This window comes from Acanthochromis polyacanthus, chromosome 8, assembly GCF_021347895.1.
Source record: "Acanthochromis polyacanthus isolate Apoly-LR-REF ecotype Palm Island chromosome 8, KAUST_Apoly_ChrSc, whole genome shotgun sequence".
Lineage (NCBI taxonomy): Eukaryota > Metazoa > Chordata > Actinopteri > Pomacentridae > Acanthochromis > Acanthochromis polyacanthus.
Genome location: NC_067120.1, coordinates 11,378,208 through 11,929,392, shown reverse-complemented (window position 1 = coordinate 11,929,392; position 551,185 = coordinate 11,378,208). Strand labels below are relative to the sequence as shown.

General features: G+C 41.1%; 22 protein-coding genes and 2 long non-coding RNA genes across 38 annotated transcripts; 13 read left to right on the top strand and 11 right to left on the bottom strand.

Annotated features, from left to right (window-relative positions):
- The first annotated feature begins 1,228 nt into the window (after window positions 1-1,228).
- fbxl22 (F-box and leucine-rich repeat protein 22) lies at window positions 1,229-6,250 on the top strand. The gene is made up of 2 exons (XM_022189633.2): window positions 1,229-2,324; window positions 5,602-6,250. Exons 1-2 carry the CDS (start codon window positions 1,753-1,755, stop codon window positions 5,948-5,950), a joined length of 921 nt encoding a protein of 306 aa, XP_022045325.2. The 5' UTR covers window positions 1,229-1,752; the 3' UTR covers window positions 5,951-6,250.
- A 26,617-nt stretch (window positions 6,251-32,867) lies between these two features.
- On the top strand, window positions 32,868-41,957 carry LOC110948790 (circadian-associated transcriptional repressor). The gene is given in 10 exon segments (XM_022190491.2): window positions 32,868-33,356; window positions 35,573-35,913; window positions 35,916-36,034; window positions 36,364-36,439; window positions 37,162-37,240; window positions 39,010-39,088; window positions 39,090-39,137; window positions 40,299-40,322; window positions 40,324-40,647; window positions 40,650-41,957. Coding segments are annotated over 9 exon segments (1,095 nt in total). The 5' UTR covers window positions 32,868-33,356; window positions 35,573-35,612; the 3' UTR covers window positions 40,695-41,957.
- A 12,588-nt stretch (window positions 41,958-54,545) lies between these two features.
- On the bottom strand, window positions 54,546-73,643 carry dapk2b (death-associated protein kinase 2b). Of its 2 annotated transcripts, XM_022190505.2 has the most exons (12): window positions 73,470-73,624; window positions 72,775-72,938; window positions 64,860-65,081; window positions 63,987-64,125; window positions 61,380-61,509; window positions 61,219-61,267; window positions 61,100-61,126; window positions 60,841-60,993; window positions 60,304-60,349; window positions 57,392-57,481; window positions 57,214-57,294; window positions 54,546-56,454 (listed from the first exon to the last, which is right to left on the bottom strand). In XM_022190505.2, the coding sequence occupies exons 2-12, from the start codon at window positions 72,849-72,851 to the stop codon at window positions 56,377-56,379; spliced, it is 1,092 nt and encodes a 363-aa protein (XP_022046197.2). In that variant the 5' UTR covers window positions 72,852-72,938; window positions 73,470-73,624; the 3' UTR covers window positions 54,546-56,376. The 2 variants fall into 2 exon arrangements, with proteins under 2 accessions (XP_022046197.2, XP_022046206.2); XM_022190514.2 differs by lacking the exons at window positions 54,546-56,454; window positions 57,214-57,294; window positions 57,392-57,481 and adding an exon at window positions 57,489-59,576 and having other exon boundaries at window positions 73,470-73,643.
- A 151-nt stretch (window positions 73,644-73,794) lies between these two features.
- tbc1d2b (TBC1 domain family, member 2B) lies at window positions 73,795-94,113 on the bottom strand. The gene is made up of 13 exons (XM_051952382.1): window positions 93,681-94,113; window positions 91,005-91,155; window positions 87,538-87,697; window positions 86,116-86,273; window positions 85,752-86,005; window positions 81,665-82,090; window positions 81,313-81,423; window positions 80,940-81,136; window positions 78,657-79,151; window positions 78,471-78,588; window positions 78,042-78,227; window positions 76,791-76,912; window positions 73,795-76,205 (listed from the first exon to the last, which is right to left on the bottom strand). The coding sequence occupies exons 1-13, from the start codon at window positions 94,020-94,022 to the stop codon at window positions 76,010-76,012; spliced, it is 2,916 nt and encodes a 971-aa protein (XP_051808342.1). The 5' UTR covers window positions 94,023-94,113; the 3' UTR covers window positions 73,795-76,009.
- A 4,359-nt stretch (window positions 94,114-98,472) lies between these two features.
- On the top strand, window positions 98,473-102,765 carry LOC110948221 (SH2 domain-containing protein 7-like). The gene is made up of 7 exons (XM_051952384.1): window positions 98,473-99,126; window positions 99,520-99,677; window positions 100,255-100,344; window positions 100,762-100,927; window positions 101,014-101,163; window positions 101,276-101,950; window positions 102,056-102,765. Exons 2-7 carry the CDS (start codon window positions 99,532-99,534, stop codon window positions 102,101-102,103), a joined length of 1,275 nt encoding a protein of 424 aa, XP_051808344.1. The 5' UTR covers window positions 98,473-99,126; window positions 99,520-99,531; the 3' UTR covers window positions 102,104-102,765.
- A 2,705-nt stretch (window positions 102,766-105,470) lies between these two features.
- Window positions 105,471-114,307, bottom strand: cib2 (calcium and integrin binding family member 2). Of its 2 annotated transcripts, XM_022190578.2 has the most exons (7): window positions 113,783-114,307; window positions 113,423-113,655; window positions 111,989-112,023; window positions 108,921-109,032; window positions 107,696-107,843; window positions 107,398-107,593; window positions 105,471-106,262 (listed from the first exon to the last, which is right to left on the bottom strand). In XM_022190578.2, exons 2-7 carry the CDS (start codon window positions 113,471-113,473, stop codon window positions 106,241-106,243), a joined length of 564 nt encoding a protein of 187 aa, XP_022046270.1. In that variant the 5' UTR covers window positions 113,474-113,655; window positions 113,783-114,307; the 3' UTR covers window positions 105,471-106,240. The 2 variants fall into 2 exon arrangements, with proteins under 2 accessions (XP_022046270.1, XP_022046263.1); XM_022190571.2 differs by having other exon boundaries at window positions 113,423-114,307.
- A 747-nt stretch (window positions 114,308-115,054) lies between these two features.
- Window positions 115,055-118,587, top strand: lrrc61 (leucine rich repeat containing 61). Its single transcript, XM_051952386.1, has 10 exons — window positions 115,055-115,253; window positions 115,379-115,432; window positions 116,411-116,506; window positions 116,585-116,731; window positions 116,844-116,904; window positions 117,054-117,139; window positions 117,231-117,296; window positions 117,416-117,484; window positions 117,678-117,803; window positions 117,923-118,587. Exons 2-10 carry the CDS (start codon window positions 115,405-115,407, stop codon window positions 118,027-118,029), a joined length of 786 nt encoding a protein of 261 aa, XP_051808346.1. The 5' UTR covers window positions 115,055-115,253; window positions 115,379-115,404; the 3' UTR covers window positions 118,030-118,587.
- A 1,259-nt stretch (window positions 118,588-119,846) lies between these two features.
- Window positions 119,847-124,882, top strand: idh3a (isocitrate dehydrogenase (NAD(+)) 3 catalytic subunit alpha). 2 transcript variants are annotated; one of them, XM_022190538.2, is made up of 12 exons: window positions 119,905-119,976; window positions 120,320-120,385; window positions 121,252-121,314; window positions 121,462-121,545; window positions 121,755-121,869; window positions 122,202-122,389; window positions 122,588-122,721; window positions 122,817-122,919; window positions 123,036-123,100; window positions 123,440-123,524; window positions 123,679-123,831; window positions 123,917-124,882. In XM_022190538.2, the coding sequence occupies exons 1-12, from the start codon at window positions 119,950-119,952 to the stop codon at window positions 123,998-124,000; spliced, it is 1,167 nt and encodes a 388-aa protein (XP_022046230.1). In that variant the 5' UTR covers window positions 119,905-119,949; the 3' UTR covers window positions 124,001-124,882. The 2 variants fall into 2 exon arrangements, with proteins under 2 accessions (XP_022046239.1, XP_022046230.1); XM_022190547.2 differs by lacking the exon at window positions 120,320-120,385 and having other exon boundaries at window positions 119,847-119,976.
- acsbg1 (acyl-CoA synthetase bubblegum family member 1) lies at window positions 124,094-130,404 on the bottom strand. The gene is made up of 14 exons (XM_022190527.2): window positions 130,119-130,404; window positions 128,700-128,761; window positions 128,268-128,536; window positions 128,085-128,173; window positions 127,758-127,878; window positions 127,594-127,674; window positions 127,348-127,497; window positions 127,086-127,262; window positions 126,553-126,734; window positions 126,216-126,449; window positions 125,887-126,104; window positions 125,566-125,705; window positions 125,124-125,370; window positions 124,094-124,998 (listed from the first exon to the last, which is right to left on the bottom strand). The coding sequence occupies exons 1-14, from the start codon at window positions 130,163-130,165 to the stop codon at window positions 124,922-124,924; spliced, it is 2,094 nt and encodes a 697-aa protein (XP_022046219.1). The 5' UTR covers window positions 130,166-130,404; the 3' UTR covers window positions 124,094-124,921.
- Window positions 130,405-131,569: 1,165 nt separating this feature from the next.
- On the top strand, window positions 131,570-134,606 carry dnaja (DnaJ heat shock protein family (Hsp40) member A). Its single transcript, XM_022190594.2, has 8 exons — window positions 131,570-131,726; window positions 132,098-132,239; window positions 132,654-132,828; window positions 132,905-133,009; window positions 133,116-133,343; window positions 133,457-133,687; window positions 133,793-133,893; window positions 133,988-134,606. Exons 2-8 carry the CDS (start codon window positions 132,108-132,110, stop codon window positions 134,204-134,206), a joined length of 1,191 nt encoding a protein of 396 aa, XP_022046286.1. The 5' UTR covers window positions 131,570-131,726; window positions 132,098-132,107; the 3' UTR covers window positions 134,207-134,606.
- A 1-nt stretch (window position 134,607) lies between these two features.
- rps27l (ribosomal protein S27 like) lies at window positions 134,608-136,504 on the bottom strand. The gene is made up of 4 exons (XM_022190617.2): window positions 136,381-136,504; window positions 135,601-135,709; window positions 135,004-135,114; window positions 134,608-134,860 (listed from the first exon to the last, which is right to left on the bottom strand). Exons 1-4 carry the CDS (start codon window positions 136,384-136,386, stop codon window positions 134,832-134,834), a joined length of 255 nt encoding a protein of 84 aa, XP_022046309.1. The 5' UTR covers window positions 136,387-136,504; the 3' UTR covers window positions 134,608-134,831.
- LOC127535197 (uncharacterized) lies at window positions 136,376-145,303 on the top strand. Its single transcript, XR_007943866.1, has 6 exons — window positions 136,376-136,486; window positions 142,434-142,638; window positions 143,927-144,078; window positions 144,277-144,831; window positions 144,917-144,964; window positions 145,064-145,303. It is a non-coding gene; the product is annotated as an uncharacterized LOC127535197 (long non-coding RNA).
- LOC110948865 (ras-related protein Rab-8B-like) lies at window positions 136,821-139,871 on the top strand. Its single transcript, XM_022190607.2, has 8 exons — window positions 136,821-137,101; window positions 137,698-137,758; window positions 137,852-137,912; window positions 137,998-138,075; window positions 138,224-138,313; window positions 138,424-138,489; window positions 138,576-138,626; window positions 138,708-139,871. The coding sequence occupies exons 1-8, from the start codon at window positions 136,978-136,980 to the stop codon at window positions 138,798-138,800; spliced, it is 624 nt and encodes a 207-aa protein (XP_022046299.1). The 5' UTR covers window positions 136,821-136,977; the 3' UTR covers window positions 138,801-139,871.
- trpm1b (transient receptor potential cation channel, subfamily M, member 1b) lies at window positions 141,581-151,406 on the bottom strand. The gene is made up of 24 exons (XM_051952381.1): window positions 151,288-151,406; window positions 150,943-151,156; window positions 150,506-150,630; window positions 150,235-150,406; window positions 149,711-149,885; window positions 149,499-149,622; window positions 147,847-147,919; window positions 147,611-147,711; window positions 146,875-147,051; window positions 146,639-146,773; window positions 146,461-146,511; window positions 146,199-146,339; window positions 146,081-146,110; window positions 145,698-145,990; window positions 145,243-145,471; window positions 145,011-145,142; window positions 144,486-144,617; window positions 144,260-144,388; window positions 143,902-144,153; window positions 143,640-143,814; window positions 142,931-142,951; window positions 142,709-142,853; window positions 142,409-142,614; window positions 141,581-142,264 (listed from the first exon to the last, which is right to left on the bottom strand). The coding sequence occupies exons 1-24, from the start codon at window positions 151,288-151,290 to the stop codon at window positions 142,128-142,130; spliced, it is 3,372 nt and encodes a 1,123-aa protein (XP_051808341.1). The 5' UTR covers window positions 151,291-151,406; the 3' UTR covers window positions 141,581-142,127.
- Window positions 151,407-179,630: 28,224 nt separating this feature from the next.
- klf13 (Kruppel-like factor 13) lies at window positions 179,631-198,560 on the top strand. The gene is made up of 2 exons (XM_022190631.2): window positions 179,631-180,522; window positions 191,927-198,560. Exons 1-2 carry the CDS (start codon window positions 180,045-180,047, stop codon window positions 192,232-192,234), a joined length of 786 nt encoding a protein of 261 aa, XP_022046323.2. The 5' UTR covers window positions 179,631-180,044; the 3' UTR covers window positions 192,235-198,560.
- A 7,463-nt stretch (window positions 198,561-206,023) lies between these two features.
- Window positions 206,024-248,103, bottom strand: otud7a (OTU deubiquitinase 7A). Its single transcript, XM_022190643.2, has 13 exons — window positions 247,938-248,103; window positions 226,829-226,940; window positions 223,771-223,924; window positions 221,125-221,310; window positions 220,807-221,025; window positions 218,865-218,966; window positions 218,268-218,395; window positions 217,470-217,582; window positions 215,985-216,112; window positions 215,739-215,888; window positions 210,431-210,545; window positions 209,710-209,794; window positions 206,024-209,372 (listed from the first exon to the last, which is right to left on the bottom strand). The coding sequence occupies exons 3-13, from the start codon at window positions 223,853-223,855 to the stop codon at window positions 207,807-207,809; spliced, it is 2,877 nt and encodes a 958-aa protein (XP_022046335.1). The 5' UTR covers window positions 223,856-223,924; window positions 226,829-226,940; window positions 247,938-248,103; the 3' UTR covers window positions 206,024-207,806.
- A 1,655-nt stretch (window positions 248,104-249,758) lies between these two features.
- LOC110948894 (proprotein convertase subtilisin/kexin type 5) lies at window positions 249,759-266,279 on the top strand. 4 transcript variants are annotated; one of them, XM_051952615.1, is made up of 17 exons: window positions 249,759-250,288; window positions 250,858-251,199; window positions 252,342-252,545; window positions 252,616-252,684; window positions 252,834-252,876; window positions 255,651-255,796; window positions 256,655-256,849; window positions 258,289-258,375; window positions 258,467-258,665; window positions 258,779-259,002; window positions 260,013-260,255; window positions 261,540-261,785; window positions 262,607-262,802; window positions 263,851-264,056; window positions 264,146-264,246; window positions 265,343-265,514; window positions 265,594-266,279. In XM_051952615.1, exons 2-17 carry the CDS (start codon window positions 251,019-251,021, stop codon window positions 265,968-265,970), a joined length of 2,889 nt encoding a protein of 962 aa, XP_051808575.1. In that variant the 5' UTR covers window positions 249,759-250,288; window positions 250,858-251,018; the 3' UTR covers window positions 265,971-266,279. The 4 variants fall into 4 exon arrangements, with proteins under 4 accessions (XP_051808575.1, XP_051808573.1, XP_051808574.1 ...); XM_051952613.1 differs by lacking the exon at window positions 249,759-250,288 and having other exon boundaries at window positions 250,743-251,199; window positions 252,837-252,876; XM_022190657.2 differs by lacking the exon at window positions 249,759-250,288 and having other exon boundaries at window positions 250,744-251,199.
- A 1,923-nt stretch (window positions 266,280-268,202) lies between these two features.
- On the top strand, window positions 268,203-270,399 carry gcnt3 (glucosaminyl (N-acetyl) transferase 3, mucin type). The gene has a single exon (XM_022189573.2). The coding sequence runs from the start codon at window positions 268,574-268,576 to the stop codon at window positions 269,960-269,962; it is 1,389 nt and encodes a 462-aa protein (XP_022045265.2). The 5' UTR covers window positions 268,203-268,573; the 3' UTR covers window positions 269,963-270,399.
- Window positions 270,400-270,716: 317 nt separating this feature from the next.
- Window positions 270,717-282,005, bottom strand: bnip2 (BCL2 interacting protein 2). Of its 4 annotated transcripts, none has more exons than XM_022190705.2 (11): window positions 280,867-281,999; window positions 277,987-278,082; window positions 277,808-277,875; window positions 276,070-276,246; window positions 274,347-274,529; window positions 274,080-274,182; window positions 273,869-274,000; window positions 273,661-273,747; window positions 273,470-273,568; window positions 272,920-272,955; window positions 270,717-271,450 (listed from the first exon to the last, which is right to left on the bottom strand). In XM_022190705.2, exons 1-11 carry the CDS (start codon window positions 281,232-281,234, stop codon window positions 271,393-271,395), a joined length of 1,407 nt encoding a protein of 468 aa, XP_022046397.1. In that variant the 5' UTR covers window positions 281,235-281,999; the 3' UTR covers window positions 270,717-271,392. The 4 variants fall into 4 exon arrangements, with proteins under 4 accessions (XP_022046397.1, XP_051808377.1, XP_051808376.1 ...); XM_051952417.1 differs by having other exon boundaries at window positions 272,899-272,955; window positions 280,867-281,942; XM_051952416.1 differs by having other exon boundaries at window positions 270,717-272,955; window positions 280,867-282,005.
- On the top strand, window positions 281,569-373,803 carry LOC110948956 (uncharacterized). 4 transcript variants are annotated; one of them, XR_007943874.1, is made up of 10 exons: window positions 281,569-281,691; window positions 290,687-290,714; window positions 330,040-330,430; window positions 334,902-334,972; window positions 338,377-338,566; window positions 339,860-342,379; window positions 342,663-342,729; window positions 351,606-351,745; window positions 370,173-370,253; window positions 373,670-373,803. It is a non-coding gene; the product is annotated as an uncharacterized LOC110948956 (long non-coding RNA). The 4 variants fall into 4 exon arrangements; XR_007943872.1 differs by having other exon boundaries at window positions 336,803-338,566; XR_007943871.1 differs by having other exon boundaries at window positions 334,902-338,566.
- On the top strand, window positions 309,827-313,943 carry foxb1a (forkhead box B1a). The gene is given in 2 exon segments (XM_022190736.2): window positions 309,827-310,522; window positions 310,525-313,943. Coding segments are annotated over 2 exon segments (939 nt in total). The 5' UTR covers window positions 309,827-310,245; the 3' UTR covers window positions 311,187-313,943.
- On the bottom strand, window positions 342,402-347,530 carry LOC110948943 (annexin A2-like). The gene is made up of 13 exons (XM_051952418.1): window positions 347,410-347,530; window positions 346,743-346,797; window positions 346,516-346,609; window positions 345,569-345,663; window positions 345,345-345,458; window positions 345,087-345,177; window positions 344,812-344,891; window positions 344,667-344,726; window positions 343,543-343,636; window positions 343,322-343,417; window positions 343,159-343,217; window positions 342,809-342,931; window positions 342,402-342,703 (listed from the first exon to the last, which is right to left on the bottom strand). Exons 2-13 carry the CDS (start codon window positions 346,785-346,787, stop codon window positions 342,644-342,646), a joined length of 1,011 nt encoding a protein of 336 aa, XP_051808378.1. The 5' UTR covers window positions 346,788-346,797; window positions 347,410-347,530; the 3' UTR covers window positions 342,402-342,643.
- On the bottom strand, window positions 347,705-358,785 carry ice2 (interactor of little elongator complex ELL subunit 2). Of its 2 annotated transcripts, XM_022190668.2 has the most exons (10): window positions 353,847-353,962; window positions 353,372-353,531; window positions 352,447-352,625; window positions 351,591-352,362; window positions 351,336-351,502; window positions 351,109-351,238; window positions 349,784-349,868; window positions 349,555-349,605; window positions 348,748-348,991; window positions 347,705-348,139 (listed from the first exon to the last, which is right to left on the bottom strand). In XM_022190668.2, exons 1-10 carry the CDS (start codon window positions 353,853-353,855, stop codon window positions 347,990-347,992), a joined length of 1,947 nt encoding a protein of 648 aa, XP_022046360.2. In that variant the 5' UTR covers window positions 353,856-353,962; the 3' UTR covers window positions 347,705-347,989. The 2 variants fall into 2 exon arrangements, with proteins under 2 accessions (XP_022046360.2, XP_051808374.1); XM_051952414.1 differs by lacking the exons at window positions 347,705-348,139; window positions 348,748-348,991; window positions 349,555-349,605; ... (3 more) ...; window positions 351,591-352,362; window positions 352,447-352,625 and adding exons at window positions 354,683-354,817; window positions 354,895-355,014; window positions 355,101-355,437; window positions 355,566-355,667; window positions 358,622-358,785 and having other exon boundaries at window positions 353,381-353,531.
- Window positions 362,972-544,486, bottom strand: roraa (RAR-related orphan receptor A, paralog a). 2 transcript variants are annotated; one of them, XM_022190684.2, is made up of 11 exons: window positions 544,146-544,486; window positions 422,492-422,521; window positions 377,676-377,761; window positions 376,036-376,177; window positions 373,666-374,061; window positions 372,914-373,035; window positions 372,675-372,807; window positions 371,633-371,740; window positions 370,453-370,563; window positions 370,134-370,246; window positions 362,972-369,720 (listed from the first exon to the last, which is right to left on the bottom strand). In XM_022190684.2, exons 1-11 carry the CDS (start codon window positions 544,297-544,299, stop codon window positions 369,556-369,558), a joined length of 1,560 nt encoding a protein of 519 aa, XP_022046376.1. In that variant the 5' UTR covers window positions 544,300-544,486; the 3' UTR covers window positions 362,972-369,555. The 2 variants fall into 2 exon arrangements, with proteins under 2 accessions (XP_022046376.1, XP_022046385.1); XM_022190693.2 differs by lacking the exons at window positions 422,492-422,521; window positions 544,146-544,486 and adding an exon at window positions 408,651-408,805.
- Window positions 544,487-551,185: the final 6,699 nt, after the last annotated feature.

Genomic DNA, 551,185 nt, shown 5'->3' with positions numbered 1-551,185 from the left:
AAGGTTGTGAGATTATTTGTATGTATCATACCCATTATCTTGGGTATTATACATGGACACTCTCAGGTCAATAAGTAGGTCATTGAAGTTGTGTTGTGAAGCTGTCATTTAATCCACTGTAGCAGGTGTCTACAACTGTAAATACCACATCTGTTAGCCCTCCTGTTGTCCTCATTTACAGGCACCAGAAAATATTGTTTCTTTGTCTGAGAAAAAAAATCCTCAAATTTCTGAAAATTTGCAAAATCTTCAGGAAGAAAATTCCAATAATTCCTTAAAATTTTCCCGTAAAAGTTTTATTTTTAAAAAAAATCCCCCAAATTTGGCAAGAAAATTCTTGTAAATATTTTCAAAAATGAGTAAAAATCTTCCCAAAAAAATCCTAAAAATATCTAAAGTGATTACTTGTAAATCAGTAAAACTTCTAATATTTTCTTTAAGAACATTCACATAAAAATCAACCAAAATCCAGCGAATTTCGCTGGATTTTGGTTGATTTTTATGTGAATGTTCTTAAAGAGACATTTTTAACATTTCTTTTTTTTCCACCAAAAAATGTTCAAAATACATTTTTTTCCCACATTTTCAAACTTTAAAACAAGTCAATTTTGACCCGCAGGACGACACAAAGGTTAAACAAAATTTTTCCTTGTTAGCATGTCCATGTGGTGTTTTTTATATGCCAGACGACCCATCAAGCACAAAATAAGCATCCGATGCATTTCCACCTTGAAACGAAGGAGTTTTATTTGCAACAAACAAGTCATGTTACAAGTTGCGATTGTGTAGCGTAAAGTGGTAAGTGAGCTGGTGTGCTGAGCTGCAGTGAGAAAGGGATTATTTTCATGGAAAAACTGCAAAGTAGACCATTTTAATACACATAGATGGGTTTTAGAGGTTTAATCACTGACCAAAGAGGGATGTTATTGCTGGAAATGATCACAAATGCTAATTCGGCTCAATTGTTCATGCTGTGTTTTGTGCTTTTGTGATGGCTGACTGCATCATATTTAAGTTCACCCCATAATTTTTGTTCCTCCCGACATGAAATAGACAAAAAAAAAAAACACTACGGATTGAAATTTGTGCCACTTTAAACTGGATCTGAATCCCGGCTGAACAAGCCACTAATTTAAATTTCTAAATATTACATTCATTTTCAAGTTTATTCGAAAACTATTTTAGTCTAATAAGTTCAAATTGTAGTTACGAGGTTCTGATTCAGATTTGCATTGCAATTCCAATTCCAATGGTGAGATTCAAAAGTCAGATTTTTATTACAGTTCTTCATATTGAGCAATTCAAATAGAAATCATTCAAAGTGCATATTTCGAAAGATCCCCACAATACATTTTTCAAACATCTCTGCTTCAAATTATAATTTGCTTCTTGTACGGTTTTCTTACAAAAACAAAGAAAAAATCCACTGGAGCTGGAATTACATCCACCCGTACGCCCTCATTGAAAAATAATGAATGTGGAAACTGCCTTCTAGTGTGAAACTGCACATACATCATTCTGCACAGCGAAGGTCAAGCATCCAAGTGAAATAATAAGAACACAAAACACGTTTTTTGACTGGACGGAGGCTTTCAGTCTTGGCAAAATTGCAGCGAGGGGTGCTTTTCTAAACGGTGGAGGTGTTTCTCTTTCTCGTGTCTGTCGGTGTGTATCTGTATCTCAGAACTAGGCCAGAGCAGTGTAAACATCTGGCTCACTCAAGTGCTTACTGCCTGTTGAGAGCCATGACAGATGGAAGGGGAGCGTATGGCTCAAACACTTCCATCTTTGACCGTGCCGCAGTTGTCTTCCCAAAATAGCCCTCACTACACAGCCTTATATGTGCAGGCCTTTAGCGTGTGCCTGAGGGGGCATCATGTATCTAGGCCACACAATGCAGGCTGGGGGCTCATTGTTGCTGCCTACCAGCAGGCCTATCTCTGCCCCGGGGACCAGGCCTCTCTTTGCGTCTCGGGACAGCTCACCATGCGTCTCATTCAGCTCAACCGTGAGTGTCTCCTCCACCTTTTCTCCTTCCTGGACAAGGACAGCCGCAGGAGTTTGTCCCTCACCTGTCATCAGCTGCGCGAGGTCTTCCTGGACCCCTGCCTCTGGAATCTACTGCACTTCAGCTCCCCTTGTCAGCTGAGGAAGGACAACTTTGTGCTGGGACCCTCACTGCATTACCTGACTATATGCTGGCACTCCAGCAGGGTCCTGCAAGTGTGCAACATCGAGGACTGGTTGAAGAGCTCGTTTCAGAGGGACATCTGCAGTAAACATGAAAGCCTCGTCAGCTCTTTTCTGGCCCATGTCTGTCACATGTGAGTGTTTGCGTGCAGTTCTCCCCTTCTTTGTTTTTTTTTTTTTTTGGAATAACAGGACTTCTTTATGATGAGGGATAAAACAGACTAAGAGATGGTGGACAAACAGCATTTTATAACACAATACAACCTGAAGCGGTGGATTTTTGGCTTGAGACCATAAACGGAAAATTCTAGAATTAGCATCTCTTTGGAACAGCAGTGGAGTTTGTGTTTGTTTTCATTCATGTAAATTTTGTCTTAAAAATGTCATCTTCTGGTCAGATATGTCTTGAGGATGATCACATGATTTTCGGGGGGGATTTAACACCCACAACAGGGAACAAAATGGATTTCATTCAGAGCCACATGGCTTAGTCAAACTGCCATAGCTGTAGGCAGCAGAGAACAAAATCATTAGAAACAGATGCTGTATCCGGAGCTGGCTGTATAGACAGAAAAATGACACATCAGTGGGACTTAAGACTGATTCTATTAACTAACATAACTGTGGTTGCATATCAAATTATATTTATTGAATGACGTGACAGTTGGATTTGATAGGTCACTGAAATGTAGCTGTCTTGGCATGTGGCCTTCTGTGTGCGTGGCCGGCTCCACGCGAGAATCAGCCTGGAGAGGCATAATGAGGTCTCTGGATAATTTCTTCAAGGCAGCCAGTAATAACCGTTGATGTGAGGGAGCTTGGCCACTGCAGCTGGCCGGGACCAGAGGAGGGAAAAGGGGGCCGGCTCGGTGGCGTGCCGTATGACCCTGTGAGGGTTTCCTGTATTGTGAAATTTGAGAGCTGCGAGATGAGGCAAAACTAGAACCACGTACTTTGTCTGGGGCTTGGAGCTCAAAGCCCTCAAGGCACGCTCATTGCATACTGATAAACCCTCCCAAATTGTCATAGGCGGACGAAAGCAAGCGCACGTGACAAAGTGGGAGGGGACAGAGAGGAGCTGTGGGGGTGATAAAGAGTGATTTAGCCACAGACCCTCCCAGTCAGCTGCATACTGGAGATTTATGCAGGCAGGTGGAGCCTACAATTGGCTCTTTGTTGCTGTCAGAGCAATGAACATGTGCGTCTGTCTCTGCCTGCCTCTTCCTGGATAAGACTCCACGCAAACTCTGACGCCAAGCTCATGTCTATCTGGTTTTTTATCTTCATGGAAAAAAACTGTAAAACATAGCATGTCTTTGGGAGTCTTTACGGTGTAGTTTGCAGTGTAACGCTCCCCTAAAGCCAGATGGCTACAGTAAATCAATTATCAACAACTCCGTTATGGTATTCTTGAGGTCAGAGTATTAGAATTATATAACATAAATTAACATGCTATGCAGTGTGGGCTGCACAGTGGGTGGCTCAAGAAGCTCTGGCATGAGACTTTCTGAATACTTTCATTCCAAACTTTCATATGCACCATTTGGATAAATTGATGCTTTCGCTTACAAAACGAGAACATGCACGTCTTGGGTTGCTATTTAAGTTGTACATTATGACTTCTGCTTACAAAGTACAGAGAATTTTACATGACAGCTGCTTTAGAAAACACTCACTGCTGAATCCAGGAAGCAGAAGACTCCCAAAACCTATTTAGCTCGCTTGAAACAAACCATTCCAGTTAAGAGACCAAAGGAGATGAACGGTAAATGTACGTCTCAGCTCAGTTTACAGTTCACAGGATAATTTGACCGGACAAAATAACCGTTAGCAAACCAAACGGCTCATTAAAGAGACGATTACAGGTTAGCAGTGTGGTGTTCTGCTTGTACTCAGCAAACACCAGAATGCTCTCTAAGCTGTTTGTTTTAATGGGAGCTACATCATGTCTCAAGCATAAATGGAAGTATTAAAACACTGCAGACATTTCTGAGGTTTGTGTCCACATAATTAGACAGATGCATTGCACGATCGCATACTTACACTTGTGACCACTTTTGAAAAGATCATGGATTTTGCTTTTCTCTCTTTTACGATCAGCAGGTTTTTTTGCTGCTGTTAGTGGAAGTTGGAAAACGTTAACGGAAATCGGTTAAGCTGATGAAATATTATCTACAGACCACCAAAAGAGGTGCTGTGAGGCACTTTTTTTTTAATGTGCCTAAAATTAGATGTCGCTACATCTGTGTGTGAGTGTGCAAATGCGAGTGAGAAAGTAAGACAGAAGAATTTGATGAACCGAGATAAAGACAAGGTGGTTAAGTAACTAGAGCAACACAAAAGAATCTGCACCAAGTGAGGGGAAGTGGCATGAGAGGGTGGATTATGTAACAGAGGTTGATGATTTTTCTTTTCATTCCTTTTATACTTACCTCCATTCACTTCACTGTGTGTAGTATTTTCTCTCCTGGCACACACGCAGTCATTAGGGAGCAAATGGATCTGTAAATGTCCTCCATTTTTAAATGTCAATACTGTGCAGTCACACATTCTGGTAAAGCTCATGCAACAATGCAACAGGGCACATGGATGTTCTGTGCTGTTGCATGTTCAGAGGTTACTGGGACAGTACGCTCAACACTTGCCGACAACGGGAAGATGTTTGGCTCACATGTGTTGAAGTGGTAAGATTATGTAAGTCTTTATGTAAGCTGCAGCAGCCAACATGAATGACATCCACGATCCACTGCCATCCGAGCGCCTGTCTGCTTGTTTTGTACTGCCAGCCTGCCAGTAGGCTGCAGTGCACTCCTCATGCAGCATGGACATATGCAGCAAACACATGAGTTTCACAGCAACACTTGACATTCATTTTTAGATGCTATTTCTAAAGAAATTACCATAAAAAAAAGTTGTGTTGCTGGTGTGCTATAATTCATCAAACATCCTGTGATTGTTCTGCTCAATAGCACTTACTCCATGTATTCACAAAAGCTTTTCAGAGAACGGAAACACATATGTCCCAGTGGAACAGCGTGTAAAGAGAAATTGGCTCGGTTTAGCCGTTTAACGGCTCTGTCGTTACAGCGATCATGTTGCCGCCTCTCAGTGGTGTTGTTTACATTTTATTCATACATGGCACAGATCAGACCCTCTGATCTATATTCTTCCTTCTGTTACTTGATTCTTTGTGAGACCTGAACAGTATTCATCTGAAAAATAAGCACACACGCCAAACAGCATTGCTTATTTAAGACTTGTTCTTCTACAAACACACTAATCCCTCCCTTGTAGAGCTGTATACCCCGAGGCGTGAGGAGGAATAATGACACAGAACAGGTGTTGCGCTCATCACATGTGAGGATACCTATCCTTTGTTACTGACGTTACTGACTGCTGTCTGTACCACAGGTGTCCCAACCTGCTTTCGCTAACCCTGTCTGGCTGTGGACACATCACTGACCAGGATGTGATCTCTGTGCTGCAGAGCTGCAGGAAGCTGCGTTGCCTCCATCTAGAGAACTGCGTCCGCATCACCGACTGCAGCCTGCAGGGTGTGCTGGCTCTCGGAGGCAATCTGAAGGAGGTGAAGGTGGACTTCTGCAGGAACATCACTCAGGTGGGGCTGCAGGGCTGCAGGGAGAGGAGGCCGGACATCCAGCTGAGCGCTGAGAGAAGCGCTGATATGATCCCTGACAGCAAACCTGAGGAGAAGGTGCCGCTCAGGAGGACTCTGCAGAAAGTCCTGCAGTTCTCCTGAGGGACACAAACATCCACAAACACTGGGACCACTGAGAAGAACTTTTCTGTAACTTATCATGTGAGGACTTGACTGCGATGCTTTGGCTTTGGTTTGTTTTTGTACTTAATAGAAGTGTTTTGCACCTTTTTTAAACCTTTTTATGCCACACGTTTTTCATTCAAAGACACAATAAGTCTTATCAAAACAGTTGATCTATTACATAGTTTGTAACTGGTACGAATTGAAATGCTGTAATTCCTGATGCAATTTTATACGTGAATTATTTATTAATAAAGGAAGCAGTGTTTTAGGAAATATGCCTATGTGCATTCTTCAGTGTCAGTGCTGCTCTCAGGTCTGTATGGTAGGTTAAGTTTAAAGATAAAACCAGGAGGGGGACAATTTAGTTTATCACAAAGACTGGAAGCAGGGCAAACAGCTAACCGGATTCCAAAAAAGGACTTTCTTCACTCACTGACGCACAAATGTTGTCTCAGATGTTTCATGACTGCAAAAAACTTTGTGACAAAATGACAATTTTGTGAAGGATTTTGTGCTTCCTGACCAGGAGTAGTTCACATCACCAGTGGAGACTCGACTGCTGGAACGTTCTGCTCCCAGCCACAAAATAGCTGCCATGTCGAAATACACATTGTTTTTTTCCCCGTGTCTTATTTACCATCCAGATATGAGAATGTCATCAATCATCTCAGTTAACTGTACAAGAAATTGAATGAGCATTTTTCCCAAAATGCCAACTTATTTCTTTAATAGAATTTGATAGTTTGATTAAAATGTCACGCACACCTTTCCTGGAGCAATTCTGCACGTCTTGACAGCAGGAAAAACACTAAAGGTGTGTGGTTGTCATGTCAGCCACTGGAGGAGGAGGGTTTCTCTCAAAGCAAAGGGACCCTGAGCTCGAGCTGTGATTGGAATCTTGTTATGTAAGACAGTGACACGTCTGAAAGTAGGTTGATTAGGTGCGTCTGTCTGCAAATGCCATGTGACAGATTTATTGCTGGTTGCTGCTGCAGGGTGCTCCTCGACCTGTGATTTAAAGAACGACTATATATCCACGCAGAAGGTCAGCTGAGTGAAGAATAACCTTTATTCCCCTTCCTACTGGGAAGTGTACACACACGCACACACACACACACACAGAGTGTATAGTGTATATATATATATATCGTCACCTTAACAACAATATCTGAAAAGCCCACAGCCCAGCAGGAAGGTTATAAAAGGTTATTCTTCTTTCAGCTTGTACTTCATCCTCCCAAAGCATGCTGGGTGTTTGGTTACCCAAAACAAAGTGAGTTTAGAAATGCGGTCCAAGTGGTTTAGTCCACAGGATCAGTTTCAAAAATTCTGTTTTGGCTATTAGAGAAGCATCGACAGTACACTCAATCACGTTCATAACCTGAACTTTCTTTTGAAACAAAAATGCCCACATTCGGTGGTTAAGCATTAGAAAACATATAAATTTCACTTGTCGGTTTGTTGATATAAGGGGGAGGCTAAATATTAGAAAGATCTCTCAGCAATTCATCAGCACCACAACTCTCTAAAAGGCCATACAGTTGAATCAGCACCTCTTTAAAATGTGACCTTGAACAAAATACTTTTTCCAGGACTGTAGCTAAGTGTATCTAATAAACTAGCAAGTTATTTTTTCATTTAGATAACGTTTAATCAGTTATACCGTTATGATAGCGCTGTGTGAGGTTTAAATATGCAGCAATGTGCTGTTTTCGTAATAATAAAGCCTTAAGCCAGCAACATATATATAATTCAGCCTTTGTATTCAGACAGAGACTCACTGTTTAGAGACCAGCCAAAAAAAATCTCTATAATTTACTATCAAGAGAAACCGCCTTAATAGCAGCAAATTAGACGGTTCAGAGTTATGAGTTCCAGGTGAGGTGACTCCTGAGGCACATCCGGCTGCCTACAGCTGTCTGAAACAGTAACAGGACTGAGTACCAGACATGTAACAACACGAAGGTATCAAAGCGTCACTGCTGTGCTGCTTCGACTAAGGGCGGTGTTTTTATGGTTGTATGATTTTAAACGAGGACATTCTTGAAAGACCTGTTGCCCAGATGCACGTCCTCAAAGTCGCTGCATTCTGAATTTTGTCTTCCATGCTCTTTGATGGGAGGCAGCTGCAGACTTCGCTGATGCCTGCTGTAACACCGTATGACCTCTCATTTATGTGGCTCCCTCAGTCTGGTCTGCATCGTGAATAAAAAGCATCCAGCCTTCACTGGTTTTTTTAACAGTGAACAAAGTTAGAGTCTGAGCTGAACAACCACTTTCTAAGTGTGTGATATTCAAATTAGTGTGCAGAACAGTAAACACAAAGCAGGGACATTCATGGTATTTGCTATTCAAAATTCCTAAAATGCTAATTTAGTACATTTTTAATTGATTGGCTTTCTGCTAGTACATTCAATGCAGTTGTTCTGGCTATATTTTGCTGTACAAAGGAGTGTTCATGAGAGGGCTGGTGAAACATAAGCCCTCAAAGATCAAATGTGGACCCCCACATGCGTCTGTCTCCACTATGGAGTGTGAAAGGACTCGGTTAAGGAGTACTGAGATGGAACAGAGTGGGTTTGGGGGGTTGGGAATAACTATGTCTTCAAACAGACCACACTTTGCAATTACTGTATATCCCGCTTTTATGAGAACAGTCTGCAGGAAGTTTCGTGTTCCAAAGTACTAAAGCTGAATATTGTGCCAGAAGTTCTCCAGTTGGAGCATCAATCAGGATGAAACATTTTATCTCCGTGACACCTCTCTCAGAAAATGTTTTATAAAAGAAGAGACGAGATTTATTTGAATGGCCCGAGGAATGTTTCAGTTGAAACACTGGCGGACGACTCATTGCCAGTTTTCTCCTCTCGCTCTGTAATTCTACTACTGAGGACGCAAAACTTGTTTGGATTTCATGTCTTCTTGCTTTTGTAAAGCTGCTTTCCACAATATTTCAGCCAAATAGTCCACATAACACACTAAGTGTCTGGAAGAGGAGCATTTTCAATAGTGAAAGACAGAAAATAAAAACACTCCATAGCAAATAAAAGATGGGAATTAAAGTAAAAGTAAAAGAATTAGCAGGTAAGTCATCGATATGTATCAAAAAGGCCTTGATCACAGGTATATTATTATATATCATAAGATCATATGATTGTAACTACTGTTCCCTTATTGTGTTGGTAGCTTTTGATGTTTTAGGTACAAATTTACTGGGTGTCCAGGTAGCTCAACAGGTTGACCGGGCAACCCATAAAAAGGGCCTATAGTCCACAATGCAGTGGCCTGGGTTCAATTCCAGCTCCCGGCCCTTTGCTGCAGGTCTTCTCCCTACTTTCCTGTCTGCATCTTTACTAACCTGACAAATAAAGCTAAGAAAAGTAAAAAAGAATTTACTAAATAAGTGAAAATGTCAAATAGCTGAGAAAAAGCTCAGCCTTTGTTGGTGAAATATTGTAAACCTAAAATGAACTCCAAAACAGTGCTTGAACATGTCCGTTTAGTTACTTTCCCGCACAGTTAAATGAAAGACAAAATGAACACTCTGCTTTTTCTTACCGACAAAACATCTTTAGGAACAGAGATGGATCTCACAAAATCATCGCTGGCACATGTTCGGAGACGTCTGAACAAAAAGAGCAGCAAGATTTCTATTCTGATTCTGCCGCCCTGACTGAAAATTATATAAAAGGCTAATTGCAAAGGTTTGATTAAATTTGTTACTGCTGCCACATTAGAATAACAAATTTCATTAAAATTTTCCATCCGAGAGAAACAGCTAACTCTCTCATCATTTTAATTAGCCGCTCTGCTCTCGACAAGTGGCATCACGTGGAGAGATGAGAGACCATGATGTTAATGATGTGGCATTTTCTTGCATTTATTTAGGAAGTCTGTTGCATTTTCATGTGCATCAAAAGACAAAAAAGTAAGTCTATACTTTAATACTTCATTTGATAGTGTAATTTCTGCTTTAGAATGTATACAGTATCTTGCACGGGTTCGTGCCAGGTGACAGTCACGTATTAAAAGAAAGAGTGAAAACAATAAACACATGAAGGACGCTGATGTTCCTACTGGCAGAAAGGTTGCAGACACGTTTTAGTGCTTCTGCTTTTGAAAGGTTTGCTTTCTTAACTCCTTTGCCTCCCAATGACACTGTTTATTTTAGTTCCTCAGCTTTCACTAAATGACTTCTAAAAGCCATCGTTTACACCAGAGTGGAATATTAAACTGGTGGAAAAGAACCTGTGCAGCGATTGTGGTTTTCAAGAGCTTCACGACAACTGTGTCTCATTAGAGAGTCTCTTTTTCGATCTAGACATTAAAGCAGCAGTGAAGCGGTTTAATTTGCACTTCTGGTTTAGACTCACAAAGGACAACTAAATCAACAATATCTTTAAAATCTCATTGCTTGCTTGTTTTTATCAAAATCACCTCTTCTTTTAAACCTACATTGTCCACAATGCAGCTCATTCGGAGATTCAGTTGTCACTATTCTAATGAAATTGCTTCTTTCAAACTCCTCATTTTTTCTACATTCAGGCCTGCAGTCATCAGCCCCAATCAACAGGATTTTTACAGCTCTCTCAGGAATACTACTGCTGTGCAGCAGTGCTCCCCAAGACCTCTTTTCCTATTAAAGTGTACTTTCATATAATCTAGAATTGTGCATCAGACCATCTCATTTCAGAAATACTTTGCTGCAGCCTCTCAGTGGGTTTAAAACCACCCAATGAGTCTCTTGTTAGCTACAATCCTCAAAATCAAACCGACCTTTAACCAACTGGAAACCTTTACATGTACTTCTGGTAAAATATGCCAAAAGTGTGCTTTCTGCTTCATAGGGTGAATGTAGTCATGAACAATGTGGTTTAAAACTTACTGAAAATGCACATTTATTAGATTTTATCAGGCTTTTGTTTGAGCTCACTGAGAATTTGCATTAGAGCTGAGAACAATAGACAGAGTTAATGTTAGTACAAGTGATCCTAAATGATTAGTGATGCGGTGCATACTATATACACTGTACAAAACTATTCTTGTGGGGAAAAAAGTACAATGCAAAGTCTGTATCCTGCCATTAGCAGAGCAGACTCGCCATAGATAAATGCTCTCAGGATGACAGCAGGAAAACATCCAGCATGTTATCTTAGGGATTCATGCTGGGAGAAGGCCTTTGTGGAGCTACTAACGCAGGCCTTTCCCCTGTGTGAAATATGAGCTGATAAAGACAGGATGCTGGCTGTAATAGAGGGAGGGGGGAACTGAAGCAATGGAGGTAAAAAGGGAAGGCATTTGAGTCCTGAAACCTGAAATCAGCAGTTTCCTGACAGCCTTATAAGGTCAGCCATGGGAGGCATTTCCAGTATCTAACCCCCTGATTACTCACCCATAGAGGGGCAGGGAGGAAGGGTGGGTGTGGAGGCTTCAGCTGAAGGGAGGACAGACGAGGAAAGAGGGAGGGTGCGTGTTTTGGAGTTTTTGAGTACGTTTTGTGATTTTGAGTGCGTGACGGAGTGCTCGTCCTGTCCTCAGCTCAGGGAGGGGCTCTGGTGATCTCCGTCTCTTTCACTGTGGAGGACATTCAAGCCTCGGTGCCATATCAGATGCAAGGTCACCAATCAGTGTCTGTGCTACTTTTTACAACCCAAAGCTTTGTGCCGTAAGAGTCGGGGACGTAGGCTGTAACCTAAAACTCCTCTCCAGATTGTACATTCTACAGCAGGATGAGTAATGCAGTCTAGACAGTGCAAGCTTGTGCTGTTTTCTCTGCTGCGAGACAGGCTGTAAATAGGCTGTGAATTCATATCACATGCAAATATTCACGCGGCCGATGATCGCATCTACAACTGACCACACGCATTGAACCAATCAGATAGTGAAGAGTCTGTCAAAAGTAAATGCATGTTAGGACTAATTTGTGCAGTTTTCTTATTAGGTTATGCCACAGTGTAAGTCCTATATCCATTTTTCGTCAGTGGTAGAGTGCGTATGAATGTAATTCAAGGGGAAATACTGAACAAAAAGACAGAATAATTTGTCAGAAATTTTATACATTGTTAAAGATTATCCCTCAGAAGCCCCAGAACAAATCAGCAAGCTAAAAAGGCATGTTTTCTTTATAGAAGTCACCAACATTTACCTACAGCAAAAAACTATCAGAACAGAAAGAACTGTCAGATTTCAACTTTCTGACAGTCCATTAATGTGTAACATACCATTTTGTCTAAGAAAAGAGCCAAAAATGAGCTTAAAGTTGTGATATTTCACTCTGATCATTTTATTCCGTGTGACTCATTCAAAAAAATCACCAAAATGATCCTGTTGGCCCTAATTACATCTTGTAAAAAATAAAAGATTCACTGTTCCTTTGTTCAACTGAACACCCAGTAGTCACTCAGCTGTGACAAAAACACTCATGTGACAAAAATTCGGAAACTTTTCAGGTGACCTGCAGGTTGTGTTTACACACAGCAGAACAAAGACGAGAAGAAGCTGGAGACACTTGAAGGGAAAGTAAACGCACTTGATGAATAAATGCAGCATGGTTCAAAAAACAGAGGAAACAGAGGAGAAAGTTGGCAGCAAGTTGTTGAAAGATTCATTCTGCATGGTGAAATATCTTCCAAAAATTGACTGACAGAGTAGCGTTGAAAACATCAAGGTGGTAGAGGTTGAAAAAAATGTGAATAAATAGCCTATCCATAGCATACGAAGCCCCTGTTATTTCCAATATTAGTAACACCTGTGGGCAGGTAGAAATGAGTCCATCTTTCTCATTTTTTGTGAAATAATTCATTAAAGGCAAATCTATGTATTTTTCCTGATTTATTGCTAGATAATTTAGCTATACTCCTCAACACATATTTTTGTGTTCTCTCTACATCTATGGCTGTTTAAATAGAGTTGTAGGACTTTACATTGTAGTGGAAAAAAATGAGCCAACAGTGAGTAAAAAAAATGTGACAGGAGCAAAAAGTACCCAGAAAATGCTTGGATTCAGAGAGTTAAATTATCCAACAAAATATAAAGGTTTCCTCGCACCACCATCATTTACGTGTTGCTAATACATGAAGTAAATTTGTTTTTGCTGATAATACTTCGGTACCATTACTTGAGTAATATCTTAGGTTGCATTGGATTTTGTACTTTTGTTACACTGTGATATTGTTAGTACTACTACAGTCATGGAAAAAAAATATTAGACCTCCTTTGTTTTCTTCAATTTCTTGTTCATTTTAATGCCTGGTACCACTAAAGGTATATTACCTGAAGAATACAATGAACACAACACAAAATGCAGCTGATTCCATAATACTTTGTCCTTTTTGACATGCTTAAGTGTAATTGTATTCCCAGGGTATATAAGAGGCCATTTCATGTCATAAGCAGCACTGCACATGCGAGGGCCTAGAGTGGTTTCCTGCTGACATTCAAGCCATAGCACAACTCAGAAGTTTTCAGCTCTCACGTGATGCCTAAAACAAAAGAATTATGTGAAGCCACAAAGGCAGCCATCTTGGCATTGCTGGAAAATGGCATGAATGAGAGACAGGTGACGAAAAAAAATGAAGATCGACAAGACAGCCATTCAATTACACCAAGAAAAACAAATCAAACACGTACAGCCACATTGCTAGCTGATCGCAGCAGGAAACGTTTTTCTACCCACCAGATGAACGTGTACTCATCTGTTCCTGGGTCAGAAATTGTCGTCAGACCTCCAGGAACCTTAAAAATGAGCGGGCACTGTTGAAAAATGTGACTTGTTCGGCAAGGAAAGTTTGAAACCGACTTCTTGAAGCTGGTCTGAAGTCACACAGGCCAGGAAGAAGCCCTTCATCAATGAAAGCCAGAGGAAAGCCTGGTTACTCTTTGCTGGGGATCACAAGTATTAGACTGTTGATGACTGGGCTAAGGTTCTCTTCAGGGATGAATCCAATTTTCAGTTGATTCATCCAGCTAACTTACTGTTCAGGAGGAAGCCTGGAGAAGCCTACAAACCAGACTGTCTGCCCCTACAGTAAAACATGGGGCTGGATCAGTGATGATTTGGGGTTCTTTCAGTTTGGGTGGAACAGGGCAGATGCAATTGTATGAAGGGCGAATGAACCAGGTCATGTACAGAGCTACTCTTGAAAACAGTCTTCTTCCATCAGCTGGAAATCTTTTTCCTGCCTCCAATGATTGGAGGCACACAGCAAGGTCAGTTAAAGCCTGGATGGAGAACCAGAACATTGGAACCATGCCTTGGCTGCTCAATCACCAGATCTAAACCCAACTGAAAACCTGTGGAAAATCATCAAACACAAAATGGAGAACAAAAAGCCCAAATTTGTTTGTGCAACAAGAATGGGCTGCTGTGACAGCAGAACAATGTCAGAAGCTGGGGGAGAGCATGCCAAGACGCATGGCTGCAGTCATCAAAAACAATGGTTATGCAATCAAGTACTAACTTCTGTGTGTATCATGTGACTAAAACCGACAGAAAAGAAAACATGGAATACAAGAGAGCACCTTTTTTGGCAGTACAATGCCACAGCTATTGATGTAAGAACTCAAGTGATTTCGGTTATTATCAAGAAAACCATGGAAAATGACTAGATATCAGCTCTTATGAACTATTTTTGCTATCATTATTTTTGTCCAAACAAGTGTACCTCTAGTTGTACCAAGAATTAAAAGTAAGAAGAAATTGAAGAAAACAAGAGTGGTCTAATATTATTTTCCTTGACTGTAAATAAACGAATTAGTCATAGTTCTTCAAACAACATTTTTTTTTTTTGCAGGATATCAAGGTGTAGAGGCAGGTGGATTTCTGTTTGTGGTAGGAAGATGTTTGGTTGTGCTCACGTGAACGCGGAATGTGCAGCATGTGGATTAGAGACACAAAGTGAAGAATGTAAATATCAGAAATGATTTGAAGCACTGTGGTAACCTCAGCGCTTGTATGTGCCATGTTGCACCTCCCTAAGTAGGTGTGAGTCTGTCCTCAGGCCCCAGTCTGCAGATGGAGAGACCAGTTTAATAATGTAGCAGAGCTTTGAAGCCCATCTCTTGTCCTGGGATACTTTCCTGCAGGAGTAACTCAAAGGCTTCATGCCTGGGGTCTCAGTCCTTAGGTAGCTCTCTGGAGTCTGTATTGTAGCACAGGCCACGGTTTTGAATTATTTAGATAGCTGTGCTGCTATAGTTTTATATATTCCTCGGGTCTTCTCCCATCCAGGAGATAAATAGCTGCTTCAGTTTCACATAAAACTGTATTTATAGCAAAAATTTAGACCGTTTTTTTTTTTTGGACACATTGTACATTCTGTCTTTACCCTCAGAGATAAAAAATGTCTTCCTCACTCCACACCCTTACTGATATTGTGCAAGGTGTTGTGCAAATGAGATGGGTTACACAGCAGAGAGAGAAATAAAGAAGGATGATGCAGAGCGGTGTCTTTGCAGGGGGAAGTGGAAGACCGGCTCAAGGACACGTGGAGTCCGGGGAGGAGACAGTGTTTGCTTCTGTCACAACATGACAGCCAAGGTAAAAAAAAAAACTTAAAGAAAAAAAAAGCGACACAAGAGCCGAAACACAGATGGAGGTTTGACTCAGTCGTTGGCAGTCTCTCACCTCCCACTTTCACACACTGTGAAACCTCATCAAGATTTTATCTTGGTTTTATATGCAGACTTTTGCTGACAGAACTCAGCATAAACTCTTCCTATGTGAGAGCTTTACTGAATGCACAGTTCTAGCTGGAACATTTACTGCCGAACAGAGGATACTATATCTGAATTCAATACTGTTTTCTTTTTTTTTTACATCGTGCTGGCATCGTGCAGACTCACTTTCCACACATTTGCTTGGTGTGAGTGCTGCTACTTCCTTTCTATCACATATAAAGCATCATGTAACATGCCTGACTAAAAAGGGAGGTCTTGAGTAATCCAATCACCACACTAATGGGTTCCAAGAGATAAATGGCTGCTTTCATTTTCTCACTGTCTATATTAAGAGCGAGTTTGTCTTTTGGTTTGTCCGTTTAAAGAGACATGCAATTTACAGCAGAAGGTGATGTCAGGCAAATGCTGCCACGTATTTTTGTTGCTGTTTTGCAATTTCAAATTAAACTGATCCACATTGTCTGCACCTTGTGATTGACAGACAGAAATCAACCTATTTTCATAACAATATGTATTTATGCACACATTTCTCTTCCTCCCTTGATGGGTTCAGTATGATCTAATAATTCCAAATTTGATTTCCCTGTGGTTCCCAGCTAACTTGTTTTGGCCTGAGGCACACACGAAATAGGAGGCAAGAGCACACAGAAGTGGGGCTAGTGCTCCCCTGTGAGCCAGAGGATGGGTCTATTTGTGGAGCTATTTCTGCTTCCGTCTGTCAGAGCATCCACAAAGGCTGCCGAGCTCCGGCCAGAGCGCATGTGAGGGAGTAACTGGAGCACTAAAGGGGAAGACAGGGAAGAGACTGACGATGCTCCTTGGCTGAGCTTCTGGCAAGGACAGAATCAAAAGCGGTGCAGGATGTGAAGGAGCACACTGAGCTGATATTGTACACCTCATGCTGTTCCCTTGTCCCCCATGTGGCCTGGTAATTAGACAGGCAGTATGAGGGCCCTCCGTGTCTGCTGTCGATCACAGCCCCTGCGAAGAGGTTTCATACTTGGACCGGGCCGCCTGTCCAACTGGTCGCACTCTACAGGGGATGTAGGAGGACAGCCAGCCTCCTCTGACGTTAGCATGGACAGAGGACAGAGCAGCAGATGACATGTGCAAATAGGAGTGGGAGGCTGAATGAAGCACGCTCGTGAGTCACAGCATGGGCACATGAGCGTGCTACTTATAATGACAGGCTTTCAACTTGAGCTCATAATGTGTTCAGTCTTTTGTTGTCAGCTCTAAAATTGCAGAGGAAATATGGAAAGGATTAGAAACACAGAGAGCCATAATGGCTTCATAACCTTGGTGAACAAAGGAAAAGCAGCTACAGCCGGCTGATTTCCCTCTTAAGCTCAATGTCTCTTCTAGGCTCACCGGCGACTTTATTACACTCTACCAGTATCAGGTCAGACCCCTTTTTGCTCTCATAACTGCTCTAATTCTTTGGTGGCACAGACTGAACAAGGTGCTAGAGATGCTGCTAAGAGATTTTGTTCCATATTGTCATGGAAGCATCGTGCCGTTGCTGCAGGTTCATGGGAAACGCCTTCATAATACAAATCTCCTGTTTCACTACATCCCAAAGGTTGCTCTGTTAGAGATTCTAGTAGCTGTGGCCATGTGGGTACAGTGGACTCATTGTCATGTTGAAGAAACCAGTCAGTGATGATATGAGCTTTGTGACTATGGAGCATTATGCTGCTTTAAGTAGCTGTTATTGTACACTCTGGTCATTGGGTAACAACAATACTCAGGCAGGCTGGGGTGTTTAAAGAGTTATATGCAAGTATTTTAGTTTAGATTAGTTAAAAAAGAAATAGCAATTTTAACATTATGTAAAAGGTGTCTATGTATGGACATATATTGTGTTCCAGAGGTTTCACATGAAGCTAGCATGCTCATCAGCTGCTCTTCTGCATGTCTTGGATGTAACAAGAAGTTATCTGAGGTACTATTGCCTTTCTAAGAGCTCCAGTCTGACCATTCTCTTTTGACTTTTGCAATCAACAAGACATTTTTTGCCCAGAGAACCGCTGCTCATTGGTTGTTTTGTCTTTACTTACGCCATCTTTCTTGCCCATTCTGATACTTGGTTTGAACCTGACTGCGTCTACAAACCTAAATGTGTGAGTTTCTGTTGATGGGATATTCTCTAAGCGAGCAACTAAATGAAAAGTGTGTGCTCCATTGATGCTAGTGTGGAACGTCAAGTGGCAAAGGTGAGTTACCTCCATGCTTGAAAAAAAAAACAGGTAAATGTATTGTATTTGATACTAGAGCAGTTTTTCATTGAAAGTAGCTGTGAGCCTGTCCACACAATTTTTTTTAAGGTGATCAAACTCGAAACTATGCGAGTGTTGCATAATGTGTTGTCAGATCATGAACAACGCCAAAACCACATTTATGAGGAATATTGACTGGTCTAACACACTTTGGTTTGACCTTGCTAAGTCACTGCACAACAGTTACAATTGTTACAGTCACTCTGTGTGGTTTTAGAAGTATTTAGATCCTTTGCTTGCATAAGAGACAAAAGACGCAAAAACATTCCATTGCAGGTAGAATTTCTGCATTCAAAATCTTACTTAGATAAAAGCACAGACGTGTTATAAACAAAACATACAAAAAAAGGTACGCTATGTGCCAAAACACCTCCTTTGTGATGTTGAAGATACATCCATATCCTTTTTATTATCCAGAGTTAGGTCACGGTCACAGCAGAGCAGGTCATCCCAGACTTCCCTCTCCCCAGCAATACTTTCCAGTTCCTCCTGGGAGATCACAAGGTGTTCCCAGGCTAGATGAGATATGTATTCCCTCTGGCAAGTTCTGGGTCTACTCTGGGGTCTCCTCCCAGTTGGATGTGCTCAGAATGCCTCTGAAGTAAGGCAGCATGGAAGCATCCTGATCAGTTGCTTGAACTTCCTTGACTGGCTTCTTTTAATGCAAAGGAGTAGTAGCTCTACTCTGAACTCCCTCTGGATGTCTGACATCCTCACCCTATCTCAAAGGCTGAGCCAGGTCACCCTACCAAAGAGATTTCTTTATGCTGCCTGTATCCATTACTTCATATTTTCAGTTGCTTTCTTGAGCTCATGACCACAGGTGAGGGTTGGAACTTAAGTCGACTGGCTCAGCTCCGACTTTCCCATGATGGTGAGCTACAACACCCCATGTTACGGCCACAAGTAGTTGAGTGCCGTCCTGTTGTTTGGGTGGTGTCCTGTTAAGACTTTGTGTGGGGGAGATTGCATGTGTGGGTTCAGCTGTGGCTGTTTCAGAGTCTCTCCAGCACCACAGCTGCCAGCCATTCCAACTGACGACTCTGGAGTAGACGATCTGCACTGCACCCCTGTTCTTCCCGCCTCCCAACCTTCCTGATTGGGCTACCCTCCAGCTCCCCTCCACCTTCAACCAACTGGACGCAGCCATCACAACACTTGTTGTCTATATATCTGCAGCCATGCTCTTGGTCTGGGTGTGGCTGATATCTGTGACCAGTCTGGCCTGGGGCCTCTGTGATGTATTTCGGTCTGTAGGTATGTGTGGTTGCGCTGGTAGGTACCATAGACGCTTTGGGTTTCTGTTGGTGGCTGCTGCTTTGGTGTGGAGCCTGGGGCTCCGTGTAGCAGTCCGCCAACTTCGTGAAGAAGCCATTCGGATTTTGACTGTTCATGACCTGTGTGGTCAGTGTATGTGAATGTGAGACACCAGTTTTGTTGAGTTTATTTTGCACTTTTTGTATTAGTTTTTTTTTTTTTTTAACTTATGGTGGGTGTTGTTTCTGTATTTGTTTGGCTAGGGAGTTTAGTTACTTTGTTTTGGATTTAGATAAGTTTGGAAACTCTATTAGCCTTTTTGTTATATTCTGTTCTTTGATTTAGCAACACTCCCTAGTCTTGTGTTCTTTATTGTCACTTTTGTGTTCCATTTGCTACTAAGCAATAAATCCCTTCACCTGAACCAGTAATATTCTGTTTTTTTGTTGCATCCAGCCAACCTCTAGAGGTTGAATCTTAACACCCCAATACTGTGATGCTGTATTAGTCCATCTGTCCATCTAATTTTCCATTTTCGGAAGATTTTGAAGAACAAGATTTCGAAGGAAGAATTGGTGGTAATAAGGATGAAACAGCTAAGCTTTACTTGATACAACTCACCAACCCAGATAGAGCAATCCACCTGTTTCTGGCAGAGAACCATAGCCTCAGAAATGGAGGTGGTGACTATCATGCTGGTTGGTTCACACTTAAGTGCTAATCACTCCATCAGTGTGTGTCGAAGGTAAAGGCTGACAAAGGCAATAAGACCACATCGTACACAAAAAAACAAAGGCACAAGTCTGAGGTTCCCAAACTAGACACTCTCTTCACCCCATGAATATCACCAACAGGAACAGAGACGAGGGGCAACCCTGGCAGAGTCCAAAGCATACCAGAAATGTGTTTGAGCTTGTGCCCAGAACACGAATACAGCTCTTACTTTGGTTGCACAATGACCGGATACCTCATGACAATGGCCCTGATACCCAATATTTCCTTGGAACCCTGTGCAGGGTTCCCCGGGGGGACACGTTTGTAGGCCTTGGCCAAACTCCCATGACTCCCTCAACTCTGTAAAGTTAAAGAGCTGGTCCATGGTGTTAAATATACCATAGGCTTATTATCACGGAAAAATTAATATTAGAGCTTTTTTGTTGTTGTTGTAACTGGTTGAGGTGATTTAAACTAGTTGAGAAGTATAACCTGAAAAAAATATTGATCTTATGAAACCAACAAATTTTAAAAGTGAAGCTTGAGACTATTTTGTAGAACAGTAAGAATATTTCAAATGTTTTGTCATATAAATCACCTTGTGTCATAAATGGCTTCACTCATTATAGAAGGAATAAGTAGTGGTGTGGCACTAAAACTAAAATTTTTGATCAAGTGGATTGGCATTGAGAAGTGGATGAAATATTTCAGATGGTGCATTTTTTTTTAATATTCACTAAGAAAATGACACCTTAGGGGTTGCAGTTGAAGTCATACTAGAAGAGCTTTTTTCCATTGCCCAATGTATTAGAAGCTGATTGTGTCATTTGAAGGAAAAATAAACAAAGCCACCACAGCTGCTCATCTCTGTTGTACAGCAGAACAAAGTGATGTTATTTCATAGTGACCTCTGACCTGTTTAAACAATTTCTTTGCTTAGCTCTGGCATTTTATCTGACTCACTGTCAGTGTTTTTGAAAACTAGTTCTCTGACAGACCTCACATTTTACAATGAGAAGAATATGTCCTGTTACATTCCACTCAAAAGCCATGTCAAAGGTCAGGTCAGGTCAGGTGTGGTATTTGGAGCCAGAAGTTTCTTTCTAGTCAATACCTTCCTCCAGGGGCCCAGTGGAATGAATAGGAGCGCAGAGAAGCAGAAATCTTGTCCTAAATTCTGTTGCATCCTAGTTTTTGTACACCAACGAAATGTGTTGAAAGAGAAATCACATGATTAAAAAATGAAGAAGTTTCACACACTTAAACTTTCCTTTATATTCATGTCAGCAATCAAGAGTTCCTTCCAGCAGAATATTAGTCACTGAGTAAATTTCAGACATTAAGCTCAATAAACAAATATCTGGTCATACTGACAAGTGGTTATAACCGCAGGGTAATAAATGGCCTGCATGATTACACATCCAAGCTAAGTACATGTAACTGTGCTGTATATGCAATTGATTTCATTATTTTTGATGGTGTTTTTTTTCAGTCATTAAAAGTCACCTGGACTTTTATACAGAGTGAGAGTTTATTCACAGCAGAAGGAGGAAATGTCAGTCACTCCACAGGCAGCTTGGACCAGAATTAATGTTTTCATAAGAGATGAAGAGAAAAGCTCCACTGAGGCGAGGGACAATGGAAGGTCACCGTGTGTTAAGCACCAGCAAGTGCACAGCCACCCTTACTTCTCAAGTGTTTCTGGATCAGGTACAAGAGAGAAGTTGTTAAGGTACGCCGCATCGGTTGACGTTTCTGGTGATTTCTGACAGGGCTTAATGCATTTTTCTTTAAGGTATCAAAGCTCGTTATTCCTATCTGTACCTCCGTGATGACACAAATCTGCAGATGAGATTACATCATGTTGGGTTCAGTATGGCTCTTTGTGAAGTGGAAACAGACGGTGCTGAATACAAATTTCCATTCATAAATACACACTACTCCACTAAGTGGTTGCACTTAAAAAAAAAGTGATGGTAATGCAAACACACGTGGTTTCACATACATTTACGAGCACATAGAAGTGTACACAAACCCACTGACCTGCTGAAAGCCCATCCCCCACTCCCTTTTTCTCTTTGCTAAGAAATACCAGCTCCTTGGCTCCTAAGCTCAGCCATCTGTGACACTCTGAACCTAATGACCTTGCAGAAATGCAGACCTGTAAGTTAGCCTAAAGCATTTGTTTGAAACCTGTCCTTTTGAGGATCAGTTGTCAGCCTCAATGTGCTCAGCTGTGTTTTGAGGCCATTTCCCCTCCGTTCACACCCCTTTTACCACCAAACACGTGTGTCTGAGAGATATGTTCCACAGCGTAAAACCCAAAATATATGTTAGTTTCCATTGCGTCATGTGTCTCCCTCACATAATTATGTGCTTCCCTCTGCCTGCTCTGTATAGGTCAGATATGTATTTACAACATTTTGCCGCTGTCCTTTTCTAGCTTTGCATTTAAAAGTGGGAGTGTTTTTCTGTATTGTTATAAAATGTGTTTTGCTGTTTCATGGCCTTGATATTTACAAAGGGGAAACACAATGACAAGTGCAGATACTGATATTTATCACAGAGGAAGTTGAGAAGGTGTATCTGGAAAAATAACCCACACTCTCACTGTGAAGTCACGTTTTATTGACTAAATGAAAATACCACAGAGAGGATGGGCTTAACTCTGGCCAGCCAAAGCAGTATGAAATCATAAGTAGAAGCACATTCACAAAAACACACAAGGAAAACTTAGCACTTCATTGGAACAGAAAATATATTATTCAAAACTCCCAAGACTTACACAAGATTTAGTGCAGGATAAATGGATGTAATGCTGAGTGTCCTTGACTGGCTTAGGTTGTGGGTGTACATGATTAGCTGTGTGGCCGTTTAACTGTTAAACCAAAATCCTGCCGAGCTGAGCTCCAAACAATGCACCGCAAATTCGGACCTCCTTGGAAAGTTAATGGGCCGTAGGGGAGGCTTGGGCTAAATTAGGCAACAGCGTTTCATCCTGACGATGAGATTTGCACCCAAAGTCCACAGAAAAGCCCTGCACCAGCTCCCTCCACCCTGTCACCACTACTCTTTAGGCTGTTGGCAGATTCATTTGCGCTTGACCTACTTAATGTCTCTGGAGAGATGGAGGAGTAAACACATGCAACTGCTCCCCTCCAGAAAACCTGGAATTTTCCATACTTTACACACCCAGTACATGAGCCAAGCAATGTGATGAACATTTTGGGTATAAAATTTACCATATGGGGAAAATCCCCAGGTTTAACAGCTCTGTAACACATTGACGTTATAACAGGCCAATTTCTGAGGTCACCTTTATCTACTGAAATACCACCTCAGCAACAAAATATCCTGTAGTATTGATATCTGAATGATTTTTGTGTAATTTTGTGACATTAAACGTGTGCGCCTCCCATATATAGTGAAAGTGAGGTTTAGATTGGTCTAGTCAGAGATAATAAATAAGCACGTTCCTTCGTTTGATCCTGCTTCTAATATGAACATACAGTGAAATATGGATTGTAAGCTGGTGAAAGCAGAACACGCACAACAGTTTACACTGACAAAATGTTTTTAATAACCAATGAGGTTACACCCTGAAATGGAAAAAGAACGTAAACAAAAAGATTTGTTCCATGAAATAAGCATATTCACCCCCATATTCACCGCCCTAAATTGTATTAAATCCTTTCCTTTTGCTTTAGCACTGCATTTTATCTTCTTTATGCCTAAGTGTGAGGCTGTTTTGTGAATATCTGCTCAAATATTTACATTATCATTAAAGTCAGTGTGACAGGCTTACGGTTATTTTCCGTATCAAGTAAACACTGCTCAGCTCTATATCCACCAATTCCTCCATTTAATATGCTGAAGACATCATGGAACAGTGATATATACGGATTCTTGTGTAAATGAAACAGACGACACAGTTTGGTGTGAGTTGTCCTGAACTCTCTTCAAACTCTTGAAAACACTGAAGGAAGATTCAAGCGAAGACGCAGATATGAGGCACACTGTAGGGAAAGCAGAGGTGTGATCGATAATATTATTTATGGTTGCATTTGATAAGGGTGTGGTTGCTGTATTCTGTCACACGCAGATTAGTGTGACGTTGAAACTGAGCACTGTTTTATTCGGAAATAGCAAAGCAGGAAAAACATCCAGTTAGACTATGTGATGGTGAGACAGCATGAACAATACAAGGTCCCTGAGACTGAAGCAGCTAAATGAAATTCAACTGATATTCATTTGATCTTTCACACCTGATTTTTCTCGTGTGAAGTGTCTGCAGTGAAAGACACCTACTCACTTGTGTCTCAGGGTCCTTAGCTGAGTCTAAATTTGCTTCTTATTCATTACTGCCTCTGCATATATATGTATATAACAGACTCAGTGGTCTGCAGGAGCACTGTTGAGTTGAGATTTCAAAAGCACTTGCCCTACATTTATGAGTCACCGTCAATTTGCGTCATCACTGAACGGTGCATCTATAAAACAGGGCTCGGTGCATTAACAGTAAATGTAACAGGTTGTAAATTTTGGACACAGCCCTGGTGTGGTGCATCTCTCTGTCACGGTTCACAGAAACACTTAAATAGAACAGAGCTGTCATTGGTGTTATCGATTACATCTGTGCTTCACCTGCTGTGACTTCTTAATGTGGGATAATATGAGTTCATTCTATAGATAATAAAAGTTCTGACTACACATACAAACAAAATGATCAGTACACTACTCATTTAGGATTGCAATCTGCTGATATCAGACGCATACTGTGGATTTATTATGATAAAACACCAAATTTCTGGGTCTCACGTGCCTGAAGTTTTAGTCTAAATAAAGACAGCAGAAAACTCTCATTGCGTTAGCGATGATGCTGGTGGCAGCTCAAAATGGCTGTCTGAATCATCTGGCCTTTTTTTTCCCCTTCAGTGTTGCTGCTTCCTGAAGCACATACTGTACTGACAAATAATAAATAAATCTGCGGCACTCTGCTGCTCACGTTATATCTGTTCTCTTCTTTGGCTGTACGGTGGCTTTATTGAACAGAACTTTTGCACTTTTCTCGATTCTTTTTTAGAAAAGGAAGGAGAAAAAAATGCAAAATGCCACGACAAGTTGGGAATCATGCAATTAAAAATTACACTAAAAGCACAGAGGCCATAATTTATGCGGTTGTACAGTTGAGATGGAGGAAGGAAGCTGCTGTGTGTGTTCTCGTTGGCAAGACAGGATGACGCAAGAAGGCGACGGGGTACGACAAAAATGCTCGCTGAAGGAATTAGAAAAGGGGGTGTAAAAATGTTAGAAAGGGCAGTGAGGGGGCAGGAAGAGGATTTGGTGTACTTTATATAGAGTGATATGAGGTATGTGTGAGAGAGAGAGAAAGTTAGGGGCAGGGGAGTGAGGGAGTGTCACGTGGATGCCAGAATAAGCACAGGGCTGCAGCGGGGCAATCTCTGGACACAGCAGCAGCACCAGCAAGTCCGACCCTCAGTCCCTCAGGTCCCTCATGCTCCCTCCACATGTACTTTCTGTAGCAACCACACTTTGACACCTGTCCTCCTCCTCGCCTTATCTAACCTCTTCCTCTTCCAGGCTTTTACTCCCCAGCTCCCCTCTCTCTCTCTGGAGAAGCACCCACCTCGTGCAAACTGCTAGCTCAAATCAGAACCAGCCTGTTGCAATAATTCAGCCTCGTTCCCTCTCCACTGATAAAAATGTTCCCATGGAGTGAGAGGATTGTTGAATGACTTCATAACTGCGTGCATTTTCCCGCTGCATATGCTCTTAATGCAGAGTGGCTTTGCTGTAAAATGTATGTTGTTGACATTTTAAAGCCCATTACGCATCCGCAGCCTCATTTCTGCTCATGCATAAGAGCAGGTCCAGTATGGTGCCCCGCGGCTAAGTATAGGGTACAGTCAACACTTAATGTACCATCTTCCGTTTCAAAGGAAGTGATGGAGGAGACGCTCACTCCTCTCTGCGGCCCTTTGATTCTCTGAAGAAGAAGAAGAAATCTGGAGAGATGCCAGGTACTTTTTTCATTTTAAAAGGTTTGGATGACATCCAAACAAAAGAGCTGTAGTCCTAATGTGGGCCTCACAACGTTATGCAAGTGTATGACTGCAGCAGCAGCAGCAGCAGCAGCACAATAATAATAATAAAAAAATACATAAAGCCCACGTTGAAGCTTTTCTTTTCCTATTGGTGAAGAGAACAGAAACCTCACACCTGGGGCAGGGCCAAGGACACGTGTTAGCCACAAACAACCCCTGCTATTAAAGATCTGTTCTGAGTGGAAATTTCTGAGGTCTGACTCTTTAACCGCACTGTAAAGTAACTCTGAATGGGTGACTAATGAATATCTGCTACTCTGCTACAGCACTCAGTTGTGACTATGAGGCATCTCAAGGTGAAATAGCGCTGTGACATTCCGCCTCCTGGAAAAGGGCACCGTGACTCCACATCAGCCCATAGAGAAAACATTATAAGTGACATGCAGCATTAGTCAACAATATTGGTTTCAGAGGTGGGAGAAAATGTAATGACTAAGAGATACTTTTGTTTGTACTGGTTGTTTGATGCAGCCACATATTCTAAATGTAGACGCACACACACCTTCACGTCTAATGAGATAATGCTTTGCATAATGACACATGTAATCAAGTGTTTGCATTTGCTGTTAAACCGACAACACGCAGACTTGAACACATTCTTCGTGTCTCTTCCTGCGATTGCAGTCGTAATGTGATTGATTAGGTAATCACCAGCTTTCCCCCCCGATTGATATTTGATAGGATTAACTTTGATGGCTGTTTTTTTTATCTGTTTTGTAGACTAAGCAATGAATTGATCAAGCAAAAAAATGATCAGATGAGTAATTGATTGTTACCCTTGCCCTTATAGTGATTCTATAACATATTTACCATGTAGGTAAATGTCCATCGTGCTTATTACCATACATTGCTGAAGGGCTTTTTGTTTCTTTTTGTCTTTTTAACTGTTGGTTTAAGAGGTGCAAACATATTTATACCATATTATTAAAGAATAAATATATCATTAAATAATCTTGATGCTGATTTTTTAATTTTTCAAACTGTTCACATTGTTTCCTTCTTCACCTTTCCCCCAAAAATTAATCAGCCAAGTGTCAAAATATAAAACTGCATCATAAAAACTAATCAAACACACTTATCAAACTCAAATGTGACTTCATTCATAAAACAAATCAAGTGAGGTCACTACACAGACTGATAAAGGTTTTCCTGATAAGAATGATTCAGATTACCACGTGTATGTTTTTTTTTTTTTTACAATCGTGTAATATATAAAAATATAAAAGGGCACATGTCTGCGCTGCCGTCAGAGCAGCCTTGTGCTGAAGTTTTGGGTCAAAACCCATTGTTATGAAAGCGCTATGATCATCAGCTGCTCTCCAAGTGAGGTTGGATGGTTGCCTACTAAGAAATTATCGGCCCATATCACATCACTTCTAGATAGGATCTCACACTAAAACACCCACACGATGATCCCATAAAAGTGGTAGCAGAGGGAGCGTGGGTAGCTCTACATTGGACATAAATTTGGAGGCTAGCCTGTTGTCAGCCTTCTCATCAGCCCTCCACAGGGAGCCTCAAATAAAGACTTGTCGACATATCAAGAAGTCTAATGTCTGCATATAATGACTGCCCAATTACCTGCTTGCTTCATGCCACATGATCCCAACACACAGATGAGTTAGTGTTTAACAGCAGCAGCAAAGCATCAGTGCTTTTGTCAGGTTCACTTTCTTTGACTCCTGCTTTTTTTTCCCCGTTTTTTTACCTCTCATAAATCCCCTTATGTAACCCTAACCTTCACATTAAGATTATATTATACTGCTGCTACTAACTCAAAATGTTACATCACCTGGAATCAATATGAACACATTTGCTGATGGCAAACAAAAGCTGCATGAATCACAGGAGACGATCTTAGAAGGTCTTTTGGAAATGGAAAGCAATACTGAAAAACTTGTTTCTGTGAAGCGCGTGTTGGCCCAAGTTCCAGCCCAGTGTAGGAATTATTCAATGTGTTGCGAAGGCAATGCTTGTGGTGAGCTCACAGTCCTCTGCATCATGCGTAGCTCTCCTCATCTGTGCGTGGAGAGCGCAGGCTGGAGCACTTACATAACCTAGTTAAAATATACCCCAGTCACATGTAACATTCAGCCCTGCAGATAGATATCCCACTGTCGCTTGAGCTGCTCTGGCAGCCGTTCAGATATTAGAGAGAGTATAAACACACACACACACACACACACACACACACACACACACACACACACACACACACACACACACACACACAGAGCCATAAAAGATTTGACAGTGACTCGCTGCCAGACATTCTCAACTGCCTGCATGTGAACTGTCTGTGTGGAAAATGGTCAGGGAGCTTTCTCTCTGGGTGAAGCACATGTGACTGAGTGAAGTTGGACCGGGAAGAAGGCGCAGAGGGAGAGGGGAGGGTACATGACGGGGTGCCGGAAGTCCAACCCTTTAAAGTCACAAAAATGCGCCCAGTATCACTTCTCCTCTGACTACATAACCTCGAACATCAACTCTAAATGCGATTGGCTGCATGTACAACTGGCACTTTCCCCCCCACACACACTACCGTTGCAGCGTGCCCACACTACACGCAGTCACATTTCTGGTGTGTGGGTGGGGTTAACTTGCGGAACTAGCATTTACTGTAACAGGATGACATATCTGGAGGAGCGTACAGTCTGTGTAGAGGAGTAAAGCTGCACTAGTGAGAAGTGGAAGACACGTTTTTTAACCGAGACAGGAGCTACAGAGTCCAGATGTGGTGAAGCTCTGATCAAATGTTACTGTCATGTGAAATATCACAATCAAGCGAAGGCATTTGGAGTGTTTCTGTGCTAAAAACCTTGACATGAAACCTTGAGAATCGATCCAAGTTAGAAAACTGTGTTTCAGCTGCACTGATGAACACAAATTAGGTTTTAATCCTCTGTAATAGCAGATATGCTTAGTTTGTTTCAAAAGATGAGAGGTGACTTGAAGCAGCTGGTCCAAGGCTTTGAAAACGTTACAGAAAAAAATTATGTAAGCCTTTTATAATGAGGCTAGGAATCGCTGCAAGGATGGAATATTCTATTCCAACATCGCTTGTGTCCAACCAGCGAGCGTCTTCAAGGTCTGATCCTCACTGTCATGGCTCACATGTTTGTGTTTATGTTTGCGCTCCCTGCAGCGGCTTTAGATGTCGTTATGCAGTTATGAACATTCCAACCGGGCTTCTCCTTCCTCCGAGCTCAAACCAAAACCCCCGGCCTGGGTATCACTCCTGCTATTAGTGGTGAGCAGTCATAATGTGAACAATGCTGTGGATAGCCTGTTGATTGGTGGCCCAATTTAGAGACACACAGCCATACATAAGTGTAGGCGCAGGTTTGGATCCAGGACTGCTTAGATCCATGACCCAAAGCCAGGGTGCACCGAGCTGAGTCATATGCACATCTCATTCCAGGGGACAGATCGTAGTAAGACACACACAGACGTGCTTCGTTGCCAACAACCCCCCAAACTCTCTCACATATGCACTCGTATCTACTTGCAACATGCTTGCAGGTGAGAACATGCTCTCTCACTGTGGAACTTGCGAGCAAAACAAGGTTCAAGCTAGGCCGCTCCACACACGCAAGAGAATGTTATTGATGGCAAAGTACTGCATTAAGCAAGTCATGCCGTCTGAAAATGAGAAACACATTTTGCAACGCTGTGAATTGTATGAAAACCCTCCAAAGGCCACATGGCTTGCAAACTTATTTCAATCCATAGGGAGAGGTGTGGCACTGATGGTTCCCCCCACGCACACGTGCAGCGTTTTTTCCAAAATGGGAGGTTAGACGAGGACAGATGTTCAGTTTATGCCCTATAATAAAGTGGGTGTGAGTCTCTGATTGGGCTTTTATTTTTTATGAATGAGAGCGAGAGACGTCCGGTGTCTGTGGGATACAGACTCAGCCAGCCTCTCTGACAAATTGAACATCGCAGTGCCAGTTTGTGTTGTGTGACTCATCTCAGATCCTGACAGGAAAATGCACAGATAAAAGAGTTCCCTTTGTGAGGAGCCGGCAAATTGCTGCCGTTGTTCTTTATGCGAGTGACAAATTGCAACATTGCAGTTCAGCTGTAGGGAGCTGGATTATTGTTAATGCATAAACATTCCTGGAGATCACATAGATGATTTAGTGAAACACTTAGGACAATCAGCGGTTAACGCATGAAAACACTTTCAGCAAGAGACAATAGCGTGCCATTACTTGTATAAATACAGACACAGAGTTCCCTATATATTATGCTCTGTGTGTACACTTAAACATGCTGCATGTATGGGCCACAAACATCTCTTTGATCCGAAAACAAATGTAGATGTGTGTTTCCTGAGCTTTGAAGTGGATGTGATGTATTCCACAGTGACATGGAAGCCTTGGAGACAATAGGGAAATGAGGCTTTGCTGGAAAGCTGTAGGAAGCTCTCTGTCGTCACTCAGTCTGGGGTCACCGGAGGATCTGAGTCTGGGGAGCAGAGCTGAAGTAGACTGTTTATGGGATTGCTGCAGCTTACAGCAGGACAATTAAAGTTTGACATGAGTGGCTCTCTGTGCCAGCAGGCGTGTCACCTCGACCAGCTTAATGGGTGCTCTGGTGTCTGCGGAGTGCATCCTTCACAGCAGGATGCGATTAAAGGCACAGCAGTAACCTAGAAGTAAAGCCACCATGTGGACACAGGCCTGCTGGTGCCCTTGTCCTGCCGGCTACCCATTCTGAAGGCAGCACATAAAGCAAAAGCGGCCACATTCGCTCCTCTATGATCACTTGACCACAAATTGCTCTGAGAATCTAATTACCGTGGCACAAGCTCATTATAGAAAGCACAGAAGACAGTCCAAGAAGTCCGACTGAATTTTATGTCAGGCAGATTTGCACCCGGTTGTTAAAGCCGTCTGGGCAGCGTCTTTTGGCTCTGCAAACATCTCGCAGAGCTTTTTCCACATGTGACCTGTTCGCGCTGGAGATACAGTGGGGAGAGAAATGTGTTGTTTTAAATCCTGTTCGTCCTCATTGTCAATTGAGAGAGACGAGCAGAGGAGGCTGGCTGTGCCTTTGGAGTGGGTGTCTACCGAGTGCACGTGATCCCGTTTGCTGTGAGAGGGATCGTGACTCACTGGCTCCAGGCTCAGGATCCTCGTCTGGCCTCTGACAGAGTGCTCCTAATCCCACCCTCTCAGCAGTCAAACAGGGGTCCTGTGAGTCATGCTTTTACCGTCATTATGCCAGAAAAAAAAAGAAGAAAAATATGCACATTGAGCACACCGTGCATGTCGTGTCAATAACAGACAGTTTTACTTGTGAAAATATTTCTGATTTGATGCATTTAGCTTGAAATGAGGAACAGCGTGAAACAATAGAGATTTAGTCTGAGTGTAATTCACCTCGATTTATCACTTAATCAGATCACTCACAACTTAGTGATGTTTCATGACTCACATAAAGAGTGAAAACTAACTACTCACATATACCCAAATACTGTACAATTCTGAAGTTGCGATTTATAATGCTACTTTTTTCTTTTAGCTTTGTAGATTAAATTTGTAACTACAAAAGCAGTTCCTAAATAATCACGCACAGTTTATAATTAAACTGCCATGATACAGTTGGGCTATAAAGCTGTTGATCACCTGTAAAACAGCGATAATCTCACAATATGATAATATTTAAATCAAATAAAGTTTATTGCTCCACCAAGGAATGTGACGATTGCCGTTGGTTTGTCTTTCTGTTAGCAACATTATTCAAAAACAGATTAACGGATTTACATGAAATTTTCAGGAACGGTCAGAAAGGACCCAAGGAACACCTTATTAGATTTTGGGAGTGATGCGGCTTATAGTCTGGATCCATGGGTTTATTAAAGATTTCTGTATCACTGATAGCAGCACAGAGTCACTGTAACTATGACAACTAATGAACGCGATGCCAGCTGCCTGCTGATGATCACATGATCGCAATGCTACTACAAATCGATCGCTGCAGACTTATCAGGACTTATCTGTTAGAAATTATACAAGGAATGAGCAGCCTTGGTGGAGTACTACTTTATATAGCAAATTTTACAACAACCTGAGTTGACCAAATTGCTGTACGTTACAAGACAGGCAACAACAAATATATGTGAAAAAAGACTTTCTGAATCAATTCCTGAAACAAAATACTACCCTAACAAGGTGAACAACTTGCAAGAGCACACACTAAAAATATTAAAACCATTAAAAGCAACCAAAAGCCAGTGAAAACATGTAGTTCTTGAGATTTTTCTTAAAAATGTCAATGAAAGAGGAAGATTTGACAGAAAGTTAATATAATATTACCATCCATTATTAATTCATAATTAATTCTTGTACTTTTTACGCCTATAAAACATTTGTTGTCAAAAGTCTTTTACAAATGCACCGTTTTGCATAAATCTTTGTGGTCGCAACAACTTCTAATGAAATTGTATTCAACCAACAAACTAATTTGAGTTATTAATATACATTTAAAGGTATTTTTATTTAGCTTGAAATCAAATGATGTCAACACAATAGTAAATTGATGCACCATTACCTTTATAAAAAAGGTTTATCTAAATCAATAAATACATTAGTTGTTTTTTAATTGCAACCATGCATTTAATTAAGTGGAATAGGTCCCTTGATTGGCTTTATCTAACCTTTTTTTAATGCATGCATGCTCTTATTCCCCTCCCCTTCTGGTATTTTTTTTCTAACTGCAGTAACCTGAGTGTCTAGAACAAGTGCAGACGGTCTGGATCTGGTCTTCTGAGGAGTCCTTGAGCAAACTTCTCTCTTAAAGCAACCCAGTTGCTACTGCACAAAGTGCTGAGTGCGCCTTCAGCCGGCTCAACTTCCTGCCTGGATGCCTGGAGTCCGGCATCATCATCATCATCATCATCCAGATGATATAATGAGGAAGAATGCCTGCAGAATGACCAAAGCTGGCCCCTGGATTGACTTTTCAGCCCAGCTGCTGAAGTGAAACCGATCCGCGTGTCCACGTGTTTGTGTCATTTCCATGTCATTTGCATACATGTAAACCGGCCTCGCCTATTGCTCCGCAGCTGCACCGAGCGCAGCAGCCGATTTGTCGGTCGGGGCCGCTGGAGGAGCAAATGGGAGCGCCGGTCCCCGTTAATCCCGCCCTCCCAGACACGTTGCCTTGGGAGAAGCAACACGGGCCGATCACTGGCTGTTCTGCCTCCTCGATCACACACCGCACGTCCAGCTTCCACCAGCGACTCCGAGCCCGACGGTCCTGCCGGATTTACCGCTGAAACAAAGGGAAGGTCCGACCAGCCGCTCCATCCTGGTGAAGGTAGGAGACAGAAACACCCAGAGCAGCTCCGATTCTCTATGCGGGGACCCGAAAACATCATCTGATTTCTGTGCATATATATTTATATTTTTGTTTAGAAATCATCCAGAGGAATTTAACACAGACATGATCGGGGATGCAGTTAGATGTGTTGAAGGATTAATAATGCGATCAGGAGGTTTTAGGCGTGACTGCGGCTGTTACTGCTGTCTGCGTTCTTGGTTTTATATAATCTAACTGTGCATGCTGCCAAATTTACTATGACTGATGAGGAAGTCTATTGTGTCTGTTACCCAACTGATCTGAACGCTGCATTTCGATCACACACACCTTATCTTCGTGTTTCATTCTCATTTTTCTCCTGGATTATTACGAAAGATGTTTGACCTCTAGAATTATTCTCGTATATTTCAGGCTGTGAGCGTAAAGTGGTGGACATCTGTTTAGGTGCCCCACCTACACAGGTAGATGGAGATCACGAAGGCTCTCTGCTGTTTTACATTACATTTCTGCACGACACACTTTTCTTTGATAAAAAAAAAAAAGCAGACACATAGTAAAATAAGCCGTTATCAGTGCTACAGCAGCTGCTATTAGAATTTTTATCACATTGCAGGCCTGTGAGTTGTATTTAAAGGCCCAGGACATGTGGATATTTGGACAACCTTGGCATGTGTGTGTTGTTTTATAACACTAGCACATGAAATTAGTGGTAAAAACAAGTCATGACAGTCACTGGAGGCTTTATTTTCCAAGCTGTATTGAATATATAATTATATTTGAGAACCTAAAGGATGATTGGCTGCTTTTTTTCCCTCTGCAATGTGTTGATTTGTATAGAAAAAAACTGCTTATTAGAGGAGTTAGTGAGCTTTCTCTGATATGTACTGTTGTTATATAACATAATTTGTGCAAATATATAAACCTGAATTACCCATGTGTGTGTGTGTGTGTGTTACATAATGTTTGTGTGGTTGTCTGGGGTTGGATATTAAAACACGATAAATCAGTTTCATCCAGCCTTGAGTCTAGAAATAGTGTAATTTCAGATTTGGATTTAAAATTCTTGTTTTTTTCATGAAACAAAGCTGGTCACCGGTGATCCATGCAAAGATCTCCGCAGTCAATCGCAGACAAATAGACATACATAGATGGAAGAAAATACATATGTTAGTTGTCTCCTCTGTTCAGTAAATCTATAAATCTGTGCTCCACCCTCCTCTGTAACAATAAGATCAGAAGGTGGTCATCGTGAGACAAAGAACCCGGGAGCAATTAACTCTCCTACCCTCAAATCTTCACAGGAAGCAGCAGCAGCAGCCATGCCAGGCATTAACCATTCAAACACCAAAATAATCCCTGTGCTGAAATTGCTGTTCCCACTTCCTGCATGTCCTAATCCCTGTGGAAACGTGTCGAAGATCACACCAGCAATTAAACATGGCAAAGAGCATTTGGTCGGAGTAGTTTTTTTTTTAAATTCACGAGGCATTCTTCTGTCGTGAACAAACAGCGCTAGTCTCCCATTTGGTACATTTTTTTTTAGCACACAAGTGTCACTCGTGCTGATGGGAGGTCTGCTGCAGCCTATTGAGGCGCTGGTCGCCATGGTGGCAGACCCCTGCCCCTCTTGAATAAACAAGCTAACAATGTTTATGAATGAATGTGGTGGTAGCAGCTGGCAGGCCAGCTAATAGAGCCCGAGTGAGAGGGAAAAATACTCGGCCATAGCGACCGTAAAATGTGAAATTTGTTTGCGTGTGACGTCATGGTGTGGAGGATCACGGCGAGAGAGATTCGGGGAGACAAAGATTTGAATCCCGAGCATTTGAGGGGGAGCGCAGGATGGTTTGGTGTTTGCCTTTGATGGTGGCCGGCCTGTGTTTACTGGCTCAGGTGTTGCATCTGCAAACAAACAGGTCATTGTGGTCTCAACAACTGAGGTCTCTCTGCCACCATCTGCTCTGGGTGCTCCGCTGCCTCTCTGCCTTTATTCATGTCCGCTTGGCTGGAGATGCAGTGTTTTTTGGAAGGTTTTCGTCCAGACAAACCTGCAGTGTTTGCTCAAGGACGCTTCACTTGGCTATTTTGGCTGTAGGGCCTCGAATTGGTTACTTTTCAGCTGCAGCTTCTCGTCTTTATCGCTCTAATCACTGCTGCCTTGTATTCCTTTTTGTATTGCTGCAATGTAGTAACAATGGTTTTCTCTCTGCCAGGTCAGTGATGGTCAGTGCTAGTTAGAGGCTGCAGCTGAGGATGTCTGCTACGGATTCGGACAACTCCATTGACTGGCTGGCTAGTGACAATGAGGAAAACGAGAGCGAACAGGAGTCTGACTGTACCAGAGAGCACAGCCAGACAGATTCTTCTCCATCCCCCAGCGCCCCTCCACACCTGGGCCCGTCTGACAGCAGCTGCTGCCGGAGCAGCGAGTTGAAGGAGGGCGACGGTAACTGGAGCGAGGTCAGGGAGGTCTCCAGCCGGGGATCCCCCGACTGCGTGGAGAAATGGGACAGAGGCACTGCCACTGGACTCTGTAAGATACAGCACGGAGAAGAATGAATGGCAGAAGCGCCCAGCAAGCACTGAAGAGAACTCACAGCTCCACGGAGGGGGAGCGTAAAGAACGGCAGCTCATTTCCAACGCGTCAGAGAGAGACCGAATTTTTAGCAGGAAGGTGAGCCCCTCTGTGACTCATGTCTGCTTCTCAGGAGGTGGTTGACAGTGTCAGCAAAACTAGAGCATGCCCTGTCACCTATATCAGCTCCCCTGCTGGTTCCACAGGGTGTCTCACTCACGACACTTCCTGTAAATATGGCCCTCCCCTATAACTATAGAAAGAGTATTCGTCATGCTTTTCTGAGGAACCCGAGTCATTGTATCATAAACCAACCATAGACAGTGAATTATCTAAACCACAAAAAACAACTTTTATGTTAAATGAGTGGCACTTTATGAAGGCTGTTTTTGAACATGTTTTACAAATCAGTCTTTTCTCATTTTCAGTGCATGGAGCTACAATGCTACATTCATCCACTGTCGTCAATCCTGAATGGCCTTCGATCGGGGAGATACAAAGAAAGTAAGTCAGTCATTTCATGTGTCTTCTGTTTTTGTTTTTGTGTCTCACCATATTAAATCTGTTAAACACAGAACTTTCCTGAGGCGAGTCCACTTCTCTCTCCCTCTTTCTTCTGTCTCTGAGAAAAACAATAGCCTGAATAGGCAGTGTGCCCATCTTTGTAGAATATGTGTCCCTGAGATCTGAGAGTGAGATGTCTGAAACATGTACTGTTGTCAGACTGAATATCAAGTTACTACAAGCATTCCATGTGTGTCTTTTATAAAGGGGCTCATTCTGGGTAGAGGCTCATTTTAACAACCTCATTGTTTGAAAGACCCATGTAAGAGAATTAAAAAGCAGTTTAAAATGTTGTTGTTTTTTTCCCACTGAGAGCAAGAAATGTCCCACTTCAGATTCCCTTTTAAACTCTGCCTGGCAGAGGTGAGTGAGAACACACTGTACCACTGTCTCCATTAAAGCAGCTGCTGTTTGTTAGTTGTCAGATAGGCATTATAAGACCCTGTGGAAGATAGCGCCCGTGTTCAAACAAGCTCTGAAACTGCTTAGTTTGGGATCTTGGTCAAGCCCCAAACCTTGTGTGACCCAACACTTCCTGGCCACAGAAACAGGGAGTCTGTTCCTTCACACACACATTTCAAAACAACCCATCTGCTGCACAGACTCAGCCCTGCTGTCAGCGCAGCTCATGTGGCTCATACTACAACTTTCTTCTTTTCCAGGACTCAGCAGTTTCCAGGAGAGTGTGGCCATGGACAGGATTCAGAGGATCATGGGCGTCCTGCAGAACCCCTACATGGGGTAAGTGTCCTCAGAGTGACCCAAATACTGCTCTACGACAATATTCAGTGTTCCTCTATCTCTTTCTCTCTATATATATATATATGTGTGTGTGTGTGTGTGTGTGTGTGCGTGTGTGTGTGTGTGTATTTATCGTGATGCAGATAAATAGTAAGGCTTGCAGCCGTTTCAAACCTGAATCACAATCTCAACCAGTAATCTACATTTACAAGTGCTCGAAATGCTGTTTGCTATGTGTGGGTCAAAGTGGTCTCCATTATGTTTGTGACACATGGCTCACAGCAGGTTGCTGCTACCCCCACACATTCAGGATAAATTTGCTGCAGAGATGGTTGGATCTCACTGTAGCTGGGTGTCTTGTTAAAAATGTATGAGGCTCCACTGTAGGAGTAGCACACTTGTGTCTGCTTGATTAGCTCTCCACTGGCCAGACAATATAATGGAAGATGATGTGACCCCTTTAGAGGAGAAAGTCACCGCAGTATGATTTAAAAAATGTTGTACATCATAAAATGTGAAATAGCTGCCATTCTCTGGTTCTTGATTTTGCGTGCTTCAGCAATGGGGAATATGGTCCTTCACAATGTAAATAACAATATTTTCTGATTAAAAGTGTATAAAGCCAAAGTTTTACACGTGTAATTTGTAATTTTCGATACGTATTCATTATGCCAGTCGCATTTTTCAGAGCTCAACGTGGCATTTGAAAATTGCTAGTTTTGTCCAGCCATCTGTATCTATAATTTAAAGTTGAAAGTTATCATATTTGAGAAGAAGTGAACACAGTAGTGCTAAATTAGACAAGGAAATCTCACAGAAAAATGGTACCATATGATCATATCAACACGATTTGATTACACTAAATGTCTTGTGAATGAAATAGCAGCTTCATGTGGAGTTTAGTTCGGAAATGAAATAGCGTTTGTGATTTCTGCATGGAGTGTAATGCTTGTCTGGCTGGGCAGTCAGTCACTGCAAAGGCTCTGCATCAAGGTGTACGGATGTAAGACAAAGTGCTGCTGAGTCTGGCACAGACTAATTGCAGCCCTCACCCACCAGCTGCTGCCTTCATATGGGAGACAAAGAGTGGGTGTGGCAGCCTCCCTGCAGACAGCCGGGGCAGAGGCTGGAAGGTGGACTAGAAACCCCTCCCTCCGTCGCTCCCTGTGTCTGCTCTGAGTTGCCAGCTGGCAGCCCCTGCAGCAACACAATGGTAGATAGGATCAAAGTGACTTTTTTAGCAGTCACTGTTGTGGATAATCTTTCACATGAATTTAACATGCTCTGAATGGAATACAGCAGGAGGTCCCGATCGTATGACACCGGCTAATCCCTGCTCACCATCTGGTTTTTGGCGGGTGGGAGTTAAAGAGACGCTGTGCCTATGCCCACCTCCAATGAAAACGGCGTCAACTGCTTGATTTCCACAATGACGCTGTTTGGAAGCCCGCTGTGGCTTTGGTGTTTATATTAGAGGCGAGGAGGACTATTATACATCAGGCCACGTGTGAGCTCCAAACATGTGAGAAATGTTCTTAAGACAAATTTCCCCCCACACACATGGCGGGCAGGCTGTGCAGAGTGAGCGAGTGAGTGTGTGTTCACGCGCTACTCAAGATTGCATGTTTCCTGTGTGAGCTTGATGGAGAGATAAGATTTCAGAGAAGAGGCTGGCAAGATTTTTTGTAGATTACTCAGATTCATGCATGATAGCCTGACTAAATTGCTCTCTCTCTCTTTCTCCACCTCTTCTTCCTTCCTTTTTTCAGGGAAAAGTACATCAATATAATCCTTAAGATGGAGGAAATGCTCAAGAGCTGGTTCCCTAATGTAAAACTTCAAGAGCAACGTCGCTGCCACCCAGACAGAGGAAGCTGTTCCTACCAAGAAACTGAAGGTAAAGTTGCTTTTCAAAAAAAAGCGGAACTGTTGCGTAAGAGCTCCTCCGTTAGATAAGGGCTGCTGCAAGAACATATGGTGGCGATGCGGTGAAAGAGCGACTAAATATCTATTATTATTTAATCACAGGTCTGGGACAGGGGAAGGAGGATTAAAAGTATTTTTACTGAGGTATTACTGCAGTCTCAGGTTCGCTAAGAAACAATGACAGAGGAGAAAGGTAATTTTGGAGGAGTGTCCCTAAGGGGATAAAAAAGGTTCAGAATACTCTGGAACATTCCTCTGCTGTTTAATTGGTGAGGATTTTTTCTGCGGTTAATCCTGACACACCCGGTCCTAAACAGGAATGTCATGTTTAGTTTTTAGGGGTTTTATTTTATTTATCCACAAAGAAGTTGTTTATTCACTGATATTGCTGTTAATCGTATGCTATAATCAATATTTTTTATATTAGCCATTATAGTAGCAAATCCTTAGATTTGTACACACAAAAATGTTACATTTTACGCTATATTTTTTTACTTTAGGGTTCTGTCGAAAACTGGCAAATGGAAATAACATAATAGGCAAACAGTGGCTCATTTAACCTCGTGTCATCCTGCGGGTCAAAATTGACCCATTTTTAAAGTCTGAAAATGTGGGAAAAAAATATTTCACAGTGAAACTTCTGATGTCAAATTTTCAACATTTTTGTTAAATTTTTGCACATTTTTTGGTGGAAAAAAGAAATGTTAAAATTTTTTTTTAAGAACATTCACAAAAAAGCAACCAAAATCCAGCGAATTTCCACTGGATTTTGGGTTGATTTTTTTTGTGAATGTTCTTAAAGAAATATTAGAAATTTTACTGATATATATGTAATCACTTTAGATATTTTAGGATTTTTTTTGGAAGATTTTTACTCATTTTTAAAAATAAATTTCTTGCCACATTGGAGATTTTTTAAAATAAAACTTTAAGGGAAACTTTTAAGGAATTATTACAATTTTCTCCCTGAAGGTTTTGCAAATTTTCAGAAATTTGGGGAATTCTTTTGCTGAATTTTTGGATTTTTTTCAGACAAGGAAACAATATTTTTTGGTGCCCATAATGAGGACAACAGGAGGGTTTAAATATTTTTGAAATTGAAATTGAGGTGCGTTTCCGCTCTCCCCTACAGCTATCTCCGGTGACCACCGCTGCGGGCTGCGACCCCTGTCATCGTCAGTGAGCCTCCAGCCGGCGCCAAAGCCCTGAGAGTCACCGACCTCACTCCTCCTGGAGCCTACTCCGCCAATAACCTGAAGTGGCTCCACACATCACCCATCTGCTCCCCCACAGCAGAGCAGGCCCAGGCTGGTCCCAGGCACCTGCTGTCCCCCAGAGACAGAGACCTAACGCAGGACAGCGCTGTGTCCTCCAGCACGGACAGCCACACTAAGACAGACTCGGTGCCCAGAGGCCCTCCGCCGGGCAAAATCAACGCGCCCTGTCTAGAGAGGCTCCTTAAATCAACAGACAGCATCATCCACACGCAAGGGGGACAGGCGGCTTGATGGACAGCAGCTGGTCCTAGTCCACGCAGAGGGGCTGGGCGTCCAGCTTAGCCTCGCCTTGCCCGACCCCGCCGGAGCCAGTTCAGCTCGCTTAGCTCATTCCAGCCTTCAGGAGAGATGGGAGCCTTCAAAAGGGATGTCACAGATTCCTCTGTAATGTGGAAGGAGCGTCGACAAACACATTGTACTCTCTGTTCGGCAATGTGCCCTTTCGGACATGACAAGTGTCTGCTTTAGTTCCCTTTTGTTGACTTATCTTTGGTTTTATCGTTTGCACTCTTGAATAGCGCGTGTGTGAGAGTCGGAAGGATAGATTTTTACATGCCGAGACAACCGGAGCAAGTTTTTTCACAACTGAATTGTTCCCCCACTGGCTTGTAGATGTAATAATTTCGGTTTGAGTATCTGTGAAACTGCCATCATTGCCTGAAAGGGAAGAACTGCAGGGGAAGCTTGATGCTGAGAGGGAGTACTTTTTCAGATGTCCAGACATGTCAGTGGTCTTCATATTGTTGTGCTGAAATGTGGGTGAAATGTGATGTTGCCCTCCTCGCTCCCTCCCTCCCAACCGTCCCCTCCCTCCCTCACCTTCCTCCCTCCCTCCATGACTCCACTCTTAAGTTTATTGATGTACTGTTACACATTTGTATTCTTTATAAATAAGTCTTTTTTTGTACAACTGTTCTACCTCAGTGAGCACCACGTCACGGTTGGTGAGTAGGAATGTGAACACTATGCTCAGCGTCTGGACACCCTCACCAGGTCTGCAGTGAGCCAAACGGCCTCTTAAAGCGAGGTCCGCCGTGCAAGTCGCCTGCTTGTACAAACAGAGGATGCTCTCTCCGTGGGGACGCTCTCGTGGCCTGACTGGTGCCATTGTAAAGAATGTCCACTGCAGATTTCTTTCTCGAGTCTCCCTGTAGAAGCAAACAGTGCCTGTAACGTCAAGCTGTGCCTGTAAGCCGGTGTAATAAAGAGAGAGAAACCGTTCAGAATACCTGCTCCTCTGTGGGATGTACAAATCAGGAATTCTCACTCTCCTGCCATTTTCCTGTATTGAGTAATTATTCGGATCTTGCCAACTACTTTTCTGTGGTGGAGTAGAACAATTGCTATTTTATTTTGCACAGAACTGGACAGTATGTTCGACCAGCAGAGAGGGACAAGGTATTTGTCTGTGTAAATCTACAGAAAGGTTGTCAATTTCCCCTGAAAAGTGCCTTATAGTGTGAAATTTTATACTTTCAAAATAAATGTGGTTATATTTGTTTGATGCAAAATGACTACGGATTGTTTGTGATTTCCTGCTGACGTCAGAAGCATTTCCCACATTGAGTTAGTCACAATTAAAGCCCACATATTTCTTTGTTTGCTCACCTTTTTGTTGAGTAAAAATATCATTGCCGCTTTACAGCAACCCAGGAAGCTTGTTTTAAAGGCTGAGACAGAAGCCATCTGGTCAGCAGAAAGAATCGAGCCAGTTTCAAAACCTTCACCCAACATCTAAAGCAGTCAATTATGCATCAGAGAACTACAAAGAAAAGCGTGCTATCTGATTTATATCACAGTTGGACGAATTACAGGCGAGTCGACAGGGAGCACTCAAAGGCAGCTCGCTTCCTGAGGGAAATAATAAGATTTATTGTTTGTAAGGCAGGGTGTCATTTTAAGTGCCTCGGTTCTGCTTTACAAAGTGAAATTGCTGCTTTTACAGGAGTAGAGTGAAATATACCAGCTCAGTATCACTTCACGTTTCTCAGGAAGTGTCGCCACCGAGGTACTTTCACACGCCTGTAGAAAACCCCAGAGAGAACAGGGCTCAGTTTTATGCAGCTACATAACCTGCCTGTACAACACAGAATGTCTCTGCACATGTAAAAATTAATGTGAAACTTTTACAGATTGTTTCAGGAAAAGGCAATAAGTACGCTGCTGGAGAAAATGAGATGTTTCTTCTGTGTTCTATAGACATAACATGGGCGGTTAAACTCGGCTGAACTCTGAGCTTGGCCTCGAAGAAACTCTACCTACACTGGCAGAAGGAAACGCTGTTCCTGCCAACTTTAAAGTCAAAAGAAGAACCATTTATGACTCCAAATCTTAGACTGAATACTGCCATCTGTAGGTGAAGAGGCAGTCCACATGAGTTCCTCCTTTGAGTTCTGAGAAATGTCACATTCTTCCAAACAGCCGAGTAATTCTGCTTTGTCGTCTCTTTCATTTCAGTTTTTACATTTTTGTGAAACCGCTACCTTACTGCCAACTGTGGGTTCAGTTCAGTCAGCTCATGCCAGACACATTTATTTTTTTAGTGTCAGTTTTTGTCTGTAAGAAAATCTTCTTCACAGAGGGTGGAGACAGAAGTTTGTGGGAGTACTGTGACCTGGAAAACAATCTGTCAGGGAGTTAAGGGGATTAAAAAATGGTGGAGATCCACTCCCATTTTGATATGTGTTTCACTGAATTACATGGCAAAGTCACGTGTCTTCTTTTCCAGACTAAAGGGGCTGATTGGGTCGATTACCCACACTGCATTGTTTCAGCGTTGCTGCCCCAGATCCCATCTCCCAGGGCAAGGCTAATGGTCTGGACTCACGTGCACAGACGACCTGACAGCATCCATGTCCAACGACAGCTGGCACACATCGCCCTGAAAACGGAAGTTGTTATGAATGATAGGAAGAGCTGCATCAACAGAAAAGGCACCTTTCTCATCGAGTTTGGGCTCAGTCACATTGTGCGGTGATAAGGCTTCTAACATGTGATGTGCCGGGAAATTACGCAGAAAAAACAAAGGGCAGGGAATATAAATGTAATCACCAACAAAAAAAAGAGAGAAGGAATCTGCAGATGTGGGTGGTGTTATTACAAAAATGTGAGGTCATGAGGAGCTACAAGACATGCTCTAAAAATAATGTTTCTCGCGGCATACTTTGCATATTTTGCCTATTTAAAAAATACCTGAAATAGCTGTGATTCAGATAAGGAATGTGCTCCATTGCTGGTGGTTTGGGAACCTACAAAAAAGACAAGTCACGAGTGCTCAAAAAATAAGCAACTGCCTGAATAGCTCGTAAGTGACAATGAATTAGACAATCAATTATTCAATTATGATCAAATAAGCGGTTCCAGGTTTACTTGGTAATATTACAGACCAATATTACTGCAGACAAGGAATCATATTGCTTTCCATATTAAAGGTTCACAGGGGTTACGCTTTGCAAAACTGATTGATGTCTGAGGTTTTTTTTTCCAGACTACAGTATGTGTGGGCAAAACTACAAAGCCTAATCATTACTGGAGCAGCAGAGATGCAAGCCTTTTGTTAAGAGCATTCAAATGCGAGTGGGAGAGAAAAAAGGGAGGGAGGAGGACAGGTCTGTGGTTCCAGTTGCAAAAAGCCGGAAGGAATAATAAATAGGGCTTCATTCTCTCCAGCTACTCTTTTATTGTAAATTGGCCTTGATTTGAGCTCCAGCTGAAGTGAAATGACAGGGGGGTGAGCTTGAATCACAGCCAAGGTGGTAAGGCTTCACTCTGCTGTGCCGTATCATGATCTCTCAGAAAGGGGCAGATGTTGTGCATGTAAAGTCACTTTCAGCAGTTATCAGAAAATAAGGATGTAAAAATGTCTAAGAGAGAAGTGCATCATGCCACATTTCATGCTACAAAAAGGGCTAACTACAATCAGTCAGTACAGGTTAGTGAATAACCAGAAGATTGGTTGCAGCATTAATGCTACAGACCCTTGAAAACCTTCTTTAACCTGTAAAGCATCAGTCAAATCTTCTGTAATGCAACATGCAGCTTGTGTTAACGCTCACCGTGGATCTGTTTTCCAATACCGCAATGTTAAAATGCAGTTTCAACCAACACAAATATTGCCATAATTATATGTTGTGACCAAGTATAATTTGTCATCAGCAGATTGTAACCTCAGGGTTGGCTTGCTCTGTTATTAAATGCAGAGTCTTGAATGTTTGATATTAGAGTGAGCATGAAACAACAACAAAGATATCTTTAAAAATTTGCAGTTTTTTCTTCAAAACAGCGGGATTTATGCTCGAAAGAACAGCATGTTCAGAATGTTCTGTAACTTTTACGTGAGACTGTCACACTGGTTTGGTCTGATCTCCGTGAAGCCAGAGTGGACTCATTATGTTATTATGAACTGCAGCTGGTTCATTCACACTCTGCAGAGATAATGATCTCATCTGTCAGAGAGCTGAGCACCTTTAATTAAGAGACCTGCGAACCCAAAATATCTCATGCTCAATTATTAGAAGAGCAGGTTATAACAAATGATGAAACAGCCACCGCAATCCTTAGCTGCCTTTTCACTGGGGATGCCAATCAACCCTCTATCTGCTGTTTGTACAAACGCCGGGGAGGTGCGGTCAGTGTTTGCCTCAGCTTTGGTTCACTACAGAAACGTGGCATTTTATCTTTTGTCATTTGTTTTGTGCAAAACAATAAATACATCATTTACTTGATTGGATAAATCAGTGCTGCATAAGGGAGGCTGTTGTTTACTTGCTGATATTGCAGTGGGAACATTCTGGTCTCCGGAGCCAAATGACCACCAAGTACATTGATCACTGATAGAGATGGCTGGGGCCTCTGCAATTCAGTGCACTGCAATTGATTTTGCCATCTCCAATAGGTTATCCTCAGCCCTTTTAAGAGAAAGAACAATGTTCAAAGAGCACTATTGCTATTAGTGTGGGTTTTACCAGCAGCAGCGATATTGAATCCTTCTTTAAATACCAAGCTTTTTGATATTTCAAAGAACAGCCGGTGGTGAAAAGAATGAACCGAATGTAAAAGCTCAGCATGTATAAGTAGTTGCCAAGGAGGCTGTTCTATGGATGATAAATGCCTCACAGTGTACGCTCACAGCAGAAATTGATGAGGCTCATAGATGAAGATAATTAAACATTTAATTAAGTGGATTAAACGCACGAATGATGGCTGTTCAGATATATGGTGGCAAAATAAATGATTCCATTCATAAACATTCCACTTGCAAAGTGTATTCTCATAACACTGCGACCTGTCACTGATCCCAATATGTGCTTTGTTTTCATAGCTTCATTTATCTGCTTTTTTTTTTATTTCCAAGGAGTGGATCCATTAGCACCTCAGAGACTAATTACGTGAGCGAGGCGTCATGTAGACACCAGCACCATCCACTATTGCCAGCTAATTACCTCCACTTAGTCTTATAGCAGAACTGACTCTGGTGGGTTTTGATCCCTCCGTAAGATTCAGAGTACTCTTTAAAAGAACAAACAAGACACGTTTTAGTCTGTTGCATCTGGGACTTTGGGATTCTGGGAAATCTTTTGGGTGGCTGTATATTTTGTGTGGACTTGGATGCATCTAGACATATAAAGCATATTACCTGAGGGAATGTTTGGATGTATGTCACCCTTCAACAACCACCTCACACAATCTGATAACACTTCTTTCTTGATTAAAACCTTCAAGCGGGCCTCTAAAATTTTATATATGATAATCATTATGAATAAAAATGAAGATGCACATACAGTCCTATTGAAACTAATTAGAATAATAATGTCGCCTGGTGCCAAAACTGCAACATAAGCTGGCTTGTTGTTCTTCTGGCTGTAAAACGCAACTTTAAAGAGATCAGTCAATTCAACTGGCAGGATTCACCTCAACGGGAGCAGTTGATGATCCTGGACATCCGAATGAGCACATCTCCGTCTGAAGATGAAGCAGAGGACTGACACAGACCCTCCACTCGGCCCACGTTACCGAGGCCACAGATCCTAAAATATTCCCCCCCATGCACCCCCTCTCAATAAGTCTCATTTCCAAGAATAGGGGGTGGACTGTGCTCTTGTAGGTATGAATAATGGAAGCAGCCTCCAGGAGCTCATTTCCAGAGAGTGATCATCACACTAAAGTATGGCCTAATGATCACACAGATAAAGTGAGAGGGCTGGCATTCATGATTAATGCCCCTCAGGTCCGTCTCCAGAGCTACGCAGCCTCTGCCGTCAGATCCTCTAACCGCTCTGTTCCCTCAGCACACAGCATCAGACGCATCAAGGAAAATAAGATGCAACTATGGATCACTGGAGTCAGCACTGCCAACATTCGATACTACCCACAACGCGAGCTGTAATATTAGATGCACTACCTAATAAGCAATACAATTACTGCATAAAACTAAACAAGAATTCACATCATCTTCATGTGGTGTATGTTATTGTGAATATATGACATTGTAAACTTGGTTTGTTTTGCACTACCTCTTGAAGACTGTATTAATATTCATATTTATGATGTATTTATATTGTAAACACTGTTTCTGCAGCACATTTTATCACTGAATGCACTCAAACGATATTAATTTTGCTTGTTCTTTGCATGCTTTTTATATTTGCATTTTGTTCATTGTTGTAACATCTTAAATTCATTTTAAATGCATTTTAAGTTTTTTTTTTTTTACATTTTGCATATTTAAAGTTTATGTTTTCTCTCTCTCTTCTCTCTCTCTCTCTCTCTCTCTCTCTGTGTGTGTGTGTGTGGTGTGTGTGTTATTTTCTTGTAATAAATATTTTCTTTCGCTTCTGTCGACTCCTGGTGTTTATTGAGATGTTTGGTTATGTCCACTAGGTGCGCCATTGTAAAGGAAAACAAGCTAAATATACTGGAAAGTAACTTCTCTGACCAATTCTACAATTCTACAATTTCATTTAGCAGACGCTTTTGTCCAAAGCGACGTACAACACAAGCGAGAATTCAGACATAAGGAAAAACCTGTAGTAAGTGCAAAAAGTGCTTCAAGTGCGATTGGTCAAAGGTGTTGCCATCAAGTTGCAGAAGAAACTTTAGTTTAGTATACAAACAAAAACATACAGTAACATACAATAAGCTCTGCATCTCAAAATAATATAAGCATTAGGATTCACTTCCAGCAGAGGTCCAGCGAAAAAAAGAAGAAAAAAGTGAATTTTAAATTAGGAAAAAGTCACCATATAATTTGGAAGTGTTTATATATCAAACTGCCTTTTAGTGTTAAATTATAATGTTAAGCATCACTATAGTACCTCACTGCTCATTTACAGTAACGTTCATACTGAGTGAGTATATGTTTGAACAGTTGCACATAATTCCTGTTTGGCCTCCTGACACGTCGCTGAGTCAAACGCTGCTTAAAAGATATCTCAAGGGACTTGGTTTTTAGTTACAAATAAGGAGCACAGGATTTCTGACAGCACACCCTATTTGTCTGTGTGAACAGATCATCCATCATCATCCCAACATAAGTCTGCTGGAATACCTTGATCCCACAGAACTGATCCCACCTTACCAGCTGTGACTCTGGTTATGTGAGATGCCTCAGATCTTCACTGTAACGGCTGACTGGAAGGCATGTCATCTCACTCTCTACCAATGACAAAAGCCACAAAGACTCGGCTCGCATTACAGTGAGACACGACTGAAGTATTTACAGTCACCAGCCTGCTCCATCAGGCTGGATGCAGACGAGTGACCCAAGCGTGCACTAAATGTTTTCTCTTATCTCATCTTATGCCGGTAACTCATATGCTGTCAATAAACATTACTGGGAGCCGCTAGTGCACAAACATACTACAGCAGCACTGTCATTAGACACAAGATTTACTGCAGGGTAGTACTGATCCTGACAGGTTAACTTTATTTATTCCAGTAATACAGGCAGAAAAAACCTGAACATGCATTCTTATATAATAAGACTCTGTCAAAAAGGTGTTTTATATATATGACATGTATTTTGTTGCCTGTGTGCATGTATTTACAAGAAAATGTGAGGTTTGAATCAGTGGCGGATCTTCTGTGGGGGAATGGAGGGCAGTGCCCCCCACCCGGATCTGATTGGCCACCCGTGTGACCCCTCCTCAATTTTCGTTGGAATTTATATTATTGATTTCTGATTTTCGACTTCGTTGTCCGACTGGACCTGAATGCACCATGACATTTGATCTTTTGATTGTATTTGGTTTGGATTGAAGAAGCTTTGAAGACGTTTCCTGATGCCGGCGGAGAAGACGAGCAGCTTTGTACCTTTGCGGTAAGAAGACTATGGTCGTTTCTCAGTACCATAACTGCGTTCTCGCGTGCTCATGAAACATCATCATCGAGACTGCATTGGACCAGACAAGTGTGCATAGATATGAATCAGGAGTAGATAGATATATATCTATGGCTGCAGCTCCAGTGAACAGGAGGTTTTTTTTAGAGGAAGTCAGGCACAGCCACACAGAGAAACATTAGAGCTCACACGGAGCTACAGGTCTGTGTCTTGGACAGGATTTATTTTCAAAGCTACATGTGTGATGGTAACAATCCCTGCCAGAGCAGACCTCATTAGCACTTCCGCTAGCTCGGCTAACTTCCGTTCACTCCTTGGATCCTGTAGTCGGTAATGTAGCCAGAATATGGATTAATTTTTTGTTTGGGCTTGACAAAGACGAGAACAAAAATATTCAAGTGGAGCAGCTAGCCAACGCTTATTACAGTTGATTTACATTTTCAAACTCACATTTTTGAAATCATGTAATTTTTCCTATGATTTTTCCGTAAAACAAATCACAGCTTTTACTTTGTCAGAGAAACCTGGAACATTGTTTATCCATAATTCTGCTAACTTGACCAAACGTGGACTGCAGTTCCCGTTAGATAAACATCAATATGATGTATAAATGCAGATGGACTTCATATATTTCACTATGCAGACATTTTTATGGATGTTCAGTATATTTTATAGACATAAACATATTTGATAGAAATATTAGAAATGGATTCTATTTCCTCAAAATAATTGAGTTAATGCCATTAGATGTTCATCAGTGATTGAAACTTTTACTTTACACCTATATTTTTAAAAAATGTTGGTCATTTTTAAGGTAAGACATTATGGCTTTCTTAGGTAAATGAATTTAAGGTTTAATTGACTGAAATCTTTAAGTTAATATTTAAGTTAAAATCTTTCATGAAAACCAGATGATCGTGTTGAAGACATATTTAGTTTTAGTATCAGAAGTACAAGAAGAAAAATGGAAGTTTAGTTCTGCTACATCAAAGATTTCAGGAATAAAATAACTAAATGAGTCTTTACGCCTCCAACTTTATTTACTATAATGAAATAATGAAATAATCACAGATAATAAAAATATAAACGGCAGAGAAAACCTGAGAGAATAATTTCCTGAAACGAAAAGCAGCTTTTTCTCCTGAAGATCAGAATCAGCTCCAGCATCTGCATCAGACAGCATCAAGTCAACCAGGAAAGAAAAGAAAAAAGAAATTGACTTCTTTCTGATCACATCTGTTCTGCTGCTCACATTCTTCACCTTTATATTCCACTTTTAAAAGTTCAGCAGACAGGTGCTCTGCTTTGGAGTGTGACGATGTCGTTGGTGATGTGGAGACTGAAGTTTCCGTTTCCCCCACAGCGTGCTTTAGGACACCCGGGTCGGACTTGATGTTTGAAATACTGACCGACAGCTCAGATTTAACTGTCTGCAGTTCTGTTTTGATGGATGTTAAATTTTCGCTCAAAGCTGCCAGGAGCTGAGTCTTTAAAATAACCGTCTCGTTACAGAGTGAAAGTAGCAGTTCCTCCTTAAGGTCAGAGAATGCAGCATCTGAGGGCCTCTTCAAAAGAAGACGTAGTTGAGGAAGGCGTTCTGGAGCAGGACCAGAAAGACCACGACCAAGCAGCCTTGAGAGCTCCTTCAGGTGGGTGTCAACGGTGTTCACGTTCAGGTCTGTGGTAATCCCGTCAAAAAACAAAGCAGAAAAAAAATCAAGATTATAAATCAACATGTAACCAAATCACTCTGTGTGTAACGCCATAGCATAGGATGTAGTTCAGAAAATGTGAACGTACAGTATACTTTTTAAGAATGACATAGTATGGGCTGTAGCTCATTGTATAGTCTGTCGTCAAAAAATCCCCATAGATTATTATGTGGTTCAAAAAGCACAAAATGTTAGGATGTTGCCTAAAATTGTCCTGTATGATGTGGTTCAAAAAATTTGATTGTGCAGTATATTGTCAAAATAGTATGTCATTCAAGAAAACAGAGTATTATATGTGGTCTAAAAAATAGCATAGAATAGTAGTTCATTGCACAAGCATGTCGCTCTAAAAACGTCACAGCATAACATATCACTACAAAAATGTCATATTATAGTATGTCGTACAAAAATCATCATAGTATAACATGTCGTCCAAAAATCATAATAGTATAGGATGTAGCCCTAAAAACGTCATATTATAGCATGTCGCTCTAAAAACGTCATAGTACAACATGTCCAAAAATCATAATAGTATAGCATGTTGTCCAAAAAACATCATGGCATAGCATGTCATCCAAAAAAACTTCATAGTAAAGCATGTCGCTCTAAAAAAGTCACATTATAGCATGTCGCTCTAGAAATGTCATAATATAGCATGTTCTCCAAAAAATGTCATAGTACAGGATGTTGTCGAAAAAACATTATAGTAGAGCATGTCGTCCGAAAAACGTCACCGTATAGCATGTCGCTCTAAAAACGTCATAGTATAGCATGTTGTCCAAATACAGTGGGTACGGAAAGTATTCAGACCCCTTGAAATTTTTCACTCTCTGTGTCATTGCAGCCATTTGCCAAAATCAAAAACGTTCATTTTATTTCTCATTAATGTACACTCAGCACCCCATCTTGACAGAAAAAAAAACAGAAATGTAGAAATTTTTGCAAATTTATTAAAAAAGGAAAAAACAAACTCTAAAGACTCACTACAGCCAAGATAAAGACACAACTCAGCTGCACCAAATCCACTAATCACTGCACAGATTAGCACTATGTTCTAACTGTGGCTAAAGAACCACATTTACCAAGACAACTATCCAGTACAAAGCCCTAAAACACACCAAGAAACACATTAAAGACGGTTTTACTGCTGGAAGCTGCAAGCCAACGCCTAAAGAACAAGCTAAAGCAACGACGCCAAACCCGGTTCAGTGAAGAGAAGCAGAGGAAATGTTTGACTGCAGACATAAAACAGGAAGACACTGAGCTGCTCAGGTGTTCCTGATAACACCAAGCAGCCACCTGGACAGCCAATAGGAACACAGCTTACTGAAAGTCCAGAGGGCTGGCTTAGTGAAGTAAATTTAGTTTAAAGTTGAAGCAGAAAGTTAACAAAGAAAGTTGAAAACCACCTTCTGATACCTGAAATCTCTGAGTTTTCAGTTCAGCTGAAAGTATTAGTTTTTATCTTTTTTATTGACCAAACTTTTCAGGAAGTAGATGAAGAATAATTAAAGCTCTCATGTAGAAGTCCAACTTATTTTGGATCTTTGTGGAGAGTTTAGTCTTAGAGTTTGTAAAGCTGTTGAGTTTTTAGAGTCACATGGATTGTTTTGACATTTAATAACCGAGTCGTGAAATAAAATTACAGTTGTGGATTTCTGTCATTTAGTCTGGACTAAACAAATAACAGCAGCATAAATCTCAAATGTCATTATGAGGAGTCTGGATTGAGGTTTCTCACGTGTTAATGATCAAAAACATGAAATTTGGGTTGGTTTAAAGGTATGTTCCCACCTTAAATTTTGAATGTTGACCTAAAAGGTTGGTTTCAGGGAAGTATTCCACCTACAAGGTCCTCACACATCCACCTTAAAGAACATTCCACCAAAATCCCTGGACATGCACCTAAAATGTTGGTTTAACCGAGTATTCCATCCAAAAATCCTCAAAAGGACCTGAGGGGCTGGTTAAAAGGAATATTCCACCTAAAACCTCAACTAGGGCAGATGTGTAGCATGACAGCACAAAGAGTCCTCTCTGGGTGGGAGAGTGGCAGCTCACCTTTCTGCTCTTACCTTACTCACTAAACTCAAGCCCCAAGATCAGATTGAAGTTGGTGAAGATGCTTAGCAGTACGATGTCATCACTGCTCTGACATGGACGCCATGATGAGTAGGATCTACGCATGGCTGGAGACCTGGTGAAGTTTGAGAAGTCTCATTGCGTAATAACACCCTGGACACAGAGATCATTCTCGAAGTCTAACCACAAGGAGGAGGAGGAGATTCACACCGCATTGTGGAGGCTTCCTGCTTCACACCTACAGCCTTTGATCGACGTACTAAACCAACGTACTTTATTTCCATCCCATATGAAGAATGCAAAAAAAGGAGGTGCTCGAGGAAGTACACAGTGTCAGACCCCCCCGGCCTGTTCGATGGCCTCGTCTGGACCATGGACCTGCAACACAAGAACATCTGAGATTATTGAAAGCAGCTTTTTGTGATTTCTATGCAGAACACTATGATGTTTGCTGAGCTGTGCACTATTAAATGACTTAAGAATATGGAATATTGTTCCTGTTTATTATTGTTCTCAGGGTTATTGTTAAATGTATAGAGTGCTACTTACTGAATTTTAAAATTTACATTACTGCACAGAACATTTCAGAATATTTTACCACAGATCAAGGATACAGATTGTTGTTGTTCACTGTGTATTGGGTAGTACTCATTTTGATTTAGACTGATTAGTATACAGAACCCTATGATGTTTCTGGTATACAGCTGAGAACTAGTTGCTAAAAGTACAGAATATTATTTCTTATTTTAGGTGTGATAATTGTCAGTAAACATTCTAAGAAGTGGAAATTGACAGGGTTGCATATAGTGCTGTTCTTGGACAATATGTGTCACTTAATTGCCCTCAGGATAGTGTTGTTGAGCTTACTAGTTTTACATAACAGGCAGATGCTGCAGCTAACGATGTTGTAATTCACATAAACAAGGAAACAAGTCCATCAAAATTTGAATGTTAACAGTCCAAAATGAAAAGGTCATATACAGCTTTCCTCTTGGGTTAAAGAGCCAAAAAAACACCACGAAAAATACTTTGCAAAAGCGAGAGGTCAGTTACAGCTTTCATTTTTTCTTACAACTTTTCGGTACCCCCCTGTGCCCCCCCACTAAAACTAGTCTGGATCCGCCCCTGAATAATCCTTGTATTCTTCTGTAGAAAACTATGATCAGTTATTCACAAATGAACTTTAAAAAATAAATAAATACTACAGTGAAAATATATAGCTGCCAGTTCTGTGATGTAAATTCCTCACTCTGCTGTAGAAAAAAGTAACATGATTAACAGTAACTATTAAAATATGTTACAATGAACACTGAATGTACAGTAAAATACCACGGCCACTAGCATTTTACTATACTTTTGCAACAATCTGTGCAGAACCTGAAGAATTCTCTACATGGATGCTGAAGCACAAACAAGGCTTACAGCTTTCAGACTGACCCACTTGTTGATTATGACTCCTTTCACACCGTCTGTGTGGAACTGGCCTACTGTGCCACTGCCAAAATGTATTTAGTTCAGGTCAATTTATCCCCCAATCTCTTCAGCCCAACTGAGCCCAAACAGCAGTGCTGTTGTGAAAATAGAAGAAGAAGAGAAAAAAACACACAAAAAAACCCCAGAAGCGAACACAGAGAGAAGTGAATAATCGCAATTAGTGCTCATTGATGTTCAGAGAATTATTGACTGTCAACATTCACTGGGATTCTGTAACTCTTCCAGCCTTACTTTGCTTCAACGGGGACACAGACTCAGGGCATCATAAATGTGAAATGTATATAGAATATTTATGGCGGTCTTTTGAAGGACATGGCAGATGTGATTACACTTTGACAGTGGAATCAGATTTATAAGACTTCATAAAACTGTACTGAGAACAAATAGACGGTGGTGACACACAGAGGAGTAATGGGCTGTTCTAGTTTTTACACTACAATGGAATCACTGTTTCTTCACTTTATAAAAGAAAACACTTCATGCTCATTAATTTATTAAACACATTCTCAATTTACAGTTCATACAAGTGTACAGAGAAAATGCTTGTGTTTGAAAACTGCTCCATTTATTGAGCTAAGAGCAAAAGTGAACTTAAGACGCTTGACAGACACATGTCTATTTACACCATAAATACATCCAAGGATAGAGAGCGACTAACAATTGCAATGAAAATTACGTTGCAAATTTAGCTTCACATATGCATTTAAGTACTTATAAACTGTCTGTATGTACACTTAAGATGAAATGCAGCTAATGTGACAGTAATTTACAGTAATTAAACACATCCTATGTTACATACAGTAAACAGACGCCTCTGTATAGTGCACAGGCTTCAGGTAATTATTCTTGAGGTTGCAAATTAAGATGTTTACAGTAAACAATGTACAGACATCGCTGTGTATTAAGCAGACAACATGTAAACATTTGGTTATGAAGATACGCTACCGTCTTCTCATGCTGCAGTGCTAAACTGTATTTTATACCTCCATAAATCAGTACATGCAGCCTGTAAAATTTTTAAAAGACAGAATCTAAATCCCCTGAAACCGTTTTCTGTTGATCTGACGACATCTGAACCGGTTGGTTTCATGTCTGAATGAACACCCTGCTTTCAGTTCTGCAAAAGCTGCAACTTAAACATTAGTAATTCAGACCAAGCACACATCTAAACTACATGCAGGCGCATTAAAGGTCGCATATGGTGAAAATTAATTGTTGTTGTGTTTTGTAATTGCTATAAACTCGGGGATGTAAACAAAGCTGTTAAGATGTAAAGAAGTTTACTGCTGAGAATTTGACTTGTGTGCTATGTACCACCAATAATCTGCCAGCTCAGACAGAGTTTTCTTTCTGAAGGGGATGGGGGCAACAGGAGAGCATTGATTTTCTGAGCAAAAGAGCCTAAAATAGTCCTAAAAACCGGAGGAAGTCACGGTTTAGATGAACCGTCTTTGCAGTATTTTGATCTCAAAAGTGAAATAAAAAAAACTCACTGTGAGTGGACCTGTGAGACTTTGATTAATTTGCTAAAAAAGAGGTACATTTGGGACCTTTCGTGTACAGGCATGCACAAAATTACAATACTGACATAGGACGTTGTTCTGTTTCGTGGGCGATAAGACAACTGCACAAAAAAACAGCGTTGTTCTGGAGAATCCCCTGAATAGCAATAACACAAGAAAATGATTTTAACGGGAACACACTCACTCATGTTGTGCTAAGAAACCTCTGACTTCATGCATTATGAGTCATTAATGTGCTGCCCGGTCTTGTGCTTATGGCAAATACTGTTGTGGATATGTCTAAATGAAGTTGTAAAGAACAAACACGTAAAAGTGACCTACAGTATGTCTGAGTGACAGAATCCTGTCACTTTAAGAGAATGATGAAGCCAGCAATGTCCCATGTCTGAAAAGGGCTTAACTCTGTGTCGATACTCACGTTTCAAACAACAGCTGAAGGACTTTTAAGACTGCAGTTATTCGAGGAAGCTGTCTACATTTGTGCTAACATACACACGAGTTCCTGTCAACAATAATCTACTTATATCTTCCTATGCCAGAAAACAGTAGCTTCACTTTAGAAATGGCAGATCACTATCTAACATACAGCAGATAATGTGTTGGCTTTGTGGTTGAAAAAGAGAAACAAAGTTGCCTTGACCTGTAAAGATGCTGCCTTAACAGCAGCTACTCAAATACATACTGGAGCTGATCTTTGTGACAAGCAACAGCTGCAAAAGTTTGCTTTAAAACAATGCAGAGTCACCGTTTTGCAACCGTAACTCGATCAACGGACACGCTGCTCTCAGGAAGTGCTGCTTCTCTTTCTCGTCCTCGGTCTCCTTTTCATGATTTCTTCTTCTTGGTCACTTTCACAATCCCTCTGAGAAAAAAAAACACAACACAAATGCAGGTTTGAGTTAAGGAACAGCTGCACCACTGTTATTGTGGTGAGAGATGATGGCAGCTTTAAAGGTCCACAGCTGGAGAAGGCTCTCAGTACGTAAGGACTAGCTTACTTTTTTTACAGCAGCATCTAGAATTACAAGCTACATCAGAATATATCTCGAATCCAGTGCAGCACAGATCATAACATCCATAGTAACAATCACAGTTTGACATCTACAAATACTGTACATCTATTTACTTCCTCGTCAAGAAAGAGAAAACTTCTATAATTTTCATGTCTGTCGAATAAATGCATGGCTATGGAAAACAGTCACTGTTTTAGCTTAGCATAAAGACTTGAAATAGTTAGCTCTGTCTAAAGAAAACAAAATCCAACTGCACCTCCAACCCACCAGACAATTTTCCCAGAAGAGCCTTGTTGTCACTGTAAGATTTTTATACAACCAACTGAAACATTAGGAAGTCACTACATCCATTCAATGAACCTTGGTTTTTGTATAGATTTATTATATAGTTGTATAATTATAGCTAGACGGATTATGGATTAGGCTTTATTTAATCAGCTTTAGAAGTGCTGGTAGACAGATCTTTGAATGGAGCCAGGTAGGCTGGTTCACCCTGTTTCCAGTGTTAGGAAACAGGTTTGTAGTCATACAGACATGACAGCAGCTTCAATGTTCTGCCAGTATGCAAGTTTTAACTGAATCATTTTGGCTCTGCAGTGTGTTCCTACCCCGTCCTGCTCAGGCAGCTTCTGGCTCTTCTTCATTATCCGCGTTAAGTGGTTGCACAGAGCCACGATTCTGAATGACAGCTGTGGAGCAGATAAAAGCAAACCGAATGAGTCACAAAATCAGTCAAGAGCAGCACTGCATGGAGGCCTGAGTGTGAACCAGATATGTGTTCTTTACCTTCCACCTGCGTCTGGCATACTGTCGCCTAAAGTTCTCCAAGTTGACCACTGATAACCTCTTGACCATGGCCTGTCTGGGATTCAAAGGCTGCAGAGACACAATGAGGGATGAAATTCCACAGGAAGGATCTCTCACATCAAAGTGAAACATTCCAGCAGTTTCAAACACATTGTGCTGAAAAACTAGTCTAATTTTGGCAACAGGAAAATGATTGAAATCTCAGATCACACATCACAGGAATCTGGAAACTGGATACACAGTGAATGACTGAGATTTATTTCAGCGTGCACGTGAAAGGTGGAGCAAAAAGTGTGTTGAGGTGCTTAAAAAACACCGACAAGGAAGTAAGAAACACACAAGATCTGATCACAGATGTTGTTTTTACTGTTAGCTTATAGAACATCTCCAAGAAAGAAATAATAAAAAAAAGATTCTCCAGAATAAATAAATACATTCAACTTACAAAAAAGTGCACATTTTGATTCATTAAAATAGTTTTCTTTCAAAACCGTCATGAGTATACATATAATTTTTCAAATGGATAACCATTGTTTAAAAAAATAAATCAATACACAGTCGCATAAAGACAATAAAATGAAAAATAAAAATGAATCAATAAATTTGAAATTTTGATACATTCCATTGAGAAGAACTAATGCTTTACCCTGTGTCTTATTCTAGCATGTGGCACAGTCAAAATCTTCATAAGTAATATCTATTTTTATTAGTACAACTTGTTCAGCTAAAATCTACAAAAGTCACTGAAACAGGAGCGATACATAAATAAATGAGTTTAATTATCGATCACTTCAAGTTAAGAGTAAGTACTAGTGTTGTTGCATAAATATTCCACTTAAAGGAACAGTTTGATAGCTTGGAAATATGACTACTTGCTCTCTTGCAGAGATTTCAGATACATACCTCTTAAATATGTGCATTAAAGTGGAAGCTGAAGCCAGACATTAGCTTAGCTTGAGATCAGAAGTAAAAACATCCAGAATGACAAAAGATTTGTGTTCCAAATCATTTGTTTAAATGGAACAAAAAATTAATTGTGCTGCGATTTCTGTGCAGCTTAAACATCCAAGAAATAATGTGTAAATTTAAGAGTTTTATTAGTTCTGGTGTGCAGATTTTTTCTTTACTTTCAGACAAAGCAGACTATCCTTTTCCCCTGTTTCCAGACTTTGTGCTGAGCCAAGCTAACTGGTTTGTACCTTTACTTCCACATTAACCCTACAAACATCAAAGCTGAGGTATGGTATTGTCCTTTAAGAGAATGCATTGAGCACATTTCCCACATGCCTATCTGTACACCTACTATTCCTCGACCTGAAAAATGTTGTTTAACGAACACAATGAAGTTTATTCTTGTTTACACAAGAAAAAATCTAGAAATAAAGAAAATATAAAGACTATACATTCAAAGGTTTGTGCAGTTGCAAAAAATCCCCAAAACAATGTGTTGAATTCAAACGACGGTCTAATTTTCAAAAACACATTAAGATTTTGAAGGTCGGTGAAAGTGTGTCTTCACTGGTGCGTGTTAGCCGGACTCTGTTAGCGACTGCTCGGCCTCGGGGCGCAGTTCCCCTCCACAGGACTGATGAAGCAGCTCCTTCAGCGCTTGCTTCACGTCTGTACTCAGACTGCTGCTGTGGATGCTGCCGTTGGCTCCGTCAGGATGCAGAGAGCTCATCACCTCCTGCAGCCACTGCAGCTCAGAGTTCAGCTCCTGCCTCAGAGAGTCCAGCTGGCTCTGCCTGTGGTTGTACTTCCCGCTGATGCTCTCCAGAGTGGCGTCTATGGTCTTCATGTCCTCCTGCAGCAGCCTCCTGGTGGCCTCCACTTTGCGAAACTCATAGCAGGCTTGGGAGAGCTGCTTCCTGGCAGTCTCGCTCTCCTCCTTGTACCAGGCCTCCTTGTCGTTGTAGATGGAGAGCAGAGCTTCTATGTCGCCCTGCAGGGTGTGGTGGGCTCCCGCCACCTCTGACAGCCCCGTCTCCATCAAGCTGATGTCCTCCACAACATGGGCGAAACGCTCAAAGTTGGCATACGTGTTGTTCTGAGGCATGCTGGAGTGCGATTGGATGGTGTACTCCTTAAGACGCATGGTCTTCAGCTGCTCCGCTTTCTTCTCGGCCTCGGGGGCAGCGCTGTGCTCCTCTATGTGGCCACAGGACTTCAGACAGAAGGGTGGAGGAGGGGGGACACTGAGTGAGAGGCTGTCTCATAGTTGCATCTTGAAAACACATATAGCGGTGAAAATCCCAGCAGACGTGACACTGTAGGGTTAGTGTGTGACCCTACAGGCAGAAGCCATGGCTGGTGAGGGCGCCAAAACAACAGCAAACATTCCTGATGAGTGCGCAACGCTTCCTGGCCTCATGCTTGTGTCCAAACAGGATGAAGACTCCACAGCACAACACCATTCACATGCATTGCAGCAGCCAGTGTGGGAGTAGACTTCTTCAACATTGCAGATTGTTAAATTTCCATGCCGTTAAAAACACAATTAGTGAGATCTTGCTTCAGTTTGATCAGTTGGACTTCTAGACAAAAGGACTATTTCAGACAGCATGGGGTTGTCTGAGAAGAGTGCAGCTAAAGGAGTGGGAGGCTGGTTGTCCTGAGATGGAGACAACATTCAGTAACTAAGACCCAGTGTGTTTCCAATAAGCCAGAACATAAACAGCGAGTGGGTGGGAACTCTGGGATTTTTTGGCTTTCAGATTTCTTAAAGATGGATTTGCGTCTCCGCTAAGAAATGACCCCGTTGCCCAGATGTTACCTTTGACCTCATCTGCCAAATGGTTTGTTTTTTTTTACTTGGAGTGGGAGGTGAAGTCCTGGCAACAGTTAAATGGAATACAAAACATGCTACACTACGACATAAATCAAATGCATACCTTAATCCAAGGATGATTGAGGGTGTCTTGTATAGTCATCCGCTTTCTAAAGCGATAAGAAAGTGAAAGAGAGAATGCAGCTGAATAAATACACAAGAACAGCTCCATCAGACAAAGAGCATGCTGGCCGGTCATACATTAGAATGTGGATCTCTAAGGAATACTGTCAGACCTGACATTCACAGGAATATTACGTTTCCTGGAGGTTTTTTAAATGGAAACACATGTTAGGAAATAAGAACACATGCAACAAAGTCAAGTGTTACACAACAGTTTGCCTGAAATAAATCAGATTATGATAGAAATAATGTTTTTTTTTAGATTATATTATTTATGTGTATCACATTGCGTACTGAGAATAATCGTGGCTAAATCCCAGCTCCAGATTTCTGTTGACTGGCTGGCCTTTCATTCTTGAATGGATCACGACTGCACATAAGGATTTGTTACAGCGAAACCAATAACACTGGGCTTTGGATTGAATTGTCAGACTTGACCTTTGGCTTTCAGCTGTTTGCTAGAGACCCATTCTTTTACCTCGTGTCCTTTTCCAGGAGCTGTCTGATGAAGCTCTTGGCCAGCTCACTGGTATTGCTGAAGAGCTCTTCATCGAACTCGTAGTTCATCGCTGATATGTTTCCCAGTGTCTCCTGCTTCGTGTCACCAAGGAAAGGAGATGCACCGCTCAGACTGAAAAGACAGAGCAAACATTCACACAGTGACTAAGACCTCCCTTGATAATCTCCTTGGATACAATAAGATTTCCATTCATAATCACAAATCAACCCCAACTCACAGTATATAAGTGATGACTCCGATGCTCCTGTGAAAAATAGCAGAAGGTTAATCCAAAGTTATGCACCGCAGGCTGTTGTATGGAAGTCGGCAGAGTCAGAGGTAATTAAAGGCTCTTACCACATGTCTGCCTCCAATCCCAGCGGCTCATAGTTGACTATCTCCGGAGCTGAAAATAGACAGCGCACACTCAACATCACAAACAGCATCAGGCCAAACACCAAGGCACCTCTTACAATGTGCTACAGTGCAAACGTATCTCACGTACGGGAAAACCTTACCAACAAATTCAGGAGTACCAAAAATGTTTTTGAAATCTGCCCCAGCTTCTATTTTGTGCGCCAGGCCGAAGTCTATGAGCTTGATGCGGGGTAGAGTAACGTTCCTGTCTAGCAGCATTATGTTTTCAGGCTGTGGAGGTACAAAAAGAGCAGACACATTTGTTAGCAACAGATTACTACAAATGCAGAGATGGAGTGTATATAAGAGCATATAAATGACAGTAATTGTAAAAGAAGTTACCTGGATAAAGCCGCCTTTTGTGTAAGCATTAAAGATAAACAGTTATAGACATATTTGTTAGTGTACAGTATGACAACATATTTGACACTGGGGAAATTTACTTATTCACTTCCTTGCCTGTAGCCCTGTACACTCAATATTCTGGTAGGAGCTGCCGGCTGACACAGCTTACAAAGGGATATAGGGGGAAACAGCTAACCTGCAAAGTCCATCTACCATTTACATATCGAAAGCTTATTACACTGTGCATATTTTATAATCAGCAGAGACAACATTAATTTACTGGCTACAACCAAGAATTGCAACATACAACGGAAGTGAATACACCACTATGCAATTTCACTTTAATGTCAAATGAGTCAAAATTCTTATTAACTTCTACGTTGATGAGTAATGTATTTCCTCTTATGAACAATCATTGTTATGGTTATGAACTGTGAAAACCAGAATCTTCTCAGTTTTGTAGCTATGAGTTTTGTCTACGTATGCCTGCATCATGGCTCCACATGGAAAAGCAATACCAACGGAATAGAAAAAAAATCTGATTGTAAGGCTTCAAAAACATGTAAAAGGATATAAGAAGACTGGTGATAAACTAAAAATCAGTCAAAATACAGCTGCAGCTGTCATGAGATACAGAACAAGCCACAGCACCACTAATCAGAACCGCAGTTGCTGTCCTCATAAAATGACACCACAGACGATGTACTACTTTCACAAACTACCTTTACACTTGACATAGAGTTTCTGTGTCAGCTCAGACAATGAGAAGGAAATTGCATAAAATTTCTTCTATTTAACAACAAAATAAGTTTAGTTTGGCTGGTTTAGATTTGGCTCAGCACGATTGGTGTGAACCTGTCAGAACCACCACAGTGAAAACATGGTCCCCACAATGAAGCACGGAGTTAGAAATGTGATGATATGGGGCTGCATGGGAGCAAAACGTGTTGGAGAGATGACATGTAGAGATGGCACCATGAGTGGCTGTTGATATAACAAAACTCTGGCTAAGAAGATGACCCAGTCTGCAGAAACTTGTTATAAAAGGAATGTACCTGCAAGATATCGATCCAAAACACACTGCCAGAATCACACAAGAGCTTCCAAATAAGAAAAACTATGTCCTGACCAAATACGCCACCTGATGTGAATCCAAAAGAGCACTTTTGGGGTATTCTAAAGAGAAAGGTAGTGAAACAGCTGCCTGTTAACATAGCTTAGCACAGATATAGGGGCTAACAGCCAGGCTAGGTGTTTGTCCCTACAACTGGAAAAAAAAAAATCATCTTAAGAATCAAAGAGCATTCCTCCTGAAATCTGGTACCCTCCATTCCAAGGAGACTGTTGTCAAAAAAGGTGGACATACAGTATAAAAGTATTAAAAAACATGAAATATTTTAATCTCAGTAATGAAAGCTGTAGTGACTCCAAGTTGCTTTAAGTTCCTAATTTTGGGTCTGTACTTTTAATACAGTAAATCTAAACTGTTAGTTTTAATTTTTTTACATAAGACTAACACGTCTGTTGTATAATATAACTGTGGAAAAGTTCATCACTCCTTGTAACTTCCAGTAGCTTGCTGAATTATTTGACTTCCTTAAACAACATGAGATCATTCCAGAGGTGCTTTCAGATGGATTTGGTCACATTAAACAAAGCCTTTCTAGCTGTTTCCAGTCTTTCTGTTCAGCTAAAGGGAGCTCACTGGCAGCTTAGTGTGCACACAGGAGAGTGGTATCAATCTTCTCATCAAACTCTTGGCTCCAAAGCAAACAAAATGTCTCACTTTTCTATTTGAGTTGTTAAGAATCGTTTTTACAGACTTACAAAAGTTCAGACTTCGCGGTATTGGTCTGGATTCCTATAAATCAGTGGAAAAGTCACAAGCCCTGTAACATCTATGATGACTGGACGGAAAGTTTTTAATTTCACAGCAAACACTAAATGCTAATTAGTGCACAGAACTGTCATTGTGAACTGAAGGTTGAGGCTTTTGACAGGTCTGAATCACAGACTGAATCACACCAAACGAAAAGCATCAGGAGGATTTACAGCTGCGGAGAACCAGGACAGCGAGACTCGGAGAACGTGAGCAACATTGCTCTCTGAAAGTGAACAGATAACCTTGTGGTGTCGCTATCTGAGCCTGGATGTCTGCCATAAAAAACAGGAAGGATGTGTGAATCAAAACAGCGACACTCTACCAACACGTACATTAGACACCTGCTATATATATTTCCCATGAAGTCCTCTCTGACCTTACATGTACCCATTAGTACAGTTGCTGCTGAGGTAAAGGATTTCACATTCAGCACATTACAAATATAGCGGAACACGCAGCGCACAGATGGAGCATTTTGTACCTTTAGATCAAAATGTGCAATCCTCTTGGAGTGGAGGTACTGGACTCCATCTAGGATCTGTTTGATAAACTGAGTGGCCTCTTCCTCGCTGAGAGACTCCTTCTGAGCCAGGAAATCAAACAGCTCCCCTCCAGAGACCCTGAAACACACACAGGCACACTCTGTCACTCTGATAATCTGGAGGAAGGCCACTCACAGCTTTATCTAAAGTGTGTTCTCAGGATGCAGAAGCCCTGGATGCCTTAGATATGTTTGTTTGTGGCAACGACTTGAGCCTGTTTGAGTCCCTGCAGCTTTCCATAAACTTAATAAAATTTCATACAAAGCATTTTGACCAGCTGGTGGCCCATAAACATTCATTTAACATATTAGACTGAATAAAGAACAATGTGCCAAAGTCTTTCAGTCAATTCAGCATTAATTTGATTATACTGAGGCTTCAATTAGTTCTAATTAGGGCCTCCTTGTTCCCAGGCATTCACTGGACCCAGATGGGGACCTGCTGAGGTCTCTTTTCAGCCCAAGCATTATTGATTTTGTGAGAGACTTTGACTCTTTCTGGCACACGAGATCTGGCAAGAGGTTTTCAGCAAACACAGCTTAAACAAACAATTCATTTACACAGAAATAAACTCACAGATCACAGAGTGAACACCGGCAGTGGTGTCTGTGGTTGGTAGACTTTGTTAATTTACCAGAATGAGCTCAAACATTCAAAGACTGCACTGACATTGTGGTTGCATTGTGACATGCAATCTCTAATCATTTTACTTTATATGAAGCACACATTATGCGCAGATGTGTGGATGTTTTTAGTGACAGGGTGAGCATAATCCAACTCGTGACGTATTGCTGAATCCTGCAGTGACTCACAGTTCGAGGATGAGCACCACATCTGTGCGGTTCTCGTACACGTCATGCAGCGCTACGATGTTGGAGTGTTGAATCTGCTGCAGGATGTCCACTTCCCTCTCAATCTCCTCTCTTCTGACTCCCCGTCTGCTGGCCCGACTCTGCCGCTTCTTGATGAACTTGGCTGCATATTCGGTTCTTGTGCTCTTCTCTATGCAGCGCTTGACAATTGCAAACTGCCCGCTGCAGACACAAAAGCAGCAAAAATCCTGTTTAACAATTAATAATACGTCACAATATAATTTATTTGTTTTAAGCTTTTTTCTCTGAAATGCTAAGTGTACAACAGGTGGCATTTTTTTGCAACACGGATCAATTTCCAATGAAATTCTTTTTCACTTAACAACAGGATGTGCCTAGGCACACAGACATCAGGGAGGAAGCTGTGTGACAAAAATGGATGAAATATGGTAGTATAGTGCATTGCTTCCTGTTAAACGGCGAGACAGAGAACAATCAGACAGGCCGGTAGTGTAGAGAGAGCCTCTGTCCTCCCACTGCTTCCAACATCCTGCCAAATATCTAACCATCCTCAACTGTTCAGTCCACTGAAAAAAAAGAATCCTAAAAACTCTAAATATTTCACAACAGAGGTGTGGCTTAGTGATTATCTCCCACTGGCTCATTGTGTTCTTGTTTTGTATTTTTCAGTCGACAGACTTATGATATATTCCACCTCACTGTCCTTTGTTGTCACCTCTCCCAGACATAACTCATCTCTCTAATAACTGCTCCACTGACAGACTGATTGAGAAACGTGGAAACATTTTCCAACACTGTCACCCCATGGTATGTGGGGATTCTCTGTTGCTTTATTATCACACCACCACTTGTAATCTCAGACTTGACTAAGTCTGTTGACACTCCTACAGCTTTAGTTTGTTTCCTGCTGCTGTGGGCCAACCTTCCCACTGCATGCATTCAGAAATTTGAAAACAAACCTCTGGGTCACTCATCCTTCAGAATCAGGCCACGGAAAGACTCCAGGGTCAGAATGGTTTGGTAAAACAAATCAAAGCTCATGGACCCAAAAAAGATATTTAGGCAGCTGTAGACACTGCAAAGAGCTCACAAGGAGTGGAAACAGATGGTAATTGGCAGGAATTTCATAAATTTTGGACAAATCCGACCACACAGAGACTCCAGAGTAGCTGTGAGAGGTTGTTCATTCGCTGTCTAGTGGGCTAATAATAGCATCGCTCTCAAGCTCTTTCTCCACCTGCCTCCTCTCTGCTCCTGCTGGGCACAAGAAAAGAGCCCACTGAGCTGCAAGAGCGGAAAGAGAAGAATGATGGATTGCAGGCATGCTGGGAAGAGCTACTGGATAACTATTGCATGGATCCCCAGCGCGCTGCTGCTAGTCGCTTCATACAGCTTTTTTACACTTGTACTTTCAAAGTGCACAGAGAGAGCACCGGCGCATCACAAAAGTAATTAACGGATTAAATGCGATTAGAAACAAAGCAGCCATCTTTGTGGTTTAATGCAGCTACTGACTCTTAAACTTTCCCTCATCCACATTAGTGTGTCACAGTCGAGTCAGTTCTCGAGGCACACCCTGTCCTGTGCCTTCTCACATCTGGAAGCAGCTGCACTGAACACACCAAGCCTACAGTTAAACATGACTAACAAAAACAGCATCAAAAAGCAGGTTCGCTTTTACAACACAAGCACAGGTTTTCAGTGACTACCACACAGGAATGACGCAATTTACGCAGTTCAGATATGATGCAATCTAGTACAGCAACACTGCAAACAACAGCCTGAAAAAGTGGTGTTCATTGCGGGTCATGTGTATTGGATTGCATTAGATTGCACGGTTGATGAGGGTTATTTCACTGTTATCATTAGACTTTAGAGCAACCACACAGCCCCTGGTTGTTATATTTAAGAGTAATTTGTGTGTGAACATGTTCCAACAGAGAATGCATAAAAGAAGAAGAGATATATTTTGCAGAAAGGATCCACAAACAGGCCGAAAAGGAAAAAAAAAAACAGAGTGGGTGGGGTGATAAGGCACAGCAGCGTGGAATCTCAAAAGCTCCCTCAGTCTGTTCTATTCACAGGACATCTCCACCCCCGAGTCCTCCCTGAAAGACTGACCCTGTTAGAGAGGACTATGATAATGTGTGAACTGAGGAGGAGGGTAAGTCGCTCTGTGAATTCCTCTTCGCAAAAACAGGCATCAAGTACCCCAAGGGCAGGGCAGCAGCAGCGACGGTGCCCTTGATTTGTCTGTGAAGCAACATTAAACACACTGAGCCCGTGTCATGATGGTGGCACGGCTCAGACGCGAGAGAGCGCCCAACACAAATGTCAGCGTAGGGGCTTTACTTTGTCGTTGTTATGAAGTGTAGAGTAACAGCGGAAAGAGCCGTGATGCTGGGAGTGGTATTCCACAACGGGCCAGGCGTGCCGTCTGTCTTAGCTCTAAGCCGACCAGTGGGGCTGAAAGTACCATCTCTCTGCAGAGTTTCCACTTCCAACAGCTGAAGGTCATTATCCTCAGCCAAGGTTGGAGGAATGCTCGGACAAGTGGCGCCGACCCAATATTTAAACACATTTCTCAATCTCTGGGGCAGGCCCGACAAAGATGGCCAGATTCCTAATTGACCAGGCCCTCTCCCTAACCAGCCGTGTAATCTCCACATCGAGTGTGAAGGAGGATTAGGAGGCGGCTCCAGCTTTCAAAATATGACTCATCCTTGCAGAAAATGTAATTTCCCTCGCATCTGTTGCGCTTAAAACACGACTTGACAATTTATATGCCACTTTATCTGCTATTTGTTTGAAATCCCCCAACATTTATGCCCTCAGTGTTCTGGATTCTCCAGATTCCGGTTGGTTTTAAAGTGCCGCCCTGTCAACAAAGCATCTGTGGAGCAGCAGGGCTGTTTGTTGAGAGTAGAGGGATGACTGCTGTCTAATAGGAACTTGGGGAATGCCCAAAAGGTCAGCGTGGAGTTCCCTCTGTCAGACTGCACTGAATAAACACATTTTTTACTTGTTCAACAGCAGCGATGTGTGCTCCTCAGAGCTGACTACATACATTCCTGTCCTACTTCTTATACATGCCTACTGCCTGAGCTATAGATACACTGTGTACAGTAAATCCCTTTGGAGAAATTCGAGGACTTTACTACTGTGTTCCTCAGCAACACCTGTCTGTGTCGCGACTGTGAGGACTTTTCACTTCCACACATCTAGTGCGTGAATACTTTGGCCTAAAATGTGCGTTGCCGCAACTGAAAGGGTTTCTCTCACTAATTTCCTTCTGCTTTAACTTGCCCTGCACTTCTAGAAATTACAATTGCACTTCCTGAATATCAGTGAGGGAAAGATTTGGTGAGAGGTGACCTTTTCAGAACCTCTCCATTCTGACTTTGAGTAATTTAATGACATGAACATGAGTGATGAAATGTAACTAAGTACATTTTTTCAAGTATTGCACAAATTAGAGCCATTTGTATTTAAGTCTTTTATTTTAATGCGACTTTACTTTCACTCCTTTAACTCTCAGAGGAATATTGTTTTTTCGATCTCACTACATTTTTCTGACAGCTTTAGTCACTGAATATTTTACAAATTAAATTTTTTTCCTCACAAATCATACGAAGAGCTTATAAAATATGAAGTTTTGTTATAAAATGAACTACTGAACAGTTTTCAAGTACAGAATGACTAATTGATTATTAAACTAGACATAAAATTGACAACTGCCTTGAATATTTTTTTAAATTTCAGAAAAAAATTACTGATTCATAGAGAAAACAATCAGTAGATTAAGTCATAGCAAAAACAATCAAGTCACAAACCAATACAAATCATTCAAATTAAGTTCAACATCAACCAGTGTGTCAGCAGTAACATCCTACTTTTACATCAATTTATATTTAAATATATATAAATAATAATCTAATGATTCACATATATCATATTGGTAACAGATCGATGCCACTAAAGCATAGTGAATTAATTGGATTGAACTGAAATAATATATGAAGGAATCACAGTCACAGAGGACATCTCTATGAACTGAGCACAATAAAACACACATCTTATTAGCTACATTAACATACTAATAAACAAACATATCTAATTTTAGATAGATTTTTAATACAGGACTTTTACTATGTGGTATTAGCTCTTCTGCTTCAATATAGGATGCAAATACTTCCTTCACAGAGTCCAAATTCACTAAAACAGATCTGTGAGACTGTATTTAGGGACAGTTGTGACTTGAAGTTTTAACTGTAACCTGCAAACATATTCATGATAAATCTAGCATGTTTTTTGTCAGATACTTTCTTTGATTAGTACGCTAATGTTTAATGCCCACTACAGCTATCAACACAAAGCTAGGCTGTAGCTCGTAAAAATGTCTTTCACTTTGTAGGTATTTGTTTATAGGCCAGAATTTTAAACTCCAAGCAGATAATGGCGTTAGATTGAAGTCAAGGAATCCCCAAACTGTTTATGGTTCATCCTGAGGTGACTATGAATGTGGGAAGGGGAAAAAATGTCAACTTCATGGCGAAGCAAGAGGAAAACTCATCCATCATCCTCTGGAGATTGTGAATGTTCACAGTTTCCAATAGTTGTCAAGATATCTTAGTGTGGAACAAAGTGGTGAAACTACAATTCAAGCTACTGAAATGACATCAGTGTTTTCAAACACACCACGCCAACAACGGTATGTCCAAACCAATGTAAAGCCTGTTATGAGTCATTACAGCGGAGTTTTTATCCACTACAATGGAAGTTTAGTTTTTATCTATCTTAAAATTTGAACTAAGTTTGCACAGACTTCTAAAAATATTACTAGATCCAACTGTTTCATGCTCCCTAACAGTGCTGCCATAAAGGTTTTCAAGTGTTTTTTACCAAGTAAAGACAAGAACAAATTGTCTGTTGACGCCTTCAGTCCATCCTCTGTGCTCAAGTCCTTTTTCTCAGACTTGTCTTGACAGTCACTTGCGTAACAGCTCACCACAGTCTTAGCGAGCTCATAGGAAAGCCAGTGGCAGCTGTAGGCTCACACTGTGACACTTCCTACTGTATGTCATCAAGTGTGTCATAACTCAGACGGTAAGACAAGTACAGTTGGCTGTAAATACCTCACATCTCAAGCAAAAGGCTGGGTTACAGATAGGTTTACTCAAAACTCTGCGTCACAAGTGGAAAGAAACACTGAGTACAACTGCGTGGGGCCTTGTGACATTAAAATCTGTCAACAGGAGAGCAGAAGGAATGATGAATTCATTTTCCTCCAGCGATTTGTTCAATAGTTCCACAGAGCATCTTAAATAGCCAGCACAGATGAGTTTTTGGCTTCCTTCATCAAATTTCCCCACCCTCTCGAGAGGGCAGTTGAGTAAGAGTTCCAGTGTGGTGTGTGGTGAAGAGGTCTGAACCCATGAGGGTCTGTAGAGCGTGGGTGGGGTGAGATGCATCCTCTGAAGCTCACAAGAAAGCTGCTAGAGCAAGACAAAACAAATGCGAACAAAATATCCAGCTGCAGAATGATAAAGTTGCGCCACATTCTATGACTGATAAAGCTATTGCTTTTTGCCGCTTTTAACCTCATGATCTTAAAGCCTCTGACTGTTCTGAGAGCAATCTGCAGCGGAGTCGTCTTTTCAAGCAGCAAGTTTTTAATTCGAAAACAATCAGTGATACTATGAGCCTTCAGATAACACCTTTTTTAATGTCGGCCATATATTTATTGAGTACATGAGAAGCTATTTGACCTACAATAAACATTTAAAAAAAATGTTTATAAAGATTTTTTACAACTCAATACAGAGGATTCAGAAGTTCTAACTAATGGCTTTATTTGCTCAAATGAATACATGATTTGAGTTTCCAAGTTGTGAACAGTATGATACTTGTTTTGTCTTTATCTGGCAGCTAAAAAAGCCAGATATTTCCTGTTTGGTCCAATTTTAGAACATTGTATATGTTGCTGCTTTATTCATCTTTTTTAATAACAATCTGAACCCTAAAAGGTTTTCTATGAAACCCGTAATACTACAACTTGTGTTAGTTACCTCCTGAAATACTTTGTTTTCAATTCTTTGGATTTTAGTGCATTACCTATATGCTGGACTGCATTTTCACTTTTCCAAGACGGTGTGGGAGGTCATTCTCAGCCGGTTTACAAGCGTGATGCAGGAAAATAATTTCAGTGGGAGGGACTCAGATGCACGGTGCATTGTCAGGCTGGCTGCCAAAACATTGGCTATAACCAACAATCGCTTTCACTGACAATTAATCCGTTGATGATTTTCTTAACTATTTAGCTGTTTGATCTACAAACTGTCAAAAATTGAAAAATTCTTTTGCCCAGGTAGCTCAGCTGGTTGAGCGGGCAACCTGTAAACAGCGGCTGTAGTCCTCAATGCAGCATCTTGTATTCGATTCCAGCTCACAGCCTTTTGCTGCAGGTCTTGATCCCATTCTTCTCCCTACTTTCCTATCTGCCTCTCTACTAACCTGTCCAATAAAGCCAACAAAAGATCAAAAATAACTTCAAAAAAATTTGTAAAGGTCGATCTTGTCTTTCTCAAGGTCCTATCTGGTGTCCACAAATGTCCTATTTTGTCCTCAACCCGAAAGATGTTCAGTTTACCTGAGGAGAGGTCACAGAGGAGTAAAGAAACCACAAAATATTCATATTCAAGAGGCTGGAATCAGACTATTTTTTCCTTAAAAAAACAAAGACAAATTGAATAATTGATCATCGAAATAGCTGACAATTCATTTACTAGTTAGCAACTAGTCAACATAAAACTAGAAAACATAAAACAGAGAAACTAAAACTACAGCACACACAGAGCACAGAAGCAGTGTGACTTCTATCAAGACTGTCGCTTTTCTACTAAATGTTAACATAGCCTGTAGTTAGCTGCTATATTCCTGCCATATTTTTCTAGATTTATATTTAAAGTCTTGTGTATTGCACCTTTTTGGAATGATGATAGTTATATTTTGGACCAGAAGCTCAACAGCTCAACTGTACATTTAACATCCCAAACACTTCTTGTTAATGACTCATCTAGAAAATATCAGTGTATATTCACTTAACTGCTAATAAATCCTTGTTTTCAGCATATAGACCCCCAATAATTGGTGCCTTATTAGAAAGTTGTATCCATGTCTGCCTGTCCTTATAGTATTGAATATTTGTCTTCACAGATTTCAAATATTTCATAAGAAAATACAAGGAACCTTAATGTAAAATTAATGACTTTGCTGGGAATTCTTTCTCCTCTGGTGTATCAGTACAGCTGCAGCAGCTGTTTCAACAGCAGCTTTGGGTTTTTTCCTGTCAGGGTGTGGCCAAGAACCTTCACATTGAAGGCCAGCAAACACTGGGACATAGTGTCTGGGCTACTTGGATTAATAGTGAAAGGTTAGAGGTCAGACACTTTCCCTCTACACCCTCTGTATCTGTTAGCGGGTGGTTAACATGCCCAGACTGTCCCTCTGTGCAAAACGCGTAGCTTCCTCAATCCATATTGCACTCTGCCAACTTCCTTTAATCTATTTCCCCAACAGACCGTTTCCTTGATGTGTGCTCTGTACAGGGTTGATTAAGCACACTCATTTTCAACACACAGATCCTTCACCCAGAACTGTCCCCAAACACAGGTTGTTTTCTTAGAGTGTATTTACTTTTGAACCTTTACCTCTTGCTGTAAACTTCAGCCCAACTTTAACGCAGTGACACTCCCTAGTTCAAGCTTTAACAGGCCAGCTGTTTGCAGGCGACCTGCAGTGGAGAGCTGAATCACTCCCTGAGTCATACAACCTATGGGGGATCAAATAGCTTTCTCTTTATACGCTCAGTTAAACAGCTTTAAAGCGCGCTCACCTTCCCAGTTCTTCTCCAATTTCATAGAAATCGTCCACATTCTGCTGCTTGAATACCGCCATGCCAGGTGTCCTCATTGATGTAGTTTTCTCCTTGATATGCACCACTAAAGCCAGTTGATTTGTCTCTCCAGGAGTAGGATTCCTTTATCCACAAGTCCAACCCTGTGGATACAAGAAGCCTTTCTGTTGGTTTCTGACTGTAGTGATGAAAACGTTTACATGTCCCAGCTTGCCGTATAGCATTCCGTCAATGAATTTTACTCACTTTCACCGTTCTCCGGAGCAGGGGGAAAGAAAGCAGTGATCTAACAGCTGATTACTGGCTTAGAAATTTAAAGTACAACCCATGCTACTGTGTCAAGCTGGGTAAATAAGAGTTGTTTAGTTCTTACGATTATAACAGGATTACAAATGAGAAGAAAAGAGCATTTCTGGGTAACTAGGGCAGGGCATCTGTTGTGAAACAATGTGTCTGGCAGAAAGGCTGACACTGGCAGCAGCACAGGCTTTGCAAGTATTAGAAAACAAGCATTACTATTGGGTATGAACAAGAATTTAAAAATTAAATAGCACACATGTACTTGCATACGTGAGAGAACAGCTCACAAAACTGAAATACCACAAACTTCCTTTCTGGTGAGTTTCACACAAGTGGCTCTTACAAAGTGCCTGCAGTGAAGCGTGATGTCTTACCTTCTGTCAGATGAAGAGCTGCTGATGAACTTCTATCAGTTCCTGCGTCTCCTACAGCTGCTCTGGTCTTCCCATGGCTTGAGTAGAGTCAGATACCTGCTCCTTTGGCTTCTCTGTCGTTTTCTGTCACTCCTGGCTGCACCATCAGGCTTTTGTGTCCACAGAGGTCCCTCCCCCTGATGGCTCCATTATGAAACTGCAGCATCAGTGAGGCAGACTATCAATAAACATGACTGACGTGTTTGGTACTCGGTCTGACCGAGCGTTTGAGGAAATGAGAAATTGCTAAAACGAGGTTCAACACCTGCTAAAGAGACACGACACGTTCAGTCAGCCATTATTTATTGAAGTTGTCTTTTAACTGGTTTTGCAAAAAATATGAGGCAGCATATACACAACTGTGAAACATAAAAGCTTTGCAGTTTTCAACATTAATGATAGTGATTAGCAACAAACAGGACATTTAGTGAGATTTACATACAAAAAAAGAAAAAGGAAGTGCCCTATGCCATTCTGAATTAATTTCGTCATCACCTTTGTGCAATAAACTGCAGAGAAAAGCAAAACAAAGAGAGGAAAGTAAAAGAGGAGAGACGAAAAGGACGATTATTTTGAATATAGCTTATTCAATGTGAACATCAAAGTGGCACAAAATATTCAAAAAGCATGCAGACTAGCCTTAGCTGTGCATTGAGTAAACATGGACACCTGCTGTATGAGCCTTTTGACAATGTGGGTTTACATAAGAAAATGTTCAATCTTAAACCAATTAACTTTGGAATTTTGGATCTCCAGAGAGACCAGCTCTCAAAAAGAATTACATTTCTACCTCTACACTTCTACTTCAATCATCAAAACAAACTCATTTCTGCCGTTTGTCCACGAGTTCAGGTAGTACAAGAAAAAAAAAAAAGAATGAACACTGTGGCTGACAGAGGAAAAGTGGTTGATTTTGAACTTGAAAGCAGAGATTTCTGTAAACACTTAAAGTCAATTAGGAAAAAAGAGCTGTAAACAAAACATCAGCACACAAGAAAAGGCGAGAAATTTGTCCCTCTCCTGTAGAATCCCATTCAACGAGTTCCAACACAGTTGATCAAACAAATATAAAGATATTCTGATGTCCAGAACATCAACTTTCCCATCCTGGTTTGTTAAAATGCTAAAAACAGGAAACGTAGAGATTATAGTCACAGTGATAAAGAGTCTGTAAGTACCTGAATGTGGAAGAGAGAAAGATTTTGCTACACATAACTAGAAAATCCCGTGAAATACTTCCCTCATACTTTCCAAACCATATTTCCACTTTCACACAACAATCGACAGACAGACTGACCTCACAGTCATTTCAGATTACCTACAGTCACACTGTGTGGAAGGTACCTGTGACCGAGTGTAGCCTGCAGGGAGATAAAGGTTATACTGCCACACTGAGGACAAAGCATGCAAATACAACAGCATGTGGAGTAGGGGCTCAGAAAAACAATCCCAGCATAATACAAGGGGAAATTGGATCCTTTGAACAAAATCAAGAAGAATACTTGGGGAAAAAAATGGAATATACTAAAACTAAGTAAACTGATGCAATCAAGAGCTGTCAGTACAAATATAAGTGTGACCTTTTCGTGATATGTCTTTATTAAATGGTAATAATTTGGCAATATATTTTAAATCACACTGATCTTGCAAAAAAGTGCCAAATAAGTTTAGATAAAAACTGGACTGGCCACTGCATTAGTATGATATATACTAGTATATTAGCGTGATACATACTAATGCTGTGTATATAAAAATACAAGCAGAGTCTTCCACAGAATGATCTACATGTTGTTAATGCAACTGATAACACGTGAACGTTCTGTTTTCAATCTCTGCAGTATTTTAACTACATACAGCTTTGATGGCCTTAAGACTTAAGTTTCAGCAACATTTCACTTCAGCATGAAGTGATTTAAGTGCATCAAAAGACAGACATCAAATACAAAAATGAGTTGCTGAGTGGCAACTTTTAAAAGAATTTAAAAAAAGGATTTAGGTAAACAACAATAAGAGATTTAAGCAAGGAATTGGGTGCAAAGAAAGCACAAAGTCTGAATTCTAATGAGAACTGAAGCTAAAAAAATGCAAAAATTCCTTCAACAGGCACAAAAGAAATCCCTAACTTGTGAGAGATCACAGCCAAGTGTTTGAAAATACTGATTCGGACTGCAAAGGTGAGCTTGGCACTGAAGAGCCACAGGTGAAGCATACTGTATCGGTCATCACATAAACACACAAGCGTACGGCATGTAAGGCGTTTACACAATTTTAAAAAATGGCAGGAATACTGATAAAAAGCCCGCTCAGCCGGTAACATTTTGGTCCTTTGTTGCAATTTGACTCGAAATCGAAAGAAAGTTGATTGGTCCAGCTCTGATGCAGAGACCAACTCCAATGAGTAAATGGTGAAAAACTCCCTTTGCAGCTGCAACACTTCACTGGTCTGTGGAGGGGATCTCTTTGTCTTCATGTTTTAGCCGCGAAACGTGACGAGCTCGAGGTCAGTTATCCTCTTCATCGTCGCTGACGAAGCTGCGTCTGTCCTGACTCGTCTCGCGCTCCCTGAGGAAGGTCTGTCTGATCGCCTCCAGCTCCGTCAGCTCCAGACGGACTTTCTCCAAATGGAACGAGCGCCGGTTCTGGATTTGCCTCATGGGGAACGGGTTCATGTCCACAAATGCGATGTTCATCAGTTTCCTGGAAAGTAGAAAACAACACAGTCCTGTGAGTCTGGAAGGATTTTTAAATTCATGCTCGTTTCTGTGCAGATGTACTGAACTGTATTTGACATCACGACATCTGTGTTTGTCAGGTTTTGTTATAACTTCAACTTGCATGACTTTGCCAATATGTGCTGGCTACTGTTCCACAACCGTCTGGTATCTGGACCGAAATGTCTTAGCAAATATTTGGAGCATTAATTGTCTCAAAATGATGAAGAATTCTGACTTTAGTGATCTCTCAAAGCTTTCCTCTCATGACACCAGCAGGTCAAACTCTACTTTTATCCTATAAAACATCTAAACACACTAGACAAATTCATCATGGCTGGAACTGTAATATTTTTGGGATCATTTTTGTACGTCGACAATAATACTTCATTGACACACAGAGCTGCTACCACGTCTTGTTGTGTAGCTATTGATGAGCTTGAGTCTCTGGATACCCATAAGTGAGATCTCATTAACTATTTCTAGGTTATTATTTTGCTCGAAACTGATGCATTTCACACTGCTATGTTTTTTTGACTGCGAACTCCACTACAAATTGCAGTTACGATACCTTGAATCCAGGATTGTGCGCGTGAAGTAACGAAGATACTTGAAGATGGCCGTGGAATCCTGCAGCTTCAAAAACTCCTCTTCTTTGTACTTGAAGAGAGCGAGGGCGAAACGAAATATGATCTGTGGAGGAAAATAATCAAAGCTGTGAAATCCACCTCATGACTTCCCCTGTGTGGCTGCATACCATAACGGTATTTATCATGTCTGGAGGAACGCCTGACAACAACATATCCTCTGAGGACACTGTCAATGGTGAATTACCATTAAAGCCTTGAGTGTCACTCTGCCCTTTAACTTGATAGTTTTTGTTGTGTGGCGCACAGTTTTGGTTCACACCACCTATCCGATTGTGTTGTTTTGAAAGAGAAAACTGCACACTAACTGCTCAGGAGCATAGTTGGACAGACAGGGGAACATAGCGAAGCATTAAGCAGCTAAAAAGTTAGATATTTCCTTTAGGAGTCAGCAAAGCCTAAAACCAAAAAAGGAGAATAATTATTAGCCTTGCAATTATCTGGTATAAAAAAAACATGAATCTAAATGAAAGCTGGTGTTGCTCAAAAGTACTGAAGGTCTAATGAAGCAGCTTTTCAATATTGGCCATAAGCATTTATATGTCACTGCTGTGTTCTTGCAGGTATAGTAAAGCGCTATATAAATACAGACCATTTACCATTACCATTTACCATTCTCAGATTATTTTCACTACCAAGTGGCCAGAAATGATTTATTACATATTCAATGTTGCATAAATTGCCGTTTTTAGCAACTTGGAGGCAGAACTACAAAAGACTCAATAGGAGGCCATTCACTTTGCGTCATTAGCATCTCTCCTTCCATTGTCCCTTTCAGCATAAAAACAAAAAATGCCCAGAAATAAATCTTCAATTTAAAAATAGAAAAAAGTGTAAAATCAGTTTGGTCCATGTCAGTGGGGCTACAGGAGACGGCAGGGTCGGGTGATCATTTTCTGCAGGATCATTAATATAAGTAACTATTTAACACACATGTATTTAAATCATTGTTAATGACATAATAAATAGTGGAGCTTTGTTTGTTTCCCCTTAAACCAAAGACTAAATAGACTTTTGACGCATAGAATCAGGTAAAAGTCTCAGGCAACTGAATCACAGTTTCCAAAAATCTCCTTATCTAGTTTTTTTTTTGTTTGTTTTCTTCCAAACTCTGTGAGCACGTCCAGACATACATGTGAAATTTGAGGATCACAGTTGTATTTTGCCACGCTTACCTTCGGTCCTTCGAACAGAAAGGCGTCCCAGACCTTGAAGAGGATGTCGCTCACGACGCTGTCCACAAACACCACCAGGAACCAGTTGAAGGTGATGAGGGAGAAATCGACTTTGTGCTGCTCAAAGTGGCCATGAAGCCGCGGCAGCTTCTCACTCATCAGGTCTTTGAACACACGCTGGTCGACCTGCACAAACCCAAACAAGACATTTCAATCTCTTTATAGCTAGCTGAGGCTGTTATTTAAACTGCAGATATGGGGTCAAATCCAACAGAGGGAAAGAAAACAAACAGTGATGACCACTGTGTTGCACTCCTGCTCTGGAATGTCATCGTCAGCAGCCAGAGTCACATGAATATGACATCAGAGACAGCAGAGAAACTTGTAAAATCTGATAAGGACGCAGTAACTCGACCTCAAGTTATTCACCTGTGAGCCGAGCAGAGTCTTGGTGTAGTAGTCTCTTGGCATGAAGACCTCCACAATTGCTACAAGGGTCCAGAAAGCGTCCTCTTGGTCTAAATAGAGCAAGGCGATGGCTGCCAACCTAAAGAAATTACAAACAATTAAAATAAAAATTAATCCCAAAGCACAAAAGAAGAACTTCTCCCGTACCTGTTTAGTCCCTGACAGTAGCCGATATCTGGATTCCTCCAGGAGAAAGCCATCAGTACGTTCCTGAGTTTCTGGATGCCGCCTGCACTCGGGGAGGCGTAGTGCTTGTTGTTGGGTAAAGTACGCAGCAAGTCCAGCTCGATCTGCTTCGATGCCGGGTTGGGCCTCTCCCGGGCCATGTTCAGCAACGTCTCATAATAGTCTGGTGCCAGCTGGTCTCTGAACTTCTTGACATGGAAGGAGACACACCAGCGCCACACCTGGGATCGGTGCTCATGAGGAACGCCGCAGCGAATCAGCGACTTGAGCTCAGGGGAGCGAACCAGGTCTCGGTTCATGGTGCTGGTCAGGTAGTTCTCCCACTTCACCCCGACGGACACCTCCTGGTCCGTCATGGACAGAGACTTCAGCTCCAAGGCTCTCACCTTCGCAACCAGCTTCTCTTCCTCTTCCTCTTCCTCAGGGACTGTCTTGAAGCCGAACACGTCGTACTCACTGATATTCAATCAAGGCAGAGAGAAAATGAGGAGAAATCATCATCAGTCAGTGAATGCTCAAATAATTACCAGAGTTGCTGAAAGCTGGCGGTTGAAGAATATTTCCTCAACCAGTCTTCAGCTCCACATTACTCCGGGGTCTCCTGAATTTCTAACAACACATATTTATGAGTCACAAAAGACATGCCAGAACTTGCACTGAAGACAGAGCAAACCGTAACAGAAATACCAATTAGCTGAGCTAGTTTTTCCAGTCTAGAATAATCCCATGCAGTTAATCAAAGCAGAACAGGTCTTGTGAGCTATTTGTATCTGGTTCTGTTAAGGCCAGTGTTTTTCTAATGTGGTAATTCACAAAATGCTGGGTCTACATATTACCACACACCTTTAATTACTTGATATTGTTGCCTTTTATATCACTGATTTTTTTCTGCAAAGCTGCAGTCAATGTGCCTGAATTTTCTCACTACAATTTGATAGCTCATGTACTGTGCTCTGCATTTCTATTTTCCTCTACATTTCTCACATGAGATCTGCTGAGCAATTTAACAGTCAGCGGGCTTAAAAAAGAACAAATAAAACTGAAAAAAATTGTTGTATTTTCGACTTCCAACAGTCCTATTAACTACTCATCTCTGTCATACAGTTTCTTCGTAAAAAAATCACCAAATTTAAGTTTACAATCATTATACTTTTTTGAAAAAGGTTAAAAATTCATCCAAAATAAATCATTTGCTTTTACCGTAGTCGGTAAAAAACTGAACATTTTGTACTCCTTTGTGCAACTGTGAAGCCATGAGTGACTCAGCTGCAGCCAAACAGTCAGGTGACATAAATTCTGGGACTTTACGGCTGACCTGGGTTGAACGGCAGGTTGTGATAACACAGAGTAGATAGGGGACAGATAAAGTAGTAAAATATCTATAATATGTGGAGCCACATTTTTTTTTTCCAGCGCTGGTAACACCTGTAGGCACTTGGAAAATTGTTGCATATGTTGACTTTAATTTTCTTGTAGCGGTTAACATTAGCATGTACCATTAGCAAGTGAGCTCAGCTGACTTGTCTAGCTTCTTTGTCAGTTGTAAGTTTGCTTTGGACATGGTGGTAGTCTTGCAGCTAGCATTAGCATTTAGAGTTAGCACTAGCAGGTTTGGAGAGTCTATTTGTATAGTTTCTTTGTCATTTTTTAGCAGTTGGCAGGAGGTATTCAGCATCTTGCACTAGCTAACAGGTAGCATCGGCACTGGTCACTGCCTGGAGCATCTCCTGAACAGGCCTGGGCAATCTCAGATGCCAGAATTTACCACCTAGCCTCTTGGAGGGGTTGCGGGACTTAATAGGCGAAACATTGTTGAAGGGAGGTTTCCACCTGATGACCCCCAGAGATGTGTTAGGAATCACTGCTCACTGGTGTGTATAGTTATGGGTCAGGGATCCAGGGTCCTTCACTGAGTGCGCATCTTTCTTGTTTGGAGTGTCTTGTGCTTAAATTAACTTCAATTTTGGGAAAATAAATAATATAAAAAAATCAACTTTTGTAGTTTTTTTTTTTTTTTTTTTTTTTACAATTATGGCATTATAACTTTGTTTTACAGCACAAAAGACATGCTTTTATTTCTTCCTATTTCTAGTCATTTTTGTTTTGTTTCCACAAAAGTTCACGACTTTATATTGCAGTAAAAAATGAGCCAACGGTGAGTAACAATGTGACAGAAGCAATGCAGAGAAACTGCTTGGGCTTCAGAGAGCTAAAATAAATCATAACCCAAAAGCACCTATGTACCTGACAGTGTTTGGTTTGAAGATGTGGTGTTCGTGCTGGTCTGGGCTCTCTGCCTGCAGTGCGTCCTCTAATAATCTGGAGATGACCTCTCGGGCAGGACTCTGCTCTGAAGATGAACAGACTGGAGTCTTCACCTCTTGAAGCAGCACCAAGTACTTACTCTCCACCTGACACAACTTGGCCTCCAGGGCCGTACACTGCGGCAAAGATAAGAGAAGAGGGCACAAACAACCTTTTTCATTTTCTCTGCTTGTCATTTTTAGGTTTGGGGCGTACCAGCTAAGGTCAATACTGGACTTCCCCTTAAGCTACTCAGACTTCCTTTTTCTATTAACAGAGTAATGTAACATTAACCACCAACACATGATCATACCTTTGCGTCTAAAGCCTTTTCTCTACTCTCTGCATTTCTGCGCAACACTGTCAGCTCCAGGATCTCTTTGTTCAAGAATTTGTTCTGGGATTTGTATCCTTGAAGACTGTCCTGAAAGTTAAAAAAAAAAACATACAATGCGTCAAGTTAATCTGGGAGAATTACAGAATATAACAAAATATGTATTTTATAGTAAACTAAAGCTTACGAAAAAGAATTCTATAACAAGATATCAACTTTTCCATTGAACTTATTTTCACACTGAATTCCCTCCTCAGACTAAGTGCTTCAGTTTATTATGATTTGCAGCTTTTCATCTCTATCAGTTTGGCTTAGATTTCTGCTTCTGTACCTTCAGGATGTCAACCTCCTGCTGCTCTTTATGAGGTGGTGGTGAATTGCTGTCATTTGGATTTCCGCTCTGCTCTGAACTCTCCTGTGACAGCTTCATGATGACTTCATCCTTCGCCTGGATCGTCTCCATCAGCATTCCCAGCTGGTCGTTAATCTCTCCAACCTTGATTTTCAGGCCCTTCAACTCCTGCTGCAGACTCTCCTTCTCCAGGGCGAGACGCTCCATGTGGACGCACAAGGACTGAACCTGTGCGTCTCTTTCCTGAAGCAGGGCCTCCATCTGCACCACTTCTTCCTGGGGCGCTTCTGGAGTTTGGGGCTGGTCGGGGGGTGCAGATGAATCTGGAGGCTGGCTCGGACGGCGGACTGTCGGCCTGTCACACTGGGAGGTTCTCAGAGTCTGTTGCAGAAGTCTCACCAGCTCCTGGGTGATAAAAAGCAAGTTTTGGTCACACCATCCTGCAGGGTTAGGATCACGGCTCACAGAAAACATGGCTCTAATAATCCAAATCTTTTCTTGTTTTACTGGGGTACATTTATAAATTATGTTGTGGATGTAAAATGCAACAAGTCATCTCATCTTAGCAGCTCATTTTAGGTGGTTTTTCACTGCAGGAACTTAGAGCAGAGACATGGTACCGCCAGTATTTACAGGAACAGACTCTTTATTGGTCCATTCAGCCTTTTTGCTTCCACCACAGTGTAGGATACATACGCAATACAGGGAGTGAGATTATTGATGCGTTGTTGTTGTTTCTTAGCTTGTAAGACAAACTACACTGTTGATAGTGATGTTTGAGAGAAGAACGTGAAGATATGTCGCCGTTGTCTTCTCCACGTTTAGCCAATCAATGCTGAGCTCCAGTTAGCAGGTATTCAGATCTGCTCAGAAGTACCGACTCTTGCAAAAGTACTCTTTTCTTTCACAAAAACGGCCCTGAAAGTGGTCCTAAAGGGGCGGTTTCTGCAGTCAAAATACACTCAAAGTTTCAGTCCATCCTAAATCTGAAAGGGTCTGCAATGGAAAATGGTCTTTTGTTTGCAGAGTGGGCAGAATGGACTAAATTTGAATAAATAAGTACGAGCTTATAGTGGTTTATTATAAAATTACAATATGTGAGAACAGACGTGTGCCTCAGTTTTTCAGTATATTGAACCAGACTGGATTTAATTTTACTGCACTGTAAAGTTTGTGAAGCTCTCAGTCAAAGACTCACGACATTAAACGTGTTTGTGTTGAGGCTGACTTGTCTCTCGAGGCAATGCGAGTGGAGATTAAAAAGCTAATTTTGTACACCTGTACCTCAGTTACAATTACAAAATTATTATATTAACAAAAAAATCTCACAAATTATACATTTACACTGTTATCTAAAAAAATAGCATTGCTTTGTTTAAGTATTATTTACTAACAGAACTGCAGGCATCAAGATCTTAGTAGCTTACTACTTCGGCTGAACAATTTCCTGGGAGAAATCTTGCACGTGTTTGACGGAGGCCATGCTGACCGAAGCAACATGTCACACAAGCACCACTGTGCCCAGATAACCCACTTTATCTAATTACAGAGCATGACAATCAATAACAGAAGTTTACTATAGCTATGTATATCATTACACATACTGCAGGGAGGAAATGTGGCCTAATGTGCACACATGTGGGTCTCACATTTGCAACGATGAATGTGCAACGTGCGCACTTACACAACCTGCATGCTGTCGGTCATACAGAAGTTGATTAAGTAACTGTGGAATAGAATGAAGCATGCGGCGTTTTTAAGGAACAGTTTTCGAAACAGAGGTAGAAAACTGCTCACAGAGAGGTCTGTGGATTTAACTGAATAACTGTAGTATTGCTTTGTTCAATAAACATCGCTGTTTAAGCATCAGAAGCAACAGAAGTGTGTCCAAAAAAAATGCTGCTTGCACTGTGGATTAACACAGATCGCAATAGTGGTGTAAAGTAGTATAACTTAGTTCTGTGTAGGCCCAACATGACACATAAGATGCACTGCTCGCCCAAAAGATGTGTGCTAGAAGTAAAAGATGACTTAATTATGGCAAATACCAGACCAGAGTTAAAACATACGTAAAAATATATATTGATGAATATTCTAGTAATGACTGATGTTTGATGGTGCGTGTGTGTGTGTCTATGGAGGACACACACACACGCACACACATGTGTGTGTCTTGCTATCATTATGGAGACATACCATTGACTCCCATTCATATCTAACCCCTAACCCTTACCCTAACCAAAACAATGGCTAACCCTAAAGAAACGTTTTTGCACTTTTACTTTTTTCAGTATCAACAACATGGCCAAGAAAACACTGTTTAAACTTGTGGGGACCAAAATGAGGTCCCCACAAGTGACATAGTTTTTGGTTTTCCTACAGTTGTGGGGACATTTGGTCCCCACAATATAGCAAAAATATGGGCACACACAGTGGCGAATATTCGGATACCAAAATTAATATCCGGATAGTGGCGTAGCGAACGAATATTCGGATATTCGGGTCCAGCCCTAAACTTAACAATACTCAACGGTATAATATGCGTGAAATCTATCTGGAAATGATAAGGGTAAGATGTGGAGGAAAAAGTCTGAACATGACCGAATGATAACTTAATGCGTTTATCCTCAGTGAAGTGAGATCTGGGGGTGTAATATGACAACCTGACATCATGATCTGACCAATAGATTTAGAAAAGTATAATGGTGTCAAAACTGTCACTCCTATCATACGCCCCATAGGTGTGGAGAAATGACCAACTCTTACAGAATAGAAGACGAAGCACAGCTCAGTATCTTTAGATTTTCTTGGGGTGTTATCACTGCTAAGAATTACTCCTGAATTTTTGTCACGGCCTCTGAATGCTGACATCTCTCTGTGATTTTTTTGAAGATCTTTAACGTTTGAACACAGTCAAGTCAAAGACTCTGGCCCTTGATTTGTGACGTAGATGACACTTCATCACGACACGGCTGTTTAGTTCAAATCCTCTGAGTTCTCGTCACATTGTGAACGTGGAAATGTTCTTACTTTCACTATTAAACATACACGGGAGTTCTACTGCCGATGTCCTACGATCAGCTAAGAGTTCTTTCCACCCACATTTGTAGATGATGGTTCACCATTATCCTTCATATTTTAATAATGCGATGGACGGTTCTTAATCTTATTCCTGTAGTTTTAGAAATCTCTTTAGTTGTTTTCTTTGCTTGATGCAGGCCAATAATTTGACCCTTCTGAGATAGATTAACATCCTTTCAACAACCACGGGATATGTTTTCCAACACTGTTGTTTAAGAAATGAGAAGCTCCTCACTGCATCAACTAGGGTTAAATAAGTTGTTGTCATCACTGCAGGAATTATCCAATGGAAGGCTCTTACCTATTTGCTTAGTTAAATCCAAGTTGTGACCTTTTTTTGGACAGGCAATGCATAAAAACAACAGTATTAACAACACAATGGTGGACAATTGGTCCACTTAACCTCAACAGTGTCAGAGGTGAGTGAACATTTCCTCATGTCCATCAGTGTTTATGGAGAGAGACACAGCTGACTTAGCTACTCAGAGTTACTCAGTTTATTCCTGTAACCTGAAAGCATGCCACACTTCCTAGGAAAACGCTCTAACCTATGCTGTATTTACTCATCGGCCTTGTTGCAGCCGTTCTGACCACGTAGCTTGTTTTGAAAAACCAAAAACAGAACAGAGTAATGGGAAGGAGCTCCACAGCTGTGATTGTTGTCAGAAGAACTGCTGTTTCCTTGTTTCTTGCTTAAGCATGACTAACCATTTTCTGCCTTCCTGTGTTAGTGAGAACATCAAAATTTTACCAAACCACCCAGTCAGATATCACAACCTCAGACTTCTGCTTCATTCATGTAAATGTAGTAGAATCACTCTAGTCATCTTGGTATTTCCCCTAATAGGGATAGTTCACACACTATGAGGACTATAATGGTGTTTTGAAGCTTTTCTTTCTGCTGAAAACTCTCCCCTAGAATCTAATGCTCTCATGTGATCCACACACATAGATCAAATGCTAATATTAAGATTAATAAGTGTACCTTCTGACTGGCCAGCTCTTCTCGGAGTTTGACCTGTTCCTGTTGCATCTGGTTCAGTTCTTCCTGCTGACTTTGGAGACGAAGCTGCATCTCCAAAGGTTTGCTGCCGTTACACTCCACTGTCGAGTTTTCAGCACTACGAGTCTCAGCGTTGCGACCGAATCTTCCAGGGCCCATCATGTCTCGAAGCAAAGGCTTCTTAGGCCGCGAGGTGTTGCGCACAAAATCGAAAGTAAACGCCGATCCAAAGGAATCTGAGAGAAAAGAGAGAAGTTTATCAGATGGCATTGTTGATCTGTCATGGAGGAGGAATGTAAGCCGGATAGGGAGCGTGTGTTAGTCAGACAGCAGAGAGTGGACGTACGTCTGTGTGTGTCTGAATGAGGTTTCTGATCAGGGAAGTCCTTGGATGGAGCGTCCACCATCTCCCACTCGTCTGCACTGCTGTTGTTGTTGCTGGTGTAAAACACGCTGCGTCTGTTTTCGCCTGCTCTGCCTGGCCGCAGAATAGACATGGAGTTCCTGTCAGAGAGGGAAAAGCTGTTCAAATCCACAGAGATAAAGGACACAGTCTGCTTAGTTGATGTCTTTATAGTGGACTCAGAAGGCCCACGATCATAGAAATAGAGACCTAAACAAGTCACATAGTAATAAAACACATTACCATGAAAGTGAAGCATTAAATTGTACTTATGAAGGCATTCATGAATGAAAATAAACACGGGTTTTGACCGACAATAACTCAATTCTACTAAGCTTTTCATGTAATTTGAACAAAATGCACTTTAAAATTACAAGCACCTTCAATGCTGTTTTGAATGTTATGTCTTTTTGTGTGTATTTGTGTGGCCTGTTTGGTTGTCCTTTTTTAACCTGCTTCTACGCCCTTTTAAATTGCCTCTTAGGGACAATTAAAGTTATTTGAATTGAACTGAAAGTGTGATTACTGCAACCATAAGAAAATGAGGTTTACATGTGTGCAACAGAATTCCATTCTTGCGTGCCTCAAACTCTTGTTTATATCAGAGGTGTTTAAACCACATTCTTCAGCCATTTACACCTCAGAAGACAAACGGTGCATTTCAACCAATAGTCATCTACAGCAGCCCCACAACAGATCACACCTCATCCTCGCCTTGTGAGCACAACTGTGACTCAAACCATCACAGTTTTTGCTGTTAATACTGTTGAATTTTAGCTGCTTCTTTTCTGATTCTCTGTTCTGGCTTCACTAACTGCTATATCTACAGATTACTCTCCTGATTCCCATGACTGTAAGAATGATTCTGCTGATGTTTGGAAGCAAAAGTATCATCACACAACTAGTAGCTGTGTGTAAATGCACAACAGTCTGTGCCATTGCTATTAGGCACCTTGGCAGCTCCAGATTCCTGAGCACCTTAATAAGTGAGCTCTCTTTCCGTCGTGGACACAAAGCAAATTCCAATGCCCATGTCACATTTTTAGCATTTCAGCATGTTGCACCTTTTGAATAGATGTGTTGTGCAGCCCAAAAGGGGAACTGTTGGCCACTGCATACTAGAGCAACTAGCGAACTATAGTTGTAACCATTTCCTCTACAGCAGTCGGCCTCAGAGAGAACTGGAGAGGTGTTTTCTTCCCTCAATTCAGCTTTATCGGGGCACATAGCCGACAAACTAGTTACGCTTGTTCAGCAGGGACTCAAAACAAAGACTTGACAATATACTTCCTTTTTTTAAAAAAAAAAAAAAAAACAAACCTTTTGGCTCAAACTACACTGTGGGAAGCTTTCACTGGGCCTTACCTGAGCTTCAGGGAGAAGTTGAGGGGGTTGTTGGACGCAGCAGAGGGCCCTCTGGCTGACTGGATCCCCACCATTCCTCCACCGTCTGATTCCGTCTCCATGGCAAAGTCACTGCGGACTTTCTCCATGCTTTCACAGGGCTTCTCGAAGAAAATAGCATCTGAAATAGAAAACAGAGCCCATTAAGCAACATTAGTCCTATCACTAGTCCACACCGTCTGAATAAATTCAAGAGTAAAGTAACAGTTTGCACGACTCAGAACATTATTCACAGCAGTGTGGACGTCTGTGGGGTCATGATCAGCCTTACACCAGTCAGCTATAGTTTTGGTAGCATTTTCGAATACAAAAATAATTTCCTATCAAGTTCGAAATTAATTGGGAAAGTGAAACATTTCACATCAGATGAAGCAGCTGAACAGGAAACCAGAGGTCATGTGAACAAACTGGTTCCAGTGCAACTCAAGTAGGACGGTAGCTATTTGAGCTGGTGTTTCCAGAGAAAAACAATCTTTATCTTGAACCAGCTTTAATTAATACAGCTAATTTGTTAATGGCACAATAATGGGTGTACACATTACGACATGGTTTCTTTTACAGTCAACAGCATTAGCAGACAGCCCAGCATCTTGGCAATACTGAAAAGAAAAGGTTAGACTTGTTAAACTTTTACTAAAAAGGAGCAACAGAAAACAGAGCTAGAGGGAGAATTCTGGTGAACTGACAGCCTGGCTGACTTCACACGTCTCTCCGTCAGTCAGTGACAAAAGGTCAAGGTCTACTGACGCTGAAAAACACAGGATGTGACTAAATAGCCAAACACATTTGACCATTTTTGTATCACTTAAATATGCTTTCAGGAAAAGCTGCACTTCGGCTTTCATAAGTGTGAAAGTATACCGCAAGCTAAATACATTTCCGCTAAGCCTGACTCAATAACTGTGAAATTTAACACTCAATATCAAATTCAGTGGTCTTGAATAACTACAAATCAGAAAGCAATGCCATTTCACAAACATTTTAGACTGCAAAAGTTAGTCACTGTCGGACAGTAGATAGAAAAGCTGGAGTTATAAAAGTTTGCAAAATGTTGTCTATAACCTTCACGTCAAAAAAGTATCACCAGTGAAAGACCAACATTATGTTATCATAGAATTTACAATACATTAACACCTGGAATTAGCATTAAAACAGAAGTTAAAGTAAATATGAGTTACTGTGGCTCACAAGTAACAGCTAAATACGTGGAATCTGGTAAAACATTACTGCCAGATCCAGATCAGAATCACAGCAAAACTAAATGTTAATCAGCAACTTCAGTATAAAACTAGCCAAAGATAATGTTCCAGCAAGAAAGAAATGAAAGATGTCTGACAAAAGTAGGTGGTGAATGTATAAACAACAATTCTACCAGCAGCAGTATCCAACTGAATCCAACAGTTGGTGTCAGAGGAGCAACTTTTTGTACTATCACTGATTAGAAACAGTTTGGCCCCCATCCACCAGAAAAGAATGTGAGTATAATACATCAGACTAAATACCACCATACTGGTACTGATTAGCAGAGATAAGAACGGCAGACAGGCATCCAGACTATTCTGGAAAACACAAATATGTGTAAGGTGTGTATGATGACAGGAAAAGGAAGAAAGCTTCACAGTTCACTTCACTCAGCGAGAACAGCCAAAGCAAGAAGATGACTGAGCGCCACGTATCTGTAAGCAGCTTCAAACGTCAAGAAAACACACAAATTTATCTGAATTGCAACCAGGCGTAAACTAACCGTGACGTCACCCGTTGGTTTCAACGTCGACAAAATGAAGCCCGGATTTTGCTACTTCCTGGTCGCCGTTTTGGATTTTTTGGAGCCAGTGACGTAAAAAGCGTCATCAAACAGACTGGACTGGAGAGCAGCTAGGGGCAGGATTGGCTGAGAACTCTCTTATCCCGCCCACATTTTACTGCAGAGGCTTCTGTTGCTGTCTATCAAGCATAGCCACGCCCCCTGGCTCTGCCAACTTTAACGATTTATTTAAAATTCAGTATTGATTTATTTTAAGATCGGCCACCTGATCTCTCATTCTGACCATGAAAACTAACGGGAAAAAATCCTGAGCTGTAGAAAATCAGTCTATCAAATTTTATTTTTTCCAAAAATGAATTGGGGTCTATGGAGAAAAAGCTTTTTGGAGCCAACCCTAGCGGACGGCGTGATATTGCAAGTTTTTGACACATGCAAAAACTTGGCTTTAATTCTGGAGCTAGATGCTACGTCCACTATATATACAGTCTATGATCGCAATCCTTTATTAGCTGCAAATGCGGATGTATTACATTCTAATCTTTACAGGATAAGCAGTGACGTTTAATAAACAGAAATAAATAAATATATGATGTTCAAAGCTGCATTCAGCGTTTTAAGTGGGATTATGTACATGTGGAAACATTCAGCTGCAAAACGCATTTTATTCGAATTCCAAATCAGTCAGCAGCTTGCTACAAAACAGTATTTTAACCATTATCTGCAAAGTTTTGGAATAAACTGACTGAATAGCTTCAGATTGGATAAATATGATTGAATAAATGTCACCAGCAGGATAGAACAAAAACAAAAGCTGGCTGCACACATTCTTTTTTTTTCCACAGTAAAACATGAGGTGACAAGCAGAGGGCTGAACTATGAAACAATTTCTGAATAAGCTCATTTTCTGATTGTTTAGCTAATTAGAAGGTGGTTGTTACTGAATTCAGAAAGTTATTTAGTCGACATTTTAGTGATATCCAGTCATTTTTCTTCATAAGTGATTGTTTCAACGATAATTAATTATGGAATTTGTAAAGACATGATCATAATAAACATGAGTTTTACTTAGAATAAACATGTATGCAAGATATATCCCATAAATTTCAAAAGTCTCTCAATTGTATATTGACGAATATAAAAACAAAGAAAATTTCTGATTAAGACATATCCAAAAAAATATTAGAGGCTACTACCAAGTGAGCTCTTTCAGGAGGACTGAACGCAAGCGCACATAACTTACATCATGATAACACATCAGGTTTGATATCAGCTCATTCACTTCACAGTCGAGCTTGTTTTCACTGTGCCTGCTTTGTGAGTACACTAGAACGTTGATAACAGCAAACATTACACAGAACAAGATGGCTGCCTCTGAGTGCATTAAAACACAATCACACCTCAGACAACACTGATTTGAACTCCTTTCTTTTATCTTGTGTTTATTCTCATTTAATCAGCCTGACAACGCCACTCCCACACAATCTTTCAGTAGGAACTTGGGAACCTGGCATGAAAACAGCTCCTGTGTTTGGAGCAGTTGTGTAAATATGAAACTTTCAGTGTTTACCTTCAGCTGGTGAATGGACACGAAGAGACCGAGTGGTGACACGAGTGTCCAAACTGTATGTGCCTAGTGTATAAATGTGTGCGTGTGTGTGCTTACCATTATCTTTGCCTACAAGGCCAGTGGGAGGATAGGCCAGCGTCGGTGAGCTCCAGCTGTCTCTCTGACCGGTGCCTCGGGTGTTGCTGTACTCCCAACGTTTCTGCTGCAACTGCTGGAGCCAGTAATGCATCACCTGCTTGCTGGGGGCCTAAAAACACGCAAAACACACAAAACACACACACACGGCTGTTCAGCTGGATGGATAAAAATAAGAACGTCATCTCTGAGAAGGTTTCAGTATACTATTTTAAACACAGTCGTCTCACACTTCTGTTCAAAATGGAAAATCAATCATGTGTTAAAGGTCTCACATTGTGGTGCTTTCCAGCAAATTAATTAAAGTCTCACATGTCAACAATATGTGTCGTTCAGTTTTTCCGCTCAAAATACTGAAAAGATCTTTCATGTTACTATGCCTGTATAAATCGCTCTCTTCAGGAAGAAGACTCTCTCTGTGATTTAGAGTAAGGCAGCCGACACAAACGTGACTACATGTGTGAAACCAAAGCTTTCTATTGCTCCCCAAGTGACCATTTTTACACGGTCATATAACCACATTCAAAGTCCAGCTGCTGTTTGTAGCTTGTGTGTTTAGTGAGTTTGTCAGATGACGACGAGGTTATAAAAATCAGTTGTTTAGCTGTGCCGAGCCACAGCTTGAAAACATCAGTGAAGTGATTGTTGGTTATCACACAGTCTCAATGCGCTGCGTTTCAGTCACCGTTTCCACTTGTACTGTCGTCTGACAACAGAAGCATAAAAATGTGTGAATGAATAAAGCTTTATTGGTGATCCGGCTGTATCAAAATGCAGTACATGTGAGCACAGAGAGCAGGAGAGAAGGAAACGGATGTAAACACTGGAAGAGTTCTGGTTACACTGAAGCCTAACAGGTGAAATGAAAACACATTATCCATGCTAGTCTTTGTTTAAAAGTTGCTCCTTCCGCCATCTCTGAATGTGCCCAAGTGTTATTGTTACTACATAGCTTTGACCTCTCTGCATGCGATCAAAGCTACTAGTAATATTAGCAAAATTATCCACACAACATGCCAACACTAAACATTTTCCTATAGTTGTGGTGACATTGCCATCAAAAATAAAAGTAACCCACTGGGCTTTTAGTTCCTCGTATGCTGGGAGTGCATGAGGAGCTTTGTGTTCACTCTTGAGGCCACAAACAGAACAGCGGGTGTGCTGAGACATTTTAGAGTTAGCAGAAGCAGCTCTAGAAAGTAAATAAATGTGGCAAACAGCAAGGAAGGTGCTCATTCTGAACCTGGAAGCAGACCCTAGACAGGGGATGAGGATTATATAAAGTTTGAAATACACAACTATTGGTTCCTCTGTTGAAGAATAAAGCTCTTACTGTCTTGTAAAGCTGGGAGGCTATTTAGTTGTGAAGAGGTTAGAGGAATGGCAGAAATAAGGGTCTTTATATCTTTGTACTGTTTATTTTACAGTTCCAAGTTATGTCAGCCACAGAACACAATAAAAATGGATTCTCAACACACAGGAATTGTACAGATCAAAGGTGAAAGACACGTCATTTCTACATAACGACACATTAAACAGCGAAATGATAAAAGCTGTGCTAAAGACTCCACAGGTTACTATTAAGATCTGTCATGTGAACAAGCAGACGCTGGTTTCAGTCTCAGTTCCAGCCTCTGGGTACACAAGCTGTTTGGAATTAACCATTCACACCATCTGTTGAGGGAAAAAAAAAACCCCGCCTCAGTAGGAGCCAGGCTGGCAACAACCAGGGGCACCTGTCCTGCCCCTGAACCCGTCATTGTCACATGACAGGACAGTGAAGGCATCATCACATGGGATGACTTGAGCCAAGAAGGCGGGGATGAGCTCATGTGCATGTAAATCAGAGCCGAAACATAAACAGTGGTGGCTGACAGTGTGTTCTGGAGGGGAAATCAGCTGCATCATTTGCTGATTAATCTCTGGTCTGGAAGTGATTTTCAAAGCAGCTTTTTTTTTTTTTTGCTGCTAAACCCTTGTGTTGTCCCAGAGGTCAAAATTGACCCATTTTAAATGTGGGACAAAAACTATATTTTCACAGTGAAACTTCTGAAGTCCGCATTTTCAACATTTTTGGGAAATCTTTGAACATTGTTTGGTGGAAAAAAGAAATGTTAAAAATGTTTAAGAACATTCACAAAAAAATCAACCAAAATCGATTTTTTTTTGGTGAATGTTTTTAAAGAAAGTATCAGAACTTTTACTGATATATATGTAATCACTTTTGATATTTTTTAGGATTTTTGGAAATATTTTTACTTATTTTTTGAAAATATTTACAAATATTTTCTTGCCAAATTTGGGTGTTTTTTTTAAATAAAACTTTCAAGGAATTATTGGAATTTTCGTCCTGAAAGTTTTGCAAATTTTCAGAAATTTGGAGATTTTTTTTCGCAGAATTTTTGGATTTCTTTCAGATAAGCAAACAATATTTTTTAGTGCCCGTAAATGAGGACAACAGGAGGGTCAAAAACTGAATCACGTCCGTGTCAGGAGAATGCAAAGCTGAGAATAAATCAGTGAAGTTACAAAGGGTGTGTCTGCACATGGAGAAGAAAGGAAGTGACAAATGACAGCTTTTTAAAAAACACAAGCACTGCTGTCACACTAAAAACACACATGCTGGAAACTTTATACCTTGAGCAGAAACTCCTTCTCTCCGGTGCGGATCTCAAACTGACCCTCCTCCGCCTCCACGTCGTAGATGAAACACGCATCGCCCACTTCGATGTGTCCCAGAGGCAGGACGTCTTGGGGAGTCTTGAAGTAATACAAGTAACATTTCCTCGGATCATACACGAACCACCGCGGCTTGTACCCCCTCAGAGGCCCCTTGCCGGACAGTTTGTTCAAGTAGCCGCACAGCTTGGAGGCCTGCTCCTTGGCGCCCTCGACATCCGCCACATCCACGGACTTGGAGGCGACGATCCGGGAAGCCGTGCAGGAGTTCGCCTCGCTGCCATCCTCCTCTCCGTGCATCTTTCCACGAACTTTCTTCTTCGTGCAGCGCAGCGGATGCCCACTCCTGTTTCCATCCGCATGACTGCCTGCCTCTTGCGCAGTTGCAGCATGGGAGATGTAGTTTTTTTTTTTTGCTGTCATAGTGACGTGGGCGTGTGTGGGAGTGAGAGTGGGTGGGTCGTGCAGGATCTCCACTAGGTGGTGCTGTTTAACAATATGAGCAATGTGACGCAGCCGGAGGGGTGATGGAGCAAGAATCCTGCAGCAATTGCCAAAACAGTCTTTGGTGACATAACACCCTGGAAAACAATGTAGATGTGCTCAGATAGGTGCTAAACATGCAAAATAGAAGAAATACAGCTAAACATTTCAAGTGAGCATTGCTGGATTGCTCATTTAGGAGGCCTCGGAGCTGCTGCCATAAATTTTTCAAAGAGGACGACAGATGTTGCCACTGATAATCTTGATGCATAAGTAATAGCTGGTTTTCAGTGAGCACAGAGACCAGGAGAGAGCAGACACATGTAAACACAGCTGGCAAACGTATAGCCTAAATGGTCATTCCACCTCAATACACCTGATTAAAGTTATTATTTTGGGGGCATTTTGCCTTTATTTGATAGGACAGTGAAAGAGAGATAGGAAACAATCGTAGAAGAGGTGGGAAATGACATGTCATGAGCTGGATTTGAACCCATAACCGCTGTGTTGGGGACTCTAACCCCTGTTCATGGGTTGCCCGCAAAGCTAGCTGATCTATTGGGCACCCCCTCAATACACCAAATTAAACAACAAAAAAAGAACTGTTCACACCTGAACATCTCATCCGCCCATCCGTTATCTATACACCGATTAATCCTCTGTAGGGTCACGGGGGCTGGAGCTTATCTTAGGGCAAAGGTAAAGGACGCATTGGACAGACCACCAGCCTGTCACTGGGCCTTACAGGGGACAGACAGTGAAGCACACTCATATTCACACTTACAGACAATTTAGAATCACCAGTTATTCTCGCTATGTCTTTGGGAGGAGGTCAGAGAACTCAGTGAGAACCTCAAAACTACAAACTCCACACAGAAAGACTCCAGGCCGGGAATTGAACCCAGAACCTTCTGGCTGCTTTGGCCTCCACAGACTCCAGAAATTTTTCAGCAGTGGATCAGATGGGCAAAAACATCTTGGGTTGTCACACAGAAACCATAAGTCACAATATAACAATACATGTAAACACAGTTTGCTAACATATAGCCTATATGGGATCATTCCACTTCAATACACTTTTTTTTTTTTAAAAAAAAGGTCACACCTGGCCATCTCATATTTGTCAAATTTTTTTCCTGTGCATACGTCTTTTAGTAAGTAAATTGTGTGTAACAATGAACGCCGTGTGAACATTTCAATGAGCCTAAAAAGTACAGCACTTTAGCTACAATATTCTTCAGGTTATGACAATTTAATCATTGCTCCACAGACTGATGCGATGAAAGCGACACAAAAAAACGATATGAGAACAACACTCATGAAGAATTTTTAACTTAAAAACAGCTGTTCACTATGACCCCAGATTTTACACATGGTCAACTCAAAATCAGTCAAATTGAAGATGGTCAGGCGTGAGGCCTTTAGGCTAACTGAGGCAGAATGACCCACATATGCTAGCTGTAGCAGGTGTAGTATATAATGCTCTGGCTGCACCTTACAGTCATTCTGCTATATGGGAGACAAAGCTCTGGCCTGTTTCTTTAAACCAATCATAATCAGTTTGGGCAGAGCCAGCAGAAGGAAGCAGCTTCAGGTAACATAACTTCAGAAAACAAACTTACTCTATCAGATTTGTGGTGGCCAATGAGATTGCCAGGGCCCTTGGAAGCACGACTGCTCTGGACCAAACAATTTTTTAGGGCCCTGTTATCACCCCATACTTTGTGCAGTAATCTGTCATGTCCATCTTTCCATTAAGTGCAATTCCTACAGCAGGCTTCACTTGGCAGCTTTAGTATATGACTCAAACAAACAAACAAAATCTTAGGAATAAAAATGCACCAATGTATCAAAAATAAACATACTTGTTAGATGAACTGGATCCTGTCAGTGAAATGTTGCTAAAATATTGACTCGTACTGTAATTAGTGAGGTTTTAACATATAATTTTAACCATAGCTAGCTGATGTGAGCTTTAACTGCTTTATTTTTTAATTTTAATGTAACATATTTTTTAAAATGTTCCCATTTTTTAAATTGGCCAAAAGTTTTAATGAATGAATATTTGTAAAATGAAGTAAACATGGTCTTTTCTGTAGGTTAATTGATGTCTTTTTGTTATTTTTTTTTTGGTAAACACAAAATTATCTATGAAATGAGCACACTGTGATAGGTAAGAGTCACTTTAGTTGATAGTGTCCTTGTGGCGTGATATTCAGAAATAGTCAAAACAGCTAAATTAATTAATTTAAGATAAACATGGCCCTTCTATGGCCCCTGGGGGTTAGAAGGCACAGTTTGTTCAGCTAACTACCAAGCAGGTTATTACGTAAGATCTGCATACCTCCATTTTTAGGCATTTTCAAGCTTACAGATAAGAAAAAGATGAGAAAAATCTTGAAAATTACCAAATTTGATCATATCTTGAACTGAAAGAGTTCTTTTTGGAGACAGAACATGTTTAACAACAGCAGACACAACAGTGCATCTTTACACTGTACCTATACAGTCATGGAAAATAAAGTAAAAAGCATGATTGTGTGTTCTGGTAGTTTGGTGGTTAGGATGTACGCCATGTAACCACAACATGGCCGCTTTGATTCTATCTGGGGATCGTTGTCGTATGTCATACATCTTTCTTTCTTCATGTTTCCTGTTTCTACTGTACGTACATTGTTATTCTATCCAATAAAGGCAAATTAAATCTTAAAAAGTATAATATTTACAAATGAATCATAATTTAGACCAAATGAGGCATATATGAATACTGAAGTACAGGATTATCAGCGAAAATGTTCTACAATAGGCACAGTGTGTAAGTAACTGTGACTTTCTGCTTCTTGTAAAGCCCTCAGTATTGATAAATCAGTGTGGTCCAAAGGCTGTTTAATCTCTAATATATGCTGACATGTACTTAAATGTTACCCACAGTGTGACTCATCCAGTAAAATGAAGACAAAAGAACAAAGATCTATGAGATAAAAGAGTTTACCCAGCTGGAACATCTCCTACTCAGCACGTACTTGAGATATTGGGATGACTGATGTTTGACCTGAACGTACTGTAACACTGTGTACACTATGTGGGCACCAGTGCTGTGAGTAAACAGTAGGTGACAGGTTCTATGCTGGGAAGTACACCTATTGGTTTTCCCATCAACTCCTCTTATAGACAAAGCTGGAGTTTCAAAAGAATGAGTGCAATGCAGTAACAAAAAAACAAACAAACCTAAATCACCTGTGAAAATTGCCATTTTTACAAGCTACATTATAACTCTGGTTAGATTTATCTTTGGCTTACTTAAGGGAGCATTTGTTTGTTTGTGAGGATGCCTGAAGTTTAAAGGAAAGAGATTTGGTTCTGCTGTTCTGACCTTTTACAGGCGTCAACTGACATGTGACCTTTTAAAAACTCACATCCCCCTCGTAGGTGTGTCGCCAGACAGCTGAAAAAATACCAGCTAAAGGAACGTTTCGCCTGGTAACTGTCTGATAACTCAAATCCGATTAGTTTTTATATCAATTTACTTCACAGCTGCTGAGATACAATACACCTCAGCTTTTCACATATTGCTTACACATTCATGGCAAGATAATTAGCACATAATGTACATAGCACAGAACAGACGCTTTACAAACACGGATACAGCGATAACATTTGACCCCAGACTTCAGTACTCCCCCAGAGGAGCACACAATGACTCACAAAGACGGAGCGCATAAAGAATATGTTGAAACTCTAAGGCCCTTGACTGCAGCAATACTTAGTCATAGTACATGGAACATAACAGTGCATTAATTGGCTAGAAACTCATCCATCGCACATACGCGTGTATTTTTTATTCATAACCAGTGTTATAGAATTAACTTTACATTTATTTAGAGCCACTGATCACAGTCCCGAGGAGTTTCTGATCCTTTTGCATATAGACAACAATAGCAGTATGTGCTGGTGTTAACAGTAGATAGAACTGAATTCCAGTATCATCCTGCTCACTATGACACAGACTCTTTCTGGTTACTGTCTCTCCCCCACTGGGAGTTCCTACTGCTCCCCACAGAACTCACGCTGATAGAGGTGATTCATGACGATGTCTCAGCCATAGGGGGAATGAGTTTTTGTAAAAACCTCAAAAACAACCCTGGGAAATATCCCATCTTATTAGAGTTTTGTTTATGCCCCTCAAATCTCTACAAACACACTGAATCTTCCCAGATATTTCCATTCCCTCAATCAGCTGCTCCTGCCTTAACAACTGTCAAAAGAATTTATTGCAAACCCAAATCAGAAAACACAAACGATCAACTACTGACGCAACTCCTCTCCCATATCTACCGTAATCAAACACTCCATGGTAAAACATCTCCTCTTGTTAACCAATGCGCTCGTGTGCACATAAAACCACAGCTTGCTTTCCGTTTCTCTCCAGGAAGCGCTTGCTTTTGTTCAGCAGCACTGAACTGTCTTTTCTATGCAAATGAGCTGTATGAGCCCGTCGTGCCGTTGCCGACTGCTTTCCAGACCAGTGGAAAAATGTGTGTAATTGTAAATGTCATGTGTCTATATCTCCAGTGTAGGGCCACACTCCCTCAAATCACTTTCAGTTGGAGATTAGAGACTGTTCAGAAGTTAAGAGAAGCATTTTATTGTATGTTGAAATGACAGCAGGTTCAAACCCCACAGTGGTAATCTCAAGAACAGGTACGTACTTTCTCTACTGAAAAATACTACTAGTAAATGAGCTTTACAATAAACAGAGTATTCATACTTTTTTATTCTTTTTCCAGGGATTGAAAGGAACTTCTACAAACAACAGAAACCAAGGTCTGAAAAGATCTGCCACTTTTCACAGTCAAGACTGAAGGATCAAAAATATACAACATCGCCCTACATCAGGACCTGTTCGAAACTTTGCTTCAAGGTAAGAACTGCTACCAAATCTCACTTTTCCTTTACTGCTTAAACTACGAACTTCTTAACCACATAAGCACACGCAAAGTTTGTCTTCCATCAGTGTGACATTACGGCAGAGGAGGTCGATAAAAGGCTCATTTGCCTGAGCTGACTTTGGACATTTTGATTAGGTTTAGTGGAACATGTAAAACAGAAATATACGGAAAAATTAAATAAATGTCGCTCTTTAAACTGCAAGCATAGAAAACAGAGGCTGGGGAAACCAAGTTTGATAACATTGAGCTGCATTCAGGCTTGAGTTCACACCTCCTGGAAAATAAGCAAATTAGACTGTTAATGTACTGCCTGACTGCATACCCTGGGTGCTGATTGTCTTCATTGGATGTGTGGCTTTGATCAGGATCGGGTGAGGATGGAGCAAAAGGAACCGACAGGGGATCCTAACGTTGAAGGGAGACTCAGAGAACTGGCATCAAAGTGGTTTATAGACACTCAAGTGCCGCTCATCGTCACCAATGGCCTGTTTCCCACTTGGTTCCTGGGCTTCATCACCAGAAAGTAAGTATTCCTTGAGGGAAAAAATGCTCAAACTGCTAAAATTTACTTTTACACTCATTATTAGTTTATTTTAGCACATGATATCCTTTGCCCTAAATTTCTACAGTGCCCTAATTTTAGAGAATTTCCAAACACAGTGTAGACACCTGTGTTTTTAAGCAAGAAAAATCCTTTATCTTAACCATACTGTAAATTATACATCTATATTTTCATGTTTTCCATGAAAACCCACACTTTTATGTGCAAACATAAATAATGAAGGGTTTAGTAATCATCAACCAGCCTTTCAACAAGATTAGCTAGCACAATGTACCATTATCTATATTTATATTTATACTGCCTTTTATCCCTGGCAGATGTAGACACCCACACAAACACGAGGAACAGTCAAGTCACATCTCTTTGTTGGTAATGAGGTTAATGGAAAGGGCTTGTAACAAAATGGATTTTCCGAGATGAATTACATCTCGTTCTTTTCAAACTCTGCCTCGTGTCTTTAAAATGATGCAAAATGAACTTGAAATCATCATCGATGTATTCAAAAGTTTGAATTTTAAAGGTGCTGTTTTGTCTACAGGGATGCTGAAGAAATACTCAGAGAAAAGGAGCTGGGCTGTTTCTTGATCCGTCTCAGTGATAAGGCTCTCGGATACATTTTGTCCTATAAGTGAGTATTAGTTTGGGCTAGATAAGTTAGTATATGTGGGAATAAAATGTGTATTATTTTAATGTGCTGTTGCGTTTATAATCCTCAGAAATTGACGCTGTTTCTATGAATTTTCAAGCACAGATTTATTCAGTACTGTAAAGATCCCCTATTTTTTAGGATGGCTTTCAGCCTGTTCTTTCGTGTTTTTTTCTATTCGAGACACTCAGGCTCTGAAGGTCACAGATATTATGTTATATTGTTTAAATGTTGTGTAATGTGTCATTTTATTCTGATTCAGATTATTTTCTGGTCTTTTATCTGTATTATTTTCTTATTTACTAATTTCAGCTAAATTCTGTGATCACATTAGCTGTAACATGAGACCAAAGACGATGTCTTGTCAGTACTTTTAACAATATATTTTTCCTGTTGCAGAGGCAGGGATCGGTGTCGACACTTTGTGATAAACCAAAGAGAAACAGGACAGTTTGTGGTCTGTGGAGACACTGAGGGACACGACACAGTGCCTGATCTGATAGAACACTACAAGACGAGCCCCATTGAGCCGTTTGGAGAATATCTGACATGTTCGTGTTTTGAGGTGAGACGAAACCTCTTTTCTGATTCCTTTCTTTTTAAAAGCGATAATTGGGGACAAAGGTCTGACTTGTGTTTTCTTTCTCGCAGGCAATGGATGAAGAGCTGTATGATATCATCCAGTTCAGCCCCAAAGAAAAACCAGTTGTTCCGGTCAGATCTGTGAACAAGACGCGACATCAACAGATTAACCCAGAGCAGCAACCTGCACCGCCACCACGGAGCAACAGGACATCAGAGGTGATTACGCTGCATCAATTACTAGCATGTTATATTAACTCATATTTTATACAGAAATTGTTTTATTATCTTCAAGCTGACATCTAAAAAATCTGCCTTTTTTACACAATAGGAAGTACCGCCTTTGCCTCGGAGGAGTCGGCACCTCGATAGCAGCATCAATGACCGTGAGAGGGTTTTGTACGCTCAGCTAATGAAACAATCACCCAGAGCCCAACACAACAGTCAGGACAGTTTACCAGGGAGAGCCGAGAGGTCAACAAACAAAGACCAGAACATTGGAAGGTGTAGTTCCCCATCAGGACCAGAATCTGCTAACTCTGAGCTTGGCCTGCTGGAATGCAAGAGCAAGTCTATGCCTCTGTTGGACAACATCTCTGATGAAGAGCAGCCCTACAGGCTGAGCGTACCTCCTGATACCCCACCAAGACTTTCCCCCAGACCAGGCAGACAAGTCACTAACTGTGTCCCTCAGTCAGAGAAGAAAGATAAATGCAGCAGACCAAGCAGCAACCACAGCCCGGACCACATGAGCGACAGTGCCGTCTATCACCTGGCCGGCAGCCCACACACTACACCCTTTGACACTAGATTATCAATCCCAAATCAGCATAACAACTCTGTGTATGCTGAGGTTTCCAGTGAAGATCCATCTGGTCACTTCCCTAATGACAGTGCATATGAGTTGATCCCAGACCACAAAGAAACAGCCAAGCCTAAACCCAACAGCAACACTTACGAGCCTCTGGAGGACATCAGGCGCAAACATAACTCCTGGGGCTTAAAGGTTAGTAGCTTATTCCAGCTGGTTTCTTTTAAATACTTCCCAGTCTGCCGTGAACTTAATGTTCATCCTATTTATCTGATATTAAAACTCATTTACCTCCCACAGAATGACAAATGGAAATGGCTCTTCCCTGAGGTCAAGAGGAAATGGTGAAGAAGTTGCCTGACTAATTACTGAAGAAAATGTTTACTAAATTGACACTACTGTGCTACTGGTTAAGACAGAGGCTGTGACAGCTTAAATATTCATCATCTTCTGTATTTCTAGCTTTTTTAATGTATTTATTTATAAATGACAATGTTACAGTGACATTTTTTGTTTCCACATGTAATTAATTAAACTGTATACTGAAGTTTTGTGAGGCTACATGTCATTAAACACGATTTAGTAACGCAGAGTGTCTGAAATAACTGTTTTCTAGGTGATAATCACAGTGGAGAAAATGTCTCCGATGTAAGGGCAAGTTTCAGGTGCTGCAACGAAACTGCACAACAAACATCTGCTCGATTTAAAGTGCGTGACTCACAGTGAATGGCAGTTTATGTTTTGGGAAATGGCGTTCACCTAGTTCTCACCGGTAGAATGAATCCAATAACTGGATGTTATTGACGACCCATGATTGTCAAGATAACATAAGGGCATGAATACGTTTTCTCATGAGGAAACTGGGAGAGAAACTGTGGAGCGACAGCAGAATTTCTGGTGCAAATAATTAATAATTCAGGATACGGGGAAGAATTCGCTTCAGTAGTGGCTGTCAAACCTCCTGTTGTGTCCACTCCTGTAGAACATAAGGCCATACAGACACAGAGAAATACCGAGTAAAAATTAATCAAAAACCCTCATGTACACTGATGTATAAAACTGTTTTGACTACTTACTGCTGCCATCAGTGCTGCACTTCATTCACAGGAAACTTTATTTGCATACAGACTTCAAACGTCTGCATGTGACAGCAATGGGGAAGCGAGTCGAAAGTGCTAAAATGTCATTTATTATCTTTTATCAACGGTTGCTCTTTTACGCTCTTTATTACTGTTCTTGTGGGGACAGTCTAACAACAATAAAGACATTACTGCTATATGTGTGCTTGAATGCTTGTACAGTTATTTTCATAAGCAGTTAAGTACACACACAGACACTGCACTGTTTTATGAAGGACATGAGCGACACAAATTAGGAAATAAGGTACGTCCCCTAATTTATGTAATGCAACCGCTGACTTTGTGACATTTCTGTTGCCTGCTCTTTCACAACTGATAAAGTGTCACTGGAAAACAGAAGGCAAAGTGTGTAAATTCAGTTAAAAGATATATAGGATGTCATAAGTGCTTGGTTGTGCATGGGTGAGTTTCTGCAGCTCTGAGTAACACCGGCATAAGAAAAAGTATTAGATTTATGCACAGTACAGAAATCCTGTTATTATTATGACAGCACAACAACACTGAATAATGCATGTACAGATTTCCATTCCTTTATTCCTTATTCACTGTTATTTAGTAGTATATAAACACCTAAAACTGTTAGGGACGAGTTAGTTGTAAGCAGGATTATTGACATTTTAAATGCATGTTCATGTATTTTCCAACAATTATCTATAAATTGATTAAAGTTAAACTCACAACGTAAGCTGTAATATTAAATGCACTACCTAATAAGCAATACAATTATTGCATAAAACTAAACAAGAATTCAAATCATCTTCATATGGCATACGTTGTTGCGAATAAATATATCATTATAATCCTGGGTTGTTTTGCGCTTCTCTTGCAGACTGTATTAATATTCATGTTTTTGATCTATTTATATTGTAAATACTCTTTCTGCTGTACAATTTATCACTGAATGCACTCAAAGGAACTTGATTTTTGCTTGTTTCTCTGCATGTTCATTTTGTTAGCAGTTTTTTTGTTAATTGTTTGTACACCTCGAATTCATTTTGAATGTGCCTTACGTTGTTTTTTTTACTTTTGCATGTTTAAAGTTATGTTTTCTCTCTCTCTCTCTCTCTCTCTCTGTGTGTGTGTGTGTAGTCAAAACTCAGAAATACATAAATAAACAAATAAAAATTAACTCAAGTTCCACTTATTTCTTTTCGAGCTTTCACTCACATCTCATGGTCTGCAGATGGAGTTTGCACAGTTGTCCTAAAGTATTAAGAAACATGCAAAAACATATATTTAATACGATTTTATTTGTCAAGTGTTAATATTTTTATCACACTGCCATGCTAAAAAAAACACCTAATAATGATTCATTTATTGCTTATGATGTCAATGGGAACAGGTACAAAACAAATGAAGCAGCACCAACTTCCACAATAATCTCTTCGCTCTTAAGCAGTTTGTGAAACTTCCCGCTGTTCTGCTGTAAAAACTCAAGGCGCCGTCTCAAATCAGATCAAATTAACACAAACAAGGCATCATGCAGTGAAACCAGTGTGAGTTTCACACACTGTTTGGCTCCTCTCTACCTCAGGAACAGTCGCCTCCAGTAATGGCGGCTTTACAGCTCCAGTATCACGTTGCACCAGAAGCTTCTCTGCTGGAATGAGCGAGTCCAGTAATTAATGAAGCCACACAATCAGCAGCGTATTACTCTGAATATTTGATACTGGCCTCATAAAAGGAAGTCGAGATAACGGAGGGGAGAGTTAACTGGCTGCTCTGATGACTGCACACTGCTTAACAGACAAACCCTCCTTCAGTTGAAAAAAGGCATTTGGTATCATTTTTCATTTTCAGTGTGGCTCTGTGTTTGCTCAGATACAGTTTTCTCACGTTTTTTTTCTCTGTCTGGGCCAAGGTGTAGTTTAGAGATTCCTTAATGAGTTTAATCTCATTTCTTGTTTCAGTGTTTGTATTACTAACAGCTAACAGGAGAATAACCAAAACTCTTTCCACTTAAAACACATGCAGCAGTCTTGGTTTTATGTTTTATCTTGCTTCAGCCTGCAGCTGGCATCTAAATTTCTACTTCATAGCTGTTCTGTGTTTATCAGACTCAGCACCATTTAACCGGGTCATATCCATTTCGCAGACGCTGCAGACGAGTTGTGACTGTTAGCAGATGCATGACACAAAACATGCTGAAAACAAGGTGTCCGTGTACGGCTACCCGGCATCCATTTGATCATGAGCTGTACCAAAACAACAGCACACTGTTCTCCACATGTATCTGATGCAAATCTGCACCCTACAGCCCAGAAACCACAACCTGTTAATCATCAACCAGCACGGTTCAGACCATTTCCTTCAGCTTTCTGTTTAGTTTAACTGTGTGTGCAGGATGCAATCATGCTTGCGAATGCTGAGGCAGCTCGCCCCTAACGATCATCCTTAACAAGTTATTACAGCTCATATAATGGGCAGTGCAGGGGCGCAGTCATTTCCTGATCTTTTACTGTGCACAATCTGTGCAGGGCGGGTTGGTCAGATGAAGAACTCATTAAAGCTGCAGGTCAGAACAGTCGACAATAACCCTCACAGATGCGGCCGCACAAAGTAATTCAATCAGAACGCAGAGATAAAACATTTATTTATTCGGAATTCACATGAAATACTATAAATACATATCCAAAAGATGGCCGTAACTAACATCTCATGATAATGGCTGAGGCAGAAGATGAAAGCTACCGATATTTAGTCCAGATGACAAAGCCCTTCATCTAACTGGAGAACAGTAAGATATGATTGTCATCATGTTCCAGTTCCACAGGCAAAAGTCACAACGTAGACACTGCATCTAAAAATACTGCATAGCTCTTATAGAATATCTGTATGCCCTTAATGTCAGTGCTGTGTTATCATCCACATCAAGCTTTTTCCATAGTGTTATAAATATAAATAAAAATTATAAATACTGAACATTTAGTGTGTCGCTGTAGGAAGACGTCACCAGGATTTATCTCATGTGCAATACAGACAGATAAGCATTTTTATGCATTCATGAATGTGCGCAACAGGCACTAACCCAGAGTCTGGCTCATTTTGGACTTAATTTTTCAACCTTAAAATGTAGAAAGATTAGCCTTTTATCCAGTTAAGGTTGAGCCCTTTCATAGGTAGTCAAAGGAAAACAATTCCAATCTAAAGTCACGGAATTCAGCTTCAACCCGTATATTGTCCCCAAATCCAGCAGACTTCACTGAGGTAAGCACAGCTGGAGAAGATGCCGCTGAGGACCGCGGTTGCCGTTTTTGAAGACGACAATAAGAGGCAGGCGTACCAGTCAGTGAGAGTCCTCAGGTTTAGCAAGCCGCTGACCTTAGGAAGTGTCCATCCAGCCCTTTTAGATTCGTATATGGAAGGTACTGGGACGACAAAAGAAAGAAGACAAGGCATCAGCATTCACTGTGCATGCAACATACTGTCTTGCTGTAAGTGTGAGTTTAAACACTGGAATCCCTAATGGATGTGTTCATCTTTTCAGGGGGGATTAACAGAGATGAGGCTGTTTGTATTTTAAGTCTCTGAACCCAAAGCAGTTTCTGGCTGTTTTTGCTCCAGTCACGACTTTATTCACTGAGGGCTCATGTTTCACAGCAGTATACAGCCCTGCATCGCTATGGCAACAGCACAACCACCGCTAGAAGTAGAGAGAACTCAGAAATGTCTCTTGTCTGGTATGAGACAGTTAAAATATCAGAAAAAAGAAGAATATAACTAGATTACTTTAATTCTTTTACAAATATAAAAAAATGGAGTTAGTACCCTCATAAGTGCCCACAGCTGTTACCAGTACCAGTACCAGGCTATCTGAATGGGTCTATTTACATTTACAAACTGCATTTGTTACACTACTCTGCACATCAACCATAGAAAGATACTGCACCATGCTGAATGTATCTTCCAACAACTTGCTGATAACTGGCTCCTCGGTGCCCTGCTGCATTGATTTATTTATTAGTATGTGTTTTTCTTCTCCCCGGTCAGTTGGGAATTTTTGCACCAGATTTCTTGTCACATTACTGTTGGTCTTTACTGAGTTAGTCATGGCTTCCTAGTTGCACCGGAACCCAGATTTATTTATTTATTTGCACTTTCTAGTTACTACAAAGTTTAAATTTTGGCAGTTTATAAAAATGAAGCATGTAGAACAAAGTGATTATGATCAAATGCTGCAATTTTAAACTGATTTCTAGTTATTTTTCTTTACAGAGCTGGAAAGAAATTTGAAAAGCCATGATGTTTTCTATTTGTACAGTTTCTGGCACTAACAAATGGTGGCACTGAGGTGATTTAAAAAAAACAGCATTCCTTTTTATATGTATCTGTGATTTTTGGGGTTTAGGGTGTAACTGAATGTGCATAGTGGTGACTAAGGATTATAAGCATGTTAGGGTGAGCTTTGCTCACAAATATTGTATACACAATGCTATGAAAAATGCTTATATATAAACACAATCCTGATATATTAGTTGTCTTAAGTAACATACATATAATTACCTTAGAAAATCCGGAGCCCTGGTTATCATATTTTCAAAGTCCGCAAATGAGAGTTTGTTGTCACCGTCCAAATCTGCCTCCTCGATGGCTTTCTCACACACCAACTGGACCTCCTCAGGAGTCAACTCCTCCTTTGTCAGCTTATTTAGAGTCTTTTCGAGATCCTCCTTGCACAAGTAGTTATCCACATTGAAATCTATCAGCAACAGAGGTTACAGGAAATATTTCAGAAATTTGATTTAATTCAGTTTTGGTGAATTTTAAAAGTTGTGAATGATGATGAGAAATTTGCAATTACCATATATTTTAAAGGCATATATGGCCTTGAGTTCTCGGGGAGCCATTTCACTGAGGACTGAAAACATGTCCACAAACTCATTGAAGCTGAGATTCCCCATCCCGTCCTCGGAGAAAGACTCCACAATCCTGTTACGGAACGGATTTTCCTGTAGAAGAAACAAGATGATGCTTAATGCAGTTACACATTGACCTAAATTTAACCGTCCTTGCAATTAATTACAATATAGCATGTAGTTTATAAAGACTCTCGTGGTTTCATTAACACGTGGCTTCACATACGAGCTGCCGGGGTATAAACATTTTGATGTATTCTGCTGATCAAAGGGCTCAGCTGAAAAGAGCTGACTCTCTCTCTTTGCCGGTACAGTGAAACCAATATTTTCTCATCCACTGACCAACCATAAGTTGCTACTAGGGCCTCTATATCAAAGATAATAAGGTGGTTTGACACAACTTGTAGTATCCAACAACACTTGTGATCTCTACACCTACAAGCAATGCTGGCCTGAGTTTGGGGTCAAAACAAGAGCAGCAAAAGAAGAAAAATGAAGCAATGCTGTTTTTGACTTGACATCCAGAGGCTTGTCAGTGGAGCCTGAATCATCCAAGTCGACTCGATGCAGCTCATTAGTCTTCAGCAAGATAAGAATATTTATGGTTATGAAGTTGTAGATGGTTCTGGGTGACTGTGCATTGTCTGGGCATCATATATCCCGCCTGCGGTGGTCTCCATCTTTCTCCTGCCATGCTCAAAACTCTGACAGTTTTACAAGAAAGGGCCAATTATGCCAAGAAGAGGAGCACATTATGAGTCTCTGCTAAACCCTCAGTGGATAAGGAATCTGTATTAAATACTACAGCCTTCATGTGTGGGAGGAAAGTGGAGGCAAATGTGGCCGTTAATGCCATTTCTAAACTTTCTAGATGTTTTTTTTTCCCCAAATGACAGAAGCTTAAAAATAGGAGGGAATGAATGTGTCAGCATAGAGAGGCAGAGCATTTCATGGCACATTAACTTTCATAAGCTCACAGGATGCGGTGTCATACAATCAGATCAGGGATGCTGACGGTTAAAAATCAATTCCGTCCTCTGGAAGAGAGAGTGTATTGATTAGGTGTGTGCCCTTGTAGTACAATGCAAAATTCGCAAACACAACATGGAGAGACAGAAAGAGTTGACATCATATTGGAGGCATTGTTAAGAAAGGCTTTTTTAAATTTACCTTTAATTCTGGCATGTTGACTATCAAGGCTAACGGCAGTTTACAATCCGGTTCATTGGTGTAGTCCATCGGTACAAGATGTGGAGCCAACTCATGGTACCTGCCGTGCAACCTGCAATAAGAAACACAAACACTTTTTGAACCATTGTGTCTCTTGTTGTTTCTGACTTCCTGTAATTCAGAGAAGAATCAGTGCATGACTGAAAACATACTTGTGATACACTTGCACAACTGATGTAATGTAGAGTTTGCAACTACAGGATAGGCCATAAGTTTCCATACATAGGCAAATGTATAATGTTGTATGTTTCAGATACCCTAGAAGATGCATTTGATTCTGTCTTTGGGGGCACTTGAAGGCCATGGTGTATCAGGTGAAGATACGAGACATAAATCATCTCAAGGAACGCATCACTATCGCCATTACAAGCACAACTTCAACTGTACTCATGCAAGTTCAGTGGAAACAGTGGAAAACACACATTAATATGTGATTTCGAAACAATGGTAATCATATAGAGCACATTATGTAAATAAAAACGGTTGTCCAATATAAAATGTTTATTTTTCCTATGTATGGAAACTTATAGCCCACAGTGTAGATGCAATGCTATTTCTTGAATATATTCCCACTACAGTCTACTATGTCTCTTTGATTGCATTTTAACCTTAAACCTTTAATTTAACATTGTTTATTACAGAGAACAATATCTATAGACTGTGAGGAGGCTGTGTTCCTGTTTAGAACATGATGTCTGGACAGTCTGTGCTTATCTACAGCCTCCACTTCATCCTGTCCTTTGACTAATCTTGTCAGTGTGAACCTTCATTTCCAGAGCTAAGCCATTTATCAGCAGGAACACTGGTCTTTGAGGACAAACTCACTACAATTAAATTATATAAACCTGTCAAAGTGATGGAGATTCAGTGCTACGCTGCTGGAAATGAACGACTAAACCTGCAGCTTCAACGCACCGTGACCCTGGAAAGTGTTTGCAAACTGCATTGTGAACTGGATTCTGTTCAGTCCAAAATGACTGCACATTTGAAGATACCGAACACTGAAATGATGATCTGATGCTAACGCTGGATTTGGCAACAGGGTTTAAATCCGTCATTGTCTGGCCATCAGGAAGGGCCTCTTTCCTCGATGTTATGTAACTGTGCTGTAACAGTTGCAGCTGTGGACAGAAATAAGAGTGCTTTATGAAGGTCATAAAGCGTAGGACCCTATCACGCCCTCTGCCAATTGTCAATTTTGTTTCCAATCTGCTGCTAGCCTTGGAATCAAAGTCAATTCAATATCAGGAGGTGAAACAAGTACATGCACACTATTTGTTATAGAAAAGGGCAGAAAAATGTTACGTTGGAAAGAAAATACAACATAATGAAAATGAGAATTACAAAAAAAAGCCTCTCTCCACAAACTGTGTCCAGTTTAGTGAAATGCTGAAAGGAGAACATTAAAATGAAAAGTCTCATTATAGAGAATCTTGCTGGGGGAAAAAATGACGCTGTCTTGCAATTTTAATGGAGCATGTTTTATCTCCTCTGCTTAGCAAATAAAAAATGTACAACCAAACAAACATGCTGTGTAAAATGTAGCTTTTCTTTCCTTCTTCAAAGTTCAAGTACTTTCCGAAGGCAGCGACAGAGCACGAATAAAGACGTATCTTATCAGAGAAACGAAAGCTTTCCTGGACTTGTATGGAAACAAATCAGACACCACATTGCTGCCACGTATTGCATCGCACGACTTTCATCATTATCTTGCGTTACACTGCCACATTCTTGAGTTTGTGCATTTAATTTCTTTAAGTAGCTATTTATCTTGCAGCATCTAGAAGCGCCGACAAAAGATACTGAAATGTGAGCATCACTGGTCAATTCCATTAGGTAGAAAACCACGTCATTTATGCTCATCGTCGAGTGGCTGAGTGACAGGAAGAGAGCGATGATGCTACCCGGTGAGTCATGACACCAGATAGATTAATATTGAGTTAATTTTTTTAAAATGTTGGGGTCGCACATGTCGAAAGAGGCAGCAATGTGACACTTCATTGGGTGGCACTGAAAACAACACCTCAGTCAAAAGGTCAACCTGACTTCCAGAGGCTTAGGTAACATACTGAGCTACGGGAGAGAAACGTCTAGATGTTCACTGACAACAGCAGTCACATTTAATAACGTCACACACTGCAGCAAAGAGATTGCACGTGTTTGCACTGGGCTGTATGCTGCATCTTGTTGTTATTTGCTGGGATTATCAGCAGAATCACTTACTGTACCTCATTAGTTACATTTTAAATGACTACATTTAGTAAAATTACCTTGCATCTACTGTTTGATGTGCTTTCTGTATCTTATGACATGAAACACACTGTGTACTAGCATAAACATTTACACACAGCACAATTACAACCTGTAACTGTATTACTGGAAATTGCATGTGCACAGATTAAAACAAAAGAACATGACATGTATATGTCAGTAAAATTGTGCCTGTGTGTCGAAATTCTCCCTCATTTTAAATGAATTGCTGTAAATCAGTGCATTATGAAGCCAACAAAACAGTACTCATTCAAATCTGCTCTCTTAATCAACCAATACACATGTAATGGTCAGCTCTAACTATGCCAAAGTAATGTTGACAATGTGCAAAAATTAAAATATATTTACTGATGCTAGGAGTACCAGAGTGTTACAGACAGTAGCTGGGTCAACCTGAGTGTCAAATTTCTCAGGTGGGAAGCCTTTTGCTCTGAGAATTTTGCTCAGCTGACTCTTTTAAGTCCTCCAACTGGAGGTAAATGCAGTCTGAAGCGGTCCTTTTTATACAGAGTTTTGCAATTCAAGTGTGGTTTGTGGTTTAACATACATGTCAAACTCATGACCACTCACCACATGATATCTGCAGTGCACGGAGCAAGAACTGACCACATTAAGACAGATGTATTAGACTCTGTTATGTGTGTCAACTTATGGTTAGAGAAGGTGGTACAATGTGTCTTACACCTGATCAGCAGTGACCAATCAGAATCAAAAGCTACAGCTACGAAAATTCTTACCGTAGAATTTCTTTGCGAGTGAAAAACGTACAGTCCTGCAATGAGAGAATAAAGCACATCAAGAGAAAAGTATATGAAATACTTAATGACATATTTACAATTAAAAAACTATAAATGGCACATGTGAGTCATATAAAATGATGCTACAGTTCCTCTGAAGTCATGTGAGCAAACATTACAGTAAAACGCTATTGGAGGTGTCTGGTTTCTCCTAGATGATGATGTGTGTGACTACATGAGGGAACATGAGCTGCTGTTGTCTGACATGCATGTGTTGGCACACGCATTACCCAAACAGCCCTACCAGAGGCAACTCAATTTACATTTTTCTTTTGTATCCGTCCTGTGAGAGCTTGTGCTGTTGGGTGTAAGAAGCAGAGCGCAGTCAGCTGAGATCTACAGACAGTGTGATTTACTGAAAAATAAAGCATCCTGCTTTGCTTTCGTGCCAAAAGAGGCTCAGCAAAGACGTTTGGGTGATGATAAGTGTGTGTGTGTGAGTGTGTTTGAAGCAGCATCTGACTAACCATCATGACCTATTACACTATGAGTTCTGCCTACACATGAGGAAAGATAGCACAGTGGTGTCTGTGAAGTTAAACTCTTTGAGCTTGGTGAACAAATCAGACCAGTCAGCTGATGTCATATTCACTGTTACATCTTTGAATAGGAGAAGCAAAAGAAAAAGAAAAAAATTTGGTACCCAAGATGGAAACTCACAATTTTAAGACAAACTGAAAGCAACAGTGGTCTAAGAAAGGCCTTTAAAGCGTACCTGGAGTAACCAGAGAGGCTCTTGAGAACTAAACTGCATCCTGAGAGTAGAGTTTCACAGCATATCACGCTGGCTTAGCATCAATTATTAAGTCCACACCTAATCACATGATAAACCTGTGCACACGAAGATGTCTTCCTTCATGGGAAAACAGAAGTCAGGTCCTCAGAGGTGGTGACTCGGGGTACATTAGATCCTCCAGTTTGCAGTAAAATCAAAACCTTCTGCTATTCTCGCCTATCAAGACGATGTCGATATTTAAACAGAGTGGGGTCATAAGTGAGCACAGTCTGGCAGGAAACGATCACGGTGCATCATTAATTAAATGGCTGGGGAATCAGGACCCACCTGCTGGCACTGATGGTCAATACTGAAAATGTCAATTTGCTTTTTTCTCCTTTCAATATCATAAAAAACACAGACAATAGATAAATAAAATCATGTCAGCCTGTTAGACACTGAGTAAATAGGCATTAAATGATCTAAATCTTAACTTTTACTCAGCTTTTTACTCCACCTTGTCATCCAGGAACACATTTTTAAATTGCATGAACATCTGCTGATATGATTGAATTACTTGACATTATTATATGCCTAATTATCTGATTTATTTGGACTTATATGTCCTCCAACAGCGAGACTCCAGCATGCAGTCTTACCTGGTAAGCATCAAGTTGCTCGTCGGTAAATATAGTTTGCTTATTTCCCATCTTAATCAGGTGACGTGCTGCTTGTAAACATTCACCACACTGAACGTCCGAAGCCTTTTCTCAATGAAAGGCATTTAAGGGTTGGAGTCCGCGGAGTCCAAGTCTCCTCACAGGACGGACTGGTGTCGATGCAAACTCTGAGAAAAGGTTACCGATGTCCGTCCGTTAGATGTTCGCCATGGCTGCCACACGGAGAGGACGCGAGCATTAAAAGCAAAAACAAAAACAGGGAAATGAAAAGTGGAGGATCAGTGTCCAGCTATGTGGGAGGCGGTGGATATACTCTGCGGACCCAAAGGAGCGCAAAACCTCTTCATGGTGCAAACTGATCCGCTTCTCCTGGAGCTCCCAGGTGGAGTCCAGAGGAGTCACACAGACCAATGAGACCTCGAGTAAAGAAATAAATAAATGCATGTGAACTAGAACCTGCTGGATGATGTAACTACACAAGAAAACAACAGAATCAATTAAATCCTATTATTATTGGTCTTATCATTAGTTGTAGTAGTATTGTTGTTGTTGTTGTTGTTGTTGAGTTGCATTGATCTTATGGTTTGGTTTATTCATTCTTCATCTTCAGTGAGACAGCACATAAATGTACCTATCATTTTTCCACCTGAAATATAATTAAGGATATGTACATTATTCCAGTATACAGCCTAATACAATCCAACACTGATAATTTACATTATACACATAAATATGTCTGATTCTGGCACCTTCAGACACAAAAATCTGATGGAAAAATAATCCACAATAATAATAATAATGAAAATTTTAAAAATAAATAAAATACTGGAAAATAAGCAACTCAAAATTACAGTAATTTTCCATATTTAACATAGATTTTTTTAGCCTTAATTTTACATAATATATTGTGTTTTTTGTTGTTTTATTTGGCTTCAAATGTTAAATGAAGGATATTGCAAACAATTAAATTATCAATAATTAGATAGATAGATAGATAGATAGATAGATAGATAGATAGATAGATAGATAGATAGATAGATAGATAGAATGTATATTAATACGTACATAGAATTAACAGGGGTGTTTTGATAGATGTTTATAGATAATATACACCAATGAAAACAAATTCATCAGTATTTTATTTGCCTTGTTCTGGATGTACACCACTTTGCTTCAATCTATGGTTGGTTAAAGTGCTACATAAAAAAGTTGTATTGGACTGAACTGAATATGTGTTGTTTACTACAACAAATGACACTCTTTTTCTAAATTGCCACCAACTGTGCCTAATTTAAGAAATAAATTTATATAATTAAATTTAATTGTAACAGTTTGATCGAATCAATTAATAAGGAAATATTTGTGAAAATACAATAAATTTAAAATATATATATATTATCTGTTTGTAAATTCGCAATCTGCTTTTGTGATGCTTTTGCTATTATGTGTATTTTAAAAAAAGTCGTCCTCTGATATTTATTTGTTGGTTATTTCTGCTTGATTAGATTTGCATTCTCATTTATTTGCTGCCCCTTTGATTTGATCACTGAGCATTATTACTTTTAATTGCACCTCCATTCACCGTCGACAGACCCATTATGAAGGTCGATAGAGGAATCAATTTTTGCTGTGATGAGAACAAAACTTTTAATTGATACAGAGAACCTGTTGCACGGAGGTAACATCTAACGACACAGCAGCCTTTTATCCAGCCTCGTCCTCCCCTCTGCCTCCCTCCGTGTGGATCCGGAGCCGGACTGCGGAGGCTGGTCCGTGTCCTCCACCTGCCTGCTGCTATTACAGCTCAGCGGTACAGTAATCGTGTCCTGACGGCACCCCAGGACAGATGACAATTTCACACTTCCCCAAACCAACCGCTGCCTTGCCTTTCCACTTCTCTGCTTGAAATCGCGTCTCTCTGTTGGGTTTTTGTAGCTTTCTGAGCAGCAAAGTTGCCCAGGATGGACTCGAAGCGAGAAAAAGATCAAGGTAAGTTGTGATGGATAGCTTGTTGCTACGGCGCTATGCTAGCCACTAGCGGCTTATGCTAGCTAGCCGTGCTTTCAGCTAAAGTGTAGCCAAAACCCTAATGTTTGTCACTAAACATTTTGCGTGTGTCATCGCAGGAAAAAAGGGGGCAAACATTTACCATTTCATGAATCAACACACCCACTTTCATCCGGCTGAATCATCCCCATGAATCCACGCAGCCGCCGTCATACTAACGACGCTCAAAGCTAACACAGAAGCAGCTACTAACCCGAGCTAACAACATTTAACGCTGCTGTTGGCAGACAGTGAGGCAAAACTAACCTCAACCTTTATTTCTGCAGGTGACTAATGCAACGTTTCCGTCTGTAGCTCCTACATATCCCTCCCACTGCCCTTTTCATCTTTATTTACTTGTGTCATGGACCTTGTCTGGCAGTCCTTCAACAGTTCACATACAAAGTGAACTAAATAAACCATGTGTTGGTGTAAATCTGGATGAAATGAGGGGGGAAAAAACAGCCAGGCATCATTATCTCTGGTTAGTCTGATATTCTCTCAGTCATCTCCGCTTCTTGGTTTCATTTGAAGAGGCTTTCATGTCTAAAACTGACACTGCCTTAGGTAATTATACCAAATATAACTCCCTCAGTTGTTATTTATTCACGCAACAATGCAGAGAAGAGCACATCTGCCTGTCTGTGACCCTTTCTTCTGGAGCTGGCAGAGGAAAATCTGTGTGCTGCCAGACATGAAATTCAGGGACTACATGACTGGGTGCCTCCTGTTTAGAGATGATTGCAGAGGTTATTTACCGTATTTGCTTATTCCACTGTAAACCAAACAGTCACAACGCTTCCAGCATCTTCTTTTGCAGTGCTGACTCACAGATACAGACTGTAATTGTATTGCGTGTATAAGAATAGAAAAGTGAGTATGCCTTATTAAGCCGCAGCGTTTTCACCGCGACTCTTTCAGATGCAGACTGCGAGAAGATAACCGCTGTGCTGCTCAAGTCCCGTACAGGAGAATTTGATTTGGAGTCGATACTGTTTCTCAAATTGAGAGGTCTTGGTAAGTAGAAATTGTTATGATATTGTTTATTTCTGCAAAATTCTATTATTGTTTCATTTTTTATTGTGCGTCTTATAGGTATACATGATCTTGGATGCATCGGGGAGTGTATAAATCTGGAGAGACTGGACCTCTCTGGAAATAATATCTCAAATTTAGCTCCTCTGGCCTCCCTTCGGCTTCTTTCTGTGCTTAATTTGTCTGCCAACAGGATCTCCAATTTGGGTGAGATTTCACGAGCAGAAAGGACTTTATTTCCGTCCTTTTTGGAAAATTTCTGTCATGAATAGACTCAATTTTTCTTACAATTATTTTTTTTTTGCTTTTGTATTTCCAGATCCCCTGCGTAGTTGTGACAGTTTACAGAACTTGAACATAGCTGGTAATGTCATATCCAGGTAGGATTACATGGCAACTGACTGAATGCATGCCCCAGATAAACGGGACCGTGAACATGTCACAATATACCACATTATAACAGTGAAGAATGTTGTTGAAGTAAAACATAAAATCATTTGATGAATAATGAGGAATGGTTTCTCAACAGCACTGAGAACCTACACTGCCTTGCTTCTTTGAGAAAGCTTGAAAATATACGTCTTAAAGACAACACGTATAATTACACTAATCCAGGTAATTTTCAGTGATTTGATTTAAATTTTACGCGCATCTCTGTTGATGGACATCTTGATTAGTGAACTTAAAATGACTTTGCTTATGTTAGTGTGCAGGAACGCATTATATAGAACCGTAGTTCTGGAGATGTTCCCCAACATCAAGGTGCTGGACGGTAAGATTTTTTTTTCTCCCCATTTGTTGTTTCACTTGCCATTGAACTCTGAGGCTGTTTTGAATGTGTTCTTCGGTTTGGAAATCTTTATATATGTCCTTAATGTGTTTGAATTGTAGGTGAAAGAATTGTCGGACGTGGGAGTGACTTGTACCAGTTATGCAAAGACATTGATGATACAATCAAAGGTATATTTTTAACTAGTACGCTAGTGTACTAGTCACTTACTATTGCTCTCAATTTATTAGATTATGTTGTTGATTCTAGTATTTATTTGACACACACACACAGTCGTTGAATAGCATTACTGACATCTGTGTTGCAGCATGTTTAACGTTGTTTCATTTGACTACGTTTTTTTTTCTCTGTGTAATTGATTAGCTGGTTTATACAAGAATGGACAACTTATTGAACATCCCGATTGCAAGCCATGGGTGGAAGATAGCTACTGGGAGATAAAGAGGTCAAACAATGCCATTATTGAAGAAGCCTACAAACAGTTCAATGGTAAGAAGTTCTTTGCAGAGCTGCTTCTTTAAAAAAAAACTGCTGCATGTGATCTAGCCGGTGGTCAACTATATTTAGGTGTTCTATGTAATCCTTGCCCTGTGTTTGTCTTTCTCCAGATGTTCTTCATGAATGCAGACTCCTCAACAACAGAGCCACTCATGTGATTTCACAAACTGAAAGATCCATGAGCCTGAAGAAGCAGCCAAAGCAGTTTGCCATCTAGTTTGGGCTATTTTGGACACGTTTTGTGTGCAAAATTTAGCAACCCTTTTTGTTGTGCGATATACCATGACTAATGTACTGTAGGTTTTTCAAATGACCACACTATATCCAAATGCTTGATAACTGTCATTGCCCGGAACACATGCTCTGTGTTGCAGTGTGTAGCATTTGTCGAAGTTGTGCACATCCTATGCATAGGACGAAACGTATAAGTGGTTTGAAAACCTTTACCCACACTGACATCCCTCAGTTTGGCTCAAAGATGTCTTTACTTGCACAGTGTGCATTTTGTACCATGTTGTACCCTGCTTTTATGCTGGAAGCTATGCTGCTTATGAATTTCTATAGGTTTTCATAATTCAGAGCTTTTTTCCATTTTGCATTGCTGGATAATTTGGGGAATTAATGTGTCCCATGCTGTATGCTTTCCTTGTAAGTGGAGTTTTTTGCAAAAAGAAATGTGATTGAATGATTGTTGCAGCTGTTTCTACTTGTTTTATACCATAAACTTTACTATGTGTACAGCGAACCTGTGGAAAATACAAATCTTTCAAAGGTGTACGGTGTCCTTGATTTTTTTTTTGTTGTCATATTTATTTATGTAGTCTAATTTAGTTCAACTGATACATGACATATTATTTAATGTTTGAACACCCAGAGCCACAGATGATGTATTACTCAAGTGTTGTATGGAAAGAATTGTGCAATCTGTTGAAGTCCCTCTTGTGAGATTAGTCAAGTCCCAGAAACAGGACACTGGAGCCACCTGCTGGTGAAATTGTACATGCAAATTTATTTCATGTACGAATATGGGCAGAAATATCCAGGCCATACACGGTCAAGATCAGTGGTATTTCCTTTTGTTTACATTTTATTTAGTTGTTTCTTTTTGCAAGGGCAGTGCACAATTTAAAGTAATAACACCAGATTTAGTCAGCAGCTAATTTATATCTTGTAGACTACATGAAGACCAACTTCAGAATAACAAGTACACTACAAAAAGCAACATAATTCATGACAGGTGTTTTTGTGAGATACAAATGGAAGCAGTAAATACAATAAATTAAAGTCAATCCATGGTGGGGACATTTTTAGTGCTGATTTGAGCCGAAGCTTGAGGCTTGGTTGAAGCATTGCAAAGCTTCTTGAGTCTTTAATGCAATTCTGGGGATGGAATTCCATTTCCCCACAGATTTAATTGAGAAAGCAGATTAACCAAAAGCTGTCCTTCCGAAATGTAGTACCCAGTCACCTCTAGTAGATGCTGTTGTCCTGCACTGCCACTGCCTGGACAGGCCAGGCATAGGAGGAGGGGATAGGAGATAATGAATAGCTTTAAACATCAGACATGTTTCAAAGTAAAGTAGAGAATTTAAAATTTAAGAGGTAGTATGTATGTATTCATTTTTGGTTTTGTTCGATACTGTTGTGATGGTCTCTGTGTGTCATTAAAAAATAATCTAATACTTTAAGGATTTGTTTATAAAGTGAATACACAGCCTTTAGTACCCATGTAGTCATGCATATTAGCCTATTTATAATAAAAAAAATGTATTTTTAATTTGTATGAAAAGCTTGCATTTAAATTTATTTTCCGTAGTGTTACTGGAGACTAAACGTAAATTTTCTAAATCTCAGAGCTTCCTTATCTTTCAGAGTAAAAGCAAAATGAGTCAAGTTTTTAACGTTGCAAATTGTGTAAACATAGGCAGCAATATAGAAAAAATATATTTTAATGTTACTGTTACAATCTAATTTAAATTCGCACAAACAATTACTTTATCGGCCACGTAAATGTGTTTAATAAGACTTTATGTAGAAGACAGACATCGTGCAGGACAGACATCCGCTGTGTACTTGCGTTAGCTTGATAAGTGCTAACTACTACTGCTGCTGCTGCATCGACCTTGGCTAGCTCAGGATGGCAGGGAATGCGTGGAGGTCAGCGGTATGTATGAGAAATTGCATGCAAATCTTTCATAAGTGATTAATCAAATGCATTCTATTTTGTTTTGATTAATAAGCTAACGTTAGCATCCTTTATTTCTATTCATATGATCAAAGACTGCGGTCAGAACCCACACTGCTAACCTCTTAGCTTAGCGCTCGCACTTCCTGCTTGTAGTTACTATAGCAACCCGACTCTTGACTGCTGTTTAGCTAGCTAGTGAGCTAACTACATGTTTTATGATATTATAATGCAATGTCGTGACAGTTTATATAGCTGACTGCTCAAGTTGATCACTTTCTGTTAAAAATACGTTGTGGAAACAAATGTCTATCGTCTACAGATTCTTAATCTGCTAGGAAAGTTGGGTTTATCCATCAATGGCAAGGATAAAATCAAACCACAGGAAGTAAGTTGAGCATACGTTAAAACGCTGACTATCCTTGTTGCATTAGAAAAAGAGCTAGCTAGCAATGACCCTCAGTAGCAATGTTACTCAAATCTGGTCTGGCATTTTGTATTGCAATGTTTTCCAAGGCAGAGCGCCTTTGCTGTAGCACTTGTGCAATTTCTGCAATTCAAGCGAGCTATGACAACTTATGGAAACGCTTTGGCTTCAAAATGGAACTTGTGTTGCCTTTCCTTTTTTTGCCCATGTCCTTGCCATAGCCTCTTAACACACATTTGCACACTATACAGGTTTACAAATTGCTGATCGTCATTTGTACTAAACAAGGCTGAAAATTAACACACTATCAAGGACTGGCAATTCCTTCATAAATAGCATACTGCTTTGAAGTCATCTATCTATCTATCTATCTATCTATCTATCTATCTATCTATCTATCTATCTATCTATCTATCTATCTATCTATCTATCTATATCTACTGTATCATCTATCATGTTTATTTAGGTGTTAATTATTTCATTGTTCATTGCACGTTTTCTTACTTCAGTGACGAATGGTTCGGCATTAAAGTACAATTGTACAAATTTTATATTAAAAAAAGAATACATGATAAAACTGCTATTCCCATCAAGCATTCTGTATATGGCTGTATAATTCTTGAGACATTCTGCTGCTACTATCGTCACCATTCCAGTAAACTATGTTCATTTCACTTCACATAATGGCTCTATGTTAATGTTTTTCTCAATTACCAGCAATAAACAACAGAATAGATGCATTGCTTTATTTATGTCATGGAAGTGAGACCATTTATATTGGAAAATTGCGTGATTTCTAATGTGTTTTGGCCCTTTTTGACTGGCAGGTGTCACGGGTAGTTGGCGCTTTTAAGAATGCGACACCACAATCCAGGACTTTCACCCGGGGGTATGTATCTTTCCCGCTAAAGCTACAGTGATTATTTCCTTGAAGATTTCTGTTGTATCTTGGTGCTTGGGTTATATTTAGACTCTCTCTTAGGTGTGTAATTTTTCTTGCGTACTTAAATATTGTGTGTCTTTGTTCTGCCTCACAGATGCAAACTGTTACTTTAATCCCCGGTGACGGAATTGGCCCAGAGATCTCTGTTGCTGTCATGAAGATTTTTGAAGCAGCTAAAGTTAGTACAAGAGGAACAAAAAAAAAAAAAAAAAAAAACATCTGTTCACCAAGAACGTTAACCAACAATGTTGTTTTAAAGGGGGGTGAAAAAGAACAGCTAACTTATATTATTTCAGCACTAATATCTGACACAAAAAAACATGTGGTAAAAATGTAGAATTAGTTAGAATTAAAAAATCTTGTGTTGTTTGTGTGCTTTTGATGTAGGCACCTATTCAGTGGGAAGAAAGAAATGTGACAGCCATTAAAGGACCTGGTGGCAAATGGATGATTCCTCCAGATGCTAAAGAATCGATGGACAAGAACAAAATTGGTCTGAAAGGTAACCGGCTAATTATATTCTTATATTTGTTTAAAAAATAGGATAAGTTATGCCTGATGATGGTAATAGGATTTGCATACTTTTATTTTTCCTGAGGAGTATGAGCTAATCTTTTTATTCCGGTAGCTTTACCCTCATTTATACCCGCAGCAAAGGCTTGTGAATAAAGGTGATTAAATGTTCATGAAACATTATATGTTGTAGTGGAAAGAACTTTTTAAATATATCAATGCATCACTGTTCATTACAAACATGCCATATCACTCCAAAAAGGTGTCTTTTTGTGTTGACATTATGTATATTATAACTTCTATTGACCGAAATATCTGCAGGTCCTTTGAAGACACCAATAGCAGCTGGCCATCCCTCCATGAACCTGCTGCTGAGGAAAACCTTTGACCTCTATGCTAATGTGCGTCCCTGTGTGTCAATTGAGGGCTACAAAACGCCCTACACTGATGTGAACCTGGTGACCATCAGGGAAAACACTGAGGGGGAATACAGTGGGATTGAACATGTGGTGAGACCCTTTAACAACATGTTTCCTGTCTGGCTGCTACATGTTGTTATTTTTCTGTATATCAAAGCATTCTATCCCTTTTTTGTCTTATTCTTCAATTTTATTTCTTTCCCTTCGCTTTCGTTGATGTTTTGGAATATAATTTATTTTGATCATACAGATACTCATCACATTCTCTTTGCATACTTCTCATTTCAGATTGTTGATGGAGTCGTGCAGAGTATTAAGCTCATCACTGAACAAGCCAGCCAACGCATCGCAGAGTATGCTTTTGAATACGCGAGAAATAATCAGAGGGCCAGTGTTACTGCAGTTCATAAGGCCAACATCATGTAAGTTGTATTCAGTAGAAATTGCATTAAATATTTCAGCATTTTTATGCTATTTCCTGAAATTAAGTGAATTTAAACTGTTGACATTTTTATAGGCGGATGTCAGATGGACTTTTCCTACGAAAGTGCAGAGAGGCTGCAGAGAAGCACAGAGATGTGAAATTCACTGAGATGTACCTGGATACTGTGTGCCTTAACGTACGTTCAACAGCTTTTATTATGAATTTGTATTTATATGGATACAAGTTTTAGATTGATAAGAAACGTGTTTAACATTCCTAATTATTAGGGACGTTATTTTTACACATGTACAGATGGTACAGGATCCCACACAGTTTGATGTACTGGTGATGCCAAACTTGTATGGAGACATTTTGAGGTAAGTCAATGTTATTGGTGAATTTCTTATATCCTAATATTAATAGGATAGATGGTTTTTTTTTTCATGAAAGTGCATGTAGAAATGTGCTAGACCTCAGAGAGCAGTGGGAACTGATGAGTAAGAATTCCAATAACTTAAACAAACGTAGAGTAATATAAGATTTTGCTGAACTTTAATAATTTATCATCATTCAAGGAATAAGCATCTAAAATCTTCAGTAAATACTGAAGATGCGATTGCAAATTTGTAGTGACACTGTTTGCCAGTGTACATAATAACTAATGGGCAAGACGGCGTATGTAATGTAAATGCGACTTGATGTGTTTACTTTTACAGCGATCTTTGTGCTGGATTAATCGGGGGTCTTGGAGTGACTCCTAGTGGAAACATTGGTGCTAATGGTGTGGCCATCTTTGAGTCGGTATGTTGATTTTTGTGAGTTTGATGATCAAAACACAAGCTGCATAAAATTAAATGATGGTGTGGAATTAGACAGTGTCACACACTTTTAAGAAATGTCATATTTATAGAAATGTCAACTATGATGATGGATTGTGATTAATTCCTGCTATCAGGTTCATGGAACTGCCCCAGATATAGCAGGGAAGGACATGGCCAACCCTACTGCCTTGCTGCTCAGTGCAGTCATGATGCTGCGGCACATGGGCCTGCATGGCCACGCCAAGAAGATTGAAGCTGCCTGTTTTGACACAATTCGAGATGAAAAGGTAATCTGCTTTTCTTGAGATTCAGGTTTGTATTTATATATTCTTAATCTGATTTATAACGCTTGTCTTATTCATTGTCTTTCAGGTTCGAACAAAAGATCTGGGAGGAAACTCTAAATGCTCAGAATTCACAGATGCAATATGTCAAAGAGTGCGGGACATGAACTAGAAGGATGCTAGTGAAGCCATAAATTAATTGGTAGGGTCTGAATTACCTAACTTCATCGTGTCTTATTGTATCAGCACATTTTACCAAAATATGTATTTTTAAAAAAGACTCAGGAGATCCTGAATGTTTTATTTTTCTCTTTGCACACTCCAAAGCACTGTCTTAAAGCATTCGATCAACAGTTTCTGTATATGTGACGTGTGATGTTACTGAAATGTTTAACTTGTGAATATTGTCTATTTATTGGGTGACTGTGACCTTTAATGTATTTGATAGTTATTTTAAAATGCATTTCCTATGATCACTTGACAAACAATCATTCATCAACAAGCCAAACTCTTCAGTCATGTTTGTGGATTTGCTTCGTATTTATGTGGTTACAAAAGATGGGTTCAAACATAATCAAGCTTCTGTAACTTAGAACTTGCAGACATTTACACTTCTTTTCATTACAAGCTGTTTTTCTTTATGCAGTATGATGAATGTATAAAGTAAAATGGATATTACAGTGAGTTCAGAATTGACAGACCTTTTATTCAGTGTGATGCAGATGACTCCGGTGTAATAGGACTTCTGTGCAGCTATGATTGAGTACTTGTAAAAGTTATGTCCATCTTTTCATGAGTTTTTATCCAAAGTGATAACACACACACTGAGTACTGAAATATCTTTAGAAAATGTCAGATCATTTCATGTCATGCATGGTTTTAAAAAGTAAAAATGAAGTGTTGGTCAGAGATAAATATGAATTTAAGACCAATATTTCAGCCAGTGAAAAGATGCATTAAAATGGTGTGGCTTTCTAAACTGTCTAGTACTATAATAAAAAAGTATTATTCACAATTTAAAATATCATTAAATAAAAGTACTAAATAGAAGAAACTATGGTTCTGCTGTTATTTTTGCATTCTGAACACAACACTATTCTTGATAAAGGCTCTCTATGACTTCGTGGTACATCTTTAAGACGACAGGGCGATGAAGCTTCATAGTGGGACCTGGAACGAGAAAATAGTATGCAATTTCTCATGTATTCACTACAAAAAAGTATCCACATAGTATATAATGCTGTTTTAAATACTGTTATTATTCTGAAGGCTGGTTGATGTTCTGCTAAACTTACCTAGCTCTCCTCCAGAAACAGAGAAGTCCTTCCTCACAATAGTCCACTTTTGTATGCGTTGGGCATGAGAGGTGGCTGCAGAGTTGACTCTGCTGATTCCCTTTTGAATTGCCTGGTACACGTCTTTGTCTTTTCCTTCAATTATGTCAGAGACTTTGGTTGCTTGGCTGCCCAGCTGTCTGCAAAATTCCACAGCCTCCACGCTCAGTTCCTCTGTTGGCTCCATGGTTTCTGTATCGACACAACACTGAAACAAAGAGTTAAAAATCCTAAACGTCACGTCATTTTGTCCACCTGCTTTATACTTCCAGACTTCTTACAACGAAAAAAATCTGAGCAAAATACAGCAGCTGCATTTAAATCAGGTTATATATAAAGACTGTATCTCCATTTGATATGCACATCCTGCTGCTATGAATATGAAATATTAATGGCTGTTTACCTTCAGGGTTAAAAGCATGGACAAGAACTTCCTCTTGTCTCCGATCAGCATGGCGTTGCTGATGATAGGTAGCTCCTTCTTCACTGCTTCCTCTATGGGAACAGGAGGAACGTTCTCCCCTCCGGCTGTGATGATCAACTCTAAAAGACATTTCAGTTGTTTACGGCTCACAACAAAAAATAAAAAGGAGAACAAAGGAGCCATATATTCTGTTCAGAACAGCATGCACTCAAATGTGTGAATGTACTGTACAGGCTGTGAGCTGGCGACTTAACATACACAGTTTTCTCATAATGGCTTTGTATGCTTAGATAACAGTACCTTTCATCCTTCCGGTGATGTACAAGAAACCCTCTTCATCAATCTTTCCTAAGTCTCCAGAATGCAGCCATCCATCCTCATCCAGAGCTTCTCTTGTTTTGTCTTCCATGTTGAGGAACCCCATGAAAATGTTGCGTCCCCAAAAGCAAATTTCACCCGTCCCCTCGGAGTCCACATTGGACATTTTGTATCGACAGCCGGGCACCACCTTACCACAGCTACAGGTCAGGAAAAGAATTTGTCCTCTTATTAGATGTTCAGAAGGTTCAAATTTAACTCATAAGCACTAAAAATATTGCATGCTAGTTTTATGATCTGTTCATTTTTACCTCGGTAGTTTGTAAGCTTTAGGACCTGACATAAAGTGAGGTCCTGTGCTCTCGCTCATGCCGTAGGCCTCATACAAGCGGATGTTCAGGCCCAGGAAAAACTGCACAGTTTCACTACCTATTGGAGCAGCTCCAGAGAAGAACTTCTGACAGCAAGACAGACCCAGCTCAGCCCGAAGCCTCTGCAGCACCAGGCTGTCAGCCAGGGAGAAGAGGAATGGTTTCTCATCATCCCTAAAAATAAATGACAGAATTAAATAAACTAGCAAGATTAGCCAAAATCCCCATTGCTGCTCAGACCATGGAATGTACCACATATCTTGTTTTCTGTACTTACTTCAGCTCATACTTCTGATTGGCTTCCAGGCTGACTGACATTGCCCACGTCACCAGTTTCTTCTTCACGTATCCACACTGACTAATTCCTTGTTTTATCTTCTCCATCATTTTCTCCCACACCCGCGGGACGCCCATGTGAGATGTTGGACAAACCTCCCGCAGTGTATTTACCAAACTTCCCTGCAGAAAGAGCATCAAGAGATTTTATTCAAAAGTGAAAAAAAGTCATCAGTGAAGACATTTTAGCTGTGGGAAGTCAATCTGAGCTAAACTGCATTTTAATTGGGTGTATTGCATAACACAGTTTGTTCCTACACAACTAATATTTTGCTTCTATGTACATGATTTAGGATTAGTCTCTTATTAGATAAACTTTTCAAAAATCATGGAGGAGTGTGTGCAGTAATTAAATTGGGAAGTAAACTGAGGTGGATTGTTGTCCATGTTGTTTTTCTTCCTTTTACCTGTTGCCAGGCATTCAACATATTCGATGTTTACCATCTGTGTGATTAAAGCATTTTTACAATTTACCTTTAAGGCATCAGGCTGTGCAAAGTATACCAGCTCCCCGAACATGATGCCCGTCCAGAGATCGTAGATCTGAGCAGCAATGTGGCTGAGAGGCAGATAGCTCACTAGTGACTCCTGTTTAGTGTCGGCTGGCTGCACCTCTCCAACCATGCTGGCATGACTGGCGGTCCATGTGATCTGTATATGCATGGATCATGACATTAACTTTACCTCTGTGCTTTTTTTAGTAGCACACTTTAACATTAATCACATGGCATCTTACATTGTCATGGCTGAGCATGACTCCTTTCGGATTTCCTGTGGTGCCAGATGTGTAGATGAGGACGCAACATTGGTTTGCTCGCTGGCTGCTGATGATATCCTCCAGTTGTTTCTCAGGAACGTCCAGACCCAGATCCATGAACTCTTCCCACTACAAAATACGGCAATACACTGCTCAGAACAAACTCTCAACGGTCATTTTTGTCTGTATTATTTTACGTGGAATCTGACTGTCTGAGGGACTTACAGAGTAGAGATTTGAGATCTTCTGCTGGAGCTGTCCACTGTACTGCACTATGGCTTTCAAATGGGGCAGTCGGTCACGTATCTATAACAACGAGAGAGAGACTTTTACATTTATTTTTTTTTGCATATTAAACATATGTTTATATATGGTATATCTAACAATACCTGCAATATCTTATCCAATTGCTTTTGGTCTTCTACCACAACAATGTTGGCTTTGGAGTCATTAGCCACATACTGGCAAGCTTCTGGGGAGTTTGTGGCATAAATTCCGGTCATTATTCCTCTGTAAGAAACAATAGAGGTTGTTATAAACATGGGAGAAAGAAAACAGCTGGTGAATCTGTCACTGTAACAGCAGTGTGTATGGAAATAATAGAGTGCACATTAACAGCTTTACAGTACATTATGTGTTGTTGAGTTGAATTACTAAGTGATTCAGATTAATCTTAATGTGAATCTGGGTGTGGTGGTAAAATGATTCTCTCTCACCCAGCCATGATGGCCCCGACTGCAGAGAAGAACCATTCAGCTGAATTGAATCCTAGTATTGCCACTCCATGGAATCGCTCCAAACCAAGCTGCACACAACAAGAAATTATTAGTCTTTTCTTTTCTAAGATCGAATCATTGATAGTGTCATTTTAAAGCAACATCTCTTTTTTTGGATGATACCTTGATAAAGCTGCGGGCTGCTGTCCAACAGAACTGATAATACTCTATAAACGTTATCTTTTCCCACTTGTTGTTCTTCTTGCTGGCCAGTGCATGCATGTGTCCGTATTTTTCAACTGAGGCCTGAAACATTTGGTGAACTGTGATGGGTTCATCCGGACATCCTTCTTCCATTCTCAGCCTGACTGAGCTTGTAGCATCAGTGGTCCAAAGAGAATCAGCAGGAGCAAGAGATGAGCTGGCAAACTCCTCTTCTGTATTTTTCTTTCCTAGGGTGACAGAAAAGTCAAATCTGAAAAAAACAACTGCAGTTCTTTCCACAGAGGGAGACAATCGTGTAGTACAGGCGCTGCTTATGTCCATGTTCTGCCATGATCTCTGCCTCATGGTTGAGATCTTCTCATTCAGCAGAGCCATTTGCTCATAGCTCACCTTTTAAGATGAGTTCTTCACCGTCTATCCGCACATGTGCCATGGACTCCTGAGCTGCCACACTGAAACACACAGAGGAAACATGGACTGCAAACAGCTCGTATACGCTCCAGCTCTAATTCTGGCAGCAGTTTATGTTGCTGTTTTCATTTCATCACATGGGTGTAATTTTACAGCGGTATTGTTTACCGAACACAATGTGAGGCTTGTGGCACAGCTAAAGCCCCCTTGCTTTGTTGGACAGAGTCAATGACAGCAAAAAGACTGGTCACTCCAACTCAATAAAAATACTGGTTTGTTGAAATTACTTACATCAGCATCTGCAATTATAAATACACTATACTCTGTGTATTGGTAAATTACATAACATTGAATTTGAGCCGTATATTTATAGGCTGTTTTACATTTTCATAGCATGATTATTTACCAACCTGAGCAAAAGTGCTGGTACTCTGAAGAGTACAGACTAATAAAAATAGTGATGTTAACAAAAATCTTGTTTAGGTGTCACACCACTTTGTGGTGTGTTTCCTATGACACTCTGTGGTGAATTTGCAAACTAAATGATGAATCAGGTTCACTAAAACTATTAGAACCTGTTACACAGTCAGCGGTGGAATGTAACTAAACACATTTAGTCAGATTCTGTACTTAAGTACAAATGTAAAATACTAATACTTGGACTTATACTTGGAGTTTCTGAGCCACTTCTACTCTGTGACATCTCAGAGCCCAAAATTGTGCACACGTTATACTACATTTGTCTGATAGATTTAGTTACTTTTCATTTTTTCAAGTCCTTCCTGTCCAGCAGAGGCCATGTATTTCCAAATTTTATTTTGAACAGATTTTTTTTTCTGATTATAAGTCTGCACTCATTTAGAGGTTGACAAAATTCTCCTGCTTCTTAGGATATAAAATTATTTAAAAATTAAAGCCCTTGAAGTCATTAGAAAGTACATTGTCACACAGCTGAAAACAGGATAGCAATGCTACAAACATAAGGTGATCCTATAATGCATGTTGAAAATAGACAGGAGACAAGTATATAAAGCAGTTCAAATTAGCTTGGCAATAAACACCTACAGCAGTAAAACACAGCACATAATGCATCAATAACATAAACCCAGAAATAAAACACTGACATCAAACATTTCCCTACAAAAAGGATGTTTCTACTTTGATGAGTTGAATAATATTAGCTTTTGGCACTTACATATTTTCAGAAATGTTAAATGTATGACTTTTACTTGTAGTGGAATACTTTCATAGTGTGAGATTCCAAGTTTTACTTATGTAAAGGATCTGAATTCTTCTTCCACCACTGTCCACAATATACCACTAACTTGTTAACTTCAGGTACTACTACTAGCGTAGTTCAAATTAGAACAACAGGAAAGTTAATTTTAAGTTGCTTACCTGCCCTCAGGTTGATCAGTGACCTTCTTTTCTTCAGGAAACACCATGTTGTTAGCTGTAGATTCCTTGTTAGTTTGGCACTATTCAGTCAACCCTCAGAAGTTGCTCAAAGAAAACACATTTCACAATCAGAATGATGTGAAACTGAATAGAACGTCTTTCTGGAAAAGCGCAACCTTGAAAGAGCTGCAAACGTTGTCAGGGACTAACAAACTAAAAAGATGTGCAGACCAACAAGTCTCATGAAGTCATCAATGGTAGTGAAACAAATCCCAAAGACCATGTGTGCACTGCATTGGACCACTCGCTCAAAGACATGTCCTGATTTTCAATGAGCTCTGTCCTTTCATGTGTAAAACAGTCCTCTTACATAACCCTTCTCACATCACATGCTGATAGGAAAAAAACAAAACATTTTGTTCTGCATTCAACTTTGATTAAGTTTAATCTCAGTGATTTATATTTTAGACAGATTAGGCAGATGTTCTAACATCCCAGAAGTTTGAGTTTCACACTTAAAAGTCAGATTTTTATGTAGCTGAGACATCTGCAGCTGGCAATTTTATAGCTATAACAAAAACAAACTACATTTGGGGCTTACAAAACCGTTTTAACAGTCATGTGGGACAAGTTTCAGTATTTCTTGCTATTGTGCAACATACCAAGTAACATACCCTCTGGGTTATTATCTCTCTATGCTTCATGTAAACTTTAATTCTCCAAACCCCAAGCATTTTCTGCTCTGTCACATTTCTACTCATTGTGGGCTCATTTTTCTTTGGAATATAATGTCTAGTACTTGTGTGGAAACAGTACAATCGTGGATGGAAGAAAGGAGAACTTGTGTAATATTGCAAAGCTACACTCAACAAAAATATAAACGCAACACTTTTGTTTTTGCTCCCATTTTTTTATGAGATGAACTCAAAGATCTAAAACTTTATCCGCATACACAATATCACAATTTCTCTCAAATATTGTTCACAAACCTGTCAAAATCTGTGATAGTGAGCACTTCTCCTTTGCTGAGATAATCCATCCCACCTCACAGGTGTGCCATATCAAGATGCTGATTAGACACCATGATTAGTGCACAGGTGTGCCTTAGACTGCCCACAATAAAAGACCACTCTGAAAGGTGCAGTTTAATCACACAGCACAATGCCACAGATGACGTTGCAAGATTTGAGGGAGCGTGCAATTGGCATACTGACAGCAGGAATGTCAACCAGAGCTGTTGCTCGTGTATTGAACCCCTAATGGAAAATACCTGGAGACGCCCCTGTATAAACTTGCCAAACAGGTTTTAGCTGTTTCTCATAAAATGCTCATGAAACCCCTTACACATTGCCCTCACTGGATTTAATGAAGGTAATAGAATATTTTAATTAAAGCAGATCAAACTAAGCAGCTGATCTGGGAACCTCCACCCTTCCTCCCCGTGCTGGTCTTTTCTAGATGTGCGGTCTGAGCCAACCCACAGTCCGTCCCCTCCGTCGGAGCTCTCCAGAAAGTTCTGCACCGTGAAGCCGTTATAAGAGCCAGCCATCTTCCCCCAGCAGCCTCACAGTCAATCGTTTGAAAGCTTGGATAGCAACCACCGGGCAAGTAAGTACTTTACACGACAGTTTGAAAGAACATTTAGCTACACGGTGACAAAATGCCAGGTTTAATGCGAGCTAACGTTACTTTGTGGTTGTCATGTAACACAAGTGCTGCCTCTGATAGCGGCGACTCACGTTGTCTGTGTGAGCCATGTGTTAGCTTGCTGTACTTTAGCCACCAGTTAACGTTATTTTTAATGTATTTAAGCTAAGCTAGCCGCACAGTCAAGCTAATGTGAACTTTATTTGGTTAATTTAAGCTACACTTTCGATATGTGGCTACTTTGGATGCCAAAATTACCTACTAAATAATGAAACACCGCTATATCTGATATTTATTTAATGTCTTGGTGTGTTTTTTTTTTATTTATTCAGATTTGTCACCATGGTTCACGAAACCGGCTACTACGATCTGTTGGGTGTCAGCCCCAAAGCTTCACCGGAGGAAATCAAGAAAGCCTACAGAAAGCTGGCGTTAAAATATCACCCTGACAAGAACCCCAACGAAGGAGAGAAGGTGAGCGGCATTTAGAGACCTTAACCGTGTCCCCCCCGGCCGTTTATGGACTGATGGAAATACTCTTTCTAATTTTAAACCCCTACACGCCATGTTTAAACGGGCAGCGGGAAGTTTCTGGAAAGCTCCAGTCACTCGCAGGCTCGCAGCTCCCCAGTGTGTAGAAACAGGAAGGTCCGCCCTGTGACAGCAGGGGAACAGTCTCAGGTTACACTGTCAGGAGGCTGACAAATGTATGTTTACCAGTGTCATCACCATACAGTACATCGTAAATGTACATTATATAAGACTAGGCCAAATAACATATCAGTGACATGTAATTGGCACTTGCTGTACAAAATGGTGGAGTGACTGGAGTTTTAAATGCAGTTTTGTTATCAAATGTGACTAAGAAGTCTTATTTTATTTCCACAGTTCAAGCATATATCTCAAGCATATGATGTGCTGTCAGATCCAAAGAAAAGAGACTTGTATGACCAAGGAGGGGAGCAAGCTATCAAAGAGGGAGGCATGAATGGAGGCTCTAATCCTATGGATATTTTCAACATGTTCTTTGGAGGTGGAGGACGGATGCAGAGAGAAAGAAAGGGTAAGATATATCTGTTATAGCTGTTTGTAAAGAACATATTCCTCCATCTATAACATTATTTTCTTTTTTCCTGCAGGGAAGAATGTTGTCCACCAGCTTAGCGTCACACTGGAGGAGATGTACAATGGTTCAACCAGGAAGCTTGGACTTCAAAAGAATGTAATTTGTGAAAAATGTGAAGGTAAGTACTTGTCTTTTTTTGTGGGGGCGGGGGAAGCATCCCAGTAACATTAAAATGTGTGCTGCTGTACAGAACCTAAAATTGGTTTGTTTTTTTTAATCCACAGGTTATGGGGGTAAGAAGGGTACTTTGGAGAAGTGTTCGACTTGCAAAGGAAGAGGAGTACAAATCAAGGTGCAACAGATCGGACCAGGCATGATCCAGCAGACCCAAAGCATGTGTTCAGACTGCCAGGGACAGGGCGAGAAATTTAGCTCAAAGGACCGCTGCAAGAACTGCAACGGACACAAAGTAGAACGCAAGAAGAAAATTCTTGAAGTTCACATTGACAAAGGTAAGTTTTGCATCCCCCCCAATCCCATCCCATCTGAGGCACTAAATCTTGTTTCATTAGTAGTAAATTGGTGTTCCAAAGCAAATCGAACTGAAGACAAATGTGTTGTGCAGGTATGAAAGATGGTCAGAAAATTACATTCCACGGAGAAGGTGACCAGGAACCTGGACTGGAGCCTGGGGATGTAATCATTGTGCTGGATCAGAAGGAGAACCCAGTTTTCAAGAGACAAGAGGATAATTTAAGAACAACTGTGAACCTTAAACTTGTTGAAGCCCTGTGTGGTTTCAAGAAGACCATTCAGACGTTGGACAACAGAACACTCATCATCTCCACACAGCCAGGTAAATGCCTCACATCAGTTGGCGGAGACAGCTGACTTGTCTGGTGTTTTGGTTTTGAATATTGTTTGTAAAACAGATTTCATGAACATCTATTTTTATCAACAGGAGAAGTAATCAAGCCTAATGACATCAAATCAATTCAGAATGAAGGCATGCCAATATACAAGGAGCCTTATGAAAAGGGACTACTTATTGTTCAGTTCCAGGTAGGTGTGATGCAATTTTGAGTTTAAATCTTTGTCATATATTTATGTTGTAGAGAAATGTATACAGTTTAACTAAAAGTAATTTATCCTACAGGTGGAATTCCCAGAGAAACACTGGCTCCCAGAGCATCTAATGTACCAGCTGGAGAGACTGCTTCCTGCCAGAGAGGATTTGTTGATTGTTGATGAAATGGAGGAAGTGGACCTATGTGAAGTGGATGTGCATTCACAACAGAAAACATACAGCGGGGAAGCTTATGATGAAGATGACGACGAAGGTCCCAGAAGCGGTGTGCAATGTCAGACACAGTAATTGTAGTCAGTAATGCATATACTCTGTAAAGAGTGTCGGGGTTTTTCTTGATGTTTGCTATTTCTTTTTGTTTTTCTTTTGCAAAGGACGTGGTTTTACTTACATCTTTAAAGTCCTTGTTCCATGAGGTAATGCACTGTTAATGTGTGGCATTCAGTTTGGATATGGATATGCAAGTCAAGTACTGTGCTCCCAAAGTTATCAAAACTGTATTTTGGTGTACTGTCATGTTTCCTATTTAAGATCTGTATCTTTTATGTGTCTTTCTCGTGAAATCTGCAGCACAAATGTTTCCTTTTCATACAGAAGCTGAAAGGACTACTTGTATGCTTTCTGTGAAGGTAATTTCAATCACAAACATTTTTGATCATTTGTCAATAAAAGTCCCAGAATGCTTCAACTGCAATAACAGCTTTCTTTATTGTCTTAATCAGATTCTACCATAATGTATTTCTGCATATTAAAAATGTTGCTAGTAAATTTATAAATGCATCATAAAAGCTGAACATCTGTACAATGACAGAACATGTCACTGAATTTACAACACATTGGAATCAAAGGAAAATTAAGGATTTATGAAAAGCGAGACTCCATTATACACATGATTACTTGCACAGTTCCCTTTTTAGTGTTGCTTTCTCCTGAAAGAGCAACCTGTGGAACAAAAATCAAAATATATTAGACTGCATTCCTCGATGACACCAATATGTACAGCTAAAAGTAATGATACTTGATACACATTTATGCTACTACATCTAGTGCTGTAAATACTTGTGGAACATTTTTGGATATTTTACCCTCTGTCAGTCTGGCTTTTCCTCCTTTTGGCTGGCACAACACGGTTGAGCATCCCACACAGAGCACCACAGTCTGTGCATGACTGAACACAGTGGTGATCTTGTAGCAGCCTGTGGAGGATCAGTGTCAAACTGTTAAGCAACAAGTCCAGCATACATTGTTGTAAATGGATTTAAATGTTTCCACAAATGCCATTAAAATGTGGTTAAGTCATTGCAAAATCATGACAAGGAAGGCGACCGGAGCCTGGGGATGCAATCATTGCACTGAATCAGAAGGAATATCCAGTGATCAAGCGCCAAAGTGATAATTTAATTATGAAGATGAACATCAAACTTGTGGTTTAGACTACATAGTGCTTGTCATTAGCTCAGAGCCAAGTAAATGCCTCACATCAGCCGGGTTCAAGTACTGACTGATCTTTAATGGTATTTGGGTTATGAATATTGTTTTCAATACAGGTTTCATGAACATCTGTATCTCTATCAACAGGTTAAGTAATCACACAATATGTGACCAAACAAATGGCCTAAAATCAATGCATCAAACCTTCAGCTGCATCTACTCTTGATACCACACATGTACTTTTAACATACCTGGGCACTTCACATCCATGAAGTAGGAGTTGGGGCTCTGAACAAGTCTTTTCTTTTTATGTTGTCTTCTCTCAAAGTCAATTGCAGGGTGGAGGAGGTCTTTAGCTAACTGGAATGTAGAATTATGCAAATATTTAGTCACATTTAATCTCATGGGACAGATTTAAGTAGCTAAACAGCAGAGTTATTCATATGAGTGAAAGCATTAATGATTTTAGTGGATTTAGTGTAATATTGCTTTCTAAACAAAAGTACAATACTTTCTAGATCTTGTTTACAAATGTCTTACTTAGTATATTTATCCTGGGATGCAAGAGGTAAAGCATTTTTTTAAACTAGCATATGTACCAAAAAATAACAAGCTAACATTTTAGCGATAGCATGAGCGATGACAACACAAAGCACTTTAGGTAAACACTACATTTTTTTATATATATATACGAGTAGTGTTGACTAGTAAACTCAAGAAGGGCCTGGTGAGAAAACAGGTGCAGACTACTTCTTGGCCCAACATTACTCCGTCACAGGTTGTATTGCGCTGGCGTTTGCTACCATTGTGTTCCAGCAACTAGTCGCAACCCGAGTCAGACAGCTACGTTAGCTAATTTTCACTCCATGTGCTGCTGCTACTTTATCAACAAACACAACGACCAGGGTGCACACCGGCAACAAAAAATGCAGCATGTGACGGCCGGGAGTCGACGACAATATGCACGGAAAGCTGACAACACAGTACATGACTTCGAAGAGAATAAATTAGCGAAAAAGTTTGCAACTTACAGGCATTTTCGCCGTGCTAGCTCACTCGGCGCTTACGTGTGAGATGATTGGACGGAAACAGAAACTCTGGCAGTCAAACCTGAGGGGGGCTGCGACAGTGAAAATGGTAAGGATAGCTTAAAACATTTGATAACACTTGGTTTAAAGTTCTGAGCATTTATCTTCAATCATTTTTTTTCATAATTTTAAGTGTTGAATGTGTTGACGTCAAATGATATCAAAATCGGAATTAAATTTTGGGTCTAGTTGTAGACCCCTGCCGTGATTTTGCTACTGTTTGGCAAACGCTTTACAAACACGATAATAAGAAATGTGTCAACGAGGATGGAAAAATGACATTCAACGAAACTTTATGGTTTTATTTCGTGTGCTTATGAATGCTATGACGCTTTTTTTTTTTTGGGGGGGGGGGGGGGGGGGGTATCCGCTTTAAACTCCACAACCCACAATGCAAAGGGGGACGTGACATCACTCTCCTCGGCACCGGTCTGCTGCCAGTCTGCCCGAATCTGCAACAGACAGCCGAGGATTTCCAGGCGGGTTATCCCGGCTCGTTACGGCTTTATACCATCGAAACGGAGGTTTCAGTTTGTTTAAATGGCGAAAACGTACGATTACCTGTTTAAACTGTTGCTCATCGGAGACAGTGGAGTCGGCAAGACATGTCTGCTGTTCAGATTCAGCGAGGACTCCTTCAACACCACCTTCATATCCACAATAGGTGAGTAGCCTGCAGACGCCCCTCAGGATAAATCTAATCAGTTGAATGCCAACATCTATATAATGCAGCGGTTTACTGCCTCATCCAGATAAGTATATACGTAGTAATGCCTATAAGCTAGGGATTGGATTGATAATATGCAGACCTACAGTGTGTGAAAGGGCAGCAAGCTAACTGCATTAGAGCAAGACAATGGGATTGAGAGACAAGGAATTATAATATTCCGTCCTTGAGAGCTCATAATGCACCAGTAAGGTCAAATATAGAATGAGATCAGAGCTGCAGTCAAGACTTGTGACCTTTTGTAAGCCTCCTAACACTGCAAGCTTTTTGATCATATCTGCATTGCTATAATTTTGTTGTCACCTCCTCTCTGCTGCAGCAAGTACTGCTTCTTTCTCAGTGCCTACAATTTGACACAGGATGTACAGTTCATGTAAACTTCGACTGGTTCACAAAGAAGAACCACTTCTTGCAGAAATGCCTGGTTTGCTGTGCATCTTAGCATGTGACAAATGTGATGATGTCATGTAACTAATCAATGCAGTAAGCATGAGCTGACGTTGCCCTGTCTGTGTTTGTCTGTTAAAATGCAGGAATAGACTTCAAAATCAGAACGATAGAGCTGGATGGAAAGAGAGTCAAACTTCAGATCTGGTAAGTGTAATTTCATTGTTTTGTTCATTTTTTTATGTGAATGTCTACTGAATCTGCCCTCTAGATCTTGTCTTTGTGATCTGATGTGTTCAGGGATACTGCAGGGCAGGAGAGGTTTCGCACCATCACTACAGCTTACTATAGAGGAGCCATGGTAAGACCTCCCTTTCTCACTTTGCCACTTTAAGTCTACTTTGCTGTTGCATATCAGGGTTCAGAAAAGATTTTTTTCTTCTCAGGGTATCATGCTGGTCTATGACATTAGCAATGAGAAGTCCTTTGAGAACATAAAAAACTGGATTAGAAACATTGAAGAGGTGAGCTTTGAATTTGAACTTCTATCTGTAATTTAACTGGCATTTTTCTATAAAATGAAAATGCAATTATTATAAATATGTTACGAAAACCTTTTTGGACACTGAGATATAAATAGCTTTGCATAATGAGTCTTTTTAATTCTCCTAGCATGCCTCATCTGACGTGGAGAAGATGATCCTCGGCAACAAATGTGACATGACTGACAGGAGACAGGTGTCTAAAGACAGAGGTGAAAAAGTGAGTGTCTGCAGCCTTTGAATAGGAAGTAGCCTCAAATGAATTCCAATGCAGCTTTCCAATTTGCAGTGAGTGACACTAACATGCTACGTTTTTTAAATCTCCTTTAGCTTGCTATTGATTATGGAGTGAAGTTCTTGGAAACCAGTGCAAAGTCTAGCTTAAATGTAGAAGAGGTAAGATGTCTGATTTATCCCTGAAGGTACCATGGAATATGATTGATATATATGTAACATTTGCTGTGATTTTTCTGTCTCACAAGGCTTTTTACACCATGGGGAGAGACATATTACATAATCTGAGCTCAAAGACGGTAAGTAGCTTCTTAAAATAGATGCTACTTTTTAATACTGCATGCGTTCCGTTTCCTCACTGGTCCATCTTTCCTCGGTAGACTGACAACAACGCCGGAGGATCGGGCAAACCGGTCAAGATCACGGAGAAGAAGTCGAAGAGAATTAAATTCTTCAAGTGTTCGCTCCTCTAGGGTGCTTGTCCCTAGTGTTCACGTTTCCAGCGTGGCCTTCGTGTTTTTGGAGGGTTCCTGCCTCTCGGAGTTTCTTCTCAGCAGCAGCAGCACTGGTCATAATAATCAGAGGACCTTACTGCCAGCTGAAGTTACAGGTTCATGGCTGAATGAGACCCTGATCTGCTGACCAGAAGAGGATCAATGAGGAATGAGGCCTGATACTTTATATCTGCTCATGCAAAAGACTAGTTCGTGACCAACAGCAGTGGTTTGTAGCTTGACCTGCAGTGCCTGCTCTCAGTAGGCAGCGATTCTCCTGGCATTTATACCACCTCTGTTGGATCTCATCAAAATGTCTCAATTGCACACAGTTGTCTTATATATTAGAAGAGAAAAAGAGAAAACATACCATTCAGATACTTTCATATATTGTAGCATCATTTTATACACACTACCTATTGTCATATTTGCTATGATGACTCTGTGAGATGAACATATCAAGTCTCAGCATTGATTGTATTTATCCGTGTGAATTCGTGTATATTACTAAGCTTATCGTCTGAAGTCGCACTGGCATCATTTCTATTTGTTCATGTGTGCCTAGAAGGAGTCACAGTATTGTGATAGAAAAAAAATGTATAAATACAACCTACTGTATGCTCTTTTTTTATTTATTCCTTTTTATTGGAACCTTCATTTATACAGGATTCTGTGTCAACATGAAACTGTGGAAGGGTTGTTTGTTTCTTTGAAGCTGTACTTAATACATATTGTTATACAATTGTCAGTATTTGCATGAAAACTGTAGAGGGACCTCTGAGGGGTCAGTGTTACGCATCTGAAAAAGTGTTTACAGGCAGTATTTGAATATCTATAGGAAGTTCATTTTGTTCGCTGTTCACACTGTATATGTCAGCACAATTAACTGGGTTAATACTTTATTTCCTCCTGGAGCTGTAGAGAGCCGACAGGTCCCCTTTACATATCCAACATAAAAACACAATGACTGGGGAAAGCTGTAATGTGAATGATTGTCTTTGTAAGCTACTGTAAGTTACACCAATGAAAAGTAAAGAAAGTGGATCTTTACAGGAGAGTAGTGATTGTCACTGCATGACTGAAAAAGACTTCCTTCATGATTTTCCATCACTGTCAGTCTGTTTTTACCAATTTTATGACAACAGTTTCAACAACTCATTCAGTTGTGATGTCTGAAGTAAGTTCATCAGTGCTGTCTTGCGCTTGTGCCTTTATTCTGTTTAATAATCATCTGTTTCTGCTTTCATCAATCTCTCCTTTAAGGCTCTCATTTCTACATTTATGCATCATCGTCTAGCTCGGTCTTCTTTTCCTCATCTTCCTGTCCAACAGCCAACACCCTGCTGGCTTCAGCGAGGTTTTTCGCGCTGCTTGAGGCCCTTATCTCCTGGCTAACCATGAAGGACTTTGCTTTCCTATCGCTGGCATTCCAGCTCAGTGACCTGGGACACTGCAAATACTTTTGATCAGCCACACTCAGATAGTCGGTGGTATCCGAGAGGTTTCTCTTAGCCTTCATCTTTATTTGGTCTTCAACAGGCTCAATTGCTGGAGGAGTTCCCTCATTTTCTGAAGGAATTGCATCAATCTGATTCTGGTTTTGAAGCTCAGTGGGTGCAGTGGTAGTTTGAAACTGCTGGGCAAGGGCTCTGACTGTTGAAACTTTAGGCATGTGGCCCAAAGTGCTGGGATGTACCTGATACTGCAGATTTGGTGGCCACTGATTTGGACTTTTAGTGACCTGCTCTACCAGAGACCTGTAGTCTGCAGTTTGCAGCAAATCATCACCTGCCTCAGCTGGGCTGTAGATGATGCTGCTCATAGCCCTCTTCTTTGTGATAGGAGAAATCTGGCTTTGACTTTCAGTTGGAAGATATCTCAGAGATTTAGTCCTCTTTGGAGAAGAGGAGGTATCTAGCGGCAGTTGGGGCTTCTCTATTGAAGCGGCAACTTCCTCCGGTTCATCATCAGGGTTGATGATGATGGTGCTCATCGCCCTCCTCTTTGTCATTGGAGAGGTTGGTTGGTCTTCAACTGGATAGTGTTTCAAAGATTTAGTCCTTTTTGGAGAAGATGAAGGCCTTAGTCTGTTTTTGTCTGTTAGTCTATCTAGCCGCATTGTGCTGCTGTGTTTTATGTTGGTTATGGTCTCTTGGCTTGATGCCACAGAAGGAGACTTTTGTTCACATGGAGATATGAGGATGTCTACACAGGAACTGGGTCGCGACTTCTCCAAACCTCCAACCTCTAAGGTCTGACCGCCTTCCTTGGTGCTGAGGGTGCAGATGCTCCGCTGTCTTTCTAGGCCGCTTTTAGTTGTCTCCTCTGTGTCCTTTTGCTTGGTAGCAAACTCCTCCATGTCCATGTGGAAGCGGTAAAGACTGTAACCATCAGCACTGTTGATGCTGCCCTGGCGCAGGAGAGATGAAGGATCGCACACAGAGGAGTTTCGTGAGTAGGTTCTGGTCAGCTCCAATCTGTCCACCCCTGCGAGCTTTTCCAATGCGACTGCCATACGCCCATGAATCTCCTCCAGCTGGGCTAGACGCAGATCCACAGTCTGCAGGGAGGCCTTCATTGTGTTCTCCCTCTCATTGACCTCCTCCAGACGCATTGACATGTTCTCAACTCTGTAGAGAAAACATGAAGAATACAAAGATTAGGAAATGTGTTTTTAATGTATTAGAAAAAGGAAGAATTAAAAATCAATGGAAAGCTAATGTGAAAATACATTGAAAAGACTAGCAACTATTTGTAAAATATTGATATTTCTAGCTAATTGAAATACAGTAAAACTAACTTTACAGTTGCACATATTAAAAAAACAAATTGCTACTTGTAAACATACAGATTTTTATGACCATTATGTGCAGTTTGACCAGTTCTTTTTATTTGTGACATATCATATAGTTTGATGTATACTTTTGTGATTTTTTATCAGATATCGGAAATTTAACAAATTTAACAAAATCTTTAAAATGACAGTTTAAGAACATTTGCTATTTTTCAATCCTTAATATGTACACCGTTCTCTCAAATATTTGTAAAATAACATTTTTTTTCCTGACTTAAAGTAGACAGTGAAAATGCTGTAAAAGAATGAACACCATATGTAAAAATACAGATATTACTCACAGTTTTGACAGTTATGTTTAATATGCAAATTAATACTATTTCTTTGATTTTAGTAGTTATCTGTAATTTTACAAAATGGGGCCAACCTATAAAACTACAGAAGATTGTTCACACTGTACAGTTAATGTGTTAAAAAATGTTTGTTTTTTAAGCCGTATGCCTGATAGCGGTTTACCTCTCTGAAGTAACCTTGATACGTTCATCACTGGAGGACTGCTGCTCGTCCTCTTTCTCACGGAAATATTCCTCCACACACTGCTCTTCAAACTCATACAAATTTTTAAGCTCCTCTGGATTCAGCCTGAGTTCTAAAGGAAGCAGATGTTATGTTAGAATGTTTCTATGTATGCATGTTTTTGCAGTATGATTTCAAAGTTCTTAGAGTATATATTTGTTATATATTTGACCAGTTAAATGGTAAACGGTAAATATGATTAACAGAAAAGACTAACTGAGGCCTCGGTCCTTCTCATCCAGCTCTCCCTCCTGTTTCTTCCTGGCACATCGCCGAAACAGCCTGTTGAAGAGGATGTAGAGGTGACTGAAGATGATGAGAGGTGGAGGCAGGATGGGACGGTCATGGAAAGTCATGATCAGCTGATATCTCTGAAACTTCCACACCTGGTTGGAAATGGACTTGACTTCAAAGAAGGTGTTGCTGTGGGAGCGAAAATGCTAACCAGTGAGTACAAACTCTATGAGTAGATATTTCCCACACAAATAACAGAACAGACACTGAAACATGTATTTACTTGAACACTGCAATGAGCAAGTTGACCAGAAGAATGTTTGCCACGAGGAGGTAACAGGCCATAATAGCAGGTGTGAGCCAGGCTCCAGGGATACATGGAGGCAGCTTCTTCCCATCCTCATCATATAAATGTTCACCACATGGAGCTGTGGGGAAAGGAGAGATATTCTGAGAACTTAAGCTAACAGATTAGATTTACATTCTTGACATTAAGACTACTTACGGTTGATTTCCATTGCGTAGACTTGGAAAAAAATCCCATAAAAGTGCAGTTCCGCAGAAATATGGAGAAAGTGTTAAAATCAATAAAACATGGGATTTTTATGTCGTATTTCTGTCAAGGTCAAGCTGATGTCCATGAAAGAATGGACTAGCGCCATTAAAGTGTTCTTCCAAATTAGTTGTGCATTTCATACACTTTGCTGTTATTTTTTATTTTTGTAATAAATCAAATTTTCAGATTAGTCTACAATCTTGTTTAACAAAATCAAGACTTTAGCATTTGTTTAAAAAAAATAAATAAATCGGGGCATCAGACATGCATCTTCCAATATATATGAAACAATCGTTTTAGTACCTTCTTTAGAAAGTAGCCATGTCAATACTTGTTTGTATTGATAATTTAGACATTTTAAATAGCTGCTTGTTGTCTTCACCCTGACAGAAGAAACACTCACAGAAAAAGAAAACTTGGAGGCAGATGATCATAACTGAGATGAAGAGATAATGATACATATTCTGCTTTGATTCTATGCAACATTATTGCAGCTGAAGTAAGCTGTCACAAATGTGCCAGCAGAGGGGGACAAAGTATTAAAGGGTTTCGCATATTCTCTCTAAACATAACAGAATTTAAGACATAGAAATTAATGCAACACTGATCATCTGCCCAGAATCAGGAAACAGAATCTTACTATGAATTCTAGTCTTACGGTCTATCGAGTCCGCAAAAACCTCCCCATAGATCATCCAGTAGGGCATGTAGAAAATGTTCCTGGCCAGGCGCCATGTTGGCTCCTCATCTGGGTGAAGGATGGCCTGCCGAGCCACCCCGAAGCTCATGAGCACCACCAGCATGATCACCACAAAGTACATCATATCGATCATCTGAAAGAAAACAGAATATTTAAGCTCATTGTATTTCTATGCACATCTGTGATTGTTTTTTCCTATGGTTTGTTTGACTGTCATTACCATCTTCCCTATCATCATCACATAGGGTCCCAGGTATTTGTTGACTCCAAAGATGTCCAATACTCGAATGTACCAGAAGATGATGTCTATGCAGTAGATGACTCGGCCGTAGCCCATGTACGGTTCATGCTGGAGCCGCAACATGAGCCCCAGAAGGAAGGTGGAAATTGCAACCAGGTCTGTGATGTTCCAGTATTCCTCCATCCAAACACTTATCTTCTGTTTCAGCTTCCCTGGTTCTGACATCAGAATCTAGATGCCAACATTTACAGGTCAAGCAGGATCCATTAAAAGTCTTAAATAGTTTTGGTACTTAAGTTATTTCTGACTGTGCCAAGTTAACCATACTGTTTTTTACCTGTCTGACTTTTTCAGAGCCAAGTGTGAGGATGTATGCAATTACAGTCCACTCCTGTATAGATGGCCATCGCTCCATTTTCACCAGGATGATGTAGTTGTACAACATTAAGTAGCCAAGATAGCAAATCTGCCATAAAACAGTGATAAAATAATTTTATTGGACGTTATAATTCTGTTTAAATGCTTGCTATAATTCTCTATCATGCATAAGAAGAGGAACTTACAGTGTTGAACCAGAATTTAGTGAACGGTGCGTCGTAAAACTCAAAGAACCTTTTGCCAATGGGGATTTTGCGGACTTTAGTGCTTCCTTCCTCTTCATCTCCCTTTCGGGAAGTTGCGTCCGTGTTACCCTCCTACAACAAAACAGCAAACATCTCACCAAGACTGTGACAACCCCCCACCTGGACAGGTGCTCCTGTCTTGCTGGGTCATCAGCTCATCAGCTGAGGGTCGTCAGCTGATGAGCCACACCTGGGATCAAGTGGCTCAACTCTACACAACTTTGATCACTTCCAGAGCGGTTCTCTGCAGGAGCTTCAGCTGTGTGTTTTGGGTTTTCTGTGTGAGGTTGGTTGTGCACATTTTGATTATTTGGTTACAATAAAATCATTTTTAGTCACCATGCTGTGTTTGTCTCCCTGTTTTGTTACAGCCTTCGAGCCAGGCTGTAACAAAGACATATTTAATTCTTGTACTAACGGTATGTGAAAACAATTTAACGTGACAAGATAAGCAGGAACAAGAACCTTGCTGGACTTTGTGTCATCATCCTTGTCTTTTCCGTCTTCTTTGCCTTCAGGTACATGATAGGAAGCATCATCTCCGATACGGAAATCCAACAGCAGAATGAGAAGAGGAAAGATGATTCCCAGAATAACCTAGGTGAGATGTCACAGAGAGATGAAGCCATGAGTACAAGTGTCATTAATGTGAAATATTTGCTGTGGTTGCTTGAGATGAACCATTTTTCATGCCAACCTTGAGGCCAGGGTTTTTTCCAATCCTTAAGCAGCCCATCCACATGTCAGTGAGCAACATCTGGCTGCAGGTGTGAGCGATGAAGTCACGTTGCTTAGCAGCCACAGCCAGCTTCAGACAGGTGGAGTTACTCCAGTTGACCAGCTCATATGTTAGAAGTTTCATGGCCACCTGTTCATCGTGCTTGTAGGACTGGTCCAGCAGCTCATAGGCCAACTGGCCAAACTCTCTGTCAAAGGGACAAAATGATCGCTTTAATGTCTATACAACACTACTTAACAGTTTGAAATCACCATAAAACAAAAAATGAAATCATACATAACTATGTAACAGAAAGTGTGGAAAGCAAGTATATGGGCCTATTTATTTGAGCCTGTTAGCTTTGTGACAACCTAAGTGAGCCATGTTTTATGTTATTCGGATTTATTTGACTGTTTATTATTTTTGGGACTGACTTGGAGTTGTTCTCCAGATCTTGGGAGATGTCATCCACCAGTTCACTCTCAGAGCACTCATGGGCCATGGCTTTGTACAGTTTACAAGCCACCAAGGCCTTTGCCATAGCTTCTTCTCCACGCTGCCAGAGGAATAGCGCCATCTTCTGGCGCTTCATCAGCACCGCCCAAAGCATCAGCTCATGGAAGGGAAACTTGAATCTGCACACTTCAGGGTCATCCACATCAATTTCCACCTCTTCCTCCTTCTTCTTTTTTGGCTTTTTCTTGCCTTTGGTTCTTGGTTCGTCATCCTAACAAAAAAATCCAAATAAATTATTCTGCTGTATGGATTTTATTTCTTCAACTATTTGAAAGTCTTTTGTTGTTGAAGGACACCCCACCTCCATTCCAAGAAGCTTCAGCGCTTTTGGCTGCAAGAGGTAAGAAGAACATTGTGATTAGTATTAAATTCCTGTCAGAACCAGACATTATTTTTTGTTTCCTTTCATCCATGCCTACCCTTTTTAGTCCATACAAATTATTGTAGAGGTTACGGAAAACCTTCCTGGTGTAATTACTCCTGTAAGCTCCCCCCATGAGGTATTCCAGCACCAGACCAATATCAATCAAAGTGATCTGATAATCTGGAGGAAGGTTTCCCTGCAGAATCATCACAGTAATGTTATATAACATATGGCTCAAAATAATCCAAAAATTACCACTGATCTGGAATGAAAGACCATAAATTGCTTGTTTAATATTATAGAATGGGTTGTTTCACCTTTTTGACATCTCTAACCACAGCATGCAGCGTGTTCGCAGGGCCAAGTTTCTGAGAAAGAGAAGGGGAGAGAGGAAGAGGATGAAGGTTAGTCAGATCTGTTATTTCTATATGTTGCTGTTGCTCAGAACTCTCAGAATTGATCTTATTTTCATTTGCTGCACTTTCTTTGACCCACTGTGTTGTAAAGCTCCTCCAGCCTGGGAATGGTGAGGAAATGGTGAATATTGACCCCGTTCTCAAGCAGCAGTTTGACAAAGTCCACTCTGTCCAGCACCAGAGCATCCATCATAGCCTGCTCCAGAGAGTTCACCTGGCAGAAGGTAATATATGACACAGGCTCATTATTGTTTGTGTTCTCAGTCTACTCTGTAAATTTCCACCTGTAGTGTTTGACATAGACTTTATCATTACCCAACGAATCAACTCCAACTTCCTCGGGTCTGTTTCCTCCGGAGGTTCAGGTTTTGCTTTTCCCTTCCCCTTTCCCTTTTTGGCCCGGGTCTTGTTGCGAGGAGCGCTGGCAGGACTCTTGGTTTTCTCCTGGGTTGTAGCTACAGAGGTTGTTGTATTGGCGATGGCACCTGCAGGCTGACCAGGAAGGAATGAAAGAAGGAGAAAGTTGTCTCTTCTTTGGTTGAATATCAGCTTGACTTTTATTTGTACTTGAGAAACACAACTCAGTTTCAAGTAAGACTGTCCTTTTGTCCTGTCATGTGAGCAGCACACACTCTGAGAGAACATTACTGCTTCTGTTTTGTATAATAAATGGTGTCTGGAATGGATTTTCAAGTTGATAAACTAGTTCAAAATTCTTTAAAAAAATGTTTTGAATCTTTCAGAATATTTTGATTTTTCTAAATTTACCCAATAATTTGGCCAACAGTTTTTACAACATGAATTTGAAAACAGCTCTCTAGTGTCAAGCTCTGCATATACAGTTCTGGTCATGTGAAATTAGAAATAAGCAAAACACATTTTTGAGTTGAGTAGGACTTTGATAAGGTTGGCTTTCAAACTATTTTTTGATTGCCAAAACCCCATTCTTTCCTTCAGTCCTAAATACATCATTGGCAATTTTGCAACTGTGGAACACTCGCGTGCACCCAAATGATTAATTCTCACTATTCAAATGTTAAGAACCACTCACTGGTAAATTGTGTCCATAAACAAAGATGTGATTGCGAGCAATATCTACTCTGTTCCAGGCCAGAGCCAAACTGAGCTGATCTGCTGCTGAAGCATTCGTGCCTGAAGCAAAAGAAACAGAAGGACAAAGAGACAAGAGAGGAGAAGATGAAGAGAGCAGGTATGTGTAGCATGCAGTGAGAGAATGTATTGCTGTTAGAGCATTAGTTAAGTATTTATGATGCTGTTTTATTATACCTTTTAACAAGGCAGTGAGGATGGCCATTTCAATATCTTGTTGTCCCTCAGAACCCATTCGAAAAACTGTAATCTACATGTGAGAAAAGAGTTGACAAAGAAGGAACGGTTGCAGATGTGAGCTAGACAGTATTTACAAACTACATAAATGAATGAATGAATAAGTTAGTTTGTGTGAGGAATGCATAGCGGTAAACACGTGGTATCAACTGATTTCCAGCAGGACTTCTCACTGCAGCACTCTGTCACTGACCGTTCGATCGCAAACGGCTAATTTACTGGTCAGGCCGAGAGATAGCACCCCCCTTGTTACAGACTCAACTATATCAAATGAAATTACGCTGACGGGTCCGTCACATGTGCAGGCGGGGTGAATGGGATTAGATTGGCATGAATATGTGGCACGGTGCCAGAGATTTCCGAGCAGGCCTCGGGATGCGTTAATAATGAGCAGCCTGAATCAGTATGAACACTGACAACTTTTGTTGCTCTTTCGTAGTTGTAGAGAAGACTGTGTGAGACCTTCATAAGGGTGGACTCGTAATTTAAGGTTAAATGATGCACCGTGGTGTTACATCATGGCAAATATCAGTCTTCTAAATCAGAGTTTTTATTTTTCTAACCCAGCTGTTCATCTGGGATGTACTTTGGCTGAAAGGATTATGTGGAGAGTAGACAGCCACAGTTTTTCACCTGTAGGTTAATCGTGGCACTATAATTTAAGAGCCCGTAATAGTTTAGCCAAATAGTTATGTATAAACTTGCCAGCTCTTTACCACATTGTCTGCATTGTGAATCAGTGAAAACTGAATGGCAGCAGAGGGAGAAAAAAAAACTCAAAGTGGTGTGATCTTTAGAAAAGCAGTTTAAGTTGCTTATCTGAGTGTGTTGAAGCATTAGGCGGTCTAATACATTAGGGATAGAGAATGCAGAGTGAAGTGATAGCACTCTGATGACTGAAAGCCTGGGGAGTGGAGAGAGGAACCTGGCTGAGGATTAGGGAGATGGAGCCTCTCCTCCATCTGTGTGCTGCATGCTTACTGTGAACAGATGAAGTAAGAGCCTCTGCTAAGCAGGTGGTGGTGTGCACTGATCTTTCCCACCCATTATATCTGCTGGGTATTACAAACTACTAATCACATCACTTATGCCTTCGGAAATCGGCTGGAGATGCACAAATGCTGCTGCTATTTATGTACCAAAGTCAAACGCTTTGGAGAAAAACTGCGAGCTTCAGAATTAACCTGCGACCTGTGAAGACACTTTCCAGAGTGTGTGCTGAACTGAATTGATGGCATGAAGATGAGAAGTTTAACACTGCAGAAGTAGACAACCTCCACCATTTTACAGCTGAACACATGCTTATGTACATACATGAAGGTTAATGATGGTGTACAGTAAAGCTGCAAATGCCCTGGATTACATGACATACCACCCATGGCCACAGAAAGGAGAAAAATGACAAGCAGGTTGTGGGGATTATGTTTATTCAATATGTTAATGGAAGACGCACAGATGAGTGGAATGGATGAACCACGATGGAGACCAGATGCTTCACGAGTCAAAAATATTTATTGACTGACACAGACATTTTCAAGTACAAGATGATCGTCAGCATCTACACAGTTTACTCTTTTTATTCTTCTACTCACCAGTTCCCTTTTCTTCATGCACTCCATTACCATGAGCAGGATCTGCTGCGATTGGCTTTTGGTATAATTGAATGTCTTCTGAATAGTCACTAAGAGCTGGTCTCGGACGTCGTCATTAACCAGGCTGCAGGAGAGGGTTTAAATGTGTAATTTTGGCATTTCAACAGAGGAATCTGAAAGTACAGTAGAGGATGAATCGTCTAAAACCTCACCCTCCATCTTCTGAGAACTTGTGCGCAAAGGAAATGATGTCAGAAGCTCGACCGCTGCCGTCGCACACTACCACAGGGATGGGAGGCTCGTCTCTCAGACTCTCCAGGGCGATGGAGATAACATTTGGACCTCCCTCCACAATCAGACACACCAAAGGGACCCCCTGACCCAAACCTGGCGCACACAGGAAAAATAGTCATTCCTTCCATCTATCTAGATGTCATCTTACAATAACAGAAGTCTGAGAATGATATGAAGTGTCTTCGATGAGATGTGTGAACAGACAAACTAGAGGGAAGAGGGAGTGAAGTCAGTGGTGACAGCTGAGCATCCCTTTGCTGTCCCTGCCTTATCCGAGCTCCAGGCATAGGATGACAAAGGGAAGCCCACAGGTCACAGAGGAGCTCTCCATCCACTAGTCCAACAAGATTCTGGCTCACACTTGCACACCATGGAGGATGGAGGATGTTTTGTTTTTTTTGTTTTTTATTTTACAACATCGGCAGAATGCTGCGTGACTTACGAGTGTTGATCTTCTGCAAGGAGATGTGCTTCTCCAGCAGTCGACGGAGTTTGACCTCGGAGCCGTACTTCCCACAGGTTCCGTTGTCGGTGAGGATGAAGTGAGAATGACTGTTGTTGAGCACTGCCAGCTTGCTCAGTGGGTTTGCCATCGTCTGATAGGGTCTGGTTACCTGGAAAAAAGGAGAAGAAATGTTAGTGAAATGATTCAAGATGAAATACAATGATGAAAAGGGCTTTTTAAAAAGAAATTGGGCTGTAAATGTTCTTACATCTTTTCCAATGAGGTCTTCTTTGTTTTCCAAGATCCCCCATGGAGCAATTCCTATTGCACACACTTTTCCTCGTGACTTAGAGGAATGGTCCTTTAATGCATCTCCGACATGACGGATCACCCCTAAAATGTAATGAACAGAATCAATTAAAATGAATAATAGCTCCTTCAGATACCTAATGGGGCCACATTCAGGGACACGCTGAGGTTGCTGCATGCAAAATCCACACAGACTGTCATTTGTGATGAATTTTCCCACTAAAGCTCTAATTAAAGCGCTTAAACCTGTGACAATGGGTTGGTCAAATCTCCCCCCAGGAAATTGCAGAACTGGTATTATGTAATAACAATTTCAAGCAAAGGTAATCTTCTAATGTCACAATCTGATATTTAAGTGAACATTAAAAGCATTATCCTGAACTGTCGGCGTCCTACCCGTGTTGACTCCACCCGTGAAGATCCAAGCTCCAGTGGTGACAGCCGCTTTGATCAGACCTTTGCCAAACACTTGCTTGAGTTTGGGCTGGAGGTCAAAGTTCTGCAGACCTCCATGCACAGAGATGAGCAAGGTGGGCAGCTCCAGTTGCCAGTCCTTCACCATCAAATGCAGGAGGTTGTCAGGTTTGGTGTCATATGAAACCCGGATATACTGGGAAATAAAAAAGGGAAATGTGATCACACCTTTCCTGCAGTGAGTTCTACTTTTTTTTTATTTAATACTGTGTTTGGTCCTCTGCTTCTCTGTAAACACAGAGATAATTTTGAGTGTCTGAGACTCACCATGGCCTTGTTGATGAATCCTCCTCCCTGGAACTCAATGATGCCAAAGGAGTCCGTTGGGTACGTCCTGGTGTGTTTGATCACGGACCATTTGTCCTTTGGGGTGTCAATCTGCACCAGCTGGTGTGCTTCCTCTAGCGAGTTGGCACCAGGAGGGATGGCCACGTGCTGCGTCGTCAGCTGACCACAGGCACATCTAGACAGATCAGAGTGTATGAAGTACAACTTGAAAGGAATGAAAGGCGGCACCTTTTCCTCGAAACACATCTCACGGGTTAATTCGTGGCTGTACCCATTTCTGGGAAATATGTGCCTCGATGAACAAAAGGGCTGCACCGCCTCACTGCCCTCAGCAATGCAGGAGCTTTGGAGACCAGGATAGTAGTCAGGTCCTACAATACTTAAAAATCTGCTTTAATCCTGATAAAGGACTGATGACCTTTAGTCATGGATTTAGTGAATGAATGAACTAATAGTTGATTTGTAATTAATAAATATGGAGCTTAATGTAACTGTTAAAGATAATTTATATAATTATCACTGTCATGAGTTACACATTACATGAACACAGGTCCAGTTGACGAGGAAAAAATGCATGTCGACCAGTTTGTTCTCTGGTTAATCCATTTTGTCTGTAATCTCATTTTATTCTTGCTTTTTATTGCTTCTGTTGTTGTATAGAATTCTCACACTTTATGCATTTTTAAAAGACTTTTTTAAAAAAATAAGCTGACGCAAATGAACATTGTAGGAAGCTTGAGCAGTTAAAAATAGCAGCACTGTCTGTAAAACCTGGCTAAAATTGACAGAAAAGGTTATGTTTGAGTTTTAGAGTAATGCTCTCCATGTTATCTCTCATATTAAACATCAATGGCACAGCTGCTCTTCAAATCTAACGCCATATGTTTCCCACAAATAATAAATAACTATTCAAAGATAAATTTGAAGATCATGATTACCTGGTTGGGTCCTTGCTGGGGAATATGTGAACACATTCTCTTTTAAGAAAGGTCCTCTCTATCCACGCTCTCTGTGCCTGTAAAGACAAAAAAGAAAAGTGTTAGCTTAACGTGCTATCATACCAGAGTTACAGGGAGATCATCCTTATATATCTGAATCTAAGTTTCACGATCAAAATCCTCTTAGCAGTAATCCTTTCTGAAAGACCTGTTTGCATCCTACAGAGATAACATAAATGACAGAGGGCGAGAAAATATGATGAGAGTAAAAGTGTTTCTGCAGTCTAGAAATATAGTGAATACTGTTTTTATTACAAATTGAGTGGCATGAACTGGAAAAAAAACATTGTGCATCACACAATACAGTCAAGCTGGGTCTGTTATTCCTGAGTTAATTATACCAGAAATGATGCTGACTGACAACTAGGTGAAATTGTCTTCTTTTAGTCTCTTCAAGTTTGATTAGCAGTCAGCGAAAAAAATCACACAATAGTACTCTGCCCACTCACTTTGTCAAATCCTGTTCTGATTGCTGTCTGCTCTTATTCCAGTGCTGAGCAAAGATAACCTGAGTTCAAAGCCGAGTTTCTCTGAGGGTCTTTGTTGACAGTGGAGGCCCAATTAAAACTGAATCACTGGAAGCAGAGCTTTCCAAGAAAACACCGAGAATTCAAATGAAAAACACAGCTGAAATCTCGAATGTTGCTTAAAACACAGTAAAATGAAAATCCATTTGGACTCCACCTAGAAGCCTGCAATCATATGAATATAAATTAAAGACCGTAGATAAGCTTTATTGAAGTAGTGTGACCATCACAAGTGCCCCTGACACAGTACAGTTACTGTTCTCTGTTTATCTGCTTAAATGGCCTCAGCCAGCTGGGCGGCTGCTCCGCAAAGCCACAAACTATTCCAGATTATCTTCTATGTTCTGCTTTAAGGAAATAACAAACATCTGAATTCCTTTTCTAGATGTTTTTTTTCTGTATATTCTACATTCACAAAATAAGTAATAATAAAGACAACAGGTATTATCTGGTATGATATTTTTTAATGAATGTAAACCGTTTCAGATGTTCTATGAATATTGCATATCATATATGAATATTGCCTATTTATTACTATTTTTTCGTTACTAATAATTACTTTGTTTTGCTTGATTTTTTTTGCATTAGATAGGTTGAGCTGCAGCAATGCTACTGTATAAATTGTAAATATGCATATAAAATGTTAACTTTACAAATATTGTACTGAAGTATGACTGATTTGCCCCTCAGATTCCTTTAATAATCATTCAGTTTCAATCCAAAACGTTATCACATACTGGTAGATAAAATCACTTTTTGGCTAAAATAGTAGGTGCAACTATTTTTAATTAAGCTGTACTTTTTCTTTTTTGCTTTTGCATTCTTGCCCTTTCCTATTTAACCTGTAGTTTTTTTGTTTTGTTTTTTGTTTCTTTGGCAAAAGAAATTACTATCCTGTGTTTTGCTGTCCGTTTTTCTTGTCTGTCTCGCCTTGGCAGTTTTCTGTCTCGGTGTGATCATGCATCATTAAGCACCCAGAGCCCATGCAGTGCTGCCTGCTCACATTTAACACATCTGAATTCACTTTCCAGGGTTTACAATTCAAACCACATCTACTGCCGTTAGGTCGCATCTATCTAGATTCTGTCAGAAAAGTGATGAAATAAAGTTTGAAAGGAGCTGCAGTTGCAGAATTCACTTACACACAATCCTCTGATGGTGCTGCAGAGTCCTAGCTCTAGTGCTGCTGGAGATTAAGGCTTGAGAGTGGAGAGGAAATCTGCAGTCTGCTGCTCCTCTGTCAGAGCTTTCCTCTGCTGCTGCACTCCCAGTCAAGTGGTCTCATTGAATCCCACAGGACATGAAACTTCTTCACTTTATGAGGGCCGGTTAATATGATGAGCATGTGAGCAGGGTCTTTGTTCGCCCAAGTCTCATGACTCCAGTTCAAGGTAATCCTTTTGGGAGTCCCATGACCCCTTCTCCATGCCCACAGGGTATTTTCATCCTTCGCTTGAACAAGGCACCATAAATCTACTTTGATAACTGGCCCCTAATCTCCCAATTTGCTGAAACTCCTTTCTTTGTGTTCACTTCACAGTGTGGAAGATCTTAGCTAGTGTGAGAAGACGGAGCGGAGTGGCCAAGCTAAAAGCACTGCAGTCTCGTTTCAGAGGCTCCCCAACTTTTCATTTGAAAATTTTCACCCCCCCAACTACTTTGATTTCAACCTAATTTGCATAATTGAGAGAATTGGATGCAGGCATTCTTTTGGAAGGCGCCTTGTTAAGACATGACTGGTCTCCAGTTGGGGGCAAGGTCAGTCAATGCTAATTGCAGTTAATCTCTATTTCCACCAACCATGTTTTTGTGGAGGAAAAGAAAAACTCAGCAGACCAGCTATTCACTATTCCTATAATCTTGCTTTTTCGTGTTAGTAAAGTGGATTTGCGTTGCAGAACATCATTGATTTTACATAATAAATAGTCGCACAGCAGGCAGCTTTTTGAAATCCTGCTGGCTGCATTGTATCCAAGTGTTAAAAAGGATATTGGTAGACTTCTGTTGACAGAAAACTCAAGTCAGACAAAAGTTTGAGACAAATCCTGTTTATTTAAACTTGTAAAGGTCTTGCTGAAGGTGCATGCTTAAATAATTAGAAGAAGGTTTTAGGTGAGCTGCGATGGAGTTAACGAGCACAAAGCAGTAGACATCTGCTTAAAACCTTCCTCATGTGAATGATTTGATAAGTGCTCCTTTTATGGTTGAAGCGAGCAGTTTGAGCCTGACTGTAACTCACTGAAAAAGACGAGTGAGGCTGGTGGTTGATGACACAGAAAGACAGACAGAGAAAAAGCCCAACATCCCCCCCCCCCCCCCCCGAACTCCCCACTTTTTGCTCTGCTCTGGTAAAAATTACACGTGGGCCACTGTTAATTATAGCCGAACAAAACAAAGCACATTTCCAGAAGGGTTTGGCCGGTATGACGCAGTTATTTCAGCTTACTTAAACTCATTAACCACAGCAATTAAAACCAAAATCCAGTCAGCAACCAGCTGGCTCGTTAAGAGCTGCCTTTGAGCACTTAACAACTAAAAACCTACAAGAATTAGATACTGCAGGATCAGATGGTGTCACGCCAAGCAAATTAACAAGACTTAAGACAAGCCTCGGAACAATAAACAACATTCATTCCAACGCACAGAATTTACTGATCACTGAAAACAAAAGACAGTTGTGTGCGAGGCGGAAATTATAATTGCTGGGTTGTTGCAGAGGAAACAGAAATAAGTGCTTTTCATCAGAAGCAGTCGTGTTTTCTCTCAAACATTGGACTATATTTTAGATTCTAGCACATTCTTGCTCTAGTTGTGTATACAGTGGGTACGGAAAGTATTCAGACCCCTTGAAAATTTTCACTCTGTCATTGCAGCCATTTGCCAAAATCAAAAAAGTTCATTTTATTTCTCATTAATGTACACTCGGCACCCCATCTTGACGGAAAAAAACAGAAATGTAGAAATTTTTGTAAATTTATTAAAAAAGAAAACCTTAAATATCACATGGTCATAAGTATTCAGACCCTGTGCTCAGTATTGAGTAGACACACCCTTTTCAGCTAGTACAGCCATGAGTCTTCTTGGGAATGATGCAACAAGTTTTTCACACCTGGATTTGGGGATCCTCTGCCATTCTTCCTTGCAGATTCTCTCCAGTTCTGTCAGGTTGGATGGTGAACGTTGGTGGACAGACATTTTGAGGTCTCTCCAGAGATGCTCAATTGGGTTTAGGTCAGGGCTCTGGCTGGGCCAGTCAAGAACGGTCACAGAGTTGTTCTGAAGCCACTCCTTTGTTATTTTAGCTGTGTGCTTAGGGTCATTGTCCTGTTGAAAGGTGAACCTTCAACCCAGTCTGAGGTCCTGAGCACTCTGGAAGAGGTTTTCCTCCAGGATATCTCTGTACTTGGCCGCATTCATCCTTCCTTCAGTTGCAACCAGTCGTCCTGTCCCTGCAGCTGAAAAACACCCCCACAACATGATGCTCCCACCACCATGTTTCACTGTAGGGATTGTATTGGGCAGGTGATGAGCAGTGCCTGCTTTTCTCCACACATACCGCTTAGAATTAACACCAAAAAGTTCAATCTTGGTCTCATCAGACCAGAGAATCTTATTTCTCATAGTCTGGGAGTCCTTCATGTGTTTTTTGGCAAACTCTATGCAGGCTTTCATGTGTCTTGCACTGAGGAGGCTTCCGTCGGGCCACTCTGCCATAAAGCCCCGACTGGTGGAGGGCTGCAGTGATAGTTGACTTTGTGGAACTTTCTCCTATCTCCCGACTGCATCTCTGGAGCTCAGCCACAGTGATCTTTGGGTTCTTCTTTACCTCTCTCACCAAGGTTCTTCTACCATGATTGCTCAGTTTGGCTGGACGGCCAGGTCTAGGAAGAGTTGTGGTCGTCCCAAACTTCTTCCATTTGAGGATTATGGAGGCCACTGTGCTCTTAGGAACCTTGAGTGCTGCAGAAATTCTTTTGTAACCTTGGCCAGATCTGTGCCTTGCCACAATTCTGTCTCTGAGCTCCTTGGGCAGTTCCTTCAACCTCATGATTCTCATTTGCTCTGACATGCACTGTGAGCTGTAAGGTCTTATATAGACAGGTGTGTGCCTTTCCTAATCAAGTCCAATCAGTTTAATTAAACACAGCTGGACTCCAATAAAGAAGCAGAACCATCTCGAGGAGGATCAGAAGAAATGGACAGCATGTGAGTTAAATATGAATGTCGCTGCAAAGGGTCTGAATACTTCTGACCATGTGATATTTCAGTTTTTCTTTTTTTAATAAATTTACAAAAATTTCTACATTTCTGTTTTTTTTCCGTCAAGATGGGGTGCTGAGTGTACATTAATGAGAAATAAAATGAACTTTTTTGATTTTTGGCAAATGGCTGCAATGACACAGAGTGAAAAATTCTAAAGGGGTCTGAATACTTTCCGTACCCACTGTATATATACAATCTATATCTGATTCTGCTGATGAATTCCATCAGTTTTGTAATGCAGTAGATGTTGGATTTGTGTCAGTCAAGACACATGCAGGCCGCAGACACAGCAGCCATACATTCATTCCTTTTTGCTCTAGAATCACATGGTCCTGGTCTCCTGACCCACAGCTTGGCAACAACTAGATCACAGCTAATTTGTTCCAGTGAAGCTACAATTACACAGATTATTCAGCCCCAACAATCATGCAAGAATGTATAATAGAGGTTAACATTTAACCTAGTCGACTTGAGTGCATTTTAAGCACATTATTGTTTATGCGAGATGAATTTATGAGTTGAAAAAGGACATATTCACTCTGAATATTGTTGTAACAATGGAATTCGTACAACAAAAGCCTCATCAGCACAAGTGAAACAGATCAGAAAAGATTTGGGGGTCCTGTGAGGAATGTGATGTCACCAAGGTTGAAGATAAAAGCAACTAATTGCTCGGCTTTGGTCGTGAATGGTGACGTGGTCAGAGCTTGATGCACTGTGACAAGAAAGAAACCTGCGTGGACTCTTTTCACTGTCTAAAAAATATTCCAGACTCATGGTCAATCCACATGGAGCGAATATAAAGCTGCCTTTGACGTGTTTTCTCTTGAGGGGGGAAAAGATATTTAGACAAAGCGACACACTCAAGTTGCAGACTCTGGATAGGCAAATTTGCATCAACTGTGAAACTAAGTGTTTTCACTCAGGCCTGTTTGTAAATGCACCCATTGTCCTCTCGAGTTTGAAAATCCAGTTAGAAATCACGAGTCCAACATGTCGCTGATTATCCCCAGGAGTTGACGGAGTCATAAGACTTGTTTTAAAGCTGCTGTTTTTTTCCTGTTTTCCCCGAAGGAGAGCCTGACCAAATACACATTTTACACAAAATGAAGGAATAAGTAGAATGATAAGAGCAGCTTAGAAACTAGCAACAGGAGTGTTACATCTTTATGTAGTGAAAGTTAAATATGTGTCAGGATGTTTGAAGTGTTTTCCCTTCTAACCTAATAATTATAAATCTTACAGATTTAGCAGGTCTGATAGCAGTTTATATAACAGTTTTAAGGGTTCTGAATGTGGCTATACGTGTTTTGCTGAAAGTGTACAAAGAGAAAACAGCCCCTATAGCAAAAGAAATGCATTAAAAATGAGACTTTCGAATATAAGGGAGCTTCTACTAGTGTTTATTGAATTATTTTAGGGTGTGTTTAGTTTTCTGCTGTGGATCTTCTTCATGGTGTCATCGTTCATTGACTGCTTGTTTGATTTGCATCTGCAATTTGCAGAGAATCGTTGGAATTCACATGTTCATCCATTCATGTTGTGGAGTTGGGAATGTGTACTTTTTTTAATCAAATACTGCTTCCTTTTTTCTCCCAGTTTCTGGGGACTGTGGTTAAAAAGCACAGTTTCTATTTCATGTCTCCACAACCAAACTTGTTGCTTTCATATCGTAACTTTTATGATCGCTGGTCAGGTTTCTGTCTGATGACTTTTCCGTGTGAGACCATGGTCAGCATCAACTGAAAGTCAGCTGAAACCTTCCTGCAGGTCTTTTAAAACATACTGAGTTTTGTTTTGCCTTTCTGCTCAACAGATGAGCAGTTTTATCTGAAAGTTTTTTTTGGTCTTTCAGATCTTGTCATGACTTCCACAGTTCCAAATGTCATTTATAAATTGCGTTTTGCCTCATGAAGATTGTAGTCCTGCTATGTTTTGTGTGCACAGTGTGTTAACATTTGAAAAAAGGCACATTTTTAACACCCACTCACTTCAAAACTCCAAGTATTGCAGATAACTTTTCACCAACATGTGACGTGTAATTGAATTGAGCATAGCACTTTGTCTTCTCTACTGCAGAATTAAAATGTCAAAAGCTTTTCTATTTGCTTTGACCACAACTCTTGTATTATCTATTTGGTTTGATTGATAATTTAGGTCCAGCAAAACAGGTTCGTAGCCAAACAGTGAGGAACCCATTTAACGTTAACCACCGAATGGTGCAAGATTGGAGGATCTTATTCGTTAAATTTTTTTTTTTTTTTACAACAAGCTTACTGCACACAAAACGTCGGTTGTTGCTGTTGCTCGGCCTTATTCTCAGCTGCACCGACCTTAGCCGTAAAGCTTTTTAAGGATTCGTGGCCCTCACCTGACCTGAGCCTGATGCTTACATCACAGTCATATGAGCCTGAAAACCCACAGAGCTGTTCACTACATTTGCGCTGGTTTTAATGCCTTTGCAGTTTTAATTAGTAAAGTTAATTTGGTTCAAGTGCTTTTTAGCTCAAAACTCATCCAAAATTGTTCACCCCCATCAGGCTAGAGAGGCTTTCAGGCCAGTTCTGTCATCGCTACGTGCTAATAAGTGATGAATTTTCAGTAAAAGAGGAGAAGATGGAGCTGAATTTCATTTATCTCAACAGGATTTTTATATTATACCTTAATTAAGGCTTTCACTAAGCAACACTGATCGTGATTTTTTACATTCTGAGATGTTTTTACTATTTTTAAATTACTATAAAACAAATTACTATGGATAAAGAACATATAAACCCTGTCCATACTATGAACATGATATACATGCCTATCATTTGAATAAAGAAGATAAATCCATGATTATAGACTGTCACAGCAACTGTGCCTGATCCATAAAAAAATGGACAATGTTATTTCTCAGCTGTCTAGTCCGTGCAGCCAATGACTTTATATTTAGCAACATATCAGATCTCATTAAAAGTACAGCACTATTCACTTGAGAGCCGAAGCATTGCTGATTGTTTGAGCGTAAAACCTCATATAAAAGCTGCGGATTATACAACAAATATTAATCTCAGCAAACAATGCTGCGATGCATAGAAACCTGTCTAGATTGCTTGAATGGTGTCACATATAGTGTTGGAATTTAGTCACAGAGTGAAGTTTTCCCAGCTCTGAATTTACTGGAGCATTTCTAGATAGTATGAACAAAGCTTGAAGCTGAATTTGCTTGCTTTTTCAGAAACTAGATGCATTTAAAATTGTTTAGGTTCACTAAGCTAGCTTTATTTTAAACTATTTAAATAAGACAAGGTCTTTATGGTTTGCCCTCCTCGAAATATCACCACTGGTCTTGGCTTAAAATTCTCCACAAATGCAGTGGCAGCTGAACATGTTCGTTGTATGTTTGCTCTAATTCCAGAATACGCTGCTCGTTGGACTAGTAGAGTAGAAAAGTGCATGTGTATAAAAACTACATCTTTCTTGCTTTCACGGACATGCTAGCAGGAGTGTTAATCACATGAAAGCAGACTTTAGAAAGATAAGAGTCTTTAATCTGTCATGGCTGTGGTTGTTCACGTTGGGCCATTATGAAGGATTAAAGTGCCGTACCGGAGCGAGTGACTGCTCAGCTTTAAACACCACTTAACGGTAACTTTAAAGAGCTGGGAGAGCAGACCATGTGCTTACCAGTATAAGACCAGCAGCCGCGAACAGTGCGTGTGTCTATGCCAAATGGAAAGGCTCTAAAATGATTGGTTAATATGGGCTCGGGCCAGTAATGGTGCCATGTGACATTCTGTGCAACGCCAGTAAAGTGAATTATAATACAGATGATGATCACAAAAAGTTCATAAAAACCAACTAAGATAAACTACAGTTAATCATTTCATTAACTTGAGAATAACACAAAACTTCATCTCAAGATAATTAAAGCATTCACTCAAACATACTGTTCCAGACAAATTAGTACACTTCAGAGTGGAGGCCACACTGTGAAGTTGTACAGAATCACCTGTTGAATGTGGCATTGCTGCCTGCAGGCTTCGTCTTACCTTCTGTGAGCCAGATGTGGAGCGTTTGAGGGAGGACCGCTTAAAGGTGCCACTCGGGCCCTTGGGGTCCATGTTGACAACTTAAGTCAGGAGAAGGATCCTCAGAGAGCAGCGACAGGTCAGAGTTCAACAGCAACAGACAGAAACCCTCCAGAGCCGCTACAGAACCAAGACATGACAGCTACTTCTAGATTGACACTTTAAAAGTTATTATGCTTCGCTATCGGTCCAGGTTTCAGTGCTTTGCTCTCCGTTCAGCAGCTTACTCCCAACTGACAAGACAGAGATCCCTGCCTGGGATATAAATCACTCGATGACACACTTGACACATAGACCCTTTTCCTCTGCCGGGCATCCCATAATCAGGCTTAATGCAGCCAGCTCTTCCGAAGCCTCAGAGTCTAATGGATAGAGATTTAATAAATGGTTATTGAAGGTAAATCTACTTTGGCACACCACAACCCCCCAAAAAGGCTTAGAGGGACCGTGCAAGCTGTGAGGCTAAAGTTAGCCGGCAGAGAGCCAGAGGTTGTCCCTCCAGATGAGGCTCAGAGTGTCTGACAGGAGGGTCCCATCAGGGAGCAGGCAGATAGGTATGCACAGAAGGACTGAGATGCAGAGCCTAAAAACAGAACTAACACACAGCGAAGAACACTTTGATTTTGCTAGAGGCCTGTTTCGTTGGAGTAACACAACAGAATTATTTGAAACTGCATAGCTTCTACCTATTGTACCTACTGCTAGACTCATTTAGTGAAAACAAGGGTAAACTGTCCTGTATAGCTGCATGTACAATACTGCTTGTTGCATATAATATCTTCTTCCCTGTTTGGCAACGTTTTACTAGAAGTTCTCCCATATGAAGTACTTGTGTGACAGATGCAAAAAATCTTAGTTCTAAGCGTCTGAGTTTGACCTGTTCTATAAAACATGTAAAATTAATGGAAAACCAAACCATTACTTGCTGATTAAGATTACAAACGCCATGTTGCATTTGGCCAGCCCTGACAATTACATCAAATGTGTTGCTATTCATTAATACAGCTTGAAATATGAAAGGCTAGTAATAAACTGCATGACGCTGATGATAAAATGATCACTTCCAGAAATGTGCTGCTGTTACAGTGTCATTAGGACCTGTTGAATCTACTAAATAATTTGCTAGAAAGACATTGTGCTGTTTGAATACCTGAGTTTCTACCTTCTAAGAAATCTATCTTGTGTTCACAACATGAGGTTGTAAAAAGCAGCAAAATGTAAATGTTTCTGTGTCTGATCTGAAAATCAAATTAAAGAGCAACCATCTGAGCTCCAGCTGGATTCAGACCAGTTTAGATGGATAAATTCAATATGCAGCATCTCCCTCTGCTGGATGCTGAATGGAATGGATTTAACAATGAAAACCAGCAATGTGTCTGAAAATAACTGCAAGCTCACCCTGTCTGTATTATAACATTACAACTTCAAAAATCCCTAAAAAAACACTTAAAAGAAGGATATGACGGGCCGAATATCTGCCTTTCAATGAAACAAGATAACAAATGGAACCCTCTCATATTGAAATGGAACCAACAGAAACACACTGCTGCACACAAAACTAAAACCAAGTGCAAGTCAAGCGAGTAGGAAACTAACCACATAATCCAAATTATGAAATGACCAAACATCTGTTGTACTAATACTGTTTATAGGAGCTTTAGGAAACAATGATACCTGTTGTTGTCAGTGAAGAAAGTTGGATCCTAATGTCAACCAGTAAACACCGACTATGAATGGATGATTTCCTCTTTTCCCTCCTCCACTGCGGCCATGTGTGTAGGTGTTGTCTGTCTCTACGAATGGATAATGCGTAATTTCTCCTCGTAAGCAGACACAAATGAGCTTTATCATCTGCTAGTGGCTTTGCATTGGTCAGTGGAGGAGATTATTTGTCTCCACGAAAAGACAGAGCACTGACTGTAGCAGATGAAAGGAGGAATGCGGACTTAAAACGTGACTGGGAAATGTAGCAACACCTCTGCAAAAATCCTATCCACATCAATTAGCAAGACAGGCTGGTAGAGCTGAAAATTAGAATCTAGATGGGTTTTAGTCTAATTTTTAAGTTCAAATTTAGTTTCTTGTAACAAGTGATAAACATCCAGGTGCACAGTTTAACTGCAAAGCTGCCATCCTCACTCCTTTGATAGTTTTCAAAGTGAGACAACATGTATGCTGCTGTAATGGGGTGGAAAAAGCATAACTCTTGTTGCTACAACACAACATAAAAGTGAGTGTTAAAAAACATGTTTTCTATAATTACCACTAAATCAAGCAGCCCTGGGTGCTTTTTAAGTACTTGTTCTTGCTGCATGTGTGGGTGGCAGGTTGGATTTTTATGAAGTGTGGCTGCTGACTTTATCTTCTGATATGTTTGTCGCACAACACAATATAAAATGAGGTTTAAAAAAAGGTTTTGCTCTGCACGGTAGATTATTTTAACTCCATTCTTCTTAGAGATACAAGTTCTTCTGCTGCCTTAAAATTTGAGTTAACCGCACCTAGACAGCTAATTAGTTCAAAGTCATACTATGAGCTGTTAAAGAACGAAAGTTGAGAAAACAAGTTCAGTAAACGTAAGATATTAAGTTGGACCAACTCGTCGTAAACACAGTGGTTGCAGTCTTGGTTTCTCCTTCATTTACCTTGAGTTCGCTGTCTCAGCTGTTGAAACCATTTTAGATCAGAGTCATGATAAAGACAATATGTGAGGCTGCTCCTGGCTGCAGGTGTTGGGACTGAATTCAGTACTATTATTCAGTTAGCATTGTTTTGAATATTAGACAAAGAAACAACTATAGTTTCATGTAAAATGTATTAAAGACCCACAGCAAGTTTCCACATCTCTATCTTTCAATTACAAAACGAGTATCTGTGGAGCTCTGTTCATATGATTGTTTCTTATAAACCAAATCATTCATTCATTCATTTATTCTTTGAACTCATTACTTTAAGACAAACAGCCCCGAGTTGTAAGAACTTAATTCTTTTTTAGATTTTAAAGTGGTCTGACATTAAATATTAGACTTTTTAAGTTTAATTAACTTAAAATTCACAAAGCTCATATATTTACAGTACGTAACTAAAAACTATGTTGATTTGACTACATTTCTTTAAGATGTTTTACATGTACTGAACAGTGGGATTCTATAAAAGTTTAAGTATATCTTGTATGTCGGATGTATATTTCAAGTTTGTAACTGTATTAGTACTGTCAGTCCTCTAGCACCTGGATTCTATTCATTTTTTTTACTCCACCAGAGAACACGGCGTAGTTATGTGATGATCAGTGTACGTCAATCTGTCTGCGCACAACATTACTCAAAAACGGACAAATGGATTTTGGTGAAATTTTCAAGGAAGGTCAGAAATGATACAAGGACCGCCTCATTAGATTTTGGCAGTGATGCGGCTTATGGTCTGGATCCACCGATTTGTTAAAGATTTCCGTATTATTGCGAGATAGCGGTACGGTGTCACTGTAACATTGACAAGTGAACACTACGTCAGCTGCCTTCTGACCATCACATGATTGCAATCCTGCTACAAATCCAATGCTGTGGACTTATCAGGACTGATCTGTTGGAAATGATACAAGGAACAATTGATTAAATTGTGGGGGTGTAACTGAGTCCCATCAATTGCTGCTGCCAGCTACATATTTAGTTCACAGAACACACGCCTGTGCTCAGTGCAGGGTCATTTTTTATAAAGATTTCATCCGTAAGAAATGATACAAAGACTAAACAGCCTTAGCAGAGTACTGCTCTCTGAGTGCTTTACTTGTTTTTTTCTTTTTAACCTAATTATCGTTTTGTCCATTTTTTAAATTTATTCTTCTTCTGTGATGTTATGTTGCATTGTCATTACATTAATTTATGTCTGATGTGCAGTTGCTTTTCTGCATGGAATAATAATCATTTAAATTGTCTGTCACTGTTGACAAACTTCGACAATATGCAGTGCAATCAAACAAAAGTTACAACAGAATATTGACATTTTCACAGGCAGCAGGCTAAAGTAAATCCTACTTGACGTAAAGGCAGCACTGAACAGGCCGCTGCTGGTAAACATGCCTCGTCAGTAATGAGGAAAATACTGTATGTCTCCCTCATGCTCAAATGTATAGTGACAAATTTTACTGCATAAATATCATCTTTCATCAGTTCATTCAAGCAACCTGCATGTTTTTTAATTTATTAGTCAAGATTAATTTGACAGTTTTATGCAGTTTAAATACAGACTCTGCCAGAATCCATGTAACAGCAGCACAACATCACCTTGGAGTACATTATGTACCACAGAGCCCTGATCATTTGAAACACATCTGTAGGTTTGAGTCAAGCAGAGAATTACTAATATCAAGCACAAGAGGGCGCTCTGATCTCTTAAATGGCCTGCAAAGCTGTGACCAGAGAGTTCCAGACTTCTTGTAAGAAACATTTTGTGCTCTAATTCTGTCAGACTGTCTCAGAGGTTATTTGTATGTCAGACTCATCCATACAGCCAGAACCATGAGAAGACATAAGCATGCACAAACAGAAAAGCTGCACTGCTTCCCTGTGCTGGACATTGTGTGTGAAGCTCCGGCGTCCTGCTTTGCATCAAGCTCACTTTACCTTCACTTGTTTTACTTGCTAATTTGTAAATGCCTAGTGTGACTAATCTCATCACTTAAACCAGATGGCACAAAGCCAGCAGCTGGAAAAGAGGTTTGGGTGAAACTACTTCCACATGTGGATGGAGACAGTGTTTCAGGAAAAAGGCATGTTTCACTTTGGGTAGTTCAACCGAGCTGTGGAAGTTCTTTGTTCCTTTGGAGTGCTTACAGGCATGACGAGGCAAACCAAACAGAACAAGAGTCCTGTAGAAACCTGTGGGAGTAAAACACCAAACAAAGGCATTTGCATCATCTTTTGTTTGTGTGCGCACGATTTTTTTGTATCAAGGTGATCAGCAGTGACCCTACTGTAACCAAACAATGAAAGTTGTGTGTTTTTGATTCAGTGAACAGCCAGTGTTTATCCTGGTTGCTAAGGTAACAAAACTACACCCTCACCTGAGACTTCGAGCTTCAGGTGTGTTCTCCCTCAGTACTGCAGAGGAGGACAAACACACTTGGCTGATAAAAACATGCATGCAGTTGGACAAATGGAAAAAAGAACGCAATGTTACGTGTGATAGGGAGATAGCATATCGCTGCTTGTTGTTCATGTACTAACATTTCACTTCTCCTTACAAACAGGCCAGGAAGTGGTCTTTAGTGGTTTGTTACAAGTGGGCCATGCCAGGACATGTTTCCTGTGCTCTTTGCGTGTCCATGAGTTGCACCTCTAGCTCGCCACATAATAACCACTTATTAGGCGGTAAAAACTTGATTTGTATATCCTAAATCCAACAAAAGGACACATTAAAGAGGAGTGGCTCAAAGCCCTGAAACAAAATCAGTCCGTTTTTGAATTACAGGCCACTGATACAGTTGCCAGGAACTTTTTATTGAACAAATAAAAGATAATCTTTCAAATAAAAAGATGAATTCACAAGCACTAAAATGTCCTTTTATTGAATTTGTTGAACAGGAGCTTATAGTGGCTAACTTTAGACAGGAATCCACTTGTGCTTATTGTCATTCTTACTTGTGGCAAGTAGTGCAGACTTTAACTTGTCTTTTTAAAAATAGAAAAGAAAAACTGAATCTTTTGAGATTCTGAAGTGCATTTTGTAGTTGGGGTATGTATAAAATACATCAAATCTAATCTAATCCTGTAGTGAGTGGTTCTTCTGTGCTGTGCTGTCAGCACAAAATGGATTTTAGGGAAGTAGACAGGAAGGAGGCGTGGCAGACTGTTGCTCTGCTTGTGGCTCACAGCTTCACTAGTGAACACCAGGCCAGGTTTGTGCATACCCAGCTGTCTGCTTCGGCTCACAGACCGGCTCATTACCCTCCACTAGAGCAAAACTGTTCTTGGAAACCTGTCCCCCAGGAGTAATGCATTTCACGAATCCCCCGCCAGGGTGTATAGCCGGTGTACATATCTCTATTCTGCTACTCCGTGAGCACATGCTGGCACAAAGAGTTTCCAGGATTGACCTGGGGCCCACACAGAGGTTAACTGGGAATCCATATGCTGCAGTGGGGCTGTAAAACAGCAGCTCTCTTAACCTGCAGGAAGTTGCTCCAACCGTTGACTTTATTTCACAATCTGTCACACAGAACTGAACAGTGGCTTCTTCCTTTGATCAGAGGAGTTTCATAAACCCCCATGTTTGTGATTTCAGTATCTTCGCTTTCCCAGGGACCAGTGAAGCAGATTTTTCTCACTGGATGAGGGGGTGCTGAGTACCGCGCTCTCAGCTGCATAAACTTCCAGAATCAGCTTATCGGCCAACATCCAAACAGCCAGATGTGGGATTCGCGCTCAGAAGTCCTTATTTCCTCCACACACACTTTGCTTGACCTTCTATGGGACTGACGGGGATGGGATCTGAGAAAGATTTGAGCTGCTCTGCAACAACAGGCGCTAGATGGGAACAGACAGCTAGACAGGCTAAAAGCAGAGAAGTGCTGATCAACACTTTTACACCGGGAAGTGAAGCCGCATGATAGAGCTGTCTTTGCGTCACACCACGACCAAATAATAGGCTTAAAGAAAAGCCAGAATTGGATGTAAACAAGCAAAATCAATAATCGTTGCCATGCTAGTTTGACTACATCCTCGGCTAATGAGCTGCTGTGAGTGGGATTACTGAGCATTACAAGCTGGTGGTTCAGTTTCTGGCACCACTTGTCCACATTTCAAACTGTCCTTGAGCAAGACAATGAACCCCAACTGATGAAAGTAGTTAGACTAGATCCTATTTTGCAAATAAAGCCTAAAATGAACCAGCAACGCTGACTAGACCCCACTTTTGAGTGTCTTGGAGAGCAAGCATAAAGTGCATTAACACATGAGAGGCAATTTGAAAACATGTCGTATTGAATATAATTAATTATTACGAGATTGTGTTTACAACAACACGTGGCTCTCCAATGGTGAATAACAAACACCTGCCTGTTAAAGGAAATTGCATTGTTAGTGTATCTGAGCAGAAGACAAATAGCCAGTCAGGTTCTCATCTCGTCATTGATTGTCCAGCTTGTGTTACAGACCATAAAAGCTCCAGTCAAAGCAAGTCGACAAGCACCTGTCTAATCCTGCTGATCATAGCAGCATTGTCATTATCTATGGGCTCTTGCCTGTGACTGTAATTAGAATAGCCTTGGATGATCTGAAACACAGATGGTGGTGGGAGACTAAGCAAATGGCACTAAAGTAATCAGTTGGGGCTGTGGGAGCAGACAAATCTTTGAAGACTTGAGGGGCTAAACGCTTGCCGAATCAAGTCAAGACTAGCCGGTCTATAGACATTTGGTGTGACATCTTCATTTTGGGGACATGTTGTCAGAAATCCTCCTCAGCTAAGTCAAAAGGTGTGCTCTGATGGATGTGAAATGAAATTCTTGGAGATGGAGTTGATCCAATAGGACCACATCCATTAAGTCTAACTTGAGCTTTAAGGTTTGTTTCAAGAAACTTCCTGCAAAAATCCAACAGTTTCAACACACTCACAGTCGGTCTGCTTGAGACCAAACTGACGTAACACAGAAACTCCCTGCAGCAAAGTTCATAGCTTGATGACTCTGCATAAAACTGTGGAAATGATTTATGATTTCCACTTAAGATTAAAATGAAGCTCGAGGCACTTTACTTTTTTAAAAGCTTGGTTCATTCTTGACCCTGGAGACAGCAGATGACAAACCAATCGGCAAACTGAGGCTATTTTCAATGTCAAAACCAACTTCTAACCAAATCATGCAAAGTTTGAGGAAAAACTTGCTCTGATTGTTTATGAAGCACCGTTAGCACTTATCCAACGCTACAACTTCACAAATCAATCGTTAGTGTTTCTTCGGGACATTTTATTTGGCGTCATCTAGAGGTGAAAGCCTCGACTGTTGGGTTTGTGGATGCAGGTGCGGAGGTGCTAAACGGTCATGCAGTCGCACCATGGAAAGGATGAAACAGGAAAATGTCACATTTAACAGAGGCACCACTGACACAAGTGGGTGAGGCACAATCCCGCTCTGTCACTATTTATTTTTATTCTATTCATACCAGCAATATGGGAAGATTTACAGTATGTTGCACGAGTGCACATTTCTTCCAGTGTGCTTTTTTTGGGCCGCCTTGGTTGTTTTACTGTTGTTGACCTACATACAAGTTGCCATGTCAGCCCTCAAAATCAGCCTGCATAGATCCTCCAGACAGGAGACTCCCAGTGAACATAGCAACAGAAACTCTCCTCCCACCTCCCTCTCTCCCCTCCCTCCCTCTGGAGCGGTGCGGGCCAGGCTCTGTAGCTGTGTCCTCAGATGGCTTCGGGATTGGGGGAAGGGACTGATCCAACATATGGCTTATTGTGCATTGTATGCTATATGGCGTTCAGCTCATCCACACGGGGCTCTGTGTGTTGCATTGTTGGGCTGCACAGCTTTTTTTTTTCTTGCAGCATGCATTTGTTTTCTGGCATGATATTGTTTATGCATGAAGTCAAACAAATCTGTCTTTTTTTTTTTTACACCAAACTCCTCCAAAATGAGTCTGAGCGACTGTCAGCTCCTCTCGTCACCTTAATAACAACGTGCGTAACACTTAAAAGTAGTAATCACATTGGCTGTAACACCCGCAGACAGCTGGTGGGGAATGATGACTACCTGTTTTATAACCATGTTTGCTTTGGAGGAGAATGTGTTGCTGGCACAATTTGCGGCTCGGTTGCGTGTCTAGCGAAGCGCTCCGCCACACTTTGGTGACGCAAGGGGGAACTATTAATATCTCAGGAACGGGATGTTCTCGCTTCAGCAATTGGGGTCACTCGAGGATAAACGCCGTTAGACGGTGTCGTTACGGCGATGATACGCAGAAGTTTGGAGGGAGACGCTGGCTGCTACGTCGCCGTCCCCTCCGCCACCGACTCATCCCCGCGGTCAGGCTGCTCCCTCCGTGCGCAGCGCCGGGGTTTGCGCCGCCGCTAGAAGTCTGCGTGGAGCCTCGCCCACTTGTGAACCCGGTGACTTTTAGAGCGCACTCCGGTCGAAGCGGTGAAAACAGCCATGTGATGTAACAGTACCTCTTTGGAAATGTTTTGAAATTCAGCCTCGATGTGTTTTTTTTTCTCTCTCTCCCTCCCCTTTGAACTCTCTCTGCACCACACAGAATTTAAAAAGAGGCGCATATACGAGTGCAAATTACAGGCCTGCGATGCGTCGTAGTTGTGCGTGCACGTTTACTACTGCGAGTAAGATCAAAACGTACAACAGTTGAGGGAACCAACGGGGGGGGGGGGATGTCAGGATGTGCATCAAACAGTGGTAAATGTGCAGATAATAAAAACAAAAAACTTGCAAAAGTAGGTGGAGGGCACACCAAGTCAAACCAAGTCACTGTTCTGTAGCTAGCACACTCAAAGCAACCAAAAAGTGCTTTCCAAAAAAAGATTTTCATTGCAAAGTTTAAATATGCAGATTAAAACTCAAGAATAGGATTCATGATTAAAATTTATGGTGAAAACCCTGCAAAACTTGCAAAAACGTATTTATGTTGGAGCAGCAGGAGAAGTTCATGTGTGACTGTTCATAAGTAAAGCAGCAATAATATACAGTGATTTAAAAGCAAATAAAATTAATATTTACAGTATGTACATGCTAATGTATAGAAAGCTTGGTTTTATGATTAACTGATACAGTAAGTTGATAGTTTTGCAGCTTAAAGTGTACTTACATGCTTTCATAATTTATAGGGTCAATACATAATTGAGGGACTTTTGAAGTCCATGGAATATATCTTGCATACATTTTTATTAAAAGTAAAAAACTAATGTTTTTTAGGTTAGTTATGCTCATGTCTTTAAAAATTCCATGGAAACAATCACTTATTAATAAAAAATGACTGGATAGCACTAAATTGTCAACTAACTAACTGTCTGAGTTAAATAACAACCACCTTCTAATTTGCAATAATAAATGAGTTTATTCAAAATTGTTTTTATTGTGTGTTTTTAAAAAAAAATTCAGTTGAGATAATCATGACGGATATTTCTTTTTTGGCAGTATATCAAATTTTATATGGAAAATAAAAAATTGTATCTGCGTCTGAGAAATCACTTTCAACTAAGTTACTCACTACAAAAACACATCTCAGGAAAGTGTGTTAATTCCAGCTCACATGACCTGCTCCACATGTCATTTCTTCCTGAGGGAAAGACAGACAAGACTCCGAGGCTTTCTTAGTTATTTCATATAGCTAAAGTAGTGTGTGAATCAAGTGTAGATTTATCATATGTCAACAGGTTTACTACAATATCTTTATAAATAACTTTCAATTTCAGTTTTACTCAATTGTATATGTAATGTTTTAGAAAAATCTTTCTCTGAAAATGTCATGTGGTGTTTGGTTATAGGCGGCCATGTTGATTTGAAAACAACAAAAACATCAACTCTATCTGTCAACTGTGTTTCAAAAAGACCTGCAATTATATATATTGACCTATTAGATTTATAATATGCGGGATGCACTTTTAATTGTCTTTGATCTTAGTTTAAAGTGGGTACAGCTAACTGGTCTTTAGTGAACAGTTCAACTTTACTGAGTGATCTTGTGGATTTTTTTTGGTGCAAATTAAGACGAGAGGGTTAGTCGGACAGTTTCATTCTTTAAAAATCTGCAAATTAGTGGGGTGAAAACCCTGCATTACTGCACGGAAAACTCCACAAATTCAAAGCAAGCATGTTACCAACAGTGGAGCAGAAGAACCCCCATTTAACAGGAAGAGACCTCCAGCAGAACCAGGCTCAGGGAGGGAAGCCATCTGCCTCGACTGGTAAGGGTGAGAGTAAAGGGGAGACAGCAGTGATAAACAGATAACAAACAAGAGAACCTTAATACTGGACAAATTTGTTGGACAAGCAGCTGCAGATTAGACAAGCTCCAAAACCAGATAGCCTTTACCTGAGGCACAGAGAGTGGACAGAGAGGACAAAATATGTGTGAGAGGGAGAGAGAGATAAAAAAGTTATAACATGCAATCTTGTCTATAAATGCAAGGAGAAAATGACAAAGATCAACCATGTGAACAGAATACCAATAGTAAAGCTGTATATTTTTTTTCTTAAAAAGAGGCAGAACAATAAAAGCAAAAACATGAAAGAGAAAAACTGAATGAAATCAGGCACCCGATCAATAGAAAACAGCAGGGTGACACCAGGCACAAAAAGTCATATCTGTGAACATAACCCTTTTATTATGATACTGAGCGCTAAAGACGTGTTTTACAGAGACACAACTGGTGTTTAATCAATCAGTGGATCTACTCAGAATGATTTGACAGCTACAATTGATTTATTGTTTCAGTTGATTGTCAAACAAAACGGTGTGGCAGCCTACACACTGCTTTGCTGCTTTTTCTGTTTTGTGCTGTAAATATCTTTGGGCTATTGATTGTAGGCCAGATAAAACAAGTCATACAAGGACATAAGCTTTAATAGATATTTCCCGCTCTTTTCTGACGGTTCATTCAGTGTTTCAGGGTTTATTTGAGAGCATGTGAGAAAATCATATGCAAGTTTATCAGTGTAGCCATAATGTTTTACGTCATGTTAATATAGATGGGTCGATATCGATGGCTGTCGATGTTTAATGGCCTGTGTGTTGCTGCATGGATTCAAGCCCGAGCCAAGTCCTCACGGATGGCATGCCATTTAAGTGCCTCTGTTGAATGGCCTTAGAAAAGAGACAGTCATCTCTATAACATCAGCACAGCGAGTTAATGCAGTGCCTGCAGACTCACCACCCAGCTGAATAGTGTATTTCAGAGTCGGGTCCCCTCACCGGTGCCTGCGAGGCACATCCCTCCCCAGCCACTGCACTGATCAATGCATTCTGAATAGGGCCACTACTGACCAGCAAATGGGTGCAAAAACAAAACTGTGGCCGCTTCACTTTGCTCTTTTGAGCTGTATTGTGTCAGGCGGACAAAGCCACCACGCTGTGATGTGAAGGAACAATGATGGCAGCACATAGTCATGGCTCAGCATCAGCCCGGGGTCAAGTTAGTGACGTAGATTTCAGCTTGTGACTCTGAACTCAACTCTGCATACATGACAGTCGTCACTCTCACGTCACCGGACGGAGCAGTCGTGTTCTCGCAAATTATGCAACAGAAAATTTTCAACATGTTCTGTCAATGATGCTGGGCAGCGCTCTGTTCTTTGTGGTGGTGTGCCGGGGAGGCAGCACGAAGGCGGGGGAGGCAGGCAGGATTAACATAGTGCTGAAGAAGACTACCTCTGTTGTGTGGCTGAACACTGACAGCCTGGAGGCAGAGGCAGAGGGAGGATGACAACTGAACTGAACTCCAGTGCTAAACAACACCTCCCACCCCTCGGTGAACTCATGCAGCGACCCCCTTTCAGGCTCGACCCCCTTCCTGCAAGGTGCCTCACACAGCAACTCTGTGCTCTTTTATGCCATCAGACTTTACGATGCTTCATCCTCTTCCTTGTTTCCAAGTCTTGGCTTACAGGTTGTTGCTAATAAAGAGCACCTGAATGACAGCAGCCGGTATACAAACTCAACTTTTGTGGGTTAATCTGCATGTGATTTTACCTTCACATGTCTATGCAGGTCACTTTTCTTTATGGCCCATCTGTATGAACAGCTGTACAGATATGCACATACAAGCTGTTTACACAAGGCCTGTAGAGGACAGACTGCATATAGAATCTTCTGCACTTGTTAAAGAAAACATTTTGCAGTTAATAATACTGTATAGATACCAGTTTGGCACTTTGGGAAATACTCTTGGAGGCTTTCTTACTTTAAGTTTGAACATACATACTACTAATGTGTGCACTAAATATTAAGCTATAGCTAGATAACAGCTAGCTTAGCTTGGCATAATGAGTGTAAAAATGAAGACAACAAAATTCATCTACTAGCACTCAAAAAAGCTCATGAATTAACATATTTTGTGGAATTCGTACAAAACATGAAAAAATAAAAAAAAGTTGAGCACATTTATCTTCTAATAGATCCAGCTTCCAGTCACTAAACCTGTCAGACTTGCTGAAATCCAAAACTTCAGACTCCTCACCAAACAGCATTTTTTGGATGCATACAAATGCAGCTAAGATGGAAAAGGTCATATTCAGATATTTATGTGCTGTAACTTTTCTGTGAAAGATGACACCTAAAAAGAACATCCTATCCTTTTTGGGCTACAGCCTACGCAAACTTTTACAACAAAATAATCATTCAGACTGTCTTCCCTGAATAAAACAAGAACATTTTTGAGAATAGCCGGGAAAATGGTGGGGATGTGATGCTATTTGTACGCGTGCCAAGTAATTATTTGGCTTTTGTTGTCGCCAGTTGTCTTTGTTGGATTTCATGTTTGCACTCTTTGTGTCTGATGGTAATGTTACGACAGTGGAGGCTTGATAAGAACCCAGTAAGTCTGCAACCAGTATGTCCTGCTAGACAGCAGGCTGCACTTTGGTACGATAACATGTAGTTTGAACTTGTTTACTCTCTTCAGCTACGCCTGACTGACTCATTGGACCTTATGTGATTACTGCATTCATACATGCTGTTCTTAACCTGGTGTTCTTTTCTCTCCTCAACCAAAGGAACAATATTTCACTTGCGCCCTATTGAAGCACGAGCACGTGTGCTTCATTGTAACACGGAGGCTCAGGGGGTGGATGTCCATGCCCTGTTGACTTGCGTGTGTTACTCTTCTATGTTTGCACTTTAACACCTGTGTACTTTCTGTATGACTAATCCGCTTTTCGTCTATACAGGTGAAAATGCAACCTGTTTTGTTATCATTAGTCACGGGGCCCAACTGCCGGTGTGTTACTAAGGATGACTAAGCTTTGTAGAACGACAACACAACAGAGAGCTGGTATGGTGCGGTACCCACACTATAGCACCTTATGTTCCGCAGCAGCCATTACCACTCAAAGTACTTTTACACGAAACCACAAAGCAAATCTGAACTCCTTTCTTAAGAGTTGATAACGGACGAGAAGGAAGTTTCCGTATCAAGAACTGACGTGCTTTATTGCTTTTACTGTTCAGATAAGAGTGTTGCTGGTTTCATTTCAGGCAGGTTGGACAAGAGGTTGGAGGGACTTTTCAGTGTTAGTACTGGATTAAAAACAATGAAAAGTTAATAAATGATGAGGTTTATGAGTAAAGTTGTGCTTTAATTAAAAACAGCAGAACAGTACCAGTTAAAGGGCACTCATTGAAACACTCTGAAAATATATTTTTCAACCCTACAGTGTTATTGGAGGATATAAGACTTTTTTACTTTTGTGACGTTTTTCTAAATTTTTAGTTTTCATGTTGAAATTCAAAGTTACCATATATGGTTCAATGCCAACATTCCAAGAAATGTATATATCATCACTTAGCACAACTACTCACCCGTAAAATATGCGAGTTTAATCAACTATCCATGGTTAGTTTTGATGTTTTGACCGCAAATATGGAAGAGGACTGAGCTGCAAGTCCGTCTTTTTTAGTAGCTCCCCAATATGATTACTTGACCGATAAAGTGCTACCATTAGAACCAGCATTAGAACAAACTGAATAAACTGGGGTAAGATGGCCTCCTTAAGAAAAAAAATGTCTATTTCCTTTTAAAACATGTATATTTAATTATCTAAATTTGTTCCTTTAAGCATATAAGAGGTGTGCTTAAGTGGACAGATTCAAAGGGTGATTGAATTATAATGTCCATAATGTCCATGGAGGGTTTCTTACTCCATATCAGAGGGGACGTCCACCCTCAAAAGTCCAAAAGGTTGTTGTTGTTTTTTGTTCAAACTAATAGATAACCCTCCATATGACTCTCATGTTAACAGTCCAAACAGCTTATATATGTGCATTCTTCTAAAACAACACAGTTTTATTTTTGCTCTGTCAAAATATTACATGATCATACCTCAAAACAACTTTTTTTGATTCCCTTAAAGCAGTCAAAGGCTTTCAGTTCTGTTTAATAATGAGCCAAACCAAGACTCTGTTTAGCCTACCTGTAAAACTAATGCTATTCCCATCAGATTCCCATCCGCTGATTTCAGTGCATAATGTTAACATGCTTAAGTGTAAAGATGAACACGGTGAACATTACACCTGCTTTGTTTGTGTGAGCATGCAACCGCTGCGCCTAAGTAACGCCTCACAGAGAGCTGCTTGCATGGCACAACGTTCCCTTCTTTTACTTTCACATAACTCAAACAAGGATTTTATTTTGAGTAAGAGAGGAAGTCTGGTCATCGGAGTATTCAATGGGTACGCTCTGCCTACAGTGGACTGCAGCTTGTTGTCTCACTCACACTCAAAACTTGGGGTCAAACTCAGAGTTGTCGGCACCCTCCGCTGATCATCACCACCTGCTGCATACAAGAGAAAACTCTTGACAGCAGACTAAACCCACTTGCAGTGTTTGGAGCTTTTGCAGGTCTTTAAGTAGAGGAGGAGGGGGAGGAGGAGGGGCGAGGGTTCTTTTTTGGTCTGTCTTGAGAGCTTTGACACAGCAGCCCAGCCAGATTGTTACAGTGGTCAGGCAGTCCTGTGCTCAAAGAGGATCTCTCTCGTTACAAATAGAAGTGACGAGGCCAATCAAATCGCTGGTCATGCCTGAGAACATTATGTCAGTGGCAGACAGTGTGCTGTTTGGACGCTGTGCACTGAGGGGTTGGTGCTGGGATTTGGGAACATACAAAAGGTCTCTTGAATCATCACACTGCTGCCGCTACAGGAAAAGAGATATTTCCCTTTGAGTGAGATTTTTTTTAAGATGCGACCGCTTCTGCAGCTGCTTGTTACCTTCGGAGAGGTTCGGTTGTATAAGCTGCAGCTGATTTCCTCACTGTCTCATTTGGCTTTCTTGTACATCACACCCAATGGGAGTTGATAAACACTTGCAGTTTCTACACAGCTCTGGGAAATAACCCTGTGAAAGAGGAACTATACCCTCTTGTTGTGCTCTCGTTAGAAAAGATCGCCAGAGCACCGCATGAAACACAAGAACGGCACGTTTTTGTGGTGAAAGAATATGTAAAATAATACAGCCAGATGGCCTTCTGAATGCCACATCGCCTTGCTCGAACTGAACACTGGGAACTTTCTAGTGTGGGCTTTTGTGCACAATGCTGAAAGTGTGCATTCATTCTCACAGGAGAGCATCAGCTGCTGCAGGGAAGCAGGTCTAATCCTGCACTGGCGCAGTGCAAGTTGGTTCTTTTCCTTCATAAATGTGGTTAAATTTCACTCCTTTAGCAGCTCATCATGGAGCTAAAGATGAAAAAGCTGAAATGTACACTGATTACTCAGAATGTTATATGCAAAGCAGAATTTTGTTAGCTTCCCTAGTCTGAGACAAACAGATCTTGAAAACTTGTTTGATTGAACGGTTGGGCTCATTGGGTGCACGTGGGGGTCAACGGGGACATGCAAGTGTGTCCTTGCTGCTATAATCAATAACATCAGCTGGTTTGTTTTCTGCCAGGACTTTGCTGCCTCTGACATGTACAGTGTTTAAAGGAGATAAAAACTGCTAAAATTATTTCCTTGTTATGCATTTAATCCCAGATGTCTGGACACGTGTTCAGGGTGCCTGTGAAAACTTGCGCCATCGAATAAATGATTGTCTAATAATGACAAAACCTCCATGTCGCACAGCTTTGCATCTTGACTCTTTCCTGCCCGTAATGGTGTCACTTGTCTTTTGCCGAAGGATAAACCGAAGAAGACATTGCCTGTGGTGTCTGGCTGGATTTCAGTTGGCTGAGACTGCAGAGTTGCTCAGAGGAGGGTTTTGAGGTAAATTGCTAGTCTGCTCAAAGGAAGCCACCATCTTCCAACAAAACGCACAAGCTGTTCTTTTACAAGGATATTACAAAATGGATCATGATCACAAAGCATATCAAATCCTGAGAGCTATTCTTTTGAGTCAACAAGGCAAAATATGGCGCAACTTGACTTTATTGTCATCTTATACATTTTAAATGATACAAAATGGTGCTCTTTAAGACGACAGTACAAATTGTAGTTTAGAGGTTACAAGAACAGGTTTGTGTGGAAAATGAGCGACTAGAACTATTATTAGTCCGACTAGTTATGTTTACACCACTGTCCCTTCTTTGACTGAAATGTAATTAAAAGCATTTGGGAGGCTGAATGGAATCTCAGCAGGCTAAACCAATAATTTGGCAGTTGCAGGCGTTTGAGCTCTCTGCTGGTGCACCGCCTTGTTGGCCAGAGGCCCCAGAGTGTGCAGATTTCTCCAAGAAGGTGACACAATAACATAAAACATATTCAGTATCTTGTTGTGCCCCCCCCCCCCCCTCCTTTTTTTTTTTTTTTTTAGCAAAGTAGACAACTTGTGTTCCTCAAGGCTAGAATGTTCTCCTGTGACTCATGTGCTTCTCTTTATTATTCGGATAATACAGCATGTAACGTGATTTCACAGATTCACCTCATCTGGTTTCTTCATGGCAGAAATTGCACATAAAGGGGAAATTGCTGTAATACCTCAGCAGTGATTTTCCCATCAATTAATACCCTTAGCAAGCAAATTTGCTCATATTTATTGCATGATTTTGTTTTTACATAATAGTAGGGCGGCAACATTTAGCTGGTTAATAACACAGATGATCACAGAAAACAAACTGTTATTGATGTATTATGTAGTTTTTCAGGAAAAGGGGCATCTGTTACATAGGGATATGTTGCTTTTCTTTATTTTATATCACTGCAAATGAAATATGTTCTGCTTTTGGACTGTAGTTGAGGGAAACAAGTAATATGAAGACAAATAAATGGCCTTTTTACTGTTGCAACTCCAATTATTGGTGTCCGGTACATTTTAATGGACACTATGGTTACAGGCCTAGATGCTGGGTGCTGCAGTGCCAATCAAGCTGCACAATAATCCCTCTAAATTGACTTCCGGGTCGTTCCAGCATCTCTGAGAGCTGGCCAAAGCGTCTGCATCATGTCAGTCAGACGTTGCGTTCAGGGTCCTGTGGGGGGCCACACCATCTGCTGCTGGACTCCAAAACTCTAAAGATAGACATTTATGACTGTATGATTTGAAGTCATGCTGCAGAATGAGCGACACCTGCATGATGATGGATAAAACTCCGAACTCTAACGGTGCGTAAAAGCGTGCGCGCCGCTGTGCATTGCCCTTAAAGGTCTCTCTGCAATGCATAACAGCGTGTCCCCGTGTGAGATACATCATCTGAATGCATGGAGGCAACCTGTGGTGAAACTTTCAAGTAAACTCGTGCTGCTGGGTGCATTTGAGGACAGGCAGTGCCCAATGAATGAGCCGCTGCTCTGACGATGCTGCCGAGCGCTGCCGGTCGACACGCCCCCAGCATGGATACAACGAGCAGGAACAGGCGCTCAGGAGACACTCACTATGCTGGAGATTGTTTGAAGCCGCGATGGGAGTTAACGCATCCAAGTTTCTAGAGTTCCTGTTAGCAGCGTCGTTGCACTAAACAAAAGACTTTGGGGTTTCTCTGGTTTTCTCTCGCTCTCTCTCTCTCTCTCTGAGGGGGCTTGTCTGCATTTTTGTCCGAGGCGTTTCTCGCACAGGATGTTGATGATATTGGAAAGCCGGGTAAGATAAAGTCAGTTCTCTCTGATGAGAACGACCTCCTCCTCCTCCTCTTCACCACCACTACACAAAGGGAACCACGGAACGAGTACTTTTTTTTCTTCCTACACGCCATCATTTTTTTTGTTTTTCGAATGTCATTAAGAAGCAGAGGGGGCTGTTTCAAAGACAAAATGGATCACTTTGCAGCAGAGTGCCTTGTTTCAATGTCCAGTCGTGCAATTGTTCACGCTCCTAAAGGGAATAGGGAGATTAAACCAGAAATCCCGTCCTCCTCCAAGAACGGAGAGGAAATTAAGGAGCCCCTGGTGAAGGAGAACTCCTCTCTTTTTGTGGTGGCGCGGATTCTGGCGGATTTTAACCAGCAGACTCCCAGCAGTGGTGCCGAGCAGGCAAAAATAAAGGATGAGAGCATGCCGAACCTCATAGATGATGGAAACTCTGCCACACCTACCACCATCTCCGATCCTTCGCTCAAACAAAGAGGCAAAAGATCGAGAGGTCGGACTGAGCAAGAATCACCTCAGAAAAAGCACAAATGCCACTATTCAGGTTGTGAAAAAGTTTATGGCAAATCCTCCCACCTCAAAGCCCACCTAAGGACACACACAGGTCAGTTTCGTTGGATGCAAATGTTTGGTTGCTGTGAACATGACTTGTTGTATTTCCCTTGCCTGTGTGAGAACGGATGGGATGATTTTTTTTTAAAAAAGGCGAGAATGCTCATGCAAAGTGTGGATTCTCTTACATTCGTAGCGATATTTGCGCACAGGCTGCTTCGCTGCGCTTCGAGCCATCGAGCCGTAAATATTCACGGATCCACCCTAGATGGAAATAATGCTCACAGTCAAACTTTAAATAATTCGATCGGTCCTTTAAGTTGGATAAAACTTTCAGAAATGTCCCTTGCTTAAAAAAAAATTCAGTGTGTTTCGGGTGGGGGTATGGGGGGTGGGGGTAGGGGGGTCGAAAATAGTGCCACTCCCACTGAAGTCTCGGAGCTTTGTCACGGCTTTCCTTTTGCGCCCCCCCCCCCCCCCCCCCCCCCACACACACACACACACACCAAACACACACACACATCACCGCATTGGACAGCGTTCAAACCGAAACTGCAGTGCAAAAAAATTTACACAGATCAGATTTCTTCTGTTGTTATTGATCAAAGTAAACTTTTGGTTTTGTTTCGCGGCAACGTGAGAAACAACAACAACAACAAAAATCCACCAACATGTAATGCGCACATCACAGATGAAGCCAAGTGTGCAGCTCGGAAAGTTTTTGCAAGATCAATCCGGTAAAAGTGCGCGGTGGCTCTGCTCAGAGAAAAAAAGGCTATCAAATGCGCTCCAGATCAGCAGTGAGGCTCTGTTACGCGTGACCTTCCTGAAGGACCATACCTCCATATTTGCGCTTTGCATTCCGCAGGATACAGAAAGAGAGAGAGAGAGAGGGATGGAGAGAGGGGAAAAAAAGATGTAGATCGAGTCAAATTGGGGGGTTGATACGAGCTGTGCAGTCGCCTGTCTGCCTTAAGCCCTTTGTTGTGATGTGCCACACCCCCGCTAGACAGACTGCCAGCTGATCTGGCCAGCAACAGACTCAGCTAGCTGAGCCTCGACCGAGGAGCCTCTGCAGCTCATCTCCCCTCAGCTCTGATCCTTTCCTGCACACACACACACAACCTGACAGAGCAGAAACAAAACAGAGCTTTTCTGGATCGCAGCAGAAAACGCCTAGTGTAAGCCATGAGTCATTACCTAGAAATATGTGCAAGAGAATATTCCAAATATGCGTGTCATGACATAGAGCCCCATTATATTTCCATAATCACCCCCATCACCTGCCCCAAATGTTAAAAGGATAAGTCACTCGTCTTTACAGGGGCAGGTTAGTGTGTCATTTAGCTTTCCTTTGCACTGACCTCTGTCTGGCTTTTTGTCCTTATATCACTACATGTGTTGCACAACACTGACACGCTACATGCCTGTTATATGATGGTTCTTATTGTGGCTGCTGGATAATCATGTGGTTTTGATGTCATGTTTGTCACTCATGTTGCCTTCATGCAGCCTTTTTTTCATCAGCTGCAATATAAAAACAGTGTTTGTCAAGAACAGGCCAAAAGACAGATTTGACTCGTATATGTGCACATAATATCAGGCTCTTTCTAAAGGTAATAAAATGTCAGGGCTTTCTGTACTGTGTGTTCCAGTGCAGTTTTATTACAGTCTATCAGCCTCCTTGTCTCCTTTCGAGCCTTTTCCTTTCTTTTGGGATGCACTCCCCTGTCTGGCGTTGTGATTGGTTTCTGTCCTGTAATTTCTGATAATGAGGACGGTTCCTGCTTGTATGATTGGATAGTTACAGAACATGAGTCATCTCAGTTCAGCTGCCTTGCCTCGGCCAAACTCGCAGCCGCGCTCCACCACTCAGTGTGCTTCCCTTCAGCCGGTGACCATGTGAGTTCAGTGCAGTTTTATTGCTCTGTATTAGCCCTGCCCTTGTCTCTGTGCCTATTAAGCGCTTCCTTTCGCCTGCCTTTCTCTTTGGATACGCTGCATCGTCTGGCTTTGCAATTGGTTTGTGTCCCATAAAGTCTGATAATAATGGCTCCCTCTGCCTATTTGATTGGATAGGCTCAGAATGTGGGTCATCTGAGTTCAGCAGGGCTGCCTTAGCCAACCTTGCAGTGCTTTCATAGAGCCAGACTCTAGCAGTGTGCTTCCCTTCAGCCCCTACTAGCAGAGTCAAGAGAGAATGGATCCCAGCCCAGTCAGTTCCAGCCAAACACCGCTATCTAATTGAGGAGGGAAACACTGCTATAGACACCAAACAAAGAGCCGAGGACAAGATGTCCTCATTTGACTCCAGCGCAGCCCAAAGCCTCAGCATCCCAGCCTTTGCAGTTCTTGTGTGTCTGATTTGCATTTCTTCTGCATAGACGACAGCACACAATAAATCATTAGTTTTTATTGTAAATAAAATTGTTAAGAAATGAGATTTCAGTTTAGGTTATGACATTATTCATTGTAACTACAGTCAGTATTGCACTGGATTTTTGTATCTTTTTCAAATTATTGACACATTGTAAAGGACCAGCTTCATTACATTAAATAACAATCAGCTTTGCCTTATAGACAGTTTTCACTCAAAGCTCTTCTTTTTCAGAATTCTTCTCGTGAGTTTTTGGCTGTCACTCCAATAGCTCTGAAAATATGTTATTTGGTACACAATGTCCTGAACATCATTCACATATCTTATTGCAAGGTTTTCATTAACAGTGGCACAAAAACTGTCCACAGCAAGACCTGGGGATTATAAATAAGTAAATATAAGAGACTCTCTTATATGCACATCAAAGTTCCTGGTTAAGGGTCCCTTCAGTGGATCTAAAGAGGTTTCTTCTCCGTTTCTGTCTAACAGAAGCATCAGAATGTAGCAGCCACAGAACTCCACACTGAATTTAAATTGGTCATTACACTGCACTGAGTTTGATAGTGAGCAATCCACAGCAGTTTAGGGGGCTAGGGTTAGCAGACTGCTTTTGTCTGATCTTCTGGTGTTGGAGGTGGGGCTTTTCTAAAAAATACTTGTTCTGCAGTATGTATGCAGTCAAATAACACTTATATACAGATAAACTGAGTTTTAAATGGGACACTTTAAGGACATGAATCTGCTTGAGATTCTTTCCTATGGCTTTTTCATTCATTCAGTTTTGAATACCTGTCTTTGGAAACCTAATGAATAAGACCCACTTTTCCAAGAGGTGTTTTGTGGTCATGAAGCACACGGTGTTCTCTGTGAGGCCTCATTACTCTGCTGTGGTTGTGTCATGCAGACCGTCATCTCCAGAGGAGAGATAGCCCCTGACTCCACATCAGAACAAATAGCTTGAACCCTCTGTGCCCCCCTCAGCCGGGTCTTACAAAAGGCCATCTTGTCAGTGTACAATACCTTTTTGAATACTATTGGAATTACCAGAAGGAACAGGGTCAATATTCCTCAAAGACAAAGAGCCTAATAACATATTTTACAGTTGGGTTGATGTTTTGTCTGAACCGCTTTTGTGTTCTGCTGGGGTACATCTCATACTGTGGGATGACTGTAAAGCCCTTTACTGTCTGTCTTAAAAAAATAAGTAGCACCACCTGGCAGTACAGTTCTGCTGCTATGTAGACCCAGTTATTCATGCATGCTATCTTTTTTGATCAAATAACTGTGGTTAATGACACTTTTTTTAAAACATAAAATTATCCCAAATTCCACATGGAAAAAGTAGCAGGAGTCTCTGATTATATATGCTGCATCTCTGCCAGTGGTTTTATATTTGGCTGCACGGCTACACAGAGTGCACAGTGTTCCTGTGTGGCTGGTGGCAGTGATGAGGTAGCAGGGTGGAGATGGGGTTTTCCTGCTCTTGCTCGGGCCTAACCTTGGTGCAACAAATGGGTAAAAACTCCACTGGGGTAGAAGAGGTCAGTCTGTATACCTACCACACAGCAGGGTTTTCGCTATTGCTCCCAGATGAGTAATATTTCTAATGGCGAATAATAAAAAAGATGATGCCTCAATTAGGAGAACAGTTTCCACTCTGGTGGCATTACAAGCTATGTGTTTTTCATGCTAGCAGAGTGTCCATTTTCAATGTAGGTCCATGCAGAACTATCTTAACAACCATGGGATGGATTGTCATTTTACACAAACTCATGGTTCCCAGAAGGTGAGTCCCCGATTCTTGGGACATCCCCTGGTGTTTCCTGTGCCAGCACCAGCAGGTGGACATTTGTGGTTTTCAGTAAACAGCGTTGAGGATCCTCTTTTAATTTTGCACCAATATCAGGTTAAAATTTGCATTTTTCAGTGCTTGATCATGTTTACTGCTATCTGTTTAGTAGCAACTAGCAAGCTAGGCTGCCAACATGGTGAGATAGTTACCACTTTACATGCTTGACATCAGCATGCTAGCTTTGTCATTGTTAGCATGTTAGCAGAAATCAATTTACGTAGCTCCAAGTACCACTGCATGACTGCATATTTCTTGTCATGTTGTAAATTTACGATGCACACATTCTAGCTCTTCCTGCTCTTTCTTTATGCTGTAAGATAAGGAGACTTCCTAAACCATCTTTAATGAGTAAAATCTGGTTGGCCAGTGAAGGTCATATGTTGCTGTGCGGTATGTGTCCAATGGAAACAAGGTATTAGTAAAATCTACTTGATCCTTGGGATGTAAATAAAGCCAAAGTGGAGCCACCATCTTGCCTGTTAATCCTTTGGTGCCAAGTTACTGCTCCATGGAAGACATCTCCAAGGCATGTGCTGGTACACATGCCATCCATATGTTATCTTTCTCGTGCACACGTAAAGCTGATAGCAGGATAGCTCCCCACTAATGTTGGGATGTAAACCTGATTTTACTGTGATTAAGCAGCCAAGCATGCATAGTGGATAGTCATAATACTGAAAGGCCCCTGTCAGGCAGTTCCCTGGCTGTGCTGCTTTCACGGGCCCACAGGGCTCATGTATTCTTTAGTTAGCTCTGGAGTAGCTCTATAAAAGCCGCTCTGTCTATTCCCCCACCGGCCCCTCCCACCCTTTTCCACCCTGCAAAGCAAAATAGGTGCTGAAGTGTGTTGTGTTGCGAGGCCGAGCCCCGGCCATGTCTTGTGGTGGGGTGTTGATTACCAGCAGCAGGAAGAGAGGGATACAGACCTGTGGAACACTGGGCCTTTTTTTTTCTTTTCACCTTCACTGTTCAAAAACCGCCAACTGCATCTCACATGTGAGGGAGGTACCTACAGTACAAAGACAGAATGTACAGTACGGTGGGGTGGGGGTGGGGTTAGATATCAGGATATTCACTGTCAATGCCCTCCATTGATGTAGGTCATTTATTCAGCTGCATCTGCAGCTAATCTGATTAACTTTTGAAGGGCTGTGACCTCAGCAGCAGAACCCACTCCTGTCAGCCCGGCACTCACAGGGTCCCAACTGAGAGTCAGATTCTGACTGTGTCCACTGTTTTGTGTTTAGCACAGCTTGAGTAAGAGAGGAAAGGTTCAAATTGCTATGGAGCTATCATCAGAGGCAGTGTTTTGTCTCTAGCTGCACTGTTTATGTTCACTATGGTATGTAAGGTGTCTTCCCTTTCTCTGTGTGATAAATCAGAGGCAGACCACAATGCACTGGGGTGTGGCTCTCGGGACAAAATGAAAAGTATTTTGTGGAGTCTTGGGAGAAGGAGGGCCTGATCATTTTCTCTGTAAGGCATGACAATATTTCTCTCCCACTTGAATCCAGACTATCTGACATTACACTGGGACAGCTGGCTCTATCTTCAGCCTGTATCTCCTCTTATCGCAGTGTGTTGAGGCCTCTCAGGATCTAGCAGGGTTAAGGCCTTTTGTCTGATGCTTGGTACGGATGTCTATCTCATATGAGCTGTACTCTATAAGCGGAATGAGCTGACACTGTGCTGTGAGAGAGTCACGGATGATGGGCCATCCCTGCTCCCACCTGCTCCTGTGGACCAACTGTAAACACCCTTTAATGACCGCAAATGTTTGCATGTCATCAGTTAACCAGGGTTTAAAAGATAAGTAGACCGCCTGAAACACATCAGGACTGGAGGCTGTTTCAGCATGCACTCAAGGCGGAAAGAGAGTGCCCATTCTAACTAAGTGAGGCAAATGTGATGAGCTGGTCAATACCGGCAAGCTATTCCTGCCTTTCCCTTAAACAGTTAAGGGGGATGAAGTAATGTATGGCTAAGTGTGTGCAGGAGTCAGATAGTCACACTCGACCCTACTGCATGTCTGCGCGTGAATGTCAATAGCCCTGCGCAGTGTAGTCTGAGTGAGTTATGGGGAGTACACGCAGCCTGTCTGATTGAAATGCATTACAGGAGTGCCTCTCCTGCTGGGAGCGAGGCTGCCGCTATTGTTCATGACCTGACAGCTATAGGCCCACAAGGGGAGCAGGCTATTCAACCACAAGCAAGGTCCCTCTCAATAAAGACAAAAGATGATCATGCATTAAATACTGTCTGTTTTCTGAGCTTTCTCATGGCAAGCTTGCGCCGATTCTCATTGCGAGTACCTGACCCACCCAAGGGTTCTTTGTTGCTCCGGCCAAGACGACGTCTTCTTGTTTGCAACAAACTCAGAATGAAGCTTCTGAGAAAACATCCTTTCAGTTTGCAGATTTTCTTGGTATTTTTTCTTCTCTCCCACTGAGTTAATTCTTCAGCCACATAAACAGTTGTTCTGATCTCAGATATGTTTCAAATCAGGCGGCGTCTCTCTGCAGACCGCAAAACTTTGTAGGCCTTTGTTGTTATTTTTGTAGGAGCGAAGGCTGCATATACTTCTTGGTGAACAAAGACAGGGGGAGCTGCAGAAGCCTTAATGTATATTTATTGTTCTGCACACATGCTAACGTTTCTGCCATCTTGGCACGTGATGGTGCGGGTGGAGGAAGAGGCCGAGTATGGTTGGGTTAACCCTGTCTGCTCCAGTGGTTTATGCTGATGAGGGACTCCACAGTCATTTTAGTATTACCCAAAATCCCATGAATGATTGTCTGCTGGCAGTGGAGCTGGCTCCTGGTTGGTTACAGGTCATAGTCTGTTGTAAACATGCAACCAAATTATAGGATTGTGCTGAGCCCTACCATTGGAGTTAGTGGTGTCCCTCTCATTTCATGTTGCCAAGCTGGCTGTGCCACTAAGCCAGCACTGAAGTGAGGTAGCTCCAAGTCTAATGAGCTGTGATCGAGAGTCTGCGTCCAATTTTACTTTCTCTTCTCCAGTTGTTGGCTTCTAAAAGTCCACACAGGTTAAAAGTGCACCTTGTTTTTGTTCTGAGCTCTGCATAGCGTATTTCCTGCTCTGGTTCTCACTGTGCAGGCGGAGTGAAGTTAAGTTCAAGGTGATCTCTGATGTATCCGCAAAAACTGTATTTTTCCCTTCTCGCCCTGCAGAGATATTTACTCTAGCTCTCTCATGGCAGGCTCACATGGAGGTTTCAGGTGTACACTGAGTTTTGCCCGTGCCTGAGGACACACAAGGAATGTTATCTACTCTTGGTTGAAATGCTGGTAGCTGCTGTTGGAGAAGGTGATTGAGTTGACTTCTTGCGCTGCCGCTCACGTCAAAAAGAGATTTGATCTCGCCTTTGCAGACAGCATCCCTGACACCAGGGAGACGGATTCCATTTCTTTTAACCATTTCTGCAGAGCATGAAAGGGCAACATTTCTCAGATATGAATGAGAGGAGGATGAAGGGAGAGGAGCAGAGATGAGCTGTTTATTTACTGACCCAGTGGACTCGAAGAGAACAGTTATATAACAAGAGTACCTGTGACATAATCACATTGCCTTGGAGGGGGGACACTAGTGCTTAGTAGAGGTACAGTTTGCGTGCGTGATGTAACTCACTTTATGGGTAACTGGGTCACTGTGTTCGTTAAGGAAAAGCTTCCCTCATTACCCCCCACCCTTTGCCCTCGCCCTCTGCAACTGACACATTCTGAGAAAGACAAACCACACCCTGGACGTGGCACAACGCCAGAGGTGGGATAAGCAATCGGTGGAGCTTGGCGTCACGGACAATACTGGAACTAGGTGGGAAGGAAAGCCACGTAGCTCGTCACATTCTTCTCCCAGCACAGATGCTGAGTAATAGCTGCAGTCTATTGAAATATGGTGGAGTGAAAGGGTAATGGCCCCGATCATCATTTCCAGTCAGGATCAAAGCTTTTGTTCCCTAAACCTCCACATTGTTGCAGGATAAATCTTTACCGCCTTCATGGAAATCCCAAATCTCATGTTATGAAACAAACACAACAATTAATCGGGACATTGCATGCTTTTTCTTTTTTGCAAGTGCATCGTGCAAAGCTGACATTAAGGCAGCAGGATTTTTTTATAAATATTCATGCTGTTGGCTTAAATGCCAAAAGCTGTTCAGAGTGAGGTCAAATCCAACAACATGTCTTTTAATTCTGCTTTTTCTAAGAAGTCTCGGAGCTCCAAATAATGTCACCCGTCTCAGTGAGTTGCTGTTGGATACCTGATGCTTCCACTATGACTGCGTTACTGTATCCAGGCAGTTAGACTGGATATCTCAGCCTAGCTCTGCTCTCTTGTGTCTGGTTAAATATTAATGTTGTTGGATCCGTTACGCTGGTTATTGAGCCATAAGCAGCCTGCACAGCTTAGCTCTACTTTTAAGCCAATAACTCATTTTGCAGTGCCAGGTGGCAGCACGGGTCCCTTCTCTTGCTAATATGGTATGAAATCAATCTATTGTAAGTCACTTCAATCAGAGGAGTAATTTAACATTTACACTGCTTCCCTTTTCCTCTTGGAGCTTACGCTTCAAGGAAGCTTTGTAGGCCGGGTCAAACAACCACAGCCACCTCAGCAGATGGATGTGTTTCATTATATGGTCGCTCACAAGAGTGAAAACAGAGCAGACAGTGTGTGTGAAAGGCAGCAGGGCAGTGTGCATATGCAAATGTATATATGTCAGTTACAGTGTCTAAATACACTGAACCCTGCAGGAGCCCACAGGAACTGTAGTGGGCAGGGCTGACTGAGTTTGTCTGGAGTTGAGGTGAGGCGTCAGAGGCAGGAACACAGACCGGACTGTCTAGACTTGCTCTGTTTGTCTGCATGTTTTGTAACCATGCAGTATGGGGGGGAGGGATCGAGACCAGCAGTGCACGGAGTTCTTGTTTTTGAGACTCTCTGGCATCAGGTAGCATATGAGCGTTTGATGCTGAACAGCACTGTTTCCATTGTGGCCCAAAGGGAAACCACAGAACAAAGAAAGCATTTGGCAGGCCTGTTCCTATGTGCCACCTATAAACATTCACGCATCTCACCATCTCTTCCCTTTCATACCTCAAATCCCTGGCAAGGGTGTGCACATGATGATTTATTATTTGCAGAAAAGAAGCTAAACATTAGAAGATTACGTCCCGCCCTTTGCTGTACTTCTGTAGGGCCATGCTGGTAAAATTAGACTGCCTGATGTTGCTATTGTTAGGCAGAAACTCACTGAAATGGAACTAAATGGAATACAGTGTTACACATGCTGGCCAGTAGATGCAGAACGCTGCATTTAGGTTTAATGCACTGTTTCCACATCAGAATGGAAGGAAAAACACAAGCTATATGGCGATATTTAGTACCATCTGGCTTTCAGTAGATTTGTGTCAAAGCCCACTTTTATTGCCTGATGGAAGAGGGAGGGTGTAATTTCCCATGTGCCGAGTCACAGATAGTTGCATGTTGGAAAATGGGCTGGCGTAACCATTGTGAGGCGTGATTAGCATCTGGAGCTTAGATAATTAAACTGTGTCTGTGACTCCAGTGCTGTGCCAATTTTGAGGTGATTTACCACAAGTCCCACTGCTGAAGCTTTTTTCTTTTTTTTTGTCCCATGTTTCTCAATATTTTGAAGATGTCGATGGCTTTTAATATCTTTACCCTTACTGATTTATCACGAACATAGGAAAACACATTGTGATCACTGGTTCTAAATGAGTCACTACTCTCATTGTGGTGAGCGTTTATTACGTGGCGATCACCAGTTTTGTCATCAAAGTTTAGAAATATGTGCCCATCAGGATCAAAGTAGGTTGATTCTCACGAATACCGTTAGTACTTCTGAAGTGGTTTAGTGTATACAAGTAATGAAATGTGAAGGAGTACTAAAAATTTAAACCTTTAGTTTGGCTTTCGCATGGCTCATTTGCCACAAATCACATATATTTTTCATTCTTGCCCACCATTCTCACTACAATAGTTTGACAAAGTACTTTTTGGAATCGGAATTGAATCGTGATTCTGTTGTTCAAACCTCCGAGGCATCCATTGACTCCCATTTATTTCACTACAGTTTCAAAATCGGCTTGTGGAGACTTCAAACAGGCTTTAGATTGAAAATCCATGCTAATGCAATTGTCCACTTTTCTTTTTGCCAAAGTTGCTGTTGCATTTTAATGCCACTGGAAATCACAAATGGATTTGAAATGTCTGCACTTCAGAACAGCAGAACAATCAGACAGCTTTGTTGAAACTAAAAGCAAACATGATATTCACTGTGAGAACTCCGACTTAGGACCTGCCTCCTGAACCAAACTGAGCTACTGCAGCTGATCGTATCTGAGTAGAATTGATCTTTCTCGCTCTCTTTCATAAGGGGTTGATTGAACACAAGTGTGTCAGTACATGCACACACATACATAAGCATTGACAAAGCACACACAGTACACCCTCACTGTAATATCTTAGTTGTGAACTTTGTTTTTGAGAATGTGGTTTCTCATTTCCTTGTTTCTTTGGAATCATAGCTTTTCTGTTTGCTTGTAGTTCATACTAAAATGAGTTGCTTCTGTAATCCGAGAATTTCTTAGTCTCACTTGCACAATTTTGCTTTTGTTGTTGAGTTTCTGCTACTTTTAGTTGCGCAAATAACTTTAAAAGTCAGTCCTACCTCACAGCTACCTCACCAACTTTCCTGTTCAGTTCAATTTCATTCACATAGGGCGAACTCATAATGTATGGCACATTACATAGTAAGGTGAGACCTTGCAAAATGATATTATAGAGAGTCACCCAACAAAGCAAAATATTCCTTTGTCGACAGTATGAAGCAAAAGCGTTAAAAAAAAGAAACTTCTAGCAGAACCAGTCTCAGGCAGGTCTGTCATCTGCTTCGACTGGTTAGGGTGAGGGAAGATAGCAGATAGAAATCACATGAGAGAACAATAAATACCAGATAGGTTGGTGCGGCCAGTAACCACAGGTAGAAACATGTAGCTTTGGAGGCAAACATACAAGCATATTGAAATCAATGAGAAACAACAGCTACTTGAACTGTGAAATGATAAGCTATAAAAACAAAACAAAACATGCAGAATCAGGGATGTTGCTCCAAATGACTTTCAGCTGCCTTCTTGTGTGACAATGCACTGATATCTCCCGTGTGTGTGTGCTTTTCAGGAGAACGACCTTTCCCATGTACCTGGCCTGACTGCAGTAAGAAGTTCGCCCGCTCCGACGAGCTCGCCCGCCACTATCGCACCCACACGGGGGAGAAGAAGTTCGGCTGCCCTCTCTGCGACAAGCGCTTCATGCGCAGCGACCACCTGATGAAGCACGCCCGGCGCCACTCAGATTTCCAGCCCGGCATGCTGAAGAGACCCCACAGCGGCAGCACCACACGTCCCAGCTCCCTCAGCGACTACAGCCGCTCGGATGCCTCCAGCCCCACCCTCAGCCCCGCCCTCAGCCCCGCCAACTCGCCTTAAACTGAAACCCAGTCGCACTTTTCTGCCTCCAGACTGCGAGGCCTGTGTTTTCATCGTAACACTTTTGTTGCACAGTTGTCAGCAACCTCCCCTTTGCTATTCCTGCGCTTGCTGTGGTGTACCATACTGTACATAACTGCTTATTGTAGTGCAATTACTTGTGTGATCTTAAAAGAAGGTAATGCCTTTCCCAGATGGCAATATCTACATTCTGTACCACACGTCTGTATTTTTTTAGCTTCTGATCATGGCTAGTTGTTCAATGTATGTTCACAGTCAGCTAAACAAGGTTTAGAAGAGAAAAAACAGACACCCTGACAAGTCTTATCAAAATGTTTTGGGTTTTATTTTTTGGCTTTTTGCTTATTTTTTTTCCGAACGGGTTAGGAGAAAGGGGTACACACACACACACCTCAGGATCGAAGACAATTGCTATTTCTGTAATACCACAGTACTTAACAGTACTCACATAGACTGCACAATATACTCATCACTTTACTCTGAAATTCAACAGGGGTTGAATTTTACGCCCTGCTCAGGGATGGCCTTGTTAGCTTGAAAGAATGAAGACGGTGAAGAGAGACATACAGTACATATATAGCAGCCTTACACTCAACACAATTTGCACTCTTTGTTTTTCTTTTTTCGTTGGCTTTCACTTTCGAGGAAACAAGCCCTACAGTCTTCTGGTCAATCACACACACGCAAAACTCAACTTCTGTTCTCTGTTATGTTCAGTGGATTCATATGTATCGTGATTGCTGTGTACAAAGTAAGAAAACAATCAGCAGACCCCCATCTCGGAAAACGAAATCCATCTGCTCCTCCGCTGCGATGTTAATATTACATTACACTGGGATAAATGTGTACTGCATTGAATAGTTGTGTGCAGTGCAAACCGTGTGAATGTGCACTGTGGGAGGATTGGGAATTTATTGGGTTAACAGTTTTTGTAATTATAAAGTTGGAGAAACTTTGAAAACCTTTAAATAGAGACAGTTAAGTTTCAAAGCAGCTGTTCTTGCTTTAAAAAAATCTGTCTCATCAGCCCGTATTTCACGCAAAACGGACAAAAACGGACAAAACAAGGTTCATCCATCTCTCAAGCACATAGGAAAAAGTACCAAAGACAAAAGTGAATGAAAGCTTTTTATTCGGTCCTGTAAGCTGCCCTTCACTGAGGCCTGCTGGTTGGCAGTATCACAGGTAGAGCCAGACTCCCGCTCACTTCCCTCCTCCTGGCTCTGCCTTTTGTGGCTTCCCTGGAGGAAACAGCTGCACCCAAAAGAAGCTATTCACAGCCTGCAGGAGGAGTGCTAACATGCCATTTCCCATGGAGTCTTTCCTCATCTGGCTCTACCTGTCCTGTCAGGGAGCGGTGAAGCTCCAAGGCCTGCCGAACAGCATGAGGTTGCCTAACTTGTAGGGGGGGTCAGATGTAGGCCAGAGTGTTAGGCAGAGCCAGGCCGGGCCACAACAACGTGGAGCACAGAGCAAAACAAAGCAGCTATCTGCAATAAACAGGCAAGAGAGGGCAGGTCCTGATAAAAGTGGAGAGGTTTATCATGAGCTAAACAGCACAAAGGAGGAGACACCCAGTCGCAGACACCCTCCATTTCCTCCCCCTTCCCCGACTCCCCTCCTCCCTCCAACGGTAGAAACAGCCGGCAGAAAAAGAAAAAAAAATGGCTGTAATTAGTGGGTTGATCCAAACTGTAGGATAACAGTAGAAAGAGAAGTGTACGAGCAACAGCAGCATCTAGACGACGCTAGCAGTGTGGGTGGGATGTACCCGACTCCATCCTAAGCACAGACAGAAATCCTTTGCTACTTGCTGGAGAGTCAGATTTCACAATGCCAAGGAAAAAAAGAAACTTTGCTCCACATTAATAAACCCGAGCTTTCAAACAGCTGCTTTCAAACTTCTTTCTCTCAATGAGGGGGCTTTTGAACTGTTGTAAAAACATGCGAACCAAAACGAACATATCAGCAAAGTGCAGTGCTCACCAGCCTCACGTCGTCCTGCCTGTGAAGCTCAGATGTCCCGTGAGAAAGCTGACTTGTGTTTCTAGACAGACATGCCTCAATAAGTCAGGCAAAAGGCACAGTAAACCTTCCATGGAAACGGGCACCACTATCAAAACTGCTGCAGCCCCGCCAGTCTGTGTTATGCCTACATTTTCCTTTTAATGCTTCAGCACCGCATTTTGGAAATGGTGTCATCCATGTAGTTCGGCCCTGTCAGACCCCTCCGGACTGTTGTCGTCCTGATTTGCATGCGCTAGCTTCATCCTAGCAACAGCTCCAGCAGCTCTCGTCCTGCGGTCCCGTGCTTGACACTATGTGCATGTTAACTTCGCCCTGAAAGCGTAGATGGTTTTTGAGGCGGTCTGGCAGGTGTAAGTTCATGAATGGCTGGCCTTGTCCCCCGTTCTCCACAGCAGCCATCTCCCTTTAAAGTTGTGATGAATCAGCTCTGTCACATTCTCCAGAAAGAAAACATCCCTTATTTAGATTGAATGCAGTAGTTTCCTCAAAACACCACATGTTAAAAAAAAGACATGAAAAAGGAAAAAAAAAAAAAAACAATCCTTTGTAAGATGTTAAAATAGTTTCCAGGCTGCAAGATGACACTTTGAATGCCACTGATCAGCAACTCTCAGTGACAGAAGAGCTGAGAGGGTTTTACATTTACCATTTCTTAAGAAAAAAGTAATTCTTCAATTTGCTGTTGAACAGCTTTTTTTTTTTTTTTCTATCCATGACATTTTTTGTTATACTCAAGTTTTTGACCTGGTTTGTAGTGTAACTTTCACTTGCAAAAAACGAAGAAAAAAAAACAAGTTTCTGAGTAGCTCGCCCTCAAGCAAGTTTCATTAATCAGTTCTTGATCCATAATCTGCACATTTTCCTCAGGGTCAACATCTGCCAAGCAGATATGGGACAGTTTGTGTATTTTGTTATAACATCAGTTGCCGCACAGATATGTGTCTGCCAGCCTCCCCGGTGTTCCTGGGTGCTTAGTGTTCACTGCTGGTCAGTGTCCAACCACACTGGAAACACAGGAACGCCTCAGTACGGGCCCAGCTCCTGCCTATTGTGTCTTCATAACATCTCACAGTCCTCCTATCAACCACACTGGAGCTGTTTTCAGTGAAATGCCCCTTTAAACACCATTGACCCTTAATGTCAGTGGACTTACAGAAGGCAAAAGGAAGCTCCTACCATCTAAAAATGAAGCGACTGTGTAAGCATCCCCAGTCTATCCATCCATCCAGACTGCACCAGTGACATGTAGGCGTCCACAGGCAGAGCGTCTCAAAACTTTTATTCTCACTGTACCAAATGTACTTGAATAATTCAACACAAAAGGCCATTGAACACAGTTTTGTACATGTCCATTTTTACTGTACTTGCTTTTGTTGTCAAATAACTATGAACCTCTCTGAAGAAAGGTGTACAGTCTGCTTTTTTGTTTGGTTTATTTTATGCTTTTTTTTCCTGGATTTTCCATTGTCTTCAGGTCATTTCAGCAGTTCTTTTGAATTTGAAAGCGTTGTTTTGGTTGAAACCAGAATTTTAGCTCCTTTGATGGGGTTCACTCCTTTAATCAGGAACACTTAATACTCTGTTGATGTCAGGATGCAGGCTAGTCCAGTTAGCCTGTTATCCAAAAACTCCTCTAAGTCAGAAGGTGAAAGGATGGTTTGGGGGTGGGCGGTGATAAGAATGGAAACTTCCTGACCTCTATGTACGTCGATTTCAGATTACGTGACTAATTTTCTTTATTATTTAGATTCTTTTCAAGGTTTTCCATAAGAATAGAGACCACAGCATTGTGAGTTAGCAATGTAGTCATAATTTTTATTACTGCTTTTCTTTTTGTCTCATGAAATGTTTAAGGTTGTATATTTTTCAGAAATCATACCTCTTGAAATATTTGGCTTTTGTCGTACCTTCATATCTTTTCGAAACATCCATCATGTAGCTTACGTTTGCTTGATGAGTAGCACAAATTTTTGGTGGTTTTATTTGTCCCTACTTGAATGAGGAAGTTAAGAAAGAGAGACTGTTTTCTGTAAAAGACATAACCTAATCAAAACACTGGGCTACGTTTTATATAATCATCCCATATTGCCAGATCCTGCACGTCCTTGTAGATTAAAAAAAAAAGAGAGAAATATTTCCAAGAAATATAAAAACCTTATTTTGTTATTCTGTTACAAAAATACAACAGACATCCTTCCGCTGCTGAGCTCCCCATTGTCTCGGTTTAAACATTTTCTGTGTGAGGGAGGATGTAAATTACTATGAATCTTCATTTCAGCATTTTTTTTTTCATCCAGTTTTATGACGATAATTCCAGTATGATTACAGATTTCGATAAAAAGAGAAAAAGCAAAAATGGAAATTGCAAGGTTCCTGCAAGATACTAACAGTGTACAAGTTAATATTTTCTTCTAATTGTACAAAAAATATATATAAAAGTGAATTAATTGTTGCCTAGTATGTAAACGACTAACAGTTTTATTTAAGAAGTTCATATTAATGACATCAATGTATCACTGATCAGACTGTCTCAATGGAAATCTCCATCACTGATTTCAACGTACACGCATGATCGATGCAGTTGTGTGCCAAATCTATAATGGTAACTTCACATAGTGGATACAGATGTTGAGGGTAACAGACTTAGCTACTATCAGACATTAAACGAACTTGTACAGTTTTATAAAGTGTGACATGTCTTTATGTTGTGTACAGGATTTTAATGAAGCAACTCCGCGTATTTGATATGCGAGTGTTCTAAGTTAAGTACTTCTTTTCTGCTTTATGTAAACATTTTTTGATTGTGTAGCTTTGTTGTTTTTTTTTTCATTTGGTTCTTATTTAATTTTTTTCTCTCTTCTGTTTTTTGCTGTTCGATGCTCAATACAAGCAGTGTATAATGGCTTATTGCAGGTATTTTTTTTTGACATAAACGGTCTTATTGAGAATAGAAGCCCAACCATTCCAAAGGATTGAAAATTGCATTTGCTATAAATGTGCTGCTTCCATCGACCCAATGCGTTTTTGTAAGTTATGAATAGAAGTCTGTCTTGACTGTGAGGTTTTTACACGTTGTGAGTTGTGCACAAGGTACGTTTCTCATTGTCACAGATTCTTGAGGCTCTTTGTGTAGGCGAAACCCGATTTGAACGGATACCTGCTGACATTCAAAAGTTAAAGACGTACAGAGCGTGTCTTCCCTCATGACAAAAGGCCCGAGGCTTTTTAAGGTAGGGGTCAGCCATAAAAGTATACAGTGGTTTCTTGATTGTCGTTACCAAAGGCTTTGAAGGGAAAGATGAATGTTGCAGTAATTTTGAATCCAACAAAATTTGTACTGCTGGGTTCAATTTTATATGCTGTTGATCAATGGATGTTGTGCTTGATATGGACCTTTTTCTACATCTCCAGTAAGAAACTTTATTGCTTTTACTTTTTAAAAATGACTTGAATGAACAACAAAAAAAAAAGTTTAATCGTAGAAACTGCAAACAAATTGCGAAAGAGTAAAACAGACTGAAAAGAGACTGGGTGTTAAGAAAACTCAGTGTGGCAAAGCAGCAGACCAAATCTGTTGGTACCCTTCACCGACTGTGTGGCCTTGCTCCACTGCCTGAACGGACACTGTGTTGCATTTGCCCCCCACCGCAGAAAGATAACTCTAGCATTGGTTATGTTTGCCCTTAAAGGATTAGTGTGTTCCAGGTTATGCAGCGTACAGTGCTGTCAGTGACCTCACTCTGATGACAAAGAGAGAGCCTCTCACCTGCCTTTTGGTTCTGTTACCTGTACCTGTTTGTCTTCAATGTACCTCCTCAGTGTAATGTTGCTCTCTTGATACCTCCGTGTTTTTCCTCTGCCCCTCACCATCAGTTGCCTGTTGTAGTGACTCCATGGTGCTGCTTCCCCTCTTAGCACCAGTATAATCTATTCTGTAAATAACTCTCGACTCAGCTATGGCCAGTACATTCTCCAATGACCTCACTCTTAACTTTCAGGTGTCATTTTGTTTCTCCTCTCAGCAAACCAAAATCACTACATTCAAGTATTACAGTTGTACAGTTTCTTGGATTCTACACACATTTAATGTGCTGGTCTTAGCTGCTCTGCTGTACCTTTCTATGGCATTATTTTTTACATGTTAGACAATATATTGTGACCATGTCCTATGCAAATATGAAAAATAACAGATTGTTGAATAATGTATGTTGTCATAACTTGTATGCATGAAATAGTGAAGTTTACATTTGGAAATAAATTCATAAAATAAGCAGCCACGATTTGTTCTTGGCATACTTTGCTTTTTTGCTGTGTTGATCTGCAGTGACAACAGTTAAAGACAATAAACACATTAATGGGAAATGCTAAAAAAAAAAAAAAAAGGAATTGAGCGAATAAAGGACTGCATAGCTGGACATTTTAGGGAATATTTTCATTTCTGCAAATCTTTGCATAACTTGGGAAGACTGATAATCACTTTCATTCGGAGGCTACATGCTAAATAGTTTGTAAAACTACTGCCAGCAGAAAGTTAGCTTAGCTTAAAAGCTTTGCCCCAATTTAGGGGGGGTTTCTCTTAAAGGCCCACAAAGCTAAATTTTTGAGGTTTGCATTAGTAAATTAGACAGTCTCACCTACAAAAGATGCCCTATTTGCATCACCAGCTGTTCCTGTCCTTACCCTTAGGTTCTGACGAGCTACTGGACTAGCAAAGTTGACAGGCAGACTTGAACAGGAGCCAAGACTTTAGTCACATTGACAAGATAAAAACATTTTGCATTTTTTGTTTTATATTACTGGAGGAAATGGAGACTACCCACTACTTGCATTTAAATGTATTGTTTGATGACCAAAGTTGTGTAAGAGTTCGGAATATTCTCAAAAATCCCACCAGGGTGCAGATGCCTTCAAAACAGTGGGGCACTATAGAAGGGGTTTCCCCCCTCTATAAATCTGCTTGGAATCTTCCAATTCCTGTTTGTCAAAGTGGCCTTCTACCTGGACAGGTTTTGTTGGAGCTCATGCAACAAACGTTTTTGGTAACTGCACTTTAATATGGATGGATGACACTGAATTAGAGTCTGTTTTAATGAGACTGAGTTCAGATGTGTAGCTCTGTCATTAAATAGGAAACGATTTCTCAGAATTCGCATAGAAAAATCTGAAATGTTTGCTAGGTTAGCATCCCACATGTTCTTTGGCTCAGCTGAAGCTAACTCTCTCCAACGTCTGGATCTCTTGAGTTGCTTGTTGTTAAAATATCTTGCTAGAGGTGCTGAAGCTCAGAAAGTCTGAGATGTTTGGTCAAAATAAACTCAATCTCAAGTCTTTTCTGAACTGTCCTCTTTTGTTTGAATTTTCCCTAAACTTAGGAGTTGATGACAGAGCAGCACATCCAGACTCTTACAGTCTCATTTATGTAGAGATTAAACTTCAGGGTCATTCATTGATGTTAAAGTGCAGTTTTTCAGATGTTTGTTGCTCCCGACCAAACCAGTCCAGGTGGAAGACGATGTGAAGAGAAGCTCCAGAGGATGAATATCACACATTTACGGTGGAAATAAATGTCCTTTTATTAGACATTGTCACACAAAAATTGGATTTCCCTTTAATGATGTTCAAATCTTTGTTGAGTGTTTTGTTGATGTTGGTTTCTAAATGTTTTCTGACACTCGGCCTCAAAGATTAAAACCTTTTAAGGCTCACAAGCTGCAACAATTCACACATTATCAACTATGTTTCTGAGTAAACTAAGATAAAAAGTGAAAAATTGCCTGATTCCTGCATCATGAATGTAAGTCTTTGTTTTTTATGACAGTAAACTGAATATATTTGGGTTTGAAGTTTTATAAACCAAAACAAGAACTGAATTACTGGAGAAAACAAGCAACAGATTAATGGACAGAGAAAATGTGTTTTCTAACATATATAGCTGAATTACTCCAACACTGCAAGATACATACAATTTAAATTCAATATTATTTATATAACACCAATTACAGGTCAAATTGTCTCAAGACACTTTACTTTTAGATTATTTGTAATATTTAAAACATGACAAAGTAAGAAATTTAAGCCTCTTGACTAATCCAATTTATTATTTGGTTTTTAAGAGACTAATCGACAGTTAAAATAACTTTCTCCACTAAAACTAATAAACATGAGGTCAAATAGAAGGAACAGTTTTAAATCCTGCAGTCCCACGACGACAAGAATAAAGGTTCTCAACAAAAACTAAATCTGCTGGTGGATTCCATTAAAGTCCTAATAAATGATAATAAAGTGTGATACCGAAGGTTTGTGGTGCTAAAAATCTCAAAGTAAAGATATGAAGTTGAACATCTGGATGGAGGTTGATAAAAGTTGACCTCCCTTCATTTCTCTGGAGCCGACTCGATGGATTTTATGGATGCTGGTTAAAGACCTGCTCTTCTAGTCGTCTTCCTTCTCGTCGCTGTAAAAAGTCACTCCATCCTCGCCGACTTCAACACCTCTTCATGACAACTTGTTCTGCCTCCAACCTGGTGGAAACTCCAGAAACTCGGGAAACCCGTCGGGACTCGAAAAACTCGTGGAGACTCGAAAAAGTCATCGGGCGGGGGAAGGTGTGGTGGGTGGTGGGTGGTGGGGAAGGTGGGGGAGTAGAGGGGGGCAGTGGGGGGAGGTGGGGGAGTAGAGGAGGGAGACCTCCCCTCCTACACTCCGCCCTGACTCCACCCAGACTCCGCCTTGGCTCCACCCATGTGGTCACGTTATTAGGAACAGAAACTATGATGTCAAAGGGACAACGAAATTACTCTTTTATTTCTTATCTGATCTGTAGCTCAATAAGTAAAGGGTTTGCCTAGGAGCTGTAGGTTGCTGGTTCAAGACCAGACCTTTCTTAAACTTTTTGAAAATCTTGACAAAGAAATAAAAATGCCAGTGGTGTGTCTTGAACCTGCTACCTTCCATTCGGTAGCCTCTCTTCAAACTCCCTGAGCTACTCACTCAAATATGAATTCTTCTTTTTTGGCGCATTTATCATCTTTTTTTTTTTTTGCCATTTTCGAGTTTTTTTAAAACTCGAATCTCATTTCTCATCTTGAAGCTAAGCTAATTGTCTACAGTCATATTTAAAAGGCAGAAATGAAAGTCCTCAAACATTAGCAACTGTAAGCTAACGGTTATGCCAAGTGAAGCCATAGAGGCCTTTAAAGTGAACATAAGTGGATCTTCTTGCTTGTAATTTAAAGTTATTAGTTTTCATTTAGTCTGAATGTGTTTTTCCTGTTTTAAACTATGTTACATAGTTCCTCTGTAATGTCACATTTGTGTCCGTCTCTACTAAGAAACTGTAAATTATGTTCAACATTAAAGTAGGCTTTTAGAATTATTCAACTGTATAAAAAGGTGAAGTGATATTTTTCAGTTAGACAGCCTTTTCTCACAAGCCTGCCACGTGCTTCAGTATTATTCAAACAACAGGAAGTACACCTTGTTCCCTCATTTCACCCATGCAAATATTTACAGTAACTGCTGGGGTATCAACAGTGGGTGGGGCACCGAATACTGGGGACTCCTTCCTTCCTTGTTGTATTTCGGGCCAAACAGACTGATAAACTGTGTGAAGTTTCCTGTACATACACAGAGCACTTACAACTTCAGAGGAGTGGATGATTCACCACAAACTGCAGCCTCCCCCCTGTGTAAAAGTGCACTTTTAACTCCTCCTGACACGCAAAAAAGCAGAGTTCCTCGCTCCATCTGTTTTTGCTGTTGCGCAAAATCACCACCAGTGTCTCTTTATCCCTCTCTGAAGGCGAGCTGGCCCACCAGTCGAGATCGCAGGCGTGGCCTTTCCTGCTTGCAGCGAATCGTGCGATGTGGAGTGAGACAGGAAGGAAGAGGAAGAACGCAGGCATTAAAACGCTTGATGAGGAGCCTGGTGTTCTCCTGCTCAAGCTGTACACCTCCTGTCTCCAGGCAGGTTGGAGCTACCAGCACACCACGCCACGCAAACAGACAAGCTGCCACCCCTGGCACAACCACGCAATGCTGGGACATCACAGCCGGCATGCTCCCAGAGCTTGTTTTTCATAGCCTAATTGTGTGGCAGCATGAGGGACGTCTGCATAGCTGGATTTTTATGTGTTTATATTTAAATCATGTCTTTTTATTATTATCTTATGCTTTGAATGTTGGCAGGAAGCTACTACGAAGGAAAACTGAGCTCCCAAATGTACAAATCCTTCATCTTTCCTTGGCGAGATTGTGGAACTTCTGGTCATGCAACAGTAGAGTCTTAATGGAGTCTTTCTGGAGACCACTGACTGAGATAATTCACACATCTCTCTCCGTCTTACAAGAAGGATCTCAGGTTTTGCTGGCTGTGTGGGTGACGCACGTATTCTCTCTGGGTTGCATGTCTCTCAATCACGTGTTTATTCTCAAGATGACACATTTTCTCCTTTGTAGTGAGTTATATTGCTGCAGATGCGGAGCAAAGTACAGACAGTTATATGAGCATCTCTGCTGGTATCGCCCTGCAGACAGGATGTGGGGGCGGAGGAGGTGGTTTCAGTTTGACTGATTTATCTCTTCAGTCACACCTTTTCTTTGGATTATCAGCTCCTGAGTGCCCAATTTCCCGGTGAAATTCTGCACAAACTTTGGTATTTACAGTGCGATGAGAACCTCGAGCACGGGTTATTTTTAATGCATTATCTCGGTGAAAGCACAGGACAATGTGTGAGGAAAGGAAGATGGGGATGAGGGGGTGGCTGGGTGGTTCTACCCGCCGCTGATTGGTGCACCCAACCTAGACTCACTCAAAGTGGAGAGCGTGGGAGGCTGGAAAAGGGTCTATGCTCCACTGAGGTGTGTGGGCATAGCTCACTTTGAGAATCAGTGGAAATACTCCACAGAATAAAAAAAGAAGAAGAAGGAAGAGACATGGTCAGCTGCTGCAGCAGTGGTCCTAATCACACGCAGGCCTGCGTTCATGTCTTCCTTCCTCCATGCCAACCCCCAGAAGGCAGGCTGAAGGGCCATGTGATGCCACCCACTCTCAAGTGCAGTGCATGGCAGGGCTGGCGCTAGATCTTGTGGAGCGGGTGGGATGAGCTCAGATATTGGAGGCTGGCACTGACTGAGAACAAGGCTTAGCTATGGGAGGTGGGTGGGTGGGTGGGTGGGTGGGGGGGTTTGGCATACCACTCACTGCAGCAGAGGCATCAAAGGCAGCAGCCTTGCTTAAAACGGAACTGTAACTCCTGTCAGGTGGAATGGCTTCCAATCCTGTTGAAGCGAATTGTGCTGAGGGGATTTAAATATTCAATTTATACACCCGTGGATATGCGTATTTGTCCCACATTTTAATTTCATCATCATAATGAGACGACTGCTTACCATAAAAATCAATATTTATGAACTATTGTGTTCCGTCAAGGCTTCCATCGGGCTGTAATTATGTGCGGAAGGAGACAGATGCATCTACAAATAAAATGCATCATGGTGTTTTGGAGTATGAGTCTTGGCTGGAACTGATTTGAGTGTATTTGACAACATGGAGGCTGTTTGAAGGGAAAACAGGCCTGCCAAACTACTGCTGTATGCCTGATAGAGCTCTTTGTAGCTTTGAAAAGCAGAGGGAGGTCCCTCATGCAAATTCAAAGGAAATTCTGAGAAAAGGGGATCCAGGGAAGAAGACAATGTACTCGCTCTTATTCAGTGCTTGTTATGGAGGGCGCGTAATACAAGAGCCAGGGATACATTGCTGTGAAGAAAGAGGCCCTCATGAGCCATTGTGTGCCTAACATTGGACGTCACGTGGGGATGTAATTTATCTTCAAATCCCAACAAGTCAGTCCATATTATGAGTAGCTGCAGTACAGCTAAACCGTGGGGCAAAAGTTGAAGAAGTGAGTCTAACCCACACCGTCGTCTCTGATGGTCACGAGACTATACCCTCAGAAGTATGCAGTTCATCCCACACATTGCAGGCTGCTGCCCACAGAGCAACCTTTTCACTCTCACTCCACCAACTCCAGCCTGCTGCGACTCTACAAACGGTGCACACTTTCAAAAAACAAAGGCCTGCTTTACCTCAAACTCGTGAAGAAGAAGAAAAAAAGTCTTGAAGTTTGTCATATTTTTTGAAGCTTATTCTTTCTACTGTATTTCACAGTTCTCACAAACAGTGCAGGCACCGATTTCTTTACGCTTTTGTTCACTGTGGCAGGCCTTTGTTTTGCTTTTTAAATTATTTAGGTGCGTGACGACTTAACAAAACTTTAGAGTTTTAAAGTTGCTCTAAGATCAATGCAAACATCAGTGTGTTCACCCTGAAGTGTGCCAGTGTACTTTCTTGCAGTTTTTTACATTTCTTAACATAAAAAAAATCAACTGTCAGAAAATGAACATTATGGATGCCTGTGTGAAATCAGCGATGGTGTAATTGGCAACAGCTTGTTAATACACTAGACGGAAAGTTGAAACTATTCTCACGAGCTGCTCCGGTTCCCTGCATTTAAAGATTAAATTAAGCTGTAATTAACTTCATCCCTACGTTGCTGTGATGACAAATAAATCTCTCCGAATACCCTCTGAGTCACTTCTGAGCGGTGTTTGTCTCGATATGTAACTTGTGCTCACATACAGAAAGCCCACACCTGATTTAGCCATCGCAGGTAGGCGGGGACGCTTCCCATGAACGCACTTGCAGATTATTCTGCTGTTTTTTTCTCAGGCCTGTTTTGCTGCTTGGTGTCAGTCCTCCTGCCAATGTAGGAGTGTCTCTGGAGGAATAGGGGAGAGTTGCAGCTCTCAGCCTGGAATGCTGCCCTACTTGGCAGTTCACTGAAGAATCTCAACTCTATAAACCCCGGACCGATTTTGGTGGGAATTTTCCCTTTTTTTCTGTTATGACCGACTCATTCAAAAAGCCAACTGAGGATAAATTATCCTTTTCTGGCAAAAATGTCCTAGTTTTAAAATGTGGAGAGAGGCTGCTGAGGTGCATTGTGGGAAATGTAGGATTCAGCTATTTTTGGAGGTTGACCCATATTTGTGGCCAAAAATCTGGATATTTCAGCCTCCAAAGCATCACTTATGTGCACCATTTTAAACAGACTGCACCAGTGATTTTTTTTTTTTAACCATACGTCTAACTCTGAGAAGCTCACTAAAGACGAGCAGAAACAAATATCTGTACAGCAGAGGCCAAGGTCTCCTGATTTTTAGTCCTTGTGATGCAATATAATGTCCTTTACTGGACCTTCCCTGCTTGTTAAATGCCCCACTATTTCAACTCCATGCCCCCAGTTTATAAACTAGCAGTGAAATGGTTGACTCAATTAAGAAAACTCTAATGAAATCATGGTGGTCATTTTCTCAGACTTGACAAAACTCCTACAGAGCTGCATAAGACACTCTGTGACTGTTTTCACTGAGTAAAGCTCTCCATTACAAGTAAACAGTCCTTTATGAGTAAAACTGGCAAACTGCCCCTTTCTGTCACGCAAGACTTCAAGCAATATGGTAATGCAGTAGTATTACTGATGCTCATCTACCTGTGACGGGATGTTGAGTAACTCCAAGCACTGATTACTGCAATATAAAGCTGGAACATTTCCACTGACAGTCATCAGTGTGTTGCATAAAACACAATAACCATACTGAAACTTGATTTATGAAGTGTTTCGAGCCCATTATCATCTTCTTGCCTCGCTAGAAAAAATAAAGAAGATTAAAGCAAACAGATAGCAAAAAGTGTATTGTGCATGTAGAGCAGATTCTTATAAAATAACTTGAAACTCTCAGAACACATTACTGGTTAAAAATATTCCTAATAGCCTAAAAATGTCATTTATATCCTCTGGATTTTTCCTGATTTCAGCAAAACAAAAATAACACACGCACACCGTGTTTGTAACAATAAACTATTTTTTTTTTCATATTTACATCTGTACCTAATGTGCAAATTAATAATTTAAAGTAGTGTAAAACTCTTAAAGGAATACAAAATCATATCTTACAGTCCTAACATGGTGAGAGTCCATGAACTAGTCACATAGAAACAAAGAGGAGCAACACTGCAGTGTGTACAGGAGAGAGACAGAAGCAAACTGAGGGAGCAGTGGACATCCTTGGCCAGGACACACTTAGTTAAGGACAGCATGGTACATTATCCAAGCATCACCAGAACAAACAGCAACACAAACACTGCGTCTTTACAGTAGTCATGTCGAATGAGCAGAAAGCACTTGGAGGCCTGGGGTTTTAAAAACCCACTGATTGGTTAAAGCACTGATGATCACAAAGGCTTGAGGTGCTCGTAGCAGCAGGTGCTTCTTTTAACGGCCTCTAGAAATGGAAGAAGAACAATCTCACACTGGACCGGTGACACATCTATACTGCAGGTCACCACATAGTGCTAATAGCATGATTGCACATTGTGTTGTGTGTGTGTGTACGGGGGGGAAGAGACACGCAATAACACGTCAGACAAATACACATCGGCCTGCTCTCGCTACCCATAGTTGTTCTTCTCATCTAAGACATTTACCGAGTAGAGTAGCGGACAGGCAACTCAGAGAAACACACCATAAACACTGCATATTTGAGAAGCAATTCATCCTATGCACATTGTTCAGTGTTTGGCACAGAAAACATTTTTGAAAATTTGAATTGTAATTGTTTAGAGAAGCCGGTTTGGCAGTGCTTGTGGACTTGAGTAGGTCGACTACGGGCAAATATGTGAGATGATATCTTACACAATATTTTGAGTCCAATTCTGACACAGCAAACCCTTGCACCGTGGTAAGAACAAAGGTACACTTAACAGATGTGTTTTACATTTCATCCTAATCCAAGATTACAATCTATGATGCTTACACATTTAAATTCCTGTAGTTCAAATTTGTTTACAAAAGCACACTGTGACAATCTTTTACAATTTACAAGACACAGTCAACCTACAGTAACTATATTATTGGTGCATAGACAAATTGGGAGAGGGTGTAGCAAAAAATCACCAATTTATTGCTTTAAAGTCTAATATTAATCCCCCATTAAATTTCTTTTGATTGCAAAACAACTACAAATTTTCCACAGAGATTTTGAAGAACCAAGCAGAGGTATTGCATTCAAACTGATTAAAAGAGCTAAAATGTTCCTTCCTGATGAGATGCAAATCTTTTGTACTTTGAAAAATAAAGAGCTCTCCTTCACATACAGAAAGTTTACATCACAGAGAGATGACTTTTACTCTAAAACAAGTAAAAGACTAACTTCAATGAGACAGAAGTAAAACAAAATAACAATATCTGGCCAAAGCTGCTCACTGTTTCAAGTTCTGCTTCCCCCATCATAAAGTAATAATCTTTACCAACAAGGGAAGGGCGACAGGAATACACGAGCATTCTTCAACAAAATAGGAAAAATGTCTGCCATCATGTAATTTTAGATGCAGAGTGCAGATGGTGTTGTTCCCTCAAGTCTCCTGCGGCCTCGTTGACAAGTGGCTGAAGCAGCGGTAATGGCTATACAGGCCTCTGCACTTTGCTCTCCCTCTCCCTGCGTTTCAGCTCCTCTCTGTAGCAGTAGGAGCAGTAGTTGTCTGTCTCTGGCCTGCCGTAGAAGGAACAGTTCTCCCTCTTGCAGCGGCGCTGCTGAAAGCAGTACAAAGGGCTTCCAGAGCTCCGCCCTTTGGTTTTGTCTTGGTTGAGCCAGGTGTGAGACGAGTTGTCCTCATCAGCAAACTCAAGGCAGTCCTGAATGTCTCCCGCATCGAATCCATTGGTGTAGGTGTGGGACTTGTGTTCGCCAGGCATGTTGTAGGACAGGGTGTCTATGGTGTTAACAGTGCGGACTCCTGACAGGCGAGCAGGGCTGTAACTCTGGGATGAGAGTGTGCGGTTCTGCTGGGGGTAGGTGGCGCATGTCTTTAATGTGCCTACCACAGGCTTATAGGGGTCATCTTGGAAGATGGAGGATTGCATGTTGACATCTTGTAAGTGAATGACACTGTGCCTCTGGATGGGCGGCGTATGGCTGTAGTGGGCGGACACAGGAACAGGCCCAGGTCTCTTAGCACCAATACTGGGGGAGGAGTAAGGCGCAGGGGCTGGGGCGGGGTGAGAGACGTGGTGCGAGGCAGTTGGCGGGGTAAGAGGAGGGACGGGGACAGAGACATGAGGGGCTACAGGAGTGGGACTGTTTCTGTCCTGCATCTTGAGACTCAGTGGGGGCTGTGAGTTGTTGTAGGTGTGGGTGTGGTGGGGCAGGACGGGAGAGCAGCTCTCCGGAGGTGAGCTGTCCGATCTCTCCCTCTGGAAGACACTCTCATGCTCTGGCTTCTTGACGGCCACCTCGTTAGTGGCAGGGGGTTTCTTCTCGGCCTCCTTCCTCTTCTGCTCTTGCTCCTGGCTGAAGCGCTCCTGGGCATTTGTCAAGTAGTAGCTGATCATCTCCTCGTGGAACTGGTGTCGATGGCTGGTGAGCAGGAGTCCTGCAAAAATGAACTTGCGCTCCCCCTGCATGGCAGCCCGCAGGATATTGAGGCTGAGCTTGACATCGGTGCTGTATTTCCAGTTTTCTAGGGTCTTGTCCCCTGAGACTCTACCTACACTGTCCTGTCTCTCTGTGGGGGAGGAGCTGGAGGGTCTGTCTCTGTCTGTAGGGGAGGGACTAGTGGCCTTCTCAGAAGAGGTGGAGCTGGCTGACTGGCCTGACTCCTCCTTGCTTCCCTTGGTTGTCTTAGACTCCTTCTTCTTTGCCTTTTCCCCTCCGTTCTCCCCACTACGACCTGAGCCAGAGTTAGATTTGTTCATTTTGCCGTGCACAAGGCCACCCAGGCCTCCCATGTTCTTCTTCAGCTTGATTCCCAAGGTTTTGCTGAAGCTACCCAGTTTGTTGGCTACAGAATCAGCCCGGCTCTTGTCTTTGTCTTTGCGCTGCTTGTCTTTGTCCTTCTCCTTGCTGGGCTTTCCAGTGTTGACGTTAGAGTTGCTGCCGACAGACTCGCGGTCAGAGTCCATGGACTCAGCTAGAGACTGGACATCCTCACCTGCAGAGGCTGTGGGAGACTCTGGCTGAGCCAGGGGAGCCTGTACAAAGACACACAGATACAACTGAAGACAACACAGAATGTCGTGCAACATTTTGATTGAAGTTATAATTGAAATTTCATCTCTGGTTTGAGATTTAAAGGATTCCCAATGTATTCCAGACAAACTCTCAAAAAACTAAGTTTTCAAAAAGAACTTAATTGCCTGTTTTTGATGATTCATAACCAGTACACACATAAATGCCTGAGATTATTGCATTCTGACAGTAAATAAAACTGATTGATTGGACTGGGTTTCAAGAACATCTGGAATGAGGGAGTCTTTCTAGGGCTAAATGAACCGTGAAAAACAAGACACACATGTGAGAGAAAGTTACCCTTGTTTCAGACGGAATCCGGATCCATGTTACATTCATGTAGTTGTGCAGCAGGTTAAGTTTGGCCTCCAGAGACAAGATGAGACTGGAAAAAACATGTATCCATTATGAACAACAAGCAATGACATTATACAGTTAACATCTGCCAAATGCATATACGTATGGAATTATTGTAACATCTTTAGAAGTTCCTGAGTTTAAAAACTCCTTGAAATCTGCAGCAGTTTACCACTTAAACGCAGATCCCCTGCATAAGCAAAGCTGCAAGGCTGGCAATGCATTGAGGGTAATATAAAGATTTGGTATTAGGAAGTGGTTTCAGCATCTTTTCAATGTATATTTGCATTGCTCATACTGCAGCTTGTTCAAGGATAAGCTAACCCCCTGACTGGCAGGAAAATGAAACAGAAACCCTTACATAAACTCTTTGCTAAACTCTGAGAGGGTGTTGCTGCTTTAGTGAGGCCGTTCCTGGGAAACCCTATGAATGACTGACGTGGCTCACAATTTGTTCTCTCACTGCTCACTCTTTGAAGTGACCTGAGCCTGGAGCCCATAATCAGACTTAAATCCCCCACATAGAGCCTTGTGGGTGGACTGACAGAACTGCTTCGGCCTGCAGTTTTTACTCTCTCGCCCTCCGTGGGGCTGCTTTCGCAGTCAGTGCCTCTGTGTGCTTTGTTGATAAGCATCACCCAGCGATATACTATACAGGACTTACTTGGCTAGCTTGGTATTATCATTGTCGTCCCTCCCCCACTCCCAGTCCCTCCCAGGGTCCACGGCAAAATGGAGCGCCAGCAGCTTGTGCTCCGAGTCAGTCAGAGGGATAACAGCTGGAAGAGATGAGATTATCAGAACATTACTTTGGTCCAGCTTTGCCACGGATGCAAAATGGCATGCTACTGGTCCCCACTCACAGGGCCATCATGGTGTCAGAGCTACAGGGACACCATAATGACACGCTAGAATGATGCCACATTAATTATCCCAGATGCCTGTCAGTGTGGGGTAAAGTATACCGGAGGTGTATTTGATCTGTCATTCATTTTTTAGGCAGAGAAGTAACCGTGACCAGTGAGTGTCACTCACACTGACTCATCCCTCCCGAGAAAGGCTTCAGTCAAACTTGATTGGTGCTCTTATAACACAGACTTGCCTGTTTAGTCTAGTGTAACCAGTCTTCTTAATCTTTTCCACAAAGAAGAAAATTAAAGGAAAAATCTGGTTTATTTTAACCTGGGTTATAGCTGGTCTGGAGCTCTGGAGGATTGTATCATATGATACAACTGAAAGCTCCAAAACAGCGACTAAATGGGTCTTGTGGTGAGGAAAAGTTTCCAAAATCAAAAAATGAACTTGCAAGCTTGACCTTGGAATGCTAAAAACAAACCATCATAAACATCTACAAATGCATAAAAACCGGGCAAGCTCTGATGGGATTTATCTGACAAGCATTGCTTCCTAACCTACATTGGTCTAATTTTCAAAAGGAATTATAACTACAGCTACAACAACAGGCCCTATGTTGTGATAAACTAGAAGCATCCCAGTTCACCATTTCCCAGAAAATGGAAGCCTGAACTTAGCATAACGAGACAGCTGCTTCGATTTACAAGAAACTGAGCAGTTCTACAGCTGATCAGAGCTACACTCCATGATTTGGTTTAGTAATAGAGCAGCAATCAGATGCAGCAGTACAGGATAAGAGCAGGAGTGCTGAAATAATTTCATTCATCCTCCTCTGATATGATCAGCTACTTATAAGCAGGAAGAGGTTTTCAACACTAATCACTGGACACAGGACATAAAACAGACACCTACCCGGGCTTCCTCTCGTGGGAAATGTGCTTACAGCGCGTTGCACAGTGCAGGCGTGTACAGTATGTGTTTTTGTGCGAGTGCGTGGGTGCCTTTTAATACAGCAGTATGAGGAGGACTAGCTAGACCTCGCTGGCTCACATGACACCTCTCCTCAGGCTACCTAGTGTGGGGGCTGTTGTCCACATGACAGCGGAGAGAGGCAGGCTGTTCAGGCCGAGGACATTCCAGCCTTCACTGTCAGACCCAGATGGAATACACAGTCCCCTCCCTGCCTCATCAATTCTTCCACTGCCAATAGGCTGCTGTGCTCTGCAGGCCTCGCGGAGACACAGATAGCAGCAGCAACTGCCCCTCCTGTGCCCCTGATACAGGTCAAAGCCTCACTCTGTCCCTTATGTGTCTTTTTCTGTTGCTCTGCTTAGGTGCAATGTGCATGACAAAAGCATGCGTGCTGTCAAAATACTGATGATACATGCATGGTGATGATGCTTCTTGAGAAAGTCCAGCCACACCCATCTACATATAACACGATCACTAATTGGTTTCTGGCACCATTAGCCACTGAGCAAACACATTTTAACTGGTGGACTAAACACACCACTATTAGCACTGATGACAAAGCTAGGCTCATCCAGAAATCTGTCCTGATATGTCAAGTTTGCCATTGCTGTCCCTGCAAATTACAATTAATCTTACACCACCTACCTACAAAAATGCATGACTAATGCCTGCAGCCACACAGCCGAGCAGTAATGAGAGCATGGGCATGGCAGCTCTGTAAGCTGAGAGGGGAAAATGTTTTTCTTGAACAAGGGTCTTTCCTAGAAGAGTCCTGCCCAGAAAAAAACAGTCATAATCACAAACACACACAGCGGCAGGCAGAAGACAGTGAACCAGCTCCCACTCAGTTCCCACTCGGGTCATGCAGCAGGCAGCGGAGGTTTGCGAGGTGCCGTCCTGGCTCCCACGATGCAGCTGTCCTCCTTCCTCGCCATTCCAAAGTGCTGTGTGTGCTGTTGTTCCAGCCTGGGTCTGGTCCAGATTCAGAGACTCAACACTGCCAATTGAGCTCTGGGGGACTAAAGTGTGCTGTAATGTATTTACTATCCCTGTTGGCAGCCTTGTTTCGTTGTCCTTGAATGACCGATTCCCATAACTTATGCGTGGATGACATCACAGCCCTCGGTGGTATGCAGGCCACGCACTCGACAACATAACTGCTGTCCTGCTTAGCTTTGCTCGGTTTACAACTTGATTCGGGGGGATTCAGACGGGTAGAAGGGGAGGAAACTTGGGTGTAACATGTGAGGAAACAGCTGTTGGAAATGAGGTAGATCATCTTTCTAAGCATTTATTTATGTGACTTGATTGGACATAAACATGTTTGCTGTGTGTTATTTTTGCTTTGTAAAATGAGAACTTCAAACATGTCAGCTTCGTGTCAATGATTTGCAGAATGAAAAAGACTTCTCACTATTCTTTTACTCCCTTCAGAGGCCACCTACTACAAGGTTTGATGTGCGGCAGGAAACTCTGGGTCAATGTTCCCTTGGTTTTGAGATTCAAGAACAATTTGTACCGTCTGGAAAATGCACAAATTTGAATTCTTGACTTTGGTCACTCAGCACAGCTGCAGATTTATAGAGCCCAATTCACCAGAGTAAACAGCAGTCATGCATATAAACAAGCCTGAGCCTCTTTCCCTCACATTTTAACAGCAGAATCATGGTGGCAATTACAAATACATCACATGTGAAGTCACACATACAACCACAACAAATAGGATTTTCATGCTGATTGCCATATTGCTTTAATTAAACTGAATGCATGGTGACTAATACACTAGGTGTATTTAACAGATTAAGATGTGAAACCTGACCAGAGCTGCATGGTTACACCACTCTGGTATGTAGGTGGTCTTTGTGTAAAAGACGACCATTTACTATATTCAAAAAGGGGGCGCTAGAAATGTTATGATTGGATGCCAAAGAAAACCTGGAAGTGTTTTGGTACCAAAGCTTGAAATAGCTCCAGAGTTTTCCAAAGGGTCAATTCCTCTCATACGTTGCTTAACCACAGGAGCGCAAACAAGCTGATGAAAGATAGTCAGCGGCATCTACTGAGGAGCTAGTCATTATCACACAGCAGGTGAGCAGCAACGGGCTGATAGAAAACATACGCATGTGTACGGGACTATAGGGCCACCTTGCTGCTTTACTCAGGAAAACCACTCGACTGCACCTTTGGGGCGTGCTCAGAAGAAAAGAAAGTTTTGATTCTTGGCAATAACCTCATCACTCCCATGTTGTTGTTTTTTGCCGTCCACTATCAGTGCTGGCCCAGAAGTCGTGCAAGCAGGCCAAAAACTGAACAGTAGCATGATCTGACAGAGTGATTTAGAGTCAGGTTACTATGAGGGACTCTACTATAATCTTCCATACAGCAGGCTAAAGAAAGAGCCAGTATTCTAACTCGGACTCTGACACCTGAACACACACACACGGCCAGCAGCTACTCAGATGCTCTTCGCTGTGCTGGAGGAAACCGAGAGCAACCGTCCACCTGAGACAACCACACAGTGGCCTGACTGTCAGGAGAGAGGGCTTGGTTTGTTGGGGCCCCAGCAGCCCCGGGACCCTGCCCATATGTGGCGATGTGGTGAGGGCTTAGGGGCTGGCTGGGGCTACTCTGCCCTAATTGGCAGTGGAAGATTAGGTCTGTCTGTCCGTCTGTCTGGCATCTGTTCAGAGATATGAGCTGGCACGGTGACACACTGCTGCATCTTGAAGTTCACAAATGACATGAAAAATGCAGACAACCGGCTTTAACAACTAAATATACGTCACGCATTTGCAGATGCAGAAAATCCCAATTAGGGCAGCACAGATTTGTATCACTGCAGCGTAATATGAGTCATCACATGACACACAAATGCACCAAGTAAAGCGTGAAAGCGTTTTCATAGCATCCAGGAGAGAGACTGCAGACAAAACGCTTTCTGATCCTATCACAGGACACCGTGTACCAGAATGATAAAGTACAGCCATGCAGTGGTGTTGTGACGGAGCTGCAGTGGGTTCTGTGGACATATGCACCATCTGGTGGACAGGAAGAGAATCCCCTCAGCCACATTAAAACACCCAGCACAAGTCCTGAATAGTTCTGGGCTGTGGGGTAGGCTGGCTTTCATGTGATGCCGGGGCGTTATGGGGAATGACTTCAGGGCAGGGATGGCAGGTTAGTAATCATGTCTGTCTGCTAGTCTGCAGTGGTCGTACCCCGACATAATGACTAGGTTGGTGTCTATAGGCCGAGAATAGAACCTTACATATTCAGCAAAGTGCAACGGAGAGAGAAAAAAGAGGAAGGAGGAAGACAGAGGAGAAGAAAGAAACCATTAGCTTCAGAGAATCTGCGCTCGAGAGTGAGAAAAAAAGACTGAGACAGAGTTGGCCATCTGCCCACGCAAATGACAAGTGAGTTCCACCCACTGAGCCAGATACAGAAAGAGTGCCGTGACTACTAAGACTGGTTGTCAAGGAGATCCACTCTATTTGTCAATTAAAGGAACTCCATGTGAGGAATACTCTGACCTCGAAAATGAGCAACGCATCCGGAGTGGGAACGCTGGCATCTGAATGGGCAAAACAATGGAAAAATCAACACTCCCTCGCCACAACATAACACGATCAATATGCTCTGCGGAGCACCAAGTTATAAATTCCTGTGAAGGAGGCAAACACAAAAACAGACACGCCTACCGTGACAAACCAAACCCACAATAACGACTGCAGATGATAAATGTAGACATGTGATCGCATACAGGCTTGGATTATTTGATCAGCTCTTAATAAATCAGAAAAAGGAGCATGCTGTCCACTTTTGCTCCAAGTTGGCCACTCCCTGGTTCCTGCTGCCAACTGGCCTGTTTTAATAATGGATCACAGGTAATTAGACTGCTGTCTCATACATTATTCACCTCTAGCAGGACAGGCAGACCACTCGTCTTCACTCTCGCAATCTACCCACTAAGTTAAAAGCAAAGACTGACGAACTATTGCGTACTTCGGCAGCTCAAACTTTGAATTTTCATAAAAGGGGGAGGTCAAGAAAAGGTCTATCTCAAATGTCGCGACCTGAAGATGCCGTCAGCTTTTTCTGTCAAGATTATGTGGGTGGTTTTGTGACGCTGGACTTTTGCTCACCTTGCTCTCGCTGCTGGTCTCTCTGCTCCATGGACACGAGCGCAGAGAAGTGAGCCTGATCGTAGGCCAGGACCAGAGGGGAGCAGTGGCAGCGACTCGGAGGCACCTCCAGGGGCAGATAGAGACCTCCGAATGGGATGGGAGCAAACGCTGGAATTCAGTTAGAAACACAGCAGTTAGTTTCCCTCTGTTGCTTATCTTACTGTGCTGTAAAAGATCGAATCAAGCGGCGGCCAGTCGGTCTACCTTCTCCTCCTGAGTCTCTGAGCATCGTGTCAGCCACCACTACAATCGGCCTGCGTAACACGTGGGCCAGCACAAACACATGGAACTCCTCCAGACTCTCATAGACTGGATCCTCAGAGTTATCCACCCTGAGGGAAAAACACACACACACATTACACTCAAGCATACTGTGACAATTTCCTGAATTGGTATTGACTGATTCGAAAACATCTGCAGCTAAAGTAGCAAATGTCCATGCTAATCATGTGCCTGTGTAATCTAATTTGATCATGTTGGAACCATTTTCCTTCCTTCTTTTGGCTGCCTTTATACAGCAAACAGCGTCCGTCTTTTCCCACATGTGTCTCGATAAAAGAAAGCAGGACAGGGGAAGGAGGGAGGGCTGGAGAGAAAAAGCTGAGGCAGAGCTCTCAGCCATGCAACCACCAGGGAACCAGAGGATGTGCAACAATTAAGTTGTCAGCCACACAAACAGCCACATTGCCAAATTCACTCTAATAAAGAGCCTCTTAATATGCGAGTCCCACTCATCCTATTTAGGGGCTCATCTCACACTAGGACCATCAAACATCCCTAACCTGATTACTGTATTACAGCCAAACTCAATGAGAGGTTAAAACCAGCAGAATAAATGAGTAAATTATTCTCTTTAAAGGGGATATGTTCAGTGATGGAGGGCTTTGTACTGGATGAGTCAACTCGGGGAATAATGCATTGTGTTGTTTTTCAGATCTTGCTGTCACACAGTAACAGTTGGTAATGAGGCTCTTTCATTTAACTTTTGAAAATTAGCGAGTGAGCGCAGACAAATGAAATGGCATTTTAAGTAATTAAATAACATCTAAATCTAAGCTGACACCTTAATGAGACTTTGTGTTCATTACAGTTCTTTGTGCCGTTGCTATAGCAAACGTCGCTATGAGAAAGCATATATGTTTATTTCAGCGAATATGGAAACAGAGGCAAACCACACGGTTTCTGTGCGTAGGAAGAGGAAACCAGAGTTAGTTTCCAATCTGCCTCTGCAGCCTGAGATAAACCCACTCTTACACTTATTTATGCAACTTGCAGCAGCTAAAAGTAACACACAGCTCAGGGGAGGCCGCTACAGCAGAAATGATTCATACTGGTGGCAGCCAGTAGATGGCACAGTCTCACATGTTAGCTGCAGTGAAGTTATTAAATCCAGGCTGCAGTTTGAAAGACAAACAGTCCAAGTGGGAACAATTAGTTTCCCTGACAAATTGATGTTAGTGAGAAGGTCACTTTTGTTTTAATTGTGGGCTCCCTCTGGTGTTTCAGCACATACGACTATGAAACACTGCAGGAGACTTGTAATGTCTGATCCAGGATGAAAACTGCACAACTTGCTACAGCTGCCCTGGTTCATGCTGTTCATTTGATACAGTGATTACAGAGCAACTGTTGCTGGATTCCAGTCAGAAGGATAAAACTGGTGTGTTGTCGTGGAGTCTAAGGCCTTACCCTCCACTGGTGTTCCCGTTTTTGCTGAGGTGAGTTCGAGGCTCGCTGGAGGCCAACTTCAGCAGCTCGTTCCACTCTCTCTCCCACTCCTCCTCAGTGTACACCAGGCCCGACTGCACAAACGCACAACCCAAAAGTTTGAATTCTGATTAGTATGTGCATTACTCATCCACACAATCCCAATCATTATTCATTATCATTATTTGCATTCCAGACAAGGTTATCTCCTGGAGCTTTCCACATTCACACACATGCACAATTAGTCATGTTTTTGCTGTTAATGGATGTTTGATAAAAGACACCGTGAGGAGATCTGGGTAACTAGACAAAAGGTGGCTGACATGTGATAATGGTCCCTGCCCAGACTAAACCAGGACACTGCGTTACGTGAGATATGTCTTAGATCACTGGGCCACCAGGACGCCTTGGGCGTTTTTAAAACTTGAGCATCTGGACTACTTCTTAGCCTGAGCTATCTTTGGTGACACAATTTTTCTAATAGATTTGAAAATACTTTAATCCATGAACATCAAGAGAAGGGAGAGGAAGTGCAGAGGATTTGACAGCATTAGCAGCACTGCTACTAATGCACACTTGGTATCATGGAAAGACAATTTTCCTCGCAGCAAAAATCCAAATGTGCGGCTCAGCGAGGAAGCTAAAATCAGCACTTATTAACTGAGGTTACGAGTGGCTCATCTGTTCGCTTGCTCACACAGATGTATTAATGCGTCATTAGTGAAAGAAGATGTGATGCGTTTAGGAGGCACAGCGTGCGAGGATGGACACTCTGCCGACCTCCTTGTTCTGTTGGGTTTGCTGCCACCTCCACCTCCTCTTCAGAGCATCTCTCTCCGCTCCACTCTTCATCATGGTGTACAGGGATTTCCTCAGCATCAGGTCTCTGTCATGGAAGCCCCACATCCCTGATCAACACACACATGTGACACGTTACTACATGTAAAAAGTGAGGACGCAAAACAACACGGCCACTGCAGGTGGTTGACTGAAACAAGATGTTCTTTGACTAAAAACGTCTTAAGTTGTTCATCAAAGAGCCTCAGTTTTCCGACTGTCAGTGCAGGTTACATTAACTCTGGTGCCTCTAACCCTTTGCTGCTCTGGCAATCATCACACTGGGGAGTCAAACATCTGCTTCAGCACATACCTGAATACGCCGTCATCTTCAAAATTCTACAGATGTAAATCTCCTGCAGTAGGTTTAGTTACTTCTCAATCATTTTCTTAATTCTGTAGCTTTCTCTAACTCACTGACCACTGCTGTAATAACTCAGACAGTAGCTCCACATCAATACTTGATGTTAAATGGAAGGCTCAAGATAATATTGTTAATGTTGTGGTTATTTAATATGTTAAATAAACAGAATAACTCACCCAAAGAGGCAGCATGCAGAAGGCAGTTCCCATCCCCTGTGGTGGCCAGAGGAAGCAGCTTCTTACAGCTGGTGCACATGGTGGACCACCAGTTGAGACGACCTGCACAAAACACAGAGAGTGCATCATGACAATGTCCGAAAACACTTTTTAAAAAGAGTTCTATACAAAATCGAACAACAGACGAAAGCAAAATCACAGTTTCTAAAATCAATTTTCAATTCAGACTTCGCTCAAACTGAAACACAAACACACAAAAGTGTTTCGGTTAGACTCATTTTTGTTGTCGGCACAGTGTCTCTTTGTGTTTTACAGGTTCAATAATCATACCCAATCTAAGAGATCGTCATACAAAGAGAAGAGCATAATCTACAAAAAAAGAAACCTCAGCACACAAGAAAAACAAATAAACGCTTAGGAGAGGCAATTCAAAGAGAGATCTTTACGGGATGGACGGCTGGGGAGTCATAGGTGGGGGAAAAGGAAATCAAAGCAGATGAACAGAAAGGCTCATTTATTTATTGATAATAAAAAACACAAACTCCAACAGCAGGTTTATGGCAAGTTCAATTTAGATATAACAACCAACAAAATAACTCCACATAGTGAAGATATGAGATGTCTGAAAATCTTTCTCATGGAAAGATTGCAGATTGATTTTTTTGGTCTCATTGTGACTTTAAATTGTTGAATTCAGAAAAAAGCCGAAAATGTCACAAATAATTGGAGTAGTGAGAAGCATCAACAATTGCGTGTCTGTTCGAAGTGTTCATCGCATGTGCATCACTTTTAAATTCAGACTGAATTAGTGTAAAGTATTAGTATATAACAGAGTATTAGTATATAACAGCAACAAGAACATTTTGCCAGAAGGCATCAGTCTCACTATCAGAATACTTGAAGATGATCCCTCAAATACCCAAAATTGTCCCTGATTGATCCCTCTGAATGCCTGCCTCCTCAGCCTAACTTTTACAGTATCTTCAGTTTCCACTCCATCACTGTCCTGCCAGCATCCCTGAGGGAGAGACGACTGTTTCACAGCCCTGGGCGCAGCACACAGTTTTACTGCAGGCGGCCTCACTGCTCTGAGCCTGGGGTGATCTGACGGCATCATTTATTTAACGACAGCAAACACAGAAAAACCTCTGAATGATTCACCCCTCAGTGTAAAACGCAGATGTTTTCTCAGGCTAAAGTTCTTCCATGTTAGATATCCAAATTAGTTGGAGTAATACTATCTCCAGCTGGTTTTTGTGATGCAGCATCAAAGAGGGATCCATATGTAACGTACTATTACAACTGAGATTTAGCCAACCATAAAACGAGGCTACCACATAACTGTCACAACTGTGGTGCTGATATTTTGAAAACTATAAATCCTTCACTTGTCACTACACATCAGATGCTATCTTGTGCTTGGCTAAGTGGTTAAAAATGTGACTATGAGACTATGAAGACAGCTCCTCTCTTATTTATGTGTTAATTCTTAATTGAGCCAATGTTCCTCTTGGTTGACTGTTCCCAGATCTTGAACAGAATGAGGTGAAAGAGGCTTTGCGATCTCTGCAGTCTCAGCGTGGGAAAGTCTGCTGGAAGATTTGAAAGTTCACTAACTAGTTTCTCTCCTTCAGTTCAAAGCGTCAGTTGGGATATGAATCCTTTGGGATCGTGGATGCTTTGAATTAGTTGTTGTCGTGTTCGTTCCAGCTGATGCTGCTGCTCTGATCTGCTCTGTATCTCTATCTTAATCTCCGTCTCGCCCTCTGCATCTGTCTGACTTTTACTGGCATTTCTCATTTCTGCTGCTGCTGCTTTGTGAGGCTTCGACATTTCGGTGCAGTCTAAATTGGGAGCGCATGAGATTCTGTTGCATATCTCGTATCAACTGCAGGAGAAGTACTATAGATGAATGTGTTATGTTATATCCTGTAGCACTCACCGGCCTGCTCCAGAGCCATCATGGTGGACTGCTCTATCAGATCTCTCTCGATGAAGCTCCGAAAGTCCTCGCTGTAGACGCTGAGGTCTGGTAGCTGGAATGTGTAAATGGGCATCTCAAGAGGGAACTGCTCGCTGGTACACTCGCTGGCCACCTGCAACCGTGCCAGGGAGACGATGGCAGAGCTGGCATGGGAGATCCCACGGGACAGACGCTTCTCTAAAAGGGAGAGAACAGAAGAATCGAATGGAAAACCGAGGAACAAATGCCGAAAAACATCAACAGTTGATGGTGGCCGTGTTGAGACGAGCCTGCTACCTTGTGCATTGTCCTCCTGCTTCAGTGCACACGGCCTGTCGATCTTGCTGACATGGGTGGGCGTGTCACGTGTCTCTGGCTGCTTGTAGTAGCGGCCCTCGTTAAAGACCTGCGGCAGGTTGGCAGTGTGGACCTGCCTGAGCTCCTCATAATCATTTAGAGCGGCACTGAGGTCCCAGTTTTTACCTGCGAGGCAAAAAGAAAGATCTGGCTGTTAGAACATTGACTCCGACTATGAATATCAATAACAAATGCTGCTCATTAAGTACAAGAATTTGATAATGCTTGAATTATATTTGTAGATTTTCACACATAAACATCCAACTTTATAATAATTCATCAAATTCCTGTGTAAAGCTGAGACTATTAATCGATTAGTTGTCAAATCCCCAACTATGCTGATAATTAATCCATTAGTTTGAGTAATTTTAATATTTTTCTGACAAAAAAATTTAATTGCTAGATTTGAACTTTGTAAATGCAAATATTATCTTGTTTCTTGACATTTTTCACCATGACCAAACATGTAATTGATTAATCCTGATTAATCAAAACAAAAATAATCACTAGTTGCAGATCTGCTCCCATGAAAAAAGGCAAGAAAGTCATTGTTTTTATGTGCAACAGGACACTGTCCAGTACAGTTTACAGTAAACAGAGTTATCTCACAGACAAACTGAGATACAATGCAAATAAACGGTGAAGTATGCTGTAGATAAAACCAGTTTTCCTTCAAGACACAAACTAAAACTATCAACGCACTTTCATTTCCCCAAGCTTTTTGGATTGCCGTCTTTTTAATATTTAAACGAATGCAGATAAACTCCCAGATCTTTAAAATTTTAGAATAATGAGCCCCAACGATAATGGAATACAGGCCTCATGGAGCAAAGCTGTGCAGTGCTTCTGCCTGAAGGAAACATGCTGCATCTTAAGAAGAAATAGAACACGGCGTTGAGGTTGGGTGGTGTCACAAAAATGAAGATAGCGAAAAGAGACAGATCCTTTAATGTCGTGACAGCAATACCCTGATGTGCAGGAGGGACCCACACTGAGACGCAGGCATACTGGAAACACATGCAGAGACGCAGTTGTGTTCTCTGGGTGCTGCCTCTCGAACAGAAATCCCCTCGAGGTTTAAGAGACACAAGTCAGTCTTATTATATCTCAGTGTGATTTCTCACAGTGCCACAGGAGCTGTCTGCAAACCAGACCTCTTAAAACTCCCATTAATGCCTGCAAATACAAACATTCAGGGTGGTGCCTGCATATTGTCTGTTTGTGTAAGACAGGGTTCATTAATGGACTCTCTGTGTAAGATAAGTGGCAGAAGTTGTGCTGACCTCCAGACATGATGACTGTCGGAAGTCTGAACATAAAACCTGACACTGCTAATCGCTGTGGATCAATGCATAACCGATTCCACTGTATAGATCTCTCGGGCAACTGCACTGATCCAGGAACACAACTTAAGGTTCAGCTGCAAACCACTCAGCAGCTAATGCATTTTAAATGCAATAGCCCACTATTACTTTGGTATGGAGGGGATTGTCTCAGCTCCTTCATTTGTCACGGCTGTTGGCAGCAAAAAAACTGTAATAAATTTATTAGCAGCAATAAAGGCTTGACAACTGGAATTTTCCCTGTGAAAATGCAAAAAAATCTTACACAAAACTCCTAAAATGTGCCAACAAAGGTCAGTCGGTGGTGTGTATTCAGTACATGCAGCAGCCTCTAGGGGGAAGCACCACATGTGGCGCTGACGCTGTCTTCTGTCTGAGTGTCTTCACACCGCCTAGACTCAGAGCACAGGGTCACACAGCAGCTGTTTGACGCTTGTCTGGAAAGCTAAGCTAACATCAGAGAAGAGCGGCAGGCAGAAGACAGAAACAGGACATCCGGGCTCATGTCTGTCTCGTCTTAGTTCACAGTCTTGCTTGGTGTCTGTTAATGTCACATATTGTGCTGTGGCTTCGAGCCAAAGCAGAATCAGAAAGAGATGGGAGACACTGACGCCCAGCACTTTCATTTATCAGGCTAGACTCTGGATGTGTTTTATACCTACAGATAGAAAGATTTCCAAGACACACACATGCTACAGACAGCTCTGATTACTGTGCTTTTATTCCTGTATGGTCGACAAAACTGCATCTGCATTTAGACTTCAACATCTCTTGCCTCGAGGTGAAATTAGCTGAAATGGCAGACTTTTTTTTCCAAGAAAAAAATGAAGTACAAACACAACATCCTCTACAGAGATTTAACTGACTGTCTACCAGCTTTCTGTTGTTGTGTGTACTTTTGCTCCCCAGTGTTTTTTTTTTTTTTCCAAAGTGCCACTATATCTAACCTATACAAGTGCCAGTAGCACTCTGTTCCTCAATGAGTTCCAATGAATGGGCACAAAGCTCTCCCTGGGGAGTGCACTCTGGCCTCTAAATCAGCGAGCTGCTCTCTGTTGCAGGGCCCTCTCATCTCCTCCCATCCTTTGTTTCCATTATTTTCTTTGCCTCTCATTTCCTTTCCTCCTCTGTTCTTTCCTCTTGAGTGCAACCACCGCATAACTGGGAGGAACTGATAAAAAAAAAAAAAAAAAAGAAATTCCTAAACTTTGAGTCTTCTTACAAAGCAGTTTGATGGTCTTACCTTCCAGCAGGTCTCTTGCCAGACCCGGTTCTGCCCCTGTGGACCGAACAAAGTCTGACAGGACCGCGTCCATGTCCAGAGTCATGTGATCATGTGTGTGTGCTGCCCAAGGTGCAGCGGTGGCCTTGGTGGACGCCAGCCTTCACGTTCTCATCTGGAATTTTTAAAAAAGCAGCAAGAAACACAACAGGTTTTAGACGCAGCATTTGCAGTGTTCAGCCACACCTTTAAAAACTCACCCCTCACTAACCCCTGAGAGAGTCACTGGACTGCTGCTGTCTCTTAATTTAATCCCAGTCTCAGCCTGCTTGTGCTGATGTGTAATGCTTCATAGAGCTGATAGTTCATAGAACGGTGACTAGCACTCCCATATCCACTCCCAGCACTCCTCCCAGCACTTGCGAACAGTCACAACATAATATCCAGCATCTAAGACGTAATACTAACAACACAGCCAGCGGTCACGTCCAGGACACACCTGCTTACTCCAAAGCCTTTGGCCCACTGCCCATGATCATAACAACACTAAAATTCTTCCTGCCACCGGGTGTCAACCAGGGGTCTCTGGGTCCGATCCAGTTTCTGGGCCGCGCCAAGTCTCCGAGTTGGACAGCCAGGAAGAATGCCTTGTGACTGTTTTTGGCATCAGGTAACTCAGTGTGATGTTATTGAGTATGATCCTATCTGCAGAGCAGGTTTATAATCACAGCTATATAGCACCAGGGCTCTAATGATCAACAAGCGTCGCCTTGTTAGGTGATAAACAACACAACTAAGACGCGTTCCCTCCCTCGGCCCATGGAATGAATGAGTCCATGCATAGTTTTCATTCCACTTGAGGCCGTGTGGGTGATGGAGCACAGAGCAGTGAAGAAACAAACACCTACGGGTTCGAGACTCTGACACCGGGCCTCTGTGTGCAGACCAGAGGTTGGAAGGCTGCTAAGATCTGTGGCTTTGACCGATAGAGCAGTGAATGCCCATGCCTCAGAGCAGTGAGCACGAGACAGACTCTAACCCTCGGAGTGCAACATGACATGACGGTCCATCAGGTCTCGGCTCGGTGTGGTGAACCGACAGACACAAATGCTGTTGTTTCCTGCTTCCGAGGCTGAGGAATATTGGTGGATTACTCTGACAGAGCACATCGTGGCAGAGCTCACTGACCACGACATCTCAGACTGGAAATGTCCTCTCAGTCAGTGTTATCATCACATGAAAATTAAAGGTTCACGACATGAAAAAATGCAGCCGAGCGAGTCTCGATTGTTAGCATCAGAGAGAAAAATATCTTTGTTCAAGACCCAGCAACTTCAGTCTTTATCATATGCATTATTAATGAGTCAAAGCTGCACTTAAGCTGTAGTTTAGCTGACCTAGTTACTGTCAACCATTTGCATTGTGTTGCATGTGCATCATTGTACTGAGAGAAGTGAAGCACCGGAAACAGAAGTTGGACAACAGCAGCAGTTAGGACCAAAGTTCACCAGATATTATGAGATTCTAGCTGCTGAGCCCAAAATGACTTTATCTCCGAGGAAGACAGTTTTCTCTTTACTTGGATCTTTATATCTGCAACACATCTTTACAGACCAAAAGGTAAACTGATTATTTCAGTTTTGGGACACCTCTTAAAGGAAATCCAATCTCAGGTATTTGTCTTCTGAAGGGACAGTACATGTGTTCATAATTACACTCCAGGGGTGGACATTTAGCTCAGTGCAGAATAACAGGCTGCCCATCAAGAGAGAATCCAAATATTGCTTTGCAGAGCAAAAAGTCTAGAGGTGTCGAGCGAGACACAGAAATAGGTGAACATTATAAACCATGACCTCATCTCTTCCTTTATGAACAACCCTATTCTGATCACCTTCCCTGTGGGAGGCAATTATGACTCAGAAACACCCCGATGCAAGTTTTTGTGTCTGACGTAAAATCACGTGGGCCAGGGGAACCTCAGACTATCCAGCTTTCGGTTAATAATTACAGTGATTATGTATGTATCAGGCTTCTAGGAAATGTGAAGGCATTACAGAAAACAGTGTCAGATTAAAAATGTCTCATGTTAGAAGGTGAGGCTGCCACAATGATCTTATTGTTAAAGAATTTAAAGAAATGACTGAACAATGTTGATATTTTTGTCTTTTGCAACTTTAAACTCCTCCTCCTAAAGCTGAAAAAATGTTTCTTTGGGGTTTTGTTTTCAAAAGAGGCTAAAAAATATCTAAAAATTAACAACATTCAATTGTAATGCTCAGATATATAGAATAGTATAAGGAATACCAGTACATATTGACAATTTCACTGGTATTAGTAGCAGAAATGAAATGTAACTATGCACATTTAATATTATTTCATTTTGTTACATATAGTATGTTTGCACCATTACATTACAGAAGTGAATACTGTATTTTTTTACTATACTACATTTGTTTAACAGCTTAAGACAGTTACTTTGTGGAAAAAAAAGTTTTACATGCAGAACATAAAGTGGTAGAAGGAAGATTCAGATCTTTAACTTCAGTAAAAGTACTAATACAGCAGCAGGAAAATACTCCTGCTACATCATTTTTAGTGGCAAAACATATGTAAAGTGTTCAAGGAAACAACACCTTGACCCTCTGACTGACACATTATGATAAATGATTATTATTATCAGATCATTAATTTATCTGACATCATTAGATTATTCATAGTGAAGCATCAGTGTGTCAGCAGCTTGTTACTGCTGCTGCAGGTGGAGTCAGTTTGAAATACTCTATACAGGGGGTCCTCGGTTTAGTCAACAAAAACTGCTGTGTCCATTATAATGAAGGGACCCGTTACCCAGAGCAGCAGTGTTGCTCACTGATGTGTTTTTAATAGTTTTTAGACAACAGTGGGTGTCTGTGGCACAGAGTTATAAATCAGGCTTTGGCTACACAAGCAACAACTTCCTAATAGGATTGCTTCATTGTTGGTTTTCGGTCTTTTCATGGGATTTGTTTATGATAAAATTATAAAATATGCCCGGCCTAATCCGATTAATGTCATCTAGCAGCTGAACATGACAACGTACATTCTGTATTTTCGCTGAGGGTTGCTGAGAAGCCATCTGATGACCACAGGACTGTCAGGACCAGACGCAGCTCTAGTCCATGGCTTCAGAGGCAGCAGAGGGAAGGAAGACACTGGGGATGAAACACACACACAAATATTGAAAGTTAGCATTTGGAAACACAAAGTTATGGCCTTTGTTCAAACACATGCACACGTGACTGCATCAGTGTAAATACAACAATATTAAATTACAGTCACTACTGACTGACGGAGGATTACTTCATTATCATTTGGTAAATGGCAAATTTTCAGGTTACATTTAAGGCACATTATGGATAGATGGATTATCAGCCTGGCTAATTATCGTTGCCAATATTTGTCTTTTTTTTTGTTTATCAGTATTGGCAAATTATTGACTGATTATTCATGAATAATCAGTTTGATTGATGAATAATGATTTAAGATATGGATCTTAGTGGGAAATAAGAGTGATAGAACAGTGAATTATTTAGAAAATAGAAAAGAACAGCAAACGATCTGACATAAACAGAAGACAGCGTCTGAATTTATTTAATCCTATTTCTATTTTACACAATAATTTAGTCATGTTTATTAATGAAGAAACCTATTTATCAATGACAGTTTCTATGCAGCGGTCCCTCTTCAATCGTGGAGTTCTGCTCCAGAACTGCATACATTTTTAATCACTAAAATGATCATGCTAGCTTAAGAAATTAGGTGAAATGCTGAATCTGCAAAATGCACCTAAATTTTCCCTTGCATTCAGCATGTATTCAAGCTGGCACGAACTCCACAGATTTGTGTAATAGCTAGTAACTCATGTTATCCCAGCATGACGAGTTTCAAGTGAAGGCGTGAATGTTTTGCTGTCTCAACCTTCAAGAAATAAGTGAAAGCTTCAAGTTTACTTCTTGGTAAAGGTGAAGTCTATTTGGTGCAAGTGTCCCATTCCAGAGCAGGCAAACCTCCAATATTGATTCACCACTATTTTTTTTCGATCATTCTTTGTGAAACGCTAGCATGTCGTAGCCCACCCTCAGTGTCTGGCCAGTGCTTCCCCTCCTGAGAAGAGCCCACTACCAGACAGCCTTCCTTTGGACATGACTATTGCTGATTAGAATCTTGCATTCTTTGTTTAGCAACCTCTGTCTCCGTGATCAAGCTGTTTTTCTACCCCCTAATGAACCAAGCTTTATGTATTGATTTCCTGATGGTGCGGTCGCCTTTGGTCTGCCTGATTGAGCTTTGGATACAAGTGATCCAGTTTCCTCAGAGTGTTTTAGAGTGTCAAGCACTGCCCACTTAGAAAGCTTCAGTCTAGAGTTCAGGCTGAGAAAGCTGACTTCTGACTCTTTCGCTTGGTTTGATGCCATCTTTCCAACTACAACAACACGACTTAGTCAGTAATGTTCTGCTTCAAACTTGAGGCATGGCCATATTACTAATAGGAGAACGGCAGCTGCAAGTTGATTTACTTGAACGCGCCTCTGATGAGTTAAATCCACCTGAGTGTCATCTGAGGAAACAACTAAAGTCTATTGTACAAAGGAGTTAACATGGTGACCGCCATAAATCCTCTTAAAACCTAAAATTATGCAGAATGCTATGTGTTTTAAGCGTTTCTAGCAATTTCCAGGTTTTCAAAGCTGTCTCAGATTTTCAGATTTCACCATGTGAGACGCCATCATCACCAATGTGACAAAGAGAATCCTTATCTCTGGCATTATATAACCACACATGGCGAAACCAGTGAAGGCAGCAGGTCTCTGTTGGACCGCTGTACGGTAAGACGGGCCTGCATGACACAGCAGACAGAGGTGTGATTATGCATCATGTGGAGACAAACACACGTGGAAACGGTGAGACAACAACAAGCAGGAGGCCACAGTGGAATCGCTGCAGAGGATATTCTGCCGTCCTCCGATGGATCACACCAGCCGACGCATCTCTCCACCCTTTCAGCAGAACGCTGTCAAGCGCTGAGGAGTTAGTGTCAAAGCTCTCCTAAGTGGTACTGAAATATTCCTTGGAGTCATGCATAATTCACATCAACAGAAGAAAGGTTCATATAGTCGACGTATCCTGTTTATACAAACTCTTGCAGCAACTTTGGCCATGGCACTTTGTACTAATTGTGAAATCTGAGCCATTCCTCTCTTATAATGACTGTAATTTGTACTATAAATGCGAAATCAGTGGATTCCAATAAGGTTGTACAGACTTTAACCCAAACCAACACCTACAGAGGAACTATAGCTGCGTCAACTGGTGCTGCTAAACCAATATATTACTGACGTCTGTTGGAAATGCAGGACAGGAAATAGTACAAAAATATTCCATGAAAGCAGAAGTTACTTGACTAGTATTGTTCAAGTAAAAGTGAGATCTATTGTGTTAAAATAATTAAGCAGAAGTTCTGAAATATAAAGCTTATCTGGGTGACAGTGTCAAGCTGAATCCTGACTAACATTTCAGTTTAGGTACGGACAACTACCTCTCCAATTTAGTGCTCTCCAGAGTGGTGACCAACTCTTCTCTTTCAAGAACTTCTCCAAATATCATTGATTGAATAGTCATAAATTTGGCCATTTCCACCTTTTCAGCAGTCCTTTAAATACTCATCTGTGAAGTGGCACAGGTGAATAGTTTGGGAACTTATTTGGGAGAACACTACATTTTATGAACATCACTTTCTTCTACATGTCTCATTTAAAAAAATCACTAAAAACTAACTGTTGGCCTTGAACAGGATCTGTAGAAGTTAAAAAAAAAAAAATCTGCAGTGTTCGGCAACCATGAAGACATTAGTGACTCAGCTGTGACCAACAGTTACGTGAGACAATATCAGAGACATTTTAACTGTACTGGTCTGAACATGCATGGAGACAAATTTAAAATATAAGTACTAAAGTATCTATTGTATGTAGAGTCACAATTTTTTCCCGGTACTGGTAACACCTGTAGGCACATGTTCATGATGATTCCAAGTTTTTTTTTTAATTTTTTGTAAAATAAATGACCATAGGAATTCAGTTTTTTTTCTTTTGTTCTGATTTATGGCACTATAACTATGTCGTACTGCACCATTTTTGAGTTCTTTCTGCTTCTAGCCATGGTTGGAAAACTCATACTTTTATAAGGGAAAACTTATACTTTTTGCTCCATTACTTTGTTATCATGTCTGCGATCTGCCCTTTCCACAATATGTAGCACAGTTAGAGATTAAACTAAACATTCTATAAATCAGAACACTGACAGGTGCCATCACAGAATAATGAGCACCTTAACATATGCAGCTATATGCACATTTAGTACCAAAACCTCAGTAAGACTTAAAAATACTGGAGTACTTTTGTAATGAGTAATTGCAACTGTTACTTTATTAAATAACACAAAACTTCTTCAACCACTGAAATTTTTTATTTTCAAATCAACTGAGAGAAAATACTGAAAAATCTATGAACGAAAGTAACAGATTTTAGAGCTTCCAAAGAAATTTCAGTGTCACAATGTTGCAGTTACATGAAGCAGCTTTTCACACCTGGTATCCAGTGAGTGTGCATGTTAGTTATATTTGGGTCAGAGATGAACAAACAATGCTCACTGCAGGCCGCATCTCTGATGTTGTGGTCTCGACTCTCGTAGTTTTGACTAGATGTGAAACGTGTGGTCTTGCAAGAGCTACTGTCTCCTTTTCACCTCAATGTTTCTGCCCTCTTGCAGCATTTCAATTACAGTGCTGAGGACCAGACATATTGGTAACAGAGTCAGGTTGCGTATACTTCACAAAAGCACTCAGACACACACTGTATTGTTTACGTCCTGAGGTCCACTGACCCATTAGTAGTCCCTCCACCTTTAAGCGGGTCATTTGCAGACAGTAAAAACCATAGATACAGAATTTGCTTTTTCTCATCTGACTTCACAAACACTGGAGGACGGTCCCCTGAATCCTCCTCCAGCATCACGATACACAACAGACGCCGTGCTGCATGTACACTATGAAACAAGGATCCCACATTCTCTCAGAAGTAAGCTTTAGCGTCAGATATGACAAAAAGGAAACACCCACTTAATATATGGATACTTTTCATAAATAACAGCTATGATTTCAATGCAGCAAAACACTCTGCAGAACAGACTATTATCAATAAACCACCCGTGGAGCTTCCCTGCTGAGAGCTGTACGCCGCTGATAATTTAACTACCAAAGACGCTTTTTATTAAGTGGCATTAAAAATGACGCACTTCACAGCACAAGACAATAAACATACCTGTACGAACGCTTCAGTTGAGTGTCTTTATGGCCGCTTAAATCTAATTAACCTCTTCATACAAGAAGAAATACAGCATAACTTGTCAACTTTTTAAACATCTAAAAAAAGCAGAAGCACCCTACGCAATGCATGCTAATACTTTAAAGCCGGTTCCCGCCCACTACTTCCTTTGTTATGTTTAACGCCGTGTAAAGCTTCACTACTTTAAACCACCAGTAAACCAGCTGGCTGATTAAAAAAAGAGCGAGAAATTACTGAACTGTGGGTGAATCGCAAAAACTTTGTGAATAATTCACAGTGCAAAGCAGGCACTCACAGGAAAAACAATTCCACACCATTTGCTTCCCATAAACAGAAGCTTATTTCGTCTTCTAATAAGGATTTTCTTTTCCATAAGTGCCATCGTCACATGCAAATGTGCTGCAGGCTATTTTTCCATGATGTGCATGTGTATAAGCAGACATTTTACAGTAACAGGATGAGTTATAGCTGAGATAATTGTCTCCATAGTGAGCGGTGATCGCCCACACGCGAGGCTGATACACAGCAGGTGGGAGGTGAACATACTGTACAAACACTTACGCTCTCGTCCATAACTGGAGAACGGTCAGGCAGAGAACCCTATGCAAGCTCGCTGAGGTCAACAGCAGATTTACATTTTAGTTATTCACTTAAATAAGCTTTTTGGGAAAACAAAATCTTTACCATTTTAAATTAGATTTGTAAATTTGGCAAATGCGGGTTTATGTAGAGATCAGAGCACACGTGAGAGCACCAAGTGGAGTGTAATAGTGATGCTGCTGAGGGAAAACCCCGTGCTTTGCAGATTAGGTTTAATTCATTTATGTTCTTTGTATTCAAAGAGTTTTATGATTTATTAGGTTCACCCGGCCCTGTCTGCTTCTCCTTTGGCTTTGATTTTCTCCTTTCCTCACATATTGCTTTACACAACCTCAAAAAACTACTTTTAATCAAAGGACAACAAACAGTCCTACAGCAAACTGTGCAGAGGAGTTGCTAAGCAGAAGAAGCACGTTAACAACATTTAGGATGCTAAGTGAATGTATGTAATTTAAGCTATAGAAAACATTGGAGATCACCACATCAGATAGAGGTATTATGATACATAGATGACATCCATAATGTTCTACAAATGAAAAGGTGATATCATGTTAATAATAGCAATAACAATGAGTATGATTATAAGTAATCACGGTTCAGTACCTATTGCAACATAGGAACTACATACTTTTATGGATGTAGTTAGAAACTCTTTCTCCATCTCACTAAACTTGTATTTTTGGTCATTTATTTCCTAAAAAAGACACAAAACATACAATAAACAAAGCTGAAAATGAATATGATTGATAGCAATATTTTCCATTCCCATTTTTTAAACAGATTTCTCATTCTGTGAATTTTTTGAGCCACATAAAGATAAAAGAAAAGCACTCAGAGAGTGCAGTACTCCGCCAAGACTGCTCAGTCGTATCATTTCTGACGGCTGAAATCTGGAAAAAAGTCATGGCAGAAATTACGGCACTATAGAATGTGGCCACACATTTAACATAGATGTAGACATAAACAAAATGACTTTGCCTGAGCACAGGAGTGTGTTGTCCATGTGTACGTTATGTACGGAAACTGAATCACGTGACCTAAATATGTAGCGGGTGGCGGGAGTTGATGGGACTCGAAAACACTCCACAATTTAATCAATAACATTTCCGATGGATAAATCCCTTCCCTGAAAATTTCATCCAAATCTGTCATTCTGTTTTTGAGTAATGTTGCAGACAGACAGACAGGCAGACAGGTAGACAGGCAGACAGATGCCAATTGTCACATAACTTTGCGGTTCCTTGGCAGAGTATTAACATTATAACAGCCCCAGAATCAGGTTGCATTGTCTGGCCAACCAAAAAAATAAAGCAACAAAATGCATTTTATCAATATTATTAGATTAGTTTTTAAATGTCCAGATATTGTTTTAGTCTTTCACTGACATTACACCAATCAGCATTTAAAATCAGTCACTATAATGCCTTTACTGACTAAAACAAATGAGCAGAAATCAGATTCCCTTTGGGAAATCTTTCTTACTCCCTTCATTCCAAAAGGTAAAAAGGCAATAAATCATGAAATGTAATGGGACTCCTTCCACCTACCAACACCTAACATAAGCTTTATTGTCACCTGAAGCAAACTTGAGAAAATTATGAAGCAATACCAAGTATTAAAAGCCACATTTTCTAATTATGAACTCATCTATAATCACAGAGGTGATGAATGGCCAATTAAGCAAATTACATAGACAGTAAACCCCGGAACATTGTGATGCATATTATTTCACAGAAAACTGAAACATGCAAATACAAATTCGATTAGATTTTAGATTTTTGCAGTTTAGATCAGATTTTCAAAGCAGTGTAGTCTCCTACAACTCAGAAGTGAACACAATCCCCTCAAATAAAGGGGTCTCATCGAGGCCTCCCCAGCTGCAACACAATCTTGACTTGACACCGTGTAAAACTGTTTAGTTTGATGATGGTGGGTGAAACCTTTTTAGAAAGACTGGATGTCACACGGTGACAAGCTGCTGCTGCTGAAATTGCCAGTGGCTGAACATCTGGTGTCAGTCTTCAGGAGAGGAGAGGAGAGGAGAGGAGAGGAGAGGAGAGGAGAGGAGGGGAGGGGAGGGGAGGGGAGGGGAGGGGAGGGGAGGGGAGGGGAGGGAGGGGAGGGGAGGGAGGGAGGGGAGGGAGGAGAGGAGAGGAGAGGAGAGGAGAGGAGAGGAGAGGAGAGGAGAGGAGAGGAGAGGAGAGGAGAGGAGAGGAGAGGAGAGGAGAGGAGAGGAGAGGAGAGGAGAGGAGAGGAGAGGAGAGGAGAGGAGAGGAGAGGAGAGGAGAGGAGAGGAGAGGAGAGGAGAGGAGAGGAGAGGAGAGGAGAGGAGAGGAGAGGAGAGGAGAGGAGAGGAGAGGAGAGGAGAGGAGAGGAGAGGAGAGGAGAGGAGAGGAGAGGAGAGGAGAGGAGAGGAGAGGAGGGCTTACTCAATCGTATTATCTTCTAATATGTCTGAAAGCCTTTTTGTGTTTGTCTTTATCGTTTATTAATCAGATTTGCTGCTGGTCAGACAAACCAACAATTTGAAAACTTACAAATGTCAGCTGTTGTTTTTTGGTATTTTCTGACCTCAATAGTTTCTACGAGTTTTATGAGCTAATTAACAATAAAAATGATCATTATTTGTTTTAAATCTTGGTCTGATGGATGTGTACAATCCTGTCAGTGTTTTTTGCTCCTATCACATATTTGCTCAGTGTGTGCTTATTTTGTCACTGCAATATAAAGTCCTGCAATTCTGGAAAAATCACAACCACCGCTAGAAGTAGAGAACTCAAACATGAACTTTATGTAGTATGACACAATCATAATGCCATTTAAAGGAGAAAAGGTACCTACAGGTTATACCAAATACTGGAAAAATGGTGAATCTATTGATATTCTACTAAGATTTGTAATTTGTTTCCGTTCTTGTCTCCTCTCTGCTCTGCCTGTAATTCAGTCACATCTGAGACACCACTGACTAAAAAAAACAAGTAAATTCAATGTTTAGACTAATGTAATTTCGATAAAATGTCATGATTTAAAGGTTGGATTTCTGAACAACACATGATTCATTCAAGGGGAAAATCTGATTATTCTTTCTGTTTTACAGTTTCTAGTTCTGCTAAATGCTGTCATTTTGTCATATGTTTTAAAAAGACAACATGCCTTTGAAACCAGTTAGCAGGTTTTGGGGTTTAGAAGATTAACTAGCTGCTATCTATCCTGCTCTGATATATATGTATAATCATTTCAACAACTTGTTGATCGTTTATACATCCGACATTTTAACCTCAGATGTAATAATTTCTGTGTAGACTACTGCTTGTATAATACAAAACTCACTGATATTCCATTTTCTCTAATAAAGGCCTCGTGATTAAAAATGTGTCAGTTTGTTGCTGTAAAGAAAAATGACCACAGATTGTGGTTGTGGAAAAAAAAAATGTCCAAAACAAAATATTCAACCTTCATAAATAAGACAGATTATCTCAGGAACTGATGCAGTGCATCCGGTTAGCAGACAGCCAGCTCACTCCAGTATAGCAGGAAGCACAAGCCCAAAGTGTCAACATGCCCTCTGAAACCCAAAACCTGAGCCCGGTTGACAAAACAGTGCCAAGGGGCCTGTCCAGCAAGGGTTGGACACAAGATGCGGGCTTGTTGGTTAATCACAAATTAACTTACTCAGACCTCAAAGAGTCTGATCCCTCCTCTGCTGCACAGAATTTTTTGGAAGCGGGGAATAAAATCTTATATTTTGGCTCGGGCAAACGGCTCGACGGGCCAACTGTGGCTTCATCACCAGCGTGCGAGCTGAGCTGCAGTTAGCGGGGCCAAGCACCAACAGGCTGAAACTGCTGGGTTCAACACTGGTAGATAAACACCCTGTGATCCTCCTCTCTGGAGTGCATGTGTGTGTTTGTGTGTATATGTCCAAAAACAATAACTAGTGCATGTTCGCTACTCAGCATGCCCTCAGTGTGTTTACCAGTCTCAAAGGTAACAGAGCAAGTGCTTCCACAAAGGGATGCCAAAACACAGAAGACAGCTAATAAAAGATGGCATTCATTCTTACCCGGTACTTATTCGCATGCCTGTGCGTAGCAAAATGTCAAACCACCCTCTCAGTTATGGTCAGAGAGAGAAAAAAAAAAACCAAGCTTGTTATTCCTGCAACAATGGCTACAGCTCTGATATTTTAATATACTACAAGATGGAGACACCGAAAACAGACAACAGTTTCAAAACAGTGCTTCTGCTCAGGCATTCTGCATTAATTAAATGAATAAAGGCTGGGAATAAAAAAATACAGCGACGGAAAAAAACATTCAACATGGAGTAATTGTATGTTGGAGAAACAAATGAGCTCAGTTCCAGGAAAACAGATCATTTCCACCGTCGCATCGGAATCAACACAGTCCATTAGCGTGCTTCGATACGTGGCACGCTTTAGCGGCATGGGAAATTCATGTAATGGAATATTATAATGTCTCGCCAAACTACACACTAAGCACTTTCACTATTTCAAAGTCCTTGCTCGAGAGATTCAATCAGGGAATTTCAATGCAGAGTGGAAGCACCACTTGCTATTCCCTTCATATCAGTCAGCTGGCCTCAATCTCTGTCCGTCGTCCCACTGCAGCCACAATAGCAATTTTGCAGTGATTCTGTATGCGCCTCACCAGTGTGTCGGTGCAGTGACGTTTGCATATGTGCCATCATCTAGATCAGTGGTTCCCAAACTGGGGTCAGGGTTAGCGGGGGGCGCGAATCTTTGTCTGCTCTGAAGCTGTGAGGTTATAAAAATTAGATTTTCACATTCTGGATAAAATCAGAGTAACAGACTTACTGTGTTATTACAAGTCTACCTATAAAACATTGTAAAATCACATTTATTTGCGCTTTCCTCAAAAATTCCTTGCTGCTTCGATGGCCACACCTCCTTGACCTTTCAATTTCTGTCCATGCTTTGATGGGAACAAAGTTTGAAAAACGCAAAAATGGTGAAGACTCATCAGTACCTACAATTCTACAATTCTACAATTTCATTTAGCAGACGCTTTTGTCCAAAGCGACGTACAACACAAGAAAGAATTCAGACATAAGGAAAAACCTGTAGTAAGTGCAAAAAGTGCTTCAAGTGCGATTGGTCAAAGGTGTTGCCATCAAGTTGCAGAAGAAAAACACTCCAGCGATACCTCGAGAGTTACCTTAAATGTGGTTTAATTGAAGGAAAAGACAGAACTGTGTTATTTGTGGTGAAATGCTAGCAAATGACAGCGTGAAACCAAGCAAATTACAGCGACATTAGGAAACAAAACACTGTTCAGTAAAGTCGGAAAGATATTCACAGACTTCCGGCATCAATAACTCATTAAATATACGTTGTCAAAGTGTACAAGGTAGACAATGCGCTACAAGCCTAGTTTAATCAAAAGTAGCTGCCTTTCAAGCTGCAGACACAACATTGGTGTATAAGACGTTGATGTGCAGGGGCTGGGGGGCATCTTACAGGGGGCTTCAAGCCAAACAGGTTGAGAACCACTGATCTAGATAACATTACTGCCGGTGTGTGGAATACATGCTGCAATCAGTGCATGGGATGACGCAATCTAGTGAGGGCTTCTGACCTGGAATCAGCTCAACACTTCTGTCTCTCTCTCCAATCAACACCTTGAACTGTGCTGCTTCTTATCCCTGAATTATGCCCCGCTCACTGGTAGGACTTTCCCTTCCATGAACAGCCGCTGACAGGCTTTTCTTTGCTGTGACCTCAAAGCACCTCCACACCCGGATAAATCAGCTGCTCCCGGGGAAGCCATGCGCAAACGCTCCCACAATTACCTTCCTTTTCTCTCTCCTAATAGTACTCCAAACTTTGAAAAAAAAACAGACTTCTGCCCAGCTGCTTTTTACATGCCGCGAGAAAGATGCTGCTAGAAGCAATAATGTCACTTTGCATCTCATTGCTGCACTGCACACTGCCAGCGCAGCACATTCATGGACTGGAGAGTTGTTGTCAATTTGAGCTAAAAAGCATCATTACATTAATATTTGAGGTACATTTTTTGATTAATGCTACGTAGCGTACATACCTGGGGGACGCTAGAGTTAGAACACTTGCATTTTTTGGTAGAACTTAACCCCATCCACTGTGGAGGTCGCTGTACCAGGAGCAGGTTCTAAAATAACCCACTGCCATTTTTCTAAGGTTTCCACACATGGCACTCTCACTGAAAAGGCCACCTAGTACTACTATGATAACAGTGGATGTAGCGTTCGGTTTCTGCAGCATCAAACTTGGTCGAGCTGCAGTCGAGAATATTTTGAACACACTCAATATGTCGTGTTAAGATTGTTGTTTTCTCTCTTTTATTTGCAATTTAGCAATTTTAATTAGGCAGAACTAAAAATAACAACTTTTGCTGGAGTTTTTCAAATCTCATTGTGATTCCAAAGTCGTCTACGTGTCCCCAGATCCCAAGGTTGTTTCTTTTGGCCTCACAATTTTGCAGCTGTTTGCCGACTAGAATTGCGGATGTTATTTCAGGTGGAAATCTCACAAAAATTGCCTCAAGCGTTAAGGCGTTAAGAAACAGAAAACAGAATTTGAATTTACACTGCACATCATGTCGCCTTAAAAAATCCTGTCCAGTATTTACACTAGAAGCACAAAAATCAGTTTAACTAAGCAGCAGATAGTTGTTTTGTCTGACCTTATATTTGAGTCGAATCTGGAGTGAGCTCCCAAACAAAAAGCTGGTTGCTGAGGGGCACCGAACAAGATCATCACTCCTTAAAAAGTCAGTCCCTTCAGCCTTCCTACCACGGCGGCCATTGCCTCTTCTCCTGACTGATCCGTCTTCGACAGAGCGCCACAAGCAGACAGCTGTGACTACAGACTGAAGCCCCTCAGAAGCAGAAGGTTCTTGACTTTTTGTTGACTTGAAGAAGTAGTTAAATAAAAGTGAACACCCAGTATGCTGTGGATATAAATTACACACCTAACAACCTGTGTCGGGTATATTAAAGACTTCATGGAAGGTCGATTTCAAACATGGGGGCTAAGATGTTAGAAATGTACAGCAGAGGCGTTTACTATCTGAATATGACGAATATGTACCTTGTGGTCCCACATGAGATAGACCAAAGAGCTGAAGCCAGCTCGTGTTTCCTGTTTGAGTCAGTGCTGAAGAAGAGTGTCCTCTGAGTTGAACACACAGGCTTTTGTGTTTGCTTTCAGTATCCCCACCGACTTAAAGACCTACATACAGTATAGCTCCACTCTTCAAAGATCTCTGAATATGACAGGAGCAGGTGTGATGTAGAAATCAATGATAATAATATGTATAATGCGACTGTACTGCACATCTAGACCCTGAAGATGTACACAGTAGTTCATAAAAATGTCGCTTCTTAATCTATAGTTTATAGTATGACTAAATAAGGATAACTGTACCTCAGCTTGAATCACCACACAGCTACTACTGTCCTACATTACACCCCAACATTAAGAATTTCATTATCTCCTTTGTAATTTCATCAAGAAACACTAAAGAAAATGTTTTGACACCTGATATACTTCAGAGTCTGTAGCTCACAATACCAGTATTGTACAGTGTATCACCACTTTTGGATTGATTGCGTGGGTGGGTGCATGCATGGTTGTGCATGTACACTCAAGTAGGTGGAGAGGGCAATATCACATAACCTTATTCTTTATTTGGATTCTGAGAAAAAGGGCATAAAAACCCACAGACCCATAGGTTGCTTAGTAAAAACTGACATTTAAGGTGTTTTTGGAGATGGGCGTAGTCAGTTATGTATTCTAATGAGATTTTTAGGTTGTCAAAGTTTCAATGCTGCTATTGTTTTTCCTCACAGTGTAGAAGATATGCAGATATATTGACCAGGGATAGAATTTCCATATTCATTTAATTGGTTTCATTGGCCCTTATCACACTGTTACGTTATACATTCATTAGCAAAAAAAAACCCAATGACCACTGTTGCCTGGGTCAATATATAATTGTGGAACTTTTTGTATCATAGTTGACATGTGTCATAGTTGACATTTTTGCTGTGTTCAGGCCTAAAATCAACATGGCCACCTACAACCAAACACCACATGGCATTTTTGCAGAAAGATTCTTCTAAAATATTATATATACAATTGAGTAAATTTGAAATTGAAAGTCATTTATAAAGATATTGTAGTAAACTTGTTGGCATGCGATAAATCCACACTTAACTCACACACTACTTTATATTAAAGAACTCAGAAAGCCTTGGAGTCTTTTGTGCAGGAGGAAATGACATCATGGGGAGCAGGTCATGTGATCTGGAATTAACACACTTCCTTGAGAGGTGTTTTTGTAATGGATAACTTAGATGAAAGTGATTTCTCGGACAAAGATAGAATTTGTTATTTTCCACATAAAATTTGATATATTGCCAATAAAGAAATATCTGTCATGATTATCTCAAAAAAGGATTTTTGAATAAGCTCATTTTATTATTGTTTATCTAATTAGAAAGTGGCTGTTATTATATTTGGACAGTTATTTAGTTGAAATTTTAGTGATGTCCAATCATTTTTTATTAATAGTTATGGAATTTGTAAAGACATGATCATAACAAACAGAAAAAAACATACTTTTTTTTTTTACTTTTAATAAAAATGTATGCAAAATATATCCCATGGACTTGAAAAGTCCCTCAATTAAAATACTGACCCGCCTAATTTGCTGTTGTGTCCTTGAGTTCAGCCTAAACAGCTCTGACCTTCCAGTGCATGGACTCTACAGATGTTATGAATGGACACCAACATGGCAGCAACTGATCGTTTAAGTCCTGTGAGTTGTAAGTGACATCCTGTTGGCAGTTCAAGCTTTATCCCTCCACTGTTCGCAGATACCTGCCACTGCATATTAGGAGCATCACATACAGTAAGCCTTTCTGATGCTGTGACGCACTTGTTTGGACCATTACCAATGGGCCTTTATTAGAGTTGCTCAGGTACATCTGTCCATTTCTTCCCACATACAAAAGATTGTCTACGAGAACCAGCTGTTCAGTCACATGCACTGTTGCGATAAAGTCATTTGCTTGATCTGTGAGTGGTCATAATGTTTTGACTCATTGGTGTTTATGTTAAAGTAGCTGAGCTGCAGCATCTGATGGAAACTATAATCCGTCGAAAAAAATCATTTGGAACCGACTCATTCTTCCTCCATGGCAAAAATTGATTTTTAAGTGTGGGTATAAAAATCTGAACTCCAATACGTATGATTTAAGTATAACAACAGGCAGTGAACCCTCATTAGTGATGACAGACAAATGCCCCGAGGCTCTCCAGAGGCTAATGATCATACAGACTCAAACATTTGCCCAACAGTCAGACCGGAATCCAAACGATGATCTGAGTGCTGTGCTACTATAATAACACTCTTAAGCTGAAGAGCAGGGCAGAAGGCAGTGCTCGCTCTTATGGTCTGACATTTGTAAACCTGTTGAAAGCTGGATACAAATGACCCTGAATTCAGCCAGAGTGCTTGGTGCACTTTACTGTGGTCAGTTTGGCTGAAGTAACAATGGTCTGATATCCAAAAGGAGCTAATGGTAACAGATTTCTGATGCCCAATTGCCGATAAAATAAATTATGTTAAAAAGCGTACTTTGGTTCTGATGATTCTCTACAATAGCCTGCTAACACTAAAGGATACAAGCTGAAAAGTTCCCTTATAATCAAAAACATGGACAACAGAAATAGGATTTTGAGATGATTCAATATCTGACACCAAGATTTTCACTAAAACTGCACAACCAAATCAAAGTCACATCCAAACCTTGGATACTGCTCCCCTTTATTGCCAATAATCTGTATTTGTATCGCCTAGACCTCTTTATACTTCCCCAACAAAATACCAGAAGCTGCAAAATAAGCTCAGATACTATGAATCTGCTGCATGTCTCATTCACTCCTGCTATCCCAGACATAGAGCCCTATAAATAAGCAAAGGACATTAATTATTCTTGTGAGGGACGTAAGGATTCGACCTACACAAAGATCTTTGATAGAAATTTTCACATTGCAGCCATCGGATGAAAAAAACAAACAAACAAGATCTTGGATAAAACAACTTAATCAGATGCATGTTCTCCACACTGGCCCCCACAGAGAGGACACTGAGTGGGTGGGGATGCACTGCGGAGGAAAGATGTGTCATACTCACACCAGCAGCAGAAACTAATATTTGATTAATTATGTTGTAGTGAATGATGATGCCAACAAAATGATGTTTCACTTCTACAGTTAAAAGGCTTCTCATTTAAAAAATGTGTTGTAGGACCAAGAGAGATCTTCCTAAACTGGCAAAAGGTAAAAAAACTGCACTTAGAGTTCATAAATGTACAAAACACTGTATATTTTGCCTCTCATTTACCCATTCACACACACACTCGCATAACAATGACATGAAGGTGCCATGGATGACTTTTGCCTGACAACTGAGAGCAACTCAGGGTTCAAATGATCACATCACTTTCAAAGACGACTTTTGTTTTTCAGAATATATGCCTTGAAATGGTTAATTTACAACCAATTTGCGATGTAAGCTGCTCATTAAAGGGTGTCTGTGAGCAGTTTGTGCAACACAACATCCTATCTTTGACAGGAAATTAACCAGTAGCGATTCCAAAGTTCCAATCCCAAAGAAATCAATAACAAAATTTACTTTGAATGCTGCTTAATGGTTCCTAAATGAACATCACACTAGTTTAAAAACTGCAAACACCTACCATATATGCAACACTGTCTGTTTGCACCATTAGTCAATTTAATTGCATACAAGTCCTTCCGTCTCCTAATACTGATCCGTCTTAATAAACTATGAGTCCAGCATTATTCCCAGTTAACTTACGAAGCCACTACTGAGTTGAAAAAGACATTGTCTCTCAGCCATCACTATAATTCTTTAACAAGGATGGGATTAGATTTAGCTATAAATCCAGTAAAGCCGGCAAATTAAACACAAAATTATAAACTGAAAAAGAGACCATTGTAGCTATACGGTTATGATTACCTTATCTTATAACATTTGTCTGTGGTAAGTACAGCTAAACACAACACAACACAGACATGAGACTTTCAGGAAACTGCTTCCCAAGGCACGATATACATAGCTGACTAAAGTAATTTTTCTGCCCTTATATCAGCACTTTTCTGTGACGGTGATAACATGTTGGTACTTTTCTCACACACCTGGAGAGAGTCACTTCTCACAACAAACCTTCATGCTTAAAGTGGATGTACAGTCAGGCTACGGCTGGGTTAACCTCACCTAAAAAAGGCACAGTAACTATATTAAATCATGTAACTGTTAAGTGTTTACCTTGATAGACCAAGATGGGCGGTGGTGGAGGCAGATCCTTTACTTAAGAAAAGAGTACAAATATCACACTGTAAAAGTCCTCCATTGACAATCTGACTTAAAGTTTCCTGATTATACTTGCATACTGTAACTTCAAGTCACATTGAAAATGTCTGTTGTGGAGAGTAGATTGATTACACCTGGCCACAGACTGAGCTCCAGATTCACACCTGGCACTCATGAGGACTGATTAGCTTGGAGCTCCAGACCTCCTCCTAGCCCAGGTCCTCCACCACAACTCCTCCTCCTGCCACATCCCAGCAGTCGCATAGGTATATATACTGTATCTACAACCAAGACTCTCAGTTGGGACAGCTGATTTGATGTAACCAGTTCGCCCTGCTGCCTCTTTGTGATTTGTGTGTATTCTGGTTTGGTCTGTCAGTTCCGTATTCACTGAGGGCTGACTACGGACATTTAGAGCTTCTGTTGGCGGCTGCTAAGTCATTGTGGAGACTGTGGCTCCTGTTAGTAGTCCAACAACTTCAAGAAGAAGCTACTTTGTAACTTGAGTCTTCGTATATTGTGTGTTAAATGTGTGTGTTCAGAGGCACCAGTTTGGTTTAGCTAGTTTAGTGCACTGTTTGTGTTAGTTTCTGTTACTTCTGGTGGGTGTTTCTTCTGTGTTTATGTTTGGCTAGGGAGTACAGTTGTTTTGTATGGGTTTAGCTAGGTTAGATACTCTGTTAGCCTTCGTTCTTCACCAGTGTTGCTTTGCTTAGTTCGATCATTTCTATGTTGAATTTGCTACTGAGCAATAAATTACTTTACCAAACCAATAACAAAGCCCCCATGTTTTTACATTATTTATGGTCAATATTCAATAATTTTACACTCTATAAATATCTGAAAGATGCTATTCAAGTAGCTGCTCATGGAGTCGTTGCCACCCTCAGATACACGTCACCAAATCAACCAGCGAATCTTGAGGGTTCTTCTAACCTTAAAGTACTAAAATGTTAATGACCATAGCAGTTAGCTGAGCATGGCGTACGTGTGCACCTAATTTCCAAAAGCATCTTGGGTTGCAAGTAGATTGCATGATTTTAATCCAGAGGCATCTATTTATATTTATTATAAACAATCAAAAAAATTTCAGAGATTACTCAACCTACATGTTAAGCGACCTCACTGGAAAGTAGCTGCAGGCTCAACAATCAGAGCAGACCTCCAGCACATACTCATGTGGATCTAATACAACTGAGTGTATAGCACCTGCAATCACATGACTGTTCATACAATAAATGTACAAAAACTACTTCTCCCAGATTTGCTGTTTTTCATGTAAGATGGGACACAACTAAAATGGGATAAATATTAAAATAGCCGAAATAAAGTACAGATTTGCTGATCATGTGAAGCAAAGATGAGAGACGTGTCAGTGGCTGCGACAGACATCAAAGCCTTTGTTTTCTCTACCTGAGAAAACCAATGGCGTCGAAAGTAAAGTGAAAAACAACGATACTGCTCCTCTCCTCTCAGGGTTAAGTCTAACCAGCGTTTCCTTTTTACGATCTCCATCAACCACCGGACATAAACAGTGTGACAGAATGGAGAAACATAGAGTTTCCAACAAATGCAGCTGGGTTTTGCAGAGAAAAAGAGGCCTGACCTATTTTTCTGAATGAATGAAAATGACCTACGCTATGGGCCTGCGTGAATCTAAATTGAGTCACCAAGGGTATCCTGTGCAACAGTGTTCTGTTTGATTTAGAAACTGCTCCCTTGCTGATTGCAGGCAGGACAGGGGATGGCTGTGCCCACTAGGCCTTGTGGGGGGAATGTTACAAAGGCAGACGCCTCCAGGAGGCACGATGCTCCCAGACTCAGCACCAGACAGGTGAAGCAACACAAATGCAATTAGGTGCAGGAGGCTCAGACACACACGTGGACACACACATAGGCTGTCACTGAGGATATATGCTCACCAAAGCATCCAAGCTTGTGTCATATTTGGATAAAGACTAAAAAAAAAACCTGTCTGTCACGCTTAAACACACCACCTGTGGTTTCTTCAACCCTGACCGTTGCATCCAGCCAAACAAATATATCAAAACAAAGCTTTGGCAGACATAAAAATGCTCCACAGAAACATCATCTGCTGTAAAAACTTCAATGATCCCAACCATAAAAAAACATAATGACATGCCTTCTATACAGAAGCAACATATATCAAAGATTTGACATTTTCTATGGCACAAATTCAGCCTCAAAAACAATGTAATCAAATAATTTAAATCCAGTAAAGTTCTCATACCAGTAGCTCAAGTGTGAAGCAAGTGAGCAGTATCTTCTTAGTCTTGGTTGAATGTGAGTAATCCTCAAGCTTCACATCATCTACAGACTTTTGCCAGTAAAGTGGGATTTGAAATTTGGATTGATTCTTGAGTGTCACATAAAAGGAAGCAGATTGTGCTTTGAGAAGTCATCTTAGAAACCAAACAGAAGATGAAGAAATGCTGAAGTGGTTGAAAACAGCTTTTGAAAAACTCTTGGTTTAAATACGGCGCCTTGTTAGCTAATGCCGTTCATGTGAATCAAATCAAAATTGCTCATTAAGGATTATGTTTGTAAAACTGACCGATGTCTCATCCTATCGCAGTCAACCATAAGGCTTCCAAACATTCTTTCATGAAACCTATAACTCTGGGGGTCCCTTTAGACTACAGTTACAAGCACCTCTTCAGTGAGTCAGACATCAAAATCAACAAATGTAACACATAAATCCTTTCCTTGCAAGCAAACACTGACAAATCTTGCTTTGCAATAAAAAAAAAAAAAATCACAGGTAAATTGTTTCTGCACTCAACTTATTACAACACCTCTGTGGCTGTAGCTTTTCCCACAGCACAGAAAGAAACACCGGTGTAAAGATTTATTGCATTTTTATGGCACAAAGCCTATACAGTGTTATTTGTTTGTGATCTTGGAGCCACATCTCATATTTCCGCTCTCACACAAATTCAACAATGGCTTTGGGAGACAAATGTCCCCCCCAAAAGTGTCTATCCGACAGACATCAAAGCCTGTATACAGACTGGAGCAGAGTGCAGGGGCTCTGAGAAGGTGACCACCACCCACTCCACTCTTCCCTGTTTTGATGTGTGAGAGGAGCCCCTCTGCCTGCCCTGCCTCCATGGCCTCCAGCTGACCTCCCTCTGCCTGCAGACAGAACACTTAACATTGCTTCCCCACCTGTAGAGACGTCTGAAGAACAGGGCCTACTTCAAAGCCATGCAGTGATTGGGCCGTGATTACCACGGCCACTTGACTCGCTTCGTCTCCTCCAAAGGACTAAACTTTGTGGGAATCAGGTGTGGAATTCTTCGGAAAGGAAAAACAGACATTTAAGCGCTCCTCTGCTGGCGCTTTTATTCATTTTGATCATTCAGATTAATCTTCAATGAGACCAAACACGGCTACAGTGAGGTTCTCTGGTGCCAAATGAGTTCTGAGGGCGATTTCTCTGCTAAGGGTTTTGAAGTAGGCAGTGGGCAACTGGCACAGATGTTTGCAAAGGGATGTCATTTTGTATCAGCGGAGGAGCAGTTTGATAAAGCAGCAGTGCCTCGCTGACATGAAAGCCCAACTGAGTTCAACAACAACCGTCATCTCTGCTCTGCTTTTCTGTAGCTAAATGCCAGTGACAGGAACAGAATTCACTGTGGTAACTGATCAGGTGCCAAGCGCCCTCTCCCCAGTGCCCTGCTGCACTGAAGCCCTCTATGGAGTCTGGCATGGCCTGGCTTGGCCTGGCAGCCACGGGCCCTGCTTTGTAGCTCTGCCGCGACTACCCGAGCAATCTCCAAATCACTTGCCTACTGTCAGCTGCCCGTCTCCCAGACCCGAGTCGAGAATCCAGACACAGGTAGGCGGCCGAGTGAGTTGTGAAGTTAAAGATGGCCAAGTGATGCAAATCATCATCTCTCAAAAATGAGGAACCACGGTGGAGTTTATTACACTGCTGTTGTGACGAGCTCAAATGTAAGCTGGTATTAATGATAGATTAAAGGTTTTATTATGTAGGTCTTTGTCGGGAAATATGATTTAAAACACCACAGCAGTGAATCAGTGGCCTCACTATCTTTACAGGCAGACATAGTTGGTGGATACTGTGAACCAGGCCAGCCATAAAAGAAATATATGAGCACCAGAATGAAACCAGACAGCTTGAGCTTTTATTATCAGTCTGTGTATGTTTTAAGACGAGCAGCCAAAAGTGAGACTGCTGTTTTACAATAAGAAACATCTAGCTGTTGTGTATTCCACCACCATCTACATGTGAAGCCATCTGGCCCAAAATACACTGTGATGATTAATATTCCATGTCTGCAAAAAAGAAACCACAACCTTCACTGGTTCAGAGGCTCAAAAGGCTGACAGGTTGTTTATTTTCCCTGGACATGACAATAAATCCCCAGATGTAGGCTATGTTAGACTGCTACTGTATGTTCCCACATCACAAAGGTCTGTGACTAAGCATACAAGATCCATGTTTACAGCATTTCACTCCAACACTCCGGCTACATCCCAAAACCGTCGATGAGATTTGTGGCCTCGCTCCATCTGCCTTCGACCTAAAATGACAACAATGATGATGATACTAAAAACAGGTATTCGCACGGAACCTGAAGTTGAATGCATCGAGGCACGTACTCGCATAAAGGCAGGTGCACCTGTCTGCAGTGGCAGCCTTTTGTGTTCACTGTCAAATGAGCCATGCATCGCCCCCTTGTCGTGCCGAGTGTGTGGAGAAGACGACAACAAAAAGCGGGTCTGTGTGTCTTACCGTTGCGTTTTCAGTCATTGCTCCCCATCATCACGTTTTCAGCCCAGACCTCTGACGAACCGTTTATTCCTCTCAGGCTGTCTCGCTCTCTCCCTCTCTCTCGCTCATCCCCATGTCATGTTCCTCTGCTGCAGCAGAACCAGGCCCCGCCCCCTCCGCCGGGCGCACGACGTCAGCCGGTGACGAGCGCCGTGCACACGCCCTCACAGGCGCATCCACCATGGCGCCGCCAGAGGCCGCTGTGCGAGAACAAAAACAGGTGAGTGCAACTTTGATTTTTCTTGACTGTGTGGTGTCTTGTGGCTTACCTCTTTAGGAAAACGACTATTTATGATATATTAGGGTGACGTCTTGTTTTCCTAGAACATGTCCTGTTTTTATATCCTGTCCTGGTTGTTTTTTAATAAAGTCATGAAAATGTATTAGTTTACCATTGTTTTTCATTGGGCCATTAAATTGAACTAAACCTAATATTTTTTATTAGTTAGTTTTTGTAAGTTTGTGAAAGCTATTTTTGTTGAAGATGGATTGCTAATATAGCAGTGGTTTTTTCTAACATTATTTCTATCATTATTTAATTCGATATTTTTAAAAATTTGTCACAATAAAATATGCTGTAACCTCTGAGAAGCATGTTTGAATTTGTGTCTCTGGTTATAGATAATATTTTGTAATCAAACAATTTTCTAGAGGAGGCATATTTTAAATGTATTGAAATTATAAGGCATCTCTGAGTAAACTTTGAATATATTTGAGTATCTCATTGCCGGGCGAAGTGTCCTGGTTTTGGTAATCAAAATATGGTCACCCTATGATATATAAAGAAAACAAATGCCTGTTCTTCATGTAATGCAGCTTTATAGCACACTAATGATTGCTATAACATCATCATATGGTCTATAAGTATAACATTTATGTAAATAAAAGCCCAAAATTCAGGCACAACTGACAACAATGCACATTTTCTAAATCTCCACCTATGAGTATGTGTTTTGAAAATGATAATAAAAACAGCAGTATTCTTGAAAACTATCCAAAGAAGTACAAACACCTAATTTTCTTGAGACCAGACAATGATGCTTTTATAATCAGTAGTTTAGTGGTGCAGATGAGCAGCTTAGAAATGGCTTTAAAGTGGTTAACATGTAATCTTAACAAGCCGTCTTTAATTCACGGTTTCATACTTGTTCTACACTGTAAAAATGCTTGCAAAATTTACGGTGAAAAACTATCAAACCATGACAGCAAAAATCAGCTTTTTGGCACAGTTTATTTAAGACTGAATCACAGTGAATAAGTTAAGAAAATTGCATCTTTTAAGTTTTTTCTCTTAAAAAAACACATTTTACTACTTTTACACAGTAATTTATTGTGTGAAAAACATCCAGAATTGTAATTTTTGCATTTAGTTCTTGAAAAGAACACACTTTTTCATAGTTAAATGTACATACTGCAGTGCTAATAACAGACACATGCCATAATATTAGAAAAAGTAACATTTTTGCATTTATTTCATGTAAAAAAAAGAGTTTATCCCAGTCAAATTGATGTACTTTTGTGCTAAAAACAGACATATGGTTTCATATTTATGACAGCTATAGCTACAATTTTTGCATATAGAATAAGTCACTGCTAAAAACACACATAATAAATGTTAAATACACTAACTGTTGTGTTGATAATGGAAAATGCTGTAATGTTTATAACAGTCAGACAAATTTCATTTTATATGGTATTTTCAAGTAAATTTTCAAGTAAGACAATTTTTTTAAAGGATAAAACTTATATTTTTTTACAATAAGCACACTTTTAAACCGTAAAATCAACAATATCAATACATTTCTTTACCATATAAATAACAACTTTGTTTTTACAGTGTATCGTCTGACAGACAATATATAAACGAAAACAGCTTTTTGTGAACTCAGCCATATTAAAATGCAGTATGTGTGAGCACAGTGGAGAGGAGCGAAGCCAAACACTGGCTAAAACAGTGGTTGTTTTTGTGGTTTCATTGCCATCAATAATAAAAATCATCCACTTTTAGTCAGATGCTGACAGTGCATGAAGACTCTTGTGTTCACTCTTGCAGCCAACAAACAGCGCAACAATCGGTGGGCTATTCGCGTGTCTGATATATTTTAGAGTTATCAGAGACAGCTCCAGAAAGAAAATTATCCTGTTGGACAGTGAGGCACTTGCTCTTTCAGAATGGCTCACCTGGCAGCGACAGGAACCAAGAGGGTTGGACTATGCAAAGCTGGAGCTAGACTACCATTAGTTTCTCAGCTGGTAACATCACCCTGACTTGAAAAGTTGGGAGGCGGTTGTGGGGTGGGGCTTGAGAAATGGTAAGAATAAATGTCTTAATATTTACAGCTTTTACTTATCATCTTCAAGTTGTGCTATTCTAACATGTATTCATAACAGTAGATTTCAGTAGGGTCAGAAAGGTGCTCTTTAATATTTAGAACATGTGTATTGGTGTTTTGGGTTTTTCTTTAAGTAAGAATAAGAAATTTCACCTATAGATCAATGCAGAAAAGGCAAAGGTTGCTGCATAAAAATAAGCCAGAACTGCAAGAAATCAAGTTGTTGAAGGTTTAATATGATAAAAATCCATTTTGTTGAGTTTTATGGTTGAAATACTGCAATATTCTTTAGAAGTAGCCTATAAAATACGTACAAGTAGCATAATTTTCCGTTTTTTAAGTGTTAAGTCCTATAAACCAGTTATCAAAAATGCCTACAAATTCTGCATCAGGATTTCATGTTGCCATGACGCTGATATGTTAGTATTTCTGATTTATTGTTAGCTATATGTTAGCCAGTAAATTCTATCTAGCGGCACATGGGTGTTTCTCCCATTTTATTAGGACTATTGACTAAATGCTCACCGCAGTCCATTCTCATTGTCCAGTGTTTCACTTGAACGAACTGGTCCAGCAAGTTATTTCTGGGCTGGTGTCACAGAGCCCCAGATCGATCGTACCTGCTGCACGAACGCTGCGTTTTTTGGCGACAGGATCCCGACTGTTTGCTGCTTCTCTCACTTTTCACCGAAAGTCCTCGGGCTCAGCCATGAGGTCCTTCACCGCGTCCCTCGTCTTTCTCGTCTCCTGTGTCGGATTTATTGGATGTAAGCCGTCGTCGCTGTGCCCGAGCGGACAGTTCTTTCTGAAGAACCAGTGTGTCCTGTGTCATCCCACCTGCACCGAGTGCAACGGACACGAGCTGTTTGAATGCACTACCTGTGGAGTTTGTGAGTACGATTCCCCTCATAGACACCCAGCACAAAATATCATTATTGGCTTTGCTACAATGAAAAAGGTGGATTATATATGTACTGGATGTTTTATTTCTCTCATACGCTCCATATAGCTTTAAAAAAGTAGCCTGATGTAGTTTCTGCATTGATTTTGCCATCAGAAATTCAATATTTTCCATCATATTTGCATGAAATGTGAAAATACATAATGCTAGCCACTGGGCATGTAATTCCTCTGTTTTGTTTGCTGTTGTCTTTTTGGCCCCACAGATGCCAGATTGCAACAAAGCCATGCATGTCACAGACTCATTAATCCAGCTGGGAGGGAGTTTTTTTCCTCCCTTCAAAGCAGCACTATTTAATGGTTACCAAAGCAAAGCTGTTTAAAGGCTTTTGTATTCGACATGGAGCATTCAGCTCTGGTTTGCCATTTACTCTTGTTAAACAGTCAGAGACTGGCTGCAGAACTTGTTGATTTGAACAGGGGCACCTTTGAAATAGGTAAGAAAGGTGTGATCTTTTTTTTCTGGAGTTTCACAGTGTAATCTGATCATGTCAGAATGGGGCCTTTGTTAATCAGAGGAAAAAAATATCCCCTTGGGCTACAAGTACTGCTGTTGCAGCTCACTGGGTTTAACCTGCAAAACCTACAACTCTTGCTCTCTTTTCCTCTCACACTTTTCTTTTATTACATGCATATTTACATTACCACAATAATGCATGTGTGGACGCTGACCGTTTTAATGTACACTGCTGTAGATCATTTGTGTTGCGTGGACTTGGCGGTTTGTTGCCACATTTCTCCGGCTTTGATGTGGTTGAGTCTCTGGGAAGTGGAGGGGTAAGAAAGGCAGCAGCTTGCAGCCCTTCTCCTCCCTGTCTCACACATCTTCTGTGCAGTGCTGAGCAGATGAGACAACGCCGTAACTCGGCCGCTTCCACAGACGCCTCAGGTGCCACAGCTCGACCAAGCTAGTGGCAGGTGGGCGAGTTTAAATCATTAGGGCCAACACAAGACCTTGCCTCTGATCTCTCATCTGCCTCTGATTGTCCTTGTTTACATGAGTTGGAGCATCACCAGTTGTGAAGTTTTGGGCTTTATGTTAACAAGTCCTCTGTGTCCTCCTTACCCTCAGATGAAGATGGACAGGAACGTTTCCTCCACCAAGGTCGCTGTCGGACACACTGTCCCCGGGGACTGTATCCTGACAGGGGTCACTATGCCTGCCTGCCCTGCATAGCCAATTGTGAACTCTGCACAGATGGCAACATATGTGCCAAATGTCGGGAACACTACAAACTCCAGAATGGGATCTGCCAGACAGCACTGTGCAACATAGGTAAATGTAAAGCGGAGTTTCTGAGTGGGCTGTAACTTAAGACATTCATTATTGTGGCTTTCTGTTTCAGGGCAGGTGCAGGACCCAGATACAGGAGAGTGCATTGACTGTGAAGTGGGCTGCAAAACATGCTCCACAGGTAAATATGCTTACTGTATTAGGCCCTCAGCAACCATACTGTCATCTCCCCGATGTAATGAGGATCTGTGATGTATAATAAAATCCGGATGATAATGGTGCACAATGCTTATGAATTCTAATTAATCACCTTTTCTCCTTTGTACCCAGAAGACCCTGAGATCTGCAACAGCTGTGTTGAAGGTTACTTTCTGTGAGTCATTTTTTTTCTTGCCTCATTGTTACTTTTTAATAAGTGGACTTCTCGATTGTCTCATTCTCTGCTATAAAGTCAAATATAGGTGCTTTTTTCCCCCACATCCTTCACATTTAATATAAAGACTGCAACTACGGATTATTGTCAATATCAATTGATTGGTCTTATTTTTAAACTGACAAAAGTTCAACATCCAAAATTGTAAAATGTCCACTGCAGTCTCAAGAAAAAAGTCAAAGATATTCAGTATATAATCACAGATAACTCAGAAAACCAGCATATATTCGTATGTGAAGTAATGGAATTCGAGGATTTGTGGTATTGTTTGCCTTAAATGCTTAATTAGTGATCAATATTTTTTGCAAAAAAAGAATATTTGAATGGACTAGCTGCTTTATAATGCAGTAAAATGTCTCTTTGTTGGTCTTGTGACATAAAGGAGACATCATTTCGCACGGCGCTATGATTTATTCATACAGTTTTTCTGCAATTTTAAATTATGGACATTAAATATGCTGCCAAGAAATAATTAGCCTCCGAATGACCTTGTAATTGTTTTAATTTTCATTGGCATTGCCTTGCTAGATAAAGAGTTGGGTAAATCAATATGCAGTATGAGGGGAAATGTGCCACACTATCCACTGAATTGTTCAGCAGAATGTGCTTGGTTATTCTTCACACTACAAGAAATTTCACCTGGATTTCTGTTTACAGAAGCTTATCACTCGGACTCAGAGTGTAACACAGGTTGTGGAGCTAGAACAGACCTCCAATTGTGTACTTCTCCCCCGAGTTTAGGCCTCCTGGTATTGTGTGAGTCAGGTTACCTTCCATTCGGAGTCTTCCACTGTTACCTGAGCTATGGTTTGAGCTCAGAAGAGACCTAACAGAGTGTGTTTCTATGTTTTATGTGGACAAGAGAGAAAAAGAGAGCTCATATAAGTGGAAAGCATAGCCAGTAGCAGTTGTGACTATATAGGGTGCGCCATCTTGATTTCACTGACTGCTCGTGTGAATCACAGCAGAACAACGTTCAAGGAAAATCAACCACTTCGCTGCACCCTCCTCCTTTTACTGCTGTTATAGGCGCATTGAAATACGCAGTCTTCTTCCGTGCATCTACTTGTGTAACTTTTACTTTGATAGTAATGGTTTTAGAGATTTGAGACGACAGGCCATCTCAGTAATTCCTGTGGCTACAGTTCTTATTACTCTCCCATGTGCAGCAAACACCACTAAAAGAAACCCAATATAGGATGGGGCGATTATAAACTGGAAGAAGAGCCTCACCGTGATAGATTGTGACAGCTTCCAGCACTTAAAGAAATTCCACTATTTGAGGTTTTGCTAGTAGTAATGAAAAATGTTAAGGTTGGACAGCTTTGGCATCGCTATGAATCAGTGGGGCCAAAGTTACTCCTTCACAAAACACTGCCTATTGAAAAGAATCACAGCATGATGATGGATGCTTGGTATTTATTGACATTTACTTTACTGCCTAAAGAACTAAGGATGTGCAGTTAAACCATTGCAGTGATTTATCCTCAGTATGGCTTAAACCATTAATTTCCTCAAGCTTTTTTAACTTAAGAGACTACCTGCAGCATGTTTTTACCCTTTTCGAACTAATTCATGGAGCAAAAGACCTAAACAAAAGTTGCTTTGGAAATGCAAATGTGCTCTCTTGGAATGGATAGTCCAATATTTGCACAGAGGGATTCTTAAACATCCTGCAGATTCTTAAATGGAGTACTGTTTCCTGGCTAGAGATAGGGCCTGGTATGGACCAGCTGCTATTGTGAGTCAGTTGATGGATGCAGTGTGGCGCCTCCAGCTGTTCCTCCTCAAACAAGCACCACATCTTAGCACCAAATCCACGGCAACACAGTAGGAAATGCAGCTCAGCCTGTCAGCGGTCAGATTCTCTCACATAGGAAGGTGGCAGAGTGGGCAGCAGAGGATCTTATATTATATAGAGTAGTTTTTGTGGCTTACTGCCGTTTTTCCTGTTTCATTTAAAATGGAAAGTCTTCAAAGCAGGAGCCAGTCTTGCTTTAAGGTTTTATGCACGATAGCTTTCCAACTGCATATTTCCACTGTTTTAGGCTATTTTTTAGGTCAGACGTCTCATATTTAATAACTCAGTTAAGCCCCGAAGGACAGATAGAATAGGTTAATGACAGAGATCACCCCATACCTCGGGGCTCTAAATAAAACACCAATTAACTTTCTGCCTTAAGAAGAGAAAAGAGCCACAGTAAGCTTGACAAAAGGCAGCCTATGTTATATTTTCTTCTCAGTTTGCCGTCCTCACTGTTGTTTGATTGAATGCACCTTCTGCCAGAGGGGCGTGTTGAAGTCAACAATACAGCTGCAGGTGTGCTATGGACGAGCACAGTGCATTTTGGGATTACCTCTTGCATGTGGTATGTTTTGTATTTTCCCTGCTTTCAGTTCATCTTGCTGAGGACTGGGCAGAGGCTGAGCTTTGAAAGGGCCATTAAATCCTGATAGTTGTCATCATCTTTCTGATGATTTCATTTATGTTGTTCTGCATGTTTGCTTTACAAAATAAAAGCGGCTGTCTTTTGTTTAATCACTGTGACAACCAGTTTAGCTCAAGTAGTCACTGACATTACCCCCCACACCCAGCCCAAGTCAAGATGCAGACAATTGGTTTGCTAATTGTTCTGAATTATAAATCCATAACAAATGAATGAATATTGTGAGTGGCATTTGATTTTAGTTTTTGAATGAACCTTTTTCTGTAGTTTCAGACACCAGTGTCGCAGACATTGCCCCCAGAGCACCTATGAGGACTGGGGCAGGGGCGTCTGTCTGTCCTGTACAGCACCATGTGAAGACTGCAGGACTAACACACACTGCCTCGCCTGCCAGTCTGGTTACTTCCTCAATGGTACTAGAAACAGAGAACAATCATTTCAGTATTTATTTTGTTTACTACTAGCACACTAAAGGATCCAGGTAATCAGTTTGTCCCATACCTTACTAGAAGAGTTTGCTTACTATACTCTGAAATCAGTGTGTTCGTGAGAGTGATCAGTCATTCTTGCTAAAGACAAATGATGGCACTCGGAGTCTTCATTTGACTTGCAAATCATGTTCGTGTCAGCAAATCTGTAGCATAAGATATGCAAATGCATGGTTTATGCAAACAAGGAATTAGGATTTTGTTGTGATTCCCTATAGGCATGGGAGAAAAAATGCTTTGAGATTGTAAATAAAGCCTAATAAAAATGATATAAATAAGGATCAGAAAACACATTGCCACTATCAAATTTATGCTAATACATACAGGTACAAATTTTACAGGCATGCGAGTGTGTCAGACTGAATCCATCGTTGGCAATCAGCGTCCACCTTCTCTAGCCACAATGTTAAGTTTCAAAATATCTAGGTCATTGGTTTGTGCCTGGGCAGTCAGATGGAATTTGGAGAGGGAGTGATGGTGGAAGGGCAGGCAGAGAAGGATTTAAGCTACTGTGGACTAAATTGAGGAACGAGTAGATCATTGTGTGATCAGAACTAGTTAAAACACATATTGTGTTTTACAAATAAAATAGGTGTTTAGTGAAAATAGCACTGCTTTCAGTAAAGCTTTCCTAAATAATTACAGGATAAAAATAAAGTACAATAGATATGATCTGTTGTTTTGTCTCTGCTTGGTTTTTCAGCCAGCAGCTAATACAGATGAAGTGTTGTCATGGAAAATAATGTCACAATAATAATGTCACTTCCTCTCTGTACCTCTCAGAGGGTGACTGTGTTAAACAGTGTCCTCAGCAGACCTTCAGTGATTCCAGTGGGTGGCGCTGCCAGCCTTGTCATAGCTCATGCCAGTCGTGCCACGGACCTCATTCAACAGACTGTGACCTTTGTCTTGGAGGGAATCTTCCTCTGCACGGACAGTGCCCTCAGGTTAACTGCCCACTGGGACAGTACTTTGATGGTAAGTGGAACAACCATGATAAAGTCTAATTTTAGCTGCTAATCCTGATTTAAGTGTTGCCTTTTCACAGTTTAGTACATTTATAAGCTGGTCAGTTGTATGCGATTATCTATAATACAGTAAAACAAAGTGGGCTGAATGGTTGCCAGGCCTCGTTGCAGTCATAGATTACACTGACAACATGCTAGTTGACTGGCTGATTTCCTGATGCAAATGATTATTTTTGTCCTTTGTGTGACAGTAGAGGTCAGTACACTGTCCCAGGAAAGTATAGGGATTCAGCGTATCTTGCTTAGGGACACTTTAGCAAGGTGGTTGCTTGCTGCTGAGAGTGGAACATGAGCCCTGCTGAAGGACCTCTAGGTTGAAGGACAGCCCCCCACTCACTTTGCTGCATGATGCACATGTACTGTGTCACCTTTCAGTCAAGAGTCATTTTAATGGAGCAAAAAGCTCCTCTGCCTCAAGCACCTGACTCTCTAAGTGCTTACAGCTCTCGGATACAGTACTCCATTGTTTTAAACTATATTTACTAGCAAGCTGATCACTTACATTTCATGTCTCATTGGTTTTATTAGTTGCTTCCCTGTGTCAGTCTGGCGCTCTTTGTCAGGAGCACTTGCTATTTATTTAAGTAATTTTTTTAACTAATGACTGGTGACCATTGTAAGTAAAAAGTTTAATTTGATTTTAATGTCAAAGCTTTGTGTTGTGTTACCAGAATAATTAAGTTGGACATTTGCAATTTAATACATTTTTATAGCAGTAATGGCTTTAACCATATACTGAACAACTACTGAACATAAGTGGTTTATATGACATAACAGACAGATAACTAAACTGATAGCTATATCGACTGATAGATCAATACATAGATAGATCACCAAAAGACATAATCGACCATTGTTTTTGTGTATTTATTATAAAATCTGAAAAGGACAGAGTTTTTAAACCCACAATCATCAAGCCAATGATTCTATAAAGTAAATAAGAAAAGCTCTTCTCGATATATTCTCACAATTTCATAATTTTTTGTGTTAACCACCATTAGAAAATGAAAAATTTTCATACACAATAACAGACACTTTGAAGTTGACGTAACAGTGGTCTGGTACATGTTAGAGACAACACAACGTGGCCTGCACTGCACTCTGCTGAACAATCACTGACATCTAGCACCTTATTGTTGATCCATTTTAGCAATTTGTACATAAGGAACAAGATGTTTTCAACTTGTTTTGCTTCCCTCTAGTGGTCAGGATAGGTGAAACTTCCTGGACTTGTCTTTCAGGTTCTTCAAAGTGTTTTGTCATTAGAACGTCAAGATAAATCCAGTTGCGTTTCTCAGAAACTCTTAGGATTACACAGATCTGGATGGCTCAGAATGGAAACCTCTGTATCAATAGACTATTTAAACAAAGATACTATTTCCATTCCAGGTAAGCAGGGTGAATGTCACACATGCGATGCATCCTGTAAGACCTGCTTTGGCCCACAAGCACTTGATTGTTCTTCTTGTTTCAAAGGTACAAATATTTAATCTTTTCTGCTATTACAGTGAATTGAAACATCCTGGTTTCTTATTGTACATGCCGTGTGTGCATTTGTGCATCACAGGATTTTTTCTGGATCAGGACAGTTCCTGTGTAGCTCACTGCCCTTCTGGCTCCTATGCAAACTCTGCCACTCAGCTGTGTGAGGACTGTTCGCCAAATTGTGAGGCCTGCGTGGACACCAGTGATACCTGCATCAGCTGCTCCAAAGGCAGCTATAAACTTATTCTCCACCAGGGGCGGTGTTGGTCAAATTGCCCAGAGTAAGCAGATGGATAAAACTCAGCAGCAGAATGAAAAATAAGCTCTGTATTGATGATATGTTCTTGTTTGCTCTCCATGTCTGATCAACTGTCCCCCTTGATTTAACTTTCAGAGGTTTCTTTGAGACAGCAGAGGGGTCTTGTGAAGCCTGTGACAGCTCCTGTCTGACATGTGATGAGGTCAAGTCCCAGTGTCTATCCTGCGCTGATGGATACTACTTGGAGAGTGGCATGTGTAGACTCAACTGTTCCCTGCGGACATACCCTGCAGATGATGGTACCTGCAGACGCTGTCCTGCCCACTGTGACGTTTGCTCAGACGACAGGACCTGTTTCAGTGAGTTATTAGCTTTATGCACAGCTAAGTTCGACACATCTTTAATCTGTATTACAACTTTTCCATCCATCCTCTATATCAGGAGTGTCAAACATGCGGCCCACGGGCCTAAACCGGCCAGAGGGTCCAATCCGGCCCGCAGACGACTTTGTAAAGTGTAAAAATTACAGAGAAGACATCAACAGCAATTTGTAAATTTGTAGAACTATAAATTTAAAATTATTTCTAGTCCATGACAAGTTGTGTTGATCATAAAGCAAGATACTGCATTGCTCGTTGTTCTTTTGTCATTTTGTTTCTCATTTTTGTGATACCTTATCTTGTGTTTGTTGTTCTTTGTCTAACTTTTATCGTCTGTCTCAAGTTTTTTTTCCGTTTTGCTTCTCATTTTTGTGTTTCCTTTTTGTCTTGCTTGTGTTTTTGGTCTCATTTTAGTCTTTTTGTCTTTTGCTTTATTCATTGTTTTGTGCAGTTTTTCTCATTTTGTTTCACACTTTTGTAAATTTTTGTCTCGTTTGTCAATTTTTTTGTCACTTTGTAACTTTTCTGTCTTATTTCATGTCATTTTGTTTCTCATTTTTGTCGCTTTGTATCTCATTTTTGTAATATTTTGTCTTATTATGTCTTTTTTTTGCCTTTTTTAAAAATAAAATACTACATCATTTAGTTCCAGATACCTGTGACTAAATGTTTTGTGCCTTTGTAGATACTCTTTGATCTGTAAGTTGTAATGTGTAGATGATAAACTGAGGCATGAAGTTGCTGAAATTGAATTTGCATTTCTTAACAAATTTCAGGTTGTTCATAGTGCTTTGCTAGAAAATAGTTGATTAAGTGTGGACATTTTCAGAATGTCTTCCTTTTAAAACAAAGGAAAAATTTGGAGTTGTTGTTAATTTATAGGTTAGTATGCTGTGATTTTACTGGTCGGGCCCACTTGATATGAAATTGGGCTGAATGTGGCTCCTGAACTGAGATGAGTTTGACACCCCTGCTCTGTATCATTCTAGAATGCAGCTTCCTCTACTTGATGCTGAATGGTGTGTGTAGGGCCAGTTGTCCCCTGGGCTTCTACGAGGACATGGAGGAGGGCCGCTGTGGTCAGTGCCACCCGACCTGTGGCAGCTGCTCAGGTCCCCTGGCAGACGACTGTGAGACCTGCTCAACCTTCAGTCCCAAGCTCTATAAAGGTGCATGCACCAGGGACTGCCCTGCTGGTACTTACTATGAGACTGCAGCTACTGAGTGTCAAGGTGAGCCTCTGGAGTCATAAATTAAATTCGGTTAGATATTTAAAAACAGCTGTCAAAACAGAAAAAGCAGGGTAGAGTTGTTTTATCTCCTTTCCTAGATAAATAGTGCACAAAATGTCTTAAAAAAGCATAGGATTCCTACTGTGGATACTGTCAAGGATTAGAAGGGTGCATATGAATTAAAAACACAAAATGTTAGGGAATTCTGCGATGCCAAGAGACAAACGAGGAGGTAGATTCAGGGACACTGGAAATTCAGATGGCTCAGGTTGAGAATAAGCTTTACTGATATCAGGAGAAATGATACAATGACCAACGCAGTGATGTGAGCACTGGCAGCATCAATTCTGGGGATTCTCTTCAACTTTGGGTATATATTCAGTTTGGAGGAATGCCATATTCAGATTACGGCCCAATATGGAGACAACTTGTCTGCTCCGTGACGTCAGACGAAACGATATCTAATCTTAAACAAGTCATGTTTTTCCAACAACAGTTGTCTCTCTCTCATGTATCTTCTTTTGCAGCATCAGCCTTTCTCAGGGTCATATTAGGGACAGAGAGGGCCTGAATGAGCTCCCAGCCTCAGTTTTGGAGAAGTGAATAGAAACAGAGGTGTAGGATAATTTAATGTTATCTATTGGTTCTACAGCTTGATTTAAGGTGATTGTAGTTGACAGATGCAACCTGCATAATATTCTGGGATATCTTCAGCTATCAGCTGCGAGGAAATAACCCCAGTAAGGGGAAAGAGAGTCATTTTTCCTTCACATGAAACAGAAAAATTGCAGAAAGAGAAATGTCACTTCCAAATGCATATCTTAAGTGATTTTTCTAAAAGAGACTAGGTGAAATTCTGCTGGTCAGACTTGTGAAAGAGATTTGAACTGACAAGGCCCAGTCGACTAAAGTTTAATTCAGCTTTAAAAATACCTTGTAGATCCCTGACTAACTTTGTGCATAAGCTTAAAGGAAAGGCACTGAACTGAACTTACAGGAAATCAATCAAGCAGTGGTAGGACTGAATTTTCCCTCTACAATCTTGACAACCAGGAAACTTTTGATAAAGACAGCATGAGCAACTGTTTGAAAGAACTATTGTCTGCAACATCGCCACTCTACATGCATTCATTTGTCAGGACTATTCCGGCTTGGAGATAATGTTGTATATTATTTCCTTAAAATGATAACCCTTCACCTCTTAAACATGGCGGTGAACACGCCGTCTTTTGTTCATGGTCTGCTTTTCCAATGACGCAGTCCGACTTGTTGGATTGTTTGCAGAGTGCCACCAGACTTGCATGAGCTGCAACGGCCCAGATGTAAAGCAATGTACACAGTGTCAAAAGGGATTAGTGTTGGATCCGAACACGCTAATGTGTGGCGTGACGGGTGACACCGCCTGTCCACCACGCACATACCTACACGACGACCAGTTCACCTGCATCGGCTGCCACCGGATGTGTTACTCTTGCGAGGGGCCGGGCCATGATGAATGCCAGACCTGTGCTGTCCCCAAATACCTCCACAGTGAGTATTTTCCACTAATGTTTAAGGGCATGTATGTACAGAGGTGGTTCAGGGTGTAAACAAAAACCAGCACAAAACAGACGATTTAAAAGTGCAATATTCGTGTAACGATATGAAGGCTGAAGTATTTGTTAGCTCATTATGTAACTGACAACAGTCTTGCTTTTACCCTTGATGACTGATGAATTTCTCCCTGACCCATAGATCTGATCAAGTTGTCTTTGCATTTAATGCCCTCGGCACACCCTAAAAACCGTCTTCATGATGATGGTTTCACAAAGGATATTTCATAAGTTTGTTTTCACTTAAACAACCTGAAGTACTTGAACAACACCTGAACTGACTGATGCAATACACATTTAAGTATGAATACACACCTAAGGGTTATGTGCACACTTATGCAGAATCTGAAACTAAATTCAGTTCATAGATGTGACTTGATATTGAAGTGGATTTATTGAGAGAAGTTAAAGTGACAGTGGAAGAATTAAAAACTAACAAACTAATTGGGTTTTGAACCAGTCTCTTTCCCTTTGACATCTGCTTTTTGTTGTGTTGACCGAGTCATCCACTTTCACCACCCTGTAGTTCTACAATAGACCAGAAAAGAAGAGGAAATACAGTCAAATAGATTAACAAAACACACTTGTCATTAACTGGCTGAATATTTCACCTCAGTTTCTTTGTCTAAATTACACTGGATAAGTTTAAGTCTCAACAAAGTGTCAATAAAAACACTGAAAAAGAGAACAGAAGTAAAAAAGTGTTACTGATAGCATTTAGTTGAGATTTTAAATATTTTTCTTTCTGTTATTTCTCAGACAGCACCTGTGTGAGTGAGTGTCCAGCGGGTACATACGCCACCAGGCAGGAGGCTGATGGAAAGGAGCTTGGATTCTGCTTTCCGTGTGACCATGTTTGTTCCACCTGCACTGGGGCATCAAATAGAGATTGCCTAACCTGTTCTCCAGGATATTTGCGTCTTCTTCAGCTGTGTGTCACCCACTGTCCCACAGGGTACAAAGCTCCATCACAGCCTCAGAAATGTGTACTTTGTATTGACACGCTATATCTTTTAATGTTCTGGTGACTGTAACTGTTACTTGACTTGTCAGCTAGAGATCTTCTTCTAAAAGCTTTTTTTTTCAAGTACATGACTTGAAAATACATCAGGAACTGTGACATATTTTTTCTCCACAGAAATATTACAGACTCTTACTATTTCTAGAATACAGATCGTATTGCTGTTGGAAATCAGCCTATTCTACAAAAAGAACCGGGCTATTTCCGCCCAGTTCTTTTGATGGCGTAGCCAGGAGACTTCTTCATAAAATCAAAAGTATTTATCACAGCAAAACTGAATGTGCGATACAGAGCTCTGGGCCTGAATCCTCTGTCCCTAACCAACAACAAGTGTTCAGTCAGTTCGAATGGAATCAGACTGCTAACTGTACCTGGCCCAGTCTTCTTCTACTCTAACAGCGTGTGCAGCTATCTAGGTAACGTTGCTGGCCGCCCCCTCCAGTGCTGCGTTGGTCCGCTCTCCTCTGTCACAGCTGATGTTTTGTCGTTATCGCTCTCGTAGGAATGACTTCACCCCTGCAAAACAAGATTAGAGGCTGCACACACAACAAGCTCATGTTGTTTACTGATTACGGCTTACGTCAAAAAATGTCTGTACTTTTATTATCAATCACTTTATGTCTTGATCATCCTTGCATTCAATCACACGAGTAAGTAAAATAATGCATAAGCTCCTTCTTATCGATTCTGGACTTTTCTTCACTTTGTTTCATTACAGTCACACCGTGGTAATGATGCTCTTGACCTTCCTATCCCTCAGAACCAATACAACTCTTTAATATGCACTCTTAGCAAATTATAAAACACACCATTCCCCACATTGCCGACCCCTAAATACAATTTAATACCATTTAACTTTAAATTTACCACAAGTATAGACTTACCCTTATCCTGTGACTGTTTTCATTTTATATCTGCATAAATCAGAATTCTGTGTACAAATCTGACTTGTTGGTGTTGATAACTGTATGAATTTCTTCAGGTATTACAGGGAGGGTTCCCACTGTAAGAAATGTGACCAGTCCTGTGAGCTGTGTACAGGACCAGGCCCCGAGTCCTGCAGGGCCTGTCCACCTCCTCTTCTAGAGTTGCAGGGAACCAAGCTGTGTGTTGAGCGCTGCCCACACCGCTTCTATCAGCTTAATGACATCTGCAAACAATGCCACACTAGCTGTCAAACCTGCACAGGTAAGCATATGGTTTCAGTGTGTCAATAGTGGTTATTTGTACTTTTGTGTCACATATCAGATAACGTTTATGCATGCGTGTGTTTGCAGACGCCTCACCTCAAGGTTGCATGACGTGTGACTGGGGCAGCACCTTAAAGGACAAAGTCTGCTATCCACGTTGTGAGGAGGGCCGATACTTTTCAGAAAAGGTGCACTATGATACATATACCATACTGCTTTATGTACTATTGATTTTGGAGATGTACAGGCAGGGAAATGCAAAGTGATTGTTTCATGAGATTGTGCAATGACAAGACATGGTTAAAAAAAAAGCCTTCAAATGTACAGAAAAAGTTGAATATAAGGAGGTGTGAAGAAACTGTGAATCTAAAGTGCAATGTGCATCGCGCAAGATTTGTAATCCTCTGTGTGCGTGTGTTTTTTGCCTTTCTTAAGAGCTTGGGTGTGTGTGTGCATACATCTATAGGCTATATACATATTTACACTGAACCAGGATGCTATAGCTGACAGATTAAGTGCTACAATTTGGATTCAGACCTGAGAGCAGGAGTCTTCCTATGTTCGACAGTCTGGGCTGAGGAGGGTTTTCCATACATATCATGATGATAATATTTTCAAATGTTAAGTGTTTCTCTCTTAATTTTGTTTTGTACATGTCTACAAATACAAATTGGTCACATAAATTTCTCCATAAATGAGTGCACTACTATAAGTCATTAATATGTGGTTCTGTCTGGATGTTATATCCATAAAGGGAAGGCTGCTGCTGTTTACAAATTTACATCTAAGTAAATAATTAAAAGAAAAACAGCACATTTGTCAATCAGCTTCTTAGTTTAGTGGAAGTACTTCTCATTTTATTGCTGAGGTTAGAATAATTTTGGTTATTTACCATAAGATATTTCTGTTTATGTGGGTTTTCTTGGCTCTTTGTGATGGATAGAAGTTGGTCCGGTTCAGTTAAAATGATTTGGTGTCAGCTACTTTGTGTACCAATCAGACTGTAGCCAAATCTGCCAATTTGACACTGTTTGCTTGTGCTGACAGGCCACTGTCAGTCAAATATATTCAAACCCCAATTCCACAGGTGCAATAAGCAGATTTGCTTTTTTATGGATGAAATGGTTGCTAAATATTTAATTAAATAAAGAATAAATGCATAAATATTCATGTTTAAGTGAGCAAACGCTACATTTAAAGGTGCTTCACAAAGTTAAACAAATGACGGATGCTCGCTGATACTCAATCTGAAAACTACAATCGTCTGCAATTGTGTGACTGCAGGAAACCTGTGAGCCTTGTGACCGCTCCTGTCGACACTGTACCGGCCGCAGACCTGACCAGTGTCTGACTTGTCACCGAGATTCTGCTCTTCACGCCGTGGAGAACCGCTGTGCTCGCTGCTGTCAGGCTGGAGGGAATTCCACTAACTGCTGTGTTTGTGACAGCCGCTCAGGTAGAGATGTTGCCCATCACATGCAACATGGGACTGTTTGGATGCAACAGTCTGCTGACAGTGTTTTGTTTTGTTCTAGCACTGTGTGTGGAGGTCCCTCGACCCAAGTCCGACCAGGAAACGGACATGAACATGTCCTCCAGAGCTCTGAAGCACACCTCGGTCGCCTTGCCCATTGCCCTGCTGCTGGCAGTGGGGTTGGCTCTGGCTGTGTTCGTTTTGGTCAAGGCCCACGCTAGGAAGAGCCTTTGCTGGAACCAGAGCTATGAGAGACTGAGCGGCAGCGCCAGCATTCACATGCCCCACGGTGTGCCTGAGCCAGACAGCGGAGATGAGGTAGATGTGGTGTACACCAGCAGAGGTGGCTCTGTATATCGACATTACAGCTTCATCCATGAGCAGGACACAGATGCAGACCAGGATGCGGATGAGAACACTTGTCTTAGTCAATCATAAGTGCATCCAAACCAGAGCTTGTAAAACTGTAACTAAGGAAAGTATTGATGGTGCTCAGTGTCAACACTGAGAGGTGAGTTCAAGGTAGCCTAGTTAATGATAAGAAGAGGATGTAGTGTCAATTTTACTTTGATAAGTCTCTCTATGATTTCAGTTGTTGTATATTTTATTCTACAAAGTGCCTGTATCTGTATAATGCACATTCTTAGATAAGTGAGTGAGTAAAGAATGAAAAAAATACATATATTTGTGTAAATGTATGTATATTCTTTCTTAATTTGATATTAAAGAGGTATTTGTGAAACAGTGGACTGGTCATGTTTAGTATGTGAAATCTTCATGATTTGTTGTAAATACATATTGAACTTATTAATAATAATAATAATCCTCATATAGAGAGCGCCTTTAACACAGGGAAGCAAAATTAGTCCTAAAATCATCCGAATGTAGAGACAGATTAAAGCACAATCTGGTGTATGAACGCATAGTTTTAAAGAGGTAGGAACATTACTAAATAAAAGACATAAAAAGAAATAAAATGCCAATAAAACCAGGAAAGGCTCACAAATAAAAGTTTGCCTTAAGAAGAGACTTAAAAGATGCAACTGACTTGAGTGACCTGACAGGAGACATTCAGAGAGAACATGCAAACTCTAAACAGGAAGATCCCAAGCCCAGGCTGTCAAGCGGATCAGGGATCTTCTAGCTGCAAGGCGACAGTGCTAACCACCACCCACTGTGCAGCCTTGAAATGGAAACGCGTATATTGAAAATAAAATAGATCCCAAAAGTGACCCCTGTGGCACACCATACTTCAACAGATGAAAATAATGATAAATGACAACATGAATGGAACTAGAGAGCACAAACCCTCATCAGAGACCATTAGAACGTCACTGGTATTTCAGTGCAGTGGAAAACCCAGATCGGAACTTTTTTTTAAAAAGTTATTTTCTATTTATTTTTTTCTATTAAATATATGGGTCAATATATGATTGCGGGACTTTTTGTATCATAGTTGACATTTTTGCTGTTTTCAGGCCCAAAATCAACATGGCTGCCTATAACCAAACACCACATGTCATTTTTACAGAAAGATTTATATATACAATTGAGTAAAAACTGAAAATTGAATGTTATTCATAAAGATATTGTAGTAAACCTGTTGACATGTGACACTTGACTCTCACACTACTTTATATTAAATAACTCAGAAGGCCTTGGAATCTGGCCAGTCTTTTCTTCCAGAGGAAATTACATCATGTGGAGCATGTGCGATTTGGAATTAACACACTTCTTTTAGAGGTGCTTTTGTTACAAGTAACAGCTGGAAGTGATTTCTCAGACACAGATACAATTTGTTATTTTCCATATAAAATTTGATATCCATCCATTCTCTATACTTTATCCTCACTTGGGTTGCGAGGGGTGCTGGAGCCTGTCCCAGCTGACTCAGGCGAAGGCAGAGGACGCCCTGGACAGGTCGCCAGTCTGTCGCAGGGCTACATATACAGACAAACAGTCACACTCACATTCACACCTACGGGCAATTTAGAGTAGTCAATTAACCTCAGCATATTTTTGGACTGTGGGAGGAAGCCGGAGTGCCCGGAGAAAACCCACGCATGCACAGGGAGAACATGCAAACTCCATGCAGAAAGAGACCCACCGGGGATCTTCTTGCTGCAAGGCGAAAGTGCTAACCAGTCCACGACTGTGCAGCCCTAAAATTTGATATACTGGCAAAAAAGACATTTCTGTCATGATTATCTCAGCTTACTAAAAAGAAAATAATCATAACAATTTTCTAATAAACTCATTTTATTATTGTTTAGATAATTAGAAGGTCATTTAAATTAGGATGGTTATTTAATTGACATTTTAGTGATATCCAGTCGTTTTTTATTATTAAGTGATTGTTTCCATAATAAATAACGATGGAATTTGTAAAGACATGATCATAATGAACATAAAAAAACATTATTTTTTAAATTTTTTTAATAAAAATGTATGCAAGATATTTCCCATGGACTTCAAAGGTCCCTCAATTATATATTGACCCATATAGTACTATAAGCTGTGATGAACACCGTTTTGCTTATCTGACAGAGATCATAAAACAAAACAAGGATACACTGCAGGGCCACATACTTACCTGACGTCGCTTTAACTGAGGATGCCTCATTTTGTTGTGTTTCCTCGACTCCTTCCTCTGAGTCTCCTCCGCTCGGATCTCTGGTGAGGAGGAGGAGAGGAAAGGAGGATGAGTGAAATGAGATGAGCTTCGGGTGTGATACAGGTTGCTAGGTGCGTTTCGCGGTGGAGGTAAAATGCAGAATGTTTGCGGCGATTGAACCACGTGGACAGGAGTAAATGCCATTTCTGTTCACAAAAAAATAAGATGCATGTTCATCGATTAAAATAATCGATGATGAAGCAGACTGGGCAATTTTTTTTGGATTTCTGAGCAAACAACGTCACTGAATGTTAAAACGCCCTCCAGGATGTGGAAACAAACAACAACAACAAAAAAAAACCGACGTCTTTTCCCACACCTTCCTTGGCCACGCCTCATCAGGGCTTGATTCTGCTTTCCTTCATTGATGAAGCACTCCAGCCTCTCCTCATTCGGTTCAACTGCACCCTGCACTGAAGTCAAGCCTTCCTCTGTGCTGGAGCCACTTACAGGGAAAGAAATGGCTTTTGCAAGGTTCACAAAGGGCCACATGTTCCTGAGGACTCTCTGTCTGGTCTTACTGGGGACCTTCCTTACTTTTGCCATTTGGGAAGCTGGCTCTGACAGGCCGCCATCGTCTGATCTCAAAACACCACAGCAGTTCTCCAGTGACCTGCCTGGCTGCATGGCTATCATCAGTGGAGACATGGGGGACAGGAAAGAGGACTTAGAAAAGCTTCTGGCATCAAGAAAGACACAAAACATCTTCACTGAGAGCTTCTACCTGAATGCAACAAAAGACTGCTCTGCTTTCATTGAAAGTAGAGGTTTTATGACAGAAACTCTCAGTGAAGAGGAGGAAAACTTTCCCATTGCGTACTCAATGGTGGTCCATGAGAAGATTAACATGTTTGAACGACTTCTCCGAGCTGTGTACGCTCCTCAGAACATCTACTGCGTACATGTGGACAGGAAATCCTCTGAAGACTTTCAGAAAGCTGTGGATGCCATTGTTTCATGCTTTCCTAATGTGTTTGTAGCCAGTAAGTTGGAAAGGGTGGTGTACGCTTCATGGTCCAGAGTGCAGGCTGATCTGAACTGCATGAAGGATCTACTGAAGTCACCAATAGACTGGAGGTACCTGCTGAACACCTGTGGGACAGACTTCCCCATCAAAACAAATGGAGAGATGGTGAAAACACTGAAGGCCCTCAATGGAAAGAACAGCATGGAGAGTGAGGTGACCAACAACTACAAGAAAGCCCGCTGGCAGTATCACTACAACGTCACGGACACGGTCATAAATACATATGTGGCGAAAAGCCCCCCGCCCATCAGCAGCCCCATGTTCACTGGAAATGCCTACTTTGTGGTTACAAGAGCCTTTGTCAAGCATGTGTTAGAGGACAGAGATATTCAGAAGTTCCTGGAGTGGGAGAAGGACACGTACAGCCCCGATGAGCACCTGTGGGCCACTCTACAGAGGATGCCTTCAGTTCCTGGGTCAGTACCCTCTAACATCAAGTATGATACGTCAGACATGCATGCCTTCGCTCGTGTGGTCAAGTGGAGCTACCTGGAAGGAGATGTGAGAAACGGAGCCCCCTACTACCCATGTCACGGTGTTTCCAGGAGAGCTGTGTGCGTCTATGGAGTTGGAGACCTCCGGTGGGTCCTGAATCAACATCACCTTCTGGCAAATAAGTTTGATCCTGAGGTTGATGATCTTGCCATCAGGTGTGTGGAGTCCTTTCTGCGTTCCAAAGCTTTAGGCCAGGATCCACTGTCAAAAGAGAGTTATTCCAACATCCTGTGAAGCTTAGAGTAATTTATAAAGTGTAATTTATCAGTCAGTACTTGGGTGAATTCTATGGAAACCACAATTGCTTGAATTATATGAATGATCTTCCACTGAAATTTCTTGAAATATTCTTTCTTGTAAGGGTAATTCTAACCACATTCTGTGGTTGGTGGTGTTGTTGTCAGGATATTGTTTTACACCTTAAGTGAGCTGTGCTTTTTAATATTGTCAAGATGTTGATATCAATTGTGTTAACTTATTACAATTATTCCAAGACTTTTATGATTTCAGTGAAATCTGTATTCGTGGTGCCATCTAGTGGAGTCAAAGTGGAACAGGTCTTCTGAAAAAGGAAAAAAAAGATTCTCTATTGGCACTAGATGTATAAAAAGCTTAAAAAAATGCACTCTTAAGCAGCCTTGCAATAAATGTTAAATTTGCAAAGATTGAAAGTGTTCCCAAGAGTTGTTGATTTAAAGGTATTGTTTTGGAAGATTTGTTGCTGCACAGAGGGCTTTGTATTATTTTGTCTCAATTAACCCTGCACTTGAAACACCTTCTAAAAATGTACAACAAAAATGACTATTACAGGATTGTTCTATAAGGCTGCATTTCAGTAAAGCTTTTCTAATAAATATGTGACTTTATATGACTTTGTAAAAATCTCAATGCACTCTTGTCAAACATACTTAGCGTTTCATCACTGTCTCCATCTTATTACAACTGGAACTAAATGAAATAAAATAAATAAAAATACACTGCAATGGGGTCTGGATCTATGGCTTTACTCGGAGAAAATAATAAGACCTACATCTTTGAGATTCACAAATGTTCACCCTCCAAGAGTCAGAGTTTACATTCGAGTGAATGGCAAAAAAAACAACTTTATTTTCCCCAGGCAGGACTTGAACAGAATATCAGCATTGAACGGTGAAAAAAGTGCCGTCAAAAGTCGCTCTGTGAAATGCCACTCGGTGGGTCAAGGATGTAAAATGCAGTTTAAAATCAGATCAACCATAAAAATATATTAATTTCTCTCCTTTGACACCTTTTGAATATAAATATATATTTAAATGTAATAAAGCAGAACATGCACCAACCACTTGTAACCGAGTGCCTTAAATAAAGTGTAGATACAACAGTGGACTAGGGAAGACCCATAACCTAAAGTTGACAGGATATACCAGAGTAAATAAAAAGGATTAAAACCATTTCAGACAGCATGTGGACACAAGTTGAAGGTCAAGCTGCTTGATACACAAATACAGAAAAAAAAAAAAAAAAAAAAAAAACACAAAAAAAGTTCCATGGTGTAACAGGCAGCATTGTTTCGCAAAAGGCACTTTTCCTGACACAAAGAAGTCTCCAGTCACACAAATGTAAGAGTGGCTGCAGTTCTAAACATTCTTCATCGTTCTCCTCCACATCATGCAGTGCGAGCAGGATCACTCTGGAACAGCAGCGGTGGCGACCTCCGCTTTGCCGTGCATGTCCCGGTCGATTCTGCAGACAGAGTTGACAGTGATCAGACGGCTGTGTGACTGGGATGTCATCTAACACGGTCAAACAACTTTTGTAGAATCACATCCGGATATGTGATCAATACCTTAACATCATTAACCAGACCCATTTTCATAATACTAATATATACACACAGTATACTAAAATAATATCCATACTTTTTTTTTCCTTCAGGTTCCTTAAATATAAAAATCAAATTAAAAAAATGTGCTTAAATATGTACTGCAGAAAGTAAAACCTGCTTATCTGCAGATTTTTTTTTAATTGTCCACAAAAGACTAGAAGTAATTTGAGCTGTTGGAGTTATAGAAATAGTATAATATATTGAATTAAAAAACATTGTTGCCTAAAATGCATTTAGTTTGTTAATACTGTCAGGAACAATGGTAATGTGTGGGGCTCTGGTACATTTGTCTTAATATAAGTCAATGATCCAAGAAACTTATGCACATAAGTGCAACTAATCGTAGCACAGGTTTATATGCTGTAAAAAACAAAACCGAATCTCTCCTACGACCCTGCGAGTTCTCTAAAACAGCACAATCATTATTCTTTTCTAGTATTCTGACATTCCTTATCAAATTTGTCATTTAGCAACTGTACACTCGGTATTTATCAGAAATGAACAGATTATTTCTGTGTGCAGTAGTCGGGCTGACAAAAGTCTGGAGTAATTACCAAACATGAGCAGGGAGTGGGTATGCAGTGAGTCATGCAAAGAGCTGTGTGAGTGAACAAGCAGTGTTCAGTGAGAGCCAGTTACTGAGGAGAACCATGTGAGGACATGGTTCAAGTGCAACCACACACCACAGTGACTAAGTCAAACTACTTCCCCGTATTTCCACCCCATTCGGTCGCACAAACATTAACAAATGTCCCAAACACCAACCAGATCAAATTTTAAACTTTTTTTCTTAATACAAAATACATGCATGTAAATGCAACTCGGGGCCCCAACTTTCACATCAAAAAGCATCAACGTATTTTGTTTCCTCCAAAATATTCTGACTGGTTTTGGACATGATTTGACATATTTACAACTAGCATCAGAGTGGACAAAGGTTTGGGGGGGGGGGGTTACAAGGACATGGTAATTTAAACCATATAGTACTTTGAGATAATAATTAAACTGAGCATGATCTGGCTTTGTGATGACCTTCAGTTATTTGGCTCAGAAAGGAAAACAATCACCAAGGCCAAGGCACCTATTTTTGAAAAACAGTTACTCAGTTAACGTCTCGGCAATGCTGATCATCTGAGAGGAAAATATGGTAATTCTGGAGGTACATTGTTGATTTTGGCCAGGAGGCAACAGAAAATCATCCAACTACAAAACCGTGAAGGAGAATTAGGTGTCTTGGTGCATTTCCAAAAGCCAACTGATCATTTCATTGTTAGTTAAATGAAATGCAAAGGATGCGGAGACTGACCCTGAGTGAAAGTGCATATACCTTTTGTGGCTTTTCCTATTTTTTTCGTCGTCAAACCTTAAGAAGGGGCAGGGAAATGGGGTTAAAGAAAGGAAAAATACACAGCCAACAGCAACCACAGATGCAAAAGAGCAAAACATTTAACGGAGTCACGATGATTATCTGCGCTGCCTTTTGAAACGGCCTGACAAGACGAGGGCTGCTGAGCCCTGAGCCACATCAAGGAAGAACACAGCAAGAGAAATTCCCCAGTATGAGATCAACAGTAATGAAGAATATGTTGTTTAATAGGAGTTTAGAACACAAAGTCATTTAGATTACATGTTTTTTAGCAGTTATGATCCTGTATATGACAAAAGAACCTACATGTGGTATAGACTAGCCATGCAGGAAAAGCACAGAGCTGCAGCACCATCTACTGTTAATACATGAATGCTTACTTAGAAAAGAGTAGCACCACCTTTTTATCACTTAACCTGATCAGAAGGCCTGAACCATAACTCTGTTTGAATTTATTGTTTTAACTTGTAGACACCATATGAGAACTGTGCTGATGTGATGGAATACTCACTGTTTGATACAATCTGGTATGGACACGTACTCCATTGGAACAAGTTCAGCAAGGTCTGTCAAGCTGTACACGTACTTGATTTTCTGACTAAATTTGGAGCTGTGAAAAAGAAGCAGGAAATGTCAACATCTGAAGATCACCCAGAAATATCTTCACTTGATCGTTTTAATGATCATAAACATAACAGTTACCTTATAAAAGGTTTTGTGAGTGCCAGCAGGGTGCGGATAAACCAGGAGGGGTGTACAATAATCAAGGACTTCAAATTCTTCCGTAACCTGGATAAAAAAAAATGAGACGAAGTGTCAACTAATTACATAATCTATATAATAATGCAAACCTTTGCATTATTTGTTGTAAAAACTGCTTGTTTTGCAAGTTTGGACCACTCAGATTTACCTCCTATCGATCTGCTGATAACATTTTCTGAGCCAGCCCACAGTTGGCATCTTTTTCCGAGATGTCGCCCCGTTTAAATACACAATCATATAGTTCTCAGCGACCAAAAGCTCCAGTGTGCCGATGACATACCTGCGAAAGAAAGGATCCCATTAGCGACGGCTGTAAACTGCGCGCTCCACGGCCTAATGAAACTCAAATAAACACTCACTTGAATAAATTGTCCATGATGTATCTGTAATTTGGTTGATTGCTCTCAGGCATAAAGCACACAGCGAACACAATTATGGCATTCAGACCATCCCCATAGTAGCCTGCAGTGAAAATTTAAAATGTCAATTAACATAAATTAATGTTGCAACATTAAAATGCTTCGTCAAAATTAAATTTGATTGTTTTTACTTGATCTTTTTGAGGAAATACAACTCACGTCAAGCACTTAAAATCACTGCATCTGTATTACATGTGTGCCACTGACCTCCATGACTGATGACCCTCTTGTAAGGTTCAATAGCCTTCATGTCCACTCTGTGCTCCTGGTCTCCGATACGAAACACCCTCCAGCGTCTACCCTCCTCCCTCTCCTCCAAGGCTGAATACTCCTGAACCGACTCCACACCTTTCTGCAGCAGCTCTGTGGTTTTCGGCTTAGGGAGATCATCTGAAGAAGAAGAGGCACTTTAAAGCTACAGACTGAACATTGCAACCCTTGGATGTGAAATCAGATCATTCTGATCAAATATGTAATAAAATTTTCAGATCAGTCAATTAAACATATTTTAACTTTTCAATCACATGCATCGAGCTTTTTTTTTGTTTTTCGCTTTAATCTTTTGAATCTTGATGGCATGCTTTTTTTCTCTAAATCAACACCAACAATCAAATCTCCAATTCCATGTCTCCTTTTCACTATTTTCTATGAAAGCCTCTTCTATTGTACTGTACTCCATTAACATGGTATGCCACAGTATCATAAACAGACATAAAGGTATCAAAGAAACACTCACAATACACCACGGCTGAAAAATACCTGAGGACTTCTGTGCATCTTTTGCACAATGATTAGCTGCATGACAGGCAGAATATGTTTCCAGCATATGATGCAGACATTAAAGTGTTTAAATGATCAAATTTATTGAGCATGCAACAAGCAGAATCAAAAATAACTAAGTAGTGCAACCAAATCACAACAACACATCGTTATGAGGATTTTTCTGTGAGCAGCATATTTCCAAAATAAACCCAATTTATAATACTAGTATGCGTTTCTTTTTCAAAACTAACCCTTACCCAAATATATAGAGCTATGCTGAAAATAAATTCAGGTAGCACAATGCCAAATATACATGCCTCCAATTGAATACTAAATATATTAGGTTCAAATTTATTATGTAAAACTGTATTAATTTGTTGTTTAATTTCTTGTGGTTCCTGTAATATGCAACACACTAAATGACTAATAATCATCAGCACAAATGCAATGCTAAAATGGCTGATATCTGACAACTGCAGCATTCCACTGCTACCTAAACCACAAGTGACAAGCTGCTATTGTTTCTTCCAACTTAGTGAATTTTTACAGAAAGGAAAATGGCACAAGGAAAAAACTTGTAGTGAAAATGAAAGGGTGTGGAACACGGAAAAAAAAAACAAAACCCATGATTTGTTTGAAGAACTGACAACATGATTTGGACAATGAGGGTTGATTGACTCATGGTTTGCAGTAAAGAAAATGAAGGCTGTCCATGAGACCTTACCACAAGGAAGAGAGAAACCTGTTGCTGGTCTGCAGCCTGTTTCCAGGCAGAGAATGGAAACAATTCTTCCAAGTGAAAAAGAGGAAGGCAGCAGGTTGGAAACACAAAAACAACAAAGCATATTTTAACTACACTGCAGGCAGTCAGCTGCCGAAGCAAACCTGTAAAATGAAAGGAAGAAAATGCCAACGGATACTAAGAACCAGGAAATAAAAGCTTCTGTTCAACAAGCCGGCCATTAAACCCAAGGACACAGCTTTATAGAAACATCTACCTTGGATATGAACTTGGAAAGTTTTCTTTGCACTTCCTATCTCATCATCTAAATGTGCATGTTAAGTGTTATGTATTAATAGGGCAAACTAGAACAAACAAGGTTGAAAGATACTTCTTATATACTAAAGCTAAGGTCTTATTGCTGTCTTCACAATAGAAAACCCTTACCTTCCCATTCAAACTCATTACTGTTGTCTGATGGAGTGTCTATGTCGTCCAGGTCCAGCTCTGTGCTTTCATCCAGCTCATCAGAGAGAAGCGAACCTTCACTGTGGTCCAGTGTAAGACTGATGTCTGGAGCTGCAAGCTTTTTCTTGGCCTTCTTGCCATGGGTCATTGCATAGCCTATTGTAGATACCAAATCATTAGTCGTTATACTGTTTGTGAGAACAATTTAAGGATTGGTTCAGACTTTTTATAGTCAGTAACAATATAATAATCATGTTCAGTGAAGAGATATTTTCTTAAAGCAACTCCAATTTTAGCAGGGATGGGTACCATTAAGATCTAAGTGGTATTGCTTCTTTCAATTCACTACAGTACTCTTATTTGTTCTTTTTTTTTTTTTTGCTTTTTTAGACCAAACATTTTCTTCAACAGTATTTTTACTCTGCAAGATAAATAGTTTACATAACAAAACAGTTAAGAGTACTTCTTCCACTACTGCTAAGGCCAATATTCAGTAAGAGAAAGGCTGCAAAAACAAAGCAAGACAGAGTTTACCAAAAGCTCACAAATCACGAAATCCCTCTGCTCTGAACGCTTAATGTGAATTTCTGAAAGATAGTTAAGATGACACTTTGACCATTTCAGATTGAATTTATAAATGCACCCATCGGTAAACAAGCAGCTAGCTAATGGCGACATTTCATCACTAACTCGTGTTCATATAACTGACTGAAGGCTCTAGCTGCTGGCATACACAACATAAGAGATGAACTACTAGCTAATCAGTGAAAAAATGCATTTTAGCGCCTTTATGAGACTAAATCTCACTCAGTGTTTTAATGGAATGATCGAGTCACTACACTTAAATAGAAAATACTTGTTGCATTTGTGGCAATAAGTATGGCAAGCATCAACTACAGTGAAGTTTAACCACACTTCTGAATGTTAACTTCTCCCTGACAGTGTCACTGAGAGCAGGATGGGTATGGGTGTGTGTGTGTGTGTGTGTGTGTGTGTGTGTGTGTGTGTGTGTGTGTGTGTGTGTGTGTGTGTGTGTGTGTGTGTGTGTGTGTTTGCGTGTCAAAGATAAAAAGCTGGCCTCGCCCGTTGCACACAAGCTCTGATGCATCATGGATGAATGTGAAATACACTTGGTGAGATAAAACATGCAACAGAACATTTATGTAGCAATGATATATAGGTAATTATAATGTTGGAGCTTATTGATCTCTGGTCATTTAGCCCCAGGACATGCTCCATGCCAGTGTTTTGAGACCCAGCCTTATATTTAAATGACTTTCTGTATATTCTGAAGTTCAGCCACATTTAATATGAAACTTTAAAAGTCTGAGTTACACAAATCAAGTGGGACTTTTAATGTTAATCTTTCAGTATGACAAGATTCAACTTTACCCTGCTTCCTTTAATATCAGTCCATTGCAGCTCTGCAAAGACAACACTGCCTGAGAGGATTTTACACACAAAAAAACCACCTCATAAAATACCATTTTCCATGGGTGTTTAAATATGAGGCCTCCGGCTGCTGTTGCAATGTACTACTTTTAGATGAACTTTGCAATGCACCAACAAGAATGAACAGTAATGATTTCAGCAACCAGTAATTCTCTTAACATACATATCTGACACGTGTGACATTTAAGAATTAACTAAAAAATGTGAACATGTTCCTTAATATTCTCCTGCAGCAGTGTATAGTGTAGTAGTGTGTTGTCAATACCTGGGTCTCCTTCCTCGGAGGTTCCTGCGAAAAGGTCATCTTCAAGCTCCTCTTCTTCTGGGAGGGGCCTAATATTCAAGCAGAAGGTAATCTTGTCTTCAGTATGTCTACGCTGCATGTAACTTTCAGAACATATGACAAAGCTATGAAGTATGATCCATGTGTGACTGAGACAATACCTTGGAAAATCCTCATCCTGCCACTCTTCCTTAAGTTCAACTCCTTCCATTCGTAAGCGTGCTTCAGTTGTGGCGACTGACTCTTGACGCTCGAAGCTGAGAAAGAAAACAAAACAGGGCAATATTTTAATCTTTATGGTCTCAAATTGCTAAAAGGTTCTCTTGAGCTCCAGATCCATTAGCATCAAAAGGAGGGCAAGCAAAGATTATGTGTGAAATCCAAAGAAATAATTGGTCATCTTTCAGTTGTGACTTGTACAATCCTCAGGGGATTATGGGGGAAAATGTTTAAGTTCTACTGACTTGTCAAGAGTCAAAGGCAATTTTTGTTCTCGGGTTAATACCTCAAGCAAATAAAAGCTTCACAAAGTTAGTGGACAACAAGTACACTAAAGCACACAACCATACACTCTGCAAGGAATTGTGTACATTGTAAAATACACTAAATTTCATCATGAAAAAGCTGATTTTATTTCAAATGGTGAATCAAATGATAAAATTTCCATTTTTAACCTTCTCAATAAATCATTTATATATGCTATACTGATATGTAAACTATATATATATATATATTCCTTTCTTCTACTTTCAGTCTCAATGAACCGATGAGCTAGTAAATGGTCTGTATTTATATAGCGCTTTACTATACCTGCAAGGTACCCAAAGCGCTTTACATGATACTTCACATTCACTCTAGTAGATCAACATCTGAAATCTGATGCAAATACTGTATGGTTATGTTGGTTTTTAATATTAATACAGGAAGATCTTTAGAACTAACTGACTTTTCATGTCACTTTTGCATTCAAGCACTTTTTACAAAACCAAAGCAGCATTTCCTGTGTTCTCCTGGCTTTGTGGATAACCTTCAACCTCTACTTTTTACTGTATAATAAAAAGCCGAAACAAGTTTTCATGTACTGGAGCCAATGTCACCAAAGTGCTGCATCAACTCAGCGAAAGTTCTGTTCACGTTTGGAGGCAGGGCAGTATTTCACTCTTAATCATCACAGCAATCCTCAAAGCTAACATGTCCTCATTGTTTTTCCTTTCTCCAACGAACCAAACTTAATGTTGATATGAGAAGAAAACAACCATGATGCCTTTGTTATTACCAGGCAGCGACTGGGCAGATGCTGTGCATTGCACTGTTAGTCCCATGTTCGAGAATCTCCTCAAGATTTTCAGCTCACAACTGGCCATATAATCAGATCACTGGCTTCTTGAAAAGCTTACAAGCTTAGTTTGTAAACCGTAAGACTACTAGCTAATGCTGACCATGGTATCAGTATCTGTGCTGTACAGAGCTGGCTTTGATGCACTAATCGTGTACACGACTGTATTTGTGCTCCAGACAGAAAAACACGCTGGGCATTTAGTGCTCAGCATATCATAAGGTATCAGTGTAGCTGTCTGCTTATACATAGTTCTAATCCCCACATTACATGTGAAATCCAACGACTACAGGAATGTGGTTTCCTGAAGAGGCACCTTTGCAAATAAAAGTGCACTGGCTGCATATAAATAGAATCACCTAAATTAGGAAGTCAAGTGATAAATGACAGTTTAAACAATTACAGCAATAATGAAGAGCTAAATTAAGATGCAGATTGATGGTGGATAGTTTGACAATGATGACACCTCTTGGCCAAGGCTTCCCTCAAGACACTTCACATATACAGTATACATTCTACACCAATTTAAAGAAATGTCAAGATCAAATTAAATCTGTTACAAAATGTTGTCTGTCAGAGTTGACTAAAATTTTCAAAAAAGAATTCAGGTTTCTTCATCATGATTGTATCAACACTGAAGGCACTACTATTCTGTAATATGATTCTCTTCTTCGTCTGCACATTTTCTTTGCTGTCTTCCAGTTTTATTATGAAAGGTGTTAGGATTGATTATTGTGGTTTATCTCAATGTAGTTCCCTTTACAGGAGTACGTTGCAGTCCGGTTTTATATGTTGCAACAGTTGGAGTTCCCCAAGCTTGGTCCCATTTATGACATTGTATGATACATAAATCAGTTTATGTTGGATAGCGAGTGGCTTATTTAGGCTTCTGTGAAGTTCTCTTCAATTTTAAACTGATAACCCTTCTGTCAGTAAAAGCTATTCTACATGAAGATTAAAAGTGCAGGAGCACAATTCATACCCCCTTAACCTTTAACACAAAAATATTAGGCATTTTTACAAGTAATTCAAATACAGATGTGTAACAGCTTTGCAACTATAATGATGCCCATAAACTCGTAATGAAAGGCAAATCTGACTGATGCTGTGTACATGAGGTCGCTTCGCTGTTGTTGCTTTTGTTTAGACTGTGTAAGAGAAGTAAGTGTTCATTTAACAATATGGTAAGTTTCTATAATGCTGTTGTACTGGATTGCATTATAATGTAGCATACCAGCCTTGGTCTATCATGCAATTTTACTTACTTTCCTGGCCAGGCTGTAAACAGCAAAATGCCAAAAAGTTTGGAAAGGATAAGCCCCCATCTTTTATTAATGCCTTTTTGCAGGTTAAGCACTAATTCAGCTTGCTGAAAACAGGTCATATGTTTAAAAGGAAACACAGGATCCTGTAATTATGTTTCTTTCTGGGATCTGTGTCCAGCGGTTAGGTTTTGCCTGTAAGAGAAGGTCTTCACTTGAGAAGCTGAACACATAAATAGAATAAAATAGCAGAGAATCGCTGGTCTGTCAAACAACTTTCAAACCCAGTGCTCTGAAAAACATTAGACTCCTGAACATAGACTGTCATCTGTCTTAGGTGAACAGCATGCTGGGAGAACAGCATTCTTGCCTTGGAGCGATGAAACCTGAACCTTGCTAATGTTTTTAGGGCCGGGCAAACACCAAAATGTATAAATACAGACCTTCCAACGAGTCCAGATGGTGACCGTGGCTGAGGAAGGCCGACAGGAGTGGAGACTCTCTCCCCCGACTGTGTCTGCACATTGTCTGGAGTTGTCCTTTCCTGTGGCGTACCTCTTGATTTGGTTAAACTGTCTTGATATGCCTCTTCTCCCGTTTCAACTGTAGATGTTGTGCTGTTTTGCAATTCGTTTAACTCCTCGTCATCACCTTCTCCCGACACTCCGGAAGATGAGGGACTGGAAGTCTGTTTGTTGGCCAAATCCTCACGAGTCCTCCTGGGTGTGACAATCTCTTGGCTGCTATTGTTCAAACTCGTATCACTAACACCCTTCAGCACCGCTTCACTCTCAGTCACATCCGATGCCATGAGTTTCTCCGTTCGCCCTGCTGCTGGAGCGGGTCAGAGTTAAAGAGTCTGACGGAAAAAAAATGATTAAACACAGCCCAGCTAGTTTCCCGAATCAATCAATCTACTAAGTCTGACTTGCACAACTTCTTCAGAAGTTTTTTGGCTAGCTGACGTCCACTGTGCAGCTAGACAGGAGACGTGTTGCTAACAGCTAGCTACGGCAACTAACAGCATATCTTATTAACCAAATAGTGTCAAATATCACACGGTGTGCCCAGATAGTCACCTTTTCTAAATGCGTCACAGTATGAACCCAGGAGTCCGAAAGTGTGCTAGCTTTGCATGAGCAGCGGTCGTACTTATCAGCTTCCTTCCTTCCTCCAAGTCAGAATGCTGTCCTGCGGACGTAACAGACGTTAGTCACGCTAGCTTCGGGGCTACAGTTAGCTACTGTAGCCAGCAGCCACAGCGCAAGGTAAGCTATATTGTCCACCTAACGCCTATTGTTGTCCATTAAATAAACTCAGCTGTCAACTAAGAAGCAATGTCATTCCGTGGGTCCATGCTAAGTACAGACCCACCCTCAACTTGTTTAAAATGCCAAGTTTTCCGGTATCAATCTCAGCAACAGCAGAATTAGCTGTTTGCTAACAGCGCCAGCGAACATTATGTTGTTACTCGGCCACCTAGCGGTACACAGAGTTCTGTGGAGTCGCCAGTCGTGTTTCCTGCAGGTTTGTATCTAATCTTTCCACATATATGTCAAGCTAGAGAGGTTGATAAAATCTCCACACATTGGCGGCCTACTTCTGCTCAGCAGACCTCAGATTTTAGCCTGATAATTGCACCATTTTCAAGGTAAACGAGCGTAACGCACTGCTTCAGCCAAAGTTAAGCTAGCCCACTTTGTTTCTCTAAAGCTTAACTAATGTTTAGTCACTTCAAAATGAAAGTAAGTTTTTATTTACGAAGATTTAAAATTGGAGTTCTGGTGCAGAACAGAAGACACAGACCTTAATGTTATTTATATAGCACCTTGTCATACACAGAGGTTATTCAAAGGGCTTTACAGTCAAATGTAAAACAAAGAAACAAAATATTGGTACACACAGAATTCAAATAAAAAAAATACAGTAAAGACAAGTTGAAAAAAACTGTACACAGATTTATAGAGTAATTAAAATTCATCGACTAAAACCAAAAAGAGACAAGGGGGAGGGAGATAAAAGCATGTAAGAGAAATATACATACACTAGTACAGAGTACAATTGAAAATTGATGTGATAGAAACTTAAGTGATTAAAAGTGCAGACAGTCTTCACCTTACTTTAAAAAAAAAGTGAGAATTACAAGTCAAACAAAAAGCAACAGTATCAAAGCTGTTAAGTTTTAAATGATAAAAATAATGTTAATTAAGTGAGACAGCTGGACATATTGTGTCGGAAAGTGCAAATTATTCCCCAGAGACAGTGCAAAATGTGTAAACAGCTTCAAATTTGCAAAAGGGTATTAATAATCCAATTTAGAAGCTGTGTGTAAATGTAGTGCATTGAGTCAGTATCTATGGTAGCGGTTAGGGGGAGAAAGGCTGTGTCTCAGGTTTTGTTGATGAAGCAGCTGCTTTTCAAAAAGTGTTGAGAAAATGTTCTGCAATAATATCATAAGAAGTGCTTGTGAGCTACATCTGTGATTCTCAAACTTTGTGTCTTTGAGTTAGTCTTATTTAGGATGATTTGCAAAGTAAAAAATATCACATATGAAGACATAACTTTGGTAGTCTTGTTTATTTAATAGTAATTTCGATAAGCATCCTTCAAAATTGTCCAGGAGAAGAGATGCAGGTACTGATGAGGAGATAAAACTTTGGAAAAATATTGCTCTATAGCCTTTCAAACATGTTCTAATATTCAGTAGTCAAGTGTTTTTTTTTTTAATTTTGCTATTTGCAGCTTTAATCCAAAAAATATTATTTCTTTATTAAATTAATTTTCTGTTTTTTAAACGTAAAAACACAGATTTATAAGTCCCAAGCAAAAGTAGAACTTAACGGAACATGTTGCGTTGTGCAAGAGTCAGACAATGACAGAACATTACAGGTAAGAATCTATAATTGTTCTTTCATGGCTATATTTAACAAGGATATCTTCATATTATTTAACATTACATCATTTCATTTGTAATTATTTTAAGAAATGTAAAATTAATAACATTTGTAGAATTTAAATTTGATTTTGAAATGGTTACACTACCACTTCTATGTTTTATCTTTATCCCCAGTAACCAACATTTACCACTAGGTGGAGGCAGATGCTTACCTAAGCGCTACAATCTCCAGGATGCATTTGTTGATAAAAAGCTACCTTAATCCCCCTGAAAAGCAAATCCTACCAAAGTCAGACATGTAATAAGAAGAAATCCGGCACCTGAAAATGACAACACTTTCATTTCCAGAACTATCTGAATTACGCAGTGACTTGCTGCTGTGTCTTCTGTACTTCAATAATAATTATTTGTCTTTTTAACAATGCAGTTCTTAAAATAATGTGATTGGACTAATCACTCAGGTTTCTTATTATCAATAAATATTTAGTATAGATAATATCAGTCAACTGCAACAAATGCCTTTTGTGGATAACTATAAGTCCCATTTCATTTTCAAAAAGAAACGGAAAGTCAGCTGTAGATTTAATATAATGATGCGGCCTGGTTAATGCTTCCTCTGTGTGCAGCGGATCATTCAGTGTAATTTCTAATTAACACATTGCTATTTACTCTGCTGGATCATTAGGCCTCATCACAGAAGGATAATCCAGGGAAATTGAGAGTTTATGCTTCCCTTCCACCTTCCAATATGGTGCTGTATGCTAATGCATCATGTGGAAATTATCTAACAAATTAAGACAAATGTTGCCAGTTTAGTCAAGAATAATCTATTGAGCCAGGTTTTACCATTAACATACAGTATGTTGAAAGACGGTTTTTACATCCAAAATATTTCTAGTAAACCCATTTAATTTATAAATCTAATAGTTGATGCATTTTTCCCCCCTTTTCCCTGGCTTTTGAAGTTTGTCCAACAAATACATGACAAAGATGAAGATTTTTTTAGTGCAACTGCTATCAAAATTAAATATTGTAAGCAAGAAGGAATCAGTAGAAAGTATCTGTAGTGAAAGAAAATAATTGTAATGTTGTGTTGCATTAACTACTGTAAACCTTGTACCTTTAGTGCCAGCTACAGGCAGCTATTGTTGCAAATGCAGTGAGTAGCCCAGCGGTTGGTTTGAACATTAAAAGCCAAAGCAGCATTGTCTGATTCAGAATGTATCAGGTTGATTCCTCCTTTTAAAAGTAATACAAGAACTCTAGATCTGGAGCAGACCCCTCCTTTCATCATGAAAGGAACGATGAGCGTTAGGATCAGAAATGAAGGCTGTATCCTATTTGCGAAGCAGAATCATTAGGAAGGTTCTCCAACCAATTTCCATAAGTGGGGTAGCGGGAAGTATTTAGGCTACTCGAAGTATATCACTAATGAGAAAAGACAAAAAGGATTCATGTGCATGTTTTATGCAATCTCTTTTTGGGTGTAGATGAATAATTATTTATGATTGCAAAGCCTAAAAGGGAGGCAAGAAGATCGCAACTGCAAAGAGACTGGTAAAAAATTTAAAGAGGAAGTTAAATGAATATTTAAGGGAAGATGAAATATTTAATGGAAACAAATGAGCAAAACATTTAAAACAGCATGATAAATAGTAGTGAGTGCCATTAAAACGGCCCTCATAATTTGTGCTATTTGCTGCAGTAGCCGCAAGGTCTCACTTGTGCTTGTAATGGTGTGAACTGAGGACTCCAACAATTGTTTTCAGCATGCCAGTCACAATATGAGGACATTGTGTCTGAAACCCAGAGCTGACCTCCTATCTGAGAAATATTAGCCTTTGATTCAGTGGCGTTTGTATTGATGCCACGAGGCAGAAACAGTTCATGTTTTATTGACCTTCTCTATATCAGGGTTAAGGTTCTGAAAAAAAACACATAATGACATAAATTCAGAATTTGGTTGCAGTTAATTTCTCAAGAGACATTTGTGCAATAGGAGTTATCATAACATCAGCGCTTAAGTCTGATGCTCACATCTACAGCACATTTTAAAAAAAATCACCTACCAACATGAAAAGAAAAAAAATCTGGAGTATGTAGCAGCACACGTTCATTTGTTTTCCAAATGCGAAAATAATTAAATCAGCAAACAAATAATTATTCAAGTCAATGAGAACAATTATCTCAAAGACGCCTCTGAGACTCGGATGTGCATACTGAATTGATTAATTATCTTGCTGAAGATAATTGAGTGGAGCTAAATCTTTGACTGCTTCCTCTCCACGTGCACTTACCTTTATATGAATCTAAAGGAAAATATCATTTCCACAACCACTTACAAAATATGGGCATTGTGGAGTTTTTCTGTGTGTGTTCTCAAAAAAAAAAAAGCCATAGTATAAGGTCACTTTAAGAGCTGGATTTATAGTTTTGCAGTTATCTGGCAGCTACCGTACATTATTCCTGGATCATAAGAAAAAATCTAAAAATGTCCGTGGTTAGAAATAAGGGGCTGTTCATCTCTTAAACCTAAACTTCATGACCCTTAGGTTTTACAGCATATTCTAATCTTTATTAAATTGCCTATTAAATTTATTACAAATGTAGCAGCATTCTGACCTGTGCTCATCTGTCCAAGTTCAACTTTGTCAGCGGCGCCGTGTTATGCCCTTACTAACCTGTGGGCAGACTATTACTTACTTCTGAGCCAGACAGAGATCATTACCTCTGTGAATGATGGCAAGGAAGCCCGAGCCCAACAGCTTTATTTCCCAGCTCAACTCGGCGGACGCAAGCCATCACATCCTGTTAACAATTCCATGGCTCCACCATAAAGATAAGCTCTCTCAATCAGCCCCGTCTGTCCCGATCGCCACTGAAGGGCCATCAGTCATCACTACCCGGGAATGGGGCCCTCCTTATTCACTCGTGATTGACACCGTTTAGATGATTCAGCCAGAATCACCAGGCTGTTTATTTCCTCTGCGGACTAATGTACTGTTTTCTGATTAAGGGAGTTCATTAAATATTTATTTTTGATATCAGCATATTCGAGTTCATGTAATCAGTCTTTTTGCTCTGTGCAAATATTGGACCATTTCGTGTGGAATCTCACCGAGATGAATTAAGTCAGAGGCTTTGACATTTTAATCAGAGTGAACATAAGCAGCCAATTGTCACTGTCAAACCGCATAAAGGTCATTTCAATTGTTGAGAATCTGCTTGCCATAACATTTAATCCGTACATTGTAATGATTCATTTACATGTGAGATCCAGTTGATATTTTATGTGTAAGAACACATTCTGTTCAAGGCCTTTTATTCTATTAACCTGTCCTGTCTTTATTAGATCCTTTCTAAGATAATTCCCATATGGCTTAGCCTTTGATAAATATGCTTTTAGGTCTACCTAATTAATGCATTCCGCTGTGATTTTCTTCACTTGTCACCCACTCTTTAACCTCATAGCAAAAGAACAGACTTTTCCTACTCAAATTAAAGGTCCTCTGAGACGCTGTACATGTGTGAGCTAATGATGCAGCGCGCTGTACAACCTGATATCTTATCTTGAGGGCCTTGTTGAAATGTTTTGAATAAAAGTGAAATACATGACCTCGCTGTTTTGCAGTGTGGGTATATTCCAAGCAAACATATTTTAGTTTACCGTGTCGGAATTAAGTGATAATTCTGACTTTTTTTCCAGTTTGATTATCCCATGAGTCGTTTAATAGAGGTCTGATTTTGTTACAAACAAAATATTATTAGTAGTGCTATTTGCTTTGTGATGAGCCTCTCATTGGGATTGAGATATGTGTTTTGTTGTGAAACTACAGCCGATAGTGTTTGATGGTTTGAGCTAAATCTGGGAACTGGATTCTCTGTTGTGTTTCTAATTGGAAGTGCGTCTTTACATTAATTCGACTACGAGTAGAACAAAGCTACATTTAGATTCATGTGGGCACGGACTAGCAAAGCATTGGCGTGGTGTTGAGACAGCGTTTTTGAGGGGACACTGGAGACCTCCACTAACTAAGTCTACGATTTCCAAATTAATTAATGCAATTCAGCATTTTTAAATGCACCGCTCAATTTTTCCTTTTCCTGCCAGCATAACTGTAATTTCCAGCCATGTGACCAAGGGACCATTCATAGTTATAATGAATGGGATAACGCAGTGATCAGCATTCAGACTCATGGCCATTTTCTTAACTAAATTGTTTAATAAGAAAAAGGCCAGCTGTACCCTGCAATACAATATCTTGCTTCATAATTTAACATTTTTTAAAGATCATGCAATGCCATCATTTGCAATAATCCACCTAAATATAGTTTGAATTATACAGCTGTCACCTGTTATTGTAAAATGTTACTGGAAGGTTTTAAAGAAGTCACTAAAGGATTTGTTGTTTGTTTCTGTGGCAACATATCCCAGGGTGCCCAGTCTTTACAAATAGTAGTCTTTATACACATCTAGAGCAAAGGTTGTTTGGGAGAACAGTAAGATACATGGAATAGAATAGAGATATAAATGAACATTTTGTTTCACAGCATACAGAAAAAGCTGGAAGGCAGATAGATTTTTTTTTTGTGCCATGACCTTATTTTCCAGTAGGCGACACAGAATAATATTTATATGTAGATACAGAATTGTGTGCCATTTATTGATTTCAGATACTCTTACTGATGAATTTATTAAAAGCCTTGGGAACCTGTTACTCACTGGAACGCTGGACTGTAGATTGGGGCTATAGTGCTGTGATTTCTTTGTGTTCAGACAGTGAACTGTATTTGCCTTATAGGGCCGTTTAGATGTACAATGAACTCGTCACATTAATGTCTAAGGAGAGGCTGATAATGCAGGTCATTTATGAAAACATCCACTGAAACTGGGATTTTTCTTTGTACAGTTAATTTTATGATCAGAACCTCATGCTAAAACTAAGTACTAAGTAGCATTTGTTCTTGTGTATTGTTACTTTTGAAACACTAAGTAATTGAATTCAGCTGTATATAGCTGTATACAGCTGTATATAGTACATATAACATATCATATACAACAGGATGGCAGTGAATTTGCCATGAAATCAAGTTCACTGAGGACACTTGTCTTAAACATCAGCGCACTTCTTCTATTCCTAACTCAGTAAAGAGTTATGATAGTATTTAGGCAAAATACTGTTTTGACGCTTGACTGAGATATCAAACATCGTTGAGTTCATCCGTTGTCAAAATGCCAAGGCTCTTTCAAAATCAAAGATTGATCAACCCCTCAGCCAACACGAAACCCTTTGAAGCACGCTTTTAATTTAGCGTGTCAGAAAAGCCTACCGGTAACTGTCAGTGCATGCGTCTTACATCCAGTAAGCGATGAGAAAACCCAAAACTTATAATTACTCTTTCTGTCACTTTTTTTTATACAATAAATGTTTAAGTTACCATCCACACAAAACAATAAATATTGTGCACAAAAGCCTCTATTTCCCCCTCTCTGGCTTCAAACCCTCTAAAGAATTTATTCACCATTACAGCCAAACATTGTAACTACAAGAATACTTTTCCTTTTCTTTTAAAAAGATGAAATATTTTCTCTGCTGTGTAATTCTCTTCTCTGTATTTCAAGAGATACTGACCTAAAAAGGTTGATCAAAGACTGTTGGAACTCTACAGCCTGCAGCAACCAATAAATTGGTCCATTCGATGTTTTGCACTGACAAATTATTCTCCAGAGTACTAACATTCTTGGTAGCAACTCAATTAGCAAGAGACAGATGTAGCAAGAATTCACATTTATGTTTCATAGACGTTTCAATATTTTATTATTTCAGTGCATGTTGGCACGGACCCTTTTTATGTCATGGAAATGGTAACTGTTTGCTAATTCTCAGATAAAGTGATAGTTGTTTTGGTTGCATATTGCAGATTTGCGGGGAAACTACACTCCACATAAGCCTTTAGGCTTTTACACAATGTTTGAATGGCCTTGAGCATCGATATGTTTAATTTAATTGTAAAAAGCCAATATTTCTTATGTTAGCTGAGAGGAGACAGATCCTATTCACTGTCAATGTTAAGAGAAATGTCGACGAAGGAAAGTGGGGAAAAAATGTACTTTTCCCGTTGCAAACCTTTCTGATGTTTATATATTTAAACATCACGAGTGAGTGCAGAGCATCGAAGTCTAACATCAGACATGATAGTTGATTTAAAAATGTCATCATATTAGTCGGGTAATTACAACAGACAAAGCTCTCATCCATTTATAATGAAAGTACTAAAAACACAGTATGTTCAAAGTTGTCTAAAGAAGAAAAATACAGATGCCATCCATCCGCTCTTCTTTGCACAAGGGAATATATGCTGTCATTAATATGCATGGGTCCCTCTTGTCTCTGTTTGGGCATTTGATATTAACCCTCAGAAACACTGGTGACCTTTTGCACAAAACCATATGGTTAACAATGAGCGATCTTCCTGCTGTTCAAGCATCATTTACCTCAGAAAGGCATGAAAATAGAGCGCTTTACAGCACAACTCAATGAAGATGGGTGAAAGCATTCAGACATTCTGTTCAGTTCGTAGAGTGTAGAAATTTAGATGAACCATAACATATATATTTTTTATTATTTTATACATGGATCGTTTAACCATTTGAAGACACTCCCGTAAGTAGTGGACCTTAATTCTTCAGTGTATTGTGTTTGTTTACTTGTGGAATACAGTGCATCAACAGCATAAATATATGATCATACTCATGTTTTGAAAATCAAACATTAGGGATTATTACCTTATGTCACAAGAACTGAATCCGGTGACGTATGATGTACCGCTAGTGCAGCTCCACAGATGCAAATAACACCAACATTTTCTAAACAAGTGGCGCCTTTGCATGTGATGAGAGAGGCAAAACACATGGTGCATTTTCTGTTATGCAAATATGAAAGGGAACCAGAGCACAAAACAGCTTTATAGTCTCACTGTACATTTGCTGAGGAACATTTGAGAATATCAGACTGCATAATTAACTTCCGATGAAATGTTCCCTCGAGTCAGTCCTCTGCTTTATTAACAAAGCAATGAAGTTATTTTTAATTGGCCATTTCATTGTAAACCAAATTAGATAAATTGACATGGGACACACTGCTGAAGAATATAATGGATAGTCTTCTTTACCTTTGCATTACTAGTGATGTGGTCATGGTAAATAACATGTTTTTCTCATCAAACACCTAAAATGTGCAGTTTTGTTTCTTATAGGTGCTCAATGTACATGTACAATACAGAGCAAATATATATGTTTATTATGATGTGTAGGTGAGCATACAGCTTGAATTTCTATTACAACAGGTCTGTTCTTGTCTTTACAGGTATGAACTGAGGCCTATACAGCAAACTGTGAGTATTCGATGTCGTTTAAGTGGATTTTTAGAGCACTTTAGTTCATGTTAAATTAAGCTAGTTGGAGCCGATTCCAATTAGACTTTATTCATTTTTTGTTTTATGTATGTATATTTGTCCGCTTCTTTCTGTGCGTTTTCACCATGTAATTATTTCATTTGCTTTCACATACATGCATATCTTTGATATAGCATGTTCATCTTATGTATTTTATATGGTTTAGCTGCCTGAAATATAGCAATGACGGTGAGTGGCATTTGAAAACATGATGTAGGAACATAACAGTTGCAGAAACACAGCCGTGCTGCTCATCACAGTTTGAGATGAAGCTGTAACGGTTTAATAATGTAGATCAAAGTTTAAAAAAAAAAAAAAAACTGAGAGCAGAAGACGCCTTTGTGGCACCGCATGAAAATTTCTTGCAGCATAGCTTAAAGAAGACAACCAAAGGGGTGACGAGCAGTTGTAAGGACATCAAACAGTTCTGCCTCTTACTGAAGAAATACTAGAGAATTTTTTGGAAAGAGAGTCTGTCTTTTTACTAGCAGAGATTGCAGAATTGGCGTTGCACTTAACAGCAGGGTGTTGCCACTGGAGAACTACCTCGATAGCCTTTCCTAACCGCAGACCTCAACCAGAATGGATCATTAGGATTGTGCCAAAGATGGATGGCAACTTTCTGCACGACTTGCTGGCCGCCAGTGTACGAGTAGGGCGCAGGCTTTCCTCTGGTCCCTTGGCCTGCCTGCTGACCTGCTCCTGGGTCTTAGTTAACATTCAGGGAGCCCTGACCTGAAAAGCAGGCTTGGCAGCCGAACCAAGGTCCCATCCTCCCCAAAGAAATTAGAGGTGGTAATCTTTCAGGAACAACTTGCTAACCTTCCCAGACCATGTAAATGTAATGGATGCAGCTGATTGCCCTGCTTCTGTTTTGCAGTCCCTCTGTGTCCCGCTGTCACCGGCCATGGCAGGTTGTGGCCAATTTGTGTGTATCTGACAGCTCAGAAGTGACAAATGATGGCTCGGGCTAAAAGAAGGTTACATTTAAACACAGCACAGGTCAATGGAGTAGATGGCTGAATGCTAAATCATTGTCAGGGAAACTAATGATGTAACATTATAAGACAACAGGGCACGGTAAAAGATAAAGTGTAGGATGTCATATTGATACTATAATCAACCAATGTCTGTTTCAACTGCACATTCATCTTGATTTTGCATAGACATTCACATATTCTAGTCACTGCTGAATAGAAACATTGAGGAATCCCATACAAATGGCTATTTATGCAGCTGGATCCCTTTGTGTGCCACAAGAACACTGTGACAATATGTTCCCTCACTGCAATATTTTAGTGATGCTAAAAATACAATGACCGTTTAAAGCCTTTTCCCTGCAATACTGCTGGGACTATTCCAGTTTTAATGTCATTAGGACACAAAATACACTGTGTTAAGCATTAGAAACAAATATTTAATTCGCTGTGTCTAAGACGTGTTACACCTGCTGTAGCAATTTCAAAAACACACAGGAAGTCTGAATAACCAACACAGAAAGAGCCTGGGAACCGAAGCACGAGTTGTGGCATCTTGACAAGTCTTTAAGTAATTCTTACAAGAACAAACACCCTTAGGCTCACTTACTTCATTGCTTAAGTCAAAACAGAGAGTACATGCAGCCACTAGCCTGCAACAGAAATCAGAGAGGTGTCCACTGTTTTAATAAGAAATCTGAATGTATTTTTGGTCATCAGTGGGGGGCATATTGTTGGTTTTGTTCATGTAAAATGATGTACTCAACAAATATTTAGTCACATCTATGCCAAAAATGTTATTCCAGTATATCGCTGATTTCTATTCCAAGGAACAGGCAGTGTGGCAGCTAATAATAACCATTAGTACAACCTCACTCCGTGTAGCTGGAGGTTATGTGGACATGGAGTGTCCAGGAAGCTCAAGGACGGCTCACACTCCCAGATTAAACAACATTCACTCTCTGTCAAATGCCTAGCTCCCAAAACTGCCAAGCCAGAGGAAAATGAGCCCCCACACGACCCTCGCTGTGGATGACAGGATAAAACGCAAGACAGTTGTGCCTGAAGGAGACCCAGGATAACGAAATAATCTTTAATCTCTGTCCCTTCAAGGCACTTTCAACACCTGTTATTCTTGATGGCATTGTGAGAGAGGGCAGCTCGCAGATTCATTTTAAGCCGGGTAATTATTACACTAATTATTCACTTCGGTGTGGGGTGATTACCAGTCCTCGTTCAGGTGAATACTCGTCCGCGTGTACACCAGCTGTGGCCAAAGCAGCTTGGTGGAACAGTTGTTCCACTCCTTTTTCCCTCGCAGATATTTGACCTCTTGTCATGTTTGCAATCTGTACTTTGGGGGGAAGAGAGAAAAACAGCCAGAAACTTTTAATTGCTCAATAGAAACAGTAGTGAAAGGCACAGGTTTGGCCATCTGTTCAGCCCACACCGTCTCTTCAGCAAAGAAACTTCCTATTTAAACAGGTTGCACAGTTTCCAGTACCCTGCATGGTGGATTTATGGGACACAGATCCATCACTTCTAACAGCGTAGAGTTGTTGCTATGCCGCCCTGCGAAACAACAAGACATTATTTCTCTTAAATTAATGAGTACTCATAGTATTTTTCCCCCCTTCTCTTAAATAATTAATGAATCAAGATATATTCTTTTCATTTAACGGGATGCATTCATAATCACAGCTTGGGGGTCCAAAAGCCTTTAAGACAAATATTTCTGCTCTTTGACTAGATTTAATTCAATTAGTAGAAATACAACATCAAATACTATGCCTCCATTAACAGATCTTTCATGTTCAAAATGAGTGTCATGAATATTGCATCTGTGGTCATATGAAAACAATTATTCTCTGATGCTGTGGAGTTGCTAAAAAAATGTAAAAGTGAAAGTAATTTCCCTGCACTGCATTGGTGAGCTTAATCAGAGAGAAATTGTCCACATCTTCACACCATCACACAAGCATTGTTTTAATATGAAAGTTCACAAAACCCTTTTAAATATGTAGCAGAATTATCAGATACACATTTTTATAACTGTGGAAATAGATTTTTGATTACCTTCTGTCTAATTATCAATACTGTAGTATTTCATGGCATTTTGTATTTAAAGAATCTAGTTTGGTTATGCTGTAAGACCATAACCAACAGTGCGTTTGTCTGTTTCTCAAACTTTCTGCCTTCCCTCCTTCATGTCAGACATTACTGTTAAAAATTAGTCATCAATATTTAGCTTTATTTTTTGAAATGCTAAATAATTTATTGATAGAGATGGGCACTGTGTTTTTTAAAAGACTCACATAGGTGGAACTTAGTGTATTGGTTGTGGACATCTTTCAAGTGATTTATTTGCAGCATTCAAAGTGGTATATATATGATTTACTCTAAATAATACAGCCTGGTGATCATATAAATCAAGGACCATTGTAGCATTTCCCACGATATCTTTCACAGATGTGTATTTAATAGCTTTTGGGAATCCAGGTATGTCAGGCTTTGCCAAAAAGACAATACTTGTTAGGATAAATTAATTGTTACTTTTAGCCTTTTCGTGGGATTTGTTGACAATAAAGAAAAATGTAGAATGTCACCACACTTAGCTTTTAAACACACAACCTAAAACAGGGATCTGGAGTTTATGTAAACATTTGGATTGACAGTGTTGTTAGGAATTGGAGCATAAAACATCCACAGATTAAAAAAAAAAATACAATTTAAAAAATTGCATGTGGGGATGTAAGAACACGGAGCTCACTTGGTATTTCTTTGTAATATACTGAAATAGTCAACTTTTATCACGGGAAATGATGAACTGATTCAGTGAGTGTCAGTGGGGTGTTGCTATAAGACCTTTTACGCATTACAACTAAGAACATTTGCTTATTGTCATTAAGGCTCAATCTGAGAATTTTGTATTGCAAAGAATATCTTCAACCGTCCTATGATTAAAATAGCGACAATAAAATGCAGGGGCTTGTTACTAATATTGCTGATATACACACAAAATAATACGTGTCTCAATGCAACAGAACCACTCCTGTTCTGAAATATTTCACACACCGACTGCCAACCTTGAAGAAACTCAAATGGCAAATCACTGTCTTCCAAAGTTAGAAAAAACAGTAGAAACAATTGCAGTTCTTTCTCTTCTAAAGGCCAGATTTCACTGTCTCTGGAAACACTGGTGAAATATAAATGCTCTGTGACACCGTGTCCGCTGATTGCTATACTCTCTAGGCAATGTCAATTTTGTGGAAGTACTTGCAGATTAAGTCGGCAGGATGTCAAGAGCCCTTGTAGAGGCTGCTATCTTGTCTTAGCGAAGGGTCCGAAAGCCCTTGTCTATTACTGGAGACACCCCAAGGACAGATGCTTTAGGCTTAGGGGGGTGATAGAGAATAATAGCACATTAGATTCTTAATGTATCTTGGATGCGGGACTCGGGGGAGACAGAACTCCTGGGTAATCCAAATTCATCTTTCTCTCTCCCTCATTTCCTCCTTTCTTTCTTGTCTTTCTTCGCTCTGTCCAGAGTTGGGCCCTGTCTGCCTCTTGAGGTGCTGAATCTTAGCCTGAAGCTACATACTACACAGTTCATTCATCAAAAGCATGACCCTCTCCAGTCAGGGACAGGATGCTATGGACTAATGAACTGAGTGTACGGTATGAACGTATGTGTGTCATATCTCTGCACACAGGGGAGAGAATCTTTACTTATTACAGGCCATCATAACACATAAAACACACCAGACACAAGCGCCCTGTCTGTCCAGTGTGCCCCTATTGCTATTCTTCTTGTTATATTATGTGAAATATTTCTACTAAAAGCATAATTTAAAGGCTGAATGTCACTGTGAATGTCATTGTGATACATCCAGCCGGTATATATGCAAAATGAATGAGTGGTTTCGGAAAAAGTACCTGCAGGGAAAGAAGTTTTGTCACTCAATCTTTTTCCAACTTTTTCCTGCAAGGCCTCTCTCTGTGTGGTAAATATATTGTCATAAAGCTAATATGTAATGAACAGCAGTAGTGTAGCGTTCCCCTCTGGAGCTTTTTATTGTCATACATCATACGCAAATTGGGGATAAAGGGATTTTCTTTTTTCTTGTCCCAGCCTGAATCTGTGGTGTGCTAAACTTACGCTAGTGGTAAGAAATCACTGTCTCCACCCCCCTACCCCACTTACCACCAGCGTGGAGCCCCCACCCCCTTCTCCAACCCCAGGCCAAGGGTACACCTTGATGAGTGAACAGGGAGGCTAATTCAGTCCTCAGGCTTAATTAATCCTATGTCTTATTTGATGAATGGCTCCCAAATTGTGCTGTAATAGTGGTATTTTTTCGTGGAGGGGGCTGCGGAGCGGCGTGTTGACACGGAGCTAGGAGAAAGTCAAAGTCGGGACTTCCGAGAGGCTTGACTTAGGGCTTTGTTTGCAAAGTTGTTGTCCTCTGTAGACACTTTAAACCCCGTCCTCTGACGTCAGGCCAGCTGCACAGAGTGATGGTGCGCTGTAGGGAACATGGGTTTATGGATTTCTCCTGGCTAACATCACTATAGGAGTCCACTGCCTTTGTTGCACGCTGGGTGTGTCACTTTTGCCAAACATGATTTGTTGTCTGTAAATACAGAGTGCCCTGCGATGTTTTTTTTTTTCATTTTACACCAATATCTGCCTCAGGGGGGCAACACATTACAATGATAAATCCCATGTTTGACTTTTATAATGGAAGGTGCCTAAACTGTTCAAAACCAACAGTTTTTCTTTATGATAAATCTAAATGTGATGTGAAATTGTTCAGTTATTTGACCAAGGTTATAGTTAAATGTATGACACGCATGAAATATGTCACACGTCTGACTCGAAAGTAAATATAGAATTTTATTGAACAATTTGTGTTATTATAGGCGGACTCCCAGTGCACAACTAGTGCATAATATAATTATTGTGGATTGCGCACTATTTTTTTTATGTTGTAAATGTGCCCACACGCCATATGATACCATTACTGCCCACAGATTCAGGAGTCCTGCTTCAACCCGATTAATATTAATCCTTTTGTCACAAAGCCTTCTGCTTTAAGTATGCATTGTCCTAACAGAGGTAGCACTTAAAACTAACGATGTCATAAATTTTTCGGGCTAATGTGGCAGGCGTAAAGGGAGCTTTGGCGGGTGGGGTGAGGGTCTGGTGATTTGAGAGGAACGATGATGAGATTCGGTGGCCTAGCCCAAGCAATGAACTTGATTAAACTAATCTCATCTCTATCAAAGCATCACTCGGATCCCCCCTTGTCCCATTATTCATGGCAATGGGATAATTACACTGAGATGCATGGGGCCAGACAGATAGCATTGTGACACGGGCCCTCAGACCCTGGGCTATGCCTTCCACTAGTATGCGGCCTGTTCATTTTAAACACAGATTAATTATGGTCAATGGGATGGTTCACATCTGTCACTCTTAGTGAGAAAAATGGAAATTATTGCCTCTCAAGATGATAAAGGATGTATATTAAGTCATCTTCTAGTTGGAGGTTGAATAGGGATGAATACGATCAGCATTTTAATTCTGACATCAGCATTATATGTGTCAGAATAATGTGGAAAAACAGCAGCAGCAGATAAGATGCCGTGATGATAGCCACTGTACCGAAAAACTCACAACCCTCCTGTCTCCTAAAACCAAAGTATACAAATCTAATGACAGTGGACTCTAGTATGTTCTACCTTCAGATTCAGAGTAAGTTTGTGTGCTTTTGTTCTGATTATATTGTCAGTAAATCAATAAGTCAACGATGATGCCCCAGCTACATTTTTAGAAGTTGGTAGAATAAATATAGCAACAAGCACAGTTTATGATTTGCTTTAGCTAGTGCCAAGAACCCACACCCTCTGTTTAGTCATACTTCCCATGTGGTCATAAAAGTGTTTTATGATTTTAATGATTTAAATCTGAAGCATTGTAATTACAAACAAACACTAGTTTATTTGTGCTCTTCACTGACATTTATTTACTTTTGTGTAAAAAAAATCTAAGTCCAAGCTTAAAAGAATTTCCAATGTTATTTGGGGGGGATTTTTAACCCAAAGCACACAAAATGATAATATCCATGTTTATGCAATTAAAGGATGCATCAATATTCAAGTAAAATTTTTCAAGTAAAATGTATTTGATTAGTAATGATCACATAACTAATTGAGCATTGTAATATTTATGTAATCAACTCAGAGGTGTTTGTGTTACAGTACAGTACTAACACCTACACATGTCAGTAGGTTATTCTGTAGATATATTTTTTCAGGCATTACATTTGCTTCTTCTTTTTCTTGATTTTACTGAGGCAGCAATGAGGCAAATAACAAATTAAGCCCTTCGCTGTGAGTTGTAAGTAAATATAACCCTGAGCAGCTTAACTATTCAGAGTACATTTTAATGGGTTTAGTGTCTTTGTTTTACTTTTGTTTGGATGTCTGTGTCAGACGAATGAACGTTTTCATCAGCTAAGCGGTCGGACCACCTGACACACACACACACACACACACACACACACACACACACACACACACACACACACACACACACACACACACACACACAGAGAGAGAGAAACACACAGTTCCATATACACACCCCAAGGGACTCCTGAGGGACAACAGGGAGTGATGAGCAGACACAAGCAATAGACACCCAGCCAGTGTAATTATCTCCTGGAGTGGTGTATGCAGTCGCTGAGCTCTGCCCTGCCTCGGTCAGAGCTCTGTGGCCCTCAGTGCTCGTCTGCAGGTTGTTTTTTTTACCGCCACAGTGATTGGGTTTCTTCCTTCGTATACCCCAAGGATGTTTTTCTGCAGTTCAGCCTTTCAACTCTGTCCCCAAGGACTAACATCTAGTCACCGACTACTGACCATACCACTTGAAACTAACAAGATTATTTGATTGCACAGTCTACTAGCGTTCCCTTTCTTCCTATTTTTTCAGAGTACGTACCTGAGAAGATATTGTTCCTATTGTTAGCTTGTTGTTGGCACACAGATCAAAAGCCGTTCCACAAGTATATGTGACTGTAAAATGTAGGTTTATGATAATACACAGGGCTTGCCCAGATGTGTACAGGCATGTTTATTTTCTTCTTCAGGGGTTTATATATTGAATTAAAAGTGCATATTAATTAACACCCCTCTCTTTGTGCAGTAATTCTTTATATTTGGATGTGGTCCAATGCAGTAAACAGGCTCTCAGATGCAAATGTTTATTGCGGTGCTGTTTGTAATAGTCACCTTTCATTGAACCGGCATTTTATATGCTCTGACACAACGGTTACAGATTGCAAATAAAAAATGTTTTAGCTTGAAATGCAAGAGATGCATCTTAAAGGAACACAACGCTTTAAATTCAACCCGAGTCTAATTTTGTCCTAATTTTTCCTCTCAGCTTTTTACTCCCCACTTGAATTACTGAAATCTGGACATAAAGTAGCATCACAGGATTTTCCAGAGACGCAATGAGGGGATAAAACTGACAAATTGTACAGTCTTTCAGAAATACATCAACAGCTTATTTGTGAGTAGTAAATGTAATTGAGAATATTGAAGTGTTATCCATGCCACATCACTATTGTAATCTACATTTTGACGTGGTTTTAGTACTTTCGTTTTTATTCCTTAACCTGTACAATATATTCTACACATAGTCTATAATTATCTGTTTCCCAGAGTCACAGTCAGAGAAAACAGTCACTCTCTAGATGTCCAAATCAGCAAAAGAATCACATGTGTTGATCTTTATAACCTATGTATCAATGTCTTGTCTCCTGATTCTTTTTTTGGGAAATGTAGACCCTAGATGGTGACGTTTTTCAAGCCAAAGATCAAGTAAAGTTTAGTATAAAACCACACAATACTTATGATGTTCTTTCTTCACTGGCATTGCTTTGACATTCAACATTGATTTTCAGTTTTCCTTTAGCCAGAAATGTGCCCATGCACAAGAAAATTGTGCTAACAGGGCTGTAAGGCTTATAGATATCTCTCACCAATGCCCTTCTGCACTTGTAGCTCTGCTGTACCATCACTGATGTAGTTCAAGCTGTGCAGGAGCATCACCAGTGTTTATCCATCCATTACCTATACCCACTTTATCCTGCTGAGGCTCACATCTGACATAGAGGTAGATGTACATCCTGGACCGGTTACCAGTCCTTCACCCAGCTAACACAAAGAGACAGATAACCATGCACACTCCCACTGCAACCAATTAGGAATCACCAATCACTGTGCATGTGTTTGGTTTGTGGGAGGAAACAAAGCCAGACACTGGGAGAACATCAGCAGGTTCAAACCCAGAAAATGTAAACCACTCTTTACATTAATATACACTGACATGAATTTGATATTCTGGTCTTACTTTGTTCAAGTCAGCTTTTAATGGCATCAACTTTCAGTAAAGTAGGAACTACAGAAAGTTTCTTTGGGATTTCACCTGTCACTTATTTTGGTTTGAGATCTAGTTGCTTGCAGCTCTTACTCAAGTTTCTAGTTCAGTGTTTACCTACTTGCTGGATATGTCCTTGTGCAAGAAAATGTATTTTATGTTATCTTTGCATTGCTCTGTCTAGTGTGCAATGTAATTAGCTTGTTTTTTTGAGTGTGCAGAAACAGCGTCACAACAAGTTGTGAAAATGCAAGTTAAAGACGGCCGTTAAACAAGTTCAGTCTTATCTCAGCTGTTGAAAGCAGTAATTTGGAGCGCTGAAAGGAAATAAAGTTGTTGTTTCCCTATTAATAAATTCTAACAGTGACTTATATTGCTGAGAAGCTTCCAAGTTGGACCGGATATGCGTCGGTTCTGTCTATAATGTGAAATGGAACAGATCTTGGCACTGAGAGAGGTCATTAAGACAAATGAGGAAACAAAGAGGGGGTATTTGTATCGAAAGAAAAGTTCTAGGAAAGTTTTCTTGGCTTCTTGGACTCTGTGACTTTATACCAAAGCTGTCGGCCAAACTACTTTTGTACTGAACATGAAAAAGTAACCTTAAAGTAAATAAGCTTTAGGTAAACTTGAGGTTCCACTAAGGTGTAAGAAAAACATGACAGCTAAACGACTTTTAACCTCTGGAAATGCTGTGTATAATTGAGGTGATTGGATCTGTTAAAGGCGAACTTCGTTTTTTTTCAACCTGGGGTCTGTTTTCATATGTCATTTCATACATGTGAGTGATGGAGAAATGAATTTTCGACATAGCTCCAGTATTTAGCCAGGCAGGCAGCTTAGCAGCTCAGCTAGCAGCTCAGCTAGCAAAAAGTATGGGGCAACTTGCCCCCTCGCGTCAAAGTCCGCCCTAACGTGCTTTTTTTCCCACACTGACTGGCTCGGATAGTCTCAACGAGTGTCCCACAACATACTTGAGATGAGAAGTGAACGAAAACCTCCACATTACTTGGCGATCGCTATTTGTTGTGGTCTGTATCCAAATCTCAGGACGCTAGAAAGCAAATCTCGTTCCGAAATCGCGCGAGAAAAGCACGTTAGGGCGGACTTTGACGCGGGGGGGGCAAGTTGCCCCATACTTTTCGCTAGCTGAGCTGCGAAGCTGCCTGCCTGGCTAAATACTGGAGCTATGTCGAAAATTAATTTCTCCATCACTCACATGTATGAAATGACATATGAAAACAGACCCCAGGTTGAAAAAAACCGAAGTTCCCCTTTAACTGCAGATTTTGAAAAAAATCTTTAAATTGGAACAAATTTCTCACACATATTATGCATATTATACAGAAACTTTTCCCTCCACTAAAGCCCTATATATTTAATTGCTTAAATGACTAGTTTAGGTACAAAACATATAATTAGTCATTCACTGCCGCATACTTTCTGATTTTGTTCATCAATATAGTTATTTTGTAAAAATTCACACAACTTTGTCACTAAAAAACTGTGTTGTTTCCATTATTGCACTTCATATAGAAAAACAACAATCCCATCTTTACTTTTTTTTGCCTGGCTGAATGCGCTTTACCTGGATCATGTCTTAAGTAAATCAATATGTCTTTCAAGCATGGCTATTAACAGCAGTGTCCTTTCATTCCCTTTTTCTCCATCAAACCACACTAATCCTGATTTACACAGTTTAAAACCTTGGCCATATCCCTTACCTTCCAAGGAGATAGGGTAATTAAATTGGTACTTTTTATAAGTCGTTCTCAATAAATCTGAATAAATTAACAAGGCATTACTAAGACTGCTACATTAAATTTGCATAGTGTGTTTAATGAATATGCAACTGCAAGTGAAAAGGTCTGCTACTGTGAACTCTTGAAATTAGCATAACTACTTCCAGCATGTTTCTTAAATAATGCTCTCATTTGCACATCACTGAGTTGGCTAATTCTAACTTCAGTCAGTGTAGCCTCATAATTAAGACTCTTGCTTTAATTTTTAATGAAGTTTACGTTACATCAATCCTGACAGTAATGAGAGGGACATGGAAACAAAAAGGCTGCTAATAATTAAATTCACCCACCAGTTTGAGGCATAGTAATTCCTGAGGAGAAATTACATGACTAATTATTAATTTGATATTCATACCATTCCATGGATAGACTCACATAACTGCTTGTCCGGGTGCCAGTTATGCTGAAATGCAAAATGCCTTTTCACTGCCCCCATGACTAGGAGGTCTCACATGGATTTTAGTGCACAATTAATCATGTTGACACTCACGATTAAATGCTTTTTATTGGTCCCGATTTATTGGGCCATATTACCTGAGTTGGTTTAAGGCCTGTTCGAGTCTGTCAGTGAGATGCAGACATAAACAGAGTAATGATTGAATAACTTTGCTTTGGTGATTTGGAGGCAGTTCAGAACTGGTGCTGACTTTCAGCACTTTGATTACATCCCAAAAAAATCCAAACTTAAGAAAAACTATGTTTTTTTACCTTCCAACCAAGGCTATTAACTTTAAATATCGAGAGTTAAATATTCTAAGACTGTATTTGTACAACTATGCATCACAACTTAAAGAAAAACTCCCCACAAAGACAAGTAAAAAACAAAATGCAAGAATGCCACATTTACTTTTAATTTGCCATCAAGGACTTGTTGACAGCAAGATATTCAAAAGATTAACATCAACCTGCTCTGCTAGTATCTGAATTTAAATGAAATGATTTGATGTAGTTAAAAAAAGAACTCGGCAGTAGCTTTTTTCCCCATTGTGAAACAGATATTTTTGATCAAAATGATTCCACATGTAGATCTTCTTATCCTAGTTGTCACGACAACTGGCTACTCCTCTGAAAGTTAATTATTTGGGATTGTAATAGCTTTGGTTTAGGCAGGGGAACTGAACATCTCCCTTGCTGATAAGCCTGTTAACACTCTGTCTGTGCCTACAGTAGCTGTGACCAGTAAAGACTTTCCCTGATATGCAGCCGTACTTGACATTTCATCGGATTCTTCCTCGGCTTTTCCATTAGTGCATTACAATAGCACAAACCTCAACTCTAGATTAAATTTGTTTGATAGAAATGTAATTGCATTCTTTTGTGTGCATGCAGTCTGTGTGTATTTCCCCCCCATCTATAATTCAGATGCCTTGTCACATCTGAAGTGCTTGCTCCTGAACAGGTCAGAGTCAACAGCATTATTTTCAAGTGCGGACTCTTAAGTGTCTAGTAATCAACATCACAGTTCATCAGTTCTATTACTACTATCCTTCAAGAATAAATCTGCTCGTATATCAGCTGCAGTGGCGCTTCAAGAACCCTTAATCAACAGGATTTCTGACACGTAAACACATATTTTTCTCTACACATTAGCCATGCTTTACAAGGTCCTTGGCCACCAGTTAGGGGCTTCATCCTCGCACTGTTAGTGCAACAGCAGTCTGGTGGAATAATGATGCGGAGTCTGTACTGTGCCCTGCCTTATGAGCATGCTTTTATGGACACGCAAGTATTCGAGTCTCGCTTTAATTAATGTGACAAAATCCTTTTGCTGGGTTGCTTCCTGTGCCCCTTTGATTAGCCGTGGATTAACAGGACCTTTATGTTTTCCTCACTGCACCCATGTTTTCAGTGCAGGTTAGCTCCCCTATTACTGAACAAATGAATTAGTGCCTGGAAATGTGTCATGCATATTACCTTTCAGCAGGAGGCACATTGAGCTGGTCAACAATAAAGAGCAGTTCAAAGCGTGCCATGCAACATTTCTTGTTTGCGTTCCTCCTTTAAAGCTCTTTGTGATTTACTGTGATGCTTGTTTGTGCTTAGCAATGCAAATTTGGGTCTTACAGCGGCATATATCACACACCAGTTAAAACATATCAATAGAAGTGGCCCTTGGTGATTGGTCATTGTGTTAGTCTCTCGTGAGCCAAAGACTTAACATTGCAGTGATCGCCGCATTTCTGTCTTGTAGAATTGAAATAGAAAGTGACGTTTAATAAAAGGATCCATTGTCAGATGTAGGTCAGAAAAAGCAAAGTTTAGGTGTTCTAATTTGTCTTTCTTTTTCTTAGGTGTCCACAAATAGATTATTTTTGCAGACCTTTTTATTAAAATTTCTGTGATATCTTTTTTTTCTTCTTGTTTTTTTTTAATCTTTTACCTTCCCTTTGGGTGTCCCCAGCATCAGCCGTGTGTTTTTGTTTACATGTGCTGTAAACACTCCTGTATTTTTATTGTGTATTGTGCTGTTCTGGTCTTTGGCTCCGTTAACCATCCGTGGAGACCAGGCATTTCCCTGATGTATAAGATGAAAGACGGAACAAAATGCCCCTCATTTGGTCCCAGTTGGTTAAGTGTGTTCTGATCACTGCCAAGGTCTGGATGAACATGAGCCACACAAAGGACCGTGCCTTCCAACCACACAAGCTCACAATAAAAAGGGATTTGCCTCAGTTAGTCAGTCTTGCACGCTAACCCCCAAAGGAGAGACATGTTGGTGGTGTTACAGAGGACATGTCAACGTCAAGCTCCCCCCCCCCCCCCCCCCCCCCCCTTTTTTAATCCTTCATTACCTTCCAAATTAATTTTGGGCCTACAGTCGGTGCATAAAAGGTGATTTGTTGCTTTTTTTGAGCAATAAAACGATAATAGAAAAGCGAGTGCAAACAGTAAGGTTAAAGGTTTTAGGTTAAACTTACAACTTTGACCTCGAGAGGCTGTAATTCCACTTAAAGTGACCCTCATATTGATCCATTTCCTACCCTTCAGTTAATGTGTCACCTGTCAGCTGGGTGGGCTGCACACGCAACACAGTTCAGGGAAGTGTGAGCTTATGATTTTTAAAGCCCTCATACCCCCCACCATCCTTTAAACTTGGTGTACCTTCATAAATATTTCTTCATTCTGTGATCTCGCCCTCATTGTGCTGTTGCACAGATTCATCCACCTCAAAGCCTTCCACCTCATTTGTATCCTCTATGAAAGATAACTCTTTGTATGTGATTGACCTATGTTAATCCATACCTCTTTTTTTTGCATAAAGGCCCTTTTATCTTTCTTCCTAGCGATGAAAGTTCACTCTTCTGTTGAGTTTGTTGTTAATATATTATGATCTCACGTTGCTTAATATTGCATTATTCTCTCATTTTCAACAATATATACAGAAACTGAGAATTATTGTTCATATGAAACTAGTTCATTATAAGGTGATACATAGTATAGTAGGGTGGGCCTTGCATTTTCTTTTCAGTATTGATATGGACTCTATCATATTGTTATTCTGTTTCTCCTGTCATCTTTTCTGTCGCACCGTCTTTACCAAGACTCTTCTTCTGCTTCCTCTTTGCTCCTGCCTTTTCTTACACTATCTGTCAGCTGCCTAAGTATCATGTGTAGTTTAATAGGATGATTTGTTGTCATGGAGTCATCTGTCACCAAAAGGTAAATGATGAAATGAGAGCGGGAGCGCCACTGTCTTGTCTGTAATGAATTATGCAGGGGGTCAGGGGCCTCTGTTTTGGTTACAGTCGACAGCACAGACAGGGACCTCAGGTAGTACACTCATCAGTCCTGCTGTTTCTCACCATATGGAGTCAATGAACTGGGACAGCCCTCCTACACACAGAAACACACAAACACATGCACACACTCATTCAGTGTGGTTTTACATTGTCCAATAGTGCCATTTTTATGGATTAATTGATGTAAATGGGGTGAACAAAAAAACGTGCCATTAGAAGACGTTAAACACGACAAAGTACAGCCTCTAAATTTACCTTACAGCTGAATTAGCACTTCTCCAAAACACACACATAGATAGATAGATGTGTATATACAGAGCATTAATTGTTACATTGACCTTTCAGAATAAAATAGCTTCATTTAACTACTATTTCTACCTGCAAAATCACTCCTTTAACTAACAATTCCTCTTACACTGTCCCCATCTCATGGCCACTGAGTGAAACTGCTCCTCTTAATATGAATGCTGCTTAGAAAATGAAAAGTCCCAAATAAAATTTTCTAAAATTCCAAAACTATCCAAAATAAATCCCTTAGTGCCCCTTTAAATAAATATGCCTTTAGATAGATTTTTTTCCCCTCCAAGTCTTTCAGTGTTTAATTGGATGAAGCTACTCGCAGACAAATTGAATTAGATGTTCCCGCCTCTGTACAATTGAGATATCTGTTACAGATGATGTGCTGTATAATGAATGCCTAATTTATGTAATTAGACCATTAAGCATAATCCGAGCATATGTTGGGAATGCCCTGAGGTCTTCTTCCAGGTACTCCCTCTGATGTCACCCAGAAACAGCTAATGGACTGGGCTGCCAGGAGGATCTAATCCTGATTAGTATTATTATTTAAACATAATAATAAAACAAAAATGAAATAATCCCTGCATTCTAAGAGTAATGTTAATATTTGTGAATGTGGAAATTTTCCTTTTTTATTCTGACTGGCTTTGGTCAAAAAAATTCATACTGAAGGGGGCAGCATGTGAAGATGGCCTTTAAGTAGTGTGAATATCCCGTCATATAGGCTAAATTTGCCATCGAGGAGGTTCTTGTGAGAGCACTCTGTCTGCTAATTAATTGTCATTCCGCTGAATATTCATACCTTATCATCAGCGCGTCCTTAATTGCGCCGTAAAACATCTCTGGGGGCTGAAATCACCGCGGACTTAATTAGAAGCCTATTGAAAAAAAAAAAGACTGGCTGGAGAGTTTTGCAAGCAGACAACAAAACTACATACCTGCACGCACCGGGCGTGTATTTAACACTGAGGCCAGCAGACAATAAATCCTCTATAAATCTTTCAGCCCTGCTAATGATCATCTGCACGGAGGAGATGGAAACAAGTCACATAGAAAATTGCGCTCAATTGCGCAAATGTTTGCCTTGAAATGCGAGTTTCTGCACCTCTAGCTATTATTTGTTTATTTATTGGTTGGTTAATTGCCTAAATCTACATTGCCTGGAGTCTGGGATGGAGCTCCATATATGCAGCCAGCAACCAGGATGCACCTGAAAAACAGAAATCACACGAAAAAAAAAAAAGAATTATTTTTCCTCCGGTAAAATATTTATTCTAAAATACCAAGTCTGAAAAAAAATATTTGTTCAATTTTGATGAATTCATTTTCGTTTTCAAACTTGACCCTTGCTAATAAATGTTCCCTGCGTTCTGAGCAGCAGCACTCGGCTTCAATTCCCTCCTAATCGTTCCCTGAATAGCAGCTCCTCTCCACCTCTCCGTAGGTCTGGGTGGCAGCATATCTCAACTCGATTCACTGTGACAATATTGTTTGGCTATCATTCGCTGCTTTAGGATGAATGGCATCGATCCTCTTTTAACAACATTTGTTTCCTATTGTGTTCGGGGGGCGCAGCAGAGGAGGGCAGACGTGTGAAAGTGGCTGTTTGATTCTCTTTTTCATCCCCATGACCTCAGCTTTTGTGTCTCGTCACCCTGGGAATGTCACGCCTCACTACTCTACTTTAAGATGTTTCAGAAAGTGCCCTTTGTTTTCACTCCTTTTTTTTTTTAAAGCTCACACAAAATTGTTCTTGGTCCCCCCTCCTGCTATAAAGGATACTTCAGACTGAGGCACGGTTCACAAGTGCAATGCAATTTGGCTTATCCCAACCTTTGTTCGGGTTTCTACAAATGACCAAACATAGTGCAGACTTGATCTACTGCTGCTTGAACTCGGGAGTTTGGGAGCAGCTAAAAAACTCCTATTCAGATTCAGAGTCATGGTGGTATTTTCAGTGTGTGCATTCGACGGGGACAAAAGGCCTACCAATATCCCATAACCCTGAAGCTCAAAAAGCCACTCCGTCTGTGAGTGAGAGGAGTCAAAAAAAACAAAAACCCAAACTCTCACTGCCTGTGTGACTCGGCTGGTTAATGCGAGCGTTGCAGGTTAACTTGCAAAGCATGACAGCGAGATTTTTTTTACGGTGAGAGTAAATAAAACTGACAAAGATTATTAATTTCAAGGGGAAAATGTAAAATAAGGAATCGTGCGTATAAAGAATGAACAGTGCGTAAAATCCGCCGTTTGCAGTGCGATTTTAATCGTGCGTAAAAATCACATTTTGCACGAAACAAATGTGCAAATTACGCACTATTCTAACAGCAATATGCATGGACGTATTAATCTGATTGAGACCTAATAATGCTGCATATGTGTGTATTTTTTAACGAATGGCTGAGTGAACAGGCTGGATGTCAGAAGATGTTTGGTGTTGGCAGTGTGTTGTCATTATCCGTTTAAGATGGGTCGACAGGGCCACTTCCTTTTGGACAAAACCTTTTGAGCTGAACATTAATGTGAGATGACAGGTGTTAAAAGCCACTCCGCAGGAAAAAGGAAAATTGAAAAAAAAAAAATACAAGCTGGAAGTTTCACACTAGTAACTTGGACCCATTTTTCTTTTGAATTTTGGCACAAATTACGCACATTTTTCCTGCTTTAATTTTATTAGGCTTATGTTTGGAAAATAATTAATGATTTAATTAATTAATTTCTATTGATTGAAGAGTTTGGGTTGTTAAGCAGTCCTTGTGCAAGCGCTGCCTCAGTCTGCTGCTGTTTTTTTCTGGGTGAAAGTAGCTCGGTGTCCCCCCGCAATGCGATTCTTTTCGTAATCCATCAGACTGGTGATGGGGTGCAGTGTGGGTTTATGGGGGGAAATTAGCATAAATTATGAGTAAATCTGCGTGTGCGTGTGTGTGGTCCCTGGCATTGCAAACCCTCCAAGCGGAAAAGGTGGCCCTGGCCAAAAGCTTGAATAGCAATAGCTCAAAATAGGCTTCCCATTTGGTTTTCACATTCATATAATTGACTTATGGATATTTTATACAGTTTTCGCCACACCATCCTCAAGGGTTTATTTGCATTTCTGAAGTACTTTTGGATCTTCTTTACATAAACACAATGGACCTGATTGCCTCATGAAGTTTCAGTTTGAACAGCATTGTTTGCATTGTGTTGATGTTTTCATATCGTCTACTTCCTTTGCTCAGCTCTGGGCGAAATTAGCTGAGAAAAACTAATAGTCGGCTCATCAACAAACTTGCTCGTGGCAAATTATTTTTTGTATGGCGTGTGCATTTCGTAAACAATATTAGAGTGTAATTAGGGGAGGGAGGGGAAAGCGAGGGGAAAAAAGCATTTTCTCAGCATTTTATCTGTAAAATCAGCTTTTCATTCAAATCCACATAATAAAACCACCAGCATGCACTGCACCGAGAAAAGCACTTTTAGATTCAGTATCGCCCACATCCACATTGTTAAAACTGTTCTCTGTTGACATAATATTAAATTGCAATGTGCCGAATTATTTCTAATGCCAGCTCACATTCCAAAGCCTACTTGTGAAGTGTAACTGTAAAGTATTAGCGCATACCTTCACACACTGAGTGCCATCGCAGTTCAATTCCGGTTACCGAGCCTTTTCGCCCCCTTTTTCTGTCTTCAAATGGAAATGATTTCCATTGGCCCAAGGTGTCCATGTAAATAGGTGTAAATGAAACCAGATTATGCCTTCCTCCCAGCCCCCTCCTCCCATGGCAATTGTCATGTGATAGCAAAGAGGTGGCACATTAATGGAGCGCCTCTACAGGGGTCTTTTCTGCTCATGTCACTACATAAAACTATCAGATGGTTAGAGGAAGGCCATGGAGGCATACGCTTAGCTAGTCTTATCAAGGACGCCAAATGAAGTCTATTCAACTCTGCTAGCGGGACAAGCTGACTTACTTTGCAAGAAAGACTTACAGCAGCCGTCACTCCATAAATGTGCACCGTCCTCGCCCGGGCTCGCCTGCACACCGCAGAGGCGCACAAACTGGCTGTTTTACGCGCAGCGCAACTCCAGCGTCGCCTGCACTGAAACTTTCCTCAGCGGCTGTTTTCATGACGAGCAGCAAGCTTTCACCAAGGAATTAAGGGAGACTACGTTTTTTTAATTATTATTATTTGCTTTTCTGAAAAAGAAAAAAATCGAGGATGCCTCGTCCGGGGAGAAACACGTACAGCGACCAGAAGCCACCTTACTCCTACATCTCCCTCACTGCCATGGCGATCCAGAGCTGCCCGGAGAAGATGCTGCCTCTCAGTGAAATTTACAAGTTCATCATGGATAGATTCCCGTATTACAGAGAAAACACCCAGCGGTGGCAGAACTCTCTGCGGCACAACCTGTCCTTCAACGACTGTTTTATTAAAATCCCCCGGCGCCCAGACCAGCCAGGTAAGGGCAGCTTCTGGGCTCTGCACCCCAGCTGCGGGACATGTTTGAGAATGGAAGTTTTCTGAGGCGCCGCAAAAGGTTCAAAGTGTTGGGCGCGTCTGATCACTTGGCCCCCAGTAAGCAGTCGGATGCTGCCCATTACCTCCAGCAGCAAGCCAAGCTGAGGCTGAGCGCCCTGGCGGCCACCGGCACGCACCTTCCCCAGATGTCCACCTACAACCTCGGAGTGTCCCAGACGTCAACTTTTAAGCACCCGTTCGCCATCGAGAACATCATCGCCAGAGAGTACAAGGTCCCGGGGAGTCTGGCGTTCTCCACCATGCAGTCCATGTCCGCCGGGTACCCCCTCCACAACCAGCTGACCACCGCCTGGCCCCACATGTACAACACCAGCGTGATTGACACGGCGGCCCCCATCTCCATGGCGAGCAGCGACTACAGTGCCTACGGCGTCCCCATCAAGTCCCTGTGTCACGGGGGACAGTCCTTACCGGCCATCCCCGTGCCAATCAAACCCACCCCGACCTCCATGCCCGGTTTCTCGGCTCTCCCTCCCCACATCCCCGCGTTTCTATCAAACTCTCCGCAGTCTCTGAGCCCGACGTCCCCACAGACAGCGACGAGCCAAAGCAGCCCTGCGACCCCGAGCGAGACTCTGACCAGCCCGTCCACGCTGCAGTCCGTGGCTGTGCACTGACCGGCCGGACTGTCGCGGTGAAACTCGGGACTGTTGGCTCCCCAGGCCATCCCCCTTGCTCTCTCTTTTACCAAACCCAAAGTTTATAAGCCTATTTTCTGCCGTCGGAGAAACTATCAAGGCGAGTTGCAGTTGCATATCGATTTATTTGTATATGTGTTGAATGTGTCGCTTTAAATTGTGTCAAATCCAGCACAGAGTCGCACAGCGAAGTATTGCTCTTGAAAATATAAATTATTTGATGATAGTTCTATTTTTCAGTTTGTTGTGAAAATATGAGTGTTGAAAAAGTGGAGCCACTGAAGGGGACCCAGGAGGAGGAAGGGGTTTGTTTTTGGCACCATCAAATCCCAGTGGCGTTTTTTTTTTCTCCCCAGTTTTATCAAACAGCAAAACTTTTGCACCGTTTCTGTGTGACCACTGTAATGTCAATGAATTACGAGGCAATGGCTCCGTGTTTTTGTTTGCTTTTAATACTGGAATGATGGGTAAGGGTATACCAAATAGGAATAGGATTTAGATTCGTTCTTACCGTCTGTGTAAAAAAAATTTAAAAAAAGAAAAGAAAGCAAACTGAAACCTTTTCAAAAACCGAAAAGCAGTATTGTCCTCAAAATGCAAGATGTGAATATTGCAAATAACTGATACTGAAATGTTGTAAAATGCACTTTTTAGTTTTATGTTTTAGATATCTATTTTCCAGGAAAAAAATGTTCTGTGAAGCATTTAATTTAAAAAAAAAAACAACAGGCTGTGGTGACCATGTGTATCAGATGCTGTAAATTTGTACTTCTTCTTTTTTATTTTTAGGTAAAGCATGCATTCTAAAAAACAATTTGTGTTGTTACTGTTGTTGTTGTTATTGCTGTTGTTTTGTTTATTTTTTTGCGAGCATGCGTGCTTTCGAAAAAGTGTGCAGTCTGGAAAAAATAATGGTCATCGAAATATTTTCTCATTAAAAGTGAAGTAAACAATCAAAAGTGTTTCTGAAGATTTAATCAAGGACGAGCACACAAATTATTATTATTATTATTATTGTTTAGATCACAGTTATTCAACTTGCAGATTTTTTTAAATGGTGTGCATTCAGAATTTAAATTACAACATAATAATAACAATAATTATAACGATAATATTAACGATAATAATCTTAATCCAGATCTGTGTGGGAGAGGCTGGGAAGCTGTGGGAAGAGAACTGAATCGTGCAGCCGATTAGGATGCATGGAGCTGTGATGCTGTGGCCACAGCGCAGACAACCAGCCTCATTCATCAAGCTCAACTAAACACAATTAGGCCCAACAATAAACATTTAGAAAAAGCCACACAAACTATCACAATTAGTAGCGTTGCATATTTTTCTGCATCACGTGTCACCGAGGGCAATTCAATAAGCGTCATGTTCATTTTCCCTCCATCCTCTAACGAGTGCATGTCGACCTTGTAATTTTCTCCCATTTGAAGGATTCAACAGGTTTAGAAATGCAAATGGAGAAATATCTGCGCAAGTTGTGTCTTAAAAAAAAATGTTTCCAACGGATTAAATAGAAAGTAACGCGATTCCTGTGCCTCCTCCATAGAAAAGTGCAGCCCATTTTCGGGGTATTAAACAAATACATTAGAATTCCGTCACTTTATGGAATCCAGTAGATCAAATAAAGGGTCTCGGGCCACTTCATTCTCCCTCATTCACTTGTATTGAAAGTGCAAAGAATGGTAAACTTAGACTGGGCCACCAATGTAGATTTAGCCTTTTTTCAGCAAGACAAAAAGACTGATTTTTCACAAACACATTGCTGACTGGGGAACTAGGAAACGAGCTGCGAGACCCTTTTGGAATTTAAATCCACCCCTCCCCCATGGACTGTTTGTACAACAGTGTTAGTTCTTTTTTTCTTCTTCTTCTTCTCCCCCCTCCACTTTGTGCATTTGTGTGTGTAACATTAATTCTGACTCTGGGTGATTAAATGTATTGAAACTGCAACTCCAGGTTACAATTTAGCATCAGATTAATTGCAGATATCTTTCTGGCAGGTCATGAGAATTGCATTAAAACCACATTATTCTACAAGTTTTTTTTTTATTTTTTTTATTTTCATTCAGCTTGTGGAAATAGAATAAATTAAATCCTTTAACACCTGTGTCATACGAGTGCAAAAATTCTGTAACGGCATATAATGCAACTATATTTACTTCGTATTTATATCTGTGATTTTTTTTTTCCATTTTTGATTTGAATCTCAGTGTACTTTACTTTGTCTTATTTGTATTGCATTGTGTTATGTCAAAGATTTATGTAATATACAGATAAATGTTGGAAAAGAACTTTTTGTGAATAAGAAGTCGTTCATTGTAAATTCACATCCAAATGCGAAATGTAAAAATAACCAAAAGTTTTTTTGTTTCAATGCAATATTTGAATGCATCTTGACATTTAAAAAGCAGCATTCTGCTATTGTGCAGTTTTCAGATACAGAGGATGGGTTTAATTCGAGCAGTAAAGGGAAAAAAATGCTGCCTTTGTTGGGCTGGCACTCAGTTCTATTACAAGTAAATGAACAACTTTAGCTTTTCCTGAACAAATTTTCAAATGGGTTTAACCCTTTCTAGAACCAATGGAGGAAAATGCATTAATATTACAGGTGGGTGAGGAGGAAAGCATTAGAAAATTATAGAAAATGCATCTCTGGCACTTGTGAAATCGTAATAAACTGTCTGCAAAACCTTTTTTTCCCCTAAATAAAGCCCTTAAAAAATAGCCGTTTTTCACACTGCGAGCTTTTAAATCAGCAAACAGTCCCAGAGTTTTTCTTTCTAACCAGTTTGCATCCTTTTCTCTTCTTCCATAAAACAAATAAATCCTCTTGTTGCCATTTCAGGCAGTTCGGTGGCATCAGCATGAACTCGGTTGTATAATCCAAGTCTGCATTGTCCTTGTTCTCTCAACTATGTTCCACTTAGACAAAGAAGAAGGTCATCTTAGGCAGGCGATGAAATATAGACCACATGCAAAACCACAATGTTGTAGTTTAATTAAAATAATTCATTAAAGTGGAGGCCCAAGGTAATTAGCATGTATAATTTATGATTTGCTTAATGCATGCAGGCAGTGGCCTCTGCAATAAACTCAACTTAACCTCAAGTAGGGAACTGATACGGACAGGGGTGTTATTTACTGTGTGTTTACTGTTTGGATATTTGTCAAGAGGAAGCAAGTGTTTTCAGAAAACCCTCCATTGTACACAAACAACTTAGTTTTTATGTGTTTATCTTGGAGATTTATGCTCACTTAGAAGAGAGGCTGTCAGATTTGTCATAAGGCGGGAGGAAAGATATTGGGAATTGCCCTCATGTTTTGTTTTTTTTGTGTGTGTGTGTTTTAAAAAATATTTTGAAGCGCATATTCACTCTGCTGGTCACTCGTGTTGAAAATAGTTTGTGCTGCCGTTTGGAGCTGACAGAATGAGGACGCAGACCGATGGCAGGTAGCTCATCCTCTCTCCCGCAGCAGGCTGTCAGCGCTGACTTTTAGGAGAAGACGCTAAATAATCAGTGATAGACAAAACTTGCATTAATTATACTGGGCAAATGTGTCAATCCCTGACAAGCCTTTGACATTTTGAAACATGGCCAGTGGCTGTGTTTTATTATTTCTTGCAAGTACGTGTAGTTTTTTAAATAAAAACAACAGGGTAAAACAAATATTTTCAGATGGAGCTGTAGGACCATGGTAAACAGATTTAGTTTAGAGGTAAACAGAGCAACTTGGGGCTTTTCTGATGGGCGGAAGAGGAGGTATTGAGCAGAAAATCTCATTTTCGGACACTTGTGACTGCATTAATATCAGTCTTTTTAACCTGTCACCTTGAGACCACTTTCCAATTTATCCTAAGGTGTTCAAACAACAGCAAAAAAAAATCTTGCCCTTCATAATATTTTACTAAAGATCACATTTTTGCTTTATAAAAATAACACCGCATTGGCGCTGTATTCTACAAGTTTCAGCTTCCACTCATGATTGTAGCAATATATGGTTAAATCATCAGTCATAATGTGTGACTCCCAGGCTAAATACATTACATGGCTGTGTCGGAGGGCAAAGGGCAGGTATAGTGGGCAGACGAGGGGTGGGGGGTGGGGATGCAGCAACATTCAAGGCTGGCTCAGCCAAACACCCATGTGTGCATGAAATTAGAGTGTCAACATCTGATTCATGCTGCTGGGTGGTGACTGTGAAACAAATTATGTCAGCGGGTGGCAGCGGCAAAACACCACTGAGCTGCAACAGACAGTGGCTCCCGTGGAAGTTATGGCAGGCTGCAGGTTCTTGTTTTAGGAACTGTGTTTTCACGCAATAAATTTGAAAAGGTTTTCAACTCACAAAAAAAGGAAGGAAAAGTGAGAATGTATTTTTTAGGAATTGGATTTCTCGGTGTAGCCTTGTGCTGCAGACAGTGAAATTTTGAAGCGCTCCACTGTGGAAGGAGGTGTCATAAAGAAAATGGTTTTAGGAAATGGGGTGATGATTGTTATTAACGATAAGGATGTGTATTGTCACAGGGATGCAAGGTTTTCCCAAATATGAAATGTATGTGTAGGATATATTGAATTATTTTTCATTTAATCCATTTTACAATTTGCAAAATGTAACCGACACCCCTCTGTTGCTCTTCTTGAATTGTAAACATACACAGACTGTAGACACCACATATTGTTCCACCCTGTAAGGCACATTCTAAACGTGTGATTTTTAGCTGTGCAAATTAAGCTAACATGATTTATAATATAATAATCAATGTGATTTTTCTCTCACAGTGCAGCAACAGTCACGTCTGACATATTTCCAGTTTACGGTCTTGTATGTGATGCAACACACTGCCGTGTCTATGCAGATGGATCACTTGCTTTTAGCCTCAGTCTGTGCAAATGTTGGGCGGGTTGAGACAAAGTGAGAGAGAGAGACTATCAACAGAAAAACCATTCATCAAATTTCAGGCTCCAGTCGTGTCATTCTCAACTTTCAGCCTCTACATCTAACCTGCATGTTTAATTTCAGTGTGTAAATGGGCTAAAATTGGCAGGCTTTGGACTCTTCTTTGCTTTTGCAGTGTCAAAGTGGCCAATAATGCAAATATCAAATTCCACTCGGTTAATTAGACATTTATTTTTTACTCTCCGGTGTTTAATTTGGAATGCCGGTAAAGGGTGTGTTCTGAGGGCCAAAAGTGTCTGCTCTGTTCCAGCTTGTCTATTCTAGTGAATCTGTTGGACTTCTAGGCTATTGGATAATTATATTTAAGAATTCTGTTCTCAGAAAAGTCCCGCAGCCAGAGTTTGACCAAATGCCTATTCATACAGAACCTCAGTGTGGGAAGTCAGCTAAACGCCATTACAAACAAGCTGCTTTAATGAAGGTACTTAACAGATTTGACACTGCGATGTTTTTGCTTCTCAAGTGCTTTAGCTGTTAGGTGTTAGAACTATAACAGATTCTGTGGATTTTAGCAGCCTGCTATTTCCCCTTTTAAATGTGGGACGAAAAGCTAATTTATCACCTTTCCTTGGGATCTTATCTACCCTCTCCAGCCGTAAACTAACACTTACACAGGACTTCAAAGGTGCGCTAGGTAGCAGAGGTGAGAAAGGGGGCCTTCATCCACTTGGGGCTGGTTCCTTCCAGAGATGAGATGGAGCTGATTAACAGGAGTGTGCAGCAAAGCCCCCGTGGGCCAGCAGCTGGAGGAGAACTCCCCACGGGAGCAGGGCGAGGTGTAAGTTTTGACAGCTCCTGTCTCTCCCCTCTGGATACTGCGAGGTCAGGGCACCCTCAGCGGGCCCAGGCTCCGCTCTGGATAGGAAGTCGGCAGTAATTGCCATTCAGCCAGTGGGACAGAAACAGAGACAACAATAACCAGCGAAGAACACACAGCCTGTTTCCTCTTTGTCTTCATGTGTTTGAGGAAGGATGCTACCTCCTCTCAGACAGAACAAAGCCGCAATAAAGTTCTCACAATCCAATACAAGCTTGCAGAAGTTGTTGAGGAAGATGATCTTTCTGGTGATGCTGTGCACTTGGAGCCTCTTCCTATCCCAGAGAAGGCCCAGATGGCTGCTTGTTGTTGCATAACAAGACTGTATTGTTTTGTTAATGTAACTTCATCTGTCTTTGATCTAAACTCATGTTGTCATGGCCAGTGTGAAAATCCCTATTAAGTGCATGATCCAGCACTACGCTCATTGTGATTGTGATAATCTCCTACATTGAAATTCCACTTTGTTCCTTTGTTTCTTTGTTAGTCAACACAATGTGAGGTTAATTAGCAGCCACTGGTAACCTCTGCGTTCCTGGATACTTCATCACAGCTGAAGTGTACTCTTCACTGGGAAACGGGGCTGCTGGCACTAACAAGACCAAACACAAGGCCTTGAGCCAATTGAAAGTAAGCAGAACACAAACGCAGCCCTAAGTTAATCCCTTTCCGACTAACACACAGACCCCAAAAGTATAAACTGTAATTGTCTCTTCACATCATTAATTGCTCTCATCATCGGATCCTTTCTTGGAGTGAATACACACACACACAGAGGTGAAGCCAAGTAAATCACAATATATTTGCAGATAAGGTTGCAGTTTATCAAACATTAAAAGGCTTTAATCTGATTCCAAGGTGTCACAGTGTAAATTTCCTTCTTCTGTGGCGCACAAGCTTTCAGCACAGTGCATTTATCTGCAATATTGCCCTTCCGCCACTTCAGATCTCCCCATTCCCTGGTGGTCTAATTTATGTTAAGTCACAAACCTCCCCTATGGCTGTTTTGAAATGTTCAGAATGGAGACTGTGTGCTCCAGGTTTATGCCAGCGCCACAATCCCCTGTGTAATTGTTCTCTATGGGAAAGCACATCTCAGTGAAACCATCTGCAAGTCCATGGGGCAGTTTCCTAAGAATGACTGGACTTCTTAGGGGGTTCCACTGCAATCCAGTTTCTCTTGTGAAGCAAGTAATTAATTCAAATCTCAGGAAGTCAATAGCTGCCTGGATCAGAGGCATGTAGCACACAGCTGCTGATACCTCCAAACACACCGCTTGTCTTCTCAGGAAGTCGCCAAACAAAAAAAGGTTACAATGGGCGCACACACCCATACAAGGCTCACATAACACCACTTTAAACATGCGATTTTTGTGTATTCTTATCATACAGTAGACTTCATTAATCTAATTGTAATGATGGTGAGAGTCACCGATACACATGGGAAATGGGGTTCTTTATGAATGATGTAATATGCAGTCAATAAACAAGCTTTCAAGGTTCTCTCGAACCTCTAGCTATAATTATTTATCTCTTGTTGATTAGTTTCTTTAGTAAAAGAAATGACCTGCTACATATTAGCTTGCCGTTATGCAAAACATAGATTTAACTTGGCAGGGTCTTGATTTATTTCCCAAACACTCTGTGTTATCTTCCGCTGTGGTTGGGGAACCAAAGTATGTGCAAAGAAGCCCCAGTTTGTGTGGCAGCTTTTGTGATGATGCATTGAAAAAGTGGCGTTCTTCTCATTTGCTACTTTTTTTGGCTCATTAAATTCATTAGCAAAAGCACAGAATGATGAAACGTGATGAAAGAGCCAGGGCAGCACTTTAAGAACCACAAATGAACATCACTTGCTCGCCGCCTCCATCTTTCTCCTCTGTGAACTGTAAAGTAGAGCAGACGAGAAGAACGAGTTACTTTGAGGTATTTATTCTTGAAGTTGACCAGCTGTGCACCCTTCTCCTGTGCGTCTCATTACACGATCCAGAGCAAAAACTTGAAACCGTTCTGGACTGCTGCGGTCTCCGTTTCAGACTGAAATCAAACTTTAGTCTCCTCCACTTGACAGCGTGATCTCCGAGCTGTCAGGCAGGAGATCTGTAGGAGAGGAAAAGCTCGGTGCGTGTGGGGGGAGTGAAAGTGATTCACAGGCAGTAAACTTCTCTCTCCTCTTCTTCTGCAGATGGGGCAGGGCCGGCCTAAATGCCTTGCCGGGCTGCTCCCTACAGCTCATTGTTATCCGGCCAGTGGAGGAAGCCACTGCTGTGCTTCCAGCCTGTTCTCTGACAAAAAGTGTAAATAAGGATCTAAATAACAAACAGAGTCATGCAAGCCGGTGTGTCACAGTGAGCTTCACAGGCTTCACTTTAGCCTCGCACTGGCCACCTTAATGACTCTGTCAAAGGGAGCGTGCAATGGTCGGCTAATTTCCTTTCTCTGGCATCATTAGATGGCACTGTAGTGGACAAATGAAAGTGTGTGTGTGTGTTGTGGATCACTGGCTGCAGCCAAAAGAGCTTGACATTAAAATATGCTCAAGTAGAAATCAGTTTAACATGTGGTAAGGGTGGTTCACGTTGTAGACTGGGTTAATATATAAATAAAATGAAGTTTGTCTAAGTCATTGGAATATCTTTCTTCTGACACTGTGGCTCCTTCATGTGTTGTTTTTTCATACCTGTTAGGTGATGAACAAGGTGTGAAACATGCCTCAGTGCAGGATGATTGACACTGTGTTTGGGCCCTGCAGCAGGAAATAAATTACAAGCCTTATTTATGATTCACTTGTTAAGTATCTCAAATAAAGTGCAGAGTGTAACGGTCACGCTAGATTCACAGCTTCGTCTTATGTGTCACTCCTTCATAGAGAAAGAAAGTTAATGTCTGGCATGTCCGGAAAGCTTTATTTTTGTTTGCATATGATTTTCTGACTGTGACCAAATCCTCATGGTGTCACCTAAGCCTTCTTCTTCCTCCTGAATTTCCCTTTGGGGATGAATAAAGTGATTCTATTCTATTCTATTCCACTTGACCTTTGACAGTCAGGAGCGCTGCTTCTTACCGCTATGGAGTGTGTGCGTTGTGCAGCTTGATTGAGGGCTCTCAAGCACATCAGCGAGTTATGAGTTAACCTCCTTTCTGACATCCTCTCTGGTTTGGTGAGAGCATTGTGCGGGGCTGGAAAAGGGCTTGCCCTTCTGGCCACAAATCAGCGGGAAAAGCAAGTTTGTATCTTCAAAGGGTGGCCCTCTCCCCGTGATTTACAGCCCCCACAGAGACAAAGTTAGGCACGGCCACTGTCTCTGCACCTGGGCCTTTATCAAGCAGCCAGGATGAGCTCTTTGCAGAAGACATTCAAATGTACAAGGAGCAGATTAGGCTGACTCAATCTTCTTTTGCCCGGAGAGAGAAAAAAAAGAAAGAGAACCGGCTGACTTCAAAAAGACCCCTTTCCCTCAGCTTCTTGAATGAGTGAAAGGGTTCAGGAATGAAAACAGCCTTGTGTATTCAAAGTGCTAATTCACAACTTATTCCTCTAATACACTCATGAAGCACTTTTAATTGTGTTAGTTCACATTCCAAAGACATGTTTGTAGCTTTTAATTGGAGGTCTCTTTGAAATCATTGAAATGTATGACTTGTGGGGCCAACTTAAACAGTTCTTATGTGCTTGGCGAGGAGGCTGCATGGCTACTTTTCATTCCCATGCCTGGGTGGCACTCAAATATTGACTATTAGGAGTAAAAGTGCTCCTAAAACTGTGTAAACAGATAACATTAAAAACAATCACCATCGTAATATCTAAATTAGATGCATTTCTGACATAAAATACTGAGAATTATTGATGATGAATGAAAACAGGCAAAATAATTTTAATGAATTTAGCCAAAAAAAAAAAGTAGACAGGTAATTTTTTTTTTTTTTTTATTTTTGGTCCTGTTGCTTTTCGAGAACAAATTAGTACACTTGCAGCTTTTTAAATAATTGTTTAAGTGTAATATATGCTATAAATAACATTTTTAATTCCCAAAAAAATTATCCTTAGGTTATTTGTGCACAACAACCTCGGGGAATTTTTTTCAGTTGTGCATGTTAACTTCCATATAAATAAAACCCTAATAATGGTGTGTGTCCTGTGGTTGGGAGGAAGGGGTCAAGGATGGGTGGGTGGTGTAGGGGGCTAGAGCATATCTCTCTGTCAATCTTCACACATGTCTGCAGTGGTCAATAGAATTTGGCAACCTCTGCAAGTCTCAGTTACTTTTTTCAGATAAACTATGGACTTCTTTCTCCTTGAATGAATTCTTAAGCCATTCTGCCTTCCTCTCCTGAATCATCCTTTAATCCAGAGAAAAGGCCCGGAGAACTGGCTGTCATTTAATGCTGCCACTGCCAGGACTCTTAGCTTAAATAAAGTCAGTGTAGCATGAATCTAATTCTGTGGATGTATGGGCCTGGGCTGGTGAATGTTGCGTCTGGAGAGCCAGTCCTCCTCAAAACCTCCGTGCGAATGCCTGGCGACTGCACAGTTACCCACAGTGAAAGGACCACCCACTTAGGATTGAGAGGGGATTTGAAGCTTGCCTGCCTGCTCATTCCTTTCCAGGCCTTTCTGATACTGTTTGAGCTCATCCAATTGTGGCCACTCTTACCATTATTCTATAGCTTGCCTGAAAGCAAGCCTCAATTGTCAATCTTTCTTTGCGGATCATATCCGTGTGTATTTTTGATGCGTCTTGAAGGATTGCTTGACAATCCTGAGTGCACTTTATTAGATCTTGTTAATAGTTAAGTTCATAACAAATAGAGTATTCAAATATTGAATTTTGGCTTTCATTTTTGGCTGCCCTTACCCTTAATTTTATTAAATGCCTTAATGGACATGCATGAGAAATTAATTCATTTATTTATGAGTAGATTTAAACATATTTTTTACCCGTCTCCACAAAAGCACATTCAGAAATCTCAGCGTTCTCTTTCTAATTTATTGGATCATTTTCTCAATTGCTCGTCTTGTTTGAGTTTCAGTGAGCCCCACACAGCATCCCTGGGGATTCTCGCTCTGCTTTCGCCAGTTTTCTTTGAGGTCTTGTATATTTGGATTTCCCGCTTCACTGCTCCACCCCAACATGTTCATTTCCAACTGCCCATCTCCATTTACAACCTGTTTTTATCAACTTTTTTCACAAAGCACAACAAAACAGAGGGAGGAGAGCCTCGCTGCTTGCGGGGGCTAACACAGCCAGGAACATTGTCCATGAACTTCTCCTCATCTCCATCCCCCAGTGTTATAGACAAACAATCCTTTCCATATGCAGTGGAAGGGGTCATGGCGTTAACAGAAGGAGGAATGCTTTGGGGAGAAAATATTGTTCAGCAATGACACAGAAGTAATTTGGGTCTCACTGAGTGATTTCATCAGGGCCTTTTGTTGCCTCAAAGTGTTTGACCCAGAGGTCCCTGTCAGCCCTGTTGTTAATGGGAGCCAGAGCAGAGTGACAGCCCCAGAAAGTAAAACATTTTACTACTAATAGTGGGCCTCCAGAGGCTTAGGCATAAATATTTAAGCTCTTCTCCCTTGTCCCAAATACTGGGGGGTCTCCATGGTGCATTTATCTATAATGCAAGAAAAAGAGCAAATATATCCGCTGCATGCTACTAGACCAGCTTGTTGGCATTTTTATTGCAGCGTTGTCGAATGAAATAAGACAGTATGTTAACTTTTGTAAGAAACTGCAATAATGCAAACTGTCACCCACACTCGTTTAGCCTCCTGCAGCTGCATAAGCAAAAATATACACTTTAATACACACACTAATCTGATTGCTAATATGGTTTGAGGAGATTTCCCCTAATGCAGCCCTGCATGGAGAAAAGGTACTAGCTTTGGCCTTTTTCTCAAAGTAAACTTCATTAAAGAGGCTATGTGGCTTGTGAAGGTGGTCTGACGTGCCCTGAATGATGGTCTCCACAAACAAAGCTGCTACACAAGCCATCGAATTATCTCTGTCAAACTTTGGCGTAATCTGAGCTGATCCTCTTAAAAATATTTAAATGAAAACATTTGCACATCAATGGGCTCCATGGCAACCCTGTGTGTATTCTTCTTTGGGGTGCCTCTTTAACACCAGGCTTTAGAAAAGCACATCTCCTCCGTTGTGTTGACAAACAACAAAACAAACAATATTAAATGGAGGAGCTGAAGTTTTTCACATCATTGATGGATAGAGGAATCTGAAAGGCTGAAGGGAGCCACGCTGAATGAATACTCAAGTTTGAGACGCTGGTAATTATGTGATTGGTGCTTTGGGTGTGTCGTTATACACGGGCTATAAACCAGAGTGAGGGCGTTTTGAATAAGATGACCAAGGTTGTGCGAGTGAATCTAATTCAGGACTCTTCATAAGTATTCACTGAGCTGCCTCATCAGTACTTTATAGCTGCATATTATTGCTCATAGTGAGACCTGTGAGGAGCACCTCTCCCCCTAGTGGTGGAAAAATAAACCAGCTTTGTTTGATCTTTAAAATCATCTCCCTGCTCAGGTTTCACTCCTTTTTTTTTTTCTTTACCCCAAACAGCTCTAGTCTCCTCTGAATAACATCATAATAAACCGTGGGTGCAACTATTGCAGCAAAATGTGATTATGTTTGTGGAAATAATAGTGCTTCTGTGGTACTTCCTCTGTTTGCTGGGAAGCCGGCGATGTATTAATATAGCTCGTGGCTTAATTGGGTTTTGGATGGTGGATTAATTAATTTGTGGCTAATAGGCACAAACATGAGAAAACAAACTTCTTTACTTTAAGCTCGGGCTGTACATGCATCTAAGTAAGTAATGTAAATTATGCAGATTGTGTTGATTATTCTGACAAAGAGGTTTTTGTAAGAAGTGCTTTAAAAGATTACTGCTTCCTGGCATTTTATCAATTGTACACTTCCATAAATAAGCTGCAGATTTGAATTATTAGTCTGCTTTGCTCTAACAAATACTGCGCGCTGATTAATGATACGGGGAGTTTATAAGTGAAATAATATCATCAATTTTACAATACGATAACAACAGGACTATAAAATAAACCACAAATGCACTCCACTTCCAGTTTGTACGACTATAATACAAGCATGAGTCTTTAAAAAGATACTAATACTGTCACTTTTATGTAAGACTTATGATATAAATATGAGTGTTAACACAATAGATGGCTAATTTTAAATGCTAATTATACTTTTCTCTGCAGCTTTCCCAGAAGAAACTGGATCTCTGATGCAATCCCCCCAAAAAAGACACGAGGTTCAGCCCGGCCTTGTAACTCTGCTGCAATCCGTGCCTGCAAACTGATAGCTTACAGAAATAGAGCCCCCCTGGTCCTCAGCATAAAATGTGCTTTAATCAGCAGAACATCAATTAACAGTTGGAAATAAAATGTCACCTTGGTGTTTCAGGGGAGAAGCCTTCTCCCCTCAAGCTTTCATTTGGAAAACTTAAAAAAAACCCTCTTTCTTATGGTAATTCTCTGATTGTACTGTGTGCTCATACCATTTTCATTTACTGGGGGTGTTAATTATATTTGCAAAGTTTTAGGACTCCACAAAGCAATTAGAGCCAAATAGTTGTAGCAGAAAATGTCAGTATTCAAATATGTTTTTCCAGAGCCCTTGTTAATCTAAGTTTTGAACTGGGAACTGTTGACAGAGATATTCCTTTGACACAGCCGCAACAAATTAATTGGAATAGACGTACTGGTTAGATTGTTTGGAAAATTCAATATGATTTGAATATTAAGATTTTAAAGTGCTGCTTTAAAAGAAGCTTTGAAGTGTGAAGTCAAACAACCACATAATGTCTCTACAATAGTCAGCACCAGGAAGAAATTCAGCCAATCTGCATTAATAACATTAGAAATAAGCTGCTGTTTTTATGCCACAAAGACATGGACATTTGTGGAATAGCATACTTCCTTTATATTTGATGCCCAATAAAGACATCTTTGGGGAGGTCAGACCACTATATCCACTTCCCCTGATCATGTGGGCCAAATAATGACGTTAGATCTTTTACCTAAAATGCAAGATGTATATACCACTATGCTGAGGTGGGACTGTGCAGCATATATCAGCCAAGTCCTGCCCATGTGATAATTCTCCGAAGTTAAACAGCCATAAAAGGCTTGAGAACTCTGACCTTCACAATCTAACTAAGCAAGAGAAGCCAATGATGTGGAACAGACCCATCGCAGCACTCACATGATGATAAACTACGCTCCAGCTTTGCTAAAAAATAACTGTATGTCTTCGATGACATATATAGCGCCAGCATTTCAATACGATCCCAATTTATTTTGCACTAAAATGGTTTATTGTCGGCTATAAAGCATATGCAGCAAGAGGCGGAAGGACGAGGCTGCTTCGGTGCAGCGAGAGTGTCTCAAAGGCACATTGTTCTCTGTGCAGCTCAAGAGCACATCTCAGTGATGCGTCTCAGCTCCACTAGAAGGCCGTAAAAAACTATCAAAACTTATAAACCTTATCATTAGTCTGCCTCTTGTCACTCATCCCTGCTACTTTGCTCACAGGTAGCTGTTTTCGTTCCGCGACTTTCTGCAAACTTAGGAGAAACTTCTGTCATGTGAGGGGAATTTTGGCACAACAAAAAAAGAAATAATTTGATCTCATGTGAAGCGTTTTATAACAACCCCACCACCACCACAAGCGAAGCGTGCACACAAATTGAATGAATTTACAGACATTTAGGCTCCCGAGCAATATTTGTCACTTTGTGTCAAAAAGTTATCATAGAGAGTAAAATAAGGGGGGTAAAAAAAAGGGGGGGGGGGGTTGCTTGTTGTGAGACTCATGTCATGATATAGGGTCATTTACAATCCTATAACATATTCAGACACTGAGCAGATAAGCGAGCGATACATCTTTCTCCACGCCTGCCCTTCACACTTGTCATAGCAGCACCATAAACAGCATCCATAACAATTGAGTCCACAGAGAGAAAACCTCCGATATGCAGAGGAGCCCGGAGCTAGGGCATTCTCTGCAAAGAAATGGATATATTTTTCAAGTCGCTGTGAAAATAGGGAAAAAAACATTCTTCTCTCGAGCAGCGTATTCACGGCAGGGATTTTATTTTGCAGAAAACAGAGCTGTAATCGATGAATAATGTAGTGTTTAGCGAGAGAAGGCTGTTATTTGTATTATTATTATTGTTGTATTATTTGTACTTGGGATAAAGGAAGTCTTTACGGGTCTGCAATTAATCACAATTAAGAAGATTTTGACAAGAGCTCGGGGACAGAGCAGACAAAGCCCTCTTTCTATATTCCCAAGGAGGCTACTCTGAAATGATGGGAGAGGTATGCAGGCAACTAATGAGATCCGTTTTCCAGTAAGGTCTTGTTATGATCTTTGGTTTCCTCTGTGTTAAGGGAGATCATTGAGGGTTACAACCGCTGGCTGGAGAAAGGAGGACGCACACCTCCTTGTTTCTCTAAACCTCCTCCTTAGATCTATTACAGTGCATTTCACAAGGCTAAGTACCATTTAATTTAGTTGCCCTCCCATATTTATCTTCTGCCCGTGATTTATGGGTTTAGAATCTCTGCGCTGGAAATGTAGGGTATCGCTTTACTGTGTCGGCCCACAGAATTTCATGCTATGTTGCATGAACAGCACATCCCTCCTTTGAATAATCATTAGTGATGCACGTCATCATAATGGCATTTTTCTGTGTGTTTGTATTTGTGTTGTTTTTGGTGCAGATTTGGAAATTAGGTGTGGCAGCAACAAATAAACACAACTTAAAAAATGTCAAAGCTGCAGACTTGTGCTGTGTATCCCAGACCTTGAACAGCACATTACCTTTAGCATGTATGTGCTTTTTATTACAGTGTTTATGTACAATTTGTTTTATCTTTCTTTCTTTCTGTCAGCTGCACCGTCAAAAACAAAAACACTAAAAATCCAGACAGACTTTAAGACTTTCTCAACATTTTTTTTGAGTCATTTGGGACAACTTTCATGTCATTTTGACTCATATTGAATGGCTAAAAACTGCAACCAGATCAGTTTTACGTCCATCCAGATGTCTCAGTTTAAAAGACAAAGATTGCAGATAAACTTTGATACATTTTGGACGAATTTGAGGAATTTTCATACCATTTTTAACATTTTCTTGAGTCATTACCACAATTTTCAAAATATTTTTGGATAGTTTTCAATAATTTTGTGAGTAATTTGGTGGGTTTTTGTCAATCTTCATGCACTATAAGAGCTAACCACATTTCATAGGCCTCTGAATCCTTCAGCAAACTCTACCAATCATCTCAGATATCTTTAGTTTTTCTTTTCTGGAAGCTTAAGTAAACTCATACAATCAAGACTGACCTCAGTATTGTTGAATTAAACACACACACAAAGTACAAGCGGACTCTGTTGTACTTACAAATTAAAAGGCGGTGCAAACACCGTCTCAAATCTTTTAGCTCCAGTAACACTGATAAGGCAGAGGTCAGTGACCTTAACATTGAGGAAAGTTCCTGCTTGTCAGCACCTGTGCGTTTCTGACTGTCTATCCTAAAGGTGTGGAGAGCTGACTGTTTGATTAAAGTCCTGCCTCTCTTTAAAGTCCAGAGAGTGTGAGATAAAGAGGCGCCCAGGTGATGAATGGCCTCATCCCTCAGTCCACCTCTTTAATTTTACCTTTTTGAAAATGAAACCAGCTCGTCTGCCTGTGTCTGCCACGGTAGTTAATTGCTCCTCACAAGCCGCGCTGAGAAGGTGGATGTCAAAGCGAGCATACCATCTGCAGCAGCTGCTGACTGGAGGCTAATGCCCCGAGAGCACGCATACTGTCCTGACACTGGCATTTCTCACTCTGCATCATCCAGTCAGGAGCAATAACACCACAAGTTGAATAATTTAGCCATCGCCTCGCTGTAAGTCAGCGATCATCCACAAAGACAGCCGGAGGAGGGACGGCCTCGGGGTGAAGTAGTTTACACATGTTCCACTCGGCTTAGATGCTCCGAATAACTGGTTGAGTGAGAGATCAGCGTATTGATTACTGTCATTCTGATGGTCAGGATAACAAATAGTGGGATTCCATTATAAGACTATTATGAGTAGCAAATAGTGGAGATTTGTTGAGTGATCTAGAGAGCTGTCCCACTTGGCGAAGAGCTGAATTGTGTTTGATTTCATAAATAATTGCAGTCATCAGGGACACACATTGTTTTAGGCTTAACCGTGTTGTTTACCCATGCCACATGTCTGAGGGAGAGACACTGTTGTGGATACACATCGCCCTCAAGGAATCTTACCCAGGGCCCATGGTTGGCAAGTGTATTAAAGGCTTTTCCAGGGTGTGTGTGTGTGTGTGTGCGTGCGTGTGTGTCTTCGCATGTGTGAATAAGTGAGAGGGAAAACTTAAAAGGGGAAAGAAAAACAACATGCATCTAGTACTTGAGGTATTTAGGCGAGGCTGTAAGCAAACACATCCGTAGCTAATGAGGCCTGGCATATGGAGTGATCATTGGAATTCATCATAGCTCACTGTTGCTACAGTGCAGAAGTGTTGTGCTCCGTCACTTAGACAACCACTAAAGAAAACTAGAAAAGCTGCCTTTTTTCCCCCTGTTTTTTACCCCAGTGTTAACAAATTAACCGACACATATGTGGGCCAAAAAGAAAGTTGAAAAGAAAGGTGATTGATTGTTCCCTTGTTGCCTTCCTGTCAGCTCGGTTTCTGTCAGCAGAGGATACATGAAAGATGGAAACTATCTACGCCTCTGGCCCAAATCCCACTTTGCACTCACAAATGTAGAAATTCTTCGAAAATAACAAAAAAGCAAGAACTTTTCCTGTCCTCGTGACCCCAAGAGTTTTCAGAACAAGAAGGGAAAAGGAAATTTTTCTTTCGGAAGAGGTGTGGTGGTGCTCACTTCTACATTTGTTCATCAGAGCCTTGTGTAGAAATCTCTGTGGTGGACTCGGTGTGTGTATGTGTGTGTGTGTGTATTTCTGCGTGCAAATGTGTACACTCTGTGTTTGTGTGTGTGCCGAGGAGAGCCGAGAGGTGGAGGCAGTGCAGACGGAGCTGATTAGGAATCAGTGGTTCTGCTTCCTCTGACTGTGCTGGAGATGAAAGGGAGCGGAGGTGGAGGTGTGGGTGCAGGTGCTTGAATCTTTATCTGAGTGTCTCCGTGCACAGTGCAGGGACTCCTATGTCCCTATTATGGGTGACTGCAGAGAGCTCAATCACCCCTTAAAAAAAACAACAAAAAACAGCCGTGCAGCAGAGCCGGCATGGTGCCAATTAGGATGGAGCAAGCAAACATATGCCTCTCTCGAAAAAATCCTGATGAAAATGCATATTGATGCCATAAATTAGAGGAGTACAATAGAATGTTGGGCGTTTGTGTGTAAATGTTTAATTAACCTGTTTGCCTACATCACTGCTGCGCTTTGCAGCTAAGGAATCAATCTACTTAGCAACCCATTTAACAATACAAGGCCTGCCTTGTATGACACATTCATTGGGGACAGCCGAGCAATTGTTAATGTCTTCAAATTAACAAAGCCATTAACCCAAGTGATAATGGTCTTTTTGGTGTGTATGTGCGGGATGTCCAAGGACGATAACTCTGTGTAAAACCCGGGTCTAATTTTCTTTATGGCTTCAGGTGAATTATCTGTGTTTTAACGATCGCAGACACATTTAAATCAGGATGCTAATGATGGAAGGTGTTCTCAAACTGTCTGTGTTTAATCAGCAGTGAAAAGGGAAGCCTGTAATAGAAATGTTAATATTAAACAATTAAGAGTTTTTGTTATTCGACAGCATGAAGCTGCCATTTCTTCTTCACCCTGAGCTCTAATTCAAATATTTATGCAGACATTTCAGTATCCTTAAAATCTGGAGCCGAATCTTGATTTTAACACCTCTTCACGGTTTGTTTTTGTTTTTTCCGCCAACAGTACAAAATAGTGAACAGTTTGCACCCCCCTCCTCCCTTTCTTTTTTTTTTTTCAGAGATCACAGAACACAGAGGGGGCCATGATGACCCCATCCCAGAGGAGCCTGCTGTTTTGCCTGGAAGGTAAAGAGCTGGGATGCAGAGGAGTTTTTTGATTTAATCACCGTGCTCCACAGTGCACAATGTGCACTAGGAGGAGATGGCAATTATAACGCCCATGCCGGCCTGCTGTCCTGCCCGTGTGGTGATGTATTCCCCGGGGCGGTCACAGGGAGACGGCGGCGGGGGCACCGCTACCATGAAAGAGACCACAAATCCCCCCCCATCCAACGCAGACACCAGCAGGCTCATCACTCTGCACTAAGAGCCAATGACGAGCCGGATCACTGGGGCGTGCCTCACTTAGTTGGAGCCTCCGTTTGAGCAGGATAAACACTTTAAAACAAGGTACGAGGTTTTTTTTTTTTTTTTTTTTGCTGTTTATCCCGTGTGTACTTTTCTGCCAATCCAGAAAAATCCCAGCACCACACTGACCCAGTTTACTTTCCTGCTTCAGATTGATTTGATTACACAGCTTTGTATACAGTGGTTTCACATTTCCCTTAATCCTCCTATTAATGCCATTCTCACAGTCCAGATTTAAAGTACCCTTTTGATTGTATTGTTTATACTAAGCGGAGGGGATACGGTATTATGATACAATATTGATATTTCCATAAATAAGTACTAGCGCCGGCTCTCCCACATACTGCAACCGTCAGACTTTTTTTTTTTTTTCCACACTGAGAGGAACTAGCTCAACAACTTTTCATTTTGGATCAATCCTACAAGGAATATTGTTGTTTATTGGCAAACATCCTGACACATCATCATACACAATGAAGCGGGCATGAATAATTAATATCCTCTCATACAAAATATTCACTCGCACTCCAGTGGTGTTTACTCCCCTGCAGACATCCATACTGAGGATAACCTCTGCTGTTTAGAGGAGCTCGGCGTCTCACTTCTCTGCTGCTGAATACTGAGAAGTTACAAGAGACACAGTAACAACATGAAAGCGGCAAGAAATAGATCAGTAAATACACAGCAGCACTGTTTAAAGAGGGGCTCGAAAACACTGTGATTGTGTTTTTGGAACCAGGAAAAATAGTGCAGTGCAGCCCAGAACTGGTGACTGCAGAGAGACTGAGGCTAAAACAGGTGAAAAGAAAATAAGCCTGATGTGACTTTTAGAGTTTAAATAGAGAGTTTTAGGAACAGAGGAGACATTTATAAGGCATCAGTAGGGAAGTTTGTTTTGCAGTCTATAAAAAAAAGCCTGGTTAAATTTGTTTTTTGATTAAAATAATTGCCATCATTTGATTTTCTCGAGGCTACATTTATTACCTCTGCCCTGTCTTTGTTTAGCGTGTTTGTTCAGAGTTGGCACCAGCTGTTAACACATATTTGGATTGGATTTGATTTTTTCCGGCTTCAACTGATTTACGGCCTTCCTCCTTCAGAATCCAAATGTTGCCTAAATTTATTTTCAGCCGCATGAATTATGTTCTAGACAAATTATGGCGCCTGTTAATACTTGTGCTACATTTTATCGCATTCATATTAACGCTAGTATCTCTGGTTTAGAGTGAAAACCAACAGACTTACAAGTGAATTTTGTATACCTTAGCGAATGTAACCCAGTTGGGTCCTGTAGACAGTGTACAGCTGAATATTAAGCTGGTGACTGACTGACTGATGGAAGCTGGTGCAGCCCTGGGGAGACGTCTTTTGTGGGAGAAATGACACTCCCCTTGTAACTGTCTCGGAAGTCAATGCTATCAGACTGTCAAACTCAGAACTTGCTTCCCTCATTTCTTTTATTTTCCCCCCTCCGTCTCTGCATTCGAAATCATTCCCACAGCCTACAGCAATGAGCGCAGACTTTTAGTGCACGTCCGCTCTAGACGGGAAGTGTGGGGGACGGGGCGCATCCTGGGCCACCCTCACCAGGGAAAGTGACAGCCCGGATAATTGGCACTAATCAAGTGACTGCTTGGATTGAGAGAATGTCGCTATCTGCGCAGCGAGAAGAGCAGGGTTGACCCACGGAGGTAGTGCCCAAGGCCTTTACTCCTCCTACAACAGCGTCTGTCAATCCTTAGCGTGTGACAGTCATCATCTAGCAGCACAGTCCCTCTTTGGTCAATATGCAAAAAGAAAAGAAAGGGGGGAAAAAAGAAGAAAGTCAGCGATAGAAAAGAAAGAGGCGGGGGTGGAGGGAGAGGAGAGGGAGTAAGAGAGACGTTTCCTATTTCACATGAAAACTAGGATGTTATGAAGTGCATACTACATTATTCTTTTTTATAATTTCTCTTACAGCTATTGCTTTGAATTACAGAGGACTTTTTGTCAAGAGCGAGAAGGAGATGAATCAAAAATTCATCTGAAGAAGTTCTGCATAGGGGTGAGGCGAATATACCTCTGGTGGAACCAACATTTGCAAAAGTTCTGTCTCCTTAAGCAATTATTAGCGGTGATAGTTTGACATGTACAAGAGTTGTCAACAACTGACTTTAAACAAAGTACAAAGCAGAAGTAAACAGTGCCTTGGGCAAAATTAACTTGGGGGACTAGCCATCTCATGAATTATAAATGGCTATCTATTACTGCAGTGAGTGCTACTACCAAGAGGCTTCATTCACTGGAATAGACTAACCTATTTTCAACACATCTGAAAGTCAAGTGACAGTGAGGCGCCAAAGAATGCAGTTCAGGGAAAAATGAGCCCGTTATTTAGTAAACGAGTTGTGTAATTTCTAAATTGTACCAAACTAACCATGGAATACCCTCAGGGGTTTGTGTCATCTGCTATACGCATTTGCCTGCTAACTGCCATTCAGTTGCAAATTAATTCCCTTCTCAGAGCACATTTAATCCATCTAATTAGCAAAGTGGCCTATACATAAAAGCCTATGTTTTATCTTTTTAATCCTCACCTCCCTAATGCTGCCTGGAAATAAGTGAAACCATGTCAGCGCAGATTATATCGAGTGAGAGTGATTTTGACGGAACCAGGCTTGGACTTCAGTTTGTCCTCAGATCCCTGCGGATGAAAGCTGTTTTGTCAGAGAGATTTACATCTCATGAGTAACAAAGTTTGACAAAAAAAGAAAAAAATCCACAAATTCCATGTCTTTACATACCTTCAGAGCATTTCCCTTGTCATAATTCTCAAGGTGGAAATGTAGTGCATCTACTGACCTGAGATGACAAAGAAGAGGGATTAGAGAAGCTCCCAGATGGAGCTTTGCAGGAGCCACGAGGAGCCTGGCTGGTCAACATTGATAAAAGACGGTAGTGTGTCCTAACCAGGGACTTGTGCCTGATTCTGCCTTCTGGGCTCCGTCTCAGAAAGGTGGTGAGACGTCTGGATTGGCACCTCTCTGGATACACGAACCACTGGAGAACTGAGAAGCCTGAACTGCAGAGACTCCCTGTAGGACGAGCTCCACACCAAAGGCTTCTTTAGACATGCAGAGTAAACAGATGCTCAAAGACAATTAGACAGAACACTTCAGGTTTCATTTTAGCGACTCCCAGCTGGTAGAATCTGACGAAGAGACTACATGTCTTTTCTCTATAAAACAAGCTTCACCTTTTTATTTCAGGTGTCACACTGTCTGAGTCTTGTCTGATCTAAGATGAGCTAGGCTAATGCTGCAAGCTAGCAATCTTGTGAGGTAATGAGAAAATGATGAAACTGCAGAAGGAACATGATTATCAAATCCACAAAACCGAAGGACGGAAATACTTTGCCAGGTCTGACTTTCCGTACACGGAGCAGACACAGTTTGCTTTTCCAACCCTGCATTCCCCTTTTCCTCTTCCTTTCCTTTTTTGCAATTTGCAAGTCTTTGCACAGATCCGCCTCATCTTCAAAGGACCAGCAAATACAATCTTTTTGCACCAGTAGAAATAAATACATAGCTGCATACAGTAGGAAAACAACACTGTGATCTAGCTCTACAAACATGGTGATTGGCAGGTGTATGGCACAAAGTGGGATTCAAGCACAGGCTTCACACATTAATTGTAGCTGCTGTTAAAGGATGTTAACCAATATATATTCAATGCTCCCTTTTTAGACTCAGTTCTGAGGAGTCACTCTTCAAGCATGGCAGTGCTTGTGTGAGCCGCACCGCTGCAGATTTCAGGAGACTTGAAATACCTTTTTTAGTCAGAGCGTCACTGCAGAACAACATTCCCTCCAGGTGTTTATTGGCAAGAAAATAAACTTAAAATAACTTTAGTTTGTTTTGAATTGAAAGTCTTCATAAATGAAAATAAACAGCGCTGCAGCTATGTGCTGCTGAATTTTCTTCCTCATACAAATGAATATATATTTACTTTGTATACTTTTGGCGCATCAGTATTTCATTTTCTCTCATTTGATTTGATAGTTTTGACAAGGTCCAGAATTATTTATCACCCTGGACACACTGAAGCCACCGTGCTTTGTTGTTTCTGATTAAGGGGCTTCAGTTACAAGTCTATGCTAATCTGAAGAACACAGGATTTGGTGGAGAACTTTGCAGATGAAAGTAGCCCTGCGCCGATAAAAGGACGGTGAACACAACACTGCATAACATTAGCAAGGTGCAGTTACTTCTACTGACTCATAATTGTCCAACATGCCTGGGAGATACACAGATGAGTTCGTGGGACTCCAAAATCCTCGCCTCTTGTTTTGCATAATACTCAGCTTTCAATGGAAGCAGAGAGGGGAAGCAGGGAGGGGCAGGTGCGAGTGATCTTCCTAGTGTCTCCAAGTCATTTTGTTTATCATTCAAATGCAAACCTTGTTCCATTATCCATGAGGGAGTGGGAGTAATGTGTTAATGTCCCCTACTCATGGCTCGTCGTTTGGTCCAAGCTGACAGCACCGTGCCCGTCCATGTCACAGATGATGAGAGACAAAAGGCACGCAGAGGGCAGCAAAAACAGGTAATTACCTCATACCTACACTTTCATAAGGGCGACACCCTCAGCATTCATATTTCTGTGTATTATAATTAGGAAAACCAGGCCACAGACTGGGGATGCGTTTGAGGACACGTAGACTTGCAGACTTTGATGAAATCCGAGGTGTCAAGCAGACATGAAGGGACCACAGCACTTGTGCCCTTCGCTCTCGGTCTCGTGTTTATGCTGCATGCAGTAAAAGAGGCTTCTCGTAGAGATCCTTCGCCTTTATGGTGCTCCATGTGATTGATTATTTAGTGGAAAAAAACTCCACAGTTCAAATCAGTGTGAAGCCAGCAAATAAAGTCAAATAACAAGGGAGAGTGCAGGTCTGAGGGAGGGAAAGATCTCAAGATGTTTTTGAAGCGAGTCAGAGTAGCCAAAGGCGAGTAGATCTTCACGCTTTCATATCCCCCTTTTTAATATTTCTACCCCATTTTAATGATGTGCTTCCTATCCTTGAGTAAAGTTCTTCATAGCCAGTCTTTTTGCCAGAAAGGATTTTTTCTCTTTGAAATAAAATGTAAGTATATATTTAGTCTCCTAGTTTAGAGGCTTACAGGCCAAGGCAGATATTCAAATTTGTGCTTTTATGAATACGCATATTGACGGTTTTCTGGCAATTGCCAAAATGTTAACAATATTTTAATAAACAGTGTGTACGTTCTGCTCTTCGCTGGAGGATGATGAAGCTTCCATTTGTAAATTAACAAAATTAATCACATTATTAAATATTCCTCTGTCATCTGTGTAGTGCAAAAATATAATCTGCATATGTAACCAATGAGAATAAACAGGCAGGACTCAGTGTGCACATGCATAAAGGAACATGGGGGCTTTGCATAAAGAAAAATCAAATATTGATGATGATAGTGGAGAAACTTCCAACAGAGAAAAACAATGAAAACCAAAGCAGCAGGCGCCTGTCATTACAACAGCTATAAGTGTTTGAGGCCCGGATATCAAAGCCGAGCCTTTGATATAACCAGTTTCACAGAGAGCTGCTCTCCTTAAAACCAGCTATAATGAAGGCATCTCATCCCTCTGTCCATCACAAGCCAGAGCTGCGTACTTCCAGTCACAAAGCCTCGGGCCAACTGAATATACCTGCATCTCTTTTTCTCCTCGACTAAAAGGGACACTCTTGAAATGAGATGCAGCCAGGAAAGTTGTAATATGACATTTCTTAGTTCGTATTAGGCAGTAGAGGCAGCAAAAAGCCACAAAGAGACCCAGTATAATAATCTGGATAGGTCTTGTCAGGGTTTGTGTTATTTACAAAAAGAATTTGCAATGAATGCAGAAAAAGAAGCCAAAGAAAAATTCTTTCATAGGATTTACTTCTCTAAATACTCCTCTCACACACACAGATACACGACAACTAGATAGATATATATAGATACTTTATTAATCCTGAGGGAAATTCAAGCTAAACTAAAGAAAGATGACAGTTTTATTATTATCTATTTTTGTCTACATCCACTTTACGAGCCTTTCAAAAACTACTACATTTACGCTTACAGTTTACAGTTACAGGTTTCACAGTGTTGTTGAACCGATTGTTCTGTAAGAAAATATTAACAACTTTCCGGCGAAGGCGTTGAAAGGGAAATATGTATAGAACCGGCCCCCCCCCACTCCCTCCCCTGTCTTAAGGCAGAGATAGCCATTGAAAAAGTGCTGGTTCAGTCTCCTTCTGTCTCTGGGCATAGCTTTGATCAGTCCCACCTCAAGACTTATCCTAGAGGGAACATTGCACCTCTATTCTCCATGGCTAATCATACTTCCTGTCTTTGTCTTTATGTGCTTTAGACAAGCGTCAGATAGAAGCACAGGAACAGATTTGCCCTGAAAACCTGGAGAATAAAGCCTCTGGTTGTGCTGCAACTCGTCTTTTCCAGCAGATTTCCTCATGAATATTTCCACTGTTTTGGAGTGGTAGATTTCACCCCATTGCTGCTTTGAGAAAAGGCACTTTTGAGAGACAAGGAAAAAAAGCCTTACGGAGTTCAAGATGCCAGAGTAAATGTACTGTATGTCACCTGACTGTGGTGGATAATGTATTTTTAGCTGTACCTACAGCTGTTCGGTGACATGAAGGCCAGAGGTTCTGTCTTGCTTGTTGTACAGTGCAGACACCTTCCTCTGAGCCACGTCGCCTTACTACACAGAAGAGACAAGACTCAAGCAGCGAAATGGTTAACAAAATAATTTTACATGCACAGCATATTCTTTGGGCTCAGGCAATATTGCTCTGCTTGCCACCAGTGGCACTTTTCACCAAGAAATGTGCTTTGTGTGTTTCACACAAGTACAGAAAAGACCATTTATGCCAGGAGCCAAAAAGAATAAAAAGAAAAAGACAAAAATCCCTTTTCTTTTCTCGGGGAAGCTGAAGGCTATGAAAACCATCTTGTGTTCTATTTTTGAACTGATTTCCATCTCCATGGCCACCTGAGGGAGGTCAGGCTGCTCTGGCCAACTTCCTCACAGGGAGAGGGACCAGCGGTGACAGGGACACAAACCCAGAGACAAACCAACCTCCATCCGTTCCAACACCCACGCCACTCATTATCCTCACTGGCACCATCAAGACTCTCACATGGATATAGAAATTAATCGCCATAAAGAAACAGAAAACAACAAAATCCTTCTTCTTTTCACTTCTTTCTTGCTGTTTTTCTTCTGCTTCAAAGCCTGTAACTCTCTGCTGTGCCCTAGGGTTAATTAACATGAACCAAACAGTGAATGATCAGAGAGAATGGGAAATCTCCAAAGGTTAAGTGTCACATGGGAAGCGTGTTGTCAGAAGAAGGAGAGGAGGTAGGCTGTTTTTTTTTTTTCTTTTTCTTTTTCTGCACATTCAAAATCAAGTGAGAGCGCAGCGGTACAGAGGGAAGAAATTTGTAGACACCTTTCCAAAACTTTGCATTTCTCCTGTCAGAGGGGCAGAGCTTCACAGTCTGGCTTCAAACAATATCTGTAATTCCATGACATTTTGATGAGCCAAAGAACGCCGCAGTTCGTCTCCAACTTGCTGATCTTTCAACGGATTTGTTCTCCTTCCTGTGTATCATTATAATTCACTTTAGGGAAGTATGCAGAACACCATTTCATAATGTGATAAGCAAAAAGCTCGCGGAAGAAAAAACACATCCATCACAAAGTTAATCACTGCTTTTATAGACCTACTCATTGAAATTGTGTCTCCTCTTGGTATCCCCGCAGGGAAAAAGAGAAAATGACTTCATGATCCACAGATATCCTGGATAGCATGTCTTGCAGGGGAAACAGTATGATTTCTCTCTGTAATAATTAACATGGGCTCCTCTTCTCTCCCTGTGGCTTGTCGCTGACATTTGGTTCATGCTCGAGTGTCTGCCTAGCTGATTTCAATCTCTTGCATGAAGGTGAGGCTGTGTTTGTATGTGTGTGTGAGTGTGTGTGTGCGTGCATAGGGTCCGGTGGCCAGTCTGACAAGGACACCGAAGGCAGGGTCTGCCTTCAGAAGACAGGCTTAAGCATCATGACAATATGGATTAAAGACCCCCTCAGTCAATCCCAGACCTCCAGCAGGTTAGAAGTTGAAAGCCAAAAGCTGAAACACAAATGAGTCTTGTCAGTGTGTTTGTGCTCCTGCAAATCTGCATTATGTAAAGGGTCATATCTCACCCGCCGCTGAATAGATATTTGACAATTCCTAAATTTATCATGCTGATCTCTATACATTTTATCTGCACTGACAAACCGTATTGATTTACGCCGTGCTCCGAGGATGAAAACACCTCAGAATGGTCACCTCACCCACCGCCACAACAGCCCTTATTTTACATTATTACATTATGTATGCAGGCTTGAGTATGGATAATGGATGAATCTAAAGCAAAGCAGTTTAATTACCCACCATCATTCTGTCTCACCTAGCTGCAGAGCACACATCTTATTAGCCATGGTGTAAATAAACATTAATATGCCAGCCTGATAAAGACTGTCCTCCCCCCTTGCAGTTCTTGCCGCGTTATCATCGTTGCTGCAAAGTACACACACCCAAACTGATCCAGTGGCATGTGCAAACAACAGAGGAGATGCTGAAGCCGGGGCCAGACCATTACAACCACTTCACAGAAAATTATCATTAGCGCATCTGGCTTGAGGCCACACAGCCCCCATCAAAAGATTAAACTGTACACACTGGATTCATACGTGGATCCTGAATGATCAAATGACAGAAAACAGAAACCCTCTGCTTCTAAAATCTTTGTTAAGGAGTTGACCAAAGTGAGTGACTTTGTTATAAAATTCCTTTTTGCATATTTGGTAGACCGGCAAGTGGCAGAATAGGCACAGGGGATGGGGGACGTCTCAGTAGGCTAACTGAAGAGGAGACATAGATATATGAGGGGATATAGATGTATAACATGTAGGTTAAGCAGCCACAGGGTATTCTCATCCTCATAGTATGTAAGTACAGTGGCAATAGAGAGAAAGCTTCAAGCAAAGAGAAAACTCAGCATCCAGCTCTGAGCATCAAACACTGCTGATCTGATAAACTACAATATCTGAAAGTCTACTTATGTCTCCAGGCAGAGTTTATAACAAACTGGATTGTAGCTGGCATCAGACATGACTGATTTAACTCACAATTAATAAAGTTTTTTAGGATTTACCTTAGGTCTAACTACCGTGTTGAACAGGCTGAACTGAAGCCGTGGATCCGTTGCGTATTTCAAGTATAACCTTGTTGAGATTCTTGGTTTTTTTTTGGCTTCTCAAGATGACAGAAGCTGAACTCTTCAAAGACATACATTGTGTTGCATGTACACTGAGCTCCTTTATAAACTTCTCCATATGTCTTTTTTTTGTCTGCAGATGGACTGACTGCAGCCAAAACCCAAGAGGAGACAGGCCTTATTCTGCTCTCTTATGTTGTTTCAATCACCAGTCTACTGTACAAAGGAGGCAGCCTGATGGCATGATGAGTGCACAGCGCTCATCTGCCTGCGCTGTTGTCTCAGTTTGAGCCTCATAAAAGGAAGCGGGCCTGACGATGCCAGAGGCAGAGGATCCGGCTTCACGGTCTGAGCAGAGAAACATCAGCAGAGCGCCATTCTTTAGAAGGAGATGTCCTTCAGTGTGGTGCCAACTCTCCCTGGGGCAGCAGCAGAAGACACAGCCTCTTATTTACCATATACAGGATCTCTCCGTGCCCTTAATGAGCCAGGATATTCAGCATCACAGAGACAAAGGCCACGCTTTCACTGAAGAAGCTGTGGTTTTGCTGAATTAAATAATGATAATTAAGAAAATATTAATCAAACTCTGGCTCTCTGTGCTCTGTAGATGTGTTGAGGGAGCGGGTCTTCCAGCTTAGCCTGTAGGAGTTCTCATTTAGAGTATGCCTGCGACCTATAGAGCTGCAGGCAAACGCGCACACACACACAGATGCACACAATTAAAAGCAGACCCTGGTGGCCTTCTACTCTATAATTAAACACCCTTTGGTGCTCTGCACAAAAATACTGAGCCGGGTTCAGATGTGTCAAGGAGAGAGGAGTGAAAGGAAACGTTAAGGAGCTGTTGGTTCTCCACGTCGCAAGTTCTGTTCAATGCAATGAATTAATAAAAAGCACAAACTAATACCTTCCTGATGTGCAGTTGGTATGTCTGGCGGGCCAGCAGCAGCTATACAGCTGTACTGTGAAACTTTAATGCTGCTGGATGCCTTAAGCACTGCCTGGGCTTTTTCTCTGAGGTGGGGGTGTGGATGCGGGGGGGTCTCTTTTTCATATATTCAATCTAACTGGGGCAAGTATTTGAAGAGAGAAAGGATTCCTCTGACCAAGATGCAGCTATCTGACAGGTGGGAATCATAACTGGATCCTTATCAGCATCTTAAAATATTATTTTTTGCCAAAAAAAATCCTCATATAACTTTTTCTGAATCTAAAATACTCAAAACTCTCCACTCAAATTCAAATGTTATTAGGTGATTATATGGTATTATTCTTCACCTTTTAGACTTCAGAGTGCTTGTCATTTGGCTCTAGTTGTTATGGTAATGTGAGGTATTCCATCTCTTTCCCAGCATGCTCTGTGTTTGACATTCATGGGGTTAAAGTCCTCTGAATGATGAAGTGCCAGTGTTTGGGACAGTAAATTGCATCGTTTCAATTGAGAAGAGAGTTCCCCTTGGGTTTGCTGGAGGTCCCTACGGGCTGGCCTTGAACAGAACAGCATGTTGTACATCCATATAAAAAAGGGGAAAAATATGGTGGTACTTTTCTCTTTATGATGCAGAGATTAATCTGTCACCATATTCATGCATAAATCTCACTCCCTGCTTTGCAAAATACTGTTTTATCTTACTTTACTCTATATTTTATTTTTTTATTGCCCATAAACACAAACCATCACAAAGGGCTAATGTTCTCATCAATATTATTACAAAATGATCATAAATCCAATGCCTTGTTAAAATCGGAAGCCATTTCTCTCCTCAGCTACTCAACCATTGAAATATTAGACAGAAGCATTATTTTATCAGCCAATTTCTTTCACAATAATAGATGATCTTCGATCATATTTGAGCTACAGTACACCACTTAGTTTTCATTAGATCATTGCATTTTCCTTCCCATCCTTTCCCCGTTCACTGTGTTCAGCAGTACTGATCTTGCCTTTTGGGGCTATTTTTTCTTATACTTCAGTAGAAATGCCTTGACAACACTGTGGTGGTTATTTCATCCTGAGAGACCACAGACTAAACAGCAGAAACACGTTGTATAGACGCTTGTTTAGTGGTATGCAAATCATCTTAGCCAGAGGTAAAATTAACATTTTCAATTAAAATATTAGCACCAAACAAACACGGAAAAACACACTAATGATTAAATCATCTTGATAGAATCTCATAGTGGAAAATGAGGCTGATTTCTTGTGATTCTTAGCGTGAAAAAGACGCGGTATCGATCGTGCATTGCCCTGTTTTTGTGAAGTCGTAAGTCTTTAAGCTTGCAAATGAAGTGTTCAGCTGAAAGTTAGAATTCAAAGAAGTTCATTAAAAAATGTAGTTGTTAACATTCACAGATTCACACTCTTTGTATCCCTTGTGCAAACAAAAACTTGCCCAATTGCTTTTTAAATTCATTTTCACAGACTTGACAACCTCCAGTAATTAAGGAGGATAATAATGAATTGCAACAATTTCATTCATGATAAAATGTTTCATTGTATTTAAACATTTTAAAGCTCTGCATTTCATCAGCAGGTATCAGACAGTGTGAGACCTTCAGACTGAGATACTGGAGCTCTCAGCAGATGCTTTTAATGCTACTATATCGCCCTCTGGTGGCCGTACAGGCAAACATCAATTAAGAATCAAAGTGGAAGGTAAGAGAAGTAACAAACAGTGTTCAAACAAAGCAACTTTATTACTATTTTAGTATAACAAACATAAACTGTAACTCAGATCTTTGTGTAGTAAAAGGCAGACATTTTTCCTTCCTTGAATGTTGCACTCAATAGTATGTTCTGTAAAAGTTAGATGGGTTTTTGTGACAGATTGTTCCAGGAATGATTATCACAAGCCCATCTCTCCAGTAACAGATTTCCAGTGGTGGAAAGTGACACCTTTTTGATGCTGATGATTTATTTTTACTCTTCTGCTCCACAGAGGCCAAGAAGTACTTTCTGGTAGTCTCCCTTGGTATGTTCCTGCATGAAGAAAAGTAACAGAGCAGGTGAGAGAGGCTGCATGACAGAACAAGCTTTAATGGAAATCAGTAAAGAGGCCAGAGGCAGATTGTAAAGTTCACTCACTGTGATGGTCTGTTGCAGAGACTGTCCAAAGGTGGCCTTGTACTCCGAACAGATCTTTTTCAGGTCCACTTCGCAGCGTGACACAATAATTCTGGTCACTATCTTTTCTTTGGCTCCTTTACTCTGAGCAGACAAGCACAAGTCAGCACTTAAGTTGTAGCATGCTTTGTGCTACAGCAGATGATGCAACTGTGGGGTAAGATAACTTCTGCCAACTTTGGATTCTGTGCTCCTGCAGCAAAACTGCACTTTAACAAGCAGACGTGCTTCTTCTATTTGTTGGGAGAGAAAGTCTAGCCCTCAAAATAGCCACATTTCAAGCAGAAGGAAAAGAACAGCGCTGTATGTACCTTCATGGCTTCATTCAGTCTTTTGGCGAAGAACAGCTGTTTGTTTTCAAAGCACTGAACTGGAGCAAAAGATAAACAGAGTAAATATCCACAAGAGTACACACTGTATTTTCTTTTTTCATCTGTGTTAATAATATGATTTGCTCTTAAAAGAGGGGTGTACCTAGCACCAGGAAGGACTTTTGCAAGTCTCCCTTTACTTCCTTCACAATACTCTCCTGCATGTCATAGGGGCTGTAGCTCTTGTATTTCTGAAACACTGAGTGGCAGACAGAAATAATTAACTTGGAATGACAAAAGGTGCATATTGCATATTACAATTTACTGCAGAGAATCAATAACACTTATGTATCAGCAATGCTTTCAGAAGACAGCTTGTGGTACCTTTTTGCAGGTGGGAAGCACTTCTCTCAGACATAATGGAGATCCAGGTTGCCACATCAGTTCCTTTTATTTTTACTCCAGCATCGTAGAGAGCCTAAATACAATCAACAAAACCCATGTAAAGACTGGCACAATTTAAAGTTTGCGGCAAAACAGTGAAGGACACCTTGTCAATTCAAAAGAAAAATAACTTCTGTTATTAAAAGACAACTAGAGAATAAAAACAATCTTTTTGTCATTAGAAAGTTCCCAATCACAATTACCTTCAAACTGACAGTAAAAAGTAATGAACTGTTGTGCAGGAGAATAAGCACCTAAAAATTGTTTTGGATTCTCAACTAAGGTTGGATAAACATGCAATAAAGTTGGGTAGAACTTTTAGGGATGATTTAAACATCTTTAGGTACTGTTAACCATTCTGCTCAACTCTAGTTTTATGAATGCTGTGATGTTTTTCTAACATTATAAATTACTGACCTGGATTCATCACAGTAATATGGTAAAAAGTATAATTTTCTCAATTTTTGCAAATGTTTTACTGACATTTAGTTTTCTCCACCCTCTACCTGCACCCATTTGGAATACTTTTATAACTAAAATTCAATCTGCAGTCACAAACTGCAAAATTAGACACTCTAAGATTTTCTTTGCACAAACTGTTTCGTCAATTAAAGACACGACCCACTGGTGTTCTCTACCTGCTAGTCTAAAGCGGATTCTAGAGATTAAACCTTTCTCTAGTCCTGGTTAAAGTACACAGCTCAACCCTAACACCAGTGAGCTTTTACTCATGTCTATGAGATCAAAGTGGTATACAGAGATTGGTTTGTTTAGTTTTGCTACAGATTGCTCTGCTCTTCATTCTATCACTATACAGCAGTGTTTTTAAATAGTAGCATGTAATTTAAATGATTACTAAAGTCATTGATGGCAGTGAAGGGACTGTGGTTACAAATTAGCATTGGCTGTATGCTTGTGTATAGCACATTGAATTCTAGGTAAATAGGCAATCTTTTCCAACTCTTTACATTCTGATGAGAATGAACACTGAATTTGAGGTAAACCTTGTATTTTTCAAATCATTTTACCCGATATTCAAAGATAAAGTGAAACTGAGCACTTACTCTGGCATCTTGGTCAATCTTGTCATAGTCTACCACTGCAGATGGATCTGCTCTCTTGGTCTGTAAAGAAATAGAACATGACTCAAGTCAATTTCAACTTTATTTTGTTATGTGAATCATAAAGACAGACATGGTTAAATCTCACCTGCACAAGAGCCAAGAGCAGCTTGGCAAAGTTCCCAGACGTATCACCAGCAACATCTTTCTCCAGTTCCTTCTTGAACACTGTGAGAAATTAGATTTTCAGTGTAGGCATTTAGCTCGCTCTACATCATGAGAGTCGTCACATAGCTGCTTAATTTAAAGGAGAGCATAGCGTGCCTAGTTTGTTGAAAAGCTGAATGGAAAGCACAGTAATCTGTGGGTCAAACTTTACACAGGATAAAACTGTATTTCTAGCTTGGGCTGTTTTGAACTTACTCTCCTTGTAGACCTTCTTGATTTCCACCAGCTCATCATTGCTGCGTGAGCACAAAATCTCAATCAGAGTTTCTTCATCTGTTCCCAAACCCTGAAAAACACAAAAAAAGAGAAAAAAGAGAAAAAAAGAGCCGTGTGGAACTCAACGGAAAGATAAACCCCACCTAACTTCAAATTCATCTGAAGAAAAACAAGCAGTCATTTTTCCATTAGAGGGCAGTGTTACCCTACAGCCAGATCCTCTGATAAAAACCTCACCTTGATAGATCCTCTGATCTCTGAGGCATCGAACTGGGTCGCACTCTTCATCAGCCCGAGGACCACAGTTTCCAGTGAGCCAGACAGCGCTCCCTTAAGGGCTGTGATCATGTCCTGAAAATATAATGATTGTATATAATGTGTCCTATACTGTTGGAAAAAAAAAAACCCAAAACAAAATGGAACTAATTAGCAATTTGGATTTTCTGTCCAGGATATTTTACCTTCTTTGCTCTTCTTTCATATGAAAAAGCAATTTCTCTCCTTTGGGAATAGGTGCGCTTTGTTAGGACATCAATGATGGTCTGCTCATCCACTCCTGATGGAGAAACAGATGATAGAAGATAAAATAACATTAGCTAAAGCAAATAGAAGCAATAAATACTTTCCCAACTGACCCCATATAGCATACAAATGAAGCGCTAATATAAATATGGTGCAAAAACTGGGCATTTAGACAGAAATAATGCACAATATTGTGAATTCTCTAAATAAGAACCTAATTGATATGGGCTGTTTGATACTTGGGAGGCAGAACTGATATTCTGCTATGCTGCTTGATACTCATTTCTACATTTTTTACTTTTGCTGCAAAAGATAGTACGTATAGAACATACGTTAGAACATGTGAAGTAGATCTGCAAATACTTATTATATTCAATGAGTAGAAAAATAGCCTCTGAAAACTCCCATCACATACAAAAAACAAAAGTTTTTTCATCCTTAAATATGTTGTTTTGTGCAAAAATTTAAAATAATCACATTATGATCACAGCAGTCAAAGATCAGCAAATCCTCATGACTGACACAGGACAGATTTTATAGGAGGGAGAGCCCATGGAGAATATACACAAACACCTCAGGGGCTGGGCAGTAAAGATAGCCCGCTTTGGCACATGACATGATCATAAACTATTTTCCTCTTCTCATTTGCAGAGAAACATTTTTCCACATACAGCACATTCTTCACCACAACAAAATGGTGGGATGCTGGAGAGTTAGTGGTCAGTCTGCTGCCAACAGCTCTCGGCTCTGCCAGCAACATGGAGGTGTTCCCAGCAACGGTCAAAGCATTTTAAGCTCCGATGCTGACTCATAAATACCAACTACTCATCTGTGGTGAGACGCTGCAGTCAGTAGTAAGGAGGAGACACACAGAAATGTAACTCGCCTTTGGTTTTGATAGCGGTCTCTATTCTGGCAGCATCTCTGTTGGGGTCAAAGTCAGCAGCAGGTAGAACTGTGGGGAACCTGGCTTCCTGGCCCTGAGCAGAACAAATCAGTGATGGAGATGAAAAGTTTCATTATTCAACATATAGTACACAATTAATTCATGTACGTATGTGATACTGTTTGAGATTCTATCATAAATATAAAAAAAGGAAAGTATGACATTACCCCAATGTTGAGGGACAGTTGTCCGAGAAACTCTGATACCATCATTTTAACTGTCCTGAAAAAGATCAAATCTTGTCGTCACATCCCACTGTAATCTTCTTACTGACTGGAATGAGTTTAACCAAGCGAGAGGTTTTGTTTATTTTGACTGAAGATGTAATCACTTGAGCCAGTAAAACAATGTCATCTAAACACAAGCAGAGACTCCACAATTATCAGGTTGTGGCTTTTGGTCCAAGTGAGTTACTGTAGAAGAATTTATTAATTCTGTTGTTTGCGATTCATTGTTTTGATTAGTTTTCACATTCACAGTAGTTTCTAGTGAAAAAAAACAGTCAAACTGTGTTGACAATCTACACTCTCAAATCCCTTTTCAGTCTGACACATTCAATGCAGTAACAGCAAAGCGACACACCCAGAAAAAAGAGCCGCTGTACTCCTGTCTGCTATGACAACCGATCACAATCACACGTACACAAGAGAACTGGTCTGAGAAGTCAAAGTGAAACGCAGGAATTAAATAAAACTCAGAAAAAGAACTTGTTTAAACTGAATGACAGCCGTGTGGAACTCAACGGAAAATTCCATAAACTTTTGTACTGAGGAAAGTTAAAACAAATGTAGAAAAGTTATTCAGTGACGACGTGTGTAATTTCACCAAACTTACCTAAGTTGTAAAAGTTGAGATGATGCAGAGATTTGTGCTGGTGATGTCTAAGTGAAATGGGTATGGAGACTGAACTTATCTGAGAAAGACTTCCCCCGACTCATTCACTCCCCTTTCCATGCGCTCATGACTCCACCCTCCTCCACTGCAAGTCACTTGGAAGCTCAAACCAGGCAGATTAAAGATTTAAAGCTCTGTTAAGTTTTCCCACACTAGCTGTTCAAAGTGGTGTCTAATCCTGACTCTGCACATTCCAGATGTTACAAACATCTGCATATTAAAGACACACACCATATTCCCAAATGAACACTCAAACTTTATTGTTGCTCTGGTTTTACAAAACAAAATATTAAAAAATATACAAAACTTCTCCAAGCAAAACATATATTTAAAGAACAGATTCTATACTGTAAAAGTGCTTCAGCATTCACATTTATATGCAAGGAGATACTGTATTTCCGATACGAATCTTGAATATCGTCAGTGGGTTCCTTTCCTGTCCAATACAGGTCCAGCTCTGACTGATCTACTGTGATATGAAATATGGACAACAGAAAATGATCACATGTGATAAGAGACTTTAAATAGACTTCTGAAGTATCTTCTTCATATATCTTTTACGTCTGGCTGTACGTTTTGTTTGGTTGTGCCCTGCATTGCCTTGTGCATTGAAGCTGTTCTTCCGTCGGGCTCCAGGGTGGTAAGACTGCGGTGTCCCATCTTGTGTTGTCTGGTAAGATAGAAAAGGATAAAAAGAAATATATGAATTTCTGAGGCTAAAATCAAGCAGCATCAAAAACTATACACCGAATCACTAGTTTTGTTTTTCATTCTCAGAGGTACAAACATCTGTGGTGTGTGTTGATAGTTGAAATGACCAGTTGATCTTGTTTGATAAAGAGCTCTTTTCCTCTCCTGGTTGACAACTTCAGAGATGTGTTAACATCTTCACTATGTGGAATTTTAGACAGGCATCCGATGAATGTCTCAGAGTCTATTCCAGTGAGCCTTGCTGAGCTGCAGCAGATACTGGAATGCTCTCTATTGTCCCTGATGTTAGTTTTGGGCTTGTGCAGGCAAACTATGCAGAGGTCTAAGGGCTCAGCTTGTCTGATAAGAAAATAGTCTCAACTTTTCCATTGATTATAACTTAGTTGACAGTGTGTCATTTACTGTAGCTTTTGATAATCTCTGAGTGTGTATTTATGCCTAAGAAAGGTGTGGACTTCCCAGACAAGCTTCCAACAACCTTTCATCTCATATCATTGACATCTATTGTATCTGTTCACAGTTCCTTTTATCAACACAGCAACAATGGCAACAAGAATAAACACACACCTTTAGGAAGGGTTTTGGTGGAAAGGTGCAGGGGACCCGGTTGTGTTTCATGTGGAAGTGCAGGACCACCGCTGGATTGACAGGTATCCAGGGCACGAGGCTAGAGGCCGGGGGTTGTGGAACAGAGCCGTGGACCTGCTGCAGGTTGTATGCTGCCCGACTCACTTTTCCTTCAGCTGCTTTAAATATGGTGACAAACGGTTCTCCTGCTTTGTGCACAATCAGGTATTGTCCTTCTTCTAACCTGCAAAACCAAATCAAGTCACTGAGGGTGTGTCTAAGTCAGAAACCACACACTGAAACGTGTTGTAGCACTGCGAGCACTACTCATTCCACGGCTGAATGATGACTGGAATGAAGGTAAAAAGAGCTTCTAGACAGCAGGAGGTGACGAATGTACTGTGTGTTGTTTGAGCAATCGATTGTGTAATTTTCCAACACAAACATGAAGGCAGACTAACGTCACACATTTTTCGCCCACAGCAGTCAGACTGAACTCTGCAAAGATTTCATCATCTTAAACAGTGTGAAGATGGATGTTCTGCAACTAAACAACAGTTGAAGAAACAGACCCAGTCCTTCTGAAAATACTGGATGATTTTACACGTTAAATAAAATGCGTCTGCTACAGAATAAATTAATTTAAACCTAAAACGTTAAAGCAAACACCCTTAACAAAAACATCCCTTCTGCACAAATAATGTCATTGTGAACAATTTTACCACATTTTCAATTGAAGAAAGGAGAAAATCAGCACTAATAATCTACAAACAAAACTAAAGATGATTAATGTTATCAACAGCTTACCCAGTTAGCTTTTTCAGTAGGTGGTGCAGTATATTCAGTGACTTGGAAGGCCTGTGGATGAAAAAGAGACATCACTGAGCTTCATTCTATCTGCTTTGAACACTAAAAGATCTGAATTATTATTGATTAATTGACTGAATCTTAAAATGACAAGCTCTAAATCTTACATAACGTAATCATTCCAGGTTAATCCTAATCATCTGCACACGTCCGCTCTAACAACACTCACTTTAACCCACAGGAGATGTTCTGCATCCAGTCGTCACGCAACCTTTTTCGCCGCACTACTTTTGATGTGTGCGCATTGATGTGAGCTACAGAGTCAGAGAAGGGAGGGTGAAATATACACGGAGAGAACAACAAGAGCGAGTGAGTGCGCACATCAAGGGCTTCACTTCATCATCCACACCGTTCCTAGTAGCTTAGCGCTAGTGCTTACAAAGTAATTAGTCTGTGGTGATTTGCCAGCATTGTTACAAGCTTGAGTGGGCGGTAAGAAAGGCTCGTTGGTCCTCTCTCCTTTCCTGCCTCCCACTCCAGCTGGAAAGACCTGCTTATTTCAACTGTGCCTTCCTTCAATTATGGGATATTTTAGAGCCGGCAGCCACGGCCATAAATACACAACTGGGGAATGCCACATGATAAACCACATGATGAAGGAAGCAAAGAAGGAAGTCTTTATCAGCTGGGATTATTGCATAATGTCATGAACCAGGAGTCATGGTATATTTTGTAATATAGATAAAATATTAACACTTTCTTTGCCTGTTCCTAGACCAGTTTGTCTGTTTTAAACTGAAACATTCTCTTTTTAAAAAAGTCTAGGGTCTCAGTGCCTGATACAGGGTTACCCCCATTCTTTGGCAAAGCTGTAATTAAAGCCATGAAGCTGAATGCAAAGAAAAATTAAACAAGTTTCTTTTACTGTCAGTGTGTATGTTATGTCAACTAAATATACAAACGATCTAGAAACTAACCTCATGGCTCTCTGTTAGACTGAAAAGAAATGCTGAGATGATGATTATACACATTCGCAGACAACACCTACAGAAGTCAATACAGTGGACCTAGTCCAGTAAAAAAAAGCAGTTTCCCTGAATCTTGAGCTACAGGTAACCAGACAATGTACTTTGACAATATGTATTAAGCGAATATAACTGAAGCTCAAAACAATATTCAGCTTAGCTCTGCACATAGCATCTACTCTAATTCCCCACAATCGCATGTGGCTGTAGTCATGGCAACAAAGTAAACTTAACAACTAAACAGTCTGGGCAGGACAGTGAGTCATCTGAAGACTGTTCCATTGGTTTGTGGCAAGATCTGCCTTGTGGCCTCTACTTAACCCAGTAGAGGCAAAGACATGAGAAAAATACTTTTATAAGGCCAATAAATGATACTTTGGCAAATTTTCTGGCACTTGTATTAAAAAATGAAAGGCTAAAGAGCTACTCTGTTATTTTTACATTGAGTGCTATATGAGGAACATTGCTGCCTTGATGTTAACAGAATTTAGAAAGAATAGAACAGCAGAAAACATTAGAAAAGCTTTACCTAAGTGAGACACTGTGCTGGAGTGAAGCAGGCTCTCTGTCCATAGCTGGCACGCCTCACTGCTGGTTAGACACTCAACACCATAACTCAGTTGGTACTCCAGCTTTGGTAAGATAAACACTGGCACAAACTATTGGGAAAGAGCACAATAGACCTCAGTAGTGCTGCTGCATGAAATATGTTAACATATAATATGAAATTCTGAAGGATGGACTGGATTAGGATACCTCGTTTCTGTCGTCGACTTTTGCTGTATAGGTGTAAGAGACGGAGCTGCGCACCATCAGCAGCAGGTCTTGCAGGCTGTAGAGCTTGTAGAAGAGGTTGCCGTCTACTGGAGCCTCGTAATCCTGTTCGTTTTCTGCACTCGATTGCAGCTCTTGTGAAAGTAATTCTGAGTGAGGGGAAACAACACATTGAATGTTTTTCAAGTCATACATGCACAACTTGAATCCTCAAAATGAAAATCTTTTAACACCAACTTTTGTGCTCTGCAGTGTTGTTGCTAATGACCGACGCTTCACAAGGAACAGCACAGGTCTCCGCATCCTCGTTCTGGTTTCTCTCCAAATATGAGGACACACAGGGTTTAACCAGGGATGTTGGATGAGGGTGAACCAAAGATCCCACACATCGGGTAGGTGATTTAAAAGAGCTTTTGGCTGTGTCAGCGGCAGACTTGAACATGGCTGTTTGCATGCGTAGGATCTCACCTAGCTGGTCCCCCGTGACTTTTGACTTTTTGGATTGTGGCCTGCATGTTGCACCTGTATGTGGGGAAGACGAGTCTGAAATTAAGGAGGCTGACTCGGGGGTGGGGTTCACTGGAGGGTCTGCAGTAGGTGTTGATGCTGAAGACCCACAGTCATCAATGACCAGCTTCTCATCGTCTGAGTCTCCTGTGATAATCAGGTCTTCATCAGTTTCCTGGGAAGAGTCCTGGCTCACTGGTTCAGTCTTCTCACTCACAGCTGGTTGAGCAGGTTCAGTTGCAGAACCATGCACACGGCTCACAAAGCTCTTCACCTCCTCTTGTGAACTGCTGTGAGGTTCACTCAACCTTTTAGTCTCATTTGAAAGCTTGTCATTTACAGCTTTTTTACTTTGAACACTTCCATCCTGCTTGTTCTCCAGCTTCTGCGTGGTCACGGTTTTAGTGGTTGCGTTTTCTCCAAACGTCTCCAGGTCAGTGAGGTCAACCTCAAAGTCAAGACCATTGTCTTCAGAGGACACCAAATTTCTTCTGGAGCTCTCCTGAGTTTAGCACAGACAACAAATAACAATAAGACAAGATACACAATATCGAACAAAGACCACATCTTGTGCAGGTCAACATACTGGTGAGAACTGCTGCTCTTTCACGGGAAGCTCTGTCATTACATGGAAGACGTTTCTACTTCCTTCATTATTGATGGAGAGCTTCAAACTCTCCTCGTGGTAGATATGACTCCTCTCTCTCACTGTCATTTCAGTCTTCAGAAGAGGTGAATCTATGTACACAGTCTTCCTCCGACTACCTAGAAATATGACACAAAATAAAGGACTATGTGAAACAGTACCACCATGAGGACACTCAGTATCAGTACAGTGATGTGTCTCAGACTTCTGTTACATTCTGTATTTGTTTTACAAACATTATTTTAAAAAATGCGTCAGAAGCAAAATGAGTATATAGACTGACAGCAATAAACAATTAATCTTATTTTGAATGTCTATAGCTTTCTAATGTAAAAGAGAAACTCAACAAGCATAATATATTGGTCATATTTCAAAAATTTTGTTGAAGCTTTCAAAATCCAAAACCCAAAATCTATTGGAAACAACTGTAGAATTAAACTGTAAACTAATACAAACAAAACCATACTGAAAGTTTATGTTTTTACTAATCTCATTGTACTTTATATCACAAATCTTTTTCTCTCTTTTCTGTTGCTATTATTGTAGACAATTGAACCTAAGATCACTATCAAACATGGCACATCTCTGGTGTATTTAAACGGTAACGAGGTGCATTCCTCAAAACAACATCTAATTTACTACCTTTCATAAATATAATAAAATAGTATGACAAGTTATTTCCTCTTTGCCCTTAGCTAAACCGAAACCCAACACAAGGAGTGGAGAAGACAAAAAACCAACAGATAGACGACAGACATGCATTATTCTTGTTGTATTTGTACCCACTGGAAGCAAATGCTAAACTGGCTCTAATTAGGCTAACTTCCACTATGACAATTTAAATGCTCTCATGATAAAACCATACCTTTCCCTGGGTTTAATTTTACCCAAATAGGCAGTTCCCATTGGTCTGCAAAGTCAGGGCCATTATTGTCAAGCAGTCGGACTAAAGCATCTCGAGTCAGACAGACATGAGGCTCGTAACAGGCACACAGCTTCTCTGCGTTTACATCATTACTGATCGTCTGTAAAGAAAAAGAACAACGCGTCATGCTACATCTACATCTACTGTATTGGTCAATTAATACATTCAGCTACACAACTGTCTAAAAACAAATGGACTTTGACGGTACTCTGTATGATCTGGCATCCTTTCAGAGACACAATAAGCTCTGGTTTTGCTGAGCAAGACATTAACACCCTCTGGTGTCTTTTGTGAAAATTGCAAGAGCTGAAATGGAGTTACAATAGACCTGCGGCTATGAATCCCATTCTAGCAGTAAACCAGCTCTGTGACTTACTTTATTGGAGCAATTAAAAAAAGCGAGACAGTTGCTTACAGCGTGCATGTCCTTAGCTTTTTAGCTGGAGGATTCTCTGATGAAACACTCTGATAATCCGATGCAAGCGTTGTTTCAAAGTACATTACTCCGTGGTTTGTCCTATTCACATTGCCCTGGAGAAATAAATGGTACAAATATGCAAAAAGAGAAAGTTAATCAACACCAAAAGACTGATTCTGCAATTCAAAACCTGAAGTTAAAAGGGTGTATAAAAAAAACTGGACAGTGACACTTCTGAACAACTAAAGTGTAGGAAGTTACAACTCTGTAGGGGTGCAACGGATCAAAAAAAACTCACGGTTCGGATCAGATGACCGTTTTGAGTTGCGGATCGGATCAATTTTCGGATCAGCTGTTAAAATGCTGCGGTGCTAAGCGGTTGTTGAGCAGCCTCCGTCTTGGCTCTTGTCACTGACACATCCAGGTGATGTCGCTTCATATGGGTGGCCATGCTGGATGTATTTCCACTCTCACACGGTTTTCTTGTGCCACAGTACCTACACACCATTATAGTTTTGTCCACCACCTTTATTCCATCATCACTGTATTTTACAGAGAAGCCAAAATGCTCCCATTTTGACTTAAATGACGCAGAAGATTTTTCAAGTTCCTCTGCTCGCCATGACTACCGCTGCACTCAACTAGTGTGGATTAAACATGCGCTCTCCACATGAACACGTACAACTTTTTTTTCCCCATCAACCAATCTGCGGACCAGGTGTGTTCCGAACCCTGGAGAGCGATCCGTACGGTTCACGGATCAACGATGATCCGTTGCACCTCTACAATCCTGCACTTCTCAGACTGGAACAAAACTTCAAAAGGGACATTACCATACTTAGCAGCTGTTTTTCAAAGGTTAGCTTGAGTCCTGGATTGAATGTTCCACCTGTCAAACTGGTCATCTCATGGATCTGGTAGAGCTGAGGAAGCCTCTTCATGCATTCTAAACAGTTCCTGAGGACCTCCTGAAGAACACATGTAATACTTAAAAACACAAACCACACAGAGATGACGAGAGATGCAATGCTTGTAGTATCAGTACCTCTGAATACTGCATTGCTCCTTGAGGTATGAAGTTGTAGTCGTCAGCACAGACTCTGGCCACATCTTGCAGGTACCTCGTGAACTGCATCACTTCATGGTTTACTCGTGCCTGTAAGTTCTGAAATATCAGAGCAGGTTATCAGGAAAATCAATGCAACTAGAATGAGCAGGACTAAATGAACTTTAAGAAACAAATGCAGTTACCTGTGGAAGGTGCGTGGTTTTGTTACTTCTCAAAAAGTCAACATATATCTTTTGCTCATTGCTGGAAAGGCTGGACATACAGGGGAAGGGCAGCCTGGGATCAGGATAAAGAAGAACGCCTTTAGTCTTATTCTCCTTCACTTTTTTGGTATCCTTCCACCCTTTTGTGTTTTCAGCAGCACTGTCTGCACATGGGTCTTCACTATCGCAGGTGTCCCAACAGGACGCTTGGCCACTGACACATCTATTGTCTTTTAACTCTGCAGCTTCTTTGGAAGGAGAGCAGGAGGCTTTTGCAGCCTCAACATCACATTTTATGTCGGCATTCTCTTCAGGACTTGGGAAAGGAGAAAAAAAAAAAAGGGAAAGAAACTTATCAATTCAAAACTTACTAGTCAGTCTTTAAACACAGTGATAAACCACCTTAACTGATGCATTATTTGAAATATCAATTTACCAACATACCTTTGGAGAAAGGCCCACAGTTCTCTGACACTGAGTCCAAGGGAATACTTGTCATAGAGATCTCTGGTAAAGAAAGGTCCTTCAGGGACTGGATCGTCCTCCCTTAAATGAAAAATAGAAAGCAATGGCATTAGAGAGCCCATGTTGTTCACATACAGATCTACAGGACACGCCTTTGGATTGAGACACACGTATATTTAATTTTACATATAAAGAGATCAACCTAACAGTTGTTTTCAAGTTGCTTTTGTGAGGAGGTGTACACTATAAATTATTCTAATTCAGACAGATGTGTAGCTGCACTAAAGTCTGTGTGATGGCACTGAGGTTGACTTTTGACTCCAAAAGTTTACTATAAAAAAACAAAGAAAAGAAAAATGACATTGTAAGATCCAATATTATCTCAGTGTCTTGTTAGGATTAGTAACTCGACGTGACAACGAATGGCCATCTACAGAAAGAGCAAGTCAAAAACACATTTTAGCCACCAATTGGTGTTACCAAAACTAAATACTCAACACTCAATTTTCCAGACAATATCATTTAACTGAAACAATATCACACATTGGTAAAGATTTGGTCAGTATCTTACATGGCACTGTAAGGGATATATTCAGAAAGAAATTTTTAAAAACGAAGAATTTTTTTTTTGCTTTAGAACATCATTTTACACTGGATAAACACCGTCGAGGTTATTCACACTTGTAATTTAAGTGTTAGTGCCACAGTCTGTGTTTTGTTTTTAGCCACTTATACTGGGCTATTTTTGATCAACTAAATGATAAGAACCCTGACAACTGAATTTCCCTTCGGGGATGAATAAAGTGATTCTGATTCTAAATCAGTAACCAATATCGTTTCATGTATGACAAAAACTTAACTACAATGAAAACCTGTGGAAAGCTGAATGAAGGTTGCATTACATCTTTGTGCTTAGTTTTTAAATGTTTGACTTTTTTTTTTTTTTAAATCACTAACAGTATCTCGTCAAGTATGTTAACTAGCCCCGCTTCAATGTATTAGTTGCTACTTCTGTTGTTCCTGGTGCTGTTGGTCCTAGCATTTTTGGGTTCATTATCCAACTCAGTCGAGTGTGATAATTTTTGATATGCATTACTTTTATTATATTTTGATTCTACCAAGATTTTCTATTGATGATGGGAGATTTGGACAGTCTTCTCCAGAACATCCCAAAGATTCTCAGTAAGGCTGAGGTCTGGACTCTGTGGAGGTCAATCCTTGCCTGAAAATGACGTCTCATGCTTCCTGATCCACACATTCTCAATGTGAGCCCCATGAATCCTGGCATCGTCATCTTGGAACATAACCATGCCATCATCCCATCCTAACCCCCAAAGGCTTGCAGGCACTAGCCATGATGAGTGCATCACTTCATTTGCCTCTCATCACTTTGGAACAGGATAAATCTGGACTCATCAGACCACATGACCTTCTTTCACTACTCCAGAGTCCAATCTTTCTACCACCTAGCAAACTGAAGCCGTCTTTTCTGATTAGCCTCACTGCTTACTGGTTTTCTTAGGCTGTTTAGTCCCAGTCCTTTGAGCTCCCTTTGCATTGTGGGTTTGGAAATACTTATTTTTACTAGCCCTGAGTTCTACTGTTGATTTCTTACGATCATCTAAGAGTTTTTTTCAACCACATTTGTTCCTTGTAGTTGATGGTTCACCACTATCCTTCAGGTTTTAGTAATGCGCTGGACAGTTCTCAACACGATTTTAGTAGTTTCAGAAATCTCCTTAGTTCTTTTCTTTGGTTGATGCAGGTCAATAATTTGATCCTTCTGAGACAGATTAGCATCCTTTCCACAAGGAAGAATGTCTTCAGGCATGGTTGTTTAAGAAATGAGAAGCTCCTCACTGCATCAGCTAGGGTTAAATATGGTTTTGTCATCACTGCAGTAATTATCCAATGGAATACTCTTAGCTATTTGCTTAATTAAATCCAAGTTGTGACTTTTTCTTTGGACAGGCAGTGTATTTTTTCCTTCAAAAGAATATGATTTTAATTTCTTTTTTATTCTTTGTTAGAGCCCTATTTTTTACACGCTCTATATTTGGATTTTATGGCTTATGCACTTCATAAAGATTTTTAATTGACATTTTAGTGCCTTTTAGTTATTCTAACTACTTGGTATTTTGTATAAAATATTAATTTACCTCTATTTTAAGTAATGTTAGTGTGAAACTTATCTCTCACTTAGATATGATGAGTCGTTTAACTCTTTTAAACTCTAAATAAACGAACCTCCCACAACCTAGCGGACTCGCAGTAACCTAAACAGAGACGCCATGCTGACATTTCTCACAGCGCTACACAACATTAAAGTTATCTACAATGCATACAACTTCCTGTTTCAGCCTTCAACGGGTAGACAATAAAAAGTCAGCATGCCGTTGTGATTCGGGATGTTTTTGAGTTTAGTCTGGCTCACATACAAACATTCCAGTTTTTACTTAATGTAAAACTGACTTGGAAAAAAAAGTCTCGGTGCTCAAGTATAATCCGTTTGCTGTCACTTACCAAAAACGAGGAGAATGTCCAATGTCTGTTAAAATCGAAATTCATGGTTTCCAACACTGACAGCAACGTTATTTCTACCTATTTCGAGCATAATATTTCGACGGCTTAGCTATATTGATACGAGAACAAGTATGAAGTAAAGCTGTCTTTTAATATTGTTGTCTGTGCTAAACTTACATTTTCTTACATTTCCGTTAACACCCCGTCTCATTGACGCAACTTGACTGCTAGCTAGCTACGGTTGAGTTAGCCTGAAGGAGCCTCGTCTGGTTTTAACAGGGTTCGACTGAAAATATAACAGCAAAGGTGACCTACTATACAGAAGGTACTTAATATGAATCTCTGTCCGGTTAAAATTAACTGTTGCTATACAAGTAGTTACCGTTGTGTTAGTGTAGCAACAACACAGTTGAGTGAGCGCAAGTTGTTTGCTAACATTAGCTAGCTCAAACTTAATGCAGCGAGGTTATACTTAAGTGGGAGCTGAAGTTTAAAAACGTAATGTTACTTACCACACCAGCTCCATTCTTGTCATTTGTTAGCGGTCCGTAGGGATGACAGCACTGATGTTACCGGCTACATGGTTGTTTATAACAGCTACCATGTGTGTTACTTAGCAAACAAACGTTGGTCCTTCGACATTCTTCGTCTGGTGAAATTATGCAGACTTTAAAGCGCTTTGCGCACATTGCTGCCCGCTTGTGGAGGTTAAGTATAATCGATCCTATTGTGTATTTGGTCCATAAATAACAATCCTCTTTTGCAGTTTTGGCTTCATGATCTGTAAGCATTACTCTGCCAGTCCATAAGATCCTCCCTTGAAAAAGAAGTTAGATATATCATCATGTGTTCCCATCAGCAGCACCTGAATCTCCACCCCACAACATATTTTCTCATTGCATGTCTGTTTAAAATAATTCTCTTTACTCAATAAACATGGAAGACTCTTATCTAAGGGGTGCGGTAGCTGAAGGATGCTTATTCTAGTCCAGGGAACCTTAGCTGCCCATTTCTGCTGCAGCTATTCTCTTCCCTCATGTACTCAAACCTAATTAAGACCACAGTTTGCAGCTCTGTCTCTAAAATTAAAGTAATCCCATATACTGTCCTCAGTTGCACTCTGAAGGGCTGTAATATCAGACTAAATCTGGTGATGTGAATCCCAGCTCCATTGGAGACACTTACAGGCAGACCTACTCAGGGGCGGATCCAGATTAATTTTAATGGGGGGCAAAGGGGGGTAACAACAAATATTTTGGGGGGGCCACCGAAAAGTTGTAAGAAAAAAATGAAAGCTGCAGCCGACCTCTCACTTTACAAAGTATTTTTCATGGTGTTTTTTTTTTGGGGGGGGCTCTTTAACCCAAGAGGAAAGCTGTATATGACCTTTTCATTTTGGACTGTCAACATTCAAATTATGATGAACTTGTTTCCTTGTTTATGTGAATTACAACATCGTTAGCTGCAGCATCTGCCTTTTATGTAAAACTAGCAAGCTCAACGACAGTATCCTGAGGGCAATTAAGTGACAAATATTGTGCAAGAACAGCACTGTATACAACCCTGTCAATTTCCACTTCTTAGAATATTTACAGACAATTGTCACAGCTAAAATAAGAAATAATATTCTGTACTTTTAGCAACTTGTTTTCAGTTGTATACCAGAAACATCATAGGGTTCTGTATACTAATGAGTCTCAAACAAACTGAGTACTACCAATACACAGTGAACAACAACAATCTGTATCCTTGATCTGTGGTAAAATAATCTGAAATGTTCGGTACAGTAATGTAAATTTTAAAATACAGTAAGCACTCTATACATTTAACAATAACCCTGAGAACAATAATAAACAGTAGCAATATTCCATATTAAGTCATTTAATAGTGCACAACTCAGCAAACATCATAGTGTTCTGCATAGAAATCACAAAAAGCTGCTCTCAGTAATCTCAGATGTTCTTGTGTTGCAGGTACATGATCCAGATGTGGCCATAGAACAGGCTGGTGGGCTAGAAAGTGGCTAGCAGTGGCGCACGCCACTTTCTAGCCCTGTTTTGTGTGTATGCAAGCTTTATAAATGACGCCCCTGCTCTTCTAGTCGTCTTCCTTCTAGTCGAGACTCGAAGAACTCATGGAGACTCGAAAAACTCGTCGGGCGGGGGAAGGTGTGGTGGGTGGTGGGGGAGTAGAGGGGGGCAGTGGGGGGAGGCCACCACCCACCTCCCCAGCCACTCTCTGCCCTTACTCCACCTATGTGGTCACTTGGAAACTACGATGTCAAAGGGACGACCAAATTATATTTTTTTGTCTGGTCTGTAGCTCAGCAAGTTGAGGATATACCTATGGAGCTGCAGGTTGCCGGTTCAAGACCAGGCCTTTCTTAAATTTTTTTGAAGAACTTAAAGACAAAGAAAGAAAGAAAGATACTAGTGGTAGGTCTTGAACCTGCTACCTTCTGCTTGGTAATCTCTCTTCTTACCCCCTGAGCTACTTGCTCAGATCCAAAAAGGGAGATAGTACGCATACGCGTAGACATGGCGGAGTTTTATCACAGCGCCACCCAGCTGCCTGGCATGCATATCCAATCGAATTCCACACACTATAGAGTCACCGTATATATGCAGATTTCCTTCAAAACCGCTCGTCTAAACGTGAAATGACAAGACGCCACTTTTGCGTTTTCTGTTAAGATGGTCCTCGTATAAACGTAGCCTTACTTTAAAGTTGAAGCAGAAAGTTAACAAAGAAAGTTGAAAACCACCTTCTGATACCTGAAATCTCTGAGTTTTCACACAAAGAATGCCTGAACATGTCAAACTGGTTCCATAGTAGAACCTTCACTGTAAAAACGTCATAGTATGGTATGTTGTTCAAAAAACATTACGATCAGCTGTGTAGGGTCACCGAGGAGCAACACAAAAACAAGACAAACACTGGTTTCCAGGGGGTTAGGAGGCTGTTTATTTGAAAGAATAAATTTACAACAACACAACATGTGAGCAGAAAAATCACAAAGTCTGTCTTTAGTTCAGCTGAAAATATTAGTTTTTGTCTTTTTTATTGACCAAACTTTTCAGGAAGTAGATGAAGAATAATTTAAGCTCTCATGTAGAAGTCCAGGCTCCAGCACCCCCCGCGACCCTAGTGAGGATAAAGCGGTGTATAGAGAATGGATGGATGGATGGGTGTAGAAGTCCAACTTATTTTGGATCCTTACGGAGAGTTTAGTCTTAGAGTTTCGAAAGCTGTTGAGTTTTTAGAGTCACATGGATTGTTTTAACATTTAATAGAGAGTTTAGTGTCTGATTCAGTGAATGGATAATTTAAGTTATGAAGATATGTTTTGTTTTTGCTTCAGCACTTTTTATTGTTGAGTATACTGATGTGGTCAACTTGAAGCTGTTGAGTGTGTGCATTAGAATCCTCCAAGACAAATGTTACAAAGTGGTTGCTGGAGTTATTTCAATTATGCATATATTTATGGAAAATACTGAAATGTGTTGTGCACATGCAGTCACAGAACTTTCATCTATATTTTACATGAAGAACCATTTTCAATACTGCCTGTCCTTGCTCTGTTTTTTTTCCAGATTTTTTTAAGTTCAATGTTTTTTTAATTATCCCTCAATGTTATCTCTATAAGGTTTTAACAGGCAAAATTCTTTTAAATTACACCAAAATGCAGGAAATAGGATCAATAATTTTAAAAATGTTCTTTGATGACGGGTCACCATTTTCTCTGAATCATCATCAATGTGTTTAGGCTTATGTCACCCAAAGTTAAGGTAAATCTGATCAACCTGCTGACAATAGTACATCAAAGTGTAAAAAAAATGTGTATTTCCTGATACCACAAGGTGGAGCTGTGACTGTGAATGTATATAACCACATGGATGTTGTTGGGGCGGGACTCTAATCGTACACCTAAAATTTCAAGCAGATTGAAGCATATTCAGGCGAGTTAGACAACACTTCCTGTTTGATGGAAAGATCCATATTTTTGGGAGTTGCCATGGCCACGCTCTTTGACTTTTGCCTAACATTTTGATAACTTTTCATCAGGAAGGGCTGTTGCATGTACTGGCCAACTTTGACGTCTCTCTGACTGAACCCCGATGAGTTATTAATCAGAAAATTTTTTACAGTTAATTCAAGATGGCCGACTTCCTGTTGGGATTAGGGCGTGACCATGATTGACTTTTTCATGTGTCCTGATGTGCTACATATGCCCCCCAAATATTGTGGCTGTATTTGAAATGTCGTGGCAGTTGGCCTAATGACCACTTTTTCAATTTTACAGAGGGCGCTATGGAGCCATTTTGCCACACGTGTGTGACTCCCATAAAATATCAAATTTTTCGCCAGTCCTTATGTGCATGCAAAGTTTGACGTGTTTTTGGGTATGCCGCCAAAGTGGAGTTTGAAAAGAGTGAGGAGGAAGAAAAAGAAACCCTAGGGTTTCAATGGGGTCCTTCGACACCGTCAGTGCCTTGGGACTGTCGGTGCTCGGACCCTAATAATTTGTCTGAGATATATATGTATATTAGACTGGTATTTTGTCCTTTTTTTTGGCAAAGAATTCCAAATTATTAGCTTTCTTTTGATTTTCATTGGCAGTTGTAGATGTTTACACCCAAGTGTTGACCTAGTTTTCATCCTCTGTTCAAACATAGACATTTCTAGCAAAGTGATGCCACCAAGTCTGATTAAATGTTGTAGCACTAATTAGGACACTTAGCCCTGATTAAGTTTTTTGCTGGTGAAAAATGTACTATTTGTTTCCTTTTTTGCGAAATATCGAGTGAGCCAAAGAGAGAAAGAGAACACAAAGAGACAGATAATCAATCAGGAAAAGAAAGCCCATTACAAGCGGTAAATTTTATTATGGGATAACAGCACATAAAGCACATCTAAAATCGATGTGTCCAATGCACTTTTAATAAAGGTAATATTAAAGGTACAGTTTCTAAGTACAATATAACAACATTCATATTAGAATGAAAAGTATTTAAAAGACAACATTAAATTTCTTATTTTTCTTTACAGCTGTATTTACAAAATGAATCAAAATACTTATTTTCATATTTAAGAATCAGACAAGAAGGAGCAAAACTACGTTTGTGAATAGACTACCTGCTAAAGAGAGTTCAAAAGAGCTGGATAAAAAGGTACATGATCATCTGTCCCCATTTAACATCAGTAGCAAACGTGTGACTTAGAAATTTGTGACAACCACACACTAGTTTCGGCTTTCCCATAATTTGTACTGCTTTTTGCATGGAAAAGGAATCCACCCCTGCTCCACCCACCTTTCATGTTAAGTTACCCCAACAGACCGAGGGCACATTGAACACAGAACATTAAGGAAATCCAGATGTGTTGTATGCCTGTTTTACAAACACATACAAATACTTAATATACAATGCATTAGTAAATTTTCTGTTCTCAGTGAAATAAAAAAAGTCGATACAACACAAACAGAAAATGACAAAATCTGGATTTTCTGTTTGCTTTCGCTCAATCGGAAAAGAAAAATGTGCAGGTGAACGCTTCCGTCATCTTATCCACGAGCATTTATTGACCATTTGAGATCAACATGAAACAAACAAATGAAACAAGGTGAGGGGTGACATGTACACTCTAAACGGACCATCTATACATTGAAACCCTTCAACATAGCGCATCAACCCACGTGAAAAATGATTAACAACACATGAAGAAAGAATCTGAAAAAACATTTTTTTTTAAGCAATGTGAGAGTGAGAATTCATCCTCATGTACAAAATACATTGTCACTTCAGTACACGTCTGGAAAACCACAAAAAAAAGACAATCAAAACCATGTATGCATTTTGTTACACCGAGAGGCACTCAGTGTGATACGTTGTGTATTATTGCAAGCATATTCTTACTGATATTTGCTACAGAGTAGAGAGAAAAAGGTCAACTTTGTCTTCAAATGGCAATCCTTTCATGTACATTTTTTAACACTTCATGTGGTGCAAAAGGTTTATGCCACTGGTCTGAAGAAACCACTGCTTCAGGATCGTCTAAAATGGGGAATAACAAAAGCATACCGAGGCTCTGTGTAATGAAATCCAAGCACCACTTCCCTGCATCAGGTGAAGAATAATGCAGACACAGGAGGTAAATAGTTAGCATCTTAAAACCTGACAAACTATAGCCTCAGTGAGTGGTTTTTGTTTACAATCAGACAAAGAAAAAACACAATACTGCTGTTTCAGTTCCAATATTATAATTTTTCCACAAACCAGAAAAGCAACCTTAAATAGCTTGTTAATTAGCAGATACTAGCTTTGCTATAAGTCAGAAGGAAATAAGTGCCTTAGTCCCAGGACTAGCACACTGATACAGGTGCCGGCTGGGTAATTTTACCACTATCATTTTCATTATCATTATTATTTATTGAGTCCTAATATCAATAATACATTAATATGCAATGAAATGAAGGAACTAATAGGGCGGCCAGGCTTAGGAATCAATACTTGGTTCACAAAATTAACTTACCTAGCACCACACATCAGGGCAACACAAAAAAAATGTCAGCACACCCTATCTCTATCAAACTAATCCTAAAGAAGGGAAGCAAAGTAGAAACATTTTTTTTATCGTACAATAGGATGTAATTGATAAACAGATAAATATTTTCACTGGGAAGGCCTTAGTAGCAGTATTTTCCTCTTACCTATACAGACAGAAGTTACAAAGCTACCTTTATACATGTGATCAATAATAATATTAAATATGGTGAATAAACAGCTGAGAATGAGGGAGAGAGAGTGAGAAAATAAGATATACAGCATACAGGCCATGTCAAGTTCTTAGTTCTCCACCTGGGAACAGAACCGGTCAAATATACAGATGAAACATAAAAACGTCCACAAAATCAACACAAAAAATAAAACAAAAACCAAATAGTGATAAATAAGAGGTGTATTTACATGCAGATGTTCAAAGACTATTATGCACAAAAGAATGAAAAATAATACACAGACATATATTATTGCTTGACATTCGATTATGGCTAAAAGTTGCTTTTTCATTTTTTTTTTTTAAAACTATATTCTTAAATGTAATTTTAATCATAAATTCTTATCACCTGTGCTTTGGAAAATGAGTTCTTGTTAAACATGTGATGACTGACTCGTAATTATGGGCAACACACTGGCAACTTCTAAGCGTGACATAACACTGATCCTCACAATTTGCGGTCAAGGAGACTCATTTTCACAATTTACAGTCCAGAATCGATTTCAGTTCATTTCAGCTCAAGCTGCAGCCGCATTCTGGCCGAACTGATAACAAAGCGCGTTTCCACTGTGAGCCCGGCCGCTGTTGCCTCACAGCGTTTCCTGCAGACCGATGAATTGTCGAAGGCATTATGTCATGCTTTTAAAACCTACACCTATTATGGATGGATCAAGCTCAGCATTTCCAAAACCTTTTTTTTTTTCTTCTTCTTCTTCTTTTAAAAAGTCCAAAATAAAAAAAAATCAAAACCTCCTCGTCCACATAACCCTGTTCCTCTGAAATTATTAAAGCCTTGTCTGGGGTTTATTTTATTCACACACTGTGAGAACAAACACATACACGCACACGCACACACACACACACTATTGCTTTTTACAAACAGACAACAGAGCAGAGACAGAAGGACCGGCACATTTTACTGTATACTATACACTGATTGAATAGCACACGTAGCATCGATCCCTTACTTAAACAGGGATCTGTCAAATACAGGACATCACTTTTCAGGCCTTTGTGAAGGCAAAGTATATAGTTAGACACAAGTTTCCATGTGTTTGGTGACCACTTTCTGCTATCCTGTCACTATTGCAACCATACTAGTACATAAGAGGATGAAAAATAGAGTGATGGGGCTTTATTACTTTTTGTTATAGACTGAGAGTAAACATTGTAAATTGGAGTCAGCTGTATGAATAAAGTCAATTCAAAAAGGATGATGACTGCACTGCAGAGACCCGTAATTATAACACAAGGCATATTGCTTGTTATATATCGTAGAACACATTACAAGCCACTCGACTATTTCGACTTGAATGAAAACACATTTTCACCTTTATGAGAAAAGAACCCTTTTGGTGGTAGACCTTAGCTGACCATATTTGACAAAATACTGACTTGCTCGTGTGACCATCAAGTAATATTACAACATCCTAAGAAAGCAAATAATAATTTTCAAGAAACAAAAACAAAAATTTGCAAGTAATTAACAGGAAATTAGCCAAATATCCATTTCTTCATTGTTTTCTGAACAGTAAGTGCTGCTCTACGTGTTCAGTGTGCGATGCCAAAAAGTTCAGCCAAGCTCCTCTCATCAATTGAGTGCTTTCGAGAGATTTTTCAAGATCTCGCAAATTCACAAAAGAGCTAATCAAATGCTCTGCAACTCCAGAGGAAAGCGAGCTGCTTCTTCGGTCTACCCGTTACCTCCCTGAGCGTTCACACCTCATCCTCTTCGCTGCTCTTGCCGGGCCGCTGGGCCTCTCAACCTGGATTGTCTAGCAGTGTTCCAGACTGGGTTTCTTTTGCTTTGAGACTGAGGTTTACTTGTCGTAGAGGGCTTGTGCATATCCAAATAGCATTGGATCAGAACAGAGATTATTACTCAGGTACAGCATATCTACTACAACCCAAACACAACAGATTTAGTATTGCATAAGAATATTTGGTTTTCTAACAAAGAGGGTTATCATTTGTAAAGACCCTGATGACACCATTTTGAAACCAAAACTGATTTTCGTGTGACAGAAATATGCCGCGTGCTGAAAAACTGCAGTTCGTAAAAGTGATGGGGTTTGTCTTTTTTTTTAACAAATGAGATTTTTTTTTTTTTAACTTGACTTGGCTGGAGGCCCCTTATGGACGTTGGTAATGTGTAAAATTCAGAACAACTCAGTGATGAATTTTCAAATCTTAATTTCAACCACTTCCCATGGAACATCCCTGAACAAAAAAAAAAAAAAACTAAACTAAAACCTAATGAATAAAAACAAATGTCCTCTCAAACAGAAAGCACAAAAGAAACTCTTCCCTGAGGGGTGACAGCGCAAGGCATTAACGCCTTGCGCAAATTGCACGGCAGAGGAATGATAGTGTGCAAACAGAAAAACAAAAGACGAACAACTGGATTCTATGTTACAGTTGGTGACAGATGTGTTAACATGCTTTGTTGGGTTTCTAAAGGGATAACATTTTTTCTTTTTTTGCTCTTTTTTTTTTCTCCAAAGATATTTCTAGAAGCCGCTACTGAGATTGCTGGAATGTCTTAGGAATCCATTCTACATTTATAGACGAGTAGACTGGAAAGCGGAAGCAACGACTACTGTTTGGCACATCCAGGGTTTTTTCTACCACTTTACTACCACACTGACAAGAAAGACACACTCAACAAAACAGAAGCACAACAACAAAGCATTCTGAAAATAGCACTTGTCCTACCATTTTTATGTTTCTCCCCTAATCGTACAAACAACAGCTAGTCTAATTATTGCAGGAATATAGTTAAGTGCTACCTGACATCTTTTTCTCTCCCTCGTTCTCTTTCATGAGTTTATTAACCAAAACGAGTTACAAAAATAGAAGCTTTACTACCAGACAAGGCTTTGAATATTCACTTTCCCTTCGCTGTTTTCTTCTGTGTCCAGTTAACGGCGTTTGCTGGGCCGAGGCTGCGGTGAGAAGGCAGAGAAAGTCACTCTTAAACGACGGAAAACGCTTCGACAGAGGCTCGTAAATGTGCTTTTAGGTTAGACCCTGGAGCTCCGTCATTGACTCGCTTGTTGTATCTTTATCTTCCACTAGATGGAACAGTTGGCTTGCAGTCTGTGTGCGGTTTTCCGGTCCGACCACATGGCTATTCAGTGTTTGCTTTGTAAGACCTGGATGCTTCATTTTGTACGTTCTCTTGAAATCTTTAAGTGCAGATTTTCACATTAAAATGAAACATTTAAAAAAATATGATTAAGGGTATGAAAGTATTGCAATGTTCCATGATAGTATACCTCAGATTTCTTGTGTTGTAAAAAAAAATGTTCAAACGCATGCTGTGACATCCAGGTGTGTTCAAAACAAAGCGACATCACTACAGGGTTTGTTTGCTGTTACTTTGTGCGTGCGTACTCGCTAAGAGGAGCATCAGAGCTACATTTTGACAGGTGTCGCACTGCCGGCAGTTGTTGAGGAAATAAGGTGGTGGAGTGTCTTTAATTTGCCTTCTCATCCACGCCTCTTTGTTCAGCAGCCAAGCCAGCCCTCCTAACAGACATCCCGAACACTTCCAGACCAGTATCATCTGCAGCTCCCAGGACTACCCTCTGTGACCATGATTCAACTTGTATTTCTTGTGCACATGCAACACATCACTAGGTAAATATACAAGTCTTAAATTAAAGAAACGTGTAAATAAAAGTGCCTTATCAATTCAACAATTAAGAATGGTCTAACTACTAATATCATACATGTTATTTAAAATAGATTCTATAAACATTACTTTTTTCTGTATAGTAAGTACTTATGACCATATACCCTGTAGTACATTATAAAACAGGTGGAATGGACCCTTTTCATTGTGTTGGTGCCCTGTGCTTCTCCAGGGCACCTGTCCAGAGAAGGATTAATAGCAGATGGCCTTACATGATTTCACTATGCAACAATGGTGGATGGAGTCTTTGACAGCTAAAATCATTGCGTTTTCATTAGAATTACCAGAATTCTAGGTTTCTTTTTTTTTCTCTTTTGAACGATTGTCCGTAGAGAGGTGCCGATTGCATCACCATGCCAATGGAACCTCCCTCAAAGTTGCTGTGAGTTTTCATTCCAAGCACTGTGTCCAGAAGATACGACTGAAAACAAGAGAAAAATGGCTGAACTTGACCTAAATGTGCGCATTTACCAGTTATTTATTTCAATTTGGGGCGACGGTGTATTAAAAGAAAAACACCGAAACGGTTGTGGGAGTGTAATCTGGAAAATAATACCGATTTATTTTAGGATTATTCTTGTCTCACACTGATTGTTTATATGGTTTTAAGTCAGATGCACAGAGAAATCAGGATACTGGTGAAAACGAATCAAGTGAATAATGAGTTTAATGTTGTTTTTTAAAAAAAAAAAAAAAGCGCATAAGAGGGTCAAGTTCAACCAAACAGAAATGATTTGTTCCTATCTCCTCTTCATGTCCCGTGGGGTGTCGGGTCCCACATGTCTTCCAAAGAGAACTAAATTCAATATAGTAAACCTTGACAATCAACTCCCTAAGCCCTCCCCTCCAATGTAAAAGAAGAAGTTGAACAGCGTGCCATCTGTCCGCTCTGGTTTGTGCAGGGCACCAGTAAAGTGTCTCAGATTCCTCCTCCACATTCCCCTACGGTGGGCACACTGGCACCTGGCGGGGCTGCTACCCGTCAACGGGCATGGACTGCTCAAAGTCTGATCCAAACAGCTCCTTGTATAAGGGGGGGAAGTGGGCACGCACAATGTCTGGGTATATTGCTTTGAAAGCTGTAAGCTTCTCTGTATGCCTACTGCACAGCGCTCGCAGTGTCGACACTTTGCATATCAACTGTGGAGAGAGAGGAGACAGGCTGTTTAGATTCACAGGGAGGCAAGGACATGGAGCAATGGTAGTGAAAAACATTCCTCCCTACAGTGTATTCCGTCTCACACAGGGGCAAACAGACTTGTAAATATTGAGACAAGCACTCAGGCACGAGGAAAAGTTGACACTTTATATTAAGGAGCGGGTGCAATTGATAAATTGCCACTTCTCTGCTGATAAAAAGGCATTTCATGTCGCATTATAAATGTTTACCCTGAAATCTCTGTTCATTTAATCTAATACAATAAAAATGGTTTATGGCCTGTGGATAAAGATCCTAAACAGTGGGAGATTACGCTGCTACAAGAGCAGAGCATGCTTAGCAGACAGCTACTTCCAGCGATAATGGATGGAGTGTTTACGGCAGTGCACTGTACCTTTGTAAGTATACCATCCTCTCTGTGGTTCTTTTGCAGGACGTGCTGGAGGGCCAGTTGGATCTTCTGCTGGAGCTTCTCCACCTTCACCTTCTCCTGGAGCCAAGACCGGTCTGGAAGGTAAATTATTGCACTTTTTTATGACTGTAAACCACATATAGGCCCCTTAAGAGTCAATGTGGCTCATGTGAAAAGTAAGAATGCAGAGCTGGTAATGCTGGAGCTATCAGTTGTTAGACAAAACAGGAGGGCAACAGTGTTCATTGTTGTGGTGAATGTATGTCTGCCTTTCTCTCTTTGCACTGTGAGTGACACCTACCAGCAGACATCAACACAAAGGCGGAGAACAGGGCGATCTCATCCTCAGACAGGTGCATAGAACACAAGTTTTTCCCAAACTCGAAGACGGAGCTGATCAAGTCGTCACAGCCTGCCACAGCAAAGGACAGAGAGAGGGGGCTTAGGATGAGGAAGACCAAAGAACAACATTCACTCTTGATCTTTATTGGGAGAGAGGCACACAGGGAGGGGAGAGGAAGGGGAAGGAATGAAAAAGAGCGGCATGCTGACAGCACATGGGAGCGTCTTAAGCAGAACAGGCAATGCTTTTACTGAGTTTTGCCTCCCAGACGAGTCACTTTTGGCAGTTGGGTGGTGTTATGCAAGCCAAAATGAGGTCACTATTGAGGCTTTTAGTTAAATCAATTATCAGAGATAGAGAGAGACAGGCGGATGCCACCGCGGCTCGGGAAGCCCATCACTCTGCCTCCCCCGCTACGGACCCCTCAGTGTGGAAGTCACAGGACACTGGGGCAAATGCACGAGCTCACCCTATACAAACACAAGCACACTTACAGGGAATGGTAAGCTCCCACTAAGAAACATATTTCTGGATTTTTACTGCCACTATGGGACACATTTACATTTTTGTGTCAGAATGTAGTTGGAAATGCAAGAACATTCATGGTGGAAAATCATAGTAATATCATGGCAGTCAAACACGAATGCTATTTGCTTTCGCCTGAGATGCTTTATGTCAAACTATCAATGATGGTTTTGATAGCACTCTCCCTAAAGACACTCCGTCTGGCTTTATTTATTCCACAGTTACAGGAGCCATATGCAGCAGAGCCTCACTAGCATCTCTGTTCTACCATAAATAACTGCTGAAGAGACAGCAATGCCAGGTGAGGAAGGGATGAGTGCTCAGTGTTTGCTTCTAGGCGTTCAGCATTGTGCAGAACAGAACAGCAGACTCTAATTTTGGCTGTTACACCAAGGAAGGGAGTAAGACACTGTAAGAAGCACACACCAACACGGCAGCTCGAAAAAACACACATGTACACTCATTCAAAAGTGCGCACACACACACACACACACACACACACACACACACACACACACACACACACACACACACACACACACACACACACACACACACACACACACACACACACACACACACACACACACACTTTTATATCCACTTCACTTACCTAATGACTTGAACACATCAGGTCCGGCATATTTTCCATCAAAATAGACTGTGTTGTTTTGCGAGTCAAAGGCACGGCACATTCTGACAAACACAACTTCCAAAGAGCCTGTGGAGACAGACAGGAACAAGATGCTGAATCTGAGCTTTGTTTCTTTCTTTTTTTTTTTTCTCCCTCACAGTTACACATCAGTCAGGGGTGCAAAACACATGATTGTGCTTTGTGCTAATCTTCAACAATATGAGTAACACAACCACTTTGAAATAAAGAAGCCTGCCGTCAGAGGGAAAAAAAAGTCTCCTCTGCAGATGAAAATATCATCGACAGAAGGCTATTCTTCCATAATAACATGCCAGATAAAAATTGTGCTTCATTCAGTAGTGACAGTGCTTATTCATTCAACCTTTATTTAGCTAGATAGGTATTTATTATATCCTACAATTTGTACCACTCTGTGGGAGTGGATAAGTGGATCAAGAAAATGCAACAGAAGCCACTATTGCCTCTAAGGGAGATGCTACTGTTTTAGAATGTCATGTCTGACAAGGGATCTCAGTCTTTATTTCATTATTCGCATTGGTTGTGCTAATGCGGAAAAAAAATTGTTCTGGGAAAGACTCAGGAGAGGGGATTGTTTGCTGAATGTGAAGTATATGTGTTTGAGCTTCGGTATTTGTGCATAAATACAGGTGACAGTGTGCAAAGAGCCGTAGCAAGAGATATAGGTACTAATCTAAATGTACATCTTCATGAGAGCAGTTTGAATAGACATCAGTGGTGTTTGTGAAGAGAGCGGCGGCCGACATGATGGGGATAATGCTGTGTCCGTCTCTGCTATGTATGTAATGAACAGAGGAAAACAGTGAGAGACAGCGAGGGGAAACAGGCGGGGTGGGGTCTCCTTTCTGTGACACTGTCTGTGCGTGTGAAGAAGAGGGCTTTGTGCAGTCAGGTCAGCTACGCCCTTGTGACAATGCCAGAGGGGGGGTGGTAGTGGTGGGTGAGTTTGACGGCAGCAGGCCATGTTGACAGGCTGTCATACCTGCTTTCAGCAGCACTATCTGATCGTTCTGACACAGCTCCATGAAGCCGTCGATGCGCTTGGCAAACTCCACCACATACTGAATGGCCTCTGTTATTTTGATAGCACACAGCTGCCACATGACTTCCCGGGGCTAAGAACAGATAGGACAGAGAATGGGTTATCGGCTTTAAAACAATAGTTTAGATTGCTGTAACTGCTGTAGAGGCCTCGAAAAGGCCCAGTAGTGGACAAGCTACCTTGCTCTGGTAGCTCTCCACCTCTTCTTGCAGGAAAGCCTGCCAGGTCATCTGCTGCAACTCCTCTCGCAGGTACTGACATGTCTCCATGTGTGACTTAGAGATGTTCTGGGCCAGGTGCTCTGAAACACAACCATCGTCAAAAACCCAAAAGATCACAGCTGAGATCTGAATGTTACTCACAAGGCTATGTGAAAGTGAAGACCTCACTGATGAAATATGCCACAGGAAAAGAAGATTTATTTACTGAGCTTTCATGAAGGAGGAGAGGCGGATACGCGTGGGCTTTTTTGACTGGGAAAAGGCTTGTTGACATTTCCTTTTACTGCCTGCAGGAAGCTCATAGCTTAAGGTTGAGGCAAAGCCAATCTAGTTATGACACAAATGCATGGAAAGGAGGAGGGGCACCACGTTACTCATTGAAACAAAGGTCACATTTTCTCTGAGAGAAATATTGAGTATAAAAATTTAAATGGTTTTGAAAACACATCTGTTAAAAGGAGTTCCTAGGCACAGGGGAGCCTAAAAAAATGATTTCCCCAGACGCCTGCCCTGCTGGATCCTGATTGGCCCTAATTAATGGAAACTAATTACAAAAAAGAGGCTCTTTTAATGAGTGTTGGAGATGAGTCTCCAACCTCCTGCTATTTTAAGCAACCTTTGTGTCGTTTGCCCCACGGTTGAGTTGTTCTCCCCCCTCCTCCATTTTACTGTCTCTCCTTTTGCCTCTCCCTCTCTTTCCTTCTCCTTACCTAGTTCAGCCATGGACACGGTGGGGGAGGTTTCTCCGTTGGTGAAGGAGCAGTAAGGGAAGAAGCCAGAGCCCGGGGCAAAGTCGCAGATGGGCTCCGGCTTGATGCCGTTGATGTCCAGGCCTGACTGGTCGGGAGATGGTTGGATGTCCAGGTAGAAGCTGCTGACCGCCGAGTCTGGTTTGCTGCCATCAGGGGTATGACCGTCCATGTAGCCGCTGAGGTCATCATGGAGCTCTGTGAGGCCATTGGCTGAGAGGCCATAGCTAGGTGTGAGCGGCTCCGCCTCTCCAGGCTGCTGTTGGTGGTCACGTTGCTGCTGCTGCAGCCGATGCTTCTGGACCTCAGCGTACAGGCTGTCTCGCTGCTTCTTCGACATGCGGCCGAACTTCACTGCTGTGATTCGCAAGACAGAACAAGTGTGAGACAACAGATCCAGAGGCTTCATAGCACTCAAGTAAAATTCATGACCAAAAGAGTTGGTTAATTGTATTTCTGATCCCTTTTGTGCACATTTACACAGTAATTTTGTAGAACATTCGTGTTGCTGATCAATTTAGTTAACTCTCTCTTTGAGTCCCACCAATAATTTCACTGGTGGGGCAAAGTGTACATAGGTGATTTCACCTAATCCTTCAACATGCAAAGATTTGGCTTAATTTTCTAAAACATAAAATCACATTTTAAATGACATGGCATTCGGTCTTACTCAATCTTTAAGGACACCAACCCTCATCACATCTCACAAAAAATACCTGTGGAACTGCTCTGACCACAAATGGATTTGTCTCATGCTATTGACTTATTCTTATTGTTTTGAAGAAATAATCAATGTAGAGACAAAACAGATGATAAGGAATAACAGAAGCTGTTTGTCAATGTGTGCCTTCCACCGACACAGCAACACATCAGAATCACACTATAATCTATGTGAAAGTCACATGTTACCATTAGACCAAAAGATGCGTTCTTTATCGTTGTACTCAACAAGACTAACGTACAGGGAGTGATATGACAGGATCAGAGATCATTATAAAAATGGACAGCTTCATAAGTACAGAGGCAAAACTGGGAAGGCACAAATGTCTTATCAGCCACTCGAACATGAGACACGCAAAGTTGCTGCCTCCTGTTTCAAGGTTTCTAGACTAAACAGTAGTGCTGAGAATGAGACTCCTTGGCTGACGTTCTGGGGGCCTGGCAGTAAGTCAGCCGGTCACAGTGTGTGTGTGTGTGTGTGTGTGTGTGTGTGTGTGTGTGTGTGTGTGTGTGTGTGTGTGTGTGTGTGTGTGTTCTTGTGTGTGTATGTGTCTATGTACGGTGGAAAGTGAGTGGAGCGACACAGAGGAGAGTGCGGGCAGATGGGCTCTAGTGTGTTCAGTGAAGGTAAGAGTCACCTTCGTCTGTCCTGAGTGTATGTCTACATGTGTGTGTGTGTGTGTGTGTGTGTGTGTGTGTGTGTGTGTGTGTGTCTGGATGTAAAAGTGAGAATGTGTGTTGCACACAGAGTGCTAATGTACTTCTGTGTTCATTCACACTCATGAATATGTATGAATGTGTATATGAAGATGTGCCGGTCTGCGTGCATGTATGTTCAGGTTCTCACTTGTCTGTGTGCATTCCTCAGTGCATTTTACTGAAAAAAAAAAGTCATAGCTCTGCTGTGTTCTGATAGAATCTCCTCAGCCCAGTCTAGTCTGGACCAGCCTGGCACAGCGGGAGCCTTCTTGTACACATCCCCACCTGTGTGCTCCCATTACTGCATCTCAGCTGCAGCAGCTCTAATGACAACCTCTAACAACCTCCTATTTCATCAAACCTAGTTTCTATCACAGCAACAAATTAGACCCACAGACAAAGCACTCACCTACTAGTGGAAGACAGTGAACATTGGTTGACATCTTAGCATGTGTTCATGTCAAGTTCATGAGAAATGTTTTTTTTTTTTGTGTCCATTTGAGTATAATGACACGTCATCATTTTCTGTCTGTGTTTTCTTTGTCTCTCCAGCAACAATGCAGTATAGATTGCCAAAAGATTGGGAGAAATCAGCTGAACTCTCAAACTGTTTAATTAACTCTCAAAATAACATTTCTAGATTGCAGTAAAACAAGCATTAAAAACACTATATTAGAAACTTGACTATGACAATTTGATATTTCGATCACCACGAGGAAAACTCCTTCCCCTCTTGCCCACCTTCACAGGGAGGTGAGTCTCCATCCCTGAACCATCGATTCAAAAGGCACTTCAGCGGAGCAGATTCTTGCCCACACAGGCGCCTGAACCTGGGCTCTTCACCTCTCTCTAATCACCACACCACCCTGCTACAACCACCCACCTGTTTCTCCTCTCCCATAAAGCACTTACCATCTCGTGACATGCCCACTGCCAGGCACTTCTGCAGCCGGCAGTGCTGGCAGCGGTTGCGGCTGGTGCGGTCGATCAAGCAGTTCTTCTGACGGGGGCACGAGTAAGCTGCATTGCTCTGCTGACTCCTCCTGAAGAAGCCCTGCACACGGAAAGGGGGCATGGAAACACCTAAGGTTACTGGATGAGCCACTGTGGGTGGAAATAGGTTCCGGGAGTGAAGGATCCATTTATGTCTTCATCGTGTTTTAGTGCTGAAAAAAAAGCCTTGCTGGTTGTGGTAATTTATTGTATTCCTCATGGTGATGTTTTTATTTTACTGCTGCTAAACTGATATATAATAATACTACTGTGACTGTTTTTTCCCTGAGTGTTCTGCTGTAATATCTGGCATTTAAAGAGCGCTGCATTTTACAAGTGTGTACAGCATGAGAGTGGTGTGTTTGGGTAGGAATGATAACAGTGGATGGTATTTTTCTTCAGTGGGGTTATTAGTGTTGATTAACGCGGCACTGGCATGTGCAGTGCTAAAGGACTGCGAATGCACACCGACTGGATTCCTCATCCTTTGACTTAATGAATTGATTCCAGCACATCATTAACATGCCCCACTCTACTGCTCCATACACATATGTCTTAATTAGCTGCTCATTGGCTGTTTAATTACAAGAAAACAGCTGACAGCTGCCAAGTTGCTTTATAATGGAAGCCATTATGGAAACAGACTAAAACTGCCAGTGACAAGCAGCACTCTTTAATAATGCTATGATTTATGGTCCAAACTTTTGTGCTCGCACATATCATTAAAGGCCTCTCTGCTTGGACTAATTAGCAATCATTAAAGATAGATTTCAGCAGTTTATTCTTTAGTGTTTTCTCCCTTCCAGCTCCGGTGTGAGGAGTGCTGGGAAGAAGTGCTGAAAGGAAACTCTCCCTGTCCCTCTGTCTTCTCTCTCTCCTTCACACACTCACACACAGACACACACACACACAGGAGCAAACAGCAAAGGTGCAGGCTGGCTGAGGAATGCTAATGATGTGCCTGGTGACAAGCATGGGGACAAGAATACACTCTAAGCACAAAATTCCCCTCACTGTGAATGGCTGCTGCATTTGAAACAGTACAAAAGGTGGCTTCAATAGAAGCAACACACTGTTGCAAACAGCCAACAATCTGCTATAATTCAAAGCTCTCTCCTTTTGATCATTTTATTTCAAGAAGAGCAGGCTGCAGCAGAAGCAAAAACAGCAAAAAAGACATGTCCCTGGGAGGGAAAGGCAGAGCAAGGCAGAGGGATGACTTTGTCCTACTAATTGTGGTTTTCTGTGATGTCCTCTGTGGTGCTTGACCACTTTAATGATCACGCTCTGTGTTTACACTTTGCAGTCCCTCTTCAAATCATCGTAAAACTTCGGCAACGTTTTCAAATGTTTCTCCTAGCAAGCAACTTTCGCTACTTCCTGAATTTTCCCCGTCTTTCCCCTCTCAGCTCTTCTGTCCCTCACATACACCCAGTCACACAGACACACACAGACACACACAGACACACACGCACACACACACACACGCACACGCACACGCACACGCACACACACACTTCCTCCTGTGCCACAAACAGGTTCAGTCTCTTGATGCTTACCTTACAGCCTTCACATGTTATCACGCCGTAATGTATGCCTGATGATTTGTCTCCACAGATCTTGCAGGGAATTATTTCGATTTGAGCTGCAGAGAAGAAAAGGGAAGGGAAGAAGCAAAGAAAAAAAAAAAAATCAACATTTTGCTGTCACAAGTCACTGTACAACACCTTCACCATGGATCCATGTTGGTACATGAAAGAGCACTGTGCTTCTAAAAACATCTCATCCGGTGGCTTTTGAATCCTCACTTCCACAGAGCATTAACTGAATATTTACAGAGTTACACTGTGTGTGTGTGTGTGTGTGTGTGTGTGTGTGTGTGTGTGTGTGTGTGTGTGTGAAGGGAAGGAGGCCATTTTAAGTACTCACAAGCAGCCAATGTAAACACGGTGTCAATTTGCATCCTAAACACAACTTACATAAGAAAAACCCAGCTACCCACAAACCCTAACATAGGACATGAGTCCTAATACTAGCCTTGTGCAATGACAAAGACTCATTTAGCCACATGAGGCGATGTATTCCCAGTTGGAAAACTTGACTTCATGAAGCCTCTTAAATTTCAAAACCATGAAAACCCCAGGAGTAAATCCACCGCGGCCACAAAGAGTCATAACATGCCCGCTGTACTGGATGGAGCAGCTGCAGTGACTTTCTGTGTGTGTGTGTGCACCTCTATTTTATGCTATAGAAAGAGGGTTCAGTTGCCGTTTGGTGGTAGTGTTGTGGCTGTTGACAGGCCTGTGTTTCACCCGCCATAGGGGACAAAAGCACCGAGAGGACAGGCCTCATCCATCGTTGGCCTTCTCTTCAGGAGCGGACCACAGGGCAACACAACAGAACAGACAGAACACACAGACATCAGAGACACAGAACTCCCATCTCGCCCCGCTGCTCTCTGCTTTATCACTGCAGCCACTGATGCTACAACCCTCTCCACCTCCATCCTCCACCCCCCAACCCAACCCTCCTCCAGAGATCTGTATCTCGTAGCCCTCCTCCACATCTCTAACATCTCAGTCCCGCCATCCCAACAGTGCACTTCTGCGCCAGACGAACGCCGCTATCTGATCTAAATCGAGGAAAGATCACCGCGGGATATTTTCTCACGATGTAATGTAGTTGTTTTTTTTCCGCAGTCAACCAATCAGAGAACGAGGGGATGTTGCAACACGATTCTATACTAATTAGGGGAGGAATATTGTGGTTTGCCTTTACAGGATGAAATAAAAATGCTAATAATTAAAAATGCGGTGGCACCTTCACAGTGTCAAAGTGTTACATCAGCCCCTTGCCTCTAACCAGGCCTAAGTGTCTACTATAATGCCTCAGGTCTGTTCCAAAGACAAGAAGCTTCAAATATCCTTTGTACACCTTAACAACCAACCTCTTTAAACTAGTTTGATCACATCAAAAGTACTTTTGCTAGAGGTTCAATCCAGAGATCCCTGCCCATTTTAATCAGCTGCCTACAAGTCTGTAATGTGTCATGTGGATAATGTCCTCGTCCCTGAGGCATGCCCGGGAGAGGCCCTTAACACAGAGCCTCTAATCCACTAACCCGGGAGCCACACTCTATTCATTCAGGAATCTGTCTGTTCTCCTCGCGCTGCTGGAGTCAACAAGACCAGCCATGTTTACTTGGAATTAGCCTACATTTTAGTAAAATGAACAAAAGGGAGTGGTGGAACATGCACAATTAATTCTCCTCCAGACAACACCTCCTGCGATTTGTGATTCTCACATACAATAGAGGGCACTGCACCTCGTCGGCCCGGATTAGAGTAAAATCCAGGCAGGAGGCGGGCTTTGACAACCTAACAGAGAGGGTTAATTTATAATTAATCTTGTCCTTACTGTGCACAGTTGCTTGTTATTTCATTTAGGTCTATCTCTGTATGAGTGCACTCTATTGTTTGTTTTTGTGTTCTCCCCACATGAGCATTAGCAGTGCAGTGTGTTTCGACTCCTTTAGCATTTTCAGCCTCATTACTTACATAATTTGTTCTGACATGCACTCACAACAACTGAAGCGTGCGGTAATTATGACTAGCTGTGGTTATGGTGAACTCAGGGTTGCAGTGACAGGCCCCAGCCATTGGGTGGCAGTGCAGGGCTGTGGCTATGGTTGTCTTGCCAAGTTAAGCCAAGCTTCCACCCACCCTATCCAGCCCACAGGCTTTTGGCTCTGAGCTCCAGCCTCTGATAGCTCCCGGCTTAGGCTGCTGCTAGCTTCCCCCACCCCCACAGCATAGCTGTGAGATGCCTTCATCTCTCCTGAAGAAGCAGAGCTGGCTGGGCGCTCGCTCAGGCCTGACAGAGGCTGTGCCACATCAGGTGAAAGCAGTGGGTGTATAGACACAGGGGTGCCAGGCTGGGCAGGGCATACATTCACACAAGCATGCCTCACAAAGCCCTATCTGCAGCAGGAAGGCCCTGAGTGCACAGAGTCTCACCAGCGAACGCTCTCTCACTCCACCACTGCACAAGCCCCTGGATGTTCAGTGCACTCAACAGTAAAAAGGGTTTGTCTCTGGACCAGCTGAGGCAGGCTTTATAGTTTCCTGTATGAGAAAAGACATCACTCTGAACATATAGCTATTTCCACACTAGGATGAACTGTTTTCAAAGAGATGGAGGGGTCAAGGAGAATAAATACTGAACAATGACACAATGGAAGACAAATATACCATGAAGTCACCTAAACCATCAGTCAATATTTGCCCCTTTCAGTGGCTGGTCATGGGGCCCTCGAGCTACACGTCAGACACTGAGTATGATTTAAACTGAATTCACACAGGGGACTCAATCAAACAAAAAGGCCTACACTTATAAGCACTCCCAATCTGGCAGTCAATATCTATTGACATGAGCTGCGGTGTTAACTGCCTCTTGGTGTGAAACAGGCAGCTGCTGGCTCGCTTGAGCTTGACCAGAGCGGTGCCACTGATCCCATTCACCGCGCCTGCCTGCCTGCCTGCCTGCCTGCCTGCCTGCCTGCTTCTCTGCCACCCTGCCTGCCCGCTTCCCTGCCAGCCAGCCTTGCCTGCTCTGTTTACGACATCAAAGCCAGGCACAGTTAGACAGGCAGCCATGCTAAAGCCCATCCCAGCAGCCTGCCGCTCCTCACAGCACAGTGAGATGGCCTCTGTACGCAGGCCACTTCAAAGACACCTGCTGAGACGCCAAGATTATGTTTGAATCACACCGCAGCACAATCACACCGCGGACATGACCATAAGGGTCGGACAGTGGCTTAGGACTGATTTCCTGTATGCAGCATTGCAGCTTTGGCGTGGGCGTCTTGGATAACGGGCATGGCAGAGAGAGGAGACAGTCAAACAGAATGTTAAAGCTTGTTCTTTGTCTGTCTGTGGCTGAGCAGTTCAAGGACACTGATTCACAACACTAGCAGGCCCTTTGAGGGGATGACGTGTCACTCAGAGCACATGTACAATAGGGCAGTGAGGCCGCTGCATGTTCACCCACTGCCCTTCACTGTCTTCTCCACAGCCCTGAGATCAACCCACTGCTAAAACAGTACACCGCTTAAATCAAAGAGCAGGAAACTACCAGTCAAATGCGAACACCCAGAACAATTTGCACAGTAGCGGCTTACAGAGGCCCTGTCATAGATTATTTCATCATAAGCACTGAATAGTCAGACACTGACAGACAAAACACATTCAACCTTTGAACTGCAAATAAAATGCAGCCCAGTTAAAGAAAAATGAGCAGCTGAGAAATATACTGAAAAAAATGTTGTTTTTAGTAATACTGATTAACTGGAAGTCACTATGTAGTGTGAACTGCAGATGGAAAACAAACAAAAAGGACCTGCTCACTGCATTTGCTATCGCGGGTTATATTCTTGTCAGATATTGTTTAATTTAGTAGATCCCAGACAAAATAAAATAAAACTGAAAGTCCTACAGGCTTGTGCAAACATGGAAAATCACTAGTCAAAATCTCCTGGCTGTTCCCACTGAACCCTTGAACTACTGACATAACGTTGAAGGATTAAGATTATCCCTTACATTACAGAGCCATGCCCAGGCCACCGTCATAATGCTGAGAGCTTAACCCATTACTCGATTGGACCATTAAATCAGTTTCTCATGGCCTGATGATTCACCATAGATGTGCGCAATAAATGAGGTCTGAAACCAGGGATTCTATACGGTTACATATATGAAGAGCAGATTTTTATTCATTGCCTCATTCACAATGCACAACATTCTGAAAGAAGGCAGTTGGAGAAAAAAACAACACATTGGCTTCTGTGTGCATGACAGGGTGTGAGTGTGTATATACCGTATGTGTGTATCAGCAGTGCTGTGTTGACAGCTGTCAATGACAGAGTGACGCAAGGCAGTGGGCTCATGTCAGAGATTATGTAAGGAACTGGACAGGACAGGGCACAGCATTATGAACAGATTAACAATTCTTCTCGCATCGCACAAACTGTGTTAATATATTCTCCTTCCTAAAATATTTTGCAACAAAACAAAAGCTTATAAGGCTCATGTCTGCTCCCAGGACAGCTATACAAAGCACATTTTGCTTTACACATGGTCAACGCGCAAACACCACAGGCACTGGCAACTACATTCGAAGCGATGTTCCTCCACCATTATGTGCGTCTGCTTATTTTTCTACATGAACTTCCCATTTGGTAATGGAGATCAGCTGTCGGGTGATAGAGTCTTCTCCAAACAGATACCCATTGCAGTCAGTTCGAGCTGTAGAGACGACAGCCTAACAAGAGATAGAATCAGAATTCTGCCTCTTTTCATCTGCCAGGGCTCTGCTGTCATATGAAGTCACACAACACAATACTTTTTTATTCCCATTTATGCAGCAGAAGAAAGGTTATTTGAATGTCAGCGGCAAAGGACAGTCATGGCACGGAACACAGGCTGAATAGTATAAATGTGTTATTTGTTTAGGGATCGGAGGCTGTTGGCATATTACCATAGAGCTGCTCTAATGGCATTTACTGGTTTGCAGCACAAAGAAAGCACACAGGGCGGTATAGGAATCCACCTGCAGACCTAAACTCCATATCATCACTTTAAACAGCTTCTATTCAACCTATAAATATTCTGAAGTCATCAAAAATATTCTGACCAAAGGGATTAGCGTAAGGAAAGACATAATTGACACATTTTGATGTCTCTATGCTGAGTCTTGCTAATTCCCCTCCAATCATTTAGCTGCCTAAGCTGTGATCCCTCTTCACCGGAGACCAACTATATTTGAAGGGATATTTCCGTTTTTTTTAAAAAAGCGGGCTCTTTAAGCCTTTCCTATTATTCCTTCATAGCAGTGCAGTGACTTTGCTTAAGCTCAGGTCTGGACCATTGCCCTGGGCTGCTTTTTGGATGAACTCATGCGTACATCTCTGTGTTTGTTTGTGTGTGAGGCCTATTAATATTTCAACACTGCCCAACTCCAGATGCCTGTACAACACAGCAGTGCTTCTCTCTTCATGTCTCTCCCTGTATTTACTTGACTGTTTTATTGAAGTGCATTCTGACACCCTCTATGAGGGGGAGCAGGAGCGAGGAAGATGTATTCCCAAACCGCAGCACAAGACATCTCTCTCCATGTCTCTTTCTCCACCGGCGTAACAGTAATTTGGGCACTAATTTATGTGTTGTTGTGGCAAAGATTGACGAGCTTCCTGACTGGGAGTCTGCTTGCCTGCACTCTGGGGGAAACAACAAAAGCCTGGGTTTACTGAGCAGACGAGCACCATGAAGGGTAGCATGTGTGCGGCGCTTCTCTCCCCTCCCTTGTCTGCCCCACCTGAGCTCAAATCTCTCTCCCCATCACTCTTTACCTCCCTCTATCCATCTTCCCCCACCTATCCCCTTCTTGTCTGCAACTACAGTGACAAGTGAAGTTGTGCCCGGGTGCAGGGGACCGGAGGGCACGCCCCTTCCGTGTGTGCGAGCGTGTGCATGCGTGGGTGTGCATGTGCGCCTGGGAGAAAGGCTCACACTGTTTACTCTGATGGCAAAACACAATCTGTAGACAGCACTCACTTATGCATTCTGCCAGCCCCTAGTTAGTCATAGAGAGCCATGAGAGCTGCATAAAAAATCTGTGTTGCAAATATTTACATGCTTTGTCTAACTATTTCGATCATTTTAACAACACTTTCACCTATAGAAAGTCTTTATAAAAAAGGCTTAAAAATTTTAGATAAAAAACCGTTATCATTTCATTATTGTTACATTTTGAAAAAACATAGATTATTGGACTTCACAAATATGATAAATTTAAAATCGGCTTGTCTGATCTACAAAGTTTTACACTCCCTCGCTCCTCCACCCCTGAAGGTTTTTATTAAAAGTACGAGTTATGATGATAATGTCAGAACCACAAGAGCAATGAGCAGAGGCGATTTGGCGATACCTCATAGAAACACCACATTTGGTCGAATGGCCTTGTCTGTTCGGGGTGGGCATTTTTGGAATAGTCTACCAGTAACGTTAAGAGACTGTCCTACGTATAATTCTTTTAAGGCCAAATTAAAGGATTGGCTTTTGTCTAAACAGGAATGTGCACATTATTGAGTACCTTAGACTGTTGTATATTATGTCCAGGGGAAAACGTCTGTATATTGTGTTGTAGGTGAGCATGTAGAGTGAATGTTTTATAGAGGACGAATGTTGGAGATATGAGTGAAATATTATATTGACTACTTATTTTAATGTAAATACATTTATATGTTTTTCTTCTTCCCTGACCCTGTCCCGTGGGACTACAGATGGAAATTAGCCTGAAGGCTATAATCTGGCATGTTTACTTTCATGTTTTTTTTTTCATGTCTGTTCATTAACATGCATTGTCCCAATCAAATAAATAAAGAAAAAAAAAAAAAAAAATTTGGCCCGTCGTAAAATCAAACGCGATCCATCCTTCTGTTATAATGACATGCATTTTTGAATGAAAATAGTTTTAAGATTGTGAGTGTGAGTCTGAGTTGATTGCGCATTGTATGCTTCACTCATACATTGTGCAGCAAGGCATTGGGATGCACCAAAACCCAAAATCACTGAGGCTGAAATCACACAGGGCCAACTGACTGACTGGTGCAGGAGCTGCTGGTTGAATTCTAAGATTTCGCTGAGGATCATGTGATGCTTCTGAGCCTCTAGTCTGACCACTTGAACTAAGCGGGCTATGGTTAAAGGCTCGACTGTGGTACAGTGCCTTAGTTAAGCACCTCTCAGCCCCGCATCTCCCTGCAGGGATGGCAGCCGAGTAGGCTCCTTTAGAAAAACACAGGAATATATAAATAATGAATCCTTCAAAACATCCACTGCAATTACACGCAGAAACCTTTACATAACAACAAAGAGCCTTGTTCCATTGCACCAGGGAATTTGCTACTGCCACACTGTACAACTTCCTTCCTCCTATAATTGCTGTATTAGTATGCATTTCTGTAAGACAACCAGGATTCTGCTGTGGGTTTTTGAATAGGATCTTTCTACTGTTTCGCACAAAGAAATCACAGCTTACATCCATAACACTTCTTGCATGGTCTTTTTTTTTGCCAGTGGGGTGACAGAATAACAGAGCATTTTATATGTGTATTTTAGACAAGTACATATTTGGTTGCTTCACTTGTGGTGACTACTTTTGGGGAGGAGAGAAGTGAGGGCGTACGGGGGGAAATGAGGAGGGAGGCTGGAGGTCCCATCTCATACTGCTGCTCAGGGTCAGTGGGTCAGAGGCACGCAGCCAGAACACACATGCAGAGCAGGCTGAATAGTTCAGCTGACAGTAATTGTCCCTCTGTGGTCTCCTTAGGAAAACATGTTTCCAGACAACGCAGACTGGCTGCACGAGCCAGATAGTAATCATGATCTTGATTTGCTCCATCGAGGAGGGAAGCTCAGCATAAGCCTCCAGTTATGGCGCGAGTCAGTATTTCCATTGGAGCTGACATCAGCCGAGGCAAACTCTGGGAAGGAACACAGGCGTGTCATAATACAATATCCCTACAAACAATTTAATAAGGAGGATCCAAAGTGAAAACTATCCGTTAAAAATAATGTTTAAATTTTCCTGTGTTTCTGTGCCATCCTGATGGTACTGGGTACAATAATACAGATGTCAGCAACATTTTATTTATCCCCTGAACAAATAAATAGTTTACATAGATTTTTGCATGTTTTGTGGTTCTTGTGAATGTGAGATAAAATGAAAAAAAAAAGAAAGAAATCATTTCACTAACATTTGCTCTGATTAGAATGCTAAACTTGTCAGCTGCTGGCGCTGTGTACCGACTCTGGCAGTGGACAAAAATGACTCTTCTTAGAAGAGCCAAGATAAAAGTATACGCTCTCACCATCTCGTGACAATGTGCTAAAAATCGTCAAAGCGTATCTGAAAATTAAAAAGGCACTTGCCAAAACATGTGCAAGTCTGTCTACCTTTAAATGCGGAAAGTTATTCCAGTCTATTAGTTTTAACAATGAGCGCTCCACACAGCACCTCCGTTACTCAACAGTTTTTACAGCAGGGCTGATGAGCACTGCCTCTGCCATTCTGCTTGAAGGTCTTGGGTTTTCATCAGCTGAAAAAGAGCAGCCAAGGACAGGGAAGATGAATGACATCAATGGCGAGCCGATACTTCCAGGGACGTGTGATTGAGACAAATGAGCCTTGTTACATTAGCTGGGATACTGAATCCTGCTGCTCAAAGATCCACAGCTTGATAGAGCTGAAACTAGAGGCACCCAACCTTTCTACAGATCACCGGTGTCATGGGGCCCCAGAAGAAGAGCTTTCTCAAAGTGCCTGCTTCACTGGGCTCCCTCCCTCTTTTCGGTTTTCACCTGGACCACATTTGCTTTCTCTTGATTTTTGTGTCTGTACACACATATACACACACACAGAGATGTGATTTGCCCTTCAAAGATTTTCTGGCCCTCTTTTCCAGGAGCAGAGAGAAAATTAAAGTCAGACTGAGCCATTATCTAATCCATATACAATACACTTGAGCATTAGTGTCTTAATAAGTGACTGTGAGCGCTTGCATCATTCATCATGGATCCCCAGCGCTGCTAAATGTGCAAAATGATTACACTGAAACTGCAACCATGTAAAACATTTACTTGTGAGGAAATTTGCGAGGCGTTTGAAAAATCAATCTGTTTATTCCATTTTGCTCCTGGGCCATGATAAGTCGACTGAGGCGATGAATCTGAATGGGTTGCTTAAGTGTCAGTATCCTGCTATGTCACTTAATCGGGCCTCATGTGGAGACGGAACCATCACGTTAGACAGTATTTGATGGGCTTGCTACAAATTATGTAGCTGCATGTGTTGCATTATGTTTGCTGTGCAGTTAAAACATCTCCAACTTTATTAAAATGATCTTTAAATATGTTAAAAATTACCACAAAAACTGCAAAATAATCTCAAAAATGGCGTCTGTCTTTCTTGATGGTTTCTTAAATTTATGTGGAAGACAAAAAAAAAAAACTACAATAATCTCTGCCTTTGCCGTGGAGGAGCTGTTGAGCAGCTCCACTGTCATTCTCGTTTCCTCCAGTTGTAGCAGACCATATGAAAGGCATTCCTAGACGACAGGGGTGCACAAGGAGGATCTACTGCCACACAGAGTTCACAGACTGCTTACAGCGTGTGAGGCACATTCCCCCTTCACTGCTGTTTTCATAGTCCTACAAACACTGGCCTGGTTTTGTTTAACATGGCAGGATTAAGCAGCCATGCGCAAAGCATGCTTCCCTCCTTGCACACTTTGCTTACAATGGAAGGCCTGAGCGCTCTCTGCTACCTTTTGGTGAACCAGCTTCCCTGACTGCTGTGGTGCTCTAATCCCAGGCAAATAAACAAGTGCCAAGATTAATGATTGCATAAACACATCCCAAAAGCCCTGGAATAACAATCAGCTCTTCAGACTGTTCTGCTGCCATGCAAAGTCTCTTGGAGTCAGCTGACAACCAGTCTATCCCTCTTACCTTTCTGCTGCCTCAAAACAGTCACCTGTGCTTTGTTGCTTCATTAACGACAGGAAGCTGTCAATATTTCCTACGTGAGAGAGGGCACTACAGGAGCTTGTAAGCTAGTGCAGAATATCCTCTGCAGTTCTTAATCTCTTCACTTCTTACTTCTTGTTGCTAATCAAGGCAAGGAGGGTTAGACACAGTATGGCTCATAACAACCATGTCCGTCTGAGGTCACAGTGAAAACAACCTGGTAGGAAGAAAGTGGAGATCTTGGAGCAGTTTTGTGAACCTGCTCCTCATTATGACTTGTAAAACAATAGAATTTTCGATTTCCTGTGAAAAAAGCAGTCAAGTAGAAATCTAGGAGGACATTAGAGGGGCCTGTACAGAAATAAATCACAACCACAACAGACCAAAAAGGGCCATTAAAATGACATTAGGAGCATGGACCATCCTCTCATTCTTGTCATCCCAGGTCTGTGACTATGAGATGAGCCGCCTTGTGATGAGGGGGAAGCATTGGAGATGGGGAGAAATAGGGAGTGAAAAAGGAATGAGGAGAAGGGGCAGTGCAGTCCACTGGTCCAGGGGCAGGAGAGCGTGGGACGTTCAGATGAAGTGGGAGGCCCCTCTCCAGGAGGCTGCTCCTCAACATGAAGGCAGAGGCAGCACCCCGCCTAATGAGGGGTGAAGTGGAGCCCCCTGTGGGACCCCCTCAGGCACATTCATTAGGAGATGAAAAAGCATTTCCTGCGGCAGAGCAAGTGCCTGCCTTGGCTCGGACATGTTTAATTTAGGGCCATATGAAAACAGAGGGCCACACTGGCCAGGTCTGCTATCATCAGTTGAGGGAATCAACACCACGGAGGGCCAGTGAGCCACAGCCAGATTAAATGCTGTGTGCAGAATTGAATTATGTTTTTTTTTTTCCTCCATGGTTTGGGATTGATACCACCGTTTAAGCTTACAACATTCAGATTATTAAATGTCAAGTGCAGTGATACTTCCAACTCTGGGTAAAAAAGTCTGTTGTAGACAGGCTATTATAGAGGAAATGCGTGGCTTATCACAAGTTTCATTTCCTTCAATGCATTGCATTTTGTTGCATCTTTTTGGCTCCAGGCAAAAATAATAGATTCATTTAGCCAGTGGTGGTTTGTGGAAGGGAACCAAGGATTATGGTAATGCAGCACTGAACGCTGCAAGCAAAATACAGTAAAAAAGAAACTGCTGCAGTAAGAGACACAGGAAGAATATCTGAGAGGTTAATTTATATGATTGCACAAATCCGCATTCACAAATACATCTTGAAAATTTCAAGTCGTAAAAGGTATGCTGTTTGAAAAGACAACAGACGAGACAGTGCCTCTTTTTCTTTCCCACTGTATGAAGAAGGGCATTACAGGGTATCAATCCATGGCGATTCAAATACATGTCCGCTTATCACAGCTGCTTATCCTTGTTCCTGATGAATCCTCACATTTATTAAGGCTGTCTTCTTGCCTTGTTAGATATGTATAACCAATCTCCTGTAATTAGCAACTGCTAACCTTTGGGGTGCTAATCCCCCATGAATTGTGGATTTGTACATCAAAGCCCACACTCTCCCATATAGCTGGTGCTTGAAATTACACTCTATTTGAAACCTGCAATTATTTGTATAGCATGGATGCAAACAGTCTCCTCTTTTATGTCTCCGAGAATCCCGTGGGTTTGCAGTAAAGAATCCTTAATCCACTCCAGTGGAATCCAAATATAGAGTTAACACTAGCTTCCTAAAATTTAGATGCACAGCCAAGTGCCTGCTGAGCACGTAAAGTGGAGGAAGCTCTCTCTCTTTCTGTCACTGTCTATCTCTCTCACTCCCTCTCTCTCTCTCTCTTTTACTTTTGCATAGTTAAGATTAGATTTCTTTAGTGGCTTAGATGCATCCTATAGGAAGCACGGGGGATTGCCCAAGGGTGTAACACAAACATGCTTCAGTAACGGAGCACAGCTGTGTTGTGATCCTGTCTTTTTCACAAGCAATACTTGAAAGTTAATGAAATAATCAATGGTCTTGCCTGTTGTTTAATGTAACCCCATGTCCAGGACTCAGCCAACAGGGTGAATGCTCTGCTGTTTAGAGTCAGCTCCAATTTGTACTCTCACCCATTCAAGGCTGGGCTAAATCCATTGTGCAAGGAGGGAGAGATTATAGAGAGTGAAAATAACTGAGATAGCTTCTCCCACACACTTACACACACACACACACACACACGCACGAGTGTGCACGTACAAACAACCACACAGACAAACTTGATGGTTTTGCAGGGATAATGCCTGAAGCATTTACTTTCTTTAATGAGAGACATGAGTCTCATGTGTCAGTGATGCACAGCATGGGAACAATAGGCTGGGCTTTAATTCCATCAATCTACTGCATTTATCCTTGTATCACATCAATACCTGTCAGCTAAGCAGGATGAGATAAATCATGTCGAGTAGACTCAGTCAGGGCCACACTGTGCTTAGTAAACAGACAGACTTAAAACTTGGAAACTTGGGGTGAACGCAGTTATGCGACAAATTTAGAGCGCGGGTCTTAAGCAGGGAAATACAAGAGATTACCTCGTGAGACAACATGACACAAAGATCATCCTTTCCTGCACTTACTCTGGTAAGTGATTAAATAGCTATGAATTAACAATGATGTTGTTAGGTATTTAGAGGAAACGATACACCTCGGCTGTCACCTAAGCCTCCCATGGAAATCTCTTTAATTACCTTACTGTAACAAGGATCCCACAGTTACACTTCTTTTACCATCTTAAATGGGAACTGACACCCCACCTTCTGACACCTGACATAAAATGCAAGCACAAGCGAGCAAAGTGCTATTGAATGACACGGAAAACTTGACTGTTGCAGACAGAACTGAGATTCACGCAGCTAATCTGTGCTTGTTTAAATGTTGCATGCATGATAAACTTATTGTACGGCATGTGCAAACGTGCCTTTGTCTGTGAGGAGAAAAACAACCAACTCCTCCCCACATATGTGCAATAACATCCGATTTATCATCAGAGAAAAAAGTAACATATAAAACACTTTGAGGATTGGCTTTGAGCGATAGCAATAACCCTGCAGGCGGCCAAATTATGATTTATATACTTTGGCTTGAGAGTGCACGGGGCAGTAATGTATATATCTATGGTAGCTGGGCTTCTCACTGTGGCATAGGAGCGACTCAGAGAGAATACATTTGGTGTAAAATTGCTTCATCTGTTTACAATTCCATTTGGAGTTTATGAGAAAGACAGGCAAACACAGCCTGATATATTGCCCCTGTGTCACGGCATGGCAGGAGCATCCACACAAAGATTCATCTCTCACTTAGAAGCCAAATGATACGTCTAATTTGCTGCAAGCACAGTTATTTTTAACCTCTCCAGCTGTCAGATAATGGAGCTTGACTGTCAGCGCTAGTGTGTGTGAGTGTGTTAAAAGGTTGCAAACTCTTTTCAATTTACCATTCCCTTTGAGGGAATTACAAAATGCACATTCCCATTAGTTCACCTGATTGACATTGCTTTTTCTTTTATCAAAACCAAAGGGGGGGGGTTTAAGAAGAGTTGACTGAATTACGATGGAGACTTCCAACGGCAATCTAAATTTGGTTTTCACATGCGTTGTCAATAATTATGATGCCTTGAAAACACCTCGGAAAGTTCAGGAAGTGAAGGTTGTTTTTGTGGTTATTAATTGGACAGCGTGATGCCTTTTTTTTTGACGTTCCTGAGTGATCAAGTCCTTTTGTGCTGCGCGCTACGGCAACATCATGTACAAATCTGATGCATCGCCTACCCTCTGCAATTGTTCCTACATTATTCACTCCCCATTTAGGGAGGTGAGTCACCGGGTTAAAAAAAATGCGGTGCTTAATCCTCGCAGCTTTTATTTCATTTGGGCATTTCTCTTTGACAAGAGAAAAAGCTACCTGTGTTCTATCTACAGTGGTTCTTTCTGCTGCTAACAGGAGAACAGCAGCATTGTTGAACTAATGCAGATGGCCGGTTACATAAGGCTATTGGAAACTGTCCTTAATCAATGGACTGGCAGCGGACTGCATGCTGGTGTCAGTGGTTTGGCTGATGTAATTTAGATGGACACTAATGGATTCCCCCAGCCTCATCAAACATGGGTGTAAATCACAGCACTTTAAGAGGCATTAGACATTTCTAACAAGCAGCACTGGTTACACTGCACTAACATCATAATGTAACAGGAAAACATTATGTCCTCAAGGCACAGAGAGATCCAAAGAATATAATATAGGACTGGATATGGACAGCGGCATAAAACATGGAATTAAAGAAGTAGTGTTTTATAGGCTCTGCATATTACAGCCTTTTCAATTATATATGCAATTTAACTAAATTACAAATCAGTGATACGCTTAAAAACACTTTTTTTTTTTAATTTAACAAATAGAAGTGTAGAAAATCTTTGTTTGCCTCACACAACCATCTCAATTCTATACTGTAAATAGTTCCACTGTCCCAATAACCAGCTGACCTCTGATGTTTGCTAACGCCAGCTTAACAGCACATTATGTAAGAGAAGTGAGGGGGACATGTGGGGATTGAGCTCTGTTCACTTCACTTCGACCACAACACAACAGCCAACTGCCTGTCAGCTTTTTCCATGTATCACCGGGCTCTTACAAAAAGTATAGCGTGATCTCAGCGTGCAGTGAAACTTCACATTGACCAGGTTTGACTTTTGCTTTAAGGTAACTGAAGATCTGAGCCGCACTCGCAGCACAACCCCAGCTGCTCCCAGCTCCGTGCTTACATGACCAGACCAGAGCTCAAGTGAACTGTTATAAAATAGTTCCTGACCTCAGTGTTAAACTATAAGCTGAAGTTGTTCTTGCTGTTCTTGGTCATTAAATCCCCCTACAAGGAGTATCACAGCGAAAAAGTGCAACCATCTGGAGAAAATGAATTCTGTTGTTCAGCACAAAAAAACTGAAAAGCTGTAGAACCCTGGAATATGGAAAAAAAAAATATGGCTTAAAATATTTATATTGGAACGCTATTTTCAATTTAGGAATCACTTGATTTGATGTGAAATGACAACTTCATGCCACTCATATAGGACCTCGTTATTTTGAGACAAATGTAAAAAAATAAAAAAATTAAAAAATCATGTGCGCTGCTCTGAAGAGATCAATAAGTCGATGTGCTCCAAAATAAAAGGGGGATCATCTTTTTTCCGGCAAAACATTCATGCTTATCAAAACAGATTTTTTGCAAATAGGCTGATATAGTACAATGCTGCTCTTGCTCAAAAAACCTGCTGAAAAAGCTTTTATGTATTCTAACCAAGCGCTCACACGTCATGCTGGAGCAAGTGAGCAGCAACTGTACTGTGAATCTGCTTCCATATTGGCAGTGTCTCCGTGCCTGCCTTCATAGCAAGCAAAGCTTCACACTCAGGTGCCAACAGCGGTGCTCTTTAAGGGTTACATAAGTAGCAGCTAATGGTGCTGGGTCAGTATTTGGGATCTAATCCTCAGAGGCAATATGATCCACCACAACAACTTTCTACATGCCGCCCTGGCCCATCAGGAAACACAACACGCTTTATGAATCGAAACAAACCGCATACAGTGGTGACTAACAGGAAGAAGCATCCCTCCCTCATTGCCTTTTTTGATACACAAGATTTATTTCTCTGCCTGTTCATTTGGCAAGAACATCACGCCATTACAAAAGAAGACAAGGCTTGGGGAATTTTCAAAAAAACCCCATTGCAATTCTCCTCCATGCTAGTTAAATTACAGAAGAGGTCACAGCAGGGGACTTCGGAGCACAGCTACCAATCAACTGCAGCAATTCTCCTGTTGTGTTTGTCAACATTGCTGCCTTGTGTAATTGGCATAATTGTCAGGTTAGAGCTCGGAACAAACTGGGCGTCCTCTTGGCGAGTACGGGCCGTGTCATTAAAGGGACATGTTTCTGGAGGCGCTCCCGGGGACACAGAACACGCGAGCATGTTGGAGCGACAGCTCGCCTGATAAAATGGCTGCCTCTTATCTCTACTATGCATATGAAAGGCTTATGCCTTCTCCATGACAGATTCTACGCCTCATCACCACGGGATTTGCCCAGATACACCAGAACAGAAGCTGGGAGAAAAACAATGTATCACATGTATAGCCTCATCTTAACACTGTCAACTGTTTACGTTGTGCCCGTTCTATATGTTCAAACGTATTCCTGCTCAGTTAAGAAAAATCCAAAGAGAATATGAACACTCTACACTGATTCACTACTAGTTTGCTGTGGATAACGAAACGGGTGTGTTTCTCTCTTGCACAGTAATTCCCAGTTTAATGGCAGCACATTGAACTTGGCAATCCTGGTGCAGACTTCAATTATCTTGATAATCTGTAATGAATACTTGATATTATAATGATATAGTATCTATAATTACCATGATGATGTGGGGTAGAGTGTGCTGAAAAATAATCGTTTGTATCATCACCGCTGGGTAGCATCATTATTAATCTGACAGCCCTCATAAAGCGCTTTGTTTGTTTTCTGTGATTGCTCTTTTACTACCAAAATAAACAACTTGGCTCCTTTGAGTTACGGCGGTATAATTTGTTGGAACAGCAAAGGCATTTATCTATAAATTTATTTTCAATTTGAGGTAAGCTGCAGTCATGAAAGCTAAATCACTACCAGGGAGAAGATTATTCTAATTACTAACCAGCTGTCGCACATGCAGCATGAGCACAGGATGTGTCAGAACACAGAGCAACCAGTAATCAGTTTCACAGAATCATTTGAGCACACATTTACATCTTGCGCTAGATGTTAAACATGAAATTGTCTTCATTTGTATGGTAATGTTGTAAAACTAAGAGAAGCATATGCTATAATATGGCACGACTGAATTTAGAAACACAAATTTTATGGTCAATTTCTGATTCAATCTTTAAAGCTGAGTGTTTATTTGTAGCTTAAATGAGCCTGATGGTATTTGAGTTTCCACTCAGAGTATCCGGGAAGGATATGTTGACCACCTGACAGCATGGGACTAATGTGGCTAATGTTTATTTTAAAAAGGCAAAGGGAAAAGTGAGCTGAACTGTATACTGCGATTTAGTCACACAGTAAGCTCGCAAGGCAGAGTAGAGGAATTTTCTCATATGAAAGTCTGTCTTTTCCAGGCTACAGTATATCTGAATTAGACCATAATGCAAGCATGGCTTGGTCCCTGGGGTTTTCTTTGCCATTTGCACTGCTAGCGCTGCAATCCCCCTGACAGGCCTGTTTATGACTGCTCCGCTATCAGAGGGCTGAGCAGAGCCAGGGACGAGCCTTCATTAGAGATTAAAGTGACCGTCACAAAGTCCAAAATCATCACTGCTTCCCACAGCAAGGCAAGGGGAGACACTGAATGGGTTTAAGCTCATGCATCAACAACAACTCAGTATCAGACGCATCCTCTGCTTAACACAAGTTCCTTTTAAATTTCAATATGCATTCATGAATGACATTTAAAGACATTTTTTAAATTGGCTACAATCAGTCTTGTCATGTTCATGCCTTCGCTGCATAAAACAGAGATGCAGTTTGGCAAAAACCATGCATGACATTACCTTCTAAAGACAGTAATAGCTGAAATAAGAATACTTCAATACTGTAGCGACCATTTACAACAGACAAACATGGATGTATTTTATCATACTAAGATCTAACTAAGTGTCTTGCTCATTAGAGCTATTATAGATGATTTCTACTAACTGCAGAGCCTAACTGACGTGCCTTCAGTGGTAAAGCTTATCCATATGCGGATCCAGAGCCACTGGACAATAGAGTAGTGGAATGAATAATATGTGACAGAATATGTGCAGCTCGATGGAATTTCTGGCCTTTTCACCGCAAGCCTAACCACAACCACTAAAGATGCCTTCCCCTTCCAGGCATAACACTATAAGTTCTGTGTCTTTCCCAAAAAACCCTGCAAATTCACAAATAGAGAGATGCTGCTCTTTTATAACGCTGATAGTTTTTCAGCAGGAGGGAAACTCACTGATGAGTTTAAATTCTAAAAAATCTGCGAGCTCTTCTACACCTACACTGTAGGTAACAAAGAGCAATGTAACACAGGAAATAATGGCAGACGGAGGTTAAACAAAGCAACAAAGCCTTTATACACATTACGCCATTCCTCTTTCCATCAAAATTCTTGCTGTAACTCCAGAACAAAGAAGCTATTCTCAGAGGAACATGAAAGACAGACACCTGTCAATCACTGCTGCTGTGACTCCATATTTCCTGTGTCAGAGGCTGCAGGATGGAGAAATGTGCAATATTCTGATAATATTTCATGCAAACTAATGCAAGTCAGAACACTTCCCTGCTGGCCAGAAGGAGGGGGAATGAGAACAGGTAATTATCGGATTGCCTCAAGGCAAGAAATGATAGAGATTGCACAGAACGGGGATATTTAGCCCTGCTAATGAAGGCCCATGTTTTGGGAGCACCAGGAAGGGGGAGCAGAGGGAAGCTAGGCTGAGGCTCAGCAGGAGGTAGAGCCTGATAAGACCATCTTACATAATGGCCACATCCAGGCCCAGCTTGCTGTTTGGACTGAGGCTCCCTGTCCCTCACATTCTCTCCTATACACTCAGCATGGGAGTGCAACACTGCCTGCGAATTCAATTTCCCTAAAAATGATCATTTAATATGTTAATTCACAAGCAAAATGACTATGTTGAGGACTGGATGTTGGACCTGTGCATGGATGCACAGAGACAGTATAATAACGGTCGGAATGCAGATAGCTGCGGTGCCATTTAAAATACATTTTCTTATGTTTAGTATATCAATAGCCATTAAAGGGAGGAAAGAAAGACGAGTGATTTGAGTGAAGGATCATCCCCCTTGACCCAGTCTATTTAACCCTATTGAAGGGTTTATGTTTGCCCATCTCGGCAGCCTTACTTAAAGTGCTGAAAAATAAAAAAGAGATTGCTTATTTTGTATATGCAGCACTTCCCCCGGACGGATATGAAAGTTTAATCATGGCATTAGGATTCACAGGCATTCCCTTGCTAGACCTGCTTGCAGACATCAGAATTGCTAATTTGCTGGTTTGCCCAGGAAGGGCTGGCTGCTGGTTGAGGAGGGGATGAATGGAAACAGGAGTCTGATTTGTCCAGATAACCTTGAACCCCAACGCTCAGCTTCCTGTGGATGTACAGAGCTCAATCAGTCCCTCTTTATCATGTTGATCTGAGCTGCTGTCCAGTGCGGCGGCCGGCACAGTGCCACGCTCGTCCTTACCTGACGACTCTCAGAGCCAGAATCATTTCCTGCCATCTTTCCTGCTCACTCTGACACAGCCATTAACATCGACTGATATGTCATGAATAAATACAGCAAAATAATTGCTTTCAAAGACAATCTAGGCTCTGCTGTGCGATCGCAAAAGTAAGTCTTTGACAAAAATCACAGTAATTGTAGCTCAGTTTCTAATCTGAATAATTAATTTCTATTGCTTGTGATGAGAATCCACCAGAGGCAGAGACATGATAAAGAATAAAGGTCCTGACAGGGTTATGAGTCAGCAGAGATGTGAAATTCAAATTAGCCAGGCTAAGCAGTTTGGAGCTGATGTTGATTTGAGTAGACTCACTGGTCAGCCCCACAGTACAGTACAGGAGCCCAGGGCTGAAAGATGGTGGAGTTACTCATGGGCACAGGTGCTTTATCAGCAAACCACATGTGAGGGGTGAAGCAGTAATAACTGTGCGCCGTACTCTCAATGTATCTCTATATTTACAGTAAATCATAAAATACTATCCTACAAGCTGAGATTTACATTCCTCTTTTTCCAAATACGTCTTCATCTGAGTGAAAAGTGGGCGGAATATCTGTTCCGAGTCCATCGTGCGAGTTGGACTCGCGTTATTAACGAAATTAAAGTGAAGATCTATCATTGGCAAGGGGAGATGGAGCAGCGGGAGTAGAGGTCTCGCTGTTTTCTGTCACAGCCTCAGCTGTGTGCACACACTCTCCTTGCACACTGCCATCTTTCACTCAGCCAGCCACTTGCCTCCTCGCCCACTGTGCCCACCAGGCCCGGGCAGCACATGCCACTGCCAAACATCCATTTACTCCCCGCAGGACTCCCACGTATCTGAAGTGGGCCTGTTATTGAGCCCTGTTTAGATTTTACTGTGCTGAATGCCGAGCGCACAGGTGAAAACCTGTTATTTGGTGAGATGCACATGCACACACACACACACAGAAACACACACAATGCTTGTAATTAAACGCTTCATTTAAAATCAGCTTTGATAATTTCTCGGGTAACACCTTGTCAAGCTGACTGGCTAGACTTTACGGAGGGTGGTAATTGCATCCCTGTAGAGAGGCCAGTAGCATTTGAGAGGTTGTGTGGAATTATTGTACAGCATATGTCCAGTGGATTCAGCCACGAATGCTGAAAAACACACACCATAGTCCCAATACAATGTATACTGTATGTGCGCCTGTGTGCTTTGTGTACTTAAGTGTTCAGAAGTTCAAGATATGGGAGCAAACACATATTAATTGGCGATTATATGAGCAGTGTGACCCGATGACCAGAGCTATGCTCTCTCAACAAAGAATCCCACCTCCAACATCTTAGCCTGGAGGCAGGTTTAATGCTAACCTGCAGATGCTGCCTTTGTCTTTGAAGTGGAGCGATGGATGTACCAGAACAGATGGAGATGTTGGATGCTTTCAGGAATTATTAATGGCACGCTATGATCCCAAATGACCTTCAGCAAATAGTCTCCCAGCACTGGAGTACACAGGCAGCCCTGCACATCCATATTGTATTTAGACAACACACCTGGGTCAATGAAGAAAACACCAAGCCATCATTACTGTACTTCAAGCCTCGCAGTGAGCCATTCGGGGGAAGGTTTGCTTCCTTTTTCACACAAAGGCAATGCAGAAGCATCCAATCACATTAAACACAATCATATGTTTCAGGAATAGATCTGAGATTTATGCAGCAAATACACTAATTCCGTAAAGCCCAATTTGTTTCTCCCACAATGGGAAGCATACACTGGAATTAATCTGCAGAAAGCCTTTCCAGTAGTTTTAAAAATAAACCCTTCATCACTGGAAGCTTTTGTGGTTGCTCAAGGGAGATACTATTGTGACATTAAATCTATCTTATGAACATACATCAGTAATTGCCATATAATATCTGCCACCTATGGATAACATTTAGTTGACAATACAAACTGAAAAATCTCTGAATAGCCTCGGAGACAGAGCTGCTGAAATATAGCCCTGCGTTTCCCTTTTTATGTGACACAACTGACGTACGAAACTCACAGAACTTTGGTTATGTTAATGTATGCATGTATGTAGGAGAATAAAAGATTCACGGCATTGAAATCCTCAGAAATTATAGAGCAAGAGAAGCACACAGACATGCATCTAAATACCAGTCCACAGAAATGTCTGGAATTATAATACTGCACTTCATCATTAAATGACAAAATAATTATTAGGATCTAATATGAACAAATATTAATATTGTGTTGTACAGAAATCATATGCTTTCTAAAATGTACTATTTGGTGACTTTATTTAAAAAAAACTTGATATTATTGGTAACTGATTTAGATAAAAGTGATTATAAAAGCTAGCATTCAGCTTGGTGTTTTTTACATTTACTGCACACTTCTTTAGAGTGGTTATGCTTTATTTTACTGGCTTACTCTTTATGTATTCTCTTTAAGATGCTGCTATGTGGCATTTTTCCTTTACAAACTTCAACCTTCCTTGAACAAATTTGCACCAATTTTACCATGAAGCACCCACCCTCCCATAGTGCTCCTCTTATGCTCGATCATGCTTAAATGCATACACATAAAAGACAGAGATGTGTGCCCCCCCGCCCCCCATGCTTTCATGACTTTGTGCCTCAGGTGCCTGGAAATATAAAATCATAAATTATCTGCACAGAACTGGACAAGAAAGGCACACAAATTACCCAGGCCATTTCCTCTAAACATCAACAGCAAACTGCAAAGTCTGAACTTAACAGAAGCTGCAGTATGGCAATATAGTAAACATTTTACACCTGTATGGGTTTAATTGGGGTTATACAGTTTCTATATTTAGTGGGAATCGTGGGCTATTAGGATGATTCAGGCAACAATGCCCTGCAATGTTTGTACAGCATCTGCAAGGTCTGCAGCCCTCAGTTTCCAGTGAATAAATACTGTGGTAGTACTCTCATAAGACACTGCATGTCTTCAAAGAGCTACATCTAAGGGAGAAATTGATCAGACACTTTTTCTCACACTCGGTAAGAGTAGAAAGGAATAAATTATTTGAATGGTGTCTATCTACTTATATACCATGGCCTCTGATTAATTACCTTAGGGCTTGCTAATGAGAATTTGTAAATGAATACAATGTTAATCTACTATGTATACTGTGTTTACTCAAGTTTGCTGAGGCCAAAGGAAAAAAACAAAACAAAATCCCTTATGTATAAATTATAATAATCCCACATCAAGAGGAAGAAAAAAACCCATGCTGAGATCAAAGCAGAAAGGCCCGATGTAATCATGTGTCAAAAGATCAAAAAACAACTTCTTTACCAACTCAAGTGGGCAAGGTACGTCAAACGTACAATAGTTTATCTCTGATCATCCGCAATTTGAAAATCTGCCTCACCTATCTCTCATCACGTCTGTTGCTATTTCTCCTATTAGCTTTAGTTTATCCACGGTGGCAGTTATGATACAGAACAATGGGGCTGATACATAAAGAGGAAAATGATCATGAGGTGGAATCTGTGTGTGCTTTAGGTAACAAAGAAATTCTACTGAAAAAAAAAAACAGAAGCATGATGTTTTTACATTTGAGAATCCCTATATAGAAAACACTGATACTTTTATTATTTATTGTAGTATAGGACACAATACAGCATGCAAATGTGTGAAACATTCATTAAAAAATATTTAATTTAAACAGCAAAATAACAAAGATTTCCTTTAATAGCGCACAGTTTGGGAGGAGCTTCCCTCCTATTTCACATTCATTAGACCAGGGCCTTGTAACAGCTAAAGAAATGTCATTTACACAAGAAGGAAGTCAAACAATACTCATTTGTTTACTGAGACTGTTGGTGTCACATCTGAACTCCATTAATTTTACTTAGAATGAATGACTGTGTTCTTATCTCTCTTTGAGCCTGTGTCTGACTGGATAACACTGCCGGTAATATTTCTGTCTTAACTAGACAGGACTCAATATCTTGATTGCATTGTCGATGCGTGACAAAATATTAAAGCATTAAAGCAACAAGCAGTAAAACTGTGGGTGATATGTTTGACAGTGGGGCGTCATTAGCGGTGGGCTGTGCAGCTTTTATAGTAATTGAGAATGCTCTGTTTGGGCAGATTCCTCCTCTGTTGCCCCAAGTCTCACATTAAAGGCATTAAAACAGCCATTAGCACAGTAGGAGCAGGACTGTCTCCCACTCCCCTCCAACTATTGACAAAAACAAAACTTAGAGACGACAGCTGGTGATTTGTAACTAAGTGACAGATCCCGTCGAGCAAATAAAGCAGGCGTGCAGTCTTTTTGCTAGAAAACTCTATTTGCTTTCCTGTGACAGAAATCCACTGAACGCCACATAAACCCTTAAAAGTTTACATGAGGGTACATTTCTGAGAAGCTATTTATTTCAATTTATCTGATGCCTTTGTCCCATGTATTGGATTCTGGGAGCTCTGAAAATGAGCAAAGAGAGAGCTTTTTACATCAGGGATGAAGCTTCTTCTTTTGCCCAAATTAGGCTCCCGTAAGAGGACGATCATAAGCAAATCCTCAGACTTTGAGCGAGGGTCTTTGCTGACGCTGCTGTTGGTGAGGCTGGACTAGGCTGAGCTGAGCAGCCAGGTTGACAAGGACCTGTGCTCAGCACTAGGAAAGCTCTCATCCAGAAACAAGAAGCCCAGGGGAACAAAGACAACAATATGCCAAAAAACCCACTTGAAAACAACAAAACAACCCGAAAAGCCTCCAAAAGAGTCAGTGGTGGGTGATTGCCAGCTGCACTCCAGATTACCAGCCTCTCTGAGTGTCTTTCAGCAATTGCTGAGAGCTGTAGCATCATCTCCAGCTCCTTAATCAGTTCTGCTGGGGAGGGATGGATCCTGACATGCAAAAGGCTCAGCGCGATGGGGAATAAACTCATAATCAGCAATCAGATATTCCACATTGCTGGAGGGGGCGGGGAGCTCATCTCAGATAGGTCAAGGATCTCTCCACAGCCAGTTAACCCCCTTTGCTCCAACGGTGAAACACGCACAAACTCATTGTCTAGGACCGACATTGTGTAGTTGGCTCTGATGCCTGACTCGCTGAATTAGGATGGTGGGACCGACACGTGGAAACCGAGCCCATCTTTTCAGTCCTGTAAATACAGCTTTGAATTTCAAAACACATTTTGTGAGTTTATAAACAGGGTTTGGATTTCATTAAAGCACCATGTCCCTGAAAAAGCCATGTGCTGTGCCTTTAAACAAAGTTCATTGCCTTGCACATTCTCCTTCCTTTCATCTTTGTAATTAGCACTGAAGCAGCATTTCTTTTATTTCAAATGAATGCATGTGCATAAAAAAATCAATCTTAAGCAGACTGTTCTTGCAAGGCTGTTTTTCTTTGTTATTTATGATGATAAATTCCTTTCATGAATCTTAGCCGGTGTGAGGAGCACCTTATGCGGAGAGTTTCGATCTGAGATTCAAACGTGCTCTGTTGCGTTCTGCCTGGTGGCAACACGTAACGAGCCTCGACATCAATAGGTAGGAGACAGTCACGACTTCAAAACTCTGGGGGAAACATATTCATATCATTTGGCTCTCTTGAAGAGCACCCCCTAGTGCTCGGGAGGCTCCACCGATTGCTGTTTGTTCATCGGCACAGACATCAGATCAGATGAGTGTAAATGACGCCATCCTACAAGTAGAGCCCCTAATGGCCTCTGCTGGGACGTGCAATCAAACGCCTCACACACTTCTCTCCCTTTTGTAATCAAGTGGCGGAGCGCGTGTTGTGACGACCTTTGTTATAACGCTGCCTGTTCCCTCGTCTCATCAAAATTCCGTGCGCTTCTCATTTTTCATCCTTTCTTCCCCGCCAGCGTCCCTAGATGCCGCAGTAGCTCTCCATGGAGCAGAGGGGAGTGTATCTTAGTATGCTGTGACCTCTGACCCTTCCTCATTCCCTGACTCTACAGTATACTTTCGCTGCCTTTCTGTCAAAGCCCTCCTTATTTACAGTCTTCTTCTCTGACTACAAATTCCACTGACTTCCATATGTGCAACCTCGGAGATCTGCTCAAAGAAAGTTCACAGAACACGGCCACACTGCATCATGTCTGTAGCACAGGTGCTGACTAAGCCATACTCGTAACAAGCTCTATCACTGAGAGCTTTTTAGTCACCTCAGGTCACATTAACACCACAAAAGTACTTCTCTCCTGTCTCACCTCTGCTGGTCTGAAGCAGGAGGAGGATGAAGGTGATAAACCACACAAACAATACTCCTCTTCTTGCCGGCTGCCAGCATGCTTGCCTAGCAGGGAGATCTGATTACAACTGAGAAGAGAGCAGCTTGGTGTTTCATGGAAAAGCAGGTCAACTGTGGAACGCTGTCAGACCTCGGGAGTCACCGGCCTGATGGAGGAGGAGGAAAAGCTATCCGACATGTTGGGGAGAGACAGAGGTTTTGTCTCCGGCCGTACAATAATGGGCTTTATTTACTCCCCCATTAAGAACAGAAAGGAGAGGAGAAATGATGGAAGTGGAAGGACTGAGCGTACGACTCTAGGGAGAGATGCATTAGTGTTGTCTGGCGTTCCTCCTCACCTTCTACCTCTTTCGGTTTCTCCCCCATCTCCCTCTGGCTCTCGCACAAGAGACGGAGCTGCCCCACTGCCAACACCTAACTCCTTATGTGTTTTTCTGTCCTCGGTGTTTGAGTCAGACAAAACGCAAAATCAATAATGCTTTTTCTCCCCCATTTCCTCTTTGATGCAACTTCAAAAAGCCAATGGACAGCCCTCCAGAGGCCCACAGAGGAAAAAAGCCAATGGTACGAAACACGCTCGGAATGAAAGTACAGGGGAATAAAACTTCACCCTTCACTCTCTTAAAACACTGCTAACTTCTAAACCACAAGTGGCAAAGGCATATGAGGGCAAAGCGAGGCACGCGAGGCTTAAGAAACATACTTTCTTTTCTCATTAAATTACGCATGCACACATTAATTTTACAGTACAGAATCAAGCTAATCTGCAGTGAGAGGATGCATGTCAGAATTTGAAATAACTACAAAAAAACAAGCAGAGAGAATGTGAAGCAAAGGGTTTCTGTGAACAGGGGCAGCAAAAAATATCCCATCTCTATTCTCTGTACATATTCTACAGAGGAAGTTACAGGAAGAAAGAGAAAAAATGAAAGTAAAAATGTTCTTTAACTCTGTGGACTGTGGTATATGATTATCTAACGAGTGCTGACAGAGGAAGTATTCTATCAGCAGCTAAATGCTGCATGACAGGGAGACACTTCAAAGGATCTATAAGTGACTCCTGAAATACTGAGTGAAAGTAAAGTAGGAAATTACCTTTAAGTTAGAGGCATTTGACTAAGCCCGGTTAGGTGTTTTACCTGACTGGAGAGTCAAATGGAGAACCCTGACTGAACCTGGTGTGAATGCTTCAGAATGAACAAAAATCTTCTCGTGTCTGCTGGTTACCTTGAGCCTCTGCTGTTTATTGTATCCTGCTGTTTGATTGGACACAGGACAGGAGAGTCGTTTAACCTTGCCTGTGATTGGTCTAATCTGTCAAAACCACAAGGTGTGACTGACAAGACAAGATGACTGACAGAGCTGTCTGGCACCCCGGCAACGGCTTGGATGGAGTTGCAGATTAATGATTGTACAGTATAAAAATGGCGACTAAAAGCCTACAAGTCATTTTTTTCAAACTTTGTTCCTGACAAGGACAGTTTCGGTCTGTGTGTGTGAAACAGTCTCACAGTAAACAAAACTTCAGTGTTGAAAAGCTATTGATGAGCCATGAATTACTATGTATAAACTTTCAAAGCATGAACGGTAACTCAGTACCTCTGTAAAATGTTGCTTGAACAAATTTCCATCTCAGTATATTCTGTCGGCATGATCATTTATACAAACACTGGGATGACGTTCTGTATTATTTGATTTATGTTACTAACTACAGTGCAATTAATTTTCGCTTTACAAGGACAATTAGAATGATCAATAAAATGTGTAACATCATCAGCCACAGTAAATCCTGCTAACCAAAACTTAAAATATCATCAAATTCAGAAATGAGTGTCCACCGTTGGCCTCCTCTACTCTCCAGAGTGCACCTTCCTTACTTCCCAACTTCTATGGAGCCAAATCAAAAATCCATGCTCTCAATGGGCAGTCAATATCTCATTAACCAGTCCCTCTACACACAGTCAGGCAGCCAGGATGTTTGTCTCAGTGTGCACAGCTCAGACTGGCACACCTCACACACTTTAATAACCTGTGGGGACACCATTCCACCTCCACAGCCAGCTAAGAGGCGAGAGAGAGAGAGAGAGAGAGAGAGAGAGAGAGAGGGAGAGAGAGAGAGAGAGAGAGAGAGAGAGAGCTAAAGCACACACTCTCTTGTTTGTCTCTGCTCAGATACTGTTTGCAGGTTTTCAATTTCACTGTAACCCGTAAATACTCCCTTAGCGAAAGTGAAATCATATGAAAAGGAATCACACAGAATTTTATGATTGTGGAGAACTGAATTTTGCATTATTTAAATTGCTTCTATCTTGACATTCAAAATAAAATCATGTAATTAGAGGCTAAAATATACAGTTTGTGTATTTAACATTATGCAATGTAAAAAAAACAAAAAACCTCTACTTAAAATGCTGCTTCTTTGTAATTGGGTCTTTTATTTTAAATCCTTGCAGGTGACTTGTGCTATATTTGCCTTCACCTTAATCTGTGGCAATTTTTTCCTTTGGCTCTTCGTGTCCTCAGTCCCTAACTGGATAATAGCCAATCTTGTTAACCTCTGCTTTAATGTGTGAGAGCCTGCAGCATTGGGTGGGTGAGCACTTCAATCGGCCACTGATAGAAAGAGACACAGAGTACCAAATCTACAGCAAATATTTACAGCCTTGTTAACATAGCCTTAAAGCGCCTATCACAAGATATTTGGCTTTACCTTCTCTAGGGCCCCAGAACATTTTTCACAGTCTAGTACACTCTCGTGCTAAATCACATATTTATGTGCTGTCTGCATGCACTGAAGTGGCTTCCTGGGCCTTGCTTTCGACAATTCTGAGCCATTCCTGCTACGTATACCTGGCCACAATAATGCTCTTTGTCAAGGGTTAATTATATGTACTCTGTATGAGACGCACTTTTTACGTTTTTCTATCCACACATCAAACAACTTTCTTTAATTATGTAATTGAAATTTTCATCTTAATTGTGCTGAGTAGGCTGGCTAATTTGCATGGGGTAATGAGAGGGATGTTTCCATTACAGGTAATTAGGTACTTGAGAGGCAGTGGTGTGGTAGAGAGGCTGAATTGAGAGGGAGAGCTGGGTAGAGGGGGATGCAGGCTACAGACAAAGCCATGGAGACACACATGTTTCTTATAATATAAAAGCAGTATTTTTTTTCAGTACAGATGATCAAAAATGACTTTAAAAAAACAGCAAAAAATGCACATTCAATAGGACCGTGTAGCAGTATCAACAAAGCAATAAAGTCTTCGCCAAGGAAGCAACTCATTGTGCTGTTCGTCCATTTCACTGGCCATTTTCAGAAAGAAATTACTACTGCCATTTACACGAACTTCTAATTGTATTACTTGTTCGCAGTTTAATATCATTTCTGACAGTGTCACAGTATCCTGCCATGACACCAGTAACCTCTGTTAAACAGGAAAGTATCTATATGGGGAAAGGCAGAGCTGAGAGAGGACACAGAGAGTCTGGCAAATAGACCGACGTAGAAACACATTAACTGCGGTGCTTCTTTTTTTTTTGATGACAAATACAGAAAAATGTAAATATGGCTTATTTCTATTCATTTATCCATCGAATAATAATTTCTGAAAATTAAAATAATCTTCGCTCACAGCAAGTCAAGAGAAAATGAAATGAACACATTAAAAAATGTCCCGCAAATGCTACTTTTAAAAAGTAATAAAAAAAAATACCACACAGCATGAGACCCTTTTTTTCCTCCAAAAAATACGTGATTTCATAAAGCTCTTCGCCGCACAGAAAAGGACGTCAGGTCAAAAGGTCTTTTTTAATATGTGTCTCGCTGAAAATAAGATACAGGACTTTTCTCCTTCTCAATTTCAAACGCATCAGGCTTATCGCAAATGAGCGTGTGCCTCACTTTCAGAAATGAATTCTCACAGACTGAAGAGGGAAAGAAATGAACACAGAGTTGGCAGCACACAAAAAACCAAGACACAGAGCAGCATTTAGATGGAGAAGTAATATGTACAATTTAGGATACACTGTAAAGGTCACTACTAATATTATCGTTAAAATATTAAGTCATGGCATATTTTTTCGCACATTATTTTTTGCTTTTAATAATATTTTTTACGCAAAACTATTAGATTTTCAAAATGCTCTTCTGTGTTTTTCTCTTGATAGTAATAAGATACAAAGCAAACATGCAATTTTATTTCAGGAGGGAGGAGAGAAAGAAAAGCAGCACTTATCAAATCAAATTATTAGTAGATCTACTTTATATTTGACACAGAATGGCAGCTGCATGTGCCTGGTCGTGGTGATCGCAGGATATCTGATTGCATCGTGGGTGCATTTGAGCACATATGTTTGATTTTTTTTTTTTTTTTTTTTTTTACTCTATGGAAGAATGCATTCATAAGTGCGAAATGAACGCGAATACGTGCATGTGTGTGCAGGCATGCGTGAGACAAGTGTGTGCAGCAGCCTACTGTATGTCTGACTGCACTTTCAGTATCTGTCTGCACGGACGCGTGTGTGTGTGTCTGTGCGCGCGCACATGGACGCCTGCACGATGGAGAGGGGGGGAGGAGGAGGTGGAGGAGCTGGGATTAAAGCCCACCAGATCAACATCACAGCGACTGGGAGGACCCAGTCCTGCTCTCGTGGCCACACATGTAAACCCGACTACCCCAAAAAAATAGGTCAGTGGAGCACAACACACGCACAGATACATACACAGAGAGAGAGACGCACGCATGCACCGGTATCAACTCAAAGAATCACAGTCTGCCAGTCGCGCCAGTTGCCTTGTCGCCCGTCTGCGACCCACGTTCAACACTGCCACACACATCTTCCTGCGGCACAGACACGTCCTCTGGACTGGAACAACAGGATTAAGAACGGGACAGAAAGGAATAGCGACAGGACCCCCCTTTCTCTGCCTGCCTGCCTCGCATGCTCCCTCACATCCATGCCAAAAAAAAAAAAAACTTCTACTCTGGAGCTGCTCCTGTCAGGAGATGTCCAAAGCGCATGGTGTCCCCAGTGAGAAAACACACTGTAGTTCATAATCAAAAATTATAACACTAAAAATAATAACAACAATCTAGCCCAGCCTCTTTTCTGAGTTACAAAAATAAATTCTATCCATGCGCGTAAAGATGGATAACACAAAATTCACTTGGACACAATCAGACGCACTGTATTACTGTATTTCCTCTCTCCCTCCCTCCCTCTCTCCCTCTCGCTGTCACACTCATGCCTTGCAAATGAAATGCAAAGAGTTGGCAGCCTATGAATAGCGTAGCCCCGTACTTCCCTACTTGTTACTCTGGCTGCGGGATCGGCATGCATTGGGCGCTCTTACCTTTCATAGCTGAAATCACAAAATACATCATTAAGCTTCGCGTCCATAAGAGAAGAACTATCACCAGCGCAAAGCCCTCCACTGCTGTCTCAGCAGCAGCTGGCCAGCACAGCTCTGTCTCTCAGCCTCCGAGCATGACCACACCAGAATCCATGTGACTGTGACATCAGTGTTCATGTCTGACTGCTCCCCACCCACCAGCCTTTGATTGGCACAGCGTGCAGCCAGTAGGGGCGCTGAGAGCTCAGGCAGGGAAGCTGGCCCTCTTCCCACTGATTGCAGTCAGAGTCTTGTATACCGGCTTGCTAGACACAGCACACTCTTAACTATCTTCTGTGACTTATCTTTTTTTTTCTTAGTGCAAGGATAAAGTCAGGAACCAGCTCTTGCAGGCTGCATTTTTTTTCTTCTTCTTGTTCTGCACCCATTTGCTCTAAAAAAAAATGTCAAGGGTAAGAAAAAAAAGTCAAAGGGGATTTATTAAAAGAAAAAGGTGATAGTGAATGAGAAAATAAAGATGAAGCAACAACATAAAGATGCTAAAATAAGCAAGCAGAGGGAAGAGGATCTGTAATTTCTCTGTGGCTCAAAGATAGAGCGCTCCACTCCTCCTCCTCCTCCCTGTCTGCAGATATGAGTGATCAGTGTGAGGCCAGATGTCTGCGAGCAGCGGTGGGCCCTTTGCGGAGAGAAGATGAGTGGAGCCTCAGCATCTTCCCCTGACCTCTCAGAGGACCCATGTGCCCCTCTCCACCTTCTACTCCATCCTCCTTCCCCCTCCGCCCGGCTCTCACGCACTCTTTCTGACAGGTGAAGAAGGGGAGATAGTGACGGAAGGGTTTGGATGATCCCCTCCACCCCACAGCGACCAGGCGATGAGTTTCTCCGCTATCACTTCTGCCTCTTCCTCCTCCCGTGCCTCCTCACTCTCGCCCCCTGCTTTCCATTCCGGTCTCTACCTCCTCTCTCTGCCTCTCCCTCCCTCCCTCCGTCCCTCCCTCCCTCCCTCCCTCCTCTCCTCACTCCTCTCCTCACTCATCCTCTCTCATATGATAATCTGTTCTGACTCCTAACCAGCTGCCTCTCTCTGATACAATATTCTGGTTTAGTGCAATCCAGCCTTGGCCAATAACCATTTGGCATTTCCACGAATAAGCTGGTGCTCATATCATCTCGTCTCAAGACAAACATCACACGGCTTTGCTCGCAGACACTGCAATATTTTAAATCGGAAAATGAAAACACTGAAAATATTTTTTTTTTCACACTGTCCATGTTTCACATTTGGAAATTTGGATTTAGGAGGCTCATTTTACATTCCCTACACAGTTGCTCGATTTTAATAACCCTGCGGCACTGAATCTTTGCCACAGAACTATGACTCCTCCACAGGGCAACAATTTCATATTAATGAAGTAATTGTAACAGGCTTTTTGATTGTTTATTTATTGGTGTGTTGTACTTGAAATAGCTGTATTCATTTAGCATCTTCTGTTGTGTTCTATTCATTGAATAAAGGTATTTCTAACCACATATAAAATGGAAATGAGGACTCAGCAGCTTGCAACATAAATCTTCCCATGGCAATGTTTCATTAGGACCTCTATGATCCATTAGAGTCACTAAACACATTAACTCAGGTTGTGTCAACACTGGTCTCATATTGCACACTGTCTAATGAACAAAATATCATTCAGAGCCTGATAGAATCAAATGGAGCGTGCCTGAGATACAAACTAGACGCAGACAGGCCACGGTAAACGATTCACAACAATGTGACGTGAGAGACGGTGCAGACATCTCAATTTTGATGATGGCGTCCCCCCCACAAGATCTTCAAAGTTCACCAGATGAGTCAGGGCCGAGGCCCACGCAGGAACATGTTTAACTGCCACTATCAGTAGTTGTCTGTGTCAGTGTTTCTAGAACTGAGCAGGGCTCTTCACACTGTGGCTTAACACCGGGTTATGGCTAAGGAGAAGAAAAAACAAACAAGCCAGGATAGCAGGGGTTGAATCTGTTGGCAGGTTACCCAAAAACATTTGGAAGGAGGATAACAGCCGTATTACAATCAGGGCATCAGGAGAGAGTTGGAAGTTGCATGTTGTCTGCAGTTTTCACCTACAGTGTGTATGTGGAAAATACCTTTTGAGAGTTTCTTACAAGTCAGGATGATGACTCAGATCAGTCAGTGGCTACTTCTAAAAAACAAACTAAGGAAATCCTCTAAAATGTCACATTAAACCAGATACGGTCACACGTACGAAAAGATCTACTTTTTAAATATAAATAAAGCTGTTTGCTACATAGCCATTCACTGAACTGTGTGTTTAATTAAGGTCTCACTGCACTCTGACTTTTCTCTTTCAACACTCCCATGATCCAAATTACAAAAACCCATACTACTTTGAACAAAAGCAATAGCCACTATAAAAGTTGTCGACAGCGTGTTCTGTGGATTATCCAGAGTAAAGGGGAAAGGAGTGTTGCTCTGTCCTTTCAGCAATTCAACAAATATAGTGCCTCCAACTGTATATAATTGTGTTTAAAAGCCCAGGCCTCCCAAGGGACCAATGTTTCCTGCAAAGCTGCTTCATTTGCTCTTGATCACACTCTTCCTTGACTGCTCCACATTACCAGTGACAGCATGCCAATACGCTGCTGATACTTGTTCATTAGGGCATTGATTTAGCCACAAAGGGACTGATGGTCAGCTGTCTGTGCGTATTAAATCAGTGATGTGGAGAAAATCAATAGAATCATTTTAGTCAATAACTTGTTTATTTGCCGGGGTTCAAAACAGAAATTGTGATCGTGAAGCTGCAGCGTTTCCGTCGGCACACTGCGGGTACGGATGCTGATCTGAAGCGGATACTAAACACTAAATTTCTGCATTCAGATGGGCCAAATCATGTTTCTCACACTCCTCGTGGATTAATTCAAGCAAATGCATTTACTATAAACAAGCCCTGTGGAATGAAATTCAATTGAGATGTGGTACAGAACATCCACTGGTGTCCCCGGAGGAGAGGAGAGGACGAGACCTGATAATGGCCTCATTAGCAGTCTGTCAGTAGCCATTCCATGCACAGACTCACCATGCAGCTGATCCACGTTAACTCTTACAACTCTGGACTGGCCTTTCTCGACCGCGGAGCTGTAGTCAGCACGGTGTTGCACTCTGTGGCCTTTGACCCCCCACAAGATGAACACTTCCTCATTTTGTGTCCCGATCTCGTCGTGAAGTATTTCAGAAAGCCGAGGCTTATATTCCACCGCAGAGCCACCTGGGTGTTTGGAACTGCACCACCAGCCTCAAGCAGCGGTAGAATTAACAAGCTCCAACAGGCACTCCATGAAAACAATACAGATCAATTTAATATAGATGCCAGGGAGTGGAGGGCATAATATTAGAACCATAACAGCACCGGCCCACACCACACAATCATAAACCAATTTAGGGCCATTCTAGGCAATTTCCTGGGGGCTTCCACTTGTGGGAAGACTTCAATAAATCACACAGACAACAAAGGAAATATCTATTTCAGTGAAAATAGAGGACACTATTGGGTTATGTCCAGAGGACTGCGGAGGGTTGCATTTAAAGACAAGTTTAAATAAGAGCAGTGAGAGTTTAAAAACACACTTCATGCCACCGCTGTGCCGGTATTTTATGGTAGGGTATGTGTAGCTACAGGAAATGCTGTTAACTCATTACGACTAATGGATTTTCCATGGAGCCGCGCAACGTGTCTCGTCTAGCGAGGTAGCAGCTGTAGGTAAGCGTTGTGCTTTTTAAAATTTTTATAGTTACACTCTGATCAGATGACTCCAGATTAATGACTGTATACACTGCCCTTCATCCTTTATATGCACAGCAGCCCCAGGGCTAGATCAGCACCAGCCTCTGACTGTCTGTCTGTCGCTAAACACACATGCACACAAACACAATATTTATAGAATAGTGGGGTCAAAAGGAAGAGATATGAAAGCGTATCACTCCTACATAGGTGAAGTGTACACCTGTCATCTGTCATGTAATCAGAATCAACAACACAGTACTTATAGTGAATGGATGACAAGGCTACAGCCTTTTGTTATACTGCTATGATTATTTATAGATCGAAATTTAAATATTTTTTATAAGCAAACGGAAAAGTACAAGGCCCTGGTATTTCCAAATCTACTGAATCATCATATTTTGTCAAAAAAAGAGAACATACTGCACACTGTGTCATACTTGCAGCAAGGCCAAAGTATTCTCTATGGACTGGCCACATAATTTAAAGCAGACTTGCACGTCTGCTCCACATTAAGTAATTCTTTGCAGGTATGACTGAGGTGGTGACAGGAGGCTGTGAACAATAAGATAAGCACTAAACTATTTCAATTGAAAACAAATGTCCTCAGCTGCTTTTTAATCACTACTTCGTCGAGCGGCAGTTTGTTTTTTCGCTGTTATTTTTCTGCAAAACATAAGTCAAAAGTCATTCCACTTCAGCAAAAGTGTTTATTATTTGCATGCTGGAACTCGATGCTCAATTAGTGGATGCAACCTTGAAGAAAAAAAAAAAGCACTTCACAGACAAAGTTATTTAAAAAAGGCTTTTGTATTTACCTAGCTGGAATAAATCTGTTTATTTGGTTTATCAGCTGAAAAGGCAGAGGTAAAGAGAGCTCATCATCACTGCTGGAGTGCTATCATATATCTCTCAGAACAATTTTTCAATAGATCAATAGAAATCAGATTTAACAATGAATTGCAGTGCATCTCTTTTGTGTGAGGCTGCCCTTGGGGACAGAAAGGAAAGGGATAGGAGGATAGACAGAGAAGGAGCGAAAGGGAACGAGGAGAGGAGATTATCGCAGGCATGGCAGCCTGTGTGAGAGGCTTAGCTTGGCTAGGCAGGGAGGTGGAACCCTGTGAATTCTAATGAACTGGCAAGACTCCCCCAAAACCAGCTCCATCTCCATGGCAGGAGGACGATAGGAGGGAAGGAGGAGGTGATTAGGAAGGCGCAGCCCCTCCACGGCAAACCAAACAGAGCAGGTCATTTTCCCTGTGATAATTATGGCTATAACCAGGCATGAGGGATTGGTAATGGACCTGCTTATTCTTCATGCCCTGCAAAGGCAACCACTGAGCCTGTCAAGGGGAAAAAGCGTGATGATGTGTCTTTTTTTCTGTTAGTAGGGTGACTCTGGTAAGAGTTGCAATGGCTGTTGAAAAGGGCAGCAGGGGAACTTGGCCTTTGAGGGAGAAGTTAACGAATGAACTTCATTATTGAGGAGCATACCAGGGAGACCCCCTGGAGTGTGTGATGTATTACCTAGCGTCAAACTTACACACTCCCCCAACATCACCAGTATAGTCCGACATCGGCTCTGGGGGGGAGGTAGGCGTGCAAACTAAAATAGTTTAACCTTCTGGCTTAAGGCTGAGAGAAAAGAAGACAACAGAGAAACAAACCTGATGTACAAGATCTGCATCAAAAAACTTGTTTTCAGAATAAAAAAAATTGACAAAGCATCTAAGCGCTCGGTCTTCTCTCTGATTTTGGGCTGAACAATTTCATCGTTATTCTAACTCCTGAAACACCAAAGTGAATAATGAGGTGGTGCCTTTTCCGGTGACTGCTCAGTGTAGAAAACCCTCTGAAGAAAACAGTTTTAGCTTAAACTAACACATATTTAATGTTCACTCTGTGACTTCAGGTAATGCAGTTGGTCCAGCGAGGCATTCAAGATCAACGTAATGTAGTTTACTCTCATTTATTTAAAAAAAAAAAAAGCAGCTCTGTTCAAGCATGAAAGTAACTTTTCCAAAGTTCTATGTGCTTTATTAAAAAAAACAAGCGACCCACCGGAGGGACTAATGTTTTCCTCAAGATTGAGGGAGATCTTCAGGCTATGCGTGATGTGCACCACTTAGCCTTCCCCCTTCCCCTCTTCCACCGGGCCTGGATGGAGTTTCTCTATGGTGGACGGGACGAAGGATCTCTTTACTGCGCGCACTCTCAACACTTTTACTCTTGACTTATGAGGATGCCATGGGTGCAGGGGAGTGATTCATCACTGGATGTGTTCCTCTTGCACCCTCACACATTAGTAATGTGGTCCGCTGAGGAGGAGTCCTGTCATCAGTCTGTACCTGGACCCTCTGAACAAGGTAGGTCAACAGGAGGCAGCAGCGGCTGGCCCACTTTTAGTCTTTCACAGCACCTTTAAGTTTCCTCCAGCTCTGCCACAGCTGAGCCTGACAGACACACCGAGACCGGTTTGGTCAAGGGGAGACACTGCTTTAGTAGTGTTAGCGCTCTGCTCACTGTATCTATTGACTCAGTGAACCTTGTCCTCCAAGAGCCCATGCACAGCGGGCCAAACTAAATTTGGTGAGAGGTGAAAATGAGGGGGAAATAGTATCTTCATTCAAAATTTTTACAGAGTCTACAAAGACAAAAAAAGTGGAAAAACAAACAGATATGAGCCATAGTTTGGATGAAAAGTTCCCAGACTTATCCATCTGAAACTGCCTGAGGGAATTTCATCACAAGACTCCCTAGTCTTCTGTAATACAGCCGCAACAAAATAACACATGATTGTCTGTTCTTTCACAAAATACAGAGCCACTTTAAGTCAGTATAAGCCTTTGACCTTAACGTTGCAGGTAATGCACATTTAAATACCTACCTCAGTATTCATGTTTGTCATTTTACTTGTGAAGATTAGGTGTAAAAAGGCTATTTGAAACCAAAACACAGGATTAAGGGATAATGCTGCTCTGTGTCTTGTGAGTCGACCTTGATTCTGTAATCCAGCACAATACTGGAGAACAGCATATTTCTCGCTCTTGTACATTCAATACTCTCACTGTAGAACAGCTCACTCTGATGTAATGGCACAAGGATAATGGCACCATGCTGAAAGAGAAAGTAATCTGAATTAAGCGGAACTTCATTGTAATATCTGTGTAATAGAACTGGAAATAGTATTACAAGATTTGCACAAAGAAAAATATTATTGACAGCACTTTTATATTGATTAGATATGAAAGGAGGCTACATGAAAGCAAGAGCTGACAGCGGTGTTACTGGTAAGAGAGGAGAAAAAATAGAAATGGGAAAAAAAATTGTTTTGAGTTACGCATACCTGCATTTTAATGATCACAGTGAGAAATGAACTTGATCTTTAAAGTGAACCAACCTGCAGTCAACCACGGTGCTATTAAGGGCCGTGCCACTTAATCAGAGGGGACGCCAATTTAGCAAAGAGCTAACTATGCAGGAGGGACCCTATGTGGGCTTCAAACACATTATAGAGCATTGTGTCACCTGACTCCCACGTAGCCACGAACCGTATACATGTTCTCCTCTCTTCTCTCAATCTGCTTTATTTCCCTGACTTCATATCTCCTTACCTGTTTTTTTTCTTCCCTTCCCTTCACCGTACCGCAGACACAGTAGAATGAAAACCTGCCTTTGATGTCTGGGATCCTATAATGCTGAGCAGTAGAAATCCGCATGCCTGTTATCTGCAGAATCTTAATGATGACGGCTAACTTCACAATGGGTTAACCGCATCCCTCTGTTCTCACACTGCACACCCACAGAAACACAAATTAATAGCAACGCGGAAAAAACAGCATTTCTCTAATAAAGCAGATTCAACAAAATGGGCACAATGCGATCAGCACAAATGTCAATGTATAATATCACCGAGAGCTTTTGTGAGCGCGTCTGCTTTCTTCTTTGTGTATGTAACTTCTGTTTCTACTTTAGTTTCTGAACAGAGTGGCATCATTTTTTCGGAAGGATATGATCCTCACTTCAAATTATCTAATTCAGCCTCAGCACACATTTGATCAGTATGCAGTTTGTTGTGTTTTGTCCCAACATATTTTCTCTTTGATGCACTGCGAGGGTTATTATTGATCTTCAAATAGTGCACACACCGTAAGACATTTCAAAAGAATTACATTGCCGAGGACACCTTGCTCATTATTCGACAACATTCCAAGAATTAATTTATACATAAATTTTGCTCATCCTTATTTGTGCATAATATTGCAGAACTTCCATCTCATAAAAATGCACAATGGAATAATTCAGACGACAAACGGATTGATTTTGAACCACTCCAGCGTTGTATAATTTGTCTCAAAATACCATTAATTTCTGAAACAAAGGAACCTGATGATGGCACAAGGACATATAATTATGGACCCCATCTTAAAGCTTCCCCATCAGCATCAGTCAGGATCATATCTGGAGGAGCTCCATGACCTCCGCCTCTGTCGCCCTCCATGAATCAAACCTTTCATTACATGCTGACACTCTTGTCCTGTGCCGAATGTGTGTACACCATGGGAAAGTGATGAGGCATCGGAAACCTGATGAGAGACGGATAACCCGCGCTTGTGCAAAGGCTGGCCGACCGTGTGCGGCGGCGAGCGCGAGGCCAGCCGTGCCCTCCCAGCCATGCCAACTGCTTCGCCTGGCAGCAGCCACCGTCTCAGCGCAGCCCTCGCTCCCTGGCCCCTTTCACCTGAGGCGGCCGACAGCCGGCATAAGAGAAATCGCCCGCAGCAGATGGGGCCACTTACTTTGGCCGGCCCATCCGAGCATTGTGTCCTTGTCACATGTCACTTACTCTTGTTTTCTGGTCTGACAACACTTCAAGACAGGGCCTTTCAGTTTTGCATGACACACAAAAGGGAAAGGGTGAGGAAAAGCTGACGAGGTCTCTCTTCACTCTGGCTCAAATTCTCTGAAAGAGCCGGCACCAAGAGAAGAACCAGATTAAGCGCCAACAAAAGCGGAGCACCCCAAGCCCCACAAAAACCTGTCTTGCACCCCTATGGCTCCCCTCACTACTCTCCGCCTTATAAAACACCCTGGGCCCCTAGGAGGTGATAAAAAGAAGAGTCCTTACCCACAGAAACTTATGCAAAGAAAGTGCATGTACAAAGGCCATTTGCAATTTTACAAAATGGCAGACATAATGCTTTTACTGAAAAATGAGGACCTGCCATATTGAGTTGGAGAGGAAAAGACATGGCAGGAGAGGAAAAATAGAGAAAAATCATGTTGGCCTGGTTTACGACAAATAGATAGCTCTATTGATTTCCCTTTTACAGTGGCTGTCCATCCCTCACTGTTGTGATTACACTGACCTACTTCAGAAAAAAAAATAGCCGTCTATTATAGATTAAACCAAAATGTCCAAAAAGAAAATACTCCTTTTGTGGAACAAACAAATAGAGTACGATGAAACACAACCTACAGTACAGACGGAGAAAAAGATTGTGTCAATTTAAGCATTCAGTGTTGCTCTGGGAGAAGAGGAAACAACCGTTTCTCGTACCATGCTGAGAATCAAATAACTTTCCACAGAAAGCGTGGCTGTGCGTAGTGGGGCCCTGCGTCATCAATTTGAGTTTTAACAAAAATCCAACAACATTAAAATGATTGCAATCAAAAAAGAAATGCTCGGCTTAAGTTTAAACATCAGAATGGTAAATTTTTACAAACTTGGAGAAATATTTGGTAAGAACAACAGGGTAAAATGTATTTGATGATAATCTACAATACAGACCGTGGTGCTGCACTGTTTTTTTTTTTACTGTAACACTACAGCACAGTGTTGTATGTTTTGTGCTGATGATTCCTTTGTGTCTGTGTGTATTGCTGTGTGTGTGAGTGTGTGTGTGTGTGTGTGTGTGTGTGTGTGTGTGCGCGTGTGTGCTCGTCCTGCTCCGCTATGTCTGTGCTGTGCGTCTCACTAGACTATCTCTCTGCGCGTAGCTCAGGGGACTCTGGCTGGCTGATCTTCATTATCAGCCCTAGCTTAACAATGTACTGGATGCACTTCCCACATGAGTGCAACTAACAAATCCCCACAGAGCTGAATCAAGGCAACAATGTGATGAAATACCTTCAAACAACCACTGAGCATGGAACACTGAGCTATGCAGAGACAACTCACACTGCCCTGGGCGATTCCACAGGAGTGCGCCTGTTGCCAAGCAAAATTAGACAGCAACTGGGACATATTATTCTCCTAAATTGGCAATGTACAGCACTATTAAGGACCATAAATCTCATGTTTGATTAACTGCAAATACCTCAACTCACACAGCCAATGCATTAACATTTTACAGCGCAGACATCCGAAGCAGGATCCGCCATGTCATTTAATAGTAAAGGACATGCTTTCCAACAGCAAAAGCTGTCACTGTGACATGTTAACACACAGAGCATTATTGGAATTAATAAGGCTGTTGTTTCAAAAACATGTACCAGAATACTTTTAGGATTGTTCTGTAAAGAAAAAAAAATGCACAAAGGCAAGAAGTCTAAAAATTCTAGCTTCATAACTTTGAGTGTGCCGCAATGAGTGATAAAATTTCACTCCAACTCTGCTCTCTGCATTTCTGAGGCGGTGCAGAAGAATCTAAATCATCTGGTTCCTTTAAAACAGATTGGCTGTACTATTAGTATGTGAGTGCACATCACTGACGAGAGAAACTCAATACAAGCTGCTAGCAAATAAATGAAGATGCAGGAGCAAGGCCATGTTTCTCAATCAGTGTAAGAAGTCTGTCACCACAATGGAGATAAATACGGGGTGGAAAAAAGCGGGGACTCGAAAATGCATCTGTAGATGCATAGATGCAGAGGGAGGAAACTTCGTCTGTCTCCTTTTCTCTTTTTCCCGGAGTTACATTTGTACTACTGCCTCCCTCTGGCCACTCTATTCCCAATCTAAAACCAGGCACACATTACACACACTACACGTGAAGACAGAGGACTGGCAAAATGCTGCGAGCATGTGTGAAACATAATGAAATCAAATACAATAGCATGGCACGAAAAGTGGATGAATAATAATGTTTGTGATGCTTGTGTTTTTCAGTTTATACTGAGACCACCAGAGAGGGGCAAAATCACACAGTTTTTACGCCGGTTTTATTGAATTTAATCATTCAGGTTTTTTGTATTTCTCATATTTGGATTCCTGTATGTTTTGTCTACTCCTTAATACTGTAGAGGAGGCCAAACATGTAGTTTGATGTTGACATGCAGATCTTTGTCTTGTTGTTCATAATGGGCCGAACAGTCAGTAGACAATCAGTATATTGTACATTTACAGCTGCAAGAGAGAGTGAGAGGATTAGCTCGCGGTAATCAGGCGATCTGCACTGTTCGAGGAAGAGCATCCTGGCTATATGACCTGTGTGTGCATGCGTTAGCAGGCTCTCTGCTATTCGAGCTGCGAGACCGAGTCCCAGACTGCTGATGGTAGATTAGAGGTGAGACGTCTAATCTCAGTGTAATCAGCTGCTGCATCTGAGCCTCCGCTCCACACCAACTTTCTCAACAGGTCCAAACAGAAACTCATCTCGCAGCGACGCAGTCCTGCTGAGGTAAGAGAAGGTGACGGTGTGTATCTGGTGTCCGCCATCAAAGAAAAAAAAAGCTACAATACAAATTTACATCCTCGCCTTTTAACTGTCACCTCCTCTTGAGGTGAGAGATACACCAAGCTACCAAAACTCCATACAGCAGAGCATATGTAAAACTGTCAGAGCAATGCACAGGAAAACCACAGCTGACTTCTTGCTGAGAATCACGGACTTGTGGTGAAAGCAAGTGCTGGCAAGGGGGCTGCCCCTTCTGAAGAAATGAAGAAAGAAGGGGGGACAGATAAAGAGAAGAGAGGGTGCAGCCACAGACGATAAATCTAGTCCTGAATGGGGGAAGAGGACATCGCAGCCATTGGCACGATGATATAAGTATCTGTTTTCATCAAGAATGCTTCACCTTCTGATGGCTTAATGATTAGCGAATTTGGGTAGATGGAAGAGGAAAGTGGAGGAGAGGAGAGGAGAGGAGAGGAGAGGAGAGGAGAGGAGAGGAGAGGAGAGGAGAGGAGAGGAGAGGAGAGGAGAGGAGAGGAGAGGAGTCTGCCAGTGAACAGCTGCCCCTGTAATTTATATTGATGAGGGGACTGGCATGGCGGGGAGCTTCCAGCAGTTTGATCACTCAGGCAGAGTGGGGAGTTAGTCAGAGACACAGCCCATCCCTGTGGTCTGGGTTGGACTGGGAAGACCTCTTAAACACACACACATGCACACACAGAAACTAATATACCTGCGCACACATACACATACAAGCAAGACTGCCAAGCTCACGTTACAAGTGGCGGTGTGTAGCGGGGAAGCCAGTGTTTTCACTCCGAGAGCAGAAATAGATCCACAGCCTGGCTATAACCATGTAGGGCAGAGACATCTCCCTCATTATTACTCCAGCAGCCATATAATCACCAGGCTTCTCTGAAAAAGACCTTCCCTCCACATTCTCAATGACCATTAACTGGCCCTTGAACTTTTTCTTGTGCACACAGCTCTGACGAGGCTCTATCGCCGCTTCCTGTCTGTGAGGCACAGCAATCAACTACTTGTTAAGAGGCTTTACTTTGATTTCCTCACATGGACAAGTTTTGAATATTTCTCACTGAAATGAGACAGCGTAGTCCAGTCTCTGCCCAGAGCTTTGAACCCAAGACTCCTAAATCATGCTCTTTGATTTGAGCCCCCTTCTAGTGTAGAGGTGCTTAGCGCCGCACTAATTAAGATAGTGGGGCGGTGGATGGTGGGTCAAAGCATTTCTGTTCTACCTTGAAGATATCCTGACACAAACACGAACATTCTCACACACACATCAAAAAAAATACTATAGCCCCTCCAGACAAGCAAATAGCAGAACACACAATCACGCTGCTGTTTTGACGGGGCTGTTTGAGTAAGGTAGAGCTGTCGAACATTGAAGATCATATCCTTTGCCCTGCTGTCTGATGTAAGAAAGAGCCAGGGTGTTTTACAGGGAGAGATGCAGCCTCTCACAATCTGAAACACTCCGACCGCTCTTACAGAAAAGCCCTCTGGCCTTCCCTCTCCACAAGTTTCATCAGAGTGATCAGAGCGAAAGGATAGCCTTCAGGGCTAGTTTCTTCCATTCACACAGTGGGGTATGATCACACACATATGGATGTACACGCATACACAGACACACTGCAGAACACTACACAAAAGTGTTTTTACATGCCTTTTCGATTGCACTTCACGTGTCAAAATAGAGTACAAATCTCTTGGAAATCATTGATTTCTACAGGTTGAACTGTTCATCAATTCTTAATGAACAGGCTGAAATTGAAAAGGCAGTGGCTGTGAGAAAAGGCAAAGCCTGTGTACTATTGTTGTAGCGCACAAAGAAAGCCCTGTATCTCACATGTGAGACATGTGTCACACACTGTGTCTGTATCTTTCAATTTTAGTGATATGATCTGTTCTTGAAGAATACAAGCTCTGGTAGTTAATGCAGCCTCAGAGGTTACAAACCACCACACAACACCACATCCGTGTTTTTCAGCTGCAAGGCCTTGCAGAAAACAAAGAGGTGCTTCACCACACTCCCTGCTTCAAATGTGCATGATTATCAAACAGTCATAAGACTGCATAGCATTTTAATTTCCTCTCTGGGGTTATCATCATATTCTCTCCAGTATGAAAATGGAAAAATACAAAACAGAGAAAGTGGAAGGCATAGATCTAATTGAAGGTATTGATTTATTACTGTACTAGTCAGGCAATGATGAAAAAGAGTCAACATACACACAAACATAATGATGTTATCATTTCTACTGTATATGAGGGATGGGGAATTTGTTTTTGTTTTTTTCATGTTAAGTATAAGATTTGACCTGGAATTAAATGACATTGTTACTGTTTTAAAAATGGTAGTAGAATAAACACTGGATAAATAAAAAGTGTTAGTACTTACAAGTATGTGTCTTCTTTGTTACTGAGATACCTGCAAAGAGAAAACAAATAAACATGAGAAAAATCTGAAAAACAAATGTCAAATGCACGCAAACCCTAATTTGCATGTGGCTCTGCTATAACTGGCTGATGATGGCATTTAAGAAGGAAGCCCTGCATCCCACCACACTGTGACTGACCAAGGTCAATTAGGTGGCATGCCCCTGGTAATTATGGGTATGGGCTGGTGTCTCACTTACGGCTACGCTACATCACCATCTGACAAGGTGGTTAAAAGTCTGTATTTTCTGCAGGCAGTAAATAAAAAACTGAACTAAAACAAACAACATTTGGAATGCTAATGTGTGGCGTAGCCTCAATGATTGGGGCGTGAGCACATGACTAAACCTGCGGCCCCGAGGGAGATGGAGGCGCTCTGACCTTAATGTTAGTTAGCTAAACCTTTATTTCAATGGCAGTCTCAGGAAAAGGAGGACAGTGTACACAACGCATTTGAAAGCATACAAATTGAAATCAGAATATTAACAATTTAAACATTTAAAAATCTACGCTTTAAGGAGGATTTTAAAAATAATTTTGTACATCATTTGTATTACTTATGGTAGCTAAAGACACGCAACATCCAAAATTAAAAACTCCAGTCTTGAATGACCTGACCAGAGGTCAAAGACTGATTTTCCAAAATTGTTTTATACTGTAGATAATGTATGACACAATCCATTCCACTTTAAAAATAAAATAAAACAAAAGAGACAGAGAGAAACCTGATTGATTTTATTGTAAAACCCCCTCTGGTTTACGAAGGTCTGACAGAAGACGTATTTGCGGTCACAGTAGTGGTGTCGTATCTGATGGTTATCTGATAATCTACAGAACACATACAACCACTGATGCTTGTACAATAGTGATTATAAAACCAGTAGCCAGTCTGACCAGTGTGAGTAAGACCTGGCTAGACTGGAAGTGGGTGCGTGCTGATATTGCTCATGCTGCCCAGCCTCACCCCTTTAGGTATCGGCTCATCAAATGAGACACTGGTTTTTGCTGTGGCTCTGGCTGCCTCTCCTGCCTATAACATTGGTCTAATGCCCCGGGAGCCTGATGCGGACAAGTGCACAGCCAGCCGAGATCCCCAGCGGCCCGTTGGATGCTCATGCTTTGCAGGACGAGAGCACACTAATAGATCCCACTTGTCATGCGGAAGCAATGGCTAATTTTTCTACAGCTTGCATTTGAAACTCGGGGGACGGCAAGTTGACATGATTCAATAACTCTCTGTGAAAAAGGCGTCTGGCCGGAGATAACAATGTTTCAGACACGTTTGAGGGGAAACGAGTCAAAGAGCAACGAGGGGGAAAACAAATAAGCCCTTCAGTCTCCTATAGACATACAGAGAGAAACACATAACTGATATCAACTCCACAGAGCAGAAAGAGGGAAAAGAGTCACCTAGGGGCCAGCAGTCTGTGATGGAGCTCTAGCATTGTTCCAGTGCTCAGGGCCAAACGCTTCTGTTCTGTCCAACTGTGACAGTACGCAAGGAGAAAATAAGCGGTAATCCAGTCTTAATTCTACACTTCAATCAAGTGACATGAAGCCAGCACGAGCTGATGGTCCATTAAAGACCAGCGGTGTCAAGGTGCTGCAACGCAAGGCGGCTGTAAAAGGCAGCATTAAGCAGTTAACTGGTTCTCTGTTTTGATGGGTAAGACAACTTCTTAGACGATGTAAGGAACATAGCTGTTGCGCTGAGTGGAAACTGCATTAAAAGGAAACAGAAAACAGGCAGCTTTTTTCCAGGATGTTGTCAGACCTCACACTGCAGACCAATAACACAGACATCCTCCAACCACAGCTTTCAACAAGGGTCTAGTCAGTTTTACAAGAGAAATCATTTAATCTGGCTGTGCTTTATTTAATGTGAAAAGTATATATCATAAAGAGGGTTCCAAAAGTTAGAACTGAGTCAAAATTGCTGAATGTTCCTTGTGTCTATCATCTTCTGAAGTTGTAGTTTAAGTGCTGTTGTGTGACTGGAGATTTTAAAGTTATAAAACAACTTTTCACTTCAAGAAATGTCTATGACACAGAAAGTGAAAGACACACAAGCTTCTGTAAGGATGTGTATACAGTTTATGTGGTGCTATTGCAAGTTAGCCACATAGACCACGATAATAACAAGAAAGGCACTCAGAGAGCACAGCACTCCTCCAAGGCTGCTCAGTCGCTGTATGATTTCAGCAGACAGTTGACGTAGCGTTCATTTGTTGCCATAGTTAGTGACGCCGTGATGCTATTTTGCAATGATACAGAAATCTTTAACAAATCTGTGGATCCAGACTATAAGGTGCATCACTGCCAAAATCTAATCAGGCAGTCCTTGTGTCATTTCGGACCTTCCCTGAAAACGTAATCCAAATCTGTTAGTCCGTCTTTGAGTAATGTTGCTAACAGAGAGACCGACAGATTGAAGGACAAACGTATGCCGATCGTCCAATAATCGGCCACATTCCTTGGCGGAGTAGTAATAATAATGTTCGCAAGCTGCTCTGCCGTCACTGACTCCTTTAAAGTCAAGAAGCAATAATTCATTTGATGTTCTGACCTGACTGGTTACATTTCTTTATCTCAAGTTTTTAACTGTACAGACACCTGCAGAAATGACTCATCATTGTTCTTTAATCATTAATAATTCTAATAAGTACACTGAACCTCATACACTAGTAGAGTAATTCTGATACTAAGTAAATGTCTATTGCTCCACTGTAGCAATCATTTAAAATCACAGTGAGTCATAATGTCAAGTCTATGTAAAGAGGTATATTTATTGTAAAAGTACCTTGGGGAATTTTCAGCATGAACAAACAGTTTATTTTGGACTTTGGAAACTTCTCAGTGCAACACATTGTGTGATCAAGACCTAAAATAGCAAGTGAAATGAATTTACCTCTGTGAAAATTGTACAGCAGTTACCTTCTTCCTCTCTTTTTTAGCCACATTGCTACTTTTTAGGGTGTTTTGATGGCTCCAGCTGACAATGTGCAACACTAACCTCTGCAGTCGGCACAAATGTGTACGACATAACCCCATGAATTTGCTATGGCCTCATGTAAGCATTTAACAAATCATTAGGACCGTCACAATAATAGAATTTTAGTTGTCAACTGATTGCAAAACAAATCATTGCGATTAAAAGTTTAATTGTATTTTTCCTGTTCATTTTATGGCTCTATTAGTTTTAGATTACTGGTCTTAACACCTTTGGCTGCAAATCCGATAAATCAGCTCCTCCAAGTTATTAGGCTCTCCTTTTTCATTTGGCTTAAAACCAAAATGTGCCCACAGCAGTGCTGTGGTGTTTGGCTTTGCAGCTAAATCAATGACGTTGATGTCAATAGATGCTCATCAAAATGCAGTTAATTAAATATTAGTTAAGCACCTTCGGATAAACACCTGGTGCCATGGAATCACTGAAGAAGAAGAGGGCGCAAATGGTGCAAACAATGTGGAAAGAATGATTGAAATATAATATTGGAAATATATTTCTTTCAGTTTTATTAACCTGGTTTTATACTGGTGTATGAAACATTTCTAACAATTAAGCAAAATGATCAAGCAACTGTAATCAGGCAACAGTGTAATAATTATGACAGGCCTACAAATCGTTTCTCTGCAATCACAGTAATTTGGTACGAAGTCAACAAACCCAAATGCACAGGAAACAGTAAAACCAAACAAAAACATATATGCAACATAAATACTGCACTCCAGGAAACATAGAATCAGTCAACACAGCAGAGCTTACATTGAACTGCATTAAATCTGTGTGTAATAAGGACCCCTACGACTACTGTCCATCTCCCATCGACCAAATCCCCAGCACCTCATGATAAGAAACTATCCTCTTTTCAAATCTGTTCTAAGGTACAGAGAAGAAAGCATTACTGTATTTTAGCAAAGGTTTATCCGTTCTGTTGCTATGCAGGTTAGAAGAAGCAGGAGGGGTGGTAAGTGGGCCCACTTCCTCCTCTATGTGTCATTCAGAGCCCTGTGATTGGAGGTGGCAAGGAGAAGGGGCCACAAAGCCAATGAATGAGTCAGGCGGTGAGAAAGAAGGAGTTAGCTCTGGGCACTGACATTGGCAATGCCTGCCAGCTCCTGTCTTCTCCACTGGATGGCAGGTTCAGAGGTCAGTCTGGAGGTGAAGCTCTCCTTGGCTGACAAACAGGCTGCTATAAGCATGCTTACAGCATGAGAATCACCTTTTATAAGCATCTATGTGCCACGAGGGCATTAATAGAAATTAAAGTTAAAAGACGAGCCTGTTGTCTGTATGGAGTTGCAGCTGAATTCTAATTTCTACATTAACATTTGTCACAATGGAAGGAGGGGCAGTTGTCACTGCGTGGCCTTTGATCAGCCATATTTTCACATGCATCGGTAAACAATTCAGCACATGTTCTCATGAGACGTTGCCTATGCTATAGAGGAAGAGAGTTACTGTGCAGGCAACTGGAGGTTAATCTCCACCACATCTATCTGCAGGGGGGGGCACACATCCTGTAAACATGCCACTTAGACAGGAGGAGAGTGAGTCTGGGGTTTGGCAGCCACAGTGCTGCAGCCGGCTGTGGAGCACGGTGCCATCGCCGGCGACTCAAAGTGACAGCACTGTAATGAAGTCTGAGGCACACGGCAGGCTGTACGTCATAATTTCAGGTTCCTTAAAGCCTGACAGGGAATGATTATCATGGATGGTTATTGTCACCCTGCCTCCCTGGTAGACGAGGCGTGCTCTGGGTTGTTGCACCGTGACATTCAAAGTTACAGTCTCCTTCATATAATGGAGCTGTCCTCTCAGCGAGCTAATGGGAGCGATCCATTTAACCTGTGCCAGAAACACACAGACGAGGAAGTTCCTAATGCGAGGCCTCTCCCGTGGGGACGTCACACTCCCCCCCTGGCTGCTCCCTTCCTGCTGCTTGATTCATTGACTGGCGCTCCTCACTTATCCTCATTCACTGTTCAGTCTGGGGAGACAGGGAGGCTCGCTTCCTGCTGCCTGCTCCACATGCCACTGCTGCACGCCCACCGCACACAAGGACACAGTCGGCGCAACAGACCCAATTGCGGGAAGAGCCAGTGAGGGTCCAATGAGGGACTGGCTAGACACCTACTGGAATTACGGGTCAATACCACAGGCCTTGGGAATGCTAACAGTACCCAGCCTCTGCGGTTAATTAGTTAATAAGGCCTCTCAGATAGAAAACATCAGACAATAATGGAAGGTTTGCTTATTGTCTTAATGACGGCAGCTGTATGGGACTGTTAATTTTAGGCCACTCCTGAGGTTGCTGGTTAATAATGGTGGCTTAGCCGTGGTCATCTTAGGAATGATAGATGTGACCACATTCAGCAGTCCATCTTTTGACGTCTGCCGCCTGCCCGACTAACAAATTGCTGTTACATTCCTAAGAGAAAATAATTAGAAAAAATTAATGTGTTTCTCTTCTTAGCCATCACAAAGCTCCAAAAAGCAGCACCAATTGCTTTTCATTGATTTATGATGCTGTGCATTTAAGAAGTTTAATATAGTACAACTTCTGGTTTGATAGAGCCTCAAATAAGTCGTATTTGACTTGATTAGACAGTAATTCAGTAATTTATACATTTATTAGTAGAAGAAAGAAAAACTCTCCATCAAATACAATGCAGTAAGACAATATAAAGCACATTAAAGTACAAAGCTAAGATACAAGGTTGCTTTTGCATTAATGCTCATCTCATCAAAAGTCACAAAATATGATGGATGAGCTGATTCAAGGACCTCTCTGCTGTTCTTTGGCAGTCTTTGTGAAGGCCAAGTTTCATACACAAAGTCATTTAAACAATCCTCCCTTTTGCTGTGACACACTTAGACTTATTAGCTATTATACAGCTACAAACTATACATGCAAAAATTTAATGATTAAAAAAGCACAATGATTCTAATCAGCTGCCCCCTAATATACTAAAACACTTAATCCATGGAGAGGCCAACTCTCTAGGGAGGCTCAAAGAAAAATGACTTCTCTGTCTCCAGGCGCTGTTATTTCTGGTCATTTCTAATTGGTTTTAACTAAAAGCAACCACTCTGAGACTCCACAGGTTACTCCAATGCATCGCTATGGAATTGTCTGCAAATAGAAGATATACATCCAAATTAGTTTTAGAGGACACCACAATTGTCTTTCAGAAGACGAAAGAAGAAAGGTCAGGAAAATATAAAAGGATACATGCCTTACTGAGAGAGGCAAGAAGGTGGAAGATCCCAGCGGAAGAGCGACATTATCAGGGTGACCCTGAGATCATAAAAACCCTGGCTGACTTGAGGCACCTCGATCCTTACAAATGTCTCCCAGGTTCATGTACAACATCTCCTCGAGTTCAGTTCTGCATTGCTGGGCCTGTAAGTCTCCAGGTGAGTCCTCAGTGCTGTTTGGTGGCTCGTGAATTATACATTGCAGCAGAGGAATTGACGTGGCCCAGGAGGGCCGAGAAACAGCAGGCATGGCTGGGAGGCAGACTGAAGACTCTGACGGAATTTTAATTGTACCACAGGGAGCACTGCGATAAGTGCTATTGTTATTGGTAAGACACTGCTGCACAGGGTTCACTTAGCTGAGAGATTATAAAAATGACAGGATCTTATGACTCTGTTGTACAATGTCCAGGGTTCTAACATTGCACCAACCTAACAGCTAATGTCTGCTTCAACAAGAATGTTTCATATCACTGTTACAATAATATTTATGACTGTGCTTTCTCTGTGCATGCATGGTGAAGCAAAAGAGATGCAGGAAACATCTACAAACTGCACAAGGAATCGCTCAATCAGAAACCATTGAGGCATTCCATTCAGTGGTATTGTGGTGTGATTCAGTGCAGTACTGCAGGTGAAGCACCAAAACGGTTGAGTTTCTGCTGCTCTGATGTTGTTCACTCTGATCCTGGCTCTCGCCTTACTTTACAGTAATTCTTGTCTGAGTGCGAGCTGGTCCCAGGGGGCCTGATGGATGCAGGAATGCCCTGGGCACTGGTCAAAGACAGGCCAGGAGCACAGGCAGGCCTCTGTGTACTCTCTGCACTGGCGGTTCCCAGCCCAGCGGTAATCTCCCAGTGATCCAGCCTCAACCACACATGAAACCCAATAGCCTTTCAGCCCGCACAATAAATAAAGACAAACCACATTCAGCAGACCACCCTGGCTTACTTTACTATTACTGAGCTACACTGAACAGCAAGGAGAGACCACCACTGGCTGTGTTTACACACTTATATATAAAGGCTTTAACTACATAGATTTAAAATAGACATTTTGTCAGAAAGACAGTTATTTCAAATGGCGTAATTACATAAGAAAACATCACCTAGACTTTTCTGTATTTTTTTTATTTACACAGTGTATACAGAGAGCTACATCATAATATTACGGTGTTGAGTTTCTCTGACTGCGTACTAGACAACAGTAATGTTCCCCAGAGAGGACACTTGTGAATTTCTATTCACACTACAACAATATATTGCCTTAGTCCTACACAGGTTGAAATCTAAAGGGGGAGTACAATTACCTACAGCTCCTGGGGCAAACACTCCAGTTATGCACTTTTTACAATAATGGGTTGTAAGAGTAATACAGTTGGCCAATAGAGATGTCCCCCCTTGGGTTAACCTATTCAACAGAGTTTAAATATTCATGAAACACGGCATACTGCTGTTAAATAAAGATAATCTCAGATCTAGTTTGTTTGAAATTGCGTCTTTCCACTTGTTTTGTTTTTCTCTGTCTTCGGTTTCTATGCACGGTTGCAGAGGATGATTCACAGGCCACCTACTTCAGGAAACCACAGTGGTAGACTGTCTTCACCAAATGTATATGTCACTTTAACACATGAAGCATTGTTCGAGATTTGTTTATTCAACTCCCTTGTTCAAGTTGGTATGTATTTCATATCATCTGAAGAACAGCACTTGCAAGAGAGGGGATTAGAATAGGTGAGTTGATATGTGCTCTGACAGTTAGTGACAATGTGTTACCAGAGCTGCCCAGGACTGTCAATAGACGCTACACACAAGATTGCTTGTATAACCACCTTAGGGGAGAAACGACTAGAGCTTTGATGACAAACTAATGTCAGCTAATATCAGCTCTGTAAAGGCTGACTCAGAAATATACAGGAAACCTTTCATTACCATCACTCATTCAGTCTCAATTCTCATCCAGTACAGTACACTTGTCTAATGAACAAGGGTCTGTGGGGAAGGATCACACTATGTGAGTGTGTTGGAAGTCAAGGTCCCACAACAGTGGACTCGTGGCACTGCTGATAAGGACTTGGCTGTAATTGCTCAAAAGGGAGGGAACTGCAGCCCCATTAGGTCTGGTCTTAGCACTTGCCAATAAGCCAAACTGCCCCTCTGAAGCCTCTCATGTAATGAAAACTTCCTCTGAGATGAATTACATGTCTGTCAATCCACTAATTAATATCATGGACTTGTCTTTTTTGCCTCTCTGCAGTAACGAACTGAGTCAGAGAGACGGGGTTTGAGGTATTTGAGGCACTGGAAGACATAAAGGAAGGAAAGGCAGAGGCAAACTAGCGAGCACGCCGCTACTGTGATTCACTGCAGTCATGGTCGGCACTTAGTGCAGCATCTATTTTTCATGTATTTCATAATTAAAACCTGCGAGTTCTGTAAGCCCTCCATGCTCCATGTAGATCAAAGGTAGTCCTATTAGCAGGGAGTTCATCAGTGGAACCACTCCTCCATTTCCAGGCAGAAGTGCCATGCTTAAAGCACAAATACCCTGTAATTACACACATGTGTGATAACGGGACAGCCATGGAGCTGGACTATGATTAATAGAACACAGATCACAGTTTCCTCCTCCTTTTTCAAAGCTAACACAACAGAGGACTTTACACACGAGGATAACCCGTGCGTAGCAGATAAAGAGGTTGATGAAAGACTGAATACATATTTCACACATCGCCTCTTCTGGTGCAGGTGGAGTGTGCTTCAGTTTGTTGCTTTCTCCCTCCCTGCTGCATTCTCTATGTAAATGTAATCGGAGGATAACACGGGATAAAGCTCTGCAGATCAGAGACATGATGCCTCCCTTCTGCGGGGATAGAGGGATACAAATCTACCTCACATGGTGTAATGAACAGAGTGAGCTGCGTTGCGTTATTTATTTGTCCCATTGACTCCTGGGTTACTTGACGCCACGGGGCGCACCTGTCTGGATGCTCAGGCTGTGAGAGATACTTTCCATCAAGACTGTAACTAGACAGCCGATGAACGCCTGAATTCTGTCTGTTCTTTATTTCAAAACAATTTAAAATAATTATTTAAAACAAAACAATACCTGTGCGTGGGTCCTCTGTTTAGTGCTTGTGGTAATTTCAACCAAAGAGCAATTTTTATTCCCCTTGCTTAAAAAAACATGAAACTCTCCAACAGTTTCACATGAGAAAAGTAAATATTAAAAGAAAATCTGAGGAATCAAGCATCAGAAATGAACTGTTATATCATACTGTAAAACTACTCCATTCAAAATAAACGTTCTGCATTTGCAGTTTTGCTAAAGTAAATGGTGGGTGTATCACAAAATTTTAATATTTGAGTAAAGTACCTCTGAATCATACCTGCATGCAGAACTTGGGCAAAAACATCTAGTTACCTACCACTCGTGATGTCTTGACCGCATCGCCCCCAGAAACAGAACTGAGGCTTATACACTGATTTAAAATGTGTACACAATTTATATTCAGAAATCTGCCTACAGTATTTACTCGCTGCTGCAAAGCCTCCTGCTGTCAATGGGTTTATTCTTATACCGTTGCATAACAATGTCAGCAGAAGAACTTGTGGTGAAGTCATATGAAAAGAGACTATAATTAGTCGTACTAGCATTTGCACACTCGTAGGCATAGCAGTTGAGTTGTTCATTCTTTCTTTCTTAATGAAATCATAACAACTCGACACTCTAGAGCCAAATTAACACAGTGGGGAGCGAACTAGCTGAACTTCCTGTAGGCTCATGGGGTCAGTAACAGTTCACACTACAAACTCCCTACATAAACAATTAGACAAGGTAACACACTGTTAGTTTACTAAGTAAGAAGATCCAATCCAGCACCGATGTAGATAATAACACTTTGCACAATACTAATCGGTGGAATAAATAGAATTTTTTTTATGTACATTGCAACTGTCAATAATGGAACATGGCTGACCAGATGCATGGTCCGGTCAATACATACAACAAACAGCCCCGATATCTCCAACATGTGCACAGACAGCAAAGGAATCATAAAGTCAAGAGAGGTCTGAGGTGGAGGCTGGGGCCACATCTATAGTGCAACCGCAGCCATACATTCTCAGCAATATGAAAGCTTGCAACCGTGCCCAGCAGTAATAATTAATAGCATACTCTATAAGCATTCCATTAGGTGCAAGCAGCTGTCATAAACATCTTAATTAATTTACAAAGCAAGCAACTAGGGAATTATGGCGACGTAAAAATCTGCTTCCCTCTGCCGCTCCATAGCACTGGAACAGATCGGGCTTTTAAATTTTTAAACATGCCTTTCATGTTCTCTAGAGCACTAAAAAGCCTTTGAACAGTCAGCTTGTTAGGAGATGCACCTAGCAGCCCAATACCTACGGGTCGCCTTGCTATTCTTTTCATACAGTGACAAGAGGTTTTGGGCTTCTCTTTTGCTGCTCCGGCTTGACTCAAGGAATCTCTCTCCCCCTCGTATTTTCTTTGTCACAGTGACATAACTACACAGTGTTTTTCTGTCAAGCGCCCCATCTGTCTATCTTTCTAAGTTTGCCTATTTTTCTAAATTTTTCTACGGACAAAGAGGACTAGAGAATCCACTGATGAGATGAAGAGCTTTTAAACGTTTTCCTCAAGTAACAGCTATGGATTTTATCTGAAATATGCCAAGTTAATGGCAGAGAAAATCTCACGCAGGAAAAAAAAAAAGACATCCTCCAGGGGATACTGGATGGTGCAGCTGAGGGACAGTGGAAAAACAACAAGGACGCCCCTCTTGCACTGCACTGTAATCTGGACACTATTGTGTCAAAGCAAAGGTCAGAGTGCTGTGGTAAAAACTCTCGTCTTTACCTGCTCTCGCTCAGAGAGGGCAAGATTAGACTGGCCACTCCATTATAGGAAAAAGGCTTAAGAGCATTTCCACTTTCAGAGCTAGGATATCAGCAGCTTCTGACACTAAGCAGGGCTGACCCATCATTTTGGAGGGGGTTGAGTGGAGGGTATCAGCTGTCTTCACAGCAATACAGTTGAGTCTGGGCTCAAATCATTTTTCCTGACCAGTCCAGTCTTTTCAAAAATAAATACACAGCACTGTGTGGCAACAGCAAGCGTGACTTTCTGTGGTAAGAAATAGGGCCAATACTCCCCATTGTCATTAATATACAGTATATTAACCATCTACTATACCACTATGAATCAATTTAACTATGCATAACATCTACAGTATGCCATTTACCAAGCAGACATGGAATTTTAATGTGCCCATTACTCCCTGATGATAGCCAGGCATCACATATCCCTTTTTTCTCACCCCCATTCTAACCTGTCTCTTTCTCTCCATCTCTCTCCATTTCAGCCCATGCCATATTTGCTTAACCCAGCCAGTGTGACAGCACTCAATGCTAAAGCACTCCCAAGGCAGATGATCAAAGTCAGCAGTCAATTCACATTACAATGCATTGATTTGATGTTTCCTAACCTCCCAGGCCTTTCTCTAATGCTGCCAAGGACCTTCAGGATATTTCAGTGTACCTCCTTTCCCAGCTTTTCTCGGTCTCCCTCTTTCTCTCTCTCTTTCTGTGTGTTTGTGCAACTGAAAATATGGTTGACAGAGATGTTTCGCTGGCCATGTTTGCATACGATTTGAGAATACTTTTTCTTGTTCGAAAACTGGTGGTTTGAAAATAGCAAACCCTCAGACTGGGTAATTCACACAAGACCAGCCACTTCAAAACCAGCCTCCTTTTACAATGTAATTATTGCCCTTCATTCACCCCCTGTTTCAAATATTGTTTTAGAGTAAATCACTCCCTTGTTCTCATATACCACACTTCGTTTGCTCCTCATCACTTATTCATTTGCAATTCTTTACTGAGTTGGCTTCTATGCTTTAGTGACTGCCATTTCCCTTTGAGGGGATGTTCAGAGCACTTCCATGTTTTATTCAATTATGAAAATCTAATATGGTGGAAAGGTGTGCACAGCGCTCACTCATAGCCATGCATTATTTCACACATATTTATTCTGCCTCTCTGTTTTGGGGCGGCAGAGACTAAACAGATGCATGCTCCTCGGTCTCCATCATTGACCCTATCTGCCATAGACAGAAAGAGAGCTCATATTCCTGTATAATAACTGAATCTACTGCATCTGTCTTCTATGTGGAGGAGAGAAGAGTTATTGTCTTTTTCGTTTTTTTTTTGCACTTGAGGTTGTCAAAATACGTGAGCGTCATTGCCACGGCACAGTGACACACTGACCTACAAGCACAAAGGAGAACTTTGTCTGCCTTGATAAACACACACACAAACACCCAGAAAGAGCAAGAGATGGGAGTAGAGAGGGAGTGTGAAAGAGAGAAGGGATGAGAGAGAAATAAGAGCTATTGATTTATGTACAAGAGGCATTCCTTAAACAGCATTAGTCATCATGGTTGTGTGCAGCAAGCTGGCTCTTTAATTATTCGTCAGAAGCCAGACAAACTCAGTGCCGCGTGAAGAGCGCCTATTGATTTCTGCCTGGCAGATGGGACACACTTACTTATAGCAATTCACAGACCGTGCGGATGATCAGAAAGACAGAGATGGTACTTAGCTCCCATTCAATCTACAGAGCAACAACAGAGCAACAGCTATAACTACCCATTAGGCAGCGGGGCGGACTCAAGAGTGCATCAGGCTGCGGAGGCAAGAGAATCCGGCAACTGTATCCGACAGGTGAGTGTCACCTGTTGTGCCGTATCACAGTAAGAGAGCAAGAGGGCAAGAGTCTCATGTTATCCTGCTAAATTTACAGACCAGGTTAAAAATAGAAGATCCTGACAGGTGTGTGTTTCAATTTATGCACAGTTTGCAACTAAGGATTGGTTATTTAACTGACTGATAAAAAGGCAAATAATTAAACAAATGCCCATCACCTTTTAGTCTCTTATACGGTCCCATCCAAAAGATACTCAGTTAACAATAACGTGAAAAAACAATAGCAAATCCTCACATTTAAGAAGCTGCTGCTATAGCTTGATAAGTGATACATTGATTACCTAAAGTGCAGTTGATTAATTGTCTGTCATTTATTAATTGTTCAGTGAACAGCTACAGTAATTGTTTAATCATTGTTCCAGAGCCCGAGTTTCTGTTTGGCTACGATTCTGCATGTACACGTGTGTGTGTGCGTGTGTGTGTGGATAAAAGAGAGATAACAAAAGAGAAAGAAAGATGGAGTATGTGTTGTCTGCAGTAAGTTCTTTGCCCACAAGATGTGCTTTCAAGAACAAGAAGGATATTTAGAGGACATAATCAGAAGGAAACATAAGAACTGATATCTAACACCATGAGCTACACTGCCTGATTCACTAATTCTGCTGTATTATATTAAAATATTCAAATCAAATATCAAATAAGCCAGAACAAATACAAAATACACATAGCAAAGCTTCAGAATAAAAAGTCCATCTGTCTTTCTAGTGTGCCTTTTTTTTTGGAGCCGACTGTTCATCTTCTGTGAGGTCTGTGTTTTAAAGTGCTACTCTATTGTTATTTTATGAGAAGGGCTGAGCACAGAGCCAGAGCCTCTTCTGAGCTGTGGAGGAAGAATTCCCCTGCATGGCTACACAATACACAGACAGCACATTTAGAGATGTCAGCCTCCTAACTAGAGAACAGTCAGCGAGGTGAACCTTCTAACCCCAAGTATTCACCATGTCTAGCCAAGCTGCTCTGGAAACCCCAGTTAAAAATGCATTGGGTGTAGCTGATGCAGCGGGCAAACCATGCTACCGGGCATGCCGGGGAAAGGGCTAGTAGGGCTCACATGTGCTGTTCACAACCCTGGTTAGCGAAATGCCACTATACTGAATGCCTCATCACCGCTGCTTCGCCTGCACTTACATAATTTACACAAGCACAGGGAGGGGAGGACAGAAGGGAGGGGAGGGGTGGTGGTGGTTGTGGTGGTGGCTGAGCTACAGGGAGCTCACGTCCAATTGCGTTTGGCCATGTGGAGAGACAAATACGGCGGTATGAGGGGAGCTCATGCCACAGCGGGATTTGATGACTACATGCTGAGACATCCCTCCGACATGCTGATAGACAGTATAAGACCCCACCCCTCCTTTGCATTTACAAAGCCAAGTGGAATATACAGTAGACGCAACAGGAACAAGGCAGAGAGTCTGAGCACATTAGAGGTGCACTGATCCAAGACCATGGCATGGTTATTTATTAATCAGCTGAGCTTAGCTAACTGCCTGCTTAGATGAACAGCACGAGCTTGTGGCACACTGCAGTAAGACAGCAAAACCGTTGGCGTAATGCAACTTAAAACGCACGATGCATTGCCATGAGATTAAGTTATTTGCTAATGCAATTTTGCATTTTCTTGTAGTTTGATTCTCATGTTGAATGCATCACTTTTCCATTAACGCCAGCAGAGAGTGTGAAAATCATACAATATTACACAGTGAACAAACACATCTAAAGCTCAGCACTGTAAATCCATTTGTGCTTATTTGGCTGCAAAACAAAATATTACTATGTGATCCAAAGTAAATACTGTCAGAGTGTACAGCAAACAAAGAATGTTTGCCCATTTGCACATTATTCATCTCCTAGGGTGAAGTCAGTGATGAGTAACAGCATGGCGATGTTGTCAGTAAATACACTCTAACATACACAAAATCACCCCTTTCATGTTGTACTTTTGGAGTTCACTGGCACCACAACACTGTGCGCTGACAATGTTTTTTGCCAATTTCAACACCTCACAGTTGGGGTGTCAGCACATTGAAATGGTGTTGAGAAACATAGCCTTTTAACTGAGAAGAAACATCTCTTGGAGAAAAAAGAGAAAAGAAAAACAGAATGGGATGCAATTCTCCAGAGTGTATCCCCCTCATGTCTCTTCCACTGTTTTTTTGGCAGGCCGGGTAATACACAGGAAAGCACTGGCACACAACACTCTCTACCTGAACACAAAGGGAAACATCTCAGCCTGGAGTTTGGGCTTCAGAGACTAATAGGAGGCTTGCACATCACCACAGGGAAAATGAGTGTAAGGATCTCCATTGGCATATGCTGTTGATGCAAGCTTTACGGACTGAAGTGGTTTTGCTAAGTTCTTCATTACTTCAGGAGCCTTTTACACAGGTGCCATGAAGGTGCCACGAGGCTTCTGAAAACATAAAACATTTGGGGAACACGCACTGAACTGGGGAGGCAGACTGTGGTCATTACAAGACACTTCCTTTCATCATTTCCCAGACTACCTTACACATTCTCTCTTTTTCGCAGACTTCTGCAGCACTGTGCTGCGAGAGCCAAAGCCTCTTGGACAGTTCATTTAGGATAATGCAGTGATGAGAAACGGGGAGTGGGGGTGGGGGAGTGTGTGCGTGTCTGTGTGTGTCTGTGTGTGTGTGTGCCAAATCACGCCTGATAAATGTATCTTTTCAAAACCTCTCCTCTGCATTTCAAGCAAGATGCAAAACACGTCGGCGGAGACAAGAATGATTATTTTCATAACCTGCTGAAACATAAAAAGGCTATCTAAAGTGTAGACATATAATTATTTTATGAATTCAAATGAACAACACAAAAAGGATATTTCAAAGAAATTTTCACATAAAAAAGATGGAACAGAAATTATCTTGGGGCTTTTTCCCCCCTTTCTTCAGACTTCAGAAAAGAGAAATTTATTTCTGCCTTCATCTCTAAATTGGATGCAATTTATTGCCTCTCCAAAGCTCATTTTTCACTGGCTTGCAGGATCCATGGGCCATGGCAGGCAATGCGTATCTGCCCGCCTCCCCTGGCCTCGGGTGCTAATATGTGGAAACTGGCCTGGGGATATGGAGCCCAACCAATGGAAGAGGAGGCAGAGGGACAGAAGAGAGAATCAATCCCTAATCGCTGAGGAGTAGGCAGTAGGAGGGGTGAAGAGGAAGTGGGAAAAAAATAAAATCAGAGAGAAAAGACAGAAAGCAGTGTGTTTACCAGCAGACATTTGGGTGCTGTCAGCTGACTGCAAGAGCTCTGGGATATCAGAGAAAGGAAACTGAGTTATATAACCAGGCTGTTAAAGCAGAGAGAGAGAGAGAGAAAGACAGGGACCTGAAAAAAAAAATATTGCCATTTAAAGTGACAGGGACAACATGATCAAAGCAAAAACAAACACGGTACACGGTTCTGCCTGCACAGACACCAGACAGAGGCAGGTGAGTGTCCGACGAGCAGAGATCTCTGGCGTGTAGTTAAAAATGTAAGCGCCACACAGATGTGAACACAGGTCAGAGGTTATTACATCCATCATGCATACATTATCTTGGCACAGGGTCTCATGTAAGCAATGGCTGCGTGCCCCAAGAGCCACTTTGCTGCCTGGTTACCTCTGCACCGTAATGCTTTTTGGGCTTCATCCAGCTCTACTGAAAGGAATCTGAGAAAGTCCAAGTCGCACCACAAGCCAATACCCACTAAGGCCACTAATAGCCTCTAAAAGTCCACTCAGTCCCACAGGGCCCACCAATCAACCACCATTAGCTTTGCACTTGAGCTGGACTCTTGTGCTCATTCACGTGGCTTACTATAACATAATAAATAAATTAATAGCTGCATTTGCATAGGATGCAAAATACATGCTTAATTTGAGGAATGCATTCGGGCCGACGCCACACATGCCGCGCAGCCACACACCGACATTAAGTACAGTTAGCTCAAGGTGCATTCTGTCCTGTGACCTTGCTGTTACACTTCTGCAGAGCAATGAATAACTATCACATTTCTTTGGCTGACAGCTGACACCAAGAGGCCCAGGTGATATACGAGACATGACAAGTGATTCTAATTAAATGTAGAGCTTGTGGATGTAAAGTGGCAGGAAGGGAACAAATCCTGTCCAGGCAGCAAGCGGCAAAGCGGCATGCCTTGCTCCAAACGAGATGAGCCGGGCTGTCAGGGCTGCCTCAGCTGTCCTGTAAACCTGGGCCCAGCTCCCCAGGGGGACTGACAGGTTTCAGCTGGAGGGGAGAAGGCACACCGCAAGCCTCCTGCCCTTCCACAACAACAAACAGGCAGTCCTGGTGCAAAGCAAACGCCACGTGGACCATGTGCATTTGTCACATAGCCATGTACTAACAAGGCACAAAGCATGGTTGTCTCAGATGAAGTCTACATGAATGCATCAGCTCCGGTGTGATTCGGTAACTAAATAGAAAAACAGGCCACAATCACAAAGAATCAATAGATACAGGAAGCAAGACACCTCTGTTGATGCTGCATCCCACTTGTATTTTCACCGTGACTGTATTCATCCAGCTCAGGTTGAGAACAAAGGAGTAGACATGGTGAGAGTTTTTTTTTTTCTTTTTCTTCCACAGACAGCAGAGGACCCAATGGTACTCAAAGCAAACATGAGTGTCAGGAAGTGACACAGGACTGCACTTTACAGAGGACACTCACAGGGTCTTCAGCTTCCCAATCAGACCCCCAGAGACGAGCCTCGCCAAATCAGTTAACCTTTGACCCGTCTGGAACAACTAGGGTCCCGAGAGTTACGGTCAGCCCAGCTAAAAGACAAATGTACATCGCGCTCTTTGCGACAGACAGAAGCAGTCATGTTGGTTGGCATCTGTCCCCTGCAGAAAATGAAGGAGCAACAATCTATCATAAGCCCATCAAATGCTGTCTGGGAAATAATTCTTTCATAATACGAAGTCATGGCTAACTGCTTTCTGTTGTCTCCACTAAAGTAGGGCCTGACTTGAAAAATATGGCTTCTGACCTATTGATTTTTCCACTGCACCTCTTGGGAAATTGCTGTACGAGGCCTGGTCATTACATGTCGGAATCCAGTGAGTTTGGAATTCATGATGTATCATTGGAGTGAACTAAAATAATAAGAAATAAAAAGACAAGCTTGAATGAAACAAGTAGCTTTGAAGTTTTCTGAGAGGTTATTTAGCTCTATTAGCATCATTCCTGTGAAATCATGATTTACTCTCAGGACAGTGGGGTTATAGATTTTATAATAGACATTTCATTCTATTAGAAATTTGACTCATCTGCTACATAATCCTATGCAAACAGTTTGGTTATTTGTAAAGACAAAACAAACACGATAAAATGTGGTACTTAGTGAGCTTTTAGAGGTGATGACAGGCTGATATTTATTACAGGACAGAGCCAAGCAAGTTGCTTCCCTTTTTTCCAGCGATTGTGCCAAACCTAGCTGCTACTGGCTGTGGCTTCATGTTTCAAATACACTTAGGAGAGCAATCTTCCCATTTCTACAAATGTCGAAATACTCCCTCAATAACACATATATAACAAAAACTAGGTTGTTAAATTAAGTGTCCGTGTATCCCCCAGACCAGTGTTCTCAAGAATGTTTTTACTTACAGCGTCATCCACGAGACACTTAGACAGACATAAAGGAGTTTGCCAAATCTAAATACTACAATTCAGATGCTTCTTCATGTTGCTGCCACTTTTGTTTGGGAAGCATAGATAAGGATGACACTTAACACATTATCGGCTGCCTTCAAAACCTCATCTGTCATGTAAGAAACACGCAGACTTATGAAGAAGCAGGTAGTGCACAGAAGCACTTTTTCATGTTTGAAAAAGTGACAGTTGGTGACATCGTATTTAATTTCGTGGCACACTTCTTGATTTTGGCATAGCTAGCTTTAATGTTTACAACACCTGAGTATGCCAATTCTTGACCTGCATCTGCCTCTTCCAAACAGATCCATGCACAGATCGCTGGACGGGACTTTGGGCCCAGACACATTCAGCTGCATTGAGCAGTAGCAGCTTTGAATGCACCCTAAATGAACTGCAGCTCTCTTCGAAGCATTGCTCAGGATTAAGTAACTGTATGCTAATAAGGTGGCAAAGTATTTGCCCGAGGACAAATCTTGATTAAATGTAAACACATACAATTTGTTTCTAAAAAATTACATCCCATTTTGTTACTGTGCAGTCAAGTTGGTTGCCCCTTTCAATTAAGACATCCATCTTTTTCACTGCTGGGCCCCAGTCCACTTGCTTTCTTTGGCCCTCAGCAAACAGACTCCTCAGTTTGCCCCGCCCCCTGTCCAGCCCACAATCCCTCTATTTTGGGTGTCTTACAAAGCTGCTGATGTGATTAGGGAGGATGATGATTACAGTTACATAACAGAATCAAATTAATTTGTGGCCTGAACACGGCAGCGACAGTAGGAAATCACTCAAGTTCTCAAATCTCCCTTTCTCTTGGTTGCTCCTGCGCTCCCTATCTCCATTCAACACCCACCGCCCTCCCTCTTTCCTGCACCCGGTGCCCCCTCCCCGAACATGCAGACACACCCCTCTCTCCTCCCTGCCCCTCCCTCTAGTCAATTAAAGTCACATCGAGGGATTAAAAGGAAGTAGGTCAGTGGAGCATTGCTGGGGGAAAAAAAAAATGCAACAAACCACGTCAGAAGTCACTACGTCGACCTTGTGAAACACAGACCAAACTGGTGGCGGCTTGTGATCTCATCCTGCCTCGGCCAATGCTGTGGCTCCCTGCAGAAACCAGGTTCAAATCACAGACCAAGCTTTGCCCTCACCTTGATTTCTCTGCGGCTCACAGGAAACCCACCTGGAGGGCAGCCTAGGGAGATGGGCTTTGGTGGCGGACACTTGATACCCTCTACAGAATGCTTTGTCTCCAGTCCCCAGAACAGATCCTCTTCAAATGCAGGATTATAGCTGTGCTACGGGCAATGAGAGCCCCATAGCTCCACTGCAAGAAGACAATGCCAACAGCCGCTATGCTGGGCTGAAACAGTACACATGCTCTGCCTTTCACACAGAGACATATAAACGCAGGTCTATAGAACACACATTATGATTCACTTTGACTCATTCATACTGTACAAATATCCACTTATAGATAAATCCTGCTGTTTGGTTCCAAATATATTTCTGTAAAAATGAAGGGCTACAATAAATTAGAATCTCACTGTTCACAGCAAATAAAGATTGAGGACCATAACACTGTATTTTCAGTCCGGGCTCCTGGCAGCTGTTGGTTGTCATTTATTTCCATACAGTGCAAAAATCAATAATCAGACTCCCGCTTGAGTTGATGTAATCCATCACGGTAAATATTAAAAATGAATTTATGATTGTCATTGTTACTCAACAGCAGCTGGAAAATAGAGTTCATGCAGGCTAATGTGGAAAAATATTCACCATTCGCACAGGTTGAATTTTTTAATCCATAAAAAAAGAAGACCAGTGTCTGACTGGAAATAATTCATAAAATAAAACACAACAGCATCTTTGGAAATGATTCACGTTTGATATAAAATATATATTTGAGATTAGTAGTCATTAAACTAAAACATACAACCTCATGATAAAATGTGGTACTTAGTGAGCTTTTAGTGGTGATGACAGGCTGATTTTTATTATAGGACATCTGATGGCTTTGATCTTTATGGTGTCCCTTTTCTTATCATGCCTACAAATGTCTCTTTCCTTCTTCCTTTCACTCTTTTAAAATAATCCTGGCTGGTGGTTACAGGTAGATTAAACAGGCATTAGCACTGATTGATTTTATTTCACTCTCTATTTTCAGTAAACGATCGTTCACCAGGTGTCTGAAACATGTTGAGAAGAGGGGTTGGTACGCTGACCAGATAAAATTAAGCCTGCAAAACTGTTTCCAGAAACTCAGCAGGGGTCGAGCACGGAAAAGGCCTCACGTGGTCTGAGCCATGACATAAAGGTGCTGCTGTCAACATATTGCGCTGTTTACGTCCAACTTAATCAGCCTCATCCTCCACACACACTAGAGAGGAGTGAATAACAATGGCAAACACAACAACAAGCTTGTCATCGCCGCACATTAACAAGTGGAAATTATCTTAGGTAGCTCGGCACTCACCAGCTGTGAATGTCTTTACAAATAATGTAAAAAGGCTTTTTCTATGACAGTCACGGAGACGAGATGACACATCTAATTGTTTAGCAACACTATGTATTCAGATGACAAAAGGGTTTGAAGTAAAGGGATGCTGCAAGTAATTTGTTTACTTTCTTGATAACAGCCTACATACTACAGATAGGATTAGTAGGCTGGACATTGAGAACAACTGAAAAAATGATTTTATAATGCTTCTGCACAGTTCAATCTTTAGAATATACATTTTAATAATCATATGTATTCACAAGGAAATAGCAAAGATTCAATATATAATAATTATGCTGTCAAACCTTTGCTTAGGTCACCTATTTCCAGGGACTACTTTAAAAAGACATCTAATAATACAATTCATGTGGATAAATCGACCCCAACCCTGCATGTTCTCTTTACTTATTGTTACATGACGGCATTCATTTATTTTGTTTTCATGTTTTTCAAGGGGTCATCTTGTGTTGAATCAGGCTTAATGAGTGGCAAATTCCCACGACAGCCGCTCGCAGTCTGAGGAGTTGACTCACTGCCTGTCTGAGGTGTGTGTTATGGGATGGAGTGTTTCATTCCATGGGAAAATAAAGAAGTCTCACGTCACTTACAGCAAATGCATTATGTCATGTAAGCTCGGCTTTTTTTATGCATTTACATATGGGCTCAACCCTCATATATTTAACCCAGTTCTCTGTTGCACTGAATGTTCCAGGTTCTTCAGCAATGAATGTAATAAAATAATAAGTCAGAAACTGTACACATGTTCGACATATGGTCAAATTTTAATGCTAAATACAACAATCATTTGTAGATCACTCATTTTTATATAGAGCAGCTGTGCTTGCGAATCTCATTCTCACTACACTACCTGACTGATACTGATATATAAACTCAAGATACATCAACATTCAACAAATACACCAAAAGGTGTTAAAACTGTTGTCATCGATCTGCAAAGCTGATTTAAAGAGTCACACCGAGATCTACCGAGTTGATTTAAGGTGTGGGCAGACAAGCAAAGCTGCAGCCGCACCAGAGTCTGAGGGATTTGCAGCGGCATGTCTAATGCTCCCTGATGACCACTAAAGGGCCTAGATGGAGGAAATGAAATAATTCCCTTTGACATTAGATAGTCCCAAAGATTTTCCCAAGCTAAGCTCATAATGCAGCTCTCCTACTACTCGTATAAATCTTTCCAACATAAATCTGCAATATGAAACTGTCATTTCTTAAAATAATATCATCGTATTATCAAGTGTCTCTCTAAATGTCGCAGTTACTGTTACTTAGAGCTTAAATTATGTTTGATTTCTTCATTGATTTAGGACATATTTTACGGTGATTTTTCAGATTTATCTAAGAAGAGCTACACAGCAGCTAGTACAGGGTTGTGAAAATAGCTGTGGTGACTTCAGCACAAGGTAACTAATTCTTTTATTTGAGTAACTAAACAGCGTGTTACCTCGTGAGTCAGCACACTATTTCATAATATGAATATGTGAGGCCACTCGCGCCATTTACAACACTCAGTATTTCATTATAATATTGAGAGGGGATGTTGATATATTTAATGTAACAAAAAGAGTGAAATAAAAAAAGAATATTACACTTTCACATATTATATAGACAGTCGACTAAACAGGCTATTAATAATTTAACCAAAGGAATCATTTCTCTTCAGTAAACAGGCTTTCAAAACACAATCTAAACAGTTTCAGTGCATAAAAAATAAGGATTTCAAAAAAGCTAAAAACATATTTCCAGTTTAACAGTGAAAAAACAATAATGCAACAAAGAAGACAATTGAATTATCAGAGAAAGTGGAGATCAGACAAAAACATGAAAATTAGAATCGTTTTTAAACTAATCTAGACAGTATCAAAGCTGAACATCTTCTTAAAAATGATTTTTTTTTTAATTTTACCTCGATACACTGCAACTTTGCCTGCAGGTCATTCCATGCCAACTCTATCAACCCTCCCAGTTCATGTCATGGATTTTTTTCTTGAAAAATTCATGTGAAAACTTCTATTAGGTTCCTGGAACCTTGCAAAATCCCAAAGCTCTACTGCAAATACGTTTTTAGTTAGGACTTTTTTGAAGTTTGTCCCTTGGAGCTAAATTTGATCATTTTTGCGATTGCCTCTAAGCCTCGCCAATCGCTTGAGTGACTTTTTTCGGGCCCAAATCTATATTTAGCAAGATCTGTGGGACTCAGTATTTTTATATACTACAAAATAACTTCTAGTTATGATAAAACTATAATAATATTACACGGACTCAAAAATTGGTTGCAAGAAAATGACAAGTAATGGAGATACTATTTTTTGAAAACTGAAGATTCTTTATTGAGGTAAAAAAAATACTTTTACTTATTACTGACTATAAAACATTCGGCAACTGTTTAAGTGCAATTTATTCTAAGGTTTTTGTAGATGCTGAGTACAAATTTGAATTCCACAGAGCTCCAAGGGCCAAAGTTAAGAGATTCAAAAATACTGCTCATTTAGATTAGCATAGAGCTTTATTTTGTAACAGTTTTCACATGAAGCTTTTCAAGAAAGGGTCAGGTGTGCTGGTATGAAATGACCCTAACTGTGCGTTTTTTCTGTTAAAAATGTGAGGTGAAATAAAAAACAATCATGTGAGAGACTATCATTTCTGTGGTGATTCTTTCTATTAAGAAATGTGACATTAAGACACCGTTATTACGGGAAACAATTTCATAATCTAAAACCCAGTGAATGAGCAGGACGCCTGCGGATGTGATCTAACAATTCACTTGTTAATGGTGCTTAACAGGGCTATATCTCAGCACAGAGCTTTCATTAAGGCATGGAAATAAAAAGAAAGTCGCTCCACTCCCAAACAGCAGTACACTGGGAACAATGATGATAGGCTAATCTGTTTTGTATGAAACTGGAGACACTGACTCAACTTCTCCCCCGCCTGTGTGTTGTAAGATGAAATACAAAACTTGACGAGAAATTGATTTTGATGTAAGTTTAAAAAAAAAAAAAAAAAAAAAAGAGGCGGTCAAGCCTGCCACATCAACACTACATCAAGGCAAATCCTTGGCAGGGTTGTTGGCTCGAGTCCACGTCTTCCGACTTCCTCCATAATGAGCATGTTATCGCATCCTGATTTCAATTAGAGCAGGACACAGATCTAGACAGCTGCATGTTAAAATGTCTGCACCTCAGGATTCCCCACCGTTATCAGATGGGGAGATGGCTGAAACAAACCTGATTGCTTCTGTGACAAATTGCTGCAGGTCACGGTTTAAAACTGACTTGAGAATCCATTTGTTGTGCCTATCGTACGAAGAAATCACACGTTATGTTGATATCAGAATTTTGATTAGATCAGCGTTGTCGAGGACAACGTAAAACTAATATCACCAGTCCTCACATCTTGGTCTATGTAAGGTTGAACGAACCAGTCGACATAAAGTAAATGCCAGTTGAAGGCATGACTGTTGATACAAACTCACAAAGGGGATTAATGAATGCATTTTGTGATAAATACACAAAGAAAGACTTGGTGTAATGTTAAGGTCTAGCAAATGCACAGCCACTTAATTGTGCACATGAAAACAACACTGTACCTTCACTTATGCTATCAAAGCACTGTCAACAAAAAAGTTCACATATACTTTTCGAGGTAAAACTGAACAAAGACAACAATATTGTCGGCAATTCTGACCCTTTGAAGAAATGGCTGTGACAGTGTGAAATTCCACAGACTCGTCACTGTGAGGATGAAAGTCTAAGAAAAGCAAGGGATGAAATCTGCATTCCCGAAAGAGCCTGCTGCTCTAATCTTTGCATTGTGAAGGCAAAAGACGAGTGAGTCAGATTTACGTCACCATTTGTTTGCTCTTTTTTCCACCCACAAATGGCTCTTCCTGCTTCCTCTTTCAGACTTGCCTTAAGGAGATGAATCGTTTTACAGTTTAGTTCCTCATTTAAATGAAGTGGGCGGGATGTGGGGAGGGTATTTTAATCACTTATATAAATATTTGCATTCACATGGGCTGACCCTTGGAATAGTCTATTACTTCATCTCTTTCACCCGCTGGCCCCCACCTCTCATCCAGACACGCTTATTTACCTCTTCTGCTCTCCCATTCAGTGAGACTCCAACCAGCCTAGAGACATTAGCATAGCCACACAGCCAGACGGCTATGAAGCTTTGTTCTGCGCTTTGTTCTGAGGGGACAAATAAAGCCCGCTATGTGAGACTAGTAGCAGAGGAGGAGAGGGGGGTTGGACCACTGGGGAGACTGGCAACTCCTCTGTTTCTACCCTCTAATGCTTTGACAGCAAGTAATAAATTGATCATAGCGTTGGGCATCATGCCGACCTTGAGATTTCTTCTTAAAGTAGTGGCTGGGCAGCGGGAAGAGAGAGGTGGTCATCTTCCGACTACAATGTGTGTGTGATTTACTGGGAAGACTCCACGATAGTGATCTGGGATGGATCTCAGAAGAGACAGGGCTCCTGCATCTTTAATTGTTCAGAGGAACAGAGCCTCATCACAATTATAGAGCATTCAGGAAGCCTCCAAACTCATTTAGCTCTCCTCATCTGGGAACAGGAATCCACTAAACACAAATTCCTCTTCTGCCGCCTGCGGCAAAAAGCCTTCTTTTTTTTTTTTTTTTTTTAAAGATTAATAAGATAAGAGATTTAAGAATATCCAAAAGACAGAGGAAAAGACTCATTGTTGAAAATGAAACATCTCTTCGTGTCAGCATGTGCAAGGGGAGAAAGGAAAATGGGAGAAAAAAAAATTGACAACGCCCCGATTGTCCATTCTATTACTTTAATTAAACCTCAAGTAACCTCTAAAAATGTACATATTTTTTTTCTCGGAGAGAAAAACACACACACACAAGTTCTCATCTTTCTGTGCATTCATAATCTACAGCTCCTTTCTGTGCATAGACTATAATTTAAACCCTACAGATGTTTAACAAATGTGAGCCCTCCTATTCATATAAAAGCAAAGGCAGGAGACGGATTAAAACAAAAAAGCCGATCAAGTCATTGCTGCAAGAAATACCTGTCAACACAATGATCTATACCACTGCTATATGTCAAAATCTGAAGATGTGAAAGAGGAGAATGCTGCTGGCTATCAGTTTGTGCAAAAAATGGCAAAAAGACTAAATCTTTAGAGTGATATTCTCTTCCATCTTAATGGATATATGGCTGTTTACATTGTAGCTATTGTGATGGATGTCCCTGGGCAGCAGCAGTAAGTGCACTCTGATTCCTTGAATGGCCCTGGTGAGATGCAGCATCACAGAGTGAAGGCCAGAGTGATAGAAAGGTGTGACCAGGTATTTCTCTCTTTCACATACACACAAGTACGCACTTGCACAACTCCACATCTTAGCTTTTCAAGCAATCCACACTGAAGCTTTCAGAGGCCATGGCAGCAAATAAATATTTGAGGTAAAGTAAGCACACTGTTCCCTTACCTTTGACAATGTACATTTTTAATGCTGCCACGGACCGGCCGAGCACTTTGTTGGTCCTTCTCAGGTGGAACAATACCGTCAAGAAAGTCTGCACCCAGATGGCCTCTACTGATATTTAGTTGCAGGTGACTACAAGCACCGAAGACTTCATCTGCTCTGTTTGAGGGGTTTTTATTTTGTCACCGTGAATCACTGCAGGACTTTCTAATCAAGGCATGAGCTATGCATATTTTGTTCACACCAAAAATGACAGAAATGACTGCAGAGCAGTGAGTTTCAGTTAGGAGAAAAAGAACATCTCCAACATGCACCTGTAGAGGGCATTGTAACGCATGTAAGGAATGGTGCCCCTCGCTTTGTGTGCCATGTGAAGCCGATGAAGAAAAAAAACAGACAAGGCACAACTGTCACCACAATGCAAGTCTCCCTCTGTGTAATCACTTCACCCTGATCGCGGCTCTTTAGTCATCATGGTCACATGAGAGAGAGAGGAAAAAGAAGTGACATAATTTTCTCCATTTCAGCACATCTGTTCTGCATCTGACAGCCATCCAGACAGACTTAGTGAAGTTTTCTGCCCCTGCTGTGGAGATTGTAAACAGGCCATTCAGCTTGTGTTGTTAACTCGAACAAGATGTGAGGCCCTCGGCCAAGTCTGCGTTCAACCTGTGGCCCTGTGATTACACTGGACTCGGGACAGATTCGGTCCCTCGCTGAATGTCTGCCTAAGCCACAACACCTGGTCTGAGATCAGCGAGGGAGCATGGAGAAGACGCAGGATCTGAGAAGAGGGGTTTGTCTGCTGTAAGCCAGGGCTGAGTGCTGAGCAGACAACTCAGGTTGCGTAACACTGCCGACTTCAACACTAGCCTTAATGAGGAGAGAGCCTTTTCAATTCGCCTCACAATGATGAGCTGTAAAGGAGAGTGAGAGGAGAAAAGCACGTGGCTGCAGGAATCCCATTTGTATTTTCGAGATGAGCTCTTTCAGACAAAGGTGTCGCTCGGAAGTATCACTGTGTAATGTGGCTAATCTCACACTGAGAGATATTGTAAATGACTGCTTAAGACCTCTCATTCATCTGCAGCACTGCTCGCACTCATCCATTCGATCAGCATCATTTAGCACGTAAACATGCTGCCAGTGACAGGTATCAGAGCCGCCTCTCTAATCATACACATACCTCACCACTGTGGCATGTCCTCATCTATCTCCCTCTCCTCAGAGGCAGCACAGCCTCCCAATCAGTATGGATAATACCCTGTGGACCAACTACCAGTGTCTCCACAGACAGAGAAACACTGCAGCTAAAAAGAAAAGACAGCTCAGGCCCATTTAGCATTGGTCTGTTGACACTAATGGACACACAGACTACACCCTCATGTTTGAGAATAAGGATATTATGCAAACATCCAGCCATCCCTTCGCTTTTCTCCCTAAAGCATAAGGTGGCGGGGGAACAATTGGTTTCATGGGTGCTGTGGGGTATCATTTGGTAAGGTCTCCCTGTCTCTGCCTCTACTTTCTGAGCTGGAGCTGGTGGAGTTTAAGAGGAAGGGGTATTATCTCAGACTCTTGCCAGCCCAGTGCACTCTTTGGGATAATGTTCTTATTGGGCGTGATCCTCCGACTGCAGAAGTCATGCTGTCTTTACTCAGAAAAGCAGAGGGGGGACTGGAGGTGGGTGGCTGGCTTCGCCCCAACAGATTTAAAAAAGAAAAAAATAAAGTTCCTGTTACACTTGCTTAAACCCACATGTTTGCAGAAAATTAGAGAATTAGTAATGACAAGAAAGGGGGTCATATTGCTATAATTACTCTTATAATCACAGGAGAAATGGAAGAAAAATGCACCAATTTGTTAGTTTTCACCGGTGAAAATCAACAGACTTTATATTTAGGATTTATTCTGAAAGTTATCACAGGTAAGTCATATGGAAATGCTATTTTCTTTGAGTTTTAGTTTATCTTTAGTGAAAAACATTTGAGAGATAATACTTGACTGTGTTCTTGCCAACCCAACAAACCACTCAGGAGGTCATGCCAACCATATCGTCCAAACAGCCAACTTTGAGGAAACCTTCTCAGTTGTAACTATAACCTGTGTCAATATTTGACTGAGACCCTGGCAGGATGTCTCAGAGCAATCCATAGGGAGATGCAGTTCCACATGCACCTTATAACACAGAAAAGCAATAACAGTATGAGTGTATGGACATACAGTAGAGACAAGTACAACCTCAGCAGACCAGAACAGGTTCACAGGGTGGTGCCACGATTGTTTCTGAGCTCACAGAATTAAACACAGCATTATGTTAGCGCCTCCCCTCCAGCCGCACATCAGAGAGTCTTTTGAAGAATAAATAAACAATCTGCGAGGCTTCAGGTGACAACACGGCATACTGGCAGCACCTCAGCATCTGATAAAGTCCATCTCCTTGCCCGTGGCTCACAATCAGAGAGATCAATTTCAATCTGGAGATGTGATAAAGAGAGTTGACAATGCGCCCCTGCAGCTGCAAATACACAATGTCATGTCTGAAAATAACTGATGAGAAATGATCTAAGCTCAAAATGTGCATTGATTTCATTGCCTCACTCTCTTCCTATTCCAGTAATTTTAGCTTTCACTTCTGTCAACAGTGGCACCCAAAAAAAGGAAAAATCAACAGCAGAGCTCACGTGTCAAATGCTAAAAAGATCACCTTGCTGCTAACATATGAGTAAAAGCTATTGCATTACAATATTTTTTCTCTCCAGTGGGGTTTCTCAACTAATCTAAATGATATAGTGTCATTTCATACAGCAAATGTGCTCTTTATTAACCAACAGACTCTCTAGTGTTGCTTGCCAGACGGAGGTGATTGTGTTATCTGTGAGGCCGGCTGTGCAACTCTCCGCTGGGCTCCTGCAGCTCAAGGATTGTCCCTTACCTCTCTACTACCCCAAGCACTGCTTCTCCCCTGCACTCTAATTGCCTCCATTACTGTATCTGCAGTCAGATAAAATGCTAATTTCACAGCACATTAATTTCTCCAGGCTGAACAATAAGCAACACAAAGCCCGGGCCGCCTGTCTTTGCCTGGGCAAGCACGTCTGCGGCGCTGGGCTCCTTCCCAGTGGTAGAGGAGTGAGAGCACCATTATGCACAGGTCAATGAAATGAAGGAAAAATCCATCGATTCTACATTTGAAAAGAAAACACAGGAGAAGGGCTGGGGCAAGGTGATTTATCAGTCTCAGACGGAGTCTGGCAGTCAGGGCTGGAAAATGCTGGGGAAAAATGCTCCATCCTCATTGGCCTGCTTCAGCCAAGCCATAATACAGTAACATCTGTCTATGAATAGATGTAGCTTTTCAACCTTCATCTGGAACATGCAACACATTTAGACATGGAAACTTGTAGATAAAGCTGTTAACTCCAATTGATGTGGTGTTGATGTGTTGCGGATTTTTAACACAAGGATGTCTCCGATCTGCTTAAGCATTATGGGGTGAATTAACTAATCTCATATCCATCATTTTTTCCTTCTGGAGTTCATCGATCATCCCTATTTCTCTTGCTCTGAAGCACCCGTCTGTGTACATCAACCTAATGTTCTCATATTATATGCATGGCTTGATTCCTCCCTCCAGCATCCCCAACTGTCTCTGGATTAGCAAGTCCACACCCCACTTCACAAATCAAAATGTAATAGCTCCCATCCTCTAATGGCTACACAACACACTTCATTTATTCAACCACAGTTTTTAATAAGTCATTATCAAATTCCGCTTAATTCTATTCAGCCCTCCAGGATAGCGAGAGCAGTGACGGAAGCACTGCTAACCCTACGCAAAATTTGCATTTGTTTGTATGTGCACGTGTGAGTGTGTGCTAGCAGCAGAGTGAATCCTGACCCAAAGACTCTCTCCTCCTGAGGGAGGCAGATTTTCACACTGGAGTGGGGCTGGTCGCGACTTTCTCCGATAAGCCCTTCACATGAAGAGCACTGGAGGGCTCACTGCAGCGAGCACCAACATAAACAAGTCACATCAAGTCACAATTCAGCTCCGCAATTATACAGTGTATTTATAAAGAGCGTGGAAAACTAATACCACTGTGCAAAAGTTAAGCACTAATGCTCTCAAAAATGATGCCACAAATAGTATTTGCCTTTAAAACAGCACCAATTCTCAGAGGGGCACTTGTGGTTGGGTTTTTTTATGGTGCTTGGCAGGTGGGTTGTTTCAAGCCTATTGGAGAATTTGCCACAGTTCTGTGGATTGAAGCTGTGTCAGCATCCTCTGTGTTCTAATATGATCCCAACTTCATTACATTTTAAATATACATGAATATCAGTCTTTACAACTGGATCTCAAACCAAACTCAAGAACTGTCGCTCAAAATGGAGGCAAAAAATAGGACAAACGGCATAAATGACTGAAATTACAGATTTTCTAGGTTAATTTCTAGTCAGATTGCTCCCACCACAATTTCATCATTTGGCAAATATCCACTGTTAACGGTCAGCAAGAGCACACACACGCACTAGTACAAAACACACAGCAAAAACTCTCCCAAAGTAGTCACTCATGGTCCAGGGCCAGCCGACAGCCTCAGGGCTTTAAAGCCAACAACGATGTTTTGCCAGACAACAGCCATTTGGTCAAACTATCAAAACATAAATGAACATTAGCACTGTTTACACACTGGCTGGGTAATTTAGAAAAATAAACTGCATACTCAAGATTTACATAATTTTTCTGAACACTGAATTGGATGCTTCACAACCAGAGAGCAGCTGACACGATCAGACTCAAAGCACACTGAAAAAATGATACAAATACAATTTTAACAGTAAATAAGAAGCAATCAGTTAATTGGTAGAATCCTGAAGCGGTTGTCATAGTTCGTTGAAACGGTGTCAAATATAACGTCAGACTCTCCTCAAATTTCTAAATGCTGCCTGAAGAAAAAGTCCAAGCTTTAAACACATTGCAAGCCAGTGGTGTGGATATTTTTGTGATCTGTCCCTCTCTCTCCTCCAAATGCCTTTACTGTGTGCATGAATGAATCTCTGTTTTATGAGAATTAAACAAAATATAGCATGTATTAAATGATGAGCAGAAAGTATTCGTAGTAATGTTTTCAGTGCTGTATAATCACCTGCAGGTCCTTCATGTGTACATCCTGAGTGGCGTCTCTCCCATAGAGCCGTCCATGTTTCTACAGTAGCCCAGAATGGACAAATCAAACACATTTTAAAGAGACAGCCACCACAGCTTCTTTTCCATGTTTAGAAAGTGATGAGATACTCTGTTGCTCATAATCTGCAACCTCACTGCAAAAGCCCACAAAATCCTACATACTGGTCCTTGAAAACTATAAAATCCTACTGTTTGGTAATATGCCAAAATCCTGGATTTAGTCACTTAAAAATTACTTCAGCAGATTTCCATGAAACATAATATCCTTCAGAAATGATGTCCATTTTGCATTCAGAAGTCAGATTGGCTTAAATAAACAGAACAGACTATAAAACAATAAATAAATGTAAGATATTTTTACTGAACTATTAAAATAATTTCAGAACCGTGAATACACAGAACCTTAAAACCATAGATTAAGTGAAACTATTTGAAAATGAAATGTAAACCATCTAATAATCCCTCTACATACAGTGTGTACAGCTCAGTGCTTTAGAGCACTGAAATACAAATGGTGGTTCGTGTTTCTTCATATAATAACAGGAATCCCTCAGTGTCTAACGTAAACCCGCACACTGTTAGAAGTATAAACGTCCTTACTTAACAATTTCAAGCTGTTTACCGTCCACATAACTGGAATGGAACTGAATATCTATTAAAACACAGTCAGCAAGTCAAAGGCTTAAGTGTGGCAGGCCCGGTTACATCATACTCGAGCTGGTATTAACCCCTGTTTCTGAGGGCTGTTCTGGCAGGTCTGTATGGTTCCTCCTGTTTCCATTCAAACACTGTGAGTGCTGTGGAAGTGTTGACAGACTGAGCACGCCCGCACTGGCTGGCTGGCTGGCTAGGGACTGGGTGGGGTGGAGAGAGAGCCTGCTCGAGGAAAAGGAAAGAGGATAGTAGGCTGGTGCCACGAGCTGCACGAGGGACAATGAACAGACAAGCTCTGTTAACTCTGCATCTCGGCATGCATCAAGCGGGCGCAGTGCTAACAGCCTAAAAGATATCAGACGGTGTTTAACAACGAGTGCGGAGGACAACTGATAGGTGTCTCTGGTATAGAAGTCATTGGTGGATGCTGGATGGCAGGTGGGATGCCACGATGCCCGCCTCCCCTCCCCTAATTAAACCATTACTGCAGGGCGTGGAGACTTGGAGGGGATTACATAATGCACTCCAATGTGCGAGAATGGGCCAGTCCCAGTGGACAGCAGGCACTGAGAAGAGAAAGAGTAGAGGAGAGAGGCATTTGAGGCATTTGAGATTAAGTCCCTTTCATCTTCAACCAGACTCATATTTCCTAAAGTTAAGTACTAGATGAAGACTGTGCGATTACTCTCTCCCTCTCCATCTCTCTCTTTCATTCTCTCTTTCACACACTTTTGCACATATACACACACTCTCTCTTGGTCTCTCGCCGTTTTTTTTTTTTTTTTTTTTACCCTGAGTTTAGTGGAGGACTCACGAAATGTGCATTCAAATGCCTGTGGAAGACTCAAGCTCCCAATCCTCAGTGCTAAATACAGGAATTTCTAAGAATCACAGTTCAAAAAGGAGACACTTAGCTATCTGCTCTCACATTTCACAAGAGAACCAAAGTCAATGGCTGGGCTAGGACGCTTATAGTAGATGCTTCAGTGTGGAGTGAATTATCTCAGATGTTTCACAAGCTGCTACGGAGCTGTTTAATCAGATAATAAGACCTATGTGTAATTCTTCTCATGTGATTGAAAGGAACACATATGGAAATAAAGTGCACAGGAATCACAGCTGATTATACTAATGTAATCAGAAACAAAGCCTGATGTAAAGAAAAAAACGTGTTGTAACAAGATGAAGCGCAGGCATGTGATTGTATTTAAGGAAGCATTTTTCAGATTTCCACAAAGCAGATGCACATTACACTTACACGGTCTTTCAAACATTCCCCATCCTGAGAAAACACTTGTGTTACTACCCACACAGGTCGTAACTCACACTGCAGGTTACACCTAAGAGAGGCTCCTTACAAAAACTATCCCTCTCCAAACAGTTTTGTGTGCAGCGTTTCTGCTTGTGAGGGTAAGATGATCCTTTCACATCACATTTCTAAACACAGAGATACACTCTGATAGGAACTCGTAAAACAAACAGCAAAGCTCAGACAGGTCACATGTGCATGAAGAGATGAATACGTTATTCTAAATCTCACATGTGATGGAATTGTTTCAGTCAAGAACACGAGGCAGGGGAGTAAATCACTATGATTGCTCACAAACAGCTGGATTCAGCTGAGACACGCTCAGGTTGGGGCGCTATCACTCAAGCCCCGAGAGACAGAACACTCAAATCCGCTCTCTCTGAGCCCTCTCCATGTCAAGTGGATGGGGGATATCATGACATGAAAAACGCCTATTCTCTGGCTCCAATCACACCGGCCGTCATATGATTAAAGCAGCAATCAGGCAAATTCCTGGTTGTGTGTTTCTGTGAGAACAGGAGCGATCGCCACCAGGGCAGGGCTTCTCCACTCAGCAGTGTTTGCTGAAATAAATCCTGCATCTCCAGTGGTGCCAGACAGCAGACGCTGTCTTTGCCAGCTGTCTGCCATGCCGCTCTGCTCCATTCTACCCGCCGCTTGCTGCCGTGACTGCTGTCCGACGCTCAGCACTCAGCCCCTTGTTTTCATAACAGTTCCGGCACGGACGGCTGGCACAGCTGTTCTGTGGGTCCCCACGGCCTTTTAAAAAAGGCAATAAATCAATCTAGGCACTCAATACAGGCGGGAAATTGACCAATTAGAGTGGCCCAAGATGCTTATGTTCAGGCGGACGATTTTACAAATTGGCTATCTATTTATACCAACACAGGCACTCCACAAGAAAAATTCACTGGCTGCAGTCAGTGCATTAATGCTTTTTTCTCAGGCAACAGACAGCACATCTTAGTATTCTGAGGCCCTGCTGCTTAATCACACATCCCTCATTCAACAGAGCCTTTGTGTAACTACTACGTTCTTCATAACTCCCACTGTTTCTATTAACAACACAAAGAACAGATGTGATCAAACATCAAATGGTGTAATTTCATGTTTGGTTTTTTTTTATACTTTCGGTGCAAAGAAATAAAAATAGTCTTGTGCAGACCTTTTTAGTAATGAGGTCTTATTAGTATGTAGATTCACTTGCTTTGACGAAGCCTAATGAGAAGAGGCTGCCCAAAGTACTACTTACAAGTAATTATTTATAGCATGTTAGAGTTTAACAGGCAATCATTTATTTGGCTTATAAGAGGTCATAGGTGCAGCTAATATCACAGTATAACATGATTAAAAGGTGATGTAACTTATTGAACATTATTGTACATTTGACTACTTTCTGCCTAATTTAAAAAAACAAAAACAAACTCAAGTTGGTAACACTTTAAGCCACCTTCTTAAGCATTTATAAGCATCATACAAACATGTAATAAAAGGTGTCGAACACACTATGCTTTCTCTTTTAATGCACAATACTTCTCTTAAGAAAGCACATTATTACAATTCTTTATATTCCTACATACATAAAAGCATATATCAGCTTACAATTATGATATAGTGTGCTAGAAGTAATTCAGTACACTTTATACATGGATTGCTTAGAAATTCTTTACTTTAAAGTGTTACTTAGATAATAATAATTCTTTTTTATCCACGACACCTTTCATGCAAGGTAATATGTGGAAACAAACAGATAATGTGAATAACGTAGAAACTTTCATTTCTGCACCAACATCATCATCACTATCATCATTACTTTTCACTGTTACTCTATCATTTTTTTAAACTACAGGCCTGTTGCCTGTCAAAAACCTCTGCCCCCCTCCTCCCAAAAACTGAAAATGAACTCCATTAGGAGCTACAGGTACGCTGGCATCTGTTAACAATCTGTCTGTGTACTACCACTTTTCCCGCTCTGTCTAAAAAGCATTTATTGGAAGCCTTTTCATTAAGCAGGCTGAACATCATCCTGATGCCTTTGTTGTATGATTATCAATCTTCAGGTAACAACAAAATAACAGTCTGCTTGCACCTGTGTGGCTGAGTCTCCATATGCTGCTCTTATGAAAAAAAAAAAAAAAAAAGTACCAGTATACGTTAGCATTCATCCCCAGAACTGGCTGATGCAACGCTCAGGCTAAATCATGCACGAGATCCAGAAACAAGCCACAATGGTGGTTTTGTAGAGCCGCTGGCTAAACGTGGTAAAGCCTAATTAGTGCTAGTCTGTAACAAAGTCCACTGACTGCGTTCTGAGGAATGCCATGAGCACAAGCAGCAGTCCCTTATGTTATGCTAAGTAGAACTCCAGAGCATCATTATCATTCACAGTCTACTTGCCTGCAGACTCATTTATGCTTACATGTCACTTTCCCTCCATACAGTCTAATCAGCTGATTAACACACGCACACTCACCCACACACACAGTGGAGACTTTAAAGGTTACAGTTCTTATCGTGAGTACTTGAACTAGATCGCCCTACTGCACAGGGTTATCTAGATTAAAATAAACAGGAAACGCAAACAAACAGGACTGTGTTGTTTTTCCACCCCGTTCTTTCTCCAAAAAAGGATGGCTTGTGGCTCTTCGGCTGCAACAAGGGAGAAAAGCCCCGCTGCTTACGCTGTGACTCAATTCCCTCGGCTTGGCACGACTCATCAGCCACTCATCTGTGTCTTTTCTCCGTGTCTGTGACCGTGTATGTCACTCAGGGTCAAGGGTTAGATTTGTGCTCAACAACTGTTACCACTTTAAAAAAAAACAAAAAACGGGGAAATACTTCCTGCATTTTCAGCACACATTGTACCAGCACTATTAGAAATATTTAAATAATATAACAGGGTTCAAACACTTCCATTTTGATGCTATCAATTACTCTCTTTATTCCTCAATTCCAACTCCTTAAATATTAAAATGATTCCATAATGAGGCTGAGTGGTCGGAATCACTCACTGTCCCTCAAGGCAGCTTCACAGTGGACGAGTGCACAGACCTCGCTTGATGAATAAAACCATCCCATTAAGCTACACTTCACCACTCATACATGCCTCCGTGGAAATTTGGTCTTCCTCTTTGTCACAGAACTAAATAAAAGGCTCCATGTTCAGTCTGCAGGTGTCTCCTCTAATAACTACATTCCTCACCTGGTGTCTCGGAGCTGCACGCTGCCGAGTTTGATTTAATAAATTGTAATAGTGTGTGCATTTGTGTGCCAGAGCATGCATATGTATGTGTGTAAATTTTCTGTGTTTATGCGTATTCAGTGTTCTCTGGTAAGAATATTCAACCGCACAGCACAGAGACTCAAACGTAAACTCAATAAACCAGCAACTTAAACAATTACTCACAAATGGTTTGCTCCTTTCTTCTTTGATGGGCTTGAAAAACAGTTTTTCATGCTCCCAAATGAACTGCATGATAAATTCTATGGGGTCAGTGGTTTACAGACGAAGGAGGACCTTTCAATTACTGCCTGATGAGGCCTGAAAAGAGACAGTCCTCAGTGGAGTGCACAGAATGAGAAATGAGACGCTTAAGATCACTGAAATTGTTACATTTCAAAAAGCAATTTTCTTAAATTGCTGAACAAGTTACTAAAATCAGACACGCAATTAGGATCTGATTTTTGAGAGTGGAATTAAAGGAGTGGCTCTCCTATCAGCACTGTCTGGGGTACAGGCAACCGTTGCTCATCTCCGCAGCAAGGCTTTTATGTGTAGGACCCCATATCATGCAACTCACACAATCTAATTAGCTCCTCTCGAATGGAAGAACACTCATTTTGAAATGTAGCTAAAAAAACGGCACAAGATAACTTGGGCTGCTGTTATTGTCGCATTTATCGACAGATCCTCCCTTTCATGTGTCATGTGAAAATGAGTAGCCATGCTACTGAATCATCACTATTTAGACAGTCAACTAATACGCTGTGAAATGAGCACCACTTCAGCATCACAGAGCAAAATAAATCACGCTGCGAACAGAGCATTTGACAAGAGCGTATATTATTTCCATAATACTAGCAGCTTGATACTTCTTGTAATAGTGTATTAGGAATGATCCCCTCTTGGAACTGCACTGACCTTTCACTGAGCAATTTAACGTAATATCCTTCGGAGAAATTAAGTGACTGCAGGATTTGCCGCTCACTCACAAATTCAATAGGACTGTTTTATGCCAATGCATGCACATACATCTACAGTAGCCTATATGTACACTTAGAGCGATACGTGTGCGGGTTCACACAGACAAAGACACACACACATGAACAAGCACACACACGCGCATGCACACACACAGACGAGGCAACCAGTGAACCATGAAACATCTTCATCCATCTCTGTTCCCATGGCAACAAGTGAAATCATATTCCTTTTACAACTTTGTTCTCCACTCAAAAATGTAGCCATCTGCTAAAAACATATAGTCGCACAGAAAAGTTATGTGATGAATATTTCAGAGGGCTTTGCTAGCGGCTGCAGGCATTATGGTCCCTGGCCAACGTCTTCCTTCGAGGCAGAAAACAGCCACATCCTCCCCCACTGTGGCTGATGCTGAGGGGGGACGTCCTTCTCCGGGAGAGTCCTGGCTGCTCACACTCCTGTACAGCTATAATTCTTCTACCAGGAAACCACAGAAATGTAGCTGACCTGTCTCTTTCTTTTTTGAGCATTTAGTTTAAATAGTCTCAGTTTCAGGTTTTTCTCCGTATGTGTTGATGCTTTCAGAGTTATGACGGTGTGTTGTCACTGACATTTAAAAATTAAATTTTAAAACATTTACTGCTCTGAAATGCAACTGTATTAAATTCTGATCTCGCATAACCATTTTTTTAAAGACGAAATACTGTTCTGTAACATAAAAGTGCAACTCCAAACACTCCACAGCCGTGATTTCAGACTGAGCTGTTTTAAAGTTATATAATCGTAAGAAATTTCAGAATGATTCTTGGTTTATTTATTTAGTCTGTTTTGTGCGAGTGTGTTTGTAACAGAAACATCTCTTTTTACTTTGTTTTCTTCATTTTGTTTGCTCTTGTGTTGACCAAATATTTACCAGCTGACCAACACGTTTAAAAAAAAATCACCAGAAATCTTAAGATATCGTTATTACAAGTACTACTGCAATACACCAACCAGCTGCAACATTAACCACTTGTCTAGTGTTGTGTTGGTCCTTTTAATGCTGCCAAAACAGCTTTAACTCACTGTTGAATCAACACAGGACCTCTGAGGGCGTCCTGTGGTGTCTGGCATCAGGACAGTAAATCCTCCTTGAATTGGACTTGTTCCAGCACATCCCATGGATCAGATTGGGATTTGGAGAGTTTAGAGGCCAGGTCAATGCCCTTGGCTCTTTGTCATGTTCCTCAACCTGTTCCTGAGCAGTTTTTGTCATGCTGTGGGAGGCAGCTGCCATCGAGGACTACTGTTACCTTGGGAAAGTGTGCTTGGTCTTTAGATGGGTGGCACGTATCAGAGCAACTTCCACATGAATGCCAAGGCCCAAGGTTTTAACAAGATAATCAATGTTATTCACTTCGCTTGTCAGTGGTTTTAATATTGTGCCTGATTGGTGTATATTTACCATGTTCACTCAGTCTTAACACATCTTTTGTCACAGAGCTGATTAACAATCACGCCATCTGTTGTAAATAAGCCTAATGATAATAGCACTTTTACACCTCAACAGTCTCACATTTCACAGTAGCTTAATCAGAGAAAAAAATGGGGCCTTTTTTCTTTAAATGCCAGTTTCTCAATGGTATCTTCATTGGTGCTAATTGGAATCACAAAGTTAGTTTCAGTCACCTTTTGAGGCATGAAATAATCTGTTCTTCAATGTCAAACGGCAAGAATTTAATAGAAGGGGTTCTTTTTACAATCCCTTGAGCATATGCTAGAAATACTTTAGCAACACAACAGACTGTGAAACGGAATAATTTACCTAAATTCAATTTGTGAATGAATTACTGATGGTCAAATGCATGCAGTTAGGCAAAGACATCGTGATTCTGACCAGTAGCACAAAACAGAAATGAAATGTTAAGTCTAGCCAATGCAATTCAAGTGAACAGACATCTAACATTTGGCATGTAAATAATATCTGGACATTATGTGAACATTTGGCATTAATATAAAACATATAAAATGCACTATATATTACCTTCTTTGGGGAAAAAGGGAAAAACCTAAACAATGTCGCTATAGTACATAGGATAAGTGATTTAAATGCATGACCTCACAGGGCAATCGACATGAATTACCAAAAAACGAGAAATAGACTACCCCAGACAACACGTCATGACTTCACCTCCCCATTATCACTTCATAAAGCTGTTACTGTAAAAGTTAGCAAATAATTGCCTAGTTACACAAAACATAGACCTGATTCACCATCTATTTGGAGTTTGGTTTGGAGATGAAAATAAGTCCAATATTCACTTTCCCTTGAAAGATTTTCCCTCTTAAGCTGCTAAATTGCGCCGCTCGGCTAGTCACTAACTTTGACTGTTATGTGGTGCTGTGCTGGTAGTGTGCAGAGAGGCTTGTTTTGTGAAAGAAAAGTGCAGCTGAAAATGGATATTGATGGCACGGAAAACCCAAACACTGAACTGAAAGACAGTGAAATTATCTAAACTGCAGAACTGGGCGAAAATTCTAAAAGCATTTGTCACATATAAACAACACATTTAATATTTTACTTAAACTATATATTTTGTGTGAGTAAAGTGGCATGTTTTGTGTTATAATGTATGTGATTAGGATCTATCTGTTCATCCTAGAGTAGGAAATATTTGCTGAAATATTAATTTATACGATACGAGATATAAACGTGTGATTTTCTCCTTCTCCACGCTTGCACAACAACACAACCATCATATATTTCTGCTTCTAATGGGACTTTAAAATCTAGCTGTTTGACTCGAGCGCAGTCTGCAATTTAGTTTTTCATTTATTTAAAAAACATTTTTCACATGGGTTTTCAATAAGCTACTTTTCTGTGTGTCTTTTGAACAAAAATGAAGCAAACTGAAATGGGTTTAGGCGCTCCAGTGACGGAGCGGGGAACACACTTCAGACGACACAGCTCAGACCGCTCTCACTTCCAGTCTGGAGTCGTGCCAGAGAGCTTCACATGGGCTGAAACCCCATTGTGTACCAGTGGGTTCACTCCCAGTGCAATACATTACGGGTGGACAGAAGAAAAGGGACAACTGAACCGGTATATTAAGCACAACATCATCCAATCCATAAAAGTCAGCATTAATAGCCGGGCTGGCCATTTAATATTTCATCTACAATGAGGCCAATTTGGAGGAGTTGAAATGAGCTGCTGGAAAGATGCCCATTTTTTAGCGCCGTGTCACACACAACACGGCCGCATTATTTATTCCCTCCTCTGCCCCCTTCACCTGCCAGAATTAATGGCTCACAAAAAGCTAATTATCCGGTTTAATCTGGATTATAATGTATGTTCTCCTGACCAACAGCAACAGTTTGTGAAGCATATGTAGCAACTCGGTGGTGTTCTGCTGACCTCGTGTCGAACATTACTCTGGAGGACCGACACTCTACACACCAGATGGGGGAAGACCAGGCTCACTGTTTTCTGGAGAGGTAAGAGTCTGGCTAAAACAACTCGCATTAACACCACAGCCAGCACATCTGTTTCATCCCGTGGCTGTAGGAATTCCACTCATTTTTATATTGCCACTTTCTGGTTGTCTGGGAGCAACTTTCACTGCAACAGGCCTGGCTGGAAGAAACGGCACGCGGTCCAGAGGAAATGATATTTTCTTGCGTAATGACAAGTTTATGCAGTGAATACTATTGCGGATTTCTGAGGCTCCTTGTTTTATATTTGCATTTTGGAGAGATATAATTTGCATTCTGTCCTTGAGATTCTCCAAAACACCTGTAAGCAAACACAAACTCACATGCTTCTAAAAAAACTCAATCTAACCCACTAAAAATAAAAAAAAAGTTAAAAAAAAAAAAACTGTCTCACATGAACAGATTTTGAAAGTCACAGCAGAGCTTCTACTGAATTGTAAACTAAAGCCTGACAGTGTTCAGGCACAAAAGATGGGAATTATGAAACAAGTCACAAATTCAGTTCACCTGTTCTGGGTCAAAATCGGAGCCACCTGTTGACTACCTATGAATTGAGCTGTTCTTTAAAACAATATTTGACATATAGAATATCGCTTTAAGACATTTGAGTGATCAGAAAAGTTGTCTCTTGTGTCAGTGACATCTGTCTGCAGTAGTAACACTGACACCTGCTGGGAGAGGAGTGATTCCTGGCTAAAGTGGGACAGGTAGTGAAGTCACCTGTACCTGAGAGGAGCAGGTTCAGCAGCTCTTATACTAGAAGAGCATGAGTTTCTGGAACTGTGATATTAATATGTTTTGTGCATGATTCAGTTTGTTTAGAATTGTCTAAATTATTGGCACCCTAAATTCATGCAAACCGCCGTGGGATGGGGGGGGTTGTGCTAAGTGGTGGCCACTGGATTTTAGCTTAAATACAAATACTGTATCTATCCTTCCCTTGTTGACTGCATCCTCCGGCTTAGAAACAACTTAAAGTAAATCTTACCCCTTCCCCTCCACCCAGCTCTGGAGGATGGAGGTGGTGGTGGGGGGAGGAATAAATCATTTGGCACTTGAGGCCCCATGAGGAGACCAACTTTGCCTGTAAAATAATCACAAATACAAGTGAAAATGTTCCATTTTGAACAGCATGCTTCCTAATGTAAAAGTGGCAGGTGGCATATTTCAAGTGGGCTTTGATTGATCCCCAGCTGTTTGTAAAATTGTCTGTCGTCACAGAATTCAGGTCAGAGCGATAAGCATTGTGGGCACTCGCTCTGGGAGTGCTGTTCACATGTTCTCATTCAGACGTCTGTGTGGCACACTGTACCACCGTGGCGCTGTCAGCCTGGTGCTGAGGGACTGAGCACAGCACAAGACGGAGAAAACAAAGTTTAAAAGCAAAAACAAATAATATTTAAGATCATGCAAATGTTTGCTCTATAATGTTTCAAACTATACCTTATTGTTACATTGTAAAAACATATAGTTTCTTAAATCTGTCTAGTAATCAGTCTTTAAAAAAGCTATGTATTGTGTATAGAAATTCAAAATTACAGTTATGTTTCAGAACAACCATTAATAAAAATTAGACTATTTAATTTAAGAAGCTAAATTGAACTAAATTTTCTAATAGAGATAACTTAAGGAAAAACAGCCTCTGCTGTAAAAAAAGGCAATCACATTTTTAAAACAAAATAGCATTAGAAAAGATGGCAGCTGTACTTCTTTCTTCATGAGTCCTTTTTTTTCTGCCAACCTGGCGAATAATCAAAGCCTCCAAACAAAGGACGAGAAGGGGGGGGCGACGGAAAAATGAAATAAAAACTACATGAGCAGTCATACATTTCTAATGGGACTCTTTTAATCTTGCAAGGGAGACTTTCAATAGTGAATTAGTCTTTTTTGTATTCCTTTAATGCGTCCAAGAGAAATATATGCAAATCTCTAGCTAATGCTAACAGCAGTGACAAAGGAGCCAGTTCTTTCCCTCTACACTGTGTTACCCAGCCGGCAGTGCAGCAGTAGCCGGCATAATGCCTTCAGATTCCAACAAGGCCTCCTGGATCAAAACCAGTAATGAATACATGTGGATGGACTCTGCCACAGAGATTTCTATCTACTACGAGCCAGCACCATGGCCAGGGCTTCACCCCAGCTATGATTTCGAGCAGTAGTGCATTAAATGCTTTTGGACGGAGCAGACATCTCCATCTTCTTTTCCCCCCTTAAAGAAGAAAAAAAAAAATCCATGTCTTTGGAGTGATGAGAAGTGGCTGTGCCTCAAGAAATCGTCAAGAGAGTGACAGGAGCCTTAATTAAAAAAAAAAAAACACAAATGCAAATGTTATATAGCTATAGTCAACATGCATATAAAAATACTGTCATATAAAAGCCATTAACTGTCAAAATATTTCAGGTTAGATCACAATTAATGTTCACCTGCAAAGTATAAAGTTGACTACTCCTGCTTTTATGCTGCAACTATTATAATAATCGATACATTGATAAATGCATTGCCACATGATACTTGATGACACGAAATCAAAATGCACAGATGTAGGCATTGAAATCCATCTATTTTCATTTTGAGGGCCTGCCTGGCAAAGTCTAAACGTGGTTAACTAGTAGAGGCAGAGTTAATCCTTTTATCTAGATCCCTGCTGCAGGGGATCCCAAACACACTCTGATTAAAAAAGGAAACGTGGGCAATGAACAGTTTAAGAATCATGGGCCCTAAACAGATAAAGGCGGAACATCTTGTTGCTATGGCAGTGCATATGGAATGACTGGCGACAGTTCTCTCCCTGTCTAATATATTCACATTATTTATGAAATATTTTATAAGTAGCATAGCAAATGCTAAATATAAATCCCAAGGAGATGCTCTGTGCCTTTCCAGCTGGAGTTGTGGAATGCCAGTGCCTGTGTTACACAGCTTCTCCTTTGGAAAGGCTGGGTGTTTGTTCACAAGACACACTGCTTTTTGATTCCCCCATCCTCCTATTCTTCAATATAAAAAAAGTCAAAAAAAAAAAAAGTCAAAAAAAAAAGAAGAGGGGGGAAAAAAGGGAACTTCAATCTCTTTTTACATTGGCAGATAGAAACCATGAACAAAAGAGACAATTTGATCTGCTCATGTGGGAAATCGGATTCCTGTCTGAGATTTATGCAATGCACTCCAGGATACAAGTAAAGAACGGTCCAAAAAGCAAAACAATAAAAAAAAATAAAATTAGAAAATTAAAACAGCATTCAGAATAAGTAGTTTGCATCAGACGCAGAAATCTCTAAATATAAAATACCCATAGAAATATTATTTTTTAGCAGCAAATAGAAACGATTCAGTAGGAGCAGATTATTAAGGCATGCTGGCAGAGAATCAGACAGATGTGAACTAGGCATCCAGAGTACAGGACATGACCCTTCCCTCATTTTGATATGACAGAGCAGGACAACTGCACCGCTATTTCTCCTGTCAATACTCTCCCAGCATCCATTTTCACCTAGCTGACACCTTTTACTGGTCAAGGGATGAATAAATCACACTTAGTGTACTCCCCTGGTAGTTTGACTAAAAAAAGGATATCAACATGAAGGAGGACTGCAGTGTTTTCCTGTCATCGCTGCCCCTGAGGTACGGTGAAAAATTACCGCTGATAAAATATCATTTTTCAAAGAGCCTTATTGCTCTTTTAATCTATCCGCCACAATGGATGGCTTCTGGGATGTGTTTCATTTCATCTGAACACAAACAATCTTTCAAAGGGCTTAATAACAGTTACACAAATGAGAGTCATTAATTACCTGCTAATGGAATAATAGATGTGCCATCTAGTGCGGCTCTACTACGGGAAAGGTGTGGGGCTTAAAAAAATAATTACGTAGGACTCCACTTGTCTTTGAGCTTCATTAGTGCTCCAACACGAGCGCCGTAATGCAAATACAGGCACAAAAATATGCTGATCATATTCTCTCTGATTCTGGTTATCTGTTTACATAATGATAGAAAAATTCACAAGTGGGAATCATTTCAGCTGCATAGAAAGGGCAAGGTAAAGAAATAATGCAAAATGTGCGGCGCTCTGAATATTACTGTGTAGACTCCGAAGAAATGTTTTGTGGTTGTATTTTTTATGGTTGTTGTTGTTTTTCCTCCATATTGATGTATTTTGCAGAAATCCTGCCATAAGATGTAATTGCAGCTTTTTAAATGCATTTCCAGTATTAATCTAAATAAATTACTCGCACCGAAATAAAATTAAGCCTTTTTTTTTTTTTTTTTGCAAGTGAGAGGAACTGTGCGCCGCTTTGGCTTTTAGACGACAACAAACTCTTCGACTGAGTGAAGAAGGATTTCACTTTGATTATCAAATCAGATCTGACTGATGTGACACACTTGCAGTCAAAAATCGCATTCATCTTCCTGCAGAATCAAAAACTAACACAAAGGTATTTTTCATCCTAACCTTACTGATAAAACTAACAAATAGAGATGGATTTAGGGGAAGAAAAGAGTAGTTAATGAATGATGAATTAGAGACGAGGGGAAACATCATAAATTCTGACAAGGCGCTGTTGTCTGCTGGATGATAAACAGCACTGTTGGATGGAATCTGCCTCTCTGTGTATCTCTCAGACGCTGGCTGCCACTTTATCTCTTCCATCCTGCTAGATTACACCTCCAGGGTTCAGGTGGGAATCAATCATTGCTATTATTACCTGAAGTCACCAGATGCATCTATCACCACTAAGGTTACCATAACCTCAATATTAACAGAGGAAAAGCCCCTCTAATAAACAGCAGAAAGGATGGGCTGGCTGGTGGGATTTCATCTTCCTTTCACTTTTAATAAGGCACTCAGAGGAATAAAGATTACAGGCCATATTTAGCATGCAGAACAAATCAGGCTCTTCCAGGCTCTTCCTCTCCTCCGCTTCTCATTCTGGTTAGTCATTAAGACTGAAGAGGAGGAGGGGGGGTTCTAGTGTGGAGAGGCGTTCCCTGGTTCAGCAGTCATGCCGCCGCTCTCTGTGTTCTCCTACTGCCTGCAGCTGCTGTTAATAAGACTTTTCTAAGGCCCGATATGTGTAAACTTAGTAGTGAGTCTCCATATGCCTCCACATGCCTGGTTGGACCACTGGCTCTCTCAAGACTCTATAGTGCACCAGCAGACAGACAGAGCGAAGGAAGAGTGGTTAAAGTCCCGGGGACACAACCCTGTTAATGTTCATCCTCTTTTATAAGCCACCATTACACAATGGTGTCTCTGTAAAACAAGATGCAGAAAGAAAGTGAGCATCAGGGCAAAAATGGCTAAGCTTCTTTGAGGATTAATGGAATTTAGTCAAGTAGCAGTCTGTGAGTGCATTAGAGCAGCTAACATGGGGTCATGGCACTGCCGAGTGTTTTCACACGCCACCCCTGACATGAATCATTCATCGCCATTCAAATGAATATCATCAGCCGAATGAAATATCATTAACCGCTGCTAAAGTCATTCCATAATAATATACCTCCAATTAAACTATGATCAGAGCATGAGGCCTGATAATAGATTCATACCAATTAAGTTAGAAATATATTCAAAGGACTTTTCACTTTGAAACCAGTCTTGTTATTCCCCTCGACATCCAACAACAGCACTCATTACAGTGGCTCCAAAACTAGAAATGGAGAGACCATGTAAATATTTAAAACCCTCACAAATATATAAATATTCATTCCAGAATGATTTGATGCGCTAAATAAATAATCCCTTGTTAAATAAATGACACCCTAAATAAAACTTTAAAAACAGGATCTGGGGAAATGAAGATGAGATGAATCAGAGGGGAGGATTTCTGGCAAGAGGGGAGTAAGGGGAAAATGTCAGCTATCACTCCACCCTATTTGAATTCCTAATGGCAGCCATGCAAACGAGCCGGGCTAATTAAAGCCCGGCAACCAATTAGACGAGTTTTAGCTGAACCTTTTGGGGAGGTACTGAGGCTGAACCACAGAGGGGGATGTGTGTTTGGAAGGTGGGGTTAAGGAGTGAAGTGAAAAATCTCTCTCCACTTTTATTTCTTAATGAGCTTAAACACCGGTTTTATCTCTTTCCGGCCTTTTGGGGTCAAATACTGTCTGACTTTATAGCAGGCAAAGTGCAGGATGTACAGGAAGAATGTAGGAATAGAGACGTGAATAAACCAGACAGAGGGAATCTCAACTGCTCTGCATATTCACTTTATAGAGCCCATTGTAAGTAATCTGTAGTTTCTTAAGAAAGGAGTAATCGAAGGAATATTACTCATTATGCTCCACCACCATACACATCCTCGGTACAATATCACACAACCGTTATCGCTTAACTTTTCTTGTCCTCATCTGGTGTGAATTATTGCTGTTCTATTGCTTCGGCCCAGAGACTGACCTCCTCTGATAGATGTCTGGTCCTACAGGTCTGCGTTCTCCCCACACACTGGGCAAAGACATAATCTTGGGTGTCGCCTGGCCTATTCTGCTTCCCATTTGACTGCCTCTTCCAGCCTCCTGGCTCTCTGGAGGGCCAGGCCTTTATGCTGCCAGAGACTGTCCTATCACACACTGGGCTGCAGGAACAGCGCTTTTGTGATGGCTGTGATTAGTCTTTTGTGTTCCCAGGTAGAATTAAGATGAAATTCTACAGGCAGTCATTGTGTTCCTATCTTCAGGACACTCAAAGAAATATGTTGGGTTTTGAAGGGGTGAAATGAAGCCCGCGGGGCCTTGGCAGACCTTGCTCTGTGGGGAAATACACAGTGGAAGCACAATGGGAACAATCTTGTCCTTCAGTTTCCTTTTGTGCTCTGCTGAACCTTAGTCAGAGCTGCCCATTTACTGTAGCTTCTTTTTAACAGAGCAGTATTGTCTCACTCCAGTCTGCCTTTCCCTTTTTTTTTTTTGCTAGCTTCTGAGAAAGACCCAAAAGCTGATGAGATGACAGCCATGACTTTGGCAGAGTGTGGGAGACCCTCAGGGTTTATTACCCACGTTCCTCCAAGTGTTGGGTATGCAAATAAAGTTTGGGATGGCGGCTTTCAGATGTGATAATTATGGATTTATTTGTAAGCTGTCACTTCCCTTAATGCTCAGGGACATCAAAATAAGTTCAAATGCAACCATCAGAGAGGATCACATTTGCTAGTATACCAGAGATTCAAAGAACATGTGATTCTCATGACGCCAAAGGTCTGTCAATAACCACTCATTTAGACAGCAGTGTGCTTTGGAGACCTTCACTGCATGCAGTCCCACTCAAAATGTCTGGTAGAAAATATTTACATTTTCTCGTTCGTTTAGATATTCAAACATCAAGGCGCTTTTATCAGCGGGTAACACAAACAAAGACACAGAGCAAATTTTTATTGCCACCTCACTCTGGAGCTTTGTACAACTGTTTTCAAACTGTTTCAATCCTCTGATTAAAAACAGAAGTAGCTTTTCAGATTTATCTACTGCAGACTGAGCCTGATGGCTTAATGTTGCAGGAGTCCTCAATAAATACCCATAACCTTCACCATGTGTGGACGACATCAGCTACTTCCTTGACAGGAGGACATAAATGAGCGAACAGAACAAGACGGCTGAGGAAGACAACAAGATCTTCCTAATGAACTGCGCGTCTTTTGTCTTGCGTGAAGTGGCGCCTAATTGGGGGGGAAGAGTGGCTGAGGGTATCCAGTTGCTGTTTCAGCAGGAGTGGGGATGCAGGGCAGAGCGCTGAACGCGTTGCCTACCTGAGAAACAACCTTGCTGCCAGGGCTGCCTCACATCACAGAGTCTCTGATGGAAAAAAAAAATGCCTGGGCCCGGAGAGCGCTATCTCCTTCCAGCTCAATTCTCAAACATTGGTCTGTCGGCCTCTAGGAGAGTTCTCTGTCATTGTATAAGTGCACATTAAGGCCTGATAAAAACTATGGAATCCAGCCATCCGTCTTGATTTGCCAGTGCTAGTGAGCGGGGAGTATGAGCACTGAATACCTGCCCCTCAGTGGAAGAACACTGCAACTGTAGGTAGGACAAAGACAGGCACCTACCTATGTGTATAATGCTGCATTTATATTCAATTAGAGTGATAAATAATTGTCTCTTAATGATTATAAACACATAAAATTCAATTCTTCGCAAAATCTGCAGGGAAAAAAAACCTGAAGGCAAACAATAACTCATCTAAACTTTTCATTTGCAGTTCATTAAGGTATTAATCCTGAAAAGCAAAAATGTAAATCTCATATGCAAATGTGACGTGTAAAAAGAGACCACAGCTATTGTTATGTATTTTCACTTACCTCATTTGTATTTGCATTTAGAAAAGAGGAATACAATTCAGAAAGTCAGTGGTATTAAAACTGGCTAAACCAAGACAACAACAACATCGACATCATGCAGCTGTTCCGTTGTGTAGCGGATGCATTTGAAACACCAGTCTAATTAAGAGTATGATGTGTGGTTTGAGAAGAGCTCTTACCTTTAAAGTGTGTTGATTATCATATGAAGACAGTGCACAAGGAGGGCCGCAGCACCGGGAAGAAAAAAAGAAAGGAGACAGACCATTTATAAATGTACTTTCTGGACACAGTAACAGCAGTGACAGCTAAAACATGAACAAGATTATTTTTAAATTGTATGTTAAATAGAAATTTTCTGAATGGGAAAAGATATTGCAAATGACATTAAAATTACTCTTCAACAGAGCAGCTCATACGCTGCAATAAATCATATCAAAAGCTCGTGGAGAACAAGTGGTTTTCTTGTAGACAAAGACCATAAAACACATATGTATTAGCCCTCTGCTGGTTACTATCAGGAATTCAGATGATAAACGACGCACAAATTTCATCCTCTTATTACAGCACAGTCAGTTCATTGCAAACTAAATGAAATGTAATGATAAGAATCACCGCAATGACAAACTGAGGTTAAATACTGTACCCTACTGGCAAATATGTGTGTTATACTGATAAATAGAGCTGGTTTCCAGAGTCTGTCTCTCTGTCGGTCTGTTGGTCTCCTTGATTCTCCAGCTCGCTCACTCTCTGTCACACACACACACGCATACACACACGGGCAAACATAGATAGACAGAACTCACACACATGCACACACGCTGAGATTGTGGCTCTCTAGGGGCTGTTTCACAGTGGCGCTGGGCTGCCTCAGAGCACATTCTATCACCAGCGCAAGATAGCATCTGATGACTTGTGCGATGTAATTGAAGTGTAGATTACTATCTCTCATGTGCTTGCCAGATCAAAATAATAAAAATGCAGGGAGGGAGCGATAGAGAGTGAATGTGAGCAGGCTACTCCACTGTGGCGGAGTCGTACATGCCTTTCCACTGCTGGAGACAGAAGAGAAACCTCACAATCCTTCTCAGGAGGACGTTATGCCACTTAGAAAATTGAATCCCACCCACCCCTCCCCCCTCCTCCGAAACTGCACTCTGGATGAGTGTATGACAGGCCAGGACATGTTCCCCTCGTACAGAGCGAGGCGGAAGAACGGGTGTTGAGAGATGGAAAAGTGTTGGCCAACATGGGCGTCACTGCGAGTTGACTGACAGCCGTGACAGCACGGAGATGTCAGAAGCAGGTTTTACAGGAGTCAAACCTGGACTAACAGTTCAAGGACACCGGAAACTTCCAGGCACAATCTGAACACATCCTGCGTGTGATCGGTTTCTTTTCACTGACAACACAACCAGCACAAACGTTAAAAGGGCAAACAGTTGCTAAAGATAATCAGCAGCTAGAAATGAGAACCCGTCGCACGACAGAGAGAGAATCTTAAATCTCAACTCAGCTGAAATAAAGAGGGGATCAATGAATGGAAATCTGAGGGGAGAGATGGAAAAGGTGGAAGGAGATGAGAGGCTGAGGGAGAAAAAAAGGAGGAGGGGGGGAAAGAGCGCAAGAGGAAGCGAGAGAAAACAGAGAGGCAGAGAGCGGGAGACGGAAAAAGAGCAAGCGCGCACAAAATGAGAAAATGATCAGGTTCACATGAAGCGAGGCCACCAAATTTGTCGTTGTGTAGAAGAACCCCTCATTACTGCACCTCATGGGCACTCGGCATGGCCTTTGAAGTGCTTTGAGGTACATCATCCCATGAAACGAGCATAGTTAATCCACTTGTTAATCAAGTGTGCTCATGAGCTTATGTCTGAAGTGGCTCTTTCTCCTTGGAAGACTTAAAGCGTTCAAAGGAAATTGTGGTGGGGTGAAAAAGACGGAGTATTGTAAACTTCAGACAAAATCTGAGTGCGGCTGTGCCAAAATATACACAACATCCCGAATTTGTTGCACCGCTACGCTCTGGAACAAACACGAAATGCCGAGCGTGGTGACATTTCTGAAGACCTATCATAATTTTAAGTGTCCCTAAATGTGAACTTGTATTTTCCTTCTACTCCCTATTCAAGATAGGCGTCTCTAAATTATTACAACAAACAAGGGTTGCTGCTCCTTAGGTTCGTGTATGTAAAATGAAATATTAAAGAGACGACTGGGAACGGGTGCAGGCTCGTTTTTCATGCTCGTCTTCCTCTTTCCGTTCCACACCATTCCTGATGAATTGGATGCTCCCTTTTCTATCCACAGCAAACAGGAAGCTGACAGAACCGAGAGGGATGGCTGCCTCACCCTCACTACCTCACTTACTCTCTCTCTCCACCCCACCCCCCCCCCCCCACCCCCCCCCAAAAGCCTGTGGGCCGCTCTGAGGCACAGCCGCGGAGGCCTGGCGCTGCCTCCCCCTGCTGCGCCAACAAGTCTCCTTTTCACTTCAATTAATGAGCCATAAATAACCCAATGAAGGTGTCAACAAAGAGCACCATTTATCACAGCTTTCACCAACTCCACTTCATGTGACGAGGAAAACTCATTCCCAGCCTACAGCTCACCCAAACAAAGACAATGGAAAAAGAGAGAGATTTATTCCTGGACAAACACTCCAACCTAGAATTCATCTTGCATGGGGACTCTCACAGGTGCAGTGATTTGACAAATATACCGGGAACGGTGGACCCGTGCCTTTGTTAGATTTCCACAGTCAGACTAGCAATAAATTTGGTTAAGAGTGGGGGGACAACACTCTCACTAAGCTCCCAAGAGGCTGCCAGGGAGCCCATGTTAAAGACACTTCTTTCTGTCTCAGTCTACTCCGGGGCTGTGGATCACAAAAGGCAGCCAGGGTCTCCCAGAAAAAAAAGCAGTGAATACAAATGAATGAGAAAATCTGTTGAAAATACCAGGCTGGTCTGAGCAGCAGGAAGAATTGCTTTATCAGGGTGTCCCATAAATGTCACTTTGAGTCAACAATGAGGGGAAAAAAAATATACAGCACTGAATCATAGACCCTCCTCTGAACAGAATGGCTCCAAGAATCATGCAGCAAGCAGAGGTACAGTACTATAGCGAAGTGCTTCGGAGAAAAGACGCAAACTCCCTGAATAATATATGACAGCTTGGGTTTTGAATTCGACATTAAAAGTGATGATGTGAGTACAAACTCAGCTCTGCTTCATCTTGGATCCACAAATCAAAACCTAAGGCACAAAAGTGAATGGTAAATAGTCCATCTTCACAGTAAGAGGGTTTATAGTGTGAAAAAAAAAATAACAACAAGCTGAAGCTTTTGAATACATCTGAACACCAGCATTTTCTTCCTTGCAGCTAAGCCAGAACCAGTGTCTATATGATCCTGCTAAACCAATTAATGGTTCCTGTTAACCCACTCATCTTTGGGGAGGATTGTCTTTCTAAATAATACAGCAAGATGTCCCCTATCCACCACGCAGCCCACACACACAGACACACACATGCACACTGACAAAGACTAGCAGATTGTCACTTAAATCTGGGGCTCCGCTCATACCACAAACACACACTTCAACTCATAGGTTCTGCACAATACAGAGAATGGCGGAAGTCTTTGTCTGGCTGTGGAGTGAATCCCCCGATCTAAACGCCTCCACACGCCAGACACTTTGATGGTGTCTGATACACGCTTCATAAAATAAACTAGCAAGTACAGAATATAATGCTGAGTCTATTCAGACAAGGGAGAAGAGGTAAGGGAACAAAATCAAATCCATTACAGCAAAAGGGATATTAAGTGCTGTTATCACAGAAAAACATAGCATTTGTACAATTTTCCAAGCCACCCCCAGTGATATAAATGTCCAGCAACCATAATCAGTCTGGGTTACAGACACGGCCAGAAAGCAGCGATAAATGACATTTCCCAAAATCACGCTGACATTTTCTCTTATCAAGCAGCAGGCACTGGCATGGTGAGAGCAGGCTTGTCAGTCAGAGGCAGACAGGCCTCACACCTTATCACAAGGGCACTCAGCCTCTCTGGAGCTAATGCTGAGACTGGGGATGAAGTTTAGAGATGGGGCTAAGGGGCAAAGACCGATACCGAAGTCGAATCTGGAGCTAGGCCTAACAAAAAATTGGACAGTATAGTTACACCAAGCCTTGAATCTGGAAAATGGAGCCTCGTAGCCGGACTTCAGATGAAGTTGATGCGAAAAACACTGCCGCACTTTCTCCTTTGGTTGGAGCCGACTTTAAAGCAGCGGATGCAGATAAGGCTGATGCTACAGCACGACTATTTCCATCTTCCTCCCCCCCTCCCCTTTGCCGTTGCCGCTGCTGCTCTTCCAGTCAGCCTCCCTCGGAAGCAGACACAGAGCGGAAAATTAAATATTTAAGGTTGATAATGACGCTCTTCATTAACATGTGATTCCGAATAAAAAGTGGAATACATAAATAAAGAAATAATAGAATGCCTATAAGCGGACATGTTGAATGAGTTTCGGTGATGATAAAAGGGAGCGAGTGAGAGGGATTTCTTGGTTGGGGAGAAAATGATGGAAGCAAAAGGGAAGAGATCAGAAAGAAATGTCAGTCTGGGGAAAAATAAATTGACATATAGTGTGCATTACTGATTGTCATGTTTTTTTCTGAGAACTGCTCATATATCAACTGCCTCTCCATCTATTTTTTTCACCATGACCCAACTTGTTGTGTCCTGCTGTTCTCCCTCTTCATCATACAGTAGTTCTGTTTCTTCATTTTCAGAGTCCAGATGGTGCATTTCTTACTGTCAAAACTAAGACTGGACTTCCAGCTCTGTTAAAGCAGCTGGTTCAGCTTCAGAGCGCTAACAACCGTCGCAGAGACACCTCTCTCCTGACAACACGCAGTCACCTAAACTCAATACCTTGTGGGAGAAAAACCCAAGATATCCTCCCGGAAAAATTTCGCCGTGCTCAGATTGCACTCAACAGACTGATTGGCCTGTGTTCATGAGGTAACAGACTCAAGGGACAAGTTATGTTTTCTGTGGGATGATGATTTGGTTGGAGATGGCTGTCTGAGGCAGCATTGTGGCAGTGAGACAATGAAAGTGGGGGAGAAAGCCTTTATCCCTGGCAGCACATGTCTGAGTCAGAGCAGTAGATCCTGCTAAGCCTCAGTGACTCACAGCACAGCTCGCAGTGTGGATCATCAGCTGTGTTTCTCTGATGTGTAGGAGCTTTTCAAAGTCAAAAGCATTACTTCAGGAATTCAGGGTTAAAATCTGCATGAAATGAAAGGATACGCAAATAAACACCAATGTTTATGAGAAGAGTGCACACAAAACATCTAATGCTATGATGAGAATTTGTGGTATAGGGTGCAGATGAATGCCATATGGAGATCTTTAAAAAAATAAATCCCCTGGCTCAACAGCACTGGGATCTGAGCTTGTAGTTAACTGTACGCACAAAGGTGATGGATGGGCTAACAGGGCATAAATTATATAACAGCAGGTAAACGCAATACACTCATTAGATTCCAATGCTTTTATTTTCCCCAGGAGTAGCTACAGTAATTGATGTCTCGCTCCTCTGTCTGTTTGTTTTACTCTGACAGAATCAGTGAGATAATTCACACTCGGCTGTCATACTGGCACTAAACACAAAGCAACAGTGTTTTTCCCCTGACTGTATGGAATAAAAGGTGACTACGGAGAAAAGTTATTTGGGAAATGATGATGATGAACACGCTCAACAAATAGGGGTCAAACTGAGTAATTTTTTGCTGAAAACTATTATGTAACAATGAACAAATAAAACCTTTTAAACCAGCCGCAGAGAGAGGAAATAAACTGACTGAAGATCAAAAAACACAAAAATTAAAACCACATTAGAATCTGCTGATTTCCTGTCTGGCATCCTCGGGCCACACAGGAGCCATTCACATCAATTCAAATTCCACCCAGTAGATTTAATTTCTGCAATGACAACCTGTACTGTAGCAGAAGCCCCAGTCATTGTGTGACACATACCCAGTAACACAATTGTCTGTTTACTTTTGCCTGTCTGGGAATCTGTGAGTTATCATGATGTTGATGCTCCCTTTGTGCAACAGTGACTTCACTGCTGTTGTCATTTCCTACACAGACGCATGCAAAGAAATTATTTATATCACTGTGGGCGTATGTCCATGGCTAGCCCCTACATGAAAAGAAGCTCTAACACTGATTATACGTGTGATTTTATTCAGCACTGCTTTCTCAAACTGCCTATGACAACATGACTTGAGCCTAAACAGCTACTTAATTTGGTTAAATTGGTGACTGATTTTTGACTAAAGCCATTCAATGAGGTACATGAAGTCTTAGTAAAATTAGATGCTAAAAAAAATCTGCTCTTTTAGTTAATTTACATTCTTATTTTTTTCCGGTTGAGATGATCTCATTGTCTTTTGTCTCTTGGACATGTGGTATCTTACCCGTGATACACATGCAATTCCTAAGGTGTGTAAATTATCTCTTCATACACCTTTGATAAAAGAAGACAGTGCTTCCTCTTTAAACAACTGCACTGATCACCCTACAAAATAAAGTATTCCCCTCAAGCCGCCCAAACTGTTCAGACACATTGAGCCATAAATACAGGACCTCTGGTGTCTGGCACTGGGATGTTGGTAGCGACCTTTGGGTCCTGTGAGTTGCTGATTGAGGCCTCAGTTGATCAGGCATGAATGATTTACCACATCTGGAGGGTTTGGAGACCAGGTCAACATATTGGGCTCTTTGTCATGTTCCTCAAGCAGAGTGGCTGGTGTAGTGTCCTGCTGTGTCAGGCCGCTGGAGTTGGGGAGCACTGTTACTGTTTGGGTGCTCTGTGATGATGTTTAGATGGGTGGAACCTAACATCTGCATGAATATCAGAACCGAAGGTAACAAAATGATCATTCGCTTCATTGGTCATTGGTTTTTATGTTGTGGTAAATCAGTGAACAGGCCTATAGAGAAAAAAAGAAAAAAATGTAACAGTTGAGCAACCTCATGCTGATCCTTGTTTTCTATCAGTCTGGATTAAGGAGGCACCGCAGTACCACTAGGATTAACCATTAACTCACTATTGTGCTCTCAGACACATATCTGCTGTCTGTCAACAGCACGCTGACAGATATGGAAAGAAAGCTTTCATGTTTTCTGCTCCAGCCACTTGGAAAAGTTTGCAGACGGAAATTAAATTAAATAATTTGGTGTCCTGGGCTGAATTCAAGGCCGCTGTAAGCTCTGTGGTAACTGATTCCTTTCATAATTGTCTCCATTTTTAGCTAATTTTACCTTTGTCGATGCAGACTTTCTCTACGTACTTTGCTTGAACGATGCCACTTAATATTCTGTACTAGTCTGCGTGATGTTGTATCGTTCTGTCTTTAAACAGTAACTCTGCCATCCTTACCAGTTTCTCCTTCATACGGAGGTTGCTAAAGTCAATTTACCACTTTACTAAAATATAGTTTTTACTAATTCAAAATTGATATATGTATATAGAAAAGGAGATAGAATTTAAAAAGAAAAAAGTGTCCTCATTTTAAATGTATGAGAACACCTTTTCATTAATTTAAAATCATCATTTCACCTTGAATGTACTCATTTCAGAAGTCATCATCCCAGCTAGACCAAACCTGACAATAAAAGGAGTTTGTTTTGTCACTGGGAGCATATGGGCTGCCATTGCTCTTCTACCTGAAAGTTTATTTTAAAAGTCTATTGAGTCTATTGAGACAGGGACAGTTCAAACCTCCAGCCTGCACACTGGGAAGCTGCTTGGGACATCGGTCCTATTTATTTCCCTCTGACATTCTTTCTTCATTATGTAGTGTACTGCGCCTCCAGTCACAGTTAACCGGCTGCCTGTCCACTCTCTTACGACTCTAAATGGGACAGCACTACTGAGAAGATTTGGAAAAAAACAACAACCAAAAAAGAAAATCGTTACTGAAGAGCGGGATAAGACATAAACGAGCATGATCATGAATGATCACGTCAAAGAAATGAAATTACAGCTGGAGAATCACAAACAGAAAAGCAGACATTTCCTATTAAGAGTGCACGAGCCTCAAATGTGATGTGCTATGTGAGGAGCACCTTTTTAATAAAAACAAAAAAAAGAGAGAGAGAGAGAAAATAAAAAGTAGTGATGCTTAACATTTGACATTCATTTTTCAGAGAAGATATCTGATGCCCAGCACACTAGCTGTGATCAATATCTAATCTGGAGGAATAAATTGCTGCTGTTTGTCTTTCATCTTTGAGGAAATGTATAAGCATTCTGACAACACCGTGGAAGCATTAATCAAATAATAAAATAATGATTTAGGGAGGAGGAGGAGGAGGAGGAGGAGGGAAAAAAAAAGATGCATACTGTAGCCTGCTCTGATATTCACTGTGACCTAGCGCTGTTGACATGCTTGCATCTTGTATCACATCCTGTTACTTCAGTGCAGTCGGGGGAACTTCAGGAGAGATCATCTCCTCTCTTTGTCAGAAAGCAAACGATGAATTGGATATCTAAGAAAAGGTATCAGTCCCCTGTGTACATTGTGAATAATACACCGTAACATGCATGGATGTCATACACTTGTGCTTCTGACCTTCCTCTATCTGACAGTAAAGAATTCTTTTTTCCACCATTTATTCTCAGCCCCTGTCTTTGCAATTACCATGTTCCAATCTTGCCTTGTCCCCACAGTCACCCGCAATACCCAGAAGGATCGGCAGTCTTTCTTCTGGTGCAGCAATTACCACCCCTATCTCTTTGAAACAAAAAGTTTGGTGTTGGATATTAGAAAATGTCAAATTCAGGTTATATTTCACTTAAGTCCAAAGGCAGTGCGGTATGCTCTCAGGAAGCACTATTTCCACAGCCCTTGCATTATGCATTAACTGCGAGGTCCATCATTATTTTCCGCAGGAGGCAAAGGAGTAGTGTTTGCTGTCAGCAATGTGTAGAATACACGGCTAAAAAAAAAAAAAAAAAAAAAGACTGAGTATTGACATCCGCAGCAGAGGGGGGGGGGGGGGGGGGGAATCCTCTTTAGGAGCATGTCTTAGCCAATCAAATTTAGCAGCTCAATTAGCAAATGAAAGGTGATTGACTTGAACATGTAGTTTTTAGCAAGTCTTTATTAAGTATCACTTTTTGAGAGTTGAGTCGAATAGTTCCTCCTTCGCTGATGTGCATGAACTGTGGCCTCTTATCACAATCCTGCAGGACAGACTAATCACATTCCAGTCTTTCACCTGCATGCCTGACATGCTTTGCTAGAGCTCATGATGAACCTTCTCAGGCAGGCATGACACCACTCTGTCACTGATGGTGCCAGACTCTCATCTGCGGAATATACTACTGCCGCTGTTAGTTCTGCTACCACCACCATAAGTTTGCTACCACCACCAGTAATAATAATTTTAAAAATATATATATATATGTTATAAAAAGCCCTGCTCAAATTTCAAGTAAACATTTTGGCTGTCACACCATGTCCTCTGATTAAAAGCTCTGAAAATAGCCAACAAATAAAACAAAATACGTAAATAAGGACAGTAAGGGGCCAAGTGTTTCAACAGGGGGTCCATACAGAAATAGCATATATGAGACTTCATAAACATATGGCTAAATCGTCTTGTAGTCCCTGTGGCGATGCATTTTTCATCAGTTAGTTAACTAGATAGTTCTTCCAAGTTCAGAAGCTCTAAAAGCAAAAACAGCAGCTCAACAAGCCAAACAAGCAGAGGCCATGCATGCACTAATACACTAAATCACTACAAGTGTTAATTTTTTAAGGATTTTTCCTCATCACACAACTGTTTTTTTCCCGCTGTTTATTTTAATGCTCTAGTTGACTATCAAAGTCTACTCCTGAGTGGTTGTTGCCTTAAAAATAACTGCTACTGTGCACCACTTTGGTTTTATTTTGGATTTTTCCTATGCATTCATGTTAAGATTTCTCTTTTACCTGCTCAAATTACTGTGCTGTTTGTGACCAAGTGAGGAGCAACTGACACTGTGCTAAGCTGCTTATATATCATACTTAATGCTGTTTTCTCTTTTCAAATGGTCCTCTGTAAATATGAAGCATTCCGTCCAAAAGCAAAATGCTAAACTGGATAATACAGAGAAATATTCTTTCGAATTATCGGAAAAATGCATTATTATCGAAGGAAATATTTATAGATTTATGTTATACATGGTAGCATTTTGTCTTCCTTAACTACAGATTTACAAAACAGTCTGAAGAGCTTCTTCCAACACTTTTAAGAAGTGTATTTTCAGAGAAATTCTGCTCTTATGTGTTATTGTGTTAAACATTGATCCATTGTTTAGTAACTTGTTTTATTAATTGAATTATGTTCCCTATATAATGATGCAATAAAGAAAACGAGGCACAGATGAAAATCTGTGTTTCCAAATGTGGCTTCTGTCTCCTATCATTTAGAATACAAATTTGCACATTATAACATTGCTTGCTGGTACAATGCACTAAGTATTCAGACTGATGGTTTGTGTCTGGATAGCACAGTTTTATTCAGTATCTGCAGACCAGATGTATCACATCCAAGACTCATCTACATGCATAATGCATACATGAAAGTGTGAAGAAAATACAATTTTTAAACAGATTTTTAAATATTATGACTTTGCCGACCATATTTCTGAAAAGCTTATGAACCAATTTCAGACCAAATTCTTGAGAGTGCAGTTTTTTTTTCCACTGTGGTGAAGTATGTGTGGCCTGATGGAAAAGGGGAAAAAGTCTGGTGACGTAACACCCTCTGAGGCTGAGTGCTCCACACCCTGTTCCTCTCTCTGCTACCACTGCGACCTTCCGTGAGATTTCTTTTCCACCCCGTTTTTTATTGTCTTGTTTGCAAACACTGACAAAGCAGAAACAGAGCACTACTGATTTTTGAGCAAAATCTTTTTTTTTTTTCCCCACAGTTGACATATGCAATGTCTGCTACTTGATTAGAAAACCTCCTCTATGCGGTCAATCCTCAAAGTAAAATTTGAACCTGTCTTGGTTCCTGCTTGGAAAGGAATTGTTGATGAAGTGTTATGAAAAGGAAGAAAGCTGTGTAACAAAAATTACTTTGGAGTGGATCTGGCAAACAGTGCACTGACATCTGTTTTCTACTAGTTTAGCAACTCAATACTATGTTCAGCCCTGGTAAGGCCAAGTTAAGAGTTGCAGTTGCTATAGAAACAAAACAGGATGGACAGTATTGTCGGCACTGTGGTTGAAGGTCTGGGATGAATAAGCTTTCATTGTGTTCTCTGGTTGATGATTTGAGTGATCTTTAGCTGAAAGAAAAAAACTGTTATATCCTGTTTTGGCAGAAGCATAGCTTATCTAACCTTTAACCCATCGTGTAATTTGTCAAGAGTCAAAATGAACAATACCCCACCCGATGACTCCACTCAGGGACAGTGTCAGATGAACCTGAAAGCAGACACTGTAGGGTCCTCGCTAAGAAAAATTTACACCAAAGTTAAGATGGACAGACGCTCCGGTTTGAGCTTCATCGCTTTGAATGAAATCATGCAAAAGAAATAACCGCACCCCCTCAAAGGAATGCTGTTAAAACCGAGCACAGGCAGGTTGCTCATTTTCTCATCTCGAGTTCAACAAGGGTTTCACATAACAATAAGAATGCCTACAAAGTCACTTTCAATCCAGCGGTAGCAACTCATCTGAGCGAAGAACAAAGCCTTCTTATTACCTGACCTCCAAGATGAGTCGTATTCTCTACCATTAGTGAATGCACATTCAATTACACAGGCTGGAAACAGCTCCAGGGTGCTGAATGGGTGAACAGAGCCAGACAAGACAGAAATTAAGCTTGTTACAGACTGATTTTCAACTTCACTTAATTCAGCCTCCCTTTACAGAGCCCTTCCATACCCTAGCAATTCCCTCTTTTTTTCCCCTCTCTCCTCAACATGGAAGCAGGATTTACATATTGCAGGTAAACTGGGGAATAAAGAATGCAGATCCAATTAAACCTCTAGGGAGCTAATTAGTTACAATTAAGTTTCTGCTTCACTTGTTGTGTGGGATTATTTGGTAAACACCTAAAGAATGTTGAAAGAATCTTGGCCTTTTCCCTGAACTTGAGAAGAGCTCTACTCATCTAGCGGAAATTTAGCCTTTGTAATGATATTTTGTTATCATATTAATTAATCTGCGTGGATGCTGTGGTGAGTTATTGACATCAAAGTTGATAGAGGCACGGCAAAGGAGCGTATTATCCACTCCACGGCTTTTTGAGGAATCTAAGAGGTAAACAAGGCGCATAATGGAACGGTCAGCGTTGCTATCAAAGAGGGTGAGGAAGTCATTGTGCAACCAAGGTCTGCTTTGAGTTAATTGCATGTTGGCTTCATTAACCTTGATGCTCAGTATTAAGTACCACTTCCACACTCCCTCATTATGCTTCACAAAAAAAAAAAAAAACACCAAAGCTAATAAACAACACACAGAGAGATAACAGAAGCGTCTGGTTTGGTGCTGAACTGTTAGCAACAAACAAAGACGATTGTCACATAACATTAAACAGCCATTGCGACGGCACCTCACCTGCCTGTGCGGACTAGCCTCGAGCCAGTCACGGGTGCGTTGTGTGACTTTGCCCTGTCATCACATATCGACATTCATTTGCGCATTACGATGCCCCACATGACGAGTCCTTTCTTTTACAATGTCCACTAAGTGACAGGGAGAGTTTCAGCTGCATTGTTTTACTGCCACATGCAGCTGAGATAAGCAACAGTATGGATTCAACATGGTTCCCTGCATCTTTGAGTATTAAAGGATTAGTTCAGCTAAAATTACAAACATGCATATTTTCTCGCTTACCTTTTATGTTACTTTGCAGTTGTCTGTCGATGAAGATAGCTTTGATTTTTTATGTCTGTTCTTTATTAACATGTCCATTTGGTGTTTTTTAATATGCTCACTAGATAATTAATGCGCAAAATAAATTGTCAACACCGTAGATGAGCATTTGTCTTTGACAGTCTGAAAAACAGAGATTTAGACTTTCAAGGTTTCACATGCGACAAATGTAAGGAATTCATTTTGTCTAATTCTAATGGGGTGAAGCTTCTAGTGTTCTTTTCTTCAGAATCAGTTTCTGATTTAAATATGAATTACTCCAATATTACAACCTGCATGTGGGTAGCATAGAGTAGTTTTCCAGCGTTAGAGTCATAGGTGAGCTGGTGTGCTTGAGCTGCAGCGAGTAGGTGGGGGTAAGTGGACAGAGAGGCAGTGATTTCATAGATATTTTATAGTAGAGAAAGCAACAGTGCAGAACTGCATCCGAGCAATATTAAGGAGAGAAAGAATCATTCTCGTGGAAAAGCTTTTAAAAGATGTCACGCTGATAGAGGTGAAATCATAACCCTGAGAGGGACTTTAAATGCAGTAGCTAGTGTGAATAATTTCTCATATACTATTTTACATGAGTTAACAGAAACAACCAATCCTCTGATACTTGAGATTTGATGTTGCAAGAAGCTGCAATTTTAGCTTCCATGACCGGCTACTAGCAGGAGCATATCATACTCTCAGTAATAGCATATGCACAGTATTTCCATCTCTCAACCAAAAAGCATACATCAGGTGGGTTATGTACCTCATTTCTGTCTCTTAATAATATTCATACATCTGAAATTTGGCAAGTGTAAGCTGGTTAGCTTAGGTTTTAAACATTCACATTGGTTCCCACTACAACTGCATAAATAATACATGATTTTACTTTATTTGACATTTCAAATATTTTTAAAAAAAATCTACTGCTAGATATTTTTCCAATGTCTCTGTTACTTTGGAAAATTTTGAAGTTTGTTTTCACTGGAAATATTTTCTTCCAAAGAAACAGTCCCAGTGAAAATAGTTGACAGTGAGGTATGTGGATCATCCTGAACAACAGCGACAATTTTCCTGGAAAGAAATGCTGCTGTTCAATTTTTTTTTTTTTGCATGTTCTTTTAAAGAAGGCTATGAGCAAAACAAATGATATTCCACCTTATCCTGTTAGACGAAGGTGGAGCCAGAAATACAGATATGTCAAAACCCGTGCAAATAAAACCTAAGCTAATCCTATGGCTGAATGCCACAAAAGGTAGGTGAGATGTACGTTGCTTTTTTTATATATTTTTTTGGTGACTTGACTCGAAGATTGTAGCCCTAAAACATGACTAGCTGAGCTTAACAAGCTGCATATTACTGATCCTTTTTCCAGGTGGTGCAGGGGGTGTTTAAAGAGGAGGTCTGTGAGCTACATGCTTAAGTTGACATTGGCATTCAGCGCGGTAGAAATGCAAAGCGTTTCACATTATGGCAGAGAGGGAAATGGCACCTGCTGGGCAAACACGCCATATATTGTAATGTAGCTTAGCAGCACTTGCCCAGCTCCTTGCACTACAAAGCAGTCCATCAAAGTGAGATCTGAGAGGGAGAGAGAAGAAGATCATGACTCTTTTCACACCTTGTCAGACTGACTCGCCTCTGCCAGTTCCTGACCAGTCAGTGGTTTTCCTCTGCACTAGTGTGCTGCGGCCAAAGAAATGCAGACAGTGCGATCATTATAATCAAAGTACCTCTTAATAAAGGTGAGAGGTTTGGGTTGAGGGCGGTATATTTCCAAGCTCTCAACCAAAATCAACACTAATGTATGTGATACTTTCCCCCCGTTTTTTCTTTCTATGGCAAAACATGTAATACATAATAAAATGCCCTGTTCACTTCATGAGGTGATTTCAGCTGTGAAATGAATGCTTCTTTATGTTTACTACACTAAATGTGTGTGTGTGCTTTTGTATAAGTTGAGCAGAAGTGAGAATACTTCAGAAAAGGGAATATTTAAATATATCATATTAAATGAATACCTGTTAAATAAAAATATATTTAATAAGTAAATAAAATCTGATTTGATGATGCACATTTGAACAGAATTATGTTAAATCTGAAGTAACAGTGCACACAATAAATAACTGATTATGCTTGTATTCTGTTGCAGTTAAGTTTATTTCTTTTAAATTTGAACTCACACAGAAGCTCCTGCATTCACTGTCCATACAAAGCTACAAAACATTGTAAATTAAACATCTTTTGATAAAGAAGTTAATAATCTGTGCAAATGAACTGAGATAACATTTGGAGGTAACCTGGAAAGTAAAAAGTCAGCGTGAGCCTACAGGAACATTTGGCTTTTCACCGGGCCTGGGAAAGGTTTGCAATAAAGCTAAAGGAGGGTAATTTCCATATTAATGACCTGTGTGATGAAGCTCATTTAAATGATAAAAATGTTGCAGAAAACCCTGTCATTTCGTCCTAATGAATAAAGTTTGTTCACATAGTTCGGCGGACAGCTACATTCTGGCACTGTGCTGCCAGTTGTGATAGAAATGATAAACTGATTTTCTTTCCCATTATACTGCTAATAAAACACAAAGATATTAATGGAAATACAAGTTGGAAAAAAAACAACACAAGTACAATACATTACCATACAATCTAATATACAGCCAGGATAAATTGTAATTTAGCAAGACGGGACAAGTTTTGATGCTGTAATTTGTAGTGTATCGTGTATGTAATTGACTGCATTAATAGGAAGAGTATTCCTTGTTATCTGGTCCACTGCTGTACATGGATCTTTTCTGAGCTACTTCCTTTATGATCCAAATTAGTTGTCCAAATAGAGAAAAACTGTGTTTGATGAGGTAAATCATCAAACTGTGCCACCAGAGAAAACACACATACAATGTTAAATATCCTCGACAACAGTCAGATTACAAGCCATACTCAGCACCCCTGCTGTGCTGGGGCCTCCAGAATGTCAAAGGAAATGCTTTGCCACATGCCAAAGGCACTTGTCTCCATTAACACTGCACCAGGGGAGAGTTACTTAGACTGACAGGCGACAACAATACTGAAAACTCTCCCAACTGTGAGAAGAGAGACACAAAATGGAGAGAAGTGAGAAAAATGAGTTTGGAACTTTCATTGTCCTAAGCCTTCCCTCCACACAGATGCGCAGCTGAGCCAGTGCAGCTGGCCAACTGACAAATGGGAAAAAATAGTCCAATTTGAGCTGGTCGTTAGCAGTCGGAGCGCAGCATTCCAGATAAATGAGCGGCTGCCTCAGGTATGGCAGGAGATCTTCCTGAAGCATTCCTGGGAGACCGGACCATACCACGGCAACCCCTTAGCCATGCCTTCGATCCGACAGGCCCGACACTACAGCAGAGGTGACCTTGCAGTGCCGCTCCTGCCGGGCTTCTTATTTTTACACTCCCCATCACAGCCCCCTCTTCTCCCTTGGCCTCCACTCCTCTTTTTTTTCCTAATCCCCACTTAAAGAGACAGTGTGATGGTTTTTATATCATTAACTTCCCCCTTCCTGCTACTTTCTGTCAGAAGACAGAGGCAACGATGGAGACAGAGCGAGTGAGAGCGAGGCGGTGGCGTTCCATCTGGGCTGGATCCAGGGTGAAGGGTGGAGGGAGAGCCAACTCCATTAAAAGTGTCTATGAGGGGCTGAGCTGAGTCAAACACTTACTACGGATGTTTGGACTTTGACTCTCCCCTTGTTGACGCTACGCGAGCCTGCTCCTCTCGCTGCATGTGTTTGTGTGTGTGAGTGTGTTTGTGTATGTCGCTGTGTGCCAGCGTATGCCACTGTGCCTAAGTATATATGTTTCAGTGCCAGCTGCCAGAGCAAGGCCACTTTCTTCTGCACACCCACTGTGGCCTGTGGGACCGTAATCTTTGTCAATGCCACGCTGGTTACATTTCGCAAGAGCCCTGAACGGAGTGGGCCAAACAAACACAGACATGCTTGATTCCGCTTGTTTTTCACTCTATTTTCAGGACATAGCTCGTGAAACCCCGATCCAAAGGCAGCATTTAGACATTACCAGATTAGAAATGAATCAGAAGCCAATTTAGAAAGTGGCTGGATGCCCTCAATGAACTGTCTGCAGAAGCTTTCAGAAACAATGGGCAAGTAACTGTCCAAGAAATGAGCTCTTTTACTTGGTTGATCTTCAAAACATTTTTACACCATTAAACAACTTATTTCCTAATATGTAATGGCAGCTTACTGTATAGTCGCCACATTTGAACATGACTAATTTTTGGCTTTGGTTAAAACAAAAGCCTTCCATCTCTGTGGACACTAATACAAACCTCTGTGCGCTTCTCATCAGCCTCTTAACACTTCACACAGCCACTTCCTGACAACTACTTCCTTGAATAAATCATGACTATTGATTAACATGCACACAAACGTCTGCACGGGCACATTCTGAGGTTTGTTTCTTGAGTGCCAAGCTCATTTAACAAGGGCTCTTTCATGTGAGTAATTGTGCGTGCTTCCAGCCATCTACACCCCCACCAACCCCACCCACCCATACAAAATAGAAAATCCCACAGCTATTCCTCCCACAGAAATTAGTGAATTGTGATGAGGCAAATTGAATCAATTGTTGCCTTAAGGTCAGAACCTATTAAAAAACCTTTTCCCCCTGTTGTCATCAATTATCTGTCCTGATGTGTGCAATCTCATTTTGCGCGCCGAAACAACGCGTGACACACCTTGCGACTGTATTATTTGCTCGTATTCACTGTGCGCTGGCGTTTCCTCATCATGTCACCCTTTTTAAGCAGACACATTCTGACTCATCGTCGCAAACGCTTAATTTCTGAGAAACATAAGAGCAGCGATGCAATTATCTTTTTTTTATTAAAAAAATAAAATTCTATCAACATTTGTTAATTAAATGTGTAATAATTAGCATAGCCTTGACTTGAAGAGCATCTGCAGCACTTGGCTTGTCTACAAAGTGGATATTGCAAAATTATTTTAGTTTTACGGTACTGTAGGAGAGGAGAGGAGAGGAGAGGAGAGGAGAGGAGAGGAGAGGAGAGGAGAGGAGAGGAGAGGAGAAGAGAGGAGATGTTGGTTTCTGACTGTCACAATTTAAAGAAAGGATCCCAGAGACAAGGTTCGCTATGGGATTTGTTCAATCACCACAGCGCAACAGTGAGTATGTAGATCCCAGCCAGCCGTCCAGGTGTCCCTGGTCATCCCAGCCAGTCCCTTCCCTCACCAACAAATGAGCCACTACTCTGTTGGACAGGCACACTCATTATAAATGAGGATGTGCAATAGTAAGGGGGGAAATAGGGGGGAACCTAGGCAGACACACCGCGACTTTCCTCCCACTCTGTACACCCCTCTCCTTCTCTTTTCCTCTTGTGGAAAGCTGAAGACCAGTAGAGGAGGGTGAAAGCATCTGGATCATGACCTTTCCTGAGGCGCGCTGAGACAAATTAAAGCCAGACAGCTGATGAGAAGAGACTGAGGAGACCTTCCAAGCTGCTCCAAGAGCAGCCTCAACGCTTCCACACTTTCAAGTCACTGCACATACAGTATACCAGGTTACACTGCCCGGCTATTTTAATAACAAGCTGAGGGCGTGCAAAAGCCTCTTGCTATTTTTCACCGCCGCTTTTCTGTTTTTACACTCAAAAGCAGGGTCTGAACTCGCTGGATTTCGAAAATACGAAAAGCAAACATTAACTCAAACATCCTCTCTGCTAGCTGCCAATGACACAGCAAAACACTTTTTTTGGCCTCTAAGGAAGAATCCATCCGTACGACACACTACCTGAGGTATGGAACTAATTGTTTCCATTTCAAAGCCGATTAACAGCCTCAGGGAAACTCTGACAGCTGGACTCTACAGAAGCAAAAATCCAGGAAGAGGAGCTGTGGCTGAGGCTCAAGATGATCACCCAGTACATCTGCTTCTCTACACTCTGGCATCATCTGAGGCTCACTTACATGAAGCATCATGGTCCATTTTAGTCAAGACCAACAGAAGCTGCACGTATGGGTGTAGACTAAATAAAGTGTTCCCCCTGAGGTCTAAATGGGAAAAAAAGACTCTTGGAAAATCCTTTTTCGCAGTCTCTTAATTACTGAGGAAAACCAAGAAACACAGAGCCTATTGCTTAATACATCAGACATTGCTGAGATTGGCTTGACGTACACGTAATTAACCATGGATCCGGAGCCAGCGTGAGGACCTGCTGTAGCAGTAAGAGCATGCAGATTTTGATTCAATGTGCAATTTTCAGCGGAATATGACTGAAGTAATTGAGCTTAGTGCAAAATGAATTAGGCTGATGAAACGGCAGGGGAAAGTTTCAAAAATGTTTGAATGTTATTGTGACGGAGTTGAATTAAAGCTCATGCTCTTTGAAGCTCTATTTCATGACGGACACCTCATGACGACACTTTTTCCAGTGACCTTTAAGTTAATTTTGATAAAAGATGTATAGTCTCGACAGAGGGAAACACATTTTATATACATTAGTGGATGGAAATGTCTTCTATATATTATGGAATGAAAATCAGACACGTTAACTGTGATTGATAGTGGAAAAAAATGAACTTTTCCAGCTTTTGGCAATTAGAGAATATCAAACTGAATATTAAATTACATTTCATTAACTTGCGGACAGACAAAGAATTAAAAAGAACACTTTCTTACCTGAGGAGGGATTGAAGAGGCCATCAAAACGGGACAGCGACATGAGGAAAGGAAAGAGATTTTTTTTTAGTTCGGCAAGCAGTGGACTATGTTTTTTCTATTAAATATACAATTGTCAATTTAAATATCTTTGATCAGACAGCACTGAGAACATTCAAGGAACAATAATATGTAAACAATTTTCTATGAGACAAAAGAAGATGAGACATTCAAAAACACAAGGGAAACATTTAAACCAAAACTATGGCTTTCATATGACTGGTCTGTGCCCTATAGAGACAGGCTCATCTGTCTGACAGGCTCAAACAAAACTGAACAGCTGAGCTTGTAAGACATAAATACTCTCCTTGAAGTCTCTCCGCCTCTCTCCGACTCCCATATCCATAAATCTATACAGACAATCACAGTGGCTCATCAGCACATTGGAGTAAAATTCAATGTGGGGAAAAACACTGTTGTTTGAAGTACAGATTACGCAGTGACGGCTGTTGTTACACTAAAGTAAGGTGTGCGAAGCTGTAATGGAGGGGATGTCTCTGCAGGAGAGCCTTCAGCCAGGCCTGAATACTGATGCGTCTGACTGATTGCCACGTCTGTGGGATCTAATTTGAAAGGTGGACAGTGATGAATGTCTTTCCTCCACTTACTGGCCATCTGATGTATTATGCATCCCCATCTGATCAGAGAGGCTGATGAGGCGCAGGGAGACGAGGGGTGTCCATGTCCGACGCACCCTGACATTGGTTATATAAATGAATGCACCTCCACGCCTTTCATTTCCCAGCTCACAGGTCACAGGAGGAGCTAAGAGGGCCATCGTTAATAGGGGATGACTGACTTCAGCTGGGGCCGCCCGTGCATTTTGATGGGCTGCACGTTTGACAAAGTCTCTTAACACAGTGGCTGAACCGTGCTCCTCTGTCAGCCTGGAGCCTAATTGTCAGAGACACAAACGTGGGCAGCAGCCGGAGGATAGTGCTTTCGGCTGCCCAACCACCACTGTGATCATCTGTCTGTGTACATCTTGGCTCTGCATGAGAAAAGGTGTGCTTACTTCAGTTGTTTGGCAGACAGACTTGGTGGGGAAAAAAAAAAAGGACCCTTATTGTTACAGGCTGTCAGCGACAAAACCCCATGATTTAAGACTATTGCTTTGATCCATGGCTACTGGATGGCGTATTTATCTGCTGACATCATGTTTCCAGCTGTATAACTGAAGGAGTGAAACCCTTCTATTAGCCCGAAGGAAGGAGTCTGAGAGCCGTGGCCCTGTTTTGTTCTCTCCCCAGGAAAACAGCATTGATAATTGTGCCTCTGCTGAGGGAGAGGAGTGGGCTCATTCTTTGTTTAAGTGTCCACCAGGAGAGCACTTCCTGACACAACCAGGGCTCCTGTGCGCCCATCAACTGCAGATTTTAATGTGCTGAAGCAATATTAACCGCAGCGGCAAATAAAAAAGCCCCAGCCCAGGCGGGCACGACGTGGGCCCTAACGAGTTTATGGCTGCCCTAATTGAGCCATTTTCACATCAGCTGCTGTTTTTTTTGTCAGATCAGGAACTACTCTCCCACTCCCAGCTGTGTCTCTCTCTCTCCGACAGTCAGCTCACGGCCCTCGTATCAAGCCTGCGCAGCGGACGGTCAGCGTTGGTCGAGATAAACCCATTCACAGCGACTCACACGCTAACACACCCTGAGTGAGATATAAAGTTGAGAGAACATCTCCTGGAAAATACAAAACCCGAATGCGTGATCATTTCTCGTGGCTGATAAGACAGAACACAAAACTTGACAGTGATTATGAGCCATGAGTGCAACTGCATCTGATTCTACATCCACAGTTGTTGTTTTTAACATCTTTCACTTTCAACCGCTATCTGAATTTTGAACATAACCATTGCATTCATTTGTATAAATCCGTATGCTGATTATGCGGCAAACGGCAGTGTTTACCAGCCAGAGAGCAAGGAAGCCATCTTTAATTCATTAGAAAAACACACTTTGTGGGAAGAGTTTCAGTGGAGGCTTTACATTACTTGGGCTGCTTTAATACATGATCAGTATGCAGAGGGGCCCTATGTTAAAGTAGTGGATAATGGGTGAAAAAGGCTGGGGTGAAATACCGTCCTCCTCCATTGAGCCATTAATTAGTGCTGAAGGAGGTGAACGACGTGTTCAAAAGCTGAGGATTTTTCATTAGTCATCCTGCGGCTGCACACTAGTCATAAAGACGCACAATTAGTCCTCCCACCATGCCGGCAGCAACCTCTCCTTTCTACGTGGCCAGCTGTAGGCTGCTATTGTCACAATTCGAAGGGGGACACGATGAAAATAATGTCCGTGCTGCTCATGCCCGATGTCAGTGCCAGCATCGCTTTCCCGATCGCCATCCTCTGTCACACAAAGGCTTTGATTTAAAATACACGTGTCCCATTATGGCATATCTGGCCGTTATAATTAGACGATGGAAGCAGATTTCATGAGGAGACACTGCATGTGATCTAATTAGCATTGTATTAAACCATTAAATCAAAGTTATAGCACATGTGCTTTTGTTTGAGACTTCTTTCATCTTCAGGGGATTGTTGTAAAGATTGTTCATGTCATTAATCTCTCTTCAAAATGCTCGATGAGCCAGAATATTAAGTAGATGATTGACATACTCTAGTCCAACTGGATTTGGTACACACGGTTTTTGAAGATTTATTGTAATCTTTCAGGGGTTGTTTTTGAAAGTGCTGAGTGGGGAAAGTATTTTGTTTTTTTAAAACAATGCCAGCTGTTGAGAAATGAGACATATTAGACAAAACTCTATTACAAAGCTCAGTAAAAGTCTTTAAAATTCCTCGGCCTTCAGTGTGTAACATCTGGGGACTATTTTGTTGACATCAGAATGTCGTATTTACAAGCAGATCAGCTCATTTAAACAGACAATTATTTACGGCCACAAATGGACTTTAAAGTTTTTTGTGACCACTTTAAGATCACAATTAAAGTCTGAATGTTTTTTTTTTCTGCCTAGGCGGCCATAATTCTCTGTCTGCAGCTTCTTCAGTACAATGTGTAACCATTTTCTTTTAACATGGCAAATTATGAGCGAATATGCTACTACAAGGAGTGAGTCAGCTTTCAATAGATGCAGCCTTGATAAAACTTCAGAAGGCTGCACTCTGGACAAGTGTGGCAGCAGACAGAGAGTAAAGAGGAAGAGAGAAAAAAAAAAGGCTGTTCTGCTGGGAACACGACAGGCTTCTCCATGCTGAGCATATTCCTCCCCGCTCTTGTAAGACACATGCATGTGCGCACACAAGCAGATTCACTCCATAAACAGCCTCCCGTCACTGATAGCCCTACAACTTTTTTTTCTCCGTTTTTTTATTTATTTGCTTCCTGTCGTGATACGCTGATAAGTGGCAAAGAGACCAAACAGCGAAAAGTAAGAAAACAACAGCAATATAGTCATTTAAAGGGAGTCTATTTTGAGTCAGGGACAGCTTCTCTCTCCGTTACTGAATTAATCAAATCCAAAGGACATCATCTTCAAACTCGACATCCCCCTAAAGGCGAGCATCTCATTCTGTATGCAGCTGAGGAAGCTTCACAACATCCTAAAAATACAGCGCTCCTGGAAGAGAGGTGCTCTACCAGTCTGAAGGGGAGCATGAAGAAGTAGCAGGCCCATGGGAATAGACATTGTGATTAGATGCAAAAACTCTGCTTTCATAAACAGCATTAGTTCTTGTTAGACATCCCACCCCTCCCACAGATGCAAGACCTCTCTGTGTTGCAAAGCAGGGAGAAGGCATTATTGTTTTATTTGCATTTTCGTTTCCTGAGCTCTTTACCCCCACATGTTAAACACTAGTGGGCAAGAGCTGCTCCTGTCAGGCAGGTGTTTGGACTGAAAGCTGAATCCACATTCATCATCCGCTGGTCCCCGTTTGTCTGCTAACAAGGAGTCATCTAAATGTTGTTTTTTTTTCCCTTTCCTTTCACCCACTGCCTCTTTGAGCTAATCAGTTTGCTCCAGGCTATTGCTGTGAAGCAGTAATCACATAATATGAGTCCAAAGAAAAAAAATCTAATGAAGCAATTGGACAGGGCATCAGTGTATTTGGCTGTTCAATCAATGCTAGCTTGGTCTGCAAAAGAAAATTAAACACACACTGATGAGGTGCTTTACAGGGTAATAATAAACAGTATGAATAACTTTATTTACTAAATGTGCAATTTCATCCACTTATTCCACACATTACATGTAATTTTTCCCCAGTAGCAATTATAGCTTATTATACTAGATGCTTTATAATAGATATTCATTTTATCAGCTATTTGGCTATATTACAAGCTGTATCACACCTTTTCTATTCTAATAATTCTATTACTATTCTTTGCTATCCAATAATTAGTGTCAGGTAATGTAAAAGGTCTTCTTTAATGTTAAGTAAGGACTGTAGGTGACATGAATACAAATGATGTGACACAGCATGCATTTCAATTCCAAAAGGTAATGGGAGCAGACAATTTTGCTATCCATCACTCAGTGTCACTGCCAGTTATCAACAAATTTGTCTTTCTGCCAGGTTGTCAGTTTATGGACTCCCCTATTACTCTTCTGCCTAAATTCAAGAAACTATACAATTTCAGAGGAACGCACTCTGAAACTTTAACAAGAAAGGAAATGAGACTGCTGTGCCATGATTACAGTTTGAAGAAAAATACAAATAAAATTGCTTCATTGCACAGATTGTAATAATTAAAGTTCCAGTGCTGCATGCTTTACATGAACAATAATGAAACAATTAATCAGTAACCAACTGCTCATTTTTTATGTGAATTAACATTTTAAGTTCTCTCGTTTACTGTAGGCCACCTAGCATCACGTGGCTTTTTGGGGGAAAAATAACTTGTATCCTCCACTAGATGGAGCTGTGTGGTTTATCGAATTGATTTATTATTGAATGTTTTGGTTTCTTAAATATTTAGAATGCATGCAAAGATTTCATTTGATGCTGGTTTTTGTCTTCCTGTTGGAGCAGAAGTTTGCATCATGTTTAAGTCACATAAGACAGACACATAATTTATTAAGTCTGTTTAAACGGTTGCATTTTTCATATTGTATGGATCCAACAATTAATGTATTTTTGAGGTGGGCTACCTCTGAGATGTTGCTCGAAGACTAATAGTCATTAGTTCAAGCCACAGACATTACATGTTTAGGATTTTAATTTGTTAAATACTTTTTGGGGAGGCATCAGATAATGGCTTGACTTTCAGGGCTGAGAAAGAATGTTATAAATACCATTGTTAACACTGTGCTAGCTTACAAAGAAATACATAAGTGCAATAATAAACCATTACATACACATATGCACAGTTAGCCATACATGATAACTGGTGATGATTCTGTACGTGTCATTTCATTAACAAATCTAATAGTGACTTTTTATCTATGCTATCTACACTAAGTGGCTAAGATTTGGCTACTTAACCATTTCAAATGAGCCATGTTTGAGGTCAGATAATGATAGCTGAATGTTTGCAGGGTTTCTGCCAGGGCATTGCTGGTCTGGCAGCCGGCCAAACCTAAGTTTAATCCCTTGACACCAGGCCTAATCATCAGAGAAGATGATTTTTAAGCTACAGTTACAGTAGTTCGGCTTGGTTGGAAACAGATATAATGGTTGAGAGCTCACCATTGGTTAACAGTGACATCTAAGCTTTGCGGCTCCACCGAGTTAATATGTCAGCCCAACCTCGGGTCGACAAAGCACAGCCAGCGAATACCTCATCCTCAGTATGTTATCAAAGAAAGTATAGAACCCATAACTTAATGTTGCCATCAGTCTGTGGTTGACGCTGGACCCTAAAAGATGCTTTATCGCAGTGGTATGCTATCTGCCACATCGGTGGTCTGGTGGACCGTCAAAAAACCCGTAAAGTTTTTATCAGTCATTTGTGTCTCTTAACCTGCTCGCCTTCTGTGCCTGCCATTCAGGGTGCTCATGAGAGCATGCTGCGTATGTGTCCTGGGACTGGGCCAGTGAATCCTGCCTGGGCTGCTGCCAACCAACAGGCCTAACAATTTTTCTAGCTAAAACCCTGAGTTTGCATGTTACCTTCCTGGGGCTGTCCTTTCCCTTCTTGAAAAGATTCCACACTTGGGATTTCCCACTGCAAGAACCGGTTCTGTAAGTGATCATGTCTATCCATGAGATCCGCACTCATTTTTAAGTTTTAAAACAGCATGTTGAGACAAAACCAGCCTCCATCCAGACAATGGTTTCATAAGGGCTTCTGAATTAATCTCTATGTATACTAAAACACCTGAAAGCATGCATCACATGACTATTCACACTGTGCATGCAGGTGCTGACGGAAACATAAAGGAAGCACAGGGTTGGTTATCTTTGATTTCTGTGGGAAAACTGGTGATTGGAGCATGGCAAATGAGGGAACGCCACGTAGTGTCAGTTTCGGCCCACACACAAAGCAAACATGAATGTCTGTGTCATCCCTTTCAAAAGTCTCAGTTTCTGCCCATCTAGACTAAAATGAAAAAACAGTTTTGAAACTAAAGCAGTGTCAGCAGCTTTTCCAAAATTCTCTGTTTCCGGTTTCCCAAAATGCCAAAGTAGCATGGTCAACTAAGACTCCTCAAACTGACTAATTTTTGGTGGACTATTAGAGGGCAGCCGTAGTCTTTAACACAAACTTAAAAAGACGTGTGGAAGAAATGAACTGCAAATGCTACTTTTAGTTTTGCTCCAACCTCCCTTGCATTTTGGCGAGCTGAAGTTGCTGTACAGTTACAATTTGTAAATGCACTAAAATGTCTTTCATTTACGCTCACAGGCAAGACCCTTTGGGCCTTAACTATTGTTTTTCAAGAGACAGTTTATAGCTAGAATAAGAGAAATCCTTAACACCATCGCAGTTTCAAAACAGCCAGAAGGAAGACACATTAAATTCCCTAATCCATTTTGATTACAATGTCTTTTCATCTAACTTTAACAACCATTTAAACAAATAGCGCACTGTTCTTTCACATCGAGGCAGCTATTTTAGTGTAATGCATTTTGAAACAGGGCAAAAACTTGTCCTTGTAGCCTGCAGTCAAGACATGTATTGACTGCAGTCAAAACATGTCTCTTGCATTAAAGGCCTTTAGTTGTACACTGCAGTGGAATTGAAACAACAACATGTTATTACTATGAATGGAAATAAGAAAGGAATTATTTAAGCTGCAGAAAATTTACGACGTGCATAAGTAGTAGATATTTTTCATTATTTTATTTATTTTGTTATTTTTCATTGTTTTCACTCAAGATGTCAGAAGATGCAAATCTTACATCACTTAACCAGGACAACTGTCAGGAAAGTTTCCAGTTAGTTCTTATTGTGCAGGATAGAGTTGGGGAAAAAAACCTGTGGATCACGAAGTGTCAATTCAAGATTAATGTTTCACTGTTGTACATTGTTTAATTGTTCCTTCCAGCTTCTGAGAAAATATTGCATGCATACCTCTGTGTATTTCTGCCGCTGCCATTCTCTATCGTCTCTATCAAAGCAATTTGCCGTCGCAGATGTTCCTAAATAGAAACATATCTGGTTGCGTGCCACATCCTTGCAAGTGTGTAAAATCTTTTTGTCCGCCAGTATTGTGATGCTTCTGTGGGATATGGATGAAGCCATTTTGTGAACATAGTTCTTGTAAAATGAAGTGTATATAAAGTAATAACATGCAGGAGGGTCTCCTCTCTGCACCATGAATGAGTCGCTCCTGCCGTGGGGAGCCGGTGACATGATTGTGATTGGACGAGACACAGAGAATCCAGATCAAAGCAATCTCTAGTGTTTTGGCCCCCAGCGCAGTGTAGAGCGGGCCCACACACGCGCACACACACACACACACACACACACACACACACACACTGCACAGTACATAGACAAGCTGAACACTGAAACACATGCATCCTCTCTACCTTTTCACTCTCACACATGTACGCTCACACTTGGTGTCACACATTTATGCACCCTGCCTCACAAATTCAGTCTCTATCTCTCCTGACACATTCACACATGTACAGCCGACACTCTAATGCACTCAGTGGCTGTGGAGTGTTGATTTGGATGAGTAAGCTGCAAGAGCTGAAGGACACGGGCCTGTCTTTGTAAAGAGCATGATATTTAACTTTTAGTATTAAAATTCTTAATAGGAATGCTAACCATTAGGTGACGTTTTTATGCTGTACAGGAAAAAGCCTAAATTCGGATAATGGAGGAAAGGTTCTCATTTTTAATCCTTTTAGCATGATGTTAAATTTACGTCTTGTATTTTGTTTCCATCTGCAGATTATGAGTAGCTACCAAAACTTCTCGTATATTTCATTGCAAAATTGTGCCCTGAATGAGCACCACCTGCACTGCAATATATAAAATAACTAAGCCACTGTCATAGTAACATTTTTCATTTTTTCGCCTAAAGGTACAATATGCAGTGCAATATTTGTCTTGACGCAGGATGTAATGTGCTGTATGTTGAGATTCCTGTTTCCTTCCCCTGAGCTGGTCCCATTTCCTTCATAACATCGAGGCTACAGTAGTCTTAAAGGGTTTTAGTGATGTTCTGCAAAAGAGAAAAAACAATAACGAAGCACTCGGCTGTTAAAGAAAATTAGTTTTTGAAGCTGAAAGTATATATTTGTAGCCCCTTTGCAAAGATGCACTCCTTCTGTATGAAGTAATGGAGTTGAAGCTGGACAGACAGCTGGAAGTCAGATCAACACACTGTTGGCTTTGCACTTTTCTGGGTAATATGTTAACATTAAGAAAATGTGAGAGATTAGCTTTTACTTTTGAAGTGAAGTAGTACAATTCAAAGGATGATGCTGACCTTGTGTTCACCAAATTTATCCACTACCTGTGTGACACTGATATTTCCCACCACTGTGCTTTGAATTCCCACGTTTGATAGACACAACTAAGCTGACTGCAGCTGGCTCTTATTGCACAAAAATATCTTCTGAGTATATCCCCTTAAAATATCACTTTTGGGTTTGAAGGTAAAGAATTTACACATCAGGGGTCACACAGGTCCATACACTAACAATGTTTTTACATAATAGTGCAGCAGTGATTTGTCATCTTATTAAAATGAGAGAAAAACACTCATATTCTGTAATTAAAAATACTCTCTCGTTTGAATTCTTGCCATTTGTGATGGGCATTTTTCACTCATTAAAATATCATTTGAAATCAATAACTATTAACTGCTAATTACACCTTCTGTTTACTAGTTAATTATTGCTCATGCGTTGCTACCTGCAGTTTTATGTCTACAGGCGCCTCTCAAGTCGCTGCTACTCAGATGTCTGGTCTGACCGAGCAGCTGAGGTGAATCTGAGGTGATGATGAGGAAATGCCTCGTCTGTGGCACGCAACCGCATCACACATTTACCAGGCCGCAGCTGTAGCTGTCCTGCCTGCCTCCTCACTGAAACAGGCCATTTGCAGTATAAATACAATTATTTGACGAATATATTTAGCACGGTGGGTAATGATCTCACCGTGGCGAGCTGCCACGCTACATAAACTCAGAATCACAGTTTGAGTCTGAGGTTATGAGAAGCATCATCAGATGTAAGTGTGCGCTGGTATGCATGTAAACAGTCTTTGTCTTGCTTGCACACACAGTGTCACTGTGTCACATTTGTTGTGTATACAATCTGCAAATGCAGGTTCTCTTTTCCTCTTGCTTTAAAAAAAGCACACACATGCACACACAAACAGAAACACTCATCCACTTTTTAGCTGTGGAGTGTGACTCTGGCTGCTGAGGGCTGCTTGGTGTAAAACCTGAAGCTGAATGAGAGGGTGTCGTGCCTTCAATGTGACCTTGCTGGTGACATTAGAGCAGACTCTGTGCTCCGTGCAGACAGGGACAGACAGCTTCAGACTGACACACACACACAGACACTAACACACACTCACACACACACTGCGATGAAATAGGAGCAGAGTGTGGTTACAAGACTCAGTCTTATTTCATACTTTCCAGTGGTAACAGTTAAATTGACATTTTCTGTTCCCGCCATCCCTGTAAATGGAAGCCTCCGTTAAATTGCTTTCATATGGTTAATCCAAATTAAGCATGCCCACAAAATAAGATATTCCATTTCATTTGGATAGCTGATGATTCCAACAAATCTTTCCTTTCCTTCTCCGTGCGCTTCCAATACCAAGGCACTTCTGAATGAATAACTTCAAATCTTGGAAAAGACCCAATTTTGGGTGAAAGTGTTTGTACAAGACAATCCTCTATATTTGCCATGGCATGAATGCTGAATATGGCAGTATTCAAGTGTTTTAGTGGCTTAGAGAAAGTACATTTCAGTTGGAAAAAGTTGCTTAATTGAACCAGATATTCTATTGTGTAACATTCACGTTCTTCCTCTAAAACCAACAGAGTAGAAAAGAATGTGTGAAACAGCCGAAAGAATGACAGAATTATCTTCATGTCGTAATTCATGCGGCTCTTTATGCCTGCTGATTTATCTCAGCAGTGGTCGGATACATTTCCTCCTTCATAATCAGTGACGAAGAGGGAATTAGAGCTGCGTTCATTAAAACAATTTCTTTATTCTAGTCCCTACTGCTGTGTGCCTTGTTTGAAATTAAAAAAAAAAAATGTATGGATACTTGAGACAAAAGTGTACAGATATTCTGGAGAAATACTGTAACTGCATACTTTTATCCCATTCGGTTATTCCATTACAGCCAGGCCTGCTCAGGATTTATCAAGTGAGAATGTAAATTGTTTACGTTTCTCTACAGTGACACACTTTGATCATTTTGCTGCATGCCTTATGTCACTAAAGCAAACAAAATGCTGGAAAAACTGTGAACCAGATGCTGAAGAAATCAAAGACAAGACAGATATAGTTCACAGATATTTGCAGTGCCTGTCTTTTGTTTCAAGCTATAAATTACCAGTATTAGTTCTGCTGTCAGCTCTGTCGACACTCTCACGAGCAAAGAGGGGGACATTTTTTCTCCTCACAGAGGACTTGCACTGTCACACAGGGAGGGCTACCACTACTCAAAAAAAGGACAGGGCCTTCAAGTTCGAAAGTACTCCCTCCCTCCCTCGGCTGTTTCTCTCCCAGCTTCACACTTGATTCCCACAGGCTTCCATTGATTCATGTGCTACAGTGTTGATAGAGACCAAACAGATATCCCCTTCCTGAAGTCTGCATTCCCTTTTTAACCTGTCTGCTGATAGAATTTCCCCATTTTGAGGTCTAGCCATACTTAGTGATTGAAAAAAAAGAAAGGCAGCCCTCATAATCTACACAAAACTGCCTCATTCTAACCACAAAGTCAGCCCAGTATGTACCAACGTTCAGTCAGTGTTTACACTACTGCTGAAGTGTAGGGTTGAATGAGAATAGGGGAGCAAGGCTTCAGACCTTTCCTCTATTATACTCTGGGTAGAACATGTATCTTTACCGAACAACCTTGCATTGTTGAATCGAGGCATGTCACATCATTCTGGCGTTCCACCGTAAAAGGGATTTTGTGCAGACAAGTTGAAGAGGAAACCGACGAGGCAGACTCGGGGTGACTCAGTCTGCAAGTTCAAGTCAGGACAACTTCAACAGCTGGCTCTACAGGAGCTCTTGTGCAATTATCAACATTAACAGCGGGGAAAGTGAGGAAGGGGCCAAACTTTATGTCATGCAATGGGGGAGCATTACAGCCAGGTTCAATGTCTGAAATTTATGATGAAGTGTTCTCGAAGTGAATATTTCAGTTGACCAAAAATCATTTATTACTGCCTCAGCTGGAGATGAAATATCTGTGAGGAGCTGTTGAAAATCCACACAATGAATTACACATGTGACAGGGCTCTTTGATGAACAGTCTCTGCGGTATCGTGATTTTGCCAGTTATAACAGTTACACCTTAAAAACTGATAAGTGTAATTGCCTTACATTAACTCTTTGCAGACGCAGACAATTGCAGCACAAACTTTGGAGCGTTCTCTCTTATCTAGTGGGCCTGCGTTGTAGAGTAACAGCAGCTGAAAGCCATCTGCTGTGGAGGAAGAACTGGCTGCCTTAACAAGTAGGCAAACTGTCAGAGAGGATTAATGCTCTACCTTAAACCTGAGTTAATAATAAATGGGCTGTTTACTTGTTCAAGGGGGAGGCCATAGATAACAGCACTCAAAACCCCTCCTCTTACTGCCAAAAAGATAAATTCTGGTTAAGTGGGGACCTGCCTGCATTGTGGCCTCCAGTTCCCCAATCATTATGAACAAAACAAGAGTTTTACTCTCACTTACTAATGGAAAAGGTCAGATTGCATGCATGTGTATGCCTCATTTTGAAGCACTTATGGATTATTTTGCTCGGTGTCAGTAATTTTCTGGGCCCAACAAGGTCACTTGAAAGTTCATTAAGAGACTTTTTTTTTCTCCAACATTTGTTCTAAAATGCCATAGCAACACCAGTGATATGATCATGATAGATTCATTACATCTGACCATCAGTGCAGCATCCTGGTCTGTGAAACCCCCAATGAAGGGCTTCAAAAGAGCGCTGAAGGCGGCTTTAAAACCGGCGACGTGCATCACCTTCTTAGCTGCTGATGCATGCAAGAAAATGTGGGAAAGAAACCCCTGAGAAGGAGTCAAAGAAATGTCTTCTTCTCTCCCCCTCTCTCCTTCACTCCTAGAGGGCTGTATTAGCCCACGGTGGGGATTTAACTAATGAGCCTAGCTTCTCTCCAATGAGGGCATCCCAAGACAGCCTTTCTCCTACAATTGGTTCCAATGGGTTTAAATGCGCTGGTCGCTGCAAAGCTCCACTCTGTCCAGGAGATTATAAGGTAATAAAATAGATGGAGGAGATGCAGTAGAGGGGTAACTTTGTACATTATTTGCTGTTATGATGATTGCCGAGCATAAAAAATGCATGCCGGTGAGTCAGTGAGACAAACCTGCATATCTAATTTTCATCACCATTTTTGGATGAATCATGAAAATATACTGAATGCAAAAACAACGTAATCAGACTCATACACTCATGCACACATAAACAAACTGGATATATCAAAAAGCACACACAGGGGAAGAGTGAACATTAAATTTATATTGACTTATGTTGAAAATAAGTGCAGTGATCACTGTTAGACTGAAACATCCTTTACTATTTCGAGTGGTCATTTCTTGGAGTTGCTGAATTTACAAAGACCACTAGATTCACAGAAAAATCTAACTGCACTCAAGATAAGTTAAAAAACCTACAGCTTCTCCCTAAAACCCTGAACTGATATTTCCATTAACAATTCTCAGCTACTCTGAGTGTTGTGGGCAATTTGTGGTTATTGCTGCACTACAAAGATATTAAAGCTGCAATAATAGATTTCTTTGCCACTTGGGAGTAGCAGACTAAGGTGCAAACGAATCATTGCCATATAATCACTTTATAAAGCAGATATGGAAAGCGTGGTAGCAAGCAATCGGTTATTTACACATCCAGCAGACAAAGAGCAGCATTAACGTTAATTTGGAGTTGTGTTTTTGTCCACCTGATAAATGTGTCCAATATTAACTTTGCCCTCAAGGAGTGTAACTACATTTTGGCATGTTATGTTCTCATTTTTCACTGCACCTTAAAGCACATACACTTTGTTACTATTGCCAGCTGTGAAAGCCTACAGTGAAATACCATATTGGATAAACAATAATAAAAATGAAAAAGCTGTTCAACAGTCTTTGGTTAATCAATCGGTATCTATGAGAACAAACTCCTTTCACTCCTATAGCCAGTCAAAGGGCATCAACTGTGCGTGTATTACAGTTAGCTGCGATCATTGCTTGATAACTATTTAATTTCTGCACTTATCAGACTTGCATTTTTAGACAAATTAGGCATGTTTTAATGTGGCAACAATCAAAAACAAACAAGCAAGCCCATCCTTCAAGTTCATTTAGAGAGCTACAAGTGACAACACAGACACAGATTCTTTAAACCATCGGTCTTGTGCTTCACAATGTTGGATATAAATAATATTGAGATATTTGTTGTCTGAGATATGCAAAGCGATATGAAAAATTTCATTGGATTACTTGAAAAACTATTTGGAAAGAATGAACCACTCTAGAATGACTAGGGAGAGTTTAAGTGTCATGATAATGTCATGATTAGCCCATCCGTCACAGTTAAAGGGGAACTTCGGGTTTTTTCAACCTGGGGTCTGTTTCCATATGTAATTTCATACATGTGAGTGATGGAGAAATGAATTTTCGACATAGCTCCAGCATTTAGCCAGGCAGGCAGCTTAGCAGCTCAGCTAGCAGCTCGGCTAGTGAAAAGTATGGGGCAAGAGGCCCCCCCGCGTCAAAGTCCACCCTAACGTGCTTTTGCCCCACACTCATTGAGACTATCTGAGCCAGACAGTGTGGGGAAAAAAAGCACGTTGGATGGAAAATATAGATAAAACGGTACCAAAAACTTCACCTGCTAAATACATGATCATCAATAGAAAATTTACAGATTTTCTCTAAATGCCTTACATGCATTTAGATTAGCTCTGTGCAAAGAGAAGCTTCTAGTCTTCCCACTCAGTTACCTCATTGCACTAACTAATCCATGTGTATGACCAAAACCTATTTAGGAAAGAGTGAAATAAGGTATTCTAATGAAAGATTTTCTCAAGTTTTAACCAACTGATTTTATCCACATGAATTGTCTTCTAAGAGCAGAGCTTCCTATGAACAAAGCATTTTCAGTAACACAGTTTGATGATATTCACTTGATTAGTGGAAGCCAAATGGGTGATGACTAATATTAAACCTACAACTAGTGATTGCTTTTTTGTTGCTGTTGTGCACTTGTGGAGCAAGAATGTCTTGTAAATTAAGATAAAACTCTGTATCCAAAACCATCTAAATTAAATCAGACAAACTTGTGTTGTAGATTAGCGATGGAAAATAGAATACAAGTTTATTTTTTCTAACAAGCAGCAGAAAGCTTGTAGCATGATCCATTGTGTTAAATTGCTTTACATTGCAGGAAATGTAACGTGACTATTGGGTGTGCACACATCACAATGTCATTGCTGAAACATTCGTATGGCTCTACTCATGTCGTCATTTTTCTGCAAAAGAGGATAAAGTTTCTCGATGTATGTGGTGATTCCATATATGCAGAAACACAACAGGCATTATAAAGTAACACAGTTTGGCAATTTTCCTATTGTGTTTGATTTTGAATGGAGTGATGGTTAAATAAAGCCCAGCTGAACTAGCCGATTAGTGTAGAATATTTTAACTGGACTTCACTACAGCATATAGCTACCCTTCCAGGTGCATGTCAAGTTGTCATAGCTCACTACAATTACACCAGACTACAACTGAATTTACCTGTTTAGAGCTGATCAGATACTGCTCTACTCTCAAAGGTGTAGAATGGAAAGAGGCAATAATGATTGCTGGCATTCAACAAATGAACATGTGTCAAATGATTGTCAGTATCACATATATGCTAATAAACAGCTACAGCTAGCTGTGAACTGCGCTATTGGTGAGATAAATGCCTGAAAGCTATTTAGTGTCTGCCATTCTTAACATTCAAATACCTAAATCCTGAGTGGCACCAGCGCACTCTGCATGCTGGTGGTGACCAGCACAGATGGAAGTCGCTCTGAATATCTGAAGAGGAATCCTGACACAAACATGGAAACATGTCACAAACATGCACATGATGTTTGGGTGCAAACAGCAATGACATGACTTTAAACAGAGAGGTTGTCACATCCATACGGTCCTGTAATTGTCGCAAACCATCTCTGTATTCTACATGCGATTCCTAAGATCAAATGGAAGATATTTTCACTCGAGCATCCATTTTGGCACAACCCATTCATTCACAAGGATCTATTTCAATCTTTTGTCAAATGTGCAAACAAAACCGGCTATAATCCTGACTATGGTGTGCTTGTGTAAGGATAGGATTCTCTCGACTGTTCCTGTAACATGAACAGCTGACAAAGAGTTTATCACAGGGGATTAACTGCTGCTTTTCAAGGTGTTTTTCCACATCAAAACTGTAGTTTTTTCACACAGCACCAAAGAGCATGGGTGTGGCAGGCAGCAAATCTCTTTCTCTTTCAAAATCTCCCTTGTGATGCTTGAGCCTTCAGACAAGCCCAGCGTGTCAACTTGTCTAGCAGCAAGCAAGGTAAGCATTTACAATGAGTATGGGGTAGATGGAAACTGACACCCACCCTGATTACTGTGTGTATGCAAAGCCAGTAAATATATTACCCCGAGGAATCTGAAAGCAAATCCACTGATTGTACGTGAATGTAAATTTATCTGCAGCGTATTCATCATCACCGCTGTACAATCACAGCTGACTTTATCCAAGCTGAACAGTCATGGGTGTTTCCCTGTGTCTATTCAATGGCCTCTGGTTTGTGTTCATGACAACCAATAATAAATAAACCTTGGAACACTGACTCACTACCTCAAGCCCAGAGTTACTCAGCCTCAAGACTGAGGTGATAGCTCTCAAAACCCAAACCGAAATGTTTAGGCTAACTCCTCAGTAAACTGGAAACCAGGGAGCATAATCCCCTTTTCTAAAGACAGATATAATTTTACTAACAAGGCAGCAAAGGGGCGCCTCCTCACTTTTCTCAGCTCCTCTTCTTCCTATTAGGCATCCAAGGGACACTCATTTGCAACAGAGAAACGACGCCGTGAATATCACCCTCAACTGCTAATTCTCAGAGGTCTTTGTGGTGGTATAAATCATTAAGACAGATACTCCTCAGAGATGCAATGGTGGTCATATACCTCTTGTGCCAAAATAAATTTGATTTCATTTGTTCTATGCCCTGTCGTTGGAAAACCGCGTAACAAGCAGCGTGATGTTAAATTTAACCCCTTGCTGAGATGATTTGCATTATTTTCAGCTCATTTAAATGCCATAAAAGAGGCGCTGTGAGGTTTTGCCAGAGACTTTGTTTCAGATTAAATGATACATAACGTGTTACTTTAGTCATTTAAACCCAGAATTTGATGAAAAATGGTAAATTCAGTCTCGTTCCAATGCTTATAGGTGAGCCTTCCATCTGCAGCAGATACAGCGATGTGCTATATGGAGGATGCTCATTGTGAGGAAACCATTGTTCTACTGCTAATCCTGGCTCAGCTTCTCAACCAACCAGCACTGGAGGCTTAAATGCAGCAGCCCTTTTAATTCTCCACTTTGTGCTGCCGTTGTTGTTCTCTTCTCGTAAATAATACCAACAGGCTCAAGAAACGGGCCCGTGACTCAATATGAACCATGTCTGTAGAAATGAATTGTGACTTCCAAATTAATTTTTTTTTTCTTCCTTCCCTTGGACTGGCTCTTGTTGTCTGTCAGGAGATGTGCAGTGGTAGAGATATGACTCTGGTGTCGAAGAGCACATCAAAGACGGGGCCTATGAGAGGTCTGCTTTACCTTTGAACATAGAATAGGATTGGAGGCTGCGCCAGCTCTCTGCAGGCAAGGCTCAGGCTGATCAGAGGCTGCCCAGCGCAGCAAATCCAGCAGCAGTGGGCACAAACACTCGTACTATAGTCAGTTTCAAAGGAGCCCTCTACCCACCACTGATAGCCTACACACAGAGTGAGCGCAAGCTTTGCCACTGAGGGAATCTGAGACTGTATGCCAAAGCACAACACCCTGCAGAGCTTAGGCAGTGTCATATGGAACAAAGTTACTGATTCAACAGTCTCTCGCACAGTTCCTCCTAAATACTGCATTTCCCACTACGCCGAGCCAGCATGAGGAGAAAAGATAAGTGCACACTTGAATGCAGTCTCTCAGAGGGAGGTTCACAGTGTCCACGACATTATTCAGAAAAACAAATCACACGCACACACACCTTTATGTCTGCGCTGGCCAATGGGAATTGGATAGCAGAGATAAATTCAGCGTGCTCCTCTGACCTGTTCCCAGGGATTGATTCAATTAAAATTAGCATTATGTGTTTTTTTTTCCCTCAATCCTTCTTCCACTTCTTCTGTACAAAATATTAATTACATCAATCATAGTTCACAGTCTCTCAGTTAATTGTTCAGCAGTAGAGCATTTCACAGGGCCGCAGCTGAAGCCTGGGAGATGAAAACAGGATGGAGATGGGGGGATGTGAGGCGTTCAGGAAAGGGGGAGGGGCATTAATGCTTTTCCACTGTCACTGAACTGTAAAACGCAGATGGGACCCCCATCCTGTGTTGTTGCTCGGCAGAGACACAACCCCTTAACGATTACAAAGTCCACATCTATTCACAATTATTGACAGTTATCAACTATTGATATTAGTTGTCTGCTTACAAACCCCAAATGAGATGAGTCTGGCATTGAAAAAATGTTTAACTGCAGGGAATATTGCAGTAAATGCTACTGGGCTCCATCCTCATCCTAAAATCCAGATGTTATTTTTAGTCCCTAATCACAGCGGATACTCTTGTCACTTCAGAGCAACATGGTTGTTTTAAAACCATTTGACAAATTATCTCGTGAAAATGTGCGTGGGCAGTTTATGAGCGCAAACGATTATCAGGTTAAGCAGAAGAAACCCATGAGCTAGCAGTTTGCCTGCTTTGTAATCTCTTCCCCCATATCTTTGTAACAAATTTAGTGTGGACTCCACAGCTTACCAAAAAAAGGTCTGTATTCTGGCAGTGGCCCACCAATTAAACAGATAATTATGCAAATGTAGCCTTTACTTAGTCAGCGAGTGGGCAGCAGCAGCATCTAGCGCTTTCTACGGGGCAAAGGCTATCGCCGCGCTCACATAGAAGAATCTATAGCTAAGCAACATACTCATGATCTTGCCTCCTTTTCATTTACACACACGCTTGCACACACACTTCACCTTTAATTATCGGAAACAGGAAGCTTTACAAGTCGAAGTCAATGACCACAGGGAGGAAAAGAGACACCCCTGCTGAATGGGCATGAATAACACTTGATTGCCACAATACTGTAACTTCGTACTGAATCAGTAGTAGCTGTTTTTATGAACTGATAAAGAAATAACCAAAGCAAATATTTTCCTCGCATATGTATTATTCCTCATATCATTTTGTCAACAGCAAACCTCTTGTCATGATTCAAATAAATGGAGTTGGAAAAATGAACAAGAACTGAAAAGTGACCAAAGTGCCAATGCACTGTAGTTTTAGTATGAAAGAGGCCTCATTAGTATTGGATGTATCCCCTTTTACAGAGTGTCTGCCAGAATGAGCGGTTCCAGAAGAGTACCGAGCCATTCAAGATGCACACTACAACAAAATGCTAATGGAAGACACAAAGGACTGGGCTGACAGGATTTCGATACAGAGATTGTTAACAGTCAGAGAGGGAGAGGAGGCTGGATGCCCCAGTGCTCTAATCCCACCTGCCTTCCTATACACTGGGGGAGGAGACGAAAGCAGCCCCCAGGAAGTTCAATATCTGCTTCTGCTTGACCACATCTCGGGCCCCTCGATGAGAAGTCGCGTCTCTGTGGCAAGGTGAAGCAGCATGGCTCAAGGAGTGCAGGATTAGGCCAGACTCTCCAGGCAGACCTCACAGCACTTCGCTGAAACATTTATGAGGTTACCAGCATGGAGTCACAAAGACAGAAGCCAGCATCTGATCCATGGGCAGAGCCCCCTGCTTGAACTGGACCCCCAGCTGCTCCTTAACCAGGGTGAGTGTGACAGGCCCGCTCACATTGCCCATCAGCCACTGGCTGTGGGGCTCTGCTGGGACTCTTGTGAGCTCCGCAGGTCCTGGCCACTAACCAGGTCCCTCCTGGAAGGAACTGCTAGCCATGCTGAGGTGCTCTTTAAACTGAGAGGACTCACACTCCAGAGGCCGAGGTTAGGGCTTTCCTTTGCTACGCATGTGTTTGTTCCTTAGTGACAAACAGAGGGCTCCTTGTGCCTGCAGAAAAGACACGGTGAGGCTGACATGTTTGGATTGGAGAGCAGTCAGGCCTGTCTACATAGTTGCAGTGAAGCAACAAGAGGCTGCTATAGAGCTAATACTGCCAGAGGAAACACTTCTGACTGCAAAGCTCAGGATGTTTTCATACTGTAGCTGGGTGCTCATGGATACTGTTAGGATAACAGAAAGGTCGCAAACTTACAGTAACTTGGCCACCACACTAATTGTTACTGAACTCAAAACCAAACATTTTTCTGGCTCTTAGACCATCTGCTATTGACTCTTTTAAACTTTTTTTTCCCCAAAGATCTCCATCAGTGTCATGACTGGTGATCCTTTGTTCAAGAATTTGCGGGATTCCAAAGCATTTCCTCCAGTTTCCACAGTTTACCTGACCTTAGTGGGCAGATGTGTCAGATCTGTGTCAGTTACACTAACATGAGTCATTTTCCCCTCCATACCAGCAGCTAACTGAATGTCGATTATGAAATAGGTTGGCTTTGTTTTCTTTTCTTCATTATTACAATAGTTCTATTGCAGAGAGTAGTAAGACACTGTAATGGAAACAACACTGCAACAGTTAAAACAAACAGCATATGTTAAAAAAAGAAACTCACAAAACATGAGTTTAGAATAGATTGGAAATATTTTTGTTGCTGCAATGCAGATAACTCCTTTACATATGCAATGTAAGTTAATACTTCATGTGTTAATTCAGGGTAGGCTCTCCTAGAGTACACAATTTAAAGTTTCTTTTAAAAATTGAGAGATCAATTGATCATTAAATTTATGATAAATTCAATGAAAAAAATACAAATTGATAAATGTTGCTGACGAAACAGCTTTCATTTTTCTTAAATCACTTTCTAGTGGTCAGCCAATAAATCTGGTTTATAATCAGAATGTCAGGATTTGTGTTTGCAGGTGTGTGTCTACATGCGCTTGTCTGTTCACTCATGCATCTATTCATGTATATAATTTCTCTTACATACAGCAAATATACACGGAGCTGTTACACTTGGTTAGAGCATTGCATGTCAGACCTCAGAGGTGTCTAATGGAACAAACCACACACTGAAAAAAATTTAAAAATCACAGCGTCTCTGCTACCTTGCCACCACCACACTGCATGACAATCACAGCACCACAGACATAAAGTTGAGCTGTGTTAATTTGAGCATTACATATCCACAGGCAATCTGCAGAAAGACACCAATTACACAGAGTTTTAAAGTGTCTAATTGAGGCCCTTCAGTCTGAATATGTTATTGCCAGTTCTGATTCAAGAATGAAGACAACATGCTCAGCTGCAGCCTGCTGCTTACTCTTCAAGGGATATGTGGTGTTAATAGGATGGATGCTCAGCCTTTGGTTCAGCGTCCTCCTACTGAACCAGCATGCCGCAGGGTGATAATCCTTATTTTGTTGCACTGGCTTATTACAATGCTAGCAGTAAATTTTGCATTTAACCACAGGCCCTAGCTGCTTGATGTGAGAGCAACCCTCCGGAGGGAGTGTCAAGTCTACAGCATATCATGAAATGGCCTATTGTGATGTTAAGAAAACTTTTTAAGTTAAAAAAAAAATTATGCTTGGAAGAAATGAGCATCACATTTGAGGAAAATGTTCTCGTTTTTGTCGTTAATTATCATCACCATCCCCTGTACTGATGGCAGATTATACATAAAATAAGGATTTATGAGTGTGAAATCAAAGTGTACGACAGACGGGCATGAAAGGACGCGAGGCTGTGATGAATGTGACTGATTTCCAGGACTTGAATCAAAACTCTTGTAAATTGGAGTGCTGATGAACTTGGTTGGCCTTTAATTCCACTTTCACAGCACCACAAATGCAAAGCTTTGTCCACAGACTCCAGTACGGGTCACGCTGATTTCCATGACTCTAACTCCAAAACAGCCACCAGACTCTCATTAGGAACCCCATGTTGGAGAACATGAATAATGCAGCGCACTTAGAACACTGGCCAGCGTCTGTACATTCACCAGTGTGTTTGATCTTGTCAAGTTTAGCTCACATTTCTGCATTTATTCTGTGGCGTTTAACTAAGCAAGTTCCCCGAATGCACACAAGGGTGTCGCAGGCAGTCACTGGTATTTGATGGGTATAAATATGGGAACGTTTGAAGATTAACCCAAAAGACTAATGCCGCTGTAACACTTGCAACGGGTAGATCAGCTAATGAGAAGCCAGCCCTGGTCTTTGGCATCATAAACATTTTACCAAATGTATTCCAAAGCCCCCTGGAAAAGCAGCTTGAGAGTTCTTCCCCTTATGTACTGTACTTCATCTCATTACTAGAAAGAGTCAAAAACATCAACAGGAACTTTGAAGCTCTGAGCTCTCCTGTGAACCAGAAGGCACAGAGGTGAGAGTGGGCATATTAAAAAAAATATATATAAAAATAAAACCTCAAAATAGTCCATCCAGTCCACCCACTGAGGTTTCGCAAAACACAGAAAAAGCTGCAAGCACGTACACCCAACAAGTGTAACAGAAGGTAACTTGTAAATGATATTGCTCTGCCCGGCTTGGAGTGCATGAAAAGGGTCGCACATATTTAAGCAATCCGTTTATCATTTTTGTTCCCAAATACACATAAGTGGATCTTAAAAGAGAGAAAGCCGAGCACTGAAAACAGAGTTGCATTTTGCATTTATGTTAATGTTATCTGCATGATCAATCCAAAAAGTGGAAGCATGATTAAAGTGTGAAAACCATGAGCAGAAAAACAAACGCGTCCAAACAAAACTCAACAACAGGCTTGACAGTGGAGGCCTCTGTGCTCTCTGCATGTTTTAATACATAACCAATTATTTAAACAACTGATCAATAGTTTAAAAGTTCATTCCAAGTGGTCTGTGTTGAGAATTTAATATTAAAACGAATGCAAGATAGCAAGAAAAACATTTAATGAGGAGAAAAAAGGCATTTTAAGTATGTTTTCTGCGAGATGGTCCTCTGATTTTCAGACAAAAAAAAAAGGACCTTAGCGAAAGTGGGAAACTGATGGCAGTTAATACCAAGCCGTCATGTTACAAGCCCACTGATTTGAAAAGACTTGAGCAAAAAAGGGGGAAATAGGCATGTCAAGCTTAGCTTTATTGAAGGTCAGAGTAGCCTACTTGCAGTGTGGGCAATCTTCCCCTTAAGTCATTTAGCTTTAATTTCCACATCTGATATCACAAAACGTGCTCCCTGTAAGAGGGATAAGCTTAGCATTGGCCAGAGCTAAAAATAATAAGTCTTAGATGTTAAGAGACCAAGGTTTGTTCTCCCAAGTCATTAGCTGAGATAGCCGTTATACTGACTTTTATTCCCTGGGAGGAGCGCAGGAGGAATGGTGCACTGCCCGTTCTTGCCTCAATGTCATTCCAAAGAGTTTGGTCTACTCAAAAATAAAACAAGATTTTCCAAGAAATATGATCCCAAAATAAAAGATTAGCCACACGATCAAGGTCTCTCTCTCTCTTTTCCCCCCTCATTTAGGCGTGATGCTGAAATAATGCTGTTATAAGTTATTTAGTCACCAAGTCAGAACCTATCAAGTCAATTTACTGATGATTATCCAAGTGCACTCCCCAATGGATGACAAGCTGCATCATCTGCATAAAGATAAGAGCATCTTCAGTATACACTAGAAAGATACTATCAATGCCCCTGTGAAAGCAAAGACGAGAAAGTTCAGCAGAATTACCAAGTACTCATCGAAGAACTCAATTATAGTAAACAAGAATAGTTAATTTGTTGCCAGCAGATAATCAAACTGGATTAAGCAGATAAAAACTGATTTTAAGGTGCTGTGGCAGGGGAGGCAGAGCACGAGCCAAAATGTTTGCAGTTTGATAAGTCAGCCATCTCCTCCTTAAAGCGCATTGGGATATTTGATACACAGTCACTCATCCTGCCCCGTTGACAGCAATGAAGGTAAAAAGTTAGGGGCTATAAAAATGATATACATGACAACGGCATTTCATCATGTGTTGTACCAGCTCCCAGATACTCGCTGTTAGCTCAGGACCCAGAGGAGCTTCTGTATCTCCATGATAAACTCATCTGGCATGATTTATTAACTAGTGAATCACACTGTGCTCTCGCTCCATAATGCATACACACACACACACACACACACTACTCTACAACTTCTCTGGAACAGTAAGCCTTTCCACAGGGACAGTCAAAGTCATTAGCACCTCCAAACTTTCTCCATGCTAATTTTTGCTTTGATATACTGGGTAGCTCATTTAAAACATAGTTCAGAAACAGGGTGCTAATGTTTAAAACTTTCAGACCCAATACAACTTATTGCCACTCTCACATAAGAGAGCTCCCTGTAAATTGCGCAAACGATAATAATGCTTCTTGGGAAACGCATCTTTCAAGTTCCATAGTTAAAAAATCATGACTTGTTTCACTTTCAACTCATCCATCTTTCTCTGGATTCAGGGTGCCTCCCATCATCAGCGCGATACTCCACTCTGGCCAAAATGACCTTGTGGAGGTTAGGCTAAGGCAGCTGTCTTATCACATCGGCCCTACCCAGGTCTCAAGCGGTCCATCGAGTGCACTGCTGGCACCAGACTGCACAAAGAATGCTGGCATCATTTCATTCTTTGAGCCTCCATCTGCCACGACTCTGACCAAGGGGCTACTTCTTATTTTAGACCATCTATTCGCATCCCCGCATCCGTGTCCGCTCATACAGACCCCCACCGGCCCATCACCCCTGTCCCATTTACCCCTCACATCCACTCTTCAAACGCAAAACTTGGGCTCCCAAGGCGGAGCTAGGCTGAACTCTATGAAGTAGACTGGAAACATCCGTGTCCTTTCCCAAACTTTGTCAGGTGAAGGATAGTGGTTCTGCTCTAATGGACAGAGGAGCAGCTTTGCCCTCTCACTTACACAGCACTTTAAAAGGAAATCCTAGACAGCTGGTACAAAACCAACACTCGGACACACTTTGCAATGAGCACAGTTTATTAACAAAGTGATCATTTCAATGGCTGGAAATTTGTATGCATTAGATTTAAGCAAAGTGTGCATTTGAGCTTAAAGCTGGGCACAGAGGGAAAGTTAATATAGGCTGCTTATGCTATAATCTCTTTTCCTCATGGTTTTGTCCTACAGTTTATATATCAAATTTGCTTCACTAAGTGACAAATAACGAGCAGCTTAGGATCCTAAATCTTCACAGCCTGTCTTACATACAAGTACAGCACAGATTGTTTCATACCATAAATTCTAAGAAGTGCCTCGCTGCGTCACTTCCACTTACTTGAGCTTATTCATTTGCTCTTGTTCACTCACATACATGCATACAGCCCCTACGTACATGTACAGAAAACACACACAGTGCCATATGGTGCTGGCTCTATCAGGAAATGCATCACATTTTTATGACTACCGCAACTACCTGACACACCAGGCAAGAGACCACAACATCTGTAGTGATGGATGGCCATCATATTAAAGATATCAAAGCAACCCCAAAAGAAATGCATTCTAAGTGACATCTATGTATTACCAAGGGGGAATGGTTGCACATAATTGACTTCATATGCAGCCAGAGTGAGATCTGGCATGCAGCTGACAGCTCTGCAGAGATAGGGAAATTTTGCACTACAGAGAATGCTCTGTGGTGGATGATGGACTGCGAAGACCAAATATTAAGTGAAGGGCTCGGTGTGTTTTAAATTAACACTGCAACTTATTTTACAGGCTTATCATGCGTGTCTAGAAATGAATGAAACAAGATTGGGAGTCTGGATAAAACATGTTTTACTTGGGATACTTCCACTGCTTTTCATGCAAAGACACATGCCGACATGAGAGTATGTAATGTGAGAAAAAGTTGTAATGATGATCTGACACCTTGTGACACGTGCAAGCTTCAACATTGTTACTTCTTTAACTACCTTGCTGGCTGGGATGGTATGTGCAAAAACAGAGCCAAGTCAAGTAGTGAAAGATTGCCAAAGAAATGTCTGGCAGAAAAAAAAAATTCTCTCCTGCTGGATAAATCTCCACGGTAGAAAAGTACACCTGAGGCCACTACTGTACCAGAACAGTTGACTTTGACTTTTTTGTGTTTGGAGTCTCACAGGTGGGACCAAATTAACTGTAATCATACCCAACTTCTAAATTACTACACCTCTAACAGCACAAGTGGCAGAAGTGATATCAGACACACTTTCTTCATGCAGGTATTCTTTCAAATCATAGCAAAAACACTGCAGTATATCTACAGATGCCCAGCTTGCTGCTTGAGTATTTGAATATAGTTCACTATCGGGAAGTTAAAGCGCAGCTGTTTCCCCATGACCTCCATTTCTTGAACTTTTGGCTTCAGAGCTTTTGTTCCTTGTGTCTCTCGCCTGCACTATACCTCTACATTGTTTATTCTCTGTCACTCGGAGAAAACAGCACTTTGGTGAATCTGAATTGTTCTCTGTTTTACAATTACTCCCCAGAGTGTGCATCACAGCCCCACGCCGTTAGTTTGGAATTTAAAAGAGTGCAGATTAATAAATCATAATCCCGAGCTCAGCACTCCTCAGTCACCTTTTTTGTTGTATCTAACACCCCAATTCCCGGCAGGCTGGGCATAGAAAGGCATGTAAGATCTGTGCTGCTCAGGAGAAGGGAAACAAACAGGTGGCGTAAACCTCGGCGGGCCCTGCATCTCCGCACGAAGCCTCCCTGACTCTGTCCTATCAAAGCAGGTTATAGGACCTTGCTGCAGTTCCCCAGTAGTCCCTTGCTATGCACACTTAGCTGCCTCTGGGAAAAGCACTCCAGGTGCTCATTGACTTGCATGAAGGCTGACTTTAGTTCTCACGCTGGTGCATTCGAAAGACTGATGAGCTGCTATTGATCTCTTGCAGAAGATGCTTTTTCCCATGTACAAAGAAGATTATGTAAGTAATGGCGAGAAAAGGATTTCACCAATTATCTACAGTGGTTATTATTCCAGTAAGCCAGAGAAAAATTACAGCAGAAGAAACATTCCGCATTCTTTTCCCCATCAAACCTTGTTAACGCTACCAGCGGAGGGAGCCTATGAATGAGAATGATACAATGTACGCAGAGTTGGGAAAGTAGACTGCCATTACCCACGAGTGCTGAAAGATGCCCAGCATAAGTGAGATGCCGTTTGCTTTCAAGGACACTTAGGATCCCAAGGTACTTGTTGAAGAGGAGGAATATTATTAACCCCAGTGGCATGGCCCCTCCATTTCACAGGCAGAACCGTCAAACCATTATATTACAACATTTCTTTGAATGGTGAAAGCTAATTTGACTTGGGGAAAATTGTTCTGCGTAAGGTCAAAACAATGCCACAACAATGGCGGAAATGGGGCATTTTAAAAATAACTAGACAGGAGAGGAAACTTCAGAAACACAAGCTGTTCTTTTTTTCTAGGCCAGTGTGCACCAGCTTGCCATGACTAGACACTTGTCTAAGTAGAAAACAGGGAAGTAACACACTTTTACTTTAGAGAAAAGCCAGATGAGAGTTGATAGATGCATAACTTGCTTTTAGATTTGCGGCTCTACCGTTCACTTTGGGAAACTTTATAAAGGACCTTGAAAATTGTCAGATGATAAATTTGTTATTCTTACAACCAATTTAAGCTGCATCGCTAAGTCTGTTTAGGAAAGCTGGAACCACTGGATTACCAGTGAACATCAGAGGAAACAGCAGTACTATCTGTGATGACCTTTTCATCGAATATATGTTAATAAACTAAACAAGACTAAATATTTCAAGCCTCACTGCTAGCCCTTAGGAGCTCCAACGTTTGTTGCCACACAATGCAAAAAATGTTAGTGGCAAACATACAGATGTCCTTAGAGTCTTATTGCCAGGGGGGTTACGATGTAAAGTTTGACCTCAGTATGGTTGTACAAAACAGGTCATTTCTTTCTCTGGAGGGTATGAATATTCACTGAAAACATAATGGGAATCACTAAGTTGACACTGGAGGAAAGGCACAGTCAGTAAAGTCACTCAGGTTCATCCTCTGGTGATCATTAATATCAGTAGACGCCAATACAATTAGGCCAGAAGCTATTTTGTGTACAGGCCTACTAATTTGTTGCAATGGTGACACCAAAGAAGAAGCTCGATTAGAAAATTGTTGAATATCCTTTACAACAGCGTTCAGTAATGTTCATGGCAATCTGCCCTTCTGATTTAGAGAGACGCTATGTGTAGAAATTTTCGCCTGAGGGTGGTGGTGAAGGAAAGGTCAATCGGTCACAGAGAACCATGAATTTGCTCCCCAAAGGATGGCAGGGGTAGATGACAGTGTTCTTGGATGCAGAGTTTGTTCTGATGATGAAAGGAAAAGTCTGGAATCCTCCTTTAGGAATGACAAATGTAATTATTGTTTGCCATTAGTGACTATTTGATATAATGCTAGTTGCTTGTGAACAAGGAGACCTTTAGATGTTTTTATTATTTTAATATGCTAGTTGAATGGCAGAGAATTGGATAAGATACAAATTTTGGATCAAAGAAAAATGTTGAGGGTTCACTGGAATCATTAGGAACCGTTTTCTGAGGACCCTGAATATACACAAAACCTAACTGCAACCCTGTCAGCAGTCAATTGCCATGAAAATGAGATAGGTCCCTGTAATGACAATTTTTTCTCACAAATTTGGACACATTTCATTTAAAACATTTTTTTCATGAGTGTTTAACTCGTAGATTCTCACTGAAGACATCAAAACTATGAATGAACACAAATGGGAGTAGGCAAACCCTCAGTAGATGGCAGAACCACACCCATGCATGATACTCTGTATCAATTTTGACCATCCTACGTATATCCCTTCCTATACAAATGATGCAATATGCAAGAAATGTGCTAAGTGACCCCTGTGACCTTGACCTTGATCTGCTGACCTCTAACTCCAGAACTGCGCAGGGGACCTTAGACCGATCTTCAGTGCCAAGTTTGATTATCCTGACTTCAGCACTTGCAGAGATATCTGAACGGACATACACACATACATACTTAACCAGCCAGATACCGAAGCGAATGCAGTAACCCTGCTGACGTACACGTCAGGCGTGGTTAATTATATAGTAAACAAAAAAGTGGTAAATAAGTCAAAACATGTCTTATATTTTAGATTCTTCAAAATAATCACCCTTTAATTTGACTACTGCTTTGCACAGTCTTGGCATTCTCTCGATGAGCCTCATGAGGTAGTCACCCGAAATAGTTTTCCAGCAGTTTTGAAGGAGTTCCCAGAGATGCTGAGCACTTGTTGGTCCTTTCACCTTCATTCTGTGGTCCATCTCATCCCAAATCATCTCGATTGGGTTTAGATCAGATGACTGTGGAGGCCAGGTCATCTGACACAGAACTCTATCCCTCTCCTTCTTGGTCAAAAAGCCCTTACACAGCCTGGAGGTGTGTTTGGGATCATGGTCCTCTTGAGAAATAAATGATGGTCCAACTAAATGCAAACCGGATGGGATGGCATGTCACTACAGGATGCTGTGGTAGCCATGCTGATTCAGTGTGTCTTCAATTTTGAATAAATCCCCAACAGTGTCACCAGCAAAACACCCCCACTCCATCACACCTCCTCCACCTGACTTCCACTGGTCTAATGTTCCTTGTGTTTCTTGGCCCAAACAAATTTCTTCTACTTGTTGCTTTTCCTTAGCAGTGGTTTCTCAACAGCTATTTGACCATAAAGGCCTGATTGGTCAGATCTGCTCTGAACAGTTGATGGAGAGATGTGTCTGCTACTAGAACTCTGTGTGGCATTTATATGGGCTCTAATCTGAGGTGCTGTTTACTTGCAATTTCTGAGGCTGGTGACTCAGATGAACCTATCTTCAGCAGCAGAGGTGACTCTTGGTCTTCCCTTCTTAGGGTGGTCCTCATGTGAGCCAGTTTCGACGTAGCACTTGAATGTGTTTGTGCCTGCATTTGGGGATACATTGAAAGTTTTTGCAATTTTACGGACTGACTGACCTTCAGTTCTTAAGGTAATGATGGACCGTTGTTTCTCTTTACTTTGCTGATTGGTTCTTGCCATAGTATGGATTCTAACAGTTGTCAAATAGGGCTGTCAACTGTGGGCCAACCTGACTTCTGCACAATGATGGTCCCAACCCCATTAAGAAGGCAAGAAATTCCACAAATTAACATTGACAAGGCACACCTGTGAATTGAAAACCATTTCAGGTGACTACTTCATGAAGCTCAAGGTTTTGCAAAGCTGTCATCAAAGCAGAGGGTGGCTACTTTGAGGAATCTAAATTTAAAAATATATATATTTAGAGTCATTTCACGTTTGTTTGTTTGTTTGCTATATAATTCCATATATCTTGCTTCATAGTTTTGGTGTCTTCAGTATATATCTACAATGTATAGAGTAGTAAAAATAAAGAAAAAAACATTGAATGAGAAGGTGTGTCCAACTTTTTGACTGTCAGTATGTATATATAATTTTAATGCTTGTTGTGCATAATTGAAAGATGTTTACATCACTCAGATGAAAACAATTAGGTTCAGACACCAGCTTGTGATAAGGAAGAAGACTGCACACAATTACAAATTTAATATCGCTGGTTCTACTGTATTGATAGATTGTGTTTTAAACTGTCTATGTTGAGTGTATGTTACAGAAGTGCAATGCTAAACCATTGTAGGACTCCTAATTAATTTCCCAACCCTCCAAAGGACCATCCAATGGAGGCCAATGTCTATTCTCACAAAGGTTACGAGTCACTGTATTGGATTGGGCTGCTTCATCCACAAAACGCACACATTTTACCAGCTATTTGGCTCTTGGCCACTGCTCATTTCAACCCTACAGTGAAATGACTTCGGAAGAGAGAAAAGCCGCAGAAACTCGAGCTGAACAGGTGTGCTTTTACTCTTGTCTTGTCTGTATAGGACATGGCAGAATGACAATATTCTGTCTACCATCCTTAGTGACACAAGACTCTGGAGCTCCCCTATAATTAACCCTGGCTGAGCTCCAGCCCAGGTAGTGCAGGAGAGAAGGCCCACTGACTGCCAGCATGTCTGGCAGACACCATCCATTCCCCAAAACCTGGAGATGATCCTGCACAGGAGACACTTTTGACACTCTCTACCGCATACACGGTGGACTCAGCAGAGCTTCAGCCAACAAACCCATCTGTGGAACTCATTATTAGATCACTGCTAAAGACTCAAACAAGACCCTCCACACGGAAACTGAATTCTGCAGATATTTTGAAGTTATCTCTACACAATACCACTATTCTATCTCCCTATTAAGATCCCATTTTTTCCTTTTCTATTGCTTATTCACATTTTTATATTGAAAGGAGTACAGCTCAATGCAATGGGACACCTTTGTGTCGGTCAGCTTGGCAAACCTGGTCGGCTGTTTACTTGGTTCATATGGTAATGAGTAATGCAAATAAGTGGCAGCAAAAGTATGCTCGTTGTACACACAGAAACACTGACATGTTAACTATATACAGCTTGCAGAGTTCCTACTATATGAAACTTAGAGTGTAGGAAAAATTTCCTCAGCATCCAGGGGTGCTGAGCATTATTGTGCATCAGCAATTCTGAAAGGGACCCATAAGAGCTCTAACATTCGAGGTATCATCTCAGTCGTTGTTGGATAAAGGGAATCCATAAGCCCCTCATTGTTTGCAGTTTGACCAGGTGCTTGGCACATAAAACCCCTACATTCATCTGCCAAAAACTGCTGGCTTGCATACAAGACTTCAAACATCTCTCTTGCTCACTGCTCTATAACCATTTTTTTCCCTCCAAGACACTGTGCTGCATGTGGAAACACAAACTAGTGATACTGAAATACTTCTTATCGAAAAGGGAAGAAGTGCAATCAGTATCTACACAAATTGTGGTTGTAGTTTAATGGTTCTATAGCAATAAAGCACTATCTTTATCTGTTTATCTGACTTTTGCCCCAGTCTGTTGCTACACAGTTTCAGGTAATAAAATGCACATTGTGATACATAAATCAAACTAATCAGACATGCCATAAAAACTCAAGAGAACCCGGCACAATGTAGTCATTTTTTAGATGAATATGAACCTGGGGTTAACCATGTTTCTTACAAAGACCAGAAATCAATTAATATTTAATTTTTCTGCAAATTAAATATTAAGAAAACAAGAGTGTTTTTATTAAATTAATTTGAGTGCGATTCAAGGTAACACTACATTAATGCTGCCACATCTTCTCACCTCTCTGGTTTTGGCTCCACTTTTCTTTAAAAATGATTGATTCATGAATGGATGACTGCACAGGTCTGGTGCGCAGTTCAGACTGTTTTTTATGCTGCTACCACAATCTGGTTTTAAACATCTTAAAATGTCTCTCGTGAAATATTTAATATATCCCATTTAATCAGAGTAGATGAGGTTAGTGTTTGAAATACAGGCAGTACACATCTACCTTATGAGGAGCATGAGCTTTAGTAGAATTCCTGTCAAATCACATCAGGTGTCATCACATTTACATGATTTGTTTTTCTTGAAACCCAAAGCTTCTCATCTAACATTTTCATTATCTTTTGTTGCTACTAGACTTGATAAATACAAAACACACTTGCAGTAATTTAACATCATTAAATTCTCAATTATGAGCTGTCACTTAATAATGGGCAGTGAGCACATTCACTGTTTTTTAAGTAAATAGGATCCAAATATGACACTAATTACTCCCGAGTCGAGCATCAGATAAACAGAAGCGACATCTTGGCATGCATATCCATGCTGCTGCACACTCACATTCAAGAGCGTCAAAGTTTTGATGTACTTCAGTCGCCCTGATATATCACATGTTTAAACAACCCGCTCTGGTTTCATCATGTGAATAATCTCATGGAAAAAAAATCCACCATATAAGAGTCCCATCCAGGATTCTACACTCACAGCTTGTCGTTTCAATTCCAGCCTACAAGATTCCACCAAAAATATCACAGCAATTGATTACTGGGAAGCAAAATGTTCATTTTTATCTATGCTGACCTTGCGCCTTCGTGATAATTTTGCATTTCATTTTAAATTCCCTTTTCTCATCTTTCTATCAAATTGGTGTTCAAAGGCACACAAAGGAAGGGACTCTCTGATTTGTTACTAAACCTTCAAAAGCCAGCAATGATGCTTGTTAAGCTTCAACATGTTCAGCGTATCCAGCTGGCAGACCATCATTACACAAAAAATCACTCTCACTGGCTTTCCAAAAGACTTCCTGATATTTAAATCGTCATATCTAAATAAAAATCGAGAAATATCAGACAACGTGAAATATAAAACATCATTAGGAGATACCAGATATGTCGGGGACTGCGTCTAGTTTCCTGCAAAGTTAGAACCTAATTTCATTTTCCATTAAATACAGAGCGGTGTAAATCATTTTACGGAATAGATGGTTGAACCTGGGCCGTCGTTGAGGGTCAAATAATATCCAAATGTATGACACAGGTTGAAACCACCCAGTGCTCGGCAAATCAGCTGGGCACAAAATACCCTTCTGTTCCCACTGTCACCTCCTGGTACCTTCACGCTTTGTGGATATATCTGGGAGGGGAGGGGGAGGCAGGGGAGAGCCAGAAACCAGGGGCTGAGGCCGAGGAGCCTGGATAAATTAGCCAAACCACTTAGGTGATTTCAACTAAAATTAGCAGTGCTGCCTGTGGGCTCCATCAATTCTGAACTTGCTCAAACTCTGACAAGCATGGGGGAACTTTTCCCCCCCGGCCCCGCTATCTAGGAGCCCCCTCTGTCTGGCTCTCTCTCTCTCTCTCTCCCCTCCTTACACCCTATCCTCTGCTTCCCCTCCACATTTTACTATAGAGAGCTCCAATTAGGGCTCTCAGCTACTTTGCATAATCGCTACAGAACATGATAAGCTATAACTTCTCTTTATTTCTTACCTCATTCATATCAGAGGCATCGGTGGCATTTCAATTTAGGAGTATTTTCCAGGGTGTTAAAAAAAATAATACAACTGAGACTTCCAGGGTTGATATAAAAAAGTATAAGCCCGATATTTTTTTTGGAAAGAACAAGCAAACAGTGATTCATTTTCAAGGTTCGCATCCAGCATCTAGCTCCATGGTCACAGGTTAACACACAACAATGTGTTAGCGAAGAAACTGCATGATCTGAATACAGCAAAATGCAATGAGCTAAAAATTTCAAAGGGCTCCATTTGGAAAGTTGTAATACAAATATTAGCAACAGAGCTACAGAGATCCCTCTTTTTTTTCTACCAGATATTGTACACAACTGATTTGGTACAGCAGAAAAATAAAATGAGAGAATAATGAAACCATTTGTTAGAATTATGTTCATACACATGCACGATGAGTAGACAATTTCCTTTATAATCTGATGACATATGTGCAACATTTATCTACACCTGGTTCCTCCTGGCACTGCCTTTTTTCCTCCTGGCCAAATTGCCAGTCTACCCAAACTGACAGGTGGCCACCCTGAAATGAAAAATTTGCAACACATTTTCTATTTAGTGAGTGTCAAATGTCTCTCTGGAAGCCATTTTCAAAGCACAGGAAAATCCCACACTGTATTAAAGCAAGAACGTTCTAAAAGTAACAGTGAATCCTGATTATTTCTGTCAGACAACAGGGGTAAAATCTCCTGTTTTGCCACACAAAAGCAGTACCCGTTCAGCCTGAAAAACCCCACGGTTGATCTGCGTTCACATATGTTGATGATGAAATCAACCACAAATTTTAAAGTGATTTTTATTGCGCAGTTAATTGCTCATTGTAGCTGAAGCTGCAGGGTGAACAGTCCCTTTCATTGCTAATCAGACAGTAACTCATCAGACAGCATGCACACTGAAACAGAGCGCAGGAGCATGAAAACCCAAACATACATGTACGCACACACACTCACGCAAAAATAAAATGACGCCATTTAAAATTATACTGCCATGACTCACTAAGACGTTCAGTCAGACATGTAAACATGCAGATAAACTGAGGACTGCTCGAGCCCACAGAGCAAAGGCAGATGAAGACAAAGACATTTCATAGGAGGAAAAAAAAAATGCTTGGCTCAACCAGCCATGCAGACTAAATTGACCTATTCCTTAATCGCTTTTAATGAAGACAATGTGAGCCCTGAGTGCCGCTGAGACCCCGAACACTGGCGCTGCCGGCGTGCACTGCTGCAAACTGTCTGCCACATAAACAAAGCTGAGCAGCTGATTTTTAATTTTAAATTGTGAATTTCAAATCATCACTCCCAGAGATTACCTTTCCCCCAGCAGACTTTCGCTAATTTGTCCAATTATTGGGAACAGTGTTCCAATTAAAATGTCATATCCAAATGAATTTAATTTGAGATGAAACTGCCTGTGACAACTGGTTGGTGAGAGATCTCTGACAATGGAAATGAATGAAGCAGTTATATTAACATCCATCCACTCATTTTAGACTCACACTTTTTCCTAATTAGGAGCTCATTCTTTTTTTTTTCTGATACCTTAAGATCAGGTTGAGAAATAAAATAAATGTCTATTGCTTCGTAAAAGTAAACTTGATTTATTGTTATGCCCTTATTAGTTTCATTAATGTAAAAAAAAAAAAACTACACAGGTCACTGTCTTGTCAGAGCAGCATACTTGGACTGGCTCTTGTCTAAAAATCATCCTAAAACCACTGTAACAAGGAGGTCAGATCAAATTAAAGCTATATAATCACAGTGCTGCAGCCAACTGTTTTTTTCTTGCCATTATGCAACAACTAACATCTGTTACCTCTTTGTAGACATTATGTGTGGCAGCTGCAAGAATATATGCCGAGTTACTAGCAGCTTTACATTAACACAAAACAGAGTAAGACAGAACAGTGCAGAGCATTTGAGCATTCAGTGACCAATTGGAACTTCACAAGGATAAATGTTCAAACACGCAAAGTGGACTTTTTCAACTTCCCCTGCGAAAAAACTTATTTGCTCACATGTAACATTAATTCACTTTCTGCTTCAACCTCCATTTTCTACTGGGCCAGCACTGGTAAAAATGTATGCAGACAAATGTTCTCATCTCTTTTGGGAATGTCTAGCGGAGGACATTTCAGTGGGAATATGCGAACATTCTTTATTCGGCATAACAGCTCCTGCAAACCTATTGTTTTGAGTTGACAAGGTGCTCCACGGAAGCATGTCAGCTCTTATATCAAATTCGCCATTCTGACCTCCGCCCCAGTTTCAAGTGGGGGAAAAAAGAGTGCACGTGAAGCAGAGTGGGAGAAGTTACAGAGAGGAGAGTTCCAAGGACGACTTCAACTTCCTAATAGAGTCTCCAGAAGCTGGAGACTGGTATGCCAGTGCAGAGAAGGGCAACAGGAACAACAGCTCCCTCTGGGGTGAAAAGACAGGGCAGTGGTCAAGGGTAAGCAACCAGATAACTGGCAGCTCTACTGAACCATCAACTACACAAATGAAACAAGAAGACAGTGCACCCAACTGTCACTTTTTCTATAAAATACCAGCCCACTCTTCACTTTTCGACCTGCAATTGGTTTCCTCTCTTTTTACTGTAGATAATTCTGTCATATTTCTAAAATATAGATGATAAACAGTCTACAAAAAGTATGCAATCAGTCAAGTTTGTCCAATTTCAAACCTAGTTGCTTCTTCCATGACTGCTGCTTTAGTCCTTTTTGAGCAGCAGGACAGTAAAAATGCCTTTTCTTAAATAAAACATGAACGAGAGGGACGCAATTGTTTCTGCTTCCTCTCATGACATCATAGTGTATCTTGGCAAGTCATTACATGAACAGATACACAATCAGACAATAAAGAGCCTTGCCAGCATTATAATGTTATGCAACCTTCCATGTGCGTCCTCGACCATATTCTAATGTCTATCACACTTTCTATACTCGCATGTTCACTTTACACAAAACTGCAGACGCACAACTCTTTATCAGAGGGGGCTACAAAACAGCAAAAAGACAAATCTCCTTTGTCTTTTGTTATTTCGAGCCTGACAAAGTGCTGAAAGTGACACTACTGCAACACTTTCTCCATATGCCTCCAGACATCATCAAAAGACTATTTTTACTTTTTATTGGTAAATCATCAACTTTTATTTGAAAGTAAAACAAATGACAGACGTTTCAGCCCCTTGGCGCACCATCATGTGGGCAGGACAGCAAAGCCTGGCAGCCTGACGAATGCCCAGCCAAGGCAAGCTGGAGGGAAGTAAAAGACAGTCCTCCTCAAACGGGCTCGTCAGCTTTCAAAGAAGCAGCCATTAGTGAGCGCTCATCAAGCGGAAGCAGGGGCCCGTCCATTCCCCCGGAGAAGCCAAGCAAGCGGCAGGCCACAATGCTTCTATGGGAGGAGGGAGGCGGAGGACTACAGAGATGAGCCCTGGACCCAGTGGTGTTTCCGAGCGGAGTCAAGCCGCACGTCCCAGGCACGCTCAATTCCCAGCCCAACTGTCACTGCTGGCACTCAATTCAGCCCCTTCAAGCTCATAATCTGTGCTCGTATGGCTGTTAAACACCACACACTCCGGTCCTTCACTCATTCCGTGCCACGGTATTGTTGTGTCTGCCGTCTTTCTATTATTGAGCCATTAAAGGATTTGGAAGGCGAACCATTTCCCAGCATATGGTATATTGATCAGCAACAAGACAATAAGATAGCAAGAGACAATAGATTGTTTGCATATTTCAGAAGTGATCATTTTCTTGTACCTGGAGTGATTCAATAAATGTCACAAATTATATATATATATTTATAGAGAGAGAGAGAGACAAACAGAGAGAGAGAGAGGGATACAGATATATAAAAAACAGATAATATATAGATATGTGCTGGTTCGTGGTTCATGCAGTGAGGAGCTGTGTGCAGTGCTATCACCAGGAACAGATGAGAGAGAGCGTCGGCTGCTTCTTACAAGTTGGAGGCAGAATCGCTGCATTAATCTCAGCGAACACAGTGGGGTCTAAGGTGGCACGGTGCCACGCCGGAGATTCCCACTTACGGCTATCTCTCCCGATGACAGAGCGATAATGTCACATGGGTCCAGGTGAGCGAAAAATGGCAGCCTGCTTGATGCTCAGCCGGCCGCTTTAATTGGCTAAAACAAAGTAATTTGAGAGCAGTATGGGGGGCACGAGAGGGTAAATGATGGGACAGAAGGTCATAGCTTCTCTTTTACTCTGCTGTGTGCCATCTACCAACACTCCCAGCATGCGCTACGGTTAATATTGAGATCTATTATACACTAGCCTTTCACCATCTGCTTGACACACCGAGAACCTGTGCTGCACACGTAGTTATTGAATTAAAAAAAAATGATAATATTTGTTTTGCTGCTCTGTATGTCTTTTTGCAGATGCAGCAGCATATTTTGAACCATGTGGTTTATAAGACGCTCAGATGCTCCTTGTGGTTTGCAAATTATAACAAAACGTGTAACAGCAACAAAGGAGCTTTTAGCAAAGTGCAAATAGAGGAGGCTTTTCTTTTAAAATAGCCTTGGTATCTAGGAAATATTGAAAAGGATTCTTCATAATTATCCCAGAGCCTCAAGTGATGTCTTCAAGTCGCATGCTTTGTCCGACTAAATGAAAAAGATATGTAGTTTTCAAAGTTAAATAAGAAACAGACAAAGGCTGTAAAAGGCCTTTGTGCTTCAACCGGTTAAGAAATTGTTGACTAACGACTAAAGAAAAAAAGATTTATTTTTTTGACATCACTACAATCTCCTTCAAATTCTGATGCAACAGGGCAGAAATGAAAAATTTTCACACCTCCTCACACTCCTACAAACAGTATTTTCTCATGTATTTCCACCTTTTTTATAGCATATTCCCTAGTTAATTATTACCAAGACTTCCAAAACTGTACAAATAAAAAGTGACAGAAACAACAGGTCACAACAAAAGGTGCTGTAGTGTCGACATTTTTCCAATATGCAGCACAACCACATGTGCAGACAGCATTTCATTAACACTTGTGTATCTGAGAGTAAGTGCACATTTGGGTTGCGTGTGCGTTCAAGCGTGCGTGTGCTGGCATTGAGATACATGATGCACCTGTGTTCAACAAATGACCCGCATGCCTGTTTGGGTTTTTTCCCCAGGTGCGTCTGATGCATGGATCATGTGGTGTGGCGTGCTCGGGGCCACGCTGGCTCAATCGTCCTGGGATCATCTCTGAATGTGGCCCTGAATTTGCATTGAGTGAAGGAACGGTTCACCTCCTCGGCACAGCCTTCGACGCATCTGCGGCGCAGGGGAGGAGTGTGCTAGACCAGCCCCCTGCAGGCAGAATCAGGTGTTATCTGTCTGACTGGGGACACCACCATCAATCTCTCCTGTCCACTTTCCTTTGCCCAGAATCAAATCAGCATAGTGTAGTACATCTGCGCTGACAACATGCAGACAAGATAAGCAATCGAGCGTGTCAAAATTTTGCCATGTTTGCCTGATGTGTGGAAGGAGTGGTGATAATGTATTTATCACTATATGCAACCGGTGCAGGCTTTTCAATTATCGAAGGATGTTGCGATTTCATTTAATTCCACAAGTTTTTCCTTTCTCATCAGTGCTCCATAACTGCAGCTACAGCGGCAAGTGACGGCTTTTCTGCACTGAAACAAAATGCACAGTAAAAACGAAATCCTCATTAACCAGTAGGTTTTGCTCTAAAGCAGGGGTGTCAAACATGCGGCCCTCCCAATGGTCCAATTTGGCCCGTGGGACGATTTTGTAAAGAGTAAAAATTACAGAGAAGACATGAACTGCAGATTGTAAATTGGTAAAACTATAAATTTGAAATAATTTATAGACAAGTTGCTTTGACCATAAAGTAAAATATTATAATGCTCATTGTTCGTTTGTGGCTTTGTGTCATATTTGTAATATTTTTTCTTGTTTTTGGTGGGTTTTTTTATCTTTTTCATCTGACTTTTTTCGTTTTGTTTTGTTGTTTTTGTCATTTTGTTTCTTGTTTTTGTTTTGTTGTTTTTGTCATTTTATTTCTCGTTTTTGTCGTTTTGTTTACTTTTTGTCATGCTTGTGTTTTTTTGGTCTTATTTTTCTCCTTTTGTGTTTCACTTTGTTTATTGTATCGTTTTGTTTTTTATTATTATTAATAATAATAATACATTTTGTTTATAAGCGCCTTTCAGAACACTCAAGGAAGCACAGATAAAACACATTCAGATATACAGTTTAAAACAAGAATTTTTTTTACATTTAAAAGAAGAAAATTCAGCAATTTTAAAACAACAGAAGGAGAAGGAGGAATGGAGGTCAAAGTGAGTAGGCTTGTTTGAACAGGTGGGTTTTGAGATTGGATTTGAAAATGTCCAGTGTGTTGATGTTTCTGTCTCGCTTGTGTCGTTTGTCCATTTTTTGTGCCTAATTTTTGGTCTATTTCCTGTTTTGTTTTGTGTCATTTGTCTCATTTTTTGTCGTTTTGTTCTGGTTGCTTTCACTTTGTGTCTCATTTCTGTAATATTTTGTCTTGTTTTTTTTGTTGCTTTTTTGTCTTTTGTTGTCCGACTGTTGTTGTTTTGATCATGACTAAATGGTTTGTGCCTTTGCAGCCACGGTAAATGATAAACTGAGGCATATTATTGCTGAAATTGAATTTATGTTTCTGAAGAAACTTCAGGTTGTTCATAATGTTTTGTTCAATAAATGTGAACATTTTAAAAACATACTTTTTTTTGCATGAAAATAAAGGGAAACTTTGGAGTTTTCATGAGTTATTATGCTGTAATTTTACTGGTCTGGCCCAATTAAAATCAAAGTGGACTGAATGTGGCTCCTGAACTACAGTAAGTTTGACACCCATGCTCTAAATAAAAAAAAACAAGTCCGAGTTCAATGTTCATCTTCCAGGTTTCTTACAAGCTTCGACGCTGAATGCAGCTATGAGTGACCGTCTCAAACACTTGGTCACATATAAAAACAACACTTACTGTAATTGGTTCAGCCCGAACTAAACCTCTTACACACTTATTTCCCATCTTCCAAAACACATTACCTCTGCTCCTCCTCAAGGTTCAGTTTTATGCCCCATCTTATTTTCCATTTACATGCTCCCACTTTTCATATCAACAGAAAACAAAATGTTTTGTCCTGCTGCTGTACGAACACAGAGATGTACGGAGGCCTTGAAGTGACTCAAAACACTCAGCGTGTTTTCCCTCAATATAAACTGTCCAGAACACAAATGGAATCAGTTACCTGTTTGAGGAATCAATTGATCTGATGAGTTGAACCATCTCTTTTTACCAACACGCTGAGGTCTGGCCCCAAGCTATTCTGCAGACCTTAAAGTCCTCTGAGCAAGCCTGCAGCCTCAGATTCTCCTTCTGGCTAGTGCAGATGTTCTGTATTTGAGACTAAAGATGACCATGTATTTAAGGCTTTGAACCTAAGGCTGACTTGTTTGAGGATCTTGTGCAGGAAAAATTCTTATCATCTGTTGAACCACTTGGAAAATAAATTGATCTCCCAAGTTTCCTGACTTTCTCTCCAAATGTTGCTCGAAAACACAGGATAAATGCTCCAAAGTCAAAATAACAAGAATAATTTCTTGTAATTAATCTGTAAGACAAGGCTTAGTGTGCTCTAGGCCACAAAGCAACAGGGAGTTTAAAAAATGGCGGAGGACTGGGAGAGTCTGAAAATCGACCAAAAGATGCAGAAGTGAACAGAAGGGGTAGAGGGAGGTGAAAAACCTCTGTTGACACCTGGTCAGTATGATAATCTGATCTGTGTATGATGGCTCAGAGTTTGAAAGGCACTTTGTCCAATTAGAAGTGTGCAGCAAATTTCCACCTGCCCCTGACAGAGATGAAGTGGCTCTTTCAGAAGACACTGTGGCACTGAGCCAGCGAAGGGAGCCCAAACACCGCAAGTGGAGCAAGCAGAAATTAATGAGCATCACAAGCCACACTTGTTTAACACAGAATGATATTGAATGAATATTCCCTCACATTGTTTCATATTATATTTCAACTACACAAACAAACTTAAAACCTCAAAAAGTGGTGAAACGTTATTGTTTCTTAAGGAAAAGTAAGCTAAATGAAAGTTTTGCGTCAACAGTTGTTCAAAAATCAGATATGTAAAAATTTTAAAGACTTTAATTTGTATTTGATTTGAACTTTCATACACCTAAACGCTTTCCTTAAAGTAGCTTTAACCCAAATAATTCTAAATCATGAACATTCAACAAAAAAAAACTTCAAAGTAAAAAAAACTCCAGTTTTTCACATTAACATAACTTGAAAGCGACCGAAATTGCTACGCTGTAGGAAAATCTCAAGTTCTAGATAAGTTCATAGTGCAGTGTGTTGGGATCGTGTGCACGATGTGCCACTACCAACCTCAACTAAAGGTTTTCATCTTCCTATTTCTGTATGTCTATTTCGGTCTGTCACATAAAAATAGGCTTTTAACAACCCAGCATGGCGTTAATTATTGCCTCTTAAGCACTGCATTACTAAAATAAAGCTGCAAATATTGATTGATCAGACAGATGATATTTGTCAGTGAATAAGGATTCGAGAATCATACATGGTGAAGAGTGACTCCGTCTTTCAATCACTGTCAGAAAGCAGCACGGCAGCATTGCTGCAATGATTGAGCCCCATCGTGCCACACTCTGTCTTAGTACGCCTCCTAAAGCAATCAATTCACAGACACACGCAAGAACCAAATATTCATTAGTGACATATTCATATTCAAAAGCTGCCTTTTGAAAGTAACAAAAGAGCAGAATTGTCTTTGACAGGCACGTTACAATGATTCTGTGACATACTGTGTGAGGCCTGAACAATTGTGATCATCTTCTATTATTTTACGAGCAAAGAGTTGTGTTCATTGCTGTTGTCGGCAAGATGAGGAAATTTGTATGTACAGCTAGTTTATTTATCAAAGATTATAGAGCCACAATTCATTTGGAACAGACAAAATCTTACAATATGAAATAAATACAAATGGCCTCTTTGATTTCACAAATATTCTACACTCAGATTTGCTTAATAGGACACAAAAATCTGTAAAACATCTGCGTTTCGACGGCACAATGACGAGTATAACAAGTGTCAATAAAAACCAAGCTACTAGTTTCGCACAGCAGGATTTGACATGATTAATACTTGTATCGTTTAACTACTCCAGTCGACTGGCCCTTAGTAACTGGTATAATAAAAAAAAGGGAGATGGGCTGCAATGTTAATAATTAGTTAGTTCTGCGCTCAAAAAAATTCTGTCCAACCTCACCAGATTTTAATCAAAGGCTGAAAATAGTAGCTGATTGTAATCGGCACTCAGAAGTCACCAGGGGTGTTTGAAGAGCCCGTCAAGCCTGCGAGTGGAGCTAATTCGATTAAGTGGTGGCAGTACCTGGAGGGGACGGATCTGTATCTCTCCCTTTTTTATTTATGAGATTAAGTTGCGCTTGTTATTCCAATATAAATAATCAAGCCAACAGAAATGACACTGATTTTCAAGTTGTTTTATCTCCCATGTCTCCAAAAGTTCTTTGTTTATTTCAGGTGACAAATAAACTTTGCGAAGTAATACTCCAGTACTGATGTAACGCAAACAACATGGGGAAGACAGAAACAAGGAAAATTGAAGTTTATATACTAGAAAAGGTTTTTCTTTTGCAAGTCTGTTTTTTTTATTTGGAAAATTCAGAGATTGATTTATGCAAATGAAAAGCAATAACTTCAGATGCAGTGAAATACTCACGCAGATATAAAGTGAAAACACACATTCTCCAGACTGATGTTTAGCGGTCCCTGTGACCACCCTCTCTACTCTACAGCATTCTATTGCATTTAATACACCCTGAGAATACATCAGAGCAGACATTGTTAAATTACATTATTACTCTAAGCAAAGCAGAGAGCACCAGATTATTTTTGCTTTATTACTGTCCATGGCTGCTTCACTTCATCTGAGCCAGACAGGCTACAATATGCAATAGATATTTCCATTTTATCTTATTCTGATGTTGTATTCGACCACTCAACAGAGTCCTTAATGCAGAGCTGCCGTGAGGGCCATTTAGCCTACAGAAGGCAAGATAAATAACAGTTAAGAGGCTCTTGAGGTGTGCTGCTTGAATAACATACTTTAGACTTTACAACGTTCCCTCTTCCTTTTATAAAGCGCACACACACACACACACACACGAACACATAACGTCTGGGAGAACCTTCACGGCTGCAAGATCAAGCTGATTATCAAGTGTTCAACACATGGCAGTGCTCTGAAGCCTGCAAGAAGAGGTTTTGTGGTTAAAAAAAAAAAAAAAAATCACTTTCTCTGAGTGTGCAGCAGTTTCAGGTTCACATGACTCGACACACAGGACATGAAACGGCATGACTGTATGTGTTTAGCATGATTTTTGCTCAAACAGAAACGAGTGATGGCTGGAAAGATACTTCAGGTCAAAGTTGTCGAGCAGCTTGGATTTTTCCATGCGAGAGGCTTACCTGCCTGCTCCTGAGCTTTCCACCGTCCACAATGGTGGAGAAGTGAAAGGCTTGGCGCAAGATGTGACATAAGAATTCCTCAGAGTGAGTCTTTAGACCCCTCTCACCACCTCTCTCCCTCCAGGCCTCTTCTAAGGGGCCCATTTCATATCAGAGAGGCACAGAGCAGCACAGAGCCAAGCAGCACAAGTACTTAGGTCACAGTGTACCACATTAAATTTAGACTCCTTTAACGCCCTCCAATAATGCATCTGGAGTATTTCCGGTCATAACTATTCAAATTTTTCTATCTAAGATACAAACTTCAGTAAATGGGCCATAGATCTGAGCTATCATTCACCTCTGGAGAGTTCGCATCAAATCTGGTGTCTGTCACCAGTTGAAATTTCCTCGCCAGCCCCAGTTAAGCCACTTGTGATTCAAACTTCAAAATAAACCGTCCCACAAGAGCAAAACTTTCCCGGTTGTGCTAGGTTAAGTTCAAAAACTAGTTTTAATTAATATTTCCTGTTCGAACTTGCACTGCAAAGCCTACAATGCACACCTAAAATGAATCCTAAAACTGATTTACAACTTGCGAAAAAGAAAACGCAGTTCCACCAGACCATCTGTGGTTTGCATTTTTGTGGCTGTGTTTCACTTAAAGCAGTAAGTTTGTCGAATCCTTTCAGCTTTTGTTCTGCATCTACAGCGTGTCTTGCAGCTGAGAAACAAACTGCTTTGTTTTATACCAGCACCAATTAACAACTTGTGCAATGGCTGCACTTCAAAAACAACAACCAAAAAAAATAAAAAAAATCCCCCACTGATTAAAAGCACATGAACATTGCTTGAACCTTGGTAAATTGAGTTTTCTGCATCACATTAAGCAAAATATAGATTCAGGAAATTGCACATGAATACAGATGTCAGTCACATGAAGTCTGAGGCTATTAGTGCTACGTGTTTATAGACAGAATCATGAGTCAAGTGCAGAAGCCTGGCAGTGGTATCCCCGCAAAGAGCTAGCAACATCCTGTCAGTGCATAAATTGCCAACAGCTAGCAATGTCCTGTCAGTGTGTAAATCTTCATTGACTGACGAGGACCAACAGTGTTCCTCGAGCAGTTTCCTACAGCAAAATCCACAGGAGCCCTTTCATGCAGCTTCCCTCACACAAAATGCAGCAAACAGCAGCTAATCATCACAGCTTATTGCAGTATTTGGAATCCCTCCATATGATGGATAAGAAAGACTGAATGTTACTACACTAAAAAAAAAAAAAAAAACTCTTAAACCCCTGCCAGTGCCCCTCAGAGACCACACTGCTGCAACAAACTAGTCAGCACCACCTTTGTCACCTGCTGTCTGATGATCAGAGTTCAAAACATCCTATTTTTTTTTCTATTTAAAGACAAAACCACTGTCAAATGCCTGATAAATGTGTTTGTGAGTGTGATTTTCTTGCAACGTTTGATATGTTTCCACACAAATCAGAATGTTTGGACAGGAATGACTTCATATCCCCACGAGTTAGTTTTATTAAAAGGCTTAACTTGAAACCTTTTTATACACACATGATGCGCCAGAGAAAGAATTTAATTATGAAATTGAAATGTCCAAAACACATGACCATATTTTTGGCAATTGACAATATATTTGCAAACCAGTCCAAAACAGGAGCAGCAGAAAAAAAGGAGACGAGGGATTTTTCAGTCGATTGGACCTGAAAAGTAATAAGCAACATGCAGCGAGCAGGACAATTTGATCCAAAACTATCTTTCATTATTTCATGCAACAAAGACGGAAAATATCACCTAAAATCAATGCAATGGTTCATTGTCATATTTATCTCAGTTACAAGTAATATAACAATTACTTTTCATAAATTTGAGCAGAAAATATATCTTCAAAGCCAAAAATGTATATTATCCACACACTGCAACAAACAGAAAGCTGTGGACCTCATTCAATAATAAGAATGTTTGGCTTTAAGCAAAGCTTTTGGTTGTTTTAGTTATTTTAATCATGAAATCTAGACTTTAATCCTCTACAGTTTTAAATGTATCACATTTTGCATCTCTAAGAGCAATATTTTATATCATACTGGTTCAGACTTGGACTTTTCCCACATCTCTTGGAATATGAAGCAGATCCAAGGTTGTTACCAGATGAAATAGTTTCAGAATATGGAGTCGCGTTAGCAAACACTGTGTAATGCAACTGCATCTGTTGCATTTTTCTTGGACACGCATTCAGCATGTTGCGCGTTGTGTTTAAGTTGCTGAAACAAATCAGTCGTGGATCCCTTCAGTATGACAACTTTTCTCGCAGTATTTGCACGTAGCTTTGGTCTGTTCTGCATCATGTTTATCGAAGCCGAAGTGAGCTTCCACACCTAGCATGGCTTCTTTTTGGCTCTCCTTTGTGTGCACTCATGACTCTTTCTGTTTCTGCAACATTCGGATGACCTTTGCTGACCTTGTTGTCCCTTGTTGTTGAGTTTAGCCGCATAAAACTGCTAGCTGCTAGAGGGAGTACGCCGTGTGTGTGAGGATGTACGTGAACATGAATATCGCAAGCTAGCTGTAGGTATAGATCGACCAACATGGTTTTGTCAGGGTCATTACTGATGCTGATTATTAGCAATCGAGTAGATCAATATATATTTGGAGCTGATGTGCATTTGTAGTACAAATTAAATCTTAGAGTCAAACTTTAAACTAACAACAACAACAACAACAGGATTTAATTGAAATGCAATGAAATTATATACTTATGTTTTACACTGTACTTATGTCAGATCCAAAGAGCTTTTTAAAATGCATCATTCAGTATTGATAAGGGATTACTTGGGATACATAGCCAATCAGATCTAAAGTGGCACATTTCTTAAATCAATTGATTTAATCAGGAAACAATTTAAAAAAATAACAAACAAACAAAAAACAGCATGACTAAAAATCCAAAAAATACTAAATATCAGATTTGATAATTATCCAGACCAATATTGACCTCCAGCAGTCAGGAAGTCACAATACTTCAGTACCAAGACAATGTCAAAATTCTACAAATCTGACAGTGCCTGCTATTTCTAAGGTAAAAAAAAAAAAAAAAAAGCTTCCTGAAGTTACACAGATGCCTCTGGTACTGGAGATCCTGGACAGTAATGACAACATGTGGATTGTGTGACAGTTCTACTGCAATTTGTGGAAAGAAAACACAACAGGAGTCGTGTATGTGGTTAGTCTGCGACATTCTGAGGCAGACGATGAGAGACAAGTGATAAATGACCAAAATCCTGAATATTACCAGTATCACAGCACATCTGAAACGAAGGTATAAACACTGCAGACTGATCAAATGGCCTCTGAACCATACAAAGAAGAATAATATAACATCAAATGCTGGTATCAAACACAGTGTTCGTAGGCCAACATTATCTTGTTCAGGCTAACAAAGCAATAGCTCAGAAAAGTGTGTGTATGAGTACATGTGTTAAGTTCGCATACTGTGCACGCAGCGGCTTTTTAAAGTAAGAATTTGTGTCTTTTTTAAATTGATTTTTTTTAAATCACATTCAACATTGAGAATTGTCCCTAACTTGTCTGTTGTTAAAAAGCCAATTTTCCATTCATTGTGGAACTTATATGAGCAGAGGCTGATTGCCCGCGTGAAAAAAAATAGTTTATGTAACATCTTAGCTTAAGGACAGTCACAAAGTCATAATGATCATTCATTTACTTATTCTCTCTCCCTAATTTCATACACTTTTTACTCGTTATATTGAAATGGCAGCATGAAGGGCAGAGCTTCACACCTGACCTGACAAAATCTCATTCAGTTTTCATTACTGGAGTTATGCAGACACACACTGGTAAACTCCTTAGGTAAGCATGCTGCCACTAAAATACTGTTTAACCTTTGAGACTTTGAAGAACAGAGGACCTTTTTTCCACAAACAATGGTGCCAAAGTCTAAACTAGGAGCAGATGTCACAGTCTATGCAACAGCTCACTGCACAGCTGAAGAAATACTGAAGAACCAGACTGATTGTTAACATTTAACAATGTTAAACACCTGACAGGTACCAATAAAAGAGTTGTGATATTATTGCCTCACCCACATTTTACAGCGGAAAACGCAAGAGGACTGAAACTCAATATTATGTTACATGCAGCCAACCAGAAAAACCGAGACACATAATGGAGTTCCTCTCCCAGATCTGTCCGAGCTGAAGGCTCAGCTATAAGCCTATACCTGTATCTTCCTGCTCTCCAGCGGGCACATAGCCCTAATTCATTGAATTTGAGAATGCCACAGCCACAATAATGCTGCTGTCCACTTCAGTGGCGTGCAAACCCCATGCCAGCTCCTGACTTTCTGAGATTTTGTGTAAAAAATAAAACAAATCTGCGTCCCTGCACCTCATCCATCTTGTGCTAAAAAATGCTGCCACCTTAGCAGAGAGGTCTATTTCGCCTCCCAAAAATAAAACAGCTGGATATGCGTTCATTAAGGAACTCTGAATATTTTCATACTGTGACTTTTTAACTTTCTTTTGTCTGTTAAACTGCAGCGTCAGGTGGGACAACTATTATAGAAAAACATAAAACTGCTTTTTTAAATTTATTTTAAGAAAAGAAAAATGTAAATGCTGTCACATAATAGAAACAGAGCTGGCTTTTAATCTGTAAAAACATACAAGATTTAATCTAGATACAGCACTAAGGCAAACTAATAAGCAGGATGCAATGCAACATGCTCCACTGCAGTCACACTTCACCTAATGACAGCTTTCACATTTTTAAAACCAAAATGATATTATTTGCTCTTCATGAGTAGCCTCTTTATCCTTAACGAGAGAAAACAATATTCAGGCGACTCTCTGTCAAATAAAATGACAACAACGAGCAACCAGTGTATGAAGACAAGCCTGGTAATATTACACTACTAAGACACACATCTTCAACATTCAAAGAAAGTCCTGTTAAACGAGGATTCAGACACCAGGATTCCTATCGGATCTGTGGCTCCGCAGCCTCCCCTGTGCACTTGTGAGGTTTCAAACCTCTGCAGAGACCATCACCTTACATAACTAAGCTATTAATATTGATTGTTTCCAAATTTGCGAACCGAGAGATCTTGCAATATGAAAATAACACCCTTTCTTCTTTCCAGTAATGATATCCACAGCCCCTTCAAGGCCTGTTCTCTGACCCATTCAAGTCTTGCAGCGGCGCTTCTGCTGAAGTAAGCCCTTTCTACTTAAAAGGTATTAGCACTCAGGGTTAAAACAGTAAACGCTCTGCATGCAGGATAAGAAATGTGCATCCTCAGAAAGTCTAATACAGCTGCTGTGAAGAGGGAGACCGTGCTTAAGCAAGTGTCTGCCGCCTCTCAGATGTTGGTTTCTGCGGCTGGCCTGAAAAGCCAGATTCGGAGGGTAGAGCTGTAATCCGAAAAAAATGTCTTACAAGTCTGTAACACTACCCGCGTTTTATTGTTTTATTTATTCAAGCAACCCTGCGCTCCAGTGTGCCGGCGCAGTAACCGAGTGCAGTTCTCTTCTTAGCAGAACGTGTACATTTTACATGATCACTTTATTAAATAAAGCAATTAGGCCATCTTTTCTTTATGAAAGCGGCCTTTTCTTCTGCTCTGTTGTGCGATGAACGCTATGAATATTTCTACATTATTACATTTGCTTGGCTAAGTGCAAAATGTTGTAAATGGACTCAGGGATTTTTACAAGTCTATAGATTGGATGGGAGACCACAACAGATTGAGGTTATGGTGTGTAACGCTGAATTAATGCTTTTTGTAACCACACGTTTGGACTATGGAATACACAAGGCGACAGGCTATATTACACAATAAAACTGGACTTCCAGAGTTTAACATGAGACAATAAATTCATTTAGGATCCATTATCAGACTTATAAGTTTTTATAAAGTTCTCAAAACTTTTCTAAAAGAACGTCAATGCTAACAACCACCCTTAGTCTTTGAAAAGAAGCCAAAATAAACTTTCTGTGCACAGACACTCCTCCAAAAGTGCAAAGATTGCCCCACTGAAAACATTTTTTTTTCACCCATTCAGCATTACATAACAGAGCAAAGGCGTTCTTTTTCCTGTCTTTCTCTTTCCCAGACGCACTTTAATCCTGTGCATAAAAGGGTGGGGTGAATATGGGTCAGCAGGTTAGGAGTGTCTCAAAGTCAGACTTGTGAAAAAAGAAATCAATCCACGAAGCCTCCCAACTACCTGTCTTTGCTCCGCTATTACATAAGCGCTCAGTCTGTGCCAGCCCACAAAGTCACAGAGTTTCCCTTCAGTTTGTGTATCTAGAAGTATCCTCTCAAGTGCAGGGTGTACGTGTTTTTTAAATATTATCATTAACAAGCCGAACAAACATATTGATTATAAAGAGTGCCTGAACTGTTTGGTAAATCGAAATGAAAGATCTGCGGTGGTGATTTCTGCTCTCAGTTGCGCGCCTCTGTTTATGGCTAAACCTGTTACATAACCAGCTTACATTCCACATTCACCATATCACACTCTAAATATACCCTTGCGCGCAGGAAGCGTGTGCGCACCGACACAAAAACACCACCGTTCAAAGAATTAATTGTCGCCTCCGCTCGCCTCCGTGCCGCGAATCCAACCGCCGAACTCTTGCTCGTAAAGAATCGGCAGAGAAATCACTATTTCTTTTGAACTTGGGTGAGCCCGGTTAGCCTGTTCTGGAGGCAGCCGAGAGGGGGTGTGGTTAAATACTGTCTTGTACTGTACAACATGGACGGGACGTGATGGATAAATCATGTATATATATTTTTTTAAACATAACTCGTCTTTACGCAGCGTTGCGCACAGACTTCAGAGGGGCTAATTGACAATGTAGGATGGTTTAGTTTCTAATCATGTGTGTCTGAAGGGGTTTAACACGCAAAAAAAGGCGTGCAGTGCCTTCATGCTTGCAACAGTGTTTGCTGGCACTAAACAAATTCCAGCTGCTGGGGCGTCTTTTCCACACAGGAATAGCCGAAACAAAAAAATCAGTGAGCTTGGAGATGTATAAAAAAATAAAATATAAAAAAAACCCAGGCAGACGGCGCTGTGTGCTGAATGAGGCATCAGTGGAGGACACGTCCCTACAAAGGAGACTGATCGATAAACTAACCCACAGTTCCCCCAAAGTTCACTTTCGACACTTGGGCAAAAATATCGCGTTTGAGCGAGCAGGTTGGCCCGCTTTGGCACGAAGAGACGGTGCCGCCGCTCGTTTCCAGAGTTCCTGGATAATTGATTAATCTTGCAGTCGGAGTAAATGTGACATCTGTGACCGTATCACCCCCTATGATTTGAGCTGTCAGTAGAGCCTGAAACACCAGCAACACACCACCGAAGCACTAATTACCAGAGCAAACGCCGCGGTGCTACTACATTTTACCCCCAAAAAACCTGTGTCTCCGTGGCTGCGTGAATTTGTGTGCAGTTATTTTTTTTAACCGGGGACGCGATTTTAATTCATTTGGAAGTTTGATTAAAAATTCCTCGATCGGTCTCTATACGCCGTCCAGTATGAAAACAAGAGGGGGGATCTGCGGTCCGCTTACCTCTGTTGGTGCTGGAACAGGTCTGCCTTCGAACCGGGGCTGGATGGTCCGCTTTCCGGAGCGTCTCCAGGTTTACCGGGGTTTCCCTGACCGGGGTAGCCGGCTCCGAGGCGCTGTTGCCCGGGTCGCTCGCTGGATCTGGAGGGGACTCCATGTTGAATTTCAGATTTGCTGCTCAACTACCGCTAGTACTTTAAACTAATTCTGTGCGATCTGTGAGCTCCGACACTACGTCTTGCTATCTAATTTAGACTAGAAGTAAGAAATGAGAAATGCGAGTGTGTCTGGAGGTGGGTGTGTAGGTTTGATTGTCCACTAGCAGCGCTAGTGAGAGCTCCAGTCATGCAAACTGAAAAGGGAGAGGTTGTCAATAGCCGAAGAATAGATGTAGGCCTGAAAGTAATCCATGCTGATCGACCCTGCGCAGTTTTCTGGTGAAATTGCAATATTTTAGCGCAACCTCGCCGTTTTTAAGCAGTTTTGCACACCTTTGCGCACAAGTAAGGCCGTTTGCAATAAAACCAAGGCTGGATTTCTGCTAAATTTGAAACAAAAAACTATCCACATTGATTCAAATACATAATCTCGCCATGCATTTGCATTAATACATGTTCCAAATCATTTATGAAGCTGTTAAACTGAACATATTCAATATTATTCGTGGAAACAACGCTTTTTGGGGTTGTTATTGTGCTTTAATCACAAACTGAAAAGCTCTGCCAGTTAAATATGAGCACTTTTACCCTCAACGCCACATTTTTCATTAATAATTTCATCACCAATAATGTCTGTTAGGAAATTCATCCAAACGCAGCAGAGCTAACCAATTCACTGCACATTCCTTCACTGTGAAAGCCTTTCCTGGCTCCAAGCATGCAGCAGTGTGCCTAAAACTACTCAATATTAATGTCCAAGAACTCAAACAGGGTTACTCAGAGTCCTCTTCATTATTTTCATCAACATCACCACCATTAACATCATCATCATCACCATGATCTCCTCCACCACCATCCTGTGGGAGGAGCGGACTGCATCTCTGAGTAGTCTGATCGGGCTGATGAAAGGACTCTTCCCTTTTACTCGCACAGTAACCTGCGTGTCTCCGCTCTGCCTGATAAAAGGCTGGATTGACAGCAGTTTGGGAGAGAATACGCTTTTTTCACGTACGGTGTCGGTGTACAGCTGGCATCAAACGTCACTCCGGCAACCGGCATCCGTGCTCCGCTTGTTGCGCAGAAATGACAAACAGCATGCTTTCTGCATGTGATCAGCGGGCAAAGCAGCGAGACGGAACCCCGCCTCTTCAAAGTGGTGCACGTGGACTTTGACATGGTCCTGCCCTCTGAGCACACAGACAGACTGATCCCAGACAAGCCAGCCACAGAGAGGGCTCTAGCAGAAGTTTCATGTCTTTAAGCACAACAGTAAATCTGTGAGATTTCTGTTTGCACCTTAACATCCGTAATCCAGGCCTTTCTCTAACAACTACCTTCATAAAAATCACCAGCTTCAGTGCCTGTGATTACCTTTCTTTTCAAGAGTCAGCATGCTCAGAGCTCACTTCGTAAATAAGTAATCAGATTTTATTCTGTATAGCCATCTTAGAATAATTTTGCTCCACAATAGCCTCACTAAGGGGTGTTAAAGCTCTGCCGTTTTTTAAAGGCCAAAGCAGTACACATAAACAACACTACTACTATGATTTGGCAGAAATTAGAGTCCCATGTTGCAGATGCATTCACACTTGGCTAAAAAATTAAAATAAAATAACATCGTAAAGCTGATGTTACGCAACGTTATGTGTTTGTTATTTATTTAGCAGCATAAATAGGTTTCTCTATGCCATACAGTGGCAGATTTCTGTTAAACTGAGTTGACAAAGTGAAAATATAGCATCAAAAGCAGATTTTGTTTGTAGGATATATGAACATTGCATCTGTAGTTGACATATAGGTGACTTGGATAAATAAACACCACATTTACTCGAGTTGTACTCCTGGTGAAGTATCCTGTGTTCAGGTCTGGGTCGTGTTTAATGCTGCATCTTTCTTAATGTTACTCACCATCTCTTTGTTTCCACCTCTTCAGTCACAGTTCAGCTGTCGCTATGATAAAGGCAAACATTAAAAATAAACCTTTTTAAAAAGATAGTTAAATGTTAAGCTGCACAGTGGCTTGGTTCTTAGCACTTTCATCTTGCAGCTGGAAGATCCCTGGTTTGCATCCCGGCCTTCCTGGGATCTTTCTGCATGGAGTTTGCATGTTCTCCCTGTGCATGCGTGGGTTTTCTCCGGCTGCTCCAGCTTCCTCCCACAGTCCAAAAGCATGCTCAGGTTAATCGGTGACTCTGAACTGTCTTTAGGTGTGAATGTGAGTGTTTGTCTCTATATGTAGCCCTGCAATAGACTGGCAACCTGTCCAAGGTGTCCCCTGACTTCGCCCTAAGTCAGCTGGGATAGACTTCAGCCTTCCTGTTACTATAATGAGAATTAAGTGGTGTGTAGATAGTAGATGGATGGATGGTCAAATGTTTCATTAGTCCAGTAACACAATTTACTGTAAGGTCAATAGTAGCAAACAAGGCCCTGAAACTAAATGCAAGAGAAGCACAGCCAGTATGCTTTACACTGTTACTGTCTTGCAATTCAACAAAATTAAGTGAGTTATTTATTCCATATAAAAGTCCAGAACATAAACCCATTCAGTTTTTAAAAAGGTTTTGACAAATTACATGTAGTGGCTCTGTCAAAACGAATCAGTGTTTCTTTTCTTTTTCCCCACTGCTGCCCTTCTACATGTAGCTCACCAACAAGAGTATGATATAACTTTTGGAGTTGTGTCTGCTGAAGACTGACTTTTTGACAGCAAGCCAGAAGGAATCTCTCACTGCCAAGCGAAGAGGCCAAGTTCCATTCCTTCTGCTCAGCTCCAGCTCCTCCAAATTTCCCTGACCTTCTGACCCACTGTAATTTCACCGCGTGAACCCTACACTCACATTCCACGCCTGTTGCATGTCGCAGGACTGAAGCTGAGAAACTTGAAGTTGAAACGTAAACACACTTACAATTTTACCTGTGAAAAACACACACATAAGTGCACGACTGCATAATTTATAAGCACATGCACACCCAACACTGCCCCCCCCCCCCCGCGCGACCCTAGTGAGGGAAAAATACTGCAAGAAAAAATATTTAATTTTGCACCAAAATAACACAGATTCACCGCAAACACACAAACAAAAGCAACATAAACACACACTGAGACCAACACACTGCCCTGTGTTTAAGCCGAGGGATGCAAGGACAAGTTTGATGTTGCCGCTTTAATTTTTGAGTTAAAATGAATTATGCTGCTGTCACATTGTTGAGCAGGGGGAAGGATGTGGCGCATGTGAAGCGAGTAGAGTAAGCATGCCTGCCGTGATCAGATGATTGATTAAGCTGACACTGGCTCAGGGGTGCAACACCGCTCTATTTTTCTCCCTCATTATGTAAGGCTATATTTCAAATCAGGAGTGCACTGGAGGAAGACACCAGAGACACGAGACAGGACACCCTTCAAATAAAAAGTTTATCAGACAACAGCCAAGGAGACTGATGAGTTTCCCCTCTAATCTTGTCTTCGGAGTCGCGATGGAAAAGAAGAAAAAATGTGTTTGTCAAACGACGGGGTGATCATTAGACAAAGAAACCCCGAAAACTAGAGAACGAAATTTGACCAGTTTGGCCGGAAGCACAGCATTCACAATCTGATATTGTTCATTATAGTAACTTGTTTAACATTAAACTCACTGGCAGACAAAGTGCAGGAGGTTACATGTCGGCTATGACTGCATTTTTTCTGGTTTATTAATTTTCTTCAGAGAAAGCTAAGCTCAGTGGTGTTTACAGAAAAGTAATAGATTCAAATAAATGCAAAAAACAGCTCAGAATTTAAAACAGAACACTATGAAATGAATGTCTAAATGTGGCTTTCCTCCTTAGACTGCACTGGTTGTGTGTCTAAACAACAGGAATAAAATAAAATTGTCAGAGAGACTCTTTTTTTTCTCTACATGTGGACGTGGTGACATGTCTTTCTTGCCTTACAAATCGGACATCAGAACCAGAGCCCAGCAAACACAAAGTTCTGTGCATGCTCATGCAATGCAGAGTGCCAGAGTGTAATGAAAGAGATATATTAATGGCCTTTCACTTATTCATGTGTCGGAAATGAAGAGGCACAGTCACATTTTGAAACGGTTGACAGAATAAAGAGACAACATTGGGGAAATGATTGTATTTATGATTTCAGTCTGACAGATGAAGGTATCAAGAGAGAGACTGAGTGACACATTTTTGACAGTTCAAAGTGTTAAATGATGTGATGTATGGCAACATACTCGAGCACAGGGGCACCCGCGCTCATATATTCTCACTTTAAGAATCAGCGTCTTGTGAGTATACAGTATATATACACACATAGAGCACAGGAATATAAAAATTTAAATACAGCATAACTCGTCCAAGATGTTTTTACACTTTTAGGATTTTGGCAAATGCAGATGATTCTGCTGTGTTTCAGCTTCACTCAGAGTGTAGTCTCTCCCTCAGAGACAGCGCCACTAGCACCACCTAGCAGCAGCTTGACCACAGTAAATCAGTGTCCACACTCAGCTTCAGGGTATGGCTGTTTTTCTATATAAAAGTCTCTGCATACTACACTCAACAAAAATATAAAGGCAACACTTTTGTTTTTGCTCCCATTTTTTATGAGATGAACTCAAAGATCTAAAACTTTTTCCACATACACAATATCACCATTTCTCTCAAATATTGTTCAGAAATCTGTCTAAATCTGTGATAGTGAGCACTTCTCCTTTGCTGAGATACTCCATCCCACCTCACAGGTGTGCCATATCAAGATGCTGATTAGACACCATGATTAGTGCACAGGTGTGCCTTAGACTGCCCACAATAAAAGGCCACTCTGAAAGGTGCAGTTTTATCACACAGCACAATGCCAAAGATGTGGCAAGATTTGAGGGAGCGTGCAATTGGCATGCTGACAGCAGGAATGTCAACCAGAGCTGTGGCTCATGTATTGAATGTTCATTTCTCTACCACAAGCCGTCTCCAAAGGCGTTTCAGAGGATTTGGCAGTACCACCAACCAGCCTCACAACCGCAACTGTACACAATTTTTGGAAGCTGAAAACGTCCCAGTTCGTGCATGGCCAGCATACTCACCGGACATGTCCCCCATTGAGCATGTTTGGGATGCTCTGGATCGGCGTATACGACAGCGTATACGACAGCGTGTACCAGTTCCCACCAATATCCAGCAACTTCGCACAGCCATTGAAGAGGAGTGCCCCCCTCCCCCAAATGAAACAAAACTGCACCTTTCAGAGTGGCCTTTTATTGTGGGCAGTCTAAGGCACACCTGTGCACTAATCATGGTGTCTAATCAGCATCTTGATATGGCACACCTGTGAGGTGGGATGGATTATCTCATCAAAGGAGAAGTGCTCACTATCACAGATTTTGACAGATTTGTGGACAATATTTGAGAGAAATGGTGATATTGTGTATGTGGAAAAAGTTTTAGATCTTTGAGGTCATCTCATAAAAAATGGGAGCAAAAACAAAAGTGTTGCGTTTATATTTTTGTTGAGTGTACATAAGTAGCGTATGAGTCTCTGTTTAAATCTGCAATTCCCCTCGTCTTTTCCCAGCTCTTATTAGCAAGGAAATAGAAGTGTTAATGTTGCCTCGGCTCTTTTTCATAATTAAAGCAGCAGTGACACTGAGATTTACATTGTTCTTGACAGCATTTGTACATTCCATACAGCTGAGTAACTTTACAACCATTTGCAGCCGAATAACTAAATAGGACTATTGATATTTATTTGTCATAAACAGTCTTATTGCGTGCTTCTTGGTCACAAAGGCATGAAATCAATACAGCCAGAGTTGTCACATTGCACGTATTCAAGCCTAGTCGGCTGCATGATTATGCGTTCGGTTCATAGTTTAAGATGGCTACATTACAGCAAAACACTGAATTGTGAAAGAAACAAACTACAATGCTGAAGAAATGAAGATTGGCGGCTTACAGTGAACGCCTTTCTGTCAGAGCTAGAATTGACTCATGGCATGTGGACAGAGTTCATATGACTGGGGACCAGAATGATTTTCTCAGTTAAAAATCAGGAGGTGAAAAATGGCGTGGTTATTTGTGCCTGACAGAAGTTAAGAGCTTTTCCCTGAGGCCCGCTGCCTCCCTGCTGACCGCAAGGCAGCCTTCTCCTCCAGCATCCACTCACCTTGTGAGATCACATTTCTACACCGGCTGCTGGGATGGCACACCCCACAACTCCACAGCAGCTATACTGCCTGTGCATATAGTCTCCTTTATGCTTTCATGTTCTTCAAGCCTGTGCTTCACCGTTTTTGTTTTTTTTGTTCGAGTGTGAGATGCCTACAGAGGCTGCATACTGAGGCAAAGCACAGAGGCAGGTACTTGAAGTGCAAGGTCAAGGTTTTGTACTTGTGCAATTAGTAGTGTAATTGGTGCCTGGTTCTGTGGCTTATTGGAGAATCCAGGGTGGCACAAACAGGTCCCACAGGAGGAGATCAAAGCAGTGGCTGAGAAAGGAGGATCTCGATTAGAGATTGTGTTTTAAAGGTTCAGAGGACAGAAAATAATCCCACATGCAGGGCGGAATACTTTACAAGAATCCATTAATGTACAGTAAACGTGAGCGTAAACAAAACTAGCACAACTTTACCTACTACTGCAAAGTGGCAGGCCATCCATGTTGTGTTGTGTTGTATGTTATGCGAAATAATGACCATAAATGTCACATAAATGTTAAGTTTATCCAGAAATGTGTTGTATAAATGCGAAATACATGTGAGGAAGCCTAACATAGCATCTGCAATATACAATTATGGTAAAGAGGTACAAAAAATTAGGAATACTTAAAGTCCATTTCTCGGCATTGATTAAACAGAAAAAAACAATCTCTGTATATCAATTTTTTTATATATATAAGAA

What these genes read in the sequence shown, in the direction of transcription:
- fbxl22 (XM_022189633.2), top strand. Translation starts at nt 1,753, where the DNA reads ATGGAAGGGGAGCGTATGGCTCAAACACTTCCATCTTTGACCGTGCCG. An exon ending in CTGGCCCATGTCTGTCACAT is followed by an intron (nt 2,325 to 5,601) that starts GTGAGTGTTTGC and finishes TCTGTACCACAG; the next exon opens with GTGTCCCAACCTGCTTTCGC.
- dapk2b (XM_022190514.2), bottom strand. Translation starts at nt 72,851, where the DNA reads ATGAGGACACCTGGCATGGCGGTATTCAAGCAGCAGAATGTGGACGAT. An exon ending in TTGCACATTTTGATCTAAAG is followed by an intron (nt 61,510 to 63,986) that starts GTACAAAATGCT and finishes GTACCTCCACAG; the next exon opens with CCTGAAAACATAATGCTGCT. An exon ending in TCAATCATCCTTGGATTAAG is followed by an intron (nt 59,577 to 60,303) that starts GTATGCATTTGA and finishes TTCTGTCTGAAG; the next exon opens with TCCTGTGGCCACATAGAGGA.
- tbc1d2b (XM_051952382.1), bottom strand. Translation starts at nt 94,022, where the DNA reads ATGCACGGAGAGGAGGATGGCAGCGAGGCGAACTCCTGCACGGCTTCC. An exon ending in TCATTCAGACACACACAGAC is followed by an intron (nt 86,006 to 86,115) that starts GTACGTCCACTC and finishes CTTTTCTCTCAG; the next exon opens with ATTCCTTTGGATCGGCGTTT. An exon ending in TTCTGTTCGAAGGACCGAAG is followed by an intron (nt 76,913 to 78,041) that starts GTAAGCGTGGCA and finishes TTTCCTCCACAG; the next exon opens with ATCATATTTCGTTTCGCCCT.
- LOC110948221 (XM_051952384.1), top strand. Translation starts at nt 99,532, where the DNA reads ATGGAGCAAAAGGAACCGACAGGGGATCCTAACGTTGAAGGGAGACTC. An exon ending in GGAGCAACAGGACATCAGAG is followed by an intron (nt 101,164 to 101,275) that starts GTGATTACGCTG and finishes TTTACACAATAG; the next exon opens with GAAGTACCGCCTTTGCCTCG. An exon ending in ATAACTCCTGGGGCTTAAAG is followed by an intron (nt 101,951 to 102,055) that starts GTTAGTAGCTTA and finishes TACCTCCCACAG; the next exon opens with AATGACAAATGGAAATGGCT.
- cib2 (XM_022190571.2), bottom strand. Translation starts at nt 113,473, where the DNA reads ATGGGAAATAAGCAAACTATATTTACCGACGAGCAACTTGATGCTTAC. An exon ending in TCAACATGCCAGAATTAAAG is followed by an intron (nt 107,844 to 108,920) that starts GTAAATTTAAAA and finishes TTTCTTCTACAG; the next exon opens with GAAAATCCGTTCCGTAACAG. An exon ending in AGGGCTCCGGATTTTCTAAG is followed by an intron (nt 106,263 to 107,397) that starts GTAATTATATGT and finishes TTGTCGTCCCAG; the next exon opens with TACCTTCCATATACGAATCT.
- lrrc61 (XM_051952386.1), top strand. Translation starts at nt 115,405, where the DNA reads ATGGACTCGAAGCGAGAAAAAGATCAAG. An exon ending in TCTCAAATTGAGAGGTCTTG is followed by an intron (nt 116,507 to 116,584) that starts GTAAGTAGAAAT and finishes TGCGTCTTATAG; the next exon opens with GTATACATGATCTTGGATGC. An exon ending in AGCCTACAAACAGTTCAATG is followed by an intron (nt 117,804 to 117,922) that starts GTAAGAAGTTCT and finishes GTCTTTCTCCAG; the next exon opens with ATGTTCTTCATGAATGCAGA.
- idh3a (XM_022190538.2), top strand. Translation starts at nt 119,950, where the DNA reads ATGGCAGGGAATGCGTGGAGGTCAGCG. An exon ending in ACAGTGGGATTGAACATGTG is followed by an intron (nt 122,390 to 122,587) that starts GTGAGACCCTTT and finishes TTCTCATTTCAG; the next exon opens with ATTGTTGATGGAGTCGTGCA. An exon ending in GTTCATAAGGCCAACATCAT is followed by an intron (nt 122,722 to 122,816) that starts GTAAGTTGTATT and finishes ACATTTTTATAG; the next exon opens with GCGGATGTCAGATGGACTTT.
- acsbg1 (XM_022190527.2), bottom strand. Translation starts at nt 130,165, where the DNA reads ATGGTGTTTCCTGAAGAAAAGAAGGTCACTGATCAACCTGAGGGCAG. An exon ending in TGAAGAACTCATCTTAAAAG is followed by an intron (nt 128,537 to 128,699) that starts GTGAGCTATGAG and finishes CTGTCACCCTAG; the next exon opens with GAAAGAAAAATACAGAAGAG. An exon ending in AAAGCTTACAAACTACCGAG is followed by an intron (nt 126,105 to 126,215) that starts GTAAAAATGAAC and finishes CCTGACCTGTAG; the next exon opens with CTGTGGTAAGGTGGTGCCCG.
- dnaja (XM_022190594.2), top strand. Translation starts at nt 132,108, where the DNA reads ATGGTTCACGAAACCGGCTACTACGATCTGTTGGGTGTCAGCCCCAAA. An exon ending in GATGCAGAGAGAAAGAAAGG is followed by an intron (nt 132,829 to 132,904) that starts GTAAGATATATC and finishes TTTTTCCTGCAG; the next exon opens with GGAAGAATGTTGTCCACCAG. An exon ending in TGAAGTTCACATTGACAAAG is followed by an intron (nt 133,344 to 133,456) that starts GTAAGTTTTGCA and finishes TGTGTTGTGCAG; the next exon opens with GTATGAAAGATGGTCAGAAA.
- rps27l (XM_022190617.2), bottom strand. An exon ending in CATGGATGTGAAGTGCCCAG is followed by an intron (nt 135,115 to 135,600) that starts GTATGTTAAAAG and finishes GATCCTCCACAG; the next exon opens with GCTGCTACAAGATCACCACT. An exon ending in AAAAGCCAGACTGACAGAGG is followed by an intron (nt 134,861 to 135,003) that starts GTAAAATATCCA and finishes TTTGTTCCACAG; the next exon opens with GTTGCTCTTTCAGGAGAAAG.
- LOC110948865 (XM_022190607.2), top strand. Translation starts at nt 136,978, where the DNA reads ATGGCGAAAACGTACGATTACCTGTTTAAACTGTTGCTCATCGGAGAC. An exon ending in AGAGTCAAACTTCAGATCTG is followed by an intron (nt 137,759 to 137,851) that starts GTAAGTGTAATT and finishes TGATGTGTTCAG; the next exon opens with GGATACTGCAGGGCAGGAGA. An exon ending in GGATTAGAAACATTGAAGAG is followed by an intron (nt 138,076 to 138,223) that starts GTGAGCTTTGAA and finishes TAATTCTCCTAG; the next exon opens with CATGCCTCATCTGACGTGGA.
- trpm1b (XM_051952381.1), bottom strand. An exon ending in TGGAGGAGCTTTACAACACA is followed by an intron (nt 146,512 to 146,638) that starts GTGGGTCAAAGA and finishes TCTCTTTCTCAG; the next exon opens with AAACTTGGCCCTGCGAACAC. An exon ending in TTTTGCGGACTCGATAGACC is followed by an intron (nt 142,952 to 143,639) that starts GTAAGACTAGAA and finishes TTTTTTTCCAAG; the next exon opens with TCTACGCAATGGAAATCAAC.
- klf13 (XM_022190631.2), top strand. Translation starts at nt 180,045, where the DNA reads ATGTCATTAAGAAGCAGAGGGGGCTGTTTCAAAGACAAAATGGATCAC. An exon ending in CCACCTAAGGACACACACAG is followed by an intron (nt 180,523 to 191,926) that starts GTCAGTTTCGTT and finishes TGTGCTTTTCAG; the next exon opens with GAGAACGACCTTTCCCATGT.
- otud7a (XM_022190643.2), bottom strand. Translation starts at nt 223,855, where the DNA reads ATGACTCTGGACATGGACGCGGTCCTGTCAGACTTTGTTCGGTCCACA. An exon ending in GCAGGAGGACAATGCACAAG is followed by an intron (nt 221,026 to 221,124) that starts GTAGCAGGCTCG and finishes TCTCCCTTTTAG; the next exon opens with AGAAGCGTCTGTCCCGTGGG. An exon ending in GATAATACCAAGCTAGCCAA is followed by an intron (nt 209,795 to 210,430) that starts GTAAGTCCTGTA and finishes TGTTTTTTCCAG; the next exon opens with TCTCATCTTGTCTCTGGAGG.
- LOC110948894 (XM_022190657.2), top strand. Translation starts at nt 250,827, where the DNA reads ATGCTCACCGCAGTCCATTCTCATTGTCCAGTGTTTCACTTGAACGAA. An exon ending in TGTCCCCAAATACCTCCACA is followed by an intron (nt 261,786 to 262,606) that starts GTGAGTATTTTC and finishes GTTATTTCTCAG; the next exon opens with ACAGCACCTGTGTGAGTGAG. An exon ending in TAGCTGTCAAACCTGCACAG is followed by an intron (nt 264,057 to 264,145) that starts GTAAGCATATGG and finishes GTGTGTTTGCAG; the next exon opens with ACGCCTCACCTCAAGGTTGC.
- gcnt3 (XM_022189573.2), top strand. Translation starts at nt 268,574, where the DNA reads ATGAAGCACTCCAGCCTCTCCTCATTCGGTTCAACTGCACCCTGCACT.
- bnip2 (XM_051952416.1), bottom strand. Translation starts at nt 281,234, where the DNA reads ATGGCATCGGATGTGACTGAGAGTGAAGCGGTGCTGAAGGGTGTTAGT. An exon ending in ATCATGGACAATTTATTCAA is followed by an intron (nt 274,001 to 274,079) that starts GTGAGTGTTTAT and finishes TTTCTTTCGCAG; the next exon opens with GTATGTCATCGGCACACTGG. An exon ending in ATACCAGATTGTATCAAACA is followed by an intron (nt 272,956 to 273,469) that starts GTGAGTATTCCA and finishes CCCCTTCTTAAG; the next exon opens with GTTTGACGACGAAAAAAATA.
- LOC110948943 (XM_051952418.1), bottom strand. Translation starts at nt 346,787, where the DNA reads ATGATGGTATCAGAGTTTCTCGGACAACTGTCCCTCAACATTGGG. An exon ending in GACCGCTATCAAAACCAAAG is followed by an intron (nt 345,664 to 346,515) that starts GCGAGTTACATT and finishes TTTCTCCATCAG; the next exon opens with GAGTGGATGAGCAGACCATC. An exon ending in AGATTGACCAAGATGCCAGA is followed by an intron (nt 343,637 to 344,666) that starts GTAAGTGCTCAG and finishes GATTGTATTTAG; the next exon opens with GCTCTCTACGATGCTGGAGT.
- ice2 (XM_022190668.2), bottom strand. An exon ending in CAGCACAGTGTCTCACTTAG is followed by an intron (nt 349,869 to 351,108) that starts GTAAAGCTTTTC and finishes CTGACTCTGTAG; the next exon opens with CTCACATCAATGCGCACACA. An exon ending in CTACTGAAAAAGCTAACTGG is followed by an intron (nt 348,992 to 349,554) that starts GTAAGCTGTTGA and finishes TTGGTTTTGCAG; the next exon opens with GTTAGAAGAAGGACAATACC.
- roraa (XM_022190684.2), bottom strand. Translation starts at nt 544,299, where the DNA reads ATGGAGTCCCCTCCAGATCCAGCGAGCGACCCGGGCAACAGCGCCTCG. An exon ending in TGGAGAGCTACCAGAGCAAG is followed by an intron (nt 372,808 to 372,913) that starts GTAGCTTGTCCA and finishes ATCTGTTCTTAG; the next exon opens with CCCCGGGAAGTCATGTGGCA. An exon ending in TGATGTGTTCAAGTCATTAG is followed by an intron (nt 370,564 to 371,632) that starts GTAAGTGAAGTG and finishes TTGCTGTGGCAG; the next exon opens with GCTGTGACGACTTGATCAGC.